The sequence below is a fragment of the Sciurus carolinensis genome, chromosome 11 (assembly GCF_902686445.1).
Source record: "Sciurus carolinensis chromosome 11, mSciCar1.2, whole genome shotgun sequence".
Classification (NCBI taxonomy): domain Eukaryota; kingdom Metazoa; phylum Chordata; class Mammalia; order Rodentia; family Sciuridae; genus Sciurus; species Sciurus carolinensis.
In genome coordinates this window covers 124569771-125146486 of record NC_062223.1, presented here as the reverse complement: position 1 = coordinate 125146486, position 576716 = coordinate 124569771, and the positions used below count along the sequence as shown (strand labels likewise).

Here is a 576716-nt window from a genome sequence, read left to right as displayed (position 1 = left end):
TGCCTGTAATCCCAGTGGCTTGGGAGGCTGAGGCAGGAGGATTATGAGTCCAAAGTCAGCCTCAGCAATTTAGCGAGGCACTTAGAACTCAGGGAGATCCTGTCTCTAAATAAAATACAAAAAAGGGCTGCAGATGTGGCCCAGTGATAAAGCGCCCCTGGATTCAATCACCAACACCAAAAAGAAAAAAAAAAAAAAGTGGAAAGATAAACTCAAAAATGACTTGAACATTTCTAAGTTGGCTAACTTGACAGATTGATGGATAGAAATGCCATTACCTGAAATTGGAAATGGAAGAGGAGTAGGAATTATGAAAGAATAAGTTCAGTTAGACATGTTGAGTTCCAGGTGTCTGTTATACATAAAAATGGAAATATTTATTTAGCATGCAATTGGATCTGAGTCAGGAAGAATTCTAGATAGCAATAAGTTTGGAGATTATCAGCATACAGAAGATAGTTGAAATAAAGGAAATAGATCACTCAGGGAAGGAAGCATGAAATGAATAGGAAGATGACTGAGCACCAAAATTCAAGTAATACCAACATTTGAGGAATAAAATCATAGAACACAACAGTGAAGACTAAAAGAGAACCTGGGCGAAGTGTGTTTTTTCTTTCTTGTTTTTGTTTTTTTGTTTTTTCTTTTTTGTTTTTCAGAAACCAAGAGAGAAAAGAGTTTCAAGAAGGAACTTTAAGTGTGTACTTTTTGTGGACTGCATATTTGTGTTCCTTCAAAATGCAGATGTCAAAGTTAAAACCCTAAACCCTGATGTTTTGGAGGTAGGCCTTTTGGGAGGTAATTGCCTTTGAATGAAGTTATGAGGACAGGGTCCCCTTGACAGGATTAGTGCCTTGCTCTCAAGTGCTCTCTCTCTCATGAATAAAGCAACTATACAGTGAGAAAGTGGCCATCAGAAAGCCGGAAGAGGTCCCTCATCAAGAACTTGATCATGAAAGTAATTCAATGTCCTGAACTTCATAGCCTCCAGAATTTTGAAAAACAAACATCTGTGTATTAATCAGGGTTTTCTAGAGGAACAGAAACAATAGGAAGTATGATAAAAAGGGGATTTATTAGATTGGCTTACTTGACCAGAAGCTGGATAGTCCACAACGGCCGGTCTGCAGGCTGGAGAGTTGGAAGAACCTGTAACTGCGCAGTCCAAGAGGCTGAAGCCACAGAACAAGAGGGATCAACAGTGTTACACTAGTCCAAGACTGAAGGCATCTGGAAATTCCCTGGAGAAATCACTGGCAGAGTCCGCTTTGGAAGAGTGAAGGAGCGAGAGTCTGATATCCTCAAGAGATTGCAACTGCAATCACGAACCCATTTATGAAGAACTGAGTTTCCATCTGCTGCAACTTCCTTGTTCTTCCAACTTTTATTCCATCCAAGTCACCATCCTATTGGATGGTGCTACCCATGCTTAGGGAGGATCTCCCCTTCAGTTTGCTATCCCACATGCCAATCATTCCTAGACACATCCTCATTGACACACCCAGAAGCCTCTTAATCTTTGACATCTATTAATCCAATCAAGTTGACAATTCAAATTAATTATTACCGTCTGTGTCTCAAACAGTCTATGGTATTTTGTTAGTTGTCCCAACTGACTAAGACAGTATCCAACAGAAGAATGTCCGGTGTACATATGTGCATGTGTAGTAAAGAATGTAATCTTGTCCAGAGAGCTTCCAGGAGGTAATCTTCAAACTTTTGGGATATCATACCTGATAGAGCATTTTTGCTTACCTGAGGGCCTTTGGTCACACAGAATTATTATCTTGAGGTTGGGTCTGTCATATGGTATCAAGTTGACCTCCGAAGGGAGTGAAGACCTATCAATCATGTGGGGAATCAACCATGCTTATGTGATGAGGCCCCAGTAAAATGTATGGACACATGCTGGGTGCGGTGGTGCATGTGCCTGTAATCCCAGAGTCTGAGGAGGCTGACAGGAGGATCGTGAGTTCAAAGCCAGCCTCAGCAAAGGTGAGGTGCTAAACAACTCAGTGAGACCCTGCCACTAAAATAAAATACAAAATAGGGTTGGGGATGTGACTCAGTGGTTGAGTGTGAAAGCACCCAGCAACCACTTCGGACAAGAAAACTAACACAAGAGATTTTATTAAGCAAATAGGCAGAGTGTCTCCCTGCAGGGAGAGAGAGAGAAAATGAGAGGAAAAGAGAGAGAGCGTGCGCATGAAAGAGAATGAAAGCCAGGAGGAGAGAGCATGAAAGTGAGAAGGAGAGAGAGAGAGAAAATGGAGAGGGAGCTATTCTTAAGTAGTTTGCAGGCTAATAACACACCAATGACTGAAGAGAATATTCACAGGCTGACAGTCTGGACCAGTGACTGCTGAGAATGTTCACAGGCTGATGAGTGGACCAATGACAGCCGAGAATGCTCTCAGGTTGACGAGTCGACCAAGAGCTGGCTGGGATGTTCACAGATTGACAATCTGGGTTGTAAAATGGTGTGGGGGAGGGAGAATAATAGCAGATCTGATGCCAACAGAGTGCCCCTGAATTCAATCCCCAGTACCAAAAAAAAAAAAAAAAAGTATGGACCCAGACTCAGGGGAGGTTTCCTGGTTGTCAATACTTTATTGATGCATTATCATGCATCAGTACTGGGAAAGTAATGCTATTCATGAATCTAAGGGGCTGGGGAAATAGCTCAGCTGGTAGAGTGCTTGCCTCACAATCATAAGGCCCTGAGTTCGATCCCCAGTACCGCAAAAAAAAAAAAAAAAAAAAAAAAAAAAAAAAAAAAAAAAAAAATTCAGATGAATTTTTTCTGCGTTTAGAACTTTTCTGGATTCTTCCTCATGTTCTCCCCTTGACTGATTTCAATCTAGATCTTTAAGTTATAATAAACTGTAAATTTCCATGAGTTCTGTGGGCCCATCCAGCAAATTATCAAAACTAGGGGTTGTCTTGGGGACGCCTGAACATTGGTGTTAGAAGAATAGTCTTGCAGACTGGCCTTCTCTAATTTCAGAATTCACCAAAAAGCATGCCCTAAAATGTTCATGGAAGCACTACTCCTAACCGCCAAACTCAAGAAACAGGCAAGACATCCATCAGCAGTAAATGGATTTTTAAAATAACATATTTATACAGTAGAATACTATATAAATGAAAACAAATCAATCTCATAAATATTAAATTCGGCAAAAGAACCCAGGCACAAAAGAATATGCATGTTGCAGGGTTATATTTACACAATGGTAAAAAGCAGGCAAAATCAATCTAGTTGATAGAAATCACATTAGTGGTTTTATTTAGGAAGGAAAAAGGAAAGGGACAAGAAGGAAGATATTTGAGTTGTTGGTACTGCTCTGTTTATTGATTTGGATGGGGTTACATGTATGAGTTCACTTAGAAAATTTATTGAGCTGTGCACTTAAATTTGTGCCTTTTTCTATATGTATGTTATACTTCATTGCAAAAATTTTCATCAAAAAATCTAAGTCTGGGGATTTAGCTCAGTGGTGCAGTGCTTACCTAGCATTTGCAAGGCCCTGGGTTCAATTCACAGTGCTGCCTTATTAAAAAAAGAAAGAAAGAAAAGGAAGAAGAGAAAAGTCTGAAAAAGAAGAGATCAGGCATCAAGTCATTAAAACAACAATAGCCCGCTCTTAAGTTGAGAGAAAATGGAATATTTTTATAAGGAGAAAGAGTCAGAAACAAAGGAAAGTTGAAGAAGTCAAAAAAGTATGCTGGAGAAAGATTCTTGAAGAGATGTGAAGAAAGGATAAAATCAGAAGTTCTGTGGATCCTTTTCTATTTCTTGAGGAAAAGAGTGGGGAATGCATTTGGGGAATGCATTAGAAATGCAGATTCTGAGGATTCACACCAGAGACTTGGATTCAGAGTATCAGGGATGGAACCCAGGAATTTGTACTTGAAACTAGCCCTCCAAGTCTTTGTACTCAGGTGTTCCCAGATTTCAGCTTGAGAAGCAGGTCTCTGAAGTAGTGATAGATGCAGAAATGGTGCAGTACTTGGAGGGAGAGGATTTTTGTCAACATCCTTGATTTGCCATTTCACCTTTCATAAGGAAAGTTTTGTGTTTTTCATTTGGTTTTTATTTTGGCTTGGTTTTTTGTTGTTGTTTTTGAGCATTTTAATTAATTTATTTATTTACATGTAACTCAAAGTGATGTTGCAGTACATAAGTTATTTACAACTGTACAGTAATGTGTTGCAAAATAAATTATCTAGAAGGCAGTAAAAGTACTTATTTTAGTGCCCTTAGACTACATACCATGCAAAGTCTAAGCAAGGCCACTTAATTTGAACAAGTTTCTTTCTTTCGTTCTTTCTTTCTTTCTTTCTTTTTTCTTTTTCTTTCTTTTTTCTGTTACTGGGCTACACATCCCCACCCCTTCTTATTTTTATATATTTTATTTATTTATTTATTTATTTTAGTTGTAAATGGATACAATATTATTTTATTTATTTATTTTTATGTGGTGCTGAGGATTGAACCATGTACCTCATACATGCTAGGCATGTACTTTACTACTGAGCTATACAACCCCAGAGCCCTTTTTATTTTTTATTTTGAGAGAGGAACTGGTTAAATTGCTGAGTCTGGCCTCCAATTTACTGGGCCCTTGCTTCAGTTTCCTGAGTTGCTGGGATTACAAGAATGTGCCATCATGCCTGGCTTCTCCAAGTTTCAGATCTTTATTTACTAATCTTTATGTACTAATAGTATCTACCTCATAGTAATTTTTGTTGTTGTTTTTGTTTGTTTTGCAGTGTTGAGGTTTGAACCTCAGAATAATGTTGAGAAGTAAATTAAACTATGTATGAGAATGTACAGCTTGGATAGGTTTGAGTGTGTCTCCCAAGAGTTTGTGTGTTGAAATTTAATTCCCATTGTGTAGTATTGTTGCTGAAAGCTCAGTCCTTGTCCCCGATGCCAATACAATAATGAGGACATGATTTTGAGAAAAAAGGAAAAGGAAAGTTTATTGCTTTGCTAGCTTTTGCTAGCAAGGGAGAAACACAGGGGACTCTGGTCCCAGATATAACACGGTTCACTTGATGCTTTGACTATATCCCTTGTCACTTTGAAACTTACATGGTTTCTTTTTCCCAACCTTCTTTTCCCTGATCTCCTTCCTCCCTAATCTCATTTTCTCTGAATCACCTCTTTATTTTTTTTATTAAAATCTTTTTTATTTTTATAGACTGCATTTTGATTCATTGTACACAAATGTGGTACAACTTTTCATTTCTGTGGTTGTACACAATATAGATTCACACCATTCATGTAATCATACATATACATAGGGTAATACTGTCTGTTTCATTCTACTATCTTTCTGTCCTCCACCCGCTTCCACCCCATTTTCCTCTACACCATCCAAAGTTCTTTCATTCTTCTCTTCCCCCCACCACCCCTCCTTGTTATATATTGTCATGCACTTATCAGAGAAAACATTCGGCCTTTGGTTTTTTGAGCTTGGCCTATTTCATTTAGCATGATATTTTCCAACTTCATCCATTTACCAGCAAATGCCATAATTTTATTCTTCTTTATGACTGAGTAATATTCCATTGTGTATATATACATATATACATATATATATATATACACATATATATGTATATATACATATATATATATATGTGATATATATATATCACAGTTTCTTTATCCGTTCATCAATTGAAGGGCATCTAGGTTGGTTCCACAATCTAGCTATTGTGAATTGAGCTGCTATGAACATTGATGTGGCTGCATCACTGTAGTATGCTGATTTTAAGTCCTTTGGGTATCTGAGGAGTGGGATAGCTGGGTCAAATGGTGAGTCCATTCCAAGTTTTCTGAGGAATCTCCATACTGCTTTCCAGAGTGACTGCACCAATTTGCAACTCCACCAGCATTGTAAAAGTATGCCTTTTTCCCCACATCCATGCCAACACTTATTATTGCTTGTGTTCTTGATAATAGACATTCTAATTGGAGTTAGATGAAATCTTAGGGTGGTTTTAATTTGCATTTCTCTAATTACTAGGAATGATGAGTACTTTTTCATATATTTGTTGATCACCTATATATCTTCTTCTGCGAAGTGTCTGCCATTTCCTTAGCCCATGTATTAACTGGGTTCCTTGATTTGGGGTGTAAAATTTTTTAAGTTCTTTATAAACTTTGGAGATGAGTGCTTTGTCTGAAGTGTGTGTGGAAAAGATTTTTTCCCACTCTGTAAGCTCTCTTTTCACATTATTGATTTTTTCCTGTGCTTGAGAAAAAACTTTTTAGTTTGAATCTGTCCCATTTATTGATTCTTGCTTTTATTTCTTATGCTATAGGGGTCTTGTTAAGGAAATCTGGTCCTAAGCCAACGTGATGGAGATTCAGGCCTACTTTTTCTTCTGTTTGGTGAAGGGTCTCAGGTCTAATTCCTAGATCCTTGATCCATTTTGATCTGAGTTTTGTACAGGGTGAGAGATAGGGGTTTAATTTCATTTTACTGCATATGGATTTCCAGTTTTGCCAGCACCATTTGTTGAAGAGGCTATCTTTTCTCCATTGTAAGTTTTTGGCACCTTTGTCTAATATGAGGTAACTGCACTTATGTGGGTATGTCTCTGTGTCTTCTATCCTGTACCATTGATCTACCTATTTTGGTGCCAATACCATGCCGTTTTTGTTACTACTGCTCTATAGTAGAGTTTAGGGTCTGGTATTGTGATACCTTCTGCATCACTCTTCCTGCCCAGGATTGCTTAGGCTATTCTGGGTCTTTTGATTTTCCAGATGAATTTCATGATTGCTTTTTCTGTGTCTATGAAAAATGTCATAGAGATTTTAATTGGAATTGCGTTAAATCTGTGTAACATTTTTGGAAGTATGGCCATTTTGATAATATTAATTCTGCCTATCCAAGAACATGGGAGAACTTTCCATCTCCTAAGGTCTTCTTCAATTTCTTTCTTTAATGTTTTGTAGTTTTTATTGTAGAGAAATTTCACCTCTTTGGGTAGATTGATTCCCAAGTTTTTTTTTTTTTTTTTTTTTTTGAGGCTATTACAAACAGAATTGTTTTCCTCATTTCCCTTTCAGATGTTTCATCGCTTATGTATAAAAATGCTTTAGATTTATGCGTGTTGATTTTATATCCTGCTATTTTACTGAATTCATTTATGAGGTCTAGAAGTTTTCTGGTGGAGTTTCTTGGATCCTCTAAATATAGAATCATGTCATCAGCAAATAGTGACAGCTCGAGTTCCTCTTTTCCTATTCATATCCCTTTAATTTCTTTAGTCTGTCTAATTGCTCTGGCTAGTATTTCAAGGATGATGTTGAATAGAAGTGTTGAAAGAGGGCATCCCTGTCTTGTTCCAGTTTTTAAAGGGAATGCTTTCAGTTTTTCTCCATTAAGAATGATGTTGGCCATGGGCTTAACATAAATAGCCTTTACAATGTTGAAGTATGTTCCTACTATCCCTATTTTTTCTAGTGTTTTGAGCATGAAGGGGTATTGTATTTTGTCGAACACTTTTTCTGTGTCAATTGAAATAACAATGATTCTTAGCCTTAAGTCTATTGATATGATGGATTACATTTATTGATTTATGGATGGTGAACCAAACTTACATTCCTGGGATGAACCCCACATGATTGTGGTGCACTATCTTCTTAATGTTTTTGGATGCAGTTTGCCAGGATTTTTGCATCTATATTCATCAAGGATATTGGTCTAAAATTTTCTTTCCTTGATGTGTCTTTGTCTGGTTTGGGTATGAGGGTGATATTAGCTTCATAGAATGAGTTTGGTAGGGTTGCTTTTTTTCTATTTCCTGGAATACTTTGAGAAGTATTGGAATGGGTTCTTCTTTGAAGGTCTTGTAGAACTTGACTGAGAATCTATCTGGTCCTGGGCTTTTCTTGGTTGGTAGGCTTTTGATGGCTTCTTCTATTTCATTGCTTGATATTGATCTGTTTAAATTGTGTATGTCCTCCTGGTTCAGTTTGGGAGGAAACTCTAGAAATTTGTCAATGTCTTCAGTATTTTCTATTTTGTTGGAATATAGATTTTCAAAGTAGCTTCTCATTATGTTATGTATTTCAGTGGTGTCTGTTGTGGATTTCCTTTTTCATCACAAGTTTTTGCAATTTGAGTTTTCTCTCTCCTCTTTGTTAGTGTGGCTAAGTGTCTATTTTGTTTACTTTTTCAAAGAATCACTTTTTGTTTTGTCAATTTTTTGAATTGTTTCTTTTGTTTCAGTTTCACTGATTTCAGCTCTGATTTTAATTATTTCCTGTCTTCTACTACTTTTGGTATTGTTCTGTTCTTTTTCTAGGGCTTTGAGCTGTAATGTTAGGTCATTTAGTTGTTGATTTTTTTATTCTTTTCTTGAATGTGCTCCATGCAATGAATTTTCCTCTTAGTACTGCTTTCATAGTGTTTCAGAGATTTTTGATATGTTGTATCATCGTTCTCATTTACCTCTAAGAATTTTATTTATCTCCTCCCTGATGTTTTCTGTTATCCATGCTTCATTTAATAGCATATTATTTAGTGTCCAGGTGTTGGAGTAATTTGTTTTTTACTTTGTCATTGATTTGTAATTTCATTCCATTATGATCCAATAGAACACAAGGTAGTATCTCTATTTTTTGTATTTACTAAGGGCTTCTTTGTGGCATAATATATGATCTATTTTCAAAAAGGTTCCATGTGCTACTGAGAAGAAAGTGAATTCGCTCTTTGATGGATGGAATATTTGATATATGTCTGTTAAGTCTAAGTTATTGATTATGTTATTGAGTTCTATGGTTTCTTTGTTTAGTTTTTGTTTGGAAGATCTATCCAGTGGTGACCACGATGTGTTAAAGTCACCCAGAATTATTGTGTTGTGATCTATTTGATTCCTGGAATTGAGAAGGATTTGTTTTATGTACATGGATGCACCGTTGTTTGGGGCATAAATATTTATGATCATTATGTCTTCCTGATTTATGGTTCCCTCAAACAGTATGATATGTCCTTCTTTATCCCTTCTGACTAACGATGGCTTGAAGTCCACTTTATCTGAAATAAGGATGGAAACCCTCCGCTTTTTTACTGAGTCTATGTGCATGGTAGGTTTTTTTTCCCATCCTTTCACCTTTAGTCTGTGGATGTCCTTCTCCATGAGATGAGTCTCTTGAAGACAGCATATTGTTGGGTCTTTCTTTTTAATTCAATCTGCCAGTCTGTCTTTTGATTGATGAGTTTAGGTCATTAATCTTCAGGGTTATTATTGAGATATGATTTGTATTCCCAGTCATTTGGGCTTATTTTTGGTTTTTAACTTGACTTGGTTTCTCCTTTGGCTTTTCCTTTAAGGTAGTTCCTCCCTTTGCTGACTGACATTGTTGTATTTCATTTCCTCCTCATGGAATATTTTGTTGAGAATATTCTGTAGCGCAGGCTTTCTATTTATAAATTCTTTTAACTTTTGTTTATCATGGAAGGATTTTATTTTGTCTTCAAATCTGAAGGTTAGTTTTGCTGGGTATAGGATTCTTGGTTGGCAATCATGTTCTTTCAGAGCTTGAAATATGTTGTTCCAGGCCCTTCTAGCTTTTAGAGTCTGGACTGAGAAATCTGCTGATATCTGTATTGGTTTTCCCTATATGTAATCTGATGCTTTTCTCTTGCAGTCTCCAAAATCCCATCTTTATTTTGTATGTTAGGCATTTTCATTATAATGTGCCTTGTTGTGGATCTGTTGTGATTTTGTGCATTTGGTGTTCTGTAAGCCTCTTGTATTTGATTTTCCATTTCATTCTTCAGGTTTGGGAAATTTTCTGCTATTATTTCATTGAATAATTTGTATCTCTGTGCCTTCCTCAATCCTGATAATTCTTAAATTTGGTCTTTCCATGATGTCCCATTGTTCTTGGAGGTTCTGTTCATGATTTCTTACCATAGTCTCTGTTTGGGCAAATTTATTTTCAAAAATAAATATTTTGTCTTCATTGTCTGAGGTTCTGTCTTCCAAGTGGTCTAGTCTGTTGGTGATGCTTTCCATTGAGTTTTTATTTGGTTTATTGTTTCCTTCATTTCAAGGATTTCCATTTTGGTTTTTTTTGTTTTTTGTTTTTTGTTTTTTGTTTTTTTTTTAAGAATCTCTATCTCTTTGTTGAAATGATCTTTTGTTTCCTGCAGTTGCCCTTTCAACTGCTTATTGGTGTGATCATTCACTGCCTGCATTTGCTCTCTTATCTCATCTTTTGCTTCACAAATCATTTTAATTATATATATTCTGAAATATATAATTATATATTTTCTGACATTTCTTCTACCATACTGTCACTGGATTCTGTTAACATTGTTTGGATCATTTTCTTCCCTTGTTTTTTCATGTTGTTCATGTATCTTCCCCTCTCGCAGTGCAGATCTGGGTTATTGCAGTTCCCCCCACAAAGGCTTATCGAAAAGTCCTTTGCTTTAAGGGGGAGTATAAGGTCACCCCCCCCTTAGGTGCCAACATGGCACTGCCTGAGCTTCTCTTCCTGATTTTACTCCTCATAACTTCTTCCTGCCGGCAATCGGCACCCTGCCCAGACCCCTAGCAACAAGGCTCACCCAATTACCAACCTTCTCCCACTGGTACAAACTCACACCCAATCGGTGCTTGATATTTTGCCCAGACCCTTAGCAACAAGGCTCTCCCAATCAACTCTCACTCTGTTTCATGCCCCGACCAATCAGCCTCTTCCTGGTCCTATATAAGTGTGTGCATTTTTAAAATAAAACGGAACTTCTCCGGTGATTTGCTTTGACTGTGGCTCTCTTTCAGGGAGATCAATATTAGCAGTGCCCAGTACACACAATATGCAACCCTAAACCAAATATCCCCTATGAGGATGTTAACAAAATTGTCATAATAAACAGAATGAGTTTAATTATTGTCTACAGTATAACAAATAGTTTGTAATAAGGTCTACAGTTTCTAATGGAGGACAAAGAGGATGGGAAGGGGTGTAGGGTGTAGCTGTTAATGGGATAAGAAAAGAATATATAGAAGTTCTCGATGGTAGAAAGAGTGAAAGTATAATCAAAAGAAGTTGGTTGTTAGCATGTGAAAAGGGAGAAAGAGACTCTGAGGAAACAGGTAAACAAAAGGAAAATGAGTGAGAAAAGTAAAGAAATAAAAACTTAAATTTTTTCAATAAGGAGAAAAAAAAGTCTACACTATAACAGTCATATAGTCTTCAAACCTTCCAGTCTTCACTAGCATGATGTATGAGAGGTACCTGACAATGAGCTTCAGGTCTCCAGCAGGCATCTCAGGATGATATTTGCCCCACCTAAAGATGGGAGATACAATAATCCACTCGACAAATGGGCTAAGGAAATGAATAGACACTTCACAGAAGAAGATCTACAAGCAATCAACAAACATATGGAAAAATGTTCAACATCTCTAGTAATAAGAGAAATGCAAATCAAAACCACCCTAAGATTCCATCTCACCCCAATTAGAATGGTGATTATCAAGAATACAAGCAACAACAGGTATTGGCGAGGATGTGGGGAGAAAGGTACACTCATACATTGCTGGTGGGGCTGGAAATTAGTGCAGCCACTCTGGAAAGCAGTATGGAGACTCCTTAGAAAACTTGGAATGGAACCACCATTTGACCCAGCTATCCCACTCCTTGGCCTATACCCAAAGGACTTAAAATCAGCATACTACAGAGATACAGCCACATCAATGTTCATTGCTACTCAATTCACCATAGCCAGATTGTGGAACCAACCTAGATGCCCTTCAGTTGACAAATGGATAAAGAAACTGTGGCATATATATACAATGGAATATTACTCTGCAATGAAGAATGATAAAATTATGGCATTTGCAGACAAATGGATAAAACTGGAGAATATCATGCTAAGTGAGATAAGCCAATCTCAAAAAACCAAAGGACGAATGATATCGCTAATAAGTGGATGATGACACATAATGGGGGGTGGGAGGGGTTAGTGTTAGGGTTAGAGTTAGGGTTAGGGAGGGGGGCAAGAATGGAGGAAGGAAGGACTGTATAGAGGGAAAAGAGGGGTGGGGGAGGTGGGGGAAGGAAAAAAATAACAGAATGAATCAAACAACATTACCCTATGTAAATTTATGATTACACAAATGGTATGCCTTTATGCCATGTACAAACAGAGAAACAACATGTATCCCATTTGTTTACAATAAAAAAAAAAAAACTAAAAAATAAAAAAAAAAAGAATTGCTAAAAAAAAGATGGGAGATACAGCTTCCAGGATTATCCAAGATGGCCATTCTGGCTTCCAAATGTGTTGGCAAATGGAGAGCTGTAGCACAGGGTGGGGGCTTGGTCGGCTGGAGGTCCTGGAGGCAGGGTGTGGTTGGTCTGTTTGTGGGATCCTGGAGAAGGGATGCAGTCAGTCCAGTCACGGGTCCTACAGGTCCTGGCTGTTGTCTCAAAATGGCGGCAACCATGTGTAACCAAACCTGCAGGTACTGTGACAGTGAACTTCCAGGCAACAGCAGGCAGTTGGCACTCCACTGGCAGTCTGCGGTCAGTCTCCTGGCTGCTGTCAAACGATCAGCAGGTGAACCTTGGGCAGTGGGTGATGGATAGGTGAAAGAGAGGTGATGGACAGACAATAGGCAGGCAAATGGTGGATGGTAGGTGCCAGACAGTGAGCAATCTGCACTCAAAAAGTAGTCAATTTGCTGGTAGACTGCAGGTGACTGCAGTAGACAAATGGGGTAAAAAACAGGGGATTGATAAGCAGCAAAAACTGTCTCAACAAGAAACAGATATCCTCTGCTTGAAACCTGAGTTATGGAGCCACAAGGAATGCAGCCTCCCTCTAGTCCACCATCTTGGATCTCCTGAAACACCTCTTTAAAAGTCACCTATTCTTGCTGATGGGCAGAATAACAGCTTTTGGGACGGGAGTTCCCTGTGTTTCTCTTTTGCTAACAAAAGAAATTAACCTCTTTCCTTTTTCTCAAAACCATGTCCTTGTTATTGGATTGACATGGGGATGAGGACCAAGCTTTTGGCAACACAGAGGCTGTGATTCTGCCCATCAGCAGGAACAGGGTTTTTTTTTTTTTTTTTTTTTTTAATTTTTTTAGTTGCTGATGGACCTTTATTTATTTATATGTGGTGCTGAGGATCGAACTCAGTGCCTCACATGTGCTAGGCAAGTGTTCTACCACCAAGCCACAACCTCAGCCCAAGGAACAGGGGGTTTTTATAGAGGTGATTCAAAGGCCACATTCCACGTGTTCTCTGTTGGAGTTGTAATTCACTTGTTAATTTTGGAGATAGTCACTTCTGAGATCTTCTGGTACCATCCCCCAAATCTGGATTACTTCATTCCCATGCTGGGTGTGTACTCAAGGAGAGATAAATCTGCCTAGGATGGGGAGGAAAGGTAATCCTGTTTCCCCTGAAATTAGGGAGGGGGAGAAATTAGGGAGGAGCTGGGAGAGAGGAAGAGAAACATATCCTTTTAAACAATAAATTGCAGTGACAGAGCAGCAAGGGCTACATTGAGAGCATAAAACTGACCACTGTTACAGTATTAAGAAAGTGGAAACTTAGTCCAACTGAACTATGATGTTTAGAGGTGGGACTTTCATGAGATGACTAGAATTAGATAAGGCCATTAGGATAAAAAACCCATGATTAAATACTGGTGGCTTTACAAGAAGAAGAGACCAGGCTGATACACACACATGCTGCCAGTCTCTTACCATGTGATGCTGGACAACAGCAAGAAGGTCATTGCCAGATGCTGCCCCTTGACCTTGGACTTTCAGAACCATGAGCCAAAATAAACCTCTTTTTGTTAATACTTATCCAGTCTTTGGTATTACGTCATTGGCAATAAAAAACAGATTAATAAATGCTGGATGTGGTGGCACCGGCCTGTAATCCCAGCAATGTGGAGGGCTGAGGCAGGAGGATAGTGAGTTTGAGGCCAGCCTCAGCAACTTAGTGAGGACTAAGAAACTTAGTGCGATCCTGTCTCAAAATGAAAATTAAAAATTAAAAAATTAAAAGGACTGGGGATGTAGCTCAGTGGTAAAGTGTCCCTGGGTTCAATCCCCAGTACCTCCCTGCACCAAAATAAAAGGAAGGAAAACAGACTGACAGATTTCTGGGGGTGGGGTATAGCACCTGCTTAGCATGTGTGAGATCCTGGGTTCAATCACTAGCACAGAAAAGATACTAAAACAGAGGGGTACTTCCTATTCTGGCAAAGATGTAGCAACAGGAACTGCATTTACTCTCCCACATAAAACAAGGATATAAAGAGACAACATACATACAGCAATCATTTTTTAGATATCAGACATCAGGTGATATAGGATAATGATCCCTGGGATGGTAACCAAATGAAATGAGCCCTACTATTGCCCTGACTTATTAGGGAGGGGAAGCACAAACGACAGACACAGGAGCCTAGCAGTTCACTGAGATTTAAAAAATGGAGTTGAGAGTCCTGGGAGGCAAAAGTGATCACAGTTCACAGGGCACAGGGCTGAAGAAGAAAGAGTGTAGAGAGGTGGGTGAGAGGACTGGGGTTCTGTGGAGTCCTCCAGATGTCTTCGGCTGAGTACACATGGGTTCAGACATGTGAGGCAACTATCTTAGTGCAAAAAAGAGTGACCCAAAAGGATTAAAAGAAGTAATCCCTGCGTCTCACAAAAACTAGGAATATTTCATGTTCCCAGAAAAAGTACTGTAAGAGCTGTAAGAGTGAAAGTGTTGTCAAAAGCTCAGTCCTTGTTCACAATGTCAATCCAATAACAAAGACACGATTTTGAGAAAAAGGAAAAAGAAGGTTTATTGCTTTGCTAGCAAAAGAGAAACACAGGGGACTCCTGTCCCAAAGGCTGTGATTCTGCCCATCAAGCAGGAACAGGGGGCATTTATAGAGGTGATTCAAAGGCTGCATTCCATGTGTTCTCTGTTGGAGTTGTAATTCACTTGTTAATTTGGGGGATATTCACTTTAGATCTTCTGGTATTATCCCCAAAATCTGGATTACTTCATTCCCATGCTGGGTGTGTACTCAAGGAGAGATAAATCTGCCTAGGATGGGGAGGAAAGGTAATCCTGTTTCCCCTGAAATTAGGGAGAGGGAGAGATTAAGGAGGAACTGGGAGAGAGGAAGAGAAGAAAACAAATCCATTTTAACAATAAATTGCAGTGGCAGAGCAGCAAGGTTACATTTAAAGCATAAAACTGACCACTGTTACAAAAGGACATGCCTAGAGGGATATGGCTTTACTAGTAGGAAAAACTAGCCCCTTACAAAAATCTTCCCTGTCTCTCTTAATGTTTAAAATTCATCCCATTCCTTGAAAACACCACAGTGTTTCCAATTAGTTAACTATACCACGGGGGGGGGGGGGACTTCAAGATTATGTATAAAAAAGCAAAAATATCCGAATCAAAACAAGGAAACATTTATAATGTCTGTCATTTAATAAAAATAATGACCAGGTGGGACTGGGGGCGTGGGGATGTAGCTCTTTTGCCTAGCATGTGCTGGACCCTGGGTTCAATCCCTAGCAAAAAAAGAAAAAAAAAAGCAAGGAAAGAGACTCGTGATGAGGAGAATAAGTAGATCCATAAATCACATAATAAGTAAGTAAAGACATAAAAAAGAGGTATCATTAACTATGTTCAAGAAGACAGAGAAAATATTTAGCATGTTAAAAAGAGACTCAAAAAGATATTAAAAGGTTCAAATCAGACTTCTAAAGAGTTAAACTACAATGCCTAAAATGAAAAAATATGTATGGAACTAGAGCCAGGTTAGGCATTACAAAAGAAAAGATGAGCAAATTCAAAGTTATGCATAGAAAGTATTATAAGTGGAACAGAGAAGAAAAAAAATCAGTAGGCTATGGGACATGTTTAAGAAACTTAATATACATGCAATTGCAGAGTGTAAAGAAGAGTGTGGTAAGGAGGGAAAGAATAAAATTTTTTAAGTAATGACTGAAATTTTCCAAATTAGATGAAAACTATAAACTCACACATCTAAGAAATTCAACTGCAAAACACCTAAAGAAAGCTACTTCAATACTTGGGAGGTTGAGGCAGGATTGCAAGTTTGAGGCCAGCCTGGGTAACATAAAGAAACCTGCTTCACAATCACAAATCTGTGAGAGCTGCTGGTTATTTCTCCTGGAGTCTGCTGCTGAGCTGCCTCCTCCTTCCTCCCAACTTTTCTGTTTTCCCTCAGCTTTCGCCAGTCTTCCTGGTCCTGTTCCATATGCATCCTCAGCCTCACCTTCCCTGGCTGATGACAAGCTGTTGAATCTAGCATCCAGACTACCTGCCCCATACCCCTTTCCTTCCCAGCATTGTTTTCTGGTGTGGTCACTGGCTTAGCCCAAAAGCTCTGTCCTATGTCCTGGCCTCTCCTCTTTTCACCCTTAGATCCCACTCACCAAAGTGGCTTTGCACTCCTGGGTATTCTGGGACCTATCTCCCAGAGGCCCTGGTTTGGATGCTCACCCATGAAACTATGCTGCTGGGAGCTCTCTGCACTACTGGAACCTGCCTGGGGAATTAGGATCAACTGGAAAAGGATTTCAACACTCCCTGCAACCCACCCCCATGCATTCCAGCCTCCAAAGTGCTCCAGAGCCAAGAGGGTCATTTTAGGCTGTGGACTCCCATGGTTACCCCATCAGAAAGTACAGCCCAACCAAACCATTGTTCCACCTGTCTCATTTCCTCTACCTTTCTCCTCCCCTGCTTTTTTTTTTCCCCCTTTGTCTCTACTTCCTCCCCCCCCCCCACCGCCCCCACTGGTACTGGGGATCAAACTCAGGGCTTTGTGCTTGCAAGGCAAGCACTCTACCAGCTGAGCTATCTCCCCAGCCCTACTTCCTTTTCTTAATTGACTTGGGAATTGAAGTCTATTTTTAAATTATTCATTGTATTTATTGAATGAAGTTTTTTAATGTCCCTGTTCTTAATTTTTTTAAAAAAAAGACCATGTCTCAAAATTTAAAAAAATTAAAGATTTAAAAGATTTTTAAAGTATCCAATTTTTAAAATTTATTTTTTAAAAATAAAAAAAAAATTATTGTAATGCTAGGGATGGAACCCAAGGCCTTGCACATGCTAGGCATAGGTTCTAGCTACATAACCACTGTTAGCACAAAAGAACTGGTCCAGATGTAAACTTCATGGATTATCTCAGTTTTTTATTTAGTAATGAAGTTTTATGCAGGAACAAGTATGCAGGAACAGGGTGACGCCTCTGATGGACACACTTTCCTGGTGGAAAATGAGCCACTGGTCAGAGGGTAAGTTTGTCCTTACATAGGTCATACTGAGAGGTAACCTAATTATTCCCAGAGCATGTCTAATGGAGGGTCTAGGGTCAGCAGTCAGTGGGTCACATGGAGAGTCTGGGGTCAGTGGTCAGTGGACCAGATGGAGGGTCTGGCATCAGTGGTCAGTATTTATCTCTCTCTCTCTGGGATCTCATTGTACTGTTACTGAGAAAGGACTTATTTTGGGAAGGGTCAATATTTCGGCTTCTTCCCAGAGACTGCCAGTCTAGGCTTGGATGGATATTTCCTCCCCAGGACTTGTCACGAGGAAAGAATGTATTGGGAAAGGATCAATCCTATCAATGTATGACTTTCTTTTTTACTCCCTTTTCCCAGGATGCACTATTTTGTGTTTTCCATTTTCCACATCCAACAGCCAGCTCCATAATTCAGTGCTTTTTAGTATATTTACAAAGTTGTGCAACCTCACCACAATCAGACTTTCTTTCCTTCCTTCCTCCCTCCCTTTTCTTTCCTTCTCCCTCCCTCCCTCTCTCTCTTTCTCCCTTTCTTTCTTTCTTTCTTTCTTTCTTTCTTTCTTTCTTTCTTTCTTTCTTTCTTTTCTTTATGAAACAGGGTCTTGCTATTTCCCCAGTGACCTCCAACTCTTGGGCTCAAATCATTCTCAATCCCTCAAGTAACTGGGACTATAGGCACATACCATGGCAGCCAGCTAACAATGAATTTTACAACATATTCATATTCAAAAAGAAAACCCTAATCAGGTGCATACCTGTAGTCCCAGTGACTCAGAAGACTGAGGCACAAAGATTGCAAGTTTGAAGCCAGCCTCCACAGCACAGTGAGGCACTGTCTCAAAATAAAAATTAAAAGGGCTAGGGATGTAGCTTAGTGGTAAAGTACCCCTGGGTTCGATCCCCAGTACCACAAAAAAGAAAGGAAGGAAGCAAAGAGAGAAAGAAAGAAACTCCTTCTCCATTGGCATTCACTTTCCATTTCCCCCAATCCCTCTTACCACTAGGCAACCACCAATCTGCTTTCTGACTCTACAGATTTGTCTGTTCTATTTGCTTATTTTATTTCATATAAATGGAATCATACAATATGTGGTACTTTGTGACTGGATTCTTCATTTAGCATGTTTTCAGGTCCATCCATGTTGTAGGATGAATCAGTTCTTTATTTCTTTTTCTTGGTACATAATAACAATTCAAAGCATAGTAGTGTTCGAACTATTAATGTTTTCCATTGAAGAGTTTATGGGTCTTCAGGGAAATTCCTGTAACACACAATTAAACCATTTGCTTGGGTAAGACGGTCCAAAAAGTGAAATAAGATAATGCTAATGAAGTGAGTGAAATGAAGTCATTTTATTATAGATAGTAGAATTGAGGGGGTAAGAGTGGTACTGGGAATTGAACCCCGGGGTGCTTTACCACTGAGTTACATCCCCAGTTCTTTTTTAATTTTTAATTTTGACACAGGGTCTCATTAAGTTGCTGAGGCTTGCCTCAAATTTAGGATCACCCTGCTCAGCCTCCCAAGTCGCTGGGATTATAGGCATGAGCCATAGTGCCCAGCTAGATGTGTTTTTTGATTCTTAGCACTCAAGCTACATATGGGAGTAATGAATTGTATTTGTCATTACTTACCTTATAGGGACAGTGCTAATAATGTACTTAAATAAAGTACTTAAAATGATGTCTGAAAAAACCTATTCAGTAAGGAGCTGGGAGTGTAGCTTAGTGGTAGAGTACTTTCCAAGTATGCATGAGGCATGGTTTCAATCCCCAGCACTTCCCCCCCCCAAAAAAAAATAATAAATACATTGCTCAATAAACGTAACTCATTAGTATCCATATCTAACATTTGAAAGCTAATTTATTTTTCAAGGAATTACAAGAGGTATCATTAAAAAATAAAATAAACCTATGTAGAAATCTTTAGTAAAGTAAATATTTAACCTCTCAATTTAACTGAGAAAGGTTTGTAATGCATTGAATAAACTCCAGGACTAAAGGAACTTCTTGTTTTACAAAAATAGTAAGACAAGATGTGTTAAAGGATAATTTCCAGGGAGATAAAACATATCTGTCATACAAAAACTTTTTTAAAACTGAGATGTAATTAATTATTAGTGAGAGAACTGCTGAGATGTTTCAACCAGTTAGGGGAGAAAACAAAACACCACAAATTCATAAGGAATAAAGTATTTCAAAGTGAATTTACAATGGATGGTAATCTGATTTTTATTTATTATTATTATTGGGGGGACTGGGAATCAAACCCAGGACCTTGCACATACTAGGTAAGTGATTTACCAATGAGCTATATCCCCAGCCCAGAGATTATTGTTTTGTACTGGGAATTGAACTCAGAGTCTTGCATATGAGCCCTCTACCACTGAGCTACATTTGTAGACCTTTTTTTAAAAAAATTTGTTCTGATTAGTTGTACATAACAGTAGAATGCATTTATACATTTTGATAGATCATACATAAATAGAGTGCACTCTCTTATTTTTCTGATTATACATATTGCAGGATCACATCGGTCATGCAGTCATACATGTACACGAGGTAATAATGTCTGTTTCACTCTACTATCATTCTCCATAGACCTTTTAATAATAATTTTGAGACACGGTTTTACGAGGTTGCTGAGGCTGGCCTTGAACTTGCAATCCTCCTCTCTCATTCTTTTAAGTTGCTGGAATTATAGGTATGTTCCACCACGCCTAGTCAAGGAATCTTCATTTGACAGAATTAATTTGCAAGTCTACATGCAAGACATATTTTTGATGATTATCAGTTATTTACAATGTACAGAACTGTAAAGTAGGTCCAAGACAATAAAAATTTAAAGATAGCAGATACCAGATAGTGGTATCTGTGTGGTGTTTTTTCATACCAATTCTCCAATTCTTTTATCCCATCTGGGTGTTCAACAATTCAATTAAATTCTGACAGTATCTACTTGGAGTTAGTGTCAGACTCCACAAGTTAAAAGGCTCAATTGAAAGTTGAAAGACCTCTGCTTCTGATGCCAGTCAAAAGTCCTAAACCACGTACTTCCATCTGATCAGCTATAAACCAGGAGTTCCCATGACACCTCCTCAGGTTCAATAAATGCTAGAATGGCTCACAGAATGCAGAACACTTGACTTAAGTGTACTGGGTTATTATAAAGGACACAATGCACCTCCAAATGGAAGAGGTGCATGGAAGAGGTAGAGGGAGTGAATTGCTCTGAGGCTCCATGCCCTCACTGGAGTGCCACCTACTGGCAAGTGGATGCATTTACCAACTTAGAAGCTTTCTGAACTTAAGGATTTTTATGGAGGTTTCATTATTTAAGCATGTTTGATTGAGTCATTGGCCACTGGTAATTAACTCAATCTCCAGCTCCTCTCCCTTTTCCTGGGGTTGGAGATTTGGGCGAGGTTGAATGTTCCAACCCTCTAATCATGACTTAGTCATTCTGGTGACCAGCACCCCAACCCAAAGCTATGTAGGGGCCCACTAAGAGTCACCTCAATATATATAACATGTTATATTATGTATTATAGTCTGTTATATATACATATATGTACATATATACACATTTATTTATTTATTTGATTAGTTAGTTATTTTGCAGTACTGGGGATTCAACCCAGGGGCTTTTACCACGGAACTACATCCCTAGCACTTTTTATTTTTATTTTGAGACAAGGTCTCACTAACTTGCTGAGACTGACCATGAACTTGTGATCCTCCTGCCCCAGCCTCCTGAGTTAATGGAATTATAAGTGTGTGCAACCACTCCTGTCTTCACATATTCTTTGTGTAAATTCAGGTACAATTGAAAGGGGCTTGTTATGAGTAACAAAAGGTACTACTATTCAGTAAGTTCCAAGGGTTGTAGAGCACTTTGCTAGGAGCTGGGGTCAAACACCAAATATATATTTCCTAAATGTGCTAAATGTCCTCAGCTCATGATGGCTGAGGTTCCATTGGAGAAACCCAGTATCTCCTTTGCTTATGCTAAGGAGATTTTATATAAGCTAACAGGAATTATATTTATTACCCCCATTATGGAGATGATCAAGTTGAAGCAAAAGAGAAATATCTTACCCAGGACATCATGGAATGATGTTGATGGATGCTAGGGTTTAGATATGGTTTGAATGTGTCCCCCTAAGGTGTATGGGCTGGAAGTGATGTTCAGAGTGATGATGTTGAGAGACAGTGGACCCTTTTAAGAGTTGGGGTCTATTGGGAGGTGATTGACTCATGACTACCTTTCGAAGGGGTTAATACTGGTATTGGTGTTCATGTTAGCGCAAAAAGGAGAGAACGGGACAAATGCAAACTCCATGAATCAGCTCAGCTTAGCTCTTTTATTCAGGAGCGAAGTCTCACACAGGAAGGGTGGGGGTGGCGCAGGGATGAAATGGCATTGGGGGAACCCGCTTCCTGGTGGAAAATGAGCCACTGAACAAAGACAGGGACTGGATTTACATAGTTTGAGCGGTGGTCTAGTGAGCGTATCAGTTTGGGCACTCAGGAAACAGGTTTGTGAGAATTTAAAAATTTGTTCTTACTGGGCAATAGTTTTACTCGGAGAAGAAGGGAGGGCCTGGGTTCAGCATTCAGGGTTTATCTCTTTGCCTTCAGAGTCCCAATTGTACTGTGACTGGGAAAGAATTTATTTGGGGAAGGATCAATGCTTTGGCTTCCTTTTTAGGGACTGTTCTGTCAGTGGGAAGGAATACTGAGAAAGCCATCAATATATGGCTTCTTTTCCACTCCCTTTTCTCAGACCTCACTGTGTTGGGGTTTTCATTTTCCATATCTCATAGTTAGGAGTTAGGTCTTTTAAGAGCAGGTTGTTACTAAAGGAGGCCACCCCAGTGTGGTTGGATCCTTCTGGATGTGGCTCTTCCCTTTCTGCTATTCAGACATGTTGTGACACAGGAGCCTAACTAAGATACTGGAACCACGCTGTTTGAATCCTCCAACCACCTGAATCATGAACCAAATAAATCTCTTTATTTTGTAAAGTGTCCAGCCTCAGGCATTTTAGTCATAACAACCAAAAAATGGACTAAAGGAATTTTTCCCTTGACCAATGTTTAGAAAAGTAGTCTCACTTTACCTTGACGACAACCAGGAAATAAAAAAGAAATACATTTATGGCAGAGTTAAAAGTGAAGGTTCTGAACTGAATTTGCTGAGTCTAGGATTAGCAAAATTTTAAAGGAATTTATCCTTAGTTAACTAGAGATTAAGACCAATGGGCTTTGTTTGACTTTTCACATTAATCTACTAATGTTATTAGAGCTCAACTGTTTGCCAAGACCTAAATACTTCTTTTTTGTTGTTGTTATTTTTTAAAAAACAGTTTTATTGAGGTACAATTCACATACATAACATTTCACACACAGAAAGTGTTTAATTCAAAGGTTATTAGTATATTCAAAGAGTTGTGCAACCATTACCATGATCTAATTTTATGTTTGAAAGGACTTGCACAAAGTCTGAACAGAGTCCAAGCATCATGCTCACACCAGAATCTCACACAAGAGATTTATTGTCAGTAGCACACGGGCCAACCCACAAGACTGTGTGTGTCCCCCCCACCCGGGGAGAGCAGCAGCGTGTTGGTTCTTACAGAGTAGTTTTACAGCCTGCAATAAAATTCTTCCTAGGGGTTGCATCATGGGCTGGTGGGGGGTTGACCTCTATGTTTTATGGGAAGCTAAATGGCATTGCCTCAGGATCAAAATTTAGGAGCCCCATAGGTTAAATGGCTTCTGACCTAAAATGGAAGATCTGATACCAATAATATTTATTTATTTATTGGCATAGACAGAGGTTTATATAGGAAGATAGATACACATTCAAGGGAGAATATGGGCTGTCTCGAGAGTGAGAAGCAGCCCTGACTTGGACTGGGGGGTCCAATACATATAAAATGACTGTATCAGGTGCTGGACTGGAGGTGGATTCAGAGTGGGAGCTGCAATTTCATGTCAGCTTTCCTGTGTTTGTGTATTTCTCTCATTTTACAAGGGCGTGGGCCAAGATTCGCCACTGTTTTCTACATCTCAATGACTTGATTCTGCACTTCAATGGCTTGAGAATGTTTCCCTTAAGATCTCCATCTTTTCCTAAATACCTATCTCATCCCCCTATCCCCGCTTGATCCCTTAATCTTAAGGGTTGATGAGGGGTGAAGATCCATCTTCTATGGTTGCTTCACGTTGACAAGGTGTGATGACCCTTCCTAGCCAGGGATCAAAAGTCTTATCTTGACTATTCTAAAGGAGGTAGACATTGGTTTTACTTGCAGGGATAGGTTCATATTCTTGGGTTGCCATCCTCCTAATATGGAATTGTTGTAATCTGGAATATGCAAGCTTTATTAGATTGAAAAGACCCAGACTGGGCAATAGGAGCAGAAGAATAGTTACCAGAGGTCCTAACAGTAGAAACAACCAAGTGAGGTTAGGTTAGTAAGGGTCAGTTACAGCAAGATCTGGATTTTTTTTTTTTTAAATATGTCTGTCAGTTCAGAAAATTATCTTAGGCCAGATGCGGTGGCACACACCTGTAATCCCAGCAGCTTGGGAGGCTGAGGCAGGAGGATCATGAATTCAAAGCCAGCCTCAGCAATGGCGAGGCACTAAGCAACTCAGTGAGACCCTGTCTCTAAATAAAGTACAAAATAGGGCTGGGGATGTGGCTCAGTGGTCAAGTGCCTCTGAGTTCAATCCCCAATACCCAAAAGAAAAAAAGAAAAATAAAAAGAAAGAAAGAAAATTTACAAACATTATTTTAGTAGTCTCTTCTGATTATTATTAATTGACACTCATGCAAAAGTCTTCTTTTTTCCTATATCCTTTACTTACTTTTGGTTAAGGCTGACACAAATGTACATCGAGTTACATTTAAAAGAAAAAGTCTCTTTCAAAATCCATTTATTTATTGTTCTTTAGTTAAACTTTCCTGCCAGGGGTTTAAAACTAAATTGGTCAAAAATCGACCTTGTTCCTACCTACTGTTAGAGTCTGCTAAGATCCCTCAGGGGTCACTTTTGGGAGCTTGTGCAAAGCCTTGGCTCTTTCCAGCTTCCTCTAAAACTTGTGCCACCTGCCAGGATAGGTCAGAGTTTTGCTGACCACATGTGCCTCCCTTGGAAGCATCAGGGACATGTCACTCTCCAATGTCCCTTCTCTTTGTAGAATGTGCCCTGGTTGGCTTCCTGTTCTCTAGGGTCCTCTTGATCCCCCTGACTGGTAGGTCAAGTGATTTACCCAGAGTTGCAGGACACTTAGAGCAGTCCCTTTGTTCCCTGGTCCTAGCTGACCTTAGAGGACAAGGGCTAAAATATTGGCTACTTTTTTCTTGGCCCTTTTACTCCTCACCTGTCATTTCTAAATTTTGGTTTTAAATATCCAGCAGGTCAATTTCACCAGTAACTTTAATGCCTTTAATATTTTTTATTAAAATCTTTTTTTATTTTTACAGACTGCATTTTGATTCATTGTACACAAATGTGGTACAACTTTTCATTTCTATGGTTGTACATAATGTAGATTCACATCATTCATGTAATCATACATATACATAGGGTAATGCTATCTGTTTCTTTCTACTATCTTTCTGTCCCTCACCCCTCCCACCTCATTTTCCTCTACACCATCCCAAGTTCCTTCATTCTTCTCTCCCCTGCCCCATTATATATTGTCATGCACTTATCAGAGAAAACATTTGGCCTTTGGTTTTTTGGGCTTAGCCTATTTCACTTAGCATGATATTTTCCAACTTCATCCATTTACCAGCAAATGCCATAATTTTATTCTTCTTTATGGCTGAGTAATATTCCATTGTGTATATATACCACAGTTTCTTTATCCATTTGTCAATTGAAGTGCATCTAGGTTGATTCCACAACCTAGCTATTGTGAATTGAGCTGCTATGAACATAATGTGGCTGCATCACTGTAGTATGCTGATTTCAAGTAAATGTCTATAATTTTATAGTTATCCCTTGCACTTAACTGAGATTAGTGTTAGTACTGGAAGTCAGACTTACATCCTATTCTTTCCTATAGTGATGTCTTATTATCTCAAATTAACAGGCAAAAGTTAGTTTTATAAGAAAAATACAAAAGAAAATTAATAAGACCAAAAACATATTCAGTTTACATAATCAATTTGAAGCAAAATACATAATTTCTATAACACTAATTAGTGTCTTCATTATCTATTTTTCTTCCACAAAGACACATAAATTTATCACCTCAATCACATGAATTCCTTTACAAATTTTACTTTTCTTTAAAACTCACAATCTTACATATATTTTATAATTTACTCAAACCTTTACTTAGTTTTGTATTATATCCTTCAGTTATTTTGAGATTATAGTAATCCTTAAAAAGCTATCTATTGAACAAAACTTTAAATAAGATTATATCTAGACTGCTTTGGAACCATGCTAACATGGAGTAAGGTAAGAGGCAGAATCTTAACTCAGGTAAGGCAGAGCTCTTGACAAATTGTAAGTGTTTTACCTCTGAAATTGATTTTTGCCTCATCTCGAATATCATTTTACAAAGTTCTCATATATTGTTTCCTGAGTCTATATAAATACCAACTAACACAATAACAACATTACATCTGAAACATGATCAAACAAGTCAAGAGAGCTCCTGACTCCTTTTTGTGGAAAAGTGGCAAAATATTTTCATGTTCCACATTGTCAACCTTTAAACAAACCAGGCTCTCTTTATTACCTTCCAAAAATACATTTAAATTTCCATCCCAGTGTAAAGAGTAACATAAAATTTTATACATAAATTATTGATTACACATTATTTTTATCTAATTACAAAATCTTAAATCATGTAAATTAATCTAATTAAATTTGTTATTTCTATATACGTATGAAAGAGACTATTGCTACAGACAACTTTAGTTTGGAGATCACCAACTTGGTAAAGTGCTCTCCTGTGGGAAGCCCTCCTTATTTAGCAGAATCAGACTAGGTCGAGCCATGGGACACAGAGGCCTGGCTTCTAGGTACTGCCGGGAAGCATGTGGCACTGAGTGGGAGTGGTTCCCTGTCTTCTTCTGGAATTTTCCCCCTAAGAGGATGGCTCCCCTAAATCCACCCTACCCTGTCCATCACAGAAGAAGCTCCTCCTGGTTCTGTTATAAATAAAGGGGAGTTGGGCGGCTTCATGTTGTTGTAAAGAGGCCAGAGCTGGTATGGCCAGACCCCTCATGACCCCTCTCATAAAAAGATTATTGGCTCTTATGTGTTCATTGACTAGATAAGTTTTTTGGGTAATAGAAAAACCACCAACATCCTCCTCTGGCAGTTAACCCTTTCCTCCTCCATGCGGGATGTGGCAGAGAGGACCCCCACACCCTCCTAAACTTTATACTTTAAAGACTTGTATGCTTGGAGTGCATGAAAACTGGTTTAAGATGGAGGACTTAGATCAATTTCCTTTTTTTCTGTAAACATGACTGGGTCCCAGCATAAATTTTAAAAATTGAGTCTTTTTCTGTAAATGGGAAAAATGAACAGAGATCTGACTCTGGGTCTTCCATTTCCCTTCAACTGTCTTTAAAAATGGGGGAGGGGCTGGGGAGATAGCTCAGTCGGTAGAGTGCTTGCCTTGTAAGCACAAGGCCCTGGGTTCGAACCCCAGCACCCAAAAAAAAAAAAAAAAAAAAAAAATGGGGGAGATTATTCAAAGGTCTTAAACGAGGTCTCCCAAGGTAGCAAGTCACATGGTAAGGGTGGACAGACCGAAGGCTTGCACATTTTTCATGGTCACCCATGAAGAAGAGAAGTTAGGACCACACTGGTAAGGCAGCAGTTAAGTCCACAGGTCATGGAAGGAGGAGAGGGAACTGCTGACAGCCAGAGGCTCCATGATTGTGGAGACAGCCCTTCGCCAAAGAGACACTTCCCTTGATGCTGGTGCTCATGTTCTGTTCTCTTTCATTTGTTGTATTTATATTTTTTTTCAGAGGGGAGCCTTGTCCTCAAACGTAATACCAGGGGATGGCCTAATCACAGATGGAAAAAGGAGATGCCTCGTAATTTTCTACATTCACACTGGCCAGGGAGGTTGGATAGTGGTTACTGAAACACAGGCAGAAGGAATAAGTTCTAGAGTTCTACAAACTAATAAAATGACTATTGTTTTCAGTAATTTATTATACCTGTTTTTTTCATTTCTTTCTTTCTTTCTTTTTTTTTTTTCTTTGGTAGTGTTGGAGATCAAACCCAGGACCTTGCACATGCTAGCAGGAGCTCTACCATTAAGCTACAACCTCAGCACTTATATTTTATGAAGAACTAGAAGACAGGAATTTGAAGATTACCCAACCCAAAGAAATAATAAATATTTAAAGAGATGGAAATGATAATTACCTTTTGACCATTACAAATCGTACACATGAATCAAAATATCACACTGTATCCCATAAACATGTATAGTTCTTATGCGTGAATTAAACAAGAAAATAAAATTTTAAAATATATATATTTAAGAAGAGGAAATAAATACTTTGATTTTGGAACAGTGAATGTTTTTCTTCATGTTCTTTAATTTTGAGTTTTATATTAAAACATATTTATATTTTATTAAAACAAACTTTGCTAAACAAATACGATATGGCCTAAGATGGGCAGTCCAGGGAGGAACACCATAGAACACAGCACCATAAGGAGAAAGCAGTTTTTTTGACGAGATATCCAACCCAGGAGACAGAGAGCATGCTTTGCATTTTGCCAGTTTCCTTGCTAGACAAAGAGCACAGATGTATTAGTTATTTACATATTAACATGATCCTCACAATGTGGTGTCTATTTGGACCCCACACTAGGCAAAACAATGGACTTGAACCAGAGCCAGGAGCCACTCTCCCCAGGTTTAGGGGAGAGACAGCTTGGGTAGAGACAGTAAGAGTTGGTCCAAGTTCCAGCCTGGAGAATTCAGAGCTAAAGAAGGATCTTCTTCCAACAGCTACAGGGCTGAGACCACTTCTGTCTTTTTTTATTTGCTTATTTATTTATTTGGCCCTGGGGGCAGTAATGGTCTCCCTTTCTTTTTGGGTAGATGGGAGCTGCCTATGGGAATGCTGCAGTTCTTCCTAGTAACCATGGGAACCTTATTGGCATGGTAACCTGGCAGCCTGTGAAAGGCAGCCAGGAGGTGGAGGGGAGGAAAGCAATGAGAAGAACTATAGTCCTGAGAAAGAGGGGAGGGAAGCAGCTTTCCATCCTGCTGAGGAAAGAAAAGGAGGAGGAAAGATGACTAGCTGGTCCTTAAGCTCTCTGGCTGGCACCAAGGAGAAACCTCTGATGTTTTAACCTCCCTCCTTGGAGGGCCTTGGAGCAGGGCTATAAACCAAACAGGGTGCCATTGTGGGACCTAGAGCTATTGTTTTTTTTTTTTTTTCTGTTCCAGTGTAGGGGCTGGGAGGCACACAGAGAGGAAGATCTCACAGCACAGGAGCAAATTCTGACACTAAGTTTGGATGACAGAAAAGACACCACCCACAGCTTTCTGAGGACTCTGAGACCCCAAACACCTTCGGAATTCTGGGGAATGGGACTCAGAGTCTTGTGCAGACTGCACAAGTACTCTACTACAGAGCCACGCCCGCAACACATTTCATACTTTTTACTGCCAAATAAAGAGCACCTTTTATTTAATATGTCTAGGGATGAGGAAATTTCCAAGCAGCTCCCAAAACAAGAAATAATTCTTTGTAGGGCTGGGGATATAGCTCAGTTGGTACAGTGCTTGCCTTGCAAGCACAAGGCCCTGGGTTCAAACCCTATCACAAAACAACAACAACAAAAAATTCATTGTAATAAGGCTGAGAATGTAGTAAAAGCGAAACATAAATTAAGAGCCCACTGAAATTATGTAAGATTACTTTTAACTGCAAACATTTTAGTTACAGCAGATGCAAAAGGAAATCTTACCTGAGCTTACCTGATGTAACTACAGCACAGTGTACCAAAAACATAGCTGTCATTAACCCACTTCAAGGGGTTTCCCAATTGGGAGAAAACTTACCCTTACTTAGCACACAGGTACAAATTCAGCTGACACATTCTCCCTCTCTCATATGAGAATAGAACCTTCTGAACTTTCTCTTCGAAGCTTTAACCACCATCACTTTTGTTGTGAAAATTCAGTGAGATAAAAGTTTAACAAACAGTAATATTACCTAAGTTCCTTGCATACCCAGCCTTTCCTATTTTTTATTTTGAGATAGGGTCTTACTAGCTGCCAAGGATAGCCTTGAATTTATGATCCTCCTGCCTTGCTCTCAAATTGCTGGGGTTACGGATGTACATCACTGTGCCCAGCACACTGCTGGTTCTTTAGAAAGGGTTCTGTTTAGCATCACTTGAGATCTGACCAAGTTTTCATTTGTTTGATTGATTGATTGCACTGACTTTTTAAAAATAATGCCTTTGAGATATAATCATATATATTAAAATCCTCTCCTTTAAAGTGTATATCCAGTGGCTTTTAGTAGAGCCACAGAGTTGTAGAACCGTCACGGAAACAATTTTACTACCTACCATTATCTAATTTTAGTCCATTTTTATCATCCTTCAAAAAACTAAGAAACTATACATGCATTAGCAGTCACTTGTCGCAGCCCAGACAACCACTAATCTACTTTTTGCCTCTAAAGATTGTTCTATTCTGGACATTTCATATAAATAGCATCATACAATATGTGCCTTTTGGTGTCTGGCTTCCTTCACTAAGCATAATGTTTTCTCTCTCTCTCTTTTTTTTTTTTTTTTTTTTTTTTTTGGTGGGGGGTAACCAGGGATTGAACTCAGGGCTCTCAATTACTCAGCCACACTCCCAGCCCTATTTTGTATTTTATTTAGAGACAGGTCTCACTGAGTTGCTTAGCGCCTCGCTTTTGGTGGGGCTGACTTTGAACTTGTGATCCTCCTGTCTCAGCCTCCCAAGCCACTGGAATTACAGGCGTGTACACTGTGCTCAGTTAAGCATAATGTATTCAAGGTTCATCTATGTTGGAGCATGTATGGGTGCTTTGTTCTTTTATGGCTAAATAACATTCCATTGTGTGAATATATCATAATCTGTTTATCTATTCATCTCTTGATGGCCATTTGCATTGTTTCCACTTTTCTAAAATAGAATTGCTATGAACATTTGGGTACCAGTTTTTGCGTGCATATACTGATCAAATTTTATTTTATATCTTTTCAGGCCTTATGGTCTACATGACGTGATCTGGTATCTAAATGGTGAATAGGCTACGGTTCTCACAGTCATTGCAGAACGCTGAGCTTCACAAGAGACAGTGCTGGGACAAGTGAGAGCTAGATATACATTGGGCGACTTTGTGCCTCACTAAGGAAAAACAACTAAACATGAGCAAAGGAACTCCTAAGAAACCAAGAGGCAAACTTCTTATATGCATCCTTTGTGCAAACTTGCTGAGGAAATAAGAAGCAGCACCCAGATGTTGTCTGCTTCTCAGAGTTTTCTAAAAAGAGCTCAGAGAAGTGGAAGACCATGCATGTTAAAGAGAAAGGAAAACGTGAAGACATGGCAGTGGTGGACAAGGTTCATTATGAAAGAGAAATGAAAACCTGTATCCGTCGTAAAGGGGAAACAAAAAAGCAGTTCAAGGACCCCAAAGCACCCAAGGGGCCTCCTATGGCATTCTGTTTTATTCTGAGTACTGCCCCCAAATCAAAGGAAATCACCTTGGCCTGTTCATTGGCAATACTGCGAAGAAACTGAGAAAGATGTGGGATAACACGGCTGCTGACGATATGCAGCCTTTGAAAAGAAGGCTGCTGAGCTGAAGGAAAAACACAAAAAGCTTGTGCTGCCTACTGAGCTCGAGGAAAACCTGATGCAGCAAAAATGAAAGCCATGAAGGCTGAAAAAAGCAAATAAAATAAAAGCAGAAGAAAAAAGAGGAAGGCAAGGAAGGTGAAGAGACTGAGCAGGAAGGGAGCAGATGAAGATAAAGACAAAGAAGATAAATAATTGATTCTAGCACAGTTTTTTCCTTATCTCTAAAGCATTTAACATTTCTGTATACAACTCACTCCTTTTAAAGAAAAAAAAAATTGAAGTGTAAGGTTGTATAAGATATTTTTTTAAACTATACTATGTCTTATGTTGTATGTTAACCCTCCACTGAATGTGTCTTTGCTCCTCAATAGCCAGAAACTGCCTGGTACAAGATGGAGGTTGCAAATTACCATGGAAATTTAAAACAGGTTCTTTTTGGTGCACAGTATGAATTAGTTGTATATGGTGAAGGTAGATTTTTCATCTTTAGTTTTCCCTGATATAGCTCATATGAAATAACTGCTATGTTAACAGAATAACACTCTAAATGAAAAATAACTTGCAGCTGTTTTGTTGATATTATGAATGCTTCTACAATTTTTTAATTAAAAAAAATAAAACTGCTGCATGCAGTGGTTCATACCTGTAATTGAAGCGACTTGGGAGATGAGGCAGGAGAACGGCAAGTTTGAGGCCAGTCTCAGAAAATTAGTGAGACACAGTGTCAAAATAAAAAATATAAAAGGCTGGGGATGTAGCCAAGTGTTAGAGAATTTCTTTAGGGCCCTGGGTTCAATTCCCAGTACAGCAAAAGAGAAAAAGAAAGGATGACTATAAAAGAGAGGCTGACATCATGACTTCATTTTAAATTTCCTGCCAGCTACACCTTCCTTTACTCCTGTACCCCTCCTTACTCTTTCTCTCCCCACAGAGCAGTCTGATTCTTCTCACACAATATCCAGATAGAGCACACAAAAGTTATTCTCTTTTCCCCATTAAACAATGCTTAAAACATATGAAAGGAAAAAGAGAGACAATGCCATATAGAACAGATTTATTATTCAAGAACAATTAAATATCCACTAGGAACATTGTTTTAAACTGTTTTGATATGTATATTAAAAATCATACAACTTAATATCTCTCATGCACACAAACACACACACACATTTAGGAATTACATATTTCTACCAAAGTAAGAGCGAATGTAGGGTTGCCAGATAAAATACAGACACAGAGTGCTCAGTTATTTTTGAACTGCATGTAAGCAGATAATAATTTTATAGAATAAGTCTGTCCTATGCAATATTTGTGACATACATAGGGGCAGAAAGGTATGATGCCTTTCCTCATCCATCATAAGGATCACTACCAACACTTGGGTTGGTAACAAAAGAAAAGGTTAACAAGACAAAAGTAAATCAAATTTAAAGTTTAATATGACATGGAGGTTTCAGGAATGAAGATCAAAAGACCCAGGGAAAACCCTACGTGTTTCTGCTTAGATTCAATAAGAAGTTGGCAGCTTTGTAGAAATGTGACCGGAAAAGAGGGTCTAGCCTGATGGTGATAGTCTGAGGGGAATTCATCCAGGTCTGCCTGTTCTGATTCTTCCTGGCATGGCATTCCTTCCTCCTGGGGATGGGACAGGACCCTTTCTGGAATGATGACATACTATCAGATGAGGTAATTTCCTTATGGTCAGCTCTTATACAAAAAGGTAAGAGGAAAGTTAGAGTAATATTTCTAGGTTTTGTGATGGGCTTTGAGGGGTTCTAGTGTTTGTGACCTGCCTTGGGGAAAAGGAATCCTAGTTTCTATTACCTGCTTTGGAGAAGAAAAGAAAAAAAGGGGGCTGGGGATATAGCTCAGTTGGTAGAATACTTGCTTTGGAAGCACAGGGTCCTGGGTTCCATCCCCAGCACTGGAAGAAAAAAAAAGCAGAAGGTCAGAAACAGACATTGATCTAAGACTCTTCCAATGTCCTTCAGTTCAAAGCACTCAGCATGCCAGAGTGCCGTTACTTTAGGTATTGTTTCAAAGCCCCCACACATACTTACTCTAAAACATTATTCATTGTTTATCTAAGACTAAAGTAATGAACTGCCTCATGTTTTTACTTGCTAAATCTAGCAACCCCTAGAATGAGAAATTTAAAAACTTCTAATGGATATTTAAATATAGATAGACAAATACCTAGATAGATATAGAAATAGGTATATTTTATAACTGAGTAGCAAACGAGGTCTGGTTGGAGGAAATTCCTGAATGCAGAATTTGGAGTTAATTTGAAGATTTAATTTTCTTTGCTTTCTACGTATAACTAAGTACTGTTTCATCTCACTTTCTCATATTATCCCTGTAAAGTATGAGTGAGTCTTTAAATGGAGAAATAAAGGCAAAAATACTTAAAGATGTTCCATAATCCCTCAGTGAGTTTGGGGTCAATTTAAACAAAATTTGGTGATGTTGGAGATTAGGTTTGTGTGATACAGGGGATTGAATCCAGGAGCATTTTGCTTTTGAACTGAACCACAGCTGTTTTTATTTGAAACAGGGTCTTGCTAAGTTGCCAAGGCTGACCTTGAGATCTGCCTATCCCAGTCTCCAAGTCATTGGGATTACAGGCATGTGCCACCATGCAGTTTAGGGACCAGTTTTTGAAAGCAAAGATAGAGTTTAAATGTATGAAGTTAAGAGTAGGGAAGGATTTTAGTCTGATCTTTGTATTATACATAATAAAATAAAGTTTAGAAAAACTAAGCAATTTTTCCTAGGTCACAAAGTTAACTAGAGTTACAGTTGGCACTGAAGTCCAGCTCCCAACTCCCAGTCCATGGAGTTTTTCCCAATTTGAACTTTCCTTTTCCTTTCCTTTTAGTTTTTGCCTCTAGTAGTAATGTGATCTAGCTTGTAGATCAGCTATAATCACACAATCATATGAATCACTAAACTGCAAATTCTTCCAGATCTTGCAACTAGTTGAGAGATGGCTTACTTAATATGGATCAAATACTTTTCTATTCTAAACAAAGCAAACAAAAGAATTTAAGATGAATTCATCTGTTTCTGTTAGCTATAAAAAACAACTTACTACTATCAGATTTGGGGCAATCTTTTCTAATAGGTGATGTGAGGGCTCTCTTTGACTTAAACATTTTGCATTTCATTCTTTAATCACCATTATTTCCAAAGAACAAATTCTTAATCTGGAAAGAATCTGGATTTATTTGAATATGCAGATTTTGGATGATCCTAGGTTGCCAAACCTCGTAAAGCTTCTGGTTTTCTATTCATTCTATGCCCAACTGCTTTGTGTCTGTAAGAGAGCAGTACTGCTCTGCAGCATGGTTTCTCCCACGACCCAGGGATTCAATCAACAGTCAAGAGTGAATCTCTCCTCTCATGGCTCTCTAAAACCAAGTTGCAGTGTATGTGTTTGTGTGTGTGTGTGTATGTGTGTGTTTCCAGGTTAGGGATCAAACCAAGGACCTTGAGCATGGTAGGCAAGCACCCAACCACTGAGCTATATCCCTAGCTCTTCGCTCTATATTTTTAAGGGAACTGCCAAAGGAAAAATTTGATGGCACTTGTTAAAGCATAGTAATCCAGACTTTGTTTGGGATCATCAAATATATATATAGGGACCACTACAGTGGGATTTTGCAGTGGAGAAAGAGATTGGGCTCAACCCCAAATACAGCAGAGGCAAGTGGGAGTTTATAGTTAAGGAATAGGGTGGAGATCAGTGGATAGGAAATTACTAAGAAGAAACATTAGGAATGAGAGGGATTCTGTCTAAACTGACCTAACAGGATTCTTACTGAAGATAGGGCAGGGGGATCAGACATCATCTGGGGCACAGTGAGAATGAGGAACTAGATTAAGTATCAAGGGTGATCAGATATTGAGGTTGTGGGGCACTTGCTAAACTGAATTAGGAGGGTTCTTGCTAAATCTGAATTTTATAAGGAAGTGCACAGGAGCTAGAAGGTTTAGGCCTTGGTCAAGCAAAGAATCTTTGTCACAACAAACTTACCACCTACTCAGCCCACCTCTTCTTCAGGGCCTGGAGTTCAACGTTATTAAACTCTTACTTTGTAGGATATGACAACTAGAAGAGACTGGTTTGTTTAAATCCTGGCTAGAATGACTTTGTGGGCAACATGAACTGCTGAAAATGAGGCTTTGGGGAGAATGTGAGTTCTTTGCTAATCATTTTCACAGGGTTGAAAACGCTGTCATGATTTCGAGTTGAGGCCTTAAAGAGGACAGTTGTGGCCTAGGGCAGCATTTGCAGGGCATGCTGATGGCTGGGGGTTTGCTGGTGTTGAAGTGATTTTTATTTAGCTAGACTGCTGCAATGAAATGACAATGTTATTTGACATTTTCATTTCCTTCAATTCATTTCTGAATCATCACATTTCTGAATACCTGGGTGTACTAGGGGTAACAAAAAAATAGAGATTAGTTCTGAGATTACATACACTGGGAGTCAGTCCTCAGGAGTTCATTCAAATTAAATCCCTGCTTTAACTGAGGGTCTCAAGAAGAACCAAATTATGGGCTGGGGGTGTAGCTCAGGATACAGCATGTATGAGGACCTAAGCATGTGTGAGGAACTGAGTTTGATCCCCAGGATGCAGAAATAAATAAATAAATATTTTAAATGACTAAAATGTAACCTAAAAGTGATTTCACAGAGCTGGATCATTTCATGAGTATTCCCAAACCCATGACACTGTTATCTAGTCTGTTTCCTATAGCCACAGAGAAAAGGGGAAGAGTAATGATTTTTCTTTTTTTGGTCCCTCCAGATCTAAAGGCTTCCCCACACAATGAGTGTAAGCAGGGTCAGACACTCAACAGATCAGCAAGCTGTCTTTATCAAGCAGTGGGAGAATGACACATTTTCAGGGGAGAAAATGGTGACTGGGTACAAGAGGGGTCTGTTTTTTATAGGACTTAATAGGAGTTAGTCATAGCAGAATGTTTAGTGTGACTTACTCATTAGACTGAGGACAAGCTGGTTGGGCAGTCAGGAAACTAGTTGTGCAGGTTAAAAATCTAACCCAGGAAAATAGTCGTAAAAACTTGAAACTCATTGTTACTGGGATGAAAGTCCAGAGCCCAGAGCCTATTTTTTGCCTTCTCCTCCCAGGACCCATTGTCACTGGGAAAGGATGAAAACCCAGAGCCCAGGGACCATTGTTTGCCATCCCCTCCTCCCCTGCTAGATCACACTCTCCTCCTTTTCTCCCTGGGGGCTGTCATTGGGGGATATTATTTTCCATATCCTTCAATGGGGATCTCATTATCCAATTCCTATTAAATTTCTTCGTTCTCCTTTCTAGAACTGTCCAATTCTCTTTTTTTTTTGTACAGAAAAAACATTTGTCACCACATTTGTACTTAGGGGAATTTCCAGGATCTTAGGGACTCTCATTATTTTACTTGATTTGTCAATTAGTTCATGTGTTTGTCTTTTTAAATCAGGTAACAGAGATGACATTATTCTTGGAGCTGATTTGTCTATTTTTATACTATCGCTTATTCTTTTTGAAAGCAATATTATCTTGTTCTTGGTGCATGTGCTCTGTGGTAGGGAATAATTACCTGCTGGTTAGGTTGTTAAAAATAGACTTTAAGTTTGGGGAGAATATTCCATTTCCCTTGTGGAAACAAATCAGGGAGTTCAATCAGCATGGAAGATTAAAAATGGAGATGAATACAGGCTTGCATTAAATGTTGGAGTTTGAGAACTACCAAGGATGGAAAAATCAAGAAGTCTGCAAATGTTAGCAAGTATGAGCTCATCTTTATTTTCTGAGCTTTAGTTGATGTATGTTTTCAATAAAGGATCCTTCTAAGTTAGCTTGAACATGATGATCACAATATTATCATGGTATCATTAAACTTCTAATCTTAAAAATCCATTTCTAGACTTGAAAGTCATTAAAATTAAAAAAGGAAATGGACAGTCCTGTGAGGTCAAGTTCTTTATCACTGCAAGTGTGTAAGTAGACACTACGTAGAACTGTCTAGAAGGATTATCGGCTTCTGCATTAGGTGAGCAGTTAATCTGGATGACCTTGAAATACTTTTTATGTTCCAAGATTCTTTGACTCTATCATGTATAAATCAGGATTCCTTGAAATCAGCCCCTACAGTGGTATTGATGTGGTTTCAAATCAATTATTTACTGTCTCCAATAACCAGTCTTGAATAAAAGTTTGTTGTATTATTAGGCGGTAACTGGATACTAGGCACATTGCTAAGGGGTTTAACCTTCACAAAAATCCACAAGTAGGAAACACAAGTGAGATTAAATCAGAAACAACTAATAACCTGTGAAATCAAAGTTTAAACCTAGTCATTCAGTCTCCGGAGCCTAATTCTTCTTTTGCTTGTCTTTGATCACTCATTTAATGTTTATTGAGTATACATTATCTTTTCTTTTGATATCGAAGTCATTGTTTCGAATTATTAGTTTCCGTATGGATGATTTTCTTCCTTTTCTGTCTTCCTTCCTTCTTTTTCTTTCATTTTGAGACAGAGGTCTTGCTACATTGCCTGGGCTAGGTTTAAATGATCCTCCTGCCTCAGCCTCCTGAGCAACTGATACTATAGATGTGTGTCACTATGCCAAGGTTTTCCTTTTAAACAAACATGTACACTTTCTCTTGGTATATTATTTTCTCTTAACCAGGGTGATAGACTTATTAGAATGGGGGCACTGAAGTTTTTCAGTATTATTTTTTGCTCTACTTGTTTTGAGGTCTCATGGGGGAAAATATACTTCTTTCCAAACACACACACACACACACACACACACACACACACACAGCTGGGATTAGAACACAGGGCCTCATACACCCTGGTCCCTGGTATCCAAGTTTACTTTTTTTTTTTTTTTTTGGCAGTCCAGGGGATCAAACCCAGGGCCTTGTACATGCTAGGAAAGCACTCTACAACTGAACTACATCCCCTGCCCCTACCCCTCTTATTTTATTTTGAGACTGGATCTTGCTAAGTTGCCCAGGATGGCCTTGAATTTTGTCCTCCTGCCTCAGCCTCTTGAATTGCTGGGATTACAGGTTGCACCACCATGCCCAGCCTCAAATGGCAAATTTCATTTTATTGTTTTAGTTAGTTTTTGTGTTATTGTGACCAAAAACCCCAACAAGGACAGCTTAGAGGAGGAAATGTTTGTTTTGGCTCCTGGTATCAGAGAGGTCTCAGTCCATAGATGTCTGAGTTCATTGCTCTGGACGTGAGGTGAGGCAGCATTTGTGGTCATAGCAGAGGGAAGCTGCTCCCCTCATGAAAGCCAGGAAGCAGAGAGAGAAGGGGGAATGCGCTTCAGGGAAGAGGGACCTTTCCAGAGCATGTCCCCAGTGACCCACTTCCTTCAGCCATGCCCCACCTACCCGTAGGTTCATTCAAACTAGGATGGACTGATTAGGTTACAGCTCTCACAACCCAATCATTGCACCTCTAAATATTCCTGTGTCAACACAGGAGATTTTGGGGGACACCCTATTTCCAAACCATAAGATATACATATATCTTATGGCTTGGAAATACACACACACACACACACACACACACACACACACACATATATATATATATATATATTTTTTTTTTTTTTTTTTTTTTCCACAATGAATGAAATGCCTTGTTGGAAGGATAACTTGGCTCATGTTCAGGGCATTCTTATCCCAAGTACCTAGACCAGCTTCTGGTTCCTTCATGTCCTCACAAAAATAAGAAAAAACAGAATTCACTTATAGAACACTTATTATATGTCAGGCTTTATGCTAAGCAATTTGTATGCATTATATTATTTAATCTTCATAACAATTTTGAGTACATATTGGAATCTGCATTTTACAGACAAGAAAATTGATGCTCAGAGAGGATAAGTAACTTTGTATAAGGTCATCAGCTAGTTAATGGAACGCTGGGATTTGAACCTGAGTCTTCTCAGAGACCAGACTTTTTTTTTAAGTAAAGTTTTATCGGGGAAAATATTAAAAAGCCAAAACACAACAATAAAACAACTTTTCAACATTTCCAAAATGTTAATAGATTCCAAAAGACACCCACAAACCCCAATTTATCATTTCCTCACAAGTTTCTTTCAAACTTGTGTGTCTCATGCTCTAAGGTGAAAAGGTGGCTTCCAGTACAGTGTCCTCAAGGCTTCTGCTAAGGAACAGAATTAGCCAAGATATACAGTGCCTTCCTGTATGCCTGAAAGTACTTTACATATATCAATTCCTTTAATCTCACAATAGGTAAAAGGAGTCAGAACTATTATTATCCTCATTATGCAGATGAGAAAATGAACCGCATGGAGGAAAACTCTCCCAAGGTCACAGAACTGGATTTAATCCCAGAAAAGTAGATTTAGGACTTTTTTTTTTGTAATGGGGATTGAACCCAGGGGCAGTGTACTGCTGAGCTACATCCCCAGCGCTTTTTAAATTTTCATTTTGAATCTGAGTCTCCATAAATCGACCTTGGAAGTGAGATACTCCTGCCTCAACCTCCCCAGTTGGGGGGGGGGGTTGGTTACAGGCATGCGCCATCCTTTGCGCTTCTTTTTCCTTTCTGAGAAGCAGAATTCCTCTGGTTAATGCCACCAGAAGGGCTAAATGCTAACTCTTCCTTTCGTGGGGACGCTATTTCCCTGCTGCACATCCTTCCTGAGATTGAAATGTTTGTGGAAAGAGTGCACAAATGAGCAAAGGAAAGGCTCCTTTCTCCTTTCAGGCAAAGTCCTCAGTTCAGCCTAGAGTATTTTGCCACCAGACAAAAATACTTGAGGTTCTCCAAGCAGACTTGCTTTTCTTGTCTCTTCCTTTCTTGCACTCTATCTTGGTCTGCGCTTATCAATTATCAGACTTCTTCACAATGACAGCATCTATAAGCACAGGCTTATGCACAGTAGACAAAATCAACGCATGAAGAGTACTTTTTCACAGGGGAGACAAGGGCCTGCCTAATATCGGCCTCTTGAATTTTCCTCTATTATCCCAAGTCCTACTGGACCTGAAACCCTCTCACTCAGATTTTTCAGGCTGCATCCAGCTCTTCCCCTGCATTTTTGGGTGACAAAAGCTTTCCTGCTGGCCTGATCACTTTTGGCTGGAGGCATCCCTGCCCTTTTCAGTCTCTAGTAAAGCAGAAAGGGGAATCCAGAAAATGCCAGAGGGTCTTTGAGTGTGTCTGCCCGCATCCTCCGGCTCTTTCTCTCCATCTGCCTCCATTTTTATGGAGAATCTACAATGACGGGCCCTGTGAGGTGTCCATATTGGTAATTATCACACACACGGATCTTGGAGCTTCTGAATATTCATGAAGGAAGCAGAAGGGCCAATGTTAAAGAGGAGAGAAAAAAGCAATTCATAAATATTTATAGAAGCAGGCCCACGTGCTCCAAGGAGGGCTATGAATGTTCACCAGAGGATGACGTCCAGGCCCTGCGCGTGCCAGTTGGGCGGGTGCCCGAGCGCGGGCGCGTCCCCGGAGCCCGGGCGCGAGCGCGGGGAGGGGGCGGGGTGGAGGAGGGGAGCGGAGCTGGGCGCCGCCGGAGCTGCGGGGGGAGCGCTCGCTGGCTGGCTGGCTCGCCGCTGCCGCTGCCGCTGCGCTGCGCTCCGGCTGTTCGCCGCGGCCCGTGGATGGGGGTGTCCGGCTGAGCCCCGGGATCCCGCCTCCCTCCGCCAGGACCCGCACAGGTGTGGTCGCAAGGGGCAACTTTAGTCTGGACCCAACCCACTGCCAGGGGTGGGGTTCGAGTGGGGGTGGTGAAAGAGGTCCCGGGACTCGGGATTCTCCGAAAGGACCGTCTGGGGGCGCCGCACCCCCCACATCCCCAACCTGTCCCATCCCGGGATTGAAAAGAAGGAGCCCGGAGGCCGTCGCCCTCCTGCCCAACCCTGCAGGCAGAGCGACAGGGACGCAGCTCCAGGGCCGAGAGATGTGGGACGATGGGACTTCAAGCATCATCTCAGAACATCGGCCCTCCGAGCCAGGCTTAGAGAGTGTGTGTGTGTGTGTGTGTGTGTGTGTGTGTGTGTGTGTGTAAAGGTAGGCCGCGCGGCATGGGGTTCCGGGGGGCAGAAGAATGCTGCCAGACCGTGCCAGAGCAGTGAGGCCAGCACCTCATTCCAGGACCGTTATCTGGCCCGATTGCCTTAAACTCCCCAGAATCATCTTTATCCATAAAAACCTTACCCTCACTCGGCTCCTGCCCCTCTCTAGGGTGTGGAGTCTTTCCCCAGACCATGCATTCCTGCAGTGTCAGAACCGCTGGCAGCAGCTGCAGACGCTGGGGTAGCGATTGTTTTACTACACAGCAGGTCGGAGAAAGGACGAGTGTGGTGGTGTAGTGGTGTGTGTGTTGGCGGCGGGGAGTGGTGGTGGTGGGGGGACGCTCTGCGGTCCTCTGGGCCCAGGACTGGAGATTGCGGGCTTAACCAAGGAAGTGTTATACAACCCTCTCTTCTTCCCTCTTGCCTTTCCCTTCCCTCCTGGAAGCTGGACACTCCCTGACTCCCCTTCCACTCCAGCGTCCTGGTCTTATTTGACCAAAAGGGTAGTGGAGTATATGTGCGGCCTGAGCGAGATGAGCCCAATTTCCATGCATCACCAGCCATTGTACTGCCTGAAGGAGCCTTTCTTTACCCCAACATTTCGATTGCGGAGCTGGGGGCGCGGGTTAAGGGACTGAGATGGAGGTGAATAGAGCAGCAGCAGCAGGAGGAGGAGGGACGCAGAACCGCGAAGGGGTTGCTGATCCATATGCAATGAAATACTCGCTTTCTGCTAAATGTGCAGCTGGCACAAACACGTACGCTGGCTAGGTTTTGCAAAGAAGCAGTGGGAATCTGAAGGTAGATTAGCGGAGGGCAGGTTTTTTGGGATGGATATGGGGGGGCGGGAGAGAATTGATCTATAGAGCAAGTAATGGGAAGGACGGGTTGGGGTATGAAATGAGGCTTGTGTGGAGGTGCAGAGGCCCAGGAGGGAAGGCATGGTGAAATCTCTATTGCTCAGCTCAGCAAAGCAGAAACTGATAATTTGTACGGCAGCCCCAAGCTGTAGCTAGTGCATCATTATGGTGCAGGGAGAGGCTTATGTGTTTCCTACCGGGTCCCCGTTAAACTCCATGTGTGTCTCTTCTTTTCCAAATTACACCATCTATTGTGAAACAAAATAAATGGAATAGATTATAGGACATAATCAAACTATAGTCCTGCACTCTGTTCTATTCTAAAGAGAAGAAAAAATGACTCTCCAGTGATTCCTTATTTATGCCATTTTTTATGTATTTACTTTGACAGTACAAAGAGAGCATAGCTATTATTTGTATTAACTCAGGTGTGTGTGTGTGCGTGCGTGCACGCACAGGGATCAAATCCAGGGCTTCACATGTGCTAAGCAAGTGCTCTACCACTGAACTACACCCTAGCCCTTAACCTTGGCTTTGGAGGAGAGGAGAGCTTTGAGATGAGCTATGCCTGAGCACAGGGACAAGTTGCAGGAAGGAAGATTAGAAGGTTGTTTCAGACATTTGTAGCTGGGAGCTGAAGGCACCAGAAAGCAAAAGAATGAGGCAGGGGGAGGAAGGGAGGTAGGGGGCACTATTGCAAGGCTTGTGCCAGCCCCAACCCAGAGACTCCCCTCCTTTGAGGGTATGGTTAGGGCCAGTCAGAATGCTTGACTCTTATCTCCTCTGCCACAGCCTAGACTCTTCCCACAAATGCTGGGTTCAGTTTGGGTACTGAGTGACCAGATTCTCATTTGGGTTTTCAGGTTTAGCTGCATCTCTAGGTGGTCATTCATGCAGTACTTCTTGGCTCCTGGACAGTGTGTTGATAAAAGCAATCAGACTATATTATGGATTGTTTCCAATACCATGTTTTTTGGACTCTACATCTTGATACTCATTTCTTCTTTTATAATTTCCTAGATGAATCTATTTCTCTAAAGTCTGCTTGGACTGAGTATAGAATAGAGAGACCAATGATTCAGAAAACTTGGATCAAATGATTTGAAAAAAGCCTTAGTAAAAAACCGGCCCAATTTTTTTCATCAATACTTCTCTTATTTGGTAAGCATTTTGAAGCATCACACATAGACTATTATGGCAGGGATTTTTTCTTTTTTTGCTTGAAATACTCTTGTGCTACTTTTTTATGTAAATATGTTATCCTGATTTTCCAAGCATTGTTGACATTTATAGAACACTTTCTGTTTTCATACATTGTGCTTAGCACTTCAAAGACAATCTCAATGATCAGTAAAATAACCTTCAAAATAAGCATTATTTTAACCCCCCTTGTACAGATGGCAAAATTGAAGCACAAGGAGGCAGATAATTTGCCCAGTCTCAATCCAGATAGGAGCCTGGGATCTTAACCATCATGGAGTACTACCTCAATTAACACAAATTCTTCAACTGTAAAATCTTCTCTACTCTCTGTTATACCCTGAGATCTTTTCTATACTAGTCTGTGTGTGTGTGTGTGTGTGTGTGTGTGTGTGTGTGTGTTCAGGGATGATTTTCTTCCTCCTTCTTTTGGTGGTGTGGAGAAACCTATAGGAGTCTTTTCTGAATAATGTTTTTAAATCCATAAAACAAAATACTTAGGTTTACAAAGGAAACAAAATTCATTGAAATACAGGTATATTCAAAGAACCTGTAAATGATAGATGAAGAACTCCTGACTGGCAATTAGTTTTATATTGATCTAGAGGTATGTGTGTGTGCAAAGTGGTGGCTACTACCCACATGTGGTTCTTGGGTACTTGCAAGGCGCCTAGACCAAACAAGATAAAAATGTAAAGTGCACAATAGATTTCAAAGGACTGAGTATAAAAATGTAAATTAGCTGAGCATGGTGGAGTGGTACATACCTGTAATCCCAGCTTTTTGGGAGACTGAGGCAGAAGGATCTCAAGTTCAAAGCCAGCCTGGGCAATTTAGCAAGACTCTCTCAAAAAACAAAAAGAACTGAGGATGTAGCTTAGTCGTAGAACACCAAGGTTTGGTCCCCAGTACTGGACAAAAAGAGTAAATTATCTCATTAGTATTCTTATGGATTATATATTGAATTATATATTGAAATGGAAATACTTTGAAATTTTGGATTAAATATATTATTAAAATGTATTGGCAATTAGGATGATTAAGTTATTAAAATTAACCTTCCAAGGTGTTGATTTTGTTATAGCAAATGAGAAAATCAGAATCCAGGATGCTCACCACTCAGTTAACCCTTGGCAGGTGTGTTGGCCTTTTTTTCTTTTTTTAATGGCATCAAGGATTGAAGCTTCTTCATGGTGGAGGGATCCTGTACTTCTGAGCTACATCTCAGTCCCAGTGTTGGCTCTTGAGCCTGTTCTCTTTCCAAGATATAGTATAGCTTTTATATCTTTTTATATTTTAAGGTTCTATCATGTTGCCTTTGTGAACTGTAAATGCTCAGAATATAGTGTGATACCATGGTAACTGACTTTATCCTAGCAAAATTCCAGAAAGAACCGTCTCACCTGTCGTCACCTACTGCTCTCTGCCTTGCTTAGAATTTTAGTTTTGCAGGTAGAGATGGGGAATGGGTACTCCTAGGGCAAAATGCTTGGTTTTTGCTATCTGGTTCTCCCTGGGGTATGATTCCAAATTAAGCCTCTACCTGAACCAATGATCACACAAACAAAAAGAGAAAAGATGGGTTGCCTTTCTGTTACAGGAAAGAAAGTTTGAGCATATAGAGAAGGATATGATAGACAGCAATGCTTGTGGGAAACTGAATGTTGGGACAGATCATTTTTCAATGAGCACACATTGATTGATTGCCTAGCCAGAGGGCAATCTGTGTGTGCTAGGAGCCATGGAGGATATCCGGAGGACATCTGTACCCTCGAGGAATTTAAATTAAAATTGGGAAGGGACCTGGATGTTAGCACAGAAAGATAAATCATAGTTGAAGACAGTATATGAAGAAAGGCAGATAAAGGGTAGAGGTCCCAGAGTTGTTGGAAAGTGGAGGGAGGCTTGAGTGTGCAGTGTTCCAGGGTGCAGTGCCCAAAAGGGATATGGAGTCTAACTGGAGCATGTGGACAGTTCATTTAATTCATTCCTCTACTCCTAGGTATATGCTCTGCATCTTGGGAAAACTCAGGTGGTTTATGGAAAACCTCCATTACTGTTCTATTCGTCTCTATTATTTATGGTTGAAGGTAATAATATCCAAAACCTTGGGCCTGGGCATGTTTCAGAATTTAGATTATTTCAAATTTTGAAAGACAAATAGAGTTAATATTCTTGGGTAGCAATCTTATTTATTTATTTATTTATTTATTTATTTATTTATCTAATGCTGGGTGTTAAACCCAGGACCTTCCACATGTTAAACTCATATTCTGCAACTGAGTTATGCAACGGGCCCATCTAGAAACTTAATACTTCTGCAGCAAATCACACTGAATGGGATAAATTAAAACCCAAACCAGCTTTATATTCATGTCAATCAAGTTTTGTTGCCGAATGAGTTTGGTCATTCCATTTTTGTTACCAAAGAAATTGTGAAAAACTTTCAGTTTTCAGAGCAGAGCTCCTGGCTAGTTGTGGATCTGTAGTAACAATAATATCAATAGCAACAATAGCAACAAGAGAAAATGTTGAACAATATTGGCATTTATTACCTGCCAAGCACTTTTTTTTTGAGGGAGCACTGGAGATTGATCCCCGGGGTGCTTTACTACTGAGCTGCATCCCCCGTGCTTTTTACTTTTTATTTTGAGACAGGATATCACTGAGGATCTCACTAAGGTGCTAAGGCTGGCCTCAGACTTGGGATCCTCTTTTTGGATGCCTCAGTTTCCCAAATTGCTGGGATTACAGGTGTGTGTCTTCGACCTGCTGCCAAGCACTGCTCCTTTAATCTTATAACAACCATTTGAACTGGGTGTGGTGATGCTTGCCTATAATCCCAAAGGATAGGGAGGCTAAAGCAGGGGGATTGCAAGCTCAAGGCCAACCTTAGCAACTTAGTGAGGCCCTGTCTCAAAATTAAAAAAAAAAAAAAAAAATACAAAGGCAGGGGGCTAGGGATGTGACTCAGTGAATAAGCACCCCTAGGTTCAATCCCTGGTACAAAAACCAAAAAAACAAAAAAACAAAAAACAACCATCTGAGGTAGGTCCTACTATTATCACTGTCTTGAGAAAAATAAAAAGAAGCACAGAGAAGTTAAGTAACTTGCCTAAAGTCTGACCCAGGAGCTACACACTTAACCACTATGCTTTGGAGCAGAGAATTGGAAGCAGGTGTATCTCCAAAGTTCACTCTATTTAGTTAATAGTATCAACGTACACAATGGTCTTTGAACTCCTGAAGTGCATAGCAGTGCACAGGTGCCAGTAGGGGAGAATCTTTGTTTTCTGAGGGATATGAAGTAACGTGTGATTATGGTTCCTTACGAAAACTGTCTTAAAAGCCCAGGCCAAACTCACATTGCCCTGTTTATGTCTTCCAGGAAAACGAATTCTGAAAGTTGCTGTAGTTGTACTGTGGTGCAAGAATGGAGGCCCCACTGGTGAGTTTGGACGAAGAGTTTGAGGACCTTCGGCCCTGCTGCTCGGAGGACCCAGAAGAGAAGCCTCAGAGTTTCTATGGTTCATCTCCCCACCATCTAGAGGACCCCTCCCTCTCTGAGCTTGAGAATTTTTCTTCTGAAATAATCAGCTTCAAGTCGATGGAGGACCTCGTGAATGAATTTGATGAGAAGCTCAATGTCTGCTTTAGGAACTATAATGCCAAGACCGAAAACCTAGCTCCTGTGAAGAACCAGTTCCAGATCCAAGAGGAGGAGGAGACCCTTCAGGATGAGGAGTAAGAAGTCTTCATTGCCCTTCTCCTGCTTCAGGAGAGAACCCTGTAGTCTGGGATCCTTAACCTAGAACTAGTTTCTGTCCATGGGTTTATACCTATTACCTATATGCATCACATATTTTTATGTTGTCAGTGTGACAGTGCCCTGGAAATTACTGTCATTGCTCACTGTATGTTTATAGTCATCTGCAGAAAGATTTCTTAGATTGAAATCTTAGAGGAATGAAGGATGTTAGGTTTTTCCTAGATACGATGAATTATAGGAGCAGAGAAAATTTGGGGATCTATCTAGCTTACTTGCTTGCTTTTCTCCCTCCATCATTTCTTCTCCTCCTCCTCCTCCTCCTTCTTCTTCCTCTCTTCTACCTCCTCCTCCTTCTTCTTCCTTCTTCCTCTTCTATTTCTCCTCCTCGTTCTCCTTCTCCTCCTCCTTTTTTACTACTCCTCCTCTTCTTCTTCCTCTTCCTCTCCTTCTTTCTCCTCCTCCTCCTCCTCCTCCTTCTTCCTTCTTCTTCCTCTTCTTCCTGCCCCCCCCTCCTCCTCTTTCTTCTTTTCTCTTTATTCATCTTTCTTTCCTTCTTTCCTTTCTCTCTCTCCCCCTCTCTCTGTCTTTCTCTCTCTCTCTCTCTCACACACACACACACACACATATTGGGGATTGAAACCAGGGTCTTGTGTGTTAGGCAAGCAGTCTATAGTGCCCTTTTTTATTTTCATTTTGAGAAAGCCTTGCTAAGTTGCCCATGTTGATCTTGTATTTGTGTCAGTCTCTCTAGTAGCTGGGACTGCAGCCATGAGTCACCATACCTGGCTATTCAGGTTTCTTTACATTAGTGGTAATGTACCCAGATATTACAAATAAGGACTAGAAAAGAAGTAATTAACTGTGATGGAGGAATTTATGTCATTGGACCAATTTGCCTCTATAACACCAGAATGACAAAAACTTCAAAATTGGTTATAGGCCTGGAAAGTTATCCTCAAAATGTTAAGATATGTCCAAATAAAAAAGCATCCAAATTGAACTGAGAGCTAAGGGAGTTCCTGGACAAAATAAAGGTGAAAACTAGGTAGTGTGGTTTTGCGTATGCACATTCCCTGGATCACTTGCTAATGACCTTCTAGGGTCTTAACTGTTGTTAAGGAAAGAAATTTGAGAAAGAATTGTCCAAGGTGGGATTAGAAAGAGAAGTGGGTAAGTCCATTACATAAATAAAAGAAGGGTGTTTTAGGCAATTAGGAAAAATAAACATGAATTCTTAGTAGAGATATCCATTCTTCTCTTGAAATCACATAAGAAATGTCAAGTAGTTGGTGTGGAGATTCAAAACAACTGTCATATGTTGTTTTTGTTGTTGTTTATGTTTTCTTAATTTTTCTGTTTTTTTTTTTTTTGGCAGGGGTGGGGAGGGGGCACCGTGGGGGGGTGCTGGGGATCAAACCCAGGTTCTTGAACCTGCTGGGCCAGTGCTCTACCACTGAACTATACTCTAAGACCAGTTTCTCTTTTTTATAGACACATGAGAAAAGTTTCCCTTAAGTAATGGGGCAGAAGGAATATTCTAGAGGATCCTGACTTTGTTTGGGAAAGATTTACTTATTTAGTGAGTAGTAAGACTGCATTTCTGTGAGTACAGGAGCTACCTATGTATCTGTCTTTATTTTTCACTGTTGTCCCCACCGACAAATACTGTGTGTAGTAAGTGATCAAGTGATATTTTTAATGAAATATTAAATATTGTATGTAAAAGAAAAATGGTAATAGCTAATCTTGCAGGTCTGTGTAAGGTATCTGTAGGCTCACACTATTTCTTTTCTTTTTAATTAATGCTAACCTGAGGGCATGATCATAGAGAACATTTTACTCTGGTGGCTGGTACTACAACTGTGGGCTGTGTGTTTCAATTCGATTTTAAATTTCCTACTGATTCTTTTAAAATTCTGAGCCTGTTATAATTTTCTCAACTTCTGTAAGTCAGAAAAAAATGACTTAAGGGCTTTATTAGATGGAGTATACATTTTTTTCACTCCAGTGCACCAGGCAATGAACTAGAAACACAAAGACTATGAATTCTAATTTTTGTACTCTCAGTAACTCACCGTGTGACCTTGGGCAAGTCACTTAGCTGTAGTTGAGTGCGTGGGTTCTCATCTTTGAACCTCTGGAGCTCAATCTTGATGAAGCGGGTCTAAGGACTTGGTAAGAGACTGATTTCTTCCCTCATCCAGGTTGTGCTCTGAAAATAGCATTTTAAGATGCGTCCCATTCCTATGGCTTCTAACAAATCATTCCCCACCTATCTAAACCCTTCCTCTGCTTCATTAAGGGTGAAGGCCCAGTGAGCAGGTTCTTATTCTCTTTTGGCACATTAGCAAAGGCCACTCAATGTTAATTGCCATCACATGGGATTATGGGTTTTCCCAGCCTGGTTTTTTTCTGACTTGACTGACTCATTTAAGAGACTAAAGGTTGAATAATTCCTTAGAGATAAAGTGTGATTTGAGGACAGTGGAGGGGGGGAAGAGAAAAATTGACATTGTACTTTCTAGGCATTCAAGTATATCTAAAGCCTCTTTATAACTTAAAATGAAATCAGAATTCCATTACACTTTTTGCTTTACAATCCCTGTCCAAATATTGGCAAGTATGATAAAGTAAAGAAAAAAGATGATTTATTATCTAATTTGTTTGCAAATCTTCACTAGTGCTATCGTGATAAATCTACTCAGGTTTAGTATTTAGAGGGATGTTTCAATCCACAAATGAAATATTGTAGCTGGGGTTATAGTTAAATGTTAGAAGCTTAAAACAAAAGCAGGGCCCAGCACCAATAAAAAAAAAAAAGAAAAAAAAGTATAAATATATACATTTTTACATTTATATATGAATACATTTATATACATTTATACACTTATAAATGTATACATTTATACACTTATAAATGTATACATTTATATATGTAGACATACTTATATATGATATAAATGTATAAATATATAAATAAAATTAATATATTAAATTTATATATATATTTATAAATATATATATCAAATATCTCTTTAAAGATAACACAGATGGACTGGGTGCAGTGGTGCATACCTGTAATCCCAACTACTCAGGAAGCTGAAGAAGGAGTATCACAAGTTCGAGGCCAGTCCAGGCAACTTGGAGCCTGTTAAAAATAAAAAATAAAAAGGACTGGGAATGTAGTTCAGTGGTAAAGTGCTCCTGTGTTCAATCCCCAGTACTGCAAAACAACAAATAATAATAATAAATACACAAATCGTAAATGATTGATACACAATGATTCCCTTATACCCTTAGAATTTTGATTTCTCTAGTCCATCCTCATTTGAAACTGTATCAACTTATCTCTGATTTCAGGGTAGGGAAGTTCTAGGAGAGTTAGATTTGAATACTGCATATATTTGCTTGGTTTTCTATTCAGAAAGTATTCCAGAATCTCTTCTTTCTGTTTGTGTGGCTGCCCTGTTTTCCTTTGCTATAAGGCATGGGACCTGGCATTTAGAAACTGCAAAATGGGAATGGACAACCCTCACCCTGCCTCCTGCCTCTTAGCCCTCTTACAAGTACCCTGCAGGCAGAGAGGTCACAAATTTGGGTGTATCCTGTTCTTCAGATAGAATCAATGTGTTACAGATGATATTAAAGTCCACACACAAAAAAGTAAACTCCCTGTTATTCAGCATACTTCTTATTTCCTTGCTGTACCAAGGATCAAACCCTGGGGAGTTCTACCACTGAGCCACATCCCCAGTCCTTTTTATTTTTTTGAGAAAGGGTCTTGCTCATTTGTTGAGGCTACCCTCAAACTTGGAATCCTTCTGCCTCAGCCTCCCAAGTCACTGGGATTACAATTGTGCATTATTATGCTCAGCTTAACATACTTCATTAAAATTTTTTTATTTTAATGGAACTTTTATTAAACTTAATGGCTTAATGCAGGACAGTTTAACATAGTTTAAATTGAAGACAAGTAAATAAGAGATAGTGAAAGCTGATACATAACTGTATTTTTAAGAAAATGTGATTATCTTTGTAGAGGTCCCCATATAGCAAGGGTAGAGATGGTGCTAATTCCATTTAAACATTTGAAATACCTAAAAAGTTGTGCAAAGGCATTCATGTGCTAATGATTCCGAATTCCTAAACAGGAACTACAGAAGTGCACTCATGTTAACACACATCTAAGTGTGAATATTTGCATGACTAGACATAAACAAAACTCTTGGCAAGAGAAGTAGCCACATAAGGAAGAATTAAATGGAATGTTACCTAGTTGGTAAATTTTTATTCACCCTTTAAGCTGTGTACTATATTGTCAGAAATAGGTGTGTGTGTGTGTGTGTGTGTGTGTGTGTGTGTGTTCATCAGAACTGATAGAATCCTGATGGCTCTGTTGCCAGTTCCAGATCCTGAAGCTCTTTGTACTCATCTTGGCACCCCACTCTGCTAGGTTTGCTCATACTCTGCCACCATCCTTCTCCAAATGCCCAACCCTCTGTAGTAAAATATCTAGTCAATTCTCCAGGCACCTAAGCCTAAGCTATAAAATATGCACACGAAGAACCTTTTCTGTGTTTATGGGGACTGAGATAGCAAATTGAATCTCAGATGTCAGGGCGGTGTAATGGTAGGAATTGAGGCAACCTGTTTAATCTCAGTTCTTTGATAAATGATAATGTAGACAGCTTGCAAAATCTTCTTTCTCCAAGTAAAGAACAAATAGCAGAATACTTCTCAGAGAAGTGAAGAAACTCTTTTCCTGGGTTTGTAATACTGGGGATTAAACCCAGGGCCTCCCACATGCAAGGCAAGCACTTACTGCTGAGCTACATCCCCAGTCCTGAGAAGCGAAATTTTATGGTTCACTTCAGCGTCCTTACAGAAGGGAATATATCCACTTCAAGAATCCTGCTTATGATGGTATATGTAGCCTTTGTGAGGAGCAAAACCCTCCCCATTCTCTTCTTCACAGAAAGCTCCATTGCCTCGCTCATCACTAGCTCCTCTGTTTCCATGGCTGTCTGCCTGCCGGTATCCTTTCTTTGCCTCCTATGGATTCTCCCCTGGGCTGAAGACCTACATAGAAAGCTTTTGCACACCCTGTTACCCTTGCCAGTCCTCCTGTAGAATGACGAAAGCACGATATCCTGAATAATGTATGTGTGGATTTTTCAGGCAAAGCCAGTGTCTAAACTGCTGTTCTAGGTTGTGATTTGGAACTTGGCATATTATTCTGATGTCCATGCCAATGCCAATCATATAGTAAATTACAAAGAGTTGGAATTGTTAAGTGGTTAGGGATATGACCTATGTTGCTATTCTGTCCGGGTTCGAATCCTGCCTCTGCTATTACTGGCTGTGTGAGCTTAAACAACTTAATTAGCTTCACTATGTTTTAGGTTCTTGTATGCACCTGCCCTGTGGAGTTGTTGTGAGGAATGAATGTCTCAGTCCTTATAAAGAACTTAGAAGAGCACTTGACTTGTAGTAAGTGCTTAGTAAGTGTTGACTGCTGTTGTTACTGTTAAATGGGCACTGAATCAGTATGGGAAGGGTATGCAAGTGATCTTAAAGCTACAAGAGATACTTTATCTTCAAAGTTATTTATAAACTTCAAAGGATAAAAAAAAGTACACCAGAAAGGAAAAAAAAAAAAAAAAAAAGAGAGAGAGAGAGAGAGAGAGAGAAATAAGACTGGTTTGAAATCCCAAGGAGAAAAAGGTTTAGGGAATTGTCTAGAACTGAAAAATAGAAGATAAAATTCAGAGTATGTCAGTGAAGGCTTAACAGAGAACAGTAGGTACTCCCTAAATATTGTGAGAAAGTTCCCCATTGTCACTTTAAGATATAATCAGTCTCAAGGTCATTGGAAGGTGTGCTGTCCATAAAGATCTCAGCTTCTGTCCAGAGTAGGGGAGGTACAAAAGTCTCCTGCCTATTTTGGGCTTTGCTGAGTCTCACTTCTCCAGGCACTTCCTGCAGGGACAAATCTGAAGGTCAGTTCCTGCATGCATGTTCATTCTCCAAACCAAAGGCAGGGATGTGAAGAAGAGTCCAAGACCTTCCCAGTGGATGTGGTGCCTCAGAGCTTTGACCTGGAGATAGCAAATCATATTTGTGTCTTGGCTCCAGAATGCTAATGGGACTTAGATTTAGAATTAGCCTATATTGATGCAGCTCTAATTGTTCCTGATAGACACTGTGATGTCACCCATGGTTTAAGATGTATGCTCTGAAATCCTGCTAAATAGTTGCCTAATGAGCACTTGCCCAGTTCTCTCAAAGTGCTTTTCTATAATGACAGAAAAATAGCAAATAAACAGATGCCTTATGCACTGCCATTAAATTGTGTTTCCTTGGGTTCCATTTGTTTCATTGCAGTTGCATGCATTGTATACCAGGAAAACCTCCTTGCTTACATATTCATGCATCGTACATCACTCCTGATTGTGTTTGTTAATACCACCTGCCCTCTGCATCATTATTTATCTCATTTCAAGTGTCTATGCTCTGATTTCTATATCTATATATGTCGCACTGACCTTGTCAGCATCTACTACAACATAAATTTGATCCATATATATATATACATATTTGCTTATTTTTAAGTGGCTATTTTTTTAGATTAATCTATCTAAAACTTATATGTCTTCTTTTATCTTGGTCTTGTTGAGTATCACTCATGTTTGACAGGTCCGGCACCTGCAGGGGATATTAGATACAACCCTCTTGTATTATCATCTAATATTAACTCAAGGGCTGCTGGTTACCATGGCTTACATTATTGGTTTATTGACTTACATTAATCTCTTGGTGTTGACTAATTAATGCACCTGTGATATATGAGTGTCTGTGACTTCAGAGTTTTCCCCCCCAGAGACTTTCCTCTTTCCCCACCAAAACAAATTGTGTGTTTATTGGTTCCTTTCTTATATTTACCTTAGAATATCCATGATGAGACATAGAACACTTAACCTCTACATTACAAAAGGGCAGAATCGTGGCTTCTGTCCGTTCCCTAAAACATTTTGGGTGATAAGTAAGAATTCACAGAATTGGCATTATCCCCTTACCTATGTTAGATGTCAGATTTCATGATTTTGTAGATTGCAGGCCTTTGAAATTGAAATATCTACAAACTAGATGATAAACCTAACTTCAATGAGATTCAGCCAGAAAATCTGTCACCATCCCCTCCTCTCCTCTCCCTTCTCGTGCTCTCTCTCTCTCTCTCTTTTGCACATAGGAAAGGAACACAGGGACTTCTTAGGTTCAGAGAATGAGCTCTTTGGTTGGGGTGCAGATTAATTTGCAAGGCAAGAAACTAGCACCTTTCAGCCAGGCTCCATGCTTTGGGCTCTCTCTCCCCTGGACGTGCCTCTAATTCTGTTTTCCAGCTGCTCTCCCCCTGCTTGCTGGAAGGCAGATGATCTCAGCCTGGCACACACAGCAACCTCTCTCCTGCCCTGGCCTGGCTCTTCCTTCCTCCAGGCAGGGCCAGGCCACAGATGTGTGCTAATGAGAGCTTCTCTTTGTTTACAGGGTTTGGGATGCTCTGACAGACAATTACATCCCTTCACTCTCAGAAGACTGGAGAGACCCAAACATCGAGGCTCTGAATGGCAACAGCTCTGATACTGAGGTACCTCTTTGGGGCCCTCTATTTAGTAGGGCTTGGGAAGATGTGGAATTCAGTTAGAAAAACATTCGGCAATTCAACAATCTTCCGCAGCAATAGCTGAAAATCATTACTGGGGGACTGGGGTTGTAGCTCAGTTGTGGAGTGCTTGCTTAACACATGTGAGGTACTGGATTCAATTGTCAGCAACACATAAAAACAAATAAATAAAATAAAGGTATTATGTCCACCTATAAATAAAAATTGAAAAAAAAATCATTATTGTGAGCCAGGTGCTTTGGTGCACACCTATTGATCCCAGTGGCTTGAGAGGCTGAGGCAGGAGAATTGTGAGTTCAAACCCAGCCTCAGCAAAAGCAGGGGGCTAAGCAACTCAGTGAGACCCTGTCTCCAAATAAAATACAAAATAGGGCTGGTGATGTGGCTCAGTGGTCAAGTGCCCCTGAGTTCAATCCCTGGCACCTCTCCCCCACACAAAAATAAATCATTACTGGGAAGGTAATCTGTCACCAGATTCAATGGGGGACGAGGTGCGGAGGGGGACAAAAAATAAGATAAGGAGACATCCAGTGTAACTGAGGTGATTAAATGGCTATGTATAAAAGGTATAAGTGCAGGTAACTTCTATTTACTTATTTATTTGGGAGGCTAGGGATTGAACCCAGAGCCTCATTCATACTAGACAAGAGCTTTACCACTGAGCTACATCCCCAACCCAAGATTCTTTATGAAGCTCAACCAAGGAGACAATTGTATGTCTGGACCAGAGTCATACTCCATGGTTACTAATGCCAAGGAACAAAGTAGCCTAAGGGCTTTGGATGAATAAAGACTCACTCTGAGTTGATTTGCATGGATTGTGGGGAGTGATCTTTCAGAAGATCCAGATTGCCTTCTGGCTAAATCTATATATAGGATGAGTAGTGTTTTAGTAATTAAAATATCTTGGATTAAATGATTTATGAACAACAGATATTTATTCCCCATAATTCTGGAGACTGGAAGTCCAAGATGAAGACACTACAGATTCATAGATGGCATCTTCTTGCTGTCTTCACATGGAAGAAAGAACAAATGACCCACCCTGGGCCTATGTTGTAAGGGCATTAATCCCATTCATGAGGCTCTATGCTCATGACCTAATCACCTCTCAAAGGCTCTATCATCAACTTGGAGGTTAGGATTTTGACTTTAAGTTTTTTTGTTTTTGTTTTTTAATTCGGCCCATTGTAAAAGATAAAATCATTTAATGACTTGATCCATGTTAAAAGCCATTAAAAAAAAAAAGCCAATTTCTACCTTGCTTGGTTTTCTAGTTTCAGTTGTGATGGAAATTTGACAGTTTTGTATCAGGAAGTTCTGTCATAGCCCTGTGGACTTAGCAAATCATAAAGGGAAGTGGATCTAATCTTCCTAGGTACTCCAGAATTGAACCCAAGTAAAAGAGCAGGAAGCAGATTCCCTTTACTGGGCAATATATCTGCAGATTATTACTCAAAATAGCATAGCAAAGAGATCAGAGTCTGACTGACTTGTTGAAAAGGAGGCTGTATATCATTTTTAAGTCTTCTAATATTTAACAATCCAAAACATTTAGAACCTCAAGGCTTCATGGACTGAGGCAGGTAAGATGATGACTTTGAGATTAAGATTTGCTAAAAGCCTACTCAACAGGAGGCCACTCCTTAGGTCCTGTTTTGAATTCTTGCCTGCTCATTTTCTCTTGCAATGCTTATATGATGATACTGAGTACTTACCCAGAATGCAAAGGAGAAGGAGGCAGTAATGGAATAAATGTAGTTACTGAAATTAAATCAGGTCCATCAGGGTGCAAAAGGCAGATTTTGTTTTGTTATCTCTTTGGCCACCTTTCCAACTCATTTTGAAGGTTAAGCCAAAGGATATATAAGATAGCCTGTCCTTCTGAAGGACTCTAATTTATCCTCATTTGCAGATTTCCCTCAAGAGGGCTAATATTTCAGGACGAATTGAGCGACCCTGGGAAAGATGTACTTGAGCTCTGCTCTGTGGAGTTCTTCCATCTAACCCCTGGGAAAAAAGATACGGTAGTGAAAGAGGATGGAGGAAGAGGGTTTTATTTCATCCTCCTTTATTATCTAGATTAATTACAGTAGGCGCTCTTTAACTGACCTCAGTTTAAATGTCTCACTAGGTTAACCAGGGCTCTGAATTCCTTCTGCAAAATATACCAACTAAGCATGCCAGCGCACACAGCTGGGAGTCATGTCTGGAGCGAGCTCTCCTACCTTCCACTTGGATGAGTTGTATGTTCCCCAACCTGTTTGTAGCTTGTCTTTGTGACTATGAGGAAGTAATTTAGTTAAATATGATAACACTGTTGAATTGTCACCACAAGGTCAGTCATTATTGCTTTGTTAAAATCAAAGTGTAATATGTACATATTTTAAGAATCAAATGATACTTTTTAACAACCGTAAGTATTGTGGGAAACAGACTGGTCGAGAAGCAGCAGCAGCACTTAGGAGAATTTTATTTTATTCTGGTGGGCCCAGAGGAAAACAAAAACTCCTAATTCTGAACCCTGATTCATAGTTTCTCATAATATTTATAGGTTATTTGACATCAAATTAGACCCATCCTATTTTGGGGGCTTTTTCCTCTTTTTTTTTTTTTTTTTAAATCTCCTATGCGATTGGAGGCCTTGTGCAGGGTCTCTAACATAAATCATGTTCACAGAACAGATAAGAAGAAACAGCTCTTTTCACAGACATCTATTACATTTCAGGAGGGAGTAGTCAGACTCTTAGGGCGGTTCTTGACGATGCAAAAGGTAGGGACCATGGTTAATTAGGCTTCCTGGAGAAAGGCGGAGAGAGGGTAGTGGAACTGACCCCTTCCCCAGATATTGGTCTCTTACCATCATGTTTTTGTGATTTCACTTCACAACCAGATCTGGTTTTGCCATCACAGTATGAGCCCTGGCCCTGTTTTCCCTTACTCTGTAGTGGCAATCAATTTTATTTCTTATAACTGCTTTTTTGTTTGTTTTTTTACCCCTTTTTCTTTTTTTACACAGATTCAATTTTTCTTCTCTCCTCCCTCCCCCCCCCTTCCTCCTACCTTCCTTTCTCCCTCCCTCCCTCCATTCCTTCCTTTCTTTTTCCTTGCAGTACAGGAGATTTAACCCAGGGGTGCTCTATCATTGAAATACATCCCCAGCCCTTTTCATTTTTTATTTTGCAACGGGGTCTCACTTAGTTGCCTAGACTGACTTTCAACTTGAAATCCTCCTTTCTCAAACTTCTAAATAGCTGGAATTATAGGCATGAACCATTGTACCCTGAGCCTTCAATTTTCTTTTTTCTTTCTTTGTTTAAAAATTTAAAAAAAAAAAAAAATTGTGGTTCTGGGGATTGAACCCAATGGTGGACACTGGTTTATACCCCTAGCCCTTTTTATTTTTTATTTTTTTAAATTTTGAGACAAGGACTCTGTATATTGCTTAGGCTGGCCTCAAACTTGCAAGCCTCCTGCCTCAGTCTCTTGAATAGCTGGAATTTCAGGTGTGTGCCACCACACCAAGCTTCCAATTTTATAATAACACATTTGTGTTGCTATTTCTTTGATTTTTTAAAAATAAAATCAATTTGGGGAATGAGAATATAGTAGAATACATGCTTAGCATGCACTAGGCCTTGGGTTCAATCCCAAACAGAAGGAAAAAAAATCAGCTTTGGCTGTTATCTGTTAACTTCATATTATGGAAGATGAAGATTTAATTCTTTTTTTTGGTTTTTTTTTCAGTACCAGGGATTGAACTCAGGGGCACTCGACCACTAAGCCACATCCCCAGTCTTTTTTTTTTTTTGTATTTTATTTAGAGGCAGAGTCTCACTGAGTTTCTTAGCACCTCACTAAGTTGTTGAGGCTGGCTTTGAACTCGTGATCCTCCTGCCTCATCCTCCTGAGCTGATAGGATTACAAGCATGTGTCATTGCACCAGGCAAGATTTAATTGTTTTACACCATCCCAATATTGATACTTACTCTTTTCCCCTTATAGGGTTGTCAACAATTTATAGCTAGTTCAATATTAAATATGTACTCTATTATAACCATGTACATATGATTTCTAGCAGAACCATGTAGTGTTCTATAAGAATATTTCTGCTGGGCCCAGTGGTACACACCTGTAATTCCGGTGGCCGGAAGACTGAGGCAGGAGGATCATGAGTTTAAAGTGAGCCTCAGCAAAAGCAACGTACTGAGCAACTCAGTGAGACCCTCTCTAAATAAAATACAAAATAGGGCTAGGGATGTGACTCAGTGGTCAAGTGCCACTGAGTTCAATCCTCAGTACCATCCCCGCCAAAAAAAAAAAAATTTCCTCTCTCATACTTTTTGGTTTACCCTAGAGTTAAGAATTACCATTTTTTTTCTTTGCTTAGTTTTCAATATAACTATACTTAGTTGAACCCTAAACCCTGACTGAAGTATAAAGCTCACATTGTGGTTTTTCTATGTTCTTTCATGTGCTGGTCAGTCAGGTGTGGTCACAAGGTGGGATCCAAGATAAGCTCAGGAAAACAAAGTTTACGATTCAGTCATCCTTTGGTACCCTGGGGTAGGGGAGACAGATTCCAGGACTCCTCATCCACGGATGCTCAAGTCTGAATATAAAATGGCACAGCGTTTGCATATAACCCATGCAGGTCCTCCTATGTACTTTAAATCACCTCAAGATTAGTTATACCTAACACAATAAAATGCTATGTAAATAGTAGTGTACTGTATTATTTAGGGGATAATAACAAGGAAAAAAAGTCTGTACATGTTCAATTCAGATGCAATTTAAAAATTATTTTTTGGTCTGTGGTTGATTAAATCTATGAAGCAGAAAGTCATGGGAAAATCAGGGCAGTTGTAGTTACAGGTCCTAGAAGCAGAAGGCAGGACATGCCACATGGGGCCACCTAGGGAAGCACCCACATCAGTCCAGAGGGAGAAAGGGCCAGGCGGGAGCCACCACCTTTACTGGAGTTTTCTTGGGAAGGTGTAAAAAGTTTAGGATTGGATAGTTTGAATAATTTTGGTGGATGCTATACTGTAGGGGTGGCCCCAAGTCGCCTGGTACCTGGTCTGGGATGAGGATAGGTGGAGGAACTTTGCTTCTTGGGGTGTACTAGCCAGATGGAGGAGGTGTGGCTCTGCACTGGCTCGTTTGCATATTGAAGGCACAATCCCAGCAGAGTCCTTTGCAGTCTCTAAGAACTGGCTAGCCTCTGGAGACACAGTTTCTCCCCACCTGAAAGGTTTTTAAAATGTCAAAACACCACAATATACCAAAAATACAAATATAAACAATAGTGATTTAAAAATCAGACATTCTATCAATTCAGTATTTTCCTGGAAAACATCCCCCTTGTGCCCTCAATCCATCTGCAAAGTGGTGTGGTTGCCCACTAGGTCTGCTGCACAGCTCTTGCCCTGGAAATTTCCTTCACCTTCACCTTGAAGTTCTTGCTCTTCTTTCCTGTCCTTTGGTGGCCATATTTTCACCTTTCCAGTATAGTCCCTTATTTTGATGGAGGGGAGGGGAAACTATTTTTTTTTTTTTAATTTTTAAAATGTGTTCTAATTGATTATACATGACAATAGAATGCATTTTGACACAGGAAACTATATTCTTAAGGAAGGAATAAAAAGGAATGTTTTTAAGAATATGCAAAAACATCTTTATTTACCTGTTATATATTTCAGTGACCGTTGTATTTGGTAGATACTTTTTCTGGGTTGCAAAAGTTTTTACCCAAAATTCTGAAGGCATTGTTCTAACTTTCAGTTGCTGATGAAAAACCCCAAATCCACTTTGATTTCTAGTCTTTCCAGGAGCTTCTAGTGTTTTCCTTTCTTGTTTGAAATTTTACAATAATGTGCCATATAGTGAGGATTCTTTTTTCCTGTTATGCATTGTATTATGTTCAATGTGGAAGCTCATGGCTTTTAAATTCTGGCATGTTTCCTTGTGTTATTTTTCTGAAGGTTAATTATGTCTATCATCTGCCTCTATTGAAATAAGTATACAGTTCTCCTTTATAATGTTAATGTCATAAATTATACAAATTAATTTTCAAATATTAAATCAACCTCACATTCTTGAGATAAACCCTACTTGGTCACAATATAATGTCCTTTTATTTTTTAATTTTCTTTTTTTTCTGTAGCTTTATGAAGAATAATTGGCATAAAAAGGCTACACATATTAAAGTATATGTTTTCCTAAGTTTAACATATGTGTACATCTGTGATCCCGTTACTACAGTCAAGATATTGAACATATTCACCATCCCTCACTCTCACCCCCAATTTCCAGGCTTACGTGCTTTCTGTCCCTAGAGAGTGGCAGAATTTTCTAGAATTTGTATATCTGGAAGCATGCAGCATGTACTTTCTGGGGGCTGCCTTTTAAACTCAATATAATTAATTAATTAATTTTGCAGTGCTAGGATTGAACCAAGGGTCTTGCTCATGCTGCACTTTACCACTGAGCTACATCCCCACCCAATATAATTACTTATTCATTTATGTTATATCATGTATCAACAGTTCACTCTTTTATTGCTAAATAGTATTCTTTTGTATGAATATACCACAATTTGCTTCTTCAGTCAACCATAGGGGAACACTGGGTTGTTTCCAGTTTTTTAATATTGCAAATAAAACTGCTATGAACATTCTCATCTAAGTCATTGTTGGGACATATGCTTCCTTTTTTCTTGGGTAGAAACCTAGGGATGAAAGACTGAGTGATGTGATTCATCTATGTTTTACTTGTTAAGGAACTATAAAACTGTGTTCTAGGTTGAGAACTCCAGTTATTACATATTTTCACCAATATGGACATTTAAAAAAATTAGACATTCTAGTGAATGTACAGTTATATTTTATTTTGGTTTTAATTTACAATTCTCTACCCATACAGGATGTTTAGTATCTTTTCAAGTGGTTATTTATAATCCATATATCTTTCATAAAGTACCCGCTTATATCATTTGCCTGTTTTTTTTTTAATGTGGGGTGTTTGGGTATTATTGAGTTGTAGTGGTTCCTTATATATTCCAGCTATAAATCCTTTGTGAGGATCTATATCATCATCATCATTATCCTTATCATAGGTTTGTTGTTATTATTTTGGTGGTGCTGGGAATTGATCTAAGGACCTCATTCATACTGCATATGTGCTTTGCCACTGAGCTACACTCTTAATCTCTAAACATCTTTTGAAGAGCAAACATTTTTAAATGATGATGTCCAACTTATTACTATTTTCCTTTTTATAGTTAGTTTTTATATTTAAGAAATCTTTGTTAAACTTAAGGTCACTACAATTTTCTCTTAAGTTTTCTTGTATAAATGCTGTCGTTTTAGCTCTTATGTTTATGATTCATTTTAAATTAGTTTATGTGTTGTAAGGTTAGGATCAAGGTTCATTTTTTGCATACAACTATTCAATTGTTACAGTACCACTTATTAAAATATTATCCCTTCCCCATTAAATTATTTTGGCACCTTTGTTGAAAATCAATCCATCAGTTATGTGTGGATCTATATCTGAATTCTACATTGTGTTCCATTGATATACACATATGTGTATATAGATAAAATGTGTATATAGATAAATATGCCAGTACAATATTGTATTGATTAATGTAGCTTTATAAGAAGTCTTGAAGCTAAGTCATATAAGTTCCCCAACTTTATGCCTTTTTTCTTCCCCTGAGGTTGTTTTAACTATTTTAGGTCCTTCTCATTTCCACATAATGAATTTCTATAAAAAAGCTTGCTTAAGGGCTGGGGGTTTAGCTCAGTGGTATACTGCACTTTCATAGCAAGCTCAAGACCACAGATTCAATTCCTAGTGCACATGCACACACACACACACACACACACACACACGCGCACACACACACACCCAATAAAAACAAGAAAATAAGCAAGGGTTGTGTGCTGACCATGGTGGTGTCCACCTGCAATTCTAGCAACTCAGGAGGCTGAGGCAGGGGTATCGCAAATTGGAAGCCAGCCTGGGCAATTTAGGAGAACTTAACTTAAAATAAAAAGGGATAGGGATGTAGCTCACTGGTAGAGCACCCTGGGTTTCTTTTCCCAGCAAAACTTGTTGGAAATATAACTGTGGTCATGTTGAATCTGTAAATTATTTTATATGTGTAGATCAATTTATTAAGTCAACATAGCAAATGACAATTAATTTTCAAATATTAAATCAACAACTCATTTTTGAGATAAACCCCACTTAGTCATAATATTTTATCCTTTCTTATATCATATGGAATTTGATTTGCTAATTTATAAAGGATTTTTGCATCTGTTCTTTTTTATAATTTTCTTTTGTTCTAATGTCATAAAATGAGTTGGAAAGGGTTTTCTCTGTTATATGAAAGAATTTGTGGTAGATTGATATTATTTCTTCCTTAAATATTGGATAGACTACATCCAATGAAACCGTCTGGGTCTGGGGGTTTTCTCTATAGAATGTTTGTGATTACAAACTTAATTTCTTGATTAGGTATAGATTAAATTCAGGTGTTATATTTTTTTTTCCTTAAGCCAGTTTTGATAAGTTAGTTTTTCAAGGAATTTATTCATTTAATCTAAGACATTGAAGGTATTGGTCATAACAATATAATTTTTATGCATGTAAGTACATTGTGATATTCCCTTTTTATTCCTGATATTGCTATTTCATGTCTTCCTTCCCTCCCTTCTGCTTTCCTTCCTTCTCTCTTGTCAATCTGTCTATTTTTGGTTTCTCTGATTTTCCCCATTGTTTTATCATTTTCTAGTTTGTTAATTTCTTCTCTTAACTTAATTATTTCCTTCCTTTTACTTAGTACAGGTTTATTTGCCCCTCATTTAAAACATTTTTTTAGCTTTTTCAGGTGGGAGCTTTGGTCATATGAATTTTTTTTTTTTGGATGTTGATAGACCTTTATTTTATTCATTTATTTATATGTAATCCTGAGAATTGAACCCAGTGCCTTGCATATGCTAGGCAAGTGCTCTACCACTGAGCCACAACCCCAGCCCTGTTTTTTCTTTTAATAACAAACATGTTAAAGCTATAAAATTTCCTCTAAGCACTATTTTGTCTGAATTTTGTAGGAGTTTTTTTTCATCATCATTCAAGTAGCAACATTTCTAGTTTTCTCTTATGATGTCTTTTGACACACATGGAAGTATGTTACTGAGTTTCAAACTGGGGACTTTTTACAGCTATCATCTATTTTATCACTGATTTTAAATTTAATTTTGTCAGGCAATATATTCTGTATGATTTCAGTCTTTAAAATATATTCAGACTGATTTATGGTTTCACATACTGTGCAGCTTGCTGAGTATATTATATGTCATTGAAAATAATATGCAACTGTTGATTGCAATGTTCTGTAAATATCAACAAGTTTAAGTTGGTGGTAGTATGTTGAATTCTCCTATACCCTAACTAGATTTTTTTATCTGTTTATTCTACCAACACCCAAGAGAGGAATATTAAAATCTTCAATGATTATTATGAATTTGTATCTATTTCTTCTGTCCTGTTGCTTTTTGTTGTATATATTTCGAAGCACTGTTAAGGGGTAAATATACTGTTATAATTGTTATGACTCCATCATGAATTGATCCTTTTATCATTAGGAAATGTCTGTTCTTTATCTCTGGTAATACTGCTCTTAAAATATACTTTTTCTGAGATGAATTTAATTACTTCAGCTTTCTTTACTTATTTATTTTTTTGGTACTGTGGATTGAACCCACCCAGTGGTGTTTAACCACTAAGCCACATTCCCTGCCCTTTTTTATGTTTTATTTAGAAGCAGGGTCTTGCTGAGTTGCTTAGGGCCTTGCTAAGTTGCTGAGGCTGGCTTTGAACTCACGGTCTTCCTGCCTCAGCCTCCAGAGCTGCTGGGATTACAGGCTTGTGCCCCCTCACCCAGCTGTGACTCCAACTTTCTTATGCATACACTTATAAGATGTAATATATATATTTTTTCAATCCTTTTATCTCCCACCTATCTTTTTCTTTATATTTAAAGAGTATCTTTTGCAGAAGTACATAGTTGGGTTTTGCTTTTATATGAAGTTTGACAATATATGCATTTTGGGGGGTGGATTAGTTCATTTGCATTTAATGTAATATTGATAATTTGTGTTAAGGTGTAAGGTCTTGCACTTTTATTTGTTTTATCCAGTTTTTGTTGTTGTTGATATTCCCCCGATCCACCTTCTCTCCTTTATTTTGGGTTAATCTAATATTCTTTAGCATTCCATTTTATGTCTTCTATAGATTTTGACTTGTACCTCTGTATTTTTTTAGTGGTTTCTCTGGGGATTACATTATGCATTATTAAGTTATCATAGTCTTTTGAATAATTAATCCTCTTTGCATAAAATATAAAACTTGCAACAGTATGTTTATTCCCTACGTATTTTGTTGTTGTCATATATTTTATTTCAATTTATATTACAAACTGTACAACACAAAGTTGTTTTAGCTTCAGATAGGTGTCTTTTTTAAAGAAATTGAGAAAAGGAAAAAAAGTTTTAAAAATTTATCCCTATATTTACCATTTTTGGTGTTGTTGAATTCCTTTCTGTAGATCCAATTTTCCATCATTCCTTTTTTTGACCCCAAAAAACTTTTTACAGAATATTTTGTAGTGTAGGGTCATAGGTGACAGATTCTTGCAGCTTTTATTCATTCCCTATTGTTCTCTTCTTTCAAGTACCGTGGCCTTGCACTGCCTGTATCCAGTGCCTGGAAACAATTGACTCATAGATTTTTGTCCAGATGTGTAGTTGTAATGGCAGGAGGGGTAAGTTCAATACTAGTCACTTGGAAATGGCTTCAAAAGGCCATCTTGGGCCTGGGGCTGTAGCTTGGTGGTAGAGCACTTGCCTTGCCGGCATGAGGCCTTGGGTGTAATCCCCAACATTGAGTGAAAAAAAAAAGGAGGCCATCTCTTCTGGTTTTCTGGAATTCTTGTATTCAGTTGTTGGACTTTTCAAATGGATCTTCTGAAATTTTCCCCTCCCATTTTCTATCTACTTATTTTATTTTACTCGACCAGGGAATTTTCTCAACCTTCAACTTTATTTAAAAATGTAAATATTGTGATCATACTTCTACTTTATAAGCTCTCCTGATTTTTTTGATGAATTCTTATAAACAGCTCATGTTCAAGGACACAGTGCTACCCGTTGTCCCTGAGGGCAATCATGATGGTTTTTTAGCAGAGCTTTCATCTGCCTTCAATATTGCTCTTGATTTGTCTTTTCTACCTATTTGGTTTAGTTGCTGTCTTTCATCTTGGGATTTGTTCTCATGTGTCTGGCAATCCTTGGATATCTTTTTAGATTTAAAAGTGAGGCACTAGGGACTGGGGTTGTAGCTCAGTGGTAGAGCCCTTGCCTTGCATGTGTGGGACACTGGGTTCAATCCTCAGCACCTCATAAAAATAAAGATATGTGTCTATCTACAACTAAGAAAATATATTTTTTTAAATAAGTGAGGCACTAGGGCTGGGGATGTAACTCAGTGGTAGAGCCCATGAGGCTCTGAGTCAATTCAAAGAAAAAGGAGAAGTAGGAGGACAAGAAGAAGAGGAGGAAAGGGGGAGGAGGAGAAGGATAGGGAGAAGAAAGGAGGCACTAGAAGGTTGAGTTCTTTCTGTGGGGTTAGGTCTTGTTTCTGCTGGACCACACTATTGAGTGATCCTTAAGGACTTGGTTGTTGTACTTGGAGGTCTTGAAGGTTGGCATATATCTGTAGACCTATAGCATCCCCAGAGAGTGTCCTCCAGGGTCTTGAGAATAGTCCTGGCTACTAGTGTCCTGGGGGAAAGAGGCAGAGGTCTGTCTGGTTAGTCTGTAGATTGTCACTTACTCCTGATTTTGATAATAACTCTCTTGTAACCCTTCCAGTTGCCTGGCATCTTGAGTCTTGCTAGTTCAGCCTGCCCAGAGTGAAGTCTTTTTACATGGGTTGGGAGAAAAGACCTGTGGTCCAGGTGTTGCTGATGAAAAATCCCAACGAATCCTCCTCTTTTTAACCCTGCTTCACTCTGCCATCTGAGATCTCAAATCCCCAAAACTTTTCACATTTCCTCCCCATCCACCCCATACCTGCCCACAGGTACTGGGGATTGAACCTGGAGGCTCTCTGCATCCCTAACCCTTTTTATATTTTATTTTGAAACAGGGTCTCCCTAAATTGCTCACACTAGCCTCAAATTTATGCTTCTCCTGCTTTAGCCTCCTGAGTTGCTGGGATTATAGGCATGTGCCACCCTATCTGGCCCTTTCAACATCTTTAGTGCAGTCCGCTGACCTTCGAAGCTTCCTCCCACAGGTTATGACTCTCTACCTGCTGGGTCAGGGCTAGTTGGTAGCATCTGTCTTTCTCCAGTTCACTTTGTCCTTGAGGGATATTCTTTCTTGGTACCTTTACTCTCACTTTAGAAGGATTTGAGGAAGAAGAGGAGATAACTGTAGGCTCAATCTTCCACATACTCTCTACTACGAAGAAATGTAAACAGAAAATCATTTAAAAAATTAAATTATAGCCAAACTCAGTGGTGCACACCTGTACTCCCAGTAGCTCAGGAGGCTGAGGCAGAAGGGTAGAAAGTTCAAAGCCACCCTCAGCAACTTAGCGAGGCCCTCAGCAACTTAGCAAAACCCTGTCTAAAAATAAAAAATATAAAAGGACTGGAGATGTGGTTCAGTGGTTAAGTACCCTGGGTTCAATCCCCAGGACCAAAACAAAACAAAACAAAACAAACAAACAACAAAAAATAACCAGTTGTAATAGTTAAAATATGGGTGCTGTAAGAAACGCTATGTTGAACTCTACTCTGAGGTCCATCAGAGAAGCTTGGCTTTATATAGGATATTGGTAAATAAATAAGTGTGCATTTATATTTTAGGTCAAAATAATATGCTCAAGCTATATATGTATTATTATTATTGTTATTTAATGGTTACCCACCTTGGGGTGTTCTATGAATGAGCCTATTCTGTTCCTAAGTGTGATATAAAAGTCTTTTTTGATCCTTATAATCTTTAATAGCAGGCAGTACTTGTCTAGGACAGGAGAAAATGGAAGTTCAGGACAGGAAGTTACGTTTTTCTGTTTTCAAGAAGCTAAGTTATTTGTGGAGGTGGGACTGAGTCTAGGCAACCATAGCACTACCCCTCAGTCCTCTCTTTGTTGCTTGTTCTTTAAGTCTTTCAATAAATATTTGTTGGCCACATGCTTTGGAGCATCTTACTGTGGGAATACAGAGCCATTGACTTAACCCACACAGATGTTTCCTGGTTGTTCACAAGCATAAAGGGACATAGTTGCCCTTTCCTTGGGTTGGGTACATATTGAAGAGTTTCTTTTCTTTTTTTCCTACTTTTTGTCTGGAGATTTAAAAAAAAAATGTCATTGTTCTTTCAATTTTATTCACATTGATGTGAATCAATGGTGGGAAGGGAAGGAAATATTATACGAAGGGCTAACTTTGCAGTAGAAATTCCCTTTTCTGTGAATGGAATCATCTGGAATGCTTTAACAAAAGGCATTGGTTAACGTCATGATCAGACAAGACAACTTCACAGAATTTTAACTTTCACTCAAACTATCATGTGGCAAGATTTATCACTGTTAGAGTCTGCAATAATTTGCAAGCTTTAAGCTAGTGGGTAACAGCTCTGAGGCACCTTTCTCCAAAGCAGGAGGAAGAAATAGCTTGCTGAAGGTGCAGTCAGACTCCCTTCAGGATCCAGGTCTTCTCAATACTGGGAAGAAGGGACTTGGAAGGATGATTTTTCTTTAAAAAGTTTAATTCTCTTCATGGAAACAGGTAGCAGGTTTAGCTCATAAGGAAACTCAACCCCAGATAATGGCCTAAATTGTTAGGGGCATGTAGGTTTCTCACTGCTGCACGAGTGTCCAAGGAAACTCTCTGTGGCTCTGTCATATACTAGGAATAGCAGAAGTGCTGTGGTTTTTCAAATACGATCCTCTCTCTTGGTCTGTCAGTCCTCCTCAGCTTTCCACTGTCTGTACAAGGTACTGTCCTAGTAAGGGAAGGAAGGTTGGGAGTCTGTAAACAGCCCATGGAAAGGGAAAGGACTTGTAGAGAAGTGACAGAAGTTATTGGAGCAGAACAGAGTCTGGTAGGATTGAGAGAAAATACTGGAAGGAAAATACTGGAAGCAGTGAGGGTGGGTGGGAGGGTCAGAATCAAACACCAGAGGAAGAGAAGCGAAGGTCAGGGTCAGGGTAGATATGGTGAAATCCCGGAGAGGGGATAAGGCACAGGCAGATGGGGAGTCTGCCTGGGAGTCCTTGGTATATATTCTTCCTTTCAATTGATGGATTGATTGATTATACTGGTAATGTGATTGAACCATGGGGCACTTTACCATTGAGCTACATTCTTTGTCTTTCTTTTTTTTTGAGATAGTTTGAGACAGGGTTCTGCTAAGTTACTGAGGGTCCCACTAAATTGCTCAGGCTGGCCTCTAATTTGGGATCCTCTTGCCTTCGCCTCCTGGTTTGCTGTGATTGCAAGCATACACCACCACACCTGCCTCCTTTTAATTAAGTTTTTAGGGACAGATTTCCAACATCTGAGAAAATAAGGGATCGGTATGGCTCTCATAATAATAGGAACTCATGGTACTTTCATAATCTCTTTACCTTATCTGATAATTCAGACCTGTAGGCATTATGTCTGAGAAGCGGATGGGAGAGAAAGCTCTAAGAGTCTCAGCCAAACCACAGTCCAGGGTCATTAACATTTGAACAACTGGCAGGAGCTCTCCCCAAAAGCACCTTCCCTGCCTTGAACTCCAGTAGTGGTGGTGAAGGTGTGGTAGAGGGTGACCGGGACCTTGAGAAGGGAGATGGAGTCATTGAAAGGTACAATATTAGTTCAGTGAAGTAAACCCACTAAAACTGGCCTCATTTCAGAAAATGTAACCTTCAAATTCTTGTTATAGACTAACAGTCATTGTTAGGAGCTTATTAAAAAAATACCCCAAGCAGAAAATAGAGAAAGTTCCATTTTCCAGTACGAGCCTAACTTCTAGCTCAGGACGGTCTGCCCCTCAGAAAGTTCTGCCATAGGAGTGTAGTTGTGAACAAAGTGTGGCTCCAGGAGTTTTGTTCTGCCTAGCGGGGAGCTGTGGAAACCAAGCAGGAGGTAGACTTGGCAGAGACCTGAGCATATGGGTTCAACAGCAGAAATGGATGTCACCATCTGGCACACCAACCCCTCAAATGATTCCATTACCTCCTTGTCCTACCCCTTCTCCAGGTTGAACACAGATGGCACTTACTTAATTTTTTTTTTTTTTTTTTTTTTTGGGTTAATAACATCATCCTGGTTTTAAGCAGAGAAGTTGATGTGCGTTCTTAGGGGTGTCTGCCAAGGCAGAACTCAAAGCAGAGGGGAGAAGTTTCTTAGGATAGACCACCTTGGATCTGACTGCTGGGATTGGAACTGGGATGTTTCCTGTTGGAATATGAAGTATTACTCCCCCAAGGAAAGGCCAATCAACAGGTCAGCTCTTGCAGAGAAGGAAGCCTGGTTTCCTGGATGAGAGGTGGTCTGCAGAATGAGTTCCTGAAAACAGCACTTGTCAGCCCCTGTATGATTTTCAAACTAATCTTCTGAAAGGAGAGCTTGTTGGGTGGTTGGATGATTCACTTTGTGTAAGATTTGAACATAAATACTGACTGATAGGGTCAATAAAGCCAGATATACTATGAATATCTCATTGAACTTAACCATCTAGAATCTCGATGGTTGTGAGCCTTTAGAATTTACTTAGGATTATGGAATTTTGGACACATGGGGTAAATGGGCTAAATGGGTGTCTCCTTTAAGTATTTTGTTGTTCTTGTAGTTTATTCTCCAGTCCACATGGTCAGGTTGTTCAGTGGTATGTCTCATGTCGATTTCATTATATTCTCAACTAGCTAAGACACCATGTCTGGATTCCAAAAACAGGATGGCGTTTTATCAAATTCTAAAAGCCATGGCTATCTGGGCTGGAATAACCTACACCTTAAAATGTCTAAAAAGAAAAAAAATCTTGGAACACACTCCCAATTGACACTCTTTAATAGAGCAAGTATGTCTTTGCTGTGAGAATTGGCTATAGGGTCACTCACCTTGAGGAGGTTCCTTGCTTACCCAGAATGACCTGCCTGTGGTTAAACAACAGTACTGATCTTGTGAGTCAGAATGGTGCTGGCCATTCCAGCTCTGTTATTTTTTTCTGGTCAAGCTGGACTCCGTCATGCCTGCTGTGTGGAATTGGATGAAACTCTGGACCCCTCTCCAGCTTCCCTCTTTAGATCATGGGTGAATGGATTGGCCCTCTAGAAGCATCCATTCTTGAGACCAGAGGGAATCCTAGTCCTGCTGATGGTCAATCAGAATTCCATGTTCCCCTCCTCCTCCAGATTCATGAGAAGGAAGAGGAAGAGTTCAATGAGAAGAGTGAAAATGATTCTGGTATCAATGAGGAGCCTCTACTCACAGCAGATCAGGTATGATTATCTCTGTAGATTCTTGGGACTTTTCATTTCTTTGATAAAGAAAAAGTTTAAGGCTGGGTGCTGTGGCTCATGCCTGTAATTCCAGTGTCTGGGAGACTGAGGCAAGAAGATTGCAAGTTCCAGGCCACCTTCAGCAATTTAAGTGAGACTCTATCTCAAAATAAAAAGGTCTAGGGATATAGCTCAGTGGCAAAGCCCACCTGGGTTCAATCCCTAAGTTCAGGAGGAAAAAACATCCAAAGTAGAAAAAAGATGTATGGTTTTGTGATGACTGTGGGTAACTCAGTGTATCTTGGTAAGGGATTTAATTTCTCTTTATGCCTCAGTTTACTCACCTACAGTAAAGGCAAACATAAATCCTGACACTTGGGTTGCTTGGGGGTCAGGTTTTTGTGACAGCTAGAGACAGACCTGGTATTTACTGGCTTTACCTACTGCTAAGCCTCTTCCTAAAAATTCCTTGTACTTGAAGTCAGGGCCCTGACAGGAGGTTCTTAAATATCTGTTCTTCCAAAAGGAGAAGTGACAGATGAAGCTTCTGTGTGATGGATATTTTCTAACATTTCATAAAACACTGAAAATTTTGAGCCTTCCAAAAGGAGTCTTAGAGACGCTCTGTGAAAAAAAAGATAGTGTTTCACATTGGTTGAGTTAATTTTAATTTAGTTTTAGTAATTTATTACATTGGGAAGATAATGTTGAGTCTCTGGATTCTTTATTCAACTTTTTTTATCAACACATATCTATGAGTGCTTATTTTGAACTAGACATCATACAAGTTTCTACAAAGTTATTTTAAAAAAATGCTCCACTGGGAGCCATCAGAGCTAGAAAGTTCCATTTATATATATTTATGGTACTGGGGATTGAACCCATGGATACTTAACCAGTGAGCCACATCCCTAGTCCTTTTTATTTTTTATTTCGAAACAGGACCTTGCTAAATTGCTGAGGCTGGCTTTGAACTCATGATCCTTCTAACTCAGTCTCCTTAGTCACTGAGATTACAGGTGTGCACCACCATACCCAGCTAGAAAGTTCCTTTTAGTAGAAGTGTTTCTTCAAAAGGGTGGGATTTAGTTTTTAAGTTATTTTATTTTTAATGTATTTATAAACATTTAAATACATTTTCAAGTTTCAAATTTCACCTTGTAAGAAAATAAAATAAATTTTTTAAATGAAAAAAATAAAGTAACAAAGAATAGAAAAGTAAAGGGAAGCAGATTTTAAAAAAAGGGGCAGGGGCTAACAGTTATTCTCATGACTTGTAGAAAGGAATTATATCTCTGTTATATGGACTGGAGGATAATTACTCTTAGACAAACTCAGCCTAAACTCTTAAAGGGGGTTTATGTCATTTGGTCATATTCTATAAAATGACTTTTAGTAGTCAAAGAATAAGTATCACCTAAATTCATGAGTGGAGGTGAGAATATCTGTGAATAAAAATAGGAATTATTCCAAAGGAATACATCAGGGACAGATCATTAAATGCACCCGTTGCTAGCAGGGTGTGGTGGTGAATGCCTGTAATTCCAGTGGCTTAGGAGCCTGAGGGAGAAGGATCACAAGTTCAAAGCCAGCCTCAACAATTTAGCAAGGCCCTAAGCAACTTGGGAGACCCTGTCTCAAAATAAAAAATAAAAAGGACTGGGGATGTGGTTCTGTGGTTAAGCACCCCTGGGTTTAATCCCTGGTACTAAAATAAGTAAGTAAATAAATAAATAAATAAATAATGTACCATTGCCATCAAACTCACCTGCATACTTACTTTTGGAAGTAAACTTTGATTACTGTTTTCTTTTAAATTTTATGGTGCTGAGGATCAAATCGAGGATCTTGTGTATGCTAAGCAATCCCTCCATTACTAAGCTACATCCCCACCTGCTCTAAGTGTAAACAATTAATGTGCACAGCAGTTCACCCTAAATCCTTTTGGCAGGTATCTGATTTAACCCTCCACTTCTAGGAGCTGTACACCCTCAATAGTCAAGGTTAAAGCAGAGATTCTTATCTGTTTTCTGCTCTCCAGACTCCAGCTATCCTGATTGTGTTACTGTCTTCATTCTCATCTGTTACTGGGGAGCTTCAGTTCCTGTCTAGGTGAATTCTAGAGAAATAGCTGTTTTCCTCCCCATTTTGAGTTGTTCTGGGCATGCTTTGTTTGTTTGTGTTTTTCAGTCGTTCTGACAATCAATGGACTGAGTTTTAGTGTTAAGTTTGGACAGATAAAATATTTTCCCACTTCAAAATAAAATGCTCAGGAAATTGAAGTAAACATTCTCTTCCAGGCAGCTCTGCTTCATTTCCTGAAAGGGTAGTTTATTTCCAATAAAGCATTCATCTAAATGGAGCTCTTGGAAGAGGTTTTACGTGAAAAAGGTGCTTACCATTAAAGACAGAGTGTGTGTAAGTCTTTGGTTGAGTTTATTTTTATTATTATTCAATATTTATTAAGGAACAGTATTGCTTCAGGAATTTTACAGACAGTGAGTTAGAGACATCCTTAGCAGATCAAAATCCAAGCCAGAAAGCTCCTCCATCAGAGAACAGAGTTTGCATTTTCTTGTGTATCTTTCTCAGGTAATTGAGGAGATTGAGGAAATGATGCAGAACTCCCCAGACCCTGAGGAGGAAGAGGAGGCTCTGGAAGAAGAGGATGGAGGAGAAACCTCATCCCAGGCAGACTCTGTCCTGCTGCAGGAGATGCAGGCCTTGACACAGACCTTCAACAACAACTGGTCCTATGAAGGTGAGCGCCCTGTTACAGAGCTGGCCAAGGATGCAGCACCTAAGTGGTGCCAGGCACTATTCACACACTGTTATCAGAACCTAGGTCACCACCCTAGAGCAGAGATGTACAATCCAAGAGGTGGGCAACACCTTTCCTACTCCACATCAGGGGAGAAGTTTGCATTTTTGCAAATAAAATGGCAATACAGCAAAATTAAATGAGAAAGCTAACTAAAGAGCAAGACTAAAGCAGACTAAATCCAAACCACTGTCCAGATCCAAGGGATGATGCTACTATAAAATCAATGTAAAAAACAAATAGGAATAATAATAGCTCACAATTTTTGTAGTACTTTCCATGTGCCAGATCCTAATCTAACCTGGGTCTTTGAGAAATTCAATGATGCGTCCAAGGTTGGGGTAATAAAATTAAAAACAAAATATACCTGCCACCCAGAAAAAACTCTGTACAAAGATAGAAGAGAAAGAAAACAATTTTATTATTGAGTAAGCATTGAACAAAATGGAATGTGCATTACGGGCAACCTGCTAAAGGGATAGCAAGATAGAAGGAAATCCCATTCTTGGCTGTCGCTAAGTGGATGGAACCCATTACATTAAGTAGATTTTGCAATTTGGAGTCAGGTGGTAAGTTAGGCCCCTCTGCTTCCAGAACAGTGGGAGATTAGGTCTTATCTTCCTTGATGATTGCATTTCAAAGCAGTGGCTCCCAAACCCCTGAGGAAATCTTCCGGAATTGTGGGAATGGTAGGAGGCTTATTTAGCCATTAAAAGATTTAACATACGTTTGAAGAAGGCAGGCAAAGAAACTGGAAGAAAGAGGAGCTGGGGATAGGAAAAGCCTCTTCCTTTATTTATTTAGTGCAATGCTAGGAATTGGACCCAGGGCCTCATGCTTGCTAGGCCTGTACTCTACCGCTGCTCTGCACCCCAGCCCTCTTCCCTTGTGTTCAAGGGAGAGAGTCAAGTCTCTTATTTTAAACTTGCATTTGCCCTCTCGCCTGCTATAAATCTTAAAGAGTGGATTCAGCACTTGAAGGCAGTGAGGTTAACTCCAGAGTCCAGTCTCTTAATCCCTGTATTACATTAACAGTCTGAAAGAGGTTTATGATAATTATGCAAAGAAGGCCTGGGTAAAGCGTGAAAATGAAATTAAATAAATGTCGTACAGCAAAGGCAAAACTGAGCGTAAAGTCCTTCAGTCTGTAGGGATGACAATGCCCACAGTGCAGGAGGATCTGTTTCTGGGAGGAGGTCCCCATATTGGGTAAAGGGAACTTATAAACCATGGAGAGGGAAGAGGGTTTGGTTGAGGTACGAAGATCCAAACATGGGTTACAAGTGACAAAATCGAGGCATGTTCCAAAGCACCACATCCTGCAAGCAAAACTGTGGCTCTAAGGAGCAGAGGTGGTGGGCGTGGCCTGATGGGGGCAATGGAGTGGATTTGGCTGCCTGGCTGCATTCACAACCGCCCCAATGGAGTCATTCTCAGCCACACAAAGGCTCCAAACATAGAAGCTTTCAGCAAAGGACTCATGGAAACAGCTGAGATGCCGAGTGAAATGGCAAAGACAGAAGGAGGAGGACAGTGCCAAAGACCAAAATAAAGGGAAAAGTCGAACCAAGTCAGCAAGTACCCAGGCAGATCCGAAACGGAAAAGGGAAGGAAAATGTACTCTGAGGTGAACATAAAGATCCCATTGGGGACACACTTTAAAAGATGTTTCCTAAATCTATTCTATTTATTTATTTTTAAAATATTTCCAAATGACACATAGAAATTGTACATATTTATGGGATGTAGGCTGGCATTTCAATACACGTATACAATGTGTAATGATCAGATCAGGACGACTGGCATATCTACTACCTGAGACGTAATAATTTCTTTATGTTGGAAATAATTTTTTTTGTTTTGTTTTCCAGTTTTGGCAGTGCTGGGGATCAAATCCAGGGCTTCACACATGCTAGACAAGTGCTCTACCACGGAGCTATATCCCAGGCACTATGTTGGGATCATTTAAAATCCTTTCTACTGACTATTTTGAAATATTTGATTAGTTGTTGTGAACCACCCGACTCTATTTTAAGTGAAGTCGTTTTTGTTTTTTGTTTTTTTGTAGTGCTGGGGATTGAGCACTACCACTGAGCTACATCCTCAGCCCTTTTCATTTTTTATTTTGAGACAGGGTTTCATTAAGTTGCCCAGGTGGTCCTGAGGTTGTGATCCTTCTGCCTCAGTCTCCTGAGTAGCTAGGATTACAGGTGTGTACTACCATGCCCACCTTAAATGAAGAAATCTTAAGGGACAAGAAGTTAAAACAAAGTATCTGTGTTTCAAGATCTCAGGTCCCCCTTCCTTATTTCCGAAAGTGGTGAAATACTCTGTACTGCCTGGGCTTTGTTTGTCCTTACCCATCCCCAGTCTCCCACATTCTCATGTGCTTCTGAATATGTGCATAACATCCTCACAACCTGCTTGTATTGCTACCAGCTTGGTCTTGACCAATACCTGGGGATAAATACCACCTCTCTATTGCCTTTCAATACAGATAGATGTCCCAAATCTTCTCCTCTCAATGCCTTCCCCAATTCTTGACCCAGTCCACATGAAGAATATTACAGAGACAGAAAGAGCAAGGGATCAAAAAGTCAGTCATCTGTCCGCCCACATGTTTGTGCTTAAAGTCCACAGGCTTCCTGAGGGGCTGTTTCTTCTCCCTCATCTGTTTCTTGAGTGTAGTGTTCTCTTCTATATATGAGCTCCTTCCTTCCTGGATTGCCCCTCAATTGTGAAGTTCTTTCAGGGACCTCTAAGGAGTTGGAAGAGGTCTCCCCAGGACAGTCCAGTCTCCACTGGGCTCTGGCCTGGCTAGAGATGTCACCAGTGGGATGGTCTTCCCCTGCAGGGCTGAGGCACATGTCTGGGTCTGAGCTGAATGAGCTGCTGGACCAGGTGGAAGGTGCCATCCGTGATTTCTCTGAGGAGCTGGTGCACCAGCTGGCCCGCCGGGACGAGCTGGAGTTTGAGAAGGAAGTGAAGAACTCCTTCATCACGGTGCTCATCGAAGTTCAGAACAAGCAGAAGGAGCAACGAGAACTGATGAAAAAGAGGCGGAAAGAGAAAGGACTAAGCCTGCAGAGTAGCCGAATAGAGAAGGGAACCCAGATGCCTCTCAAGGTATGTGAGCAGCCCAAATGGACGACACACAGCCAGCCTCCACCCCGACCCCTGCAGGCCCTACACCTACCCTGCCCTGGGCTCACTGAGCACTTACTGTGCTTACTGAGCAACAACTATGAGCAGAGTCCTGGAACAGACAGTGCGATCAGAAAGAGGGAGAAGATGTCATCTCTTCCCTCTGTTTCCCTAAAGGTCTAACTTGGGGAGAGTGAACTTTAAAACATGTTCAAGAATGACCTATGTTCTCTGTGGGGTAGACCTTGGAAAGCGGAGTGATAGTACTTATAGCTTTGGGACTCTGGGCCAGGATCTCTGCCATTGCATGGATTATTGTCCTGCCTGGTCTCTTCAGGGTGTTTCACTGATTGAAAATGACCAGGTGCCATGTTGGTCTTGACAGTACGGTATCCTCTCAATCAGGGGTTTAGTGGAAGTGGTGGAAGCTGGGCAGAATTTATCTGAGGAGTTTTTCAAATTGCCTTTGCCCAGCTCTATCGCAGACCTACTGAATTAGGCACAGGGCAAGCATATTTTGAAAGAAAAGCTTCCCAGAGCAGGACAGTTGCTTTAAAGCTGCCCCGAATATTTTGTTTTCTCCTAAGATCTTTGCAGCATTGTTCCCCTACGTATTACCATACTTCCTTATTTTTCTATTTATGGAAGAGAGAATGAAATGAGAAAAGCTGGGGAATGCAGAGGGGCTTGTCCTGAGGCACTTACTAAGCTAAGAGTCTTTGAGACAGAATCTTTGCAATTACTATTTATCCTTTTAAAGTTCAGGCTTAAATTCTGGCCTGCTTCTGTAAACCAAGGTCTTACATTTACTCTTTAGTTACTGTGGGTCATGTACCTGGAACAGCATGGTAGCTGATGGGTCTGGGTGTTTGAGGACTTGGAAATCCTTGAGGTAGTGAGGATGGACCCAGAAGTCTTTGTCCTCCTTGAGTGTCTCTCTTCCCCAGCGCTTCAGCATGGAAGGCATCTCCAACATCCTGCAGAGCAGCATCCGCCAGACCTTTGGCTCTTCAGGAACCGACAAACAGGTGCGAGCAGTCTCCCTACTCCTGCTCTTCTCTTAGACTCTTGCAATTTGACCTCCCCAATAAAGAGGGGGGGATGCTGACTCACTAGAATAATTCCAGCATTTGGGCAAGGGAGGTCCTAACATTTTCTTCCACTCTTAATAAAGAACAGGAAGGGGCTAGGGAGATAGCTCGGTCAGTAGAGTGCTTGCCTTGCATGCACAAGGCCCTGGGTTCGATCCCCAGCACCGCAAACAAAACAAAACAAAACAAAACAAAAAAACAGGAAGTACCTTATAAAAGGGTGATTTTTAGGTATTTTTGGACATATACAAAACTGAAAACCCAGCACTGCTTATAGATCTATGATTTAAGTTGCTTTAAGGACAATGTATTAAAAGGAAATCTATTTCATGACAGATCTCATTTTAGAGTTTAATCATTTCTAATTTATTAGATTACTAGCCAAGCCAATGCCACCAAGCCTGTCTCTTCAGTCTCCTGGCTCTATTATATGTAACCCATGCTGTCAAATCTCCTCATTGGCTCCATTTAGTCAGTAACTTGCTTGTTATTTTACTGGCATGAAATACTTGAAGCAACTAACTTTATTTTTTAAAAAAAATATTTTTTAGTTGTAGGTGGACACAATGTCTTTATTTTATTTCTTTATTTTTATGTGGTGCTGAGAATCAAACCCAGGACCTCACACATGCCAGGCAAGCACTCTACCACTGAACCACAACTCCAGCCCTGCAACTAACTTTATAAAGAGAAAAGGTTTATTTAGCTCACAGTTTTGGAAGTTTAAGTCCAAGGTAGCTGCATTGGTTTGGCCTCTGGTGAGGGTCACATCATGGCAGGAATATATGTACAGTGGTGTCAGCTCAAGTCAGGAAGAGAAAAAGAGAGAGAGAGAGAGAGAGAGAGAGAGAGAGAGAGAGAGAGAGAGAGAGAGAGAGAGAGAGAGAGAGACAGACCAAGTTTCCTTAATCTTCTTCTAGGGCATGCCCCTAATGACCTAAGGATCCACTAGTCCCAGCCTCTTAAAGGTTCATAGTACCTCCCAATACTGCCACCCTGGGGATCAAGTCTTTACAAATGGACTTTTGGAGGACCCTCAAATTACTCCTAAACCATAGCATCTGTGAAGTAGCAGTTCTGATTATTAAGGCAGAGTTCAAAGACTTCTGTCGAGTTCCCATTTATTTGCTATGCTCTGTTGCTAGGGGCAAAGGTGAAGAGTCCTGGTTGCTGTCCTCATAGGGTGCATAATCTAGTAGACTTGGTGGGGTATAAAATGTATATGCTTTTTTTTCTTTTCTTTTCCTTTTTAGTTTTTGGTACTGGAGATTAAACTCAGCAGTGCTTTACCACTAAGCTATTTCCCCAGTTCTTATTTAGCAACAGCATCTCACTAAGTTGCCCAGGCTGACCTGAAACTTTTGATTCCCCTTCCTCAGCCTCCTGAGTTACTGAGATTACAGGAGTGTGCCACCATGCCCCACTAGTCCCTTATTTTGATGGAGGGAGAAAGCAGTGTATTCTTTTAAACATGTTGTAACTGAATCCAACTATTCAAATTCTAGAGCTGCGGCATGCAAAGAGGCTTTAGGAACACCAAACCCAGCCCTCTCTTTTCACAGTGATGAGAAGTAAGGCCCAGGGTGATGAGGTAGCATGTTCCCAAGGCTTTGTTGCCAGTGGTGGAGCCAAGAGTGAAATACAACTCCGCTTGACTTTGTACTCACCACCTCAGGCTCCCTTGGGGCCTAGCAAGGTCTCCCTGGTCTGGTGGTCTTGGATATCCACCAGGCTCTCAGATGCTGATTTTGTTGCAGGACCACTTCACATCCAGCAGAGAGAGCAAATTTGACATCCAGCACCCTGGGTGGGGATGACATCCTCTTGCCTGTCATTTTTGACAAAAGAGAAATAATTCCTTCTCACATTGCACTGCAAAGAATAGAAAGATCACCTCCCCTGGAAATATTCTTTGCTATCAGCCTGAAAGAGTAAAAGCTCCCCAGGATTCCCAAATATCCAAAAAGTTTCCAATGTAGGAAGAGTGTAGCAGTTCGGGTGGAGGGAAGTTTTTCCTGGGTAAATGTGGGGAAAGTCTTACTTTAAAAGAGACTTCCCCTTGGAAAGTGGGGAAAAGTTCTGAAATAGTGGTGTGCCGGTGACTGGAAATGTCCAGAATGTCAGAACTGGCAGAGCGTGTGTCTTAAGAGAAAATGTACATTCCTCATGCAAACTGTCCACCCTATCTTAGCCCCAGGGGGACTGTGTCTTATGATGTCGCAGTCTGTCTCAGGCCCTGCATTCCCTGTTTGCCTTGCAGTATCTTAATACAGTCATCCCTTATGAGAAGAAAGCCTCTCCTCCCTCCGTGGAAGACCTGCAGATGCTGACAAACAGTGAGTACCTCTCGCCCTCAGCCACACAGGGCTTCTCGTTGTCCTCCTTCCCTTCCCGTACTGTGTACCTCCAGTGCCTTGGCCAGAGATTTCCCCAGGCCATCTTTATATGGCACAAAATATGCTCTGTGTCATTGTGTCACCTCCTCTGGCATGGGGTAAAACTAAAATATCCTTCTGTGACACTCAGAGCTGTCCCTTCTTCCCCTGGTTCCTGTAAGGAAAAAGACCTGATTGGGGAAAAAAAAGAAAAAAAAAAGCACACACACAAACAAAACAACCCCGCCCCAAACAATAACAACAACAAAAACAAAACAAAAAAATGAGCTGGTGAAAGAGGTAGGGTTTGGGTGGGGCAGGGTTTTTTGGTTTGTTTGGTTCCTCAGAAGTCCCCCAGGCTTTGCATCATCTGCCCTCTGCCTGTTTTCTGTGGGAACTTCAAGTTGCCTGGTCCACACTCGTGTCCTTAAAGCAGGGAGCTCAATAGTGGGCCTGGCTGTGCATGCGAGGCAAGCACTCTACCACTGAGCTGCATCCTCAGCCCTGTGGCTCTATTTTTAATGAGAAGTGAGGTTTTCTTGGGTAGGGTAAGGCTGATTGGAAAAAAAACAGTCTAAATTTTCCTTCTGGGAAGTGACTGCCTCATTTCCTTCACTTTTGCTCTATTGTCTTATATTACTAAACATTTTGAGCTATGGGGAGAAAGCAATGTGTAATAAAGAGCCTTTTGTAGGCAAAATCTCTCTCTGTGTGTACATCAAACAGTACAACCCCCAAAGGACTGAGGACACATGGTGTCAACTATTAGTGTCAGCTTGGCTCTTAGGAAGAAAAAAATCCAAGGCTGAGATGTGGTGACAAGCTCAGTGGATCAGAGAGAAATTCCTTTCCCCTGGCAACCGTGCGTGCAGTGATGGGTCAAGAGCCCGCCCAGCCAACTGCAGGCTGCCCTGGAGGGCATGGGCAGCACAGGGCTGTTGGACACCCCAGGGAAAGGGAGAGGAGCTGCTGCTCAGCAGAGGAAGACAGATGCCTGATGGGCCCTGGTGCTAAAGGTGACCAAATGTTTTCATTTTTTCGATTTGGAGGACGAAAACAGGAGATAGTGATAAATACAAATCCTGCTGGCATAGCTAGATGCTGTGTCCTTGAGAATCAGTAATTTAAAATTCATAGTACATTGACTTCTTTCTCTCTCACTTTAAAGTCCTCTATTTGCATAAATATGCACAATCTTTGTTGTTGTGGTTGTTGATAAGGGAGTAGATAAAAAAGCATTTATAGGGCCAGGGATGTAGCTCAGTGATTGAACGCTTACCTAACACACAGGAGGCCCTGAGTTGGATCTCCAGCACTGCAAAAACAGAAAAAAGAGAGGGAAAAAAAAAAAAAAAAGGAAAAGAAAAAATGCATTATTTGTGTTTTCATAGTGGTGAATGTTTGGAACATAATTTTGACAAATTTGGAAGGTTGATATATATAAAGTACTTGAGCATGGTCTTTAAAAAAGGAAAAACTATTAATTTATTACAAATGCCCATCTAGGAATTTAGTATGAGGTTTCCTTTTCATTTTAATTAAGAAGCAGACTTCTTTCTATTCTGAGTGGATTTGTTTAGTTTTCAAGTTTATTTACAAAATTATAGCTAGAGAGTATCCATCATTAGAATATCTTGGAAATATGGAAAAGTGAACAAAGAAAAAGAAATAATTCATTGTCCCTTTCATCATCACTATTTTGGGGTTTTAACTACAGTACTTTTTATCTTGTTTATACAGTTGGAACTATACTGGCTAGAAAGTGTATCGTGATTTTAGCCTCACGAGTTAGCATTTTGTTAACATTTCTTTTTATGACTTCTTTTTCTATTATGTGAAGATACTATATTATGATATTTTATTTCTTTTAAAAGAAAGACTACCATCTTCTCTGAATACCCATCTTCCTATATATGATAAAAGCAGTCATTTTTGTTCAATCCTCATGTGGATTCATGAGCAACATCTCCCCTCTCTCTCCTACTCCTTGAATGGAGGACAAAGGCCAGAGATCAGCCTCTGTGACTGGACCATCTATATAATTTTGGAGTTTGAGATCAACTTAGATACCTATTGACTGAATGCAATGATTGCACTTTACTGCTGTCTTCTTGGCATGGCATTTTATCTGCTTGGACTTGGTTGCCAAGTATTCCCAAACCAATTAAAAGGAAATGAATGCATGTTTAAAAATACAGGAAAAAAAAAAAAAAAAAGAAAAGAAAACAGAATCAGGACCCTCAGCATCCAATTAAGTTGAAATGGACACATGTCTAAAAAACAGAAGAAATAAATCAGGAAAATCCAACACCCAAAGGGCCACAGCTTGTCTTTCTTTTCCTGGACCTGCACTGACTCACATCAACATTGGGTGCTACTCCTCACCCACTTCTGATTTTGGGGTTCAAGTTTCATTACCCTGCCTTGGAATGAGGCAAGGGAATCAACAGAGGCCAAGGATATGCCCTCACTTCCTGACCCTATCTATCAGTTTTCGCTGATCTTTATTGTTTTCTCTGGTTGTAAAACTAAACATGATTGCTGAGAAGAGTCAGGCAGTGTAGAAACATGTTATAGAAAGAACATCCCCTGTGGTCTCACACTCAGATAGCCACTTAACAATTTCATATACTGTTCTTCTAGATCTTTCTCTATAAACACTAGCCTTTATTCTTTTAAAGTTAATGTTTTCTGCAACTTCTTTCTTTACTGAGAAGTGTATGTCTTATACACATACATCACATTTGTATAAAGCTATATAAAACTACATTGAATAGCTACTCTGTCGTTTATTTAAGGATGTTTATTGATGAAGGAATCAATACTTTTTCTGATATTATAAATAGGGTCCAGATACTTTCTTAAAGGATTTTCTACAAAATTGGCTTCACTCTTTTTTTTTTTTTTTTCCTTCAGTGCTGGGGATTTAATGCAGGGCCTCGCACATGCTAGGCAAGCACTCTACCACTCAGTTACATTCACAGCCCTAGAAAAAGCTATCTTTAAAACTTAATAAAAGGTTTCTAAAAAGGCCTTTAGACTTTAAATGCTTTCATATTGTTTACTTCATGTCCAGGTCAAGCAGGGTTTCAAAGTAAGTCTATAAACTTCCGGAGAATCCATAATTCTACATCTCCACACATTCTAGCACTATAATGAACAAAACATAGAAAATAAATATTTGTTGAATTAATTTCATTCATTGTCAGCAGAGTAGAAGTGGAGAATTCTAATAATGTGTGTGAATAGAATGTCTTTCAAGATCGTTTTATTGGTGATTTCAGTCATGTGAAAACTTAATATTTAGATGTTATCTGAAAGCCAATTCTTTTTAATGACTATTTTTATGATTATTAAAGATACATATTTAGTAGATGGTATTGAAATTATAGATGGGCCAAAAAAAGAGAAAAAAAAAATCGGACAAGGTACACTCCCAGGAGACAACCCTGTGCTCTCTACCTGGATTTGCCTCCCTCACCATGTAGAGCACTGGCTCTTGACAGAGGCTTCTAGACTGCTGCTCTGTGCTCAGAGAATGTCTGGTTCCCTGAATGGTTTCTCACTCCCTTTATGCTGGGGGATTGTTTGACCCCAGAAGCAAGCTTCCTCCGTGATGGGGTCTTGGCTTATCTCTCTCCTTCTCCTTCCCTAGTTCTCTTTGCCATGAAGGAGGATAATGAGAAGGTGCCTACTTTGCTAACGGATTACATTTTAAAAGGTAAGAGCAACTGCAGGCCTTCTGGAGCAGAAGTGGTCCTTGGTGGCTCCTACTCCAGCTGTGGAAGCCACTCTGAAGCCCTTCCAGAGCGTTCCCACTAGATCCGACCAGGCAGGGTGGTGGGTCAGGGAAACGGGTGGACACGTGTGAAACCATCCCAATAATGGGTGTTGCTCGGAGGAGGCCAGAGGAGAAGATTCCATCTCTCCGAGTCCCCAGTGTGACTCTACACCAACAAGGAACTCACTGGTGAAAGTCTTATGGAGTTTGGACTATGTAGTATTTAGTTTGGAAAAACAAAACCTGAAAATAATTTAACACTTTTCAAATATATGAAAGGAAAGTGGAGTCATGACATGAATCATATTTTTAAAATTAAATTTTTTTTAAATTGTCTGTCATGCTGGGGCTTCGTGCATACAAGTCAGGCCATCTACCATTCAGCTGGACCTCCAGCCCCACAACTTCTTTTTAGTCCTCCCTTTTATTATGGAAACTCTCAAAACATGAGACAATGGAGTGAATGGTACTTATTATCTAGCTTCACCCATCATTAACTCATGGCCAGTTTTATTTCTTTACACCCCTACCCAACTTCTCCCATTCTATATTATTTTGAAGCAAATCTCTGTTATCATATTCTGACATCCATAAATATTCCTAAAAGAATATTATCTTTTATTTCTAAAAGATAAGGACTTTTTAGAAAAACATAGCCATTATACCAACATTAAAGCATTTTCTTAATTTCACATTTCTTAGTATCATTGGTAATTCAATCAGTGTGCAGATTACCCTGACTCTCCTATAAAATGTTTTTCAGTTTATCTATTCAAATCAGGATCCAATGAAGGCCAATGCATTATGTTATTTATTTATTTATTTTATGGTACCGGGGCTCCAACCCAAGGCCTTGAGCATGCTAGGCAAGCACTCTTCCACTGAGCTACACCCCCCAGCCCCATTGATCTTTGAAAATATATCTCCTATGTTTCTTTTAGTATACATAGGTTCCTGCTTTTCTTCCTCTCTTTCATTCCTTGAAATGTATTTGTTGGAGAAATTAGGTTTTTTGTCCCATAGAATTTCCTCACCCAAGATTTTTTCTAATTTCATCCCTCAGGTATAAGTTTCTGTGTTCTTCCCTCTCCTTTAATTCCTGTGAACTGATAGAATGAGAAGCTTGAACCGATTCAGTTCTTTTGATAAGCCCTGTGCTATGGGTGCTTGCTGATTTCCATCAGGAATTGTGTATTGTCTGGTGTTTTCTTTTTGTGTTATTATAGCCACGATTATCACTCAGTATCTGGATCCTTTATTTCATTAGCTTTTACTCTATATGCACATAAAACTTGGCATGGTTTCAAATGGTTTGGGGAATCCATAGTTTCGAAACCCTGAGTTATATTGCTACTGTAAGGATCAGAGGGAGATTAATCTTAAATTTCAGTAGGAAGAATTTAGGTTAAATGTTAGGAAGAACTTGTGACTCTTAAAGATTTTTAGAGCAAATTTCTCAAAATAAGTTTGTAGAAATGGGTTATATAAGTTTTGTGATCTGAGAGCTAGATTTTACCCTTCACCATCCCTGGAAATGTCAATGAATTTATAAAAGTAGTTAATATGAGCATATTCTACTTGCTTCCCAACAACTCTGTTGGGTAGGCATGGGTACATTCTATTGTACAGATGAAACAAACATAAGTAGGTGAAGTCATTTCCCTAAGGTTGTAGACTGAGTAATGGCGGATCCAGGATTTGAACCCAGGCAGATGGGCCCTGGAGAGTACATGCTTAGTTGATCCAACTACCACCCACTCATCATTGTCTTTTCTTGCTCTTGGAAGAAGATGACTGCAGTTGTTGCCTAGTTCTAAGGGTGCTGTCTTCTGCTCATGGCGAGACCACCATGGTGCTTGATCTCTCACCTCTTTTCTCGTTTCAGTGCTCTGTCCTACCTAACCTTGCCTTTGGAGCAGCCTGGTTGCAGGAGGTCACTGAGCAAGAGTCATTCCATCACGGGGACTGCATGACACCACGTAACCTCCGACGTGTATTTAAACGTGTATAGCTTAACCTGGATTAAACATGAGCAATCGCGCGGGTCCTTTGCCGTTGGCTTCTAGTGCTAGCAATCATTGGATGCATGATCAGGGCGCAGGGCCGGTGATGTCGCCTCCTCTCCGCCTATGTCGGGGAAGGCAGATGCTCTCACCGCTCATTATGTAGACTGGCTCCAGCCCTTAAAAACAGCTTATACTCTTAAGACTAATTTTGAAATAAACCTTCATTTAATTAATATTCTTCTTTATGTGCTTTGGAGTGTGGTGTCCATCAGCTCTCTGTTCCCAAACCCTTTACAGGAAGAGTATGTAGCTGCCTTTACATGCTGACCTGTGGCTTATGGCAGCCAGCACAGTGTTTATAGACCAGGACAAGGCCCCGTGGGTTGTACAAACAGTACAGACAGAACAACGAGGCCATCAACAGACTCCTAAGATTTTGCTATGTGACCATATTAAAAGGACCATGTGTTGTAGAGACTAACTGGTCAAAGGGGACATCAGACCAGTGGGGAGAGATGAGCACAGGAAGGAACCAGGCAACTGCAGTGCCTCCTGTTGGGGTAGCCACATTCACTCCTAGAGGTCCTGGGGCTCTGGGGTTGGAGGGAGTGAGTTCTGCTGAGCTCTCCTGACACAGGGAATTGTGGCTTCTTTCCTGCACTGAGAGATGCCACCACCCCTGAGAACAGCATCCTAGGACTTTGCACGTCTTCCCTGCCCATCCTGCAGCCCTAAGGTCTAGTCCCTGACTCCTACAGAGCAGGAGGTCTCTGGCATCAATAGCAAGCAGCTGCTGGGCATGGTGGCACATGCCTATAATCCCAGCAACTTGGGAGGTTGGGGCAGGAGAGTTGCAAGTTCAGGCCAGTCTCAGAAATTTAGCGAGATTCTGTCTCAAAGTAAAAAATAAAAAAGGGCTGGGTAAAGTGTCCATGGGTTCAATCCCGAGTAAAACAAAACAAAATAATAATAATAATTAAAAAAAAAAAAAAAAAAACAGGTAGCTGCCAACTCTGACTGACAAGTGGCGAATACTGTTCTCCTGTCCCAGGTATGGACTCTACTTCACCACAACCTGTATTCCTTTGGCTTTCCTCTTCTGGCTTGGATGATGTTAACTTTGCCAACTCCTATACTCCCTTTCTTAAAGCAAAATGAACAAACAAAAATACCTTTATGGAACACTCACTGTGCACTTGCCACTGGCCTTATCACTTTCTACACAGTCTCACATCACAGCAACCCTGTGTACAAGTAGTTACTAGTTTTATCCTGATTTTCCAGAGGAAACCAAGAAGCAGAGATCTGCAGCAGGTGGCCCAAGGCCATGTAGGAAGTGATGGAGACAGACTGGCACTTAGGTCTCTTATCCAATTAGGCTTCCACTGATTCTTACGAGTGTAGTGTTTGCTTTAACTGAGCATGGCCCATGGAAAGTCATACTATACTGTGTTAGCAACTCCACAGAAGGCCACAGGATTGACATAGGTGACTGTAGAAGACATTCTGGGTGCTCTGCTTCTCACTTCCTAGGTCTCTGCTTGTCTAAAAAGCCATTTTACCTAGGTGGGGGGTTAGGGACTTAACCCTATCACAGAAAATGTCCATTGCAGCTCTAACTCAAGCATCTGCAGAAAGCAGAGTTCCTCAGAGAGAGACAGTCTGTCATAGAAGATGGAAGGGACCATAGCATACTCATACAAATTCTCAGGATCATAAACTGACATAAATATTAGTTCTTTGACAGAAAGAGATGACTTCAATTCTGCAACTCATGGGCACTAAAGACAAAACGCAAAGGGTCACTGGTGGTGTGAGGTCATTAACTACTAGTTTAACACTTTGCCAGCTGTGGGGTTTTTCATCAGTCTCAGCAAAGGGGAAGCAGTGAATCCCCAAGAGCTTTTCTACCCGCCTTGGATTTGTCAGATCTGGGTCAGCCACTCCTTTCCCCTAATTTATCCTGCCAGCAGGTGTGTGAAGCAGCAGAGACAAGGTAATCAAAGCTGCTGGTAGTCAAAAATAAATCTCAAGTGTCAGGGACACAGTCCTTCCAGGAGGAGGTGAGTGGGGAAGTGGGAGAAGAGCAGCTCTTCTTTTCTCTTCACCTTTTGTCTACTTTGGAAGTGTAGAGGGAATATGAGATCCATTCCTCTGGTTTTGCGTGACTTCCCCCTGTATCCTTGTACTCCAAGCATGGTGTCCAGCAGTGTGGACCACACCTAGGAGCTTATTATCAATGAAAAATCCCAGGCCACGTCCCAGACCTACTGGGTCAGAGTCTGCATTTAATAAGACCCTTGTGGTTGGTATTTACATCAAGGTTTGGAAAAGCTCTGCTCTAGGTTTTTAAAGTTGATGGAGTCCTGACTCACATGACCGAACCCAAAGTGCAGACAATGTGATTAACAGGTAAGCTCAATTCTCTTTCCTAGCTTTCCCTTGTTTTCATCATTCCTGACTTATAACAACAGGGAAGGGTTCCAAGGGTGAATTGGCATTTACTGGTCTGGTCAGTTAAGTGCAAAACTCAAGTCTGGTCTAGTATGTGTGCACTTAAGGAGGAGTATTGCAGGCCCAAGATCTGTAGGGAGCCCTTGTAGGTAAGTTGGAGATCTGTCTGGTGCTAGTAGGTCCCTTACTGAGGTGTGGTCTGATTAAAGGATTTTACAAACCTGGCCTAATCAAGTCTCAGAAATTTCTGTAGAGCTAGAGACTAGTCCTGATTTATGTAGAATTGAAGCAGTGATCATGGGGGACAGACCATTTTCCAAATGGAATAGTCCATGTTCTCTGTCCTCCCAGGTTTATTTCAGGATGGGAGACAGATGTAATTCCTTGGAAAGAGAACTGCAAGGTAAGGGTTTTGTGTTCCCAACATTTGAAGGGCAAATTGGATTTTTAAAATTAAATAAGCCATTTTCATACTCACCAGAAAAACATCTGGAGTATGGCTATCTTCAGTTAGTGGTCAGAGAAGAAGAGGGAAATGGAGACTCTCAAGCATCAGGCACCATCCTCCAGTTGCCTTTGTATTTTCAATGCTGAGAATTGAGCCCAGTCTTCGTGTATGCTAAACACGTGCTTTACCACTGAGCTATACTCCAGCCACTATCCAGTTTTAGCACGTCTTATAACCCCAGTCCTCAGGGCATCGACTGAGGCCATTCCCTGAACATTGTTGAGCACCCACTGTGTTCTAGGCACTCCTGCCACAGTATGGTCAGAGGGCATTATGGGTCAACACCAGAGGTCAAAACCAGGGAGTACCTCAGGATGCCCAAGTTGCCTGGCAGCAGAAGCAAGCAGTGGGGAGAGACAGGCTCTTTTCATAGGAGCCAGGAAAGGTGACTCATCACTTCACTCCCAGCCAGCCTCTGTGATTAGTATGCATGGAGAGAGGGGTAATTAAATATTACCCTTGGAGAAGAGGCACTCCCTTTCTTGCCGGCGCCAGATTATTTATTTCCTTGAGAGGGTGAGAGAATAGGCATTTGGATTCCTGTCTGAGCCTGTGGTTTGCTCTCCTCCTTTCATTAGGGATTGGAAGCACAGGTCACTCTGCTGACCCAGAAGGTGCTTTGGCTTCTTCACACCTTTCTTCTACAAGAACAATGAGCCACCTTAGCCCACAGCCCAACAGCCTGCCCCCCCCAAGCCCTCATGCATATTCATCCTGCTTCAAAGAGCACAGCATGGAATATGCAAATTGGCCAGGCAGGAGCTGGTTGGCATTTTGATAATAGCTTTGTCTGAGAAAACCCCAGGGACACGTGCACATCTAGTTTCTTTCTCTTTCTGTCTCTTTCTCCCCCATGTCCTGCTCTTGACTCTCAACCTGCCAGAGAACAGGGAAATGAATCATGGAACCAAAGGAACAAGTTAGAGGAGGAGTCAGGTGTCTAAATTCCAGTTCCACTTCATCCTTTCTCCTCCCTCCTCTTTCAACAGAATCATTTGATTTTTCCCATCAGTGTTGCCAAAATCTGACAATGACCCAGGGTCTCAGCCTGTCCTCTCCTCTCTGTTGGCTCCTGCTTCTTGTCTGGCCACCCATTCTATACCATCTCTCCCAGAGATGAGCTCTCTGCCCTGTATCTTCTAACCTGTTTCACTCTTACTCTCAGCAGTCAAGCCTAAAAACCTAAGGGCTGGCCTTGATCTCTGAGCAAGAGGCGAAGGAACTGCTTATCTGCACAGACCAGAAGGGGAGAGAGGGCTTGGATGTGAGCTGTCATACTGACAGATCACTAGGACTCAAGCATTCTGTACCCCATCAGTCACAGCACAAGTGACCTTTCTATTGCCCACTCCTTTATCCCAGGCAGCAGTTTATTTCTCCAAAGACCAGCTTCCTTACCCTCTCCCATAGCAGAGCTCCTTGGAAAGCATATAGAACAATGTCCTAAATTCAGAAGATATGGTCCTGCCCACTTCCCTACAGGAGAGAAGCCCTGCTGTGCAGCAAGCACACTGAGGTTGGAGCCCACATCTTTGAATCTGTTTCATTAAGAACCTGGGAAGGGAAATGTGAAGGCAGGTGCAGGGATGCAGGCATCTCCTGGCATTTCAGGGTCAAAGGTTTCTCTTCCCTTGACTCTGAAGGCCCTGGTGGGGCCAAGGTTTAGGGAGGCAGATTATCTCATGCAAGGAGTGTAGATTTTGGACTTGGGTTCAAATCTCAGCTGTACTACATATTATCAAATAATTTTTTTTTTCAGTTGTGTTGGGGATTAAACCCAGGGACTCACATACGCTAAGCACATGCTCTACCCCTGAGCTACATGCCCAGGCCAAACTAAATAATTTTTGAAAAAATTACTTAATTCTTAATTTCTCTTAGCCTCAACTTCCTCATTGTAAAAATGAGACTACTAGCCAGGTGCAAGTGGCTCACACTTGTAATACCAGCAGCTCAGGAGGCTGAGGCAGGAGGATGGCAAGTTCAAAGCCAGCCTCGGCAAAAGAGAGGCACTAAGCAACTCAGTAAGACCCTGTCTCTAAATAAAATACAAAAAAAGGCTGGAGATGTAGCTCAGTGGTTAAGTGCCCCAGGTTCAATCCCCAGTATTGCCCTCCCCAAAATGGGGCTATTGATATTATTAACAATACTAGTAATTCTTCCAGCGTTATCTTGAAGACTCTTCAGCGTCTAGCACATATGTTAAGTGTCAATGAAGCATGACTTATTCTTAGTAGAAAACATTAAGGAACACAGAGAAAGGGTTGGACCCTGTGACCTCTCTAGCAGTGGGTGCCTGGCCATTTTTACAACCCATGATATACAGAAGGCCAGAAAACAAACAAAAATAAAACAAGATAGGTGCAGTCTGTTCCCCTAAAGCCAGTCTTTTTCCTATTTTTTACCCTCATTAATTCAGGTTCAGTGATACCCCAGGGAGCCCCAGGGCTGCTTCATCTAGAGCTAGTGGCCTCCAGGATTCCTAGATAAGGCGACAAAGCAGAGAGGCAGGGGTTGGATCTTATTCTGATTCCTCAGCAATTTCACTCAAGGAAGTTGGTGGAGGAGGGATGGTGTGAAGTAAAATTTGTTTTTGAGCTTAGAGAATAGATTCTCCCTTCACTGGCAAGGAGACAGACAGTGGGACAGAAAAGGAAACACACAGACCACACCAGAATCACTCAGGGAAGTCGCTCCAGCTTTATGATCAGACGGGACAGGTGGGAACAAGAGGATTAATTCAAGAGATTTTAAAATTGTTCTGCAGATTTCCTGCAGGGCTGCTCCTACATATTACATGAGCTTCAGAGACCACAAGTTAACAGTCTTCAGGGATGCTACTTATGCCCTCTGTCCCCAGCAGATAGATCTCAGATCACAGGTGGAAGTTGGAGGGATTGTTTGGCTCTGTGTGATAAGTTGGCTTTCTTGGCCCTGGAAAGTAGTGGGCAGTGTGAGGTAAAGAGAGATAGTGAGCTGGGACTGGGATTCCTATATGCCATGGACTATAGGCAACTGAGTTGGGTTATTGACCTACAGTGCCCTCCAGGATGGGAAAATGTTTGTTTTACTCTATAGACTTGGATTCTCGTTAAGATGCAAACACAACTGGAAGGGACAATACTGAAAGCATCAGGTATCTCAGCTCAGAGCAACTAAACTGTAGATCATTTTGTGAAATCAAGTTCAGTTAAGATAGGGATTCAGAATCTCTGGGGTGCTATTAAAAATATGTGCCTACCTTGTTCTGACCCTGTAATATTCTGATTTAGTAGGCTGAGAATGGAACTTGGGAACTTGCAATTCCAAAATTCCTGCTTAGCAATTCTAAGGTGCACCCCAGCTGAGAATCCCTGGGATGAGGGTTGGAGAAGAAACAAAGGGGCTGGGAAGATTCCATCACAGACAGAGCACATCTATTTCACCTCCTTCTAAAAGGCGGCCCCATGTGGATACCCAGTTCCATGTAGTCACCAAGGCAGTACAAGCTAGGCTGTAGTCCACTGCTAGAGCACTTGCCTAGTGAGCATGATGCCTGGGGTTAGATCCCTAGAACTGGGGTGGGGAAGCAGCAAGAAGTGTGAGTCCCTTTGGAAGCGAGTGAGCGCTGCCAGACTCAGCTTCCACAGTGGGAGTGGGCCGCTGTCCAGGAAGAGGAACAGCATCCCAGGGAGGAACTGGAACCTGCTGAACTGACCACCGCTGAACTGGAGTTTCATGGTTGATACTACAGGAAACTTTGCATTTATCTCCTCTAAACCCCTCTATGTGCAAGTGAGGAAAGGTGGTTTAGATGGTCCCTGTGTGTAAATAGAAGTTGTTGGCAGAATCTTGACCAAATCTTTCTTCCTGTGCAAAGGAGTCATGGGTGGATCTGGCTTTAAATGAGTTTGTGATAATAAAAATTTTGCAAAACAATGACACAACCACCCAGAAATTCAATGGAAATAACAGGTGAATGTGAGATATAGACACCTGAAGTGAGTTCTCTGAATAATAACATGAAAAAAAAAAAATCAGAAAATGAAAGGTATAATGAGATACACACAACTGAAGGGAATTGTCTTAAATGGCTGATTATAATGAGATGTACATAAATTGTAAGGCTTGTAATGAAATGAAAAAAATCATATTCTTGCCTGATAAGACTGGGTGTAATGTCTACACCTGAAATAAGTCATCTCAGTGTGCTGCATGTAATGAGATGCACATAATTTTAAAGAGTGTAATGAGATGAAAAATAAATCAAACACTTGTCTTAAAATGAAAGATGTACTAAGATGCACACACCTGAAGGGCATTGTCCTAAATGGGTTCAATTTAATGAGATGCATTTAATTTGCAAAGGGGATAAATGAGATTGGCCCAGAGAGAGGCTGAGAAATACAAAAGTATAAGATACACTTGAAAGTGGTATCATAAAACCTGCCTCATCTATGGAATGGAAATAAGATGCTAAAGTGGAAATGCACAGTTTGATGCGATCAATATCCTACCAGTTCTCAGTTCTTTATCCCTTGGCCTGTGATGCTCTGCAAGGTTGAATTATCTTTTGACCCTAGGTCAATGCCAGGCACATAGTAGGCACATATGAAACCTATTGAACGAATAACTGGCTCAGGCATTGTAGTCTATATGGAAAAAGGAAATTATAAGGAAGAATTCCATAGCAAGGAACTTCAAAAGGCAACAGAAAATAATTTTCTTGTGAGCAATGTTCTGGGGGACAATGCTGGTGGTAGGATCTAATCTGCATGGATAAAAAACAAAACTGGTGATTTTTAGGTTCCAAGGCTTATGATTGCTTCTGGAGGTGAGATAGGCAGGTAACGTATGAGTGAATATAGTTGGATAGGAGACAACTTTGCAACGAAAGGTAGGAATATCATTTCCACAATTATGTTCTCTCCAACATTTTGTTTCAAAGTCAGACTCCTCTTGAACTATCTTCTTTTTATGGTTTGGATATGAGGTGTCCAAAGCTCCTGTTAAAGTAGGAGCATTCAGAGGTGAAATGATTACATTATGACAGCTGTAACCTAATTAGTGGATTAATCCATTCGATGGGTCAGTAATTTGAATGAACTAACTGGGTGGTAACTGTAGGCAAGTGGGGGCATTGCTGGAGGAAGTAAGTCACTGGGGCATGCCTCTGGGGTTTATACTTTGTCCCTGGTGCCCTCTCTCTGCTTCTAGGCTGCCATGAGCAGAGCACCTTTATTGTACCCCATCTTTCCACCATATGTTCTGCCTCACCTTGGGCCCAGAACAATGGAGTTGGACAATCACAGACTGAACCTCAGAAATCATGAGCCAAAATAAACTTTTCTTCCTCTAAGTTGTTCTTATTGGATATTTTGTTACAGTGACAAAAAGCTGACTAACACACTTGTTTTCTCATTCTTAATGAAGTAATAGGTTCAGAGAAATATGTCACTTCTTAAAAACAACCACTTAGATATTTGCAGGGAGAGGAGTGGGAAAAAGAGGGAAAATTAATTAACCAGCTAACCAAGCAGGGAGAACCCCATAATAAATGGCAGCCTCCGTGTTGGTGTGACCACAGGGATGATGAATGTCATAGCCTAGAGAATATTCCTCAGGGGGCAGCAATTATTCAACCACATTGAACTATGGCTGCATGGGAGTATAGTTCTCAAAGTGCCTGATTGCCTGATTTTTTCAACAGAAATCAAGAATCTGATGTTTTTCATGTGCAATCTTCCAACCTTTAAATGTTGGTACAAAAATTTTAAGAACGATATATAGTTCAAACAAATCTGCCAGCTGAATTTGACCTGAACCTTATGCTTGACCCAAGAATCTCTTGTTTGCAAATTTGAGTGATGAAGTTGAAGGTTGCTAGGACGACATCTGGTCTTAATCATTACAGGGATGCCACCAACAACCTCAGTTCCAAATTTCTTCCACTAGAATGTAAACTCCCTGAAAGCAAGAACTTGGATCACAGTTGCATCCTTAGTGTCTAAAACAGTCTGGGCAGAGTTGAACGTGTGTTAAATGAATGAATGACCCATGAGGAGTAAGACCAAGTAGATGGAAGGATGACAGGCTTTGCCTACATTGGGCCCCATGTAAGGCGGCAAAGGGGCTCTTTAGTAGAAGAAATCTAGCTCTGGTCATCTACTCCCATGAGCATCCAAAAGTTAAAGGTCTTTCCTGATGGACTGGGGGTCAATGGCAGAAATCAATCTGAAGAATTTCCAGGACCCTAATACAAAGTTCCATCTGGGGCTGAATGAACACCCCACTACACACACACACACACACACACACACACACACACACACACACACTGTTTTCTCTCTCCACCCCCACCCTCATTCATTAATATGGGGATTATGGAACATATTCTTGGGTTGGGTAGCATTTGAATCAGTGCAGAGATAGGGGTGGATGCCTCCTCAAAACACAATCACCCATGTCTCAATGATTTAGAAAATCCTTTGTAGTTGGCAGCATGGTTGAAAAGATGGCAGAATGAGAGAGAACATCTTAGGAGTGGGAGGAGAGGCTGAGGCAGGTCACTCTGTAATTCCCTTGGGATAGTATTCCCTAAAGTATGTTTTGCTGAATCCCTGTATATCTTGAATAGACATTACTTGAAATAAAGCAAGGGCAGGGGTGGAGATACATTTGGGGAATAACTGAAACAAAGATAAATTGGTTTCTTTCCTACAGAACTTTTGTAGAATCTTTAGTATACTAATGTGCATTATTAAATTCTATTAGAAAAATATAATGTTCCTTAATAATACTAGGTTAATCTGGCAATGGAATTTTTTTTCTTGGTAGCATATCTTTTAATACATGTTCTTTGAAAACTACAGCTTTAAAAGACTGTAGTTTTCCTGATGCTGGGAGGTGAGGTTTTAAAGCATTATCTTTAATATCTTGGCATTCTTATCTGCCCACAGGGGGGGGGTCTCTGCTGAGTTTGCAGAACCCTGTCTAGGTGATGGGTGTTGCTGCGAGGCTCTGTGAGAACAGTGCCCCAGGAAATCTCTCATAATTCTTGGTGTCCTTCTGTGTGTATAGTCATCCCCTTCTCCATCCTTGGCCTGGCTCTAGGGGACCCCCAAGGATGTGCTCTGCAGCCTTCATGAGTATGAACAAGAAACTCCCCTGCTGCTTGGAAGCAGATTGCCCTAGACATTTTAGCAAGAGTGACCAGGTAAGGAAAACTCTAGTCTGAGTTGACAAGAAAGACTGCCTCTCATGTGTGTGGGAAAAAGAGCTGACTCTGAACTTCTTTTCCCCTGGCATAACCGGGAAGGTTCACCCAGACACAGTTCAGGGGTTTAAACTGTAGTCAAGACTGCATCTTCTTCCAGGTTCCTGGGACCTTTCACCTGTGGGATAGGAAAAGAGTGGACATATGGAACTGATGTGTGGGGCTGTGGTAGCACCAGGTCAAATGGTGAAAACTCTCAGGCCTGGGAATACAAAGTCCTTTGAGAGAGGTAAAGAGCAATGGAAGAGGACCAAATTCAGAGCTTTCACTGCAGTGGGAGAAAATTGCCAGAGGAGGGCAGTATAGAGCTTCCTTCTGTCTTCTCTCATTTCTTTGTGTTAAAGCTAGACACATAAAAGTTAAGTGTGCCAGATTTGGCCATCTTTCTGCCCAGACAGGTTAACTCAGGTTACCCTTGTCCCTTTCTGTGGGTAGTCATCTCAGTAGGATTGATGCAGAGACAAGAGTTCCACTAAAGGAAAAAGGAACCTCTACAGCAGCTACAGAAAAAGAGAATTGCAAACCAGAATTATGGTAGGTAATAAGATTTACTGAAAACTTCTCGGCCACATTCAGTACTGGTTTGGTGGATACATCAGAAGGAGGTTGCATAACATTAGGCAGGTGGAGGGGGCTGGAGGAAATGATGTGGGCACCTGTGTGTGTTGTGCCTGTGCTGGGTGGGATGCTTGTCAAAGTGGTAAGTGGAAGAGTGTGTGTGTGTGTGTGTGTGTGTGTGTGAGAGAGAGAGAGAGAGAACAAGAAAAATGAACCAGAAGAGGAAATGTATTTTATCCCACTGCACATTGCAAAAGTCTCACGCCAAAAAAGCTAGACTTTCCTCTACCTATGGCATCAAAAGGGAGTAAAAAAATGATTGGATCACCCAGATTATAAATAAGGTTATTTGTTTCTCAAAAATCCCTATTAAAACATTAAATATCAGCTCTTTTGGGGAGAAATACATTCATTTCAGGGAGACCTCAGGAAAGCGACTGTCCTTTTGCTCCACCCCAACCAGGTAGGGGAGGGGAAGCCCCAGAGGGCCCTGAGGGTCCCCTCCAGTTGAGCCAGGTAGCCACTCACATCCTGCCACTGAAGGAGATGGCTAATGCACAATTTACAAATGAAACTGCACGTCCATTAAATTAAATCCAATGGAAAACACACGTGTGATCAGTCCTGTCATTCACAGTCATGGGGTAGGAGGGAATAGGAGGATTGGGTGCCAATAGTGAGGGCCTGGAAGTTGGGTCGGGAGCATGTGTGTTAGGGCAGATTGTGGAAAGCCTTCTCTTCCCAGGAGCCCCTGTTCCTCCAGTGCTGTGTACAATGGTGGTGTGCAGAACACTGAGGAGGGTGGGACTAGGCACCACCACAGTCTTTTGGGTGTTATTCCCTCACTAACCCGCCATTTTGGATGTTGATGGAAAGAGGGATGTAGCACCTTCTTCAAACCCTGACTTCTCACTGGACTGATGCTTCTTTCCAATTTTTCTTCTGCCTTCTCTGAAGGATAGAACAAAGCAGGGAGGCTGGAGACTGATGGTGCCAGCCTGGGAGCAGAGGGACAGCCTGTGAACCTGCAAGGTAGGAAGAAACCAAGACACCTTGGCTCCATTCAACCCTCTCTGTAGGTCTATGGAGGGACTGGAATGTCTGAGGAGCTCCATCTGAGGTGGGAATATCTAGGGTAGGACACCACTGTCCTGTTGTTACATGAACTGAGTTCTGTTGTCACAGAACCTAGGGACAGCTGTGGTCCTCAAAGTCACCTTGATATGGCTCCCAGTCCAGGTTCTGCCACCTCCTCAGCTCCTGGAGCCAAACCAGATAGAGGGACTCCTCTTAACGTCTTACAGGTTGAGCCCACCTGCTGATAATTTATTTCCAGGAGAGAGAAGAAGGCTCTGCTGGTTCTGCCCCTCTCCCAAGTCCATGGTTGCTGTATTCAGAGGAAGGAACCTAGAGGGATGAGGTGAAGCCTGAGTGAGTCCAGGTCTCACTCTGATTTGCAGGATGTGTTGCCTTGGGCCCTACCACTCCTCCAGCCATTGGTTATGCTTTTGGGCTCCTTCCTGCCTTTGAATGTCTTTCAAAGCAGTTGAGATACTTTTGGGGATAGATCCCAACCCCCCTTTGTCTCTTCCTTCCCTCCCAAGTCCGTCCCCTGACAAAGGCCCACTCTGCAAATAGCATTGATCCTCCTCACAGTGCGGGGCTTATAAACAACTCAAGTCCTTCTGTGGGGGACCCGTGGGTGCCATCTGTCCTCAGGGTTTTGGTGAGTCCAGATCTCACTCCTGTCTCTCCATACAGGCTGCTTCACCGGCCCCACCAAACAGAGTCCTCCGTGGTTCCAGGGAAGGGGGCCTGGGTGCTCATTGAAGCTTGGTGGTTGGGAAGAAGCAGGGTGTCTCCACTGCATTTCTTCAAGCAACTGATGTGGGGAAGCTGAGGCCCAACTTCCTTTGTGCTCCCTGCCCATGCCTCCTGCCCCCCACCCTGAAGCCCTCCTGATAACACTCCTTTCCTGCTCGGTGATCAGCGCTTCTGGGCTGCCTGGCTACTCCAGGGAGTCACTGTGTTCCAAGCCCAGGTCGCTGACATTCGTTGTCTGCAGCTCATCGGCCTCCTCCTCTAGCTCCTCTTCTTCCTCCTCCTCCTCCATCTCGTCCTCATCCTCTTCTTCTGTCCCATCCAATGAGTCATCATGTGCAGCCATCATAGCCTGCTGCATGGCCATGGTGGCATTGTCTGAGGACAGGGACTGCAGGTTGTCCAAACTGATGGAACCTGCATGAGAGAGAGCAAGGGTCATGACTTCCCAAAGGCTGTCCTTCAGGCCCAGTAACTTCAGTATTGAAAAGGGCTGAATAGACTGGCTCATGGGGCGTGAGTTCCTTGTTTCTCTCTCTGAGGGTAGGAGGTACTGGAGATGGAACCCAGGGTTTAGTGCATTTTAGTCAAGCATTAGACCTCTGGGCTATATTTCCCAGTCCTTTGTATTTTATTTTGAGACAGGGTCTTGCTAAGTTGCTGAGGCTGGCCTTGAACTTGTGATCCTCTTGCTTCAGCCTCCCTGTCGCTGGGATTAGAAGCGTGTGCCACCATGCCTGGTGAGCTACTTGTTTCTAAGGGTACCCAACCTTCAGCTAGATAATACCTAGTTGGAAGTTCTCCATCCATTCACTTCAGTTACTCCCTACCCCATTCTAAGCAGAAACACTCATACCTACTATTTACTCAGCATCTTCTATGTAAATATGTTAAGAACTTTGGGTTTTCTAACAGTTCTGTAAGGCAGGTATTATTGTCCCAACTATAAAGAGGGGGAAAACTAAGCCTTGAAGAGTTAAATCATTAACTTAAGGTGACATAATCAGCAATGAGAGTTGGGATTGTCTTCCAGATTGGTCTAGCCTAAAATCAGTTTCTTTAGACTCTAGCTCATAAGAGTCTACAACAATATATGTGCATGTATGCACTTAAGGCATGTGTGCACACATGCACACCTCCACCCCACTGCCCACGCTGAGCTATCTTCACATGCCAAGTTCTAAAATGTCTAGCTGATTGAATTATTCATTATGCACTGGGCAACTGGCAGTTACAAGAGTGTATATGGAGGGTGTGATGGAGAAGCTGGGAAAACAAAACTTCTCCTGGTCTCTGTTCACAAGCCAGCTGCCCGCCTTGGTATTTATAGATGGCCTTGGTCTTGTGGATCCAAGCAAACACCGATTGCACTGAGAAACCTGGGAGGGTGTGGGAGTGAGGAGAGGGCTCTGCTGAGCTGTTATGGTCTCAGATGACCACCGACTCCCACTCATCTTTGTGAGATTGATTGAAGTCTGTTAAAATGTGTGCCCAAAGCAGGATGTGTTAGCACATGCCTGTAATCCCAGTGACTCGGGAGGCTAAAGCAGAAGGATGACCAGTTTGAGGTCAGTCTCTAACTTATTGAGTCTCAGAAAAGTTAAAAAGGACTGGAGATGTAGATCAATGTAGCTTAGAGATAAAGTGTTCCTGGGTTCAGTCCCCAAGACAATAAAGGATGCTTTTGCATCCTTTCCTTTAAGGCTTTGATGGAGATCAAGGAGGGTTAGTCATTGTGACAGAGCAACATTAGGGGCCTAGGTAAGAAGATAGTCCTTGAATCTGCTTCGCAGGAGCCCCAACCTGCGCTTACCTAGGGTACCCTTCACCCCAGTTCATACCGTCAGGGTTTGTTCCTGGGGCACCACCCTGCTGCTGTAGCACTCCTGCAGCAATGGAGTTGGGCCAGAATCTTTGGGTGGGCCGGTGCTGAGACTTGATCTTCTTGGCTTTGGGGGCAGGGTCTGGGTTACTGGCATCAAGCATGGGCTGCAGGATGCGCCTACGGGCATTGATGAACCTGTCCAGGAGTAAAGATGGAGAGCTGGTTAGTGGGTGGCGTTGGGTGTGGGGCAGAGAGGGCTAGGTTGCTCCCAGATACAATTAGACAGAACAGATGGAGTTTCTGACTAAGGGGTAAAGGCCCAGCAGAGAGAAGAGCTTCACATGTTGAGGAATCCATAAAATCACCTGGGGCTTGGCAACCATGATGCAGTATGGGAAGAAAGCCTGAGGAAGGGTTGGAAACCCTTACTCAAGATCCACAGGGATCTCATGAAAATCAAAGGGAGATCAGTAGAGGAAAAGGTCCAAGGCATGGGAAATGGGGAGGGAGCAGGGAAATGCTGGGAAGTGATATTGGCCAAATTATGTTGTTACATCATGTATTGTGTGTGCACGTATGGATATGTAACAACAAATCCCACCATTATGCACAACTACAATGCACCAATTTAAAAATGTAGGGGGAATAATTCACCAGGATTGAATAGAGAAGAGAGCTGTAGCCATAATAGCAACTTTTGACTTCTCTCCAGGGGGTCAAGGACTTAGATTAGGGCCCCAACACTAGGATCCATTCCCATTCAGCCCAGTGAGATACAGAGAAGCAGAAAACCGAGATCCGTGTTGGGTCAAAATGGAGACTTTTCCTCCTCCTTCCCATTCCTACTTTGCAGAGTGTTTTCGTTTCAGTTCACACATGGGTGGGGTAGACCAGATGACCACTAGCTGCACCTCCTATCCAGCAGGCATTCCTGTTTGTCTCAGCAAAGCAGGTGGGGCTGGATGCTTAGATGTGGTTGGGTTTTCTATTTAGCAAGGAGCTTCCAGGGATGAGCTGGGCACAATTTCCCAGCAGAGGGCGCTAAAAAGCTGCAGACGAAGTCATAGGTATTGGTGTTGATTCTGGCTCTCTGCATTTGGTTCAAATGGGAGAAGGACTGGCCTGGCAGCTGGGCTGAGACTGAGGCAGGTCTGGGCATTCTAACTCTTTTCCCCGTTGTGTGTTCCCTTGCCAAGCATGTGGCCCACAGTCCAGGAGGCTTTGGGTAGGTGATGCTAACTCACCAGTTGTTTACTTGCAGGAGGGTGAGGTTTGTCTGGGCTGCGATCTGCCTCTTCTCATCCTCCGTGGGGTAGGGGTGCTGAAATGAGAGGTGAAGGGCTAATGAGAGGTGGGCACCTGGGGACCAGGTTCCCTAGGGATCATGCCTAAGTCATGGGCACAACCTTGCGCCAGGAGCCCTAGTGGTTAGAGAGTCCAAAATGGGGAAAGTTTAATGTTTGTTTCCCAAAGACAATGGGCCTAGAACTTGGACAGAGGCCACCCCATGCCTGAGGCACTACATTCAAAATCACTTGAGCCTCAGCCCAGCTCCACAATGGGGAGCAGGAATCAGTGCAATACTGATAACTTCCAAGGCACTTTCACATCCTACTCACTTGACAGACAGGCAAGCATTCTCAGTGCTGGGATTTACAATGCCCTCAAAAGCCCACAAAAGGTGGTAAGCTGGGTGAATGAATCAATTCAGATTAAACTAACCGATATTTACTGAATATCTATTATGCCTACTTATGCTAGGCATTCTTAGAAGACAGACGATAAACATATCATTAACACTATTGGTATAGAACGCTATAACCTGTGAAATGCTTTCATATGCTTAATTTCATTTAAGCAAGACTTTCTTTAAGACTGTTAGACAAGTTAGGTATTGGTATTCCCATTTTACAAATAAAGAAATGGAATGACTTCTGCCCTGTCACTCAAATGGTAAGTAGCACCAATTCAGTTCTTCTGATTGTGTCCTGGTCTTCTTCAGAATATTGCATTGTAAGACTGAGTCACTGTCTTGTGGAGGGGGTGAGTGGCACAGGGGTCTCCCATAGTCTTGGCACATTTCAGTTCATGCATTGATTATATGTTTGCTCCCTCTCTCAGATTGTGCTTTTTGAGGATGAAATGTATACTTACTAGTGTGTCCCCAGTGTCTTACATATACACATGACTACTGAGTGAAGGAGAGCAAAAACATAGCAATAGATGCTGTGATTTGGGCAATTTACACTAGAGGAGCTTGGAAGAAGGTCAAACAGGTGGTGGCCAGAGTGGTAGGGAAAGACTGACTGGGTCATATGAAATAATGGGAAAGTCTGGGGAGGAAGGTCCTGAGCTCACTGGGTGGTGGGCCACAGATGAATAAAGCTATGTGTCTCTGGGTCTCAGCACTGGGCCTGGCACCTAGTAGGCATCATAAGTATCCAGATGGGCAAGAGCTTTCTTTGTTCTGGAAGCTAGGAGAAAGTTGGGGGTTTTTGGAGCAAAGGACCAAGTCATCCAGCATCTGCAGACCAGATCATTCCTTTTGATTCCTTTTGAGTGGCACTTGGGTTTTCTCAAGTTCTCAAGATTGGGACTTACAACCTGGTTCCCTTATGACTAGCTGTGAGATCCCTAGCATGTCATGCAACCACACAGCATAAAGTCACCTAATGGCTAAGAGAAATTATACTTGTAAAGCGCTCAATAAAGGTAGTTCTTCATACTATTATTATGGTGTAATGTGGGGAAAGTGTTTAAAGCTCTTTAAGGAAAGAGTTTGAGGATGTGAGGGTGATCTGGCTGTGACACCTGTCACCTCATTGATCACCAGGGATGATTCAGCTAATCCCTGGTTGGCCAGGCAGGTATCCCTTCCCACTCTCACCACTCCATGTGTGTCCCTCCCAAAGCTCGGTTGAAGAGGACAACCTTCCTCAAGAGGGGAGGACCATTCTTTGGTCAAGGGTATACAGAGTAGCTGCACTCCCCTGATAGAACCTCCAAACAAGCTCTCAAAGAGTTTGAGATCAACAGCTTGGAAGTATTCTCATTATCACTGACAAAGAAAAGCAACCTCTTCAGTTGGCCTCAGCATCCCCCGACTGAAGCGATCAGGATCATGTGTTGTTTTAATTCACACCTCTGACCCTGACTGCCACACCAGGGCAGCTGTGACTTGTGATTCATGCAATATTAAGATTCTAACAAGAAGTAAAGCACATCAGTGTTAAGGGAGCCAATTTTATGCTAATTGGGAAGGAGAGAGGGAGGCTGGGAGGAGAGATTTCAGGTCCCCAGAGCAGGGAAGCAGGGACTCTGGGAGTTCTGACATTCAGGAACTGAGAGGTGCTCATGTCCTGCCCCTGGCTCCATGGGTTCCAACCTCCTTATCCATGAGAGGGAATAAAGCAGCTTCTCTCTCCATGGCCATTAGATCTGTGAATAAAAGTGTCCTCCCTCCATATCCACTGGGATTGCTTCCAGGACTCCCACAGGTACCAAAATCCATGGACACGCAAGTTCCTAATATAAAATGGCACAGTATCTTCACAGAACCTATGTACATCCTCCCATTTACTTTAAACCATCTCTGGATTACTTACAAAACCTCAGAAAATGTAAATGCTACGTAAATAGTTGTTATGCCGTATTGTTTAGGGAATAATGACAAGAAAAAATCTGTACAAGCTCAGTAAGGACACAATTTCTTTTCAAATATTTTCAATTCATAGTTGGTCGAATCCACGGATACAGATCCCGCAGATACAAGTGCCGACAATATGACCAAAATACAGCAGTGGCTTTGTGGTTTTCAGGCCTCAAATATGCAAAGGGGTATTAACAGATGAGTCATTGAACACAAGGAGATGTAGATTTGTTTCCTGAGCAGAACTGGGCTGGCCTTGATGACCAAGGTGGGACATCAAGTCAGACAAGTTGGATAGCTGCTGCACCCCTGGGTGCTAGAAGTGAAAGATATTTGATGTTAAGAGCTCACAGCTTAGATGGGAAGGGAAAAGGGGTGGGAGGTCATCGCTATTAAAGGGCAATTCATGCTAATACACCTTAGGTGGAAAAGAAGGGTGGGTTGGACTGGTTCAGAAAGGCTGTTCCAGAGAGGTGAGACCTGAATTGGACTTTGAAGAGTGGCCAAACCATTGAAGTAGAGGAGGGGGACAGCATTCCTGGCAGGAGCCTTGCACTGGAACTTACAGTTAAACCAGTCAGATGACAATCCCTTCTATTGTTAAAAGGCCCCAAAGGGGGAAATCCCCAAGCCTTGCCTGTAAGGGTGGATGAAATTTGCTGTCTCTAAGGAGGCTTCTGGTGCTTGCCCCCATTGAGAGGACGTCACACACAGATTAACATGCTCCTGTCTGACAGACAGCTATATAAGAAGCAGTGCCCCCAAAGACCGACTGGTTGTTCCTATGGATAAGGGTATAAACCCCTTACCGTCCCCTAGAACTGTGTCCTTTCCTTCTCCCTCCTGGATCCGGCATCTCAGGAGGCACGTGGTAGAGGCTGTGGCTGAGTACCAGCGTTTAGCCCAGACTGGGGAACAGGTGTGTCGGCCAGAACATTCCTGGCTTCACATCTGAGTGCTGATGGGAGCAGTCCAGCTCGTACACGCCTCAGACCACATGATTCTTGAGGACAGAGTCAAAATAGTCCTGGCCCTGGGACAGCCTGCGATTGGGTCAGTGCTACTTTTAGCACAACTGGAAAAGCCTGAGGCCAAGGATGGGAAGAGGAGTGAAATGAGATCATGGTAAGCCATCAAGCCATGGTAGCTGCTCTCTGATCATTATTTGGAAGAACTCCTTTGGAGGTAGATGGGAAGGACCCAGGAAGCAACTCTCTGGAAGCAGATAATTCTTCCTTGGAAAAGAAAAGAGGTACAAAACATACTAGAAAATTCCAGATCCTTCTCAGGGCCAACTTGAAGACTTCCATGGCTGGCCAGTACCAGTTGGCAGTAAAGAACCTTTGGAGATGGGTTCAAGTCCTGCCCCACCTTCTGGCTGTTTGTTGCTTTGGGTCTTCCATCCTTAGCTTTCTCAGCTTAACATGGAAATAGCAAAATAATGTGTGCCTCTGGACTTGGGAGATGACTTAATGAGATGACACAGTCCATGTACGTTCTACTGACTGATTCCGTGCAATGTACTGAAGCCTCCCCAACACCATCTAGTTGAATATTTAAGGTCTCCAGAATAGGGAAATGTAGTATTTATGTCTATGTCAAGTAGGTGTTTCAATGCACCGTGGTTACCACTAGGAAGTTCCTCTGAAATCTAACCTAAATTCCTTTCCAGATCTCTGTGACACCTCCCTTCATAGCTCCACAACCTGAGTCTCATCTGAGCTCAAATAACATTGAGAGCAGTTTTCAGTTTGAAGAATGAGTTCTTCCCAAGTCCTGGTCAGAAGAAAGCTAAGCTTGTGCAGGTTCCTATGTATCTGGCTACTTTCATCAAAACCCACCCTGAGGTGTCCTTCCACCTCCTTGTCTATGCAAGTATCCCTATGAGGCTGGTCAGGTCACCAAGGGACATGGTACATGGGGAGTAGTAACCTGTCGGTATCAGTAGCCCCTGGGTTACTGCTGGAGCAGGGCTTGGAAACTGATTCAGAGCAGGGAACCTCCTGCTCCCACTTCCTGCCATTGTCAGCTCTGGGGTTCACCACTCTTCTTACTCCTGATAAGTTTATGAAAGCCACAGGCTGCTGTGTGCCACCATTCTGTGAGTATGGCACTGCTCAGGAGGGCCTGGGACCATCGAGAGAAAGGCAGCCAGCTGGGTGAGGGACCCTGAGATGGCCACAAGTCATCACATCTAGGATGCCAATGATGTAGGATGCACCCTGAGTTCTAAGATGCAATAATGGAAAAAGCAAGTCTTTTAGAAGAAAGAAAGGCATAATTAGTCACCCATAGAATTTCTCCTTCTATTATAGTTACTTTTGTTCAGACCTTCCATTTTTTCATTTTCTCTCTCATTTTTACCCCATGCCCCTTGAAGCTGTGCACAGCCAGAAAAGTACAAAGACTTCAAACGTGTCGTTTCATGTATTCTTGCAAAGCAAACACTCATGTAACAACCCCCCAGGTCAAAAGATAGGATTCTACCAGCACCCCAGGAGCCCCTTCTATCCCTGAATTAGCTCCCCCAAAATATTTATTCAGCTATAAAGAGGAATAATATTATGGCATTTGCAGATAAATGCATGGAATTGGAGAATATCATGCTAAGTGAAATAAGCCAATCTCAAAAAACCAAAGACCAAATGTTTTCCCTGATAAGTGGAAGATGATATATAATGGGTGTGGGGGTGGAGGGTGAGAGAAGAATGGAGGAACTTTAGATTATGTAGAGGGAAATGAGAGGGAGGAAGGGGCAGGAGTATGAAAAATGGTGGAATGAGACAGACTTCATTACCCTATGTACATGTATGATTACATGGGTGGTATGAATCTACATCGTGCACAACCATAGAAATGAAAAGGTGTGCCCCATTTGTGTACAATGAATCAAAATACTGTAAAAATAAAAAAAAAATTTAAAAATTAAAAAAATATTCACCCCAAAGATAACCTGACTTTTATGGCAATTACTTTCTTACTTTATAGTTTTACTATCTATGCTACATCCTTCCACATGTGAGCTTAGTTTTGCCTGGGGTCTATATTAATGGAATCATTGACCCATGATTGTCCTGTATGACTATAGTTGTTAATCTTCATTACTGTATATTTTTCCATTGAGAAAATCTACTACCCTCCATTCTTCACCTTCCTGCCATCTCAAAACTATTCTCTCTTCCTCTGGTTTCCACCTCAATCCATTTTCCCCATTGTAGCTAGACTGGTCCTTCTTAACACTCCCATCTTCACCCCTGCTTAAGTTAAGTCATTCGGATGCCACTTCTAGACCTCCAAGCCCTTTCTGACCTAAGATTCCTCACACTATAACAGTGACCTATTGAGTTATCTGTCACCATACATGGACAGACTGCAAGTTTTTTTTTTTTTTTTTGTCTTCATTTAAGAAAAGGAACCACGTCTTTCTTTTTGAATGCACACCCTCTGTATCAGTTCTGAGAATGCCTGGACCATGGTAGGTGTCCAGTGCTTATTGGTTGACTGAACAATCATGGTGGCTTGGGGCTAGCTGGTACTTCTCACCCTTCCTCTGTGTGCACCTACAGTTGTGAAGGTGAGTGGGCATCCGTGATTCAGACTCCCCAGGAATTCCACTGAGAGGCGGCTGCTGCCCTGCAATTGACTATTAAATGCTCATCTGTTGTGAGGGGAGGAGGGGGTACTCAGAGTCCCACCAGCCTCATTGACTGCCTCTCTGTGAGAAGTAGGTGGGAGCAGGGACTCCACACCCAGAGGGTCCTGGTTTGAATCCTGGTCCTGCTTTTCAACAGCTCAAGATCATGGGCAAGTTTCCTCTTCTGCAACCCGGGGAAAACATTCCATCTGTCTCAAGGTTGTTACAGGGATTACAAGAATTAAAAGTATTTGAAAAGTACTGAGAACAGTGCCTGGCACATCTTATGAGTGTTTGTTAAAAAAATAAATAGATAAATAAATATTTGTCTGGATGCACGTGGCTCTCTGTCTGAACGAGCTCCAGGTTGTTTCCTGGCAGATGGCAGGGGCCTCCCAACAGCCCCCACTGTGTGCATATCACTGTGCTCCTTTTTTCCAGTGGACTTTATTTCCCGCCTGCTCTGGGGCTGCTCCAGGTCCTGTGCACATGTGTTTTCTCCTAACCTGGATCTCAGGCTTCTTGAGGGATGCTGTAAGGATTTAAATCTCCCGCAGCATTTTCAGGTGGAATGAGAACTGCAGGCTCCTGTGGGGTGTCCTGGGGCTCAGTGCTGCCTAGGGGCCTCTCACACTCTCTCCCTTCTCAGCTTGCTCATCCAACCTGCTGTCAACAAGGCCCAGTCTTAGATGGAGATGTACCAAGCTTCCTTCTTCCCTGAAGACTCACTGCCAACGTGGCACACATCCTGGGACCGTGGCTATGCCTCTGGCACTCTGGCATCCTCTCTGGGGAGTTAGAGGGCAGCTTCTCTCTATGTCCCTTCAGTGAAGGGCATGTTGGAGAAAACAGTCTCATGTCATAGGCAGGAATTGGAGGTCTAATAAATCTCTGGCACCAAGAGAAGGTTGCAGCCAAGAACCCTGCTGGCCTGACACCAGTCTCCCAATGCAGTGGTGCAGATGCCTGTGCAGCCTCTGGTGGGAACGCTGTCCTGGCCATGACAAGGGACCCTGCAAGTTGCCAAGCTCCAAGGGTGAGAACAAGGGAAAAAGAGGATTTCATTTTCAGAACACCTTGGAGGAAGCCCAGTTTGAAGCCAGCCTGGGCAACTTAGTGAGACTCTGTCTCAAAATAAAAAATAAAAATGGCTGGGGGTGTAGCTCACTGGTAAAGTACCTTTGGTTTCAATCCTTACCACCAAACAAACACAAAAACAAAAACAAAAAAACCCAAACAACAATAACCACAAAAACTACCCATCCTTAAGGTCCAGCCTATATGCCAGATCCTCCACCAAACTCTGCTAATGAAATATCAAAACAGCCCTAAAGGTCCCTGGAGCCAGCCTCTTGCATAGTATAGGAGCCCTTTATACCATCATACCCCAAATAAAATACAGATGTGCAGAAACAGTGATGCCCTTAGCCTGGGCATGTTTTGATGGGATGAGGGTGTTGAGAGTCTCCTGACTGGCCTTCAGTTGGAAGCAGCGTAGTGGATTCACTGTCATGTTCTATGTGTGCCATTCTGAAGAAGGCAGGCTCTTGGCTTTGTGTATTACCTTCACTCAGAACACAGCCCTTTGCTCTGATGTTTGGGAAGATCTTCTATTGAACTCAAGTCTGCCTCCCTACTCATCTATCCAGAGAATCCTCAAAGTTACGCAGAAGTCTCCAAGACCACCTCTGATCTAAGATTAACAGTTGCCACCCCTTATGAATGCCTACAGTTTTTGGCTAGCTTTGAACACTTCTAGTGGGAAGAATACTCTGCTGAAGTACTTGATGTGCATTCTCACTGAATTCTCAAGGTGCCTAGGAAACAGGCATCATTATTCCATTTCACACAGGAGAAAATCTGAACTCAGAGGCGCTAATACAAGTAGCAAAGGGCAGATCTGAGCCGGGACTCAGGCCTCTGTATCTTTAACCAAGGCCACTCTACCTCTGCTGAAGTTCACCTGTCAGGCCCTGGGCTTTATATTATTGATCACCTTCACCTTAGTAATGCTCTCTCCACTTTATGAGGAAGAAATCGGCTCTAGAGTTGATGGACCTGATCAAGGTCATAAAACAAGTAAAAGATGGAGTTGAGACCCACTTCAGTGTTCTTGCCCTTGTTGTCAAGCTATGCCATGCTGCCTCAGGTGACAGGCTTCTTCTACTTTCTTTTTCCTTAGGCCAAATATCCCCTGTTCCTTCAACCATTCCTCAGGTAACATGATTCCTGTTGGTCACCTGAACAGACGTCTTGCCACCTTGGCCCTTCTTCTCTAGACAGGACTGTCAAAGGACCTTTTGCAACCCAATACGTGGTCCTGGTCACACTATTATGGACATGTTTGACCAACCCAGGTGGTCAAATGTCTCTGGCCTATACTGACCCCTCCATTCTCAACCTCCTTGAGTGCTTTTGGCATTTGTAAAACAGCACTTGATTCTTCCCATGGGCTGACCTTTCTTGGCTTACGCGTATACATTTTTTTGAGGCAAGGTCTCACTGTGTTGTTCAGGCTGGCGTTGAACTCCTGGCTCAAGCAGTCCTTGCTAGAAGGACTAGCATGCCAAGCATGCTTTTTCTTTTCTTTTTTTTTTTTTTTTTTTTGTTTCTTTGCTTTTTGCAGTGCTGGGTATGGAAGCCAGGGCCTCATGCATGCTAAGCAAGAACTCTTTCACTGAGATACACTCCAATGTTTATGTGTATAATTGTTCCTCTAATTAAATTATCAGCCCCCTGAGTGCTGAAATCATGTCTCATCCCTGAAACTTAGGTGTTAGTGAACAGATTTGTTATTTAGAACTTAGATCACATTTTCCTATAGGAATAAATCATTTTAATAACAGTTTTTCTGCCTAGTCCCAAGGCCTATTTGGTTAGAGTGAGGGAGGAACTGCAGGATTCGGAGGGACATGCAAGAGACCTCCCTCTGCTTTCAGGACAGCACTAAACCTGGGCAACTCTGAGACTGGTAGGGGTGGGTGCAGACTATCTGTGTCTCCTTTTTGTACCCTGTTGACTTATCAGTGCCTCTTCTCACAAGCCCCAGGCTCCACAGGCCTCCAGGATTTCAAGATCAAAAGCCCTGAAACTGTGTCGGTGATGATGCAAATAAGGCTTTCCTCAGAGTCTCAAAAGAGGCAGAAGCCTAGAGAAGTTTAGAACAATTGCTAGAAGATTCTCCACTGGCACCCCATTCAGCCTTTCCTCCTCAACTATTGTTAAAAAGTGTTCTCCAACAGGCACTGTTGCTGTCCACATGAAACTGATCTCAGCTGAGTGGGAGTAGAAAAGCAAGTTTTGAACTAATTCCTACTAAACTGTGAATGAATGGTCTCTATACAGGCAGCTGTTTTTCACAGGGATTAACTTAAAATGGGCATCTGATCAGTGGAATTTCAGACAGTGTGAACAAGTTAAAGGGAAAAGTAGCAGACGATATTCTGGAACAAGAATAGGATCAATCTTTCTATGCCATTTTCTTGTTTTTTGTAAGGGGTTCTTACTACTCTTTTCAAATTTCCTAAGAGTTTCAAGATTTTGCTCAGCGTTTTCCATGACTGGGCACATTATGAAGACTCCTGGGCTGGGCATTGTGGTGCATTCCTGTAATCCCAGCAACACAGGAGGCTGAGGCAGGAGAATCGCAAGTTCAAAGTCAGCCTCAGCAACTTTGTGAGGCCCTAAGAAACTTAGCAAGAACTTGTCTCAAAATAAAAAACATAAAAAGGACTGGGGATGTGTCTCAGTGATTAAGTGCCCCTGGGTTCAATCCCAGGTACCAAAAAAAAAAAAAAAAAAAAAAAAAAAAGATTGGAGGCCTCTGTATCAGTGGCTGTGCCCGGTCAAGGTAACTACACGCCCATCATCTTATTTCATCCTCACAACAACCCTATGAACTGAGTATTATGATCTCATTTTATAGCAGAGGAAACCAAGGCTTAGTAAGGATAAGTAACTCACTCCAGTTGAAGGGATGGTGAAATCACCTAGTGGTCCTGCCACCAGGTACTGCGTCTTTTCCATACCCCACTTTCTTTCTGTTTGTAGGAAACATCTACATCTAAGTCAGTAGAACCTGGGCTAGTAGATCCTGTCAGTGAGCCTTTGATGGGCACCTAGCTTCTGATTCCTTCAAGACTTAACACGGTGTCCTGCACAGGGAAGGTGGTGAGGCATGAAAAGAATGTTTGTGGCAGCAGCAACTGGATGGATTTCACCTCCACAAGCCCTCCTTGGCCGGGAGCCCTGTTCAGGGCACAAGCTGTACCTGGGAATGCAGCCACTCTGTTTCCCCCGGTCGGGGTGAGTCCAGTATGTGAGGTGCGTGGGTTGTGGGGAAGATAGCTGAGAATCTGGTGAAGAGTCTGTAGGATAATGTGGGGCTCAGAAATCACATGGAGTACATGAATATTCACAGCAGCATTAGCCAAAAGATGGAAACAACCCAAATGTCCATCAACTGGTGAAGAAATAAACAAAATGTGGTGTATCCACACAGTGGAATATTATTCAGCTACAAAACAGAATGAAATACTGATACAGGCTACAACATCGATGAACCTTGGAAACATGTTAAGTCAAAGAAGTCAAACACAAAAGACTATATTATATGACTCCACTCATTTGGAAGGTCTGGAATAGGGAGCTCTTAGGGATGGAGAGCAGAGTCCAGGTTGCCAGGGGCTGAGGGGTGATGGCTAATGGGTATGGGATTTCCTTCTGGAGCGATGAAAATATTCTAGAATTAGATAGTGGTGATGATTGCACAATGTTGTAAATATACTAAAACTCACTGAATTGTACAGTTTAAAAGGGTGAATTTTATGGTATGTGAATTATGTTTCAATTCAAAAAGTCATAAGAGAAGCCCTCCACCCTGCCCGTGCCTTTTATGTACTCAGTATTCTGCCCACAGCAGAGTTCATACGAGGCAGGGTCTGGAGCAAGGCGCTCAGCTCCGCTGGCTGGGTAGACGTTGGGGTGGGGGTTGGAGGGGGGGACAATGGCAGTGAGTGGAGCACAGCTGGGTCCTGGCTGATTAATGTGATGATGGGGTGTGTCCTAAACAGTTTCAGTGTGATTTCTGAAAATCCTACACCTTTTCCAAGATAGAGCCAAGAGTCAGAGTTCCCCTCTGATTTATCTAGCATGGAAGCTCTGAGTGTCTGTGGTTTTCTTGGGTCAATGTGGAGACTGTAAAGCCTAGTGGGTGGGAGGTAAAAGCCCCAGGTCACAGAGTTCTGGGTTCAAATCCCTTGGGATCTCATTATCTGTGTGACCTTGTGAAATGTGCTGCCTTCTCTGAGTCCCGGTTTTGTCATTGGTAAAATGAGGACAGTCATACCCACCTCCTAGGGAACTTGTGTGGGTTAAAAGGGACAATGTACTAGAGCGCTGAGCATAGACTGGCACGCTGCGATGGTTGGTGTGGGAGTGACTGCTCTGCTGGCCCTTGGTTTCTTCTCCGAGTCCTCCTGGTCTGCAAACTGCTCATGTACTATGGTAGCAGCATGCAGAGAAATGCCATGTTGGGGGATGAAGATGAGCAGAATCACCTGGCAAGCAGGAGGACACTTGTTTCTGGAGTGGAGCAGGTGGGAGCCAAAGCTGGGGAAGAGGAATACACCTCTTCCTTCATTCAGTGTCTCTCCCTCCTCCACAGGGAGGGAGGACCCTCTGCCAGGGCTTCCACCCGACCTGGGTGTGCTATGAAATGATTGCTTCCAGCAGGAGTTTAGCTTCTTTCAGCCAAAATGCAAGAGCAAGAAAATGTCACTGGATTCTTTAGGGACTCAGCAGTCAGCATCTAATGGATGAAACCATTCCAATCTTACTGCAGCCTGACAGCAAAAAAGGCTCCAGGATGTAACCTCCATCTCAGGAGCTGTCTATCATCTGAACTCATATCTATATCTGCTAATGCTACAGGACAGTGGAAATGACATGAAGCCTCAGACACAGGACAAAAGGAACCGAAAACCGAACAAACGAACAAACAAAAACAAAAAACCTAACTTCTGCCTGTAGGAAAGAAGACAACAGGAAAAACCAGTATTTATTATTGATGTGCTCAAAATTAGTATCTATTTGACCAAGGATGCAAATGACATAATGCTCTCCATTTCTTCTGTAAACCATAACAATTGCTGCCCATCAGATCCTGATACTTGAGATGAAAGGGCTGCTTTGTAGAATGTCCATCAGTCAAATTATCTGTTTATCAGAAATTCCTCAGTGTTGGTATCCAGAATGGTGTATGACAGTTCAAGATGTTGTAATACTATAATTTAATTAACTGCTCTGTAAACTAATGCAACATGAATGCAAAGTGAGAGAGTTACTTGTTGTTAAGAAAACTAAAAATACTTTGGAAAATCTTGTGACTCAGATTTGTTTAAAAATGCTGAATATGGGGTGGGTAATGGTAGTAATAGTAGTAATAGTAGGCTCAGTGGTAGAGAGCACTTGTCTAGCATGTTCAAGGACCTAGGTTAAAAAAGAAAAGGAAAGGAAAGCAAAGGAAAAGAGGAATAATTAGGATCAGGTGAGACAGATATAAGAGATTGGAATATACGATAAAAATCCAGAAAGATACTGTAACCGGATTAGTTCCCAAATGCCAGTGTTCTTATTCCACTTTAAATAAACATGAAATTTAAAGAAATTTTATTATATAAAAGGTTTATGCAAGGAAAATGATAAACATAAATCAGAAAAAGATCTTGGCCCTACATCAAAGATTAGCAAATGAATCTATACACATCTTTTAAATTAACATAAAGCACATCTTTTGAATGGTTACTCCTTTTTCTTTTTTTAAAACCATCTTTTTCAATTATCCACCAACAAATGAGTTGTCCCAGCTGCACTGGATACAGAACATCTGTGGAACACTGAAGTGTGTTTTTATTTCATACCTTCTTTACTCTTCTTTCCTAAAAGTGAATAGCTACTGTCTGCCTACTGTGCTCTTACCCAATAACTACTGTCTCAGGGTAGTTTCGTAGAGCAATAATGACAACAAGAATGATTTGGAACCATCAAATACATTTGGAAGAAGCCTCAAGCCTTAACCTTCTTGTGAACTTCTGATACAGCCCAGTAAACTAAAAAAAAAAAAAAAAAAAAAAAAAAAAAAAAAAAGACTACACTTTGTAGAACACAGATTTGCTCAAACATTTTGCCATGGAACTCCTTTTTGGCAGCAATGCCACATAAAGTCCTATGAAGGTACATACATTGGGAATCACAGTCCCTATTCTTGAGAAACTTACCACAGAGTCAGAGCCATAGAGTATACAGATTCGATGCACACAACCTAGCAGGGATAAGTCACTGTTGCTCGTCATATACTCTTAGGATTAGATGATGGGAAACTCAATAGCTGTTACAGATCAAAATGACATATTAGCCATCCACTTTTAAATAATTTTCACAAATGTTTGGTCTTACCCTTAAGAACTTGCTCTTGGTCCACAGTTCTAGAAAGTTCAAAGTGAACAATTTCTTAAGTGTTGACTGTATGGTGAACCTGGCTCTTTATGGATGTTCTCTTATTTAATGTTCACAACCATGGGAAATAAATTACCTTACTTTTTTCAAAGAAATAAAATCAGAGTGATCATAGAGCTACTGCAAGAAACTCAATTCATACCCCAATCTGCCTGGCTTCAAAGACTGACTCCTCTCCTATGTGCCTAGTTACCAGGAGCCTTTCAGCTTCTGTCCTGAAGCTGGAGTCTGGCAGGAAGTGTATGTGTGCTCACATGTACATAGATAACCAGGCTGCTCTGATGATGCCCCAGGTTGTGTGGCCCAGCTGTGGTCTGCAGAGGACAACCATGCTCTGCAGGGGGACAGCTGTGGGTTGCAGAGGACAGCTGTGGGCTGCAGGGGCAGTTGAGGTCTATAGAGGCCAGCTGTGTATGCTTATTTCCCTAAAGTGACCAGAACTTTTCCTTTTCAGTTCAGAAGTTCTCGGTTCTGACTTTGGAGGTCCGGCAGCCCATCCCTTCTCATCTCCTGAGGCCACTGTGTTGAAGGCATTAGCTGTGGGAGGACTTTGCTAATGCTAAGTGCTTTCTTACTAGCATCTGCAGCTGCACACACTTCCAGACCAGAGAGAATAGCAGAGTGGGTGGGTGAATGCTGGTGAAGGCTCATACTCATGCTTTTTGGCAAGTCTTCTACGCTGTCCTAAGTGTCTTTATAAAACCAACACGAGTACTTTCTTCTGTTTGGTGTTCAGTTACTCCCTCCTGTCTCTTCTCTCCCTCTCCCTCCTTTCTTCCCAAATCCAGAGGGAAGTGACCATAGAGCAGAACTACAGAGGATGGCTCACAAGGAAAGGGCAGGACATGAACTAGGTCCCAGGTGAGAGGTGTGGCACAGGCAGGAGGTACTGAGCTGGGTGACCCTCCAGTCTCAGGTTAAAGAGTTGAGCTGCAAGTGGGGAGTGGAAGGTAGCTGAGGTGGTTTGCAGGTGATTCACATCCATTTTCAAAAATGTAAAAGGGTAGCTCCTGAGTCCTGGGTTTATGCCAAGTGGTATGGTATAAGGGAACTCCTGTCTGGGATTCTCTGAAGGATGTCAGAAAGTAGGTATTTCATAGATAAGGAATTCTATGTAGCGTCATTGGGCAGTTGGGAGATGTCTCCTAATATCCAGTCCTATCAAAAGTTTTGAACCATTTCCCAACATTTCAATTCTTAATGTAAATACATGTTGCACTGACTTGGATGCTTCAGTGGCAGAGGATTTCAGATGTCAACCTCTAGTTATTGTGTTATTTTCAGTTTCTCTCTCTCTCTCTCTCTCTTTTTTTTTTGTGGCCTGAGTAAATTTGAAAAAAGTCAGCTGGTTGAATGCTTTATAGTCAAGTTAATGTTTATACAGAACTTACTGGGTGAAGATTTGATTGAGTTTGCTTCTCTAAACACATCTAAGAACATCTTTGTTCTTCTGGCAAAATAGTAAGCCTACAGGTCTTGAGCTAGGATGGAAGCATTATATTCTGACCCAAACCTAAGTGAGTAGAATAATTTCTGTACTGCAACATTTTATTTCTGAGTTGAAACTGAATTGGATCTCCTGGGTTCAAGTTTGCCTGAAGTGTTTGGATAGTTCCAAACATAGGGATCCCTTTCTAACAAAAAATAAATAAAGGGCTGGGGATGTAGCTCAGCTGGTAGAGTGCTTGCCTTGCAAGCACAAGGCCCTGGGTTCAATTCCCAGCACCACAAAAATAAATAAATAAATAAATAAAATAAAATAAAAATAAATAAATAATAAAAGGTTCTTTATGCAAATTAAAAAATGCATGGGGATTGGAGGCAAAGGAGGAAAGGGAATGAACATTTATTAAGCACCTCAGTGTTCCAAGGTCTTGTAACTATTTTATGGTTTCATTGTGATCTTCACAAGAGGTGAGAGTGGCCACATTAGAGAGTAAAAGGTAAAGTCCAGATTTGAACCCAGGTTTGGTTGCCTTGAAAGTTCATCAGTTTTCCATCCTGAAGTTGTCTGTCACCACACCACAATGCATGGATCTTCATTCTGATCCATTGAGGGTAAGAGCAGCCTGTGTTGCCTTTGGTTGTGACAGACAGATCCAAGCAGAGATGACAGGTCCTTCCCTAGGGAGCCCCTCTTCCCCATGGGTGGGCTGCAAGCTATAACACAGACCCTGGGCTCATGGGGCCACCAACTGGTCAAAGGGATTGTTGGCTTTCTGAAAATTTGGGAAACCAGAACAGACGGGAAACCAGAGCATCACCCCCACGAGATCCAGACTGAACCTGTCCTTGGTTCCCTTGCTCCATTACTTAGGCTCGGTGGGTATTTCTCCAGTTTTTTTCTCCTTGTCTTAACCCTCAGTCTTCCAGCCTCTTCTCTCCAAATTAGTTTTCTAATTGGAAATTCCAAGTTTCCAAATCACAAGGGGATTTTAAAATGTGCTTGTGCAGCAAAGCACTGAAGAAACACCAAGTCCTGAGAGTTGGGTGGATATCTTTGAGGAGATGTCAAGTTCTGGCCCCACATCTATTGCCAAACAGTGATTCTTCACATTCTCTGGGCACACATCTCTAAGGCAGAATCCTTAAGACCATATTCAGTTTTCTGCCCCCAAAGCCTGACAGCCATTGCTGAGGCCTAGTTTCTTTGGCTTCTCGAGGCTCTCCCATTTCAGATGAAGGGCTACAGATTGACTAATTAATTTCCTTAGTACATTTGATTTCTCTCCTTCTCTCTAAAGGAAGATCCCTCCTCATTCCTGGTTCTTCCCACAGTTCTCAGGCCCATGTGTCTGTAGTCCCTCTGCATTTGTCTTGTATGAGTGTAAGTGTGTCCTGATCGCCAGACCAGACTGCCAGAAGCCTGTCTATGGTCACAGAATCTGCCTCCCTACCCCAGGACACACAAGTCGGCTCCCACACAGTCATTGGTCTTTATTGCTACAGCCCTTGAATTTAGTGCTGTAGTGGATTATAATTTTGAAGTCATTCCTAACATTCAACCAAAAGCTTGTCTTTTACAGCTAACACCACATGCAAACACCTAACTACCATCATGTTATGTGCACATAGAAGGCATTTTATAAACACTGCACTTAAACCCAAGGCATTGTGCCACTTGAAGAAAGTGGAAACTGAGGCTTATGACAACAGTTGCTCTGTGTCATAGAGCTGAGCTGGTTAAGTGAGAAAACCAGGATTCCAGCCCAGACTGTCCTCCGGAGCTGGTGCTCTAACCAAGCTGCCCTCAGCTATACCTTGTCCTGATACTCTGACCCAGAGGAAAATGGATACATACATTACTTTGCCCTGCAGAGTGGACTCTGGAACCCTGGTAGAGAATTAACCTGTTCTTCCAGTAACCACAATACCTCCTCTTGAACTTCACCCTGTCCCCAAAACAATGGTGTACACTTGACCAGTGCTTAACTCTCTCCAAAGTGTTCATCCCTATTACCTCCTTTGTTGTCATATACTTTTGAGGAAGTAGCAGCAGCAAGTACTAGAAAGTCTCACAGCTTTAGGCCTCACTTGAGCCTCCCCTGAGCTGGCCTCCAGATGATATCCCTATCGGAATACCCTCTCTGAGGCCAGGCCCCACAGATCTGGAGATGACATCAGAGTCTGTGACTCTACCCACCCCCCAGTACACATTCACACACACTCACCATGAGATGTTGGAAGAGCCAAGAACGCATTATATTGGTGGCATGTTTGGGCAAGACTCCTCGTTTGTTCTTGGACTTCTTATCCTCATTGTCCAGGAGGGAGGTGAGGTCAAGGTTAACCTTCAGGGCATGTGGAAAAAAAGTCAGCATCAGCAGCCAGTGAGGCCAGCGACTGGGGACGTGTTGCCATAGAGATGGCGGACTCTCGCTGCCAACCCTCTTTCCCAACTCATTCTCAGGACCCAGGGGAGGTCATCTTTCCCTCTCCCCTCACATCAGCCACTCAGAGAAAGAAGATGAGGCTTTGGGTGAGGGGAGAAGGGAAGGAGAAAAAAAAGGAGGAGGGTAGGAGGGAAGATAGAGGAAACATGCAGAGAGTATTGAAGATATCAACTTGCTATAAACAATCTAACAGTTGTTAGCATTTCTGTGATAATTTAGAGTTTGCAAAGCACTTTCCTATCCATCAGCACGGTTAATCCTCACAACAGCCCTGTAGGAGGTTGGACTGTGTGCAGTTAGTATTAATCCCTCTTTTATTGATAATAACTCTGAGGCTCAGAGAGGTTAGGAGACTTATCCAAGATCACAGAGTTAATGTCAGATCTTGTGCCTCTGACTTCAGATCTTTCTATAGATCTACACTCTACACCACCAAGTTACAGAGTGGCTCGATCTGGAGACTAGGAAAAGGAAGTGCAGGATCCTTTGATGTAAACTCAGGAGGCAGCAAAATCCCAGGAGCTGATAAAAACCTTTACCAGACCCAGCTTCTTATCTGTAAAGTAGGGATAATGATACATTTTAAGGAATAGTGAGGATTAAATGAGTTACTTGTGTAAAGTGCCTGACAGCTAATACGCATTCAGAAGTGCGCTGCCCTCACTCATGCAGAAGTACACACACTTATACACACTCACCTGTGTGTTCTGGATCTGGATGGCTCCCTGGGGGATTGCTTGGGTGACCACCTGACCCTGGGAGGTTACCATGGTAACCGGTTGGTATAAGGCTCCACCTGAGGAGACAACCAGCTTTTGGGACCCCTGCCATGGGGTGGGAAGAGAAAGGGCAAGCAGGGTCCCCAATGTGCTTGGCACACATATGTGAAAACCCTCTGCACAGCAGCCGTGGGGCAGTGAGGCATGTTTCTTCCACTTGTAGGGGGGAGTTGGTGGGCTGGAGGAAAGGAGTCCAGAGCCCAGAGCAGAGCCTCTGGTGGGAAGTGTTTGGAGGAAGGGATGATAACCTTACTAAGCCTTGGGGGAGGGGATTCATGAGAATTTGACCCAAATTTGTTCCAGCCCAATACAATCAGGTCTTCGTGCCAATCGTTAGCAGAATACTATAGTCAAGAAACAGCTGAGAGCTCCTCCCTTGGCACAGGACATACCCCGATCCTGGGATTCCTCAGGGGCCACCCTTTCTTCTCCCACGGTGCTCCCCATGATCCCCAGCACCACGTTCCCTGCACCGACCTGACACAACTTGTGAGTTGACGGTTGTCATGGCGATGTTGCCCTGCTGGAGCGCTGAGGCTGGGACCACAATCCCCTGGGGGTTATTGGAGACTCCAGACATGGAATTGGGGGAATTCTGCAGGAGGTCCTGGTAGTAAGGGAGGCGTGATTTGTGACAATGACCCTGATAACTTAGATGCTCCAGATCCCAGATCTCCCTCCCTTCTTGCCTTCCCTCTTCCCTCCTTTCTATTCCTCCCCAGATCCGAATCCAGAAAAGAAAGCGATTCCCTTGGCTTTCCAGAAAGAGTAAGAAGGCTCAATATTCTTTGAAAATAGATAAAACCCCAAACCAAAAGCCAACAATAGTCATCCATTTAACTATTCAGTTCCCCTGACAGCCTGAGGCACCCCTAAACCAGTGGGTCTCACCTAGGCTGCACTTTGGCATCTTCAGTAATGATGTGTGGGGTTCCAGCCCCAGAGATTCTTATTTAACGGGTGAGGGGTGTGTCCTGGACTCTGGGGTTTTAAAATTCCCCAGATGACTCCAATGTGTAGCCATAGCTGAGGACTGAGCTTCATCTGCTCAGCATCTACTCATCCCTCAAATTCAACTGCGCCAGAAAAGTTCCCTCACCCTCCTCTCACCCACTGCCTCTCTTCTTCACATATCTCTAGCACACGTCTATTAGACTCCATAATAGACACAAAGCATCCTTTAATGTTTTATTTTATTTACATTGTTAAGGTGCTGGAGACGGAACCCAGGGCCTTGCATATGCTAGGCAAGCACTCTAAGCACTGAGCTATATCCCCTGTCCTCCAATTTTTACCTTTGTATCCTTAACACCTAGGACATCGTACTAAAATACCTGTTTAAAAAAATAATAAGATACTGGGGAATGATATTGTCCAATTATACTGTTATATCATGTGCACGAATGAATATGTAACAATAAATTCCACCATTTCATACAATTATAATGTACCCATAAATATATGGAAAAAATAAAAATAATAAGAAAGCTGCACTAGCTTCTGCATAACTTGTCTTATATCTGATATAAGCCTCAACATCAGTGGCCTTTAGCACACCATTGATTCTTTTCTCTTCCTCAGTTCCCAACACAGAATCCCCTTTGCCCTTCATTGTTAACCAGTAGACAATCTGTGGTTTGTTTTTGCAGTAGTCAAGGCAGCTCAGAAGACAATTTTTTGTGATTCCCTGCTCCTCTCATCACTCTCATTTAACATTTGGTAAAAGACCTTGAACTTGATGTTGAGGGCTCCCGACAGCAGGGGAAGAGGCTTAGCTGCAGGCTCAGGAGCAATGGGCCTGCTTTCTGGGGAACCTACACAAGGTGACTGGGTCTCAGAGAGGTTGTGAAAAGGGGTCTGAATGCATGAGAGGTCAGTGTCACTAGGTTTGGAGAACACAAGACAGGGAGTGAATGAGGGAGAGAAGAAGGAGGCTTGAGAGACCCTCTGGGGTCTCTTGATCCTCCCAGTCAAAATTCTTCATCTGAAAAACAGGGCTTGAAGCAGTTAACAGGTCCAATGGCCACAAAGGCTGACATTCCAAAACTCAAATGCTACAGTCATAAGGTATGAACTGCAAAGATTTAGAAACAGCAAAGCAGTCAAGAAAATAGACTAAATGAGGTGGTTGAAGAGATAACCCCAGCTTCTTAGCTTTGTTTTAAGACTGGAAGAAACTTGGATCTTCAGTCTTCAGGGAAAGTCTAAAATCTGAAGTGGGAAAACACCTGTGTTTGGAAGAAACCTTCAGCCAATGATTGCCTACTTGTGGCCGCAGCCCCAGGGCACAGTATAGTGAGTTTCCTCCCAGACCCTGGCACGAGAATTGGCAGAACCCCCTGGGATATGGAAGTCGATGCTGGTTTCTATATCTCACTGGATTATGCTGATGAAATCCCCCCTTGGCATCTGCTCCTAACTTGCCTTTTTTCCTCACCTTCCTGGACTGTCCCTGGCCTGAGGACTGCAGAGCTAGCACCTGTAGATACACAGGACCAGGAGAACAGGAATGGAGTTCTCTCTCCTCCCACCTACCTGCCACATGACCCTCTGGGTCCCATTCCTCACTCCTCCTGGTTAGTGAAGCAGAAGCAGGCCTTGCTTCTATTATTGGCTCACCTCTGCCACTGTGACCTTGGGGAAGGGAGAGGGCAGCTCTTGCCTTGGCCTCCCCTTTTCCGGGAATCTGCAGAACCTCCCAACTAGTGAGATTCATTGTTTGAATCAAAACTCTTGGCCTGGCTGTTCATGCAGTTGGAGTCTAAAATTGGGCCTGACATGCAGACACCTAAGGTACTGCAAGAGCCCTTTACAACCAGCACACATTCCAACTCCCTGAGGTACAAGTAACAAACTGAGATTAGAGGCCCCAGGGACTTGCACAAGGTCACACAGTGGGTCAGCAGCAATAGAACTAGAGCACAGCTCACCTTCAGTCACAGATATGGAACACTTGCCTTATGCTGGATTCTGGGATACAAGGGGCTCCTTGAATCCTAGTCACTGAGGGCAAGGTAAACAGATGAAATGATCCCAAAGAAGTCCAAAGTGGCATGTATGCCAGAGAAAAGGCACGAAGTTTGGGAATCATGACATGATCCTTCTATGGGCTTTGCTTCCTTCTTTATAAAATGTTGGCCCAGTACTGTCATTCAGGAGCCCTCAAGGTCTGAGTTTTCGGTCATGAAGTGGCTCCAAGATTTAGCTCCATCATTCTAAAACCCCAACCAACCATTCTCGCAGGTTGTAAACCAGTCCTAACGTTCTTTGAAGCTGAAGCAAACTTGCAAGGTAAACTGAAGAGAGGAAGGGGATCCTCCATGTCACTCACCCTAAAGCCAGTGGCAGTGACTTATACTCTGTCATTTGAAATCATTCATGCTATGACACTCCTCTTTTGGTAGACACATTGGAGAATTTCAAGCATAAAGAGTTGTCCCAGACTTTCTTCACCCCCAAAAAAGTATCCAGCAAGGTTAGGAAATTGCAGGCAAAGTCAGTAACATAAATACAAGATGTGTCCCTTGGGATTCAACCAACACAGTTTTCCAGCCAAAGGCAGAAGGGTGAGATAGCACCTGGATACTTCATCTGCTTACTCAAACTTTGGCTGGTTCTCTACCCTGTGGTTTGGATAAGTTCCATGCTGGCTCACCCAGTTTGGGTAACTGAAGGCAATTTATGCATTGGATCAGATTCTTCTCTCTCCTTCCATTTCTCCCCTTTTTCTAACTCTTTGGCTGGGAAGTGTCAAGAGATGACCAAATTGTATCAGCAGAATGGAATGGAAAACTTCAAGCGTAGAGGCCACAGGTAGGGTCAAGGCTGGCTACATCTTAGCTGAGGTGAGAAAGAAGAAGTAAATCCTCACTTACTAGAAGTCTGGGCAAATTCCCTTACCTTTGCAAGTTGGAACTGTTTCACAACCACCTGATCTCTGGTTTGGGGTGTTTTTAAAGACAAGGATTCTCAGGGCCACAAATCAGATCTTCAGTAATCTTTATTTTTTAAAAAAAACCTTTCTTTGTTGGCCCCAGAGATCATAAGGGTCTGAAAATTACCTACTTCCTATGCACACAGAATATCAGCATTCTTTGGTCACACTATTTCATGTTAATCTTTTCTTCACCTTATGGGGTCAGAGGGAGAGATTATTCCATTTTCCTGAAGAGGAAATGAGGTTCAGAGAATGGAAATGACTTCCCAGAGTCACACAGCTGAGTCTCAAATGTAGGTCCTTTGGCCCTGAGTATAGGATGGAGGCTCACAGAGAGAGTAAACAAGCTCTGGGGTCAGATGGACACGCTGCAGTGCAAGCACAGTGCCTGGCACACTTAGCCATCCCATAATTTATTTCCTACTTCCTTTGGCTGAGATGACTCAACTAGGGAGGTGCACAGCAGGGATTTAAAACCTGTCCTAGAAGTCCTAGAGCCACTTGGGATCTTAACTTAGCAACAGAAGAAGTTCAGCTGAGGTTGCACACCAAGCCAGAGTGGCACAAATCTCGCCACACGTCCCCTTCAGTCATGCCTCCTTGCCTAAGGCACTCTTCAGCCCCTGTGCCAAGTCCCAGAATTCTAAGAGTAGCCCCTGTCTCAAACTACTTCCAAGACACCACTCTGCTGCAATTTCAAGACAAGCCTTTGTCCCTAGCTCCACAGAATGGTGATAGAGCCGTTCTAAATCTTCGGGAATAGTTTACAAGTCTTTTCTGAAGAAAGGAGCTACCTGGTAGCAACCCATGGGAAAGAATCTGTTGGCTAAGTACGCAATACAGCTTCCCCTAGAGGCTTCTCAGACTCCATACCCAGGTGGATGTTGTTGTGTCTGGATCCAAATACATCCGCTTCCTTCTGGGCTTCTTAGCACCCATAAAGAGGTGAGAAGCACATCTGGTAAGTCTTAGTGACATTTTCCAGCATCCAGAATCTCAAGTCCCTGCTTGAATTGTCCAGGACCCAAAGAGTGAGAGCTGGTTATCCTGTCCAAGAACTCCTTTCCTTGTCACATCAGGAACTCAGCATGGTGTCCCTCTGCCCCAAACCTGGGAATTGGATGGAAATCCACAATCTGTGCTCCACAGGCTTCCCCAGATGTCACACACTCCTATTTCCTGTGTGCTGTTTGCTTGAGACGACAGAGTTCAAGAGCCCCTTCTGAAGGACAGAGCAAGAAAGGGCCATGGGTTTTAGAAAAGTAGAAAGTACCTGCTTCAAGAGAGTGCCACCCACTGGCCGACCTCAACACCCTGTTCCCGGGGCTGCTATGTGAGTTTTATTTCAAATCTCATTTTTGGAACATAGAAATTATGGGTTGATCAAGAAGGACTGGTTAAGACACAGGAAGGGCTCTGGGCTGACTTTTAGAAGTTAGGGGTTGTGTGGGGCACACAGGAACTGACAGGGCTCTGGACTCAGGACACTGGTCTAATGTCAGCCCAGGAAGAGTTGTCCCTCTCTTGAGGCTTTGTTCTTCACTGTTAACAGGGAAAGTTTAAGCTAAGTTACCCAGGGAGACTGAATTTCCACTCAAAGAAGCAATTTCTGGAAGAAACCCAGATAGAAGGAAAAATAAAAGAATGAAAGAAATGATAGAAAAGTTTTCCTTGAAGCTACTTTGCAATAGTTGGAATTTTTATTTTGCTAGGATTACTGGGAACAGGGGAATAAACTGAGTGGCCTTGTAACCTTGTAAAGGTTCTTGCAGCTGAGGACTGTAGCAAAACCAATGTCATTCTCTAGGGGGGTGGTAGTGTAGAGGAGTAGGGCTGGGGGGCAGCACCTGCCATCCTCACCCTGGCCACTAGGGGTCTCTGCTGATCCACCACCACAGGAGGAAGGCTTTGGGACTAACTTGCCTGGGTTGGGGGAAGGGCGGGAGTGGGTTTAGAGTGCCTCACTTCCACTGGAGGGCCTGTCCCTACCCAGAGCATGACCACAAGTCATCCTCTTGATTCTTCAGTGCTTCCTATCTGTCCTTCATACTGAACACACACCAATATGTAGGACACCCTTTTTTATGCAGGTGTCCTATTGCTTTAGCTTGGTCACAGGTTTTTTAGAGGGAAAGAGGGGTCTTTCTTTGACACCCTACAAACTGCACAGTACAATGTTAAGTGCATGGTGGATGCTTGATAAGCACATGGCCTCACTGGGATGTGGCCTGGAATGGGAGACGTGTGTGTGCACACACACACCTTAGATGGGTGGGGAGGTTGTCCCTGTCCCCAGACACCCTTTCTGGCAGAGTCCTCTGTTCTAGCAGAGCTGGAGTCCTGTCTTAGACCAAGAAAAGCTAGGTTTGCAAACTCAGGGACGCCAAGCTCATATAAACAAGCCACCTAATCCTGTCCCTGTCCCACTCCTTTTGGGGGCTTTACTTTCAAGGGAGAGGCAGCTCAGCCTGTGGGGACAAGCAGCAGCTGCTGCTCTTAAGGAACATTCCTTCTCAGAAGAAGAGAAACTCTCAGGTTTCACTGGCCTGGCAGGAAGGACCACCTCTTGGTCTCCTGGCCCCCTGACTGGAGGGTTGGGGGCTAGGAACCAGCTAAAGGAATAGCTTTAAGGTCTATGAACAGAGAACTAGGCAGTGTGAACTCAACTTTGCTTTGGGGTGTGACCTTTCCATCTAAGTGATGGTCCTTTTGAGATAGGTCACTTTCCCTTCCCCCCACCTGGTCTTAAAACTCATAGGTAAGGTCCTTAAGGTGCTTGACCATGGGCAGAACCTCTAGACCCACAATGCCACAACCCTCTACCAACTCTGATAATGCTAAACTCCTGCAGGTCAGTAGACAAGTCCCACTCTTCCCAGGGAGGGATGTGCTGATTAGCTCACTTCCTATTTTGTTAAAGAGTCACAGAGCTGAAGAGCTAGTTGTATCTGGACTGCAAAACCTAGCATTCAAAACTGTACTCATGTTGTCCCCCTCTTTTTCCCACTGCCAATCTATCTGCTAATTCTTACTCCCTAGCAATTGGTTTCTTCATCTCTATTCCCTAAATTCCTATACTGTAGCCAGGCAGGGTCATCCTTCCCCACTGGGGACCCAGGATCCCTGCTGTCCTTTGTGTCACAAAAAAATATCACCATATGGAAAGAAGAATGTAGGTTTTGGAGTAACCTATCCTAGCCTGAGTGTGGTGGCACATAACTGTAATCCCAGTTACACAGAAGGATGGGGCAGGAGGATTGCAAGTTCAAGACCAGCCTGGGCAAATTAGTGAGATCTTGTCTCAAAATAAAAATTTAAAAACCTGGGAATGTAACTCAGTGGTAGGGGACTCAGTGAAAAAGCATCCAGTACCCTCCCCAAAAAAGGAAAAAAAGAATAAGAAAAAAAATGGAGCAACTCACCCCAGACTGCCACTTATTAAGTCTGTGAACTTTGGGCCTGTGCCTACTTCCTCTCAGCTTCTCTTTCTTTGGGTGTAAAAAGGAGAAAATATGTGCACCTGTAACCCCTGTTGCGAGGAACAAATAACATATTATATGTAAAGCACCTATTATGTGACGCCTTTGAGACTGCACAGGGTGGGGGAGGGGTTCAATCAATGTTGATGGTCTCCCCTTTCTTCTTTGAGAGACTGAGGGTGTGGCTCAGTGGAAAAGCTCTGGTCTAGCATGTTCACGGCCTGGGTTCAGTCGCCAGCACTTCCCCGGCCAAAAAAAGAAAAATCTGTTACAGTTCTTCTTTGAGCTATATAAGATGTGGCTATTCAGTTAACTTGTCCCCCAAAGTGTCTCCAGCCCTGACCCATTGCCTACATTCTTCACTTTAAAACCTTTAGCAGTTGGCCACCAGGATCCGCCTCAAAACATAACCCCCTCAGAAATTTGGCTGCAAGATACTCTTCATTCTATATTGAGGTCAAGGGCTGTGCCACATCCATCTTTGCATCCCTGGAGGCTCTGTAAGTACCCTAATGGATTCAGGATGCATAGATGAGTAGTGACGGCTTCACCTTCCACTATCTACTCTCTGGGAATTCTGAAAGGCTGTGCTCCTCACCTTTTCCCAGACTTCTTGCTGCACTGGAAACACCTTTAGAGAGACTAATAGGCCACTACGCCTCCCAAGTCCACCCGAAAGACCTCCTCCCCCAGGAAGCCCTCCCAAGGTCAGTGAATCTGCAACTTCTCCCATCATAGTTGGCAAAATGCCGCAGCTGGCCTATCTAGGCCATACTGAGATTTGTATAGGCAGACACAAACCCAACCTTGAAAGTCTGTGGACCAGATGTCATGACTGGGATCTCGTTGGGGAGATGGATCAGAGTATGTGGTCCGCTCAATCTGAAGGCCATTCCTGCAGACCCTCTCGCCACTGCTTCAGTTGCTTCTTTCCTCCTCTTTTTCCATACCCTGGGCTTTCTGTGGCTAATGTCATTTATTTAGATTTCCAGGTGTGACTCATAGCTCCCTCTCCCTGATACTGGGAGCTCCTCCCGGACTATGCACCTGTGTTGTAACAGAACCTAGCACTGTGCATACAGTAAGTATTCCCCGATGCTTGGTGACTGAATGAACTACGGTTCAGTCTGATTCTCCTGTAATAGAGCTGAGTCTAAATCTCCAGAGAGAGGGATGAATTTCAGGCCAAATTAGTACTTGATCAAGCAAGGCAGGAGTTAGACTCTTTCTAGTGAAATAGTTTAGTCTGTGCCCTCCAGGAAGGACAGGAGAACCCAGAGTAGGAGTCTAAAATGAGTGTCCTGTGTACTGAGGAGGCTGCTCTTGCAAGAAGCCTGGGTATTACTGGGTGCCAGCAGTATGGGATGGCTTCCCAGGGAGGTGGAAAGAATTGGGTATGTTGAAAGCTAGTTTAAGTCCTTTGAAACTGTTTTAGTTTTACTGCTTCCTACCTCCATTCCACCCCCACAGAGAAAACCCACATACAGAAGTGGAAGGCAAGCAGGGAATACTCCAAACCCCAGAGAACTTGAGGGAGGATACAACATGGCATCTTGGGGTGGGGCAACCAATTGGAAGACAAAAATGTCTCCCACTTTGCCACACAAGGTTGGGTGATTAGCACACAGGGAAAACCATGAGCCAGCAGTTTGCAACAAAGCTGGCAGGCAGCCGGGATGTTGATCCTGAGGATCATGTTCCAGAGGGTAGACACCCCTCCTCAGGCTGGGCTGGCGCTCAGAGCAGCTATTTCAAGCTGGGGGGATTAAGGTTGGAGCATGACGAATGTGCGGCACACGCATGCGCACACCACACATGCTCATTGTCTTCTTCCTTTTGGTATTGGCTCCTGAGACCAGCCTCCCACGCTGAAAGTCTCTGCACCCACCAGTCCTTTGGCTGCAGAGGGTCTCCTACCTGGTAGAGCCCATGCAAGCTCCTGCCCTACCTCAGTGACACAGTGAAGAGACCCTGACCAGGGAGCAGGAATGCGGACAGCATCGGAGGCCTCCTAGTCACTTTCTCTTCCCCCACGTGCCTCAGACTACATTGAGCCCACTTCCGTCATCCTCTCAAAATTGCTGCCCCCTCCTCTTTCCTCTGTTTTCTCTCTCAGTCATCTCCCTTTTCCTCTGTCTGTGGGGATCGCTTTCTCTTTCTCTTCTTCTTCAACACTTCAGCCTGTCCCTACCTCCCTTCTGAATGTTGACCTCTATATTTGTCTTTCCTCCCCTTTCTCTTTCTTCCTATTCTTTTTTCCTACTTTGGATTCCTCTCCCCCACGCCCACTGCATTACCTCGCTCAAATACTTGCTGGCGGTGGATCATGCACACCTTGTGCCCAGTCGGGATCATAAGGGAAAGTACAGACTCCAAAGGAATGAGTTCATTTTAAGAGAATATTAGCAAGTGGAAGCCTGAGCCACTGTCTTTAGATCTGCAATAAAGTGATTCGGTGATTTTAAACATATAAAATACTGTCTCAACTAAAAAAAAAAAGTGTTATCTAGAACAGGAAAATGAGACTGGCATAAATGCCCATCATCTAAAGTCACATATGATGTTTGCCCTGTCATTGGAGTCTTCGCAGCGAGTTGGGAGAAGGAAAAGTCCATCAAAGATGGGGGATCAGGGAGGCCTCCAAGAGGCTGGTTTGACTGGCAGAGAGAGGTGTGTCAGGCGGAAGTGTCCCCTGAACAGACTGTCATGAAAAAGAAGTTGTAGCATCTTGACTAGGCTGATTGACCCAGGCAGGAGGCTGAGGCTGGATTTAGGAGGGTCTTGGATGTCAGCTAGGCGGACCTGAAAGCTCTGGAGGCATTCAGGATTCTTGAGCAGAGTGGCCTACACAGAGCTTTAGGATGAGAATCCAGCAGCAGGAAAGTAATAGGTGTGTGGGTCTGGAATGGGGCTGAAGGACGCCCAGGTAGGACAGGAGGGCGGGTCAGGACAGCAGCAATTGCCTTATTTACCCACCGAAGCCTGAGTGAAGGAGGCAGTGGCAATCAGAGGAAATGGAAGGATAGCTTGAGTAATACCAAGTAGGAATACCTCACTAAGTGTCTTTGTTTTTGCCCAATTGTCTGAGTTCCTCTTTCCCTGCAGATCAGAGCCCTTTCTGCAGGCTTACCCCAGGGCCAGCCTCACCCTCAGGCAGGGATCTGATGCTCCCAGGGATAGGAATCAAAGTTCTTCCCTCTTTCCTCAAAGCTTAGAGGCACTGAGTACGGCATTCCCCAGGAGGGCCGATTTTTGCAGGAAGCATCTCAGAGTCCACAGTCCCCTTCTCTGGAAACCCCACTCCTCCCACAGCCTTGCTTGTCAGCCTCAGACCCCCAACATTGATGGGGCCACTGTGGTTGCTAAGCCCTCTGCCCCCCTTCCATCTTCCACTACCTTGCTACACCCCCAACTCCAGAGCTCAAGGTAGAGTCAGAAGGCCCAGGAGGGGAAATCCAGTGCCTCTCCAAGGACCTGATTATTTCCAAAGACTTGTGCTAATTTTCTGATATGATCCTCACATCTCTGTGAGGCACTAAATCCTCATTACTTTTCCTGACCGATGCATTCTAATTAGATCAACACTTAAAAAAAATTCACAATAGCCACAGGATGGCTTTCCATCTCATTAACTCCTCACTTATTATTTTCATGAAAATTACTGATAAAAATGTGCATCTCCATTTGGTGAGGCCTCACAGCCTCCTCAGCTCCTATCTTACATCTCTCCCGTCACCGGGGCTGCGCAGCGTCACCATGGTAACCCACAATAATAGAAACTAATAAATTACAAACGAGATGCTCGTTGAGCAATTATTGTCCTCTTTTATGCAAGTTTCTTGCTAATTTTGATCATAAGGGAAAGTACAATAAGACTCTGAAGGAATGAGTCTATTTCAAGAGAATATTAGCAAGCAGAAGCTGGGGCTGCTGTTTTTAGATCTGTAATAAAGTGATTTGGTGATTTCAAGCAAGAGGAAGAGGAAATAAACTTCTTGCCCTGTGTCCTGTGCAGTATTCACTATTGTGTCCCACAGAGATCCCACTGGGGTGGGTTTGGTGTGAGACCAAGTGTTATCATGAGTGCTTGTTGTCACAGTGTACAATGGGCTGCCTTCATCAGGTCAGCCCGTCCCTCCCTCTTCCCCTACCAACCTATCCTTACAGGCTTAGGGATATAAATGGCACAATGTTTCAGGCTTCCTTCCCAGCACCTCTCGACATTCATTCTTAGAAAGTTTACCCTCCTCCCCACACCTGGTTGTCTAATGAGAAGGGCTACTGTAAGCCTCTGGGGGCAGTGGGGTGGGTGCAGAAGGAGCTCCCTGTGTGTTTTCTGGACTCAGGAACTCAGTGAAAGGGGAACAAAGTGATGAGCCTATGGCTTATATAAATGCCAGCAAGTCTGGTATAAAGGTACAATCCAGGCAGCCTTCTTAGTCTGAAGGTTTGAGGAAAACATTGTGCCCTGGAGAGAAGGGCTCACATTTCCCCATAGCACATAGACCCCATTTCCTTGTCTCCATGTTCCTAGGATGTAGGCGGCAGGAGAGTCTTAGAATAGGGTGGGTTGAGGTGACATTTACAGAGGTCCTAAACCTTAATGGGAGAGAGGTACCAGGATAGAGGGAGTTAATGGAAAAGTTGTCCTGTGGAAGCTGTCTTCATCCATTAGAAGGGCAAGACTTGGAGAAGGACCATATTCCCTGAAACCTCTTTCCTAAGAGCACAGAAAGCTCTTACTTGAACTGTTTGGAGGAGCCCGTGGGCCAGGAGATCTGAGCGCATCCTCAGCTCATCCTCTAGACAAGTATCCCATCTCCTCTTCCTTGGGAAATCTTGGTGGTGTATTCAATGAGTTGAATTCTTTTTTTGAGGTTACCTGGGGACTTTTGGACCTTCCTACAAACCTTCTTAAGAGATAGGACCCAGCCTGTGTGTTACCTGTGAGTGAAGGTTTATGGAGGGCTGGTTGGGGGAGTAGGGTCCCCCGAGGTCATTCCTGAGCAGGTTATCGCTGTGCATCTTGGTTTTGAGGCAGGTGATATAACGGTTGCAAAAATCCTTGCAGAGTTCATTGACTTTCTCCAACTCCAGCAGGTGGATCCTCAGGACCTGGATTGCCTTCACCATCTGGGGAGAGAGAGGAGAGGTAAGCCCAGGTGTCTGCATCACACACAATCCCCTCACTGCCAGGTTCCCGAGCCCCAGCCCCAGTAGGGGAAAGGAGCCATCCCTGCCATGGGCAATGCTTTCTCATCCACAAGATTTAAATTCTCATTAATGACTCTCTGCTGATGATTCGCTTGCTTTGAGCCCACTGTTATCACAGCTGTTCTTGAGGCAATTGTGATATTCTGAGAACAGCACTGGCCTTAGAGGTGAAGGGCCAGGTTCAAGCTCCAGGCCTGCCATTTATTATCTGTGTGACCTTGGACAAGTTGTTTAAGCTCCCTGCATCTTAGTGTCTAACAAATGGGGATAATTATATCCTCCCTAACAACTTTACAGGTTCACCGAGGCGATCATCTGAGGGAATGTACATGATGGCACTCTGTGAAGTGAGAACTACTGAACAAGCATAAGGAAGATTGAGATTAGAGTTTCTTGTAAGTGCCTAAGAGGTCAGGGACTGTCTGTTCTTAAACTAGTATTCTGAGTGCTTCATGTGACATGGGTTACCTTGTGGACACTCCATTGGTACTCGCTGACTGACTGAATAATCCAGCATGGCTTAACTGGGCACCAGATACCTAACTGTCTGTTTTCTGTGCCCTTTGGATTGTTGTATGTGTGCCTGTTGCCTCTTCATGTGGGGATTCCTAGCCTTACCAAGGCAAGAAGCTACTCTGCAATTGAAACTTTGCTCTTTATTATTAACATAGAAAGAAAATACTGTGGAAGTTAAGGAAAACAGAGGGTTAAAAAAAAAAAAACCTGATCCAATGACTATAAAAGAAGGATACTTTTTGTTTTTTTCCACAAGCATACATTTTATCCTATTTGTAATAACCTGGTACATGTGATTTTTTTTCCTTAGTTTTTCAAATGCATTTTTCTACATGCCAAGTTTGTTTTCTCTGTTCTCTCCTCTAAATTGTGAGTTTGAGGAGGCAGGAGTGATGTCTAATTTGTCACTATGTTATCTTTAGTACCAACCTGTATAGATCTGGAATACATATTTGTTGAATGGGTAGTAGTTAATAAGTAAATATATTTTTAATTATTGTGTATTATTCCATGTGTGCCCTACTTAGCTTATCCCCTATTGTCAGGCATTTATATTACTTCCAGTTTTCAATTTTATACAAAGTGTTACAGTGAATATTTTCAAAGCTTCTAGTTTGCCTCCCTGTTTCTGCATAATTTCCTTAGGATGAATTCTCAGAAATGACAGGAAAAAAGCTATAGACATTCTTATGACTCGTTATGAATTACACCAAATTGCTTTTCAACAGCGGGTTGTTCAAATGGTGCTGGAACAATTGGACATCCATAAGCAAAGTAAAAACAAAAACAATAACAAAAAAACAGTCTTGACTTAAACCTCACATCTTTTTTTAAAAATTATGTATTTTTACTGGTGCATTATAATTATACATAATAATTGGATTTGCTGTTACTTCTTGCACATGCACACAATATAATATAGCTTGATCGACTTTCTAAACCTCCCATCTTAGATAAAAATTAACTCAATGTAGATCAAAGATCTAAAATGTAAGACCCCAACCATAACACTTTAAGGAGGGAAAAAAAAAAAAAAAAAGCCAAAACCAGAAACAAATGTTTAGGATCTAGGGTTAGGCAAAGAGGTCTTAGACTTGATACCAAAGAATGATTCAGAAATGGAGAATGATGAATTAGACCTGATCAAAATTAAAAATGTTTGCTCGTCACATGGGCCTGTTAAGAGGATGAAAAGACTGCATAGACTGCAAGAGAATATTTGCAAACCACCTATCCAACAAAGCACTTGTACCTAGAACATACAAAGAGCTCTCAAAACTATATAGCAAAATAACAAGTGACCCAATTAGAACCGAGGCAAAAGACATGATCAGGCATTTCACTGAAGAGGATATACAGATGGCAAATAAGCACATGAAAAGATGTTCAACGTCATTAGCCGTTAGGGAAATGCAAATTAAAACCACAATGAGATATCACTGCCCAGCTATCAGTATACTTAAAATGAAAAACAGTGATAATACCAAATGCTAGTAAGGAACCAAAAATTAGACACTCACAGAGTGCTGGTGGGGATGTAAAATGGTATAGCCACTCTGGAAAACAGGATGATACTTTCTTACAAAACTAAATATCTGCTTTACCATAAAATTCAGCAACTGCATTCTTGGGCATGTATCCCAGAGAAATAAAAGTGTACATTCACACTAACACCTGTGCACAAATGTTCAAAGCAGCTTTATTTCTAATAGCCCCAAACTGGAAAAAACCCAAATATAGTTCAATAAGTGATTGATAAAGTAACTTTGGTCCATTTATATCATGGAGTACAACTTAGCAATAAAAAAGAATGAGCTATTGATAGGCTCAACAATTTGGATAGATCACCAGGGAATTATGCTGAGAGAAGTAAAATCAATCTCAAAGGATTAGATGCCATATAATGTCATTTATATAACATTCTTGAAATGACAAAGTCATAGAGATAGAGAACAGAGTAGGGGTGAACAAGGGTGGTGCCGATAAGGGAGGTTGAAACTCTGGTTCCCTAACTTCAATAGTGTTTACATGAATCTGAACATGCGATAAAATTGCATAGAACTACACACACACTTGCACACACACACACGTGAATGCATATAAAACTGGTGAAACCTACGTCATGCAGAACCAGAAGAATGAGAAATTATACTCCATTATATGTGATGTATCAAAGTGCAGTCTACTCTCATGTATAACTAATCAAAAACAAATAAAAAATAGAAAAAAAAACTGATGAGATCTGAATCAGGTTGGGGGATTTTTCTTGCTTATGCAATGGTGCTATGGTTATGCAGGAAGGGAATACAGATCTCTCTGTATTACTTTTTATAGCTGCATACAAGTTTACAATTACATGCACATCCACACTCACATATATGTATACAAAGGTAGAGGTGTGCTCATCATCCTTCCATCCGGTTCTGATGACACAAACGATACAGGGGAGTCTCTATTTAATCCCACCCTCCCAGTTTTCAGCTAGCATTTTGATGCCAACGAACAAGTTCAGACAGCATAAAAAGGGAAGGAAACAAGAAGTGAAACCGCTCCCAGAAATTTTTGAGTGTAAGGTATGTATAGCGCGGTGTGGTTGGCGACCAGTGTCACACCCTTCTCTGAGCCTCTTTGGCATTTCAAGTTGGGAGCCTAGATTCCCTGGGCTGGGCTTGTGGATTGTCAGATGGGCAGGGATTGAGCTCGAATAATTAAGGGGTTTTGGAGTACTAAATTAGACCGCCAATTTTACTCAGAAACCAATAATTGTTTGACTTTATGCAGGGCTTAGTCACGAGGTCTCATTCTGTGGAGTGCCACCTTTCAAGGGGCTGAAACTGATGGACACTGAGTGATTTCAGACAAAGAGAATAATTGTGACATTAGTATGGATCATTTGGACTGAAAAGTGGAGTTAGCAACTTAATAAAGAAGTGCTCTTGCCTCAACTTTCTACTTGACTTTGGCCATGCAGGTCTTGGCTTAGGCTTTTCAGAATTATGGGCACATGGGTCTGGGGATGTAGTTCATTGGTAGAGCACTTGTCTGGCATCATGCATAAGGCCCTGGGTTTAATTCCCAGCACCAAACCCCCCCCCCAAAAAAAAAGTTAGTATAGTATAAAGTGCTTAATAGATACTTGTTGATGGATTGCTAACCATACACAAACTTATCTTATTCTATGCCTCAAGTTAGGTAAGCCCATCCCATGCCTTATCTATTTCACAGGACCACCTGTGTAGGTAGATACCCTTACTGCCCATAATTTATAGTTGATGAAAATGTAGTCCAGAGATATTAAATTTTTTATTGCTTAAAGTCACACAGCTGGTAGGTGATATGAAGTCACATGACCTCATCCCTGAGCCTGAGTTGCTTCAACCTCAACAGACTCTCAGGATTTAGGTTTATAGAGGAAAGGGAAACATTAAAGTTGCATGCATGGTTTGGGGTAGAGGGGCTCAGTGACAGGAAGTATGAAGTTCTAGGAAAACCAAATAGCTTTTGGGGGAATTAAAGATTAGGATTTCCAGAACCTTCCCTGCTAATGTTCATCTTACTCTGCTGCTCCAATTTCCCATCTCTCACTCCTAGCATCAGAGTACCTCAGCACATGGGTGACTGCTTCCTCATGTGTGAAAAGAGGTTTGGGCTGTTGGGTCCCACCCATGCTCTGATTTTTTGAGCATTACCAGGACTTCTGCCCTCAATTGACTGGCTCTGCAAGATGATCCAGGCAGCCTGCAAGCAAGTGGGCAGTGCAAGCTCACCAGGTACACAGGCTGCATCTTCTCTTCTGTTCCTGTCATGGAGAGATGACCTTCTTGCCTTGAACTATCTCTATCTGCTGATTAAGAAGCTCTTCCCTACATTTGGCCAACAGTTCTCTTGCCCACTATGAAGGGCTTATTCAGCCTTCTATAGACACCAAAGACATCATGCCTCCGTCAACACAACTTCTCTTTCACTTAACCTTATCGATTCAACAAATACTGACTCTTACTGTATGCCATACACTGAACCAGTCATCTGACTTGAATAAGTTGATCAATTAGTTCTTTTATCCTCCAGACAAAAACAATCCTAATTCCTTAAACCTTTCTTCTCTTTTCCTTCTCTCTCCTTTTCTTCTTTCCTCCCTCCCCCACTCCTTCTTTCTCTCCCGGTCATTTACCAGTCAATTTTGCATTATTTGTGTGTGTGTGTTGGTCATTACTGGGGATTGAACCCAGGGTGCTCTACCATCAAGCTACATTCCCAACCTCTTTTGCAAATTTAAAAACATTTTTGAGACAGGATCTCACTAAGTTGCCAAGGCTGGCCTTGAACGTGCAACTCACTTATAATCCTTCTGCCTTGATCTCCCAAGTAGCTGGCTTACAGGTATGCACCACCATGCCTAGCTATATTCTGCATTCTTAATGAACATTTTATGTTCTTTAAAAGTACTCTTATATAGTAATACACACATGTACACACATTTATACTCATACAATATATATTCACACACATACAAAAAGTGCATATCTCTTTTCATTTATTTTAAATAAATAACTAAAAGCCACTTATTATTTTAAAAACCAACAAGTATAAATAGGTTAAAAAAACAAAAAGTAAAATCTACCTGGAACAGTTTTTGTTCAAATGGAATACAAGCACAGCATGTTTAAATTGGATCTGGTGCACAGTGGCCAAAAGTGGACCTATCCTTGGATCTGATAAAGCACAGCTGAAGGGATTACATTTTTATGGGCTAATAGAATTGGTTTAAAGATTTAAGAAGGTAGAGTAAATCATAATGGTACTCTGAGGCAATGAATATGTAGGACCTCTTCAATATTAGAAAAAAAGATGGGCAATGCTGTGCCTTGTGGCAGGAGAGGGGAGCTGCCTGAATAGCAGAAAACCTGTAAGATTCATTGTCAGACAGCTTGGATCTGAGGCCATGTCCACGAATGCCAATGGACAAATTCCATGACTTCTCTGAACCTCATTCTCCTCATTCGTAAAATGGCCATAATCATTTTTAATTCACAAAATTTAGTAAGGGCTAACAGATAATAATGGGAAAGTGCTTCATAAATCACAGGGAAATAAGTACATATATTTTTAAATCTCATTAGTTTCTAACATCCCATTGGTTTTTCTACTGTTATTTCATATTCAGCTAGTGAAAAAAAAATAATTCCAAGGTTTTTTTTTTTTATTCCCATATATTTTTATTTTGGATTTTTTGCATCTAAATGAGAATAAAGTGCTGATTTATTAAACAGTTTTTCTAAATGATTTGGGTCATGTAAAACATTATTCTAAGCCTTCTAAGTGGCAATAGCAATGCCACTTAATTTAATATCATCACCAAATGTGATGAATGTGTCCTTAATTCCTTTCCCAGGTTTTGATCTATTTTTCAGCTTCTCGTTTCCTTCTCTTTCAAAATAAAGATCCAGCCTTCTTCTTCGAAGAAGTCCCTGTCAGAAAAGCAAAGCAAGATGCAACCTCACATTTTAGTCTCAGCATGTATATAAGTACCACAGTCCAAGGAAATTACACAAGACTGGGGCTTCTTGTTTCCTATGAAGTCACATGTGTGATGTCCCAAATCTATTACCTGCTGCATGGCATTTTGGACAGGTGGTTTTATACTTTATCTGTACAAATGGATGGTAATAATACCTACACTTTAAAGTTATTATGAAAATTGAAGATCATGTAGGCAAATGTTCTGGGCATATAGTAGGTCCTCAAAAAATGTCAATTCTTCATGCCAATGTGGCCCCCTCTCCACTTTCAAATTCTTTTCTAAATGGTTGCCTCTTTTGTGGTACCTGGCTTCTTTACTTGAAAATAATAATTCCTTGTCTTTCAAAACATTTGTACACATAGCACTTTACACATTTACAAAATGGTTTTCTCTCCATTATCTCATTTGAGTCTCATCACCACAGGGATACAGGCAGTATTATCTATCATGCTTCTAGAGATAAGGACACGGAGGCTCAGAGATTAGGTAACCTGCTCAGTTCCTTGTAGGAACTGGGGAGGTTTCATTGTCTTGGGGGTTAGTTCCTTCCACCCTCTCCTTCCTCTTGTGGGAATTGGGGAGCTGGGACTACTCTCCCCACAGAAGGATTATAAACACACATTCCTTAATGTGCTCTGGCATTTCCTGTGGGTCACTGGGGCAACCAGAGCTAAAACCTAATCAGGAATTTTTCCAGACCTGGCCAGCTTGTCTTGACCAGTTGGACATGGGGGTCACTAAAATAAAAAGTGGAAAATGGAAAAAAGGTGAATACTAGGGACTGGAAAACTGAATTAACATTTTATGGATACTATCACACCGAAAAGCTAAATCACTTTCCAGTAAGGAACTTGGCATTTCCACCTCGATGGCCTCATACTGTAGAGAAGCAGGGAGAGGCCAGAAGACAGAGGTTGGACTTCCCACATTAGACCCACTGGGCTCAACTTCAGCTATAAAAATTATTTGCCACAAGGTCCTTGGTCCTTGATTTCTTCCCATTAAATGGGGATATTAACAACTACCTCCCAGGGTGTTTTAGTCGACTTGTGTCACTGTGACCTAAAGACCTGACAAGAGCAGTTTAGAGGAGAAAAGGTTTATTTTGGTTCACAGTTTCAGAAAATTCAGTCCACAATCAGCTGACTATTCACCTCTGGACCCAAGGTGAGGCAGAACATACTGGTGGAAAGATATGGCAGAAGGTGTGGTAGAGGAAAGCTGCTCAGAAGAAGCCAACCAGGAAGCAGAGAGAGGGCTCTGCTCACCAGGGACAACATATAAACCCAGAGGCACACTCCCCCCCAGGGACCTACTTCCTTCAGCCACACCCTACCTGCCTACAGTTACCACTTAGTTAATCCATATCAGTGGATTAATTCACTAATTAGGTTACAACTCTCATAATCTAATCATTGCATTTCTGAACATTCTTGCATTGTCTCACACATGAGCTTTTGGGGGATACCTCATATCTAAATCATAACACACTGTGTGAATTAAATAGCAGAGTAGGGTACCCAAGGAATGGGTTTTGGAGACTGAGAACCTTGATTCTTCCCTCTACTGTGAGACTTTGAATGATTTGCTTAATCTCTGAACTTTAGTTTCCTTACCAGTGAAATAGGATGATAATTGTGACTCCCATGGGTTGGGGGTGCAGTTCAGTGGTAGAACACTTGCCTAGCATAGGCAAGGCCCCGGGTTCCATCCACACACACACACACCCATACACACACACATACTTCCTTCAGAGTTGTATTGAGGATTAAATGAGATGTGACTAGAAAAGACCTAAAAAAGACCTAGTTCCTAGAAAGGCATAAGAAGAGGTTGGCTATAGGGTGGTGTAACAGTTAAGTATGGCTGCAGTTTAGAGCTTGATTCCCTTCCCTAGCTGTGTGATCTTGTGCTAGTGATTTCACCTCTTAAAATGGGGAGATTAATACATATATAAAATTGGTGCTGAAGGATTGAACCCAGGGCCTTAGCATGCTAGACAAGTGAAAAAATGGGAAGAGTATTAATATATGCCTTGTGGGTTTAGAAAAGGGGTTAAATAAGATAATAGATGTAAAGTGTTCAGAATGGTACCTGGTACCTGGTAAGTACTCCACAAATGTTAATTATTACCAGCATCGATTGTTATTTCCTTTCCCTTTCCTGGTGTCTGTGGGATTTTCGACTCCTGTCCAGGCAGAGCCTGGATTGAAGACTGAAGTGCGTAACTCTGGGAATCGGGCTGGTCTGTGGTCTCGTGGGCCAGAGCTCTGGGCTGCCTCCTTCTTTTCTGCCTCCAGCCGCTGGCCCTGCTTCTTCAGAGTGGGCCCAGGGATCTGGGGGTGGGGGGATGGATTTTGGAGTTGGCTTTGCGGTCAGGCAGCCGTAATCTGTCCCTTGAGCCACACCAGAGTCTCATTAAAACGTGCCCCATAAATGTTAAAAAATTTACACATAAAAAAATTCCATGCATGAAACTGAAACCGTACGTTTTACAGCCTTAGTTTGAAATCTTGCATAATATATAAAACCTTGGCCCTGCACCAGGGGCCTGTAAATCAGATTTTATAAAACAAAAAGCTTTTACCTTTCAAAGGGGTTTGGGGAACTTGCAAATTTTACAAACTTTACCAACTGCCAGTCAGAGGCTGCAGGGCCCAAGGAAGGGATCTAGGACCAGGAAAGAAATAGACTGAGTGAGCACTAGGACTAGGGGAACTGGAGCCCTCCTCTCTCCAGGGGGTCCAGCCTAGTCACTTTGAGTGGAAAGCTACCCCCACCGCAAAGAAGACCGGAGACAGGGAGGTAGCGTCGGGTAGGGTGGAGAGATTTTATTAGAGGCACTATCTTATTTGTAAGTATGGGCTTTATTGCCACCAGGGAGAAGAGTGGTGGAGAAACAGGGGAGGGGCATAAAATCTGGAGTCTGACTTGAGTTCTGGTCCTGACAAGTCACTTCTCTCGTCTGGATGCCAGGGTCTCTGGACTTGCTTCTGCCTAGGGTTAGGTCTCCCACCCACCTTAACTCTCTGTGAGTCCATTTCTCCTCCAGCAGGGGTGCTGTGCAGCAGCAGGCTCAGGGGAAGGGAAGTTCGCTCAGAAATCTCCAACTGGGACCCTCTCTCTGATCTTTAGGACAGCTTGGGCGAAGTGATTAGACCCTCCCATGGGATTTGTTTAGAAAAGCGATTCTGGGTGACCGTAGAGCGCAAGAGAGAGACAGGCCATGTGCGTGGGGAGAAGAGGGAGGCCCGCAGGGGATGGGGAGGAGGGAGTCCCAGCGGTGGGATGAAGCTGGGCGGGGCCAGAGCAGCCCGAGGGCCCAGGGTGGGGAGGAGAGTAGGGGGAGGGGACCTTCCACGTTTGTGGGGATCCAGGTGCCCTCCTGACAATCCCATCTACGAAAGTCAGTATTCAAGGGCAAAGGAAAGCCACCCTGACACACATATATATAAAAAATAAATCTCTCAATTATCTCAGCTCATTTGCTTGGGGTCCCTCATTTTATGTCCCTGCTCGGCTGCGCAGTATATCTGTCCGGATAAAGAGTTACAGTCCGTTGGGCTACGTGTGCGGGGTTGTAAAAAATACAGATGCCAAATTAACTGGCTGTGGCACTCGGCAGCTGATTGAGCTGGTAATAACGCGATCTGACCTTTTTCTAATTTCTAATTATGTGCATCTCGGCTGTGCTGGCGACATGATTCTTGTTTTAATGATGGCTCCTGTGCTTGGTCTCTTCATCTCCCCACCTGACACAGGACCAGGAGAGCAGGGGTGGCAAAGGGCACTGTTTGACTCCTCCCCACCCCCCGCCCCCAATTTCAGCCACACAATCTCTTTGGTGGCCAGGAGGTGAGGTCAGGGAGCTGGAACACCTTGCCATGATGATATTGCGTTTGAGATTAATCTTCTGGGTGCCAGGCATTTGTAAAGGCCAACTCCACGAACCGGCTCATTAATTTTTTAAAAAATTACAATCACATGAGATACATGTATTAGCCCTACAGATGAGGAAACCGAGCTTCAAAGGAGTTCTGCCATCAAAGTCACAGAAGTTAATGGTGATGTTAGGCTCAGGTCTTTTGTCTGTTTCACATCTCTCAATTTACATAATCAACCAACCAATCATTGACTAACTCATCTAGATAAATCAGGTCCATGTGACAAGATGGACCTTCTAAGGATGCTCCACCTGCTGGACCACTCCCAGTCCAGTCATCTGATATAGAAGCCCAGGGGACACCACAAGCCTGGGACCACTAGGGCAGCTTCCACAACATCCATGTTCCTAGGTAAGGTCTGGCACATAGCAGACACTCAATCCAGTTTTATTGGATTGAATCAAAAGATCTGATTCTTTGAACAGAATGCTGAGAGACCTGAGCAATGTTGGCAAGGGCAGAACATGACCACGTTTTGATTTTTCCAGGCTGTGCTAGAATGGGAGGTTGTCTGCAGTGGGTCTTACAAAGCTTACCTGGAAGGTGGGGATGGGACAGGCATGTGAGGTTTGTTTCCCTCAGGATTCCTACCTCATAAGAAAGTTTAAATTCCTTCATATTTCTCAGTTCAATTTTAGGTATTTCCTTACCCCAAGTTGGACCTCTGTTTTTTGTTTTTTTTTCCTTCTCGCTTCTTCCTTTCCCTCCCTCCCTCTCTCTCTCTCTCTCTCTCTCTCTCTCTCTCTCTCTCTCTCTCTCTCTCTTTCTCTCTCTTTCCTTCCTTCCATCCTCCCTTTTCTTTTTCTTTCTTTCTTTCTTTCGTTTTCTTCTTTCCTTCTCTCTCTCTCTCTCTCTCTCTCTCTCTCTCTCCTTCTTTCTTTCATACCAGGGATCGAACCCAGGGGTGCTTAACCATTGAACCACATCCCCAAACCTTTTTAAACTTTTTTTATTTTGAGCAATTATCAAGAATACAAGCAACAATAAATATTGGCAAGAATGTGGGGGAAAGGTACACTCATACATTGCTGGTGGAACTGCAAATTGGTGCAACCATTATGTAAAGCAGTGTGGAAATTCCTCAGAAAACTTGGAATGGACCCACCATTTAATCCAGCTATCTGGCTCCTCAGTTTATACCCAAAGGACTTAAAATCAGCATACTACAGTGATGCAGCCATATCCATGTGGATAGCAGCTCAATTCACAAAAGCCAAACTATGGAACCAAACTATATGCCCTTCAACAGATGAATGAATGAAGAAAATGTGGTATATATACACAATGGAATATCACTCAGTCTTAAAGAAGAATGAAATTATGGCGTTTGCAGGTAAATGGATGGAGCTGGAGAAGATCAGGCTAAGCAAAATAAGTTAATCCCCCAAAACCAAAGGCCACGTTTTCCCTGATATTCGGATGCTAATTCACAATAAGTGGAGGGTACTAGGGAAAAATAGAGGTACTTTGGATTCGGCAGAAGAGAGGGAGTATGAGGGTAGGAATGATAGTAGAATGAATGGGACATTACTACCCTATGTACATATATGATTACACCACTGGTGCAATTCTAGAACATGTATGACCAGAAGAATGAGGAGCTATAATCCATTTATGTATGATATGTGTCAAAGTGTATTCTACTGTCATGTATAAATAATTAGAACAAATTAAAAAAAAAAACTAAAAATTTTTATTTTGAAACAGGGTCTCACTAGGTTCTTGCAGTCTCACTGAATTGCTGAGGCTGGCTTCAGACCTGGGATCCTCCTGCTTCAGCCTTCCAAGCTACTGTTTCTTTCTTTCTTATTGGGAATTAAACCTGGAGGGCTTTACCACTGAACTACATTCCAATCCTTATTATGAGGATGGTTGTAAAGTTGCCAAGGTCGATCTCAAATTTGAGATCCTCCTGCCTCAACCTTCCAAATCACAGGGCTTATAGACATGTGTCACCATGCCCCATGACACCTCAGTATCATTCTGTGTCAAGTGAGGAGAATGATCCCTGGTCCCCCAGGTCCACTCTCACTCATACAGAAGTGACTGCTTCATCTCCTGGCTCCATGGCTGCCTGGATCTGGGTTCTGCAGATTTGCTTCCCACCTGTATTCTGATTTTGATTAGCCAAAGAGAAAGGCAGGGTCAGACCAACTTGCACTTAATAGTTGGTCAGTTGGTGAAACTGCAAAGGGAAACTTACCAAGGGGATTCCAAAGATAGCAGCCTGGCCTCTTGGGAAGTGGGGCTGCCAGAGAAGAGGGAGGGCCAGGGACAAGCAGAGGTGGATTTGGGGCTCTCAGTGCCTCTACCAAGACTCTTGACAGTGGGCAAGTGCTTAGCCTTTGGTTGAGGCCTGCTCCTGCTTTCTAAATGATGGCCTTATCACAACACTCCACAAATTTCCAGACCAGGATGGGTTCTCTTGGTAGCTCTTCTGGACTTCATAAAGTACCACACTTAACTCTTGAGAGAAGCAGTGGTGTGGCTAATTCACAGCACAGAATGATAACACAGTCATTTACATCTGTTCTGCAGAGGTACTGTGTAGGTATGTGTGTGTACATGCACATCTGTGTAATTTTTCTTCTTTCCCTTTTTGGAGTCACATTTGCTTTTCTAATTCTGTTCTTTTGAACAGGTACCAGCTAAATGTTGGGTGCAAGAGGTCAGCATTCTCATCAATCAATGTATGAGGGAGAGTTTTACAGAGTTTCCAAATTCACTGCGTACAATCTGGGCAGTCCACCCACAAAAAATTAGGAACTATGGTTAATAATTCCAGGAGGACTATTTAGAGTGATGGACACACAGAGCAGCCTCTCTAATGTCCTCCAGCAGCAGAATTCCCAAGGCCAGAGGCAAATTTCAGATGCCATCTAGGTCGGGGGCCACCAAACCTAACTGGCAATTGCAGTTGCCTAGGAAACATAAAATGTAGATTCACAGGACTCCACTGAGCTTACAAAATCACACCTCCCTGACATGGCCCAGCAATGTATATTTTGTAAACCCTAGTAATGATCTGGGTGGTAAACTGGTGGAGAACCTGATCTGCTGTGTCACACCCTCCTTTCAACTTGCCTGTTCTGCAGGATGTTGGGTAGTAAGATGCTTGGTGCCACCATGGGCAGAGACAGGAAGGAGTTTGGCCAGCAACGCCCATTCCTGGAACTCTTGGTTTAAAAAGTTAGAAATGGTTCTCAGCTGCTATAATGGTGCATCTGGTGTCCCATGGTGGGGCTCAAATATTTTGTAGAATAAATGAATAAAAGGAACATTTCCAGGGTATTTCAGGGGGACCAAAGGGTAGGAGATTCTAGCCAGGGTGTGGGGTGGAGGGTCTTTACCAGATTGTCCAGTTCTGGATCATCGCTGAAGAAGGGTTTGTGCTCCTGCTCCTGCTGGTGGACAAAGTTCTCGATGTCCACATCAAAGCTGGCGGAGGTGATGCATTCAGAGCCCTGGGTGGCCTGTTCACATTTCTCAAACAGCAGCGTCAGGAGCGGGAAAAGAGGGTGCCTGCGGGGACATCAAGAACTCACACATGCGCACACACAGAGACCGTGCTGCTGGCTGGGCTCAGAGCCATCTGGCTCCTTTTCCCACATTCCCATCACTTCTTCTCCCAGGTCCCATTCCTTGAGAATGTTCCCAGCCCCCAGGGTCAACCTAATGGCAGTGTTTGTGCCCTGGCATGGAGGGTTCAGTCCCCTAGTACCTGGGACCTCAGAGGGCTCCTACCTTTTCTCTTTGGACAGATAAACTGCATGGATGTTTGGAGCAGAATGGTCAGTTATAACCCTTCAAAGAAGTGGGTATCCATTTCTGGTTCAGAGTTGGCCCAGAAAAGAAATGTGGGAAATATTCAGAGAAGTCCAGGATGTGAATATCTATAGGTGATATCCCAACTAAGACCATAGTCATTTAAGTAAGTACTTTGGTTCACAGATGTACATCATAGAAACACACACACACACACACACACACATACACACACACACACACACACAATATCTGGAGCAACTGAGGGCAGCAGATGTACACAAACACTTGTATGCAGGGGGATGGGCATGAGCCCAAATACTCGCCCACACATGGTGGACAGATGTCTCCACCTGTCCAGTGTCTGTTGTCAGGCTCAGTTTAGGTCAGACACCCCAATTATAAAGTAACATTGACCCTGCACTTATCCATCATCCTACTCTTAGCCCAGCAGTAATTAAATGATTATTTGCATCATTATGTGTTCACTGTTCACCTCCAAGACTGTCCCTGTGTTAATGACTGTTGTATCCCTAGATCTTGTCAAAGCAAGCACTTATAAATATTAGGGGACTGAATGAATCAATGAATGCAATGTGTGTGTGTGTGTGTGTGTGCATGTGCGCACATGTGTGCATATTTGGTCATGTTTCTCTGACGTACATACGTGAGCTGAACTCCTTACCTAAGTGACTATATAGGTGTCATCTTAGAGATCACCAGATCCCTGACTACTTCCAAATGCTGATAGTTTCTAAGTTGTTTGTTTTATCACCTTCCTTCCTCACTTAGACTGTGAGCAGGACTCAAGTACACCTTTTTCACCTAGAGTCAAGTACAGGTATATGGATCTTCATAAATATTTGTTGAATATAAATGTTATATGTATGCATACTTATTTTGCATGCACAAATGCACATCACATTTATCTCTGCAGCATATTACATGCCAGTGCCAGGGTTGTTGACCCTGAACTCTAGAGAGCCCCATTCTCTTCCCTCACAGTTCCAAAAAAGCATTCACACATCTCATTCTCGGGTCTGTCTCCTCAGACTCCAGGAGCCATGAAATGCAGTTTTCTTTTTGATGCAGCCCTGCTTGCTGGGAGAGAAGGAATATGTACTGTACCTAGCCCCTGGGGTCTCTTCCAGAGGGAATGCTGTAGCCATCACTGTCCAGTAGAACTTTCTGCAGTGATGGAAATGTTCTATAATCTGGACTGTCCAATACGGTAACCACTAGTCACATGAGGCCAGTGAACACTTGAAATATGGCTATTGCAACTAGGATGCTGAATTTTTTATTTTATTGAACTTTAATTAATTTAAACTTAAATAGCCACATGTGGCTAGTGGCTACCATATTGAAGGACAGGTAAGGTCTAAGAAGGAAAACAGACCTTGCTTTTTCCCTCTGGCCCACTGCAATTGGACACACTGAGAGGGAATTGAATATTCAGCCTACACAGTATCTACAGCATTTATAAGTGAGCCGGGGATCCCCTAAGCCTTGTCCCATTCCGTCAGCCTACACAGTATCTACAGCATTTATAAGTGAGTGGGGGATCCCCTAAGCTCCTGTCCCATTCTGGAATTCTTACCATTCTGGGCAAAAGATATACCGTGGTTACCCCCACCACTGCTCATACCCACATTGTATGGGTTTTTCTATTCGGGCTCAGGAGAGATGGGAGATGAAAGGAGATAAATTCCTGCTTCACATGAAATGCTAGGCTTGGCAGAGGCTGCCCCCAGACACTATCTCCCTAACCCTTGTATTGGGGCCAGATGCATACACTCCTGCGCCTCAAGGCTGCAGGTTGGATGTATAGTCTGCAGGAAAGAGGGTCAATAATTAAGGGTGGCTCATGTGCAGCCCCAAATTACCAGAAGATCTATTGAACCCTGGTAGAAAGCTGGCAGGAAAAACAATGGGTGAGTTCAGCCATCGGCTGAAGACAAAGAGAACACCAGGTGAAGGGGTTAAACTCCAGTATAAGTCTTCATTTGCAGCCACTAATACTGCAGCATATTATAGTCTAATCTAACCTGATCCCAGTTTAATGCAAGATTCTCCTGGCCCTGAGTGGAATACCAAAGAAAGCCTCAGTGGCTGTAATTTAAGCAGAGCCCTGCAGTGGTTTAGCAGAGGGCCATGAAAGGCAAATTCCAGACGGTGTTATGAATTATTGCGCCTTATGAACCTTCCTACTCTCAACAGATGCCTGCTGCCATTTAAACAGCCACTAGATCAATTAGGAATGAAAGGCACAAATCGACTCTGTACAAGGGCACTAAATTACCAGGAACTAATAATCCGCAGCATCGTGCCAGGTGGTGGGGGTGCAGCCCCCGCCCCAACCCGCGGCAGCCGCGGTCACTGCACATTCCTTTCTCACCAGTTGGAGGGAGGGTGGGCAGCTGCTGGATGGAGAGGTGACAGGGGGGGTGCATGGGTGTGTGAGTGCGTGTACACACATGTGCACTGGTGTCGAATGCAGGCTGCCAACAGAACTAGGATAGGAGTGTCATGTGCCACCCTGTGTGTTTTCACTCTGTGCATACATGGTATTGTGTTTGCATAGGATGTATGCACATAGGGCTGCCTATACGCAGCTGGGAGGTTGATTTTGTGTGCCACGAATACCACGTGTGTATGGGCTCTGTGCATTATCTGTGTGCCATGTGTATGTGTGGTTGTGTGTTCCTGTGTACATCATGTGAGTGGATGTGGGGTGAGCAGGTGTGGTCTGCTGTGACTGAATCCCCCAGCTAGGAGTACTAGGGGTGGGGAGAGGGGAACATCTCTTGTGCTTCTGTCCTTGCCCCTGAAGGGAGGAGCCGGGCCGTCTGAGAGGGCCTCTCTGAGGAGGTGACATTTAAGTTAAGCCTCAAATGATGAGGGAGCAGTCATGCAAAGAGCTGAGGGAGAGGGGTTCTAAGCAGGAGGAAAAGTAAAGAAAGCACTTGAGACAGGAATGAGCCTGGTGTGCTTTGGAAACAGAATCTAGCTGAGTGAGGTGGTAGGAAGGGAGAGCAGAAAATGAGTTTGCAAAGGCAGCAGGAGTCCAGGGCCTGGAAGGACTCAGATGGAGCTCGGCTTATGGAGTGAGGTAGGAGTGCTGTCACACACACTGGGGAACAATGTGCACCTCTTATGCAGAGCCAAGGAAGGATCTGTTTTATAAACCTCTTCTACTTACAGGTGTCAGATCGCCCTCTCCAAGAATGGGCAAAAGAGGGCAGATCTGCTTTTTTATTTTATTTTTTCAGGGCTGGGGATGGAGCCCAGGGCTGCACAAATGCTAAGCAAGTGTTCTACCACTGAGCAAAGCCCCCGGCCTCCCCGGGAGTGTCATTTATGGCTTCTCCTATCTCTCAGAAGGGAACATGCTACCTGTCCTTCTCCCCAAGTTAACCAATCATGGAGCACAGGGTGGACTTGATGGCAGCTGCCTGGCCACCTCTGTTCAGCCCTCCCTACCTGAGGATTGGGCAGTTGCTCCCTTCTCATACCCCACTCTCCCTGGGCTCCTGTGTCAGCTTCCTCCCACCCACTCCAGGAACGCCATCTGCCTCATGGAACTTAGACGGGGTCTGCAGCCACAACTTTCCACCTGAACCACACCAGGCCCAGGAGGGACTGCCTGAAACTCCCGCATTCTGTCGTCCATATCACTCAACGAACCCAGACTGAAGCCTGCTCATCTGCCACCTAAAGTACTGGCACTGCTGAGACAATGTGCTAAGTTCCATGGCTGCCGCTGTGGTCCTGGACTTCTCTAGGACTGCTCCCAACCCAGTCATCTGCCCTTCTGCAGTTGCCCTGTCCCTACCTAAGGGTTGACCTTTGTTTTTAAAGCTATCCTCTAATGGATCCCATGTAAAATGGAGACGAGGCCAGCAGGCACCCTTTTCCAGCAGTGCTGGTGGTAGGCTCCGGGGTCACTCTAAATAGGGCAGGATCTATGGGGGCATTTAAGCCACCTGGGTCAAGAGTGGCCTTGTCTGATTTCCCACGAGTGTGAGACCTTAGCCTTCTGGAGCCTCAGTTTGTCTAACTAGAATATTTTCCCTGCAGTGCTGGGGATGGAATCCAGGGCCTCACAGGTGCTAGATAAGTTCTGTACCACTGAGCTACAACCCCAGCCCCAGGTCATGGTTTTCAGGGAGCTACTTTTCTGGGTGTCCAGGTCCTCCCATCAACATCTTTCAGGGGCTAGGAGCAGGAATGTGGAAACTCAATCCCCAGGGCCCAGAAGGCAATGGACAAGGTATGAGAGATGGTCATTAGACTTTATTTCCAAGGAGCTGAGGACATTTGACCTCCGTGAGAGCTCACCTTCTCCCTCCCAGATCCCTTCCCTGCTCTGCTCCCCGCAGGCCCCCTCCATGTGACTGCCCCCTCCACCCCAATCTCTCTTAAGCCGTTCAAAATTTGGAGGAAATAAATCTCACTGCACTAATTCAGTGAGAGTTTGAGCCTCGTCAGTGCAGAACAAATAAAAGGAGTGAACTGGCATGACATTTTACTGCAGAAGAGAGGTCGTTTCCAGCCACTAATAAAAAGGATTTGACACAGACTAATAAAGAGAAATGAATTTCTCTAATGGCCTAATTTAGCACATTCAGCACTGTGCCTCCGCCCGGGTGCTGGGAGCATGGACAGAGACAGGAGGGAGGGAGAGTCGAGGCTCTGGCTTGGGGAGACAAGAAGAAGAGATGATCTCGAATAACATTTTATTATTTCTTTTTTTTTCCCCAAGCCCCCTGCCCCACCCCCACCCTCATCACCTCTCCCCAGGAGCATCTGAACTAAAATCAAGCTCAAGATATGCAGTTCCTGTTAACGATCCAAAGAAATAAAGAAGCCCTCTCTATAGAATTGCAGCCTTGTGCTAGCTTAAGAAGGTGATTAAACCGGATGTGTTGATTTCTACAGGGGTTTAAGCCATCGTTTCGTTTAATTACTTCTGACATTTCTGCTTTCGTGTTTTCTACATCACCCAGTTTGTTGGCCTGGAATGCCCAGTTTGAGGCCAGGGTGTCTGGGGCTGCCCCCCAGGAAAGCAGATCAGATGGGGCAGGACATCTGCTGAAGCCCTTTGAAAGGGTTACCACCACCTTTTCTTTCAGCAACAGAGACTGGACTCCTGTGATCAAAATATCTACTGAGTCAAGAGAGAATTTCTTCCAGGCAAGGCTATGCTGACCCCCACTTCCGCAGAGGTTTCTGGAAGCATCCTCTGCAGGTGGGATTCAATAAGCTCATTCCATTCCTCCCACCTCAAGACAGACTAATTTTTCTTTTCTTTTGTTGGTACTAGGAATTTGATCCAGGCATACTCGACCACTGAGCTACATTCCTAGTCTTTTTTTATTTTGAGCAGGGTATTACTAAATTGTTGAGGCTGGTCTGGAACTTGGGATCCTCCTGCCTCAGCCTCCGCAGTCAGTGGGATTACAGGTGTATATCACTGTGCCTAGCCAAGACAGATATTCTTGGCATAAATTGGGCTCATGAGTTTTTTCCATCATTTTCAAAGACCACAAATTTCCCTTCTTACACTCAAATCTAACTATAAATTCTCCTATGTGGCAATCTCACAAGCCCTTTTCCTCGAAAGGACTTAAGAAAAGACAGTTGGATCTTTCTTCTTCCTTCCTCTTTGGACAGACTGGTTATTTTCTTTTTTGTTTTGTTTTTAATTTAAAATATTCCTTCCTGCTTAGGGTAGGAGTAGAAACAGAAAGCAGAGACAGAATAAAAAAGTAAGAAAGAATGAAAAAATACAGAGCTTCCGAGAGGCTAAGATGCAAAAAAGGAAAGAAATTAGAAGTCAGAAATGGACCACCACAGACTGGGAGGGGGCTAAGGGATGGTCCCAGGCAGGGGGGACATTAGTGTTGACTGCTCTTTCTGGGTGATAAACCTTGTGATTCACAGTCATGCCACTCTGTCCCTTCTCAGCCTCTCAGCTGTCCCTTCCCTTATGACCTTGGTTAGTACTACAGACCTCAATTATGGGTCCAGTGAAGTGTGTGGTCACCCGCCTGGGCTGTCCACCTTTTCTCCCTGTGACCGCCCTTGGAGGCCCCCAGGCTCCTGGACCTCCCCTCACAGCCCAGTCTCATGCTGCTGACAGGTGGGCAGAGGGGACCCCAGTGTCACACTATCCCCTGTACGTCCCAGCTCTTCTGGGTTGGAACAAGGATGATGATCCAGAGGGTGAAGTGTATGGTAGGAGACCAAGATTCCTGGATGGAGATGTTCAGCGATGACCCAGTGGGATCACGGAGTCTACCCTCCAAGCTATTCAGGAGGTGCCCTCAGTTTCCTTTCAGTACTTCTGCCAGACAGACTCAGCAGCAGGGATGGCTGGCATAGTGTCCCTTGTACCATCACTCCTCCCTTTCACCACTCAGACCACCTGCACCTGTGTCCACCTGTGCTCTGTGCTTTCCTGTCCAACACCTGAGCACCTGAGCTCCAGCGGTTCCTTCCACCTGAACTACCTGCTCCTGCGTCCCAACCACATCCCTTCTGATTCTCTCCAGAACCCAGTTCAAAATGCCATTTCTCGCCAGGTGTGTTGTTTCACGCCTGTAATCCGAGCAACTCTGGAGGCTGAGGCAGGAGGATTGCAAGTTTAAGGTCAGGCTAGACAATTTAGTGAGACCCTGTCTCAAGATAAAAAAGAAAAAAGGGCTGGGGAAGTAGCTCAGAGGTGGAGTTCAACTCCCAGTAGCAAAAACAAACAAACAAACAAACAAACAAAAAAGAACAAAAAATTGAAATTTCTTTTACAAAGGTTCCCAGATAGGTATCTCCAGCAAGAGGAAGCACTGCCTCCTCCCAGCCATCACAGGAAATGCTTGGTACCTCAATTGCCTTCACTCACAATTTAGGATGGGAAGCAGGGGAGTCTGAAAGAAGCACAGTCTTTGAATACTGTGTGACTTTGGGCAAGTTACTAAATGTCTCTGAGCCTCAGTTTCTTATTTTACACAAGGATAACACCTTCCATGCAGGCTCTTGTCGGGATTAAATGAAGAAACATGGAATGTGTCTGGCACTCAATAAGCTATCAATTAATGCTTGTTGCATCCCCCTGGCATTGTGTGTGGGCATTTTCTTTATTCAGAGCTCCACTGACACCATCCATTCCAAAAAATTTATCTTCCTGCGTCCATTGACTCATTTGGCTGGAAAATGAGCCCATGTGCCAATTCAAATAGAGGCTCAGAAAGACGAGGGAGAGAGACATCCTACCATTTTTCAGAACTCAAAACCTCATTTTCTTTTAACCAAAAAAGCACTCCCAGTAAGAATTTATTTTTATTTCCTTGTGACACTTACCACATTCTACGAACCACAGTTGTTTGTGCACAGATCCATCTCCCTCACTACCTGGCGAGCAACTAACTGCAGTCTGTGACCTCATCTTGTCTCTCTGAATTCCCAGGGGTTAGGCACAGTGTGTGGCACACAGCAGAGGATCAATAAAGATTTGACAGATCAATGAATGGGAACGAATGAATGAAGGCAATCAGCAACAGCTCTGGGAATGACGGTTCTGAGACACGATCCTAAAGTTATTTCAGGCTTAGAATGGATCTGTACTGGGGAACCTGGATCAGATTTTGCCATCTGGCAGCTTCTAGCCACAGTTGCTACAAAAGGACCTGCCTTGTTTGAGGCTCTGCTGGGATGTATGTGTGGGAAGGGGACAGCAAGGTCTTAGAGGGAGGGGAGAGGAGGTGCTTGCCCAGCCCTCTGCTTCTCCTCCCCTCAAAGATGCCAGATGGAGAGAACAGAGTGGGGGTGGGAGAACAAGCCAGCAGCCCCTGTTGGATGTATTTTTACTTCAGGTGTGACGTTGAAACCATGCGGGTATATTTTTAGTCCTGCCCAGTGGGCGGTATGTTCGCCTGAGTTGCCTTGGAGAGGACTTCTTGTGGCTAAATTGGAACTGCATCTGTTAGGGTTCCTGGGCTCCGACCCAATTCTCCTCCCCCAGGTGGGTGGACAGGGCCATTGCTGGCCAGTGTTGGACCCAGGCAGGTCACAGTCTGCTCTGTACTCCTCTCTTCCTTCACATGCACGCACACGCGCGTGCACACACACACACACACAAACACACCCCTCTCCAGGCACATTTTTAAAAAATCAATGTGAAAAATCTCAACAAACTTAACATTAAGGTTGGTGGTCCACAAAAGCAAAAATACAAAAAACCTCTTATGAGACCTGCCTGGGCCAACCCCTTCATCATAAGTAGAGGTAACAGGCACGGAAAGAGGTAGCTTTTCCTGAAATTAGGCAGCTAGTGAGAGCTGATCAGAGTTTCTAGCCAAGTCACCAGAAATTGAGCCAGTCTAGAGAGAGAACGTCTTTCAGAGGAGGGGTTGCTATGAGGACGAGAACTCTTCATTTCACCTTGGTTCACTGGCAAGGACTAAACACACAGTCACGCACATTTGGTGGCGCTTGGTGAATTACAAAAATCTCTTATTGCATTTGAACATCCCAAATCCTTACCATACCCATTTTATTGATTAGAATACTGACATGCTGTGTGGTTAAATGATTTCATTGAGCTAATAAGTGATCATGTGAAATTTAAATCTGGGTATTCAAGTCCCAAATCTTGCATTCTTCCCCGTCTCCTATGCCAATCATTATTGGAATCACTTCATCCTCTGCTTTTTTCTCCACTGTCCTTGAGTTGTATCAGTACTAGGGTCAGAGATCTGAGCTGCCATGTTTGCCCTTTGAATGTCAAGACCATCACCAAGGCAAGAGAATCTCTGCCTTACTCCATGAGTTTCCAAAAGAATCTCCCCTTGCAATAATGCATCTGTGTGTTCAGATAGGGCTTCAGTGGTTTTACAGATCTTTAATTTTCTCATTTGATGCCTACTCTGTGGGGTGGGAAAGCTTATGTACAGAAGTTTAATGATATGCCCAATGGTAGCAATAACAACTCAGACTGGAATCCTGAAATCTTAGTCTGTGTTCTTTCTACTTGACCAAGAAATGAGCCAGTGTGTGAGAAAAGCAGAGAGCGACTTCATGGTTAAAAGAGGGGCATCCTGGCTTAACCCAACCCTGGTAAGAAGTCATTGGCCACAGTAACCCTCAAAGTCCCAGTTCACTGTTCTCCTACTCTACCGCGCTCCATTTACACTAGCGGGAGGCCCAAATGCTGGCTGTCTTCCCTTTTGTAAGGGGATAGATCCAATGTAGCACTTATCACAGAAACTGCTTCATAGAAGTAGCTGCTATTCATTGGGAGCCTTCTATGTGCACTGACAGGCACTGTCAGCTGTTAGCATGGGTTATCTCATGTAATCCTGACATAACCTCCTAGAATAATGCCATTGGGCTTCCCGACTCCTGCATCTCTTATCAGTGAGCTTCATCTTGGTGGGGTCCCTGAATTACTCAGCTCTACCTAGGCCAGGCCTATGAGCTGTGGAAGCCACAGGACCCACTACTTCTGAGAATACCTGCTCCCTGAGCCAAGCAGCTGCAGCCTCTGGGTCTGCCAACAGCTTGTACAAACGGAGCTGGGTTTGGGGTAGGGTCTTCAGATCTGGCAGGAAGGACAGAGAATGGACTTTTCTTGGTCCCAGAGGAAACCTAAACATGGTTTCAAATTTCCAGAGTTTCATTCCCCCGACTATAGCCAACAACTGAGATGTTACCTCTGATGCGAGTGAATCTAACTGATGCAAAAGTCGTGTCTGCTAGAGCTCCCAGCCCATAAAGCCCAGCCAAGAACACAAGCCTGGAAGATATGCTTATAGCACCTAGTACTCCACAGTGGCCCTGGCCTGGAGCTTGTGGTCCAGACTTTGCTTGGAATGACAACATTTCTCTCACGCCATTCTCAGGCCACCTCACCCAGTACATTCCAGAAGTGACCGAGCACAAATGCCATTGAAGGCAGAGGGTTAAGCCCCAAGGTCGCTTCCCTGGAGTCAGAACACTCTTTGGTCACAGGGTGGACTAGTTCCCTCAAAGACACTTCATTACAAAGTGTCAGTTCCCAGGGTCCTGACCATGCAGCTACTAAAGAGGACAGTCACAACAGGACTGCACCCTGAACCTAGGGTTTTTCCTCTCAAGCATCTACCAGTCTAGCCCCAGGGAAGGCAGCTTGGCTATTATTCTCTTGGGGTTTACCTTCCCTGAGAAAAGCCATGAAATTCCCACACTGCATTGAAGGCAGAGGCTTTGTAGCCAATTCCACAAATACTTTTTTGAGCCCTTACTATATGCTGAGTTTATATGACACTACTTTCTATATCTACCTTCTCCCATTCCCTGGGCCATTTCTTCCTCATTTGTCATCTGTTTCAAAACTTACCATGACACTTTACATGCAATAGACTCAATAAATGTTTAATCAAATTGCAGTTTGACTGGAAGCCCTTTTCTGTCATTGTCAGTGCCTCTGTCCTCTCCTAGCCCCAGCAACCCTGCATACTTGAATGTTCCCAAACACTGGACACCTAGTGAGTGCTCACCACTTGCCAGGTTCTTTCCCCAAGCACTTTACCTATATTATCTCATTTACTCTTCACAACAATCCGGGTGAAGAGTCAGTATTATTTTAGTTCTATTTTACAGATGAGGAAACTGAGGCACAGAAAAGTTTGGTGCCCAGTGGTGGAGCCAGAGGGAATGGAGAGCCTAAATCCAAAGGCTGTGCTCCTAACCCTGAATTCCACCTTCCTGAATGCACCCAACTGTTATATCTTGAGCAGGGCAAAGGGACACATACTGGCCCCTCTGCTTAAAACACCCAATCCACCTAACACACACTGCTCTTGTGCCAGGTATTGGTCTATATTATGTAATTTGATTCTAGCTATTGTTTTCTTATTGACTGTTGAGAAAACAGAGGCTCCAGGAGATTAACGTGCTCAAGGTGACAAAACTAGTTATCACCAAGTCTATTTCCAGAACCCTATATTCTATTTCCCACTGCCCAGCACTGCTGCTTGGCTGCATTTGCACCTCCGGCTAAAGGACTACCAGGATCAAGTCAGGGCCCCAGTGACCTTTAGAATGATCTCATGGGAGTGATCTGAACACTTCCCACTGCCCTGTTCTATCTCTTCTCCAGAAAGGTGTGGATTTAAGAGGAACCCCATCTGGATGCAATAGGAACAAGTGTAATATAATCAGGGCTTTAGAAATACATATGGCTTTGTTGAGCTAGAGAAGGTCTTGGGTATGAGATATCAGGGGTAGGGCACAACTGAGAAGCTCTGAGCGTGTGGCTTATGGGGAAATGAGACTGATCTGAAGACCTGGACACATGGTATGGAGTCAGAAGAGGAGGCAGAAGAAGGGTTTGCAGCAGGGTTTCTGGAATTTCCAGGAAAGAGTTTATTCACTGATAAGACAGGAAAAGCTTAGAAGCAACTTGCAAAGGATAAGGGACTCTGGGAGTGAAGGTGGGAAAGAGATAATGCTGAGTAGAATCTCCAAAGGAGAAACTTTACTGCCTTGGGGTTTAGGCTGAAAATCTTAACCGCAGACACTTATAAAAGTACTTACTCTGTGCCAAGCACTGTTCTAAGTAATTAATTCATTAAGAGGGAACATTTCAAATTAAGAACCCCGGTTAGACCAGATAGGACAGTGAGGACAAGGAATGTAGGATCTTTGACAAAGGCAGCAATAACATTATTCCAGAGAATCAGCATATAGGATGGGCTCACCTGTTTAAAAATGGACTGCACCTGCAACTTGGTTCCCTATCTGGGGTTTGTACTTTTGAGTCTAGCAAGAACTGAACGTGTGCATCTCCTCCAACTCTGCTCAGTAGCCCACTTTGGCATTTTGGAATGGACCAAGTAGGAACATTTACACCACAGAAATTGGCAAACACTACATACAGTCCAGGGCTCTCTCTCTACTTCATCCCCTAGCGTCATTTGCCAGCTCCTCATCCTAGAAACCCAGTATATTTATGGGGTACTGCATAACCTATTTAACAGATCCATCCAACAGGCCATACAGCATCCACTGTGCCTGCTGATGACTCTAAGATATTGTGTAAGATGCTGGGGACAAAGCAAAGAGTGACAGACCTGGACCCTGTTCTCATAGAGTTAACAGTCTAGTGTGGGGAACAAAAATAATGTTAAATGTTAACACTGTTAACACAGGATACAGAAACCATCTCACCCTCTCCACTGATCCTGCAGCTTATTTCTCTAGCATTTTTAATGGAGAAGCAAAGCACAGTGCCCTCGCTATTTTCACACCGCTTGCCCCTCCAGCCCACCATTTCCTTATCAATAATAGGTAACTTCTTCAGTGCTGCCGGGTGGGCCACTTCCCCAGTTCTCAGAGAGGTTTTCGCTGTAGGGGAGAAAGCCAATACCTTAGCAGAGCAGGTTCTGCAAAGCCGCCCTCCTCCCCCCACTCCCACCTGGCCATCCTAGCTCCCTGCCACTCTTCTGCTCCCCAGGACATCACGGTTTCCATGGGAACTCACTCACTTCAAAGGGGAATGAAGGAGAGTGGAGGGGAGGAGGGAGAGCGAAAGCTGGATTAACCTCACCCTCTTGGCCCTGTCTTTGCACAGCCAGCGACGTAATCCCCAGGTCTCAGACAGCACCTGACACCTGGCCACCGTCCAGCAGCACGGGCAAGTGGGGGTGTACAAGTTTGAACTTCTTTGGGAGAAAACATCAGGGTTGAGGTGGGGTAGTGGGGAAGGAGAGAACTGAGTTGAGTCCAAAGCTTACCCCACCACCCTGACACACACACCCTACGGGGCTCCTCAGAACCCCTCTCATCATTGCTCCTGGGCCACAAACACAATTATCCGGGATGTGCATCCAATCATGGGATCTGCTCGGATTAGACTGCAATCATTAATCTGAGCAGGAGCTCCTGGTTGCTTTGCTGATTAGCCCAGATGATGCTATGGTATGATCCAATTAAAGACAGGCTCTGCTTTCCCCCACCCCCAGCTTCCACATCAGAAGGGAACCAATACATTTCATTAGCACATCCTCATACACAAATAAAGCCTCCAGGGCACTGGCAGGCTCCCTCCCCTTTGTCACACTGCCCCTCTACCACCCAGCAAGGCCAGAGCAAGACTTCTCTCACTTTTTTCTGTGGTTCTGGAAGGGGTGTGGTGGGGGGGCTTCCAAAAGTCAGTGCTGGGCACTAATCTGAATGGAAGGGTCTTGTTACATTTATTGACATGAAATGGGACTCCCTGGTGTGCTTTGGAGCAACCAGGCTGCCCTAGGCAGGCAAATCTAATTAAAATTGCTGGACCCTACAGGAGGCCTGGGTCATCCCACAATGGCTGCAGAGAGGGCTGCTGGTATTAATGGGAGAGGTGTGGTTGTGGGAGAAACCCGGGGGCACTGGGGGCATCGGGACCAGGAGACAATACAGGACTGGAGGGTTGGGGACATGGGCAATGGAGTTCATGTCAGCTCTAGACAGCCAGGAAGGAGCAAGCAGCCAAGCTTGTCTAGGAAACCCTCTACAGGACCAGATGATGGCAGATAGACTTTGGGCAAACACTAAATAGAGTGGTGAGCCCAGAGGGAGAAGGGTGAGTAGGAAGAAACGTTAGTTGAAGGAAGGTCTGGGCCTTATTTCAAGAGACATCATGGTAGACAGCTCCCCTGGGGCAAGTGACTCACCTCTCCTGCAGTCGGGCCTGGGAGGAGTATGTGCCTGAGATCTTGGGAAGGACTTAGAACGCATGGATTCCAATGATAGAATCAAGGGAATTCATGGTGCCAGGGGCTCACACGAGCCCTCCCATGAATTCTTATCAAATCAGCTACTTTGGTTCTATTATAAAACTAAAGTTCAGAGAGACTAGAGACTAGTACTCCGTGGAGGTAGGATTCAGTCTAGGTTTCCAGAAACTTTCTGTTATACCACTAATCAAAGAGTTACTTACTCCTAGGGATCCTAAAAGATACCCAGAATAAGTTTCTAGTATATGAATCACCTGGGACCCTGTGGAAGTGCAGATCATTAATCCTGAGGTCTAAAGGCCCCTGAGGTCTGTATTTCTAATCAGCTCCCACATGACATGATGCTACTAGTACATGGACTATGAGTAGCAGTGATCCAAGTAGAGTATGATGAGCATATACCCAGGACTTCAGGCCATTGTGCAGTTTTCAGAGACCACCTTACTCCCTTTTCCTTCTTAGGCTCTTCACAAAAGCACAAGCCCATCATACATATTCCAGGTTGATTTATGGGTGGCCGTGCAGCCTCATCTCCCAAGCCCAGCTTCTCTGGACACTGACTGGGCCTGGAACACACCAAGTTCTCCTCTGCTGTGTTCTCCTCTGCCAGTACCTCCCCATATTACCACCTGGTGGGGTCCCTTACTCAATCTATAAGACCAGACTCAAATACAAAGTCTGCCCTGTTGCTGTGACCACGAAGTGCTGGTTTCTTATTTGCAAGTCTATTGGTTCCTGGAGAGATAAAGAGAAGAGCCCATGTGTTTATTTTCCTATCTAGCCCTCTTTCCTTAGAGTCTAGCACAGTACCTGCAATATTAACAATAAGTGTTCGATAAAAGAGTATGAAGGAGGGAGGGGAGAGAGAACAAGAAGTCACATCCCACATTGGGGGAGGCTGGCTTGTCCTCCCTGAAAGTATCCTTGACAGTTATTGTGATCAGATCCTGGAATTACTTGGGGTCCAAGGTAGAGCTCTGCACCCATATTGCACAGGGTGGGGGCCAGGTGTTTTATCCTTCTTTGGGGTCTAGAAAGGCCTTCAGTGGTGCCAACATTCATGGATCAGGCCACTGCTCTGGACTCCCAGTTGTTGGCATTAGAGGCATTCAGTTCATCTGAGTAACTAAAAATAATGCCAATGATAATGATAATAACAGCACTAATTACCACCATTACCATAAAGGCATTAGCGGGTGGAGGAGGAGTAAGGAAGGAATCGGCTCCTTATTCACTTGTCTTGTGTTCATCATTCCACCTGTTACCAGCACTGGCTGCAATGTATACCCAGCCAGGGAAAGTTGTGCTTGCTGATGCATGAGAGCAGATGATCTCCCACAAGTGAGTATGAGCCAGTGTCCAGCCTCAACAGAGTGCAGACTTAGGCATCTTTTCTTAGTAGTGGGAACTTCCCATGAATAAATGTTGAATAAAATCCCTGCTGAAGCCTCATTCAGGCCCATTCTCAGATGACCATATCTTATTTCCCAATCTTGGGCAAAAGAACTAGAGTTCTCCAAGGCAGACAGTCACTTCCCTGAGCCTCATCCACCCCTCTGAAACATTCAGGACCCAGCCCTGGGTGCATGAGGCAGATGCAAAACAGGATGAACAAGAAGCCTGCCTTCAGTATATGCCCATCTTGGGGGAGAGTGTCCAGACCTCCACAGTCACACACAATACCTATTAGTAAAACAGACTCTCATGAATCAAAGCATGATCCGAGGACAAGTTGCATCAGATTCACCTGAAATTCTTTTTAAAAGTCCATATCCCTTTTTCTATAACTTGACCTACCAATTTAGCATCTCTGAGCATGGAGTCTATGATTTAGCATTCTCAAGCATGCAGTCCAGGGCTATGGGTTTTAATAATCTCCCAGTGTGATTTGCATGCATACTAAAGTCTGGGTACTACCAAATCCTGGAGGGTGCAATCAGATGTCCAGTGTTCTGCAGGACTTGATGGAGTGAAGCCAACAGTAGGGAGAAGAGCAAGGAGACAGTCCTGAGGCAGCTGCCTGTTGGCCAAGCTGAGAGTTTCTGATGCTCATTAGGTCTCATCTCCCTAGTTGAGATGGGAAGGGGTCCTCATGGGAGATACTGCCCAGGACTTCATATCCCTCAGTGGACACTTCCAGGAAGCTAGAGTCAACCACAATGGCCAACTGGGAGATTTCTGGATGGACTTGCTGGGGAGAACAGCTGCAGGACATTGCTGCTGATGCACCTTCCTGGCCTGCATTTACTTCTCTCATGGCTAAACTGGGTTGAGACCTGGGGCTCATGCCTGGGGCTTCTGAGCACGGAAGAAGTGTCTCCTACCTGTACACAGCTCGCTTGTCAGCCTCCAGCTGGGCCTGAGGGTCAATGGGGGCACTGGGCACAGGTGTGCTGGCCGTAGCTGAGGGTGCAGAGATATGGACAGCCTGAGCCTTGGAGGGTGGCTGGGCAGTTGCCGTCATCTACAGAGAGAAGAAATGGGAGGTGGCAGGTTAGTTCGGTAGGTTCCCAAGCTGGAGTGTGAGGTCAGACTTGGCCTGTGGTGGACCTGGAGAAGAGAATGTGGGCAAGAGAGTTGCGAGTGCAAAATAAGCATCCATTTGTACATGTACTACAGTGGCAAGGAAAGAAAGTCTTTTTTGAGTGGGAATGATCTAGAAAAAAAAATTGAAGCCATCTTACACCAGGGGACGCCCAGCACACTTTGAAACAGATGGTTCTTAATGTGAATGGGGTGACCTTTGTCCAGAAGTAGGAAAAAACAGTACAATGGACTGTTCAAATTATGCTTACGAGTCTTTGGATGATTTGATTTGATGACTTTGAAGAGCAGGAAAAAGTAGCTGAATCAGTTCTCGTTGGGGCAGAGTTTTATTTATTTCTCTAAACATAAGCCAAGAGGTAATCCTTTTAACAGTTTTGATTGATGACTGAGTGGTTTTCCAAATTTGGTATATTTGGACAGATTTCTGCTCTTGGCCATAACAAATATTTAGAGAAGTGGTTTTCATCCTATGCTATAGCTTTTTTAAGGTGTCCCGAGGCCTCCAATTTTGTACCAACCAGAGAAACTTATTTTAATATTATATATTGGACTTTCTGTGTAAGGTTCATTTAAAGAAATGGTTCAGTAGCTTTAAAAATTTCGAAAACAATCATTACAGAATGTAATGCTTTTACATTATATTTCATTCAGTCAAATAGATGCAAATATTTTGAATGATGACATGCCTTGAATGTTCTGTTACATCAACCTGCCCCTAGCACCATGATAGCTCTTAAAACACACTGTGTTGTTGGCCTGAACATATTCATCTGTCTCCTGTTCTAAGACTGTGTTCATTTTGAGAACCCATGCTTACTAAAAAAAGATTGATGCTTATTAAGTATATTGGTTGAGAAAGTGAGGGAATGAATAAATGAATGGATATGCCTTGAAGGATTCAGATATTTCATAGCTGGGAAGTTCATCATAGGATCTTGGTCCCTGCTTTTCTGGAAGAAAAAATATTGCATCTCTGAACACAAGTACCTTATTGCTAGTGTGTATATCCCTAAGACATTTGCACGTCTTCTCTTCATTTATTTCCTTGCTCGGACTCCGCCCCTTTGGAGTAAACTCCAGGCCCTCTGTCTCTTGCTTTATTTTTCTGCATAGCTCTTATTATGATCATATACTATTTATTTGATTTTTTATTTTCTCCCCACTCCCATCTAAAACTCAACCTCAAGGAGGGCTAACAACAGTTGTATTGCTAGGGCCCAGAAGAGTCTGGCACAGGTAGGTATTCAATAAATATTTATTGAATCAATTAATGAATGAGTGGCAGATGGTGAATGAGGCGAAGGCTATAAAATAAATGTCTGTGCTTTACTGTATTGTTTTTGTTAGGAATAAATATCCCTGTCATTACTGGCTGAGCTGGGGGACGTTCCCAAATTCACTGTGTAAGAGGCTTGGCTGAGACTCATGGTAGACTTGAAGCTAGTACTATTGCTTGAATCCTACTATCTCCCTCTATTAGCCTTTGACCTTGGGCAAACCCGTTAACTTTTCTAAGCTTCTGTTTTCTCATCAGTAAGTAAATTGGTGACTTTTTAGGATTTGTGAATATTAAAACGGTGCTCTAAGAAAAGATAGAAGCAAATCTGTACTTTCCAAATAGAGAAAGAGGGTGGCTTCAGAAAAATGAAATCCTGATATTTTCACACTGGCCTGGGCCGGATGCATTCATTCATTCACTTGCTATTGTAACTGACCATTTCTTTAGCTACTTCTCAAGTCTCTGCATGTACTGGGGGTTCACAAAGACAAGTGTCAGTTATCATGAAGCTCAATTTGTACATTTTGCATGATAACTAAGCTGGAAGACCAGAAAAATCTAGTGTAATTGACCTCAGTAAGGTATCTCCCATGATGTTCTTGTGGAAAACATGCAGAGATGTGGCTCAGTGGATGACTGGATTAGTAAACCAAGGAATGTCAAAGGAGAGATCTTGGCTTGGGGAGGTTCCTAGGAGAGTGCCATATAGTTTAATTCCTCCTTCATCCTCTTCAACATTTTTATCAGTGATTTAGAGGATGTCTGAAGAAATGCTCAACAAATTTATGGATGACATGAAACAGATCCAAAGGATTTTTACAGATTTTGGCAATAGGCTAAAGCTAATAAGATTAATTTTCATCTAATAAGTTAACATTGAACTCCCCCCTCCCGCCAATCAATAACGTAAGTGTAGAACAGGGGAGGCATAACTTAACAAAAGTGTTTTACTTCACATCTAGCTGCATATATGCAAAATATAATGGTGTAATGTGTCTGTCAAGCAAAGCACAACAACAAAGAATAATGCTTTCTGAGAATGCATTAGCAGAGGCACAACTCTTAGGTTGAGGAAGGTTTTGGTCCTGTCCTACTCTGATTAAAGTACACGAAAACACATTTAGAGGAAGCTGACCAGGATGGTGAAAGGATTCTGTAGTACATCCTATGAAGAGGATTTGAAGGAACTTGAGATGTATAACAAGATTTGGGGACTAGGGAGAAATGGGGAGACGAGTGCTTGCTTTGAACATCTGAATGAGGGGATTGGAGTAAATCAAGTCTGTTATGCATGCCCCACAGGGCCAAGTTACAAATAATACCTGTGACAATGAGACAACCTAAAATATACCCATCCAAGCCCCTGACTCTGAGGCTGGAATGGGTTGTCTCCAGGAGGCCTCCCCTAGAGAGGGGATGGGACCTTTAGCTGGGTGGCCACATTAGGGAACTGTGAAATGCCCTCCAACACTGAGGTATGAAGGCAATGAGGGTGCTTTAACAATCACCAACCACAGCACAGGGTGGCCAGAGGGTCTGTTGGCATGCCAAAGGGCTCTGGAAACTCTGAAGTGCTTCACAGATGGAGGGGAGGTTGTTATTATTAAACACGAGACTTCCAGAATGTACTCCTGTCATAAAGCAAGGAACAGCTACATATGCATGGCTTGTTTAAGGGTGAAAATTCAGGGAACTGGTAGGCTTTGCTGGGCCCACTAAATGAATTTCCTGGTGTCCTCGAAGAAATCCACAGGGGCTTCCATTAGAATGAACTTCTAAAATAGAGAGTGAGGAGGGAGATACTCCTTGCCTCTTACCTGCCCTCTTCCTAGGGAGGACCTTGGGGGAAGGTGTGGGATGGCCTTATTGGGCTAAAGAGGAATGTACAGAATAGAAATGTAAATCAAAAGCGGTCACTCTGTGCCCCCCAAGGGGCCCTAGCTAGAGGCTGTTACTTGTGGGGAGTGTGGGAAGAAGAGAGCAGAGCGGGTCTGAGGAGGAGGATGACTCAAATTTATGTAGCTCTTGGGGGCCAGTTCAGCAAACTCTGTATTTCTTCCAGGTTTGGAGGAGGAATGTTTATCTCCAAATAGATTTATTTTCTAGCCAGGGACCTCCATTTCAAAGCTTAAAGAAATATAATCTGCAACTGTCCACAGGGAGTCTGGGGGTCCTGCAGGGGGGTGGGGGTAACTTGAGATCAATTTTGGGGGTGGCACAGTCTAAAGAGTAGGAGTGAGGGAGAACCTGGGTGGACCAAGGCAGGCTGTGGCCTGCTGGAGATGCCTTGTCGTGGCCTGTGAAAGTCAATTGTTAAAACATTCAGGAATTTTGCAAGTTGGTTGACATCACACAGGTATTTTGAAAGTGGCCATGGTGGGAACATCTACACCAAGGAAACTGGCAATGGTGCAGATCAGGGTCTGCCTGTGCCCTCTGCTTCCTCACCAGAGAGCCTGTCATTAGCTATTTACTAGTATGCCTCTAATTTCCAGGGTTCCCTTCAAGTAACTTTCTTCCATTTTTCTCAGTCTGACTGGCTTTACACAATTCATGAGGCCACTTGATACACTCAGAACTGGTCGCAGAACTGGTCACTCCAGATTCGGAGCTTTCTTCTGAAGAAAACTCAGAGCACCCTAGAGACCTTCCTTGGTGGCTCATTGGGGACAGGGTGAGGGGATGACATCACTATAGACATGCAGAAGAAACTAAGGTTCAGAGGGGGAGAGGCAATGCTGAGCAATGTCCTGAGAGTCAGTTGGAAAGAGCTGGGGGATCAGGCCAGGATTTGATGCTCCTCTGCCAATTCTTAGCTACATGTTTTGTAGCAAGCTTCTTGACCTCTTTGGTTTCCTCGTCTGTAAAATGCAGGAGGCTATGGCTTTGCCCTGGTTGTGAGAATTAATCAAGCGAAGCACCATGCCCTGGGGAAGCCTGCCCACTGTGAACCATGATGCTGTGCTCAGAACTTATGCAGGCTCCGTGGCTCCATCTCTTCTCTTAGCTGTGAGTTCTTCTTGGAGCTAAGACCCTGGGGCCAGCACTTCCTTCATTTCCTTTCCCTGGATGTGATAACCATTGGGCTTCTCTCTCATCTAGCTGGAACCATTCCTGCCGGAAGTCTGAAGCTAAAGGGTTCCTTCCCACATTCTTGGTTTTTGGCATATTGAGATGAAGTTCCCTGTTTCCTCATCCTATAAAAGAGTGGGAAGAGTTGGTGGTTGTAAGATGTGTGTTCTTATGGTTTGGATCTGGAATGACCCCCAACCCCAAAAACTCATGTTTTAGGCAATGCAGTAATTTTCAGAGGTGAGAAGATTGGATTGTGAAAGTTGTAACCTCATCAGTGGATTAATCCATTTGATGGATTAATGCTTTGAATGCACTACTGGGTAGTAACTGTAGGCAGATGGGTATAGCTAGAGGAGGTAAATCAGAGTCATAGCCTTGGGGACTCTATATCTTGTCCCTGGATCTTCTCTCTCTCTCTCTCTCTTTCCCTCTCCCTGCCCCTCTCCTTCCCACCTTCCATAAGCTGAGAAGCTTTCCCTGCCTCATCCTTCCTCTATGATGTTTCTTCCCCACCTCAGGCCGAGAGCAATGGAGTCAGCCAACCATGAACTGAGACCTCTGAAACCATGAACCAAAATAAATCTTTCCCCTCTAAATTGTTTTTGTTGGGCATTTTTGTTACGGCAATGAAAAGCTGATTAATATGTGTGCAGGCATGCAACTTGGGGGATCTGCTGAGAGATATCAGCCACTCAGGCAACCTGGTCTTTCCACAAGAATGAATAGAAGATACTCCCTGGTGGATGTGAAAGGGGCAGGGAAGCACCTCCTACCTGCCTCCCTCAGTCGACCTCCCTGTCTCTCACATGACCCACACCTGTTCTTTCTGTTAAGCATCATCCTTCTCCAGTTGCAGGACAGTGGTCCATTAGGTTGTAGCTAGCTAACACAACATCAGATAGGCTTTCTTCCCTTTTCTTCCCTTTCCTTTTCCCCTTCTCTTTCTTTTTCCCCTTCCCCTTCTCCTTCTCCTTCTCCTTCTTCTTCTTCTTCATCTTTTTTTTTTTTTTTCCTGTTTTTGTACTGGGAATTGAACCAGGGGTGCTCTACCACTAAGTTACATCCCCAGTCCTTTTTATTTTTTATTTTGTGACAGGATCTTGCTAAATTACCCAGGCTGACCTTGAATTTCCAATCCTCCTTCCTCAGCTCCCCAAGTTGCTGGGATTACATGCAAGCACCATGGCAACCAGCAGCTTTCCAGTTTGACATTAATCCTGTGCAGTATGTTATCAATATCCCATTTCACAGATGAGAAAACTGAAGTCTGCAGAGTCTAAGAAACTGCTAGATAGCGTGGCCAGCTCCTGCAAAGTTGGAGCAGGAACAGAGGACTCCTTGACACATCTCGCTATGCAAATGGGTGCATTTAATTACTTTTCTTTGAAGAGTAGAATGGAAAGATCTCCGTGTAAGAGGGGGCTGAAGGAGAAAGGAATAGAATCAGAATGAAACCTCACCTCTCAGGCATGCTCTTGAGCCTCGATTTAGTTCTCCCTGTCCTCATTACCAGGTCTAGCTTCCCCCTGACCCCAAAAAACCTCTCACACAGTTTAAGTCAATTTCCCCCAAAGATAGTGCCAGAAACATTCTTCTATAAGGAACCTAAGTAGGAAGGAAAGCCTGGAGGGTTTATTAATCAAAGTTTAGTTAACCACTCTGTTGGCTTCCCTTGGAGGTTGCAGAGGAACCCAGAGACCTAGAACCTGAAAACAAAGCTCACCCCAGGGCCTTCAAGCCTTCCAGAGTCTGGGCCTCAAATTGGCCTTAGCTACTGCTTCCTGCCAGCATCCACTCAGCTTTCCTCTCTGTTGCTCATGGGAAGTAGGAGCAGGTAGCTCAGAATGGGGAACAAAACCAAAGTCTTTCTAACACCTAGGAAGACAGCTTGCACAAGGGAGAGAAGAGGTGCTGGCATCAGATTTTAAAAGTAGTTTTGAATTCCACCTGGCCACTCACTGCTGGGCAACTTGGATACATAACTTTACCTTTTGGGCTCACCCTGGAGCATCACTTCCTGCATCCCGCCCCTGTTGCAAGGATGGCAGGTCACAGACAGGCCCTCTGCTCTATGTTCCCACCTGTCTGCTTAATTCCCTCTCTCTTCTGCTAGACTGGGGGACTCTGGAGGGCAGGGACCTGGTCTTGACTGTTTTACTGTTAAAGCCCCAGTGTCTGATACAGGGAGTATCCAAAATATCTGTGGAATGTGGGAATGACTGGCATGGAGTGGGCCTTCCCATTGGATGCCACCTTTTTGACTTCACATTTCAATGTGACCCTGAATGCCTCAGGTCACAGCAGAGGAGTGTATGAGCCCTGACCACCCGATGATCAGTGTAATAAGCCTCTAGCCCAGACTTGGAAAGAATGGCACAGGGCAGGATGTGCTGGGATGAACATCTACTTTGGACCTGGCTCCCTCTCTCTTTGCTTGTGGGACTTGGGCAAGCTACTCAATCTTTTTGATCCAGTCTTCTCATCTGTAAAATGGGAATAATTATATCAAAGGTAGGGGTTGTTAGAATTAAATGAGAAAATGTGTGACAAATTAACTGACAATAGCTACTCAGCAAATGGTAATTAGAATTAATATAATCCACACCACCTGCAATTTCACCCTGAGAGTTGACTGCTGGTATTCTACATGGGCTGCTCTAGGGGTTTGGTGGTGTGAAAAAGAATCTGCCATCTGCCAAAGGAACCTGTTCTACCTAAGCTTCCAGCGTAGTGAGGAAGTACGGGTTTAAATGAAGGAAAGGGAGGGTGGTGTGGTGAAAACAAACATTACCAATCACCAGCTGTCACCTTGGGCAAGTGATTCCATTCCTTTGAACCTCAGTTTCCCCATCAGGGGACAATGGAGCTAATAACTCCTCCCAGGCCCCATAGGACTATATGGGAAGGTACACTGCAAACAGTGGATGCTCAGCAAATATTGGTTTCTAAGCACTTATTTATTTATTTATGGTGCTGGGAATGGAACCCAGGGCCTCATGCACGCCAGGGAGTGCTATGCCCTTGAACTACAGCACCAGCCCTCTAAGCACTTTTAATGCTTCCTTTGCCAGCCTTCTCCTCTGAATCCAAACCACACCCCATATATAACCTGTTCCAGAGGCCCAAGTGTCCACAGTTCCTATATTCCCTTATACACACTTCCTACATGCTCCCGTACACACCTCTTATGTTCCCCTGTACACACCTTCTACGTTCTCCTGTTCACATACAATCTTGCTCTTTGTGTATAGCCACATATGTCCCTCAGGTGCCTTCCCGTAAACCCTGCACAACCCAAGCCTGTGCCTTCTCAGCACAAACACTCCTCCTAAGAATACATCTCTCTTCCCTTCACCTGACAGGTACAGAGTACAAGGTGACTGGACCCAGACACCCATCAGCAAATGTTCAGGCCTCCACTAGGGGCCGCTAAGGCTCCATCCAGCAGCTGCACTCCCTCTAGTGCTGGGGCAAACCAGTATGGGATCAGTTTCCGGTTAACCAGGATACAGTCCAAGGACCTGGGAGGAGGTCAGGGCTCCAAGCCACTTGGTAAATATCAGCTGTGGCCCAAACAGGTGGAAGGTAGCAGTGAGCATGGCCACTGTTGGGGGGTGAGTAACAGCCCCCAGGGTACTCCAGACCTGGGCAAGCTCACAGAACCACGGGAAGGGGGTACAGCACCCTTTTCCTTACTCTACACCCTGGAACACACCCAATGGCTCACATTTTCACACCTTTGCTCCCACAGCTGCCTCTTCTGGAAGTGTCCTCATCTTCACTCTTGACCAAATGGAGGCCCAACTCTCCCAAGAAGCCTTTCCCTGTTCTCCACACTCCCCAGATCCAGTAGCCTCCGCCCCTGCCTCATCTGTATCTGTGTCTAACCCCAATACCTATGATATTCTGTTTCCATGGGCGGGCGGGTTTCTGGGCTCCTGTGCTTGGCTCCAGTGTATTTGTTAAATGACTGAATGACAGACCAAGTGAAGGAATGAATGAGTGATGAGTTAAAGGACCCAAAGAAAAGAGAGGTCAAAGAGGGATCCTCAAAATTATTCCCCACCTAAACATTCCAGGAAAGGAAGGTCTAACAGCAGAGCCAGGGTAGCCTGAGGCAGCTGTAAAGGGCTTCTGGGATAGTAGGCCTATGTCCCCTCCACCAGGACTATGACCAGTGGATAGACTAGATCACAGAAGAGTTCCTTAACTGTGCACAATGATGGTGCCAATTAATTGATTAGTTGTAAAAGGGTTTCTAGGCCGTAGTTTACAAAAGGAGGTTTGTCCAATGATCCCTGGCCCTAACTGCATGTCCTGGGGTATCATGGACATGAGGCTGATCAAAAAAGGCTGTGAGCTTGAAACTAGTCTTCCACTTGCCAGTTCTGTGCATTTTCCCAGGAACTGACTGCTCCTTACCCTCCCCATCCATCTCTGGAGGATCCCTCACGTTTTTTTTTTTTTTTTTTTGTGGTGCTGGGGATTAAACCCAGGACACTGTGCATGCAAGGCAAGCACTCTACCAACTGAGCTATATCCCCAGCGCATTCACTCTTATCTTTGTCCCAAACCAGTGATTTCCAATAAGCCCTTTAAGGCCTAAGAACCTCAGTGTATGCACACTCTGTATGTGTTCTGTCTGTGTGTGTATGTGGAGGAGTGTTTCTTAGCTGGAAAAACACATTTGATATGCCCATTGTATTCCTAATAAAAAGTAATTAAAGTTCAATCCAATCTAGGCTGCTGGAGATGTGCAGAAGATAGAGTGAGAAACCAAATCAGGGCATGGACAATCAAAAGCTAAGAAATACCACTCCACTTTTCATACCCACATTCTCCACCATTCTGTGAGAGGCAAGGAGGGCAGGCCTGAAAAGTGCCCTGCAGCCCATTTACCAGTGCAGAAACCAAGGCCCCAAGTAGACTATAAACTCTGTTAGGGCAGGAACTCTGATTTTGTACCCCTGGTCTTCAAGACACACAGGAAATACTCAATGTTTATTGAATGGGTGAGTTAATGGAAGAAATAGTGCTGAAATTACTTGCCTAAATTATAATAATTTGTCAGCAGTGGGGCAGGGCCCAGGCCTAGGATTCCTGAATTTCTATTCTGTTGAGTCACCCTGCAATTTCTCTCCAGACCACCAACCCCAAGGGCAGCAGGCAATCCTGGGCCCTTATTCACCCATCCCCCTCCTGCTGGGCCACAGGGACACCGGAGCTCCTTAAAGATGGCACGGGCAGGGGAGGCAAGGCCTGAAAAGTGCTCCTTAGTCCAGCTGCTGACTTGGATCACCTGTTCCCTGATTTATTTTAGGCTTTGTATCCTTGGGCCATTAACTATTTTTGTAGCTGTTTAGTGCACTTGATCTGCTTGGAGACGAGACTATAGACAATAAGATCTCTGTGATTTTGGTTAACTATCAGAATTAAGGTAGTAAGTTCATCAAAGGAAAAACCTAGACCAGGCCATAATGTGCTTCTTCATAAGCGTCAAAATCACGGGGCCAGCCCACCATCTCCTAAGTGGGGGCAGAAAGGCCTCACAGTTGGACCTGGAGGTTGTTTTTGCCATTTACACAATGAAGAATCCAGGTCTGAAGTGAGTCAGAGTCCAGGGATCTGTCCAGTTTAAAGACATGGGTGGCCCAAACAGGCAGGGAGAGAGGTCACAGCACACAAAGGAAAGAAAGGCCCAGCAGAAAAGAAAAAGGAGACTCTGTTTTGATGAGTCGAAGCAAGGGAAGGTGGATCCCCCTTATGGTCCTTGGGGTGTTGCCCCCAGGGGCAGAGGGAACCGTCAATCACAGTCACAGAAAAGGCTTAGGGGAACTTTCAAAGCAGTTGAATTAACTCTATTGCTGCAAAGCGAGAATGTGTTTCACAGGCAGCTGAGCAGAGGGCCCTGCAAGGCAGGGGGCTCCAGGCCTTAAAGAGATGAGAGGAATGTAAACGAGTGTGAAAACATCTGAACCAGCTTCTGCCCATCACAGCTGCATGGGCTGGATGCAGGCCATTCACAGTCAGAGGCCCCAGCCACCCCCTTTTGCCTCCAGTTAATGAAATGAGCACGGGGATCCTAATGACTGATCAAAGCCCAGTCAGCTTCCCCAGGATGGCTGCACCCTGGCCCTGCCTGGGGTGGGAGCGGTGCTAGGACAGGAAGGGAAAGAAGGTACTCAGAGGCAAGACTGGTCTACCCCCACCCCCACACACGTGGCTGGCTCCAGCCTTAGCCTTCCCCTTGCAGAATAGGTGTGACAGCATCCTTTTGACCTCAGACAGGCAAGGGCAGTCCCCTGGGGTCCTGAACACCATTTTCCTTCCCCTAAGGGTTGCCAGAGGATGGAGAGGGATGGGACAATCAGTTTCTGCCAAAGGATCTCAAGCAAATGCTTGACTTCTTTTTGAAGTGAGTTTCCAGAACTTTGAGTTCCGACTCTGTCTTGCTCTCTCTGGCCAATAATGAGGTTAATTCTTAGCAATCTGCTAAAGCCCTTTTAATATCAGTCATGTCAAGTCATATTGCATAAGCACTAGCTACTTACCTATCAGTTTGTTCCTAATCTGCACTCTCCACTGAGTGCCCACATCCATAGGTACTGTACCTAGTGGGTCAGATGAGGATCCACTAGAATTTGTTTTCTAGTTAAGTGCTTATGCAGCCTGTCTTGCTGGGGATACGGAGACAAGAGAATATGAAACACTGAATACCTACACCAATAGGGCAGAACAAAGGTATCTTGCCTATAAACCAGGGGCAAAGATTTTCATGAAATGGTAGATACATGTCTATGTATGAGGAAGAGCAGGGTGGGGCGTGCTGATAGCCAGAGTCTATTCTGCGTGGGAAAAGGGAGGGTGGAGAAGCTATCTTTGTTAGTAGATCCCAATGGTTTTCTGGTTTGCTGGTAGAGCTACGGAGGGGAGAATTTTGCTTAGTAGATGACACTACATCTGCAATGTTAAAGGGAACGGAAGGACCTGAATGACATTTCCAAGGTGGAGAGAGAGTACATGAAGGATGGCTATATGCCTAGAAGGAGGGAGAGGGTAGTTGTTACCAAGAAAATTCTTGGAGGGAGGCTGGAGTGATGCTGGCTGAGATTCTAAGAATGTACAAGAGAGAGGGGAGCAACTTTTTTTTTTTTTTTTGTACTTCGGATTGAACCCAATGGTGCTTTACTACGAAGCTACATCCCCAATCCTTTTTAGTTTTATTTTTTATTTTGAGACAGGGTCTCGCTCAGTTGTCGAGGCTGGTTTCAAACTTGCAGTCCTCCTGCCTCAGCCTCCAGAGACCCCAGGATTATAGGCATGTGTCACACCATAGAAGGGAGCAACTCTGAGAGTCTCATCAGCAACAGCAAAGGGTGCTGAGGTGGAGAGAAAAGGGGGCTATGACAGCTCAGGTGACAGTGATGGCCAGGCCCACGTAGCAGAGTTGGAGAACAGAAAGGAAGGGGAATTAATAGTGCCTTGAACTAAGGAACTATACACCTCGCTCATATCCAGGTCACTCTGGTGACAATGTTTTCATTAAACAATCTTTGCAGAATTCCACAATCCCTGGTGATTCACCCCTACCTCTTCAAGGCACGCAGTGAGGACCTGGCTCAATGACCCAGCTATAGCAAGTCAGAATTGAGGTATTGTGGTTAGACAGTAGAGGGCACTGCTACCCTAACAGACTTTAACAGGAAGAACGAAGTAGTCCACAAAAAGGGTTCCACTGGGTTGTTGCTTTTGCACCTTCTAAATGTATACTCTCAGTGCACACTAACTACCGCGTGATGTCCTCACAAGCAATCACAGGGTTTCCCTGGATGGACGAAGCAGAACTGAGGGGAGAGAAGCCACTTAGCCATCATGCCACTTGGCTTATGCCCAAACAACATGGGGCCATAACCATTAATGCCTCTCTACTAAAATGGGAAGGAAAAAAACTCTCCCTCATTTTTAATAACTTTATTCCCCAAACTTCGAAAATGAAATTGCCAAGTTAAGAACTTGCCTCGAAAAAAATTTTTTTCTAATTTATTATAAAGAAGGTCCGGGGCTTGGGAATTTTTTAATGCAGATTCCTAATTTTCCAAAGTGACATTCTCCTGTGCATTTGAATAGATTATGCTCGGTATTGCTAGCCCTTAGCACAACGGGAACATTATTAAAACGATTGCACGGGTCTCAGAGGAAGGGCTCTGCTTCTCGCTTCCTTTTTCATTTTGGGGACTTCATATCAGAGACTGTCCATTTCTTGCCTGTGGAGGGAACTGGGTTTCTGAGGGTGTGATAGAGAGAGCACTCAGCTGTCCAGGCCTTGGGGAAACAAGTACAGGGCCAAGAGTCCTGAGAGTAGGCCTGAAGGAGTGAGGAGGGAGTGGGTCTCTTTTCCTGAGGGCTCCCTTTAGGGCGTGGTTCCCCTGTTTGCCCCACTCATGTTCCTATTAGGCCTCTCTTTCTTAAAGATATTGTGTCAGAGAGCTGCTGAATCTCCAGGATAATGATATTATGAGGGAAACGGAGCAGAGCGGTCCCTGAGGAGCTGGGGTCAGCTCTGAAAACTGAGAGGGAAGAAGGTGGCAGGACCAGCACAAATCCCCCTGCACCAAACAGGGAGCTTCCCCTAGTCTTGGAGAATGTTGAGAAGGACCCCCCAGAGCCAATGGGCCTCAAAGGACAGGACTCTGAAGAAAACAGCTCTTCCCCATGAGTCAGAAGCCTTTGTTCTGGGGAACTCCCTCCCTCCCTCCCACCCACTCCATCCCTGACCAAACTCCTCTTCCTTAGCACTCCCATCTTGACCATTGGCCAGCTCAGGGAAGGCCAATGGTCATTTAACCACAGCCTAGTGGCTTAGCCAAGACCATAGAGACCCCAAGATCTTAGCTGGGTCACTTCCCCATGGTCAGTGAGTCTTCCTGGCAGATACTTCATTCCTGGAACTCTGGGGTTACAAGCAGATGTGTGACTTCCCAAGGGTAGATTATCCCTCTGCTGTAAATGTGAGTATTCTCGGTAGTGAAGTCCTGGTAGATCCTCACAGAGAAGCGTCTGGGGCAGTCCCTACAGCTGGCTTCTGCTCTGAGGTGCCCCCAAGGCCAGAGCAGCTCAGTGATGACTTCTGGGGATATGAGCTCCTTAGGCCGCAGCCCCACCTCCACTCCTCCCTCAGCAACTGGGATTTATTCATCCAACTGTATGCTGAGAATTAGATTAGGCTCCTGGATCATTCTTGGACTACACCTGAACCCTTGCTCCAGTTATTCTGCTAATCCCTGCCAAGCCAAAACTTCTCCCAGCTGCCCAGGCAGGCAGAACAGGGAAGGTCAGGAGGCAGGAAGCAGTAGCTTCCTGCCTGTGACAATTCAGTGCTCTTTGACCTCTAGGGCCTGCCCTAGTTCAACCTAGAGTCTTGGATCTGATGGTGGTGGTGGGTGGGGGGTTTGCATCTGCACCCACCACCTGCTAAAGACAAGAAGTGTCCTCATCTCTGTTTCCCAATCCCATAGTGGAATTTAAAAAGCAGTCTCCAGTAACCAAGGAAAAGGAGCCAATTTTCCTGTCTTTTAATACACCATGGGTCCCCAACACTAGCCCACTCGCTGAGAGATGTGAGGATGGGTCTGCATCTATGGAGGGAGGCTGGGTTTCTGTCCCCCATTATGCTCCAGAATGCTCTTCTGTCACTTTTCCTTACAGTTGAGGGCTTCTTCTGAACTTCATCTCTGGGATCAGGGACTATACAGGGAAGGGCCCTGAAAATACTGGATGCCTGAAAACTTTTGACTGGAGGAGCTGCTGTAAATGCCAAGTCCAGCTCTGCAGTCATTCGTGGCAGACAGTTCGCTGAAAATAAAATTCAGTTAGGAAAGCCAGGGCAGGAGCATGAAGCTGCTCTCTGGAGTAAAGCGGGGGACTCAAGGTCATGTGCTCAACGGTGGGTGAATTAGGAGGGCTTTTGTACTTTCCGAAGGAGAGGCATCAAAGGGGGTTTGCATACTGGTCACTCTGCAAAATGGTCCCACATCATCTGGTCATTTCATGAGGGGATGACAAGGGTGTACAGAGCAGCTATCTATATGTTCACACTAGGATGGGGGTATCAAGGCGGGGACCCAATGTGAGCAAAAGTCTCCCTGCCCTGTCTGCATCTTAATGCCCTTTTCTTGCTGCACAGATCTTCAGTGTGGTCTGTGAAAAGGGCTGCGTTTGAAATGCTAATGAGTAAGGGACACAGGGAAGGGCAACTGAATGGCTGCTACAGAGAATGGGAGTCTGACACACAGTAGGCCCTCTCTGCACTCAGGTTAAGTGAATGAGTGAACATTCTAGAGGGTGCATTTCATGTGACAGGTGCCTAATAAATAATTATTGAATTAATATTGACTTGAGAGACCAGGAAAGAGAAAACAGGAGAGCATGAAGGTAAAGGTCAGAGAAGGGAGCCTTCTGCGAAAGCTCCCCCACATTACTCAGGTTTTCAAAGATCCCAGGGGGAGTGAGAGGCATGTGGGGGAAGCAGAGATGAGAAGCCATAAGTCTTAAGGACTGAAGGAGCCCAACCCACAAAAACTGGACCTGTTTTTCAGAAGGAACAGGGGGGACAATAGGAAGACAATGAGAAGATGCTTCCTAGGACACTGAAGGACTTGCAACCAGGGAGGCAGTCTCAGAAGAACTTGGGGGGCTGAGCTAAGGATCAAAATGAGTTGAGGGAATAGAGAAAGAATCCTGTTTTTTTGTTTTTTGTTTTTTTCTAGGTAGAAGTCCACCACAGTCCTGATGAGAACAGATTCTTCCAATAGGCTGTCAGTGGAGGACTGGACAAAAAGGCTCAAGGGACCAGTGAATAGGGGAATCTGGTAGGGAGGAACTTGTAAGTTCGAAGTTTCCTAATACTTTAAGGTGGACTGCTTGCTTACACCACATACTAGGATCTTGAGTGTGGATTTTGTACTGATCACAACAAAAGGGTTCAGCTGTACTAGGCTATATCTGCTGGGTAGGGGACGAGGGACCCCTCTATGACCACTACTCCAGGTTTATGGTCCTGGTGATGGAATGACTCAGGTAGGATTTGAACCTTGTGTTTCATCAAGTGGAGTCAGGGGCCTGTGTTCACTGGACTTTCTGCAGAGAAGTCTTCCTATGCCTAATAGGAAAGAGCCCCCAGTGCTGTCTGGATAAAGCTGAGTCCCATCTGATCAGGCCCCTCAGCCCTGAAATATGCCAAACCCCAGGGGGGGTCCCCAGGGCTACCATGCTCCCTCCCCATTTCTTCGCTGGCAACTCACCTGCGGGCTGTCCTGGTAGGGTGGGGGAGGGACATTCTGCGTGGCCATCATTGTCAGAGCTGGGGCTGGGGAGGCATGTTGCATCATGGGATTGATTCACATCGAGGATCTGCGGGCAGGAGAAAGGGGGCCGCACCGTTAATATCGTCGAGCGCAGGGGAGCCCTGGGGACCGATCAGCTTCACATTTTTTCCAAGCTGGGTCACCAGGACTGGTGAGATACAGCAAGGGCTGGAGACCCTTCAGGGGAACAAATGAAAGCTAAGAGGAGAGGCTTGGGCAGGGAGGGGCTTGCTGTGCTATTTCGACTTGAAAGAAACAATATTCAAATCATATGTAAAACAAGCGGTACCCCTGCAGCGATGCTTTGTTCAGCATCAGCTATGTCTTGGTGTGTATGGGAATGGGAGTGGGGGCGGGGGCAGGGAGGTGGAGGGTGACTCGACCGGGCAGTCCAGCGGGATTGGAGGCTACTCAGATAACTCTCCTTCCCAGCCTAGCCTGGGAGAACCCTGAGCTTCCTCCCTACCTGCCATGATAAGGTGCTTCTTGCCCCACACCTTCCCAGGTGTTCTGGAGTAACCACCAGGACTGGGAGTGTGCTCAGAGGTGGAATGCATGTGTGAGACCCAGGCCTCCATCTCAGCACCCAAACAAACAAACAAACAATCAACCACCAGCACTCACAGGGGCAGGAAGCCTTCAGGTCCCTCCAGGGTCTCTAAGCATCAGGCCCACCCCTACCATGTGTGCTCACCACACCCCCTAGTGGTGGCATGGGATGTGGACTACTGGCCCATCAGACTGCAGTCCAAACTTGACCACTTGCAGGTCTTAGGGAAGGGAAAGAGGCAGGACAACTACAGTCACCTCCAGGGTTTTCTTTTTGTTGTTAATGTTGTTTGTTTGTTTTGGTGCAGGTAGTGGTTCCAGGAATTCCTTAAGCTTTGGTTCAATAATAGAGTCACAGTCACCTGGGACCAGAAGAGCAAAATGATTGGCCTGCCTTTTATAGAAGAGACACAATCCATGAGTTGTGTGTGTGTGTGTGTGTGTGTGTGTGTTTGTGTGTTTCAGGTCTGTTCCACGACACCCCACCCCCACTCTATCATCAGTAATTGAGCTGCCCCCAAGAGGCCTCAAAATTTCCTCTTGAACTAGGACGTGGTGCCCATGTGCGTAAGTGGAGACAACCTGGCAGTGCCACCCAAGGAAACAGAGAGCTGATGAGCTACAGTGGATGCCCTGAAACAGTCAGAGCCAGAACCTACAGATTAGTTGCTGATACCGAGCTATCTATTTGCAAGGAGGGAGATTGCAAGAATTTAAGGGAATATGGAACCTGTCTCCTGAGAGGAGGGTGCTGATGATCTGGAAGCTTTGTGAGTCTGCCTTCAAACCTTCCTTTCTCTCTGAGGGCTCCATTCTCCTCCAGTCTGATGCCAAGTCAGCCTGGCCCTCTCGAGGTCTTCCAAAATGTGCATGTACCTGAATACTGCAGGAAGCAGAGGGTGTCTTAGAGCTGCCATTAAATAAAGGGGCAGGTTTCCCAGGCCCAGGATATGTGTGTGTGTGTGTGTGTGTGTGTGTGTGTGTGTGTGTGTTGTTTTTTAAAGAAGAAGAAGAAAGATCTGCTCTGGCCTGACCTGAGTCTCCAAAGTACCAGGTATGCTTTGACCTTAAGTGCACACGCAAAGCAGCAGAGATTCATGTTTCATTCAGTAGATGTTTATCAAGTATCAGCTCTGTGCAGGGAACTGTACTGGGGGTGAGGCATGATGGATGAATGAGATCAGGTCTTCCCTCCAGGGAGCCTGGTTGGTAGAGGGAGGTGATAATCTAGCAGGAAAAAAGAAGGCAAGGTGGGGATAGTGCAAAAATGATGGCTTTTTCTGTAGGGGCAGTGCTGTTGGCTGCAGTGCTTGATCCACTCCCTACCCTGGCCTGACCTCGGAAGATGAACCGCCAGAATATCCTTGTGACAAAATCACATAGGGTCTTGCCCAGCTTACACACACTGGGTACATGATCTCAGGAGAGGGCTGTGAAGAGAGTCTATCCATTTGGGCAGGAGAATTATCAAGACTTATTTTATTTTTAAAATTTATTTATTTACTTTGCAGTGCTGGGGATTGGACCTAGAGGTACTCTACCACTGAGTCATATCCCAGCCCTTTTAATTTTTTATTCTCAGACAGGGTCTTGCTAAGTTGCCTAGGCTGGCCTCTAACTTTCGATCCTCCTGTCTCAGCCTCCCCAGTTGCCAGGATTGCAGGTGTGCAGTGCCACCAGCCACCGCCCACAGGGGCAAGGCCTATTTTAATGGCTGGGTCTTTGTGTGGGTGGCAGTCAGTCAAAAGAAGCAAGAGCAGAGTGGAGAGAGTTGAGGGGGGGCGGAAAGTGAATATAGATTGATGTTTGCTTTTTGTTTTCTATTTTCTCCCAGCATGGGGATGGAACCCAGGGTCTCCTGCATGCTAGGTAAGTACTCTACCTCTGAGTCACACCCCCAGTCCAATACAAATTCCTTGAGACATTAGAATTAACTTCCAGAATTAAGACTTTGGAGATATTAAAATGGGTGGAGATATTAAAATTTCTTTTTTGAACCCTGAGAAAATACAGGAACTAGGGATGTCTCGGAGACTTGATGGGCACAGCCTTTTCTGGAACTCTGGCAGATAAGGCAACTTTGGAGCCTAGGGGATAGCTGGGGTAGCAGTGTCACTTCCTGGGAGCACCCAACCTGAAGGCTCATTGCACTAAGAGCAGCAAGGTTGCAGTGCCAAAGATGTCCAGAAGAGGGAGCTTGCAGGCAGAGTCAGGGTGGGATTCGCATTCAGAAAAGAGGTGTTTTTTGTTTGTTTCCTGTTGGGGCAAGCGGTTCCCTTTAATTCTGGGTTTGGGTCTTTTGGTAACTTCACTCCGTAAAAGAGAAATTCACGGTGAAGGCAAAGCAAAGGAAATTTCAAAATGGAGAATTTGGGCTAAGTAGAGAAGTCTTTAATCTGCATTCTTTTGTTCACTGTCCTGTGAATGGGAGGCAGGTCAGTTTAAAAGGACTATCCCTAGACATATTTAGAGCTGTCCTGCCTGGGGGCAAGGAGGGACTTTAAGAGTGGTCTGTTCTCAGAGCCAACCATCCAGAAGGCTGAGGCATTTTTCAGTCCTGAGCCTGCTGGGTGGTGGAGCGAGGCTCAGACCCCTGAGCAATCTTCAGAAGACCCAGATGGCCCTTGCCCCTCCCCCTCTTTGGGTCACCACAGGCCACTAGGCCACTGCCCCATTGCCCTCTCGGGGCTTCTCCTGCAGGAGAACAGGAGGTCTTTTCAACAGGGGCTTAAGTTTCTTTCTCTGCTCTCTGAGTCACAGAAGCCTCCCACAACTTGACACTTGGGAGCTTAGCTGCCGTTGGACCCCATACCCAGCTCTAGAAGTCCCATATCCTCACCCCCACTCACACCTCATGTGCACCCTCCCCATCTCACTAGGTCCTCCTGAGGGGCCACATGCAACCATCCTGGAGAGGAATTTGGGGATAAGACTCATCTGGTCAGGGACTTGACTGAGACTCTGGCCTGAGCATGGTGGAGTCCCCAGCCATAGCTGGGGTCCCAGCCCTTTGGGGAAACCTCCCCTTTGTGTACTTCCTTTGGGAGTGGGGAGAGGAGTGGCAGGACTAAGCTCCAGGAGTAAACCCCAGTCCAGGGCCTTGAGCTTTTGTCAGGGGTTGTGAGAAGCTGCCTGCCCTGGCCCTGGCTCCGTCCAGAAGCCCTGGCGCTTCTGTTACCAGACACCAGGGCATTCAGGGAGCAGAGCCAAGACTGCAAATGGAGGGCACACGAGGAACATTTGCCACGGACAGATTTCCCATCCTGGAGAGGCTCATGTTCAGAGTTTGGTTTTGCTTTTAATGCTGAAAATCTTTACTGTGTAACAGCTAGTGGGGGACAAGAAACAATACAACACTCCACAGTGACAACCAAGAAGAAGTAATTTGTGTCACTGATATCATCCCATTAAAAGGAGCTGAAAATATCGTTTTATAAGAGGCCAGGAGCCAGGTGAGGCTAGGGAGGGGTGCGGGTGAGGGGGGCACAAAGGCGCACCCCTTTAGCAAACAGGAACTTCAGCCTAAGTACCCATCTTCCTCTGTCGCCTCAGCTCTAGTTCGCCACAGCCAGGCACAGGAGGCTCTGACTGGAGCCCAAACTCCTGTGTGTTGACAAACAGGCTTAGAAAAAAAAAATGCCAAGCTCGTTAGAAAGAGCTCATTAGGACTTGTTGACATGAAACCCATTAGACCAATTAACATTCCATTAACGGCCTGGGGGTACCAAGGGGTTAATGCTGTTGGGCAGTAATTGGGCCAGGGTGCAGGGGTTGGGGGCTTAGGGCCTTAAGGATGAGAAACAAAGTCTAATTGGGAACTGTCTGGCCAGCTGGCCCCACAGCATTTGTTCCTGGCCCCTGACCCTAGCAGGGACTAAATTGTATCCGGTGCTGAGGTAGGAGAGGGAAGGAAGGGCTAAGCTTTCCTTGGCCCCTTTCTGTCCCATCTGCCTGCTTCAAACTGAAGACTGGGCTGGCATTGGCACAAGGACAAGAGGGAAGGGGATAGTTCCACCTTTTCAGACTCTGATAGTCCTGTTTTCCTCATCCCTGAACTTTCCCCTCTCACACACACTCACTTCTATTCCGGTTTTTTTTCTTTTTGTTTCCCTCAGTCCCTGGGAAATGAGACTCTCTTTGCTCCCGGTACTGATTTTCTGTGATGTCACCCATGGTTAGAAAAACTCTCTGGAGGGGCCTGGAGAAGTAGTTCAGTGGTACAGCACCTGCTTAGCATGTGCAAGGCCCTGAGATCAATCCCTACCACTGCAAAAAAAAAAAAAAAAAAAAAAAAAAAAAAAAAAATTCTCTGGGGAAGCCAGAATCCTGGAGACAACAGAACCTAATGTAGTTTTCCAGAAATGATGTAGTCCAGGGAAGAAGGGTGAGGAAGGTGGTCCCTGGTTTCCCTCCCTCCTTTTCTTCCTTCCTTCCTCCTTCCCTCCTTTCCATAGCAGCTAAGAGCTGCTTCTCCTCTGTCCTTCGTTATATGCACACACAGTTTTCACGATTTTCTTTCACTTGGTACAGTAGGGGCTGTGGAAGACCCACCCCTGTCTGGGTCTCAATTTCCCCATCTGTAAACTAACTGGACGAGAGCATCCACAAGGTCATCCAGGATCAGAGTCTGTGCTTGGAGTCCCAAGTCCTGAACTCCACACCCAGGAGAATCTGCCACTTTTCTGTGACTTGGCGAGTCTTTTACCCTCTTGGACGGCAGAATGAAGAGATTCCACCAGGATAATCTGAAAGTCTTTGCCCATAGTTAGCACTCTAGATATGCTTGTGGATGTGAATGCAAACAGTTGGATTGTAACTTCATTCCAAGGGCCAGCCAGCTCCCATCTTCTCTTCCTTCCCTCTCACTTGAAAGTGGAGGAGTGGGGTCCCTGAGGCCAGTGAGCCAAAAGCCCACCAGACCACCCTCAGGTTACCCCTCCACCCCTATCCCCAAACTTTCCCCTCTGCACAGCTGCTCAGGCTGGGGTTCTAATGTCTAGACAGATTTGCAGGAGGCTGAAATAACACAGTGAACTCAGCAGGAGGGACCGAAAAGCTGCATTAGTAACCTGGCTGGTTTCAACTGATCCCTTTGGGGCAGCTGCCTCAACTGTGGTGCAATCCCCTCTCTCCTTCAGTGGCAAGCTTTGTCCCAAGTGACCGTCTCTGGTCTAGCTCCCTTCCCAGAAGTGGCCTGTAGGTGGTGTCGCAGGGCCCCTCTTTAATTGCATTATATAATATAACCTGTTTACTAAATCATGTAATCAGTCGCCTTAGGATTTACAGCTTTGGATGTGTATGGAGAATTGGACTTTGAGTCAAATTTAAAAACAAATAAAAATGAGAGGCAGCTGTTGCTGATAGTGTGATATTCATCTTTTGGAAACAAATTCACCCCAGTGCTATAAATTATGCCTGGAAAAAAAGTGTTGTTGGTGGGAAGGAGTTGGCTAGGTCTCCTTTGCTGGCAACTCAGAGCGATGAATCTTGAAATAACGGTGTCAACCTGTCACTGATTTCATGTGACTCTGTGGATTTATCTAAAGAAATGCAGGCGTGTGGGTGCACACACACACACACACACACACACACACACACACACACCAGGTCTCTGCAAAATCCAGTAAGGGCTAAAATCACAAGCTGAAAGCTTAGTGTCTACAGGAATTCCATGGTCCCCACAACCTGGGATGAGGCCAATTGGGGGGATGGAGATGGATGAGGATGAAGTGGAGAAAGGATGTACTGGTGGGATTTTGCCCCCAAATCAGCTTGTCAGATTAAAATGTTTCAAAAGGAGAAAGAAGTGAAGGGTCCTTGAGGTGGAGACTGAGGAATTGTAGGAAGACTGCAGGCACCCCTAGAACCTGGTCTACCCTATAGCTTATGAAAACACTGCCCTAGTGCGGTGACAAAGTCAGGGGCCTGGGGATTCAGGCAACAGAAATGCTGGCCCTGACAGATGCTGCTTCCTGTCTCAGGGTGCAGGGCAAATGGAAATCCTCCAGTCTGGTCAGATGAAGCTCAGGGTGGGGTCTGGGGAGCAGGGAGTGTATCTGTGTCTACATTACTAATGGGAAGGCAGGTGGGAGAGGAACTAAGCAGGATTTGCACTCAGGTCTGATACCCTCGCTCACTCAGTCCTGAGGCTGAACGGCTAAGAGGTCAAAATGAACTGCCGCTCCACAATTACCCAGGTCCCAGGAAATGCTGCATGTGACCCAGAGCCCAAAGTCCTTGCAGAATGTCATGGCCAGGAGGCCCACCTCCCTGATGCCCCTTGGGCTCCTGCTTGGAGCACACAGTGGAAGATAATTCCCCATTGACTTCAGCAAGAAGCGGAGATGACAACCAAGACAACCGCACCCTTTGGGCACCCACCACTCTCTGTCCTCATTGTCACTTGCTGCCTCTTTGGGATGCCTACTTGGAAGGTGGTGCCAGGTCATGCACTAGTATGATGACGCTAGTCTCCAGGGAACAGAGTGGGGACAGAGAGGACGCCAGCATAAGCTTTGGCTAAGACTCCCTGAGAAGTGTGAAAATATTTCTTCCTCTCTCCTAAACTGCCACATGGAGGGAATGGGATTTGGAAAGGGTAACACAGACCCTTTCCTCATCCCCAACCCAAGGAGTGGCCCAGGGTCCGACTTCCAAGAGCTTCAACTACCTCCCCTTTCTCCACCTCCTGCCCCACGAGGCCATTTTACTCTTTGCTTTTTATCAGGAGTAACAACCTGTCCTGTGTGACTGGGTAAATTGGTCATTTATGCACACTGCTTTATGACCCAGCCTAGAAACAGATGACCACAAGTTTGCTCCAGAAACCAGTTTTGGAGTGTTGGTGGGGGATGGTTACTATTCACTCTGGATTCCTCTGTGCCCACGGTTTAATGGTGGGGGGCTGAAGACAAGCTTAGTAGTTAATTAAACAGGATTCCACTGAGCATGTCTGGGGACTAACCTCCAGCCCTGGCCCAGGCAATCACAGACCCCCACCACCATCCTTATTCTCTCATTCATCTAGGGACAGAACTTATCTTCCTTGAACTCAAACCTGGCTAGGCTTCCCAGAGTGGAACAGCACCATCTTGCCCTCTTGCTGACTGGCACACAGTTCTAAATCGCAGGAGACCCACTACACCAGGGCCCAGAGTTCATAGGCTCCCTCCCCACCTCCGTTGCTCCTCCAGTTCTTCACTGTGGTATGAAAACACGGATTAGGGACCTGAGCCCTCTTGTCCGACTGCTTCCCCGCACAGGACAGAAGTGATGGAGTCCCCACGCGCTCCCTGACAGGCTGTCACACCCTGGCTGGCGCTTCAAAAAGCTCCTGATATATTTTACAAACTGAAACAGCAATTTAATTCCCCCTGATAGCGGCAATTGTCCATTAGATCTTCCTACCGAGGAGCTTAACAATAATTCCTTTCATCCAACTGCTTGCTTCTTCTTGATCTGAGAATCAATCCCATAAATAGCAGGCAAGAGTTTTCACATTACTCTCCCCCTCCAGCTTTTAGCATTTTGATGAAGATTCTTATCTCTTTTTTAAGCACTTTACAACTTGGCAATTTTTCCCCCTTTGGTTCCTTTAAACAAAATAAAACCAAACCAAACCAAAAAAAAAAAAAAAAACAAAAACAAAAACAAAAACAAAAAACACACCTAGAAAGGGAAAGGAAAAGGTAGAGTGCATTTCGGCTGTAAGGGGAAGAACAGCAATTGCTCTCTTCTCAGAGAGGTGGTTTGCACTTTCTCCTGCCAGATTACAGGAATGACCTCCAGTGGGTTCTATCTGCTAAAAAGTGGGTGCTACTCTGTCCCAGAGGGTGTTGTTAAGGTCTTACAGTTCATGCTCATCCACAGGTGGGTCCTTGTTTTCCCAGGGGTGTTCGATTACATTCTCTTCCAGGAGACCCTTTCCCTATTGCACCCTAGAAACAGTGGTCTGGGGTCTACTGCTGCCCTGGCAGGGAGGGCCTTCCTTGGGCCTATTGCCCCAGTTTCCTGCCCATCACTCAGGAAACTCTCTAACCTAGGGAGGGGAGTCTGCCCTCTTTTTCATCTCTAGTTCCTTTATGTCTAGCCAAACAATGCAAGTGGGAGAGGTGGGGAGGCACAGGGAAAGGAGAGAGCTTGAGGCCTTTGATTTAATTATTTTTCTTTTCTTTTAAACATCCAGGCAGCTCTAGGGATCAGGGACAGAGGAGAGCCCTCCAGGTCTTCCTCAGGGTGGCAGCGAGGGTAGATTGGCAGGGCCCCGGGGAGCCCCTGCAGGGCCCCCTGAGACACCATCACATGCTTCCTTGTCTGCACACATGGAGAGAAACAAATCTAAAAATGAACCTAGGGACTGAAGTCCCCCTCGACAAACCCGATTCCCAGGTTTATTATTATTTGTTGAGAGCTGACAGCAGCCGCTGCTCAGGATCTGAGCTGAGAAAACAACCCAGACCTGGCCCCTGAGGCTCACAACTCAACGGAGACAGACACACAGCTCAGACGCTGGGGAACCAGGAGAAGGGAGCGAGGCGGCCTCCTCCCTGCTGCCGGTCTCCGTCCCCTTCATAAGTCTAGTGCAGGGTACTCCCTGGGAACTGAAAAGGGAGCTGGGAACCGAAGTGTGGGCAAAGAGGGGCTGGGGCAGCTGGAGCCACAGAGGTGAGGCCCCTGGAGCCCATCTAGTCCACCCCCTGGGATGATCTCATATTCTCCTGGAACCAGAGGATCCTAAGATGGTCAGCCACAGTCCCTTTTCCTCTCTGAGAATGGCTAAATCAAATCCTCCAATGGGGTCACACTGGGTCCCAATTTTTAACTGGGGAAAGAAATACACGATCAGGAGTCAATTATGGAAGCCAGTGGTTGGTCTCTGGGTTAGGTTCAAGTTATTACCCCAATCTACTCATTCCCAGCCAATGGGGGCCCTTCCCGGGGGCCTTTGTGGTGGCCCAGGTGAAGCTTATGAGGAAAAAGTGGGGAAGGCTGGGGTGGAGTCCACAGTAACTATCAGCTGGAGGAGGGAAGACTGCCCAAACAGCCCCTTCCACCCTCGGTCCTCACAGCTGTTGGACCGAGGGCACTGGCACTGTGCTCCTGATCTGCCAAGGTCAGGCCCCAGGGAAGGGTGGATAATGGCCACGATGTGAGAGGAAGTGACATTGGTCAGTGAATCCATCCCCGGGACCCACAGACTCACACCACAGCTAGGCAGACATGCCCTCTATTGCCTGACCTAAGCTGTCTCTTCCACAGTTTTCCTTGTCCCTGAGGAAGGTGTTCTGTGTTATGCAACCATGCCCTTTTCCTCATCAAAACTTGCCTCCAAACCTTATTCTTCCATAAAAGTTTCCTTCACTTTCCACTCTGGGACTGTCCTCTCCCTCAGAGCCTTGCATAGTCAGATGTGGGGCACCGTATCAGGACTGATCACTATGTATGTTTTTATGTTACGGGAACTCACTCCTCACCCACACATCTCTTCTGATGGATGACCACTATGCTCCCCAGGAGACAAGGTCATGGCTCCGCCTGGCATCTATGGTGGGAAAGCATATGCAATAGGACTCCCTCCTGATGGAGCCTGAAAATTCATATGCACAGTGACAATTCAATTTCTTTGGCTTTCTGTTAAAACGTAAAACCAATCTGGGTTAGGATAACTCTTCAAGTTCGAGGGCCATTTAGACTTCAGTGAGAATGACTTTGTTAGTCCCTCGCCCTGGAGTGAATTTTGATGGGGGTGAGATAATAATAGAGAATTAATGACAAAGCCATTTATTAGCCCTCACCTGGCACAAGGCACAATGCTCAGCTCGTAAGGATAACCTTGTTTATTTTTCTCAACAACCATATGGAGTCAGCATTATAATTGTTCCTATTTGTGGATGAGAAAACTGAGACTGGGAGGTTGAGAGAGTTTCCAGTGTTACGCGCAGTCTGATTCGAGACTCTTGAATATACAGGGTGAAGGTGGGAAACACCAAAGAAGAAAAGAGACCCCTAGAAGCTGTAGAAGTACAGACGGGGCAAGATCAATCATGAAAACAAGCTGCCAGCCTTGACAGGCCATTTAGGGTAGGCTGTCCTTTGACTTTCACCTGGCCTTAAATTTCTAAGAATTCTGTTATACTGACACCACTAAGTGTGTCCCATGCACCGTGGGCAGGCACATGTACACGGTCAATGCATGTATATTTTGTCCCTTCCCACACTGGGGCTCCTTCAATTTCTGTCAGTCCTGTCATCCTGTACAGCAGTGTTGGCCCAAATTTATGTAAATATTTTATTGCATTCTGCTCTTATTATTTAAAAAACTGAGTGAGTGGGAGATGGGAAAATGAAAGTGCTGATACCAGCAATAAGAAGTAGGGGGCTTGGAGACATAATACCACCAAGACAAAGATGGAAAACACTGAGCGTGCTGAAAGCAGCAAATCTCGAGTCTCCGTCACAGATTCACTGGACTGTGTGTTCAATTAGGAAGGGAAAGAACAAAATCAAAGAATAAACATGAAATGACAGAAATGTCTAGTTGGAGAGCGCATCTCAAAGCTGATGTGTCATTGGGAACATGGTCATGTGTCTTAGTTGTCTGGGAGCAGAACTCTGGGAAAAAGCTCTATACATCTGTCCCTGATCCTGCACCCAGTTGCTCAGGGCCAGGGGTCTGACTCACTTTGACCGGGAACCCGTCAGTGTCTCCTTGACAGCCTGGACCAAGATGCCCTGCAGGGGTCCAGGAGGGTGGAGTGGGATGGGGTGGGAGGGAGCCTGCAGTCAGCCTGCTCTCTGTAACTGTCTCCACTTGGCCTTTTCTCTCCACCCCACCCCTGGCTTTCCAGGGACCACCCACAGCTGCAAAGAAGTCCCTGTTCTAGAATGAAATCTGTCCATGACTCACAGGCAAAGAGGCACCTGGCTCTCTCTTTGGAAAGCCTGTCCAGTTGAGCAATATTCGTTTTTTGAGTCAGGGCATTCCATCCTTAGGAAGAGTCCACTCCTTGTCATATTTCCCTAGGTTCTAGCTTTCTTCTTTTGCTGGAGCCCCTTCCTGGGCCCCTTTCTTTCTGAACCTTCTCCTTTCTCAGGCTGGTGAGATTCCAGCAGCATGGGCGACCAGTGAAGACATCCTTGTGGGTCTGTAATAGAATTTTATTCACAGTCTCCAAAGCAAGCAGTGATTAGGAAAGAGCACTAGAGCTGTGTTCTGCCTCCCACTGGACCCTGACTGCTTCCTGCAGCCTCCATCTCCCCAACCTCCAGCCTTGGGAAGGGTCTGTAGTTCTCTGGCTTCTTCTAGGGAAACCATTCGTCATTTCCTGGCCCTTCCAGCTGTACCAGACACAAAGGAGAAGTGTTTCATATTAGCAGCAGAATCTTTGAATACTAGCAACTTGTCTGAAAAGTCTAACTTGCATAGAACGTCAGTCCTGACTTTTGCAATGACAACTCATTTCCTATCATTATGGTCTCTTCATGGAAAAGAAAGTGTCCTGCCTTTCACATAGAATCTTTGTGGACTTGAAGTTCAAGATTGTACCTCTACTTCCCCTTCTTCTTTTTCCTGCCATACCCCTACTTATCATGCTAGTGTAAACACCAGGAAGGTGGAAGAAGAAGAGAAGAATTTTGCATAGTGGCCCTCAAGGACCAATTAAGATATTCCAAGTTAGAACAACTCCTAATCTCCTGGGATCTGAGCATTTGTTACTTTGGATCTGCCAGGGTCAGGTTGCCCAGAGAAAAGGAACAAAGAATCTCAACCCTCAGATCTAGAGGTTCTGTCCAGGGCAGTCTGGTCCAGGCATGTGGGAAAACTGCATGGGAGATGTCTCCAGGACAAGGAGGTGTAAACAGGATGCTCGTCTGAGATGACTCTCTGAGATGACTCTCCCAGGACAAATGTTTCCCAAAGCCGGGGCAGATCCCTGCTCTCTGCAGGCCCCTGTGTTCTTTCTTCTCTTTTTAGGGTCTGGCTGTCTCTGGCAGAGCCTCTGTTTTGGAACATTGGGAGCTGTGTGCACGTGAGCTGAGAAATGTGGGGAGCAGGGGATGGGCAGGGGAGATGAAGCCTATTCCAGAGTGACCGGAAGTTCAAGGGGAGCCGTGCCCAGTGGGAACAGACACAGATCCTGGAGAGATGGGAGTTTTTGGAAAAGGTCCACAGTGGGAGGCTGGCTGCCATGGCTGACCTGATCACCTATTTTCTCTTTACTCTGCAGAAACTATTTCTTCCTCACTATGGAGTGGTGGGGACACAGGTTCTGGGGCAGACTGTCAGAGGACCAGCAGAGTTGGGAGAGTCCTGAGCAGTCATGAGGTCTGACCTCTTCCCTGGACCAAAGAGGAAGCTGGTCCAAGTTCATGCAACAAGTTGGCAATAGGGTCTTCTCTAGAATTCAAGTCCCAAGTGGCAAACAGTCATCATTGGCCATGTGCTGGGCTGTGGAAGTTCCAGAAGGAGAAAACAGACTACCTGGGGAATGAATATAGATAACAAAATGAAAACTTCCCTGAGCTGAAGTCAGACAGGTGACTTCAGATTAAAAAGGATCCCAAGGACTGAGTAAGAGAAATGAAATGAAAAGAAAGAAGAAAAAAAGCAAATCTACAGCTCTAGGGGTGGAATTTCTGAATTTGAATGAGAAAATAAAAGTTCTCACAGATCCTCATCGCAAGCTGGGAAATAAGACGGGGGAGCAATATCATCATGACCCAGGAAGAAGGGCTGGGGACGGAGTTCAGCGGCAGTGTTCTTGTCTAGCATACCAGAGGCCCCGGATCCAACCCTGATTCCCCAAAACAGATAAGAAAGGAGGAAAAGATTTGAACCTGGGATTCTGAGCTCAGTCAGATGATTAACCAAGTGTGACGACAAAAAAAAAGACTCAGCACTGCATTTGTAAGAACTCTTTTTCTTCCACTCACCATTATAAAAAATGGCTAGAGGTAGTATTCCAGCAAAACAAAGAAATGCAAGGGGAAGGGCAATATATACACAAGAAGAGCAGCAACTTGGTTTGACCTACAGAAGGAAAAATCCAGAGGGAAGGTGGAAGGGGTCATCACACCATAGTGCTCAAAAAGTTCCATCACAGCAGCTGGGATGGCAATGACAGGACCCATCTCCTTCCTCAGGCAAATCACACTGTTTTTGGGTTTAATGCTTTTTAATATACTTTCATCCTATAATCAACCTCTAGTCAGAATGCAGAAGTAACTAAACATATAATAGATGTAGTTCTTCTAAATCTTAATAATGTAAAAATAGTAGATATTGTTTTTATTTTATATATAATGTATGGCATATAACATATAATAACATAAAACATAACACATACACTATGTATTATAGTAGAAAATGTGTTATATAAGTATTTAAGTATTATATATGTATTTAAGTATTATACAACAGATATAATTTTATGTAATATATAAAGTACTATATATTATGTAATAATATATAGTATCATATTATAAGATATGGTATTATATATTTTTATGAAAGATTAGAAATCAGAATAAGAATATGGTGGAGCAATGTCATCAAGGTCAAAGAGAAAGACCCAGTAGGGTGGCACATGACTGTAATCCCAGGGAATCAGGAGACTGAGGCAGGAGGATCACAAGTTTGATGCCAGCTTTAACAATTAAGCAAAACCTTACCTCAAAAACTAAAAAGGGCTGGGGGTATAGTTCAGTGGTGGAGTGTCCCTGGGTTCAATCCCAGTCCCAATCACCTCAAAACAAAACTAAAAACAAAACAGTTTTAAACCTATAGTTGTAATACCTGTATACATATATAGATGCTAATATATAGTATTACATACTATATAATACTTCATATTATATAGTATAATGTTTAAAATATACTATATATTATATCATATGCAGTAAATAGTATAGCATATAGTATTATATATAATACAGTGTTTTATATATATTAAATATTCTTTAGTATATATTTTTATATTAAGATTTAAAATATATACTTATATTAATACATAGTATATATTACACAATACTGTATATTATATATAGTATATTAGATATATGGAGTATATAATATATAATTTTATTAATATGTAATAAATAATTATATATTAATAAAGCAAATATTTGCTATCATTTATTTTTAGTATATAGTGTTAAAAATTATCAAACTCATGCAGATTAGAAGGGGGAGAATGTATGGTAATTTCCTGAACTTTTTTTTTTCCTGAACTTTCATAGCAGGGAGTTAACAGATTAACAGGTACATTAGGAAAGAGGAACTGAAGTATTATTTAGCAAAGTAAATGTTGGCTATCAAGTAACCAGAACCAGAAGCTTCCATGTGTTGAAGTTGCAGGGAAAAGAAGGGAGACCCTTTATTTTATATCTTTACACTGTTTCCCTTTCTCCTATACATACTTTTAATTAAAAAAAAACAGCTAAAATAAATAATTTAAAATTCAAATAATAAAAAAACTATGTAGCAATGGAAAATAATGAGGGTAAATCTACTTATTTTGACCTGGAAAATAGCCTCATAGATCCTAGGAAACTTTTTACACAAGGAAATGATAAATATTTAAGAAGCAGTGAGTGCCAAAAACACTGATTTAACCATTGCACATTGTAGGCATGCAGGGAATTCTCACACTGTAATCCATGTATTTGTACAATTATGTGTCAATTTATTTAAAAGCAAGTTCTTAGAACAGTATGTAATATATGACTTCTGTGCATGCGGTGCTGGGGATGGAACACAGGGCTTCCTGCATACTAGGCAAGTGCACCATGACTGAACTAAGGCCCCAGCCCCCCGAATCATAACACTTATGTATTAGAATAAACACCAAAACTAAGACACAAACTTCAGGAGTCTCCTGGACTGCTGGCCCCTTCTGTTTTCCCTGCCCAGGTTACATATCTACTTCTGGAAATCTTCCCTTCCCAGATCTTTCTAAGATGGGTGCCTCTTTTTGTAGTGGGTAAAGAGCTATCTTGTGCATGTCTCGAGTAGCAGCTGGGAGTTCTTGACAGTAAGTGTCAGTTCAAAGACTGGCCTGGAGGAAGTTGCCCAAGAGATGAATAGCTTTATACTCAAATATTTGGTGGAGGGGAGCTGAGTGGGGCTGAGGATCAGAGGCTACAGGATGTTAAAACAAAAGGCTTATCAGGGAGGTCCTGGTCCCCTGCTCTCATTCACAGGTAAGGAACATACGTGGGGCCAGGAGGAAAGATCACCCAGTGGAAGTAGTGTCTGGGAAAGAGCTATCTGGGCTTGTTAAAAGGCAGAGTCAAGCAGAGACCCAAATGAGGATGGAAGTCTGGACCCCAGCCTGATGCCAAGCCCACAGAGAATCCGGTGGGGGGAGGGGAAGGGTGAGAGGGGGTCCATGCAGGAGCTGTTCAAGTAACCTGCCCAGGACCCACAGCCAGCAATGGCAGTGCTAGGATCTAAGCTGAATGGTTGGAATTCAAAGCCTGAGCTTAGGCAGGAATCAGAGGGATCCGATTAACATGTGCTAACTCATTGATAAGAAGAACAGTTTCTTTCCCAAACAGGGACACAGCACATGCTGTTCCCTCTCTGAACCCTGACGAAGGAATCAGCCCCTTTACACAATCCATGGATATCCAGCTGCCTTGACTGGGGACATTGATTCCTGTTTGCTCAATGGGACTTTGAAAATTCCCACCTGGAAGGATACTAGCAGTGGATAACAGCAGTGGGGGCCCCTCTCTCCACAGCTCTGAGCACTGATGGAGTTTCCTATGGACACAGAGAACTGACCATGACACGGCTCAAAGAGATGGGTCAGGACCCTGCATAAGTGCAGAGAGGAGGAGAGAAGCTGGGGTCTAAAAGTCTGTTTTCCATGCTCTCCACCCCATCTCTGTCCTCTAACCAACATCAAAGGCACATTAATGGCCCTGGCCACTCCTCACAACTGAGCCGGCCCAGGCCTCCTGCTGTTCCTCCCTGAGAACTTCAGCCTCCCTGAGTCTCTGGGGTTTTATTTGGGGGTGGGGAGGGGCAGGCAGGCGGGCCCAGGAGAGTATGTATGTCAGTTAAGGTTTGTCGTTCACACGTGGAGATCATTAACGAGACTTATTTTTAAATTGTAATTGCAAAATGTAAATGCTCCCCAAACTGATGTGTAATTGCTACCCCCTCCACCCCAGCCCTTCCCCTCTGGTGCCAGCTTTGCAAGGAGAGAATTAGAAAATAAAAAGGGGGTGGATTATGTAAGCAAAACGATTTTAAAAAAAGAGAGCGAGAGAGCTAAGAATTTAAGTGAGACAGCTGGTGGCTTCTCTGATTGCCACACTTCCAGCATTAGCTGCAAAAATCGTCCTTGCCAATTACACCCATCCAAGCAATAGTGTCAACTGTATTTAGTCCCCAGGAGAGACCATACTGTCACTCACTTGGAAAGACTTGGAAAGGTCAGTGAGTGTGTGGGTGTTGGGGGACTGATGGGGGCAGAAGTCAGGGGTATGTTGGTAATATTTCTTCTGTTACATCCATGGAACAAAATCACAATCCATGGCAAGAACTAGCAGTCAGTCAACACATTCCCTCAGTCTACCATGCAGGTGATGGCAGGGGCATGTCCATTTCCTGGGCACAGGCTGGCCTGTTTAGACCCAGCAACCTCAATCCCAGCCATGAGAGAAGAGAGCACTATTAACTAGGTAATTCCAAAGAAAGAGCCTCAGTTCTACTTGGGTCCCGGAGAAAGTCACTGGACTTGGTAACAACATACTCATACTGGTTCACCGAGTATATAACCCTTGTCAGACCTTTCTTTTTCTACTTGCCCTTCATCTTTCTCAAGCCCTTGTCACAGCCACTGTGTACAATAAACTCTGTGCAACGCCATTGTGCACACAGGCTCCAAATGTTAGAAAAATTGTCAACTTGTCCCCCAAATAGGATTGCCCAACTATACTTAGTGCAGTCTAGACCCCTGTAGATAGCCTTCCCTCAAGAGCCACAAACTGCTGGAGCATGGTGACAAGCACCCCCTCCCCCTTAATACACCTAAAACACAGAATTCCCCTGAGAAGAAAGAGAATCTGCCAATTCTCTCGCTCTCAGGCATGGGGTCCTCTATGAATAACCGTGGTTTTACTAACTACCTGCTTGGGGAGCTGGACCAAGGAACATTCATCTCTGTGACTAGCTCTCTCTCTTCCTCTCCCAGGGAAACCTGCTTTAGTGATGGAATTTAGCATTGATTACTGCCCCCAAAAGGAAGGCTAATGAACTATAAGGTCATGATGGCCCTCAGGCAACAAGGAAACTTAGAAAATCCTGGGCAGGATTCTTTGGAGTTGGGGCCCAATCTCACCATAACAGATCCTGCCCTTATCAAGACATACTGGAAACCCAGTTATCCAAACTGGGTTTCCAAATCTCTGACTAACTGATATGTAAATCTGTGAGATCATGAAGTTCCTTAAGGGGATTAAGAAAACCAAACAACCAAAAAGAAAAAAAAAAAAAAAGAAAAATCTTATCTAATAAAAGATCAAATGAGGTTCTCTACTCAAAATACTTAATATATTCTAAGGAACTATTTCTCCAAGTTCATCAGAAATAAATGGGATGATTTGTTCAGTGTTCATCAAAAACACTTGGGGTTGCCAGGCACAGTGGTACACCAGTAATCCCAGACATCAGGGAGGCTGAGGCAGGAGGATTGGAAGTTTGAGTTCAGTCTGGGCAACTTAACAAGATCCTAACTGAAAATAAAAATTTAAAAGGGCTGGAGATATAGCTCAGTGGTAGCATTCTTGGGTTCAATCCCCAGGATCATGAAAACAAAAACAAAAATAAAAAATCCTGCTCGGGCTTGGGGTAAAGATCCATGGGTCTTCATCCGATTCTCAGAATCAGAATCTGACTGTGGGGCTCAGGAATTGTGTTTTTCACTGGCACACTCAGCAACATTCAGGGGGTAACACTTGCTCTGGAGAGTTGTACAAACGTGATCATCATCACGGATGTAAGCAATACCCCATCCATCTGTACCAACAACTCATGGAACTTGCAGAAGAGCAGAGTGTACAGGGAGGAGGGCTGGCCCTCGTCCCCAAGGAGCTAAAAAGGTAAAACACAAGGATATGAAAAAAAAAGTACAGCAATTTATAGCCAAATGTTGTCCATGCTAAGTGTCACCTCAAGTGATCAACTGGTCCTAGCGGCTTTCAGAAAGGAAAAAAAAAAAAAAAAAAAAATCAGCCTGGGGGATTTAATTTATGTGTTAAAGGAGAGAAAAAGCAATTCTTACTGTTGGGTGATCCCGCAGCCTCTGGGATGGTGTGCAGGAGGCTCACTCCCCTCCTCTTCACTTCCAGCTGGACCAGAAATACTTCCTGTCAGCTAGAGCCAGAGCACCTACAAGCAAGGCAGAGCAGTTCTCAGCAGGGGCCTCAGAAAACAGAACTCTGGGCTCTACTCACTGACTCCTCTCCTTCTCCTGGGATGTGTTATATTCCAGAAGGGATAGATTCTATTTCCTCTACCATATTAACCTTTCAACTCTTTCTTCAGCATGATTGCTGAGACCCACTCCCATCCCCAGTCATCTGGGGGTCCAAACTGTGTCAGTTATGAGTATCTCTTGCTGGTCTGGGTTCCTGACACCAGAGTACCTGCAGCCTTCTCCCCCAGCTGCGGGCAGCACTGGGAAGACCAGCAGGCAACTCGTTCTGAGACTCTAGTGGAACTCAGAGGAAGGGGCAGCAGTGATAGCTCTTTCAGGTATGCAGATGAGCTTGCAATCTACATGATGAATGGCAGGCTTTGGCTGGGGGTTTGGAGGGAGAGTGGTGAGGTGCATTGTGGGTAGGAAGGGTGCTTGAGGGTAGCAGAGAGGAACTGGCCAGAAGTAGAGGATGAGCTGAGGCCCCAAAGTAGCTTTAGCTGCACAACTTACTTAGTTTTAGATTAAAGTGAATTAATTTTGTTTCTCAATAATTGCACTCAACCAAGGTGCTTTGCATATGGAGGTTGGTTGGTCAGCCCTGTCATAAAGTCTGGCTGGACTTTTCCCTAAGAGTATCACCAACTTTTCCTTGTGGACCAGTTGCTAATTTGACTCCAAAGAGGCTGTGCTTGGAGCCAGGATGGCAGGGTCACTGGAGTGGGGAGCTGCTTTGGGACCCGGACTATACTTTGAGGGCAGCAGTGGGCAGCATCTCCAGCCCAGAATCCCAGTCCTTCACCAGAGGCAAATGCATCTTTAACATTAACAGTTCCTTCCTAGTTAACACCATCTTAGTCTCCCTGTAAAAACACATTTGCACCTCAGTAAAGAATGTAATTAACTAGTGACATGACAACAGGAGGAGCAAAGCAGTAGCCCACACTGGGAGCTGCAGTTGGGAAATGGAAATGTAGACATCTGCCTGGGCAACAAGGCTTTCCCACCCTGTGTGTGTGTGTGTGTGTGTATGCACACACACAAGTGCACGCGCTGCTAGGGAGGTGAAGGTGGTAGGGCGATAGCATCCAGAATCCTAAGGAAGTTTTGAATTCCAGTCTCAGGAGAGAGGAAGCTGGGGTGTTCTAGAAGGATGGGACATACTGAGAGCAGCTCCAAGGGTAGAGAGGGGAGCTCATGCATTTCCATTAACGAATGCTCTCTGGATTTAAAGAAACCCCCCTTCCCTTTGCCACACCCCAAACTCCTCCCAAGAGGAGATGAAGAATGTTGAGACATACTTACAGTCCCTCCAGGGACTGCCTGCTTTGGCCATGTGTAGAAACCAAACAGATCAGGACCAATGGAGAGAGTGGGCACTGTAAGTGCCAAATTACTTCTGTTTCACTCCCTGCATTCTGCTCCTCCTCCCTTGTCTTTGAACTCTGTGAGGACTCCTCTGTCCATACAGACCGTAAACCTAGGAGAGGTGTCTGACTCTTCCCTCCTCCACGCCCCACCTAATTTTCACTTCTCATTTCACCATCACTTCTCATCCCTTTCTAGTCAGGGTTGAAGATCATCTTTTCTACTTTCCATTCCTAATGGCACAATCTGGAAAGGGAGCTCCTCCCTGGTGTGGTGGCCCCAGATTCTCTTTCTCCCCACCATCAGTCTTCCAGCACATCTTCACATGGTGGCTTCCAGACTGAGCTTCCCAGGCAGGTGACAGTATCCACGCTCACCAAGGACCCCAAACACACCAGGCATGGCCAGCCCAGCAGTGAGTACTCACTGTCCTTCATGGACTTACAGCTGGGTCACAGTGGGCTCCAGGATTTTCCGTGCCTCCTTGCTCTTAAAAGGCGCTTGACTGTATTAGACCAAGTACATCCTTCTGAGTGCCTGTGGTTACCTTTCTGATTCATCTTCCACCCTGTGCCAGGAGGCTCCCTGTCCACCATCCAAACACAACCACTCTCCACACCTGTCCCACAACTTTCTGCAGCTCAGTCTGCTCCAACTCTCTATTTCTACCTGATAAGACCCCAGTCGTTCTTCAATATTCAACTCAAACAGTCTGGCAGCTTCCTCTATAACCAGAAGGAATTTTTCCTTCTCTGTGTTTCCAAGTAACATGCTGTTTGACCTCTGAAAGTTCTTGCCACGCTCCACCTCATGCCCTGGTTAATCTTATGTGTCTGTCATCCCTTTCCAAACTATAAGCTCCTAGTGGGCAGAATTCCTAATCTCCCATCTCTGTATAATTTTTTAGTTTACAAAGCACCTGTTCATGTTCTTTAATTCTTAAACTTTAAAAAGAGGCATTTTAACACAATAATTTTTAGTACCTTTAAAAAATAACATGCTTGGGCTGGGGAGATAGCTCAGTTGGTAGAGTGCTTGCCTTGCAAGCACAAGGCCCTGAGTTCAATCCCCAGCACCACAAAAAAAAAAACCCAAAAAAAACAAAAAAACATGCTTATTGTAGAGAATAGATTAACAAGAGGAGAAAAGTTAAGTTAGTTGTAATACTACAACATGAAGATAACCACAGTTAACATTTGAAGTAAGACTCTTAAAAATAGTGCTGTACTATAGTGTTCAGTAACTAACCTTTCATATTTGGCAACACATCATAAATAATTTTCACGTGAGGGAAATATATATGATAATTTTAATGGCTGTGTGGCATTGCGTTTATGGATATACTCTAAGGAGCCAAATATTCATCATACATTGCTTTGTTTCCAGTTTTGGCTATTATAAGTCAATAATAACCATTCTTGTAGCTGATTTTTGCTCCAGGCTTGATCATTTTTCTAGGGTAAGTTTTTAGATGTGAACTTGCCAAGTCCAAAGGTATGTTCATTTTAAGGAATTTTTACAAATTACTTGCGAGAAGGTCACACCCATTTATATCCTATTAGCAGCATATGAGAAATGCCTTTTTCCTTGCCAGGCAGTTGTTTCCATTTTGTAGATGTGGATAACAAGGTTTAGGAAAGTCAAGTTCAGGACTTGCCTAGGAAGACTGCCACCAAGCTGGTGTATCTTCTGATTAGATATTTTGTTCTTCCAACCTTCCCCATTCTCTTTGTTCTTGCATTTCTTACCATTCCAAAGACAGTACTTGCAGTTGTGAGTGCTACAGCAATGTTGGACTCCCTGAAGGAAAGGCAGAGGTGGGTGTGCCCTGAGGGCAGGTGGGCCATTCCTAGGAGCTCTGCTAATGTCAGCCTCCCCTACCTGGCTTTCTGGCTGTCTGGAAATATGGCAGATGAGAGAGATGTTTTGGGGTGGCATTCTACCATTCCCCCCTCTCCTCTCTTCTGGAAAGGGGCAAACAGCCTCAATTTAGCCCTAGTGTATGAAGAATCTATTATGTACCAGAGCCTAAGGATCCAAAGATCGATCTCTCTCTCTCTCTCTCTCTCTCTCTCTCTCTCTCTCTCTCTCTCTCTCTCTCTCTCTCACACACACACACACACACACACCTTCTCTTTTTCTCTCTCCCTGTCCTCAAGGTGCTCACAGTTGAGTTGGGGAGATGGAAAGGAAATAATTGTCACCTGCCATATGCACATCATGCTGCTTGTTGGCCCCACCATTCCCTCCTTTGCTGAAGTCTGCAATGGCAAGGGCCAGTGACAGGGATTGGGAAGGGAGGAAGCCCTGCCTGCTTCCTTTGTCCTTCAGCCTGTGTCTCTTGTCTTGCTCTTTGTGGCTCTAAGGGGCTAGAACTCCCTTCTGCTGTCCTGCTTCAGTCACATGCCCTGACTTTCTGCTCTGACCGCACTTCTGCCGGTTCTCACCCCTGAGACAGCATGGAAGAGCTGGGACTCCTCAGAGAGGAATCACACCAGTGTTAGGGAAGAGAAACCAACCCGCTTCTCACTCAGGGATTAATAAAATGCACATTAGCGAGAGGAAGGACGATCAGAGGTGACACCAGCATGCCCCCACGCAGGGCGCTGCTTCAGGGCTACAATATACATAGATTTCTCCTTTCCCAGAACTGACATCTAGCAAGTTCCACTTGTTTCCTTACAGCCTGGAGAAAGCTTCAAGGCAGAAATACAGCCTCTAATCTCCTTTCTGTCACTGCCAGCGATTCCTCTGAGCATAAGGAGGGCAACGCACATGTCAGAAGCACAGAGCAGAATGAAAGACAGTTCGGGATTGGTGGGAGTCGGGGGACTGCCAATGGGTGGCGTCCGTCCTTCCTACTCAGTGCTCTGGAAGAGGGAAGCCTGGGTGCACCTTTTTAGACAGGGGTGGGGGTGGGGGGAGACCCCACCACCATACAAAGTCCTTCTCCTCTGAGAGGCTAACAGGAAGCCTTCAACAATGCTGCCCTGTCCTGGGGTTAGACTTGAGTCTACTTGACAGACTGATGTGCAGGTCCAGGCCATTGGAGGCAGACAGAAGGACCAGGTCCTGAGTGACCTGATGGGATAACCCAGATGTTTCAGGGGACAAGAAAGAAGCAGGATCTTCAGATTGAAGATAAAGTCCCTTTTGTCCCTACTCCCACCCAAGAAATGGAGGGGCTCCACTCTTAACTCTTTAGCTTGGATCAGGCCCCTCCCTGCCCGTCCAAGTTCATTTTCCTGGGCACCCTCTGATGGGCTGGGCAGGCTTCCCTAAAGAATGCCTTTGCCTGCTTGGCCACATGCACTTAGACCTTTTACAGATGTGTAGGACAGCCATGAAGACTGAGTTTCTAGAATCTGTGGCCAGAGGCCCAAACCACTTATGGCCCAAACAACTTTAGGAAAGTTGCTCCAACCTGTTATCTTCCCCAGGAGCAAAAAGTGCCAAGGTCTTTGTCCCGATTGGTCCAAGGGCCTTGGAAGAAGCTGTTCTCACTCTGGAGCCCACCCAAGGATCTCTTTGTCCATAAACATAGCAATGGCAATGCGGTTTTCCTCTAAGGACTCTCCAGGCCACTTCCCCAATGCTGGGCATCTGCGAGAGTCCTGAGCCTCCTCTCATGCCCTTGCTGGGGTGAGCGAGCTAAGGAGGCACGTTGGTTAGTACCTGCTTTGCCACAAGCTGTGCTCTGTGACCTTGGACAAAATCCTCCACCAGTCTGTCTGAATTCTGTTTCATCAACATCGTTATCATTGACCTTCATCATCGTCATCAGTAAACAGAAGCTGGGCCTGGCGGTGAGACATTCTTCCATCCTGTTCTCTGATGACTCTTGATCAGCTATTGAACTCAACCATCATCCCTAGGAAAGCATAGAATTTCACCAGGGCAACAAAACTGACCTCCCAGAGCCCAGGCTCCAATCCTCTAGGAGGAAAGGGGCTCCTTAAAAGCTAATTAACACACAGACTGGTTTAAACTGTTTGTCTTCTGCATAAAAGTCTAAAATGGCTTGCCAGGACCTCAGAAGATAAAAATCCAAAAATTTCTTCACCTCCATTCTTCTTCCTAATCACTCTGAACCTACCTCTCTTACCCAATCCCCTGCTACTTTCTAATTTGAACCTTTACTCCAGCTGTGCCAGGCTGCCATGGTCCCAACACTAAGCACACACCATGTCTGAGCTCTCTGTCGCCCCTCTGGATGGCCTTGTGCTCCCCTTTCCTCTGTGCATCCGGCTCCTATCCTACCCACAAAGGCCACCTCTCTGCAGTTGCAAGATCTTCCTCTCACACTCTCCCCACTATGATGGTCCTTAATCTTACTCCATTTTCTGATCTTCTGCTCTTTGTGTTAAACTAAATCTCCTCAATGTTATCACAAACTTTTTTTTTTTTTTTTTTTTTTTTTTGGGTGGTGCTGGGAATCGAACCCATGGCCTTGTGCTTGCAAGGCAAGTACTTTACCAACTGAGCTATCTCCCCAGCCCCTATCACAAACTTTAAAAAAAAAAATTTTTAGTTGTAGATAAACACAATAACTTTATTTTGTTTATTGTTCTTTTATGAGGTGTGAGGATCAAACCTAGTGCCTCATACATGCGAGGTAAGTGTTCTACCACAGAGCCACAACCCCAGCCCAACATATCACAAACTTTTGAGGATAAGACCTGTGTTTTTATTTCTTCTGTTCTTCACACATGCTAGATTTGTTCTATGCCCATGTAGATCATCGGAAGTATCATTCTCGTCACGTGGAGAGGAATCAGATCAATGCCGAATCAGTTGAGTTGAGAGTTTGCCTACTTAGTTATTATTATTCATTGTCAAAGACCTTGTATTTCTCTCTGTTTCAATATGTTCCTGAGTTGAGAGCTTTTGACTGCACTGTGGATTTTATCAGATGCTTCCTGCACTAAATATTAGTGACTTGGTGAATGTGGCATAGGGAAGTGAGGTCAATCAAACTTGGATTCGAACACTAGGTCCCTGTCTTCCTCACTGTGTGACCTGTATGTCTTATAGAATTTGTTTTCCTATTTTGTGAGATTGGAACAGTAATTCCTAACATACGATGTTTCTCAAGATTCTTTGATTTTGCATTACATACACGATATGCTTAGCATATAGCAAAGAGCTCTGCAGTGACATAGACAGTCTTTAATAAATGGTGACTACTGTCATAAAAGATAATGGTAATGATTGTAGTAATCATATGTTCAGATCTTATGTAGTGAAATCCTACTCATCCTTCAGCTCTCCAAAGTTTTTTCTAACAGCCACCCTTCCCCATATAGGGTAATCATTCCCTCCTTTCTGATCCCCCAATAATTAGGACCATACTTCTATAATAAAGTCCAAAGTTCTTGGCCATGAACTATGGGCTGCATCACTCAGTTATGACCCTCTTTTTCTATATGTGTCCTTCCATGAAGCTCCAAGCTTCCGGAGAGCAAGGACTGGGTACTCCCGCTTTGTACTAACATCTGTGGCCTAGCCTCAGGTTCCATGTGTTGACAAAATGGGGGAATGGATAAGCAGGAATGCCAAAAGCATTCAAAAGACCCAGCCAGAGTATGATGAGACACAAAGATTCTGTCTGGAGAAACAGGCTAAGGGGAGAGAATGGTGATCGGGAATCTATCATGGAAAGTAAGTGTGCCTTTTAGCTCAGCCTAAAGCAGCCCCCTACTTTGAAGAAGCCCTTTTACTTGCCCAGCAGGATTTTCTTTCTTGGGGAAAACTTCAACCCCATCAGAAGACTTTGCTATTGAAAATATGCAGAGCCCTGCTTGTTCCTACCTTCCTTACCCCAGTCTCCTCCCATTCCTTTCCCCAGCAATCAGACCTTCCAACCTCTGAGCCCCTGCTCCCTTCTCCAACTAGGCTGCTGGATGACAGGGGATCCCAAGACAGCCAGAAGCAGAAGATGTAATGCATCCTGGTACCAACTAACTGTTCTTTTTCTGTCCCCACCCCAGCTGCTGTGAGCTACCTTTCCCTCCCCTCCATCTCCTCTGTCACACCTTAGCTCAGCAGCAGCCTTCTAAGCCCTCTCTCTGCAACCCTGCTCTTCCCTCCGCATGGCAGCCGTAGGATGATCCTGGCAGCTTAGAGCTTATTCTCTTAGCACTTATTCCACCAAACTGTGATTGTCCAAATACAGTCTGTCTACCCCACTAGATTATAAAATCCTAGATGGAATTTCAAACCCATACATCTCCCCAGAGCTTAATATGTATTTTGTATTTTGTATGTTTTAGATGTTCAATAAATAATTGTTTGATGAAGGGGTAAGCAAATGTATAGCAGAGGACATGCAAGGCATATGACACACTGCACGTGTGAACTCTCTTATCTAATTTGGTATCAATTCTTACAACAATACTATGAAATAGGTATGATTAGTCCCACTTTGCAAAAGGGAAAACTGAGGTTAGAAAAGTTAAGTGACGTGTCCACAATCACAAAGCTAATTGAGGACTGAAGTGAGAGAGCAGAATCCAGGAGTTTTATTGTGGCCTCCTTGGCTCAGCTCCCTGGCATCTGCCCACCTGCCCATCTGCCCACCTGCTCAACTAGCCAGAGAGGAGATGTCAAGAGGCTGAGCTGCTTCTGTTCTGCCTCACTTGGGAAATAAACAAGAAGAATTTTTCTTCTCATCATCTGGTGAGTCGATGACATTTCGTTTGACAAAGAATCTAGGAAAAGCCTCTCCTGGGACTAGTTTTGGGACCAGGCTCTGATAATATTGCTTTATTGAAAAGGGATGCTAGGAACTGAGCTCTGGATGGCCTTTTACATGAAGTAATTTATGCAGGAAATGAGAAATATATATTTTTTAAAGAAACTCACATTGATCTATATATAGTCACAAAGACAGAGTGAGGACAACACACACACACATAATCCCAGAAACACTATCACAGACACACAAAGGCACAGTTTCCAATTCATGTTCATGGTCAAGGCCACACACAGTAAGAAACCAGAGATTCCAAGTCAGATGGATACAAGGCCCAGGGACACGCCCACTTGCAAAACAGTCTGATGGCCCTGACTTTCCCTTCCATGCCTTCCAGGGGAAATTGCAATTTTCCCCACACGTGCAAATTTCAGTCATTAAGGAACGCACAGGAAGCATGGCATTGAAGAAATTCATCTTTCTGTGCCTCCTGCCCTTCTCAGGACCCTGCTCCCTCCTGTTGATCACACTTCATTCACATGGAGATGGTGCCAATCTGATGACCTGCCGCCCAAGGCACAGCTCCCACTCAGGAAGATTTACACCCTGTGCCTGCTCCTGAGGACAGCAAAGGAAGGATCGCAAGGAAGGGAAATGAAATGTCTATAAAATTCTCATTCAGATGCCACTCAGAAATGGATCTCAGAATTGGAAGGGATGGTGATGGTAAAAGGATTTCATTTAAAATGCCTCCTGCCTCAGGCTGTTTGGGATTTGCAAGGATACCTGAATGTTGGGACTGCCCTTCGAGCCTGGGAGATTTTGACTAGGGTTCACGGCAGAGCCCAGGATCCCTGTTCTTATCAGCACCTGAAAACTTAGAAAGGCCCAAAACTACACTGGGAGCCAGGACAACTGGCTTCCATCCACAGCTCCCTTGTGTCAATACCTCACAGCTCTGGGCCTCAGTTTTCCCATCTATAAAATGAGAAAGCTAGGAGTGAATGGTCACTTTTACTATGGTCTGCATCAGAGTCCACCTTGCCCAGTGTTAATAAGACTTTATATGCTTCTGAGTCTATAAGAGGACTTTTACATCCCAAAGCATGACCAGCCACGTCCATTAAGTTTTTATTTTATTCACAGTAACTGTGAGTTTGGTAGTACTGGAATTAATCCACCCATTATACAGACAGAATAATCAAAATGGAGACTCAAGTGCCTTAGTTAAGGTCACAAAAATAATCACTATTGATTCAAGTTGACGTGAAATCACTCCCTATTCAAAAAACAAATGACACAACACAACCCAAAAACCCTGGAGTTTCCACTGAAAAATATTTTTTCCTACTGCCTATGTCAGACTTGTTAAATAATAACTAATTTAAAACCTTCTGCTGGCTTTTCACATGGTCTAGGGAAGAGGTACAGAACAGATGGCTCATTCTTAAAAGAAAGAAGAAGATTTAACCCTCTTTTGGCTATTAAAGGAGAGGCCCAATCTGAAAGGGGAAAGATGAAAGAAGAGAGAATTAAATTGTTATTCACTCATTCAACAGATGTTTATTTAGTGCCTGCTATGTGCCCAGAACTGTTCACAATTGTGAACAGACGTGATCAAAATCCCAACATTCCGAAGGCTTGCATTCTGGTGACAGTGGGGGTGAGGAGCATTAGCGATAATAACCAAGATATATAAATAAAATGCACAATGTCAGCCAGGCATGGTGGTGTGTGCTTGTAATCCCAGTGGTTCAGGAGGCTGAGGCCCTACGCAACTTAGCAGGATCCTGTCTCAACATAAAAAATAAAAGGGCTGAGGATGTAGCTCAGTGGTAAAGTGCCTCTGGGTTTAATCCCTGGGAAAGAAGAAAGAAAGAGAGAGAAAGATAGACAGAGAGAGAGAGAGAGAGAGGAAGGAAGGGAAAGAAAGAGTACATTGTGCCCTAAAATATGTACAATTATTGTTCATCAATCAAAAAATTTAACAATTTCTTATTTTTCATATCATGTATTTTGTTATTAATTTTTATCTTTAAAAACTTGCATTACAATATTATTTTACTTGATTACTAAGTTTTTGGGTGTCCCCTTAAATTTTGTGCCTATGTAAGTCCTGGAAGAGTCTGTTTCATGTTTTCAGTAAACCTATACACATGCCACAACTCTGTGGCAGGAAGAGAAGGAACACATCCACAAATGGGGAAAGTCACCCGGGAAGAATGAAGGAGGCCCCACAGAACAGACAGCGAAAGGCGGGTGGGACGTTTTCTTGGGACAGGATCTTGGGGGAAGATGTGACTAGGGGAATAAATGCAAGCACCCTTCCTGTCCTAGAATCTTCGGGAGCTGGGTTTTCTGCAATGTGGGGGGAATCTCAAGTTGACCTATTGGGATGTTCAATGGAAAGGTGCCTGCTCATTCTGAAGGGCTTGGGGGCCACAATGGTGGCGCAGATGACTAACTGCTTCCTCTTCCAACTCTGCAGCCAAGCTTCCACTACAATGCTTAAGCACCAAAGGCACCAGAGACCATGGGGAGTTCTAGGAGGAAAGAAGCCGAGGATCTGTTGGGTTGTTAGGATTAAACCTTTTCATGGAGGAGACTGGCCCTGGTTGGGGCACACAGAGCAAGGGGGTCATTAATTGCCTTCAAACCATGGGAAAGGCAGAGGACAGTTCCTTGTCACTGTGTATTCTTAAGAGAGGTTGAGGTTTCTTGGCACCCTTAGAATGACTGAGAGACACGGGTATGGGAGGGGAGTATAGAAAAATAGGGATGATTCTGGAAGGATGGACGTGCCTCCAAGAAAGGGCTCAGGCCCCAAGTCAGTCCTCTTATTGTGGCTCCCCACTTTTCTCCAGTACCCCAACAATAAATCTTAGAACCTTGGATGATCCATTTTTATTCACAAAAAATTTTTTTCTAAAATAAGATAACATTTTTAGCAGACATAGTTAAGAACTTCCATTATGTGTCTCCTACCTAACTTCTAAGGTTTATCTCTTAGGACCCTCCTTCAAGTACCAAGGGGTGGCAAATTACACTGCCATGGTCTGAATGTGCCCCTCCAAAATTAATGTTGAAACCCAATCCCATTGTAGTGGTGTGAAGAGATGTTGCTTTTTGAGAAGTGATTAAGTCATGAAGGCTCTGTCCTCATGAATGGCATTAGTACCCTTATAAGAGGTTGAAGGAGGATCCCTGGCACTTTCAACATGTGAGGATACATCGAAGCCGCCTTTGATGGGGGAGAAATTCTCACCAGACACTAAATCTGCTGACATCATGTTCTTGGACTTCCCAGACTCCAGAGCTTTGAGAAATACATTCCCGTTGTTTATAAATCACCCAACCTGAAGTATTTTGCTATATTAGGCATATACTTAGGGGTCAAAACTTCAGCTGTTTTTGTAAATAAAGTTTTATTGGAACACAGTCACACCCATTTGTTGACAATTGTCTGTGACCATTCTTTACTACAGTGGATAAGTTGAACAGTGCAACACAAAACCTTAAGTATTTAGTCTGGACCTTTACAGAAGTTTGCTGACTCTGGTCTAGATTACAGATCAGTTACCCACCTCTTCTATATGGACCCCACACCCCAGTTCCCCCACTTCACTTGTTGTTACTTCAGGTGACTCTCTCCATTCTCTAGCTGAAATGCAGCTCATTCCTCAAGGACTCAGCTCAAACATTACTTATTCTGAGATGCCTCCTGAATTCCTATAAAGAATTGCTCTTAATAGCCATGCACACTGTTAGAGTGACCACATAATTTATCACCCACACTGGAATAATTTTGAGAGTGAAAGAGAGCATGATTACTAATTACACAGTGACTACAGGTTTCAACTGAGACTGTCCCTGGCAAAACAGGTCATATGGTCGCCTTACACTGAGTACCAATTTCATTCTGCCTTCTAGGGATGAAATGTTTACATCCCCAGCTTTCCTTAGAAGGTAGCATGCTGAAAGGCAAGGACAGTGGAGGGAGTTTTTGACTTTTAGAGTGTCCTTGTACAGAGAATATGCTCAATTAATATTTGTTCAAATAGTCAGGTGTGGTGGCTCACACCTGTAACCACAGTGACTCAGGAGGCTGAGGCAGGAGGATCACAGGTTTGAAGTTAGCCTCAGCAACTTAACCAGGTTTTAAGCAACTTAGACCCTATCTCTAAATAAACAATTAAAAAGGGCTGGAGATGTGGCTCAGTGGTTAAGTACCCTTGGATTCAAACCCTGGTACCCCACACCTCCCAAAAAAACTTGATGAAGTAAAAGAAGGAAGTCTAAACTAGACACAAACACTTTCTTTAAGAGTAGCAAGACAGAGTTGGGCATGGTGATGCAGGACTGTGTTACTTAGTTACTCAGGAGGCCGAGGCAGAAGGATTGCAAGTTCAAGGTCAACGTTGGTGATTTAGCCAGACCCTCTCTCAAAATAAAATAAAAAGAACTGGGAATGCAGCTCAGTGGTAGAGCTCTTGCCTATTACATGACCAGCAAGGTGGAATAAGGAAGAGCAGAGGAGCCATTGCCTCACTATAAAGGAGCTTGCAGCCCATGGAGGTTGTGTGCTGTGTTTCTGCCATTGCACTTACATGTCTGGATTGCACCGATGTGTCAGGTGCACCTGGGGTAACCCCACCTTTCTGCTTCCCTGCTCCCCTGCAGCCCACCATCTCCTTCGCCCAGCCCTGCAATCCATTCTCTCAGCTACTGCACTCTCCTGGCACCTGGTTTCACAGGGGCTGGGGCACATCCCTTGTTCTCTAGGGTCCCCTATGCCTCAAAATGCTGGACTTAAAATGGTTAAAGTGGTAATGACAGCCTGCCATGTTAGGAAAGGAGAGGTGCCAATTCAAGGATGATGGTTTATTTTTTGAGTTCTTAGCTGAATCTGGATACTGGGTGATCAGAATTTAGATATGTATCTCCCTTCTTAAGCCCCCGGCACATTCTATAGACTTCAGCTCACTAAAGTGGGAGATAGGAAATAGCAAGGGACAGATGACCCATTTAACATTCTTGGCACTGCCCATCTGTTCTCTACTAAACTGCCTGAGATATCTTTTTGAAGTGCAAATCTCATTCTACTACACCCCCATACCTTCTAACACATCACTGGTTTCCCATTCCTCTTGAGATCGGCACCCAAATCCTTCAGATGGCCTCAAAGTTCAGATGCAGTCTGGCCCTATCCACCTCCCAGACTCACCCGTCTCACTCTTTGCCCTCCAGCCACCAGGGTCTTTGGTCCCTCAAACAGGCAACACCACTGATTTTTCTCTATCTCCATTGTGTTCACTGGCCCTTCTACCATGTTATGCCACAGCAAGAAGGTCCTCACCAGATGGGACTCTCTTTCTTGGGTTTTCCAAACTCTAGAACAGTGAGACAAGTAAACTTCTATTTTTATGAAGTACACAGTCCATGGTATTTCACTATTGCAGCAGAAAATGGACCAAGACCCTTCCTCCCTCCCTCCTTCCTCCTTTCCTGTCTTTCTCCCTTCTTTCCTTTCCTTACTTGCTGTCATATTAGTGTCTTCTTTATGTGGATATCTCGTCCCCACTTCCATACAGTCTCCTTAAGAAGAGGATCTGTGCTTTATGTGTCTGAACACCACTGTTCTGGAAACCAGGGCAGGTGCATAATGAAGACTGTGGATTCCTGCTCTTAGGCAGAGGATCTACAATGTGGGGACATCTGCCTGGGGTGCAGAGCCAGAGAAGAGCTTTAAGCCTTGGGTGGGGGGTGGTTCCAGGGAGGCCACTAGGGGCACTGTGGCCCCAGGTGTGCTGAAAGTTAGCTCTTGGGCTCAATACTGAGATTTTCTAAGCCCAGTCCGCCACTGGACTGAAAAGCTACAGCTCTTGGCTGACTCATCTGAAGCGGGCAGCAGGGCCTACTCACCCTCTCCGGACTGGAGAGAGATACACTGGCGTTAGTCTGGCCCCCAACCCCAGCACAGCAGCAGCCTGGCTGCTGAACCCCATGTGAGCCTGAGCAGAGAGCCTCAGGCAGGCTCTGGCCAGGGAAAAAACAAAACAGCTGCCCCTGTGCTGGCTCCAAACCTGCTCCTGGTGTGGAGGCCTCTCTGTGCTGGACCAATAAATAATAGAAAGTCCAAGTGCCTGAGGTAGCAAACTCCATGCCGCTGGGCCTCAGGCAGGATGGTGGAGGGGCTCGCCAGGTCAGGAGCACAGGGATTAATAACGCGTCGATTTTAATGCAGGGAGTTTTTTTTTCCCTGCTTCACAAACAGCAAAGTGAATGTTTGAGCATCCTGGCAGGGGGTTAATGAGGACTCTGATTAGTTATTCGGATTTCTCCACACTGCCTCAATTCATCCTACTAGGGAGGAGAAAAAGGAGGCGGTGGGGAGGAGAGGGCTGTGCAGAGGGGCTGGGGATGAGCCGATCCTCCTGTCACTCTGCAGGTTTCAGCTGGTAGGAAACAGCAACCCACCTTCCCCCAGTCCACCCTGCACATGCTGTGGCAGAACTGGGAGCCTCAAGAGGCCTGAAGACAACCTGGTGCAGCCCCTTGTTCGCGAGGTGAGAGGGACATTAGTCAGGGCTGGAGAGAGGAGCAGAGAGAGCCCTCTGGCCAGAATCCAGCCTTCCTGGGGTCTCCTGCTACCCCCAAATTCCCTGACCACACTCCCTCTTCCCCAACTCAAAGTGAGTATTCTCCCTTTCCCCAGTGCAGGCTGTAATCCAGGGTCCAGCCAGGACTGCCGTTGGGTTGGAAACCGACAGCCATCCTCTTTGGAAAATTCCTGTCTCTTGGCTCAGGTGAATTGCCCTGCTCAAGACAGGGCTAGGGAAGTGGTGGAGAAGGCAGGGCTTCTGTGATGGCCCCTGAGAAGGGGGTTCTTCTCAGCAGCACCTCAGAGTGGGAGCAGCATTGCCCCCTCCTTTGCCAGCTGTGGGCATTGAACTCAGCTCTGGAGGAGCTAAAGCAAGAAGCCATTAGCTCCCTTGTCCCCACCTGCTAACTCCAGGTCAGCAATGGATCTTACTTACTTACAAGCAGGGAACAAGAGAGGAGCAAAAGCACACAGAGAAGCAAGCAGCTCACTCTCTGGGAGAGAAATTGCTGGGGCCATCTGGACACGAGCTCCAAGTCTTTCCCATATTATGATGCAGATGGACTTCTGAGCAAGAATTCCCCCCACCCTGCCCATCCTGGGTTTCCAGCCCATCTGCTACAGCTCAGGACCCAGAGGCACATCCAAACCAGCACAGTGACATCACGAGTAAGTGACATCACAGTGAGGGCATCACCCTGAAGGTGTTCCAAGATCATCACCATGTCACTCAAGTCCCTAAGATGCTTCTTTCTCTGGAGAAACCCCAAATTCTTAAACCACATGCTGTGGCCCCTTCAGCACCTCTCCTCATACTCACAGGGCTCCTGTGCCCCCAAATCCTCAAGGGAATTTATAAATGATGCTGCATTCTAAAGGCTCAGTTATTCTCATTCACTCAGAGTAATGACAGTCAGTGGTTGCTGAGGTTTTCCTGTGCACTAGCCATTGTGCTCAGTGCTTTACACACTTGGATCTTGGTGGCACATGCTCATGAGGCAGGAAGTGATACCTGTCTGCATCTTAGCCCAGCACTGTCAAATAGAACTTTCTGCCATGACGGAAATGTTTTCTGCACTTGCCAATATTGCATCAGTGCCACATGGTTTTAGAGCTCTGCAATTGTGTATAGTGTGATTGAGTCACTGAATTTTTAGTTCAAATTTTATTTTTATCTAAATACACAGGAGTGTAGTGGCTATTGTATTGGACAGCACAAATATAGAGAGGTCTTGATGGTCAGTATCAGTTAGTAAAGGGCATAGCCAGGATTCAAACCAGGTGTGTCTGCCCCTGAGATACACATGCTTTTCCTGGATTCTGTTCTTGGACACACTATCAAAGAAGAGATGTCACATATCATTATGGACAAGGAGCACAATCAACAAGTCCATGGAGTGCTCCTCTGGCTGTCCAGCACATTGCCATCCAGCAGTAGGTCTGTGAGGATGGGAGGGATACCTCCAGGGGGCATTGATGAGTAAGACCTACTCTCTGTCCCTGAGATGCTTCCAAGTCAGTTGGAAGAAAAAAATAAATTCTACTTGGGCAGAGGAGTTCAGATGCAAAACTGAATGATATAGAATACCATTTGGATATCTCTCTGAACCCCCACCCCAACTCAACCACGCCAAACACATTCTGCCCACTCTCCTGAGTTTGTTTCTCCTGCTTTCCTCCCCTTGGATGATAGTCACCATCATCATTGCAGGTCCTCTAGAAGGAAGCTGAAGGTAGCCTCAACCTCTTTTCCTTTTCTTCCTTCTTTCCTACTTCAGTGACTTGCTGATAGTTTTTCTTAAATGTACCTTAACATTGTCTCTTTTCCATGCCACTACCTGTGCTTCCTGTTGCCCTGGACATGATATGGCACACAAGGCCCCAGTAGGTCCTGGTGTCTTCCACAGCCTCTTTCCTGCCTCCTAACCACTTTCTGCTCATCGCCTTCCCCTGAGCTCAAGGAGCTTTCTCATGCCTCTGTGCTTTTGTATCTGCTGTCCCCCTTCCTGGAACCCCCTTTCTGCCTTATGTACTGGGACTACTAGCCATTCTTGAGGACTCAGTTCAGAGGATCTTCCCAGAGAAGCCTTGTCTGAGCATCCTTACCTCCGGCAGATTGTGACCTCCACCCCAGCCCTCCCATAGCCCTGAGCATACTGTTTGATGCTGCTCAACTGCTAAGTTGTAATTATGGGCATGCACAACTCCCCTATCCAATGGCAGTCTTTGAGGTCAAGTAGCAGTTCTGCTCTTTGTGCTCAGAGTGCCTGCAGTGTGTGTGACACATGACAGGAGGTGGGGAGGGTGCAAGGGTACCTGCAACACCTTCCGTCCCTGCACTCCCATGCCCCACCACACCACCTTTCTCTGCATGCAGTGGCTTTCGTGGAAAGGTGCAAAAGAACATCCCTGCTGCACCTCGTAGCCTGCTCTCCCGAGGCAGGGCAGGGAGACTTCCCACAGAACCTGGCACTCACTGTGAACTCTGGAAGCTCCTAAGGCAGTCTCAAAACCAGCCTGTTTCAGGACACTCCCTTTGGCTCTGGCTCCTGATCCTGACCTCCACTAGGTACTATACTAACAGCGACTGTCAGGCACTGAGCAAGGAACATTGTTTCTTTGGAAGCCATTTACCACATGGTGCATGGATCTGGGAGCCAGATCAGGTGAACAGCATTCTTATGTCCACATTGCACTTCACCACTTAAGAAGCAGAGCCTTCCACACTTTCTCATTTAATCCTCACCACTTCCTAGGCAAGGAGGGTGGTCAGGAGTTGTTCCTTCATGTTACAGATGAAGAAACAGAGATGCAGAGAAATTAAGGGACTCATCCAACCTAAAGTGCTTGATCCTAGATTCAGATCTATCTTTCTTTCTTTCTCTTTCTTTCTTTCTTTCTTTCTTTCTTTTTTCTTTCCTTCTCTTTCTTTCTTTCTTTCTTTCTTTCTTTCTTTCTTTCTTTCTTTCTTTCTTTCTTTCTTTCTTATTCTTTCTCTTTCTTTCTTTTAAATTTGTTCTAATTGGTTATACAGGACAGTAGAATGCATTTTGACACATTGTACACAAATGGAGCACAACTTCTCATTCCTCTGACTGTACATGGTGCAGATCAGATCTTTTATTCTCAGCTCAGTGTTCAATTTATTGGAAGGGCAGTAATGTCAAAATTTGGGGGGAATGAAATCTACCAAATGATGCTATATTCATGTACAAATATACCACAATGAATCTCACATATATATATGTATATATATAATGATAATGTATCTAATTAAAATAATAATGATGATAATAATGATAGAAGGGAGATCAGTAGAGTAAGCAGATCAGGAGCAGGAGGAGGGGAGAGAAAAGGAAAGTACTGGGAATGAGATTGATCAAATTATATTATGTGTATGTATGAATATAGCATAATGAATCCCACTAATAATTATAAGGCACCAATAAAATTTCTTAAAAATTTTTTAATTTTAAAAATATTATAGAAGAAGAGGTTCAGAGGAGGTGCTCATGGGTTTATTTGAAGATGCTTGTGCTCCAGTTTTTGATGGGATACGCAGTCAAGCAGAGAGTTGAAAGGGATGTCCACAGCTATTCTGCCCCCAGTCCACCATGTGATAGAGCCACACAGTTACCTGCTGTTCCCCAACACCATCTTGCGTCTTTTCCTTTGTGCCCTCCATAAGGAATTTAAAGACTTTGCTGAATCTCCAACTTCTGCCATCCTACCCAGTCTCCCGCCACCACTTAACTGCCGCTTCCCTCATGAATCTTTCCCAGATCTTCCCAGACAGACAGTTTCTTCTATGGGTTCTCACAGTACTTTGAATATTCTAGCATTCTAACTTTGTCTCTTTCTGTCTAGGGTTATAGTAATTTGTGTGTCTGTCTCCTCCATGGAATCTAAGGCAGGAACAATTCTGGTTCACTTTTGTATCACTCACAGTATCTGGTACTGTCTTGAGTGTAAGAGGTGATCAAAACATATTGGTTGGCTTGCATTTCGTTGGTAGCTGTGTTTCTAAGTGGGACTGGCTAAGAGCATAAGGTTTAACCCATGTCTTTCTAGTGGGAATGGGAAATGTGGTGGACATCACACTTTCATCTGAATCTTCCTTTTCAAATCTGAGTTCTACAATGATTTAAAAGCACTGGTCCAAAAGATGGAGGGAGGGGCATATAACTGAGAAGCAATATAAAAGAACCCTCAGAACTGTAGCAAAAAGGCTAATGACCAGAATGAACTAAAGTCTGAAAACACCTCCCCCCATACACCCACACACATTCCCTCTCTCCTCTCTCAAAAAGCAATACTTGCAGCAAAACAGAAAGTAATAATAATAATAAAGGATTGAGGTAGCTACAGCCCAGGACAGACATATGAGGTTACCAGATGACAGAAGGAAAACAAATGATTTAACTCCTACTTTGCTATGTGGTTTTCAAGGACAATGATCATCAAACCAGAAAAATGATTTTAAAGGGGTTCAAGTTTGAGACAGGTAAGGGGATGGCCACCTACATCACACAGCTTTAAATAAACTCAAGGCTGAGGATGACAGCAAATTACATCCTAGCATGTACAAAGAACTTGAAGGTAGGATTGTAGAACTACCGTTAGCTATTTGTGAACCAATGAAAATGAACAGTGTTTAGAAATAGATATAGGCAAAAGTCATCCTTACTTTCATAACATGACAAGCATCAGATTCTGGAAGCTATCTGTTTGACATTAATTGCTGACAAAAATTCTAAATTGGCTTGTTTATGAAAACAAGAAGGAAAGACAAGAACCAAAATGGCTTCATTGAAAAAGTCACATCAAACTAACTTTAATGCCCTTTAAAAAAACAGAATCCCTAGATTGTTAGATAAAAAAAGTACTATTTTGATTTCAGTAAGAAATATGACAAAGTCTTCCATGATATTCTTCTGTGTCGGAGAGAGAAGTACGTGAATGGGAGAACAGGTAGATAAATTTTTAGCTAGAAGAGTGATTGCCCCCAATTGGTACCGAGGAGTTGATTTCAGTCTGGAGGGAGGTTTTCATGAAGTAACCATTTATGTACTTCAAGTTGAGCATTTTTACCAATGATCTGCATAATGTTGAAGAAAGTATGCTTATCATTCCACACACTGAAGGGAATAAGTTAATGTGTTTGAAGAGAAAAAAGATTGAGGAAGAGCTGGTAAGGCAGGAGTGACAGGCAGAAAGCAAGAAGATGATGTTGAATAGAGATTTGTATACATTTATACTGTTAAAATAAAATTCAAAGTGTGTGAGAGAGATGGAGCTTAAAATCATTTCATGAATGAAACAAATCAAGGTAAGTTTGATGAAAATTCAACAGGTACCAACTGAACACTGGTTGGAATGTACTTGCTGAAAGAAAGAAAGAAAGAAAGAAAGAAAGAAAGAAAGAAAGAAAGAAAGGGAAGGAAGGAAGGAAGGAAGGAAGGAAGGAAGGAAGGAAGGAAGGAAGGAAGGAAGGAAGAAAGGGAGGGAGGGAGGGAGGGAGGGAGAGGGAGAGAGAGACAGAAGGAAAGAAAGAAAGGGGAAAAAGAAGGGTAATTGCAATCCTAGGACACATGACTATACTACCTCCACAAACATTTATCATTTCTTTCATGGTAAAAACATTCAAAATTCCTTCTTTTAGCTTTTTGAAATATACAGTACATTATTGTTATCTGTAATCACCCGATTGTGCTACAGTACATCAACATGTCTTGCTCTTCACTATAACTTAGCACCCGTTGATCAACTTCTCATCCATTCCTCCCACTGGGGGAACGTGCTCTTTGTAAAAGGACACGTGACATGTAGTGCATCTGTGGACCAAGGCTGGGATGCTGGAGAAAGGAACACACCTGAAGAACAGAAGACCTGGGGAGGGGTGTGGCTGTTGTTTTCAATACTTTAAAGAGCTACTGTGCAGAGAGGAGAGTTGGGCTTACCCGAACTTACCGAAGGGTGTAAGTGAGAGAGAGACAGATGTTCCCTTCACGTGAGGGAGTTCTACCAGTGAGAACTGTTCTGGAATGGAAGAGCTGCCTTCATTGGAACTCATTAGGAAGAGAATGAAACCTGCCTGTTGGAGATGACTTCAAAGCATGGCAGGTTAAGCCAGTGGAACTCCGAGTCCCCTTCCAGTTCCAGATTATTTGACCCCTGAGTGAGGAAGATGTTTCTGGTTGTGGCAAAATCTTCCCCAGAGTCCTTTGAATACTTTTCCCAGGTCACTATCTCCTTCACTGGTATCATAAATCTCATTCTACATTCTGGGGAAGGGCTCTTGGGAGACATCATGGTGGCCGTGACATGTGGCATTTGGAAAAGAGCCAAAATTTTCCCTTATGCATTTCAGAGATTACTCCTCCTTCTGGTATTTCTGAAGAAATGTGGCTCCCACTTAATCTTCCCCTGTGTCCAGCCGAGGCACAAGTCAAAGCTGACCCTCATGGCCCAGGGCATGCTCCACAAGGAAGGAATAGCGGGAAGTAATAATGGGACACTTTATAAGGAAGGTCATCCCTAGACCAAGTGGTCTCCCAGGACCATATGCTGGATATCCACTGCCTACTGGAGATGACTTCAAAGCATAGCAGGTTAAACCAGTAGACCTTTGAGGCCCCTTTCAGCTCTAGGACATTATAGATAATAAGTGTCTATAAGGTATTCTGTTTCCAATCATCTCTGTGCCTTTACCCACATGGCCCCTCTGTCTCAAATGCTCCCTGCCCCTCCATGTTTGCCTTTATAGGTCTTACTTATCCTCCTAGGTTCATACCCATTTTGACAGCATTTCAGTCTTCAAGTTGAAGACATCCCCTGCAGCACTCACTGTGTTCTGCCTTGAGTTATGGAGAGTTAAGAAATTTGTGCCTGTGTCTCTACTAAGCAGCAAACTCCATGAGGGCCCAAAAGGGTTCTTTTGTATATTATTAGCCTTGCATTTCAGTGCCTAGATTGGCGATCCAGAGTTCTAACCTTGGCTTGGACACTAACTCCTCTAGATCTTTTCTTCCTGAAGAATGAAGTGAATACAGCAGCAGAGCAATTGCTAAGGTGCATTCAGGCTCACAACCTTATGATTTTGTTCAGAACTTGTTGCTTTAGGGTATTTTCCCTTGCCATGTTCATTTTATGGTCTGCACTCATTTCTGGATCTTTTTCTGTTGTCACTCATGTATCTATCCATCCACCCATCCATCTGTTAATCCTTACTTACAACCAATATTTATTGAATAATTGCTTTGTGCTAGGTCACCAAAAGACTAAGAGATACATGCTGCTCTTAATGAGCAGGGGACATGGACACCAAGATAAATAATAAAAGTACAAGGTGGTAAGTGTCATATCAGAGGTGAGTGTAAAGCATGCTGGGCCCACAGGAGGGAGGCGAGAAGAATGCTGGTTAAAATACCAAAGCCCTTCATCCCTCTTTCAGCCCTACTTCTGGTCCTGAGACCTTGAATCCTTTTGCTTGGCAAACTCTCCCAATGCAGCACTGGAAAGAAAAATGGAATTTGTGTGAAATTGGAGCAGAGGGAAAGAAGGGATGGGTCTCATGGCCCCCAGAAAGGCCTAGACCTAGAATGAGCCCCAGACTTCTCTTCAGCCACGCTGGGTTGCTAAGGTCCAGAGTGCATTTTCAAGCTGTCGCCTTTGCCCCACCCCCACTGCAGCAGCACACTCGGCAAGTCATTTATTCCTCCATAACATTTGCTCGAAGGAACGTTACTGCTGAATTATAGCTGGGACCATTATCTCACAATAACTGTCTGGGAAATGTTAATGTTAATGCATGGATCATGCAGAATGCCACATTAGGGGTTTTATGGTGGACATAACATTTTTATGAACTTTTTCTCTGGTAGCACCAGGCTTTGATGGAAAGAAAAGTAAAAAAGAAAGAATGAGAAGGAAGAAAGAAAAACCAACCCAGGAGAAGTGGCCCTGGGAGCAGAAGTGGCATATGATAGCCCCGAAGCCTGAGTCATTGAGTGCCATTCCCCCTGGGGACAGGCTGGCCCTGGCAGAACTCCAGTGGGTTGAATATCTTTAGTGTTAGGTATTTGTGAGTGGAGAGCAAGCAGCCAAATTGGCAACTGGTGGGAGACAGGGTCTGCTAGGGCAGACCCATAAAACTTTTCAGCCTTTTCAGCCACCTGCTGCCGGACAGGCATGGGTGCCAATGAGGACAGAAAGAGGGGTGGGAGGGGGTGTGAGAGGTGGGGTGGGGTGGCCACTCTACCTCCTGGGGCAGAGGAGGAATCTGTGGAAGAGCTGCTTTGGGGGCTCACCTTGGGGAGTGATGGCTAATGGCTTAAGGAGATTTTAATTTCTGCCATTAAAGAAAAAGGGGTGGGGGAGAAAAAACACAATCTTGGGAATGGCAATATTTTACACCTGGCTTTTAAAAAGGACCAATAAAGGCAGTGTTTAGCATTTTATATCCTTGCTCAAAAATAACGATCTTTGGTTCTCATCTCAGACATATTTTAAGTGAGCTTGTGTCTCCTACCTCAAGAATATTCTTTCAGGAGGCTGGATTTATAGCTCTGTTCTTTACCTGCCCTGGGCTCCAATTTAAGCCTCATAACCACCACATTTCAGTAGGCTCGTGTCTTCTCTCCCTTCCCTCCCACCTTTCCAGTCACCCCCGATGCTATTACTGCAGTTTTTCTTTCAGACTGTTTAGCTCCCGACCCCGCAAGACCCCTGTCTACAGCCATTCCTTTGAGCACATTAAGATGTTGGTGAGGGGTGGGTGGCAGTGCTATTCAGTGGCCCCCTCTCCAGGTATGCCACACTCCAGGGGAGCCCCAGACCATGGGAGCCTCCGACCTGGGATGAAGGGGGATGTAAAGAATGTGTGTATGGTGTGAGGTACAGAGGGTGGTGGTGGGAGACTGGCTGCTTTTGAGAGCACAGTTGGGGGCTTGTCAAGAAGATCTCAGTTAGTGTGGTTTGATAGGAAGATACTTTGATGGCAAGCCAGATCTCTCTGTTCCCATTCTGTACATTTGACTGGACTTGTGACTTCAGACTGGTCACTGGATCTCCAGCAAGTGTCTGAGGGCAGAGCAGCAATCTCTGAGAGCTCCTTTGGCCTTGGGAGTCCCTGAGTTGGTCACCACCCACACTATCTGGAGCCCGAAACTAGAGTTTGTCCAGCTTGTCTATCTTCAAGACAAGGTGAGTGACATGCAGTGGGCCAGACAGGTTTAAAACAGACTCTACCACTTACTAGCTCAGAGAACTTGAACACACTTTTTAGAAACTCTTGGTTTTTGTATACTTGCTTATAAAAAGGAAATCACAATACTACCATGTATAGGTTGAGCATCCCTAATCCAAAAACCCAAATTACTGAAATGCTCCAAAATCTGAAACTTGCTGAGCACCCATATGATTCCACAAATGGAAAATTACACACTTGGACTCATGTGACAGGTTCCAGTCAAAATGTAGGCACACTAAAAATATTGTGTAAAATTACCTTCAGGCTAGGTGCAAAAGGTGCATATAAAACAAAAATGAATTTCAAGTTTAGACTTGGGTCTCACCCCCCAAAATATCTTTCTTTTTTGGTTCTGGGGACTAAACCCAAGAATGCTCTACCACTGAACGGCATACCCAGCCCTTTCTATTTTTTATTTGGAGACAGTGTCTCATTATGTCCCTGAGGCTGAATTCAGTAGCTGGGAATACAGGTGTGTGCTACAGCACCTGGCAAAATAGCTCATGTACATGCAAATATTCCAAAATCCAAAAATATCTGAAACATTTTTTTTATTTCAAGCATTTCAGATAAGGGATACTCAATCTATAAAACCTTCAGCAATTTACTTATGTATTATGTTCACTGTCTGGTGTACCACACCTGAATGAAAAGTTCATGTGGGCAAGAATCTTGGTTTTCTTTACAGATGGATTTCTAAAGCCCAGAACAGTACTTGGCACATATCATTAATACTTAGTGAATGAATGAATGCCCAAGAGTGCCTATGCAGACCTTAGTTCCTCAGTATCCCACCCTCAACTGACATGATCCCTGGGTAATTTCCCTGAAGCTCTCCTGGGAAGGACAATGTCCAGACTCATGGGGCTTTCCAAGCTTCCTGACATAAAATGCTGATTTAGGGTACATTTGATGTGTTCATGCCTTGAGATGCATAAGGAGTTCACAGCAGCCCTCACTTCTGTTCCCTTCAATGCTAAAAGCAGGTGTACCTGGCCCGGCAGCAACCTCAGAGACCCTCTCCTTTCAAACACCCCCTCCACATGCCTCCCAGACTGCTCCCCTCCTTCTTGGGCTGCCACATGCTGGCTCCTGGGGACCCCCTGCCATATGTTCCATTCCAGCTCTAAACTGCATGCTAATTGTTCTGAATGAACAGCTCCAGCTGGAAAAGCAGGCAGACCGTTTACAGACCTTAAGATAACACCCAGCTTCCCGTAAGCCAGGGGGTTTCCAGGGAAAGGGAATGGAAAGTCTTCTTTCAGGGCCAGAGCTGAGCGAGACAGGCCCCGGGTGCCGGGGCTGCAGTCCAGGGCATCGTCTCTTCTTGGTCTCTACCCAAGTAGAATCGTTTCAAAGCAGCCCCACCTGAACAGCCTTCTCTATGGAGGCCCTGGGATGTTTCTTGTATCCAGCAGGCTGCTGAGGCTCCCTGCATTGTGGATGGGCCTTTCCAACTGGTCCCTTGCTGCTGCTTCCAGATTCTGGTGATATTCCTGCATTCTCAAAGAAGCCCTTTGGGATTAGCATATACAGTGCCCGAGTCACTGTCTCTTTGCTCAGGTCTATTATACATCTATCAGGGGGGATCAAGGGAAGGAATGATGAGGAAAAAGGAGATGGTTTGCAATGGACCCAAGAAGGTAAGCATCCCTCTATTCGAGCAGCCAGATCTCTCTCCTATTAGACAACATACATCCCTCATATATGGGAAGAGAGTTGTGTCTTTTTCTGTCGAGTTCCACTACTTAAGCCCAATTTCTCCTCCAGTTCTGTGATGTGGATACAACTTTGTCCTTCATTACTGTCCAAGTTTCCCAGTAGAGGAAGGTGAAGTCAATTTTCTGAGGAAGGAGGAAGGCATATGTGAAGGAGTCACATCGAGTTGGAAGGAATCTTTGTGATTCCCAGGAGAAGAGGCCAAGGCAGTGTTCTGGGGGGCTTGCCACCTGCATACCCACACCAGCACTGGCTGCAGGCAGGGAAGGACCCCTGCTGTACCCTGCATCCTTTCCCAGGCCTGAAGTTGCCTGGGGCATGGCAGGCACACTGGGGCTATGACCAGAGGCTTGGAGTCTGGGCCCCAGTGCCAGATCTGCCACCAATTAGCTATATGACCTCGGGCACATCATTTAATCTGTACCCCCATCTACTCATCTACAAAAGCAAGGGTAATGGGACGCTTGCTATGCTGCCACTTTAGGGTGGTTGGAGTGTCGTCCTAAGAAACACAAATGTGAAAAGGCAAAGAAAAATTACCGGCAGAATTTCAAAGTAAGATATTTAAGTTCCTAGGGGTCCCTCTTTACTAGCTAGGGTTAAGGTTCTGGAAGATGCTGAGACACTGTTGTCCACATGACAAGAATTTCCCACCTGGTTTGCAGCACCCAGACAGGGAGCAGCAAGAACTGCAGGTAAGTTGAGAAGCAGAGGCTCAGAGACAGCCTGGCTCCCTTCTAAAGGGTTGGAGATTATAGATGCGGGAGCTCTGAAGCAGGGCACCCTCCCCTGATCTGCCTCTTGCGGGTGGGACTGGGTAGGTGGTTCAGAAAGAGTCCCTAATGGTGAAGTGACCACTGTGTAGACTGTGAGCTGAGTTAGAGATGGGGTTTCAGATCGCAGCTGCATCTCAGGGAACAGGCTGCCAGGAAGGTTCTGTGTTCTCCACAGTTGCTTACGACTCAGAGATTCCCCACTTTTTCTCTGATTTCCCAAGTCCTGCTGGAAAAAGAGAGGCAGAGAGGGCAAGGATAAGGGGTTCAGAACCTCCCTTTGAGGGAATGTCCAGCCAGAAGAGGAAAAATTGTGCAGGCTCTTGGCCATTTGCCCATAAGGGCTGGCAACAGGGCCTACGTCCACTTCCTCATCAGGCACCAGGATGCTCATGCGACTGATAGCTCCTAGCAACAAGGTGGATTTGGAAAGGCCTTGTTTTAAACACCCCACAATGATCTGGAGGGCCTGATTTAATCCCCTTAGCCCCATGGCCCCACTGGTGTATAGGGGTGGCCAACAACCCCCCCAGTGGCCAGTCTCTCTCCATCCAAGGAGGATGGCAAGGGCAGATGCCAGCAGCCTACTTCTTCCTGCAAGGCCTGCAGGCCCAGTTGTAGTATTGGCCAGCAGGCTAAAGGCAGTGTGTCTGTGTGTGTGTGTGTGTGTGTGTGTGTGTGTGTGTGTGTGTAGGGGGTCAGCAGGGGTGTCACATGGAGAATCACACCTCTATCAGCATTGGAGGAGAGCATGGACCTCGGATCTTGGATCAGACATGGTCTTGGTTATTCAGTGGATGGTCAGGGGCAGCTCAGGGTCAGAAAGGTGACCTAGGCCCTCTCTACCTCTCTAGGGTCAACTTCTAGGACTGAGGGCTGAACATCATTTTTCTTTTTCTTTTCTTTCTTTTTTTCCCGTATTGGGAATTGAACCCAGGGCCTCATGAATGCCGGGCAAGTGCTCTACCATGAAGCCCCATACCCAGCCTGTTTTTCATTTTTATTTTTGAGACTGGGTCTCACTGGTTGCCCAGGAGGGCCTTGAAGTAGCAATTTTTCTGCCTTAGCCTCCCAGATGGCTGGGATTACAGGTGAGCACCACCATGCCCCACTCTTGGTTTTCAATTTATGTAATCCATACTATCCTCTTTGCCTGCTGTGCTTTTGCCCCCTCTCTGTTAGAGTGTCTACTCATCCTTCCAGATCCAGCTCTGATGTCCCCTTCTTTGCAAGGACTCTCTGGACCTCCGCCAGGCAGTAGAACCACCCCAACTCTGGATTCTCCCAGCAGGCAGGGAAGGTGAATCTGAGGTGCCAAGACTGCTCTTAGCTCCCTGTGAGACAAGCATTGGGCTCTGGATTCCTTGGATACTCACTAACAACGCACACTACCAGCTCCATGCACAGAATTTGCACACAATAGGTGCTTAGCAAATGTGAGCCAAAATTGCACACTTTTCCTGGCTTAAATGACATCTATGAAATCAACACTTAGCAAGGAAGAGCTGGAGAGAGGTTGAGCCTCCTGAAAGTTGCCCTGGGAAATCCCTGTTTCCCTGCCCAAAGGCCTCTCGCTGCTTGCCTAATGCCCAAGCTCCAAGCCTACCAAATTCAAAGGAATTTTTTTTTTTTTATCAACGATGAGACAATAGATGATCTTTTGACATTTCCAGGGCTGTTTGGAAGAAGGAAAGATAATATGTAATAAATTCATATACTTCTGTGTGTTTCTTGGCTCTGGCAGCTAAAATTTCCATCTCTTTATGCAGGCATCCTGGGGAGCTGAAATCCTTGATAATGCCAAACAATTCAACACTTTATTCTCTCTTTACTCTGTCTGCACCACAGAAAAATATCGACTTGATGCTGCCAGTTGTGGAAAGTGAGATCAGATGTCACATTTTTTCTTGCATGCAGAAGTCCATCGGGCTTGGGAAACCCTCTCTCTACCCAAGGGTCTTTGCGGGTGAGAGAGTTTAGGACCCTATGTCGGCTCTATCCAAGGCATAGGATAATCTGGTCCTACCTGCCCCCAGAGTTATGGGCTTGCACACCTAGATACCTCCTGTCTGCCCTTCTGCTTCTGCTGCCCTGGTCCTTTTCCAGACAGTCCCAGAAGCTGGTTGGCATTCTCTGATCTGAACTGCAAACAACGCTTCCTGAACCAGAGCAAGTCCAGGGAGGGTAACAGAAGCAGCAACATCTTCAAGATCAGACTCTCAGCTTGCACAGCACATTTCAGCCTGGGGCTGAAACAAGCATGTATTATCAGCACCTTTATTTCCCGAACGAGGGGACTAGGGATAATGGCCAAGGCTTGCCCAGGGCCTCATACAATATTGCTAGAGCTTGAAACTTCCTCTTCCAATCTTTAACCAGAAATTTACCTATTTGTCCATCCATCCATCCTTTGACTGTGATGTGCTAGATAATTGTGTCCCTGGCCCCAGGTTGCTTTTCCTGCAAGGGGAGCTCAGCTTTCAGGTTTCCCCATAGAACCAAAACGCAGGTCTCTGCCTGTGTAGGTCTGAGTAGGTTCTCTGAGGACAAACAATAGCTGGTTTCAGCAGACATTTTTAACTCCCTCTCTCTGCCCTTCCTTCCCCTTTCTCCCTCCCCCAACTCCCCTTACCTCATCACCCAAAAACTCACTCTTTCAACTGTACTCCTGTGAGCAGCTGGAGACTCCAGTAAGTTAATGTATCATTTTTTTCCTTTTCCTATCATAACGGTTAAGAGTGTGGGCTTGAGAGTCCACAGGCCAGGATTTAAGTTTTGGTTCTATCACTTGCCAGTTGAAGAACTGCAGCACATTGCTTCACCTTTCTGTGCCTCCATGGCCTCCTCTGTAAAATGGGGATAAAAATGATAATACTCCCAGATAGGATTAAATGGGATAATATATTAATGCTCTTAGCTCAATACCAAGCACATAATATATTTTTAAAAAATGCTAGCTGCTGTTTTATTATCATCATCATCATCATCATCATTATTATTGCAATGTTGGGCATTAAACCCAGGGCCTCTCTCACATATGGAGGCAAGTGCTGTACTAGACTTCCAGTCCAATTATTATTCTGATAGAGACTGACCAAAAGAGGGATAAATGGGAGTGGGCAAAGAGAGATCGCCAGCCTTAAGCATGGCCAACTTTGCTCCCTCCAAAGATGCCATTCCACAATCAGGGTGTGAGCCACTCGCTTCAGCCCTTCTTAGTCAGTTTTTCATCACTGTGACCAAAATACCTGACAAGAACAACTTAGCAGAGGAAAAGCTTATTTTGGCTCCGTCATTGACTGAACCTACTCCATTGATCTGGGACCAACATGGGGAAGAGCATCATGGTGAAAGGGCATGGTGGAGGAGTATTGCTCAGTTCATGGTGGCCAAGAAGCAGAGAGAGAGGGAGAGAGGAGTCAGGGGACAATATATAATCTCCAAGGGCACGCTCTCAGTGACTCATCTTCTCCAACCCACCCCACCTGTCCACAGTTATCACCCAGAAGACCTTTCAAATAATTAATCCAGCAAATGGATTAATCCACTTAAGTTACAGCTCTCATAATCATTTCACCTCTGAATGTTCCTATGTTAACAGGGATTTTGGGGAGCACCTTATATCCAAACCATAACAACCCCCTTTCTTCTCCACAGTGCTGTATAAAGAGGCCTCACAGCTGCAGAGCACAGCTAGCAGCTGTCTTCTGCCTTCCCTACACAGGGAGCAGAGGATAGTGGCCCCAACCCTGGACAGTCAGTACAGGGTTAACTGAGTGCTGACCCTTGATGGAGAAGCAGAGTCATCCACTCCCAGGCCCACGACCAGCTCATCTGAAGCAAAACACTGTCATGAGAAAGGCAGAGGCGGAGGGTCAGGAGCAAATAGAGAGAAGGGCAGGAGATTTTTGGTTCTTCTAGGTTTGTTCTACAGTTTTTGGGGAACCCCATGGTCACTTCTGGTCCAGATCCTAAGTGTGGTAAGTGCCCAACTGAGGATCCTCACTCTCTGGGGGGAGGAACAAGGAGGTCTTCAGGACAGTAACTTCATTTTTTACCAGAGGCATTTGTAAAAATGCACATAGTTTAATTGCTCCCAATAATACTTTGAGATCAACATGGCAGATATTATTAACTGCACTTAATTGATAATATGTTGAGACCATAGATGATAAATGGCTTGCCCAAGGTCATCAATAAGTGGTGCTGCCAGAATCCAAGTCCACTCATCCTGATTCCTTATGGAGTGGAGACCACCTTCCCACCACCACCCTGCTCTTCCCCTGGACCTTGATCAATTCTCCATTTCTCCAAGGAGGGATCTGAGGGGCTCATACAACAGCACATGTCCAGGATCATTTTCCCAGGGAGCTGAGGGCACTCAGGGAAGGAGGCACTGTGTGTGCTGTGCCCATCCTAGAGTCAGGGCCAGTCCTTCCAGGTGTTGTTCCTGTGCTCAGCCTGGTATTAGGAAGAACCCTCCACTTAGCTGCACACCTGGGTTGAGCAATAAGCCAGCCCAGGTGTGCGGGGAGGAGAGTGGTCATGTATCCACAACTCTGTGACCAATCTGCTGCCTTCAACCCCTCCACTCCCATGCTGTGGCCTCGTACCCAAGATAGCCCACAGGCTTGTCACTCAGTGGGATGCTTTGTTTCTCCAGATCTCTCCATGCCCACAGCTCATCATCCATCCCTGTCTGTACCTCCGCCACCCCAAGTGCTCCTCCACCTGTTCCTTTAGCCCCTCAGATCCCCTAGGGACACTGAGCAACCATCAGTTTGGTTAACTCAGCCTGCTTGATCAACGACCTCCCAAATGCTGTGCATGAATCTTCCCAAGTCCTAAAAGCCCTCTTCTCTCTAGCACAGGTTTGGTTCTCTCCAGCAACCATATGCCTTATGTCCATCATGGACAAGTCCCGAACTGTCATACACCAGCAGAAACAGAGGGTAATTAAGACTGTCTTCAGAGGGGTTATTGTTTGCAGGAAGTTATGGAAACATGACAGTGAGCTGATCTTTGGGGAAGTGATTTGGTGCTCAAAGATGGGCACAAGTTCATCCACGGGTAGGAAATGACTTTGAACTGAACTTCAAATTAAAATGGGTGAGTTACAAGCAGGGTGTTCCAGACAGAGGAAACAGCATTTGCACAGGCAGGAAATAGCATCATGTAGCAGGAAATAATAAGTTTGTGTTTATAATACAGGGGCAGAACTAGATGGAGTTGGTGAGGCTGATTGAGGGCCCCACATGCCAAGCTCAAGGGCTTAGTCTTCATCCTTCCAGGAACAGTTTTTTTAATGCATAGCATTCATTTAAAAAGATTTACCTCCCACTCCCCTCCTTCAGTCCAGGGAGTCTTCTCTGACTGCCTTTTATTTCATGTTTTATTTTTTTGCAGTGCTGAGGATTGAATCTTGGAGCCTTGTGCGTGCTACACAAGGACTCTACTGCCGAGCTACACCCACCCCTCTCAGGACTTCTGACTGATGAGTTCCTACCTCTCCCATAGCACTTCTTACAACATTCTAAACTTTTGTTTAAATGGCTGTTGGTATCACTACACTGGAGAGTAAGAATTGTTCTCTTTTCAATACTAGATCCCCAGAATCGAGCAGAGGTCCACATCTACTCAGGGGCTGAATAGGCTATGAATGACCTAGGCATGGTGGCACACACCTGTAATCCTGGTGACTCAGAGGCTGAGGCAAGAGGACTGCAAGTTCAAGAGGCCAGCCTCAGAAAATTAGTGGGACCCTGTCTAAAAAAAAAAAAAAAAAAAAAAAAAAAAAAAAAAAAAAAATCTATGAATGAATGAGAGCCAATTGCAGCTAAATGACTTGTACCCTGCTATCTGAGTCCTCAGTTTAAATAAATGAATATTGATCTCTATTTATCTGAGTCCTCATCTATAAAATGGGAAGCATACTATTGCTGGCTCTCCATATTCACGGGTTCCCATTCAGACTCAATTAACATGGAATGGAAATGTTACATTATTGCTGACATCTACTGTGCTAGGCCTGCAATGGTTGCAATGGTTGTGTCTGCTCTGAACACGTACAAACGTTTGCCTTGTCATTATTCCCTAAACAATAGAGTATAACAACTATTTACATAGCATTCACATTGTATTAGCTATTACAAGCAATCTGGAAATGATTTAAAGTAGGCTGGAGGATTGTGTAGGTTATATGCAAATACCACACCATTTTACATATGGGATTTGCGCATCCATGGATTTTGGTATCCGGGGGAGGTCCTGCAGCCAATCCCCCACAGACACAGTTGAGCTCCAAGGATGGTTGTGAGGAATAAATAATGTCACATAAGTGAAAACACTTAAGCCACAACTTAGCACATAATAAACACCCTGTAAATGTTAGTTTCCCTTCTCTTTCTTGCAGCTCATGTTTATTAATTACCTACTATGTGCCAGGCACTGTCCTAGGTACTGAGTTCAAATAAAATGAACTCCCAGTTTTCACAGGACATACTTCCTAATTGGGTGAGGTAGATAGTAAATGCCAGATGCAGAGAAGAGCCATGGAGAAAAATAAGCTGGTATAAAAGAAAGTATCAGGAACTGGGTCAGGGGAGGGACTTGCTCTTTTATATAAGGCAGTAAGGGAATCTTACTGGTTAGATGGCAGTTAAGCAGAGACTTGAAGTGACCTATGTGGGCGCCTTGAAGAAGCATGTCTAAGTCATGTGTTGGGGGCACAGCAAGGAGACCAGCGTGGCTGGAGCAGAGCAAGTAAATATGGCCAAGCAGGCAGGAATCTGGATCAGTGAGGGCCATCAGGGCATCGGGGAGACTCTGAATGTTCTCTCTGAATGAAATAGGAGGCCCATAGGGGCTTTTGAGCAGCAGAGTGACATGATCTGATTGTCATTTCAAATAGAGACTCTGGCAGCTGTGTTGAGCACAGATTGGAGTGGGAAAGGATGGAGGCAGGGTGAGAGGTCAGGAGGTTACTGCAATAATCCAGGTGGGCCCTAGCGGGGACTTGGGCTAGGGTGGAGAGAAGTCAGGTCTGATGAGGTTTCTGGAGACATGAATGCAGAGTGTAAGAGAAAGAGAAGAGTCAGGTTGAGCCCAGTGGATTTGCCCTTTTCTGAGATGATGAAGACTGCCTTCCACATGCTGGGTGGTGTGGAGGTGGAGAGAACAAAGGAACATTCTTAGGGAGCTTTTAAACATATTGTGCAGGGAGAACTATTCATGGTGCATAATGAGGGAAAATCAGAAGATAGCCACCTATGAAAGAGCAAGCGAGCAGAAGCCGAGTGCCCACAGGCAGCAGACAAGAAGCCGGCTCGGGGGTGTGACTCAGTGGTAGAGCACATGCGTAGCATGTGTGAGGCCCTGGGCTCCATCCCCAGTACCAAAGAAGGAAGGAGATAGAAGAGGCAGAGTCGGGTGGAGGGGGTCTGCAGGAAAGGGGCAATTCATGCAGGCTCGGGCTCTGAAACCACTCTTTGAAGGCTACCTTCTTGCCAAATCCAGTGGCCTTGTTTCAGACCTCATTTTCCTTTAACTCATTGTCACATAGGTCACTACAATCCACCCTGTTCTATATGACTTCGTCCCAAAGCATCCTTGTTGTTGCCCTCCTTTCCCACCATATCCTCAGTTCACTGTGATCCACCAAAGGCCACTCCTGAGCCCTCCCTCTGCTCTCTGTCTCTGAGGTCTGTGCACACACACACACACACAAGCATACATGCACATTTGCGTGCACAGATGTACCCGTGCACAGATTTGATCCATGTGAATATTTGACTCTCTAGAGTTGACCACTCTCCCAAGAGACATCTCCACTGGACGTTTCCTTTGGATGACCATCTGTCTCTCATGTTTAAGCTGCACTCACTTCTCCCATCATCATTTTTTCACCCTGCCTTGAAATTTTGTGGGTGACATCATGGTTGTCCCAGCTCCGGCTTAAGTCCTAGATTGATCTGTAGCTTTTTTCCTTATATCTCACAACTAAATATCTGCACCACCTTGACCCTGCTTCTAGCTGCCTGGTCAGCCTTCCCAAAGGCCATGCCAGATTGACCCAACGAAAATGTGATCTTTCCTTTTTTACTTCTCTACTCAAAACCTTCTAAGTTGGTTTATACCTAATCAAGCAGAATTCCAGGTCTTCAACTCAGAGTTTCCCTTTCCCTATAATCCTGTCTCACTCCTCACTCTTGGGGACCCTAGGTCTCCACCCAAGACAGATGGTGGAGGGAGTTGGTCATCGTTTGGCATCTAGTATGTGCCAGCCCTTGTCTCATGTAATCCCCAAGGTAGGCTTGCAATGTAGACTTAGACTGCAGATAAATAGGCAAACTTTTGGTAAGAGTGACACCCTGAAGCCAGGGTGTAGTGGTGCAAGCCTGTGATCTTAGCTGCTTAGGGAGCCTGGGGCAGGAGGATGGCAAGTTCAAGGCCAGCCTCAGCAACTTGGCAAAGCCCTAAGCAACTTAGCAAGACTCTGACTCAAAACAAACAATAAAAAAGGAACTGGGGATGCAGCTCAGGGTCTGAGGATGATACTCAGGCCTTTTCTACTTTTAAACCCATGCTTTCCCATCTAAACACATTGTGTCCTACATGCATATTAAAACGGTGTTTTGTTCACTCTAAATGCCGCCCCCTGCCATGCCACCCCTCCAACCACCCTGTCCCAGGATCCCACTTCACCACATCTGTTGTGGTCCAGGTCTCAGGTTTCTTTTCTCCACCAAGCTCAACCTCTCCCAGTTTCTCCATGTAGCACTGACTTCCTCCTTTTCAAGTACAAGCTGATTCTTTTCTGTACAGCTCCTCTGGTCACCTAGCTATTGAAAATCTTCCATGATTTGGTTCATACCTTTTAGTCTTGCTCTTGTGGATTATACGCTTCATAAGATCAGAGTTTAGCCAGGCCTGGAGGCACATGCCTATAGTCCCAACTACTCAGGGGGTTGAAGTGGGAGGGATTACTGGAGCCCAGGAGTTTGAGAACAGCCTGGGCAACATGCAAGACCTCATCCAAAACAAAAACAAAACGACAATAACAAAAAGATCAGGAGCTTGTCACAGGCCTCTGAGTATCCCACAGTTGACTCGTAGGACCAAAGAAGATAGGCCACAAATCAAGACAGGGCAATAACTAGTTTCTTCACAGGAATATTCAAAACAATTTCAAGCAGGAATCATTTGTATTTGTGTTTAATGTGTTAATTTCCTCTAGTTAGCATGGAAGTGATTGTCTAAAATTACAAGTTCAGTAGAATAGGGAGGTTAGGAAGCTTTGTGATTTAAGAAAAATATTTTTCTAACATTAGTGGCATTGAACTGCAGAGCTCAACCGAGCAGCAGCTTCCTTCCTAACAGGCAGTTTTCCATTGCTTAGAATGTTCTGAAACAGTCCAATTTTCCCCTTTCTTTAATCAATGTTAGGGAAAATGAGATGAAAGGTAGTATCCACAGGCTTCTTGAAGACATTTGAGTGAGATGCAAAAGATGGGAGATGTTGTGTTTCCCCCTTGTGTATGAGAGAGACATCTACTCAAACAAAGGGAAACGTCACATGAGGCTGGCCATTGAGGACGGGTCCTTCCCAGAGTTTAAAGAGATGAGATCTGCAAAAGGCACACAGGGATGTTTTCTGGAGAGTCTTGAATAATAACATCAGAGATGCGAGAGGATAAAGCTGCCAGATATAAGATCCAAGGTGTTTGTCCAGGAAAACGAGGACACAGACTGTTGAAAAAGGAAGGCCTCTCTCAAGAAAGGAATTCAAGTGATACCTAACACCTGCATGAGCAACCAAGGACAGAAGAGCTTCTCCCTACTTCTCCACTCACCTTTCTTACAAAGAGAAATCAGAAAAGTTGGGAAGAGCTCAGTGAGCTCTCCAGCCAGCCACCAGCCCCCTTACAACACAGGGAGTTGGGCCAAATATAGAATAAATTTGTTATTAGGCAACCAAGAACATATGGTAAAGAACTTAAGCAGTACAAAATTATATACATATGTATAGATGTATATGTGTATATGTACACTGTATGTGTAAGAAATATTATGTGTGCGTATAGATATAGATATTATATATGCATTTCTCCTTCTTCTGACTCTGAATTCCCCATTCTTCCACCTCACTCCTAGAAGCAATTACTGTTATAATTTTTTATATCTACTTCTCAGGGGTATTCTATGCATATATAAACATGTGTTTTTAACATAAATGGCAGTGCTGTTCTGCATCTTACTTTTTTCCTATGGTAAAACCTATTTCCTTAAAAAAAAAAAAAAAAACAAAAAAAAAACCAAGCCAAATAACACCCAATCTTCCACAGAGTAGGAATTTTCTGAGTTTAGTCTGAATCCCACTTCCACACTGCACATCAGAAGTTCATATATACTCTAGACCCCCACCCCTGCCCGTGGCGCTGGGGATTGGAAAGAGGGCTTCATGCTCTACCACTGAGCTACATCCTCAGCTCAATGTCCCCATTCTTGACTGATGCACTTTCTCTCTTAGGGTAAGCATTTCTCAGGCATAACTGTAGACTTGGCTCAGGGGAAACCATAGGCTGCTCTCAAGGACTACAAAGTTCCCAATAGACAGCAAAGGGAAGAAGGAAAGGAAGGGGTTACTGCCACTAACCTCATGAATAAAAGTTGCCTTCCAAACACGTGCTAAATTCTGTCATCCTACCTGGAGTGCTTGCTATGTGCCCAGCCTTGTAGTCCGAGCCCAGGATTCACAGTGAATCCCATCTTAAAAGGACACAAAGCCAGTGCCCTGGAATCCAGAACCAACATCATTTTCAGAAAGAGGTCCTTGAACTTGGACCACATAGGGTCAGCCCCCTTTACCCTGTCCCACCCCTGTAGTCCCACACTGAAGAGGGCCTAGTGGGGACTGGCACTGCTTGATTCCTGCTGCTGCCTCTGTCACTTCCAAAGAGCCTGTCATTAAAGCTTTGTCCCTGGCTCTCTGATTTACATGTACAAATAATCGCTGTCAGGGGCACGAGCCCCAGAGAGCAATAATAGATTCTGGTGGTAGCAGATGCAGATGCAGGAAATAAAAACAAAAATGAAACACACCAGCCTGGCAGAACTCAATGCTGAGAGGAGTCCTGAGGGGGGAGCAAAGCCTGCTGGGGAGACAGGCCGGAGAAGGACCATCAGATAAAGTATTGACTGCTGGGTGTTCTGCAAAAGCCAGCCGAGAATGCTTTAAAAATCGTGGTAGCATATATATGACTAAATATGCCATTTCAACCATTTTTAAATATACAATTGAGTGACATAATTATATTCACAGTATTGAGCAAACTTTACCACTATTAGTCCTTAAAACTTTTTCATCACGCCACACAGAAACTCTGAACCCCTTAAAAACAGTAATTGAGTGCCAGGCATGGTGACACACACATTAATCTCGACGACTGAAGAGCCTGAGGCAGAAGGAATACAGGATTGAGGACAGTCTGGAAAAATTAGTGAGACCCTATCTCAAGGTGAAAAATAAAAAAAAAGAGCTAGGAATGTAGCTCAGTGGTACAGCACCCATTGGTTCAATCTCCAGTCCCACAAGGAAAAAGAAACACCCACAACAAAATAGTAACTTCCCATCCTTACTTGCTCTGAGCCCATGGTAATCCTAGTCCAAGACCTGCTTACTGAATTTATCTATTCTATGTATTTCATAAAGTGGACTCATACAACATTGGTCCCTTTTGTCTGGTTCATTTTATTTAGTATGTTTCTAAGGATCATTCATATTATAGCATTTGTCAAAACTTCATTTTTTTCTTTTTTCTTTCTTTTTTTTTTTTTTGGGGGGCGGGTAGCCAGGAAGTAAACCCAGAGGTGCTTACCCACCAAGCCATATCTCCAGCCCTTTTTTATATTTTATTTAGAGACGGGGTCTCACTACGTTGCTTAGGGCCTTGCTAAGTTGCCGAGACTGGCTTTGAACTTGTGATCCTCCTGCCTCTGTCTCTGGAACTGCTGGGATTATAGGTGTGTTTCACCACTCTTGGAATACTTCATTTCTTTTAATGGCAGAATAATATTCCACTGTATGACTGCACCATATTTTGTTTGAACGCTTGGGTGATTTCTACGGTTTGCCTACTGTGAACAATGCTACTCTGACTATGAATATTGTGAACAATGATACTATGGATATGAATATGTATTTGAGTCCATTTTCTATTCTTTTGGGTTTATAACTAGAAGCAGAATCCTGGCTCAAATAGTCATAATGTGCTTCGTTTCTCAAGGAACTACCAAATTGTTTTTGGCAGTAGCTAGCCTAAGATTTAAGAGGATGCTCAGGCCCTGCTCTGGAGACAGAGTTCTGCGCATGTGGGTCCCAGGAGGCCACACAGCACAGTCAGGGTCAGCCCCCATGACCAGGAGGAGAAGACAGAGAACTGGTCTAGAGCTGAGGGTGTCAAAGGGAAGAGTAGTCAGCCTGGTGCTCAAGCTGCTTCCTGATGTGCTCAGCCAGGTCCTGAGAGAGGGTCCATTGTAATCCACACCTTGTGGGGCAGGGAACCTTAGGGTCTAAGCATGTGCCCCTGATGGTTGAGCTCAGAGCGCTGACGTCACCTGATCTAAATCTCCTGATCCCGTTCCTGATTCTTAAGAGCTTGTTTGGTGGTTCTGCCAGGGAGCACAGCTACCTTGACTGAAGAACGGTCCTCCTCTACCAGTAAAAGTCACTCTCTTCAACCAAGCATGCAGTGACGGGAAGGACACACACTGAGAGGTAAGGGAGGAAAGGGATAGTCACCTAGCCAGTCAATCAGCCAAATCAACCCTGGCAATCAATGGGAGGATAGATGTGGTGGCCAGATCACCCTCACAGCCCCCACTCCTGGCTCTTTCTGCTGAACCATCCTACCAGAGCTGGGCTGAGCAAGATGGGACCACTCAGGCATCCAGTGGGTAGCGACGTCCTTGGTGCTCCACCTCTGCACCGTCAGTATATTGGTGTTAGGACTCTGATGGCATCTGCCTCAGTTCCAGTCACGTCATTCCTTCACACTACACCCCACTCCGTCTCCTCAGTGGTTCCCATGTGCCTGAGGAATTCACTCTCCAGGCTGTTATCACCCACTTCTTGTTGTTTTCAGGTTACTGACCTGTTTCCCCACTGCATTGTGAGTATCTTAAGAGCAAAGAATGAACATTTTATCTCTGTATCTCTAGGACAAGACCAGTACCTAGTGTTTGTTGAATGAACATTTGTGGATAAAGAATGAATGAACCCTGCTGACTAATGAACATTTATTTCCCAACTGAATGAATGAATGGATGGATGGATGAATGGGGTTCCAAGGACTGAGACGAGCTGGTGGAGTAGACTCTTGGCTGATAGCCAAGCCCTCATTCGCTCACTCACTCATTTATTCATTCATTTAGTACAATTACTGCTGTGTCAGTCCCTATTAGGTATTGGGCTTCAGATGCAAATAAGACCCAGCCTTTGTCTTTAAGAAACCTACAGAAGAGTAGATAGAGGAGTAAACAAAAAGTGTGCTTCAAGTTACTCCATTCCCCCCAAACCATACAGGGACTTACATAATATCAAAAGCTGGACCAGGGTTGCCTCAGCTCCACCAGTTGCTGGGCACAGCTGGCTGTGGGAGGAGTGGCCAATTAGCATGCTGCACACACCTGTCCGCGGCTGCTCCAAGGATCCAGGGGCTGAAGAATTAACCACCAGGAGGATTTTTGGAGCTCCCAGAACCCAGCCCAGCTCACATCAGAGACCTCGTTCCCCTTTAGGGATTCATTCGCTCTGCACAGCTGGTTAATTTTTCATCAAGGGGTGGGGGCTGGGGTTGGGAGAGAGCTCTGATCCTCTACTCTTTCATGCTGGGGGTGCGGGAGAAACACAACATCCTATCCATTTTATTTTTTTAGATGAAATAGGAACAGATTGTGGTTGCCAGGCAAGACCCTGCTCTCACAGGGCTTGTGCTGCTGCTGTGGGCTGATTAACGGTTATTGGGCAAAGGATAAAGCATCCAGACGGCTCAGGCCTCCGGTGAAGGTGCTTACACATTTAATGAGCACCGGGTGACATGCTAGTGGTGAGCAGCAATTGTTTTAGGGGAGTGATTTAAGGTTGTAGTCTTCTGTCCCACCTTCGTCCCCTTTTCCACTATGACCTGCCAGGCTAACTCCCTGTTCTGGACTGGGTGGAATCTAATCTGCTCTTAAATAAGCCCAGTCTTCTTCCATGGAGACTCCAATGGCAGCCCCAGGGACACCTGTTTCTGCTCAAATCTGACTCAGAACATGAACTCTCTGGGCTGAGAATAAAGTCTCAGTTTACTCATCCAGAAAATGGGAAAGGAAAAAATAAGAAAATGATCTTATATGTTAGTGAGACTAGAAGCATCAAAATGTTTTCACATCTGTGGTCTCACTTGGTCCTCATTCAAAACATTTTACGGAATGTCTTCTGGGTGTCCCCAATTAAAAGTGACCCCAGAAGATTAGTGGAGCAGATATTATCATTCCTGTTTGGGAGAAAGGGGAACAGAAGGACGGAGTTGCATTATCTGCCCAGATCACAGGGGTGAGTGGTTGGGACAGAAAGAGAGCAGCTGACCATCACAGGCCTGGATCAGATTTGGCCATGAGGGAATATTCATTTCCTTCTCCCTATTGCTAGACTTATTCTATTGGAGGAGCCTCCCAACTGGCATTTGAAAGATTTCCCCTGCTCAGTGGGGACTCAGTCTAGTATGGGCTCAGTTTGAGAAGCTGGGGATTTCCTGACTTTGTGTCCATCTTCCTGAGATCTCTATGCCCTGGCCAGTCAGGAGATATGATTTCAGGTCAACAAAAAGTAGATGGCACCTACCACATGCCTTGAACTGTGCTATGTTGCTATATGTTGTGTACAAGACACTTAAGACATGGTCCCCTGGCTCAGGAAGAAGGCAATTTTATTGGTGAGACAAAACCTACACAAATGAATATGAGAGTACATCTTAAGCAACAACAACAAAAATAGCTAATGCTAACTCAGATTTAGTGGGTCTGGATTAAGTGCAAACTATGCAATCTCACAATCTCCCAGTCAATGCTGATGCCAACTGGTCATCAGGCCACACTTTGAGTAGCAGGGCCATGGATGGGCCACATCATGAGAACTCAGAAGAACAAGGGTGGCCAGGCGGTGCCTCCCCAGAGAAGGTGCATGTACACACAGTCTGGAAGAGGGGAGGGGCATAAACTGGCAAGTAAAATAGGCAAAGCAGAAGAAAAAGGCAACTGCAATCTTTCATAGGCACTCTGCAGAGCCACTGGGTCATGGGGACATGGAAAAGGGCACCATCATGGCATGGGAGAACAAACTCTACGGTGGGAATTGGAGACAAGTCACTGGTCCTGACTGTGCGACCTTGGACTGTCCACTTCCTCCCTATGGAAGTGTTTGTAAAGGAAGAGTTTAGTAGTTCTCAACCTGGACAGCACATTGGCACATCTGGGAAACTCTAAGCAGTGCCTGGCCCCTTCCTGCGTGATTTTTATGTAGTGGTCTAAGGTAGGACTTGGATTCGGGTAGCTTTAAATAGCCCCCACCCCAGTGGTTCTCACACACAGCCTGGGCTGAGAACCCTCTCGCTGGATGACCTCTGAGGTCCTGCCTCACTTCCTCATTTCTTCATCTGGACGGCAAGGGCCAAGAGTCCTGGCTTCTGTTCCTGGGCATGTGGCCTGGAACAAAAAACAGGATCTGAGAACTCCTAAGAAAAGCTTCTCCACCATGCCAGAACTCTGAGCTGTTCTGCAGAGGAGGCCAGGTGGAGGGGCCGCCCTGTCCATCTGGTTCCCATTAATCCCAGGGCATGTTTCACATCCCCAGCAGGTACTTGGAGCTGGGAACAGCCCCCTGGGTGGCCCTCGGCGGGGGCCTTTCAAGCCAAGCCCTGCTGACAGGCTACAGGGCTCTGTGGGGCCCTTCTGGCTTCCAGTCACTTGTCCCCTCTTGGGAATAGAATCCCCCGACAAGTAAGAAACCAAAGGAGGCAGACACAGAAGCCTAGCCTCCCTTTCATTAGCAGCCTGTCACAGAGCGTGAAGGACTCCGATAAATTCTGTGGCTCAGCAGCTGCCAGGGAGACCCAGGAGGAAGAAGATTCATTTGTTCCCCAGAAAACTAGTCTTTAGGAATTTCCAGCTCCTTTCCTCCCCCAGCCACTCAGCTGTCTGGGAACTAGCCCAAAGCCACATGTTGCTCTAGGTTCACCTCGGAGACACCCAGGTTTTGGAGGGAGCTGTGATAGAGTGACTGCCCTGAACCAAGAGGAAAGGGGACATGGTCAGCCCTGGGCACCCCTTCTTTCTGAAGACATGGGTGGGAGGAATCAGCCTTGGCTTCCATGAGGACCTCAGAGCATTTGCCTGCCAGGACTTCCTTTCTTCAGGCTGTGGCTATGGTGGCTCCGTGCAGGGGACTGGGCTTTGCTGTATGTTACCCCACCAGTCCCAGAGTTGATAAGTCAGGTCGATGAGGTTGGAGGCATGTGGGTACCCTGCATGGAGACTGTCCAGGCTGCACCTATGACTGAAATCTTTCCAAAGCCTTGCTGCTTCCCCTCCATCCACAGTGTTGTGGTTGGGTCTGGACTCTGGGGTCAAATAACCCTGAAGCCGTATGGTCACCACTTACTGGCTACATGGCCTAGAGCAAACTAATAAGCCTCTTTGTGGTTTTGCTTTCTCATCTACAAAATGGGGATAATAAAATATGTACCTCATGAGGAATAATGCGGTAAGAGTATTAATACCGAATGCCTGAGGAAAAGAAAGTCAACAAAAAAGAGGGCCTCCTTGGGGGGCAAGTTCACTGGCAGGTGCTGGGAACTCAAAAGTACTTGCTCAAGGGAGCTGGAGGAATCCACTCTCAGCGCATGTGTTCTGGGATGAAAGCAGAAGGAATGCCCTCCCTTTGGAGAAGGAATGAGGAGAAACTGGGACCATGCTCTTTCTGCACACTTAACAGCATGTGCTGTCCTTCCCGCATGTTCTGGCCAAGTCATTTCTGGGAGGCTCTGGCCAAACCACAACACCAGCCCTGGGAACAGGAAAGGGCCAAGCTCCAGGGCTGCAGATGTCCCCGCAGTGGGAACCCAAGGCCAGATTCTCGAGGAACTGAGGGAAGGTTGGAAGAACAGACGTGGATGGGCAGCCCCGTCCAGCAGTATGAGGTTGGGTGGCCTGGCAGGATCCAGACAGACAGTGCAGATGAAGCAGGCGCTCAGCACTCCTTCTCCCCAAAACCTCAGCAGGCAGCAAGAGGGAGTGGGCAGAGGTACGCTTAGGGCCAGGGAAGTGGGCAGTGGTGGTGTGGTGTCCATGAGAACATCAGGCTCAAATCTTGTATGTAAGCTGGTAAAACTCACTTTGAAAAATGTCCACTTTGGAAGGAGGAACACTTTATGTTCCAAAGGAATTCTTTCTTCTACTTCGTTCTTTACCAGGGAACTTTTCAGTGACACCTTCTTAATGCCTTGAAGATGTGATCTGATTTTTTTTTAAAAAACTCAGTTTTTAAATATGCAAGTGTTCAGGAGTTCAGATCTGTGAAGCACTCAGGTATGCATTAGTCACCAGCTGCAGTTTTTAACTGCATAGCTGTTTAGCATAGCTGTCCTGGTCCCAAGTCTGGTCTTCACCAAGCCTTTCTTCCTCTCCCACCTCCCCAGGTAGATCCATCATTAATGGATCCATCATCCATTAGTATATACTTTGTGCCTAGTTCTAGGTTGGGGCTTTTCTCAGGGTCCTTCATGATCCCTCACAGTCGTCCACCCCCCACTTATGGTATACACAATAGGACCAGTGGTATGCTGGTAAACATTTAACAACCAGCTCTCTAAAAGAATACTACCACAATGGTCAATTTCAAGCTACCATTGTGATGTCACTGAACAAAAAATTGGGAAGAGATGTACAGTATCACTTTACGTACGATTTCCCCCTACAGATCTGAAAGACACAAAATAACCTCAAGGACATAACTGATATAGAATGCTTAGGAAGCCATGAGTTTAGAATATTTATTATTTTTTATGTGATTTATTTAACACTAAATTTTGAACAACTTAATTTTATCAATGGCTATAAACCACTTGCCTTGCAAAATTTCTGACAATTGAACAACCAGATCTCTCAGGCTGACACCAGCTGGCTCAGGCACAACTCTGCTGGGGTTCGTGGACTCACAGCAATAACAATGATAACACGCTTAGCAGGTGACCTGCAACCTTCCAGCTAAGCCTCACAGCAGACCTATAGGTTGGGCCATTTATTAATTCCACTTTAAAGATGAAGATGCAGGTGAGCCTACATGGAAGCTTAAGAGAAGTTAAATGATATATAGTCCAATCGTAGATCAAATCTAAACTCCTTAGCCTGTCAAGACTCTCTATGAACTGAGACATTCTCTATTTATTCAATTCATTTCTAACACCCATAAATGCTCTTATCCCCAATAAGGCATCAGGAGAGAATTGGGAATCTGGGTACGATTTCTCAATATTCCTTTTCCGTCTAGCATTAGAGCTCTTTTCAAAGCAGGAGCGCATGTATAGGAGCACCAGCCAAATCCCCATTTTGGCTCTTTTGACATAGTGAACAAACTGCACTCCCTAAGCCTTAGGTCCTCTCAGAGTGAGGGGAGCAACTGTCTCCATGGTGCTGATCGTTACAGGTTCTATGAATCTATGGGATCAATGTCTGCCCAATGGGGAGCCCAGATTCCATTCTCTGCTATGTGTTTGCTGGTTCCCAGATGGAGCTTCTTCTATTACTCCCAAACTAGAGCATGTCAGTCGGTCCCCAAGCAGAGACATACTGGGCACTTAAACAGCTAGACCCAGAGATGCCTTCATAGAAGTTAAGGGAACCTCAGTAATGGAACAGCCAGAGATAAAGAATGGTTTGGGGGAGGCAGCTCAGAGCTGGGGGTGGAGGCTATAAGGGAGCAGATGACCTCCAGAAGTCCCTGGTGGAGGCTGGTCTTGTGGGTTTCCTGAGCTAGATTGATTCCAGGCCTGGAATCCATCATTCCCTTCATAACACAAATAATCACCAAATGCGCTCAAGCACTCGGTAGCCTGGATATTCACTCTAGCAATTCTCTGTGTGGACGGTGATTAGACCATCATTATCTTAATGCTTCTTAATTTATCTTTCTGATTAGCAACTTACCATTTTATTTGCAAAAAATAGCCTTCTGCTGGGTGGAAGCCAGCCGAGCACAGCAGCTGTCATTTTCTCTGTACTAAATCAGGCCAGGCTTAAGTTGGTTTTCTGGTGATGTTATTTCTTGAGTCTTGGCGCTATCGGGGACCACAATCCATCATGGTTGCTGTTGTGGAATAAAGACACACCCCTGGGAGGCTGCAGGAAGAGAGGTCACCTCTACCCAAAGGGTCCAAGAAGCACTCAGAGAAGGGATCCCAGAGTCTTAGCTCTCATATTGCCCTTATGAGACAAGCCAGGGAGGAACCCACTGCAGAGCCCAAGAGGAAGATCAGGGGTGTGGGTAACACAGTCATAGAGGCATCTATCCAAACGCCACTTGCCATGTGTAAAGCACTTGAGATCTCGACCTCATTTAATTTTAAAAACAGGCCTATAGGTGTGCACCATTTTTATTTCCATTTACAGACAGACCAAGGCTAGAGAGCTTGAATAATTTGCCCAAGGTCCTACAGCTCAGGAGGAGCAGAGCTAGTCTTAAGCCACATTTTTGTGACTCTCAGAACCAGTGACCTTGACTGTCATGGCACTTTCCCCAGCAGAGTAGACACAGCATGAGATGAGAGGTTTTAGGACAAACACTCAGAGTGCCTCTTGAATTTGTACCAGTTTGCCACTCACAGAAATGTCCATAATTGACAAGCACCTCTCCTTTGTGCCCACAGATAACACTTTCTTCTTTCCCACTCTCCATGAGGAATTAGTTTCTGTCTTTCAAACTGTTATAATCTGTCTTGCTTTGGGTCACACAAAGTTTTCCTTCTAACTGACCCACTTGTTCTCCCATCTTCTAACCCTGAAAGATCACATTGCTGTCTGATTCTACTTCCTGACCTTGGCCCTAGCAATCTCTGCTGAGAGGAGATGTCATTGTCCCTAAGAGATCCATCACTATTTATTCCACTTGGATATTCAAACCCTACACTTCCTTTATTTCAATTGTTCCTGCCTATTGCAGAGAGTGTCATAACTAGATATTCGGGTAGATGATGGAAAGGTAAAACTTCACGAGTTGACACTAAAGGTCTTCAGAGAAGGTCCTTAAGGCTGAAAGAACACACTGAAGGAGTAGGTGTCAGCAATGTTGTCTTGACCCCAATCTCAGTTCTCGAGGTGATGTATCCACTGAATCATTCATTTTTCTGGGAATGGATATGCCTTCATCAAACTACATCTTGTCAGCATAGTCCAATATGGTAGCCATTAGTCACACGTGGCTATTTAAATTTAAATGTAAAGTTCAGTTCCTCAGCTGCCTGGCTCCATTTCAAATGTTCAATCATCCACGTGGCTGGCAACTACTAAATTGGCCGGCAGAGAGAGAATGAACATTTCTATCACTGCAGAAAGTTCTCCTGGACAACATTAGCCTGAATTCAGTCCACGTGGAATCCTTTGTGACAAAGTCAGATGCCTATAAGGCTCAGATGAATCATAGTCAAACATTTCCCTCACTGCCTTGTAGAAACCAGCACTCTTCAAAGTGTGGTCCCTGGACCATCAGCATCACATGGGAACTTGTTCAAAATACAAATTCTTAGGCCCCATCTCAGACCTACTGAATCAAAATTCCAGAAGTGGGGCTCAGCAGTCTGCACTTTAATAAGCCCTCCAGGTGATTCTGATGACTACCACACATTGAAATCAATGTGTGGCATTATGATGATGTCGCTTGGTGCAGTGATGCACATGTGTAATCCCAGCAACTCAGGAGATGGAGGCAGGAGGATTGTGAGTTCAAGGCCAGCCTCGGCAACTTAGATACTGCCTCAAAAAAAAAAAAAAAAAGGCTAGGGATGTAGTTCAATAGTAGAGTGCCCCTGGGCTCAAGCCCAGCACTGCAAAAACAAACAAAAAAGAATAGTGATGCCACAGATTGAGACTGCTATGTGTCAGTCATGATGGTGAGCATTTCATAAGCCTTATCTCATTTAAACCTGGTAATGACACTGTCAGATAAACAGTATATCTCCATTTTACAGATGAGAAACTGAGGTTCTGAGTAGGAAATAACTAGCCCAAGGTCATATAACTAAAGGTTGGCAGAGGTAGTCTTCAAGCCCAATTTTGTCTGATTATAAACCCCTTTCACTAACACCACTGGCTTGGACTAGCAGTCTCTCCTCACCAAGTGTCTTCTGAAAGAACTTGGGAGATCTTATTTGACAAGCTTAGTGGTGGGACCTAAGACAGGAAAAGGAATGTGACCAAAGCCTCCACCAAACAACCAGAACAACAGCACTATCCTGGTAACAACAGCTCCATCTTGTCCTAAACAGAGACATGAGCTGGTTGGGTAACTCTAAGGCCACCCCCTCTCTATTTGGGTCTTTCCAAGGTCCTTCTACTCTGGCCAGGTACTTGGGGATCTTGTTCTAAGAGTACATGTGAGTTCAGAGGGCTGAGTTACACTAAAAATAAAATCCTTCCCTGGATAACTATAGATTTGCTTTTCTTAAGAGTTCAAGAAAACCTCCAGTGATTGCATTAGGGGATTAGAGATAGAAATTGCTGTTTCTTCTTTAATCTTTGCAGTGGTCCCTGGGCTGGCAGGCTGGATTTCACAGGAAAGGAAACACACGGTTTGTTTTGTATAAAAGTCATGTTCCTGAAATAGTCAACAAACATCCATTGAACACCTATGTTATCCAGCCACTTTCCCTGAGGTCATTTCATTTAATCTTCGGAACAGCCATTTACGGACCTATGACTTAAGATGGTAGCTCTTATTATCCCCTCTTGATAGAAAAGGAATAAAAGGCATCCAACTGGTAAGTGGTCAACCAGAATTCAAACTCAGGTCTACCTGTTTTGAAAGCTCTCCTCTTTACACCACACAGGCCTATATTTTTTAGCACTGGGGTCAATTAAGGGAGGGGACTGGAGTCTGGGAACAGAAGAGGAAAGAAGTTCTATGTGTCCTCATGTCAGCCATCTGAATAGTATGGAGGGAAGAGTCAGGTATGGTGGCACATGCCTGCAAACCCAGTAGCTTGGGAGCTAAGACAGGAGGATCACAAGCTCAAAGCTAGCCTCAGCAATTTAACAAGGCCCTGCCTCAAAATTTAAAAAATTTAAAAAGGGCTAACAATGTTGCTCAATGGTTAAGCACCTCTGAGTTAAATTCCTAATACCAAAAAAAAAAATGGTGTTGAGGGGAGGGACATTTCTGAGGGTACTTGTATAAACTGAGCCAGCTCTACACATTGCTAGAGTAATATTTGGCCCTTTTCGCATGTAAGTAGCCCAGGATTCCAAGCTATCTTTTCCTGTGTTAGTTATGAGCTGGTGCTGGTCATAGACTTACAGGCCCAAAGTGGAGGCAAGGCCCTAGAAAGTGAACTGAGCTCCAGGGGAAACAGAACATCAGACACTGGCCAGCAAGTTCTGGACTATATCTAGAATGTGATGACCTTGGGTTCCAGAGAAGCTGTCTGGTTAGTGCCCAGGAAGCCAGCATAGTCCTGTTTCCCCATCTATCCCAACCCTCAGCTTAGAGGCCCTCGTACTTCTGGCCTACAGTAGTGTCCCACTCTCTCCCCTCCTGGAAAGGTGATGAAAAGTGCCCAGGAAAACTCTTTGCACAACTCAGCCACAGATGTCCACCACCCTGGCACAAGAACAGCCAGAAGTCTGCCCACTCCTGGGTCACCACAGATGGCCTGGACCAGCTGTGTGGGGCCCTGTCAGTATATGAAACTTGGAGTCTCTTTCTTGGGGGACTCCACACAGGTTTTTTTATTTTTTATTTTTACAAAGAACAGTGAATAGAAACACGTGGCATCCCTCATATCACCTGCACCTACTCGCAAAGACCCTGCACCAGGCAGTCCATTTTCACTCGTATCTAGTAAAGCTTTCTTCAAGAAATTCCACATTACTCTCCCAATTATAGGAAAAGGTGGAGAAGATCCATTCCACTGTTTCTGAATTAGACTGGCTTGTGCACGTTCTTTCCCAAAAGTCCACTAGAGAACTCCCAAATACCAAAGATAAACTTTTTAGGGGAGTCATGGCCTCGCCTTGCCTCTGGCCAGAGGGCTTGGACCCCTGCTCCCCCAGGCTTCCTTTCCCTCTCACGATCCCCACGGCCATCCCCCAGATGCCCACAGGTTAAGAAGGGCGGTTATAAGCTGAGCTTGAAGCAGCCCCAAGAGTCTGGGTGCAGGTTCAGGCTGTCACGAGGTGCATATCAAAGCTGGAGTTTAAAAACTGTACTGGGAATAGTGCAATTATCTCGCTTCACCACATTTCTCAGCCCCGACTGAGGTTTAATTAAAGCCAAGTAAAAACACAAAGTCGCCATTTCAGATATCACCCCACTGCATGCTGGTTAAAAAAAAAAAAAAAAGAAAGAAAGAAAAAATCTTTATCAGGGACTTAAAATTTTTCTGTGGGTATCTTCTGACTCAGTTGGATATTATTCTTTCATAACAGTCCCTTTAAAGAAAAAATATATATTTAATATATATGTATAAAATGAGTTAATCCCCCATAATCTCCTTGAGTTGTACCTAAAACACAGTTTCTTGCAGGTGACCTTTTCAGAAGAGGCTGTTGCTATGGCAACCGCATTGTTTGATTCCGTCAAGAGAAAAATGCTGCATGGAAATGTATTTAATTTTGCTTAATTTGATGCTGTATTTAACACTTACACAGGCTGAAAGGAAAGAGGGCCTGAAAGGCAGGAGCCAACTCATCAGGGCCATGTTCTTCAGTTCCTGAACAGCAAAAGGGACCTCCCAGACACCATTATCCACTGGGCACCTGCCTCTGGCCTATGGGTAGGGGCCAGTTCTGCCTCTTATTCTACCTCCAAGAGGTTTGGCAGGGATGGGCAAGGCCCATTAGACAGCCCCTTGGGTGCAGGGCCCTCTTGGGAGACACTGCACATCATATAAGATAGCACACATCAGTGGCATAGATTTGGACCAAGAGTTCATAGGCCTAGGTAGAGCTCTGTCTGTTGCTCCTACAGCCTCACTTTCCCCATCTGAAATGTGAATCCAAAGACCTCTCCTTTCTCTTATCACTAAGCCCATGTATGTCTACATACAAGTCTCGTGTCTTCAACTAGGTTTTAACCTTCTTGGAAGTGGGATACTCAGCAAATGATTCATTCATTTGGTCAGCGAAGAGGCCACTCCAGGAGATAATCTGGCCCAGGGCTGAGAGGTTTGGGTACAGCCTCACCCACTGCACTTTGCAGGCTACCACACCCACTTGTTGCTGCACAGGTATGCCCACAATCACAGACGGAGGTCCCAAGGCCAGACAAGCAAGGGCACTTGACCAAGGTGTCATGGGGGAGATGGGGATGGAGCAAACATGGTTTTCAGTGGTCCCTCCAAGCCAAGTACATGTATGTCCCTACTCAAAACAAGTATGGTGACTGCCAGGAACAGGCACAACAAAAGAGTGTTCTCCCTGCTCAGTCAGGTTGGGAGAACTGACTTCCCCAAGACTCGTATCCTTACACCAGCTGTAGATAAGCAGTGAATACAAACTATACACTATACCTTTGTCTGAATTAAACCTACTAGCTTGATGACCTTGGGTGGATTATTTAATCTTTCTGAGTCTCAGTTTCTCCATCTGAAAAGTAAAATAGTTGACTTAGGATACATAAAATGCCTTTCTCCTTTCTTCCTTTCTTTCTTTCTTTCTTTCTTTCTTTCTTTCTTTCTTTCTTTTTTTTCTTTTTTTTCTTTCTTTCTTTCCTTCTTTCCTTTCTTTCTTTCACATTCTCCTGACATGATCCATTACACATGGGAACAGGGCCACGATCCAGGTGTGGACTGTCCACATCTTCAGTCACCATATTATGCTAACTCCAGCAAGTCACCCCACTCCCCAGGTCTTCAGCTGAAGACCCCACATCCCCATCACAAGCCAAGCCCAGCCACCTCAGTGTCCTCAATCACAGACTGCTGTGCTTTTTAGGACTGACCCCATCAAGCCTCTGCCTCCCATTCTCCTGAGTTGCCATCATGAGTCTACACCTCCCAGATTATGCACCACAGTATAGACATGCTGCCTGCCCCCCATATCCTTTAATCATGGCTCCCAGAGATCTTAGTCCTTTCTCAGTTTCTCCTTCACCTTCTTTCTTTAGGTGAAACCCAGCTACCCGCAGAGGATGTTTCCTCAGAAGACCTTTCCAGTGGAGGCATTTTTGTCTTCCACATGCCACATACATCAGATCCACAGGTGGGCATGTCTTTCTTGCTCCCCACAGCAATTCCTAACTCTTTCTTCTTTCAAAACCCAAGCTCACTTGAAGCTCTATCACCAGACCTCATGACCCTCATATACACATAAAGCCGTTGTTCCCTTTCATTCACAGATGACTTTAGCACCTACGTCAATGACTCCTTCTCCATCATTATCTCCGCCATCATGGTTTGAGACTTTGACATTCTTGAAAATGACCCATCCAATATCTTGGCCTCTTAATTTGTTGATCATCTTAGTTCTAATGAGCTTTTGCTCCACTCAGAAGGCATTCTGTAGACTTTGTCACACCAATAACTGAATCACCTGTGGAATGTGGATTTCTACATCCCACTCTCTGACCTTTGCTGCCTTCCTTAAACCTAACTTATTCTGACATTCCCACTTCAGCAATTCTCCAACCACATTTTATTTAAAAACCAATTTTTATGGTTATCCGTTTTTATCATTCTCTGCATATATTTGCTTCCCTCCTTACCTAGCTCTGACTGCACAATCCAGCACTTGAACTTCTCCCCTGCCAATAACCTGACCTTCCTGCATCTCCTCTCCATTGTCTTAGCCCAATAGGACTCCAGTCTTGGCATCCCATTCACTTACTGGTCTGCGCCAGAGAAGATGAACGCTGCTGGAGAAAAATGACACAAATTTGTTCACTAGATTCACTACAAATATGGCCACAAATCTCACTCAACCCTGTCAGAAAAACCTACTACTCTTCCCTAGAAAATTAAATTTCCCAATCTCTGGGGAAACTATCATACTTCCTTCTCTCTCCCCAAATCTCTGGCACCCCCTCCCAGCTGATGACCTTGCACTATACTTCCTAGACAAAATAAATTTCTATAAGATGAGAACTACCTCATCTTCCCATCAATAAGTCCTTTATTGCATCTGCTGCCAAACCAAAATACTCCGGCCATCTCACTCCCCATTCATAATGGAAAGAGTCCTGGCTCCTATCCAAGGTCAGCACCTTCACTGGGCTCTGAACCCATTCTTCCATGCTATTTCAAGAACTTTTTTTCCCCTCAACTGTTCAATTTCTTCTTGCATTATCATTCTCTCCCTCTTTATTGGACCCTCCCATTGGCATATTGTCCTCCTTTAAATAAGTCTTCCTTTGACCCCACTTCTTCTTCCATTTTCTACCTCTTTTGGAGCTCCCCTTCCCAGCAAGTCTATTCAAAGGAGTCATCTGTACTCTGTCTCCACTTTCTCATCTTCTATACTCTCCTCAACCCACTTTAGTCGGGTTTGATTACCCCCTATCCACTGATGATCAATTGCCAAGATGACCTGTAATTGTATCACGCCAAAGCAAACAGTCAATCATCCATCCTCACCTTCGCTTCCTAGTAGCATTTGGCACAGTTGGTCACTCTGCTTCTCAAAAAAACTTTCTTCTCGAGATTTTTGACACGCCGCTCATCTGGCTTTTCTCACACTTCTCTGGCACTCCTTAGTCTCTTCTGTTGGCATTTTCTAAAAATACTGAAGCACTCTTCCTTTCTGTATTGTTTCTCCCCAGGTGATCTTATCTAGTCTTGTAGCTTTAAATACCTTCTCACACGCGTAGGTTTCTCAGATTGACATCTCTAGCTGTTTCTTTTCCCAGATCCCCAGACATCTGTATTCAACTATCTACTCAACATCTCGACTTGAGTGTCTCAGAGGCATCCTAGACTTAACATATTCAGAACAGATCTTTTAATTTCCCCTCTCAAACCCATACACCCACTCATGCCAAGCCTTCCCCATCTAAGTAAAAAGTACACTAAAAGCATACAAGTTGGTCTTGGTTATTTCCTTTTCCCCAACCACATCCTCCTCACTAGTAGAGTCCTCTCAGATTTACTCCCACAGTGAATGGGAATCCAACTGTGATGCTCTGTCTTCACTGCCATGTTCAACAGAGCTTCCTGCCAGGTCTCCTAGACCCACACTGCAGCCAGAGTGTTGTTCCTAAAGGACAGTCAGCTCTTTCCAATTTCCCTCCTCCAGCCCTCCAATGGCTTCCCACTGCAAGTGGGGTAAGCTCTAGTTGCGTATGTATTGTCTCCTAACACTTAAGGTCCTTCTCTGTCTCTTGACCTCATGTCTCTTCGTTCTCCCTCTTGCCTGCTAATTCCCTAGGCACATTGGCTTGAACCCATTCTAAAGGCTTTGCTCTGACTTTTCCTTCTGCTTGAGATTCTCTCTCCTCCTCCAAACATGGCTACCATCTTCTCAACCATCAGGTTCAGTCCAAATATACCATCCTCAGGAAGACTTCCCCACACCCATCCCAGGCCCTCTCCCATAGCATCCTACTTTATCTACTTAATCTCATGTATTAGAACCTAATATTTTCTTATTTCCATATTTGCTTTCTTGTGTGTTCACTCTCTCCATCCCCACTTAGAATCTGCAATGCAAAGACTCTCTTGTTCAACACTATACCCTGCTCCTACAAGAAAGCCTTGCACACAGTTGGCACTTTGTATTTGTTGACTGCCTCTCTTACAGAAGCAACTTATGGTTAGATTTTCTGCATTATTTTATTTTGTGCCCCTGGATTGGACCTGACCCATAGTCAGCACATAATAATAGATGTAGATATGCAGCATCTTAGAGTTGGGCATTCTCTTAGCCCCCTGCTCTGATCTTCCACCTAAAGCAAGAGTTTTCAGTTATTCTAACATCCCTGACAGGTAGTCATTCAGGATCCCAAGGACCTAGAATATTTGGTGAGGAAGACAGATAACTGAGAGAGTAGCCAAGGGCCATCACCCACAGAGACCTGGCTGGGAAAATTAGTGAGACCTGGGTCAAATCCTCCTAGCAGCAGACCTCTCTGTCTGTCCCCCTGAGCTTCTTGTTTGCATGTCCTTGCCTGCCTTCTTGGCACTATAGTTGCTGCACAGCTTGTTCTTTAGTTTATTAAAAAATTGAAAACAAACAAACAAAAGGCCATGGTTTTGTGAATAGCTGTCCTGTATGAACTGGCAGAGTTGCAACACAGAGAGTCAGCACTGCTCAGGGGCTAGAATCCCATGCTGTGCCTCCATTCTGTGCTCTGGTGAGGGAATAGATCCCTTCTGGGAGGTAGGATTTGGGGGTTTTGATCTACTACTGCTAAGCATCCCCTTCTGGGGACATGACTCCTCTCCCCAGAACCAGAGGGCAGTGAGTGGTTCAGAATGTGAGCTCCTGTGTCATTCAGACCCAGGTGAAACCTAAGTTACTTGATTGTGGGCAAGTTACCTGAGTTCTCTGAGTCTCATCCTACAGTAGGGACAATAAACCCTTTGCTCAAAGGATTAGTATAAAAGTAAATGTGATGACAAATGCAAATGCTCAACACAGTTCTGGACACTGGATAAGTTCTAAGAAACTTGTACCTATCAGACATATCACAGCCTCCAGTTCTACCCTATGGTCCCAGAGCCAATGTAATGCTACCTCAGCACTGTTGGAAGGAAGCAACCCCTCTCCAGGTCCCACTCTTGTCTGATTCTGAATATCCAAGAAGATTCTTATGCTGTTGGTTCCTGCTCACATGACTATCCACGTCACATGTGTCTCTCAGGGGATATGCTTCCAAAGGATGTTAGCATCACCCAATGAGTAGTTAAACACGAATCCAAGTCATCATCAATAACAGCAAATCAAAAGCAAAAACAAAAACTAAGGATTCCCCATAGATCATCCCAAGGTCATGTAGTGACAACTGGGTCTGGATTCCAGCCCTCCTAACTCACATCCAAATTTCCTTCCACTGTAACAAAATACTGCATAAGACACAAGACCATGAGCCATTTCCACTGAAGTCTCTCCATCCATCCCAAAGTTGAGAGATGTTTTATTTGCACCAATTTCCTCACCCTCTAGGGAGGTGGGTGGTGGAGAGGGCATCTTGGGGACAGAGGACAGTGGGAACTACACCTGGCCTGACCCACCTTCCCTCTCTTCCTCGTAGCTGAGCCCTCCTTTTGCATTCACCCCTTCACTCGTTCTGCCTGCCTGCCTGCCTTTCTAGCTGTTTGCTCAGAAGCTGGGCTCTGTTTGCTGAGCCTTTATTCATTTTCATATTACCTGGGATATTTTCAACTGCTCCCCTGGGTTTTTAGGAGAATTTCAAGTGGTGAGAAACACACTGGGCTGCAAATGCAAACACCTAGTGGTGACCTCCAAGCCCCACCTGGGGGACTTGTCCATCTTCTCAGCCACCCTTCTGATCTGCACAGCTACCCACCCTCTCCTGCCCTGCCCATCTTCTCTTGCTGGATCTCTGGTCAGCTGGACATGCTTTTGGCAGGATGATGCAGCAGGCTGGATGGTTTAAACTCCTCAGTGATGGGCACTGACATGTAGGTCTTTTGACTCTGGCCCCCTGCATATAAGATGTGCCCCCTGCACAGCAGCCAGACACAATGGTGCTTCCATCGACCCCAAAAACAAGGATCAGTGAGGCAGATGAGTAGACAATTCCCTTACTTCCGGAAAATGTTTTCCAGAAAGCATTGTTTCCGCATTACTCCTTTCCTGTGCAGAGTAGACTCCATGCTGAAGGTGCTGGGACTCAGTGGGAACAATAAAGAAGTGAAGACACCATAAAGAAGGTTGTTTCTGTTGGAGGAGCTGGGAAGTTGCCCCTGTGTCCTCTTTACATTATGCAATCAAAGCCCAAAATGTATCTCTTTAAAGCTCACTCCAGATCTGGGGAGAATAAGGTTTCAATCCTCAGAATTGTAGAGAGGGCACTGGAAGAAATGGAAAGTCAAAGGAACACAGGATATAAAAGCAAGATCTGAGCTTGAACCTTGGCTGTGCTATATGTTAGTCATGTGACCTTGACAATCACAACTTTTTGTATCTCAGGAATGATATGTGCATTCCCTGAGATGATGTATGCCAGCACTCTGTAATTGGTAAAGGCCTTCCTAGATGTCATTATAATTATTCATTCATACTCAGATATTTTGTTAGTAGATCAGTCACCTAAGGATCCAGGATAAGTCACATTGAGACACACTTAGAGAAAAGCACCTGGAGAGCTTTCCTCACACCCTCACAGCCCACAGAGGCCCAGAGGTAACATCATTACAAGCACTTCTCCCCATTTGAAATACTCTTCCTTTCAAGCCTTCATGCAATTTGTATCAAATGTTCTTCGAGAGTAGGCAAGAGGCCTGGTTTATTGGATATTTGTCAGGTTCAATAAAAGGCACTGAGTGGCTCTGGGCTCGTTGTATTCTCTGGTTTGTCACTGTAGCACTTATAGGGCATGGCCCTGCCACTCCAGGCACAGGACATTAGGAAAACAAGAACAGGTTTTATTAACTGAACCAAGGGACCTGATAGTGCATCTGTCACAGGGGGTGAGCAGAGGCGGCTTCCCTGTAAATAGGCCCCTCCCCAGTTCCTACTGGAGTCATGTTGTTTCTAGATTCTGTGGGCTGAGCAGAGTCATGGAAATACACTGGTCTATGAGCTGGAGCAAGGTCTATGAAGGAAATGTGTCTTTATGGACTTTGTGGGATGTTTTTATTTTTTTTCTTTTAGAAAAAGTCATCAATTTGCTGTTATCCCTTCTCTTATCTCTGCTATTTTCACAACAGGACATACATTGAAGTACGAAGTAAAACTGAAATCAGAGCCTTCTGGAAAGCAGCAACTGAGCCTCCTCTGACACCCAAGTGCCCAGCACAGTGTCCTGAGATATCATAACTGCATGATCAGTATTGAGTGAATGAGTGAAGACAGCAGCAGGGAGAGAGTTGAACCATATTTGTACTCTGACTTATTGGAGGTAGAGACTGGGAAGCAACCCTGGTGCAAATCTGGTTGAAGGTCCACTCAAGAAGAGCATGAGCACTGTATTCAGGCAGCATCCAGCTTTAGAGAAGTCCAGAAACAGATTCTGAGTGTCTCATCAGGTTGGACATAGTATACAGATGGGAACCTGGCATTAGAAGACAGAAGTCCATTTTCTGAAAGTAGGGCAAAATGGCCAAGTTGAATTTGCAGCAAGGTTTGAGGACTAATCCAGAGAGCACCTTGATTCTTCCTAATAAAGCGTATCAGAATACAACCTAGATCCTGGGTAGGAGCCAGTCCTGTGGCTATCTCTATTCAGAAGAAAGGATGATAAGGGCAGGGAGCTGAGAAGTCATTCAAAGTTCCTTATCCCAAATCCCTAGGCAGGACCATCAGCCCCAATGAAGGATAAAAAACAGGGGTTATTCTTGCAGAACCTTCTGTATCATCATTAAGCAGCTAAGACTCAGCTAAGTGAAGGGCCCCTGACACACCTGGAGACCTCTCAAGTTAAATGTTAACCTCCCAAATTAGAGTATAGACCCTGATCCAGGATCCCCAGTTAGGGGAGGAGAGCCGGGTACTGGTTATGATTTCTGTGTTTCTTCCCACCATCCTATTTTGGGAGACACAAAATGCAGAGAATACGGAAGCTTCTCAGGAAAGATGGTCTGGGAGCTAAGTGCCATTTGTTTTCATTTTCTCCTCAGTGGAGTTCATACTGGCCTTCCAAAGAGTGGCAAATTGCTAACTGCAAAAAAGAAGATTCCCCCAACCCCCAGCACATGGGTTGTCCCCTCATAATTCTCTACCCCATTAAAGAATTAACAAGAGTCTGGTGACACAAGTGAATGGGAGATTTTTAGCTTGGGACACACACTGAATGTTGCCAGGTGTGGGGAAAATTATAAATGATTTCCAATGGGAGGAGAGGCTCACAAATGCCATGTTGAGGCCGAAATGGAAACTCCCAAGATTTCAGCTCAAAGTCTGAGTCCTTGAGGTGACCCATGGCAAGGTATGTCATGGCAGGATCAGCAATCTCCCGAAAGTGCCCCTCCCTTTACAACAGAGGAAGGTCTACACTAGAGTAGGAGAGAAGGATGTTGATGCAATTCATTTGGCTTTCAGAATCCCTCCCAGGGGAAAGTGGGCAGTGGTATTGCTGTCTTTATTTTCAAGGTTGTGCTAAACCCATGGGAATTCATAAATCCAGGAACACTGAGTTATTAAAATTCTAGTCATGAATCCTTAAAACCTAGGGGTAGAGCTGTTCTGATAAATTCCTCAAGATAGGCAGAAAATTTGTTTAACACGGATAGGAAATGAGGAGAGGCAATGGTAGCATATTCAGGAACTGGGTTTTCTCATCTCCATCCCATCTTATTTAGTGTATCTCCAGGGTCCATCACAATGCCCAGCACATACAGAGCGCTCAATAAACATCTGTTAAGTAAATTCATGCATAAAACCCAACCCAAGGAAGCTATTTGCTACTATGCCCCAAGTCCGGTCTTTGTGAAAACTTGCCAGAATCTCAAAGATAATGCTCACCATCATCACCCCCATAAAGATGTAACAAATGACCTATGTCTGAATGTTGCAGAGGCCTTTCTGATGCATGCTACCAAATGCACTTGAAGGGACCTGGAACACCCCTGAGCACGTTTTACAAAAGACAGAAGGGAGTCTCCTATCCTTTTCCAGATTCATTCCCAGTCCCACACTGGACAGTGGACACCAACTGCCTTCATCAACCAAGTGCACACAAGTGACAAATAGCCAAGGGTCCAAGGGGGCTTTGGTGTGGGACAATTCATTGCAGCTTTGCAAGTGTTAGCAGTCAGGCTGGATTCCCCAGCCCTGGCATTAATTGTAGCCTGTGTGCTATGATTGGAATTAAATGACATGCCAAATTAAAGAGTTATTTTTTCTAATAAATATTTTGCATAGGATGTGTTTATAATGGCATTAATTATTTATGCTGCCATATAGAGAAAGCATAAATATAAAGAGAGAGAGAGAGAGAGAGAGAAAGATCAGACGGTTCCTGTAGGAGAAATAAAATGAAAATTTCCATCAGGATGATGAATACCTGCATTCTAACTTTGGGGCTGGGCCTGGGGGGAGGCAGAGAGACAGGGACATCTTGAGAACAAATCTGACAAGCGTTATTGAGGCTTTTGAGGGAGGAATATGTTAAAAATGAAAGTGAGTACAGAAAGTTTAAATATTTAATACCTGCATTAATTCTAATTCACACTTTCTTTATTTTTCAGATTAAAAATTTACGAGGATTCCCATCTCTTTCATCCTTCTCCCATGGGGCACTTGGCGGTCACTGTGCCAGGGACTACCTTCAGCAGCATCTGGGTCATAAAGGACATGAGAACAGCAGCTCCTCTCCCCCACCGCCCCCATGCACCCTCCCTAAAAGCAGTACCTTCCCCAGCCCCACCCTGGAAAGCCACAGTTGTTGGGTTTCTGGTGCCAGAATGATGGATGGGACCAGAACCCAAGTAGTTCTGGTCTCTTCAGCATACCCTGGAGAAGGCCATGGAATTCTCAGATGATGCAGTCGAGTTGTGGGTTTAAAGTGCTTTCCCAAGTCCAGATCTCATGGGTAGAGGCAGAATATACCACTAAACTGGTATCTCCTAAATCAAGACATTTCTGCCATATATAGCCCCAGACACTCTACCATTCTGGAGTTTTTTATGTTAAAGAGAGCAAATTGAGCTGGGCATGATGGCACTGGCCTGTAATCCCAGTGACATGGGAGGCTGAGGCAGGAAGGTTGCAAGTTCAAGGCCAGCATGGAAAATTGTCAAGACTCTGTCTCAAAATTTTAAAAAGACTGGGGAGGATGCAGCTCTTTGGATTTCAATAACCAGTTTCAAAAAAAAAAAAAAAAAAAAAAGTTTTAAATAATGTCACTGTAGTGACTTGAATGCAAGGGAGAATGACCTTCCTGATGTCACCATTGGGAGAGTAATTTCTATATCAACTTCAGCTACCTTTCCACTCCATCATTAAACAGGTAAGCAAGCTCCCAGTAACAGCAACAGAACACACCTCTGCATTTACAAAGCACTTTTCAAGGCCACATTCGACCCCAGAGTCCTGTGAAATGGTCAAAGAGCTGTTACCAGCCTTCATTCAGTTATAAGAAAATCCAGGTTACAAGAGGTCCTATGACTGATCTAAGATCTATTTCAAATTAAAATTCATTCCACTGTCATAATGTGGCTCCTATAGCATATAGTTCCCAAAACATTGGGCATGGAAGGAGAAAGGCAAACTGGCCTGGGAGATGCTTTGTAGCCCTCTGACTGACCTCTAAGTGTCTGGTCGGCATGCAGGGCCCACAGTGTTAGAGCCAGGTGGGCTGTGTGACCTGGAGGGCCTGCTGTGTTCTTGCTCTTGTTGCCCTCTACACCCTGGGATACTCTCAGACCGGAGGAGTATGGCTGACAAAGTTGTCTCAAAGTTCTAACTTCTTTCTGATCCCCTGGGCTTTAAATTTCAACATGGCCTTTTCTCCCTCCTCCTTTCTCGTAACACTTTCCCATCACTTACCACAAATTCCCGCATAAAGCACCATCATAAATAGTGCTGATTAGGTCCTTGTTCTAATCAGGCCTCTGATCAAAGACAACTCCCTTCCCCCAGCCCACTCTTCTTCCTGAATCTAGAGATCCACAGTACCTGTAAATCAGTGGAGAACACATACACTGTTGTGTGTGCACGCAGACACACACACACACACACACACACACACACACACACACACACGGCTCCTCCATCAGAAAGCTGGGCAGGAAAAAACCTCGCCTGTGGTGGGGATCTGAGCTACTGATCTGGCACCAGGATATGTTTGGGGCTGATTGTTGTCTTTACTCCAGGAAACCTGCTAGAGTCAGGCTCTCCCTTTCAATGAGGTGAACAGAGCTGGGAATCTTCCCAGCTTAGTGGCAGGAGAGCAGAAACCCTTTCAGCAGCACCTTCTCCTCTCTCACACAAAGTTCAAACAGAGTCCTCCTGAAAGGGCAGGGGAAGAGGCCCCAGCAGGCACAGGACATGACTGGATAAGCTCAAAATAACCAGCTCCTCTCCAGCCAAGCCTCCAGGACAAGCATATCCTTCTTGACCCTTCTATTTGCTCCAGATAAGCGCACCATCCAGGGACTAGAGTTAGATCCACATGGGCATGGGAACATGCACATAAGCAATGGAGATAAAGTTTGGTAGACCAGTTGTTTAGTTTCACCAAACTTGTCTACCCAGCTTCCCAGCCTCACTGCTTGTAACATTTTCTGATGATGGAGGGAAGAAAGGAGATAGCAGAAGAGAAAGTGGCTTAGCTAAATGAAGACACTGGTTCAGGCTGTGGTTGATGACAGTAACAGGCACGGGGAGAGCAATCACAGTGCTGACAACCTGCATAAAGGTATAAGGTATAAATCCCCCACCTTCCAAGGGCTCTACGTGGCCTCTCTCTCACCAACATAAAAATCAAAAGGAAGACACTATGGAAACATCCTCCAAGACCTTCACCCAGTGCATAGTCATTTTGGGGTTTTCTCCTCATTCCCCCTTCTTCATTTCCTTGTGCTAAATAATAACTTTAAAACCTGGATTGTGGCAGGAAGAAAGCCCCAATGAGTCCTCTTCTGAAGCCCAGACTTTGCACGTAGATTGGTTCTGCTGCTCTAAGGAAAGGGGCTCAGGGTGATAACTCAACACTCTGTGACCTTCATGCAGAGCGAGAGGTATGTGATGACAGGGTTTCGGTATGAGTGGCCAGGGAAGAGGAAGTACAGTGCCAATTTCCAGCCCCACTGAAGACCCTATGAGAAGCCTCCCTTGGTGGAGGCATCTGCAGCATTATTATTATTCATTGAGTCATTTTCTGCAGTTTATGCTGCCCTTGTGCCTGCATCTGAAAACATCACATGAAATCTGGTACTGTTTCACTCTGTCCCACCTGAGTCATGAATCATCCCTTTGTCCAGTGTATCTATGCTGTATATGCTACCTGCTTGCTAGTCATTTAGTGGCTGTCTTGGTTTTCAGATTGACTGTGGTGGTATCACAGTGCTTATGTTCAAATAACCCTTATTTTACTTAATAATGGCCCCAAAGTGCAGAGTAGCATTGTTGATAACTTCATTACAGTATACAGTATATTGCTATAATTGTTCCACTTATTATTGTTGTTGTTAATCTCTTACTATTCATAATTTGTAAATTAAACTTCATCCTAAGTATGTAGGTACAAGAAAAAAACATAGTAAATACAGGATTTGGAACCATGTGTAATTTCAGACCTCCACAGGGGGTCTTAGAATGTGTCTCCCTAGGACAGAGGGTACTATTTTAAGAAGAAAATGCTCTCCCTTCCTAGGAGGAGGAGCGCTTTGCCAACCGAAATGGGATCATTTAAATTCATAAGCTTACTTTTATTTTTTAAAATCTATCTTAAAAGAACTAACGCCCCATTCTCACTCCACATATCCCCACACCACCCCTTCAAAAAAGCAGGTCTGGCCTCCAGCCTCTCTCTTGCAAGTACTTTACTTGCTCAGGGAGGATGGAAGTTTCAAGTATAAAGAAAATCACACTTGATAAATGCCCCCCAAAACAGCAAGACATCTTCCTGGATGTCTGAGGCATCTTCCTGGAAATGAGGTAAGGTTAAAAAGCAAAGGTGATTGATCGACTGTGTGACCTTGGACAAGTGACTTAAATTGTCTGAGCCTCAGTTCTCTCCCTTCTAAGTCAGGAGAAATCTTACTTCATAGAGGGGAGTTCATTCTCCTAGGTTTATGTTTACTGGGCTCCCACTACATGCCTGCCATTGTCATATTTACCTTATCATTCAGTTGTGACTGAAACCCTATGAGAAGGAAAGTGCCCCTTCCTTCCAGGAGATGAGCTGCTAATGCAGAGGGGTGAAGTGACCTGCCTCAGGACAATTGTGGAGCTGGCCAGGCCCAGGTCTTCTCCATGACTAACATTCTTTTCACCACTCCATAACTGTTCCTCCACCGGGTCATGGACTGTCTTTGGACAGTTTAAGAACTGAAGAATGTGAGGGGCTATTTCTCTGAGAGTTTGGATGGTGGGGAGGAGAGAAGCATGTTTTCCCTTTAAGTTTCCCATTCAGGATCCTTCTGCCTTGTTTCAGAAGCACTGCTCCATTCTAGAAGCAGAAAAGCCACAGATGACCCACAAACTTCCAGAGACAGCTGGGCTGAGGGGCAGAGCTGTGAGGAACATGGAGAAGGCTGGGGACCTCTCGTAGAGGCTGGTATTGGCCTGGGTGGGTTTGTTGGTTCATAGGATTGGAATTGAGGGTGCCATGGCTACCTATGTTAAAAAAGTCATGGGAGAAACTGGGTTTTCTTTAGTGCTGCACTTCTCAAGGTGTTTGAGATTGCAATGAGTCCTGTATCTCTTCAAGAGCAGTTGTCCCTGCAGCATCGCTAAGTTTGCTTGATGTAGAACCCTTCCTTTACCCTGCAGAACCCTCCGCTGCAGAGATCACTTTAGGGAATGCTAAATCTAGACAGAGCAGCCTTCCCATTTCACAGGTGGGGCCACTAAGGGGAGCTCATTCAGCTTCTAAAACTGGCCACCTTCCCGAGTCCTCATCCCTAAGGGACTGAGAATTACTTCACACCTGTTTCTAGGGCTTAGAGAAATTGTGTCTGGCTGCAGCTGTGGTGCATGAAAGAAAGGACATCTGTCCCCTCATTTTAAGGGAGTGGGGGTGGTAACTGGGGTAGATTGTAGGGAAGGAAGAACTAGGCCTCTTGAAAGTGAGGAACCATTTAAGAGAACAGTTCATCAAGACAGCTGGACAAGCCACTCTAGGAATATTTGCTTCCTAGGTCTTAGGAGGGACCACCTAGGTAGTTTCTCAGGAGCCAAATTCCAGACCCAGGGCCCAACTCCCCACCTCAGTTTCCCCATTTGCTAATGGGTCCCTTCTGGAAATGAACTCCCATCCAGTGACAAAGTCCCCAGGACCTCAAGTCCCCTGTAGCCTAAGCTAAATTCCAAGGGACCTGAGGAAGGAGGTCTGGCACTGGTCAAATTTTTTGTAGGTACCCAGTGAGAGACCATGACCAGGAATGTGTCATGATGACCCATGCCCCCAGGTATCCTGTTTTCATCGGGCATCAGTTCCTCACCCAGAAAAGGTATCCAGTCCCCTATAACTACTAGAATGGATCTTCACCTCTTTTTCTGACAATGTCAGGGACAGCATCAACTTGCTCAGCTTGTGACCCTTTCCCACCTCTGAAAGTGGGGTGATGAGGGGCTAGAACCCCATTCCCTGCTTCCCCTGAGGTCACCAGGGGTAGGGCCAGTGGGATTCAGATGGTCCTGGAAGTATTGGATAGAAGGGCACAGAGATGGAAGCCAGGGAACCCACCCCTTCACTCCGCACCCCCCCACCCACACACACACAATGTACATCATCCCCATCCGAGGACTTTTTCCTCTGGGCTCTGGGCCCAGCAGAGGCAGCTGTTGACCAGAATCAGACAAAGACCTGATACCTCTTCCAACCAGTCCTAGCTGGGCGGTCTGTGGATGGGATGTGGGGGCGGGAGTGGCACAGACTGAGGGGACCTGGTCCAGCAGGACCGGAAGAGCGTCTGCAGTTTCGTCCTCTGATCCAGCGGGAAGAAGACAAGACTGAGATAGCTACTTTCGGTGGGGCCCAGTCGGGCCCTCGGCGCCCTCTCCCCCTCCCTCTCTGCTCCTCAGCCACATGCCCTTGGGCTGAGCTAAGTCCAGAACCCGGCTGAGTAGGGGAATTGTTCTGAGAAAGTGGCCCGTTGGCTGGTTGCTATGGAAACCGACATACCACAGTGCTGACCCCGGAGAGGTTTAGCACGCTCCCCCAGCAGGGATGCCAGCAGCTGGACTGCAGCTGTTACAGCGTAAGTGGGGGCTGGAGCCGCCGCCAGCAGTCCCTGCTGTTTGCCTAAACTAGGCCCGGCTGCAGAGCCCCTCCGTGAGCTCCCACCCCCAAGCCTCACACAGCCTCCCCCCTGCTCCAGCCGGGCAGGGAGCGGCTTGCAATCAGCCCGGACGGGATGGGGGTGGGGTGCAGAGCAGAGCTCCACTCACGGGAGAGTTCTCCTTTATGAAGCACACACAGCACATCCTTGAAGAGTAGTGCAACGTCCTCCCCAATTGTATTTCCTGGGAAACTGAGGCCCAGGGAGAGAAGAAATTGTTACCCAGTCACAACCAGGTCATGGCATAGCTGGGGCTGGCACCCAGGGCTCTGCCCCGCCGGCGCGGTGCTGTTGGCCCTTCCTCTGGTAACTCATCTCACTAGAGTCCTGTCCTTGCCGGCAGGGGCATTTAACCAGTGTCGCTCCCAGACACCACCAAAGGGAGGAAGGAGGCCTGAATGAATGAATAAAAAGAGCCGCGGAAAACTGATCGCAGAAATAGACGAACACACAAAAAGAAGAGGGTGTGCGAGTTTGCAAGCAGGAGGGAACGAGTGGGAGAAGGAGACTGAGAGGTGAGGAGAGACAGAGGAGAAGAGCTTAAAGGTGAGGATATATCGGGAGTGGATCGCACCCTCCCGCTGCTAGGTTCTGCGCCTCTCCTCCTCAAGCAAAGCCGGCTGGTCAGGAGGATTGAATCAGAGAGCAGGGGAGGGGGCAAAGGTGGAGGGGCATGGAAATCAGTTTCAGGGAGGCATCTCCTGCCATCCCATAATACCTTGAGTTTCCCCAAGCGACCTAATGCAAACATACCAGCTTGCTTCCCCACTGCAATGTGAAGCCTCGGGACTCAGGCCAGACTAATCTGCCATGGGACACTAAGCAAACACCCCTCGATTCAAGAGGTGAGATACCTTTCCCTTCCTGCGCAGCTCTGTTAGCCAGACATCCTCTTGCAGGGAGGTCAGAACACAAGCCTCTTTCCTTCCCTAGTCCTGTGGGCCTTACTCAGGGTCTGTTCCGATCCTGGTCCCCACCCTCAGGTGTCATCCCTCCTGCTCACCCAAGGGGAGATGAAACACACAAAGAAGCCCCAGCTGCTGCCTCCACCTCCCTACTCATTGACCTGGACCTCATCCTTCCTCCCTTTCTCATCTAGAACTGAGTCTGACATCTTGTGAGCAAGTGGCCCTCCTTCACTTCAGAACCCTGTCTGTCTCACTGCTCATAATGAATTAACACCCTTTTAAACTCTCTTTCCCTCCATCCAGCTGCCCTAATCTAGTTCATTGCAGGTGACTGGAGGGCTGTTCTGTATCCTCCTGCCCTTCTGAGCTGTTGGGAAGTTGTTCTCCTTATGAAGGTTTCAGCCCATGGACACAGGAACTCCAGGAACAGCTCAGAAATGTGCTGACACCATTGCACTCCTTAATTGAAGACCCGGCTCTGTAATGGGCCAGAAGATTGCTTTTGCACTTAAACCACCTTTCTGATTTTTTGACAAAAATGTGGTGCCTAAGAGGAGTATTTCTATTGTGTTTTTGCAGATTCGATAAGGACAGCATACAGCTGATGCTCTGCTCCTTTGGCCACCATTCTCGGTGTGCAAGACCAACTGGTCAGATGTGGACACTCTTCAACTTAGGGAGGAGATGCCCTGGCTGAGTGGATCAGTGGTGCCCCCCTCCTCCTCTGGTCAATGGGTCATTAAAGGCTTTCATGGAACAAACCATCCCCAACCTCACACCTAGGTAGGCACTTAGTAGAGTGAGGAGGGGGAGGAGCATCAGGCAAGGATCCCTAAGTAGAAAAAGTTAGCAATCTTAAACACAAGGCTAACCTACCACGCACAATACAGACCATCAGTACTCAGCAGCAGAGCACTTCAAATGCTGATACAATAACAGTAGAGGCACACACCAGAAGAGATGCCCTGCCCATTTCTTAAGACCAAGTATGGCACACGCTTGGCAGTGATGGTCTTCAAGCAAAATGTAGAGGAGAGAGTGAAACCAGATCTATGAAACCATCCAAGTGGTAGACTCCACCTAGAGCTTCCTTCTGTTTCTCCTCTTTGGAAAAGACAGGTATATAAATATCTGACTCCAGTTAGCAGCAACATCCCAACCTGACAGCAAGCATCTACCACTCACCAGCCCCTTCAAGACAAGAAATGGGCCAGGATCTAGGATCAGTGGCCCAAATCACTTGGGGACTTGATTGTATCCCACCTGAATCTCCACCAGCTTTTACAGTTTCTAAATCACTTGCACATTCACTATCTCATTTAAATCCCTACCACCTCCACCATAGGAGGTCATTAATATGCCCATGTGGTAAGTGAGGAAAAAATGGCTCAGGGAGGTGAGACCTTACCCTTGGTGAAAATCAGCCATGTTCAAGTTTAACTTAGGCTCCCTTTGTTAAGTCCTCTCTGTTTTTCCAGTTCCTGCAGGGTGTAGTACATGGCAGTTGTTCAATAAACATCTCTTGTGCAGCAGGAAGACATAAAGATGTCTTGAAGTCCACAGTAAGCTGCTTTCAGCCCTGTCTGCGGGGTATGGGGGAGGGGAGGAAGAGGCGAGCATAGGGACAAAGCAGAGGACGATGATGAAGCAAGAGCCTGCATGAGTCATCAGTTACAGGGACATCACCCTCAAGTACTGAGCTGCCATTTTGAAGAGATAGCAGCAAAGGCAACTGAGTTAGTTTTCAGTTGAATTAACATCTAAAACATCCTCAAAATCCCCAACCTATGCTAGTAGCAAATGCCTTTTTAAAAATAATAATAATAATAATAAAGCAAAAATTGGAGGGTCTGGAGGGACAGATGGGTTTGGGTTGGCAGTCTGCAGAGAACAGGTTATGAGATAAGCAGCAATGAGTCAGTGGGTAGATGACACCTAAGACCAGACAGGCCCATCCAGGTTCCTCACAGTAAGGTCCACAGCCAAGTGCTGACCAGGCCTCCAGAGCAAAAGCAGGTTAGTGCTCCCCAGGATACTAAGAGTAAGAGTGCAAAGAGTGCAAAGGATGCCCTTCAGCTAGAGGCAAAGAAGTGAAGAATCTAGCAAGAAGTCCACAGGGTCAGGCTCAGTGTGTGGAAGCAGAGACAAGAGGCCTGTTCTGTGCAGATGCCTGGGGTGCTGTGTGCTGCGGCAGGAGGGTACAACAGAGGTTCTTGGGGTGCCTGAGGAAAACAGACCAAACTCCCCGGGGCAGGTGATTTTATAACCAGAGTCCTAAGGTGGAACTGACAAGTTTACTTTATTGATCACTTAATACAGGTTTTTTTTTTTTTTTTTTTTTTTTTTTTTTATAACGTTGGAGCTTGCAGAAAATTTAGGGACCACTTGTTTATGTGATGTCCACAATAGAGTAGATGCCCCCCAAATATTTACTGAATGAAAATATTTTTCTGTTTCAGAGATAAGCAGAACTCAGACCTGTAACTGATACAGCTAATGATGAACTAAAAGCCTAAGACACTTGTGAATCTCCTACATTATCCAGGAGAATATTATGCTCTGTACACTTGGTGATAGATCTGAAAAGAGGTGCTTCCTATATGGCAGCTTCTTGTGAGTCAGAATTCAATCTGGTTCCATTTGATCAACCTGCGCTGAGATCCTACCACATTCCTGATGCTGTGCGGAAATACCTGCCTCCTCTTCCATGGTAGGAATGCACTGAGGTTTACCATCATCATGACTTCTACTGTTGATGCTGTGGTTAATACTGAGGCTACGGTAGGGGCTCTGCTGGCTCCAAGGTGAGGAACACACTATCGGTGTCCTGTGGGGTCCCAAGCAACTTCTGGATTGGTTAAAGAGGACCTGGATGGGCCTGCTCCTGCCCATGTTCCCATCTCTGACAGCCCAGATGGCAGAAGGGGAGGGGTGGGGAGCCTACCATGGTGCCTCTCTCCCCTGCCATTTCCTCTGCAGTTCCCTCACTGGCCCTGTTTTTCAGACCTCCAGTAATAAAAACAAGCCAATAAAATGAACATGAAAATATATTCATTAGGATTTATAATGCTCATTAAAACTGCCTGTGTACGAAAGCATGACTTAGCTTCATATAAGTGGGAAAAAAATGCAAATTATACTGCATGCAAAGAGGATATTTCCCTAATCGTCCAATCAAATGCCAGCCCAATTATCTGTGGCCAACCCAATGGGTTAAAATTATACTCTCTTTCCTTGGACACAGTGAGGCGCCTGAAAGTGTTTCATTTTAATAAAAATGAAATCTGGACCCTGCAGAAAACCAGCTTCACTAATGACGTGTTTACACAGAGAAAGACAATTTCTAGTTAATGGTGATTACTACCGAGAACAAATTAAACTTCCCGGAGTATATGGGTTAGAGATAATGGGAAAGGGGGGAAAAAAAGTTATGGTTTTAGTGTGCGTGGCAGCATGGGGGACAGGGTGACAGAGGAAAAAGCAGTTAAGGGAAGTTGAGGAGGAAGTTAGGATTGTAGGGATGCTGGGTGGGTGTGTGGGAGAACCACAGTCATGGCATCAGGCAAAGGGGTTTGGCAACTTTCAAAATCCTAGAACCAGCCGCCTTTGACTAGGACAAGGCTGAATTCTTTCTACAAGCCCAGGCCCCTTGGAATCTGCCATCCTGTCCTTCTTAGGAAGGCAGGTAGCTAATTCCTATCATTAACCGTCATCAACAACATATGGAAAGTCCTTCCTACTCCACTCCACTGACTTAGTGGTGAGACCAGAGGCAGGCCTGGACCTCACATCTCTCATGCAAAACCAAGTGAGCAAGCCGGCTCCAAATGGGTGTCTGAGGAAGCAAAATGGACAGGAGATAAAGTGATGAACAACAATTCTGATGATATTAGCAATACCACTTTACCTACCTGCTATGATTTGGATATGGTTTGAGTGTGTCCCCAAGGTTTCATGTGCTGGAAATCTGCATCCCAGCATAATGATGCTGAGAGGTGGTAGCACCTTTAAAAGGTGGGGCCTAGTAGAAGGTAGTTAGGGATTAAGAACTGAACAGGAAGCTGGGTATGGTGGCATGTGTTTTAAATCAGTAAGCAAGAGTATAGAAGCACAGTGGAAAGACGAGGGGAGTTTTGGAGCAGACCAACAGCCCAGCTCAGTGCCTGAGCTGGGCACTGTGATACACACCTGTAATCTCAGCAATTTGGGAACCTAAGGCAGGAAAATCACAAGTTTAAGGCCAGCCTCAGCAATTTAGTGAAAACCTATCTCAAAGTAAAATAAAAAGATACAAGTAACAATAAGTGTTGGCAAGGATGTGGGGAAAAAGGTATACTCACACATTGCTGGTGGGACTGTAAATTGGAAAGCAGTATGGAGATCCCTCAGAAAACTTGGAATGGAACCACCATTTGACCCAGCTATTCCACTCCTCAGTTTATACCCAAAGGACTTAAAATCAGCATACTACATTGATGCAGCCACATCAATGTTTATAGCAGCTCAACTCACAACAGCTAGACTATGGAACCAGTCTAGGTGCCCTTCAACAAATGAATGGATAAAGAAAATGTGATATATATATATATATATCTATATATATATATATATATATGATATATATATGTGATATATATATATATATATCTATATATATATATATATACGCCATGGAATATTACTCAGCTTTGAAGAAGAATGAAATTATGGCATTTACTGGTAAATGGATGGAATTGGAGAATTTCATGCTAAGTGAAATAAGCCAACCTCCCCCCAAAAGGTCAAGTGTTTTCTCTAATATGCCGATGCTAATTCACATGGGCTAGGGAAGAACAGAGTTACTTTATATTAGGTAGAGGAGAGTGAAGGGAGGGGAAGGGGCATGGGGGTAGGAAGGATAGTAAAGTGAAACAGACATTATTACCTCATGTACATGGATGACTGCATGACCAATGTAATCCTGCAATATGTACAATCAGAAAAATGAGATTATACTCCATTTATGTATGATATATCAAAATGCATAAATGCATGCTACTATCATGTTTAACTAATTAGAACAAATTAAAAAGCTTTTAAAAAGTAAAGAGTGAGTTTAGTGCCTGAATCTCTCTTGCTTACTGTCCCACCATTGCAGCGTCATCTGCCATGAGGCTCTCACCAAAGCCAAGCAGCTGCTGGTGCCATCTCTTAAATCTCACAGAAAACAGACTAATCACAACCCTCTACAAAATCCTTACCGTGTGGTAGGCACTATTCTGAAATGATATCTTTTTTCATCCTTGTTCATGGGACAGTATCATCATACACTTTCCTTGTCTTTACAGTCAGGAACTGAGGCTAAGAGAAGTTACAGAGCTGCTCAATGTCAGAGGCCTCCTAAGTGAAGAAGCTGAATTTCAAACCCAGATCTGTCTGATTTCAAAGCCTGTGCTTCTAATCATTGCTGGAATGAACATGGAATGCAATACTATTGGTATCTTGCAGGCTATGAAAACGAAGTCTCCAACTTCCGCCCGGCTGGTGCACTCAACTTCTTCTCCACTGGTTTGGCTATCAGAAGTCGTGAAGATACTCTTTTGGCAGCAAAATCTCAGAAAGTATCAGATCCCTTCTGCTTCCTGTCTCCCCTCTCCCCCACATCCTACAACCTGCTGAGCCAGGGGCAAGGAGGAGGGAAGAGAACCAGAATTCCTTCAGTGCTGGGTTTTAATGTATGTTCTTTTGTAAACAAGAACAATCATTTGTGAACAGGCCCAGATGCAAACAGTCCCCAAATCAGGAATTCCAGCTCAGAGGCGCAGAATAATACAGCTTTGGGGAAGATTTAATAATAGTAAAATTAAAATTGTAACTGAAGCATAATGAAGAATGTGGTACAAACAGGCACTGCCAAGGAAAAAAAAAACCCTACACAGATTAGCCCCTATGGAATAGTGATTGGTTGAGAGCAACAGTAAACAATGCACAGAAATGCAACTTAATTACCTCGCAATTCTTAACATTCTACCAAAGCCACACAGAAAGCTTTGATGTTGGCAGTGGAGGCAGCAGCAGCAGCAGCATCTCTTCTCCTCTGTTCCTGGAGAAAGATCATTACTAAGAAATCTGCAGCCACAACAGCAGCTGAGCCAGAAAAGAGCAGCAGGTTTGATTTGTTGAGAAACCCTGAAGTGGTCAACTACCTGGGAAGGAAGCTTCCCTGGGGGCTACCAAGTCACGGGGTTTGGAGCCTAAAGGGAGCTCTGAGGAGGGGGACCCAAGAACAAGAACACTGTTAGGGGGAGGCTCAGTTGACCACCACTCCCCAAAGCTAGGTGGAGAAGTCTCCTTGGGAGCCTGGGACCTGCCAACCTCAGCACTGGCTTAGCCAGCACTGGGTGCTTTCTGGATGGCATCTGGGTTCCCCACCCCAAAACACACAGTGGTAACTCCTGGTCCAAAATGTCTCTGTTTCCGTTTTGCCTCTAAAGGGCATGCTCAGGGCTTGGGGATGTAAGCAAAAGACCCAGAGGAAGGTGGACACTTGATTCTGAGTCATAGTTCTTTTTTAAAGATGCTTCTGGGGCTGGGGAGATGGCTCAGTTGGTAGAGTGCTTGGCTGGCAAGCACAAGGCCCTGGGCTCGAACCCCAGCACCACAAAAAAATTATATATATATATATAAAGATGCCTCTGAAGAGAGAGGCTCAACAGGTGCCAGACCCAGGAACCCAGCCCCTGAAGATTTCTGAAGGGTTGAGCATTTTCTTTCCTGAACCTCCCCAGAATAGGTGACCCAGCTGCTCATGGATTTCCTTTCTCCTTGGGGCTTTCTCCTCTTGACTCTTTGCGAGCGGATGATCTTAGGAGCAGGGGCTTTGTCATGGTTGCTTGGTTAAGTGCGGTTGGTTAGTTAAGTGCAGTCCTGCCTAAAGACAGGGGGATGGACAAGATGATCTTGTGAGGTCCCAGGAGTCTGAGAAACAAGAATTGTGGTCCATGAGGTCCCCATATCCCAAGTTTGCTCAGATCTTCATCTTTTTATCTCTGCTTGTCTGATCCCCTACACAACCTCCTGGCTTTGTTTATGAGGGCTCAGGGTTTCGCCTGGTGATGGTGGCAGGGGCGGGGCGGGGGGTAGAGTCACAGAGGTCAAAGGACATCTTTGATTTCTGAAAGAAACAACCAATACACAGGTGCCCAGGCTGCCAGGAAGGGGCAGTGATGAGGACACCTGCAGCGTCAGCTGTGAAGGGTTCTTCCCTGCACAGGATGGGGATGCTGTGGTAGCTCCCTGGTGCCTCTGCTCTGGAGCAGAAAACACGCTGCAGTTACCCAGGACTAAAGGATTCACCACAGCCATTCCAGGAGTTCACCTGAAGCCAGTCTCCTCCTTCTTCCTGGGCAGGCCAAGTTGCCCATTTCCCAGATAAGGAACACTCAGGGAACATCAGAGGAGCAGTCTTGGTTTTTCTGTACTTCCTTTACTCCTGATTCCAGATTGTAATGGAGGAAGGTCACTAAGCCCTCCAAGGAGATACTGCTGAAAACTGAGGTGGCCTGTATGGGATGCTTATGTCTAGCAATGGGTGGGAGCTGGGAAGAGCAGGGACAGTCTAAGTACTGACGACGTCCATTTAGACTGCTGAGCTCTGGAGCCTCTGGTGTATTCTTTCTGGACAGAAGTTCATAAAAATCCTGCCTTATTTGGCAGGGCAAGTTCCAGAAATGAACAAAGTGAGTCCCCACCTTGTAACCCCTCATGGACCACCACCCTCTTACTCTCTAGCATGTTCCCCTCTATGTGACTTGCATAACTCTTATCCCCTTCTGAAAACTTCTGGCATATATATATATATATTTGTTGTTGTTGTTGTTGTTGTTGTTGTTGTTGAATGTCCAACTCCCCTTGTCACTAAAATATAAGTTCCCTGAGGGTTGGGGTCATGTCCACAATGTTGCCCCAGGGCCTGACCTGTGGTATGCTCTCCATAAACATGGGTTGAAAAAAAGGAACAAAATGTCCAGGTTGCTCCTATAAGAGCAGAAATAAGGCTCAGAACACCATCAGTCCTGACTTTCCCTTGTTACCTTCATCTTGGGGTGGGCTGGGCTTGTGTCAAATTCTTGACCTCAAGATATGAAGGAGGCTGAGGCTTAGGGCCAATGGGAGGGATCAAGGAAACACAGCTGGAGTCTGGAAGGTACTGAAAGCATGTCTAGAGCTCTCACTAGGTGGTACCAGGCATGGTTCTGAACCTTTGGCATGTATGAGCTCATTTCATCTTCACAGTGTAGGTTTTTGATCCTGCAAAGTCTGCTAACTTGTTATGTGACCTGGGACAGTCACTTTCCTTCCTGGGTGGGCTTATATTTTCATCTACAAAGTAGAAATTAGTGGACATTAGCATAGAGTGTATGCTGAATACAAACTCTGAGAGGTTAGGACTATGTATGGCTCACCATTTCATCCTCAATATTTAGTTGGGCACATGGTAGGACCTCAATAACTGTTGAAGAAATGAACAAAGTGACATTTTCTTTGTTTCTGTGGTGCTGGTGAAGGAACCCAGGATCTTGCACATATTAGGCAAGCACCCTACCACTGAGCTACACTCCCAGCCCAACAAAGTGACATTCTGTCTAGCTTCATTCCAGGACTCTGAAAGACCTCTTATCCTAAACTGACCATTGCTCTGCAGTAGGCAGGCCACTTTCCCATTTTCCTTGAATTCGGAAGGTCTTATCTGTTGTATCCAAGAGCTCCAGGGGACCTCAGACTTAGAACTAACCTGACATTATCCTGGCATATGGAAAGTGAGGTTCAGAGAGGGCTCAGCTCTAGAACATGAGGAACAGAGAACTGGCCAGAGCAGGCAGAGGACTCTGTGTCCTCCACCTCAGATGAGAGGCAGTGTCACAAAATGATCATGATCCCCTACATTGTACAGGATACAGATATTCCAAACAACCTTATGAGTTAGGCAGGACAGAATTGGCTATTCTCTTCATTTTACAGAAGTGACAACTGAGGCTTGGAAAGGGGGAGTCACTTGCCCAAAGTCAGGAAGTTATTTAATGGCCAGGTCTTAAAACCAAGACCCCTGGTTCTCAGAACCAGTGCAATTCAGTCATTGGTATAACTGAGGAGTTGGTCCAGGATTCCACACCATACCAAAATCTGTGGATGCTCTAGTCCCTTGTATAAATATAATGGCATGGTATTTGTATAACCTATTCACATCCTCCTGTATACTTTAAATCACCTCTAGATTACTTATAATACCTAATTCAATGTCAGTTCTATGTAAATAGCTGTTATATTCTATTGTTTGGGGAATAATGACAAGAAAAATAAGCCTGTACACGCTCAATACAGATGTAATTTTTTTTCCTGAATTTTTCCACCCTTCATTGAGCTTGCAGATGTTGAAGTCATGGATACCTGAGGCCAACCGAACTTCCTTCCTCCCCTCTTTCTCCCCTTGCTACCTCATGGGCTTCCTTGGAACTGTTACCAAAGCTCTGCTCCCACAGGCTGAGGAGGGAGCAGCTGAAGAGAAGACTCCAGCCCCTCTGAAGGGCACACTCTTCTGGCATTCCATGGTGGTGTGGGAAAAGTGGCAATCAGAGCATGATTTGAGATTTGGGGAGATGAGAAACTACTGGACATTTTTTTACACTTGAATATTTAAAGACACATTTTTATTATTTGTAAAATGCTGCTTAGAAATGGCCCTGGTGCTAATTTTTGCTGAAGACGTCAGATGTGTACACCTCTTCACTCCAGTTGTCTAATGGCCCAAGTGGTGTGTTTCTGCATTTGTTTGTCTCCTTGGTGTGCGCTCTCTTCAGTCCCTGGGAGCTGGAGGAGCCTGGTGTTACATAAGCACCTCATCAGAATAAACATCCAGCCAGACTCAGCTTCCTTTAGTCCTCCCACTGGGGAGGAGCATTTACCTCAGCCCCCATGTTTTCCCAGAGTGCAGAGAGAGATTTTGCTTCAGACAACTGCCCCCTTATTCCCAAGCAGGCTCCAGGGAGACACTGAATCCAAACTAGAGCTTATCTGGGCAGCTCATTCCTCCGCTGATAGAGGGGGAATCTGGGAATCTATTAACCTGTTCTCCAAGCCCTGTACCTCCACACAAACATTCTGACCTCCCTGAGATCATTTATTTAGTCATAGAAAACCTACTGTGTGCCAGTCCCTATGCCCAGGATACAAAGTGGAGGGAGCCAAGATTCCTTTCTTGAGAAAACTCAACGTAGAGCTGACTTTTCTAAGGTGACAGACGTGCAAAGAAATAACCAGAGTCAGCAAAGCTAGAACCGAACAGTGTTATTATTCTGGGAGAAAGGAATACTAGCTTTGACTGGGACAGTAATCGGCATTTGTACAAGGCCTAGAAGGACCTGTGGGCCTGAAGACGGCAAGGGAGCATACAGAGCCAAGCCACTTCTGCCTGGTCTCAGAGGTACCAGAGCCAGTTTTGGTCTGCCCAGACTCCCTCTCTTCTTTATTCTAAGAAGGAAACTGCAGGCTGGGATGTCCTGATGGCCCACGTATTTCTCAGTTTCGTCCTTTTTATAAAGACACAGTAATGTATCTACATGACAGGACTGATGTAAGAGCTGAATGAGATACTGCACTAAGTACACGAAAGAGTGCCTGGCAATCTGGGCACAGTGGTACCTATAATCCCAGCAACTCAGGAGGCTGAGGCAGGAGGATCTCAAGTTCGAGGCCAGCTTAGGTAACTTAATAAGTCCTGTCTCAAAATAAATGAAAAGGGCTGATGGTGTAGCTCAGTGGTAAAGTGCCCCTGGGTTCTAGCTCCAATACTGAAAAAAAAATTAAAAAGCTGGAGGGGAGTGTCTGGAAAAGCTTTGATCAACATGACAAAGTTGCATTATGATTTTTATTACTCCTATACCACTGTTGCTGGCAAGCTGCCAAGGATCCTAAGGAAAATGCCTCAGAGACTTAAAGACACTTTTGGTTCTATGAAAATTAAATTCTTCACTTTCTACCCAAATAAATCAGGGAAGGCCTCCCTACTCTTTCTGGACTATGAACTAAAAACTCCTTTAGAAGGGGCAGCCCTTTGGTCTGAGAGCTGTTTGGGCCACCCTTCCTTGGCATAGGTTACAATTCTGAGGATAGAAGTTGGAGCCAATAGGTGACCTGTTCTGCTCAGAGCTCAGTGCATAGAGCACTTTTAAGAACTCTTTGGAGGCAACTATCTATGACCACTTGAAAGAGTGAGCTAAGGCCCACATGCAACCCATAGGCTCTGAAGGCAATGTGGGTACTTAGTGATTATTGGTCACAATTCCAACAAATGCCTGGGATTTGAACCTGGTGGTCTCATGACCTGTGGAGGGCTGCATGAATCTCTCATTGAGTCATACCTTGTCCAGGTTTCCAGGACCCTCCACACATTTACCCAGTTGCCAAAAGCCTAGATCACCTCTATGTCCCCTCTCCCTCCCACCACCCCCCATTCCAAGCTTGTATTTTCTCCATCTAGGTATCTCACAGATTTATACATCTCTCCCTGTCTCCATAGTCACTACCTTCAGGTCATCATTCTGTCTTGCAATAGCTGCCTACAAAGACTCCCGGCCTCTTTTCTTCTTTTTTTTTTTTTTGCCTTGCTCCAATCCACTGTACATACTGAAACAGAAATGATCTTTCTGAAGCACAGATCTGGTCAAATCAATCCCCTGCTTAGAACTCTTTGATGTCCCACCAGCAGTCCCTTGGGATCATGGCCTTCAAGATTCTTCACAATCTCCACGTCCACCTTTCACCGCAGCCTTTGTCCCACATGACACACCTGCCAGATGGACAATTTTGCATTTCCCCTCACCAGCCAAGCTATCTCTGGCTACCAGGACTTGATTCATGAAGTTCCCTCTGCCTGGAGTTCTTCCACCCACTCCCTCATCACTTGGCTGAGTTCTCAGCCTCCAGGTATCAGCCCAGACCACCCTTGCCTCCAGGAGACTTCTTTGGTCCCATGAGGTTTTCTGAGGTGCCCGCTGGCTGCTCACGGTGTCTGCCTGTGCCTGATTACAGACAGCACTTAACGTATTGCAGCAAAGGTGGCTGCTTGAGAATTAGCTCTCTCTACTTCTCCAAAAGTGCATATCCCCAGCCTGAATAGTGCCTGACTACAGTGGGCAATAAGCATGTGCAGAATGAATGACTAAAGGACAAAGTTAAGAAACAACAGGCAAATGAATGACTGAGTTAAGATACATAAACTGAAAAAGCCTTGATTCATACAAAATAATACCTAACAGGAGGGCATCCCCCATGGTGGAATTTAAACACAGAATGCAGGCTGTAGAGACAGGATAGAGGTATGAAGAGGTTTGAGGGTTTATCCAGCAGGCACAGAGCAAGAGAGGAAGGGGTGGGGACTGGCAAAAAGGTAGGGGGGCATTTGCTTGGAGAGCCCCTTTCCACCCAGCTCCCTTGCACCCCATCTGCATAAATCCCAACTATCTGAGAACAGAGTCTTGTCAATAAGGGGACTTCTACTATTTCATAAACTTTCTTTAAATTAAAATCCAGGCATCACACACACATACACATATACCCCACAGACATCTTCGTTGCTGAAAAGTTGCTCCCTATAAAATAAAAGAAGCTGTTTAAATGTCTTCCTTCCAAGCTAGCCCCACAGAGCTGGAGCTGAGAATACATTAGCCTTTAATGAAGTGAGACTCTCATCTTGCAGGAGACACCTCATTTAGCGCAATTGTTTCAGAGCCATTACAGAAAGACAATTACAAGGAAGCGGGGAGAGTAATTGGAAATGCTGGCAGGAGTTGGGCGAAATGATAATAAATAAAAATATTCAACCTAATAAGCTTCCAGGAGGGGGTGGGATGAAGAAAATCAACATAATTAGAACTGAACCTTAGCAAGGAAAAACAGACAGCAGGGTGGCAAGTGCTCAACTCGTACAGGAAGAAAGAAGAAGTCACATGCCACCGACCATGATTTTGGGGAGCTGCAAGCTGCCAGCCCCCTCCCGGAAGCTGCTGGGAGGTGAAGGGGGTGCCCACAGCCCACAGCCTGTTAGGGGCACAAGGTGTGCTATTCCTGGTCACAGAAATCTGGGTGTGTGAAAAAGGCAGGCCCAGCCTGGCACTGCTGGGGGTCTTCCATATGCCAAAGGAGGCAGAGGGAGGAGCCTAGGCCCAAGTCTGATTTTGCCCTGTCAATCCTCAGAGGTGCAACCACAAGCAAGAGGCCCCCACTTTCCGGGCCTCCGTTTTCACATCTTGGCATGCACCCGGCTCATTCTGTCAGTCTGTCTTCCTCTCATGTTCACTCCTTATCGGATAGGTCCCGGCTTTGGTTCTGAAATTTCAACACAGGATCCTAGAAATTAAGCTCAGAAACCCAGCCTAAGCACCGGTGATAAAAGTCATTCCTGATCCATCTCTTCTTTCTCCAGAGAGTGCTGACCCTCCTGCTTGCTCTGGGTCCTGGCCATGCCCAGTGGGATCCAGCATAGTCCCTACAACACAGCTGCATTTGCTAAGAGGCCTGTCTCTTCCTAAAAGGATGTGAGTGCTGCAGCATTTGCAGAGGAAATGATATGAGACCTGGGATTCATTTCCAAATGACCCCATTGAGGAGGAGGATGCTGAGAGTTGCTGAAGCTGAGTAGCGCACACATGGAGTTCGTGACATACGGTTTATTTTGTTTTTTGAAATCTGTTTGAAAATTTGCATTAGGAAAATTCCTTGTGTGGTTGTTTTCTTTGTTTGTTTTTGGAAAAAAGGGAATGTAAGTAACCTGAGATCAGGGACCTCAAATTTGTCACCCTAGAACCTAGCTGGAACCTGGTACACAGCTGGCAACAAACTCGTTCATTTGCTACATGATGTGGTTCTCTAGTAAAGTCATCAAGGATACTGTTTGGAAGTAAACAATGGAGGATTCAACCAAAATCAGATTAAAAAATTTCAGAAGATTCTCTGCTAGTCTTAATTCAAGTCAGTCTCATTCCAACCACACTTATCTGTGAGTGCCTGCTATGTGCCAGGCACCAGAGATTCACAGGGGAGTATGATCCCAAAGTTCCTTTCCTTAAGGAATTTGCCATCTAATAAGATTCAAGTTGTAAAACTTCAGAGACACGAGGTGTGGCCACTCCAGGAGGAATTTGTCAGCCACACTAGAAAATATGTACTGGTCTCATCACTTACAGCGTGGCCCAGTGGCCTAAGTTCATGGTTCTCAGATGTTTTTACAACTCAGTTAGTAACAAATTTTAATATACCCACAAGGTATACACAGGCAAATAGACACATATGTGTGTAAATGGATATGGATGCACATACACATATATTATTAGATACATTGAATAGGATGTGTCTTATAGAATACGTTCAAGAGAAGTCTGAACAGGATGAGATTTTTAAAAATACATATAAATAAAGTTGAATTATTTTCGTATTCCAATAGCCCTTTTTGCTTACTGAGTTTTGGAGACTTTGCATGTAGAGTATTAGTATCCTGGGACCTGACAGACCTGCCATGAAGAAGTAATTCCAATCGCTCAGTATACAAGTGAATTCAACACCTGTTTTTCTTCTGTTGGCCACAGCATCCAGTTTCCAGCAACTGGTGACAAATGTCCCCCTAGGTCTTTTAGAATCTGGGGACAGAAAACTCAAAGCTGAGGATGAGAGAAGAACCTAGATGCCTCCCTCTCAAATAAACTAGGAGTAGCCCTCCTGTTAATTCAGCATACATGTGTCATCCATCAGAACGTACCAGGTGCCACCCAGGTGGAGAGAGGGCAATGGAGGCACCAGCCATGGACCCTGAACCAACCCAGCTCAGTGGAAACAACAAAGCCTGGGATACAGGTGACAGAGGTCATTGCCAGCAGGTTCAAGCCAGGGGCTGTGGGAGGGAAACACTGCTCTCCCCCAAAGATCTGGAGGACTTTATGGAGGAGGTATCACGGGAGGTAGTGAGGATGCACAAGATTTGGCCATGCAGAAAGACTTCAGGAAAAGGAAATGTCCTTTGCAAAGGTACAGGGCAAAATATTAAGAGTCACTCTCCTGTGCCTATCCTGCCTCATATCCTGAGGCTGGGCAGGAAAGAGTGAGCACTTACTTAATAGAATAGCAGACAAAAGAGGCAGGGGAGGGCTCTTAAAATTAATACTGAGGAAACTAGAGACAGGGGCTGCTCTCCTGACAGCCAAATATGCCAGTGGTGAAGGAGGCTGCTGAAGTCATCCAACAAAGCAAGCATTTATTAAGTGCCAAAGGCTAACGAGAAAGGAAGGCATTCTAATAACTGAGCAAGCTCACCACTACTGGGGAGGGACAGAGGGTGATGTGCCTTCTCTGCAGGAGGGACAGAAGAGATGATGCCAGGCCCATGCTGGCCCTAGTATTCTGTGCTTTTGCCTCTGGAACCCTTTCCTGAAGCTACGGCATCACTAGGAAAGACATAATCACAGGATACCCAGTGTGCACTGGGCACTCAAGGAAAATAAACCCTGGCCCAGACTTTCTCATCACCTGGACACTGAGTTCTAACCAGCTAAATGAGGGGATGGAGAGCATTCTAGGAAGAGAGACCCTCAAGTATGTAAGTGGAGAAGCACAAAAGGGTGCAGAAGCCCAAAATCCTGTTGGGTAAGGCAGATGGTCCTGGGATCCAACAATTCCAAAGAAAGCAGGAACTATCATGGTCCTGGGAGGAGATAAGAGGCCCTGGGACAGGGCAGGTAGGTGGTGACTCTCAGGCTGACCCAGCTATACCCAGCAGTGTGTACTACACACAGTCAGTGCTTAATAAATGTGTTTTGATTGTAGATTGTCATTTTTCAGAAATAAGGCCTGGGATAAGCAATTCCTTCTTATAAAACCCAAGGCAGTACCACATGTTGAGACACATTTTTTTTTTTTTTTTTTTTTTTTGCAGTGCTGGGGATCGAACCCAGGGCTTTGTGTTTGCAAGGCAAACACTCTACTGACTGAGCTATCTCCCCAGCCCGAGACACAATTTTAAAGTCTTTTGATGAGAGAGGGAAGGAAAGGAGAGGAAAGAGAGAAGGGAGAGCTGAAAAGGAGTGGCCCACCCTCACCTCCACCACCCCCAGTACCCTGGACCAAAGCCCATGGTCTAAGAGGGGAAGGGGGTCGGGAACATGGAAAAGACAGAAAAATTCATATGGATGTACTGCATCTCTAACCCAAGCATGCCTATCATTGCCCTTAACTTCTCAACAATCCTGAGATGAGATTATTATCACTCTTTAACAGAAGGGGAAACTAAGGCTAAGACAGGGTCATATTTGGTGAGAGGGGGAAGTGAGAGAGAAGGGATTTGAGCTTGGATTCATTGCTCCTCCACTGACTCTTCCTTCAGAAGCAGGCAAAGCTGGGGAAGGGGAAGGTGGCACAGGTGCCAACAGGAAGTGCCTAACCCAGGTCCTGTGTACCCTTCCAGATGTCTGTAGATGAAATCCCAGGGACTGATGGGGACCTAGCTGCCAGGGTGTGGGTGCTCCAGGGTCCAGTCAGGAGATGGAAGCTTCCCTCTAGGACTTTGAAGGTTCTGTGTTAAGGGCAGATCAGAAGGATCTTTAGTAAGTTCACAGCAGTCTGCTGTTCCCCTTCCCACCCCAGTTCCCGCTTCAGCCTGGAAAAGCAACAGTCACACCAACAGCCCTCTGAGACTGTCCAGGCCTTAATATTGTGCCCCTTCCAGGAGCTAGGAGACCCAGGTTCTAGCGAGACCTCCACTAATTCTGCACTCTGAGTCATCTCCTCTTCTGAGTTGCAATTTCCCCCATTGGGTACTGAGAACTTTAGTGATCTCTAGGGTACCTTCAGCAACCCACAAGCCTCTTCATTCTCCAGACTTCTTTTCCTTTTTCTCCCTGCCTCAGCCCCCAAAACCCAGGGTTTTTTTTTTTTTTTTTTTTTTCCTCTGCTGAGTTGGTTGCAGGGCAAGCCTAGCCATCATCCTAGCTGCCAGGATCCTAGGCTAAGCCATCCTAAGAGAAGGCAGGCTCTGAACAATCCAGTCGGGAATGGAGATAAAGGGTTCTGGTGAGGCAGAAAGGATCCTGATTCAAGGTCAATCCCTAATATGTCATGAGAGAGAGAGAGAGAGAGAGAGAGAGAGAGAGAGACATCCCCAGGGGAATAGAAAGTACAAAGTCTCTGGAGTCATGCAGACCTAGGTCCAAATATCACCTGCTCCACTTTCTAGCTGTGGACCCATGAGCACTTGGCTTTGCCTCTCTGAACTCCGGATCCTTAATTAGTCCTGTTCTGTCTTGGAGGACTGGTGGGAGGGTTACAACAGATATTTCACTTGCAGTATATGTCATACAGAGAAATTATTTTTAATCCATCCCTCCTAAATAGCATAATAGTAGAACTCCTAAAGTACTTGACAGTCACGTAAACTACATGGTATAAGGGATAAAAAGCTGCCACCCATGCTCAGTCAGTCATCAAGGCTGAACAGTTTCCTGATGGAAAGATCTCACCTTCCAGCAGTGAAGGGCTCCCCAAGGGAGAGATTCAGGGGTCATTTAAGTGCGATACACTTTCAGCTTTTTAAATTGGGTTTAAAGTTATAAAACATTGACAGTGAAATCCTCCTGCCTCTGCTGGTACTTGGCCCCAGGTGGGGATCAGGGGCATTGATGAAACAAATTTACCCAACCTCTCCCATAAGTCCAGGTAGTCCAGATATCGTCCCCCACCCCTCCTCAGGGTCTCCTACACCAGAAAGTGGCTCCTTACAAGTCTTAGCCTAGAGGTGGAATTGCCTTGTGGGCCAATCCCACAGGCACCCACCCTCCCTGAGACACCCACTCCAACCTAGCCTAATTCGGTCCTAAGTATTCCTAAGGTGCCTTCCAATTTCCCTCTGTAATAAATGGCACAGAATGCAAATGGAGGTGGATGTGGGACACAGATGTTTGCACTAATTTAATTGAGGGAACACCTTGGATTAAACACTTTGCAAAACACTCACAAATAGGTTCAGTGCATTCGGTAATGAAAAGCCTCCCAGCCCCCTGGCACTTTGCTGAGGCTGCCTGGGGCTGGGAGTGGGAGGGGAGCGGGGGGCTGAGAGCAGGCAGGAGATGCCTGGAACCAAAGGAGAAGGCCAGGAAGGTAGGCCCCTAGGAGGGCTTCTAGCAGATCCTCCACCAGCTGGAGCCCACCCTGCCAAGAGATAGAATCTGGAGGGCCAGGGATGAGGTAGGCAGCATCTGCCTCCCCGGGTGGGCAGCTGCTCACCTCTAGGGGTCAGCAACTGGCAGATGCTCCCCAGCCACAGGACAGAGGTACAACCTGGAGGCTTCTATTTGGCTAGCTGAGGCCAGTCACCCACCTATATGGGACCAGAGTCCCTAGTACCTGCCCTGGCAGTGTACCCTGTGGTGAGGGAGTCAGGCATTAATAGTCCCAGGCATTTAGCAGCGATCAATGCCTTTGGGAAGGTATATTTGGCAACCTGGGAGCCTGGACACAGGGCAGCAGCTCAGCATGAGAGGTCAAAAGACCAGAAGAGAAAAAGGGAAAGGTATTCCTAGCATAGGGAACAGCATTATGCAAAGATAATACTGCTTGGAAGCCCAGGCAATGGATGAGACTCATGCCCACTCAAGGGAGGGACAATGGCATAAATGAAGATGGGCCAGCTTGCCCAGACTCCTCCTCCCACCCCAGTGATAGTCAAGCAGAGAAGGGGAGAGGGCAGGGATCTCTGGGGTGAGGCTCCGTCCCTAAAAGTTTCCACAGTTGGGCGATTCTAGAATCAGTTCCTATGATGATTGCTCTGTAAGTCTCAGAGTTCAAATCAGGCCTGGATGATTTTATATTCCTGAAAACAGAATCCCTAATTTTCAAACACAATGATCACTTCAAGTGTAATAACCATTATAATAATAACCTCTTATACTTGTGCAGTGCTTTATAGTTTATAAAACACTTTCACATATCTCTTATAATCCTCCACCATAACCCTTCCAGAAAGATAGAACAGGGAGTATGATTTTCTTGCTTTCAAGTTGAGAAAATTAAATCCCGACGTCTCCGCTGAGTACACACCAAAACCAAGGCTCAAACCCAGCCTGCTCGACACCAAAATACACACTTGTTCAACCTTCTGCTGGGGCATTTCATGAGTATTTGTTGAGCACCTATGGTATACCTAGAGAAAAGCACCATTGGAATATTGGGATGATCCTATGCCTAGATGTGAAGACAGCCCACAGAAAGACATCCATGGACCAAAGGACAACAAATGGAGCACTAAAACTCATGAACCATGAAAGACACAAAGCCACTGAACTAAAAAAAAAACAAAAACAAAAACAAAAAAACAAACCTGCCTCCCTCACCCCACATGAAGACTGAGCCATTTCTCCTGGTCTACCCTCTTCCCAGCATGGAACTCAGACTCACCTCCATTCCTGGCATCCCCCTGCCGTCAACTGTCTGGAACACGCCAGAACCAGTAGCTGGAGGGTACCCTTGAGTCCTGTGCGTCCCTCTGGCCCCAGCACACACCCACAGACACACACAGGCAGCCCAGCACAAGGGTGAGTCTTGAAGTCATGGTGAGTGAGGGAGTTCACCTTCTAGGGTGGCTGGGGATCCAGCCAGAATGGACTAGTGGAGGAGTGGGTGGGTGAGGTGGGGAAGCAAAATCAGGAGCTTTCACCTTCCTATGGGTAGATCCTCTCAGCCCCCACAGGCCCCGTTACAGAGGAAGAATGCTTCACCCTCTGATGAGGACCGATGACCCTCAGTTTCCTCTGCTAAAATAATATCCACCTCACAGGGTCCACATGAACAGGTGTGAAATGAGATACCGGTACACCAGGTGCAAGGCCAGCATACAGAAGGGGACGTCCAAAGTAAATATCTTTCTACCTGGGAAGTAAAGGTGATGGGGTGACAAGTGACCCTGCATGGCCTCAATAGGAACCAGTTGCTGGACCCCTACCACGGTCCATTCCAAGGTGGGAGTCTCACTGGAGAGCATCCCCCCATTGCTACACCCTCTTCTCCTGGGCCCATCCACCCATCCTTTCGCTTAACCAACCTTGCAGATACCTACTACAGTACCTGACAGAGCCAGCCATGATTCTGGGCACTGGGATTAAGAAAAGAAAGACTTTCAGTCCTTAGCTTGGACACCTGTTTGAAGTCCTGTGATGGTCGACAGAAGAAAGAAATACAGATAGCATGTGGGGTTGGAGAGGCAGGAAGTCCTGAAAGGAGGTAGCCACAGAGGAGATATTACAGGAGGAGCAGGGGCTACCCAGACCAAGGATATTCTAGGTAGAGAAGAAGCACATGCAAAGTCACCAAGGCATAAAAGTATACAGAAGGCTGGAGATGTAGCTCAGAGGATGTAGTTTTAGCCCAGTACCACACACACACAGACACAAAGTTTACAGAGTTAACATGGGAAATTGCATAATCCAGCCAACCCACTTGGGTCTCAGGTGTAGGAGTGTGACTATGTGTCTGAGTGTCTGTATGGACAGGGAGGAAGGAGCAGACAGGGGTAGAGAAGTAGCAAAGGAAGCTGGAATAAAATATCAGGGTTGGACTGTGCAGCCCATGGTCAGGTGGGCCAAGGAAGTTGACCTTCAGCCTGTCAATAGTATAGAGACACTGGGGGTGTTACAGCATGGGAGTGACATGGTCACATAAAGTAGTCCTGCCTTATCTGCAGGAAATAGATTCCAAGAGGATGCCTGAAGTCTCGAACAGTACCAAACTCTGTATATAGATAGATAGATAGATAGATAGATAGATATAGATATATGTTTTTTTTCCTATACATATATGCCTAGGTTAAAGTTTAATTTATAAATTAGGCACAGTAAGAGATTAATAATAACTAATGATAAAATAGAACAATTATAATTTTAATTACAGTATGTTTCCATATACTATAGTAAGTTATTTGAAACTTAAGAATTGTTTATTTCTAGAATTTTCAATTTAGCAGTTTTGGACTATGGTTGGCTATGAAATCACAAAAAACCAAGTTGTGGATAAGACAGGGACTACTACATACACAGCATTAATTGAGCTCCAGCTGTTGCAGGCACAGCACTGGGCCCCTCTGCATGTAGGAGGCTACTTGGCTAGCTCTGATGACAAATGAATCTGAGTTTCCCCTTTGATTTGTGCAATTAATTACCCCTGGAGAACTGGCCAATTTTGGAGCAATTTTTCCTTTCTGAAGAGCCAGACTGGCTGGCTAACTTTGAAGGCAAGGGTAAGGTCCCACCACTACCACCCCCACCCCCCACAGCCAGGGCTGCTGAGAATAGTGCTTGGAAATTCTTTGTAATCATCTTCCAACCCTCACAGCTCTCTCTGAGGATTTGGAAAGAACTTGAGAAACTGACGAAGGTTCCAGAAGCCAGGGAGGAAGAGAAAAGTGGGAAATCCCTTCCACTGGACAAAGATTTGTGACCAACCGTCAGCATTTCCACGGACAGGGGAAAAGTGAGTAGGGTGGGTGGCCAGTGCCCTGCTCCAAGCAGTTCACAGCAGGACAGCTTCTCCCTCCTTTTCTGTCGCTTCCCTCCCCTCCCCCCACTCATCTTCTGAGCCCCTCTCCAGAAAGGTTTATGGAGAAGGCTCCAAATAGCCCCCTCTCCTGCAGGCATAGTCACACCAACTGAAAGGAGATTTAATTAGCAAAATCTCGTTAGGCAAACGAAATTATCCGTAAGACAATACTCTTCTGGACAGGGGGTATGATTAAACAAAGCCATTAATTGAGAGAGTCGCTTTGGCAGCTCCCAGGATGCGTTCATCTCCGGGCAGGCTCCACTCTGCCTCCTTGGGCCAGGGGAACAGCCTCTTGGCCTCCTCCCCTGCCTGGCCCACCTCCTCCCCACTTCAGCTCCACTCTTCCGGGGCCCCTCCAGTTAAGGCTGCAGACCTCGGCATCTCATCAGCGGCCTCTTCGCTGCCAGATTCCCGCTAAAGTGCCTTGATTGCATAATGTCTATTTGCATAATGTAAATTGCAATCTCCTAGCTCGGGAGGCAGGAATCACAGAACAGCCATTATTTTTTACCACTCCACAAAAAATTCTACATTTAGAAAGCAGATTTGCAGCTCAGAAAGCCGTATAAATCTGAATCCGCCAGAAACACCATTAAATCACACCAATTAAGCTGGACCCACGAAGAGCCCCTGTCACCGCTCTCTGTACACTCAAGGACTCCCAGCCCAGACAGAGGCTATGAGACATTGGAGGCTGTGGCAGAAGGGCTGGAGGCAGATGCTAGAATAGACAGGGAATTCTATCTTAGAAATCTGAGCATATTCCCCCAAAAGCACAGGCTCCTAACTAGACTGGTGGCGCAAGGAGAAAGAGGAGGGTGTAACTGGCCTATTTTTTTCTAGGGTCTTGCCTGATTTCTTTAGGACACATTGTCCAACTGTCTGTAGATTTCTAATTTACTGAGTGGGAGAGAGTACATAAAGGTAAAACCTGCACCTTTCAGCAAAAATGATGGGAGGTCCAATGTATTGCATATGGGGATTTAAACCTCTACTCTTTTAGCAGCTCCTTAATGAACTTTTTTCTCCTCTTCCAAGTACCCTTCAGTCATGCTAAAGAAAAAAAAGAAGAAAAATCCTGCTTAGACTAGGTTAGGCTTACTGGATTCTGAGTTCCTTTTAAGAGCTGTTCCTAGGAGCCACTGGGGAGACCTCTGGAAAGTTGGTATTTCCTTGGACAACTACCTAAGACTCCAGCTTCTCCCAGCCAGTACACCTGGCTATACCTTTGCCCCTTTATTGCTCATTCAATATTCATTTGTCAAAGGGCAAGATGCTAATGTGTATTATTAAAATATCAATAGTTTATGAGGGAACTTTTATGGAGAGCACAGTTAAAGGCAAGATTCTTGACCATCTCTATCAGAAAATGAAAAGAAATAACCTTTCTTTCTAATTCCATTTTTTATTTATTTCCTGGATGAATGAATGGTTGAACCATTATTGAGTACCTACTATGTGCCAAGAATGACTCACATGCTGGATTTCATTGAGTCCCTACAGCAGTCCTGAGATGTATATACAATCTCATTTCTCTTCTAGAGATGAAGAATCTGGAGACCAACGCAATGTGCTCAAAATCACATGAGAATGGGATTCAAACCCAAGCTTTGGACATCATACCCAATATTTCCCTGAAAGCTGGAGCCTTGAAAATCTAAATGACCTTCATGTTTTTATCTGTTTCCTTCACCTGCCCAAATTAAACATTAGTTTCCTGACCTAAGTTTCATGAAAGGCAAAAGAACAGGAAATGATTCCATACTTTCATTTCCATAAAGTGGGCCTACTTTAGATGTTTCTAAGCAAATTCCCAGAATCTCATCTGCACATCTAGAATCTGAGAACTGAGGTGACATTGAGTTTGTTGCCATCAGACATACCTTTTTTTTTTTTTTTGCATCAGGGATTGAACTCAGGGCCCTTAGCCCCTGAGACTCTTACTCAATTGTCTAGGTCTTACTCAATTGTTTAGGGCTTTGCTAAGTTGCTGAGGCTTGCTTTGAACTTGCCATCCTCCTGCCTAAGCCTCCAGAACTGCTAGGGTCATAAGCATGTGCCACCACACCCCGCTAGACATCCCCATTTACAGGAGAGTAAACGGAGACTCCTTTTCAAAAATTTGTTTTTTAAATTTAGTTATTTTTATTTTTATTAACATATTAATTGTACATATAAATGAAGCTCAGGGTGACATTTCAATCCACACATACAGCGTGGATAAAATAATGAATGGTTCAAGTCTTGAGAATAGAGTTCTAAGTTGAATTTCAACTCTGCTACAAACTCACTGCTGTTTCCTAGGGTGTTTCTCTTGTTCTCTGAGCCTCTCTTTGTTTGTGTAATACAGAATAATAACAGGATCCCACAAAGTAGGATCCAATGAGAAAATGCAGCCCAAGAATTTAGTATCCAGCCTCTCATGTAGTAAGTGCCCAGGAAGTGCTGGCTCCTAATGTTAATATTAAGCTCATGTGGAAGAACCCAAGACTCTCCTTCCAAACCTCAGCACCTTTTAATCCAATCCAAGTCCCCTATCCCTCTCTTCCCTGTCCCTTCCCTCTGGCATTAGCCATTCTCAGATCTCAGCCCCCTGGGTAGATGGACTGGCTCTGTTTCCACTCTTTGACCTCTTTGGTTTTGTTTATATCTCCTTAAATCACAAGGCAGCCAGAGCAAATTCTTTTCCAAAATTTAGCTGCATCTGCATCAGAAGCAGGGACAAAGAAAGGGAGCTTGGTTCTGTATGGGCACAGTCTCCCCAGGTCAGAGGGTGTGGTAGAGCAAAAGGAAGAGAAACACAAGGCTTGAGGGGCCAGGAAGCAAAGGAAACCAAAGAATTTCCCTTGCTCAACAAACCCCGTGTAGCTTTTTCAACCCTGATCTGTGGTTGAAACCCACCCCAGCTTTAAAGGCCATGGCAATGGAGATGTGGGGAGTCTGGATGCAAACCGAGGGTCAAGATTTGCAGAGTCCCGGGTTACAGGTCTAAGACCCCTCCCGACCTGACTCTTCAAACTGTGGGTTGCAAACCAGATGTGCTCTTGCTATGATGGACTGGCAGGAAGAAATTTCTATGCACTTCAGGGCCTCCCAGCCTTACCACACCCCAACCCTGAAAGGAAGCCTAGCTTGACTGAGGGGCCCTTTAAACTCAGACATGCACAATCAAGAGGCAGTTTGATTATCTAAAGCAGAGATCCTTTTGTGGTGCTGGGGATTATGCATGCTAAGCTACATCCCCAGTACATTTTATTTTTTATTTTGAGACAGGGTCTTCCTAAGTTGCCTAGGCTAGCCTCAAATTTCCTATCCTGCATCAACCTCCCGAGTAGCTAGAATTACAGGCATGTGCCATCATGCCCAGCTTTAGCCTATCATGGTACAAGAGGGAGCATATCACTCTGCGGGAAGGGTCCTTTTACTTTTACTGGGAAATAGATGAGGCAAGTTGTACCAGACTGTTAGCAGATATTTGACAAATACTAGTTGTAGTAGACTCTGGTCTCCAAAGATGACTGGAACACGTAGTCGGTCCTCAGTATCCATGGGTTCCATATCCAGGAATTCAACCAATCATGGATTGAAAATATTTGGGAGAAAAATTGCTTCTGTACTGAACATGTAGTTTTATGCCTTGTCATCTTGCCCTAAACAATTCAGCCTAACAACTATTTGCATTGCATTAGTTCTTAGAAGTAATCTAGAGATGATTTAAAGTTATTCGGGAAGATATGCTCAGGTTAAACACAAATACTACACCTGCTATTTTACGTAAGGACTTGAGCATCCACAGATTTTGGTATCAATGGGGGTTCCTGGAACCAATTCCCCACAGATATGGAGGAACTACTAAATATATATCCTATCCCTCTTGCCCTTTTCAGTGTGATGTTGATGCTCCTTTGAGAGGTGGTAGAGGGCTTATGTTCCTTCTCTTTATTTATATATTTTTAGTTATAGATAGGCATAATTTTTGTTTTATTTTTTATGCGATGCTGAGGATCAAACCCAGTGCCTCACACATGCTAGGCAAGTGCTCTACCACTGAGCCATCTCCCCAGCCCTTCCTTCTCTTAAACTTAGATGACCTTTGCATCCAATCAGAGGATGGAGAGGATGCAGTGTGGGTGGTGCTGTTTGACTTCAGGGGTTAGGTTATAAAAGGCAAAACAATTTCCACCTGGCTTCTGCTCTTTCTCAGGAGACTTCCCTTTGAAATCAGGCAACCATGCTGTCAGGAAGCCCAGGCCACATGGAGAGGTCACATGAGTCTGGCCTACAGCTAAGGCCTTAGCCAATGGCTGGCGTCAAAGCTCAGAACAATGATGATGAGTCATGAGTGTTTGGATGCTTCCAGAACTCAGCTGAAATCCCAGACCCAGTGGAACAGAAATGAGCTGTCCCCACCAGGTCCTAACATTCCCCACTCAGAATAAACATCGTTCAGCTACTGTGTATACCAGGATGGTTTGTTACATGGCCTAGTAACTATGACACCACTGGAATTGAATTGGAATGTTTGCTATTTCCCACTCAAACCCAGTCCTCATTGGCCTTCTCTAAAACTACAGCCTTTGAAACAATTCCCTCCTCACCTGGTGCCCCTCACTCTCTGCATGCCTCCTCTCTTCTTTTTCCCCTTCTAAAAGTCAGCATCCGCAACACCCAAGGTGGCTTTGGCAAGTCACTGCCTGAAAAATCATTTGAATCCTCCCCAATTCAGAGTCCTGAAGAAACCTGTTTTTCCTGGTTCCTCACTGCAGATCCAAGAGTCTCCACGGGCAGGAGCTTTCTCTGGGTATGGATGACCCAGTGCTGATGTGCCCAGCTGCCCTCCAAGACAGGGAGGGAAAGTACAGACCAATCCCCCTCCCCCCACTCTCAGCTCCCATTAAGGTTCACGCTCAGCTTGCTCCTCATACTTGACTTGACTTATGAGGTCCCTCTAACCTCCGGTGCGAGGAGACATCGATTCTCACAAAGGTCGTTATCTTCTACTCTGGCTCCCCCACCCACCCTCAGCTCCATCTCTAGGCAGGCTTTCCTGGAACAGGATGGAGGGAGGCACCCTTCCCCACCCCCTCAGCCCTGGGAGTGGACCACTCCAGAGCCTGGGCTGCAGAGGAGGTGCCTTGGGAGCCCAGGCCCGTCAATCACAGAGGCGACCAGCACTGAATCGCAGGCCATTAGGCGGGAGGCCGGCGCCCTGCTCACTCACCAGGCAGTCATCGGCAGGATGTTAGCCGATCACAGGGCGGCCATTCTTATGATTTATTCAAATACTCATTACAGTCAATCTATTTTTACACAGAGGTGAAGATGTGCGCTGATAACGGTTAATCATTTATAATTCCATGGACTGGTTGGAAGCCAATGCACTATCAAAGTCACAGCAGCAGCAGCAGCAGCAGCAGCAGCTCAGTCTCAGGTAGTCCTGGATGCAGGGTGGAAGAGCCACGCCTGCCCTGGACATCCCAGTTATGCAACTAATGGTCACCAAGTGGCAACAAGGTTGAGGGTGCATTGTGCACACAAAGAGGGAATCCCAGACTTTACCTTCCTAGAGCTCACAGCCTCACTGGAAAGAACACAGTAAAGTGCTGTCCAGAGGAGTGAGCAGTGGTGAATGCAGCAGACTCTCAGAAGAGGAAAAATCCCTTCTAGCTGGGTTCCAAAAGGGACTCTACTGAGAAGGCTGGAATGTGGCCAGGTCCTACAGGTGAGCAAATTCTGGCCAAGGGGGGCCTATAAGCCTGAGGTGGAGCTCTTATTGGAAGATGAAAGGGAAGTGCTCCTTTATCCTCCTTTGCACCTCCCCAGAAATAACCAGATGCAAAAGCAAGTCTGGGCTATGAACTTGGCCCAGTTTGGAGACTGATGCTGCCGCTTCTTCCATTCGTTGACCCAGCAAACTTAGCCCACAGGCAGTAGTGGCTGAGGTTTGGCTCGGCCTTGAAAAAACTCAAGAACTTCCTTCTCCAGCTCTCATGACACACGTAACACATCAAGTCCACCTTAATGCCCAATCAATACAGTCTAATTAAATAGCATGTCATATTACAGGGCTTCTTTGTCACATTCAGACATAATCTAATTAGAACTCCACTGTATTTTATATTCTGACTAGCTCATTGTTGAGTGTTTCTCTTGCACAATGCACAGCTGTTAAAGATCAGGTTCAGGGCTGGTCTTGAACCCATAACCTTATTGAGTCAGCATGGAAAATGCCAATCAAAGTTACTTACAGTTCACAGCCCCTTTTCTAGTGAGCGGCATGGAGGACAGAAAGCCTTAGGGTCCTGCTCCAGACTTCACCTGCCAATAAAAGAAAACATCTTTATAGACTGTATGAGATTCTGCTGGGGGTGAAAGCCAGGGTGGGGTGGGGTTGACCCAGAGGTGGATCTTCTCAAGAGCAAATCTGGAGCTGGCAGCTCTGCCCACAGGGCTGAGTGGGGAAGTTTCCTGGCAAAAGACTCTTGGTGCAAAAAGATTATTGTTTCAAGAGCTAACCAAGATAGAGAGACAGAATCATACCCTCCTCTTTGTGCTGAGTGCCTCAATTTCTTTTGCGTTTCTTTCCTTGCCTTAAAGGAATCCCAGAGAAAAGAGGGTTCAGAGCTGTTGAGTAACCCCAAGCAGTCTGAGGCAATAGTCATCTACTGGAGCCTCTCAATTGATTAAAGACCCTATGCAGGGGGACAGAGCTGAGGGGTCCCTTGAAAGCTCAAAACCTAGACAGGGAACACTGCACAAAGCAAACAAACGGCAAAACTGACCTTGTTGTTTATGGCAGGAAAATGAAAGTCTTGTTGCAGGAGGATCTTTCAGATGAAATGGAGAGTCTAGGTGGGTGGGAAGGCAAATATGCATGGTGAAGAATTATGGGAACAAGATAGAAAAATCAAAACTCTGACTACTTTTAATTCTCTTCCTGGGATAAAACATTTTTTTAAAAAAAGCACATATTTATCAGGTATCTATTCCATGATCTACACTTGCTATGTTAGTAGGAATAAAGTTCATGAGTCCTATTAGAAAAACATCACCATCACATCACTGGGGAAATAAGATTGCCCATTCAACACCAATCAGACATGACTATATAAAAAGTTGTGCTAGGCAGGATGCACTGGCATAGGCCTATAATCCCAGTGACTCGGGAGATTAAGGCAGGAGGATTGCAAGTTCAAGGTCAGCCTCAGCAATTTAGACCCTCAGAATTTAGTGAGACCATGTCTCAAAGTAAAAAATTAAAAAGGACAGAGGGTGTAGCTCAGTGGTAATGCATCCCTGTCTTAGCTCCCCTTTCCCAAAAAATAAAATATAAAATTAAAAAAAATAAAAACTGCTAAACTGTATGATAGAGACAATTGTTCTCTTTCCATAGAGAAAAGAAGTTGGTGGGAATTGAAGCCATCAAGAGAATTTTCACAGGGAGGTAGAATTTAAGTGGGACCTTGGAAGACTGGATAGGCAAGACTTGGCTGGAGGAAGAGAGGCAGATGGTTGCTGGTAGAGAGAGTTTGAATGTTGATTGCCCCCCACACCAAAGGCCCATGTGTTAAAGGCTTGGTTTCCAATGTGGGACTACACGAGGTAGCAGAAAATTTAAGAGATGGGGACTACTGGGAGGTTTTTAGGTCATTGAGAGTCCTTGAAGATATCGTGAGACCGAGGTTTCTTTCTCTTTGTCTTCTGCTTTCCTGTCATCAGGTGAGTGGCTTTACTCCACCTTACACTCCCAATATGGTATACTCCCTTACCATAGGACCAAAGCAATGGGGCCAAACAACTACAGAGTGGAACCTCCAAAATTATGAGCCAAAATAAACCTTTTCTCTTTATAAGCTGATTATCTCAGGTATTTTGCTATAGTAACAGAAAACTGACTAACACAGAGGGTATGACAATGATGGGGGCAATCTACCAAGGGTAAGGAGGGGAAAACATGAAAGCCCCTGGAACAGCACAGAGATTGATATACCTGAAGGAGAACAGAAAAAGAAATACTCCCAAGTAAGTAAGATGGACCAGAGAATCCAGTGCTTCAAGCATTAAGACAGAGAAATCAGGTCTGGGCTATGAGCTCCTAGAACTACTGGAAGTTTTTTCATAAGGAAATTATAGAATGTAGTGCCCCTCACCTACTCCCTTTAGTATATTTCCTTTAATTAAGACAAGACAGATATCTTGGAAGAAGGTGGAATTTCAGTTAGAAGATTCAGGTATGGGATCCAGGCTCACTGGTGCATGACTATAATCCCAGCTTCTTGGAAGATTGAGACTGCATGATTGAGAGTTTGAGACCAACCCGAGCAACTTAGCAAGATCTTCGTTCCCACAAAATAAAGATTCAGGCATGAGGTGTAGTGAGATATGCTCCTGGAAATAAATTGTCACTCTTTTTTCATAATGATGTCCTCCAAGCAAAAGCTCTTCCTCTGAATCCGTTTACTAATGTCTGCATGATGGTGGTTCTCCGTTCACGGAGGTAACTCACAGACAAGGCCAGACCACCAACTATAAGTAATTGAGGAAAAGTATCATTTCTTATGCATCATTATATCCCCAGACACTAGCAGTAAATATCTATTGAAATGCTCCAACCAGGACCTATAACCAGCACCTCAGAACCAGCCCTTGGTTGGCAATGGGTTCCAACCTGTGTAATTCTCAACTACTTATTCATTACTACTGAGCACTGCATGAACTCAGTATACAAACTATCTATGTGAAATTACATGGAGCTGGCTGGGTATGGTGGCGCAAGCCTGTAAACCCAGCAGCTCGGGAGGCTGAGTCACGAGGATCGCGAGTTCAAAGCCAGCCTCAGCAACAGCAAGGCGCTAAGTAACTCAGTGAGCCCCTGACTCCAAATAAAATACAAAAAATAGGGCTGGGGATGGGGCTCAGTGGTCAAGTTCAATCCCCACTATCCCCCCTCCAAAAAGAAAATTACATGGAGTTGTTTTCCCTGTCCCTGCCTTCTGTGACTGTCCACCTGAGACACCAGCATCTTGGAAGAAGGCAGTCTTTCCATTTGCATTTGACACAAAGCTGGAGGGGGAAGCTGCTGTGCTCCAGAGATGAATTCAAGAATCAAAAAGCTTTTAACAAGCTGAAGGAAGGACCAAAAATAAAAAGTCCGTTTTTTCTTTGCCATTTTTTATTTCTTATGTAATAACATCGTGACAACCACAAATGAAATAATTTTGAAAGTAAGGAAAAATTGTCCACAGTCTCATTACTCTAACCCATCAAATTATATTCTATTTCCACAAGCAAATCCACCTTTTTCACAAAACTGTACTAAAAGATTTGACAAACCTGGCTTTCATAGTCAAAAATCAGTTACAGACAGGCATGGTGCCCACACCTCTAACCCTAACTGGCTGAGGCAAGAAGATTGCAAGAAGTTCAAGACCAGCCTGGGCAACTTAGTGAGACTCTGTCTTAAAATTTTTAAAAAGATAAAAGGATTGGGGATGTAGCTCAGTGGTAGAGCACTCCCGGGTTCAGTCCCTAATAGTGGGAAAAAAAAAAAATCAATTGCAAGAAAAACATAGGCCTGATTGAGGATAAAAACTGGGTTATTTGAGTTAAATGCAAACCCAGGATATGGTATCGCTGCATCTCATTAAATGCAACCTTGGGTTGCACTGAGAGCAATACAGTGTCCAAATTGAGGGCATGGATGATCTCCTCCACTTTGGACTTGTCAACCCATATTAGTTCTACGTGCAGTTCTGGCATATTTGAGAGCAGTGTGTAGAAGAGCGAAGTGGAAGAAGCTGTCTAGTTGTTAAATTATGTGTTAAAATTCTAGTGGTTAAAAGTGTAAGCTCTGGAATCATATTGTACAGTCCCATCCTGACCAAGGGCAAGCTCCTCTGTGCCTTAGTCTTTCATCTGTTAAATAGGCCTAATGAAGGTTCTATTCTCGGGCTGTGGTGTATGTAGCTCAGCAGTAGAGCACTTGCCTAGCATGCACAAGGCCCGAGTTTCAATTCCCAGCAACACACACACACACACACACACACACACACACACACACAGAAAAAAGGAAAAAGCTTTAATTCCTAGTGTGGTTGTAAGACTTGAATGACTTCATATAATCTAAGCTGCTTATAATAGTGAGTGCTTCACACAGAATAAGCATGTACTAAATGCCAGCTATTATTATTGCTTTCATTATTAGGAGACTGTGAGGTAGAAGACATGGTAGAAGGTACCTACAGCTGTATCTTCATTTGTCTCTAATATTACCCTTTGGTCCTAACTGTATTGACTAAAGCAATGTGTTCCCTCTCCATCCTGGTAGTTCTGAAGGTAAGATTAAGACTAATTGTGGACCTTAGAGAAGGCCAATCTTCAGTTGAACAAAAGAAAGAATACTCTGGCAATAAGAACCATCAAATGGGCTAGGAATGTGGTTCAGTGGTAGAGAGCTTCCCTGGCATGCACGAGGTCCTGGATTCTAACCCCAGTCCCAGAAGTTAAAACAACAACAACAACAACAAAAGAACCATTGAAAACTGAGTCATAATTCCTGGAAAGGTAGTGAACTCCCCATATGGGAAGGAGAATACTGCATTGGGTAAGAAGTTGCTCCATTGCATCATTTCCCAGATTTGGATTTCAGTCATTAGTAAATAGTAAGAAGCATTCAAAGATGGGTAGGGTTGGTAAACTTAGATTTTGATAAAATATTAATAGTGTCTTCTTTCATCATCTTTCATAAAGTAATTCAACCCCCCAAAGGAGGGCAAAAACATGACTATAAAGAGCCATCCCTTCGCCAGGTATGGTGGCACATGTCTGTAATCCCAGCAACTCAGGAAGCTGAGGAAAGAGGATCACAAGTTCAAGGCCAGCCTCAGGAACTTAGTGAGGCCCTAAGCAACTTAGGGAGACCCTGTATCAAAATAGAAAATAAAAAGGGCTGGGGATATGGCTCATTGGCAGAGCACCCCTGGGTTCAATCCCTGGTGCCACAAAAAGAAGAAGGAAGAAGGAGGAGGAGGAGAAGTTCATTCTTTGAACTGAATAACTAGAAAAATCATAAAAATCGTATTTTCCTCTCTCAGTGTCTCTCCATTTCTCTCTCTTTCACACACACACATACACACTTACACGCTTGCACATACATGTGCTACTTCTCCACGCTGTCCTTATCTACCTCTCATCATCATAAACCAATGGAGAAGTTTCCCCAAGACTGGCTGGTGGGTGCATGAACACCATTCATGTGCACATTTAAGGGCTTTCTAAAGCTCACAGACTCTGATCCTGGCAGGCAAACGTGACAAAGGGCTATGGTCATGCGATCAGGCAGCCAGAATTAGAACTTTGTTCTAATCTTGTTCACCATGAAGATAATATGAAACATGAATGAGATGAACATTTCACGTTTGTGGACATGAGGGAATCTGGGAAATGAAAAATGAGGAGGGAGTTGTTAAATAGTCACGTTTGTTTGAATGAGAGGATGGGAGAGGGATAGAAGATAGCTTCCCAGAGAAGATATCACAGCAGAACTTGACAGCATGCTCAAGATGGTGGTGTGAGCATCCATGAAACACAGCCAGAGACATCAGAAGGAGGGAGGAAGGTGAGCTTGGGTGTAAAATATATGAGCCATGGTCTAATACAGAGAGCACTAGACAGATATGGGTTCATGCCCTGACTGTCATTAACTTACTGTTTGATCTCAGACAAGGACCCTTAACCACTCTGTTCCTCAGTTTCCCAATCTAAAAATGATAAGGTTAGATTACTAGATGATTCTCACAACAACATTCTGTCTGATATCTATGTATGTCTGAGGTTGTCCAGATTAATCTATAGGGAATGCTAAGTCTCTTCCTAAGGTAGTTTAGTATATCATTGTGGTTTAAGAGTAAAGAAGCTGAGTCAGACAGCTCTGGGTTCAAACTGAAGTCCATCATTTGTATAACCTTAGCCTCTGTGTGTTCTCATCTCTAAGATGGGATAATGGAAGCACTTTTAAATGAGATAATGGATGCACAACATTTAATGCATTGCCTGGAACATATCAGTAACTTACTAGGTCTACTGTTGTCATTATTCTGTGTTATAAAATGAGGGCTGTCTAGCAATTAAAGAAATGCAAATTAAAACTACACTGAGATTTCATCTCACTTCAGTCAGAATGGCAATTTTCAAGAGTACAAGTAACAGGCTGGGTTGTGGGTCAGTGTTAGAGTACTTGCCTTGCACGTGTGAGGCACTGGGTTCCGTCTTCAGCACCACATTAAAAATAAATAAATAAATAAAATGAAGGTATCTACAACTAAAGAAAAAGAATAAAGTAACAATAGGGTTGGTGAGAATGTGGAGGAAAAGATACACTCATACATTGATGGTGGGAATGCAAAATTGTGCAACCACTCTGGAAAGCAGTATGGAGCTTCCTCAGAAAACTTGGAATGGAACCACCATTAGACCCAGTTATACCACTGCTTGGCACATACCCAGAGGATTTAAAATCAGCATACTACAGTGCCATGGCCATATCAATGTTTATAGCAGCTCAGTTCACTTAGCCAAGCTATGGAACAAACCTAGGTGCCCTTCAACAAATGAATGGATAAAGAAAATGGTATATACACACAATGGAACATTACTCAGTCATAAAAAAGAATGACTTCATGACTTCTGCTGGTAAATGGATGAATCTAGAGACTATTTTGCTAAGTGAAATAAGCCAAATCCTAAAAAAACAAAGGCAAAATGTTCTATCTAACATGCAGATGCTATCACACAACAAGGTGGGGCGAGAAGAATAGAAGTTCATTGGATTAGACAAAGGGCAAAGAAGGGAAGGGAGGAGGGATAGAAATAGAAAAGACAGTAGAATGAATCAGACATGACCTTCCTATGTTCATATATGAATATGCCAGCAGCGAAACTCCACATCATATACAACCATAAGAATGGGATCTTAATCAGAATAAGTTATACTCCATGTATGTAGAGTAAGTCAAATGACTCTACTGTCATGTATATCTAAAACGAATTAAAAAAATAAAATAAGAACTGGCAGCAACTGGATAGAAAAAAAGAGAGGCAAGCGAAAACTGAGGACTTCTGAATTCATCTGCCGCCTGTGACAAGCTTTCCTATTCTTGCCCAAACCGGAACTTTAGGATGAAGGCCAAATTGTCATAAACCCTCCTTTAGCACCAGCAGGTTCCCTGGATGCTCCTCTGCCGGCATGTAGCAGACTTCCCAAAAGGAAAAAGGAACTTCAATGGAGAAATCTGAGTCGGCCCATTCCAGGAGGACATGTCTGCAGGACCCCTACCTCGCCACCTGTGTCCTGCGTCTCTCCACCACATCATCTCAGTCACCACACTCTCCACCTGCAGTTCCTTGTCACAGATGACACTTTGTAGTTGCTTTTACTTCGTCAATGAGATCCTCCGTCAGACACCGAAGTCCCTGATCAGTGGGCTCTAAGTGGGTAATAACTGAGTAGTTGAATAAAGATACAATTACCTGGCTCTAAATATCTGGGTATAGGTCTCTTACCCACTGGCGTGGAGGACACTGTATGGTCTTCCTCTAAGTCTGGTAGTATATATTCTAATTCCACACCCATCCTCAACCCTCAGGGCCACAGGTAGTCTGAGTATAGTGGCCTGACAAAGGTCCCTCATTACACTCCCCAGGCCCTGCCGAGGCCCAGCCTCTAACCTCGTGCCTGTGCCTATAGGGTTAGGTATGAATCTGAAACCCTGGAAGGACTCTTAACACTGATGGGCTAACCCTGATGACTTTCCTGCATGGGAGAAGGTGCTGGAGATGTTGGGGTCCCCCAGGCTACAGTCTCACTCTGCTCTTGCCCATCTACCAACCACCCCCACCTCCTGCCCCACGAGCTTCCTGAAATACAAATTAGATCATATCCACCTCTCCTTGAAACCCTGCTAAGACTCCTTATTGCTTGACAGAGGCTACCAAATGGCTGCCCCTGGGCTGACTCTTTCCTCTCTGGTGTTTTTATAAATTCTGCCTACATCTAAATATTTGGGAAATTTCACATTTAAAAATCCAGTCAGTTGTGTACACTATAATTCACCAACAAAAATATGGAAACAATTTTTAAATAAAATTTCAACTGTGGGTGGTGGCGCATGCCTGTAATCGCAGCCACTTAGGAGGTGGAGGCAGGAGGATCACAAGTTCAAGGTCAGCCTGGGCATCTTCCTTGAGCACCAACAGGTCTCAAAATGAAAAACCAAAAGGGCTGGGATGTAGCTCCATGGTAGAGCACCAATATAAAATAAAACTCAGATTTCTAGCTTTTCACCAAAGATCAAATTGCTTAGCCATATTAATCCTGCGTATTTCCACGTGGTGATCACTGGATGGCATCTGCCTCCCCCTCTGACAGGCGCAAATCTTCCTGTTGTGTTGCCCCAGAACTCTCTCCATCACAGGGTCAGGCAGCTAGAGGCTGACTCTACCCCTGCTCCCCTTGCCCCCAACCCTATCACCTGCTGAGGTGCTTCCAATTCAAGGTGACAGCTTCGGTGGGTCATGGCACATTCTGGCCTCAGCTGTGCTGTACCCAGCTGGAAGCTGAAGGAGGCGAGCCAGGAAGCACAGCACGGCTCCCACCTAGACCCACTAAGTATGCTATCCTCTCGCCTGGGTGCCTCCTACACTCCTAGTTGGAACAGAGCCCAAAAGGTCTTTCTGCAGTTTTCCAGGAATGCCGTGGCCCCAAGGCAGGTGCTGAAGAGGCCCACATGCCCCACTGGATTCTGGAGGTCCCACCCCTGGGCCTCGCCTCTCCCCACCCCCACCTCTGTGGTGGCATCCCCGCCCTTTATTTCCATCCCACTCTTCCTATCAAAGCCCTAACAGCACATATTTTGTTAATTGTACAAACCTAATGGGGGAATGCATTGGCAAAAAAGGGTAATGGCCATCAGACCAGCAATAAAACAAAATTAATGGCCCATAGGAAGAAATCATGTCCACTTAATCCCGGCTCTGAAACTCTAATAGAATAATGGAATACCAACGGAGGGTTTTTTCTCTCTATGCAGATTGCTTACACCATGTTAATCACTTGCAAAGCAGGCCACATACCACTCCAGCTCACATGACCCTCCAGGGAAAGTAGCAGACCAGAAACATTCAGTGCAAGGCTCATTACTGACATGCATCAGCGCAGTAACACCTCTCCTCCCTTCCCCAGGTGACTCGGGGACAGCCAGTGTGGGGCGTTATTGGGGGCCATCAGGTGTGGTGGGTTGGAAAGCAAGACACAGAATACCTAATAATAGCAAGCATTTATTGAGTGTTTACTATGTGCCAGACTCTGGGCTAGCTAAGCACTTTCTATACCCGTCCATAGATCCCATTCTCAATCTCTGTAGCTACATGGTGACCTGAGGTAGCCACTAGCTACGTGAGGCTCTTTAAATCTAAATTCTAATTAATTACAATGAAATAAAACGTAAAATTCAGTCTCCAATCTCACTAGCCACATTTCAAGTGCTCAGCAGTCATATGGCTGTCGCACTGGATGGTCAAGCCCCTTTCAAATGCACTGAAAAGTTAAGTGGCTTGCTCAACATCAAACAGTTAGTTAGTGACAGCGTTTGGTAGTACTCCAGATCTCCTGAAGGATAGTCTTCAGTGGCCAAGGGAGAGGACAGAGTCACATTCAGGCCCGCAGGTGGCATGTGAGAATAAATAGTCTCCCCTTCAGCCTCTGGGAAAGTCCTGAGGCTGACTGCAGGGCCTGGGATGAGCCTGAGGACGCTGTTCTGCAGAAAAGCAGGGAGGAAAGAAGCGAGGGCAGTCTGAGTCTAGACAAGCATGACATCTGATGCCACTATCTTTTGGGAAAATAATGAAACAGTATTGATTACAATTAAAAATACACATACCCGTGGGCTGAGCCAACCCAGCTTGAAAATATATCCTAGAGAAAGAAAAGTATTGATACATAAGGATAATGCAACATTGTCTATAGTGGAGAGAAGCAAGAAACCCAAGAATGGTTGGATAACATGGTACAACCACATTGTAGATAGATTGCAACTCTTAAAAAGAGCCAGTTAGATCTACATCTTCCACTGTACGAGATGGCCATGATGTGCAAAGAAAAATAAGTAGCAGAGTGATTTACGCAGCGTGATTCCATTTTTGTAAAAACAGAGAAGCCTTTAGAACAAGTTGATCCATTTGCAGGGGTTTGTATGAACATAAAGACAGTGTGGACAGGTATAGACTAGGGTGTTCACACCGGTGCTGACAGAAGCTCATTCTTTTTAGTAGATCTTTGCCTTCTTTCACGAGCTCCAGTGAGCACTGCCTCTTTTATAATTTTTGAAATTTAATATAATTAAAAAATGGATAAAAGGAAGAAAAAGAGGTTTGACTTAAGAAGCAATCTTACGGGGCTGGGGATATAGCTCAGTTGGTAGAGTGCTTGCCTCACGTGCACAAAGCCCTGGGTTCAATCCCCAGCACCACAAAAAAAGAAGAAGAAGAAGAAGCAATCTTACTAGCTGTATGGCCTTAGTTAGGCAAGTTCCTTAATCCTTCTCAGGTCTAGTTTCCTTACCTAGAAATTGATAACAAAATTATATCAGGAAGCTGTGGGTAGACTGGTGAGAAAATTAATTAATTTATATCACGATCATGCTACTCAAGTATGGATCTTTACACCATTGTGGAAATTCCCTATCCAATACACAGAAGTACTTCCCAGTTCAGTCATGCTGACTCTCTCAGAGCACTTGAAACTATACCTCTCAGGATGCCTATGTTTTTGCCTAATACTATAGTTTGAATGGGTGTATCTCCCCAGCAGATTGTAAGCGACATAAAGGGAGGCACAGAGGCAACCATTCATTCATTCCCTTAATAATTGTGTCCTAGGTATGTATAGCAGGCACTGTGCCCGATAGAGGAGATACAGCAATAATCAAAGCAGAGAGCTCACATTCTAACAGGAAGAGCAAACTATAAAAAGATATATAGATACATAGCAGCAGGCCATGGTGGCACATGTCTGTAATCTCAGTGATATGAAAGGTTGAAGCAGGAGGATCACAAGTTTGAGACCAGACTCAGAAAAATTAGTGAGACCCTGCCTAAAAAAAAGGACTAGGGACATAGTAGCTCAATGATAAAGTGTCCCCTGGGTTCAATTCCCAGTAATTCCCCAAATAGACACACACACACACACACACACACACACACACACACACACAGTATGTCAGGTGATGATAAACACAAAGAAGAGAAATGCAGGAAGTGAGGAGATGGGAGTGACCAGGAGGGAAGCGAAGGCATTTGAGAGAGTGAAGTATCCTTTGTGGCCTATACCACAGGTCCAGTAAGAGCAGCTGCAGCCCAAAAGATGTTAGTTGAAGAATAAAATAAAAAGATTTGAGAAAGGGCACAGAATAATTAAGACACCCTGAAAACATGTCTCCACTTCTGGGTATATGCCATTGACCCAAAAGCACTGGAAACAGAGACTCAGACCCCTGTACGCCCACAGCACCTTTAGCCCCAATAGCCAAAAGATGGAGCAACCAAGTGTCCATTGAGGATATAACGGATAAGCAGAATGCGGTTGCTATAGTGTGGATCCCCCAAAGACCCATGTGCTGAAGGCCTGGTTACCGGCGAATGGCACCACTGGGAGGTGGCAGAACTTTTAGGAGGTGGGGCCTTTTAGTGGGAGGAAGTTAGGTCATTGGGGGAGTGCCCTGGAAGGGGATATTGGGACCCTAGACTTTTCCTCTCTCTCTTTGCTTCCCAGCTGCTGTGAGGTAAATACATCTCTTCCATGTGCTCCTACCATGATGTACTGTGCCACCAGAAGCCTAAAGCAGCAGGACAAAGCAACCATGTGCTGAAACCATGAGCCAAAATTAACCTTTTCCTTTATTAAGGTGATTTTTCTCTGGTATTATATCTCGGTGACAGAAAGCTAACACAGTGGGATATACATACAATGGAATATTATTCAGCCTGAACAAGGAAAGAAATTCTGACACATTCAACATGAGTGAACTTCAAGGACATTATGCTAAGTGAAATAAACCAGTTAAGGAAGGACAATATTCTTTGATTCCCCGGATGCAAGGTATCTGGAGTAGTCAAATTTATAAAGGCAGAAAATAGAAAGACAGTTGCCAGAGATGAGGGTGGGTGGGGTGGATGGGGAGCTGTGTTTAATAAGGACAGAGTTTCAGTTTTGCAAAATGAAGAGAGCTCTGTGGATTGATGGTGGTAATGATCGTGCAGCAATGTGAATGTACTTAATGCCACTGAATGATGCACTTAGAGATAGTTAAGATGGCAAATTTTATGTTATGTGTATTTTACCACAATTTAAAAATGTGTCCTGCTACTAACTTTTTCCAGTTTCTATCAAGAAAAAGAAAGAGTCTGGGGTCTTAAAGAGCAGGAAAAGGAGCAGCTGTCAGCCTGAGAAGAGGATGAGGAGCCAAGGATTATTGATAGAGATGCAGGGTGCCCTGAGTCCCTGAAGTCAAAGTGGGGAGACCCCAAAGTGGAGGCTGAAAGGAAGAACCTGAGTGGGTTCCGGTTGGCTCCTCCCACAGCTGAAAGCAACCACCTGCCAACAGGGAAGACAACCTTCCCTGGTGGCATCTGAGCCAAGGTGACTGTGAAGGGTTGGGAGTTGGTGGTAGAAGAGTGAGACAAGATTTAGGATTTTAAAAAAATAATAATAAAAAAGAAACAGCCTGATGGGGAAAGGGGAAGAGAACTCCAGACTGAAATGAAAGGCAGTGCTAGAAACATATTCACAGCAATAAACCACGCACAGGAAATCTATAAGAAGGGAAGAGGAGGCTGAGAAAAAGATCAGAGGATCTGGGCTCCTGTTCTGAGCGGATCTTGAGCAGCTTGGCATGTTAAGAGTTTAGGCAGGAGTGGGGGATGACCTTCGTCTCCACAGTCCTAGGACCCTGTGAACAACGCTCCAACTCTCTGGGCCTCAATTTCTTCATCTATTGGACCATGTGGCTGGGTCAGAGCAAGAGGGACCTTAAGATCCTAGGGGTACTCAAGCCCCTCAAAGTTGTATCCAGAATGGTATTTGTGTGTATGTTTTTCTAGGAAGAGGTTTAAAAATTGTACTGAGATTTTGAGGCTGTCCACATCTCCAGAGAGGTTACGAATCAGTGGAAAAGATATTTGTTAGGTTCACATACAGTCAGAAAGTCGTAAGATTCCAAGAAATTTTGGATTAAATACCAATAAATCTTCAGGCCTCAAACAAATCCAGATGTTAATTCCTGCCTCTCCTGCAACACAGAGATATTGTAAAAATGAAATGAAAATGATATACTTTGAAAATTTAGATCATGTCTCTCATGCAAGTACATATTCTTATTGTGGTGGTTGTTTCATTGGAAGCCAGAGAAATTCTGGGCCAGGCATCAAGGAAGGGGAAAGAAACTGGCTCCCGTTTTGGGAACAAAGACTGCATGATAAAGGGAGGTGGATCTGCTACAGGATGACCCTTGGCCTTCCTCATTTGGTTAGAAATGTAGAGGCCCTTAATTCCCCTTGTGGAGAGGGGTCTGGCTTGAAAGACAAGTAAATACAGCCTCCCTGGGAGGTGCGGCCCAGGGCAGAACAAATGCATCCCTTTGTGCGAACAAGTCCTCGTTCTACATCTGGCTTTACTTTGGAGGAAATTCTCCACCATGTGTCGGAGGAAATGGACAGTGTGAGGATACAGCAAGCGAAACAGCATGAACAGGGGACAGCATTTGGACTCCAGAGAGCAAGACCCAGACTGGAAGCCTGCATAATAAGCCAGGGTCATCAGGGCAAAGGGGACATCTGCCACAGGGGGCAGCACCCACCCTCCTGTCCAGGAATGAGCCTGCCAGAGACAGAGGGCAAGTCGGAGCTTGGAAAGGGATCAATGCAGGAGCCAGCTCAGAATGAGGCACAGCTGGCCCTGGACCAGAATAGAGATCTTCTATTCCAGCCTCCTCATTTCACATTTGAGGACAGGGTCAGGTGGGGGATGGGGAGACTCATTCAGAGAATCCAGGATTGACGCCAGACCAGGAATTCCCTTCATTCACTTAACAAAATATTTTTTGAGTGTCAGACCTAGGTTGGGGATCAAAGATGAAAAACAAATCCAGTGCCCTGACCTCAGCGAGCTTATAGTCTAGACGGGGAGACAGACCACCAGTTGATTGGGGGATGAAGTATAATCCTGCAGCTATGTAGGGACCACAGCAGGTTCTCCCTCCCAAGTGTTTCCAGAGCTTCCTAGTAACAGCTCTTCCCAGGTAGAGGGAAGGGTGGGGTTAGTCACTTTTCTTTGACCAATGCTGAAGGAAGTCGAAATCATTTTGTTATGGGGTCCAAGCCAAGCCAAGAACCATCCACATCTCAGAGAGCCCTGGAGTGCTCAGCACCTGTGGGGAGAGAGCCGAACCCCACTCCAGCCGGCCAGCCACAGGCCTCTGCAAATGGCACCATAGCACTTCCCATTCATTATGTCCTAACTCGCCTCCTGGGGCTGGTCCTGAATATTGTTTCATAAATAACTTAACAGGGCTCCAGCTTGTTCAGCTGGGGTTAGGCAGATGTGCACAGCTCTGGAGGATTATGAGGGAATTTGGCTGTGCTGAACGGTTCTGAGATGCTGATTCTCTGCAGAGGGTGGCTCAGTGGAGAAGGCAACCACACGGCTGGTGTCCCCACCTGGATCCCCGGATCACAGCGGGATGCTGAAAGAGCATTTGTTCCCAATTGTTCTTAGCCACTAATTTGGCTCCAGGGTATAACACCAATCTGAGAACAAACGGAGTAGGAAAACTGTGCTTTTCCTAAGGAGGCCCAATTTTGCCATAAACAGGAGAGGGGCTGGGAGGTTTCCTGAATTCACAGCATAGGCCCTTAGTCTCTGGGTTCCCGGCAGGGCCAGCAGCTCCAATCTCCATCCCAGAGTTCCCCCGGCTGCACTGCCATCTGCCGAGCCTCACCTGCTCATTGCTCCTCTGAGGTGCCTCCAGCAGAGACAGATTACTCTGATGGCAGGTAGATAAAATGGGGTCCCTTGCTAGCAGTAACTACCCAGAACAATCTCTCTCCTGTGCAGCTGATGGTCTCCACCTGGCACCTGTCAGCAAAAGAGCTTGCAGGTGGTGGGGACTATAGGGGTTGGCACCGGCAATTCTGCCACGCACAGAAGAGACTACGAAGGCCTCCTCGAGGCAGGACTTGCTCAGAGGGCCCTCTGTCGGACTGCAGGAAGGTCAGCTTGAGGCGCCCATCAGGAGAAGACACAAAGAAGGCTCTATATCTGGCAGACTGAAGAGCTAGCACCCTCCAGGGGCAAAGGGGAAGAGCTGGTGAGCAAGGCCGAGCCTCAGCTGCACGGATGTGAAAGATTGTCAATAAACAAGAGGCTCCTCTCATAGTTAAATTGCCTTCTTGTGGCTTAAAATAACAAAATCAGAGAACTTTCAGTGTGACATTCTTGAAAGCAAAGTCGCATATAGAATGCTTTTCACCAACACGCTCGCAGCTTTTACTCACAAACTCCCTGCAGGTATGTCATGGTTTCTCTGACAAAAAAATAAAAATGCCTGCTTCACCAACCTGTGATTTAGCTATTCAATAATCTCATAAATCCAGCGTCAGAATAAAAGTACTGGAAAGGGAGCAATTTTTTTAAAAATCTCTGAGCAGTCAAAATACATGTCGCAAAATCTCTGTACTAAAGTTTATGAACCTTATTCAGAAGGGAAGCGCTCAAACCCTTGCTTATGACTCTTTACTCTGATTTTGCACACACTTCTAACAGGCTAAGTTATCTGATGACTTGGGCCTTGGGCTGATTAATAGAGGAGGGGGCTTGGGCTTCTCCAAAGGCAAACTGAGGGTCAGGGGGGTTGGTGAAGGAGAGGGCCAATGGGCAATCCAGGAGTCATCTGATCAGGAAGACAGGAGGCTGTCCACTGGCAGTGTGTAAACTGTCCTTGGGGCACTTTAAGAAGTAAACCTTTAGCCATCTAGAAGACACCAAATGCAGCTCCTTGATGGTTGCAGGAAGCTGGTTCTTCCTCTAGGCTGTCTTGTGCATTTGGAAGTTGCTTGCATTCATTCCTAGGCATTGATGCTCTGGATGTGGGGTCACCCCAACAATGCAGGAAGCGATGAAGACTGGAAGGTATTTTGATGCCCAGCACACACACGCACACATGCGCGCGCGCACACACACACACACACACACACTATACACCAGATGCATCTATTTCACATAGCAATCTCAACACATGCATGTTTATGAATGTTAGAAAAGACACCTGGGATACAGGGGGGTAAGCCCACCACACTGTTCTTTAACCCCGGCCCTGGGTACTTAAGTGAGAATTTTTGTGAGGAGGGGGTTGTAATCATTCAGGATTCAATGAAAAATGTCACCTCACAAAAAGACTTCAAACTGATTCAACCAGAAAAACACAAAAGACAACACAGTCTTGGGCCTGAAAAAAATGTGGAGAAAAATCTCCCAATGCATGTCAGAGAAAGAGTGAGAAAGAAAGGCCAGGGTGTGGGGACAGGTGGGGGCTCACAGCTAGGAGAGATCAGGAGTGGTAAGGGCACTGGCCCGAGCCTGGCCCTGGGTCCTGGGCCCTTGGTGCTCTCAGCCTCCTCGTTCACCGCAGTGCCCGGCTGGGGCCGTCAGCATGGAAATCCTTGAGCTCCCAGGTCAGCCCAGTTCCCAGTTTCACTCAAGGGCCAGTTTTCCCTACCTCTGGATTTCTTTTATTTTCATCGCGGTTTTGAAAGGCAGGATTTTGATTAAAACTTCCTCTCTAGGTGTCAATCACCCCAAAACATGTGCCGGTCAGACTTGTTGGATCTGCCTCAGGCGCCCAACCCAGGGAGAGTGCCAAGGACTCCTCAGCGATCCCTGGTCCCTTGAACAGTGGCTGCAGGACAGGGCACAACCATCATTTGGGAGCAGAAAGTTTTTTACAAGACTCAGAGGGGATATTGGGGGAGGGGTTGGGATTCTGGCAATCTGTCCTGAAGAATGCAGGTTAATAATTTATGGATGCATTTAAAAAAAAAAAAAAAGACCCTTCGGAAACAAATTGCATACAAATTGTGAGACAGTCAAAGGAAATGTGCCAGTGTTGCTCAGTGAAGCATAATAAATATATGCAGCCCATAATAATAAGTTACTTAAACTCAGGGCACTAAATGATTTATTAATTGTCTTCTAATCCTTTCCAGCTACAAGTAAAACCAAGAGTGTGGCCGTATTTCACATGCCAGCTCATAACTTCAACACCAAACAGCATAGCCGCCTGTAGCTGTCCAGTTCATTTGTCATCCTGGATCCCAACTCTGCAGATGGGCTGAGCAAGGCAGGAAGCTGAGGGGACTGAGGGGAGGATAGATGGGTCCTAAACACACATGCCATCCCGCTGCACTTATCACACGTGTTGCCACACATCACGTGTTCATGTCGCGGGGAGTTCCCCCTCACTGGGCTGCTTCTCCGCTTTTCCCATTGCCATCAGTACCAAGGTGGCCGTGGATGGACATTGACCCTGGGAGACACAGGCCATTATCTGGGATGGGCCAGCACAGGCTCATAGCCCCAGAGTTGTGAGCAAAAGAGAAAAGAATGGAGTCCTGAGTCCTGCCCTTTCTCCAGGACACACTGACCCAGAGGGGAATGTGGATTTCTACTGTTGTGTCTACCATCGGGCCTCCTTCTCTTCCTAGTGCTGTGGACTCTTAGTACCTACTCCCTGGAAGGCCCTGAGCTCAGGCAGCTGCCCAGAACCACCTTCAGACTCAACACCTGTTCTGGTTTCATACCTCAGGGGCTACACTGGCAGAAGGAACACCACCAGCAAACTAGAAACCTGTCTGGCTCATTCAGTGGGTTAGAATTTAGCAAAAATGCTTCAGAGGAATGCCCCCTCTGCTTTGGTAGCAAGAAATACTGCCTTTGCAAATGGATGGAGAAATAGGACAAGGTCAGGTTCAGGAAAGGAGAGATTTGAGATCTGCAGAGACAGAACACAAGAGGTGAGACAATTTTCCAAGGCAGACTGCCCCAGGACCTGAAGCCGCCCCCTTTTCCCCACATGCTTCTCTCTAGTATTCCCATCTTGGAATGGGGCTGTCTCCTGCCAGGTACCCACTTCTAGGAGCCATGAGGACCTAGGTCCTCCATGCTGCCTCAGACTCCTCTCACTCCCCCACCCAACCCTTGTGGGTATTGCCTCCCCACTCCCAATAGTCCTCAAATGTATCCCCTTCCATCTCCGCAGCCTCTGTAAAATTTTGAATAAGGAATTGAAAATCAGCAGCTCTTGGCAAATTCAGCCCCAGACTTCTTGTGGAATTTTGCAGTGTTTCTTATTTTGTATCGGTATGAAAAACGTAATATGTAACATGGTTCAAAAATCAAAAGGTGTACACTGAAATGTCCCCTCCCACTCCTGTCTCCCACCTATCCAAGCAAATACAAATATAGATTCTCTTTTTCCCCTTTTTGTGTATACTTTTCAGCACTTTGGTGGAATTTTTATTTTTCACACATATTTTGGAGATCTTTCCATATTGCTAGCGGAAAGTTTCTTTGTTTCTCTGATAAATGCGTACTATTCCGTTGTTAAAATATTTAATAATCTAATTAATTGATCCCCAATTAATAGACATTTGGGTTCTTTCCAAGCTCTTGCTATTACAAATAAAGTTACAAAGAACATACTTATACATGTGTGATTTCACAGGCTGGGGGTGTAGCTCAGAGATAGAAAACTTGCCTAGTATCCCCAAGACCTTGGGCTCAATCTCCAGACCCAAGAGGGAGGTGGGCATCATTTCATGGAAGTGCAAACATATCTTTAGGATCAATTCCCCAATGTAAAATGTAAAATTCTGAGTCAAAATCTCGTGATCCATCATTTTTTATAGATACTGCCAATTGCCCAACAAAAGGGGCTATATTTATTAAGATCAGGAGGCAGGCTATTTCCCAAGGGGCTTGACGATATAGATTGAAAACTTTTAAATTTCTGTCTATTAAAAAAGTGAATGAATAATGGTATCCCTGGATAATTTTAACTTGCATCATTCTTATTACGTACAGGGCTAAACATCTTTTCATATGTTAAGAGTCATTTGTATTTTTTTTTTCTTTGAACAGTCTGTTCATATTCTTGGACTTTTTTTTTCCTATTGGGTTGTGTGTGTGGTATTTTGTTTTTGTTTGTTTTGTTTTTGCTACACTGGGGATTAAACCCAGAAGTATTATACCACTGAACTATACTCTTGGCTCTTTAAAAAAATTTTTTTAAAAATTTTGATATAAGGCCTTGCTACATTGCCCAGACTGACCTCAAACATTCTATCCTCCTGTCTCAGCCTCTCAAGTAGGTGGCATTTCAGGCCTGTGCCACTGTACCCAATTGGGTTGTGTTTTTGTTATTGATTTTTAGGAGCTCTTTGTATATTAGGGAGAACAACCCTGTGATATGAGTCGTAATTCTTTTCCCAGTTAATCGTTTGTCTCTTGATGTATTTTGTAACTTTTTTAACCAATGCTTTTTATAGTTTTTAATTTGAGTACAAACTGGTGGAGGACAAATACTCTCCCATTTGCTTTAGCCTCTACTACCCCCCACAATGTGGTGATTGACTTGTTTCATTCTTCTTAGTTGCCACCCTGGATAGCCATGTGATGCTTGGAATTGCTGCCACCATCTTGTGGCCCAGAGAAAAGCTCATCTGAAAACAGAGCTCTCATCCAGAGGACGACAGAGAAAAAAACTGGGTGCTTATTGATATCATTAAACCTCTGAATTATCCAACCCTAAAACAGTCCTGATCCTGAACTTCATAATATGTAACAAAACAAATTCCTAACTGTTTTAGTCACATTGGGGTAGGATTCACTAAGCATGGTGGTCAAAGTATAACAGATACACAGAGCAGATGCCCTTCTTGCAAAGGTCTGGTCCCCTCTGATCCATGCCCAGTGCTGCTCAGACCAGTGTTCTAAAATGTAAATCTGACAATGTCACTCTCCATTTAAATTGATTCACGAGTTTCCCATCACCTGCAAAATACAGTCCAAGTGCTTTTTGTGCTCATCCTGTCCACCCTCCCCACCCCCCACTCTTCCCTTCTGTGCTCACACCTCCCATGGTTGCTCATTCTGTTCCTCCTCCCTGCAGGGCCCTTGTCCTCCCTCTCCTGTCCTGCACCCAAAACACACTGTCTGGCCTCACCTCTGCCAAGCAATTTGAGACCAAGTCCCTGTCCCCGCCTTATCGTGGCCATGCATCATCTACTCCAGAGCTATACAAACCTCAGCATCTGAACATCTGTCTACCTGCCTGGGCTCTCACTTGCTCACTTCCTGAGCTCCTGAAGGCAGGACAAGGTCGTACATACTTCTGCATTCCCAGCTCCTTGCTCAGGACCTGCACAGGGTAGGTGTTCACCAGTGTGCACAAATCTGAATGGAGCTCCTCATTCTCATCCTGTTTGTTCCTCCAGATGCCCCTCAGGCCTCCTGCAGCCCAGTTTCTCAGAACCAAAGCCTTCCCACTCAAGTCCAAGTCACTTTAGGAAGAAGATAAAAGAAAGGCCTCATCCAAATGTGCCTGTTCTCAGGAGAAATGAAGGCAATCTATTGAATCACCAAACAAAATAGCACCATCTCCCTTAGGCAGGTGCCACCATTTGGATCAGGAATGTCCCCAAAGGCCCGTGTGTTAACAGCTTATTCCCCAGTGTGATGCTATTGGGGGATGGTGAAGCCTTAAGAGATGGGGCTAGGAGGGAGGTCTTTGGGTTATTGAGGGCACACCCTTAAAGGGATAGTGGAATCCCAGCCCTTTCCTCTAGATCTCTTTCACTTCTGAGCCATGAGGTAAGCAGCTTTGTTCCACTAGGTACTGGCACCATGATGTGCTATCTCCCAACAGGCCTAAAAGCAACAGGGTCCACTGTTCATGAACTGGAAGCTCCAAAACTATAAGCCAAAAATAAAAATTTTCTCTTTGTAAGTTGATTGTCTCAGGTATTATAGTGGCTAGAGCTGACTAATGCATGAGCTCATGCCAGGGACACCTGTGCTGTAGCACGTCAGCTAGAGCTACAGAAAGTCAGGGTAAGGGGAGGGGCTCCTAGCCACTCACGAGCTGTGTGAACTCAAATTCCTTAACCCCTCTGGGCCTCAGCTTCCTCATTTTTTGTTTGTTTGTTTATTTTGTTTTTGTCATTGTCTAGATACTGGGGATGGAACCCAGAGGCGCTTAACCACTGAACCACATCCCCAGCCCTTCTCGCTTTTTATTTTGAGACAGGGTCTCCCTAAATTGCTTAGGGCCCTGCTAAGTTGCTGAGGTTTACCATCCTCCTGTCTCAGCCTCCTGAGTCATTGGGATTACAGGCACATACCACCACACCAGGCCAGCTTCCTTTCAAGAAAGAGATGGACAACCTGTTGCAAACGTGCATGGAAAATATTCTATCAATGAAAGCTATGCTATTTCACCCAACCCCCAGGTTGTAATCAGCCCCTAGATAAATGAGGCAAAGTCCATGCAAGGAAGACCCCAAGCTCTTCATAGAATGGGCCTCTTTTCTGCTCAAACAGCAGTGTGGGGACCATACAACAGAAATATATTTATGGAGAGCAGAGGAGAGAGTTGACAGCTGCTGACACCTCCTGCGTGCCGGCCTGTGCTGGGTGCTGTGTACCTGTTACCACACGCATTCCTCACACAACCTTGCAAAAGCTATTTGCAGCTGGGTTTTATAGATAAGTAAGGCTTAGAGGAGTTAAATAACTGCCTAGTGTGTCTGTGGCCAAGAGCCAGTCAAGCAAAGGAGTCGAGATCTGAACCCAGCTCGTTGGGTTCTCATCCTGAGTTCTTGTCTCAGTCTCATGTTGCCACCAGACTGCACAGGGTGAGGGCTGGCCTGGCAAACCCAGGACTGTGTTCACGCTTACTGCAGTGGGATAAGGAGACCAGGGAGGGAAACTGGTGGGAAAGAGGCAAATGAGAGTGAAGAGAGAGGCTCTTAGAAAAGGTTTCTCTTGGGCTGTAGGGTTGTGGCTCAGTGGGTGGAGCACTTGCCTGGCATGTGTGAGGCACTGGGTTCAAGCCTCAGCACCACATATAAATAAATAAATGTCCATTGACAACTAAAAAATATTTGAAAAAAGAAAAAGAAAAAAAGAGGCATAGCCCAGTGGTGCAGAATATGTTTTGTTGCATGCACAAGGTCCTGGGTTCCAACTTCAGAATTGCATAAATAAATAAGTAAATAAGTAAATAAATGAAAAGGTTTCTTTCATATCACCAGTGTGCTGTTGTTTGGGAGGAACATGTACCCACATACCTGTGTGTATGACTCTGTGTGTGTGTGTGTGTGTGTGTGTGTGTGTTACTCTGTGCATGTGTGTGCCTGTGTTTATAACTGATGCGATTCTATGTGTACACATGTGTGTGCATGTATGTGCTGTGTGTGTCCGTGTTGAGGGGAGGAGGAAGAAGAGAACTTGCACGGACTGGCCTCCTGCCTCCTTCCATGAACAAGCACATCCTGGCCCTCTGAGCCTAAGCACACCCCATGTGAACTCTGCATGTGGTCAGCAGTGAGAGACCTCACCTATTCACTAGCTTCTAACAATGCCCCCCTGTTGCAGGCTGTTCAGACCAACCTCGTGACATCAGCTGCACTGGCTCTGTTATTAGCCCGTGACCAGTAACTGACCAGGCAAGATATGGAAAGGACAGTGGAGGAAAGGCAGGGAGGAGGGACCTTTGCTAATTCAGTCAGGCTTCTTTGCACAGGCTTCCCAGATCTAGCTGTGTCCTTGTCTTGCCAGTCAAAGAAAGAGCTATGAGAGAGGTGCATCTGCCCAGGTGTCACTCAGTTGTCAAAGATGTCCAGAGTATGGGGAACACACACACCTTCCTATAAAAGCAATGCTCTGGGGGCCGGGACTAAAGCCCAGTACAAGCACTTGCCTAGCATATGTGAAGCATTGGGTTCAATCCTCAGCACTGCATATAAATAAATGAATAAAATAAAAGTCCATCAACATCTAAAAAAATTGTTAAAAAAAAGCAATCATATGGAAGAAAAGAAACAGCAGCCCTGGCCACCAGCCTGGAAAGGAGTGGGGACAGGGACTCAGAGATAAGGGACCGGCTTGGTTCCAGTCTTACCACCTCCCCAGCCAGGCTTCTCAGGTCCCCTTCATCCATGAGAACTGCCCCTGAGTTGATCTCTCCTTCTCTCACTCAGGTGGAGACAAGAATGATTTATTTCATCTTATACTGTCTATTGTAAAATAAACAAGATCAGAGATGGGCGGCTCTTGCCCAAGATCACACAATATGTCAGAAACAGATCCAAAAGCACAGCTCATCACCAGTTCTAGTCTTACCCAATACTGACCTCCCCTTCCCCACATGGCCTCCAAGTCCCCTGAGCACTGTACCCCAGCTACCATCAAGGATTTTTTTTCCTGGAGCAGGACAGAAGGAGATGATCTTTAGGGGCCTGACCCAACACAAACTGGGCTCCACTTAGCCTTGGAAAGGACAAAAAGAAATAATCATCCAACTTCCCCAGGGCATTATGATGCCTCTACAGACTTTTCATTTGCGTCCTCTGGTTTCCACCCTCCCTTGGGCCCTGTACTTCTAGCCAAGTGACCATGGGCAAGTTACATCCATTGTACAGATGACAAAAGCAAGGCTCCATGAGATCTCAGGGTCAGTTGAGTTGCAGAACTGCATCAGACAGCACCGTCGGCCGAGCCTCCTACATCGCAGCCCTGTTCTTTGTACTGCCCCAGCTTTTCCTTCGCTCAGTCTGGCCTTGATTAGAAAACCAGTGATTACTGCACTCGCTCCCAAGACTGCCTTCCTGGAGGGAGCAAACCCTCCTCACAGAGCAAACTGATATTTGGACAATCTGAGAGTCTCTCCACTCCTCCGGAAGACTAGGCCTTCCCCTTCCAGGAGTTGCCAAAACGAGAGGAGAGACCTTCCAACAAAAGTTTGTTTTCATGGAGATTTTATTTCCTTCGCAGAGGCTCTCTCACCACAGATTTCTCTTTGTTGGAGCCTGCATTCAGAAGTCACCAGATACACAATCCCTGACCCCGCTGGCCCTCAGGAATCTCTCCTCCCAGGCCCACAGGCTGCTGGCTCCTCCACTCAAAAGGCCTTTTGAGCCACTCTGGAGAGAGGGGGATCTTGGAGTGGACAGAAGCTTTGGTGGGGTTGAACCAGTAACATCAAGGTGGGGAGGCCAGAGAAGTGGGAGGGGAAGGGGAGAAGGGAGGGGCAGGGAGAGAAGGACGGAGTGTCTGAAGGCAGCCAAGGAGTGGGGAGGCCGAAGTGCCTCCCCTCCCTCAGGCAGAGCGGTGTTCCATGACGTGGGAATGCTAACTAGGAGCTCAGAAGGCAGAAGGCAGATCTCTTGGGCTGTCCCCAGGGCATGGGTCAACTTGCCAGAGACAGGGCCAGCGCACACAAAACTCAAAGGGGATAAAATTTGTGTTGGATGGACAAGCCTCTCCTTGTTGCCCTTTTCAGGATTAGCTGCCCCCCCTGGCACACAGATCAGAAATTTTCTTCTGGCTTGGCTAACAAGGCTGATTCATGCTTTAGGAGCACCCCTCCCCAGAAGGTGTACTGAAAGGAGAGCGAGGGCCAGGTGCAGGGCACACACCTGCAATCCCAGCTACTCAGGGTGCGGGGGGGTCGGGGGGTGCCTGAGGCAGGAGGATCCCAAGTTTGAGGCCAGCCTGGGCAGCTCAGTGAGTCCCTCTCTCCAAATAAAAAAATAAAAAGTTTTGGGGATGTAACTCAACGGTAGAGCGCTCGACTAGCATGGACTAGGTCCTGGATTCTAGCCCCAGCACTGCAAAACAGAAAGAAACAAGAAAAAAGGAAAAGAGAGCAAGAAGAGTGATTACTCTGAGGACTATATTATTCGTGGTGAAATGATAGGTTCGAGGGGCAAGTGGCCTTTGGAGGTGGCCGTATGTGGAAGCCATCTTGACTGGAGCCCCAGTTTCTCCTGGAAGCCACCCTCCAGGAGGCACCTCCTGTCACAGGAGGGCATCGTGGCATGGATGTTAGGGCTTGGCAGAGCTGGGTTAGATTCTCCTTCCTCCAAGCCACTAGCTTGATTTTGGGCAAGTTGACAACCTCTTTGGGTAGCATCAGCTCAAATGGGGGGTAATATCATCTTCAGATTAGCTTGAGGAAGTAAGAAAACAGATACAAAAAACCAAAAACGTGTCCAGAACTTAGTGGGTGCTCAATTCCCCTAGTCCATTCTTTGGTGTCCAGAGTCCCCCAACACGTAAGCAAAATGGTGAGACTAGAGCCAAGTGATGTCCAATGTCTTGTGTCTGATGGCCATGGTGCCCTGTAAAGGGCAGAGAGGGGTGGTAGGTGTGGAGAAGCTTGGGGCTCACATGTGAAGGAAAGTCACAAAGGATGACAACTTTTTGAAGAAGGGAGAGAATGAAACTTTAGAGCCCATATTTGACAGACTGGATATTGGCACAACTCCAAGGGGCATCTGCAGAACAAAGAGGTGGGGAAGAGATGATAACGTCACACAACTTCCTGGCTAGACGAGGAGCTGAGGGAAAACTGTCGTAATCATCTTTGACCGGGAAGATCTGTGGGAGGGAGCCCTGGGCCAGACTGTGATTCAAGAGACAAGTATGGAGGAGGAACAGAATCTATTGAATTCTATTTGCCAGGTTAACTTAGGCCAGTTCATACGCAGTTAATTGAAGTCTATTTTGTAGGTTAACTTGGGCCAAGTTCTCAGTCTAAACTCTTAATTATCTACCTGCCTACAAAATCTCCATCATGGAAATAGAGCCCCAGGAGGAACTGGGAAGGGCCATTGGGCCTGTCCCAGCTACGAAACAGCTGAGAGGACCTTCAACTTGGAGGTGGACTATGTAGACCATGCTTCCCCTGCACACGTGCTGCCCATTAGCTCAGGGATATATGAGGACTGGTGGTGATATTCCCGAGTTCCCCTCTCTCCCTACCCTATACAGTGGGTTTCCTGACATTTTTGAGCTCTGGTTAACACTTTAAGAACACCTTCCTATCCTCCTGACCAGTGTCAACCTGCCAGGGCCAAGTCAGGTGCTGTTACACCTGGATGAGGAAGGGGAGCAAGAGAACCAAGATAGCTTCTGTAAGACACCCCTGGCTAGATTACAGAATCTCAAATCCGTGATTACTAGCTTTGGAAAGAACGCTCTCCCCCTGCTTCCTTCCAAACACACAAGACGGGTTCTGTGTCTCTGAACTGATCTCCTGCTTCACCAGCTGCAAAAGAGCTCTTTCAAAGGAAGGCTGAAGAATCTCTCCTGGGCCCAGGGAAGCCTCGAGTCTGTATTGTGAAGCAATTTCAGACAGTCTCCTCTTGCTTTCAAATGTACTTAATCAACAAGAATAGGATTGGAAGGCTGGAGCTCCTACAGGTAGAGCTAACAGAGAAGAATAATGCTCATAAATCATTTAGCATGCAATCCAAACAGGGGTACACATTTTTTTTTTCTTAAAGGAAAAGGCAATGCCAAAGAAAGAACCACATAGGAAACCAAATACGCAGAGACTTGTCCCCACATGTAGAGATTTGCAAGCAGGGCAGGGCAGTCGGTTCATATCAATTCCATCTGCAATCAGACCCTCCATACGGATTCTCCAGCTTGACTTCCCCTCACATCTCCAAACTCAGATCAGCAGAGGGTTCAACAACGTGGAGGGACAGCTGATAGGAACAGCTGCCTTCCACCTACTCCTTCTGCCCAAACCAGGGCCTGGCTGTCTCTCCTGAGCAGCTGACTCCACCCAGGGGCAACTGGGTCAAAGTGGGGAGCTGCAGAAGGAGGGGGAGACCCAGAAGACCGAGGCTGAAGCTCGGAGCAATCTTCCCTAGCCTCCCTGATAGAATAACGTCCACTCCCAGACATGCTCTTCCACCTCAAGCTGCTATTTCCCCTTCAAAGCAATTATTAGTACTTGGCATTATATTACATAGACATTTACTATGCATCTCCCCTACCAGGATGCAAGATTCATGAGGGCTGAATATTTATGTGTGTGGTTGACAGCTATATCCCCAGATCCTGGAACAGCACCTGACACATAGTAGGCATTCAGAAAATAATTGTTGAATGTATGAATGAATAAATCAAAATGGGTCCTTCCCTCTTATGCAGGAAACAGTCCAGATGGAAAACCCCTCGTCTAATCCAAAGTAGAAAGACACATTCAAGAGCTTGAAGTCTGTCGTTGGTCTCTGATTCTGTCATTTTGACCTAGAATAAATTAGAGCTGCTTATGAGGCTTACCTTCTCCATCTGCAGAATGGGTATTACTCCAGCACAAGGAAGAAGAAAAGGAAGGAATTATGGAGAACTAACACTTATTGTACTGGGCTAGGTGCCTGACTGATGGACACTGTCTCATTTATTCCTCATCATGATCTTGGGAGATAGATATTGTTATCTCCAGCTCACAAGTAGAGAAACTGAGACACAGAAATATAAAGTACCTCTCAAACTTGCACCCAGTGGACGTGGCAGGGAATTTCGACCCAGGCCTGCAGATCCTTCTATAGCTACTTCTATACAGTGTGGAGGTTCACATTGTGATTTAGCCATTTACCTGAATATAGGTTCATCATCCCAGAAGAAAATTCAAGCTGTGCCTAGTCGAATTTGGAGACCCTGAACTATGCACTTTTCTAAAAGTAGGAGGTGGGGATAGTTATGGAGACCAACCTTTCCTGGCCTGTCTGGGTCTTTTCAGGTCTTAGCACTCAATTCTTCTGTCCCAGGAAAATCCTCCATCCCAGGCAAACAGAAGTGGTTTATCACCCTAAGTGAAATGCAGCTACAGTTAGAGACCCTGAAAACCCAGAGCCAAAGACCACAGGGTTTCCTCAGAGTATCCCATCCTACACTTCTTCCCATAGGTAGTGAGGGAGGGCCCGCTGGGTCCATGCCATGTGGCTGTGTTCTGTCCCTGAGACACACAGGTCCTGGCCCACACGGGCACAGAGAGAGAGCCAGGAGCCTGTAAGGTGCCATCACCTTCCTGTGCCCCAAGTGCAAACTTTGGTCTGGGAACAGCATGGGTTCCTCCCTAAAGGGCAAGATGACCTCCCCAGAGGAAGGAGGGCAGATTCCTGGAATTCCAGTCAATGTGGCTTTGGTTTTAGCCAGACCCCTTTAACCACCCCCCCAAAATTCAGGACTGCCAATAAACTACTAAGACATTCCACAGATCCCCTGCAATGGCCCCGCCAGGATTTCCAAATCAAAGAATTCAGAAGGAACAGTTGCCTCTGTAGGATTCTCCTTCTATATGAGAAGCCATCCCTCCATTCTCTGGGCAGGTGAGCAGAACCTTCACCACATTACCTTCATTCTTCCGCCTCCAGGGAGGCGACCCTTCCACTGTCCGCGTCCCCTCTCCCAGGTTCACTGTGTTCGGGTCCCCACCACAACCTTGCTTCACTGCAAGTGGTGGTCAGTATCCACACTGAGGATGGCTCCTTTTCCGGCCAAGGTTAGAACGAGAGCAATAACAGCACAGAACTTCAGCAGAGAGAGACCAGGCAGAGGTGAGGTGTCAGGAATGACACCAGGGTGTGACATGAGGGTCGCATAGGACATCCTCCACCTTCAAAATCTCTTTTTTCAGGACCTTCCAGGGGAGCCCTTTTGCCCCCTTGCTCATTCCTTTATCCACCACGCAGATGACCACGACCTGTGTCTTCTGTCCACAGATACGGGACCCGCAGCCCACTGGCACTGTTCCTCCATCCCCCAGCCCCCTCGTTCCTGGTTCCTGGTTTGGGGCATGTTGCTCTACAAATGCTTCTTGATGGGTTCAGGCGAGTCTTTTCAGTATCCATTGGTTCTGGGTCTTCTGAGTGTTCATAATTTCCTTCCTCTCTTCTCAACATGTTATATCTACGAACTCTTCCTTTCCTCCCACCCCAGAAGCAAGGTTGACCCTTTCCATCTTACAGCACCATCGGTTGTGACTCTGTGTATCTTCGATCTCTCCTACTCACCTGGATCTACGACAGTCTCCCCAGACCCACGGGCCTCGTGGCAAAGTGAAAAGAGCACTTGCTCAAAAGGCAGAATCCTACTTGTGACACCTATTGACCCTGTATATTTCAGAGACTCAGTTTCTTCATCTGTGAAATGGACATAACAGTTCCTGCCCTGCCTCCCTTGAACTTTGTAAAGATTGGGTAAGACGGACTGGGGTTGTGGCTCAGTGGTAGAGCGCTTGCCTAGCACTCATGAGGCACTGGGTTCAGTCCTCTGCACCACATATAAATAAATAAAAAATAAAGGTCCATATGGACAACTAAATAAAATAATTTTTAAAAATCAGGTAAGATGATAAGCTTGAAGTTCTTTATAAATAATCATATGAATGTATAGAATTATTTAATTCTTAAAACATTTTCTTAGCCCTCTGGAACTATATCCTTTTCATCTCCCCCTTCCCTTTTACCACCAAACTTGTTTACTTTTTTTTGTTTTACTTTGTTATTGATGTCATTTTATTCATACAAGTATGCTTTTTTTCCCAGGGCTGGAGACTGACCCAGGAACTCCTGCATGCATAAGCAGGTGCTCTGTCACTGAGCTATGCCCCACCCCTGCTCCCGCCAGATTTTTGAAAGATTGAACTGTGCTCACAACTTTCACTTCCTTGCATCTCATTCTCTCCTGACCCCCTGAAACCTGGCTGACCCCCAGCTGCATGACTCTCTGAGGTGGCTGAGTACTCCTGTTCACCCCTGTTTCTCAGTTATAACTATTCAAACGATGCGACCCTCGCTTCTTCTTCCCCTTACCTGCTCATCTTCTAGTCTTTACTGTTTCTACTAATGTTGTCACTTCTCTTCCAACCATACAAGCTGTATAAACCTGATTGGTTTCTCCCTCACTACCCTTTCCATCTTGCACCTTCTCCCTGAACTAGCCCAGACCCAGCCTATTCCCACAGAGGCACATATTAAGTCCCAACCAGTCCAACTCTTATAGATGTCTTCCATAGTTGCTTTCTCCTTTCCCAATTGTTAAATTCTTCATTATATTTTACTCCCAATCACAGTGGTCTCCCAAATTGTTCCTCTCTTCTCTGATCTACCTCACACACCTTGTCAACAAGAAAGTTCTAATGCAAAGTTGCAAAGTCTTCTCTTACTACTCCTTACATTAAACAAACAAAAACTGTATGGTTCCTCAAAGCCTTTAGAATAAAGTGTGAATTCCTAAGCCTGGTGTGGGGAACTTCCACATTATGTTCACAATCCAACTTTCCAACCTCAATTACAATCTACCTCTGTGCTGACCCCACACTCTTAAGAAATCGGAGTATTTCATGTTCCCAAACTATACTATGTACTTACCTACCTCAGGACCTTTGCATATACCAACTATCTTTTGGAATGTCTTACAGTGATGCTTATGAAAACCCTACTCCCTCCTTCAAACCCAGCTCAAAAGTCATCTCATCCACTAAGCATTTCCTGCTCATCTCAGAGACAGATAATATTTCCTTGTCCAAACTCATAGCATGTCATCTATGATATTTTTCAACTTTGCATTATAGCTACTTGTTTTCTTGCCTTATCTCTTCAAATGAACATATTCATAACTGAATTACATCTTGCACATTTTAAAATCCATAGCAGTTGTGCAATAAATATTCGTTGAATGCAGAATTGAATGACTAAATTAAATCTCTCTAGCAGTTTCCAATTCGAGCAACACAGGTAGGGCTTGCTCACTTGTTGGCAAGCATCTCATCGCCCCTGTCCAGGAGTGATTTGGCCACACACATCCATTCCCACCTCTTGCTCACCTTTCATTCACCCCTGGCTCCTCTCCGATCTCTTCTGCCACCAAAATCTCTCTCCCCAGGGTGCCCATGGATTCACAAAGTCAAGGAATACTCTTTTAGTCCTTCTCATACTGGATATGTTGTTCTTTTTGCACCTGACTCTACCCAATCGCAAAACCTTCTACTCCTTTGGTTTAGGTATGCTACCCTTTCCAGATTGTTCTCCTAATTCTCTTGTCGTTTGTGGTTTCTCATCTCCGTCCCTTCAATGTATGCACCTCAATGGTCCGCCTTTGCCTACTACTCTTCCCCCTCCTCCACACACTCGCCTTGGGTGATCTCGTCCACCCTCAGCATGAGCTACTGGCCACCACCTTTCCACCTCCAACCATGTTCTCTGATGGGTGTGTTCAATTTCCTAATAGATACCTCCAGCTACATGTTCTGTGGATAGTGAAACTCAATGTGAAAAGAAGCAAGCAAGGAGAGGGCAAGGGAGGGAGGGAGGATCAACCCCAATTAGACCCATCCCTATCATAGTTTTCAACTACTATCCACCCAGTACCTATGGCATGTGGGGTCCTTCCTCCCCCTTGTCCTCCCACATCTAGATTAGTCCCTCCCACCCTTGTAGCCACTTCTTGAATGTGGCCCCCACTCCTACCTCCACCCCAGCCTGGAGCCCCCCCGCCCATTGCTTGCCTGCAATGTAGCAACAGGTTTCTAATCGGCTTCCTGCCTCTGCTCTGACCCACGTGAATCTGCCCTTCTCAGTACCGCCAATGTGATCTTTCTTAAACACAATCTGTCCAAGTCCCTCGCCAGCCTGAAATCCCTTAATACTAACAATGGCTACAGTTTAGTGAGTGTTCTCTTGGTTCCAAGACCGCTCTGAGCACTTCACGCTTATTAGCTCATTCAGTCCTCACAACACCTCAGTGAGGTAAACACTATTATTTTACCCTTTGTGCACATTAGGTAATTGAGGCACCAAGAGATTAAGTCATTCACCCGAGGTCACACAGCTAGTAAGTGGCAGAGCAGGGCACCTGGCTCCAGAGCCTGCTACTCAGTGCTATTTCTTGCAGCCTCTTCAAGGGCTCCCCATCAGTTACAGGAGGCATGTCACTAGGCATTCCGGGCTCTCCATGCCCTGGCCCTGCCTCCTGCCTCACTCCTCTCCTGCTACTCACTGGTCCATGTCGTTTGCTCCAGAATCCTGACCTCCTTCCTTTTCACATTCCCTGGTTCATGCAAGATATCCACCCCTTCATGCAAGATAATCTCTCTAACCAGGAGTGGTGGTGCATACCTGTAATTCCAGCAACTCAGGAAGCTGAGGCAGGAGGATGGCAAGTTTGAAACCAGTCTCAGTAATTAAGGGAGGCCCCAAGCAACTTAGCAAGATCCTGTCTCAAAATAAAAAAATAAAAAGTCTGTGGCTGTAGCTCAGTGGAAAAGTGCCCCTGAGTTCAATCCCCAGTCTGCTTAATGCCCTTTCCTACACTTTGGATTAACTACTTTCTACTCAAGTCAACTTAGATGTTAAAAGAGGTGACTTCTTCCAACCTCCCCAGTGACCACCAGACTGATCTGAGTGTTCTTTTATGGTATACCTGCCCTGAAGTTTCCTTCCTGTTACCCCTCCTAGACTGAAGACTCCTCAAGGATGGGGACTTTGTCTTATGGTTTATTCATCTCTGTACCTGCAGAGTGTAGCACTGTGCCTAAAACACGGTAGATGCTCCGCAAATGTGTGCTGGGCTAGACTGAGCTCAGCCCACCCAGACCTGCCAAGGCCCTGGCTGCAGTCATTCCAGACCACCCCAGTGCACAGCCATCTCTTTCTTCCCAGAATTCCCTCAACACAGGAATCTGCCACTCATTTAATAATTAATCTTACTCCATTGCACGACACCTCCTGCATTGTAATCTTTATTATTCAACTTTTATATTATTATTTTTCTTTTCACAAACTTTTTCCCCAATTGGAGGATAGATTCTTTGAAGATGGAAGTTAGGGGTTAGGTTTCAATTGCACTTTTATCTTCCTAAGTGCCTTGTCCATCTTAAGTGCCCAATAAATGTATAGTGATTTGATTTTATGCAGTGTGGCGAAGCTGAGGTTGGGCTTAAGTGTGTGTTTGGGGCGTAGTGTGGGATGAGAGGGGAGGGAAGAGACTCAGATTCAAAATAGGGGCTGGTTAGAGAGTAAAGTATTTAGGGCTCAAAGGGACATAATCTAGTCTCTGCTCATTCTATCCACCCTTCTCCCCCAGTGAGAGACACCCTGATGACTTTGAAATGAATCGTTACTTGGATAAATTAAAATATAAACTTACAATTCTGGATTCAGAAATGAGGGTCACATCTATGCCTAAAAGTCAAAAATATCACTCTCTGCCCTCCAACAAGTCATCTGGACCAGGGGATGAAGCTCAGTGGTAGAGCAATTGCCTAGCATGTGCAAGGCCCTGAGTTCAATTCCCAGTACCACACAAGAAAGAAAGAAAGAAAGAAAGAAAGAAAGAAAGAAAGAAAGAAAGAAAAGAAGGAAGGAAGGAAGGAAGGAAAGAAGGAAGGAAGGAAGGAAGGAAGGAAGGAAGGAAGGAAGGAAGGAAGGAAGGAAGGAAGGAAGGAGAAGAGAAAGGAAGGAAGAAAAGAAAGAAAGAAAGAATGAAAGAAAGAAAGAAAGAAAGAAAGAAAGAAAGAAAGAAAGAAAGAAAGAAAGAAAGAAAGAAAGAAAAAGGGGCTAGGGAGATAGCTCAGTCAGTAGAGTGCTTGCCTTGCAAGCCCAAGGCCCTGGGTTCTATCCCCAGCACCGCAAAAAAAAAAAGAAAGAAAAAGAAACCATCTGTCCGTCCTACTGGACACTAGAGACTGCACTGCACAAAGACCATGGTGGAGAAGAGAGCCCAGGTTCAGACTGCACCCTTGAAGGGCTCCCCTCCCAGTCCTTCCTGGAAAGCACTCCATGCCTAGCAACAAACTTTCATCAAAAATTTAAAAATCCAGTCTGACTGTGTGGTGGGCACATAATGGGATAGAAAGGCAGAATGCATACAAAAATAAATACCAGGACTTCAAACCTGAAAACATATTCACAATAAAATATGTATTGAGCATTTTCTAACTTGCTCCTTTTTAGAAACAGCATGTCATTAACATGTAACTGACAGACTCTGGGAATAGGGGAACACACAGAACACACCCCTACCAAGGGTTAGCAAGCACTGTGTGCCAGGCACCCTGGGGGATACAGGAAAGATCAGATATGGTCCCTGTCTTCCAGGAGCAGATGGTCCAGGTTTGGAGACAGGACCTTTATGCAAAAAGCATACATTATTGTTACTGCTGCTGTTATTGGAAGTGATAGCCAATTATGCCAGTCTATGCTGAGCACCTAGCAGAGGTATACACTGGGAGCTCAGGGAAGGGTTAAAAAACATTCAACTAGGCAATGAAGGAGATGGGGGCTGAGGGACAGTGTGAGTGTTGCAAGTGGAGAAAAGAGATGGCAGAGGAAGAAGGTTAGTGGCAGAGTCCAAGGAGGGCTCCTGGAAGGCATTGCAGAGCTATCTCTGACCAGGAGTCAGGCCAATTCACAATCTAAGTGGAAGAAATTTGACAGGAATGGTCCAAGAAAAGACAGGGGTGTGCCTTTAAGTCAGAGAAGCTTAAAGGAGAGGACTAAAGTCAGAGCAATCAACCTTCCAGTAACTTCCATCAATAAACCTGGAACCTGTGACTGGAATCCAGTGGTGGCTTGAGTTGAAGGCCAGCAACCTCCTACTCCATGAGCACATTACCAATGGATACATCCCATCAGTCACACGCTCCTCATAGTGTGGCCCACAGACCAGCAGCATCAACATCACTGGGAGCCTGTTATAGATATAGAACCTCTGCCCAGCTAGGTTCTGCTGGTTTACCGTCTGCATTTTAACAAGATGCCCAGGTGACTTGTTTGTACATTAAGGCTTAGAAACAGTTTTAAGTGGTTTCTGTCCTGAAGATCCAGCTCCCCACACCAGGGCCATGCCTACCCCAGTGCCATCATGCCATGATCTACACTTCCTCTTCTCAGAAACAAAGGGGCCTCTGCTTCCCACCCAGTCACTGGAATTCTTTCCAGTTCCTGTCTCTAGGATTCAAAAAACTCTGAAAAGGAAATTTACTCTCCAGGATCTGACCTCTCTCTAGAGATCTCAGGCAACAGGCAATCCCAGGAGCCCCAAGCAAAGGATAGCATGGATTTTTTTTTTTTTTCCCAGAACCTATGATCCACCCTGGAGAGAAGAACCCAGAGGGCTATCCTGCTTCCTACTCAGATGCAAAGGTAAAACACTGGTTTGGAGAAATGAAGCTTAGAAAGAAGAAGGCTTGTTTAAGATCACCCCAGAGTTCACACCAAAATTCTGCAGTCCTGAGTGTTTTTCATTGGTTCAGAGGACTGGGCACACATGACACACTAGTCAGTCACACAATAAGGGAAACTGAAGAGTTTGCTGACCCAAGGCGTGCACAGTGCAGGTTCACTAATGTCTAGCTTGACCATGCTCCCAAGAATCCTGGGAGGGGCAGGCATGGGGATTTGTGATTTGAAACTGTGAACCTCTTTGAATGACTAAGAGGGGAAGAATGTCCTCTGAGGAGGGAAAGAGAAAACTGAGGGCTCATAGACTGGTCCCTACAGAATATTCTACAAGCTCTGCCCACCTCCTGGTCTCCACTACCTTCATGATTCCCTAAAGGGCCACAGCAGCCAGGGAGGGAAGTGCCCTGAGAAATGGGGACCGTGAGCCACCTGCAGTTAGCCCGACAACCTGACAAGACAAGTGGAATAAGTATTTAGAGACCAGAGACTCAGTCCAATTCCCAAACCCTTTACCTTTTGGCCAGGGCTGGGGATTTTCTGAGCAGTATATTCAGACAGACTAGAGCCACAGTTACCAGATACCAGAGCATTCCAGCGAGGACTTGAAATGAAGAGCACATAAGGAAAAATTTACCACAGTGAAATTCCATTACGAGGGCCATATATTTAGAGACTGCAAATATTTTACCTCATAATGAAAGGGTTTTTTAACTCCAAAAACACCTGGCAGCGAGAAAGGGAGTGGGAGAGAAATTGCCCATCTCTAAAAACGGAAAATAAAGATTTTGAAACATTTCTGTTTAAATAGCATCATCGAAAGAATCTTAAAAAAAAAAAAAAAGATAAGACATAGGAATGAGGTGTCTGCCCCAGGGGACTCTCTCCCCACCCCTGCACCCTAAGAGCCCTATCTCATTTTTCTTTGGCACCCCTGAAGGCTGGAATGGAAGAGCCGTAGCCTTGGTGTTCCCTGGAATGTCTGAGCATGCTCTTCCTGGACCATCTGAGGTCCTCCAGGGGAGTGTGGGTAGATAAAGAGGTAACCAAGAAACCCTGTGCCGAGGCGTGAACCTCTCCTTCCACGGCGCACCTGCAGATTGCTCAGGACTTTAGGAGACAGATACTCTCCTGTGTGACGCTGCAGGCACCTCATCCATGGAGGGTGTGGGTTTGAGGAGAAAAGTGAGGTGCAGCAATGGGGTCCAGAGGCCAGAAATCCCCCTCCACCCGCCAGCATTTAACATTTCCCCAGGACTCACAGGTATCAGGACTAAGGTTCCTTGAGAGAGTAGGGGACATGGAGGGTCACAGCTGCAGCCCTGCCTGCCCAGGCCTCCAGCATGTCTAGGGCACGATGGGGGTCTCTCTTGGGGATGCCATTCAGGCCCTGTCTTTTGGGGTTGGGGGGAGTCAAAGAAAAACATGTATTTATAACATGAACTTCCCTCCTCTCCTTTCCCTCAGCTAACTGATTAATTAAATGAATACAAAGGCGGTCTTGTTGGGAGCCCCAGCCGCAGGACCCTCTGTGTTTTCTTTAAGCCGGCCTAGCAAACAGGAAACAAAAGGCTTAATTCTGTCTGGTTTCATGAAGGGGGCTGTATGTCACAGCCAGAGGCTGGGGCTCCGCCAGACCCTGCAGAGCAGCCACAAGGCAGCTTGCGGCCCCCCACCCCCCGGCTGAGCCCACCACCCCCCAAACACACACTCTTCCCCAGCCCTGGGCTCAAGCTAATCTAGCCTGGCTCCTGGGGGAAATGCCTACGCAGCAGGAGAAACTGAAAGGGAGCCGGGAGTGTCCAAGACAAGGCTCTGGAAGAAAAGCTGTAAAGGAAGTGAGGTTGAGGAATTTGGTCCCCATGGCCATTAATAACCGGAGAGAGGCAAGGGGCTAAGTCTGGGACTTTGCTGATGGTGTAAGATGAAAAATAACCATTTTCCAGCTGTCGTACTTCCTCCTCCCAGTGAATCTGTCAGATGGGCTTTCGCTTGGCAGCCACACAGGTGGCACCATCTCACTCTCACAGGTGGAAACTGCAACTCAGAGAAGGACAGACAGCAAATCACACGGCAGCAGGGTGCCTTCCTAAACCGTCCTTGTATTCTCCCCCAACGCCCAGGGCTTTGCCTTCTCTTCCGCAGCCAATCCTTTCGGCACTTTCCATCCCCTCTCGGAATTCCCAGGAGGAGGGGGTATGGGGAAAGCTGCTCTTTTTTGCCCCCAGTAATATCTGGGAAAGAGTTCAACTACTGGATGTAGCCCCACGGAGGTGCAGAAGTTTTCCAAGAGCTCTTTGGGCCACATGCTCTCTGTGGCCAGAGGAGGGTGCTTCACCCGAGTGTCCTTAGCACACCTCCCTGTCTCCCTGTAGGAAGTTACAGGGAAGACTACTTCCTCCTCTGGAGTAGCAGGAACATCTGCAATCTGGCTTAAGCCCCAACTAAGCTCTCAGACCAGGACAGGTTTGTGGAGACCAGGGCTTTAGGACTTCAGTGAGACCTTCAGGATGAGGAATGGTATCAGAGAGAAGATGACGAACCCCCTCACCCCACCAGCCCCGGTCAGGCAGTCCATGTCTAAGAACAGTGGTCTGGATTAAGGGAGCCCAGGGGAGCTCTCTACTTCAAAGATTCACAATTTATCCAACAAAACTTTATTGAGTTTCTAGATGGGCCAGTGTTCCAGGCTATAGAGGGTCATCCATGTATGAAAGAGACAGATACCCTGCCAAATCGAGAATATTCTAGAGGGGTCTCCCTTTGGAAGAGAGGCAAAGACCCTGCCTGGGTCTTTCGTTCATTTGCTTATCAGTTCCTTATCAAGGGCATGGGGGATTCAGTGACCATCAGCCCAGACTCTGACCTTGACTCTGTGGAGCATGTCTAATGGGAAGGCCGGACATTAAACTTCAAATCACACAAGTCACAACATGTGACTGCAAGCCATGATGACCTCAGTGAAGGAGAAACACAGGGTATGAAAGACAGTCTGGCTTCAGTGTAGAGAAGAGTTCAAGGGCAAGAGCAGAAGTCAGGAAACCATCTGGAGACACTGTAGTGGGCCAGTCATATAAAGAGAGAGACGGGCTAAGGGGGTGACCCAGGAATAGAGAGAAACAGGGTCAAGATTTACCTTAGATCGTAGGTCAAATTGAAGAACCTACAGTGGGCTACATGAAAGGAGAAGTCAAAGTCAAGGATGATTCCCAGGTTTTCAGCTCCAGCAACTTGTGAATTCTGCTGCTCTTTGGTGAGATGGGACAGATGGGGGAGGCCAGAATACAGGAAGCAGGAAGAAGAGCAAGCAGCCTGGTCCTTTCTGTTCCTTCCCCTGCCTCCAGTCCTTGAAAGGGAACCTCCATTCATCCCTTTGCCCTATACCCTTATGCCCTCATGTGACTAAGAGCTATGACAGTAACAAACAAAATACCTTGGCAGGAGGATGCTGTGGCCCCTGCCCCGGCTGCCATCTGGGCAACAGGAGACCAGCCGCCAGGTCTGACGTACATTACATGCCATGTAAGTTGCTCTGAGCACATGCAGCCCTAAGAGGCCACCAGTGTCGCTGTTTTACAGGTGGGAAGGTTGAGTCACAGAGGAGCTCACCTGCTCAAGCTCTCACAGCCAGAGGTACCGTACTGAGAATGAAACTCAGACTACCTGGTCTCAAGATAGGGTTCATTCCACACCTGGATGTTGCTTCTGTCTTGTCCAGTCCATAGAGTAGCAAGGAGAGACCCAGGAAATCTTAGACAGCTGAGGATCCCCAAATCGCTGATCTGGGAGAGTAGAATAAGCCACATTGTTTTCTTTTGCAATAACTGATTTAATTTCTTGATTTGGTTGGATAGTAAATTTAGTTTGTACTGAATGAATGAGCAGGGTTGGCAGGGGCAGCTGGACCTGGGTGACAATGAAATCAGAGGAATGTTTTTGCAGACAAAGTCAGGGACAGCCTGCTTTCCACACTACCCAAAACTCTTCAGCCCTTTTGGAGCAGTCTAGAGACTAGGGTTGCTGCTTTGGAAATTCTCTGTGGCTCCCTAATGAGGGCTGGGAGGAGCTGGGCTAGTCAGTTGAGCAGAAGTGCAATCAAGTGCCCCCTGGGACTGGGATGAGGACATGGGGTGGGGACTTCGACAAGGAGAAACACAGAAAAGAGGAGGAGGAAACAGGTGAGGGAGGAGAACCTACAAAGGAAATAAAAAAGGACAGGAGAGGGTGACTGTCTGATCTACAAGGTGAGGACTAACTGTGGTCTCAGAGCAGCTCTGATTTAGGTCAAAGAGACCCAAGGACTGGGAGAAAAAAGTGAAACTGCAATGACAAATTTGCTACACTGAAAAGCCTGTCCCTCAAACTCTTTGTTACTAAAGGAAAACTTGGTTAAGCATTCAAATTGCCAGACCACCACAGGGGAGTATGAAGATATTGAAGGAGAATCAGAAAGCAGATTTGTAAGGCAGAAATCATGGGTCCCTACTCCCCATCCTTCTTACCCTTAGGGTGCTACCAAACCAAAAAGGAACCCATGGCTGAAAATGTTGGTTGGTGGGCTACAGTGTTATAGGCACTCCCATCCCCACCTTTGCCTTTCTGGTCTCCTGGTGGGCACAAACTGGACTCCTAACACAGAATTCTTTGTTCTCTCTGGAGAAAAAACTGCTAATAGAAACAATGGTGGACCTCCTCACATGAGGACTCTACTCTGGGCCCCTTATCTTACAGTTCATCTCTTTTCTGGCTAAACAGGCATGAGAGACCCAACAAGTGCCAAGAGAATGGACTGCCAGGCCTAAGCCCTGACCATGGTGTTGGGAGATAGTCCAGGGAAACTCATTCCCTCCCATGCTTCTCTCCTCCAAAGAGGCTGCCTTATCGGGCTCCACGAGAAGCCAGCTGCTTCCCTGGAGGGCCCTCCATTGGTCCTGCAAGGCCAAGGAATGTGCTATTGATGTGGTTTATAGGGATGTCACAGCCAGATTTCCCAGGGGCCTTCAATCGGCACTCCCACCCCAGGGCCCCAGAGATGACTGTGTCTGTGAGAAGAGTAGGGTGGAGAGGGAACAGAGATGACCCACCCTAAGATCACCAGGCGTCTCACTAGCTCTGCACAGGCAGCTGCAACCCAGCACCCCAGGGGTTGCATGTCCTCCCCTTGAAGACTCTCACCTAACTTCTACTGCACCCTGTCAAAACCATGGCCTTCATCCCTGCTCTGGGGCAGGGAAGGTGTCTGAGGCAGAGTCATGTGTTGTTAGGAAGTCCCCAGCATTGAGACCTCCCAGCTGAAGCTCCAGAGGAGTTTTGAAAGGTCCATGAAAGACCATGGTAGAGTCTCTCACTCAGGCAGCAGTAGGGCAGAACAGACTTCTCTGGTCCCCAGTAAAGTGGGGGTTAAGAAAGAAAGACCTCCCCTTGACTTCAAGGATCTGGCAGAAGCCCCTGGACTTGCTTCTTACCTGCCCCCAAGCCTGAGCAATCATTCAACGAATCTGAAGTTCATCATGGTTGTAATTAATTAAACAATGCCAGCCCCTTTGCATCTCAGAAGTAGTGAACTACACAAGGACCAAGTTGTCCCCAGTGTTACCACTTGACTACTCCGCCTACTCTCCCCTTCAGGCAGGAAGGGGGCCCACCTGGGACTTTCAGAGCAGCACTTTCTTCAGTGATGGACATGGGGCCACTGAACATGTGAAACAAGACTAGTGAGACTGAGGAACTAAATTTTTAATGTGAGTTCATTTTAGTCTATTTAAATTATATTTAAGAAGCCACAGAGCTCAGGTAGGGTAAAAATCCAATGATCTCAGGGAAGCGTCTTCTTCATACCTTCATACCAAGCACTCTTACTAAGTTCTTTTCTCAAAGTAGCAAACACCACTAAGGAGAAGGGATGCCTTCCTCCTTCCCAGTGATCAGGACTTTGTTCCCTATAGCCACCATCGTAGGCAAGCGGCAGTTCTATACCAACGTCTAGAATCATGGAAAAATAACGTGGATGGGACCTTGGACATGATGGGATCCAACACCTTTCTTTGTTCTATTGATGAGGAAATTCAGGTCCAGAGAAGTGAGGAAGCTTAAACAGGGTCACCGAAGAAATTGTAGCAGGATTTGACTCGGGTATTGACTTCAATGGCTCTTAGATCTCCCTCCTCCCCTGAACTGCCTGTGAATATCAGTACTGTCCCTGAGAGTGAGACTTTCTCCCTCATCCAAGAGCCTTGTTAGAAGTGCAGAATGAGCCTCCCAGCAAAGGTTGGGGAGACCCCATAATGGAGACACTTTCCACCACGCAGGGTCTAGAGTTCAGGGGTAGAAGGTGGGCTACACAGAAGATGGTCTCCCTGCTCAGGCCCTGCCTCAGGCCCTCCCCAGACCTATGGTCCTGGGGAGGGGAACAATAGGGAGTCTAGAAGCTCCCATCCAGGAGAGAGGCCCTAAACCAAGCATTTTGAACCTGGAGCCCCTGTGTATTAGGGATTCTATGGCAGGAACGCTGTCAGGAAATTGTGCTTCTGGTTATAATTTCCTTGGGAGAATTTATCATTCTATTATGCTCTCAAAGAGGTCATGATTCAAACACTTTGAGAACCCTGATACCCAGAATCAATTTTGGAGACTGGAGAAAGTATCAAGCATCAGTATCTGCTGACAACAGGACCCCTCCGAGTGCTTCCACAGCACCTTGAACTCAACATTGTAAACACGAGACCCACACCCACAGACTTGCTCATTTTCGTGAGTGGTACATCAATCCCCTGAGTCTTCGGGCTGGTCCCACCCTAAACCAGACGTCCAATACCTGCATAGTCACTGAGTCCCATTGGTTCTTCAGAACAGCTCTTAAACCTCTTTTTTTATTTTTTATTTTTCATTCTGTCTACCCTAGCTTGGACCTCACCACCTGCTGTAGTTTGAATGTGTCCCACAAAGTTCGTGTGTTGGAAACTTAATTCCCAAAGCAACACTGTCGGGAGTTCCAACCTTTACAGGGTGATTAGATCATGAGTGAATAAATCGATGTGATTATCACAGGATTGAGTTCTTGGTAAAAGAATAAGTTCTTCTCTTTTCTTCTCCACCTCCCACCGCCCCATGCTCTCTTGTTCTTCCACCTTCCACCATGGGATGATGTGCAAGGAGGCCCTTACAAGATGCAGGTCCCTTAAAACTCAGACTTCCCAGCCTCCAGAACTAAAGAAATAAATCTCTATTCTTTATAAATTACAGTCTTAGGCATTCTGTTATAGCAGCCCAAAGCAGGCTAAGACATCACTTCTACCCTCATTGCAAAATCCTTCCCCCTTCTTCCTGTTTCCCAGCCCTCCCACTTCCAAACCATCCTCGATTTCTTTAAAATTTTTAGGTTTTTTTAAAAATACCTTTATTTTATTTATTTTTTTTATATGGTGCTGAGGATCAAACCCAGTGCCTCACACATGCTAGGCAGGTGCTCAACCACTGAGCCACAACCCTAGCCCCTAAAACTTTTAGTGTTATAATATCTCTCACTTTCCTAAAATATTGCAAAATATTGCAGGTAGGAAAATCATGTGTCTTAAGCCAGTAAGAAAAGGATAGAAGCATAATGGAAAGACAGAGTGGAGCTTTGGCACAGACTAACATGGGTTCAAGTTCTGGTTCATGAGTCTGTAATCCCAGCAACTTGGGAGGATAAGGCAGAAGGATCACAAGTTCAAGGTCAATCTCAGCAGCTTAGACTGTCTCAAAATAAAATATAAAAAGACTGGGGACCTAGTGCAGTGGCAAAGAACCCCTCTGGACTCAGTACCCACCCAGTACAACAACAACAACAAAAAAAAAACTAAAAAAAAAATAAGGAAAAAAACCCAGAGTTCTGAGTTCTGACTTTGCTTCTTCCTAGTTATGTTATTGGAGAAGTTACTTAAACCCTTTGAAATACTCAGTTTTACATCCAAATGTAAATTTAGGTGGGATAAAATTAAAACAGGGTGCTAATAAAATACCTTCTTTGAAGAAGCAATGCTTCCTGTGTGGTGATTAAGAGTCCAGGCTCAAAACCCGACTTCCTGGGTGCTAATCCCATCTTCCCAAATTACTCGCTGTTGATGTTGGACAAGTTCCTTACCCTCTCCATCTCCCAAGCTCCTATCATCTATAGGAGTGTGGTGAGGACTAAATTCATCTAAGGAGCTCAAAACAGTGTGTGGCGTGTGGTAAATGCTGAATACAGGCTAGGGATGATGACTTGTGGGGTTTGGTGAGAATTTAATTACTTGCACCTTGGCAGCTGTCTGGCATATCGTAGATGCTCAATAAATGACAGCATCTTTCCCTTCTCTGAAATGTGTTGGATGAATCTGTTTTAAACTCCTAGAGTTTTGCATTAGTGGCTAAGTATCCAAATGGGAGTGTATCAGCAGCAAGCAGTGCAAGAGGAGGGACACTGAAGCATGTGTGGCCTTGGGGGTCCTCTACACTGAGGGACTCACCAAGCCCCGAGAGGAGCTGAAGGTCCCCTTCTGTCAGTCAGGACAAGCCCTATCTGGGGGTAGGAGGGTCAAATTCCCTACTGTGTGGTGAACACTCACCTGTGTAGACAGAGGAACTGGGAGCTACAAACCTTCCCTGCCTGTTGAATTCCCTACAACCCACTGAACATCTTCCAGGTTCTCACGAGACCCTGAAAAGATCATCTTGTGTTTTCCCCCAAATAAGAAGCACTAGCAAAGACCAGGACAGGGTTATTATTGCCAAGAAAGGGTAGAGGCAGGAGTTGGCCTGGGGCGAGGAAGGGGGCATCAGAGGATCAGAAATCTCTCTGAGCCCAGAGGGCCCTGGTAGGAAAGCAAGACCCACTTGCCTGAGCGCTGCCTCAGCCCTGTATTACACAACAGCTCTGGGCTCAGTGCTGAGCAGAGACCAGGGAGGCCCAGTTCATGCACAGGCATTTAGATTTGACTTTGGAAAGCCCTGAGACATCACATTGCTCTTGGCTGTTCTCTCTCCTAGGGGCCCTGCCAGCAGTTGAGAGCTTGGAATAGCTTCTAGCCAGCCTTTGGATATTGCCTCAGCTCATGAAGGGCCTTTGCAGTCATTAGCATATGTGAAACTCTCAACACTCCGGTGAGAAATCCATATCCTACCCCATCTCACAAATGGGGAAACTGAGATAGGAAGAGCTACATGGCTTGCCCGAGATAGCACATGTGGAATGTACTCCATTTCAGCCTTAAATCCTAATCCCCTGCTCTGATCCTCTGATACTTTGCACCCCGCACTGCTGCCTCTCTTAAGCCCCTGGTCTTATGGGTGAGGACACTGGGCCTCAGTTCACACAGTTCCTAGGACCATGTCCCTGCACTGGGGCTACCTCCCTTGGCTTGAGGAGTGGAGCAGCAAGGAGTGGGGTCCAGGTTATCACGGCCACAGCACCAAGCAGCCAAGTCTCTTTATAATAAGGAGGAACTGGCGGTATATTATGCACACATTTGTAAGTTATAAGCATTACAGAGAGAGAAGGAGGCACATAAATTAAAGTGGCCAACTTGTATGCACACATGCACACTGGCACGGACAGAAGGCTGGCTTTAAATGGAAAAAAATTAGCAGCTTGAAACAGTAAAAAACCTCAACTTTGCCTCAGAAAGATGCAGGGCAACTTCACAGAGTTTTATGTGGCCCATAAATTAGGGCTGAGAAAGGGCCTCTGCAGTATTCCTTGGTAGAGACGGGGGCTTTCCGCCCGCAGATACACCGTGTGGCAGCATTACAAATGTCCCAAGCAGTTTATATACAACAGCACAGCATGAGTTTGCTGGGGGATATTGGAGCTGGTAATTGCTATTCTAAAACTGGCCTTGTAAGCTTGAAGAAATGTTTTGAGGGGGGAAAAGAGCCAATTTAAGAGCTTTATAAAGCCATAAATGCCTTCTGAGCAAACCAAATGTAATCTATCTAGAAAGACAGGCCGTCCCTCAAACCCAACGGCAGACCCGCAGAGCTGCACAGCAGAGAAGTTACCCTGAAGGTCCCACCTCACCAAGTGGTTCACCTGTGTGGAGGCAGGGGGCTGTCCCGATGACCCAGGACTGCCATCAGGTTACCTGAGGGCAATCTTCCCCTCCCACACACAGCCCTCTGACAGCTCACAGCTCCTTCCTGCAGCCCCTCCCACATGCTTCTTCCAAATAAAGCAAAACCAAACCCCCTCAACCTGGCTCGCAGTGGCTTTCTGTGCTTCCCATGTGTCTTTCCCTTCCCATGGTCCTTGGAAACAGGAAGAAGCTGGAGGCTTGGCAGATGCTGCGGAGAGTCCTCCACGCAGCCTCAGTCCCCCATCTAGAAAATGGGCTGACTCCTCCCTCCCAGGGCTTGTAGAAGAATCAAGTAAGAAAACATACTTAAAGCACCTGCCACACGGTACTCAATAAAGGAGAGCTATTATTATTTTATTGTCTTATTACTTGGGAGGAACAAGGTGCCCTAGGCGGAGGGCACTTTTACAAGTCTCCACCTTCCCCAGAACTGCCAGAATCCCCAGCATCAGGTTAAAGGACATCATTTATGCATCCCTGGAGATGGACACTGGCCCAGCTTTTCTTGGGAAATGATTCCTGGCTGCATTTGTCCTTATCTTCCCAAGGTACCTACAGACACAGCCCCACCTCAGCAGACACCTCTATACTGGGACCCTCTTAAATCCCGATGATCAAACAGAGCCTCTTCATGTTAGCGAAATGCGTGCATTTCCCAGGTTCCTGGTTAGAAAAAGCAAGACTCAGAGACTCACTGGAATAGAAGACAGATTTCTGCTCTGCCACCGTCTGCCCTCCAGGGCTCCCCCTCCCTGCCTCCAGCCTCCCCCTGGTGGCTCCTGCCCACAATAATCCCACTGTCTTTTCGGATGTCAATATTTCATAACGGAAAACAAAAGCCATATAATGCACAATTACCACTTTCCATTGTGTTTTAACAGCTCTATTGACAGCACCAAAACTCCACACAGGAGCAATAGAAAGGGACCCGAGATCAAGCTTCCAGTGAAATGTGTTTTTGGTTATATGTATTTTCGTAGTTTTTGCAACACCTTATTAAAGTTGAAGGCTATATGTAACAGCCTTAGCAGTGACGCTTTTCAATACCACTGAAGTCAGGTTTTGTTACAGCCCAAAGCAAATGTGACCCAGCTGCCTCTGAGCAGGCGTTTCCCCTGCCCTATCCTAGCTCTCCTGAGCTGGCCATCTCAGCTCCCCACCCATCCCCACCACACACTCCACCACAACTTCTGAACAGAGGACTCAAGAAACAGGACTTTCATGGAAGGTGCTGGCACGCAGCTGCCCTGGGATAGCTTATATGCAAAATCCTGGGAATGATGGTCTTCCCTGACCCATCCCTCTCCATAACTCTCTTACACAGAAATTGTTTTGACCTAACTGCTGTCCCCACAAAATTTTGTCAAACAAGTTTCCACTTCCAGGAGTTTGTAGAAGTCCTATCACACTCCTGGCTTGCTCGCCTTCTTTTATTTATTTATTTGGTACTAGAATCAAATTGGATATTGAACCCAAAGACGCTTTACCACTGAGCTACATCTCCAGTTTTTTTCTCCTCTTCCTCCTCCTCCTTCCTCTTCATTGTTTCTATTTTGAGACAAGTTCTTGCTCCATTGCCAAGGGTCTTCCTGATTTGTCCAGGCTGCCTCAGCCGCCTGAGTTACTAGGACTACAGGCATGTGCCATTCCCTATATTTTCTAAATGTCTATTCATCCTTGAAAATGAATGCAATCCTCTGGGCTGGAGATGGAGTTCAGTGGTAGAGCACTTGCCTAGCATGCATGAGGCCCTGGGTTCAATCCCCAATACTGCAATTAAAATAAAAAAGTTCCAAGTGAATGCAATCCTTTCCCAAAATGAAATCAACATACAAGCAATAGCTAGTTTAGTGACTGGAAAGTATCCCTGACTGAGAATGCCAACATCTGCATTTGAAGCCTGGCTCTGCCATTTGCATTAGCTAGGTCTCTGAGCAAGTCTCTTGACCTCTCTCTCTCTCTCTCTCTCTTTTTTTTTTCTTTTGCTCATCCACAAAATAAGTGTTTAATCTATGTGATTAGAAGGGTCTTTCCAGTCCGAGATTCCTAAATGAAGACCCATTAAGCATTTATTTTATTACCTACTAGGCACTTGGTAGGGCCATAAGGAACAAAAGGATGTAGAAGACATGGCTCTTGTCCTCAAGGAACCTGCATCTTCACAGAGGAGACAGGCGTACGAGAACTAAGAGTGAAATTACAGCAGATTCATTCTGCCCTGGTTCAAGATAGCAATATATGAAAAGTCATGAGGCAATACATGATTAGATGCCAAATGAATTGTGCAGACAATAATTGCTCCAGGCCGAGGAGTTCAGAGGAGGAGAGTGCTGAGGGTTGGGCTGGTCACAGAACGCTGTGCTCATGAGGTGGGAACGGTGCTGGGCTTGAAGGACACAGGCACACATTTGTATCTATGGGGATGACCCAGGTAAGAGGTCCTTCGTGAGCAGATGTTCACGGGCAGCTGTCACAGGGTAGGGACAGGGGACAGCCCGTGGACCGGTTAGAGTGGAAATGCGATTTCATGCTGAGAAACCAAAGAGGGAACACTGTCCACCAAAGCAGAGGCTAGGCCGAAAGTGAGAGTTTGAGGCACCAGATTAAGATGTTGGAATTGTATCCCATACGCAGCAAGGATCCAGGGGAGTGAGCGGCAGAGTAAGAGAATTAATTAGGCGATGATTTACAGAATGGATTAGAAGTAAGATGCACAAGCAAGGACACCAGAGAGAGGGCAATTGCAGTAATCCAGCAGGAGGTGTGATGGTGTCTGGACTCGGGCGGTGGCATGCCAGACGTGGACAGGAGGGCAGCTTTTGGCTTCTGATAGGTTAAAGACCGGCTGACCATTTAATTTATTGCCTGAGCTTGGACACTCCGGAGAGTGAAAAGGGAGCTATTAACAACCACCCTGGCATAACAGACAAACCACGACTGTCCTGGGCAAAGGGACTGGATGACTGCTTTAGGATCTGGAGAATGGAGGAGACAGAGGGAAAGTGGACCCAAAAATTTCAATCCAGAAGACAAGAAAAAATACAGGAGTTGACAGGGTCAGGTGGAAGATGGTGGAAGGAAGTGGCACCCAGCAACGGAGAAAAGAAGGGAGTTTGCTTCGTTTGAGGGACAGAGCAGTTTCTGATTTCTTTGAAGAACTGTATCTCAATTATTATGTATATATTTGCTAAACTGAATTGAGACAACAAAGACCTGCTGAATTTAATGTAAGAATTACTGGGGAGTAGGAGACAGGGCTAGCCCTCTCCCCTTATTCTTGTTTATGTGTGCATGCTTAGATTTTTAATAGAGGTACTTCTTAGTGGGTTCTCCCCATGGCCATCTGCATCCCAGGGAAGTCTCATCATGAACCAATGACTCTAAAGCATTCTGAAAACCTAACTGTGACACCAAAATGGCCAACACTGGCAGGGGAAGCTCAGCAAACCCTGCTCCAAACACAGTAGAAGAATTAGGGAATTAAATTTACCTATACCCCCTTTCCAGGAAATGGAAAAAAAAAAAAAAAGTGAAGAAAATGAGGCCAAAAGAAAGAGGAAAGTCAATTTAAAAACTATCAACATAGCAAAAATGCAATCTTCCCCTGTCTGAAGCTGATTTGGACTTTTGTGTGTAGGACTGTCTTACACTGAGATCAGCAGCAGCAATTTCTGTTGTTTCCTGTCCACACTGAGGATTAGCACCCAGTACCAGGACTCAGAAAATCTGAGGACTTTTCTACAGGCTATTGTTTCCTCCAATAGGGACTCTCTTCCAGGCTCATGCTCAAGGTACTTTGAAGAAAAAAGAGAGAAGAGACATACAGCCCAGTAGTTGGGTCTCATAATGCTGTCCAGAATAGGATCTTATACAGTTCCAGTGACCCAGAAATTTGAGGCAGAAACTAACCATTGGCTATGAATTATCCAGGTACCTGTGGTTGCAGTTACTTGATAAAGCTAATCTCCCTAAGAGTGTTGATTACTCCTGAGTTAACAGAACAGGGGTTTGAGAAAAGGACAAAAGTTGCCAGGCAGAGCAATCGCTCCTCATGCTGCAAAGCATTCGCTCCCAGTACTCAGAAAGAGTTTCCTCTTAGATCCTTCTGATAGAATCAATTCCACAAGTCTCTGTAGCTGATTGGCAAGGTCAACATCACAAAATAAAGAAGCTGTGGTTTGCCATGGTTCTCAACATTTTTGCCACTGCACTCTCTTGAGGGTTGCAAAAAGTTCTTGTCAGTTATGGTGGATCCTTGCAGCAATGATTCTCTGATGTGGGCAGAAGACTCTAGAAGTGATCTGACCTATCAGAATGGGCTGAAGGGTGGCAGTATCTTTGAGAAAGCCTACCTGAGCCCTGTAAACCCTAGGGAGTTTCTGGTGTACCTCACAAAGTTGTCCCCCCCTCTCCCCTTGATAATTATCAGATAGAGAACAAGTCAACTTACAAATCAGGAAACTTACTATTTACACCAAACTTCCTAGCAGCACTTACCAGCAGTGTGAATCACCATACCCACTCAGTATTCATTTCCTCACCTCTCAAGTGGGGGTAGTGATAATAAAAAGCCTTCACCAAGGGTTATTGTAGGAGCAAATGAGGTAATAAAAATACCTGCAGCATAGTAGGAGCTTAACAAATGTTTGGGTTTTAGTTCAGTTGACATTTTAACAGTGTGATTAGTGCTGCCATGAAATCAATATTTTCTAATTAAAGGGTATTTTCTCTGAACAAGACTCCAAATATCATTCCCTGTCAGCAGAAATCTACTTGTTGGGTAATAAAAGCAGATGGGTGACCCTGTCCCCACCTCACCAAGCCCCATGGAGTGGCTAGTCAATAAAAGGGAAGTAGACAGTTAAGATCATATTCAATGGTGGAAGACTGAAACCTTCCCCCAAGATCAGGAATAAGACAAAATGCCCACCTTCATTGTGTGGAAAGGAAGAAATAAAACTATTGATATTCATGAATGATATGATCCTAAATGTGGGGAATTCCAAAGAATTCACCAAAAAAGCTACTAGAATTAATAGACAAATTTAACAGAATTGGATGGTTTAAGATCATACAAAATTTTATTGGTTCTATTTCTATATACCAGCAATAAAGTCTGAAAAGAAAATCAAGAAAGCAATTCCATTTACAATAACATCTAAAAGAATAAAATATCAATGGATATATTTAACCAAGGAGGTAGAAGACTTTTACATTAAAAACTGTAAAACATTGCTGAAATTAAAAAAGATCTACATAAATCAAAAGATATCCCATATTCATGGATAGGAAGGCAATACTGATAAGATGTCAATATCACCCAAAGCAATCAGCAAATTCAAAGAAATTCCTAGCAAAATTCCAACCTTTCTTCCCCTTTCAGAAATGGAGATGATAGTGTTCAAATTCAAATGAAATTGCAAGGGACCCTGAATAGCTAAACATCTTGAAAAAGAACAAAGTTGGAAATCTCACACTTCCCAATTCAAAAGTTACCACAGATCTATAGTAGTCAAAACAGTATGTTACTGACAGAAGGATGGACACACAGACTAATGGACTAGAATCAAGAGTACAAAAATAAACCTATACACCAATGACCAATTTTTGATAAGAGTGTAAATCTATTCAATGGCGGAATAGTCTCTTCCATAAATGTTATTGGAAAAACTGCATTTTTATATGCAAAAGAATGAAGTTGAACCCCCACTTGATATCACATACAAAAATTAACTCAAAATAGATTACATAGTGGCACACACTTCTAATCTCAGCAACTCAGGAGACTGAGGCAGGAGGATTACATGTTCAAGGAAGGTCTCAGAAATTTAGTAAAGACCCTCAACAACTTAGCAAGACCCTGTCTCAAAATAGAAAGGGTTGGGTATGTAGATCGGTGATAAAGTGCCCTTGGGTTCAATCCCCAACACCAAAAAATAAATTTAAAAAATTTAAAGTGGATAAACAGCCTAAATATAACAGTTAAAACATAGCACTCTTAGAAAAAAATATAAGGGGAAAATATTCATGACCTTTGATTTGTCAATGATTCTTAGATATCTCACCAAAAGTAAAAGCAACAAAAGAAAAAAATATGTTAAAATTAAGAACTTCTGTGACCCAAAGAATATCATTAAGAAAGTGAAAGGATAACTATAGAATGGGAGAAAGTATTTGCAAATCATGTATCTGATGAAGATTTAATATTATATATAATCATATATAATGAATTATACATGTGTATGCATATATAAAGAACTTCTACAACTTAACCACAAGTCAAACAAATTTAAAAATGGACAGAGTACATGAGTAGACATTTCTCCCAAGAAGGCGGTACAAATGGCAGTAAGCACACAGAAAGATACTCAACATCATCAATCCTTAGAGAAATGTAAATCAAAACTATGAAATACCACTTCACACCTATAGAATGACTACCATCTAAAAACAGAAAATAGGGCTGGGGATGTAACCTAGTGTGCACAAGGCCCTGGGTTCAATGCCAGGAGAGAGAGAGAGAGAGAGAGAGAGAGAGAGAGAGAGAGAGAGAGAGAGAGAGAGAGAGAAAAGAAGAAGAAGAAGAAGAAGAAGAAGAAGAAGAGAAAGAAAGAAAAGAGAAAGAAGAAAGAAAGAAAGAAAGAAAGAAAGAAAGAAAGAAAGAAAGAAAGAAAGAAAGAAAGAAAGAAAGAAAGAAAGGAAGGAAGGAAGGAAGAAAGAAAGAAAGGAAGAAAGGAAGGAAGGAAGGAGAAGAGAGAGAGTGGATAGGAGGGAGGGAGGGAAAAAAAGAGAAGAAAAGAAAGGTTGACCAGGACGTGGAAAAATTGGTGCCCTTGTATAATGCTGGTAGGAATGTAAATGGTATAGCTGCTGTGGAAACAGTTGGGTGGATCCTCAAAAACTGAAACCTAGAGTTACCTAGACTATCCACAATAGGCAAAAGGTGCAAACAACCCAGGTGTCTGTGGACAGATGAACACCTAAACAAATGTGCTGCATACACACAATGGAATACTATTCATCCATGAAAAGGATGGGAATTCTGATACATGCTCTGGTATGGATGAACCCTGAAAGCATCATGCTGAAACAGCCTGGCACAAAAGAACAAATATATTATGATTCCACTGATAAGAACTGTCCAGAGCAGTCAAATTCACAGAGACAGAAAGTGGATTAGAAGTCACCAGGAGCTGGGGGAGGACAGAATGTGAAGTTGGTGCTCAGTGGGCAGAGTACCTGTTTGGGATGATGAAAAGGTTTTGGATTAACTTTGGGGTATTTGCACAACATTGTGAATCTAATTAAAGCCACTAAATTGTACACTTAAAATTATTAAAGTGGCAAGGCTTATGCTATATATGTGTCTGCATTTATATTATATAACTCATATAATTTACATAATATCACATATTATATATAATTTATATACTATAACATATTTATGTATTTCACCACAAAAAGGGCAATAGAAAAGGTAGAGAGAGCATAATTAATTTCTCATGTAAAATTGTTGAACCCAGAGAACCTAATCAAACAGAATGAAACCAGATTTCTTCCCAACTCAAACCCAATAGCTGTAAATATACGTAGCCGTGCAACAGCCTCTACTCAGACCGAGGCACAGGGCTAAGGACACCCAACAAACGCCAGGTGGCAAGGACCAGGGAAGCTGCTAGCGGTGCTGGAATCAGGTGCCCACAAACAGGGTGGGACTCCCCCCAAAACGCATCCATGCAACGGATATTATTAACCACCTGCTGCATGCCAGGAATTGCACTCACAACGGCAAATAGTGAGTAACCTGCCTGGGAAACTTGTACTTGACCCACCCCGAGGGCAGGTAGTCTAGAGTGCTGGCCCTGGTTCCGCCAGCCGGCCGCCTTTCTTCCTGGTTTATTTCGGAACTGAAGTTAACGGACGGTAGGGGGCAGAGCGTTCCACAGGCGTGGGGTGGGTCCTCGTTGTCATATGACTAGGCTTTTACCGAGTCCTCCTGGAAGTTGCCAGCCGAGCCAGCCTCTGGTGGGAGGCAATCAGAGGCTCCTGATGTGGGGAAGACCTGCCAGGAGTCCGGGCCACGGGCATGCTGACGTTCCTCTGCTGGCTGGCAGACTCAGCGCCCCTCCACGCAGTAGGGGTGCTGCTCATGATCTTACCTGCACACACCCTGGTTTACGGCTCCTCTCTCTGTTCAGTCCCAGGCACACTTCAGAGCCTCGCTCACAGGAGACAGGGTTTCAGATGGGGAAAGTTTAGAAGCAAATGGTCCTGGATTCTCATCCAGCACTTAAAAGTCATGTGGGCCTTTGCCATGTATAAAAATGGGAATAGGGGTCCCCATGTTCCAAAGTCATGAGGGCCAAGGGTTTGGGGCGGGACCTCCTCTCCCACCAATCTCTCCTGAGCCGTGCCCCCAGCTTGGTCTCCCTTCCTTGAAGGGATCATTCCCATTAGTGTGACTCATTCAGTAATGAATTTTCTCACCAGGTAACACCTGTAATCCCAGCAACTCGGGCCATCAGGGCAGGAGGATTGCAAGTTTAAGGCCTTTGGAACTTAACAAGAATATGTCTCAAACTTTAAAAGCAAAAAAAAAGTTTTTTAAAGGACTGTAGATGTAGCTCTGTGGTGAATGCCCCTTGGTTCAATCCTCGGTACCACAAAAAAGAAAAATGAAAAAAAAAAAAAAAAAAAAAAGGATTCCCTCTGCCCAGGAGCAGCTCTTGTGATGGAACCCTCTGGTTTATCCGTGTACGGCTGAGTAGCTCCTTCCATCTGACAGCTTTCCCTTTTTTCATGCTTATTTCCTCACTGAAACTATAAGCTCCTTCACAAAGAGAGCAAATCTTGTCATCCTCTGGTTGCTAGCACACAGTAGGTGCTAAATAAATTGAAAATATATTTGAGGCAAATGGAGGGTCTGCAGGCCACAGAGGAAAACCCCACAGGAAAAAGAACGCATTTGGCTCAGAGTAATAGCCCATTCATGTCCTCCACACTGGATGGACCTGTCCCTGCCCATACTGGCACTTAATGAACACCCCATTCACTGTGTGAATGAAATCTGTAGATGCCCCTGGCTCTTTCAGGTCAATTGCAGTGTGGCTAATCCAGGAAAAGAGCTGATATGAAAAAAAAAAAAAAAAATCTATTTTTTGTGACTTTTAGAACATCTTTGGAAATGGTGTGTATCTTCTTAGTTTAGTGTGCCCATTAAAAAGAGTAGATTAAGAAAGTTCATTTATCTTTAAAATGGAGCCAATGTCTCATGAACACAGCTCACACCCTTATAGGAAAAGGTGACCCGGAAATAGGCTAAAATGGCAGCGGGTGATTGGCCAGCAGTTTAAGATGTATCACCAACAATCCTCGAAGCAGAAAATGTGCGGTCAGAAAACAGATTTGTTGTGAGCTGCATCCACCATGTGCTATGTCTCCCGGGGCTTAAAGGATTCCCCAGGCTATTGAACCAGGAGGTGCTCTGGGCCCAAGCTTGGGAGATCCGGGTGTGGACCATTGCTGGAGCCTCAGATGGATCACTGCCTCCCTGGGCCCTAAGGTCCCCATCTCAGAGAAGGTTAAATTAGACCAGAGGTTCTCCACCATCTCTCCTCCAAGCTTCATGGACTCTAGTCATGAGCCTTCCTATTTCACAGAAAGACCAAGGAGTCAGAGAAAGAGGGAAAAGACACATGTAGAGGCCCAGGGGTCTGGCCATCAGGGTGGACCTCAAGGGCAGGGATAAAAGCAAGTTACCTGTCTTTATCTCTTACCACAACAGAACCGAGGGTCCTTCCCAGGCTCTTTTCTGGAGCCATGGCCAGCTCTGGAAACGCCATGGAGCTAGGCTGGGTGAAAGCAGCCACTTCTGCCTATCCTGTCCCCGAAACGGAGAATAAAAGTAATGGCTCCCATGGCTTAGCCTGTTACTGGAATACCCACTATATGACAGGCACTTCTATGCCTTAAGTCACTGGAGTCCCCAGACGGAAACACGATGTAGTTATTATAGCCCCCCACTTTCAACGAGGACCCTGAGATTCAACTTAAGACACTTGTCCAAAGTCAAGCTGAGAGTGCACAGATGGGATTTGAACTCTCGTCTGTCCGAGGCCAAAGACCTACTGTTCAGTGAGGCCTTCCCTGGCTTCTGCTATCACTGGGAGTCAGAAGCCAAATTGAGGCAAGAACAGGACAGCTGAGTGGGCACGCCCCGGGTCTCATGACCTCTTCTCCCTCCTGGCTGACAGGTAGGGTGAACACTGCCCCAGGTTCCCCTGACCGAGGGGCCCCCAACACAGACTCGCAGTGCTAAGACCTTCTGGACCTGGACACACTGGGATGGTTGGCCACCCTCTGACTGAGGCCTCCTTGTGCTTTGCGACTCCAAAAGAAAACAAATATATTTGTAGACTGCAAACAGAATAGAGGGATCAGTGGCTTAAGGCCTGTCCCCCAGCTCATCCCCAAAGGACCAGGTTACACAGCCCAAGACACCTCTCTGCATCCCAGTTCCAAAATGAGAGCACGAGTAGCCAGCCCGGGTTGAGGGAGTGGACAGAAGAGAGGAGGTGGTCATAGCTGAAGTCAAGTGGGCCGGATTTCTTAAAGACATCGCCCCCACCAAACACTCCTGCACCATAGGAGGGGCTCCCAGCCATTTCACGGTGGAGCAGCCGCCATCTTGGAGACCACAGACAGTCTTCCCTGAAGTTCTCTAAACATTTCAGAGCCCAGATCCTTAGGGTCTCACCCAAACCTGAGACAGCTCTGGTGACACAAGCCCATGGGGACCCTGAGACACAGATTGAGACATTTGGCCAAAGTCAAGCTGAGGATGCAGCAGACAGGGGGTTTGAACTCTGGTCTGTCTTGGGGAATGCTCTCTATGGAGCAGGGAGGTCAGGCCAGTGCAGAGTCCCCCTCCCAGCCCTCACTGGCAGCTGGTCATGTACCTCACCTCCAGATGCTTGTACCACGGAAGGAGGACACTCATCCCTGCCACAGGCCTCACCAGACCCCCTCGCCACCCTTCCCTTCTACCTGAGGGTGCAAGACCAAGGAGGCACAGCCTCTCTCCTGCTATTCAAATCCTCTACATCCTATAGGTAGCAACCTCTCCATCCTGACCACTCCAGCCTGTAGCTCCCAGCTTGGCATCCCACTTCTGTCTCACAATGCATCTTGCACTCTTATCTTGTACCATTATTTAACTTAATGGATAGAAGGATGGGCATTGGTGAGAGGCCCAATAGGTTCAAATCTCGGCTCCTCCACAAATCAGCTGTGTGACTTGAAACAGATTGCTTAACCTCTCTGTGCCTCAGTTAATCAAGTAGGGCATCCACCTCATATAAGGGTTGCAAGAATTAAAATGAGTTAATAGGAATAAAGTATGCAGAATAGCATATGGTAAAGAGTAAGCACACAATAAATGTTTATTGCTATTATTTCTTTTTTAAAAAACATTTTTTAGTTGTCAATGGATCTTTTATTTATTTATACGTGGCACTGAGTATGGAACCCAGGGCCTCGCACATGCCACTGAGCCATAACTCCAGCTCCTGGTGCTATGATTTCTTAATGTTAACAGCAACATTAGTGAGCGGGATCTCCGAAGCTAGATGAGAAGTTTCTGACGTGCAGGTCAGAGTCTGACACTTCTTTTTTATTTATTTATTTATTTATTTATTTATTTATTTATTTATTTATTCCTGATGCTTCTTGACACTCACGCCACTCTGGAGTTCAGTCACCATTTCCTGGGGACTGATCTTAACAATGACAGTTTGCTCATTTCACCTCCTAGTGTCGGAGAGAAAAGTGTGTCATCCTGTCTGTTGCCAACAGCAGTCTTTACCCACATTCCCCAAGATGGCCCCGAACTTTCCTACAGATGAGATGGAAAGCAGTCCTGGAAATCTTAGGATGAAGTTACGGCCCCCAGGTCATGTGGGGTCAGGAACAGAATTCAAGGAAGCCAGCACCCACAGGGCAAACCCTTCTTTCCCCAGGAGCAGTGTCATGCAGATAATCCAAAGCTTCATGAAAAGCTTCATGGAGTGAATCCCAGTGGTCCCAGTTCACATCCTGGCTCTGTGCCCCTTGACCTCTCTGGGCTTTTGTTCACTCGCTTGTTAAATGAAAGAGTTGCTCAAAGACCAATGACTTAGTTCCTTCCAATTCTGACATTCCATCATGTAATTTCAGAGTAAAGGAAAAAACATCTTTGAATGAACCTAGAACATCATTTTATTCCACAAACACTGCTTGGGTTTTTACCATAGCCAGTTACTATTCTGGCTTATAACAGAGTAAAGAGAGAAACAAAATCTGATGATTTTCTCTGAAGAAAAGAAAGATGAGCATGGAGATCCAAGGAATTTCAATTTAGGTAGAGCCTGCAGGGAAGGATTCACTGACCAGATAACATTTGAGTGGAAATCTAGAAAAAGCCAAAGTGCTCCCATACAGGTACCTGGGGGAAGGGCACTCATGGGCTGAGGGAAAAGCATGTGTAAAGGCCCTGAGGCAGGAGCACACATGATTTGTTTCAGTTAGAAGAAAGAGGTCAGAAGGTTCATGTGGTTGTCACCGAGTGAGTGAGGATACAATGACAGGAATCAGGGAGGTAGAGATTCAGTCACAGTAAGGACTTTGACTTTTATTCAGTTATGAACCCAAACTTTCTAAGTTTTAGAATTAATGAATTTGACACTGTTTACATATGATAGGGCAAAAATACCTTATCCATTTACTCAGTGGAACCTCCTTCCTCCGTCTTGGACCTGTAATTGATTTACGATTTTTATTGCTATTACTTTCGTTGGGGGGCTAGGAGACATCTGTTTCTCTGTTCAAGCCTATACCAAGTTTCAGCCTGACCTCCACTTCAGAATCTCACACTGGGTTCGCCCACCCCTCTCCAGAGGTGCAGCCTGGGCCAGAGGCAGGCTCCTTGCCTTGTCTTCCAAGCTCTTTCCAGTAGCTCTGAGCCCCCACCCTCCCCATCACTCTGCCCAGCCCCAGCTGTCAATCAGCCCTTTCAAAAGTGGCTTCCTTCCTCTCCCACAGCCCCTTCAACCCTACCACCCCTTCCCGGAACGTGCTTGCCTCCACCTCTCCTCAGGTACACCCTGTCTCCCGGCAGGTCTCAGCTCCTCACCTCCTCAGACCTGTCCTGCTCTCTCCAAATAACATCTTCCTACTTAATGTTCCCATAGTTCCAGGTTCTTCCCTTCGAAGCTCTGGTTACCCTTACATCCTCACAGTCGTACTTTTTTTTAATGTCACACCTCTCTTCTTCACATAACCCCATGAGGACAGAGGCTGCATCCAGCCTGGCCCGCCTACCCAGCTCCAGCATCAAGACAATGCCTGGCAGGTGCAGGGCAGCCCCGGGTGCTTTGGTGGCCCCGGGGGCTCAACCAGAGCTGTGGGGGAAGGAGGGTGAGACAGAGAGGAAAGGACCCGCGCTGCCTGAGCCCTGATGCCACACTGGCTCTTCATGCGGCCGTCTCCTTTCACTGCCAAGTCTACCACTTGAGAATTACTGTCCCATCATACAGAGAAGAGCGGAGGCTCAGGAGGCAAGCAGGCTTCCTGGTCGTACCACAGCAGTGTCTGTAGGCAAAGTCAGTCTTTCTGACTCCAGTGTCTGTTCTTTCTTCAGGGCCTCAGCTGCATTGGCCTGTGCAGTTTCTTTCTTTATTTTGGCGGAGGGTATACTAGGGATTAAACCCAGGGTCTCTTAACCACTGAACCACATCCCCAGTCCTTCTTATTTTTTGAGACAGGGTCTTGCCAAGTTGCCCAGGCTGATTTGAACTTGCAATCATCCTGCCTCAGTCTCCCAAGTTGCCAGGAGTCCAGACACGGGCCACCACGGCCAGCAGCCTGGTCCGTTTCTCACCCAGCCCTGCCACTGATTTCTTGTGTGTCCTTAGACAAGTTACTGCTCCCTCTCAGCTTCAGTTTCCCCACATACAGAGGTAGAGATGGTTAGAAGGTTTCTGATGCTCTTTCTAATTCTAAGATTGCTTGACTTTAAAGTTTATGCTTATAAATGCATGAAATCAAATCGTGAGGGCTGGGGTTGTAGCTCAGTGGTAGAGCACTTGTCTAGTATGTGCGAGGGACTGGGTTCGATCCCCAGCACCACATAAAAAAATAAATAAATGAAGGCATGGTGTCCATCTACAACTAAAAAATAAAAACAAAAAGAATCAAATCCTGAGGGTTAAAGTACCAAGCTCAACGTCAAGCACGTGGCAGGTACTTCAGACATGCCATTCCCTCCCTCCCTTCCTGTCCCCTGTTTCAGAGACTCTGCCTCACAGCCCTCCTTGCAGCCACCGATGCTGTCCTGGTTCTCCCAAGACACCCAGCGCTGTGCGTCCCTGCTTCTGGAAACCCCAGCAGCTCTGACGTCAACGTCCATCCTGCTCAGGCTTCCCCAGCTGGTCAGCCCAGCTGTGCTCCTGGGAGGAAGGCCCACAGCATGGCCTTCCTGCTCCCCACGCCCGCTGCCTCCCACTCTGAAGGGGCTCTGGGGTCGGTGACCGGCACTGTCGGGAGAGAGGGAAGGAGAGAGGAAAGGCTCATGACAGACACCTTCCAGAGGCCAGGCCAGACCAGGCTCTCCGTTGTGTCACCTCATTGAATACCTACTGAGAGACATCATTGTCCCCGGTTCACAAAAGAAAGAAACTAAAGCTCCAAGAGGTTAGGAAGTCGCCCCAGATCACATAGCCAGCACGAGGTAGGGCCCGGGCACTACTGCCACCTTCCTGACCCGACAGCAGGTGCCCTTTGCTAATGGAGGGAGGCCCTGATTCTTGGACCAGGGGCCATCAACTATCCTTCTGCTAGCCGTGTACCTTGGCACCCTACAGCCCCAGCGACTTGGCCCTTCAGTCTCTCCCCAGCCTCCCCTCCTGCCTCTCCTCACAGCCCTCTAAATTAAGAAACTGCAAAATATCCACAAACGGTCCTCAGCGTTTCCTAAGGGAAGACACAGACCTGGCCTTCCCACAACAAGAAAATGTCAAGTTGGCCCCTAAGAGAAGGGGCCAGTTCTGCCCAGGACTTTCTTCTCATAAATACAGTCTTTCTGTGGCCAGAGCTGGGAATGGACAGTTGAGTCATTGCTGCCCACCTCTCAGATGCTGCCCCTCAGGGCTTTCTAGAAATCAGAGTCACAGGTAGGACGTAAATGTGAACGTTGCCAGGAACCCCGGATACCATCAGGCCCCTAACAGACTGCAGGAGGAACGGGGAAGGGATATCCATATTTTTTTCTTATTTATTTATGTGCATGTTTATCTATTTATTTACTTTTGGTACTGGGGATTGAACCCAGAGGTGCTCCACCACTAACTTACACCCCTAGCCCTTTTTATGTTTTATTTTGAGACAGGATCTCACTCAGTCACCCAGGCAGGCCTACAAACCTGCAACCCTCCTACCTCCGCCTCTTGAGTCGCTGGGATTACTGCCATGAACCACAGGACCCCGACACAGGGATGTCTGGCTCTTCTTATAAGCTCTGCCTTCAGAGAAGCGTGGGGTGGGGGACCACGGGGAAGCGGGTGTGGGAAGAGCAACTACTGTACTACGAAATGCAACAAAGACCAGGTGGGAGCAGACTCACTGGCTACCCAGCTGGCTCCTGCTCACCTGCTTCTGCCCTGGCCTGGGAGGGAAAAGGAGCTCCCAGGGATGAAGGGGTTGGCCAACTCCTTCCCCGAGAAGAAGGGCCTCACCAGGGAAAGAAAGCCCAGCAGCAGGTCAGCCCAGCCCCACCCTGACCCAGCAGCTCTTCCTTCACAGCCCCACTCAGTCTCGCTCCCTCAGGGATGCCCTTCAAGACCCCCAGCAGGCTACACGCCCTGCCTGTGTTCTCCCGACCTCCTGGACTTCTCCACGGCTCTTTCCATGATTTATCTCCCCTCTTCCCTACCAAGCACGAATGTCTTTCTCCCCGATGGACACACTGAGCCCCACTGGCAGGAAGCCCCTCTCTCTAGTTCACAGTCATAGCTCTGGGACCCTTGGGAGCTGCTCAGGAAAACTCTACCAAATGTTGGCCACCAGCAGGGAAGACGCCAAGGCCAGCCTCTCTGTCCTCCCACCCTGGCCCTCCAGCAGAGTCAGATGGAAAACATCAGAGAGAGCCACCAGGGCACAGAGCAGGCACACAATCCAGGGCGGACTCTGAGTTGGAATCTGAAAAGTCACCAAGTGCTCAGGGAACCCAGGGGAGCCATTCATACCCCAGCCACGGGGCAGCGTGGACAGCCATCCTGCCAGCTTTTAATCACTTCAGCACGGTTGTCATCGCGCTGAGAGTGAGTATTTGTGTGTGCTCTATTTTAAACTAATAAGAAACATATAGTCTGTGCCAACCAGTTTCTCCCCCAGATATTACACGCGAGGCGCTGTGTAGGCGCTGTCGTTTACGTTTGCACAACGTGTACGGCACATCCACACACATTAACTCGCTGATCTTCTCCATGGCCCTGACAGGAGGTGTTATTAACCACCAGAAGCCTGAGCAGCAGGAAGAGGCCAGCTTCTATGGTCACACAGTGGAGGCTCAGGTCCGAGCCTCTGGCTTCTCCACTGTCTGCCTCCACAGGCCCTTGTCACACACAGTCTCTTCACCCACAACCCACCCAAGCCAGAACCCTAGATCTTACACCCCATGAGCCTCTGGTCTTTGATGGGAAAGAAGAGACAACGCAACTCAGGAACTTTCCCCCAAACGCACAACTCTCTGGAGCAGTCAGCAAGCTCTCTGGACCCAGAAGGATCATAGGACCCAGAACCACACAAAACTCCACCGTGTGCCTTGGGCAATTCTCTTTCCCTCTCTGAACCCCACTTTCCTCCTCAGATCTGTGGTGGTGACTCAGTAAAACAGGGCTGCAAGCTCCGGGCCCAGGGTCACATAGGGAGGCAGAAGATAGGCAAAGAGCCTCCATGGGTTTGTGGCCTTCATGTTGGAGCCTCCATGGGTTTGTGGCCTTCATGTACAGCTGCCTGATAATCCCAGAGCTCAGGAAAACTCCTGCCCCTCTCCTCCCTCCTCAGAGCCCAGCTCCACCAGGGTCTGCCAGAGACACCAGCTCCGGGACTCTGTGCCACCAGAGTGTCCGGGATTTCCCCTCTGCCCTGCCAGCAGTGAAGACCACTCCCCTGGGAAGAGGTCCTCTTGGAATCCAGTGGAAATGACATTGAAAACACATTCCAGGAAACCAGATGTCCAGCTCAGAAAGGGGTTTCCCTGACAATCTGGAAATCAGAGGAGTTAGCCATCCCTGTCTTGATGCCACTCAGAGGTAACAATGAATGGGGTGACCTCCAGAGCGGAGGCACATGGGTATAAGAAACAAAGTTACATTCTCCAGGAGCAGGCTCCTGGGAAGGTTGTAGGGATGCCACCAGGCTCCTTGGCTTTCCTCCAGAGCTGGTCTTGTAAGTCAGTAGTACCTCAGCAGCCGCAGCCCTACTATGAGTCTAGCCACCCTCTCCCAGAGCAGGGAGGAAGCAAGTGGGGGAGGGGTCAGGAGAAGAGCTCCTGAGTGTCTCACCATCTTCTCCAAACTCATGGGGCCTCCTGGACCAGAGCGCACACGTTAGCATGGCTAGGCCACAGAGCAGACCCAGAGGGGCCTGAAGACCGTCCATCCTAACCTCCTCGTCACATGAAATGAGGAAGCCGGGCCTCAGAGAAGCTGCATGATATGCAAGGCCACACAGCTTCTTCCCATTTGATGTGCATCTGTTTGGTCTTCTCTCGCACGTAGGTGGAGCAGAGAGAGGTCCACAGAGGACAACACTGGGCATCAGTGGATGGCAGGCTCGGGCCATCCTGTTGAGTGACCGATGGATGGTCCCTGGGAGGCACAGGATGGAGAACAAGCACTCACCACCACAGGACCCTGGGCACACAGCCTGACTCTCGGGGCCCTGTCTCCCGGTTCCTGGGCCTGGAGCTAGAAGTCACAACCACAGGATGGGTTCTCCAGTTCAGACCTAGCCCAGGACTTGGGATCAAGCAGCTCGATAGCAATGTTGGGCAGAGGACGATAGAGGAAGCTCTGGGTGGGGATCGCTCTCTCCTACTCTACCATAGACCCCCTGTGCTACCCTGGAATGAGGGGGACTACACCCTCCCAACTCCCCTAATAGGCGTTAGATGCACTACAAATGGGCTAAACCCCCATAATGTCTATCAGGACTGAAGTCTGTAGGATGGTGAGCTGATGACCCTGGACACAGGCCCCTGGGTGCTCTCTCCACCCCAAGGGTCCACCTTCCAACATGGACAGGTAGACCAGGCTCCGCTGGGCTCTGCCACTCCCACATCTCCTCCCCAGCTCTCCCCCTGCCTGTGGGCCTGGCCAGCCCAGCCCCCGGTGACTGAAGGTGTTGTGGAAATTTAAAAAGCGGATCTTCCAGGTTTGGGTTTCCTTAGCAGACAGTAGCTGTCCCCAGCATGTGCCAAGAAAAAAGTATGGGTAAGAGGGAAGGTAAGTTGGGTTGGTTCCTTTAAAGAAGATTCTTAGGGCTGGGGATATAGCTCAGTCAGTAGAGTGTTTGCCTTGCAAACTCAAGGCCCAGAGTTCGATCCCCAGCACTGCAAAAAAAATTCTTAGGCAGCACACAGAGGCATATACCTGTAATCCTGGGAAGAGACTAGGAGGTTGGAGCAGGAAGGTTTGCAAGTTTCAGGCCAGTCCAGGTGACTTACTGAGATCCCATCTCAAAATAAAATTTTTAAAAAGGGTTGAGGATGTAGCTCAATGTTAGAGCACCCCTGGGTTCAATCCACAAAAAAAAAAAAAAAAAATGGGGGAGAAGGGTGGGGAACGAAAACTAGCATTCACCTTGAGCTTACTATGTGCCAAACAGTTTTAAATGTTTTCTTCCAGAGTTTTCACAAGTATACAATGTGTACTTGGTATTATTATTATTGTTATTATTATTATTCACTAATAATAATAAAACTAAGGCTCAGAGAGGTTAAGGGATGTGGCCAAGGAAACACAGCTTAGTAGTAGGAGAAGGGTCAAAACTCAGAATCTGACTCCAAGGCCTGTGCTCCTTCCTCAGCGCCATACTGTCTCAACAAAAGAACCAAATGATGCCTTTTGGAAAGAAGACGATGAGTCTTCAACCTGAAAATGGTGCCCCATAGAGCCAACCCCATTATTGGGAGACCCAACTATTTGCTCCAGGAAGGCCAATAGGAAGAGTCAAATCCACTCCCTCCCCTCCCACTGACTTTAAGACCCCTGGAGACAAGTCAGGGAGCAAACCAGGGTCCAAGCCCTTGCATCTCTGTCTCTGCAGCTATTGTATGATTCTTTGCTTGGATTTGTCCTGGCAGGGGCTGTTCAGTGTTCCCTATTCATGCAGCAATCCATTTGGGAGCAGACAAAATTGTAGAACTTTGAGTTAGTGAGACCTCTGAGAGCGAGATCGAGCTCCTCGTTGGATAAGTGAGGACACTGACATCCAGAAAGGGCAAGTCACTTGTTGAAGGTCACATAGCCAGTCAACACCCAAGTCCAAGATGGAGCCTATTCTCTGGCTCCTAGATCTGACCCCTATTCCCTTCACCATCCCAACCACATTGATTAACTTCATGGTCCCTGGCAGGGAGAGGGCCAGTTGTAGGCCTACAGCCTCTGTTCTCTCTACTGAGGTAAAGCAGGGATGCTACTAGCTAAGATAGTTGTGCAATTGCCAGCAATAAAAGGAGCTTGCTTGCCTCATTCACTAACTCACCAACCTATGTGTGCCCATTGAAGTCAACATGCAAATGTCCCCTCAGAACGACTTCCATGGGCAAGAGAAGCTGGCCCCAGCAAGAAGGGAGTGGTATTCCTGGGGCAGTGACTTCTGGTCACCTGGGATTGGCTCTTCTGTAGTGCAGGCTGTTCCCCCAATACCCACAAAAGCCCAGAGCCCAGTGACCTGGGGAGTTTCAGATTTCAGCCCGCCCCCTCCAGCTCTCTGGGCCAGCCCTCCAGGCACTGAGAGCTCGCCTCCTCTCAGAAGGCAGCCCTGGTTAACACCACTCTGTCCTGATTATTCCTGTTTTTGTCTCCTTTGTTTAACAATGGATGGGAGCCTTTTTTTTAAACCTCGGTGTGATTGCACATCACCTCTCCTGTGTCTGTGCTGTATCTGTGCCCCTCTATCACCATTATTCCCAAACTTTCCTCGCTCCCAACTGTCCCTGGGGTCTGTGCATCTATGCATCTATTTTCTACAGCAAGCCCCTGCTGGGATGTGCAGTGCCGCACCCCCCCCCCCCCGCTGTGTGTTCAACCCTTGTTGAAGGTGCTAGTGACCTGTGAAAGGACCCAGGTCAGCAAAAAGGGAAAGGAGCTAGGCAATCCACCCACTGGATTATCCGCTCCAAAATAAGATGGGGAGGAGAGGAAACAAGGATGAATCCCCCTTTGGTACCAGATGTGGTGCCAGGTACTTATAGATGCTGCTCCACGATCCTATGAACTACATGCCTTTATTTCCCAATTTACAGATGGGAGACTGGGTCAAAGATGTTAAGCAACTTGTCTGGATTCATACAATAATAAACAGCAGAGCAAGGCTCTGAATGCAGTTTTGTCCTATGCTAGAGACCGTACGCCCTGCTATCCCACAGCAGCCAAGTCCCTGGAGGACAGACTTCCTGGTCATGGTACTTGTTCTGTTTGGTTTGGTTGCTGTGTCCTCAATGCCTAGGACAGTGCCAGGCACAGAGAAGATAAACATGTGCCGAGTGAAGGAACCAAAGAGTGAATGAATGCCACGCTACCTCTCCCCTGAGGGCAGGACCAGGGCTTGCAATGCCATATTTCTGAGCTGTCGCCTCTCCATCCCAAAAGAACCCAATATATGAAGATTCCTTCAAAGGCCACGTGGACAATGGCTGTATTTGCTGGGTGTGGAATAGGGGTGAGATTGGAAGCACAAGTTAACACCAACAATTAGGTCCTAATGAGGTGCAGGATTTAAAAGCCTTCACGGTGCTCCATGACCTGCTGTCTGCCACCACTCTGTGACTCATCTGGATCTGACCCTTCCCCATGATAGCCCCCCCCTCAACTCCACTGGTCCCCCCCACCACTCTGACTGAGCCTCCCTGGAACTTGCCACATTCCTACCAAGCAAAGAACTAACAGTTACGCCACCCACTCTGGCCCCATCCGAACCCTCAAGAGTCTGCCCTGGGCCCCAGGGCCAGCTGCTTTTCTCCACATTCCAGCCAAAAATAATACGAGAACGAAGTTCTTTGGTGGAGACTTAATCTAATCTTCATTGCTTCAGTTTTAAAATATCCTGCCTGGTTTAGGGTTTCTTATTACACACAGGGATGTGTTTTTAGTGAGATAGGTCTTAGCAGAAACGTCCTTCTTGTAATTAGAAACCCAGGCAGGCAGGGCTTGTGGTGGGATACCCAAGCCAAACAGCAAATCCCCCTGAAGAGGACACGTTTGCAGCAAGCTCTTCCCAAGCCCCATTTTCCGGCACAAGATGAACTGAGCTGTCCTAGAGCTTGGTACTCCGTCACTCCTGGGGGTTCTGTAAGAGTTCGGGTAGGACTCTGACCTCACCCCCTTCGCCCCATCCAGTGTCTCTCTGCCCCCTCCCCCGACCCTCACTCCGGATCAAAATGGAGACTCAGATATTGCCTGCAACAGACTGGGAAGGGTGTATAAAGGGAAAAATCACCTCCAAGGAATCCCCAATGGACTAGGGAAAATTAAAGACAAGCATTCCACTGGAGCCACATTTCCAGTCTGTCTCAGGGCTCACTTCTAAAAATCAGGCTCCGGAATTGAAGGAGTCTACAAGTGCATGTACACTTTTGTAGAAGTGCTGGGTGTAATTGCTCAGGCTTTCTGGCCCAGAGTCTGCTTTGATCTGCCAGTTTGGAGACAGCTAAGTGAAGTTCAGGCTGTGGCTAGCTCCAGATCAGCACCCCTCCCCCCCACCTCACCAGATGTCACACACCAGTCAGGGCTAGGCCTCTGTTCCCAGTGGCATTAAGAGAAGGAGCTGGCATCTCTGAGAAGTCAGATTCTGTGCTCATCTGAGGCATGAAGTCTATTCCAGGTAGCAAAACTGGGAACAACCAAGCCAATTCCCCCAACTTAGCCATAGTAGCCCCTCTTGGTAAAGTGCAGATGGTTTCTGGAATCACAGCATGGTTTTCAAATCCTAAAGGAAGGTGGGAGTTCTGCTCCTTTACCAAAGTCTTAAGAACTCCTGAGAGTTGTGGGGCCAGGCTCTGGAACCAGGCAAGGAAAAAAAAACACGTAGAAGAACATGACTTTGCTGCTGAGAAGCTTCTATCTCTTGTTTTATTATTGAAGTGTGTTCTGAGCTTGATTCATGCCCATCCTTCACCCCTCGTAGCTTAATGAGAACTGTATGTGCTACATTCCACTTTACCGATGAAGAAAGCAAGGTCCAGCAGCTTGGAGGACCTGCTGGAATCGCGCAGCCAGGCAGTAACAGGGCATAAAGCACCCAGGCCCCCAAATTCCAGTCTACAGACTAGCTCAGCCTGCTGACCTGCCAGCCTCAATTATCACCCGACCACTTCCCTCCCTCCTTTCTCCTTTCCCCATCAGGTATTAGATTTAATTAAATTAGCAAAGCCCCATCGCAACAATCCTGGCCATGTTGCCTGGATAGATCCCAGCAAGCGCAGCTCCTCCCTCTAAATTCTGCTTCTCAATATAATTCAATCTTCAATAAGTCACGGATCTCATGTGAAGTGTCTTATACAAAGCATGGTGTGTTGGCTAGACTCAAGGCTCACGGTGGCTCGAGATGATTTCATTTTCCATGTAACTTCCTCTGTTTTTCCTCTGCGGCTTCGCTTTCTTCCCCCTCCATCCTGGGATCTACATTGTGTTTGATCCAGACACTTCGCTTCACATGCAGTCACCTCCAGCAATTGCATCACACATTTATATATATCTTACAGCATCCCAGTCCTGTGCCACCCAGCATAGGAAAAAGGAAAACTTATAACAGCACTTCTCACCCTCCTCCAACTAATTTAGAAAATGTGCTCCGGATTAAATAAATCAGAAACAAAAGTCTGAAATTGGAGATAGAATTTCTGAAAGGTGGTGGTGGGGAGCTAAATAAATAGCAAGGAAATCTTGCAACATGTTGGAAGCCCATAAATTTTATTGGTTGTTTCTTTAATAAAAACAATTTCAGTTGCTAACAACACAGTATTATTAAGCCTCTAACATTTAAAAATCTAATTTGCCCCTTCTCTGTGGCTGTTTATGTTGCGTGCAGCATTCAGGAAGGGTAAGGAAGTCAGGTTGATCGCTTGGGTTTGGTTCCTAAATCAGGCTAATAGAGACCCCTTTAAAACACAGCCTTTTTGCTTTCTAGGTATGTCTTGGTCTCTAATGAGTTACAGTCCCCAGTTGAAGATGGACATGGCAAAAAGAAATTGAACACACACTGTGGTGCACCCATAAACTTCAAGGCCGAGGGAGAGGTGGTATGTTTCCAGTTAAGCTAGAACTCCATGAATTCAGGATTCTCCGCTCACAAGACAGTAATTCTCCTTATTTCATCACTAACTTACTTCAAATGTGTTTATACAATTTATTGCTACTGAACTTCCAGGCAACTGGTGTAGAGTTAATGAAACCCAGCTTGGAGAAGCTTTGAGCTTTGAACAACTAACCACAGTTTAAATGGTTATGACATGCGGTCAAAGCCACAGCCCAGCCCCACTGCAGTTTCTGTGTTAGGATCTAGTCAAAAAACCTTGTCATCTCACCTTTTGTGCCAAACAGACTGAAAAAAAGAAAAAGCACTGAAAAACAGACTGCCTTGTTCCTTCTCAAGGTTCCCAGCACTTAAACACATTTATCTTACTGAATGCAAGGCAAAGCCCCTCCCCCAATGCCCAAGTAAATATTTTAGTTGCAGTTTGAATTGGCAGTGGGGCTGAAATCCTGAAATCCAGTTTGGGTTGAATTGAAGGGGTCAGGCCTACCTCAAGCAATTTGGAAGGGGGGCTGTTGGGGAAGCAGGGAGCAACATTTAAAGCCAGACCCAGCAGAGAGCCCTTCAAGCAATATAGGACTGCACAGATGAAACTGGACTGGGAAAGAAGTAAACTCATCTTTCTGGATTACTGGGGCATTGACTTTTATTAATCCTCATTGTCACATGGTGCCCCCCTCCCCAGGCCCTGTTCATGTGGGAACTCCAGCAAGCTCCCTCTTGCTAAACAGGCCCATTTTGGAAGAGTAAAGGGGAGGTACTGGATTTGTCACTGCTGCACAATAAAAGCCCCTTTTGAAAGCAGCACTTTCATTAACTTAAAGCAATCTATAGACTTAAAAGCACAGAGCAGTAAACTCCGAGAAAGGATCATAAAACAGCCAGTCTCAAGTTGGGTACACTTCAGTGCAATTTGCACGAAGCATTTTACTGGGAACGGTGGTCGGGGCCCATCTCTCTCCAGTAACCCCCTGGCCCTTATTCGGAGCAGCTCCTCTTTCTCTCGGTTTTCATGCCTTTCGCGCTCACAAAGGGGAGGCGGTGACCGGGGAGTCTCCGTGGGGTCACGGCTCCCTCCCCACCCCCCAGGCTCTCGGCGGGAGAGAGAGCGCACGAATTCCAAGCCTGAAAAACAACAGCCTTGGAGCTCTGCCGCCGCGGCGGTCGCCGCGCCCCGGGCCGCGGTGGCCACTCCTGGGTCGCGCTGCTTCTGTGTCCCCAAAGCGCCATTTGGCTCTCCCACCCAGGGGTGCAAGGGGTGCGCGGGGTTGGAAGGGGAGGTTTAAGATTACAAGGAGGAAATCTCAAACCTTCTTCCCTCCCACCACCGCATCTCCAGCATACTCTTTCCCTGACTAGAGGATAGCCTCCCTTCCTGGTTCGGACTTCCCACCCCACACACCCTCGAGCTAGGCCACAGCCAGGGGGATGCAGCTTGAGTAGGAGCGCCTGAGTCCAAAAAGGGAAAACACCCCCCGCCCCACCCCCACATACAAACGCACACGCACATTTCCGCCAAGGTCCTGGGGCCTCGGAAAGGCCAGAGTAGCAGAGTAAGTGGTAGAGCTAGGGGCTGGGGCTTTGGGTAATACATCGTGTTGTGTTTAAACCGTGTCATTTCTCAGATTTTAGTGGGTGGGGTAGTCGTTTAAATCTGCTTAAAATGAGAAACTTTGGGGTTCCAGCAGTTTGGAGAGCGTTTAATTTCTAAAAGCCGATACTCTGGAGAAGTCCGAAGACAAGCGGGGTGAGGGTAGGGAAACCCTAACTTCCTCCTCCCTCTGGAGCTAAATATTGCAGCAGTAGTCGGCTTGAAGGCTGCCCTGCATCTCTTGCCAGTAGAACGGGCGGCGCTGAGATCTGAGCGCCAGAGTTCGAGCCCGGCCTGCCCTGGGACGCAGCCGCGACTCCTCCGCCCAATGTGGCACCTCACTGCTAGCGCTTCCCCTTCCCCGCATCGCAGGCCGCAGCAGCCTCCGGCCACCAACACCCGCCCGGTCGCCTAGACCCGCAGACCCGAAGTAGCTCGGGAATCCCGCTGAGCCACCAATATAAGGTCCTCAGATCTATTCCAAACCCCATAAGGACACCCTGTCGCTTCACCCAGACGGCCCCTTCATTTGTCCGCTTCCCAGAATCTCTCTCCTAGGACCGAATCTTGTGCGCCCCAAATGCTCTCCTCCAGATTCGCGTCCCGGGAGAAGCGGCGGACATTCGGGGCTCGCCTGCCATGGTTCAGATCAACTACTTTCGTCGCCTACCTAAACGCTTTTCCACCCGCGGATCTTCAGGACCCGAACACGCGACCCTCCCCTGATTCCAATAGCCTGGACCCCAATAAAGAGTCGTGATCCTGTGACTGATCCCTGAAAACACCACCCGTCCCTCCGATTCCAGCCTCAGATTTAACTCGGGGCCCCCAACTCCTACCTCCAGCCCTCTGCTCTGGCTGGTGTGTACACTACTCAGCGGCCCTTCAATCCTGATTCTGAAAACAGCTTGAATCCTATAACCCAAACTCTAGCCGACCTTAAAGCCCAGCCCTAATTCGGGGCCGATCTACAACCCCCCCTCCCATTCCCAAACCGGGTCTCCCCACCGCGCGGGAACCCCGGGATCTCCGGTGAAGAGCCCCCAGAAAGAGCGGCCCACGGCGCGGGTTTCTTCCTCGGGTCTGGGAGCCGGGAGAGCCCCCTCGCCTAACCCGAAAGAAACACAAACTTTGCGCGGCAGACTCTGGACCCTGCCCCATCCCCCTCAGCTCTCTGTTCTTGGGCGCTTTCCGTCCCCCCTTTAACGAATTCATTCCCTAGTACTCGAGCCAGCAGCTTTCCCGATTTCCAAGCTTCACCACTGGCCCCTACGTCTCCTCTCCCAAAAAGCACCCAACAATCCGCAGAAAGCCAGTGACCCTACAGATTCTCTCTCCTCCTCAGGCTAGGGTCTCTGAGCTTGGTCCCTCGGTCCCGGCTTCCCTGACCCCACACTTGTGTTCCCCTCTCCCCACTGATCCTCCTGCAAACCTCCACTCGCCCTGCCTACCCAGGCCAGGCACCGCTGGGGAGGACGCAGCCGCCGCTCCTTGACTCCAGCCACCCGGCCCCAGTATGGGGCTGCTCTCGCTTCCAGCCTCTCGAAAGCAGCTCCAGGCTGTTGACGCCGAGTAAGCGCCGGCCAGAAGCCTCCCGAAGCCAGGAGAAAGAGGAACCTAGAGCCGGCCCACGGTTCCCAGCCTCACACCGCGGAGCGCCCAGCCCAGTGCCGCCCGAGCCCGAGCTCTGACCCGAGCACTGGTCCCTATTATCGGGTGTCCGGGCTCTCCCCGCACACAGCCTCCAGCCCACCCGCTACGGGATCTTGGGCCCGCGGCGGTCCGGGTCCGCAGCACCGCTCCTCGCATCTGCGGACAATGAGCGCCCGGCCACCGGCTGGAGCCCAGCGACGCGGCGGCGGCGGCGGGGCTGCGCGCTGGCCCGGCCGGAGCGCGGGCGGGCCGCGCGGCTCTCGCCGCCTCCTTGCCCGGCCTCGCCGCCCCTCGCGCTGCTTTGCTCCGCGCTCTCCCGGCGCTTCCCCAGCTTCTCTCTGCACGCTCCCGCCGTCCCTTTCTGCTCCCTGCCTCCCTCCTCCCTGCTGCCTCCCTCTCTCTCCTCCCTGCTGCCTCCCTCTCTCCCTCTCTCCTCCTTGCCCTGTCGCAATGAATAATACTCTGGCTTGGGGACTGGAATAAAACACACGCGCTCTGAGGCAGCCGCCCGCAGCAGCAGCCGCCGCCGCCGCGCCGCCGCCGCCGCCTGCAAAAGCGTCTCTGACATGGAAATGAATGACAGCTTACCTGATGCCAATCTTCATCAGACTGACACCGGCGTGACAACACAGCCTATACTTCCCAGCACTGCTTGGGACGTCAGCGGCACAGGGACCCGCCCCCCGGAGCCCCCCCCTCGCACACCTCCCCTCTCCCCACTCCCCCTTTTTCCCCACCCCCCCATCACCCCCACCCACTCCGGGCCCCGGCCGCCTGCGAGTCGAGGAGCCGCTGGAGTGTCTCCCTCTACTGGAGGCTCTGCTTACACGTCAGGCGCGGGCCCGCTCCTGCTGGCGGGGAGGCAGAACCGCGCTGGGGAAGAAGCCTTAAACACTGAGGTTGCCTCTGATGGGGCCAATAGAGGATCCCCGGGGATTTAGGGCGCACCCACCCATGCCAAGTCCTTCTTAACGAACCTGGGGAAGAATTCCAGGACATCCGTGCTGAGGAGACCGAGATGAGGTGAAATTTTCTGTGAACCTCAAGAGAACTCCCCAGAAAATATGAAACTTGAAACTGAAGATAGAGGCAAGAAATCCTTCCCTCTATCACCACTCCCCCCCCACCCATTCCTGCCTGGCTGGCCTCATTTTTATGATTGCATTTGAATAATTCTCATTACCCTGGCCCCAGAAAAGGTGCTCAGTTGACACTCTGGTTAGTTATTCCTAGTCTCAAGAGCTTTTTCTTCTATGGGCTTCCTGGGGCGGTGGATTCACCAAGGGGGAGACAATGTAATGGGGTGGAGCAGGGGAGAAATAATGGAGGGTAGGGGCTTTGTCTGAAAGCCTGTTGAAACTCCGAATACCTTCATTCTAAAATGTCCTTGGTAAACTCAGTGAGTTCTGGGAGTTGGGGTGCAGTAATATAAAGGGGGAGACCTGTGGGGCTGTTTCAGCCTGGGTCTACTGGTTGGATTCATCTGCTTCTGGGAGGAAATTGACTCCTCACCTAAGAGCATTCTACAGAGAAAGACCAAAGCAAGCATGTGTAGTCATACATGTGCCTCCGTTCCTTCAACAAAGAGACAGTCTTACTAAGGGCCAGGTACAGACATGCAGACCCTTACAGATGCAGGCTCACTTACTCCCACAACTTAGCAGGAGGCCCTCTCTACATCAAGGGACAAGAGAACCCCTCTGCCTCTGTAGAGGAACCATTTGAGCCACAGCCAGGCAGTGACTGATCCTCTGACCCCAGACCAGGCAGGGGTCTTGAATAAAGCCTAGACAAAGACACTGATGTCAGTAACAACCACGGAAAGTGAAACCCAGCCAGGTGGGCCAGGTTTTCAGTAAAGAATCTACCCCAAGAAGTTGAAGGCTGCCCCTTAGGAGATTCTAAGCCTCTGGGTTACTCCTCCTCTGACTCAGTCATGAGCAAAAATGAGTTATTAGATTCCATAGCTTAGACAAAGCAACTGAGATTTTTGCATCACATCCCAAATATGCTACTATTTGTCCAGATCTTCCCAGTATCTCCAAATTCAACCTCTTAAGTTCCAGAGGAAGAAACTCTTCATCAAAAGACCTGTTATGAACAGAGTTGAATCTTCCAGCCTTCACGTAGATTTTTCCAAAGACTTCACTACGTGGATTTATGTCACCCCAGCCTCTGATGTGTGGTCAGAGACTCTGGCTGCTGACAGTATAATCGCTATTATATATTATACATTGTATAATAATATAATAATAATGAATGCACTTGCCCTTTTTATGTAGTACAGTAGCAGCCAGATTTCCTGGGGGTCAGGCTGTCATAAAGTCCCAGAGGGAAGCCTGCTTCAGATATTGGGGGAGGGGAGGTCCATTTGGCCCTGCCCAGGACCCTTGAAGGGAGGAGTTTCTCTCTTTCCCAGGGCTCCTATGAGTTGCTGAGGCCTGAAGAGTCAGAGGGAGAATTCGGCTGAATGTAAATACTTAACCCTATCAGAGAGGTGTCAGTGAGCCGTAAATAGTACTGCAGGCAACAGTCATGCATCACTGATTCGCACTTGTCACAACCCTCGTTTTCTGGAATCCAGTTTGATGCCCAACTCTTTCTTGAGACAGCAGATCCATGGCCACGAGGTATTCATTTGTGGAAGTCTTTGCAAATACTGTGATTGCCACTAATACCCTTTTGGTGCTTTAAAGTGCACATTGTAATGTTAAGTCAACCTAGCTTGCTTTGTATTTGCAAAAGCTTAAAAAATTATTATCTAAAATGTAGCAATCTTTTTTATAGTCCATCCAGAGCAGATACTTGCCCTGCCCCCTCCAGAAACTCAGCTGTGTGCTAGTGCTAAGAGTAAAAAGAAGGGGCAAAGAGGCCCGAAATTACAGCTTCTATCCTCAAGCTGCTTTCATTCTAGTGGAGGAAGACCAAAGTGCCAATGTTTAAACATTGAATAACCACAATGCATGTACAATGTAACTAGTTAGTAATTAATGAGCAATGAGTTGTCAAATTCCATGAGTTCTACCTCTAAATCCTGTCTCTGTCAATAAGTAGAGAAGGGAGAGAGTAGAATTTATGCCTGTAGAATTTGCTCCACATACTCTACAATTTCTCCTCCATCATCCCTTTAGAATGAATAGGCACATACATGTCATATAACTCATCAGCAAAACACCATTATAACCAAACAGGAGTTCCTGTAAATTCTAGTTATCACATCTATATGTTGGAGTTCCTCTGCTTCGTTCTGGGCCCTCTTCTCACTCTACCTGTGCATTGTTTGTCTTTAGGATATGCCATCCATACCAGCCCAGATTGTCTCCTCTGAGCTCCAAATGTGCACAGTTGATGACCCATCTGAATCCTGCTTGTGTTACCCTATGAATAAAAATTTAAGACCTGCCTGTACTAGTCTGCTTGGGCTGCATAATAAAAGCTCACAGGCTGGGTGGCTTAAACATTTGTTTTCTCACTGTTCTGGAGACCCATCAAGGTGCCAGCAGCATTGAGTCTCTTCCTGGCTTGCAGGTGGCACCTTCTCTGTGTGTCCTCACATGGTCCTTCCTCTGTGCACACAATCAGAGAGAGGGAGTTTTGGTGTTTCTTCCTCCTCTTCCAAGAACCTTGGTCCTGCTGGATTAGAGCCCTAGTTTATGACTTCATTTAACCTTAATTACCTCTTTAAAGGCCCTATCTCCAGACAGGCACATAGGGTGCCAGGACTTCAACATATGAATTTGGGGGTACACAATTAAGTCTCTAACACTGTCTCACTACTAATTCCCTTCATTCTCAACTTAGTTATTTTTAATGACTTGATAGATTGTGAGGTCCTAGAGGATGGAGAAAATATCTCATTTCATCTTAGGATCCCAAAAGCCTGACACAGCACCCGGCCTAGAAAACATACTAAAGAAATTCTTGTTGGATTGAACTGAATGGAACTTATTTCTCCATAATTGCCCCAGTCCTAAATGAGGGACTTCTCACACCAGTGGCTTGGAATATTTTGATGATTTCCTGCCTGGTCTAAAGGACTCTCTACCATCTCTCTCCTAAAACAAAGTTGGGATCACAGTTTGGTTTCCCCTCAAAAATCCTCCAGTGGTTTTCCATCACCTACAAGATTTAGATTAAAAGTGCATTGGGTTTATCAATGGGTCAATGACTGAAGAAAATACAGTATATATACACAGTGGAATTTTATTCAGTCACAAAAAGAATGAGATGCTGTCATTCGCAGCAACATGGTTGAAACTGGAAGACATTATGTTAAGTGAAATAAGTCAGGCACAAAAAGACAAATATTGTATGATCTCACTTATATGTAGAAGGTAAAAAGTCAATGTCAAAGAAGTATAATAGTGGTTAATAGAAAAGTATTATAAAGTTAATAGAATAGTGGTTACCAGAAGCTGGGAAGGGTGTGGGAGAGGGGAAAATAGAAAGAGGATGGTTAATTGGCACAAGGGTGCAGTTGGATAGAAAGAATGACTCTAATGTTCTTTATAGCACAGTAGGAAAACTATGGTTGGCAACAATTAATTGAATATTTCAAAATAGCTAGTAGAGAGGATTTTGAATATACCTAACACAAAAAAGTGATACATATCTAAGGTGATAGATTTGACAATAAACCTGAGCTGACTGTTACACATTGTATGTATATATTGAAATGTCACACTATAGCCCAATAAATACATACAACCACTGTATGCCAATTAAAAATAAAAATGTATTTTTAAAAAGTTTATTGGGGGCAAGAATGGAGGAAGGAAGGACTGTATAGAGGGAAAGAGGGGTGGGAGGGGTGGGGGGAAGGGAAAAAATAACAATGAATCAAACAACATTACCCTATGTAAATTTATGATTACACAAATGGTATGCCTTTACGCCATGTACAAACAGAGAAACATCATGTATCCCATTTGTTTACAATAAAAAAAAAAAAAAAAGTTTATTGGGTTAAGCTGAACACAGTGGTACACATCTATAATCCCAGCAACTGGGGAGACCAAGGCAGGAAGATCACAAGTTTAAGGCCAATCTCAGCAATTTAGAAAGACATTGTCTCAAAATAAAAAATAAAAAGTGATGGGGATGTAGCTTAGTGGAAAAGCATCCCTGCATTCAATTCCAAGTACTGAAAAAATTTTTTTAAATGGTTTATTGGTCTTCATGATAAAAAGCACAGCCTTGAATGCCACATTCCTTAACCTGTCCTTCAAATTCATTCTCCTAATCTAGCCCTGATTTCTCTGCTAATCTGCATTCCTTTCAGGGGTTTGCAGTTCAGGGACTTCCTTCATGAGAAGCCCCTGGGGAACTTCATTACTAGTCAGAGTTTCAAATCCCACTTCAACAGAAAGCTAGTCTGGAGAAAGACCTGGGAATCCGTATTTTAGAAGCTACTGTAGAGTCTGCACTTTGGGATTGTCCATTTCAGTCCCAGCACACACCCCACCCCCTTACCCTTCTTGCCCTTGTTCAAGCTATTTCTCCAACCTTGAGATTACACTCTCCCTCTCCCACCTCCCAAAATTCCATCTGCTTTTAAGACTTGATGGAAACATCACCTCTTTTCAAAGAGTCCTTGGGTCCTGGCTCAGATCTCCATCATATCACAAAATAGCTAGTGATCTGGAAAGTTACTGACACTCTCTAAGTTTCAGTTTCTGCATCTGTGAAATGAAGATGATAATAGAACCCCACTCATGAGACCAAAGGGATTCAATAAAATTGTGAATGTAAAGAGCTTAGCACAGTCCCTGGCACATGGGATGCTCTTCAATAAGTGGCAGCCATTAGGTTTAATAGCCCTTTACCCAGGGCTGCCACAGCACTTTGCCTGTGCCTTTATTATAGTGCTTATTTAATTGGCCTGAGGAAGGGAGATATTGTTTACTGAGAATGCTATGACAGGCCCTGAGGGCTGTAACACAGATAGTGGGAGCAAGGAAATGGAGAAAGGGGGTTGCTCGCTTTCTACCTACAGCCTCCTTCCTGACCCTGAACCCAGGTGGGACTGTAGTGCTGGGGGAACTAGGGCCAGGGGAGGAAGATTCAGTTCCTGATGAAAAGCATAAGTGTCAAGCCCTTGGAGAAAGGGAGGAGGACAGAGAACCAACCTGTGCAGTGCAAAAACTCAGGTATTATAAATCTTTCGAAAGGTAGAGCTGCAGAATTCTGTTGAGCGGAAAGCCAGAATGTCTAGGTCCCTTGCCCATCTTTGATCCTTCCTTTGTTCTTTCTTCCCTCCCTCCCTCCTTCCTTCTGTCCTTCCTTTCAACCCAGGGAAAGCCTCTTTGCTCTCCCATCCCACTCCTACCTCTGACTACCTCTGAAGCAGGGGGATGGAACTTGTCCTCCGGGTACATAATAGGCAATTAATTGGGTCATGTCTTAAACCAGCTTCTATAATATAGGAGCAATATAATCCCCAAAGCCTTTCAAAAAAAAAAAAACATCTTCCTTACGGTGCTGATACACTTTGGGAAGTTTCTTGCAGCATTGCCTTCTCTCAAGGTCTCACTTCTAGGCACCTCCCTATCCCAACTACTTGCATGCATGCATGCATGCACACTCATGTGAGTACAAACACACACACACACACACACACACACACACACACACACACACAATCAGGTTCTCAAGTGGGAGCTTCCCCAATCTCAGCTCCAGGTGAGAGGCTCTGTGGGGGGGGAGAGAGGGAGAGAGCGAGAGCCAGAGAGAGAGAGCCAGAGGAAGGAAGGAAGAAAGGAAGGAAGGAAGGAAGGAAGGAAGGAAGGAAGGAAGTAAGTTAGTTTTTAGTTCCAAGTTCCATTCATTTCTTCACAAGGGGAACTAACACTGCCAATTTGAAAGCACTGAGAAAAGAGAGAGATTGGAGGAGAAAATTTCTCAACTGTATTGGAAAAGAAGAGAAAATGCTATGATTTAAAAAAAAAAAAAAAATTCTGGAAAATGGGATCCCAAGGGTTTGACCACAAAAATATGAGAAAGGAATACATAGACCTGTGCTGGACTAAGCACTTGAAACATGACTGGCTGAAACTGAGATTGGTTGCCAGTGTAATACACAGAATGGCTTTAGAAGACTTAGTATGCAAAATAATGCAAAGTACCTCATTAGAGTTTATTTTAAGAGTCAGGTATTGGGTCTCATGCCTGTAATCCCAGCTCCTAGCTCCTTAGGAGGCTGAGGCAGGAGAATCACAAGTTCAAGTCCAGCCTGGGCAACTGAGCAAAAAAATAATTATTTTATAAAAGAGCTCGGAAAGTAGCTCAGTGGTAGAGTGTTTGCCTAACATGGCAAGGTCCTGGGTTCAATCTCCAGCACTGAAAACAGAGAGAGAGAGAGAGAGAGAGAGAGAGAGAGAGAATTATTTTATGTTTCTTGATATCAAAATTGTAATGTTTTAGATACATGGAATAGATACATGGAATGAAATATAAATAGGTTATTAAAATATTTTCATCTGTTTCTTTTGTATTGTAAACGTGGCTCCTAGAAATTTAAAATTACATTGTGACTTACACCCAGTTTTTTTCGTTTTTTTTTTTTTTTTTTGCGGGGGGGATGTACTAGAGATTGAACTCAGGGGCACTCAACCACTGAGCCACATCCCCAGCCCTATTTTGTATTTTATTTAGATACAGGGTCTCACTGAATTGCTTAGCAACTCAGTTTTGCTGAGGCTGGCTTTGAACTCGCGATTCTCCTGCCTCAGCCTCCCGAGACCCTGGGATTACTGCACCCAGCCTCTTACACCCTATTTTTTTGAGGTGCTGGGGATTTGAACTCAAGGCCTTGTGCTTGCAAGGCAAGCACTCTACCAACTGAGCTATATCCCCAGCCCTTACACCCTATTTTTAATGATACCCCGCTTCTAGGCTTCATTTTTGTCCCTATGTCATCTATGTTTAGATGCTGAAAACTTCATCATCTATCATGTATCATTCTGGTCACCAGCCCTTCAATCCTTGTGCTGTCTGGGGAGCAAAGGGAGGTCAGCAGGACCTCAGTGCCTCCCTTGCACTGTAGAGGTCAGAAGAACTCATTCCCTGCTCCTGCCCAGGTGTAGTGTCCAAACGTCTCCTGTCTCCGAAGGTCTCCCCCAAACTGTACTGGAGGGCCTGTCTCTGAGTCTCTAGTCCCCCATCACCCTCATCATCATCACCATTGTTACCCTGCTACCACCATCCATCCCCAGGGCCTACCCTCTCCCTCTTACCACCTCATTGTACCGCTGCTCACAGAAGCATTCTGCATCCTTCTGCTCATCCAGTGGCCCGTCTCCCCTGTCCTCAGGGATGAACCCTGTCCATATGTGTTGCCTTTGATGCTGCATCCAACCTCTAAGCCCTCCTGAGCTGAGGATTTCACACAGCTGGCAGCCCAGCCTTCAGCAGTCACATTGCAGGACTTGAAGAACCCAACTTCCCTGAAGGGGTGGAGGCTGCATTTCCCACAGGAGCTGGTCCTGTCTTATCATGGAGTCAGGGAAGGTGATGACGAGTGACCAAATGAGGCAGCAAGGTACCCACAGCTAACCCAGCATGGGGGAGGTGGCTTGCTTAGCAAGGAAAAACAAAAGAAAGCAGCAATAGTAATAATATTTAATACTCATTGATTATTTCTCACAGAGCTAAAAGCCTACTGTCCATGCTCATTGCATCTCTGTGAGATGTAGATACATGGAGGAGCTTGTCACCAGGTGTGAACTCAAGCAGGTGACCTTAAGAACCCACACTCCAAACCACTACCCTGTATTGCCTCTTTGTCCCACTCCCTTCTCCTCTCACCTATTCATTCATGGGCTGATTCATTTATTCAACATGCATACCCTGATGGCCTCTAAGAAACTTACCATTTCATTGGTTCCCATTCAGCATAGAGGCTGGCCAGGCATGTGGTAGCCCTTAGGGCTATAAAGATGAATAAATCACAATCTCTGAACTCACGGAGATCTTACAGGCTTTCAGAGGCCAAGATGTGGAAAGGCAAAACTCTGCCTTCAAATTCCACTCACACTTTAGAGCAGAGAAATCGAGGCCCAGTTAGATGAACAAGAAAGGGGTGAACTTCAAGTCTTGTAAAGAAAGAGACAACCTGGATTCTCAGCCAAAACCCATGGTTTGCCTTCCAGCCCTGACCATCCTGAAGTTTTTGCAAACATATAGTATCAAGGTTGACAAGCTCCGTATGCCTTTTTCTGCTTCATCCCCGTTGGCTACTATCACCATGCATAGTGGCAATGTCCACACCCAAATCAAAACTCATCCACTCTAGAAACTCTGCGTAACTCGGGAGACCCATATCCTGTATCCTTCTGAGTTTAGGCATTCACATTTCCACTACAGCAGGATGCACTTGTATGCTGCCTTGTACACATTCAAAAATTTCAAATATGTATGCATTAGCTCCCCAAGCAGCTCTTGAACTTCATAAAGGCTAGGACTAAGTGTTTCTTTCATATCTTCCCTTCTCCTTCCCAGTCTGTCAGCATTTGTAACAATCTCAGCCTATTTGAATTGGCTAATAAATGCTAATGGTTTGACCTACTGTGCACAGCTATGATTGTGTGTGTGTGTGTGTGTGTGTGTGTGTGTGTGTACATGCATATGTGTATGCACGTCTGTTTGGGTATTATCCTGTTTGGGTATTATCCTGGACCAGTATTCATAGCAGGGGTGTTCATATGTGTAAGTGTCAGTGGAAGCATATGTACGTGGATGTGTGGAAGAATCCTCTAGAGATTATGGTTATAGAAGCTTAGACACACACCAGCACAATCCATCAATTTCCAGACATTATCTCTCATGATAATTTCCTGCCAAATCTTTGAGTTGCAATTAAGAAAGTAGATAATTTGAAACATTTTCCTCTGCATGTTGAGATGGATTATAATCCTAATTTGATAAAGACTCTTAATGACTCATTAGCCACCCTTGGCTTCTCCTCAGGTCAGCCAACTTCCCAGGCACTGGAGGCAGCTGGCAGCAGAAAGATGGGACACTCAGGTCATTACACGTTATTGCTTCGGCAGCTCTAAAACAAAAAAAAAACACAACAAAGCCACAAATGCGCTGTTGCTCTGGAATTCTCTTTTCTTCAGCTCCTAGATTTGGGCTTTGGTTTTCTTTTCCTGGCTTTGAACAAAGCCTCTAATTTCCTGACAACCACAACTCTCTTCCCAGACTACTCTGCCAGAGTGGCATGTGATATAGTGAGGTCCCTTCTGCACAGGTAGTGGTACAGAGACTCCATCCCCAACACAGTTTGTTTTCTGGGTCACAGTCCCCAAGTCCAAAGGGTGGGGATTCCTGGAAGAATTGCAACTTCAAGTTTTTACATGTAATGACCACATAACAGTTCCTTTCCCGCCTCTATTGAGCAACCGTCAGAAAGCAAAGAAGATGTCTAGCAATTCCCTGTTCCCTTGCCTCCTGGCAGGGTGGCACCTCCTCCAGCCCCAGGCTTAGATAATTAGATGTTCACAGAAGACAAAGTCATGGTTTACCTTGGGTCACCCAGTAGAGAACCTGCCTCTCAGGAAGTTCTCACTTATCATGTGGACTCTTGTGGACACATGTGTAGCTGCAAACACACACATGGCACACGCTTGTCACACACAGGCATGGAGGACACATAGACACACAGTCACACTGGCAGACAGTCACACACACGCACAGTCACACAGACATATGCCCAGTCTCAATGATACATAGTCACATGAAAAAGATGTCACATACACATTTGCACAATCACACGGACACACCAACACAGGGTCAAGTAACAAGGACACGGGGTCACATGGATATATGAATATGTATTCACATGGATACACAGTCATACAGATACATAGTCTGAAAGTCAGACGCATGGTCACAGACACAGTCACACAGACATGCAATCATGCTGTGCAGATGCAGGGTGACTAAGTGTATAAGGACTTCTGAATGCTCTTGACCCTGAGCCCAGGTAGGGGAAAGGAGGCTTAGTCAACAAGCAAACATTTATCTTTGTTACACGCCTACTATGTATCAGGCACCACGCTGGATGATGGGGTACCATGATGCTCAACAAGATGGGTACGCTGGTAATGAACCAGCACAGTTGGATAGTGTGGCTACACTCTGAGTTGGAGCAGGGTGAGGGGTGGCACCCTGAGTCAGGGTCCCCTTCTGAGTTCTAATTTCCTTCTTGTCCCACCTGAGTCACATGTGCTCTCAGCTCTGTCCAAGGTTCACTCCATCCCTGTATCACAGAGTAGGTTCAGGGTGAGATTAAGCGCCTCCCCCCACTTCTCACTCCTGCCCTGGGAGTTTGATCAATGTGACAAATGCAGGACCCTTGAGGTCATCCTCTCTGCCACCCTCCTTCCTTCCCAATGAGCCCAGGGAGATCTGAGCAGAGGGCTGATGGATAGCCCTGTCTTATTGTTCCAGACTCCAGATCCAACAGGGGCCTGGGAGAGCTGTATAAATCAGAGCCTGGGCTGGGCTCTCACCCACATGGTGACTCGACAAGAGGAATGGAAGGCAAGGGACCATAAAACTGTCTATGGGCCAAGTTGTTTCATTTCAAGTCAGGGCCAGGGAGAGAAAATGTTTGGTTCTTGGGAGACAGACTCACTTGAATAGGATGGATAATTCAGTAGAGATCTGCAGGTCTGGATGCTCCAGGAGAGGTCCGTCTTTCTTACAGGATAGTGCATGAGCCCAGTCACTCTTCTCCTCTGGGAACCTATTCCTACAATACAAGAGGGGTGGGGGATGCTCACGTCCCAAACTGTGAGAGTGTTAGGAAATGCTCTCTAGTGAGGAGGGAAGATTCTTACCCCCATGTGACTGATAAACCATCATTTTCCCTTCTCTGAGGCAGAAATATCCATGGGGAGAAAAAAAAGGAGGTGGGCAATGTTGGGCAAGTTTTAGCCATGCAGCTGTGATTGGAAAAAGCACGAGTTATTCCCACTTGATTTATGCAGGCATTTATTGAGCAGCTACTGAGTGCCAGGTATAGTGCTAGGAACTGGGGCCCAGAGCTGCATAATCTCTGGAAGCCCTCTTGGTCTAGGGGGACAGGCAAGGAGGCAGACTCAAGTCAGTGGCATGGGATTCATTCTCCCTTCTCACATGTTCCTATGTCAACATAAGTAGCTGCAACAAATTCTTACATTGATTCGTTTCCTTGCTTTTTCTCCCCTCTCTTGATGGGGAGTTCCTTCAACAGAGAAAGGAAAGGGAACAAATATTTGAGCCAAATGGCAATTGTACGCTGCCATTGGACAATCAACAGTCATTTTATCTCCACCATAATGTTTAGTAGTAGATTTGATTATCCTCATTTTATAGATGAGAAGACCGAGGTTCACAGAGATAAATGCACTTGCCCAAGGCCAAAGCTAGACACTGAGAGATCTGAGACTCAGTCCATGGGACTTGAGCTGGGACTGAAGTCCATGTGGCTCCAAAGCTCATGTTTATCTCCCACACACTGCTCAGAGGTTCACTCCTATTTGTGTCTTTGGCACTGGAACCATGACTAACTTAGAAGATGCTGCTAATACAAAGTGGAAGAGAAGGGGCACAGGAAAGTGTGGGGTGGGGTGGGGTTAAAACTGGGGATGAAGGGTCAGAGAAGACTCTGCATAGGAAAGGATGAAGGATCTGTTTCAAAGAACAAATTTGCCCAAATGACAAGAGATGGAAAATCCATCTAGGTGGAAATGATGAGCTAAATGGTGTGCTGCACACTGGCCACCTTCTCAAAAGCCCGGGTTTATCTGAAATCTCCCCTATTCCTCCCATCCCAATCCTAAGAAACAGGAGCTCAGGAATTGGTTAGGAACCACACAGACAGCAATGCTACACAGAGCCTGCAGCTTTGCTGGAATGGACAGTGGTTGTCTTGTTGATATCCATATCTTTCCTGGGACTTGATGGTAAGTAAGTTCCACCAGGGTGGGATCCAGTCTGCTTTTCTCACAAGTATAATGTCAACATCTAAAGCGGTGTTTAATTTTGGAATGAATAAAGAGAACTGATTCAGGAAAAGGGGGTGTTCTCTACTTCTCTGTCTTCCCATGATGTTGGTAAAACTGGGCAAAACTGGAAACCTCTCCTGCTTGAGATCAGGGAAACCAAAGGCCCCCCAAGCCCCATGATGGAACCAATGGAGGTGAAGCCCAGAGACCAGTGCAGTGGGCGCAGGCCAGTTCTGCCTGCCCTGCCTGCTCCACTCCCTCCTCTCTTCTTCAGGAGCCAAAACCGGACCTGCGCTCAGACAGCAGGAGCCAAGCAGCCTCCCTAGTCTCCAGTTTATGCTAAAGGGACAGCAAAAATCCAGTGGGGCAGGAGACTGAGGAACACCAGTATTTAAAGGAAAACATGAAGAGAAGCCTACAGGAGAAACAGAGGATGCCCAGAGTACCCTGAGACCCAGGATGACACCAAGCACCTGCCCACCTTCTTCTCTGCCATTGAGGCTCTCACCCTATGAATCCACAGCCCAATCGCCACAAACTGCAAAGGTACTAATCAAGGAAACAAGAACAGGAAAGGAAAAAACAGTGGACTGGAGAGTTTCATAATCATTTTTCTGAAAGGATGAAGAGGGAAGAGTGGTAACTTGCTCAGTAGGGAGAAGTCACAAGCCAAAAGCCTATGGCAGGGGCCCATCCACCCTGAGGAACCCTGAAAGACGGAGTCTTTGGAGGCACCAAGCATTGTGGCTTTGGAGTCATGTTACAGGCTGGACAGGGGACATAGGTAGAAAATCTATTTATAGATGTGGTCTCCACCCACCCCACAACCAGGCTGCCAGTCTTCTCTGCCACTGTCCCCCAACCCCTCAGAAAACAAGAGTTTCTTCTATGAGGAAACTGACTAAGAGCAATATTGTACTTAGGAATACCAAGTAAGATGGAGAGTAAAAAGAATCAAATAGAGGTCTGTATGCTAAACTGCCTGCCCTTCAGTCTTTTCTCTGGTCTAGCTAGTGACTCCCCCACACCCCCAAACCTAGCCAGTATAGTGGAAGAACCAACAGATCCAGATACAACTGTTCCATCTGTCCCAAAGAAAAGGCTGGTTTGTCACCTGATCAGCCTATGTCCACCAGTCAACAAACTCACCCAACCACACGTCAAGCTTCCCAAATCAACCTTTTGTGTCTTCCCTAAAGATAAACAAACAGCCACAGATCACTAGGTGTGTATGTAGTAAGCCTCAAATGTGGAACAGGAAGACTGAAGTAAACAGGAAAAGGGGAGATCTGGGGCAATAGAGATTGTGTGAAGAGCAAAAGAAACGTTCCTAAAGAGCATTAATACTTAAAAATTACTTTTCCTCAAAAAGATAAAAAAAGAAAGAATGTATTCATAAAACAAGAAAAGATTATAATGAGTAGAAAAGTGTTTAATTTATAAAGCCTTTGGTGGACTGGGGATGTAGCTTATGGGAGAGTGCTTACCTAGTATGTGCAAGGCCTGGATTTAATCCCCAGCATCAAATACTAAATAATAAGCAAAAAGTCTCTAAATTAATAGCTTTTTTTTTTTCAAAAATATAGTATAAAGTTTAGAAGATAAAGTTGAGGAAATCTTCCAAAGAATGAAGTCAAAAGAAAAAGGGAAGTATAATAGGAGAGAAATAAAGGAAACAGTTTCCTGATTGGTCCAGCACAAAGAAAGAGTATGACATTTTACAATACAAGGGATAAGAAAAAGTTTCTAAAACCTTCCAAAGAGAAAAACACAGGCAAAATGAACAGAATAAAACAACATCAAACTTTTTAAAAATTAGCATCAGATATTAAAAGAGAAATGCCTTCTCAATTCAGAAACAAAAAGTTTTTAATTTAAAATTCTATTCCCATATAAATTATTTGTCACATATTAAAGTAGTATAGTAGCAAATATTTAATAACACAAGAAAATTACTTGTTTGGAAGCCTTTCTTAGGAAGTTATTGTGAGGATGAGTTATGTAAAATTAGATGATTGTCCAATATGGAATGTGGGAAACTTCAAAAATAGTGGATCCAGGACTGGGGATATAGCTCAGTGAATAGAGTGTGTGCCTCACATGCACAAGGCCCTGGCACCACAAAAAAAAAAAAAAAAATAGGGGATCCAACACAGGAAGGCAATAAAAGAAACATTCAAAATGACAGTAAGCTGCCAGGTACAGTGGTACACACCCTTAATCCCAGAGACTCAAGAGGCTGACAAGAGAATCACACATATAAAACCAGCTTCAACAACTTAGCAAGGCTCTTCAGCAACTTAGCAAGACCCTGTCTCAAAGTAAAACATATAAAAGGACTTGAGGTATAGTTCTGCAATAAAACACCCTGTGTTCAAACTCCAGGACAAAAAAAAATGATAGTAAACTGAAGTTTCTGGATGACATTTACATAGCATTCCTATAAAGCAGTCAATCCAGATGGAGGCAGAAAACAAAGTACTTGAAGAGGTAATTAGAAAAAGATAAGCTTGAATGTATGAAAAATAGTTTGGCAGATATGTAGCAAAAAACAAATTCCCTTTTTTTTAAATTTCACACAATTGCAAAACACACAATAACAAAAACAAAAACAAAAAACTGTAAGTACATCTGTAGACCAAGTCAGTTAAAAAAAAAAAAAAAAAAAAAGGCAATTATTAACTCCAGGAAAAACAAAGCAATTCCAGGAAAAGGATACATGGTCACAATATACCACTTGATTCAATAGTAAATAATGTTTTAGTCATTAGCACATAAACACCAAATATGGACTGAACAGAAAAAAAATTTACATTGGAGAGGTAAGAGGGGAAGGGTAGGAGTAAAATTGAAGAAGAATGATGTAGGAGAGTTAAGTTCTCATCTACCATGGCAGAAAGTTTCTAAAACTGGTAAATTAAGTAGCAATACAAGCATATTTTTTAGGAACATAGTTATATACACAAGAGAAAAATGAGCTATAGGAGTTGATGGTGACTCCTTAAGGAATGGAATTTAGGAGTAAGGAGGGATGAGGCAAAGCAACAGTAACTTCCAAACTATGTATATGTATTCTTTGATTTAAATAAAAATTAAGCTTTGTTTTTTTTAAGCACATATGGCTCACATTGTCCAGCTAAGCTCTTCAAACATTTGAGATCAGATGATGATTGGAGGCCAAAGCTCTAACCAAACTAAATGATGCACCTTTATTTGAGTGTTTTCAGAGACTTCCTTGGGGATCTGACCCAGTGGTTGGTGGCGAATAAGATTCAAAGATTAAGAAACCTGATCCTGGCCCACAGTGTCTACATTAGAGGAAATTCTCAAACATACCATGATATTTCATGTCTGTGCATGTGGGTCTTTCTGCTTAGATGCCTCAGTAAATGAACCTGCAATCCCCTCACATGCTGAACTTCTGTTTGAACTTTAAACACTTGTAAGCCATCACCTCTTCCAGAAAGCCTCCCCAGATGCCTCCTTTCCAGAGAGCCATTTTTCCTCTTTTGGCCTACTCCTGACTGCTCTGTGTCTATGACTAGCAAAGCATTCATCACTCCACATTTCAACTGCAAATAAACCATGTCTCCAACTAATCTGTGATTCTCTCTGAAGCTATCAGCTCACGTAGATTAAGCCATAGGATAAACCACCACCAACTCTTGGTGGCTCACCACACAGAGACGTAGCACTCATCTCATTACCCATTACCTTTGGTTTGGGAGCCTCTCCATGTCTTCTCTTCATTATGGAACCCAGCTAGACACCCAGCCCTGCTCTGGACATGACACTCTCCTAGAGAGACAGAAATAAAAAAGGCAGAAGGGACCACAAAATGTCCTTGAAAGCCTCTGCTCGGAAGTGACACATATCACTTCTGTGCAAATTTCACTGACCAAAGTGAACCAAGTGAAGTGAAGGCACAGTTAAGCAGAATCCTTTCACAGGAAGAGGCAGCAAATAGTTGGGTACACTAATGCCATCCACCGGTCTGGCTGGTGGTCCACATCTAACTTTTGTATCCTGGACCTAACACAATGCTTGGCACTGAGTAAGTTCTCAATGCATCTCCACTGAGTCAACTGAACTGACTGATAGTAACAGCCTGAGACACAAACCTGAGAACAGGAGATCTGAGAGGGAGAAGGGGCCATGAGGACGTCAGCAACAAGCTCATAGCACGTGGAACGGCACTGGGCTCAGAATCAAGACCCCTGGGTCCAGCTCAACTTCTGAAGTCATTCCACCTCTCTGGGATCAGTGAAACAACGTACAAAACAGAAGGAATCCAGTCCAGTGTCAGAGAGCACACAGGGGCTATAGTTTACAATCACCTATTACATATTTTATGAATAGCTAAAAGAGAGGAACTCAAAGTCCCCAAACACAAAGCCATGGTAAGGAAATGTTAATGGAAATGGAAATGTTAATTACCCTGATTTGATCAGTACAAACTGTATACATATACTGAAATATCACACTGTACCTCATAAATATGTACAATTATTACATGTTAATCAATAATTTTAAAAATGTGTAAGAGATGGAAACATTTATTGTCCTGATTCTATCATTACGCACTGTATACATGTATTGAATTATCAAGCTGTACCCCATAAATTTGTATTACAATTAAAATAATTAATTTCTAAAATGAGGAGGAAGAACTAGACAATTTCTAGGGTCCATTCCAACTCTAACCTCTCAGGAGACTGTCATGGCACCTGGTAGGCCAGGATCTCAGCTTCTACTTGTCATAGCAGTCAGCTCTTTGATTTAGAAGTAAATAACCTCATCACTTCATGTGCCACATAAATTTCTGGAAACTAAAAATTCACCCATGTCAGTAAAAGATAGTGCAACTATATTTTAGAAATGAATACATTTCAACAAAAATGTCAAGTGGCAAATGTACTTTTAAGCAAAGCATTTGTTTTGAGCATGTTATTCTAGGTACAGGGAATCCCAAGTTACATAAAAAAGCTACTTGTCATGACACTACAGAGGGGTGATTACACATCTGAATGTATCCATACTAAGTTCAGGGTCACAAATGAAAATCAACACATCACCTGAAACTGTCTTGCACTTAGTAGGAGTTTGTTTAATGAATGAATACCTATGCTGGTTGCACTTTGTGGGCACTGAAGGCTATTGTTCCAATGCCCATCCCCCTGTACCTGGTGTTTATTTTTGAAAGCTTTCAGGGGAAAAAAAAAATTAATCTAAAAAGGGTTGAGGAATCCTGTGGCTAATGGGCTGAGGTACTAAGAGAATTATTTAGTAGACACTGGGTCCTGAGCCCTGTGTTCTCATCACCAGAAGGCCAAGGCTGGGATAACCCTGTTTGATCACAGAAACTTGTACCTTTAAGTTTCTACCCATAAATCATGGATGCCAGCCCAAGGTGTCCACCTCTATCAGAACAAATAACAACATATACAGGGCATTTCTCATATTCCAGAACCATTCATGTTCTTTGCATAGGTCAACTCTCATCACTGTCTCAGCAACCCTAGGATATGGGTACTGCCGTTATCTCCATTTTACTGATGGGGGAACTGAAGAACAGAAAGATTAGTTAGCCTGCCAAAGGTCACACATTCAGTGGCAGGGCTGGGCTATGAACCCAGGCAAGCTGGCTCCAAAGTCTTTGCTAAAATCGCCTCTACATTAAACTGCCTGAGCAGCTACATGCTGCCAGTGAGTTGGGTTCATTCCTGAGCATAGAGGTAGCCTGGAACCCATAAGCATATCATCACCCTTTTATCCTTAAAGACCCTCCCCACCCTGTCCCCACAGCAACCTAGGAGGCTATGGTTTTTACCCTCGAATTGTGGGTGCAATGAGAGAGATGAGTATGACTTTGGCTTCAACAAACACCAGAAATTCCAATTTTTCAGATTGATGCCTGTCTGTCCTCATCCACCTCCAAGTCTCTGACTTGGTGCCCTCTTGCCTGGCAGAGTTGGGGAGCGGTGTGAAGAAAGTTAACCTTTCCAAGGGACAGCAAGATCCTTCTTCTGGTCACCACAGCACTGTAAGCCCCAGGCAAGGCTCTTTCCTGTAAAGATCAATCAATACTGCCCCTATCCCACATCCCCACCCTTTCCTGTTCCTCGGCCTATAACTGCTATCGATTACAGCAGAGCAGGGAAGCAAATGCCAAAATATATCAATCAATCACCAAGGTGGCAAAGAGACTTTATTAAAACCATTACACCTTCTTCTATTTTCCTGCCTACCCCAGCTTCCTCAGCCCAGTGGCCATTTCTTTTGGACAGTTTCCAAGAACTTCGCAGACATGATCTGATGGCTGGTGGAATTTCCTCTATTTGGGGAAAATTTAGACCCAGAGAAGGAACAAGAACAAGTCCCACAGTGAGAAGATGGAAACCAGGTGTGTGAAAATATGTGCTTGTGTCTGTGCAGTATATATATATGAAAATGTGCAAGTACGTGTGTTTGTTTAAAGAAAAACCAAGGACTTAGTCACATTTCAGAAACATTTGGTAATTATCGCTGAAATTTTTACAAATCAATTCCTTCTGGTCGCTTAATGTCCTTCACTAAGTGGTTTAATTGTGAAATTTCACTTTATAATTGGGTTCGTTTTAATGCGGGAAGAGGTAGATTTGCATAAGCAAATGACAAACAGTTAACAAAACCCATTAGCAGAGAAGCAGAACTCCAAAGAGCCACACACCTGGGTTGTCAGCTTGGAATCAAAATCTGGGCACAAGTCCCTGCCTGAGCCCAGACCAGCCCTGCAGCCCCTACCCAGACGCAGGAAGGAGAGAAAGGATTTCAAGGGCCTGAACTGATTACTAGGACAAGAGGAGACCTTCCAGTATGGCGAGAGACAAAACAAGAAAGAAATTTTTTTGCCAATGAAAGACCAAAGATGTTTTGTTTGCAAGGAAACTCTGGGCATGAGTTTTAAAAGAACCATGAGTTTTATACAGCTGAGAGGTTTTTGTTTGTTTGTTTGGTACCAGGGATTGAACTCAGGGGCACTTAACCACTGAGTCACATCCCCAGTCCCTTTGTAAAATTTTTTTTACTTTGCGACAGTCTCACTTAGTTGCTGAGGCTGGTTTTGAACTCGCCATCCTCCTGTCTCAGCCTCCTGAGTCACTGGGATTACAGGTGTGCACCACCACACCCAGCTTCTGACAACTTTTGTTCCAAGTGAAAAGAAAACTAGACTGAGCAGCAGGGAGGACGGAGACTTGACTTCTGACCCTCATTCTGCCACTAACCAGCAAAGATCCTTCTACCTCACTTCCCTCTTCCATAAAGCGAGTAAACTAAAGTAGATCACATGCAGCACCTGTTTCTAAAACCCACATTATCATCACAAGTAACTGACTCATTCATTCATTCATTTCTTCACTCATCCAACAAGTATTTATTGAGCTCTTGCTATGAGTAGTACTGTAGAAAGGACAAAAGAATCACCAAGTTATGGGATGAGGGTGAGGACTGAGTGCTGGGGTAGGCAGGAAAATAGAAAAAGGCACAGTGGTCTTAATAAAGTCCCTTTGCCACCTTGGTGATTGATTGATATATTTTAGTGTTTGATTCCTTGCTCTACTGTAAACAATAGCAGTTATAGATGGAGGAGGAGGAAAGGATGGGAATATGGGATGGGGGCAGCTGGCAAGGCCCTGCCCTCATGGAACTTACCATCTAACGGGTTGCCATGGAAATAATTGCTGGCCATGCCATTTATATGTTGAAAGCTTAACCTCTAGTGTAATGGCATTTGAAGATAGAACGTTCACAGAGGTAAAGTTAAATGAGGTCATAAGGGTGGGGTCCAGATCCAGTAGGACTGGTGTCCTTATAAGAACTGGAAGAGACCCCAGAGGGTGTGCTCTCAAGCTTATGTGCACTCTTTCTCCACCCGCCTCCCTTTCTCCCTGCATTCACAGAAAAGAGCCATGTAAGGCCCCAGCAAGAAGTCAGGAAGAAAGGCTTCATCAGAAATTAACTTTGCTGGCTCCTTGATTTTGGACTTCCAGCCTCCAAAATCAATGAGAAAACTCAGCTTCTGTTGTGTAAGCTTCCCAGTCTGCAGTGCTTTGTGGTGGCGGTATGAAGGGCACTGTGCAACAGGAGCACAGACTGAGGGCACCATCCAGTCTACAGGGTAGGGAAGGACTCCCAGGGAAGCTGCCATCTGAACACAGACTGAAGGATCTGGAGGATTTGCAGGAGGATCTGCAGGTGAACAGCAGAAGAGTTCTCTGGGCAGGATACCTACATGAGCAAACCCCAGGCACAGGAGTAGTGAGTTCCACAATCGGGGAGCGCATTTTCTGGAGACTCAGAGAAAGAGGCCAGAAGGAAGCTAAAGAGTTTGTAAGGGCAACTTCATAAGTAAACATGTCCCAGAAGATCTTCAAAGGACAAGCTGCTACACCTCTGGACACCTTGGACTCATCCCACTGAGTCCACTGCTTCTGATTCTGCTGGGCAAATGCCAACTTGGGTTCTGCAGGTAGAAAGAAGCAGCCTACTGTTCCAGCCACCTAGCCATGTCTTCAGTATGTCTGCATATTCCTCATGGAAATGCTTTGCTTGTTCATTCAGAAGCTTCCTTCTTACCTCACAGAGCATCTTCCGGGACAGCCTATTCTGGTGCTTGCCTTCAGTTCTGTGAAATTCCTTTGCTTTTTATTAATAATTGTTAGTGTTTATTGTGTTAATTAATGCTAACCGTGCACCAGGCGCTGTTTTGCTTTATGTGCATTAGCTCTTTTAATCCTCACAACAACACTATGAAGTGGATTCTATTAACTCCAGTTTATGGATGAGGAAACTGAAGCACAGAGAGATTAAATCACTCGCTCAGGGCTGTTCAGCTAACAAATAGAAAAGCCAGGATTAAAGCCTGGTGAAGTCTAGCTTGGGTATCCACACTCTGAACCATTATGCTCTCCTGCCTTAGAAGAAAGAGAAAGATAGTGGGTCCTAGTTAGGTGGTTTCTCTGGCTAGTTTAAGTGCTAGAACCGGTGGGGGGGAGGGGGAGGACTGATATATTTCTGAATCCAGAATCTGTGCAATTTTTTTTCTTCATTGCTGGAAATGGAACCCAGGGCCTCACACAGGCTAGGCAAATGTTCTACCTCTGAGCTATAATCCCCAATCCCAGAGTCCATGCTCTTAACCGCTAAGAGGTGCTGCCTTTTAGGGACTGGAAAGAAGCAGATGCTTTGAGAATTACTCAGGAAATAGATTAAATAGAACTCTCATGGGGTAACTGAAGAATAAGGAAAATTGAGTGGGACAGCCAGATTTCTGGTAAGTGGTGCAGTCAAACCTTCATGGTCTTTATTCCTTACTCATCCATTCTTTCATTCATTCAGTAAATGCTTATTCTGAAGCTATTATGTCTCAGATACAGGGCTGGGAAAAGCAGGTAGAAGAGAGCAGGCAAATACAGAGAATGACCATGACACTCACTAGCCCCTACTCCTTCCCTTTGTCCAATGAGCTTAAGGACTTTCTTTGCATTCTAGGGGATCGGGTTGATAAATTAATTAATTGATTAATCATTACAGTGTGATTGCATTCATAAATCAACATGTATCTATCTACCTACCTGTAAGGTATTACAAGAAAAATAGTCTATCCCTATCTAACAAAGTCAGGGGAACCATCACTCTAAAGACAATGCCATTGATCCAGGCATGAAGGACGATGGGAATATCCTGTGAGAGTAGCTGGAATCCTCAAAACTTCCCTGGAAAGCCTGTGATAGAATTCTGGACCAGAGTCACAAAATTTAAAATATTAACACTGAAAGGAGATTTAGAGATCAGCTCTATCCCCAGATTAACAAACTGAGCAGGGCCAGTCACGGGATGCAGCAAAATTTCAGGAAGCATCTCATCTCAAAACCATGCAAGTGCCAGCCTTGCCCAGCCCTGAAAGCGAGGCACGACTTTGCCACGGCCAGCAGGTGGCAGATACTTACCAAGCCAACAGTGCCACGCAGGAACGCCTGACCCGGCTGCCTCCATCCGGGCCTGATGGGCTTGGTGATTACGGATTGTAGAAAACAAGAAGGTAGAAGGAAAAGAGAAAGGACAGAAGTCAAGAAATTTGCCTGGTTTCTGGTTTGTACAACTGAAAAGACAACTCTCAACTCCCTCGAACCCGCTTAAGTTCCTAGCTTCCTATCCCTGAGTCTTAAGTTTAGCAATAAGGATAGCTTCCACCATAGTTCCTCTCCTCTCCTCGCTCGGCTGCCAACTCTTTCCATCTCACCCCTGCTCGATATTTATTTCAGCAGCGGATTCTCCTTTCAGCTGATCCCAGTTGAGTACCCTAAGTTCCACTAGAAGGTCAAAAGGTTGCAGTTTTGTGACCAGCCGGCAGGGGGCAGTCCCGCTGCGAGTATTCATTCTGTCGCCACCACCCATCCCAGCCCCCAGCCCAGTCACAACTCCTTAGAGATGCAAATTGAGAGGCAGCCTTCCTAACCGGAGAGGGCTGCTAATTCTCTTGACGAGTATGCAGATTTCCACCCTGCCTTTGCCTGGGTTTATTTGTTTTACTTTGCAATAAATTTAATACAGACTCCCTGAAGCAGAGAGGCAGATGGACTATAAACTCTGCATTTTGAGCAGCCTTAGTTACTAGGTTAGTGTGGATTTTTGATCCCTGCTTCAATTATATCTATGAAGTTTGACATGGATTTGGGTCTGGGGTTTGCGGGCTCCTTGGTGCTCTGGAGCTGCTTCTAGGGAATTTACAAGGGCTGATTTGATTATTGAGATTTTAATTTCTCATAGAGGCTAACAAGAAGGCTGGGGAGACTGGCTGGGGTATAAGAGGAAGATGGAAAAGCAAGAGAGTAAGTTGGGTTGCTTCCTGCCCCAGTGTTAGTGGTATCAGTACCATTTTCCCATGCCCTTGCAGGAAAAGTGTGCTGAGTCTGTTCTGACTTCCCTGGGGGAGTCATGCAGTGGAAAGTACGCACAAGGAGTTCAGAGTCTAAGAAAAAAAATTCAGATGCACATATGGGGCAGACATAACTAAAACATCTATAAAGAAACATTAACAAGAATGGTACAAATTAGCATTGTTTAACAATGTAAATTGATCGTGAAGGGAGGTGACAAAAGGAAAAAAACTGTAACTCCCCCTCCTCTGAATACCTTTGTCCTGCACCAGAATGCACAGCCTCCTCCCTTCTCTAGTTCCTTGCACAGACCGCTGAAGAAAGAAGACAGAAGAAACGTGGAATTCCATAAGCTGGGTTCTTGTCCTGGCTTCACGAGTTACTTCTTTGTTCAAACGTTTGGGTAATACATTTAATATCTCTGAGCTTCAGTTTCCCTTTCTGCACAATCAGAATAACCTGACCACCATGAGGAACAAGTCAGGTAACTTGGACAAGGACGCTTGTATGTGGTAAAGGACTGGACCATTAAAAGTGCATCACAAACAGATGTCCTTCTTCAGTTGTGAAATGATCATGAGAGCAAAAAGGCCTCAGGCCAGAGGCGATCTATGAACAGAATTTCCAAGATGTGCCAGTGAAGCCAATATTCCTGAATGAGTTGGGTTCCACGGTCTCACCACAGTGTGGTGGCCAGCTCTTTTCCATGGCTCTCCTGCTGGCCAGTTATTCTGCTCACCTGTTTGCAAAACCTGCCTTCAGACAGAGAGGTGGAGTGGGCTCCTGGGAATCTTCCAGCAGCAGCTGATTCCAGGGATTGCTTAACAGAATTCTGAGGGCTTGGCCACCATGCTGGGGAGGTGGTGCTGCAGACTCAACTTCCCCCAGGGAAATCCCAGAGTCCTAGCAGAGACACTGTGGGGGGGATGGGAGGACGCTGCCTTCTGCTCCCTGCTCTGCACCTTCACACGCCACACCCTTCAGGCAGAGCCAGGAAGGGAGCGGGGTGTGGGGGGAGGCACTAAGAGGAATGTGTTTGAAGAGCAAAAAGCAAAGATTTGGGAGTGACCAGTGAAAAAGGGCAAAAAGAAAGAAGAGGGCAGATACCGTGAAAAGGAACGAGCCATGACATGTTGACATTTATGCCTTAAACTTGGGGGAGAATCACCTACCAAGAGAGAGAAGAGAAAGGAAATACCCAGGCTTCACAGAAAGAAGGGGGCAGGGGCAGGGGAGGGGGAGGCTGAGATTAAATGGAAATGAGGGTCTTGGTCACCATGGAGAAAGGAGCCGGAAGCTTTGGCAGCAGTTTGTCTGTTAGCAGGGAAGGCGGGGATCAAAGAGGCTGCGGTGTATCTCTACACACAACCGGGTTGGAAAATGACTAGCTGAATTCAGCCCAAAGCAGGGGGGTGGAGCCGGGTGAAAACTACTGGTTGAATTCTCTCCAAGACAATAGCTCTCCCGGTGGGTGCATCTCCATCCTGACAGTTTCTCTGCAGCCCCATAAGGCACAAAACTAAAACTGTTGGTTGTGAGGATTTTGTTCAATTAAATTTGGTGACTTTGCCCCACCCACATGACAATAATCTGTGTGTTCAAGGGAATGGAAACCCTAAATCCTTCAACAGTGATTGGGAAAGGAGATGACAACTGCGACCCAGAAGGAGAGGGGAATGTTGAACACAGTGGCAGGGATAAACTAGACAGAGGCCTTGATCTTCACAGGACCTTCTGAGGGAGAGTGAAGAAATCCAGCAAGTACGGGCCACAGAGCCAAGGGGACGACCAGGCATGCTCTCAGAATTGTGGCGGGGCAGCGACATCCTCAGACCTTACCAAGTCTCTGCCTGAGCTTTAAAGAACCACATTAGGCTCTCTAAAGGGCTCCTTCAGGCACACCCCTCCCTAGGAGCAGAGGCAGACCATACTCCAAGTACCCTGACCAGAGATGAAGAGGGGCTGGCTGTTCCGGTGAGGGTGGGGAGGTATGCCCCATCAAAGGGACAAGTCTAGGACCAAGGGCCACAGGCTCCTCACAAGGCAGAACAGTGCTGGGAATGGGGCATAGAGTGGGGAGCCCTGGGGTCAGGGTCTCTACTTGTACCTTGGCTTGGCTGCCCTACACAGGTACAAGGCAGGGCAGAACCTGACTTCCCAGATGGAGGTGAGTTGGCTAAAACAAGTGAGGACTCAAGGTTACTGGAGGCTAGAAACTTCAAGGCAAAGGGAGCCAGAGAGGACAATCCAACTTGCAGGAAACATGTATGGCAGAGGAGAGTAGACAGGAACAGGCCCATAAGTCTATCTCTCTCCTCAGCATTTAGAAAAAAAAAAAAAAAAATTGTTGTTGTTGTTTATCTGATATTCTCACTTGACTGGCTAGCCTGTATTTTACCTGACACCCCCCCATCCCTGGGTTCAAGACTTACAAAGGCAGACTCTTCCTGGACTTAACACATACCATAGAGTCTAAACCATACAGGGTGAAACCAGTATGTTCCAGCAATGCATGGGACTGTGAAAAGTGATGTCATGTTTAATGATTCTCTTATTTGGGGGAGGAAAAAAAAAAAAACCTTACACGTGCAAATGACTTTAAGAGGGAACCAGAATCCAGGCAGCATCAGAGCGATTCCTCCAGGGACAAACATTCCTCTTCTGCATCCACTGGAATCCCAGGGGCCAGCTAGGTCTAAACTGATAAGAGAGAATTTCCTGCCCAGGGAGAACATCTTACCTCAGTCCTTCATGCTTGGGGGGCGGGTGGTGAGGGGTGAGGTATGATCAACAAAGGAAGAGTGTAAGGATCACTCCTCAAGTACAGTAGACTTCCTGGGGATGGTTCCCAAGCCTCCCCAGTGGAAGCCTGAACCCTCAGATAGTACTGAGCCCGCTTTGGTGTGTGCTGCATCTTTCCTAAATACTGCACAGCGTTGCCACACTGCAGCAGAGACGATCTGTCCTTTCCTGTTTTATACCCCAGTGCCTCCTTTGCACCACTCACTACTCCTGTGCCTTTGCAGCCATTATGAAGTCAAATAAGGATTCTTTGAAGACAAGCAGGATGGTAAAGCCCAAGTCATCTGATAACTGAGATGGCTACTGAGTAACTAGCAAGCAGGCAGCCTGCAGCTTGGACATGCTGCACAAAGGGATGATTCACATCCCGGGTGGGACAGAGTGGGATGATGTGAGAGTTCGTCAGGCTTCTAAGAATGGCGCACAATTTAAAACATGAATTGTTTATCTCTGGAATTCTGCATTTAACATTTGCAGACCACAGTTAACTGTAATTGTAGACAACACAAACCGTGGACATGGGGGGAAGTCTGTCCTTCACAGTTCATGCAATTTTAAACTATTCTTTCTCACCTTCAACTCCCCTACTGCAACTGAGACGTTTTAAAATTCTTCTCAGAATCCAACCTCTAAAATTCTACATTCCAGGAAGTAAGTAAATAAATAAATACATAAATCAATAATCACCCTACATTAATTCTAGCTCTGTTATAAAGACAGAAGCAAAATAAAGAAAAAAAAATCAATAGTTACCAAATGAATAAGGATAGACTGCAAGGAGAACTTTTTTTTAATCCAGAAAACTTTTACAATGGTATGACAAGCAATAGAGAATAAAATAAAATTAAAACAATAAAAAAAAAAAGTATACCCAGCAGTGTCCTGTTAAATAATTGGATGAGATTCATCAGGGTAGCAACTGGCGCTGAGCGTTTTTTAATTTTCTCCCTGCTGGATATTCTCCTCTCACAGTATCAACAAATAGATTAACGACTTGTCAGAGACAAGGCCTTCACGAAGCAAAATTGAATTCTTCAGTATTTATTTTCCTCTTTATGTCTCCTCCCCAAAGAGGAACATCTGATCATTTTTTTTAAAGACCCAAAATCTAGAAATGATTCATTCTGCCCTTGAGGATCACTTGATTACTTCATACAAAGGGCTCTATCCTCCACAGTTCATTCTGGAAACCTGGTGTAATAGGAACTCCTGTCTTTTCCTTCTGAAGGAATTAACTTCAAATTGGCAAAAGACACAGGCAGACCCAATGCTTAAATGATGCATTGGTAGCAAGTGAAGGCCAAACTTGTCATAGTGCTTTACACAAACAAATGTCCTGCAAAAGTTCAAATACGGTGAGGCCCAGAAGCCAAGCACACCCAGAGAAAGGCCTGCAACTGAGCCATCAGGGCTGTGTGCTGGGTTGGAGCCAGGGTTTGAACATTATGGTTCAAGTTGGACTAACAAAAGTTAACAAAATTTTTTTTAATTTGGAATTTTGTTAAGCATTTAATTAGCTCTTAGTTATGAACAAACCATAAACATTAGGAAGTTATACCTTTTTCTCTTTACATTTAAGGTTACATTATGATATAAGCAACTTAAATCAGTAGTAGATGCTGAGAGAATATTTTTTTTTTCTCTTTTAGAAAGGGTCTGAGCATTAGTCAACTATGAGAAACAAAGGTTGAATAGAAGAATTTTAGCCTAGAAACTCTGAATGCTCTGGAGCACTATCCTAATATAACCCAGTGGACAACTTGGGCAAGTCTGTGTCCATTTCAGCTTTAAAGAGTTAGATAAGTGCCCTTTCTCTTTCTCAGGGGTGCTGACAATCAAATCTGATAATGGATCAAATGCAATAATGGATATAGAATGACTTATTTTTAAAAAGTGTGCAAACCATTAAGAAGTGTTTCTCCATAGCATCATAAACCTAAACCATCGGAACCTGAGACAGGCTGTTTTAAGTGTGCATGCTTGAATTCAATGAAAGTAAAGAACTGACACCTCTACTATGTTTAAGCTAAGACTACAAATCAGAGAAGGAAGAGGATATAACACGGCGTGTGTACTCAGGCCATTGGCACCGTGCTTGACTGAGAAACGAGGCTGGGTGGGATGCCTACCACCTGCGCTCCATGAGGGTGTGGATGTGCCCAGCAGCTCTGCCCATGCCCAGCTCTGCCTTCTTTGTTCATTGGCCTCCCAAGATCCCCTTCCGAGTTAGTCTGGGAAATGAGACAGAAACAATATTACTTAATGGTGTCTGGGGAAGACAGTTGTCAATTTTTCCTGCCCTAGCCCTGGCCCAACTTTCCAATCAGTAGAATTGCACTCAAAGTTGAACCTGCCTTAGTAAAGCTCAGCCAGGTCCAGTCCAATCAGACCTCCCGAGGCTGAGCTCTCTGAAGCAGAGGAATCAGAAGAAGTCTGGGGTGTGTCTTGGCATCAACTAAGCATTTTTTGGCAAATAGCATGTAAATATAAATTCATGACTTTTGGGATAGCAGAGGGTGGCAGGGAGTTGGGATTGAACCCAGGCCTCTCACATGCTAGGCAAGTACTATACCATTGAGCTATACCCCAGCCCTAAATTGGTGACATTTTAGTAGACAATTCAGACACTTGATATTGTCAGAACACAGCAGCAATTTCAGAGTAGTTATTGGATACTAAAAGGTAAGGAACTGCTCAAATATTGCATTCTTTTGATATTTTATCCTCTAGTGCATGAAATATCAATCTATCTTACCAATAGAGAATAAAATATAATTCCTTTTTATAAGTAAAAAGCAAGTTAAAAGTCCAATGTTACAACAGCAACAAAATTGTAAGGCATTTGGAAATTCACAAATAATACTCAAGACTTTTTATGGAGAAAGATTTTAAACCCTAGTTAAGAAAAAGTGGAAGACTCTATATACTCATGGAAGGAATGACAACTGTGTACATGTCAATTCCCCCCAAACTAACCTGTAAATTTAATTAATTCCAATTATAATTCCAGTAGACACGGCTATGCGGGAAAGGAGCTGAACTCAACAAACATTTTAAAATTTATGAGGAAAAATAAAAAGACTCACTAATGCTAAGATGGTTTAAAAACAGAAGAGCAAAAATAAGGAACACACTATAACAGGCATTGAGAAATGTCACAAAGGCAGAGTTAATAAATCAGTGTGGTACTGGCACAGGAGCAGACAAACGGGCTGGAGGAACCAGAGAGTGAGTCCAGAAGCAGACTGATAGGTGCATGAAAACCTGGCAGATGATAAATCTGGCATCATAAATCAAAGGTTACATGAATTATTTCGTAAATGGCAAAATAAATTTGGATCTCTATTTCATTATTGAATAGGAAAATAAACCTTATAGATTCAATACTTAAATGTGAACGATAAAACCATAAACTAATAGAACAAAATATATGATAGTATATTGTGACCTTGAAGTGGGGAATGATTTTTTTTAAACAAGATCCAAAAGCAAAATCTAAGGAGGAAAATGGATAGATTTTACATCCAAATTAAGGATTTCTATTGAGTGAAGTACGCCATCGACGGAGTTAACAGATGGGTAATGCCTAGAAGAAGACATTTACAACCAACAATAGTTCAGGGAATCCCAACACATTAGTTAGAAAAAAAAAAAAAAAAAAAAAAAAACAGGAAACAATAGAAAAATGAGCAAAGTATGTGAATAGGTAGTTCATAGCAAGGGAGATCTTAATGACTAGCAAGTATTTGAAGCAATGCTTACTTTCAAGAATAAGAAAAACACAAAACAAATTCAGATCCCACTTTACATCTAATAAATTAGCAAAAATTAGAGAGCTTGATAATGCCAACAGCTAGCAAACAGTAGAGGACCTGGAATAGCTGATGAATGTGAAAACCGTACAGACATTTGGAGAATAATTTGGTAGAATTTAGTGAGATGAGAATGCATGTAACCGATGACCCAGAATGGCCACCTTGTTACAAGTAAACACCCCCTGGGGATGTTTGCGGGGTGGGCACAGGGATGTCCCTCATTTTGTTAATCATGGTAACAAAGAAGGGGAAGCTACCTGGGTGTTCACCAGCTGAGGAATGAACAGGTAAACTGGCAAACACAAATGAAACAACATCATACAGTAGTATAAAGAAATGTAATAGCTCCACCGATAGCAACATGGATAGTGCTCCAAAGCAGAGTTGGGACTGGGGGAGTGGGAAGTGAGAATAAAGTTATAGCCAGGCATGGTGTCATTGTATGTCTGTGATCCCAGCTACTCTTCTCCGCAGGCTGAAGCAAGAGGATTGCAAGTTTGAGACCAACCTGGGAAGTTTAACCAGGCCTCATCTCGAAAAACAAACAAACAAAACCAGGTCTGCAGATGCAGCTCAGCTGTAGAGCACCTCTGGATTCAATCCCCAGCACTGGGAGTTAAAAAGGAAGGATATACATAATGGTGGATACAGAGGTGCTCTACCCATAGCCCGCTTCACAGCAAACTACCCAACTCCTCAGCTGTGGATATTTGTGATCAGGTTTGTGTCCCTCAAGGGAATTGCCCTGGTGACAGACAATTGCCACACCTAAGGTTATGTCCTTCCAGTGGCTGACTGATGCAGGATGTAAAAGGTTCAGCCCCTTTGTTTCAGTTTGGGAAAACTCTGTGTGACCTCAGCTCAGTCCTCAGCTGCAGCCGCCTGCAGAAGGAGTCGCCTTCCCCTTCTGTCCAGTCCGCTGCCTTACTTCCTCACGTGAGCATCACCTCAGGAATAAATCGCAAGCAATTCCCATGTCAGAGCTTGTTTCCAGAGAACTCTATCTAAGAAATGCATTAAATAATCAAGAGTAAGAAACTTTAGTGGACAAAGGGGAACAGAAATGCGGATAAAGAAATAGGGAAAATAAGAATTCAAGAAGATAGGAATTCAGCATAAAATAACATGACAAAAGGACTCATCCAAAGCATCAAGACATGTGTATGAAGGACTTCTGCATTCAGTGAGAAATAGGAGGCTTCCAATGTCCCTTAAGTCTGAAGTAGTTTGATGAATATGGCAATAAATGTATTTGAAAAATTTAAAAAAAAAAGATAGAAATTCAGTAAATCATGAACAGTGATTCTAGCACATCCCAAAACAAGAGTGTGAGGGACTCAACTGTGTGCACCCAAAATCCAAAATATAATTTGAAAATATATCTGCTTTGTGAGCCCCCGTCCCCCACTCCATTCACTTCTCTCTGTAACTCAGCAACTATTAATCCCTCATTAGGCCAATGGTGAGCAAGTAGTGGACTTGGGAAAGGTTCAGGGGCATCCTCAAGAATCAGGTTGACCCAAGTCAGTACTTGCTGCAAGGAGCTGCCAGACATGGTTACATCCCATCCAACAAGGGACAGTAGAAGCAAAACAATGTGGTGTATTTGTGGAAGGTGTGTGAAAGAGAGAGAGAGGGAAATGACAGAGAGACAGGGAAGGGTTTCCTCCCGAGACAGCCCGGGCTCAAGAGACAGGTTCTGTACCACAGGGACGAAGCGAGGCAAGCGAGGCCAGGCGGCTTCATGGCACCTGTGGGCAGTGTCTTTGCCTCTAGCCAGCTGGACACATTGCTCTGCTTTCCACTCCTCCTCCTCATTTGCCTCTCCCCTCCTTTCATTCTCTCGTTTAATATTCTTCTGCGACAAAATGTGGTTTACTTCTGGGCCCTGACCCAGCCCATCTCCTCTCCACCCTCTGCCCCTCCATCTCCAGAGCTGTTGCTCTCTTCAGGGTTCCCATGGGTCTCTGGGCTAGCATCACACACGCAGACCCTGAAGCAGGAGAGGTAAAGGAGAAAGAGGAGCCCTGATCAGACGGTGATCCTCTGCCTGGGGAAGAGCCATGTGATCTGCAGAAAAAGCTGGCCAGAGGCAGTGGTACTCAGAATCCTCTCTCCCCATGAAAAGAAAAACAAAGAAAGGTGTCTGAAGGAACAAAAGTAAACACTAATGTGAGTCACCTGCTCATTCAATAAAAACGTACAGTACCACTGCTATCTAGTATAAGGCAGGGGCTTCCAAAAATGAATAAGACACAATCCTTGGTCAGGAGGGGCTTATAATCTGCCAAAAAATTAAGATTTGCATACAAATATCTATGATATAAAGTGTAAGGACAATAAGAAAGTGACTCACCAAATGCTTTGTGTATTCAGAGTTAAAAAAAACTCACTAAAGAGGGAAGAATCAAAGGTCTCTAGGACCCTTTAGTTTTTTATATGGATTGCAATTGATGGATATAATTTGTTAATTAATGCTTAAAATTAATTTTGATGAATTTGAAAAATACATTAAATAGCATAAAAATAAAAGATCGTTAACAATTCTATTGATTTTTAAGAAAAAAACTGTCCAAAGTAAGATATCAATATTCTCCTTTAACCCATTCCATCCCCTGCAAAGTAACCAATTCAACAATCTGGTGTGTATCATCCCCAGTGTTTTAATGCAACTTTTGTGAATTTTTTTTTTCAGTGACAAGGATCAAACTCAGGTCTGTGCATCTGTTATGCAAGCACTGTATCACTGAACTACATCCCAGCCCCAGTAGAAATGATTTTAACAGGAAGAAGAGCATCTCAGGTATAGCACAGTGTGTAAGCAAAAAGAAAAAGCAGTTTGTGCTCCTAGATTGTATGTAGAAGTTACGAGATGACGTTGTAAGAGAAGGTTGAAAACATGTCACATTATGTCACAGAAGACCCTAAATACAGAAGAAGGTATTTTGGACTGATGTCCAAAATAGGCAATATTAGCTAAGAAGTAAGTGAAGGAATCAGGGATTTTTAGCCAGAAGAAGAGAAGATCTAGGGAGAACACAGTAGCAGTAACTTAAGCATGTATGTGCTATTACATGAAAGAGAGAGTAAGCTTTTTATTTGAGTGTCACAGATCAGAATTTTGGTCCACATCTGGAAGTGTCACAAGGAGGCACCTCAGTTCTATACAGCAAAGGACTTTCTATCAAGCAGAACTTTGCAACAACAGAATGGATGAGCTGGTGTAGGAGGGAGCATCTCTTGATCAGAGATGCCCAAGCAGAGACCTGATGACCAGTCTCTGGGGACAGGATCCATGCATCAAGAACCTTCAAAGAACCTTCAAGCCTTTTCTAATGTTGTGGTTCTATAGTAAGGGGGGAAACAGGGAAGAGTTTTGCCTAAGGAGATGTATATCTAAAGCTGTGCTTTAGGAAGATTAATCTGGCAGAAATGTCTCGATTGTGTAAGAGCAGAAACAACTTTAAAGAGATGAACAAAACCAGAAAGCATAACTTCACTATCAGGAGAATCAAGAGATAACGTTGTGCTGCCAGAAAGAACAAGATGCTATGAAAAAGAACAGAGAGCAAGAAGGCACTTCATCATGTTAAAATAAAACACCAAAGGGAAAAGTTGGAAAAGAGTTGAAGTGCCCTCCCAGAAAAAAGAACAAAATGGAAAATTGAAGAAAAGTGATAAGAACATTTGAGAACCAGTTTCAAAATCCAATAGATAGGAATTCTAGAAAAAGAGAGAATTGAAGAAATGATTAAAGACAAAATATATATAAGAACACCTCCTAGAACTAAAGGCACTGTGCCCACCCAGACTGAGAAAGAGTCTTTCTGATGCCAGACAATGAATGAAAAAGTGAAATAAGGAATGTCACTATGAAACTTCAGAAGATTAGGGAGACCCAGAGAATTCTCTTCATGGAAGCATTATTTACAACAATTGAAGAGTGGAAATAACCCAGATGTCCAGCTTATTAAAAGATAAACAAATTGTGGTATATCCATTCAATGGAATATTATTCTGCCCTAACAAGGAATGAAGTACTGAGGCAGGCTACCACATAGCTGAACCTTGAAACATCATGGTGGGTGAAAAAGGTCAGTCACAAAAAAACACATATTGTATGATTCTATTTATATGAAATGCCCAGAATAGGTCCATCTATGGAGGCAGATGAAGATTAGCAGTTCTCAAGTGCTAGTGGGGAATGTTGAGGGATAATGGGGTCTGACTACTTAATCCATATAAATCGGTCTCTTTGGGAGATGATAAAATGTTGTAAGATTGACTGTTGTGATGACTACACAACAGTGAGCATACTAAAAACCATTTATATACTTTACTCATTTTGGTTTTGGGGATTGAACACAGGGGTACATTACCACTCAGTGACATCTCGAGTCCTTTTTACTTTTGAGACAGGGTCTTGCTAAATTACTGAGTCTGGTCTTGAACTTGGTGATCCTCCTGCCTCAGCCTTCTGAGTCCCCGGGATTACAGGTGTGCATTACACACCCAGCCCATTTATATACACAAATGGGTGATTTTTATGACATTCATATCTCAGTAAAGCGGATGTACTAAAAACAGAAATATTTAAATGAGAGCAAGAAAGGGAGTGGGGAGAGAGCAGGGAAGAGAGGGAGGAGAAGAAAGTCCCAAAAAGTAGAGAAGAAAGAGGGATGTATGCAAAGGAAAAAGAAGCAGACTGGCAGGGGCTGGGGGCGTGGTTCAGGTAGAGAATGTTGGCCTGACACACACAAGGCCCCAGGTTCAACCCCCAGGACAGCAAAACAAAAGAAGCGACTAAGAAAGAGGAGGTACAGTGCCCCGGATGTCAGGGGCTCACTAGGAGGGGCTTCGAAGGAATTCCCAAAATGCTGCTGCACCAAAAAGCAGCAGGCCAGATGGAAAGAGACAGGTGGTGTGTCCTCGGGAAAAACTAAACTGAACCCATGGAGAACTGGTCAGCGATTCGATATCTATGGCCAAACTGGAGGGAATTTATATTTCTCCTAAAAAGTTTGGAGCAGACGTAGTGATAGTTACCCCTAAAACCAAGCAAATTTATAAAGCACCACTATTAACAAGTAAAAAAAGCAAGAAAGGAAATGTCATCACTATACATTACATGTCTCAGTTGTAAGTAATATTTCCCTACCATAATACTATACTGAATACCAATTTAAACAAAAATTCTATAGTGCCTAATTAGGAGAATCAAGGGAGGAGGAGGAGGAGGAGGAGGAGGAGGAGGAGGAGGAGGAGGAGGAGGAGGGAGAGAGGGAAGAGGAGGAGAGAGATGCTGGAGAGTTAAGCTGTCCCCTGGAAGAGGAGGGCAATATCAAAGCTGGGGTGGGTGTGGCTGTCAGGATCAGGCAGAAGAAGCATAATGTTCAGAAAATAGGGAGTTAAATGCCATGAGAAAAAAATAATTTTATAAAAAATAATGAGAAGACCTGAGTTAGGGTAGTGGCTGGTAGGGACAAAAGTAAGAAAGACACTGTGGAAACCAGATTTAGGATCTGATTATGCAGACAGCAAAAGAAACTGAAACAAAACCCATCGGAAAAAAAGAGGAGGAGGAGGAGGAGCAGGGAGGGGAGAAATAATTCCATGGCCTTAAGTCTGGGTTCAAATAATGATGGTGCCTGGGGAAAAATAGCAAAGCCTGAGAAAGTTAGATTCCGGTCAGGAACATCTGCTGCTGAGGGGTCTCTTCTGCCTACCCTTTTGGTGTGCCCTGCGGGTTCTGAAAGTACCACATTCTGACTGCCGCTGACTGCAAACAGAAGCTAAGAGGATTTGAAATGTATAAGATTCCAGCACCCAAGGAAGCCTTAGAAACTACTTAACATTCATTCTCCCAACTTTCAGCTCATCCAAAGCCCAGAGAAATTAAAAGCCAAGGGAGGAAATGTTTTCAACTAAAGGTTGGTCAACAGCATTAAGAGCTTTAGAGAAAGTGAGGAATTAAAGAACAAGAAAAGACCACTGGATTTGACAGTTAAGTGATCACTGAGAAATCAGTGCCCTGGAGTAAAGGCGGGAAGCTAGACCCAGGGGGTTAAAATGTTGGGAGGGGGAGGCAGCTGAGTCTACCTGATCACACCTCAGACATCGGAGAATGCTCACAAATATTGAGACTAATTTTTACTTTTCAGGGAAACATGATAATTAAATGGAAGAAGGAGAAAAAAAAAAAAAAAAAAAAGAACCTGGCTAGTAGCTTAATGAGAATAACTGAGGTAACCAAAGGTGATTTTAAAAAATAGCAGAGGCTCTGCTTACAGAAAAACGTTTTTGGCAAAGACAGATGGCTAAAGAGCAGACAAACGCAGCGCCAAATGGCAGTGAGGACCAGGGTAGCTGGGCTGGCCTTTAATAAAAGACATACCTGCAACAATTAGTCTAGGACATGAGGGAGGGCAAGGCTAGACCAAAGGGGAAGAGGAGAGGGTGGGTGAATATCCAGTTGAATTTTGAATGGTAAGAATGGGGTATTTTAAAAATCTAATGTGCTCTCTCTCTCTCTCTCTCTCTCTCTCTCTCTCTCTCTCTTTTTTTTTTTTTTTTTTTTTTTTTTTTTTTTTTTTTTGAGCTGCTGGGGTTTGAACCCAGAGATACTCTACTACTACTAAGCTGCATCACAAGCCTTTTTATTTTTTATTTTGAGACAGGGTCTTGCCAAGTTGCTGAGGCTGGCCTTGAACTTGCAACCCTCCTTCCTCAGACTTCAAAGTCTTTGGAATTACATGTTTGTACCACTGCCCCTGGCTAACATGTCCTCTTTCTAAGGAAAACAAGAGGCGTAACGAGTCATTGAAAGTGGGCATCTGAAGATAAGTTCCAAGCTTCTGGAAGACAAAAAGTCTTCAGAACAATAATTTTCAACTGAGGTGTTTCTGCCCGCGCATTCAAGAGACAGTTTTGGTTGTCATAATAGGGGTGGGGGTTTTTACAGCATCTAGAGGGTAGAGGCCAAAGGTCCTGCTAGACATCCTACCATATGTTAGGTCGGAATTTGGGCGACTATATGAGGGAGAGCAGAGCAACCCAGGCAAAGGGCAGCTCGCCAGGCAGCGACCAATCAACCGGGCAGGAAAACTCCACCGACACTTACCTCCACCTGTCACTCAGCAGGCCCCGCCCATTTCGACCTATAAAGACCCTGGGCAGTCCCGGCCATGTGCGATTTTCTGGGCTCCCTACCCTGACCTGTACCCTGGAGTGCTGGGAATTTCGTCCCAGAGTCAAATGCCAATAAAGCTTTTTCAGTCGCTTTCTTTCCGAGTTTATTTGGCCACTAGTGGTGTCCCTGAGCTTACACCATACACAGGACAGTCCTCCACCCGCAGCAAAGAACTACCCTGCTCAAAATATTAATAGTAACAAGGCTGAGAAACCCTGCGGTGGGGTAACTATTAAGGGAATTTCACTGAGTGGACAAGAAATGGATGGAGGGAGGAGGATGAGCCAGCACCTTCACAAACCCCGCCCCGCCAAGCTTAAATAGCATAAGTGAGCAGTGAATCTAATTTTATTTTTTATTCTTTTGAAGTTTTTTAGTTACATTAAACAGGGAGTATATAAATAATATGTCTCTTTTTAAAGTCTTTGTAAACATTTGTCATGGCTCAATCACTAAAGATATTAATATCTAACATTCATTACCTTAAATAAACCTTTGAGTTTATTCTAGTTTTCTAGTTAACGAAACAAAAACAGAGGTTAAGTAACTTGTCCAAGGTCACACAACCAGAATTGGGTAGAGCCAGGATTCAAACACAGGCAAGTTGACATAAATGTCTGTCTTCTTACCAAGAAAGTTGCTTCCATTTCTCATTTTGACACTTCACATGACCCTCCATTTTAGAATGTAAGTGTCCTAATTGATATTTCTTTTGGTTGTCCTGCATTGTACTTACTGGTTCCTTTTAGTATACAGGATCCAGTTTTGATTTCAATGATCCATATCCTTGATGAAAGGACTAGGAGGTAGTTAAGTTTTCCTTAGAGAAAAACCAACTAGTTGATCCCTGACCTCTGAAATAACTAATTTTAAGGACACTCACCAACCTAACCCCTTAGAAATAAAAATGGTCAGCCTGCTCCATGAACCATCCTATCCCCCATGTCCCTCTTTCTAAGATTGCAGAATTATTAAATGCCTCTGAGCATTATTCTATCTGTAAAGGCCTTTTGACTGTTGTTTCTGATCCTGTGCTCTCTCTGCTCAGCCAAGGTTTGGGATTGTCAACCTCCTGGGGTTACATTGATCAGGACTTTGCAAAAGTGCTGCTGGGGGTCTACCTTGCATATGCATCAATTCAAGGAGAACTCTGGGAAACCTAACAATGGGCCTGTGGTTAATGCTGCTATGAGAAATGCCCTTAATCTGTCCTCAGAAGCTGCTTCATTTTTGACCTGGCTCTGGCACTTGCCAGCAACAGAGCTGTAGACCTGAGACCACTTGCCCTTGTGGTAACTGGAGGAAGCAAGGCTGCTGAACTGGGAAATGGAGGCGTGAACACCTGACCTGAAGGATAATGAGATGAGAAGCATTTAGCCAAGGTGCAAAGGGATCAGGATGCCCAGCAGAGGGCCCATGCCCTTGCTCCAATGCGGTCATTCCTCTCCCAGCCTGTCAGAGCTGCCTCTAGGGTCAAGGGCCTCATGGCGGGCCTCAAGACTTCCATCTGCCAGCTTCCTCCTTCCTCTCCAAATCTTCTCATAGCTCTTTATCTGACTTCTTGTGTTTCCTGCTCCCCAGTGGCCATGAGCTATGCTCTGTCCTGGAGGCCCTCAGCAGCCTGCCACCTGCATCCTCCTAGTCAACCACACTTCCCTTGGACACCCACTCCCAGAAAGTCTTTCTTGGCTGATATGTAAGAAAGACAACCAGGATCATAAAGCATTTTATTTCTATTTTAATTACTAAGTTATTTTTTTCAGATCTTTATTCTGGTTCTTGCTTAATTACTGAATTGACAGTTTATTCTTTTCTATTTTTCCCCCAACAATTCACATCTGGAGATTTCTATGACTTTAACTCCAAGAAAATCCTCAAGGTTTTAGCATTAGAGTCCTCAGTAGATCCTTGCTGAGTCACAGACATTGGGATTGTGAGACTGGACCATGATGGGGGAGTTACATAGCAGCATCCAGGGCGAGTGACACCACTTCCTGTCTTATATCCCTTATCATCAGAAGAGTCTTGCTCTGTCTAACTGAGATGTAGCACGTTGTTGTGTTCTCCATTCCAAGAGGAATCCAGACATTCATCATAGTCCATTTTGTCGAGTCTCTCATGGCTCTTTAACACTGCCTCCATTCCAACTTTCTCAAAGTAGTAAGGGGACCTAGGATGGGGAGTCAAGTTCATCTTTCTAGTAGATGAGGAAACTGACATGAAGGGAGAAGAGGAGCTGTACTGGAATCACGAACTTGAGAGAAAGATCCAAGAATGGAACCCACATGCTCTGATCCCCCAAACCATTGTACCCCTTTCAGTTGTACATGGAGAAGTATCTCCCGTTGTGAGCCTCCATCATGGTCTCTTGACTACTGCCAAGTATCACTCCCTTTCTCCATTTTACCCACTCTGGTACCTCCATCAGTGAGGTTAGTACTAGGTAGGTGGTATAGCTCTCATCTTTGATTCTAACTCCCTTTTATCAGCCCTGCCCTGGGCCCCTCTCTCAAGCAAGATGCCTGCTTTCATTCAGCTTCTCATGCTGGCTGATTCCTAACAAGCAGGTAGGGGCTCATGTCTGATGCCATCTTACATCCTTATTTCCCATCAGGATGATCAAAATTGATTTCTACCAGGAAATGAAAAGTGATCTAGCCAGAGCTCCTCTGGGGTGGAAGACAGAACCCCTAGAGATCACCTCATTCTTTCTTAAATTGTTTGGACTCTGAAACAAGTGATTTGCTCAAACAGAGGCTCTTAGGCTATCAGGTGATGAGATGTATATTGTTTGATGTTCTTTGTTCCTTCTATGAACTCCTTTAGGAAAAGAGGGATATGCAGAAGCCATTATGACCCTTTGTTCCAGCAACCTAAAGAAGGGGTGTCGGGGCTGGGGAGATAGCTCAGTCGGTAGAGTGCTTGCCTTGTAAGGCCCTGGGTTCGATCCCCGGCAACCAAAAAAAAAAAAAAAAAAAAAAGAAGGGGTGTCATCAGCCAGGTCCGCCTCTCATCTGGCTACCACGCTAGGCTCCTTGGGACACTTCTAACCCAAAAGAAAGACCTAGAACAATGAATGTACATAATAGGTGCCGAGTAAATGTTTGTTGAATTAATGAAAATGGTGTTTTAGAATTCTACAGTATTTTTGTGATTGTTAGAGAACTCTCACTAAAAAAAGACAGGACATTAAAATGAGTTTGGCACTGAGGCAGACTGAAGATGTTTCTAAACATGAGATAGAAATCGTGTCCTCCCTTAGCATCTTAGATTCTCCATGTGCAATGACTTGGGAACTAATTTTGGCAGATTGATGAGCATGAAAATATATTTCCAAGACCCCAAACCAGTGAAAGTGCTCCATTTCCATGTTTCAAGGATCACCTAGGTCTGTTTCTTACCATAAGAAGAAAAATACAAATTCCTGCTCAGGAAACTCAAATTTTTGCAGAGCTGAAGAACTTGCTGTTTCACAGCTTTAGCTAAACAACTCTAGCTTGATTATCAAATATTAGAATTGGGAGAAACAAGCATTGATGCAAGTAAAAAAATATTCTGCTGCTGATTTAAAGACAAGTGAATCGCTAAATATTTTTATTAGCAGCAAATTTGCTGCTTGCTGGAACTAATTTCACGCCCTGTAGATATGGTGCTTAAGTTGGAAATGGCGTTAAATTGCTCTCTCCTTGAGGCGGGTAGGTTTCCGATGGCAACAACCACTAGATGGCACAGATGAGGTAGCTCCTCTAACATAGGCAGCTTTGCAGCCAATGATAGGGAAGTCCAGAGGAAGTTCCGCCCTCCATTTCCCTTCTTCCTTCCAAGGAAATGTCTGCATCCCAAATATCCAAATCTTTCTAAAAGGGAGTTGCCTAGAAAGGAACATTTCTCCCAAAGTTTTTGAATTTCTCCATTCAATCCTTTCTCTAAACTCAGAACACTTTTAGTTAGCACATCTGATATGCCAATCAATTATAACTTACATAATTCCTTGTTGTTAATATTTTCTCTTCAATGATACCATAGCTTCTAGAAAGGAGAGATTGCATTTTATTGACAGAATTGGAATCAAAAGTGATCAGACAGGTACAATGTACAAGTCAGGGAGCTAGAATAAAAGAAGCGAGTCAAAGAATGTAGCACAAGAATGAGACATAGTTAGATCCAAAGCAGGACACAAAGTGTACAGGTAATTGAAATCAAATGGGAAATCCAAAGTGAAGGCAAATCCAGGATGGAGGGTCAGGAAATATCTGTGGTTCATTATCAGGTTGGCAAGCCAGTCCGAAGGATATTAAATACTAAAGATCAAAATAAGCTGTGGGTGAACTTATAAACCAGTAGAATGCAGAATACAAATAACCAATGCAGAATACAAATGACCAAAGAGAAAAAAAGGCAAGAGGTCAAAAGGTCACAGTGATAGGAAATACCTAGACACTGAAGATGTAGGACAAAACACGCATAAAAAGATTGAGGTACTCATTAGATAGATGTTTATTAGCCAGTTAATACTAGAAACAAAAAAGTTTCACAAAGATTGTTTTGACAAATTCAATTTATTTCCTTGTGCAGAGAGTTATGAAGTTCATGAATCTGATCATGTATCTGTTGCTTAAAGATTTCTGTTTTAACTGAACTCTTCACCTGCAGGATAAAGCCCAAATTCCTTAACATGGCATTCAAGACCCTTCACAAGCTGTCCTCTGATGCTCATTTCCCTGAGTCTGGCACTGCACACACACTAGAATATATGCCACTCCTGAACCTTTCCAAGGTCATTTCTCCATCATTTGCCTATCCTTTTCCTTCATTCTGGAACTTCTTCCTATCTCCATTCTCCACTTATCTCACAAAAAACCTACATCTCTGTCAAGACCCAGCTCAGAGGTCATTTCTTCTGTGAAGCCCTTCTTTCTCTTTTTTAGTATGAAAAATTCAACTCCTTATTCTCCAGGTTCTTGACATACTTCAATACTCAAATGTATAATATGATTTAATATATGATATGTTATATTTTGTATCTCTATATATCCCCCTAATATAAATCAGAGTAATGCATATTTTAAATATATGTATATATATTATTTTTGAAACCGGGGCTAATCTGTATATATATATCCATCACCTCTGCTAGATGTGAGCTTTTTAAGACAAAACTAACCCCTTGATCATTTTTGTATCCTAACACCTAACAGAGCCCAGCAGCTAGGAGGTTGACAATACATACTATTGATGCCAACAGGAGGAAATGCCAAACACAATATATCTTTATTTAAACAGAATTATTTATCCAATCTTCCCTTTTATAAATAATCTTATAAAATGGGTCATTAGGCAAAATTGAAGCTGCCTGAACACATAGCCAGACTGGAAGGAGGCCTCTAATGCTGCCAAGTTTTCTCCCAGCCAATACTTTTGTTAGTGACTTGGATAAGAACACTTACCAAATGTGAAAGGAGATCCACAAATATCATAGGAAAGAGAATTGAGACTTTAAAAATGAATCTAATAGACTGGAATGCTAGACTCAAACTAACAAGATAAAATTTATATAAGTGCAAAGTTCTATGTTTAGACTTCAAAATAAATTTCACATCCCAGGTACAGTGGAGATTTGACTTGGCAGCAATGGATGTGTAGAAGGAGTAGAAACTTTATTAATCAAAAGCTTTGAAAGCAAAGAGTGAGAAGTGACCAGTATGAAACTAAGGACACTGAAATCACTGACGATCATAGTGTCCAGCTCAAAATCAGCAATAATAGCATCTCTGTATTCATGCCTTTCAGAGCTGATTTGAAGAATTATAAGCAATAATCTGGCACACAATTCTAAAAGATGCACTAATAAACCACAGTTCAGTTCATCCAGATACCTGTGACTGGAGTCGAGAAACAATGAAATGCACAAAGAATGAGGGAGCTCTATGGAAATGTGGAAGCTTGGAAAACTGAAAACTGAGAGAAAGATTGACAGGTACCTTCATATATTTTTAAAATGTCCTTCTGTGTGTTTCTACAAATGGCAAAACTAGACACATGAGTAGGAATTGTGAGGAAGCAGATTTTGGTTCGATATAAGAAAGAAATTTCTAAGATTGATAGCCATCCAACAACAAAGCAGGCAGCTTTGGAGGAAATCGAGAGCCCCCCAACCCTGAATACATTTAAGCAGAGGCCAAATGAATTCACAAGATTTGTGGAAGAAGAAGATTTTATCGTCGTAGTTTATAAAACTTGTAAAATCTAATCTTTCAGTGCCTAGTCAGAATATTCAGGATAATGTCCCAATTCCTGGTTATGTCGTACAAGTCCTTTGTGATCTGGATTCCCAAGACCCCTCTCTCTGTCTTTCAACCCCAGTACACCCCATACCACAGACATGCCCAAGTACTGGACAGCACCTACTCTGCCATATTCTCTCAGATCACCACACATGGGCCCCTCCTTGTGCCTGAAATCCTTTCCTCTTGCTCTCTGGGGCTAATCTGCAGTCTTCAATAAAGGGTAGGTTCCCTGCTCTCTCTAGTTCCCTCCTCTGCACAGTGAAAGCAGTCTAGATTTGCCTCTGAGGTAGCCTTTGTCACCAGGTTGTTTTCCTTGTTTGTCTCATGCAGTAGAATGTGAACAACGCGGAGCAGGGACTGTATCTTATCTCCAAATCCCTATTTCTAGAACATTGCCATTAGGCAAATAGATGTAGATGCTCAGTTTGTGACATACATTTTATCAGGTCTTTATTCCTTAAGTCAAAACACCGAGGGGTCAAAGGAATCTGGTGTTTACCAAGTGAGAAACTGTCTCTAGTAACAGAAAGTTTGGGGAATCTTGACCCACTCAGGGAATGGCCATCCCTCTTATACATGTACAACTCAGATGATTTTATGGGTTGGGGATATAGCTCAGTGGGTAGAATGCTTGCCTTGCAAGCACAAGGCCCTGGGTTCAATCCCCAGCACTGCAAAAATAAATAAATAAGTAAAAAAATAAAAATGATTTTACACTGTGATTCCCTTCCCTTTCTTCCTTCCTTTTGTTTTTTTCTTCTTTTTTTGCATACTAGGAATTGAACTCAGGGGCACTCTACCACTGAGCTACACCCCCAAACCTTTTTTTTTTTTTTATTTTGAGACAGGGTCTCCCTAAGTTGCCCAGGCTGGCCTTGAAATTGTGATCCTCATGTCTCAGCCTCCTGAGTAGCTGGGATCACAGGTATGTGCTACCATCCTTCAAGGGACTTAACTTCATTCTCTCCATTCCCCAAACCCCCTGCCTTGTCTCACTCCCCTCCTTTATTCTGTTTCCCCACTTAACATACTCACTGACTCCTTCTGTTTCAATTCAGGGACATGCTGGTTAAACAATCAAAGAAGTGATTCCATTTATCATCATTTATTAATGAGATTAGCTTAAGACACATCTACCACCTTTGAGACCTCTCAGTTTGTGTAGCAAACTCATGTGGTGATATTTTACATTGAGACTAGTTTGGCACAGTGCCCAAAGGTATGCAAAACAGGATTTTGGAGCAGAAAGTCCCCAACATGTATTTATCAAGGTTTCTTCTCCTCCATATAGACAGTGGCTCTCCCCAATTAAATAAATAAAAGTAGGAAGTTGGTGAGACTTCAGTCACAACCTGGGCCCTACCTAGGTACTCATGAGCTTCCAAGAATAATATCAGGAATTATATTACTGATCCTGATTAGGTCTTAGATCTCCTTCTATCCTTCTTTGGCCTTTCTATCCCAGAACACAGCACCAATCCATGAAAAGTCTTTCCATTTGAGCAGCTGACAGCTCAAATAAGATTCCTCTCCATATTTTTAAATCCCTCTGTTCTAAGTGTGGCCATTTCCTCTCATTCAGAGCTCAAACTTCAGCCTGACCCTGTTCTGCAATGTCCTCGTGAAAGAGAGAGAGAGAGTGGTCTTGGGTGTGACCCAAGATGGACAGGAACTGCTTCTTCTCAGGTTCGTAAGGAAGTGTGGAAGGAAGTGTGGGGCTCGGCCCTGTCATGGGCTGTATCAATACCCAAGACATCTGCTGATCCAGAAACCCTATGGTTCTTCTAATGCTCTCACACTCTCCCATAAAGTATTTTGAGTTTCCTTCTCCCCACCCACCAAATGTTCCTGTGTGGGCTCCAGCTGAGTTTGCCATATATATCCTCCTGGCAGCTGCCTGGTATTGTGTCTCTCTGGTTTCAGCCCTCTCTTCCTCTCCTTTGCAAAAGTTGAGGAAATCGGAACTCACACAATCCTCCTCTGGCCAGCCAGTTGATATCAGTTCCTCAGAAAGGATGCCTGGATTGCAAACCCAGAGGCTGGTGGTGACAGATTCTCTCTCTTGCTGTTTGATGGCTTTATATCCTCCTCCTACTCTACAGGAGAACAAAGGGACATTAAACCCCAGCTTATCCTCACTCTTGTCACTCTCTAGGAGAGGATTCCATTTTACAAATAACAAAGAAATCCCACCCACCCTGCAGATGAGAATAAATGAGATGAGCCTTCTCATGCCACCTCCCGGGGACGAATCACCCAAAGCTGGTTAGTGCCTTGATATTATAGGAAGCAGTCCTTTCCCGTCAGGGACTCTTCTAAAGGCAGCGTCCTTGGCATACTCATTCTGCATTTGGTTTTTAGGGAGTCGATCATGACACTTCCCTTCTCGAAACTCCTCCAACTTCCCGTCTCACTCAAAAAGTAGCTCAAGCTCTCTTAGTGGCCTGCAAGACCCCCTCTGGGGACCCTTCCCCACCTTACCGTTCTTGGACTATACCTGGCCCTCCTTTCATGCTTTCTTGATCCTTAGCTCTTGGTGGGATAGCTCCTCTGCTCATTCATTTCCTTCAGGTCTCTGCTGGGATGCCACCTCACCAGAGAGGTCTTCCTTGATCACATTATATCAGATAGCACCCATCCTGCCTGCTCCTTCATCATTCTTTAACCCTGTGCCCCACTTTTTGTCTTCACCTCATGTAAAACCAGCAGTTATATTTTATATGTATTTGTTGATTACAGGGCTCCTCCCACTAGAATGCAAGTTCCATGAGAGCAGGGACTGTTTTGTTTATTCTTCACCATGCTGCTCATTTTCCAGAAGAGCACAAGGCACACAGTAACATTATTTGTCAAATGAATGAACAGATAAGAAATGAATGGCCTTACTCTTAGGCATCCACACTAATGCACTTGCTATTACTTTCCTTGAGCAAGTAAATAGGTAATGTCAAACCAAGAAGTACAACTTCCTGCCCTCCACACATATGCTGTTCAGAAAACAGAAGGCTAAAAACTGAACCTAAGATTCACAGAAAGCAACCGGCCTCTCCATGTTAGAACTTTTCAATTGACTGTGGATGCCATCAGAGTTCAACTTCCTCCCTAATCACCACCTTTCACTATTCTTTAACTTAAGAAATAGACCTTAAAACTCCCTCCAGGTGTAAAAGGCCTTTTGGCTAACAAATAATCCAAATGAACACCATCTGGCCACTTCAGACCCTCAAACATTTAATTTGTTACTTCATAATGTTAAGGCAGATGAAGCTCTTCCTTATCTGAGTAAAACAATCCTTTCAAAGAATAGACAAAATATCTGTCACTCAGTTGTTGAGCCAACAGGTTGAATTTTCTCTGAAATCCGTTCTGATTTGTAAGAACTACCAAGTAAGTCCGAAATCAAAAGCATGTTATTTGTCTCCTCCATTTCTGAGTCTCACCAAAGAGAAATTCCTCCCCCTTCTCTAACACAGAAGGGGGCTAAGGCTTTTCACAAAACACAATACTACAATGATACTGAAGGAAGGGATCCAGGTTTGCTTTCCGTTCTATTGTCTTATTCTGTCAGCTCCCTCGTCTCCCCAAATCCAGGCTTAATAATTTACAGCAGAAAGACATTTAATAAATAAGTGGCAAGATTGGAGCTGTCAGCTCTGCACAATGGGATTGTTTGCACCTTCCTGCTTGGCATCAGCACCAACTCTCCCAGCTTGCTTCAGCTGAAACAATCCCATTTGCTATTTTCATAAAATTAGTTCCTCTGCAGTTTCTATTAATCAGAACATTCTTTGGAGAGAATTATACTGGGATTTTTATCATCATCTGAGTTCAACCATTCTGTGAATCTGATGAATTTTTAGCACCTCTGAGTGGCAGAGAGGAGAAAACTTGGGTGGACCCATGTGACTGGTCGATCCCCTGATGTCAGCTAAAGCCTTACAGTCCCAGAATCTGAATCAGTCTCCACTACCACCATCTGAGCAGCTTTCTCCCCAAAACAATCTACTTCACATCTAATAATTCTTAGGGTCATGGACTCTTACAAATTTTATAGAAAACTATGGATAGTCTCCCCAGAAAGCCCACATATACATTAAACCTCACAATTTCAGCAGGTTCGTGTGTACGTTCCCCTCCTCATTTATGGCTTATCCAACAGACTGGAGTAAAAATGTGTGTGCTGTGATTTTCCAATCATTCTTACCTCCCTTAACTGTCTTAGGTTGGAAGAGAAACTCCTTTACCTCCAAATTCCTTTGTTGAAAGAGAGGAAAGAAAAAGTTTTAAAAAGAGAGAAAGGTTGTGAAAATAAGTTTTTCATGATGACTGCCCTGGTTTAGATAAATGTCCCCTAAAGACACATGGATTGAAGGTTTTATTCCCAGCCCATGACATGTTGGGAAGTGGTGCAACCTTTAGGAAGTGGAGCCTAGTGGAAGGAAACTGGATCATTGAGGGTTTGCCCTAGAAGGGGATATTGGCACCCAGTCCATTCCTCTTGGTTTCCCAGCTCCTGTGAAGTGAGCAGCTTTGCTTCAGCAGGCACTCCCCATCATGATGTGCTGTCTCAATGCAGGCCCAAAAGCCAGAGGACCAACAAACTGTGGACTGAAATCTCTGAAATAATGAGCTAAAATAAACCTTTCTTCATTTTAAGTTGATTGTCTCAGGTATCTTGATATAGCAATGGAGAGCTGACTAATACAAAGGGCAAACACTTTTTGAGAAGTGAGAAAAATAGAAAAATGACAACTGGAAATAGCTGAAATAAATCATGAATGTCCAACTATCCCTTAATTAATATATGCTTCACTGTATTAGTATGAATGAGACAAGAGATCAAAACTAGGAAAGGTTTTGATGAATTCTTCTGGTCTCCAGATGTATACAACACCTACCCTATTCTAAGTAAGGTAAACTCTGCATGAGAAAAGTCATGGGTACAGATGAAAGAAACCTTGGACCAATGGAGACCAGCTTCTAGGACCAGCTTTGTTTACTGACTATATGATTTTGGGCAAGTAGTAACTTATCTCTGTCAATGTGAGTTTTTTAAAATTAACACTATATTTTTTTCTAAAGTCAATTTCAGTTCTAACAATTCATCAAAATTTAGAGGTACCCAAGATTGTAAGAATCAAAATTTTCTTCAAGTTCCCAGAAGTGAATATTTTAGGTAATGGATACTACAGTCTCTGTGGCAATTGCTCAACTCTGCTGTTGTACAGAAAGTAGACACAGACAAAACAAAAATAAATGACAATACCTGTGTTACAATAAAACTTCACTATGGACACTGAAATTTGAATTCCATGCGATCTTCAAATGTCACAAAATAGTGTTCTTCTTTTGATTTTTTTTCCCAACTATTTAAAAATGTAAAAAATTGTCCTTTGCTTGAAAATCATACTAAAACTAGATATCAGGCCAGATTAGGCCCACAAACCACAATTTGCTGAAACCTCGTCCATAATCTCAGGTGAATATTATGATCTGAAAAATCTTGGTGGTTATTCTGGGTGGCCTCAGAAAGTTAGTAACTTGGCTTCACATATGAACAATTGTGCTGGGCGGAAATTTCTGTTTATTCAGTTTCCCAGTTAGCAGAATGGAATTGGTAGTAGTAGCTTTGGAGTCTCAGCTAATAAAAGTTACTTCATTTTTGCTACACTTTTAGACCTCCAAAATGCTGAAATAATCTTACATGAGAAAATGTACAAAACATTCAGAACTCTCTAGCTGAAAAAGTTTTGATAACTAAAATGAGCCAGAAAACTTCACATCTTCTCTTGAAATTTACACATACTTCATAACACTAATGACTTCTTTTTGTTGTCCTACTGGCACTATCAGGCAGTGTAACAAATGATTTTATACAAGTGAGTAGAAGGAAATGAACATTGTTTTTTGTTGCTGTTGTTGTTTTTACTTGTTTGTTTAGGAGAGAAGAAAATAATAATTTAATAAAATGACATGCGTATGATATCTATATGCATTCTACACATTCTATACAGAAGAGGAATGGTGTGAAGAGGTACAATAAAACATGTGGCATACAGAAGACAATTTTGAAAGAGAGAAAGGTTGTATGATCAAGTAATCAATCTCCTCTAGACTGGGGCACAAAACTTCAATTCAGAGATAGCAGAAGATGGTGACAGCACTTCTCTCAATTTCATATCATTGAATCTGAAAACAAATACCCACTCCCAGTTAAGAGACAAAATGGGGGAGAAGCTTGGGAGAAAAATTCCTTCTTTTGGGAGAAAAAAATTAGAAATGTTTTATCTATTTAGAATGATGTAAGAAGATGGGAATACCTCCTCATTCACACCCATTCTTAACTTATAGTTTAACCAAAATCAGTTTAATCATTAGAAATAGAAGGAAGTTGACATTCTCAATCTCAGACTTTTGACCACTTTCCCCCAAAACATTAAGGGCTCAGAACTGATTCTGACCAGTTCAGCTACACTTTATTTTCCACTATTTGTTTCCATGTTATTCTGCAAATATTCAATGCTCATTTGCTCATTCGTTTCTTAGCCTCCTTGTTCAAACTATTTCCTCTCTCTAGATTCCTTTCCATTTCTGTTCCATCTTTTTGTTCTTGCTCTACCATGAAGACACAACCACATTAACTCCAGTCAAAGCAAAATGTCCTTGGGATAATACAGAATACAAAATACAGTAATACAAATATACAGTAATACAAAACTACAAAATACAAAATAATACAAAAATACAGTAATACAAAACTACAAAATGTTCTGAAATTTGAGGTATCATTATCTTTTGGAACAATTAGCTATAAATTAGTTTTGACCCACTGTTATATCTTGCTTTAAAGTGCTTGCTAGTCGTTTCCTGTGTTATCAACCCAACATTAGAAAACCACCCAAACCTCATTAAGAAAGGTATTGCATCATATCTCTTGAGTATCCTCACAGTCTCTAAAGATGCATATATAGTTAACACTCAATTCCAATGAAATAAATTAATCAAAATAATGACTTTTTTAACCACAGAGCTCCTCACCAGGCCAAGAAAGGTTAAGATGTTAAACACTTAAGAAATCATTGGTTAGTTTATGACACTGCAAATGAAGCCTTGACAGAATTAACTTGATGTCGGCAATCAATGAAATTCAACCATTTTCTGCTTCATTCATAAATGTGATTCAGGAGTTGAATTCCCTAAATCGGAGATTCAGATTGAATAGTTTGATTCATGATGTTTCCGTATTTTGTCTAAGGACAAAGTTTCAAATACTGCAGCTCTCAAATTTGGTATTATTCGTTTTGATTGTTGTCTGTTTTCCCTTCCTGATTCCACAGGAGCACAGGCTTTGTCCTAATTCCTTTAGTTAGCCTGATTGATGGCTCTTTTTGTCTGCTGGGCAATTCTGGCAATTCTGGTTAGCAGTTAGGTAGCAGCAGTCTGCTAAACGGTGTGAACCAGTTCCAGTCTCAGCTGCCTGGAAGAGTGGCGGCACAGGATTTACATGATTGACCCTACACCTCTTTCCCAGTCTGTAGACTTGGGTAGAATGATCCTTGCCTCCGTTTACTCGAAGGATACAGGAAGAATAACGCCAAATAAAATAAGGCGAGGTAAGGATAAATGAAACGCGACGTTATTACAAGTGGCGCTTTGGACTCAGTTCCCGCCAAGAGGATTGTTAGCGACTCTTCGTGACTAGGCCTAGAAGTTCCACTCAAAACCTGCGCCCCACCAGAGTCAGTGGGTAGGGGACTGAGATGTGCATCAGACTGCGGGACATGCACTGGTGTCTACAGGTCTCGGGACTTGGAGATGGGGGCTGCCTGTTGCCGCAGCTTCACCGCGGTGCTGTGCAGTCTCCATGGTGACCGCTAAGGAAACCTGGAGAAGCCGTTCTCCGGTCCAACCACCCGCCCTCAGGCACCGCAAACCAATGGTCCAGCGGGTTAAGGAGAGAATAATGTGATTGACAGTGGCTTGAGCGTGGGGAGTCGAATCTATCCAATCGAAATTGAGGCCAGGTCCGAGACGGACCAGCACCGACCAATGGGAGCGTAACTAGAGCCGACGTGCCCACCCACCACACTTGGCGTTGCCTGGAGTCGAGGCAAAAGTAAGCTAATGAGGGGAAAGCTGGGCGTTGAAAGAGCAGCACTGATTAGCGAATCTGAAATCGCCTGAATGAAAGCCCACTTGTGATTCGTCCTAAGTAGATCAAAGCCCCGGCGGGCTGGAACTGGCCGGACTGTGAGGTCTGAGTCCGGGCCGGGGAAGTGGGGGAACCAGGGAGCCAGGTGAGGCCGGCGGCCGTGAGGAAAGCCTGACAATTGCGGAGTAGCGAGAAGGGCGGAGGCTCGGACTGCGGAGGCTGGAAGACAGTGTGGGCAGGCGGTGTGCTGACTTCACAGACCACCCTTACCGCGGGTCTGGGCCCAAGGCCCGGCGGCTAATAAATTCTTAATTGGGTGCCGAGAAGGAAGGACTGTTTTATGTTTCATACTCTTAAGAAAGTAAAATGTCAGTGCCTTCGTTTTCCCTTTGTCTGAAACCTTAATCCCTCTCCAACTACTAGGAGGTACCCAGGTGAGCTTTCTGATGAGATGTGCGGGCACTTTTTTCCTCTTGCCAGTTTGAATCAGCAGCCAGGCTGGGGATAGCAGGGGAACTCCGCGCAGCCAGGTGTTCCCAGGCTGCAGTGCTGGAAGCTGCTGGGTGATGGAGCTAGCAGACTGAATCACTGTACACCTTCAAATCGCATCTCTGACCGGGAAAGGGGTGCAAGCACAGGATCAGAATCCATGGAGCCCCCTTTTCTAACTGCGCGTTAAATAAGATCAGACGTCACATCCGTGGCATTTCGGTAACTTGGCAATTGATTTTTCCCAGATGTGCATGGCACTTAATAAAGCTGGAGGCATTATGTTAATATTTTAAAATTTGAATGATAAATATTTAAAGTAGAAATTTTAAAGTGTGAAAGTCCCCCGATTATTTTTAAGGGTTTAGGACAAGCTATGAAAAAATTGAAAAGGATTCCTTCAGAAGGGCCATTCACTCCTGTAATCCATTGTTTTCTTCTGTTGCTTTCAAGGGCTTGTGTCTACGTGAAAATCGGGAAATGGGAGAGGTATCGCCCACCAGCAGCAGCTATTAAGCCTTATTACCCTCCTTGGAGTCCATATTTGTCCTGGACAGTAAGTCATCTTATAATGACCATTGTTCTCCCTCAAGATTCCCAGCCTAGTGCTGAGTGCTTTATTTTTAGTAAGCTATGGTCAGTCGTCTCACTATGTGCCTATCAATTTTCTCTGAAAGGTGGATTTAAGGGCATGTAGAACTAACCTTAGATAAATGAAGAATGCAAATACATCCAAAAGTGTTTGAAGAAACTTTTTAAGAAGAACTCGCAGCATGAACACAGAGGGAAAAAAATGATCCTACACTTGGTCTTGTTGTCAGCTAATGAACAGTGTTCAAATTTAGACAGTGTTTTTACCTACTGTAGGCTATTTGCTACAGATATTGCTGGGCCTGATGGTGTACACCTGTAGTCCCAGCTACTCAGGAGGTTGAGGCAAGAAGATCACAAGTTCAAGGCCACCTGGGCATCTCAAATTCAAGGCATCCTGTCTTAAAAAATAAAATAAAGTGGGCTGGGATGTAGCTCAGTGATAGAGTGCTTATCTAGCATGTGTGAGGACCTGGGTTCAACCCTCAGTACTGCAAAATAAATGAATACATACATACATGCCACATTTACTAAGTAAATGGACTTATCTTTTTTTGGAAGGTACCAGGGATTGAACTCAAGGGCACTCAACCACTGAGTCACATCCCCAGGCCTATTATGTATTTTTTTTTAGAGACAGGGTCTCACTGAGTTGCTTAGTGCCTTGCTTTTGCTGAACGATCCTCCTTCCTCAGCCTCCCAAGCCCAGGGGATTACAGCTGTGTGCCATGGAGCCCAGCTGGACTTACTCTTGAAATCAGGTTGGCTAAACCATCAATTCTCCAAGGTTTGAAGAAATCCTGAATATTCAATTTAAAACTTTACTTTTTACCATATCTGACTTGAAAATAATAATTTAGCTATTCCAATAGAGAAAATGAGCACAAGTATTATGCTTATATTGAATTAACAAAATGAAATGCCTAGATATTCACTCCTCTACATCTGCTTTCTTTAGTATACCCACCCCTTCCTTTCTACACTTAGTAAGATAATGTGTAGTTTGGTTATAAAGTCATGAACCTCATTCTTAGAACAGCTAATTCTAGTTACCTCATACTTTAAAGCTATGCCATATATAGAACCCAGTGTTTCCTGAGATTATAAGTTTCTGTGGGAGATTGAAGGGATAGGTTTCAAATGGTTCAGTTTAACTCCCATTATCCTGTGTTCTAGATGTTGGAGTTGATCCAGGTTTTATAGGTTATTGTGTAATATCATAAAGAGCACCTATTAATCTTAAGTAGTTACTTTCTTAGTGGTATCATCCCAGCAACCAAACTCAGAAACCTGAGTCATTTCTAAAACCTCTCCTTAGATTTTCCATTTCCACAACCGAGGGAAGTTTATACCCTAATCAGCTCTCATCTGAAGCATTGCAATAGTCTAATTGGTCACCCATCTCTGATCTCTGATCCCAATTCATGTATACTCTGTTACCAGTTAACTTTTTAGAATTAAATTTGAGAATATTACATTGGGTGGTATATCAAATACCTGTGTTCCAGATTAATAAATTATGCACTTTCTGAATTATCTACTTAAGCTTTTAATTTTAAAGAAAGAAAACCTTACAGATCTAGTTCAGATGCCTTCTCTTCCCTTTCCTCTCCCCTTTCCCTCCCTACCCTACAGAGGCAAATACTCTCCTAAAATTGTACCATTAAATGCTCTTATTTTTATACTTTTGTTATACATATATATATCATAATCAATATGTATTATTTAGGTCTTATTTTAATTTTAATGTACAAATTGTACATTATTATAGGTTATATGCAATTTTTATCACTCAACATTGTTTTTTAGATATTTATATCCGTACATATAGATCAAGTTCAATCATTTGAAGTATGGGTTATGAATATATAGTATTGTATTCATTTCCTTATTGATGAACATTTTTTTCCTGTTATTTTGCTATTATGAATAAAGTTGCAGTGATGACCCAAGAGTTTTTCTAGAACACTGACTCTTCAAGGAGGTTGTACTGCCCCATAATGGGGGTATTTTGGAATTCATGTAGACATATTTATTTATTGTCATTGGAGGGAACTATTGGAATTTACCCAGCAAGGCTGGGGATGCTAGATGTTCCGTAATGCATGGGACAGTCCTTAGATGAAGAATTGTCCTGTGTTCTATACTACTTTCCCACAGGATATTCATTTCTAATTATCTGGGCCCAGAACCTAACTCCACTTTTCATATTAACATAATGTATTTTTTGGCACAGTTTAATATAATAAAATTTCCAGGAATGAAACTCTAATGTAAATTAAGGGAAAATTATACTAATTTGTGGTTTGGAACTTTAACAAAAGTTGTTCCTCACTCTAGAAAAATCACATAACTGAAGGCAGCACAGCTCGTGGTATTTGAGTTGACAGCACAACACACCTGCATAGTCTGCATTTGTAGCTTTTGCGTTCATGGTGATTCTAAGTTTAGGTGCGAGCATCTGACTACTGTACTTCATTATGTATTCTAGTGTAGTCAGCCTGAACATTCATATTTTTAAACATATGCTATTTCATTATGAATTAGTTCCATTTAAAATTGGCTTCTGTATATATATGTAATGTAGAAGTCTAGTTTTATTATTTTCCGGTTGGATAATCATTTGTCTCACAACCAGCTATGAAATCCTTTACCCACTGAATCACAGAGCCAACTTCTTCCTGCATGAAGTTCTCACAAATGCATGGATCTGTTTCTGGGTCCTCAATTTCATGCCGCTGGTCCATGTGTCTTTGTGCCATTATCACACTGTTTTAATTACCTTGGTTTTATAATGTGTCTTGTGGCAGTTGGTAACAAGAAAGGCAAGTTGCCATCCTACTTCTCAAAATTGTTCTGGCTATTCTTGGGCTTTTACTCTTTCATATGAATTCAGGATTCATTTTCAAGTTGTACAAAAATTATTTTTAGATTTTGGTTAGAATTGCATTGAACGTATAGGTTAAAGAAAATTGAGATCTTCAAATTGAACTACCTAGCAACATGGGTTATTTTTCTATTCAGGGCTGCTTTATTTCTCTGTCCAGGTACTTCTTAAAAACTACCTTTGAATAAGATTTTAATTTTATAATTTTAGCTACAATAATCTTACAAATCTTTTGTTACATTTATTCATACATACATATACATACACATATCTTTTTACTATGAAGGTTTCTAATATATTCAAAAGTATAAAACTAGTAAAGCCAACATTGACGCTCCCTTCACCCTGTTCAACAACTAGCTCACGACCAGGCTTGTTTCATGTAGCTCCTTCATTTCCCCTCCTCCAGATAATATGAAGTTCCTAGTCACATTTTCTGTTCTTTAATGTGTTACTTATGTATGTGTGTATATCATAAAGAGCCTTCAATAGCTTTTTTAAAAAAAATTCTTCACTTAAAAAAACATAATTCCCTAATATCATCAAATATTCCAGATACTGTTGAGATTTCTCTAGTCATCTTGTAAAAGGTTTCTGTTGTTCTTTTTTGTTTGTTTGTTTTTACAGTGGCTTTGTTTGAAGGAAGACCCAAACACAGTCCATATATCGCATTGGATTGATATGTCTCCTAAGAGTCTTTAAAATAAACATTTTAGTGAAGTGTAACACACATATAGAAAAGTGTACAAACACAGTCCATATATTGCATTTGACTGATATGTCTCTTAAGAGTCTTTAAAATAAACCTTTTAGTGAAGTGTAACACACATATAGAAAAGTGTACACATCCTAAATGTATAACTAGGTGCAGTTTACCAAAATAAATGAATCCAGATAACCAACACCCAGATTAAGAAGCACAATTTTATCAGCACTCCAGAACCCACTTCAGCCCCCTCCAGTTACCACTTTCTACAAGGAAAACATTCTCTTGACTCCTAAAACCCCCAAAGTAGTTTGACCTTTTTTTGAACATTATGTAAAAGGAATCAAACAGTATGAACTCTTTTGCCTCTGTCTTTTTACACTTAAAAATTTGTGAAATTCATTCACATTGTTGGGTATAATTAATTATAATTAATTCTTATTGCTTTATCCTATTGCATCGTATGAATGAATACATCAACCATATTGATTCATCATATTGGTGGACATGTTGGTTGTTTCCTTTTTCAGCTGTTTCAAACAGGGCTACAATGAACTTCTTGTACATGGGTTTTGAACTTCTGTGTGCATTTCTGTTGGAAATACACCTAGGAAAAGAAGAGCTGGATCTGGGGAACATGAATTTTCAGCTTTAATTGATATGACCGAAAGCAGTTTTAACAATTTACACTCTTACCAGCAGCATATGAGGGTTCCAGTTAATCTATATCTTTGCTAACACTTTATTGTCTGTCATTTTCATTGCAGCCCTTCTTGTGGGTTTGTAGAATCTGAATTTTGGCTTTCATTTGCAATTTCCTGGTGACTAATGAAGTTGAACTCCTTTTCATATATTGGTCATTCAGATATAAAGAGGTTTGTCAAGTGTTTTTATTTTTTATCTGCTTGATCTGTCAGATTCTAAAATAGTTACATTAACATCTTCCACTAAATTTTTTACTTTTTATATTGTAGTGCTTATGTCACTTTTGAGGCTATGTTTTAGGTTCATATTTGTTTCAAGTTGTATCTTTTTGCTAAATTATTCCTTTTGTGATTATTCTTATTAATATTTTTCAAACTTACCATATTTTTCTTAATACTAACATTGCTTCACCAACTTACATTTTTTTCTTGTTTCACTTGTTTTTCCAAATTGTGATTAAAAGCACATAACATAAAATTTTACCATCTTAACCATTTTTAAGTGTACAGTTCAGCAGTGTTAAGTATATTTACATTATCGTGAAACAGAACTCCAGAAATTTTTCATCTTGTAAAAAGTAGAACTCTAGACCTATTAAATATTTTCCCATTCCCACCTTCCCCTAGTATTTTTTTGTTAGTATTTCCTTGTATGTCTTTTCAGTCTCTTTATTTTCAATCTCTTTCATTATACTTTTTGTGTAGCTTTTATTAAGAGCTGTTCTTATTTTTTTAAATCTAGCATGAGAATCTTAATAGTCAAGTATAATTTGTTTGTATTTACTATGATTTTTGTTGTAATTGGGTTTATATTTGCAATTTTATTTTGTATTTTAAAATTTTCCTTCTTTTGTACCTTTTGTTTTCTTCCTTAATTTTTTTTTCTCTCTACTTGTGTGGAAGTTCTTCATTCTCTTACTGTTATTTGGTATGTATCTAAATGTCTTCAAACATCTATACTTAGCTTAATAAAACTTACTAATCATTAACTCCTCCTCCAGAGCAAGTAATGTAAGTAGACTGCTTTTACTTTGAACTATTCTTTCTCACCTTGCATATAATTGTTGAGTAATATTTTAGTCCTTTCTTATTTTTAAGCCCTTGAAAATTAGTCGTTGTTATCATTGCAGGAATCTTTATAGCCAATTTTTGCCAATGTCTTTCTCACCATTCTTCCTTATATTTTTCTTGGTTCATTTTCCTTTTTGCTGGAGAACATTCCTAAGTACCTCTTTCAGTGAGGATCTGTGAGAGGTAAATTCCATTTCAGTCTTTGCCTGAAAACATCTTTAAGTCTACTCTCAGAGGAGTCTTGCATGCCCATTTCTGGTGGCATCCTAATAGAGGTTTTGGTTCTGTCTCTACTGGGATCCTTTAGGTGCCTTACTTCTAGTCTAGTTTTTGTTAATCTTTCTACTGAGATTCCTATACCACACTGGTATTGTGACTTGAACCCTATATTTAAATGCAGGTTAGGATTCAGATTTCTCTTGGGAGAGTCTTTTTCATCTGTGACCTGAATCACTTTTCTGGCCTTCTTTGAAATAGTAAGCAATTTTTCAGACCACATTTCAAAAACAGTTAAACCCTTTTGAGGGCCTAGCATAATGTATTGTTCTCAATCCTAGTTCTCGGCATTATGGGTCCGAGATCTCATCTGGCCAAGAGAGGACCACTCTTGAAGGCCTACATCTGCTGCCAGCACCCCTGTAGACCTCTGTGCTCAGTCCCTGCTAACCACTCAGGTGCTGAGCTATGTTTTTGTTTAGGATACTTAAGAGTTTTCCTTTGTTGCTTTGTATACATATTAATTTCTTTTTATTCTGTTTTATTGAGCATTTCCGCATGTTCACTGTTGTTTGAGGCACTCCCTTTGTAGGGCTGTCCAGGGAATGGTTCAGAAGTTATCTGGTCATCCTTCTAAACCTTGATATGACCTTATTATTCCCTCACTTGATTTTCAGGTTTATTAGCACTGTTTCATTTGTTCTTCAAAAAAATTTATTCAAACTGGGGATACCAGGTGAGAGAGATATAAAGTTTCTGCCTTCATAAAATTACTATTCTAGTTGGAGAGACAGAAAATAAACTTGTAAGCAAATGAATAAAAAATGTTACCTACAGGGCTGAGATGTGCCTGCATCTGCCTCTCATTCGCAAAGATTTGGTTTGACCCCCCTGTTCCAAAAAAAAAAAAGGACCTACAAGGGTAGCCCAGTGTAAGAATGCTGCCTAGCCTGCATGAGGTCCTGGGTTTGATCCCTAGCACTGCAAAAAAAAAAAAAGTTAACCAGGTGCAGTGGCACATGCCTGTAATCCCAGTGACTCTGGAGGTTGAGACAGGTGGATTGTGAATTCAAAGCCAGCCTCAGCAAGTTAGTGAGGCCCAAGTAACTTAGTGACACCCTATCTCAAAATAAAAAGGGCCACAGATGTGGCTCAGTATGGGTTCAATCCCCAGTACCTCCCCCCACACACAAAAACGTTAACTACAATTAAGTGCTCTGAAGGAAATAGAAAGATGGAAAATCACTGTTTGGGAGAGTTACTTTAGACAGGGCAGTCAGGGAAGACCTCTCAGGGGAAGCGATATTCTTTATCCGAGGAAGCCAAAATGGGAACCATGAGAAGAGTGCAACCTTACATATAATAGAGGGATTGTTAGGGATTGAGGGTTAACTGCAGGCAGTGGAAATAGCCAAATACAAAGACCTAGAGATGGGGAAATATTGGCTTGCTGGAGTAATTGGGACAGCATTCATGAGGTGCTAGGAAGGGACATACTGCTCCCCAGTGAGGTTAGAGAGGCCTCTCCCCTTACTCCATCATCTTGCCTTGCTGATTCTTTCCAGAGAGTTCTTGTGCAAGGCCCCTCCCTTGTAACCCTTCTCACTATCCCAGTTCCTGCTGCACTTTGCTACTTCCCAGAATGTAACATGGACAGTTGTTTATGTAACAGTATTCTCCAGTAGACCTAAGGCTTCTGCCAGGAGAGATTTCTCATTTACTTTTGTCATCCCAGCTTGTAGAACAGTGGTTTACATGGTAGGCACATCATGAATGTTGGTTGAATTACCGTGTTCTTAAGAGCAGTTCATGCTTAGAGCTTCTTTTCCAATAACTTTTTAACAAAAGTTCTCATAGATAATTTTTTTGACATTTAAATATCAGATAAAGAAAACCAACAACCTAAGGAAGAATCTGTTGCTCAAGACTTTGTCTCTGATACTGGAAAGAAAATCAGGGCAAGTACTGAAGTATGGTGTTACCCTGTAGTGGGTTAATTGATAGCCTGCCCCTAAATTATATCCACAGCCTAACTCCTAGAATCTGTGAATGTGACCCTATTTGACTAAAGGTCTTTGTAGGTATAATTAAGTTAAGGAACTCATGACAAAATCGTACTAGATTACTTGGGTGGACCTGAAGTTCAGTGAAGATGCCCTTCTCAGCCAGGAGAAGATAGAGACAGAGAAGGCCGTGTGAAGATATGGGGGACAGAGACTGAAGTGGTGAGTCACAAGCCAAGGAACACCTGGAGCCACCAGAAACTGGAAGAGACCTGGAAGGATCCCCCCCTGGATCCTCTAAGGGGAGTGTGGACTTATAGACACCTTTATTTTTTACTTCCTATCTCAAGAACAGTGAGAGAATGAATTTCTGTTGTAATTAATTAGCAAGCCAACACACCCCCCTTTATAGTTATACTGCACTCACTCCTTCTGTGACGTGGACATATAATACCTTCCTCCAAAGCTTATTGCCATGATTAAATGAGACATGTTTGTAAAGTACTTAGCACACAGTAAATGTTCAAAAGTAGTGATGGTTGTTCTTCTTCTTCTTTAAGGGTTGGAAGTTTTCTTCTTTTTGCAAATAAGCACTGAACAGTAGAGTGGAAATTTCTGTCTCATGATCAGCTGGTGAGTCAAAGTTGATTTAACCTAAGAGCTTCAACTTCTGCTTTGACCCTGGAGTTCCCAGGTCCTTGTGCCTTTAGCAGACCTTAGTTAGGATATTATAGCAAGGGAGAGTCTAGCATTCTACTGTGGCTTGGGGAAAAAGTTAAACTAGAACTCAGAGACCCCAAATTTAAAATTACACACATGGAGCAGAAAGCAATCTCTGACATAAAAAAGGGCTTCGGGTTCTAAATTTCTAGTTCTCATTAAGAGACTCCGAGACTGGACATTTCTGAAAATTAAAGACCTGTAGTGAGTGATTCTACACACCAATCAACAAAAACTTCCCCATAATGAGGTCAGGCTTTCTGTGTTTGTCTGAATGCCAGGAGTGGGTGCGGGCAGGGGTCCCAGACAGCGTGTGGGCTGATGGCACCTTCCTCCCCAGGATGGCTGGCACGGTGCTTGGAGTGGGTGCTGGTGTGTTCATCTTAGCCCTGCTCTGGGTATTGGTGCTGCTGCTGTGTGTGCTGTTATCCAGAGCCTCCGGGATAGCTAGGTAAGGCATTCTTTCCAGCTGGGAGTCCTAGGTAAAAGCAATTAGAGGCAAAATCGCTGACGCTCATTAAACATTTAGAATTCAGAAGATCATTTTTGTAATTACTGGCAGTTTGAATGAGTTGCATTTTAACCTCTTATCATAAGCACTAACTGTGTTATTTATGCTCTGAGGCAGAGGTGGGAGGAGAAGGGAAGTGTATTTTTCAGTTCTCACTGTGTAGGAGATCAGGGAAGACAAGAGATGACAAGAAAATCTGCTTTCACTGTCTATTGAACCTTTTGGGGTTGAACGTGGGAGTTTTTCTCAATTGTTCAGATTTATGGCACATGCTTGGTCCAGTCCCTAAGGTTCTAGGCCTGGACCCAGGGAAACTTAAAACCCCTGTGTGTTGAACTGGCCACCTCCACCAGGCATTGACTTTGGAACAAAGTTAGGCTACTAACAGAATCTGAAAATCGAGTTGCACTCTGAAAGATAGTGTCAGTAGGAAGCAGAGAGTTACAGAATTTGCTAAAGTATCTGGTCTAAAAACATCTTAAGTGGAAATGGGGAGGCTCTGCTTTGTTATTGTTTTTTAATGACTTCGTGCAGAAGCACAAATGAAAACTATGAATTCCCACTGTTAGGAATTTGGAATTACCCAGAATAAAGAGGAATGCACTCAGCTGGTATCCTACTAGGAAGAAAGGAATGGAGGGTGGTTGTGGTCAGCAGGTCTCTGGATTCTGTTAAGGGACTGAAACAGAATATTGACTCCAGGGAGGGACCAATCTGGGCCTCATTAAAGAAAAAACCGTAAACGGTGCTTTTAATACTTTGTCTTTTTGGTCCCAGGTTCTCTGTCATTTTTGTGTTCCTTGGTGCTCTGATCATCACGTCCATTCTATTACTTTTTCCCCGAGCCAGTGAATTTCCAGCTCCAGAGATCGAAACGAAGGTAAAGCTGTTGGTTTCATTTTGTCCTCTGGTCCAAACCTGCATCCTGCCCTGTGACCTGAGATGTGTTAGAACTGCAGTGTTCAAAAGCTCAGAGGGAATTTTGAGACCCCCCTACCACTTCACCCAGGAAAAGAATCTTCTGAATGCCACCTGCAATACCTATAGGCAGAGGTTTGACTGAGCCTTTATCAAGTTGAACAACACTGTGGAAAGTATACCTCCTACTGTGGGGACAGAGAAAGAGAAACTGAGTTAGAAATGGGACTAGGCCTGCTCCTGAAATGAGGGGTTCCCATTCCTGGTGGCCTTGGCTCATATCCTCAGATCTTGGGTTGAAACTGATGTAATGCCATCAGGGTGCTGAGCAATATGAATTTCCATCTCCACGTGGTACACCTTTTCCACTTGTGATGTGGAGAGAATCATTTCCATAGAGAAGAGCAGTGAGGAAAGAGGAACATTCTTGTGTAAAATAGAAGTGGAAGATATAGGCGAATTCAACACCAACTCCTTTGGCCTACATATGCCACCTTCCACCTCTGCAAATGGATTCTTATACCTCTCTCACAGTTCTTTGCTGGATATCTCACCCATTCTAGTTGATTCCAGGAGGAATGGGACTCTGGCTTAATCACAACTGGCCTCAAACCTGTAGGATCTTGATAAGGTTATTGGCTTCCATTTGTTCCATTTAATTTGTTCCATTGCTCCTTCTAATAGCCTCTTTTTTCTCAACCTCTGTTTTAATTTTTAAGCAGTAATGATGATAATAGCTAATATTTGTTAAAGGATAACTGTGCCAGGTTCTGTGCTAACTTAGCATGTTTACACTATCTCATTTAAACCTCAGGCCAATCTAAGTAGTACAAAGTAGGTACTATTACTGTCCCCATTTTATAGGTAAGGGAACTGGGGCTGTAGAGGTTAAGGTAACTTGCCCAAGTTCATACATATACAGTAAGAAGCAGAGCAAAGATTCAAGCCATGGTCTACCTGCAGAATTTTCATTTTGGGGGACTCAGTGGAATATCAGGGGCCAGCCTAGTGAACGCACAAGTTACCAATTTGGTACTGAACAACAGTACATAGAATTATATAACTTTTAGACTACAGTGAACACATACTTCCAACCTTATATAGGACTAAACCTTGGCAAAAGGAAGGAAATTTATTCCAAAAACTCTGAGGGGAAAAATACCACACAAATTCAAGGAATTATTTTCATTAATGCCAGGTCTTTTGTTTACATTTGGAAAACACTCTGAAGGTAGAAGTACTGTGAGCGAGGGGTAAATACCCACTTCAGCGTCCTTATTAAGGGGAGGGTGATAGATTTCTGTGTCACTGCAGATGTGACTATTAGAAGAAGGCATCGTATAAACACTGTTGAAATCAGTCCCTCTCTTTTCTGTCATATGAGACTCAGGAGAGAATGGGGTTTGAGCAAAATGTGTTTGTCAGCATAGCCAGCAGAATGAAGTTCTCATTTTCAGGTCTTGAGAACTGGCCCCTGCAGCAGCCAGGCTCAATACTGTATCAATAATACATGGCCTGGGCCTTCTGCACCCAAGGCCTGCTAATTGGCTAATTAAAAAGTGAAACAGTCGAACGAGCAAACATGTAGCCCACAAGAGACTTGTTCAGTAACAGAGCCAAGGTCAAAGTTATGTTAAAGCTGTTTTATCAAACTGACCTTTGTTATAAGTTGACTGTTGGGGTAATCTCTGGAGCAGTTGGGGTGTCTTCTTCTTCTTCTTCTTGGTGTCTTTGGATCTCAGTAATCATATCAGAGCTTGGATTTGACAGGTGCTTTGTGTATCAGCACTGTATTAGTTTTCTATTGCTGCTGTAACAAATTACTGCAACTGTAGGGGCTCACAATATAAATTTGTTATCTTACAGTTCTGTAGGTTAGAAATTCAAAATCAGTCTCACTGGGCTAAATAAAGTCCAGGGTTCAGCAGGGCTGCATTTCTTTCTAGAGGTTTTAGGGCAGAATCCATTTCCTGTCCTTTCCAGCTCCTGGAGGCTTCCTCTGGCCCTTGGTTCATGGTCACCTTCCTCAATTTCAAAGCCAACAATAAACAGCTCTCTGACTGCTTCTGTCCTCACACCTCTTTTCCTGACCCTCTTTCCTGCCTTCTCCTCCTACTTTCAAGGACCCTTGTAATGATGCTGTGCTCACCTGGATAATGCAGGTAACAGCACTGTTTTCAGGTTCGTTTGGTTAGTAAACTTAATTCTCCTTTGTCATGTAATCTAACATATTCAAAACCCCTGGGGATTAGGATGTGGACATCTTCAGACCATTTTTCTGTGTCAATCACCTCTTGGATATTTTGGGTTCTCTCCTAGATATGGGTTTTCAAGGCTTCTTTGAAGTCAATCACTTACTCAGTTTGAGTTGCTGCTCCATCAAGTCTGTGCATTAAATTGCTTTTTCCTGCCCAAATTTAAGTACTGCCATTTGGCTCTGGGGAAAGTGGGGCTCCAGCAGTGGACAGCTCCAAATGAATAGAGCCAACATCAGTTATAACTTTTTTATTTTTTCAGTATGGGGAGTTGAACCCAGGGCCTGTAGCATACTAGGCAAGCACTTTACCACTGAGCTACAGCCCCAGTTGCCCCCACCCTTTTTAAAAATTTTGAGACAGGGTTTTGTCACACTCATGCTTGCAGTCCTCCTGAGTCAGTCTCCTGAGTAGCTGGGATTACAGGTGTGCAGCACCACACCCAGCAGTTATAGGTTTTTGTCAACAAAGACCAGGAACATTGGGGCCTTGGGGTCTGGGGATGTAATTCACTGGTAGAATGCTTGCCTAGCATGGGCGAAGCCCTTGGTTTAGCCCACAGTACTCCAAAAGTAAAGAAAGGAAAAAGAAAGCAGAATAAGGAAGAATAACCTTCAAGTATGACAGGTTACCAGGCAGCCAACTGTATGATGGAGCAAGTTACTTATCTTCTTACTGTTTTAGTATCTCAGGCAAATGACCACTTTCCCTCTCCCCTGAGAAGCTAAGTAATGAATATTAGGGTTCAGAACTCATCTGATAAAAATTTTGAAAAGTTACCTTTTCATCTGAAAATGAACCCTTTTTTTTTTTTTTTTTTTGGTGCCAGGGGCATTTGACCACTGAGCCACAGTCACAGCCCTATTTTTGTGTTTTTTTTAGAGACAGGGTCTCATTGAGTTGCTTAGCACCTCACTTTTTGCCGAAGCTGGCTTTGAACTTTGATCTTCCTGCCTCAGTCTCCTGAGCTGCTGGGAGTACAGGCATGTCCCACTGTGCCCGGCCTGAAAATGAACCCTTCTGAGAGCAGTAGGTTAATGACTAGATCATATATACACCAAGTGTGTCATACTATTGTATTTTAATATATGTTCCAAATTCTCCATAGTAAAATGTGTTTTAACAACAACAAAAGTTATTCTTTCTAGGACCAAGCAAACATCTCATTAACTCTTTGGGATAACTGGTTCCAAAACATCTATTTACAGAGGGAACTCGGTTACAAATATGAATGAACAACTGCTGACAAATTTATAACATATATCAGATCAACACAACCAGGATGCTGAAGAGTAATAATTTCACTTTGGTGTTTTCTTTCTCCAGATTGTGGATACCTTTTTCATTGGGCGCTATGTCCTGCTGGCTTTCCTCAGTGCTGTCTTCCTTGGAGGCCTCTTCTTGGTTCTAACTCATCATATCCTGGAACCAATCTATGCCAAACCATTGCGGTCCTACTGAGCATTGTTGGGGAAAACCAAGACCCCGTTCTCCTCTCCTCCATTTTTATGTTATTGATGAGCAACGAGGGACTTGAGAGCCTTGTTTTGACAGACTTCCTATCTTAAGGCAGAGGAATATCCATTCATCACTAAGACAAATCTCTTACGTTCTGGCTCCCAGAAACAGGGTTGCAAAATTGCACCCGTAGGCATCAATTCTCACCATTTTAGGAGGGATGCTGCTGTCGTCTTAGTACCTGTACTTCAGGAATTCCATCTGTTTTGAAAGGGAAATAGTAATAATAATCTTCTTAGAGTAGATTTTCAAACATATCATTTAGAAGTGGATTTGGGGGGAAAGGATGAACCTAACCCTTTTTGATAATATGTGAAATTCTTAGTTATAAATTATAATCATAGCTGGGTGTGGTGGCACACACATTGTAATTCCAGCTACTCAAGAGGCTGAAGCAGGGAGATTGCAAGTTTGAGGCCAACCTGGGCAACTTAGTGAGACCCTGTCTCGAAATTTTTCAAGAAAAAGCTGGGGGCGTAACTCGGTGATGGAGAGCCCCTGGGTTCAGTTCCCAGTACCAACAAAAAGAAAATAAAAAGTTGTAGTTATTTGCAAAGGAAAAGCACCCAAACACAAAAGGTTACTTTAATGTGATAATTTGGAAGGCCAATTTAGGTGTTGGTTATTGACCACTGTATGCATAGAATTTCACAGAAGCCTATAAAAGCAATGGGTATTACTTCCCTTTGCTCTAATAAAGCAATAAACAATCACCAAGGGCCTGCTTTCACTTCAGACTCATGGTCATGCTATTCTGAAGGTAGTATTTTAGTATTTCAAGTTTGTTTAGAAATTAGAGGACAGGTAGGGAAATGTTTGTAGTCTGTCCTCCTGCCTTGTATCTCTAGGTTCTCTTCCAGGATATGGTCCCTCTGTGCTTTAACATTACCCTAACTGTCCATTTTAGGTTGTGGTGTGCTCTCTCCATCTTTGTAGCTCTTTCTCCAACCCTAATCAGGAATGTATATTCTCAGCATTAGATTATAACTTTATACCTATCTGATCTCCCTGACCTTGTGAAATTTGTACCTAAATGGAGGGACTCTGGTCTGGTTCCAATTTAGGAAGTGTCATCCTGACTCCTTAGACCTGTCTGGAAAAGGGTCTTCAGGTTAAAATGAAGAACCAAGAGAACAAGTTGGAAAGGTTGATTAGGTATGTGTTATATGCCTATAGTCTACCTTTTGAAGTTTAAATTTTATAACAATCTATAATCATCACCCCCACTTTTTTTTTTTTTTTTTTTTTTTTTGGTACTGGGGATTAAACCCAGGGGTGTTCTAACACTGAGCTACATCTCCAATCCTTTTTTTTTTATAATCATACATTTACATAGGGTAACAGTTTTTTGTTCATTCTGTTATTTTTTTCCTCCCCCCCACCCCTCCCACCCCTCTTTTCCCTCTATACAATCCCTCCTTCCTCTATTCTTGGCCCCCTCCCACCCCCCTATTATGTGTTATCATCCGCTTATCAACGAGATCATTTGTCCAATCCTTTTTAAATTTTATTTTGAGACAGATTCTTATTAAATTGCTGAGACTGGCCTTGAACTTGTGATCCTCCTCCCTCAGCTTCCAGAGTCACTGGAACTACAGGCATGTACTACCATGTCCAGCCATCCCCATGTTAAAGTAGGAAAAAACCTGGAGCTTAATCTAAAGACATTAACTGACTCATTGGAGCTTCACACAGTAGCCAGGGTGCAAACCCAGGTGTGGCAGACTACAGAGCCTGTCAGATTAGAAGAAAACCCACTAAGCTTGGTGGAAACTTGAGAGCTTGACGAAGGTTAGGGCTACATTCCTTTTTCTCTGGATCTTGTTGGCAGAATAGGAAAGTACCTTGTCCTGCAACCCCAGAGCAAGCTCAGCTCTAAATGACAAGAGGCAAAGACTGGCAACCATTGAGAGTCACAGGCTAGAAAGGACAAGGTGTAGTCCCTCTACTTGAACTATTCCCTTACCTTCTTCAGTTTGGACAAGCTTTGAACTTCGATCCTCCTGCCTCAGTCTCCTGAGCTGCTGGGATTACAGGCTTTATTCAGAAAACTTCAAAGGAAAGAGCTTCTTAATCTGACCTGGGCCCATGGGAAAAGAAGTAGCATTCCTCCACGCAGATTGAAGGAGAGAAAAAAACAGTGAAATGTTGAGGGAAGTGGGGCAGGTTGGGGTTCATGCTATTGTGCTCCCCTCTGGATATGGTCACTGAAGCTTCCAGGTACCTGTGAGTGAGCTACAGGGAAGTCAGGCCCACACAAGGGGAACATTGACTCCTAAAAAGCACAGGCTACCATTTGCTACCTTCTCCTGAGAGACTTGTTGAAAAGACTATTCTGGAAAAACTCACAGGTTCCTGACCATATATCCGTTTTTTAACCAATAGGGTGTCCAACTATCTGTTCAATAGATAATAGCTATAGCCAGGTGCAGTGATGCAGACTTGCGATACCAGTGACTCGAGAGGCTAAGGCAGGATCTCAAGATCCAGACCAGTCTCAGAAATTTATCAAGAACTTCTCAAAAAAAGGGCTGTGGAAGTAGATTAGTGGTTGAGTACCCCTGGGTTCATTTCATGGTGCCTCACCCCACCTTCCACCACAAAAGCTATGAGGTTTGGTGGACTATTTAGGTGGATAAAAATGTGTTAAGATCAGAAAAACTAAATTCCTTCCCAAACACCACTGCTCTCTAGTGTGTGTGTGTGTGTGTGTGTGTGTGTGTGTGTGTGTGTTTTAACCTGATGTAAATGACAGGCTTGTGTGTTAGGGGCTGGCTTTTGGGAAAAAAAAAAAAATTGTGCAAACTGTATTTCAGCTGGACCTGCCTTCTGTATTCTGTAATTGCCAGCTATGGTGAAATGAATGATACATTACTTTCTCCTGCACACCCAAGGTACTCATGTCTAACCCTAAAAACAAAGCAAAACAAACAGAAAACCACCACAGACTTGGTCCCAGAAGTGGACTTTAGCATGGGGTGTCCCTATCATCAGTGTCTCCTATGGCACCCCTTATGTTCATGGCCTTCCTGGAGGCAGGGCTCGGAGCTCATCCCGTAAATAGCAACAGAAATCACTTGTAGTGCTCATTAACCATTCTCTGATCAGTGGCCTTAAGGCAGGCTATGCTGTTCTTGTCTCTGTCCAGAGACTGCAGTGATCACCACTGTTTGGAAGGTAAGAAGGGAGAGAAAACAGGTTATTTTATAGCCTTCCAGAATTGTAGCCTTCCTGACAAGTTAGATTAGCATGACACCACTGCGCTCTTACAGTAGAGATGTTTGTCCATTCCATTAGGTGGCGCTGTGTGTTATGTTTTAGAAGTTTCTCAAGCCTGCAAAACACGCAATAATGTCTTAAGTTCCTTAAACTTACCACTCATAAAAATGGAGGTAAAGCTAACACTCTTTTTTGATACAGGATATCATATGTGTAAGGTAAGACTGCATCAGCCGTATCGTATTGCTGTTCAGGCACTAGGGACCTCAGCCATTCCTTCACACATATGGCACGTATCACCATCAGTCCACACTGATCCAATGCCTGGTGGGCATAAAGTGGTGGTCCTGGTAGAGTAAGTCAATGGAAGCACTGACTCTGAGGTGTTTGGACTGTTTTCCTAACTCCATCTCAGAATGAAGGTATTCCAGTTATTTTTAAATGCTTTAATCCTAACAAAGTAATTCTAACAAATGGATTATTTTGTTGGAATTAAAACATTTTTAAAAACTGGAATACCTTAAGGACATCAACTTTTCTATCAATTCTATGTCATTGCTGCTGTAGGGAAGCATTTTTATTTTATTTTCAATCTGTAAAGAACCTACTGCTATTACTTTACAGATGAGAAACAGGTGAAGAGAAGGGATTTTAAACTTTTCACAGCTAGTTAGTAGTGGCACTCAAACTTGACATACTAGCTCAACCTCCCACTGGGTTCCTAACAACTCGTTTCTCATTTAAAAAATAATTTTTGGCTTTCAAACAACTCCTTATTTTACACTAGTTAATATTATATTTTAGTTATTTGTACCCACCCTTTCCCTAACTCATATCCAAAAAGTTAAAAGTTCCATTAAAGAATGCTAATTAACATTGATAGTACAAATGACATTTTATTTTAACTCCTTGGCTTAAGTCTTTAAGTATTTGGCTGTTGTTGCAAAGAAACAAATTTCCAGATGTGAGAATCAGAACCATATGGAAACGAATCTGGAATAGTGTTGATTATCCTCATAGGAGCATAAACATGCAGGACTGGAAGGGATTTTATAGTTCATAGAGTTCAACCTTTAATCTCTAGATCCATCCAAAAACTTGGGAATAAGTACATTTGACATGCTGAAATCACAAGTTTTATTAGATTTAGCAAATGTGCTAGGCATTTGTCTAAGTGCATTGTAAGTACTAACTTATGTCATCACGTATCAGCCCTAGCCCTATGAGTAGGTCCTCTTAATACCCCCATTTCACAGGTGGGGAACAGGCACAGACTGGTGATGGAGTTGGCTCGAGATCACTCAAGGATAAGCAGGAATCAGGATTTGAAGTCCGGCAGTTTGTCTTAGTGTTTAAACTCTTAACTCCTTCCTATTATGCTATGTTGCTCCATAAGATGAGAACAGGAAAAGGAACCAAGGTCAGGCAATGCAAATCCACTTGTTAGAAACACCAAGAAAAAGCAACTAAGTGTGGTGGAAAGTTTAGAATCTTAGGAATTGGGCAGCAGTTTGGGGCAAGTAGTTTAAAGACACATGGGATCTCAGAGGCAATTTCACTGGTCAACCTTGCATTTTGAGAAGGTCTCACTCTATTAGACTTAGGCTTCCTCCCTGCTTAGAAATATGAAACAACTGAGCAGCAAGTAGATGAAGTTCTCAAGATGATGTAAAGAATACTCTGCCTAAATATTATAGCTATGCCCTCTGCTTGTTTTTAAGCTCTGTAGATTTCTTTTGTCTTCCTGCCTTTAAACTGATCATCTCCAACTTTATACTGAGAATCTATATTAGTTTCCTACTTCAACTGTGACAGATTATCACAAACTCAGTGATTTAGAATAGTACAAATTTATTATCTTTCAGTTCTGGAGGTCAGAAGTCAGAAATGGGTTTCATGGAATTAAAGACAAGACTTTGGAGACTCTAGGGGAAAATACATTTGCTTGCCTTCTCCAGTTTCTGTAAGTTGTCCACATTCTCTGACCAGTGGACCCCTTCTCAGTCTTCAAAGCCAGTGGGGTAGCATCTTCCAACGGACACTCCTGCCTTTCTCTCTGATTTATAAGGAACCCTGTGGCTACATGGGCCCACCTAGCAAGCTGGGTAATCTCTCCAAGATCTTAATCACATCTGTCATGTAAAGTGACATGTTTACTGGTTCTGGGAATTAGGATACAGACATCTTGGAGGGGGGGGCACATTCTACCTGCTGCGGAATATACGGTCCCATCTTCCAGCTGTCCGGATTGCCTCCTTTCACTCTCCATCAACCCTCTCCTCATTCCCACAACTTTATGTGCAAGGTCTGTTGATTTATCCACTTCACAGCAACTCTCTACACCCCAACCCCAGACCCCCATGACATGTTGAGTTTCTTCCTCCCAATATCAGTCTTTGTGGTAGCTTTATAATGGCAAGCTGTATTAAGTGCTTCTTTCCCTTTCCGTTGCTTCTTTCTCCTTCCCCAACACCCCTCCACCAACAGTAGTCCCACACACACTAGCCCAACCTCCCAATGGATCTCTAAAGGAGAAACGCAAAGAGTTATTGCTTTTTAATTACAAGTGCTATTGTAGCATCTACAAGGAAGAACATTTTAAGCTTAATTGAGACCAAATGTGAAGTTAAATTAAATGAATAACTAATTAACGTAATGCTCTTGCATTAGCCCCATGTGAGTGCAGAGGCCCAGAGAGAAGGCAGGTATTGGGCCTCTAGTGCACAGCCAGTGCCCAGAACTGAGGGGGGCAGGCAACCTGGCACTGGGAGGTGAGTGCCAAGGGGTGGATCTCAGGGCTATCGATCCTCTGGCCTTTGGAACGTCTCCAGCTGCCCAGCCACAGCCCAAGCCCTCATTCCCAAGGCCATGCTCTGAGCCCCACAGTGCTTCTTGCATATCTCTAGTGCCAGACTTATCTGCTAGGAGGAGCTGATGTGTCTTGTTCATTTCCCAGACCCTAGTGCTGGGGCGTCAGGACACCAGAGGAGTTGTTGGCTAAACTGGCTGATTCAGCTGCTGCCAGAGGAGTTGTTGGCTAAACTGGCTGATTCAGCTGCTGCAAATAGTGGGAGTTGGGCAAGAAGCATGACAGGTGGACTGCCATTTTCTTTCTTCACTCCTTTGTCCTTTCGGAGTTTGGCCTTAGTAGTGCAGCATGGCATCCATTTATGACGGACACCAGTACGATGCAGCAGATTGGGGAAGAGGATGGATGAGAGCAGAGGTGATAAAGTGCTGCAAGCTGGGGGAGGCTTGTGTTATTTATAAACATTATCATATCCCCTATATTATCCCTGATGAGACAAGTTCCTTGAGGGCACGAAGCGTTTAATACTCATCTATCTCTTTTCACACCACTCCTATGAGGTAGGGAATGTTATTACCATTTTCTAGATGAGGAAATAGGTGCAGCTAGTAAATGGTGAAGCTAGGGGAGAGAAGACCTTCAAAAGAGCCATCTCCCCTGTCCTGACCATCATCCCCTGCAGAGAGGGCCAGGTAGGAAACCTCTGCGCTCTCTCCCTTCCAGGGAGCAGGGCAGCAACACCAGCCCACGCTGGGCTCTACCACAGGATTGTGTCACCATCTAGTGGCTTTTAGAAATAACACAACTTTTTAAGCCTAGCCTTCCTAGGTGATGCAGTCAGAAAAATCCAGTCTTAGGAGAAGCAATCACAAATGCTGAGCATAAAGCCATGTATCATAGCTCCTGCTCCTGTGGGCTCTGAAGACTTAGAGATCTCTGACTGACTCCTCCTAGAGCCAAAGTGTAAATCAAGCACATGAGACTCCCTAGGCATTACCACTGTGGCCCATACAACCGATTTTAACCTGTGTATCCAGGGTACGGTACTGCACCAGCCCACCCAGTATCCCAGTAAATATAATGGTTGTATCTTGTATGGGGCTCTAGGCTTCCAGCATGTTCCACAAGTCATCAATGTCATGAGCATGCCCTCCATGAATGTTGGTTGTCAATAGCCCCAGCACACCAAACGTGTGCTCCTGGGACACTGCTTCCTGCTGCTGGGCCAAGACCTACCAAGGGTAAGCACAGCATAGCTGGCAAAGGAAATCTGTCCTTGTGCTGATAGACAGCTCCAGAGGTCAGACAGAAATGCCAGGAGTCTGGCATGTCACAGTCCAGGACCTGGTGTAGGAGCAGGCACTTTAGAACACTGCAGACAGCTCCGAGCAACAGCACATTAGCAGCTGCTCAAATGAACCAGGCAGCACCCTCATTTCTTGCTAGTGTGGTCATCCTGACACTTGTGCTAGAGTATAAATCCTATTCTTCTGTCCCTTGTCTACTTCATTACTATGATAGAGCTGGTGTGTAGGGGGTACTCAGTAACTACTGGCATTTCATTCTCAAAGTGTGTAATACACCTGCTGGGGTTGTCAGTCATGCCTCACCCCATCAGTCCCCGTAGCACTGACACTGATGTCATTATGTACTGAGGCATCATCAAGAGCTGAGGACCAGGCGAGGCGAGGAGGCACTCAGCAGCCAGGGTGGGCACACACACAAGCCCAAGAGTAAGTGCCCCCTTACTGAGGCAGCTCCCTTGCCCCATCATAGTCTTGGCCCTGGAAGAACAGCCATAAGCTTTAATCAAAGTGGCCAAGGGAGTTATCAACAGAATCAAATGGGGGTGGAAGAAGAGGACCCAACTTGGAGAAATACAGAGAAAAGACTGGTTCATGGACAAAGAGACAGGGGCTGGGCACCTTTGAGATGAGAGAGATGACCCCTACAGGAACTGGGTGATTATGGACATAAGAATTAAACACAGGAAAAAGAGACATCTTTTCCAGGCCTTGGCCCTAGAGCCTTTGCCTTCAGTCATGGAGTCTGAATAAGCAGTAGTCTGCACGTCCTTCCCTCCTGCTCCGATCCCATCCCTTCTGCTTGCAGCTCCCTGAGCTCAGTCCTTGGGCCTTTTGTGTCCTTTGCTTGGCAGTCCCTTCCCATGGAGAATTTTCTGTCCCCTTAGCAGCTTCATGGGTTGGGCTAGGCTGGGCTGAGCTGGCTGGCTAGTGTTGGATCCGGAGGCTTTACCTCACCTGTCAGTATAAGTTTCCATTGTCTTGCCCATGAGGAGTGCTTTGGGGACCCAGCAGGGACCCTCCACACTTCTTTTTCAGTCGAGGCTTCATATTTCTTTATACCTGTATGAAGAAAAGTGAAGATGGAAGAGAAAGGGAGACACAACTTCATAAGCTCCTGCCTTTCATCTCTGTTCCCTATAATTAGGGCTCCCTTTTACCTCTAGGGTAGGGACAAGCAAGGCAGGATAATATGAGGGAAAAAAAAAAAAAAAAAAAAAAACCTTACAATGTTTATGCCACATTTTACAGCTTTACAAAGCAACATCACAGATCCCATCTTGCCTCAACCTCAGATCAAACTGCCTGAATAAGCATCCCCATTTTTGGACAAGAATGCAGAAAATCTGGGGGAATGCCCACAGTCTTAGAGATCAGTAAGCAGAGAATCCAGGACTGTCCAAGGATTCAACATTCCCAGCCTAGTGTTCTCTCCACTCCAGTAAGTTATTACATACCCACACATGCCTTCCATGGAGAAGGACCAGCTTGGAAAGGCAGCAGTGCACAAAACAGAAGCCCCCATAGATCTGGGTCCTTCTTAGTTTGTTCCAGAACTGGATCCTCATCCTAAAGGACACTACCACTTCAACATGGCTGAGATGTGAACTACCATATCTAAGGCTCAACTCCATTTCAGGCACACAGAAATGCTCACTAAATATTCTTTCTTTTACCTTTCTGCTGCTTCCCCTCCTCAGACCTGGCCTAAGGAACACAGGTGGAAGGAGCTAAATCAAGCTGTCCAATTCTCTGCTCCTCCTCCAGAGCAGGACAAACGCTGTGAATGCTTCCTCCTTACAGTTTGCTTCCTGCTCTCAGTTTTTCTCCTTGAGTGATGCCTGTCCACAGCAGAAGTATTTCCAGGATACTGTGTGGGTTATCATGACCCCAGGGGACTCTTTCCCATATCCACCCCAGGTCCAGTCTCCAACCACTCCTCAGGAGCAAGAGGCTTCTGCTCAGAAGGACAGCCAGAAAGGCTACAGGGAGAATTGCCCAGCCACCAGCACCAGCAGAGTTTCAGCCTCTGGCTAGCCCCTGCCTTAGCCACTGACATATTCCTGCCACCACCACTGGACACCAGGCAGACAGCACAACAGGTTACCAACGGATGATTGATTCACATTTTGTTTCAGAGGCTCTGATTGGTAGTTGCTTTGTCTGCACACCCTAGGCAGAGGGACCAGATGACCTTTGTTTCTGAACTTCAGGAAGCACATATGGATATGCCTAAGTTCAGAGGGAAAATGGTTTCCCATCTCTGCCCCCTCTGTCCTAGAGGTATGTCCAAAGCCCTAATGCTGTCCCTTAGGGAAGAGGCTGCCATTCTCTGTGGCATCTCAGGCCCCTTGGGAAACATTTCTCAAGCACCATGCTCTGTCCAGGTTATCTCTGGACCTGGCTTCCAAGAAAAAAGAGAGTGGGGGGAAAAGAATCACATTGGAAGGGGGAGGATTTGCATGCAGCCCATGTTCTAATGGCACATTAATCACAGACTTGAAGAAAATACTCACAAAAGTTGTGGGACTTGAGGAAAATATTATCGCGGGTGGGTTAGGGCCAGACTAGAGCTACAGAGACACATGGGGACAACAGAGGACAGGTTAGTGGGACTGGGGCAGGGTGGGGTCCATACAGCACTTCAAGGAGGAGCTGGCTCAGAGTTCTTGAGGTCTGAATTGGCCCAGCCTCCGAATGGGTGTAGAGTAACTGAGCACTACGTAGGTTCCCAAAAGAAGTGAGGTTGGAAGAAGGGGGGCTTCCACTGTTGGGAGGACTCACCCTCTGCCTTTGCTCAGGGATGCCTTCCAAGCTAGGATCTCTTTGTACACCAACCGGCAGAGCAGCTGTGGGGAGTCCAAGGCACAGAAGGGGGCACCGTGAGCATCAGCACATAGCTCCCAGGATCAGTTAACCAGTAAACGGGCAGCAGAGAAAGGAGTCACCCCCATTTGCAAAATAGTTCCGAGCAAAGAGCTGCTGCTTTTGTTGCCTCCAGAAAACCCTCAATGCTTTGAACCTGCAGGGTTCCAACCTGGAGAGACAAAGAACCTTTTCGATACCCCTTAGTGTACCCCAATATCCCTTACCAAGCAGGCCAGGATGTCGGCAGAGATGAGCATGTAGAAGACATTGTTCCAGCCTGTGGGGGAAATGAGTCCGGCAAGCAGGGGCCCCAGAGCAGCACCTGTCAGAGCACAGCCTCATGAGAAGTAGGCCACACCTTCCCTGTCCACCTGAGGGCAGTCCACCAAGAGGTCTATCCAAGACAGGACTTGATCCTGCTGCCAGGAGCCAAGTTAACATCACAGACCTATGGAGCCCGTGCCGTCAATGATGGCCGAGACAGTGGAGAGGGCCTTGGCATTGCCCTTCAGGCTCTTGTGAGTGCCCTGAGGAGAGAAGCAGAGCAGGAAGACTGAACCGGGGGGGCAGCACCGAGCAGGGCCAGGACTCGGGCAGGGAGTGTAGTGACTAGGGTTTGGGTTGAGAGGAAAGAGATCTGTAATAGGTTCTCAAGGACTTTGAAGGTCTTGTCCCTACAGGACAGGAGATGAGAAAAGGGATATGAGAAAGTGGCCCTGGAGAGAGAAGCCCTGGCCAAGCTCCCAGAGTGGTGCTTGGTGTCCTAGATTGGGGTAGCCTGCTTACCAGGTCAGCAGAGACTGCCGTGGTGATAAGGGCATAAGGGCCATTGACCAGCATCCCACAAATAATCAGCATCACTGGACGGCAGCAGAGATGGTGCAGTTAGAGATGAGTCCCAGTGTGGCTGACAGCTCCAGGCCTCGGGCCTCCCAGCTCTTACCGTTCATACCCCCACACCAGCATCATGGGATTCCCAAAGCAGTGACTTTCCTGTGGCCCACTCACCTATGGAGCTGACAATCCCATTCTGACCAATATAATTGTACAGGAACATCTGTGAGAGGAGGAGGGAGGCAGAGTCACCCAGCTTCCCTTGTGGGACTGAAGCCCTGAGTCTGGAACCCCAGATGTCACCTTATTCCTCCTCCCTCTCACACCCAGATTTCTCAGGTCTTTAAGCAACCCAGGGACAGAAGATGTAAAACATGACGATATATTTTTCCCCTTTTCCCTTCTCTCATACCTAACCTCAATCTCTTTCCCTTTTCTTAGCCAAGAAGTTTTGCAGCTGGTCTCCTTCTCTACCAAGGTCAAATAATCACTAATCCCTTTCCAAAATTCCCAATCCTGGTCTCTTTCCCAGGGGCCTGATCCTCTGCTGACCCTCACTTCTCCTCCCAGGTGTGCACAGGGATATACACTCGCGTGTACAAGAGACAGCTGTATGCATAAATGCACACAGGTCAGAGGCCCATGGCAACTTCTCATAGGCACCTGGCCCTTGAGGTCATACGCACCATGGGGGCAGCCAAGATCAGCATGACACAGCAAGTGGTGGCCCTGCCATTGGTGTAGTCAGAGATGAGCCCTGCCATGATGCCACCTGGAACACACACTCACTCACACACTGCCCTCCAGACAGGACCACGCCATCCCCTTGCCTGCTGCCCAACTTCCCCGCATTGCCCTACTCAGCACTGGCCTGCACCTGGCATCTAGGACCAGCAGAGCTTCTCCCTCCACAGCCTTCCCTGGCACCCATCACCCATCACCAAACACACAGGCCATTTTTCTTAGGCCTATCCAGCCCTGCAGGAGCAGAGATAAGAATAAACCCAGGAGGCCTCCCTTCTCTAGAGCCACCTGCCCAGGCACAGCCCATTCAACCTATTCCTTCTTCCTTCATCCCTAAAGAGAATCAGGGAAGGCAGCCTACTGGTAGAGGAGGGCAGGGCCTCACCTATGATGCCACCAACATCAAAGAGCGTAGACAGGTCCCCAGCCTCCTTGGCACCAAAGTGAGCTTTAGAAAACACAAATGCATGGTCAGATTCCCAGGGGTTTGTGGCAAGCATTCTGAGTGCCACAGCCAGAAGAATCCCTACAAGGCATTGATCCAGCCCATCTGTTCAGAGGAAGAAGCTGAGAGCTGATGGCACAGTGATTGGTCAGGGCCACAGAGTGGGTTTGCAGCAGTTCGGGACATAGCCTTTCTGGTCCCCAGTCCTGTACTGCCCTCTTCTCCTGCAGGATGACCTTAACCTCTTAGAATAGACCCTGTCTCACAAAGATGGAATCTGGGCCCTGAAAGCCCGACCCCAGGAGCCATCTTTCCCCTGGAGTGCAATCACTCCCCTGAACCTCAGCCCAACCAGCCACTAGCCCTGATCCTCTCCTGACCGACCAGGAGGTCCCACCAGGTGCCCTTCCCAGCCACCTTAGGTCTCTACTAATGCACAGAGCCAGGAGGAGACTTGTAGGGAAATGGGGAATTTGAGCCCAGGTCTTGGTTCTAGGTTTAGAAAAAGTCATGTCCAGAAGCTTGACTGGTAGCCCCTCCCCCAAGGTTGACTTATACTCTAAAGTCAGAGCCAAGGCCACAAAACAAAGAGTCACAGTGTCCACAAAACTGCTCTGGAACTCTACCACTATTCCTGAGGGAGGGCCCTAATGTAGAGCTGAGGGGCAAGATGCAGTTTTGAGATCCAGCCTTGACTAATCCACAAGGACTCCTATTCAGAGCAAGCACACATGTGGCAGGGCAACATTTCCCTCCAGGGCTGAGGGAGTAGAGCAGCCCTGAGTGAGGGGTGGAGCTTTGAGGCTCCCAGGGGCCGAGAAGGTGAAGCATGCTAGGTGGAGACCTCCTCCTCAAGGAAAATCAGAGACCCAGGCCAGGCGGACATTCAGCCCCCTTTTTCAATAACAAAAGTGATCTCTTAGGCTGGGGATATAGCTCCGTTGGTAGAGTGCTTGCCTTGCAAGCACAAGGCCCTGGGTCCAAATCCCTAGCACTGCAAAAAAAAAAAAAAGAAAAAAATTAAAAAAGTGATCTCTTCATCTGTCCATTCTTAAGCAGGGGCAGGGGAGAATAGCCTATGAAGTGGGGCAGCTTCCCCAGTGCTGCCCAACAGAACCCAATACAATGTCAGCAATCCCATAAGACCCCATAGGAGAAGGGCACTGTGGTTACTGCCAGGCTCCATATAGTAGGTGGCTCAGCAGGCCTCTTCCTTGGGCTGGGGAGGAGCTCATGGCAGACCTGTAAGCCAAGCAGTCTGGAGCAGGGAAGGGGGGACTCCCTCTTACTCTCAGGCTGGAGAAGACAAAGGAGGATGGTGGAACAGAGCTTTGCAATCCTAAAACCCATCTCAGCTGGAGTCAGGGTCTAGGGGTAATGTACAGAGCTTCCCACTTAAACAATTAGATAAATCTCCTCATGACCTAGTTGAAACTCAGCAGAAATTCTGCCTGTTTACTGGAGTCACACACAGTGCCACAAGGGCTTCCTCCCCCACCAGCAGTGGCCTTGCCTTCCTCAGAGATCTCTTGCTCTCAGCTCTTCTTCCCCTTGGACTTACCCACATTGAAGATGTAGAGAGGCAGCCAGTAGAGGAAGGTGTAACTGACCAGCTTGGCAAAGAGCAGACAGAAAGAGAACTCGATCACACCCTAAGGAGTATAATGGAGGTCACAATGGAATAGGGTCCAAGAGATCCTCCAGCCGGTGGGGGCTCAGCACTACCCCGGGACTGTCCATCACCCCCAACAAAGCAAATTCACACCCACACCTAATCCCATTGGAAGCAACACGCCTGCTGCTCCAGCTGTGTCAAGTCTCCCATACTGCCCTCCCCAAGCAGGCTGCTTCCCTTCCACCTCTCCTGTAAAGAAATTCTGGAAATCACTGGTCACCCCCATCATCCCATCTCCTGATATTCTATGGAGAAATCTAGAAAGCCTCTCTTTCCCTCCATTCCACAAACTTCTCACCGGGATCTTGAGTGCTCCCAGGAAGCTGATGGCCACAGGTTCAGCACATGGCTCCTTGGAGCAGCTGGCCATGGTCTCCTGGCTGCCCTCTCTATTAGAGTAGGGACTGTTCTCAGGGTCCTCAGGGTTGTCCTGGTCCTTGTCTGACCCATCCTGAGCAGAAGAGAGGAGGCCTCACTGCAAGCTGGTCCATGTACCCCCTCACCCAGCTAGAGGATGGCCCAGGTGAGCAGGAGGAGGTGGACATCTCTTTCTTGGACAGGACTGACCTTCTGCCAGGCCCTTTGGGTTTTTAGGTAGTCAGTTCAATGACCTAATATTGGGTCTGTGAAGTCAATGCAGGGACCACAACTCCCTCCTCCAACTCCCAACCCTTCCTCGGTCCAGCCCCTGTGATGGGGAAGGAGGGCAGGGAGAGAGCTGGGAGGGGTCACACTCACGTGGTGCTGCGGAGGGTCACAGTCCACATCTTCTGGGTCTGAAAAACATATTCTTCTAAGAAGCGTCCCACAGGCCAGCCTTCACTTTACAGCTGGTACAGGAAGCTGGCCATACCATCTTCTGTGTGGTCTCCCTAGCACGAGGGAGTGGGCAGTGGGGTGCAAGAGGCCAGGTTTCTAGGCCTGGCTCTCATATTTACTATATCACTACTGCCTTTTGGACTACAAAGTGACTACAAACCAGCTTTGCCAACTCACAAGGCTTCACAAGATGTCAGAAAATGGGGAAGACCACAACAAATGCACCAAATGAAAGAAATTAAGTACTGTGAGCATGGCCCTTCAATTCCACCTGCCCCTTCCCACACCCCTCAGATCCAACCAGTGTTGGCTGAGCTGCTACAGACCAAAATTTTTTGTGTGTGCAGTAGTGGGGATCAAACCCAGGGGTGCTTTACCACCAAGCTACATCATCAACCTTTTTTTTTTTTTTTTTTTTCCTTTGAGACAGGGCCTTGCTAAATTGCTGAGGATTTTAGTAAATTGCTGAGACTGGCCTTGAACTTGTGATCCTCCTATCTCAGCTTTCCAAGTTGCTGGGATTACAGATGTGAGCCGCTGTGCTCAGCAGAAGCAAACATTTTAACTACATTGTCTCACTTAAACCTTCAGACATTCCAGGGAGTGGATATTATTATTATTTTGCAAATGAGAAAACTGAGACTCAGCTGATCTTCCAAACCCATGACCAGCAATCTTTCCAGTGTGTCGACTACTTTCTCCCAGAAACAGAGAACTGGGAGGCTCACTAATGGAGTCTGTGGGGAGAGAGGGGTCCACTCACATTCGATGAGGAAGAGGAAGGTGATGATGCCCATGATAGCTGTGATGATACCAGGCACAATAAATGACAGGCCCCAATCTTGGTTCACCCAGATGCCGGCGATCAGAGAGCCCAGGATGTTGCCCACAGATGTATGGGAATTCCAGATGCCCATGATGAAGCCCCGCCTGCCGGGGAGGGAGGGAAAGGGGAGAAGTGTAGACAGCATAAGTCTGGCCTCCTGCCTCTCAGAGGTACCCAAGCCTGAGACTTGCGAAACCCCAGAGATAGACAGTGAGGATGCAGCTGGTCTGGGGTCCCTCCCACTTTGCCGGCAAGCACAGGCGAGAACTCTCACCACACAGAGGGTGTGGAGCCCCCACTCTTTCTTCCCTTATGCTGCCCCACGATCTCACTCTAATACAGTGGTCCTCAACTGGGGCAGGGGGTTGGAATTATGCTCCCCCAAGAACATCTGGTAAGATCTAGAAATTTGGGGTTGTCATAACTCAGGGTTTGCTCCTGGCATCTAGTGGGGAGATGCCAAGCATGCACTAAGCACCCTCTAATGAGCACCCTACAACCAAGAATTGAACAGCTCAAAAGGTCAATAACTCTGAGGGTGAGAAATCTTGCTCAGAGGTAACTTTTTTTTTTTCTTTTTTCAAGAAAGCAAAACCAGTTTTATAGTCTTCTTTTTGTCTTCTTTCAAATGGAAATTCATCCTTTTTTAAGAAAAAGTATATCTAAGGTTGCCTTGACTATGGGTTAAATCCTCATGGATGACAAAAACAGTACTGCGCTTTAGCCACGGAAATGTTTACATCTCAGCATATGGAAACAACAAGAGGAGGCACTCTGACCCTTTCCCCTGAGTTCACGCCAGAGAGCCATGAGTGATCATCTCCACAGTCCCAGTCCTCCTGGGTCCTCCCCACCCTCCTCCTTGTCATACTCACTTCCCCTTCCCAAACCAGTTGCCGACACAGGCCACCACTGAGGGCCAGCCTGTGGTTTGGACAAGTCCATTGCAGATCTGCAGGGAGAGAGGATGGAGGGTGAGAACAAACCGGGGCCGTGCTTGACAGCCCTGGGTGGAGGAAGTTTAGTGTCACAGCAGAGGGGCCCTCCACACCCCATGCTATAAATCTTGCCCTTTCCTCACATGCATGTCCACCCGCACCCCAATGTCCCAGGCTGGTTTCTCCTCTAGCCCAAGATTGTTGAGCTGAGATCAAGCCTCTCGTGCATTTGAAGTGATCTCAGTGCGGTGCTCAGGGCAGATTTACTGAGCCAATAATTCATGGCTGTTGGGTGTGCAATGTGAGAGGGAGCTGAACTGGGAGCAGGGAGTCTGGGTCCCTGTCTGCTGTGAACTGGGGACAGGAAGGATTAGTTGCCTCCAGGGTCCTTTCTGTGATGGGAACAAAGGCCCAAGGACAAGACGGAGATTCGTACCTGGATGAGCACAAAGTACCAGAGTACGTGGATGTTCCAGAAATATCCCAGGCCAAAGAGGGAGGTGAAAAGGCCACTGAGCAGCATTCCAGCTGAAAGGTAATAACGGAGGGGGAGCCGCTCCCCAAAAATCCCACTAGAGAAGAAGGAGTTGGGTTTATGGTCAATATCTTTTTTGTCCACTGCCACTTCATTTCTACCCCAACCCCATGCCACTGAAACTACTCTGGCCAAGGTTACACAAATGACCTCTGTGCTGTCACATGTCAAGGTTGACCTCGGCCCCCACTTCTGGACTCCTCTGCCTTTTTTTTTTTTTGTAGTACTAGGGATTGAACCCAGTGTGTTCTCCCACTGAGTTACATTCTCCAGTCCTATTTTATTTTATTTTTAAATTTAACTTTATTTTATTTTATTTTGAGATAGGGTCTCACCAAGTTGTCAGGGCTGGCCTCGAACTTACAAGCCTCCTGCCTCAACCTCTCAAGTAGCTGGAATTACAGGCATATGCCATATACCCAGCCAACTCCTTCTGTTTTATTTGACACTGCTGACCGTACAATGAAGGCACTGTTGCCCATCTCCCTCTCTGGTGGCTGGTTACTCCTTGTCACTGATCTTCTTGTGGGAACAGTCTCTTGCATCACTTTTATAGTTTGAACTCCCATCAGTTTGCTTAATAGGCCCAGCTGTATATCTTCAGTCCTGCTCTCTTTCCCAGAGCCAGATACCTTCTGGATGGCTTTACTTGGAGGTCCCCAAAGCATCTGAAATTCAACACTTGAACTGAATTCCTCTTCCTCCTACCACTCAGCTCCCTGGCCTGCACTTCTGATCTGAGAGAGGTGCACCACCATCCACCTGGCTGCTCAAATCAGACTGGGGAGCCACCAGAGGCTCTGCCTCTCCTTCTCACCTCCCACCTCTCACATTCAGTCTCTGAGGCCCACCATTCTACCTTTTGGACTTTCGCAGTGCTGGGGATTGAATCCAGATCCTTGCACATGCTAACACATGCTTTGTCACTGAGCTACATTGCAGCCCGCTTTCTGCTTCTTAAATGGTTCTGCAGTGTGCTGACTCTCTTCCACCTTCATTACCAGAGTAGGAACTCACATTCAGCAGCTTGGGCTGTCAAAACTTTTTCTTGGTTGGGCCCTGTAATCCCAGTGGCTCGGGAGGCTGAGCCAGGAGGATCATGAGTTCAAACCAGCCTCAGCAACCCTAAGTGAGGTCCTAAGCAACCTAGCAAGACCCTGTCTCAACATAAAAAATAAAAATGGACCTGGGTTCAATCCCTGGTACCAAAAAATAAATAAATAAATAAAACAGCTTCCCCTTCGTATGACCTGTCACATCTCCCTCAGGGTGATCTAACTGAAACAAACCTGGGGTAAAAATCCCTCAATGGCTTTCCTTCCCCTCAGCCTGACACACAGGCCTTCTGCACATGACTTCATCCTTCAGTTCCATCTTCTGTTACTTCCGTGGAATCTCCTCTCTGGAAAACCTGTTTCCTCACTTGCCTTGTTTTGCTCATACTATATGCCTTCTGCCTGGATCCCCTTCTCTAGTACCAGGCCCACCATTGCTTTTCCAGGTCAAGGTTCATGTCCTCCAAGAAGCATTCCATTGAACTCTGTGACTATTCTGAACTCCCAGAGCACCCGATGGCCCTCTCTGTCCTAGAGCCACCCTGCCATTTTGTAATTAGCCAATGATACCTGGGTCACCCCACTAGGCTGTGAGCTCTCTAAGGCAGAACCCTGCCATATTCATCTGTGATTCTTAGCAACGAGCTCCAAGCTGGCTATGTCAGACTCATGCTTGCTGTCTAACTTCAGACACGGCACAGGATGGGAGCTTCCTGGGCATCTCCACATCTAGGGCCATCCTTAGAGGGACCCCATTTCACACCCACTAATGCTGCTGAGTGAGTCAACTCAAAAGGGGCATCTTGGAAACCTTCCAGGAAAAAGGGCTGCTAAGAGTGGGAGTCCATCAGTGAAGGAGCAGTCTCAGTGGCCATGGTGAGGAAAGGAGGCTGGAGGTGGGCTGATGGTTTATACAGAAGTCTTGGCCTCACTCCCACCCTGGGAGCAACCAGATTTCTACCTTCAGCCTTCTACCCCCAGGTCAGACAAGGAGAGGCAGCTGCTCTGGACATCCCACTTTGGAGGGCACAGGCTCTGCCTCTCTTTACCTGATAAACATGCCGATGGCATAGGCCACAAGGAAGGCGTTGTCCACAGCCCCCAGTAACTCCTTGTAGTCATCTTTATCTGAAAGCAGACAGAAGAGACAGAAAGTTGACTGCTTAGCTTCCCCTGCCACTTGGAAGCCCTTTTTGGCTCTGGGTAGCCAGCCCCTTCTTGAGGAAGAGGGAACGGGAGAGAAGAGTGACATGCCCTCTTTTTACCAAATGGACTCCAGTTGCACCACGAGGTATCATTTACACTGTGGCTGTCATTGATGGGTTTGATCAGCTCCGAGCAGTTCTGGTGCAGACGGCTCTGGGGAGGCAATGACCTGCATAGGTCAGGGGTCATCTCATCATCCCAGACCCCACTCAGCCCAGAGAGGATCAGGACCTCCTACCCCAACCACACCAGCACCACTGCCTCCCAACCAGATTCCTTGCTCCCTTCTGCCAGCGCCTTCTCTAGCAGGGACTGAATACAGGGAAAGGTGGCTGTATCAGACCCATGAGCAGGACTCATAGAGCCCAGGGACCCTGCCTTCTCATCCCATCCATACCCACCACACTGAATAAACTCAAAAGAAGCACCTTGGGAAACATTCCTAGGAAAAAGAGCTATTAACTTTGGATATCTGCCAGGGAGAAGCAGTGGTCTCTGAGACCAGGGAAAGGGAAAGAGGCAGGTAATGGCCCGAGGGAGGCCAAGACCACTCCAATAAAGTGCACATCTGCTGGCCCCAGCATGTCCACATTCTCCATTACTACCCAGCCTCACCTTGACAATGCTGATGGGCTTCCTGGACATGTGATAACAGGTATAAACAAGGAAGGTGAGTAGCAGGGTGAAGCCACGGAACCTGCAGAAGAAGCCAGGTATCTGGGTCAGCAGGAAGCCCAACCCCAGCTGGAAGCCACCTCCAGCCTGTGCCCACTCCGGCAGCCCCAAGGCCTCAACCTCACCTACTTTTTATCTCCAGGCTCCCTTTCAGACACAAGTTCTCAGGGGCAGAGGCCAGGGGGAGGCTCAGAACAGAAGCTCAGAACAGAGGCAGACTGTGGGGGCACAAACTCCCTGGTCCTGACTCCTGAGGTTTCTAATAGGACTGGCCAATCACCCACACCCCACAGGGAAGCCCCACCCCTTCTCCTGTTGCCTTGCAGCCCCTGTTTCTCTGTGGCCTCACCAAGGCAAGGGCTTCTGGGTGTTTGTGTGGGCCACAGGGGTGGTAGCAGAGAGTTGGGTTGGTTTGTTTTTGTTTTTAATTTTTTGGTACCAGTAATTAAACGCAGGGGCTCTTAACCACTAAGCCACATCTCCAGGCCTTTTTTGTATTTTATTTAGAGACAGGCTCTCAGTTGCTTAGGGCCTTGCTAATTTGCCAAAGCTGGTTTTGAAGTTCCTCCTCTCTCAGCCTCCTGAGCCACTGGAATGACAGGCATGTGCCATTGCACCCGGCTTGGATGGTTTTTAAATGTTAGATGCGATTGGAGCGGGAGGGAACTACAGGGGAAGGAGGCTCTGTCTTCAAAGTGAGGGAAATAGTTGCCTTGAGCTTAGGACATAGCAGACAGTACAGGCCTTAGTTGGAGATGAGTCAGCTGGGGCAGCTGGTGACAAAACCCAAGTCTTCTCCTTCATAGTCCCAGGCTGATCCATTCCACCGGACAGAAAGATCATTCTTTCCCTCTGTGGCACACACATCCCATGTGCCCTCTCCCACCCCCTGCTTTGCATCTCATGCACTGGCCTTGGATGGAAAAAACAGTTCAGTCAGACGCCAATCAAAATTTCCACTGCAGCCTAATCCCTTTTCCTCTCCCAAGGGTCTGGGGAAGGAAGGGCCTGCAGTGCCTGCCTGAGTCACTGTCTGCTTTGACAGCAGTCCGTCAGCTGAGCCAAGTCAGCAGCTGCTGAGAAAAAAGTAGAAAATAGACCTCAGAATGGGGGTTGGAATGCAGCTCAGTGGCTCTGTGGATGCTTTCAATGCACCTTCAAAAAAAAAAAACATGATCCTCCCCATATCCAGGCATTGGGAAGACCAGTTCTCTCTTGTTCTTTTCTTTTTCTTTCTTTCTTTTTTTTGTAATGGGGAATGAACTCAGGAGCACTCAACCACTGAGTCATATCCCCAGCCCTATTTTGTATTTTTTATTTAGAGACAGGGTCTCATGGAGTTGCCTAGTACCCTCACTTTTGTAGGGGCTGGCTTTGAACTTTTGATCCTCCTGCCTCAGCCTCCCAAGCTGCTTCGATTACAGGCATGCTTCACTACGCTGGGCTAAGACCCAGTTCTTTGGCTCATGAATTCATGAGAAGTGTGTAGGAGGGCTTTGGAAACCTTTCTATCCCTCTGCTCCATGAATCCGAGAGTATATACTAGATGCTCACTCTGTCCTCTCTGGGAATCTACCTCCAAACCCCAAACTCACTTCCGGTAAACATGTCATGAAGCAATGCAGGTTATCACTTATGAAACAGAGTATTTCAGCAAAACCTGAATTTGGATTGGGTTATCAGGTCCCTTCTCATTTCACCCTTGGATTTGAGCTTCTTAAAAGCATCTGTCTCCATTCTCTCCTTTTCAAGTTTTTCTTCTTAAGAGAATGAAGTTACACAAGGCCTTCTCCATTACTTTGCATAAAAATTTTCAGTGTCTTTTCATTCCATCAAAAATGCAATTCCAACTATGTAGTCTGGGTTCCACTACCCAGTGGCACCTGGATGGATCACAGGGGTCTTCTAGGGGCTTGAGTTCTAACCCAAGTGCCTGTCCTAGTGATTGACATTAACAGTTTAGTGGCAGAAAAGCTTTCTGGGTTCCACAGTTGCCTTTTAGCATACAACCCCTAGTTCAGGGATTTCCAGAATCTGAGGTCAATTTCTGAGAGAATTTGGAGAGGGTGTCCAGCTGACCTTCTACAAAGAACAGTAGGTGCAAAGAAACTGCAGCTCTCTAGAGAACACCAATACTGCCCTGCCTAGGATGCTGTCTCATCCAGGGAAATGGTGAAAAGAGAGAGACATCTGTCACTCATTTACTGGGTAAACATTTTCTGCCTCTGCTTTACTCCTCAGTTGCACAGGAATATAGCATCAACCCCATCCATCTCACAAGACAAGTGAACACAATATCCTCTTATACTCATCTCTAGGTTTCCGATCGTATCACCTTTATGTCCCCCAGGATTAGCTGAGCCTACCTTGCCTGACCACATGGGTCAGGGCCCTTGCCAGGATGTGTAGTCACTGATGATAGTGACAGATCAGATCCTTTCTGGGTATGAAAGACCTCCAGGACCCTAGGCCCCACTGGGGCCCCTTAGAAGTCAGGCATTGGAACCTTTGACAGTTATGGAGCCTGATGTTGACCAGGAAGTCAGGATACACATCAGCAGGCACACAGAGCCCTCTCAGAAATAAAGAGGCCCCAGAGGGACAGCCTGGCTGCCGGCAACCCTTCCATTCCCACCCCGCTCCCCAATACCATACTGCTTCACCCCCCACCAGGAGCTGCCCACCAACGAGGGCCTCAGCCCCGCTTCGCTGCTTTCTCCTGGATGTGGTCCCAGGCATACTTCCTCATCTGCTTTATGCCCTTTCCTCTGGAGTCCTTGTCCTTTCCAACTCTAGGTAGGATAGCTGTGCCAGAGGACAGACATACTCATGCCCATTTCTAATATCCTGATTCTCTTGGCAGAAACGAGACTGCTTTTCTGCCTACCCATGTGTCTGCCATGTCCCAGGCATCAGCCTAAGGATCTGGCAATAGCAGGAGGAAGCATAAGCGGGATCTCTGCCCTGCTGGAACTTGCATTAAGTGGAGGATCGACAAAAATCAGTGTGACTGTGCTATAAAAAAGAGAAGCCCTACCTGACACAGGAGCACAGAGGAGGGACACCAGGCCCAGCAGAATGGGAGCAGTGTCAGAAAGAGATTCCGGAGGTGAAGCTTCAGTCTTGTCTTCAAAAACAATCAGGAGAAGGCCAAGTCAATCAGGGATGGGCAGAAAGATATGCCAGGGAGAGGAAGCAGCTTGTGCAAAGGCACAGAGGCGTGAAATAACACTACCTGTTTAGGGAACTTTGCATGGCTCCAGATATCTGTAAGGTGGGACTGAGCCAAGTACAGAAGAAGACTGAGCCAAGTACAGAAGGACCAGACAGGGCCTTGGGTGCCAAGCAGTGGAGTTTGGGCTATCTCTTGAGGATGGGAATCCACTAGAGGTGCACCTAGGTCAGGGTGCTCTGGACATGAGCCAGGCAAAGTCCTGGGAAGACCCAGGCTTCTACCCTGTTGATTTTGGGGAGAAGCCCCAGCCAGTCTTCCTCACTGCAGGGCAGAGCCTGTTTGCTGTGCTTTTTCAATCTACCAGCTACCCCAGGGCACGCAGCAGCATCTTGGGTCCCCCTAAGTGTGTATTTCAAGGAGTAGATGTCTATAAGAGAGAAGAGCAAGGACTTAGAAATCAGGCAAAAGCTGGATTCATTTCTTAAACCTTTCACTCCTCTGAAAGGCAGTTTATCACCTTTCTCACAGAGCTACCGACAGGTTAGGATTACTGACAGGTTTTATCACATTCCTAACACCCAGTAGGCATTTAAACATAGAAGCTAGTATTGCTACAGACTTGCAGACGAGGAAGGAGAGCTGGAGGGACAGAGACAGCCCTTGCTGCTCTGTCACACGGGCCAACACTGGTACCAAACTCTTCCAGACTATGGGAGTTTCAGAACCTGGATTCCAGGCCCCTTCCTTCCTACCTCCCTAGGATGCACTCCTGAGTCCCCAAGAACACAAAGATCTGAAGCCAGTAGTGCCTTCCCCTTGCCTGAGGTGGGTGGAGTGCCTGTGGAGAGCCTGCAATTGTACAAAAAAGTGACTCTGACTGAGGCCCTCCCACTGAACCTCAGGGGCAGACAGGAGGATCAGCAGGGCCCACACTGGCATGATAACCTGTGATTTTCCATAGGCCCCTGACAGGGCCTTTCCTACCTAGGCCCAAATTCCAATAGAAAACCTAATCCTCAAAGTAAGCAGCAGAGTCATGATTCCTGGATCCAGGGGTCCTTAGCTGTGCTGTGTGATGCTAGGCTTGGCACTGGATTCCTCTGGGACTTCCAGCCTGAACTGCAGATGGATGGAAGGGTTGAGCTCAGTGTCACACCACTGGCTGGGCACAGTGCACTGGAGGCCAGGCCTCCTCCTAGCCTGGTGCTCTTTCCATGCAAACTTGTCAGGGTGTTCTGAGAAAAGGATTGGGTACCATCATTCAAAGGGGCCTGAGGACATAGGTCAGGTTACGGGCTGGGTAAAACTGAGTCACGCTTGTGAACTCACACTCATTTGCAGGTCAGAGAGCTGACGCCCTCCTTTTGTGGGTGGAACCTGGGAGGTTTCACTTCTCTTCACAAACCCTTCCCTTGAGAAACAAGGGGCCCCAGAAGGGGAGCAGGGTACCAAATATTCACAACTGTGAGGGGAGGGATGGCAGTCCCAGTGCAGGGCCAGGCTGGGCAAGCGGGTCAAGGACCAAGGGTGGGGAGGGCAAGGCCCACAGGCTCTTCCAGGTGGGGCTCGCTGTTCCAGGTGGGGTTCGCTGCCCCATGACTCTCTAAATCTATTAGTAAGAGGTGGCACTTCTTAGAGTCCCACCTCCCGCAACCAGATACTGGTTACTGAATAACCAAGTCAGATAGAGAGGGGGACTAGCTATCTCGTAACTGTTAGCTGACAATCCAACTTATTCTTTCAAAGGAGCATGATAATTGCTTTATCGACCCTATTAAGACTTTGCACTAAGAATGCTTCTGGAATAGGAACTGGGAACAGAGCATGCCACAGTAGCAAGAGATAAAAAACAAACTGACCCTGCAAAGGACCTATCATCACTACCACTAGACCAAATACACAAATAAATAACCAGTAAGAACAAGTACAGCAGAGGGTCTGGTCTTTGGAGAGGGTAGAAACAGCCCCTCCCCCATCGCCACCCGTCATCCCCATCCTCTGCGTCTACCTTTCTTGCTTTGCAACTACTTTGCTGACAGCCTTGTCCACCAGCAAAGCCAATGGGGACTACTACTCCCTTAGTGACTGATCCTCGCACCCTCTGCCTCAACCAGGAGCTGTTGGATGGTACCTGGGACTGCCCAAGACGCCACACAACAGGGTGCACTGGCTGTAGCTGCAGGTGACTGTGGAACTTGCCCTGAGGAAATGGAACTTGGTGACCTTTTGGGGGTGTGCCTATTCTGGGGTCAGCAGACCTGAAAAGGATAGAGGCTGGGTACTGTAAGAACCAAGCCAGGGTCATTGGTAACAGTGCCACCACCCCTGCACCCTTACCAAGCCCTCCGGACATTAGGAGATATCCTGGTGGGAAAGACCTGCTGGGAACAGATAGCACAGGGTCAGAGTCCAGAACCAGAACTTCGGCATACACCATGGGTCAGGGGCATGCCAGGTCTGGGAGGGCCTCTGTCAGCCAGGATACGAAGCTCTCTTGGGGCAGGGAAATCCTATGCTTCTTGTCTTCTTTTCTATAGGTGAGACTTTGGCACCTACTCAGATAGATGGAGTTGACCAAGGGCTTGACCTCAAGATCCTTTCCAAAGAAGAAGCAGAACCCAAAACTTTCTAGAAGAAATTAGTGGCTAAGATGAACATCTTTTTCAGGAAAGAGGAAAAAGATTGTTTGTTTTGAGAAGAAGGCTGAGTAGGGGAACCCTGTGTGCTCAGACAGAATGAAAAGGCATGGCTTTAAGCTCTATCATGATGCTTCACTTTGACGATCCGGGTAGCTGTGCAAGAATCCAAGTTCGTGGGGCTTGGACAGGGTGGCTAGCGTGTGTAAGTTCCATTTTCTTCAGAAGAAAGGCTTGTGAACAGCACAGATGCGAGTGTGGCGATGAGCGCAGAGCTGTGGTCCTTCCCAGGGAGATAAGATGGGGCCTTCCCTGCCAGGTCCGCTGAAGGCCTCACCCTCACACACACTCCTGAGCATGAAGGACCCAGGGGACAAGGCATGATCATACCAGAGACTAAAAGGAGAGCAGTAACACCGCCCACCCCACACCCCTCATGCACATGCCACCTTCACAACAACCAGACAGGGAGATCCTGGGCTTCAGGGGCTCTAACCCTGGTGTCTGACCTCGATTTTGTTGCTTCTCTGGGACCACCCAGCATTCACTTCAGCACTCAGCTGATTTATTTCAACTGGAGAAATAAGGCCTTGGCCAAGCATGTAGACTGTTCCAAACCCCTTGCTGCCTTCTAGATCAATCTCTGAGGCCTGAGTCAGACAGCTCCACCCAAGCCAGTGGGGTGCACACCAGTTTGCCTTGTAAGGAGGGAAAGAGGAAACAACAGGGTAGAAGAGGAAATGCAGAGAGCAGCTGCGAACCAGACTGCAATCACAAGCAGTTGGGGGAAGGGATGCAGGGTCACGTGCTCAGTGGGGGAGGGGTGTGGTGGATAATGGGTAGAGCCTCCAGGATCCTTCTCACAGCAGCCTCTGATCCTCATAGCCCACCTTAAGCAGCAATTTCTGCTGCCCTTACCAGGCACCTCTTTGCAGGAATTAGGAAAGTAAGTCAAGCAAAAGCTACATGGGCAGCATCCAGGACCATGATCCAAGGCCATGGTAAAATAGGGAAAAGGACATCAGACTTAGGCCAAAAGAGGCTGAGTCTTCATATCTGGTTCTGCCACTTACTGTGACCTTGAGCAACTTGTTTAACCTCTCTTCTTCTCCGTTTGATCTTCTTTTGAATAAGAGAATCAACTCCTGCACAAAATTGTCATAAGGATCAAATGAAGTATAATGGATGTGAAAATATCTGGCACACATAGTATTTCTTCTAGGTGTGTATTCCAACATTTTTCTCCTGTAGCAAACTCCACAGAGCAGAACTATTTATCTGAGCTGCAGCCACCAGTTTGGACTTGGCCTTGTCTGGCCCCATGGGAAGATGAGGGTGTGGGGAAATAGACAATGTGGGAGTTTACAGCTCCTGCTCCTCTAGCCTGTCTAATCTGCTCCCCCTCCACACCCATTCCTGCTCATCCAGCTCCTATGTCAACTTAGTCCCTCCTCCCACCAGCTTCACATCCAGAGGTCCCCCTCACAGATCCCAAGAAACAGGCCTAGCCCCGTAAGCAACAGCCACCGTCATCTCTCTGAAAAGATGCCCATGTTGCCAGCTTCCCCCATGCATGCCTATGCAGATGCTGGCACAGAAGAAAGGGAACCAGCCAGTCCCAGGACTAGAGAACCTTCAGGCATTCGGTAGCTCAGAAACACCGTGACAGAAGGTCTGACAGGAGGAGGAGGAGCAGTAACATCTGCCAGGCAGAAGCTCCTCACAGTCTGGGACGGGGCTCAGATGGAGCTGCCTCTGAATACCAAATGCCACCTGCCTCCAGCCTCACCTCCAGGGGCTGCTTCCTGGGCACACTCTGCCCCTGCTGACTGGAGCCATTTGTTACCCATCCCTAAGCAAAGACTGCCAGATCCATCAAGTCAAATGTGACCTTCTCCCCTCACCCCCAGAAGGGGGAAATCCCTTCCATCACAGAAATTTTCTAGCACCCAACAAATATTAAGTAGGCTAGGCACTGTGCTAAGTGTTTAAAATAGTTTTTTATTTAATTTCACCCAATCTTGTGATTTAGGTACATCGTTATTTCCCTTTCATAGTTAAGGAAATGAAGCCTTTGAGAGATTGGATTTGTCTAAGGCCAAATGGCCATGTGATCTTTTCCCTACCCCACACTAGGGGGACAGTGGGAAGACCATAGGTTTTGGAGTCAGACTAATCCAGATCCAAACTTCGATTCAGTCATTTACCAGCTTCTCTGCGTCTCATTTAACCCATGTGTTTATGGGAAAACTAATATCTTGAAGTTCCAAAAAGATTTTAAATTAATAATGCCTGGCACAAATTAGTAGGAAAAGTGAATAGAATCACTGATAATTAATGATTACTCAGTGCTGAGTAATGAGCCTGGCACCAATCTAAGTACGTGTAGTACTTAAACCTCACAACAATTTTAGGAAGTATACTAAGTATACTATATCCCCATTTTATAGATGAAGAGTCCAAGGCCCAGGCCCAATGCACCCTCTAGCTTCTTACACTCTTTTCTTCACCTCTGTTTCAACATTCTCTTGGAGACATGTGAAAGCAGTAAGTTTGACAGAGTTCACTTCTTGTTTTCATTTTTTTATTGCTGTATTAGAAGTATACATAATAGTGGAATTTGTTGTTACAGAGTTTGTTTCTAACTTTATTTCAGACCGTAAGTCCTATTTGCCTCCATTCCTGCCTATATTTTGTTTAACACAGGAAAGATAAATGGGATTAACATCTAGCCATAATAATACCTTCTATGAAAATGAAGAGCCGCCACTTTTATCATGTTTCCTGTATGCCAGACAAATCACACCTACAATCTCTGACACCTTGTGTGTCAGACACACTCAAAGAGGCAGTTTTCTTCAAAATCAACTCAAGTGACCTCTAAAAGACATGGTACACACAAAACATTACATTTTGATATTCAATATACAAAGCAGTGCCTTCCAAAACTGGCGATTGTGTGTACACAACCTGCTCCAGCTTTACCCTTAGTTTAGAGAAGGTAGGACTGTGCCTTAATTGTTCTGCAGGCCTCGGAGTTCAGTGCAGTCATGCACCTGCAGCAGAACTACATCTGGTCTACTTACAGGTGCTCAAATGGTGCCATCAGAATCCTGATGCTTGATAGGAATCCAAACCCATCCTCATAAGGAAGCAAGAACAACCATCGAGCACCCTCCACCAGCCAACAGAGGTCAAACATATTCACAGAGACTATTATATTTATCCTCAAAACCACCTGACTTCTACTGATGAAGGAATCGGAGGCTCCTCAGAGTTAAGTACTCGAGGCACCCGGTGGTGAATTAGCCTTATTATGTTTTCAGATACTGTCTGGGTAGATTTTTGCTGTTGTTATTTGCATTTCTTTTGTTTTGAATACTACAAAAGCAAACAAATTTCCTTGTCAGTTGCATTATTTTTGTCATAATTCTCATGAGATTGTTCATACTTGAAAAATATCAGTAATAAGTTAACCAGTAGCTTTTAAAGGTCAACTACAGATAGTTTTTGTTTTGCTCTGATGCTTCCTAAAGGCTTTACCATCAACTAGGCCACATTTTTTTTATCATTAACAACCATCTCAGACAAGCACTTGCTCTTGGTACAGGATTCTGATGGCACTACTTGAGCACCTTTAAGTACACACTAATGAATTGAGTTAGGAGCTCCTGGACTCTTTAATCAAGAAATGGATGTTTTTGTGTTTGCTTTTGTGGTACTGGGGATTAGCTCAGGGGTTCTATGACTCAGCCCCAGGCATTTTCAATTTTATTTTGGTTCCAGGGCTTGTACCCAGGGGTGCTTGACCACTGAGCCACATCTCCAGCTCTTTTATTTATTTTTTTAATTTGATACAGGGGCTCTCTAAGTTTCTTAGGGCTTCACTAAGTTGCCTTGAACTTAGATCCTCTTGCCTCAGCCTCTCCAGCCACCGGGATTACAGGTATGCATCACCGTGACCAGCTGCTTCTTTTACTTTTTGAGACAGGGTCTTGCTAAGGTGCCCAGACTAGCATTGAACTTGTGATGCTATTGACTTAGTCTAAACGGATGAGTATGAGATTGCTAACCCACAATTGGGTGGAACAGAATTAATCACATGGAACTAAAAGGATTGAGGGATGACTGTATTACGTTTGAGTATTTTCGTCATGTTCCATTTCCAGGATATAAATGTAAGGAAGACCTTTGTCTTTCTTCTTAGGTGATTTGCAACCCATAACAATTGAGTAGCCTGAACTTTTGTAAATTTAAATGAAACGTTAATACGTATCTTATCCTTTCTAATTCCTAATTCAGAAACTCTTAATGGGTCTTCTTGTTTTTCATGGTAATATGACTATTTGCAAAGGTTTAATAAGAATCTGTTCCCTGTCCCTCCCTGACATTTTTTAAACCAATGCATGATTAGAAAAATTGGTTATGTAACTAAGGCTTTGGCTGGAGTGTTGTATTTGACAAAGATGTCCTCTTAATCAGATATAACCTGCCCCTTTTAAGAACTAAGTTCTCTTCTATGGAGCCAATACTAATAAAACACTTCCAAGGAAAGTAGCTTGCTGAGTTCCCACCCTTATAGGCAAAAAGAAATGTCACTCATTTGTAGCTGGCCCAGGAGGTTTAAGAGATTTTGGGAACCATTAAAACTGAAGCTTTTGCCAAAAGTTATAGGAACAGCAAATAAAACCTAGTGGAAACAGTTTCTTGGTATGGCTTACTAATTTCAAGAAAATAAATAATAAAAGACTTTAAAAGTCTAATCCAAGATTCCTTATGAAAACTTCTGGAAAAGCAAATTTAACAAGCTCTATCTGTTAATTAATACTCTTGCTGTACCTCAGTAAGTAATGAGACCAAATCTAATGGGACCATCTTTATTTTGTGATCAAGAATAATCTTTCTTGGAGACTGTAATAATAATAATTATTATTTTTATCATCATCATCAAAACAGGGGATTCTGTGGAAGAAAACAAAACTCTGTATTGTTTAGAGGATATACCTTCAATTTATCTGAATCCAACCTTCACATCTGATTCTAGCTTTTCATTGACTTTGAGCTATTTTATAATTCTTTGAAGTGGTAGCAAAGCAGTAAGTGATGTAAAATATGTCTATGAACAATAATTTCAATAGTCTTCCACCCCAACCTGTGGAAAAAACAGTGTGGTTTTAACATTCCCAAATTATAAATGGATATGTTCTTTGAATACCAGTTTTTTAAATTTTGGTAAAATATACATCACATAAAATTTGCCATTTTAACCATTTTATTTTATTTATTTATTTTTTAAATTTTTTTAGCTGTCAATGGATCTTTATTTTGCTTTTTATTTATATATGGTGCTGAGAATCAAACCCAATGCCTCACATGTCAGCTGCCACTGAGTCACAACCCCAGCCCATTTTAACCATTTAAAATGGCATTAAGTACATTCACATTTTTGTACATCCTTAACCCCCATAACTCCCATCTATTTCCAGAACTTTTTTCATCTTTGCAAACTGAAACTCCATATGCATTAAACACTAGCTCTCCATTTTCCCTTCCTGGATTACCTTTTGAGTCAATTATAACATCTTCTGGCTCCTGCATTATAAATAAAAGAACATCTTTAACAAGTTTGTTTTATATTCTTACGAAAGTCATGATTTTATCTTTCTGAAAAAATATAATTTAATAGTCTCAAACTCAAAAAGGACCAAGTAAGTAATCTAAATGAGTGAAGAAGGTTGGATGTGAAAAGTACTATCAACCAATTCAAAGTACCTAGATGACCAAGTGTCCTCATCTGCCCAGGCCTGAGAAGGTTGAGAACTAAAGACTGTTTTAAAACTGGGACAAATGGTTGCCTTGAAAGTACCTGTCCTATCTGAAGCAGCCTCTAATTCCTATTAATTTCATTTGGGAATTAAGGCCTGGCATTACTATATCATGTGTTTTTCAAAAGAAGTCAGGAATCTGGCTATTTTGTTAAATGCTATAAATTGTAAATGATGGCAACTACCAAATGTTAAAGAAAAAAAAAAAAAATACTACTGTGCAGATCAAGCAAAATGCTCCAAATTGATCTGATGAAACCTGTGGTCAGGAGGACATGTAATCTGGGAGCTGGCTCACCTGTTTTGGGGCGACCACCCAGCTGCGGAGTTGCTACAGCTCTACTCCCATGTCTCTCAGGGCCTGGAACTCCTCCAGGTAAGCTACCAGGATCACTGAGTTCTGGCTTGTGTTACCCTATGGCTAAAACAAACTGAAAGGGACGTACAAAAACTCCAATATATAGCCACCTTTTGGGGCCACCCGGGGCCTAGTTTCCCCAGTCAGAATGTTCAGCTACCCCAGATGCTCAGGGGTACGAAAGTGAGGTGGTCTGAGTGTGTGTGCTCGTGTGTTTGGAAATGAGGATGGCAAAGGGGAAAACGTGGGGACTCTCCCAGGCATCCTGATCTTCACTAGTGTCACTGAGAAGCCAGAGAACGCAGCCTAGGCAGGGTCTGTGTGTTATCAACCTTCTGCTTTGGCTCAGCTGAAAAAGCCCGGGGCCTGATCCTGCCAGAACCGCTCCTCCCCACCCACCCCTGCTCCGGGGCGCGGAGCCACGGTGGACCTGGTCTGGCCTGCGGAGGCTACCCGGTGGTCCCTGCCCGCCCCTAGCCAAGAGCGGGGGCAGCGCGCTTCCCTCCCCCTGCTCACCAGCTATCCCTGGAGAAGGAGCGGAGGAACCAGACACCCGGAGCCAGGGAAGACCGCATCTTGCCCGGCTGAGTCGACGCAGGAGGGTGCGGAGCCTGCGCGTGTCGCGGGCTGGCGGTCAGCGGGGTTTAAATGCCCCGCCGGCTGGCCCGCCCCGGCCACACTGCCCAAGCAACCGAGCCTCCGCCCCTCTGCACCTCACCGCCCTCGGTGTCGTGCTGAGCACGATCAGATGGGCCATTTCTCAGCCATGCTCACTGGGACTTGTTTTTTCCTATTTTGCCTCCCGGTCAGGGACTGATAGCTCTTGGTTTCTGTGCTCCTCTTTCTGCTCTGCCTGCACTTTGCGCCTCACTACCCTCCGGGGAAGCGAAAACAGCAATCCCAGACGTGATCAGCTCTACGTGACGATCCCGCCAGCCCGCAGCTGTCCCCGCAGCGCTTTCTAGCCTGAGAAGCAGTGGGTTCTAACAGAGACTGGAAAACTGGGGCAAGCTGGGGGGCATCAACTAACACCCCGTGTCCCCCTCATCTTGCTAATCTGAGTGCGAGCGCCCCCTTGGGAACCCAGGAGGTTTTTTAGGGAGGGACAATATTTGGCCCCAAACCAAATATTTTAGACTTCAGCTTCCTGTCCTCGTTCAGATTTCAGACTAATTATTGAGCCAGTCAGGTGCCTTTTCCCTACCCTCGACCCCCTACTCCCTGCAGTGACCGCGCTGTGGTCACCCCTGCTCTCCTTCTGGAGGCAAGCAGCCAGGCGGCAGTGAAGAGCTACCAGGCAGAAATTTCTGTGCACATAAAAACGAATGCCTCTAGCATGAAGATTTCAGGGTATATTTCCACCTATAAAAAGAAGATATTGAGATCCTTGTATAGGAGCCCAAGGGCAAACTTAGGAAGGGTGGAAAGGGAAGTATTCGCCTGAAAAATAAACTTGTTAATAAAACATAAAATAGGAATGTGTGCAAATGGGTTTCAGCCCTGACCCCACCCTGCCCCTAACTCCTAGGAGTGCCCAGGTCTGACAGCAAGGTGGGGGAAGTGAAGCAACAACCTCATCACACAGGTGAGGACCCAGAATAATGGGCTTGGCTGGTACCAGCCCTGGGATCAAGCAAAAAGAGGGTAAGCAAAGTTGTAAAACCCTTGGTTAATGCCAGCAGTCAGGGGCATGGGTCTGGTGCCAGAAATGAAGAGGGCAATAAGCCAAGGACAGGGATAAAGGAACAGAAGAAAGAGGAAAGAGATAGAAGGGAGCTGCAATACCAGGTCACATAGTGCACAGGGAGCTGAAACCAAAGGTAGACTATCGCTAACAGTGACTCCTTAATCAAATCTTTCACTATACCATGCACTGTGCCTACATGTACATTTATTTAATCCTTACAAGTCAGATGGATATTATCCAAATGGGAAGGGTGACTTTATGTCCTGGTGTGCCTAGGGTAATTGCAGGAGACATCAGGTGTCCCAGAATGTATGAGTGACCCCAGGTAAAGGCACCCCTCCTTAAAGAATTCATGCCTAGAGGAGTAAGCTGACATTTCCAGGAAGACAGCTACTTATTTCTAAGGGACCTACAGAATCAGCCTGGAATGCAAATGAGCCAAGGAAAGTGCTGAAGCTAACTGATGCCACTAGGAGGAGTAGGGAACATCACCAGAAGAATGGAAGAGACCACCGCCAGTCTCAGTGGTCCTATTCACTCCAGTAGTGTGGAACATTCGTCTTTCCATTTCAGATAGAAGAGCCAAGGATGAGAAAGGCTCACTTCTGTTCATTTTTCATGCCTGTCTGGAAAAGCTGTGTTTGTGTCTCTAAAAGGACCATGCTTGCCTGGTGCTGGATCTTTGAGAAATATTAAGAATGTGCCCCCATGGTAGTATGGCTGTTATTCACAGTGTGCCAACAAGTAACTGGGAGCAGGGCCAGTCCCAAAACAGTCTTTGCCTTGTCCCAGTTACTTCCTATGGATTCCAGCCACGTATCCCTGTTCAGGGGCCAGAATGGTAGCAGGAACTTGCCAACTGATATTGGAACCCTTTCTCACTTGCTCTTGCAGGTGAGCAGGATGATCTATCTCTTTGCTTCCTGCTGCTTTGGGGAGTGACAAAGAGGGATATTATGGCTCAGGTACTCCTTTCACTCATTGATACCACCTCTCTCTCTTTTGTGGAGCTAGAGATCAAACCCAAGAACCTGCATATGCTAGGCAAGTGTTCCACTATTGACACTGAGCTACATCCCCAGCCCACCTCTCCACTTTTGACTCACCTTTCCACATTACCTGTCCACATTTCCTTCTCAGAGCCTGCAGGATGTATCTGAAGCAAATGAGAAGGAAGGGGAAGAGCTACTCAATCAGACACTAAAGAAAAAGATCCTCAGTTTTTAAATAGATAGCCCTATGATTTGTCAAAAATGCTTACTATAGTTTGTTTAATATCAGTTACTTGTGAGAAAGAAATTGACAGTCACTGGCCTTTTTACCCATCAAATACCTGTTCCTACTGCTAGCAAGTTTCACTGACCACCCACAAGACTTTTTGGGTAGCCAGTTAAATTAGTTGTTTAGATTCTTTTGTATATTGAAAAAAAAATCATTCTTGTTTTTTCAGAGGGACAAAAGGACCTGAATGCTTGAGAAAATTTATGAGAACAAATGTCAGGAGAATAAGCTACCAAGAGAACCCTAAACTTTTAGCCCCCCCACACCATTATTTGAACACACTTACCTCCTCCCCCACTCATCTTACAAAACAGAGAATATTATATTTTTTGTGATAGAATAAAAATCCAGCATCTTGATTGATGGGGCAGGAGTTGGGATATTAGGGGAAATTGGATCAAACTTTTCCTTCCAACCCCCAATTCTTTTTTGAGATGAGGCTGTCCTGGAACTTCCGATCTTCCTGCTTCTTCTCCCATGTAGCTGGCATTACAGCCATGAGCCATAGCACCTGACATATTCCATCTTTTGAAGATTCAATTTCTTATTACATCTTTTCATTGAGGCAAAGTGGTAGACTGAGAAGAACATGCACTTGAAATCAGAACCAATTCTGGCTCAGATACTTACTACTTCTCTGAACCTCAGTTCCTATGTCTATAAAATGCAGATAATAACATGTACCTTGCAAGGTGGCTGTTAAGAATGAAAAATTATGCATATAAAAGTGTTAATCATGTCAGCTATATTAAGTAGGTTTGGTAAGTGAAGAAATTATTACATGTGTGTGAGCTTATCTACAGCATTAGGATCAGATAGTGACTACAACTGCGAAAAAAATCAATGACCACAATAAGTGAGAACAAAATAGAAGGGTCAAAGGATTGGAATCTTTAAAAAGATTCAATAGTATAACAGAACAGGTTTGACCTGCAAAATACTTTATATCATGTGTTTATGTGTTAAGTTGTACAACTTCACTTGCTGATTACTGTAAACATTATAGTATCACATGTTGAATCATTTGGTATCTACAAGGATATATGTATGAATTGGATAAAATATCAGAAAAACAAAAAAATTTATTATTGTCTTAAATATCAGTTGCCAAGATCTAATAAGAGTTACTGTTAAATTCTTCCCAGCCAATACAATTAAATCCATAAGATTTTGTTTTTTAATAAAAGCTAGTTTTAGAATGCTTGGTAAAGAAAATCCTAGGCATCATATAACTAGTTAAAAATAGGGGTTTTAGTATACTGAAGACTAGATCAATAACAAATGATGACCTGGAGATTTGGCTTTGGAGAACTTATTAGCCAGTGAACAGGCCAGCCTTGCTTTCAAAGGGTTGGCTCCTCAGGATACCACCGGAAGAGGCAGGTTTATGAAAGCAGGGAGCCCTTAAGGAAGGGAAGAAGAGGATGGGGAAATGATTACATTAGTACATTTCCCAAAGTCACTTTGTTTAGAGGAAAAATAACAAAAATGAGGTAGTCTCAGGTAGCCTAGTCACAAAAGCTGGGGACAATATTTGATTGCTTTAGTAACTAAGAGTAATAATTCATTCATTTACTCAATTTAATAAACATTTGTTGAGTGTCAACCATGTATCAGAGTGTTATGTGCTGAGGATCCATTGGTGAATAAAACAGGCACAGTCCCTAACCTCAAAGAATTTATAGTTGAGATGGACGAGGTGGCTCTCACCTATAATTCCAGTGACTCGGAAGACTAAGGCAGAAGGATCATAAGTTTGAGACCAGCTTGGGTAATTTAGTGAGACCGTAGGCAACTTAGGGAGACCCTGTTTCAAAATAAAAATAAATACATCAAAAGGGTTAGAGATGTAACTTGGTGGTGAAGTGCCCCTGGGATCAATCCTGGTACCAAAAGAAAAAAGAAAGGATTTATAGTTGATAGTTGTTGTATGGAAAAGAAATGTACAGCGACAATCCCACCTCAAAGAGCAGGGCAGATGAGATCAGCACAGACTTATGGAGGTATGTTCATACTGCTATGGTAGCACCGAGAAGGGATCGAACAGCTCTTGGAGAGTCTCAGACAGCTTCCCTGTTACATGAGGACTAGGTTTGAGAACGGTGAGGTGCCTGCCGAATGGAGAAGAGAAGGTGGGACCAACAGTGCACAATCAGTGTGTACAAAAACAACAGACCATGGGAAAGCTTGGTGTTGAAGAAATGTTGCATGGGAAATTCTGTATGGCCAGTTAACTACTCGGTGGAGAGCTACTGAAAAATATGGCTGTTATTTGTGGAAAGTGAAGGGTCCTAATGAAGCCAGAATTGGGGACAGGCAGTTAGTGTAGAAATAGGGGATCAGGTCAAATAGAGGAAACGAAGCCATGAGGTCATCTGCCTGTAGAAGTTGGAGACTGCCCCTGGGAGAATGGAATGTAAAGGATCTCAGGAGCCCATTGATCATCAAATTTACCTGTCTTTATCAAGGACTGCAAGCAAGGAGCTGCTAATTAATGCCCCCTGAGCCTTTGCCTGGCTGAATCACTTTGGCCCTCCCCCTGCCCCATCCGCTCCTCACTTTTTACATCTCACCTGCAAAATCGGGCCGAGTCATGTAGGCAGGAAGGAGAGATAAGGGAAGAGAGAACTGGAGAACAAGAGACCTTAACCTATAGAAGATGGAGGGTGCGCTCACTTCTGGGGACTTTAGAACATCAGCCATGGCCCCCTTCTCCCTCCTGGGAGAAGTCTGTATTATTACTACTTAAAAAAACCTGCTTAATATGCTTGCCTTGGCGTGCTTCTCTAGTGTTCAAACTTCAACATTAGAGGGAGCAGAACTCGTCACTGGTAAACGGCAGTATCAGATTTGGAGGGTCCACTGAGATGTACACCAAGGTAAGTAGGCTTCTCTCTTCATGCACCCCACATCTGTTTAAGGTGCATCTTTCTGTCTCTTTATTTTTGGAGGGTAAAATGGGCACCCATCGGCTACTTAAATGCAGTTAGTGCAGCTGCCGTCCTTCAAGACTCGATTGAGAGGTTTCCTGGCCCAGGCAAGTTATTTGTGGCTGTTGGACTCTGCCAAAGCCGTTTCCTACTTTTCTGTCCAGGACTGAAGCACAATTGCCATCAGTACACAGTGTCCCTTGTCCTGATCTACCCAGGATGCGTGGAGGCGGAGGAAAGGTTGGAACAACTGTGGGGTTCTCTGGCCCAGGCTATTCTCAGGCGGACCCCAAATGTTCCTTCTCCAGACTCCCCCTCCCGACGGACCTAAGGGGTATCCAGGGTGGTCGGTAGACAAATGGCACTGAGGGAAAGTGCCAATTACCTTTGTCTCCGTATGGGCGGTACAGCACACACCCCCACATCCACTCCCTCCTGGATGCTCCCCTTCCCTTGCTGGTCAGACATTAGGAATTCAGACTGTAGGATTAAGACCTGGATGAAAATGCCCAGGTTCCCTTTGTTCACATAGTTAGCCTTCACTAGTCTATCTGGAGTCCCCCCATTACTGTTCCTGTGCTTAAATGTGCTAGCTGTGTTCTCTTTAAGCTGCAAGAGGGAGGCATTTAAAATCAACCCCTCCGTGAGACCCTCCAAGAAAAGGGCGTTATATGCCTAACAACCAATAGATGTCCCCTCATCCTCTGGAGATTCCTTTAGTCTACAGGGCAAAAAGATAGGCAAAAATGCACACTTTTTACTTTTGTCATCTTTTTTTTCATAATTAGGAGTTTATAGTGGCAGGAGGAAAGCAGTAAGGCCCTTAAGTCTGAATCCTCCCAGGGTCCCTAGCATAGGGCAAACTAGGACCCTAGCACTTTGCTGAAGAAGGCCAGAAATAACTTTGGCAAAGCCAGGTAGTGAGAGATGGGTTTTTCTGGACCATAAGGAAGCTCAGTTAGGGAGACGTCCCTAATATTTCTAACACAGGAGGGAGCTTCTCTCTCAACAGTATTGCCAGGTTCACCACTAGCCTGCATACTGCTAAATTGCAAGTGATCAAGAAAAGTGCCTTTCATATGTTACCATGCTTGATATCAATAATCTCTACCATGAGAGGAGAAAGCCTTGAGGAATCGCCTACTAAGGGAGGAAGAACAAGGGGACCCCCCAACCTAAGACAGATAAAAATAAATTTAGGGAGGTTTTTGGAGGATCCTAATAAATATTAAGATGTTTCAAAACTTATGCCAGGTATTTGACTTCACCTGGAAAATTATGCTATTAACCATCTAGAGCACAGGCCGTTCCCAGAAACCATCCTAACTGGGATTCAAATAATGAGTAGGATGCCTAGAAAACTATTATGAAGCCTTCAGGAAAGTCCTGCTATTTTCATGGAGAGACTCAGAAAGGCAATAAGAAAACACACCACCCTGAATCCATAGAGGGCCACCTACTTTTACAGTACAAATTTATTATTCAGTTAGCCCCAAACATTTAGAGGAAATTACAAAAATTGGCACATGGCCCTGATCAATCCTTAGATGATCTTCTCCAGCTTGCATCTTCCATTTTTTAAGAGATCAAAAAGAAAGAAAAGGGAGCATAAAAGACAAGAAAAAGGGCTTATTAAAGATCATTCAAATTGATAGAAACTTTTAATTCCTTGCAACAGCCCATGTAATTCACCCATTTTAGGAGTTAAAAAGCAAACTGCCTAGTCTAGAACCTTAGAATAATGAAACAGTAATTTCCCCCCACCCTATAGTTCTTACTCTGTTATCTGAAATTCCAGCTGCTGCTTGGTTTACTAAGTTAGACTTACAAGATGGCTTTTCCTGTATACGCTAGACTCTGAATAGCAATTTCTGCTTGCCTTTGAGGAACCAGATAATGTATCTCAACTAACCTGGACAGTGTTGCCTCAGGATTTAGATGGCCCTCACCTGTTCGAACAAACCTTAGCTAAGGACTTAACAAAATTCAGAGACTAAAACATCTGTGATTTTTCTCCAGTAAGTAAATGACATCCTTTATGTGCCTCCACCCAGGAGGAATATCAAAAGGCCATTACAGAGCTCCTAAACTTCTTAGCTGATAGGAATTATAAGACCTCAAAAAATAAAGCTTAATTATGTCATCAACAGGTTCAATACTACTGGAAAATAGCCACCATAGGACAATATTCTGCCCCAGGAATATCAAAAAGGGGCCTTACTTCAAGCTCCTGTCCTCAGCTTACCTACAGCACAAGATTTAACCTGTTTGTCACTGAGGAGAAAATATATCCTGGATAGGCAGTCATACATAGGCAGCTCAGTAACCAATGGTGTAGTGAGGAGCTTAGCATAGTAGCTTCATTCTCAAAAGTGATGGAAAATAAGGTCTTATAATTTTCTTTGACATCCAAGCCTGTCCTGATAGAAATGGCTAAAATGCCCTAGGCATAAAGTTTCTGCTAAAACCTGTTAGCTCTTTTCAGATCTCAGTTAAGGCTAACAATGAAATGTAAATAGAGGAAGCCTGAAGGCTCAGTAGGAGACCCGTCTCAAACCCAAGAAAAAAAAAGTAAAGAGTCTTGCCTGAATTCCAGCAAAAGTACATTTTATGGTGCTGTACTAAAGTAATTAACAGCCATATCATTTTTCCAGGACTCTTGTTTTTTTTTTTTTTTTTAATTCTATATTTTTTGAGCTCATGACTTTTTTTGATCAGTTCTATTTTTTTATTCAACTAGAGTTTTTAAACATCTATTACAATGAAATGGAGATTCACCTATAAAGTTACAAGGCCTTTGATTTTGTGTTATTTGTATGTTGTGCTGTTTGACATCATGTTTTGTCTGTATCAAAATTGAGCGCTCCTAAAATTAAAATTAAAAATGGATCCAGATACTTTTAATTCAAAGGTTCAATTTAAATTGGGTAAACTAATAAAAGTAAAATGTCTTTGAAAAGAACTCACAAGTCTCTAGGTGGTGAAACTAATAAAATGTTGATGTTTATAAAATTTCTAATATCAATTGTTTCTAGGATTTTTCTTCAACAGGAAAGAGATGGTAAATACTGTTCAGGACACTTATCTGATATCTTGGTTTTTACAAAAATAAGTGAATTAGAGTTAACATGTATGGGATTACTCAAATGTGTTTGTAGAGACATCTGATTAATTTACAAAGTTAAAATGCTAATTGTTAAATAACATCAAGTACTCTTAACTCCTTAAATTCCATGAGGTAACATACTTAAACATTATTGATGTTTTCATAGATTGGTAAATAAAAAGGGTTTAAAATTGCTTTGTATCATTACCAAAAATAAGATTACTAAGAGTTATGTCCTAAAAGGTACAATTCTATATACAAAGGTTTCCAAGTTTCAACTGTGTCTCAATTAGAGTACTATAAATAATGAAATATTTAATCTTATTAAAATGGAGTATTTTATCTAAATTAGAAATTTCATAAGTTGTTTGAAAAAGTAAACAAAAAGGGGTCAACAGATAGGAAAAAGAAAATAAAAGGTTCTATATGAAAAAATATTTTATGAAGAACAAAATGTTTCTGAGTAAGAAAGTGCTAATGTGATGAAATACATGAGGGTCTATGTAAGTGCTAAGAAAGTCTGTGTAAGTAAAGGGCAAATTTCAACAAGTTTGCATGTAACTAAGTTGGTTATATGTATATGAGACAATCAGTTAAAGCTATTTAAGGTTTTTCCTAACGTGAAATACTAATGTTCTGATATAAGCCAAAGTTTAATCCATATGGTAAAATGACAAGAATTTCTTAGAAACACTAAATTACTCTTAACATTATGTCTGTAAAGTTTTATTCTTTAGAGCAATTAATCTTAAAAATTGAGGTTTATACAATTATGGCTAAGTAACAACTGTGAGAGGATTGTACTACGTTACAGAGTCTAAATTTTTCTTTAAAAACTAAATTTGGAATGGTCATTCTTTGTATATTAAATGTGTTCATATTTTCCAGGTATACAAGCCTTTAAAGCAGAAAATTTAACAAGCTGCTATTCTCCAAATTAAACTTGTCTGTAATGGTAATTTTAAACTTATAAGAAGAGTAAATGTTATTGGGGTTTATTTCTATCATTTAATGTTCTATTATAGGACCTGTCATCAATAGGGTATATGTAAAATTTGTTACTTTTTACACTGAGATAAAAAAAATTTAAATGTAAATGTATTTCTAAAAGTTAGTGAGAGCCTGATTTGTTTAAAGGTTAATATCGTGAAACATGAAAGCATTTTGCCACACAAAAGGCAAGTTAAAAGCTCTCTCAGTCTTTCTTTAATTCATGTTTTAGATATAACAAATTGTGTTAATTAATGTTCATATAGACTCAGGAATCAATATATGTAAACTTCTTAAAATGACATTTAAGAAAGAAGCAAAGATCAACATCAGAATTAAAACACTTCACTTAAGATTTGTAAAGAGCCATGCCTTACCTGAGATAAGGTTCTGCCTCCCATCTTACTGCATATTGAGTGGCTCCAAAATAAGTCAGACTTCAGCTTATTTAAAGTTATAGTCAAAAGATTGGTTCTTGTCATAAAAGTACTGTGATCTCAAACAGGGGATATAATGTAGTGCTCAGCCAAAATTCAAGATAGCTATTATACAAGCTGAATATATTTTTACCCTTGCTAATTTCATTTTTGTAAAACTGTTACCTGTTTTGCAGAGAGGTACTGCTTTAAGAACACAGAACCTAGGTAACTTGTGACCTGTTCCTGTCTTGTTAGAGGTAACTTCAGAACAGATCGTGGTAACTTCCAGTACTAATACAGACTCCAGTTAGATAAAAGGGTAAATAACTGTAAAGTTACAGACATTGTAGTTAAAGCCCAGTACTCTTACTTTATGACTGGTGAGACTGGCTTGCTAGATGTGAAGCCAGAATTGGGGACAGGCAGTTAGTGTAGAAATAGGAAATCGGGTCAGATCGAGAAAATAGAGGCCATCAAGCCATCCGCCTCTGGAAGTTGGAGACTGCCATGGGAGAATGGAATATCAAGGACATGCAGAACTCATTGATAACCAGATTTACCTGCCCTTGCCAGAGACTGCAGGCAAGAAGGTGCTAATCAATGCCCCCTGGGCCCTTGCCTGTCTGAGACACCTTGACCCTCCCTCTGCCCCATCCGCTTTTCGCTTTTTACATTTCAAAACCAGGCCTAATCTGGTGGGCAGGAAGGGAGGAGATAAGGGGGTAAAGAAATGGGAGAATGAAACCCATAAAAAGGACAAGATTTGCTCATCCCATGGATTCCGCCTTTGGGTCCCCTTCTTCCACCCGGGAGAAGTCTGCTTTTCCTTTTCTTTAATAAAGCTGCATTTTCCACTCTACATTTGCCTCGGCGTGCTTCTCCGGCGTTATACTTCAACACCTGAGGAAGCAGGACTCGTCACCGGTAAACAGCGGTATCAGATTTAGAGGTCCCACCGTGATCTACGCCGAGGTAAGTGAGCTTTTCTTCACGCACCCCAATCTGTCCAAGGTGCATCTTTCTGTCTCTTTCTTTCTGGAGGGCAAAATGGGCACCCGTCGGCTACTTAAATGCAACTAGTGCAGCCGCCATTCTTAAGACTCGGGTGAGAGGTTTCTCGGCTCAGGCAAGTTTCCAATCCCCTGCTCTGCAGGCACGTTGGGGCTCTGCTGAAGCCGTTTCCTACTTTTCTGTCCAGGCCTGGAGCGCAATTGCCGTGAGTACACAGTGTCCCTAGTCCTGATCTGCCCAGGATGCGTGGAGGCGGAGGAAAGGTTGGAGCAACTGCGGGGTTCTCGGCCCGGGCTACTCTCGGGTGGATCCCAAAGGTTCCTTCTCTGGACTCCCCCTCCCGACCGCCCTAAGGGGTATCCAAGGTGATCAGTAGACAAATGGCACCGAGGGAAAGCGCCAATTACATTTGCCTCCGTATGGGCCGCGCAGCACACCGCACACATCCATTCCCTCCTGGATGTATTCCCTTCGCTCGCCGATCAGACATTAAACATTCAGATAGTAGGATCATAGGAAAATCAATAGGAAAGTACTCAGGTTATCTTTGTTTGCATATTTAGCCTTTGTTAGTTTGTTTAAAGTTTTCCTGTGCTTAAAGGTGCTCAGTGTGTTCTAAGCTGCAAGGAGGATGTATACTTTAATTCAACCCCTCCCTTGAATCCCTCAGAGAACAGGGTATTATATGTCTAACAATCAATAGGTGTCCCCCTCACCCTTTGGAGATCCCTTTAGTCTACAAAATAGGCAAGAAGATGTACAATTCTTCTTTTGTTGTAGGAATTTATAGTGGCAGGGAGGAAAGCAGTAATGCCCTTAAGTCTGAATCCTCCAAGGGTCTCTAGCACAGGGCAAACTAGAGCCCCAGCACTTTGCCAAAGGAGGCCAGAAATACTTTGGCAAAGCCAGGTAGTGAGAGACGGGTTTTCTGGACCGGATTGAAGCTCAAACTTAAGGAGACGTCCCTGCACATAGTCTCCGGCGCGGGCGCCTGAGGTCTATTTTTCTTTTCTTCCACTTAGATGGGAGCTTCACTCTCAACAGTATTGCCAGGTTCACCACTAGCCTGCATACTGAAAAACTGGGACAAATTTGACCCACAGACACTCAAGAAAAAGCGCCTCATTTTCTTCTGCCGCCAGGCCTGGCCTCAATACAAACTCTCTGATGGAGAATCTTGGCCGCCAGAGGGAAGTACAAATTTTAATACCATTTTACAGCTTGATAGATTTTGCAAAAGGGAAGGAAAATGGTGTGAGGTACCTTATGTTCAGATCTTCTTTATTCTAAGGGAAGACCCCAAATTATGCCAACAATGTAAAATAGATTCAGCCAGAACCACTACTCTAAAGGAAGAAAGCCTTAAAGAGTCACCTACTGAGGGAAAGGAATTTTCTGCTAAAGTCCATCAGCAGGCCTCCTGTCCTCCATACCCTGGTCCTTCTCCATCTGCCCCAATAGACAGATCAAATGTACTACCTCTCCAGGAGATGCCGGGAGGAGAATTTGGACCAATTAAAGTATACAACCCCTTCTCCCTCCAAGACCTAAGACAGATAAAAACAGACCTAGGGAAATTTTCAGAAGATCCAGATAAATATATTGAGGTGTTTCAAAACCTATGCCAGGTGTTTGACCTCACCTGGAAAGATATTATCCTGTTACTTAACCAGACTTTAACCTCCAATGAGAAGGAAGCCACCCTGAAAGCAGCTGAACAATTTGGGGATGACCTACACCTTGCTCATGCCCCAGGAGCCCAAACTAGATCTAAACCCAACTATCCATCGGGAGCACAGGCAGTTCCAAGAAATGACCCCGACTGGGACCCAAACGATGAACAGGATGCTTGGAAGATCAGACACTTCCAGATGTTAGTCCTTGAGGCCCTTAGGAGAATCAAACAGAAGCCTATTAACTATTCTAAGGTTTCTGAAATTACACAAGGTCCCGAAGAAAGCCCAGCTATTTTCATGGAGAAACTCAGGGAGGCAATGAGAAAACACACCACCGTGGATCCTGAATCCACAGAGGGCCATTTACTTTTAAAGGACAAATTTATCATTCAGTCGGCCCCAGACATTCGGAGGAAATTACAAAAATTGGCATATGGCCCTGATCAATCCTTAGATGATATCCTCCGACTTGCAACTTCCGTTTTTTATAATCGAGATGTGGAGGAAAAGAAGGAAAAAGAGTGTAGAGACAGAAGAAAAACTGAAGCGCTGGTCTTAGCCCTAAGAGGAGTTAGCTTCCCGGGTGATGAAGAAAGAAAACGGAATGTACCTCAGGCCACAAAAGGGATTTGTTTCCGTTGTGGAAAGGAGGGACATTTCAGACAGGAATGTCCCCAAGCCAAACGGCCACCACCAAAGCCCTGCCCCAAGTGTCAAGGCAACCATTGGAAAAGTGACTGTCCTCAGGGGCGTAGGTCCTTGAGGCCAGACTCTTCCACACAGGCCTGACGGGGCCCGGGGCCAATTCTAATGGCTCCCGTAACTCCTATCACTATGCATGAGCCCCAGGTATGCTTCTCCGTAGGGAGCCAAGAGGTCAACTTCCTCTTGGATACTGGCGCTAGTTTTTCAGTGCTCACCTCTTATCCTGGACCTCTTTCCTCTAATACTATAACGGTGCAAGGGGTGTCTGGACGGCCTATTACCAGAAAGTTTACTCCCCCACTGAGTTGTGAGTGGGATGGGATGATGTTTTCTCATGCATTCCTGATAGTGCCAGAATGCCCTACCCCTCTATTGGGAAGGGATTTACTTTCAAAACTTCAGACTTCCATTACAATGAATTTGGGACCACAAGGATCATTATGTTTACCTCTACTAGAATGTGATATAAACCCTGAGGTATGGGCCACTGAAGGCAAGATTGGGCGGGCAAAAAGAGCAATCCCAGTTAAAATAGTCTTAAAGGATCCCTCTGTCTTTCCACATCAGAGACAATACCCGCTACGCCCAGAAGCAAAAAAGGGCTTATTAAAAATCATCCAGAACCTCAAACAGCAGAAACTTTTAGTACCTTGTAACAGCCCATGCAATACACCAATTTTGGGAGTTCAAAAATCAAATGGGGAATGGCGTTTAGTCCAAGACCTCAGAATAATTAATGAAGCAGTTGTTCCCCTCCACCCAGTAGTTCCTAATCCATATACTCTGCTATCTGAGATTCCAGCAACTGCCGCTTGGTTTACTGTGTTAGATTTAAAAGATGCCTTCTTTTGCATACCTCTGGATTCTCAGTCTCAGTATCTGTTTGCCTTTGAGGAACCAGATAGTGGATCTCAACTAACCTGGTCAGTACTCCCCCAAGGATTTAGAGATAGCCCCCAAGGCTACAAAGAACAGGACAATTCCCTGGAGAAGACTGGCAACTTGATTTTACTCACATGCCAAAAAGTAATGGATTTCAATATTTATTGGTTATGGTAGATACATTTACAGGGTGGACTGAGGCCTATCCCTCCAGAACTGAACAGGCAGGAGAAGTAGTCAAAGCCTTATTACAGGAAATAATTCCTCGATTTGGTCTGTCCCGCAGCCTCCAAAGTGACAATGGAGCTGCTTTCAAGGCTGCTGTCACTCAGGGAATATCCAAAGCCTTAGGCATAAAGTACCATCTCCACTGTGCATGGAGGCCCCAGTCCTCAGGAAAGGTTGAAAAAACTAATGACATCCTAAAAAGGCACCTAAGAAAACTCACTCAAGAAACTCACTACCCATGGCCTAAAATGCTTCCTCTAGCCCTACTAGAATCAGGAATACCCCCAAAACATTAGGGCTCAGCCCATTTGAGCTCCTATATGGAAGACCATTCCTAAGAAATGATATCCTTAAAGATCAGGAAACTGCAGATTTAGTGGCTCATATCACAAAGTTGGCCAAATTTCAAACTGAGATCTGTAAATACCCTGCATCTGAGCCAATCACTTCTCCACCTCTGTATGAGCCTGGAGATCTAGTCATGATAAAAACCGTACCTTCAAGTTCTCCAAATTTAGACCCTATTTGGAAAGGACCTTTTCCTGTAATCTTATCTACCCCCTCTGCAGTAAAAGTGCTGGGACAAGAAAACTGGATTCACCACTCTCTAGTTAAAGCCTGTCATCCTGAGCCGACTCCCAAAGAAACTTCCTCCCAAGGAACTGAGGAGCGATACTCCTGCACTCCGATAGAGGACCTAAAATATCTCTTCCGCAGAGACAATGGTGATATGTAAACTTTTCCTCCTCTCTTTCTTTATTATCGTAGGCAGATCCACTGAAACTAATTCTTTCCTAAATTGGGCCCAGCAATATGCCACTAAATTACAAAAAGATAATTGCTGGATATGTGGACTATTACCCCTTTCCAGCACCTCTGGACTACCTTGACCGCCCATCTCTCAAATGACCCTCCAGCCTATCACTCTTCAACCAGACTTTTACCATGGACCCCTCGATCGACCTGATTTATAAAAAGGAACTCCAAGCTGCTTGCCCCTCGCCGTCCACTTTCAGCTCGAAGAAGTCAGAGCGGTCATCGACCCCCTTCCCCAGCAGCATGGAGTTCCTAAGATTAGAGGGGGGAATGAAGCCAGAATTGGGGACAGGCAGTTAGTGTAGAAATAGGAAATCGGGTCAGATCGAGAAAATAGAGGCCATCAAGCCATCCGCCTCTGGAAGTTGGAGACTGCCATGGGAGAATGGAATATCAAGGACATGCAGAACCCAGTGATAACCAGATTTACCTGCCCTTGCCAGAGACTGCAGGCAAGAAGGTGCTAATCAATGCCCCCTGGGCCCTTGCCTGTCTGAGACACCTTGACCCTCCTTCTGCCCCATCCGCTTTTCGCTTTTTACATTTCAAAACCAGGCCTAATCTGGTGGGCAGGAAGGGAGGAGATAAGGGGGTAAAGAAATGGGAGAATGAAACCCATAAAAAGGACAAGATTTGCTCATCCCATGGATTCCGCCTTTGGGTCCCCTTCTTCCACCCGGGAGAAGTCTGCTTTTCCTTTTCTTTAATAAAGCTGCATTTTCCACTCTACATTTGCCTCGGCGTGCTTCTCCGGCGTTATACTTCAACACCTGAGGAAGCAGGACTCGTCACCAGTAAACAGCGGTATCAGATGGTTAAGATCAAACTTAGAGATTGAAGTTAAATACAGAGCCCTAGAAAAACCAGTATCTTGCCCTCAAAGTCAACCTGAACCCAGGGAACAAGAGGACTTTTCTAAGGAGCTTTACAACTCTGGGTCACATGACCTCCTGATCAGGGTGATTGATGAGGCCACTAGAGAATGAAAAGCCAATTGGTGTACCTGCTGCAGAGGAGGGTCATTGGAAAAGAGAGATATCCCTGGTGCTTCCAAGGAAAGCCACCTCATAGAGGAGACCCTGTCTAACAGACAGCACTAATAGAGCTAAGAAGCTGCTCTCAAGTTCCCCATGAGTGACCCCTGTGGGAACTCAGCTGATTCTAACAAGACAGGAACAGGTCAATTTGACCAGCTTGATCTTAGACACCTAGCAAAACAGTTAAAACCAAAATATAGCCATTCTTGGGCATTTAAGTGAAACAATAGTTAAATGTAACTTAAAATATACACTTGTGTTAGCCCACTAGAATAAAGACTGGAAGCTACAAAAAGAGAGATCTTAGGCAAATGTGCATGATAACTATCAAGAGAAACTGCCAGAGTCAGAAATTTTTAGTCAGTTTACACAGGTAGGCTTAATCTATGTTTGTTAGTATGATTATCTAGCCCTAAGTAACAGAAGTATAGAGATCTCTACTAAACACAGGCTATACCAATAAAGGGATATTTTACAAAAATCAGATGACATTAAGTAGCTTAACTAGATTTTCTGGGGACATCAATGACATTAAGAGTTAAATGTTGTGTTTACATTCCTGATAACCTGGACAATGTTAAAGTTCCCAAATAAAGACCTTGTCCTCTCCAGTCTTTGTTAGGCCTTGCTATGGGAAAAAATTCTCAGTTCTTCCACCTCCTGGTGAGAGATTGACTTCTGTCATCTTCATGATATTCATTGGCATGTTCCAGATGCTGCAACATTTACTTTGTACTAATCTCATTTCAGTACTCAAGTCTTTTTGTTCTCTCATAGAAGAACTCACCCCCAGATGACTTTACAACCTGCTCTTCCCCAACCAGACTTCTACCTTGGACCCCTCGATTGACCTGATTTTTAAAAGGGAACTCCAAACTGCTTGCCCCTCGCTGCCGGCTTCCAGCTTCAAAGCAGCTAGAGCGGTAGCCGCCCCCTTTCCTTACAGCAGTAAGGAGTTCCTAAAGCAAAAGGGGGGAATGAAGCCAGAATTGGGGACAGGCAGCTAGTGTAGAAATTGGGGATCAGGTCAAATCGAGGAAATGAAGGCCATGAAAGCCATCTGCCTCTGGAAGTTGGAGACTGCCTCTGGGAGAATGGAATGTCAAGGATCTCCAGAGCTCACTGATTACCAAATTTACCTGCCTTTATCAAGGACTGCAAGCAAGGAGCTGCTAATTAATGCCCCCTGAGCCTTTGCCTGGCTGAATCACCTTGGCCCTCCCCCTGCCCCATCCGCTCCTCACTTTTTACATCTCACCTGCAAAACCAGGACTAGTCATGTAGGCAGGAAGGAGAGATAAGGGAAGAGAGAACTGGAGAACAAAAGAGACCTTAACCTATAGAAGATGTAGGGTGCGCTCACTTTTGGGGACTTTAGGACATCAGCCATGGCCCCCTTCTCCCTCCTGGGAGAAGTCTCCTGGGAGAAGTCTGTGTTATTACTATTTTAAATAAAACCTGCTTACTATGCTTGCCTTGGAGTGCTTCTCTAGTGTTCAAACTTCAACATTAGAGGAAGCAGAACTTGTCACTGGTAAACGGCAGTATCACTAACAGTCCATGTTAAGAGGTTGGAATTTTATCCTTTGCACAATGGTACTATGACAAGGTTTTTTAGAAGGGTGGAGACATGATCTGATTTATGTTTTCAGAAGAGAAATGAACATTCAAAAACCCTTTGTCAGACTTCTAGACAAAGATGGAATAGATAGATTTCTTCCTATCCTTCTTGCTATGTACTACTAAACCCCCTTGGAATTATATATAACATCAACATAAGAAAACTGAAAAGTGAAGAAAAGGTAGACTAGCTAGGGACCTTGAGATTTGAGTAAAGACAGCAATTAACTATCTGGGTGTGCTTTGTTTCATGTATCCTGGACTGAATGATGGAGAAATCTACAATCCAGAAGCAGCAAGAGCACAGATGGAGGGATGGAAGTGAAAGGCCCCAGCTCCATATCTTAAACTCATGACCTGGGTCACACAACCTCCTGATCAAGGAGATTGTTGAGACTAGAGGATGAAAAATCACTCAGTGCATCTGCTGCAGAGAAGGGTCATGGAAAAAGGGAGATATCCCTTAATGCTTCCAAAGGAAGTCACCTCATCAAGGAGACCCTGCCTAACCAATGGCACTGGTGAAGCCAAGAAGCTGCTCTTAAGTTCTCTATGAGTGACTCCTGTGGGAACTCAGCTGACTCTTTAACAAAACAGGAATCAGGTCAATTTGACCAGCTTGATCTTAGACACCCAGCAAAACAGTTAAAACCAAAATATAACCATTCTTGGGCATTTAAAAGAAATAATAGTTAAATGTAACTTAAGATGTACACTTGTATTAGCCCACTAGAATAAAGACTGGAAGCTACAAATAAAAGATTCTTCAGCAAATGTGCCTGATAACTATCAAGAGAAACTGCCAGAGTCAGAAGTTTTTAGTCAGTTTAAGGCCTGCAGACCTTCCTAAGCTACACAGGTAGACTTAATCTATGTTTGCTCGTATGATTATCTAGCCCTAAGTAACAGAAGTATAGAGCTCTCTACTAAACACAGGTTATACCAATAAAGGGATATTTTACAAAAATCAGATGACATTAAGTAGTTTAACTATATTTTTTGGGACATCTATGACATTAAGAGTTAAATGTTGTGTTTACATTCCTGATAACCTGGACAATGTTAAAGTTCCCAAATAAAGGCCTTGTCCTCTCCAGCCTTTGCTAGGCCTAGTTATGGGAACAATTTCTCAGTTCTTCCGCCTGGTGAGAGATTGACTTCTGTCATTTTCATGATACTCAGTGGCATGTTCCAGATGCTGCAACATTTACTTTGTACTAATCTCATTTCAGTACTCATGTCTTTTTGTTCTTCTATCATAGAAGCACCCACCCCCAGATGACTTTACAACCTGCTCTTCCCCAACCAGACTTCTACCTTGGACCCCTCGATTGACCCGATTTTTAAAAAAGGGAACTCCAAACTGCTTGCCCCTCGCTGCCCCCTTTCAGCTTCGAAGCAGCCAGAACGATCGACGCCCCCTTTCTTTTCTTTATAGCAGTTAGGAGTTCCTATAGCTAAAGGGGTAAATGAAGCCAGAATTAAGGACAGGTAGTTAGTGTAGAAATAGGAAATTGGGTCAATTCGAGGAAATGAAGCCATGAAGCCATCTGCCTTTGGAAGTTGGAAACTGCCTCTGGAAGAATGGAATGTCAAGGATCTCCGGAGCTCATTGATTACCAAATTTACCTGCCTTTATCAAGGACTGCAAGCAAGGAGATGCTAATTAATGCCCCCTGGGCCCTTACCTGCCTGAATCACCTTGGCCCTCCCCCTGCCCATGGTTTCTCACTTAATGCAAAACCAGGCCTAGTCACGTAGGCAGGAAGGAGAGAAAGGTAAGGGGGGAAAGAACTGAAGAACAAAAGAGAATTTAACCTATAAAAGATGAAGGGTGCGCTCACTTCTTGGAACTTTTAGAACATCAGCCATGGCCCCCTTCTCCCTGCCGGGAGAAGTCTGTATTATTCCCTTTAAACAATCCAGACTATGGTCCTTACTCAACAGTACCAAATGATTAAGCAAACTGATGACTACTCTCCATAACCGAGGCAGGATGAACAAATGGATATAAGATTCTATCCATGATAAAGAAAAAGGGGGGAAATGAAAGGCCCCAGCTCCATATCTTAAACTCATGACCTGGGACATTCTACACCCCCCCCCCCCCAAGGTTGCACGACCTACCCGGAGATCGTTAAACTATTAAACAGGTTAAGAAAGAATAGGGCAGTTAGGAAGGTTAGGAAAACATAGATCATCGGGTCCCAGGGAGTGCCTGAACAATCAGGTAAGCAGAAACTATAAAAATACCAAGAATACCAAGCAACAATTGTGGGTTTTTTTCGGGACATAGTATGAGAAACAACCTTACCCTTTAAGTGACCTATGTACTGACTACGTGCTGGATTCAAAATAACCAATAAGAAACCTGTTGCTTACCGCGCGCACGAAACCTGCCCCTTTACCCTATAAAAAACCTGTACCCCAAAGCCCGGTGTGCCAGTTCACCGAAGCTCCGGCTGAGGTTTCACTGAGCACCCGCAGGCGCCTGTGTATCAATAAACAACCTCTTGCTCTTGCAGCCAGTGTCTTCGCGTGATCTTCCTTGGACAGGGGGACAGAGGCCCTTTCAGAAGGAACTTAGCAATAACCAGTCTACTCTAACAAATACCACAAAAAACACTGTCCCCAATCCACTTCTATCAGCCAGGCCAGTGGGGAAACCAGACCTTCACTTGCATGTGGCTTTAATGAAATGTCCTCTATCCCCACCCCTGGGGGATGGCATCAGACAACTCCGAGTGAGAAGCCAGGATTTTCATCCCCTTCTAGTGCTTATGAGCACACACTCCCACCACCAAGGTGTTATTGGAGGACACGTGGGGAGCAGCGAAGCACCTTCTCCCTCGCATGTGGGTATCAATAGAGGCCTGGCTGAAACTCCCACCCATCCAAACAGTAATGAGGTGCTCGTCTCCCCTCCCACTCCAACTACCAAGGGCTTCAATAGAGACCAAGTGGGAAACCTACACTTTTACCCACCCACATGCACCTGGCAGAGTAAAAAACATGATTCAAATATGTTTGGTCACTTTCTGAAAACTAAAATACACTTGCCATACCATACCTGCATTTATGAGCATTTACCCAGAGAAGTGAATATTTCTATCCATACAAAAACCAGTCCCCAAATATTCATAGCAGCTTTATCTAAGTAGCAAAACCTGGAAGTGTTCCTCAATAAGTGAATAATTATCTCAAAAGGCCACATATTGTATGATTTCATTCATATAACATTCTCAAAGTGGCAAAATTATAAAGATGGAAAAGCAATTAATGATGGACTAGAGTTAGAGATGGTGGGGAGGGAAGGTAACACGAGAGCTTTGTGGCTATGGAATAAAGTTCTGTATCTGGATTGGGTTGGTGATTATATGAACTAACACAGGTGAAAAACTGGCACACACAGATCTATATGTACACATTGCACCAATGTCCACTTTCTGGTATTGTATTGTAGGTATATCAGATGTAAACAATGGGAAAACTGGGTTGAGGGGTGCCCAGACTCTCTAAACTACTTTTGTAACTCCCTGTGAGTGTATTCTTATTTTATAAAAATTTTTTGTAAAACTCAGGAAAAAAAATCTCTTTGTCAACTTTTATTCCTTCTAGTAAATCTGTTCGGTAACTCTAGAAACAGTATGGCAGAAAACTATATTACACGTATGTTATGGAGAAGCATGTTAACTCAAGTTAACATCTTACTCACTGTCATTAACACAGCATTCTGTACTGTGCCTTAAGACTTCAAGTTATTACAACTTTATTTTTTTAAAAAAATATTGGTGCACATTAATTATACAGAATAGTGGGTTTCATTATGTTATACTTATACATGAATATAACATAATTTGGTCAATATTACTCCCCCAAACCTCCCCTTATCCTTCCTTCCTCCTTCCCACTGTTCCCCTCCTATTCCTCTTCTTTTACTCTAATGGTTTACCTTCTACTTTTATGACATCCTTTTTTTTTTTTTTCTTATTTTCCCTTTAGCTTCCACATGAGAGAAAACATGGTATTTGTCTTTGGCTTATTTCACTTAACATGATGCTCTCCAGTTCCATTCATTTTCCATTAATTTTCAATTGCAAATGACATAATTTCATTTTTCTTTATGGCTGAATATACAATGTGTATATATACATTACATATATATATATATATATATATTTATACACATTTTATTTATCTGTCTCTTGATAGACAACAACTCTATTCTTCTTGAATAGAGTTGTACTTTCCTCTTCCTCTGTACCTCTGAGATAATACTCTTCCCCATTTCTCAGATAATTTAACTTGCCAGGGAAAAAGGTGCCGGGGTCCAGCCCTAGCAGGGGTTGTGGCGGTCTCAGGTGAGGGAGCAGGCATTGGCGCAGTGAAGAACAAAGCAACACAGACTCAAGGAATGGATGCTAAGTTCTAAATTTTATTTTTCCCAGTCAGCTTTTTATACATTAAAAGGTTGGCAGTTACACGTTTTTCCAGAACAGGAAAAGGTCACAAGGAAAAAACAAAAATATCTTGTATGATCATTACTAGACTAGACAATGAAGTATTCTAATTATTCTTAGTAATTTTTACTTGTGATAACCTATAACTAAACAATAAGACGTATTAATATTGCTTAACTAATCATAAAGGTTAAAGCAAGCTCAGCAGGGTTGAGTAAATGTCAGTCGTGTGGCTACTGCTGAGGTTAATAAGTGCTAGACAGTTTAAGACAATAATATGATATCATCTTATACTGTGTGAACTTAACGTTGAGGAACTTCTCTCTGGGGGATAGGTGGCCAATAGTATTTACAGCATTTAGTAAATCCTAATCTTTTAAGAAATAGAATATCTTGCACTCTTGTATGTTTACCTTCAAACCAGACTATAACATGTCCTGATTTTATATCTAAATATCCCGTGGGAGATAAAGGAGGGTCTATATCCAGGGGCTTAAGAGGCACCCCTCTAGGAGGATGTCATGGCTTTTTATTAATTAAATAAGCATTGCCATAAGGTATTTTAACTGTAGGAACTCTTTTTTCTTTATTTCTTCTGTTCCTGTTAATCCTTCCTGATGGGGTTGGAGTTATTTGCCTATGTGCTTCAGGTCATCTGAGAGCAGTCAACAGGGGATCAGCAGCTAGAATCAGTTTTTGTATTTTCTCATAGCATTCTTGGTTACTCAGAGTTTCATTGCAAATAACTGAATCTGAAATCACTGTTCCATTAAAGTCTGGTTTTTATGTTTTAACCCTGTTAAGACCCCTGTTTTCAGGGAAAACACATAAAATATTAATAGTAAACCTACACATATTAAGCAAGCAAGGAAGGAAAGCCCGCAACCCGAATTCCCAACGAGATGATGCAAAAATGCAAACATCTTTATTACTCAGCAGAATCCTTGTGTAGCACTGAGGGGAACTGCAGGTGGTGTAACAAAAAAGCATGCCAGAATCACACAACCTAGGTGATAGAAAGATACTAGCTTTCCCCAAGGGCCACTCCATTTGTAGAATCAGATTTCTTCTTAGCACCTGGGATCAACTTCTGTCACTGTGGCCCATTAAGCCTCAGACATTGTGGGCTTGCTTCTTTGCCTTACACTGCCCCAGTCAAGGGTCTATAATTGGGAATATCATCTTATTTTAATGTTATGAGGCAAAAAATGCAACAGGGAGAAGAGGATGAACAAATGAAAATTGGAAATTGGATTTAAAAATCAAAAGCATGTGACATCAAAGAACTATGATGCCTTTCCCAAGCAAAGACTGGGAGGTCATCAAGGGAGAGTTTTACTAGTAAGATTAAAGGTCTGAATCGCAAAGCAGCCTCCACAGTAAAAACTGAAAATATTTCTGCTGCCCCTAGACACCTGTGGCTGCAAAGGTACACTGAAGATCTGGGAAAACTCTGAGCCTTTCATTTTGTTTGGCTCAGAAAAATCTTCATCCCAGAATTGCTCCACAAAACTCTAGCATGGGCTTTAGATACCTGGCTCCTTGCACAGTGTTGACAAGTCTTGCTGTAAACTACATAAAGTACAGGTTGCAAGAATTAAGTACAGGACTGAAATTCCTGGACCAAGATTCCTGATTCTAGGTCTACCTTCATAGAAACTTATTTTCAGGCCTAAATGTTCCCTTCTTTAGAATTAAATTAAACATCTCAGTGTTTGCTGTATGCTAAAGTATGCCCTAGTCATTTTAGTTTCCTGAGCACTTTTATTTGATCATTTTTCCTGCTTCCTACTAATGAATAGGAACAGGTTTTTCCCAGTTTATAACAGACTTCAGCCAAAGACAGGTCTAGGCAACTATTGAAAAACCAGAAAATACAACAGTTTCTTTCAAGGTCTTCTCAAGTCCTTGTCTATTGCACAGAATGAGATTTAAGGTGTACAAACATCTTAAATTTAAAAATCCAGTCAGATTGAAAGCAGATGAACTATGAGTGAATACAGTCCAATTTATGAGTATTTTAAAATCAAAGCTGAAGCCAGGTGCACATACCTATAATCCCAGCTACTTCCAGCAAAAGACACTTTATAGAAATAATCAGATCCAACCTAAGGAGACCAGCCTTACTTGTGATTAAGAGTAGTCTCTCTCTTCTTTTTTTACTGAGATGGAGTCTTGCTATGCTGCCTGGGATGGTCTAGAACTCAAGATCCTCCTGCCTCAGCCTCCCAAGTAGTTAGGACTATAGGTGTGTATCACCATACCTGGCTGTAAGAAAATATATATATATATTTTTTTTATCAAAACAGGGGAGGCTGCAGAAAAGTTGTTTCAGTGGAAAATTATGCACCATCTAAAGGACGTTCCTGCAAAGTAATCTGATTTTAGCCTGCATTTTCTTTGAACTATTTTACAAACCTGAAAAATTGTTGAAACCCATGGAAAAGACCAGTTTTGCCTCCATTTGCACATTCAATATTCCTTTATCCATAATTTTTTCTTCAAATCAGTTACAATATCTACTTCTTATTTTCCTTATGAACTAAACTCTTTAACACATGTTCATTTTTTTGTTTGTTTGTTTGGTACTGGGGACTGAACCCAGGGAAACTTAGCTACTGAGTCATATCCTAGTCCTTTTTATTTCTTATTTTGAGGCAGGGTCTTGCTAAATTGCTTAGAACCTCGTTAAGTCGGTGAGGCTGGACTTGAACTTGAGATCCTCCTGCCTCAGCCTGTGAAACACTGGGAATATAGGCATTCGCCACTGTGCTCAGCTTAACACGTTTGTTTTTACTGTGTCATAATAGTTTACCTTTTTCAGAAAATTATCTTCTAACATTTATGAACAATTACCACGTAGGGTAGAAAACTTATGTGCTAAATTTTTACAAGTAGAATACAATGGCTGGGCAGGAGAACCCAGGTGAATTTACATAGAGATAGAGATGGCAGTCATAGTACTTTGCCTTAAGGGTGAGTAGGTTTTTAAAAATTTTTTGGTGGGCGGTTTACTTGGGATTGAACTCAGGGGCCTCTAACCATTGAGCAACATCCCCAGTCCTCTATTTATTTAGAGACAGGGTCTCACTGAGTTGCTTAGCACCTCGCTTTTGTTGAGGCTGGTTTTGAACTCCTGATCCTCCTGTCTCTATCTCCCAAGTCACTGGGATTACAGGCGTGTGCCACAGGCTTTTAAGACTGAGAATTCCAAGGACATTTCAGGCAAACCAAAGCCCTGCTAATTCTAACAGGACGCTCCTGCCAACTGACCTAAATGCCATCTCCCAGTTCCTTGGCATCCCAAGAAGAGGCTACAATTCTTATGTAGGGGCAATACCCAACTTGTAGCCAGTGAATCTCCCTGTACGTCTTCCTATATGGGCTTATAGTCCCAACTACCCAATCGAGTAAGGGCTCCTGGCAAACACAAAAGTGTGAGGTGTGACAGTAACTGAGACAAGTGGCTCATCAATTCAAAACATTATGTCCTGCAATGAGCATCACAATCTACTTCATGTATGTCATACAGCAGGATCGTACCACAGCCTAAACAAATCCCTACCTCTGCTGCCTCAGTGGGCCAGGTAATGTAGTGATATAGATTCAATTGCATCGTACTTCTGGATTCAAACTAAATTTCATTAACAGCTCTTTGTCTATATATTTCCATTTCATCAATGGTGAAGAAGTAGGTAAGGAATTCAGAAAATTGAAAACAGAACAATACATATTTACAAATCATCAACTAAGTCTCCAGCTATCACTGTTTCCCTGTGTCAGATCACATTCCTTAATGAAAAGGATTTTCTATTCTGAGTTACTATATGTTAATCTTTTAGGCTAATAACAAACACCACCAGCAGAGACCCATGCTTAGCTAAACTGCTGACTCAAGATCCTTGTTCTACTTCACTTTGATCTTTTTTTTCTGGGGGCAGGTGGTTTACTAGGGATTGAACCCAGGGACCGCTTTACCACTGGACTGTATCCCCATACCTTTCTGTTTTTTTAAATTTTGAGACAGGGTCTTGCTAAATTGCTGAGACTGGCCTAGAACCTGTGATCCTCCTGCCTCAACCTCCCAGTTGAGGTGCACAGGCGTGCACCACCGTGTCCAGCCTTCCTATGATCTTCTATTGTTAGTCTCAGTCTCAGTCCCGCTCCTTGCCTTGTGTCTGTGTTATCCCCTTCCCAGTCTTAGCTGTTTCTGGTTCCCTCACCTACTATTTCTGACCAAAGTTACTTATAAGGTAAGAACAAGATTTTGTAACTCTGTGAAAAAACCCTACCCAAGCAAAGCCCTAAAAGACAGCTGTACCATAGTCAAGTTTTATGTGTAGGATATAAAGTCCTAATGAGTGACAGAAAAAGTGCACTGGCTACCTTTATGGCAAATCTGAACTCCTTAGAGAAAAATACTGTGCCCACCTGGGAAAACAGAGCAAGCATGTCTTCCTCTGGCTGAACCAGAACTCAGCTTTGGCAATGATAAGGTGGGTGGATCTTATCAGAAGAGGGTATCTACAGCTTTGAACCAGGAAGGATTAAACATAGACATCATCTAGCCCTTAGATTGAGCAACAGAGAAGGCATACTGATTTGCAATTTAAATAGCACACCCATCTATTTGGCAAACTTTCTCTTCCCTTCTTCTTCCACCTTCAAAAAATATAGTTTTAGTGGTCAATAGGCCCAGTGTAGGATGGAACAATGCATAAAATCAAATAACAAAATGCAAACCAAATACTATGTCAGCCTAACCTAGGGAGAGAAAACTTGAGAGGCCAAACAGTGGCCCTATGCTTAATTAGCTCATTACCAGCAAACACATCTAAAATGTCAAGAATTCTGCATGTAGCCAATATAAAGAATGAAGGCCTTGTCTCTTGAATTCTTTTTTTTTAATTTATTTTTTACAGACTGCATTTTGATTCATTGTATACAAATGGGGTACATCATTTCGTTTCTATGGTTGTGCATGATGTAGATTCATACCATTCGTGTAATCACACATGTACATAGGGTAATGATGTCTGTCTCATTCCACCATTCTTAAAGAACAATTACAAAGAATGAGTATGACTATTCACATATATAGAAAGGAGGACACACAATGGTGGCAATGATGATGATAATAATGGACACAGTAATTTTGATGTTAGTATCCAACACTGTACTTAGCATGTGCCAGGCACTATGCAAACCACTGTATCTGTACTATCTCACTGAATTCTCACAACTCTAAGAAGGACTATTATTATGCCCATTTTGCAGAAGATGCAACTGAGCTGAGAACTTCAGTAACTGACTTAAAGTCACACAGCTGATATGTGATAGATACAAGGTTTAAACGGTAACCACTGCATAAAGTATTCCACACACAGCACGAGAGCCTTTGAAGGTAGAACAAGAAAAAACTTTGACATCAAAGAATAATTTTTTTAATCTCTGGAGACTCTATTCAGAGAGAAGACAGAAATGTAAATGATTTTTACCAGCCCTTAACTGAACCACAAAAATATTCTCTCTTACCTCTGTCTCATCCAAATTATTTTAAATTTATCATTTTGTCCTTTTCATCATTTCTCCCCTAATGTTCTCCATGGTGTTTCATCTCTGATTTCTCAACTTTTATAGGTCTGGGAAGTATATCACCAGATATACTTCATAAAACCAAGTGACAAAGTGACTACCTGATTACTTAGGGTGTGAGCTATGACAGGGAGCCTTGGTACAGACCTGATCTCTGGAATAAACCTAATTTCTATTTTTAATTAGTCTATCTTGTGGAAAGGTCACAAAATGTTATAACCTCTAGGTTCTAATTACTGCCTAACTATGTCGGAGTTCCAGAACAGAGGGATACTATTTTCCCATTCAAAACCTCCTATTATTTGGGAGAATGGAGAGAGGGACAGTTACAATGTTAATTTTAGGTTTAAGTTTTTTAAAAAAATTTTTTCTAGTTACACATGACAGTAGAATCCATTTTGATTTAATTATATAAGCATGGAATATATCTTATTCTAATTAGGACCCCATTCTTGTATATGTACATAATAGTGGGATCCACTGTGGTGTATTCATATATGTACATAGGAAAAATATGTCAGATTCTTTGAGACCAGGCCTAAGGTTTTTTTGAAGGAAATCACTTAAAAAAAATCAAACACACACAAAATAAAGTGAAGAGTGTCCCTGCAATTCTGCCATCAGGATTTATTATTATTAAACTTTTGCTACACTTACTATATCCCTTTTTTGTTCTATTTTCTTGATTAAAGTAAATCTCAAGACATGATTTTATTCCAGTTCTATATACTTTAATATCTATCTTTTTAAAGATCTTTTCTTACATATCACTGCAATGCCATCACCACAACTAACAAAATGAACAATGTAGACACTACTCAAATTTCCCTGATTACTTCAAAGTTACCTTTTTTGGACTGTCCATGTCAGGATCCAAACAAGGTCCACATGTGATATTTGGTGGTCATTATCTCTATAAATTTGTTTTAATCTAGAACCATCTCCCCATTTTAAAAATTCAAGCCATTAGCTTCCTGAAGAAACTGTCAGTTTTCCTATAGAATGACCATGTTTTAGATTTCTATATCCTTGCGGTATAAACGGAATCCTCAAGGCAGTTTTTCTCTTTATATATTGTCAACACCCAGACCAGAAAATGATTTGAGTGAATATTTTCTCAATCCCCTCAAGGATGATACATAACCAGTGCCATTCTAGATAACAGAAGAAAAGTTAATTTACTACATACAATGGATTCCTTATAGCATTAGGGCTTAATTTTCTCCCAGGATCAAGATGAGAAAGGCAAAAGGCTTGATTACATTCAGTTACAAACTTTTCAGCAAAAAATATTTCTTTGAGGGTACTGCATGATTCACATTGTATTATGTCAGGAGGCACACAAAGTCCACTTCTTTCAGTGATGCTACAATGGATTGCAGGGTTCCAGTGATCTCCTAGTCTAAGAAGTTCACCTATTAATGATCACTGTATATGTACAAGCCTGGGGGGTGGACCTAGGGCAAGCATAAGTAATAATTTCTAGTCAGAACAATCTCATCCCCAGGCCTGAAAGGGGTGATTCACATGGTAAAAAACTAAACTGCCTCAATCAAAAAGAATCAAGTTTTCTCTTTGGCATACTCCTCTAATAATGGTCAGCAATACTGAGCAGACCAGAGATAAACCATTCATTTCCACTTTAAGTTAGATTTTAAAAATATGAGCCAACATATTTAAAGTTTGTTCACCAGCAGAAAGGTTCAGCCTGCCTAGAGAATATTGTTTTTGTCTTCCTCTATAATATTTCCAAACCTCTCAAATGCTTTTTATCTGAGAAGAAAACTTAAGAAAGAAACTACAGGAAATATTCTACTCTCTAAGCAGAATATAAGTAAATATAGAAAAATAATATAGGCTACTTTATCTTATCTCAACTGGTTAGAAAATATGAAAGCAGCAGTTTCTATGCTTAGCGTGTAGTCAATAAAGTTCTTGACAATCTTATTCCTGCCCATCATAAAAGAGCTAAACAGGTAAGGGTGAGGCCTAGATAATTAAGTAATATACTGAAACAATGCAAGGGAGAGGACATAGAAGTTTCCTAAATCAAAGCAACTAGAACAAGCTGATTCAGGTTGGACTAGCTAGGAGAAAAATGTCATGTTTTTGATGGTTTTTATTACAGGAAAACTGGTACATGAATATCCCGTTACTACCATACTACTGAATTTGCGTCTATCACATACATGGTTTCGTCTCTTGGAATGGAATTTGGAAATTAGTTTTCTGGGTAAGAGAGAGAGCGACATTTTCATGGGGTTGTTTCTCTCTTGCTGAATTCATGCCTATACTCTCCCATACTCTTCTGCTCTGCCTTCTTTTCCACTTTCTCCTACAGAACTTGCATCTACTCTCTACCATCATTGTTGAAGTCACAGTAGAGAATAAATTTGTTCTACTCTTTTTTCACTATCCACAAGTGAAACCTACTAGTAGTCCATATTTCAAAAAGAAGAGCAAATTAACTAGAAAAACCTTAGCATGAGGTCAAAAGTATAACACATAGCTAATAAATTCACAGGATGTTAGAACTTTAAGGGAATGGAGTCACTTGGGATAAGCCTCTTATTTTATAGAAGAGAAACTGTTGCCCTGAGAAATTATTTGCCCCAAATTACAGTGGTAATGAGGGAATAGAAAACAAAGCAAAATTATTTCTAATGACTTTTCTGAGTATTACAAACATTATGTTAAACTACTAATCATGCAGAAATATTTAAAATTTTTGAAGACAAACTTTTCATAGTAACCAAGAGGATCATGTAGAATATGTAACTATATAAATTGTCTTTGTCCTTAACATAGACATGTAGATCATGTCTACAGAGTGTTAGGGAAGGTTCTAGGAAAGAGGCTTGTGATCATGTTGACCACTGGTGCACCAATTCCATGTATTAATTACTAGGAGGGTTCACAGGCAAGGCAGCTCTGCTATGGGAACCTAGAGTCCAGACCCTGGTAGGAACTGAGTTGTGTTCAAGTATTTATTTAAAACAAAAGAATCATGTCTCCCATTTGTACTTAAGCACTAGTTCCTCTTTTCACACGGCTGAATATTTGTAATTATGTTCCACATTGGGCATTCTGCTGTAAAACAATAAAACAAGACATGAGGGGGGGCAAATTTGTTCTTTCACTTAAGTAAAATAATATATCATACAGCTGTAAGTATTATAAAGAAAAAGTAAGGAAAGGGACTAGAAAGTACTTGTATATGGAGGTGAGTGGAAAGGTTGCATTTTAAAATAGGATGATCAGGGAGGCCTTCTGTTAAAGTGCATTCAAGCAAAAACTTGAAGAAGGAAGGAGGTAGGCCAAACATTACCTCTGGGAGAAGCAACTCCAGGCATAGCAAACAGCAATGGGAAATCCTTGAGGCAAAAGTTTCCCTAGAATGTGACAGAGCAGAGTGAACAAGGAGGAAAGCAGTAGGAGATAAGGCCTCAGGAGTATTTAGGATCAGACTTTATAGGGCTTTGTGTGACACTGTAGACTCCAGCTTTTTCTTAGTAAAGTGAGTAGTAAAAGGAGCCTTTGAGCAGAGGAGTGGCAGGATCTTATTTATTTTGAAAGAACTGCTCTGCTGCTGTGCTTTGAACAATCTATATGGGGCAAGTATAGAAACAAGAAAATCAACTATGAGACTCCTGCAATAACTCAGGTGAGACACGATGATGACTTAGACCAAAGCTGTAGTTGGGCAAGCACCAAAAAAAGTTGTATTTTGAGTGTTTTCAAGGTAGAGTCAATAAGGACCAGGTATGAGTTGCATAAGAAAGTCAAGAGTGCAGGCTGACTTCATACTTTTTTGGCCAAAGAAATAGAGGATAAAGTTATCATTTATTGAGATGGAAAGACTACAGTAAGAGACATTTCTTACTTTTGATTGATACCATGTGTGTAAAGGGTGGAGGTTGGTTTTTTGATGAACTAAGTTTAGCTGCTGTATTGAGAAAATGTGCAATAGGCAAGCAGGGAGATTATTTAGAAAATTCTTATAATAACCTATGAGAGAAATGATGGTGGTTTGGATCAGGCATCTGTCAGAAGAAATGATGTGAACTTCAGATATACTCTGAAGGTACTGCTGACATAATTTGTTGATGGAACGATGAAGGAGAAAGGAAAGAAAAAGAGGGAAGCCAATGATTTCTACAAGGTTTGGGCCTCAATAACTAGAAGGATAAAATTGCTAGTTACTAATTTAGGGAAGAGTGTAGGAAGAACAAATCTTAGGAAAACCAACCACGTGGAAATATCAACTAGGTAGTGAGGATTATGAATCTGGATTTAAGAGACAGGTCAGGACTAGAGAAATAAACTTCAGAGTTATTAATATATAGATGATATTTAAGACCATAAAACTAGAAAAGATGACCAAAAGAGCAAGGGAAAAGAAAGACAGAAAAAAAATCCAAGGACTGACCCCTGAGACACTCTAATATTTAGAGAAAGGAAACGGAGGGAAAAAACACAAAGGAAGCTAAGAAGCAATGCCCAGTTGAATTTGGGGAAAAAAAAAAAAAAAAAAAAAGCTTTGGTAGTATAGCAGATAGGTGATAAAGTATACACAAAAAAAGAAAAGCTGAATTAAGTAAGTGTGATTTTGTTGAAAGGTTAAGTTAGATGAAGCCTGTAAAATGACCACTGGATTTAGCAATGTGGAAGTCACTGGTGACCTTGAAAAAGAGTATTTTCACTACAGAGATAAAGGTTAATAGTCTTAACAAAATATATTCAAGACAATGTGAGGAGAATAGGAGCAGTAAGTATAGACACTCAAGGAATTTTGTTATACCAGCAAGCAGAGAAATTTGGTGGTAGCTGAAAGGGGTTGTGGGGAGGTTTTTTCTCTCTCTTAGTTGGCTTGGCTTTTAAGATGGAAGAAATTACAAGGGTCTTGTGCACTGATAGGACTATTCTAATAGGGAAAAATTAATGATGCATAAAAAAGAAGAAATGTTGAGGCAATGTCCTGGAACAGGTAGGAACTGGATCTAGTCACAAGTTAGAGCAGACCAAAGGCTGAAGAATGAACAATTCCCCCATATTAACAGGACTGAATACATGCAAGTAGGTGGGTAGATAAATAAGATGGTGGCAGCTTGTAGAAATTCTTTTTACTATTTGTTTTTTTTAGTGATAGAGAAAGAAAGCATCATCACCAATTGAGAGTGAGAATGAGGGAAAAATCTACAGGAAATTTGAGGAAAAAAAAGAAAACAGTATCTAGTCAATTGTTTATTCTTATTCAATGATTTTTCAGTTAAAATGCCTGCCATCTACTCTATTTTTATTCATTCATTTATTTTTGTGGTGCTGGGGATCAAATCCAGGATCTCACACATGATAAGCAAGCACTCTACAGCTGAGTCACATCCCCAGTCCTACTCTTCTTTTATGTTCTAGGCTCAAATTTAATTCTCTTCCCCTCAACCTCAACCTCTGCCCTAGAAGTCAAAATCTCTCTCTTTTAGGCTCAGTTCTTATCTTTAGGCCTCTTATTCCTCAGACGTCCATGCTAATGTAGTAAACTGGTACAATTTGTCTTTATAATTCTGATTTCATACACTTGTACATTTAGGAAAGCTCTTAGACTCCAGGCTCCTTTTCAAAGCACATTCATCTAACCCAAACAGGATTCACCATTCCACCATCAACACAGGGTGTCATGAGACTTTTCCTCTTTAGTAAATGCTAGCTAACCAGCATTGTCTAATCATATAAAGACAAACCATTAGACACTGTCTATATATGACCAAATTACAATTCAAGAACACTCTCATTCTTAGTTGAAATTTGTATTCAGAGACTAAACGTAGAAGACTTAGAAGTTTCCTAATCCTCTCTGACCCCATCGTCATTCTACAATTAACTTGACATCAGACAAGTTGGTTCATCTATTTCAGAAAACCAAACTAAACAAGCAAAAAACTTGTAAAAGACCAAAGAAACAAACCAATATAACTCATCCTAGAAGCAAAGTTGGTTTAATATCTGAAAACCAATTAATATATCATCTTACAGGAAAAGAAACAAAGAACACACAACAATTGCAGATGCAGAAAATCCAATACCTTTCCAGGATAAAAACACTCAATAAACTAGGAATAGAAGGGAGCTTTATCAAGCTGATAAACAGAATAAAAACTGAATGGTTTCCCCTTAAGAATCAGAAATAAGAAAAGCACATTCACCCTACCATGTCTATACAACTTTGAACTGAATGTTCTAGCCAGGGCAATTAGGTAAGAAAAAGACCTAAAAGGTTGAGTTGAGAGAAAATTAAATTATCTCTATTTGAAGACAACAAGATCTTACACACAAAAACATGCTAATGTATCCTATAATATTAGAATAAATGCAAAAATCAACTGTATCTCTATACACTTGTGACAAATGCTCTGAGAGTGCAATTAAGAAAACAATTCCATTTATGATAAGATCAGTAAAATACTTAGGAATGAATGTAACAAAGTAAGCACAAGTTTGTGTTCTGAAAATTATAAAACATTGTTGAATGAAATTAAAGAAGACTTAAACAAATGGGATGACATCCCATGTTTATGGATCAGATGGCAGCAGTCCCCAAATTCATCAATAAATTTAATGAACACCTATCAGAATCCCAGTTGGCTTTTTGGTGTAAAGATGAACTTAAAATACACACGAAAATGCAAGGGACTCAGAAGAGTAAAACAATCTTGAAAAAAACAGAACATTGTAGGACTCACAGTTGCCAATTTCAAAAGTTACCACAAAGCTACAGTGCTCAAGACAGATTGTACTAGCATTTGTATGGACACATAGATCAATGGAACAGAACTGAAGAGTTCAGAAATAAACACTCACCAGGTGCAGAGGCACATGCCTGTAATCCCAGTGACTGGGGAGGCTGAGGCAAGAGGATCGTGAGTTCAAAGCCAGTTTAGGCAAAAAGCAAGGCACTAAAAGCAACTCAGTGAAACCTTCTCTCTAAATAAAATACAAAATAGGGCTGGGGATGTGGTTCAGTGCTTGAGTGCCCCTGAATTCAATCCCCAGTCCCCACAACCAAAAAAAGGAATAAACACTCATATTTATGGCTAATTCAATGTCTGAACCAAGAAGAGTTCAGAAATATACTCTTACTTATGGCTATTTCAATGTCTTTTTTAAAAATGATGCTGAGACACTGGTTATCCACATATAAAAGAATAAAGTTGGACCACTACCTAACACCATACATAAAAATTAACTCAAAAGGGATAGCAGGCTAAATATAAGAACTAATAGTGCTAAGATTCTTAGAAGAACACACAGGAGTAAATCTTTGTGACCGTGGATGATACAATGGTTTCTTAAGATTACAACAAAAACACAAACCACAAAAGAAAAAGTACATAAATTAGACTGCATCAAAACTAAAAAGTTAGTGCTGCTTAGGAAACCACCAAGAAAGTAAAAAGACAATACACAGAATGACAGAAAGCAACCATATATTAAACAAAGGAGTTACAAGCAGAATATATGAAAAACTCCTATAACTCATCAATTAAAAAAAAAACAACTATGAAATGGGTAAAGGATCTCCAAAAGAGATATGACAAGTGGTCATAAGCACATAAAAAATTATACAACATCAACAGCCATCAGGAAAATGCAAATTAAAGCCAAAATGAGATACTACTGCATAACCAGTAGGATAACTATAGTCAAAGAGAAAAGTAAAGACAAGTGTTGAGGATCTGAAGAAATCTAAGCCCTTATACACTACTGGTGGGAACGTAAAATGGTGTAGCCACTTTAGAAAATAGTTTGCATTTTCACAAAAGGTAAAACATGGAACGACCATATGACTCAGCAATTCTACTGCTGGGCATATACCCAGGAGAAATGTAGACATATATCTACAGAAAAACCTGTAAACAACTGTCCAAAGCAGTATTCATAACAAGCCAAGAAGTGGAAATAATCCAAATGTTCATCAATTGATGAATGGATAAATAAAATGTGGTTTATCCATAGAAAGGAATATTATTCAGCAATAAAAAGCAACAAAATATGCTGATATATGCTACAACATGGGTGAATCTTGAAAACATTAGCCTAAATGAAAAAAATCCAGTCACAAAAGATTACATATTCTATTTATAATAAAGTTGAGAATAGGCCAATCTGTAAGACAGAAAACAGATTAGTGAGTATGGAGAATACTTTTTTTATTTTTAATTAAAAATTTTTCAACTGGGGTAAAAAAATCTAAAATTAACCATTGTAACCATTTTTAAGTTCAGTGGTATTAAGTATGTTCACACTGTTACAAAACACATTTTTAGAACTTTTCATCCAGCAAAACTGAAACTAAATTACCCACTAAATGATAACTTCTTATTCACTCCTAACCCCAGCTCCTGGCAACCACTATTTTAAATTCTGTCTCTATGAACCTGACTACTTTAGGGACCTCAAATAAGTAGAATCATATAGTATTTGTCTTTTTGTGACAGCTTATTAAATTTAGCACAATGTTGCAATATGTGATAGGATTTTCTTCCTTTTTAAGCCTATTGTTAAATATATGCCATATTTTGATTATCCACTCATCCACTGATAGACACTTGGGTTGCTTCCACCTATTGGCAATTGTGAATAATGCTACTATTAAGATGGGTATACATTTATCTGTTTCAGATTTTCCTTTTAATTCTTTTGGATATATACCCAGAAGTGGGATTGCTAGATCATAGGGGTTTTTAAATGATAATAATGCTCTAAAATTTAATACTGTGGTGGTTGTACAGCCCTGTGAATACACTAAAAATTACTGAAGTACATTTTAAAAATGTGAATTACGTATGATACATGAATTACATTTCAACAGAGCTGTTAAAAAATACAATTATTAAAGGTTTAATCAAGCCAAGTGCAGTGGCTCACACCTGGAATCCCAGTGGCTCAGGAGGCTGAGGCAGGAGGATCTGAAGTTCAAGATCAGCCTCAGCAACTTAGCAAGGCCCTAAGCAACTTAACAAAATCCTGTCTCAAAATAAAAAACAAAAAGGGTTGGTTGAGTGTCCCTGGGTTAAATCCCCAGTACTCTAAAAAGAAAAAAAAAAAAAAAAGGCTGAATCAAGTATATAATTACTTCAAGGATTTTGACTGAACTGGATAATTAATCTGGTTAAATAAGTCAGTCTTGTCACTCAGGTAATTTTGACTCTTATTTTCAATGGCCTGGATAGAAGATTGGGCATTTTTGGAGATAATTAGAATTTCTTCAGCATTATACAATAAAGCTGGAAAAAGAAACTTTTTATTAAGATTATTAAACATTCTCATATTTTGTATCAAGAAATAGTATGAAAAAATAACAAATTCATAACTATGGCAATTTTTATTTTGTTTGCCTAGGTATATCATTTACCAGATATTTAAAGACAGAAAAATAAGGCAAGATTGAACTTAGTTTATTTGACTTTTTTTGCAATACAAAATATAACTAAAAAAACCCTATATCCAATGTCACTGAATGGGGAAAGAGGCAATAATTTAAAACAAAAACCAGGATAGAGAATATTCTGAGAAGAAAAGGTGCATAAAATTCAGATTATTCTCATTTCTAATTGTTGTACACAATTAGAAAAGCTAATGGCTATATAGATGCTCAGAAACCCATTTCATTCTTTTCTGCCTCATTCAGACATTTTCAATAGTGTCAAGACTCAAAGGCACATTTTTGGAAAGATCATAAATAAGATAATCTCAAAGATTTCTCACAAACTCTTCTGATCAGAGCAGAGCAAATGAAGAGACCTTCCTTGTCTGATCATTTTTTAAAATTACAGTTTCGCTATGGCTCACACCAAAGAAGAGACAAATTTGGAAGTCAACTTTCAACCCTGGTCCCAAGGCAGAGATCTAATTGCAGGGATAGTTATAATGTAGAATAGTATTTCTTTCTAAATAACACATCTGACACAAACAGTTTTTCCAAAGCAATTTCTCAGAGTTAATTTTAAATGAAGATTGAAATACTACCAGTTGATTCAGCTGATTTCAGATTCATATTATAGATTTTTCAAAGTCCGTTTGTGTGCAGAAACAAAATTATGAATGGCATTTCGAAGAGTTGCGTTTCCCTCGGAGATATCAGAGGAACTGATGACTGAATGCAGTGCCCGATGATATGCTATAATAAAGGTGTGCACAGTAGTGAATAAAATCATAATTTAAGCAACTGTCCCGCCCTCTTTCCTATTAGTACTGCTTCTCTACCCAGAGTCTCCTAAGTATTCATTTTAATCACTGAATAAATATTAATATTAATATACATATTAAGAAAATATTTAAATATTTTGAGTACTTAATACATGGTGAGAACAGAAAATAGAGCAGATGAACACAAAAATAATTAAATAGCAGTGTAATACTTCTAAATTGGAGGAATACACAAAATGTCATCACGAATGAAAGTAGAAATAAAAGAATAACTTTAGGGAGGATTCAAAGATTTCCAGAAGTGGTACCACTTAAGATGGGTCTTGAAGGATCAACAGGAATAACGAACAGAAGGCATTATTGGTAGAGAACTGAGTGTATGCAGTATAAAAGGTATAAAAATATATGATATTGGAAATAACAAATAAGAGTGTGGCCTGAGGCCAGAGAGAAAAATATGCAAGATATGCCATGTATTTTGTATTGTCATGGGAGCCCTAGAGGTTTCGGAATAGGGAATGCATTATCAGATCTGTGTTTTTAAAAATATAACTGACCACACTGATAAACTCTTATCACATATGAGATGCACTAGGATTATAAATACTAGCAGTATTTTTAGTGCATATGTGAGACCTACATAATCTCTACACTATGTAAATCAATATATTTAAGGATGGACAAGACACAGAAACACTAGTGTTGTAGGAAGGACGCTATTTTATCTAACTGGCACTCTTGTTAGAGTTCACAATTTTCTGAAATTCAATAGGACAGAGTCCTAATTTAGCCATAAAACACAAACTGTAATAGTCTTCAGTTAAAGAAGGACCTGGAACTCATGTTCCCTTACAGTGGAATGAACTGGAAATATTTCCCCACCATAACTGAGAAAAAAGAAGATAATAAACTTCACAGAGAAATAAAACTCACTATAATTATTTTCACCACCTCATAAAGTTGTTTTGTAAAGGTGTTATAATGCTCTCAATAAATACTAAATTACTGCTATCATTACTTTTATTGCTGTTTTTCTTTAAATCACTACTAGGCCCAAACTATTCCTTCAAGAAACTTACCTCTGTGGTTTTTATAGAAAATACAATTGTTGGCACAGGTGTCAGGATGAGCATCCCAAAAATCAGGACCACAACAGCATAGAGGAGGTAAAGTAATATTATACAGCTGCATTTTCTCCTGGACCTGGGCACGTAATGCTTCTACGTATCTATAAAAAATAGTATCATTAGGCAAGGTGAACTGAGAAAAAAAGTAAGCATAAATCCTGATTTTACAACCAGCTTTAAATGTTAAAATTCTTTCATATCTCTATACCTCAATTCTTCCTCTTTGTACTGGGAAACAGCACAAAGAAAACTGTGCTGCTATCCCCAAGGGGTATTAGCCAATTAAGATATTTGGTGAAGTTATGTACCCTAAATAGGGACAAGTATGAAAAACACAGTCAGTTCTCTTTAACGAAAATGAGAACTTCCTACAAGTTTCCTCTAGAATCAGAATTTCACATAGAACTTTTCAAATTACCTTATGTGTTCTTTTCTCTCTGTTGTTGCAGTTTTTCTCTAGCTTCTTTCTGTTCTTCAAGTTGTAACTGGGCTAACATACCAGGCATTTTTTCCCCTGAATGTGGTTCTTCATTGAAGTTCATTTTTAGGATCTTCTGCTCTTCAGCATAACGTTGTTGCTCTTTCTTTTTCTTAATTCTGGGAATAAAAATCATAACATGATTCAGAATTTCATAAATTTGTTACTAAAAATTAGCTTCCACATCCAAACAACTCAAGAAACTCCCAGAAACGAAAGTCAGGAAATCAGTTTAATAATCAGTATCTTCAAAAGATACTGATTTATCCTACAGTCATCTGTATACACAGCTTTTCAAAGGGAAATGGAAAGTGGCTATTATTAAAAGATTTTCTGTAAAAATTCTAGCATAAGAGCCCTCTCAAGTTAAAACTACAAGGAGACAGGACTGGGTTTGCCCTCCCACCTTAAATGACCAAAGAAACTTAAAAAGAAAAAAGTAAACAAACAAACAAAAGAGAACCTGAAAGTAGAAGAGTGACTATTAGGAACTGAGATGCAGGGAAGGTAGAGAGAGGAGAGTGAGAAAGGGCAGAAGGAATGTTGGACATGATCAATGCATGACATACACATGTATGGAAATGTGAAACCCATTAATTTGTACAATTAATATATGTTAATAAAAAATCAATACTGCATTGAGTTGTGGAAATTAAATGACATGATGTTTTTAAAAGTCTTTTTGAAGTTGAAAGCTCTGTAAGAACGGTCCATGAGAATGTTGCTATTATTATCAGTATAGTGCAACTATGAAAATTCTGTTACAGAAATGGTGGGGGGAGGAGACCACCGGGAACCAGACAAATATAAGAAACAATGGATTATAAGATACTAGGCATCCTCCAACTAAAAATAATAGTCCCTGACAGATGGGAGACAAACAAAGAGCCCTAAAAATGCCAGACAGTTCTGCCTTAGAAGTTTCCAGACAGTGATACTGGACAGGAGAATTCAAATGGAGCCTGGTAAATTCCCTGAGTTAAGGAGAGGGAGCTCAGAGGACAGACTGAGAAAGACAACTAGGGCTTACACGACAGAATACCAGCAGGGACAGAGCTGCTGAGAGAAATCCAGAGACAGTCTCCTACTATATACAGCAGAGTACTAGCTAGTGCACGTATATGAGGAAATTACCTGAGGCTAGGGAAAGAACCATCCAAAATAATAATAAAAGAAGAATAGTACCTAGGGTTTGCACAATGCACAGAATCATGCCTGTTCCCACCAGTCAGACTTGAAAAACTCATAATTCAGGAAGATCTCAACTGCAATAATATTTAGTCCTAGATTGAGTATTGCTTTAGACCCATGTAACAAATTGTAAAAGTGAGTTTCCAAAGTGGTGTAACATCTCAAAACAAATCTCAAGAAAATTTATAGGAACAGTGCTATTGTCTGGATCTAGAATGTTCCTCAAAGACCCAATGTGTTAAGGTTTGATTCCCAGCTTGGTGCTATTGGAAGGTGACAGATGCTTGAGGAGATGAGGTCTAATAGGAGGTCCTTTTGGGGCAAGCCCTGAAGGGAACTGTGAGACCCTAACCCCTTCCTCATTTTTTCTTTTTACTCTCTGGCCATGAGGTAAGCAGTTTCACTCCACCATATGCTTTCTGCCATAATGTGGTGCTTTATACAGGCCCAAAGCAACAGGGCCAACCAATCATGTTCTAGAGTCTCTGAAACCATAAGCCAAAATAAACCTTTTCTCTTTGTAAGTAAATTATCTCAGTTATTTTATACAGCAACAGAAAGTTGACTAACACATCTAGCGGGCAACAAGGTAAAATTCATAATGTCATATATCCAATCAGGCATGCAAAAAGGAAGGAAAACACAACTCATAGTAAGAAAAATGATCAATCCATGAAAAGATGCTCAATATCACTAATTATCAAGGAAAAAATGCAAACCAAAGCCATAATGAAATGATCACTGCCTACCCATCAGCATGGCTACTATCAAAACAAATAGCTAGGTATGGTGGCACACACCTATAATCCCAGTTATGCAGGAGGCTGGGGCAGGAGAACTTCAAGTTCAAGGCCAACCAGGACAACGTAGTAAGAACCTGTCTAAAAAGATAAAAAAAGCTGGACGTGCTCTAATATGTAGAGCACACCTGGGGGTTTGATCTAGCGTGCGCGCGCGCACACATACACACACATATTAAAAAAAAAAAAAAAGAAAAGAAACAAAAATGAGCATATGAGAGATTGGAACCCTTGTGCACTGCTGGGATTATAAAGTAGTGTAAAAATAACCATATGATCCAGTAATCTCACTTTTGTGTACATATCCAAAAGAATTAAAAAATTAAAAGGAGTGTCTCAAAAACATACTTGTACTTTCATTTCCAGAGAAGCATTAATTCATAATAGCTAAGAGGCAGACAAACCCAAATGTCTGTTGACAGACCAATGGATAAACAAATTGTGATATATAGATATAATGGAATATTATTCAGCCTTTAAAAAAAGATGCAAATCTTATCACATGCAACAACATGGATGAGCTTTAAGGACAACATGCTAAGTGAAACAAGACAGTCACAAAAAGACAAATACTGCATGAGGCCATTTATAGGAAGGTCTAAAATTGTCAAATTCATAGAGACACAAAATAGAATGGTGGTTGCTAGTGGCTGAAGAAAAGGAAAAAAGAGAAGTTGTTTAAAGGGAACAGATTTAAACTCTGCAGGATGTGAAGATCTGTTTCACAACAGTTTAAGTATACTTCACGTTCCTGAACTACATGGTTAAAAATGGTTAAGGTAAATTTTCTGTTTTTAACCATAATTTAAAAAAATGTGTCACATAAATAAATGAATGAGTAAAGTTTTAAAAGATAAATAAGCTGTTTTCAAACATATAAAATTTGAAATAAATTTCATCTACAGTAGACCCACAACTATAAGAAATATTAAAAGATAACCTTCAGGATAAAGAAAATGATACTCTTGGTTTATATATTTATGCTATTTCTCATTATTTAAATCTTTTTTAATAATTTGTGTAAGCCAAAATAATAACAAATTCATTATACATGTAAAAAGTCAAATGCATGACAATAAGAATATAAAGGATGGAATGGGAAAAATGGAAATATGTTATTGTAAAAGTTTTATACTATACAAGAAGTGTTACAAATATCATTTGAAGGCAGACAGTGAAAATCTGGTGATGGATACCATAAACTCTAGAATACTCAACAAAATAACAAAACAAAGAGTTACAATCTCCACTAGAGGAGATCAAACAAAGAGTTACAACAACAAAGGAGATCAAATGAAATCATAAAAATTGAAAAGCAATTCAAAAAAAGGCAGAAAAAGAAAATAAATAGGTAAAACAATAGAAAACAAATAGCAAGATGATATACTTATATCTAACCCCATCAATGATCATATTAAATGTAAAATGGTCTGAACACCTCATTTAAAAAGCAGAGATTGTCACATATGGCAAAAAGACCTGACTACATGTTACAGACAAAAAATGTGTTTTAAATATAAAGGTATAAATAGCTTAAAATTGTAGAAGAAAAGCTATATTATGCCACAAATTAAAAAGCTAGTATTACACACATACCAGACATACACATACACATCAGACATGTATATATATGTGTGTGTGTATATATATATACACACACACACATTATGCATATATATGTATATAAATATGTACGTATGTATGTATATATACCAGAAATGTAGATTTCAAACCAGAGACAATTATCAAGGGTAAAGAAGATTAAATATTGAAAAAAGAAGATGTAACAGCCCCAAACATTTATATACCTGACAACAGAGCTTCAAAATAAAGGAAAGACTGATAGAACTATAAAGAGATACAAACAAATTCAGTTACAGGCATAATTTTCAATACCCTTCTCTAAATTACTAATAGAGTAAGTAGGCAGAAAATGATAAGGCTATAGTAAAGATGACCAATATTAATAATGGACATTTATTAAACACTACATATAAATGTAGAGCAGAATACACATTATTATATTGTAAGGCTCTTGAACTTGGAACATTTATCAAGATGGACAACATTCTGGGTCATTAAAAAAAAAAAATCAATAAGTTTGAAAGAATTCAACTCATAACATAATACTCTCTGACCACAATGAAATTAAATAAGAAATCAGTAACAAGCAGATTCTTGGAAAATCTCCATGGTTAAAATAAAAACTCCCATGTGTTTAGAACCTAAACAACATACTCTAAATAACCCATGATCAAAGAAGAAACAAAAAGCAGAAATTAGAAGAAATTTTGAACTACATGAAAATGAATTTATTAGATGCTGCCTAAGAATATTTAGTAGAAAATTTATAGTACTAAATGCTTGTTAAAAATAAATAAAAGAAGGGTCTCAAATCAAAGATTTTAGCTTCTACCTTAAGAAATTTTAAAAAAGAAGAAATCAAGCCCAAGGTAAACAGAAGAAGTAAGAGATTTGAAACAGTGAAGCAGGAAACAGAAAAATGGTAGAAAAAATTTAATGAACCCCAAAAAACTAGTAAGATTAATAAAGTTGATAAATCTTGAGCCAGGTGGATTATGGGAGAAGATAAATTATTACTATCAAAAATAAAAGGTGATATTACTACAAATTCTATGGATATTAAAATAAGACTAAGGACAATTTTATGATAATAAACTTGTTAACTTAAATGAAATGACAAATTATTTAAAAGACACAAAATACTTAAAAAGCTCTCTCAAGAAAAAAACTAAAGAAGACAAATAGCCCTATATTAGTGACTACTGAAACTATAGTTAAGAATTTTTCCAGACAATAAGAAAAGTCCAGAACCAGATGGATTTACTGGCAAATTCTACCAACTAAGCAAAAATAATACCAATTGTACATAAACACTTCTAATAAAATTGAAGAGAATAATTCCCAATTCATTCTATGAGGTCAGCATTACCCTGAGGTCACAGTCTGACAAAGATATTGGACAAAGAAAAGTACCAACTAGTATCTCTCAAAACATAGATGTAAAAATTCTATGTGCATATATGACTACATGACTGGTATGATTCTACATCTTGTACAACCAGAAGAATAAGAAGTTACATTCCACTTACGTATGATGTGTCAAAGTACAGTCTGCTGTCATGTATAACTAATTAGAATAAAAAAATTTTACAAAGGCCAAGAAAATTCTAAACAAAATTTTGGCAAATAAAATTAAACAACATTTTAAAAGAATAATATATTATTACAAAGTAGTGTGGACTCCAAGAACAGAATTGGTTTCACATTCAAAAATCAAGCAATGTATTTCACCATATTAGCAAACAAAAAAAAGAACTATGAATACCTCAACAGAAAAAATTTTTTACAAAACCCAACAACCTTACTTCTTCTTCTTCTTCTTTTTTTTTTTTTTTTGGTACGAAGAATTGAACCCGGGGCATTTTACCACTGAGCTACAGCCCCAATACTTTTTATTTTTTTATTTTGAGAGAGGATATTGCTAAGTTGCTTAGAGCCTCACTAAATTGCTGAGGTTGGTCTCAATCTTGCTATCCTTTTGCCTCAGTCTCCCGAGTCGCTAGAATTACAAGTTTGGGCTACTGTGCCATTTCCAACATCCATTTCTTTAAAAAAGCAAAAAAACAAAAACAAAGTAGGAAGAAAGGGGAATTTCCTTAGTTTTATAAAGAACATTTATTAAAAAACCCACAGTTAATGCCATACTTAATGATGAAAGACTAAATGCTTCTCTCCAAAATCAGGGACTCTCTACTCTCATCATTTTTGTTCAACATTATACTGGAAGTTCTAGCCAGTGCAATCTGATAAGAAAAATAAATAAAATACATCCAATTTAAAGACAGAGGTAAAAGAGTCTTTATTTAAAGTTGGTAACTATATAAAATCCAGAGGAATTTTTTTTTTTTATTTACTTATTTTTTTTACGTTTACATAGGGTAATGATGTTTATTATATTTTTCCCCTCCCCCCACCCCTCCCACCCCTCCCACCCCTCCCACCCCTCTTTTCCCTCTACACAGTCCTTCTTTCCTTCATTCTTACTGCTCTCCTTAGCCTAACTCTAAACCTAACCCTAAACCTAATGCTAGCCCCTCCCACCCCCCATTCCAGAGGAATTTATAAGTAAGTTTAATAAGGTCACGGGGCACAAGATTGATATCCAAAAATCAATTGTGCGTTTCCACATACTACCAACTATCATAAAATGAAATTTGAAAACAGTACCATTTACAATAGATCAAAAATATGAAATACTTAGGGATAGATCTGACAAAAGATATGAAATTACCTATACACAGAAAACTATAAAATACTGCTGAGGAAAACTAAAGAGTTATATAAATGAGAGATGTACCTAATCATGGGGTGGAAGACTCAATATTGTTATGATATCAATAATAAAATTTCCCCTCTAGATTGAACATAATCCCAATTAAAAGTCAAGAGGTCTTTCTTGTGGAAAGTGAAACACTGATTTTTAAAATTCACATAGAAATGCAAAGGGCTTAGAATAACCAAGATAACTGAAAAGAAAAAACTGAAAATCTAATACTGATTTCAAGCATTATTATAGAGCTGCACTAATTGGAATTGCATGGTATTAATGTAAAGAGAGACAAACAGATTGATGGAATAGAAAAGAAAGTCAGAAATAACCCCCCTATACACATACAGACAATTAATTTTCAAACACCTTTACTGAGTTATAATTTACATACTATTAATTTCATCACCATTATGATGTAATTAGAGAACATTTTCATCATTCCAAAAGGAAATCTTGTATCAATGAGTAATCACTCTCTCCACTTCTTTTCCCACAAACCTAAGCAACCACTAACCTATATATAGATCTGCCTTCACTAGACAACCAATATGTGGTTATTCTTTTGTGACTGGCTTCTTTCACCTGGCATAATGTTCTCAAAGTCTATCCATGTTATAGTAGTACTTCTTTTTTATTGCTGATAGTCCACTGCATGACTGTGCTACATGTTATTTTTTCTATTCATCAGTTTTCAGACATTGTGGATACTAGTTTTCAAAGTGCCTGTGCTACTGGAACTTCCCACTAGGGATATATGAGGATTACAATTTTTTCACATCCTGATCAATATTTGAACAATCAATTTTTGACAAACACACAAAAGTGATGCTGTAGGAAAAAAATATAGTCTTTTGACATACAAAAATAACCCTTATACCATGTATGAAAATTAACTCACACTGGATCACAGACCTTAATATAAAACTTTAAGGATAATCTTTCTAGAAGAAAACAGAATAAAATCTTTGTGACCTTGGATTAAGCAAAGATTTGTTAAATATGACACAGACACAAGATCTATAAAAGAACAAACTAAAAAACAGGAATCATCAAAATTAAAACTTCTACTCTTTAAAAGACAATGTTAAGGGCTGGGGATATAGCTCAGTTCGTAGAGTGCTTGCCTGTCAAGCACAAGGCCCTGGGTTCAATTCCCAGCACGGCAAAAAAAAAAAAAAAAAAAAAAAAAAAGACAACGTTAAGATGAAGAAATAAGCCACAGACTGGGAGATCTTCACAAAGCATGTATTTGATAAAGGCTTTGAATCCATATTAAATTAAAGGACTCTTGAACCCCAACAGTAAGATAACAATCCAATTTAAAATTTGGGTTTAAACAGACCACCAAAAATAACACAGAGATGGCAAATAAATACATGAAAAGAAGTTTAACATCATTCATCACTTGAGAAATGCAAACTAAAACTACAATGAGATATCACTGCATAACCACCTATTCAAATAACTAAAATGAAAAAGACTGACCATGACAAGAGTTGGTGAGAATGTGAAGAAACTTGAGCCCTCATACCCTGCTGATAGTAATATAAAATGGTGAAAGTACTTTGAAAAACAACGTGACAACTTCTTTTAAAACAAATACACACCTACCATAAGATCCAGCCATTCTATTCCTAGGAATTTACCTACGAAAAAAGGTATTAGATCCATATTAAGACTTGTACACAAATTGCACTGGAGCTTTATTTATAGCAAAAAACCAGAAACAAATGAAAAGTGGAGCAATCTACAAATGAATAAACAAATTGTGGGTATATCCATACAAAAGAATACTCTTCAGCAACAACCAAAAATGAAGTCTTGAAGGACAGAATAAAGACAAGCACAAGCAAGCATACTGTATATACACACTGACAGGCACATCTTGTTTTATTGTGCTTCCCAGCTATCCTATTTTTTTTAAATTGAAGGTTTGTGACTGCCCTGCATCAAGCCAGTCTATCAGTATCATTTTCCATCAGTATGTGATTATTTTGCGTGTCACATTTTGGTAATTCTTGCAATATTTCAAACTTTCTTATTATTACTGTATCTATTATGGTGATCTGTGGTCAATGATCTCTGTTGTTACTACTGTAACTGTTTTGGGGTGTCATGAACTATACCCATATAAGACAGTGAATTTAATTGATAAATAGGTGTTCTAATTGCTCCACCAACTGGCTATTCCTATTTCTCCTCCTCTCCTTAGGTCTCTGAGATGTAACAATAAGGAAATCAGGCTAGCTAAAAGCCCTACTATAACCTCTAAGTGTTCAAGTGAAAAGAAAATTCAAACATCTCATTTTAATTAAGAGCTAAAAATGAATTCCAGTGGCTTGAGAGGCTGAGGCAGGAGGATGCAAGTTCAAAGCTAGCCTCAGCAACTTAGCAAAGCCCTAAGCGAACTAGCAAGACCCTGTCTCAAAATGAAAAAAATAAAAATAAAAAGGGCTGCTATGTGGCTCAGTGGTTATGCATCCCTGGTCCTTCCCACTCCCAAAAAGGAGTAGGGAGGGAAGAAGAGAGAGAGAGAGAGAGAGAGAGAGAGAGAGAGAGAGAGAGAGAGAGAGCTAGAAATGATTAAATTTGGTGAAGAAGGCATGTCAAAAGCTGAGACAGGTTAAAAGGTAGACCTCCTATGCCAAACAGCCAAGTTGTGAATGCAAAGTTCTTGAAAAAAATTAAAAGTGCTACCCCAGTGAACACAAGAATGATAAGAAAGTGTAACAGCCTTATTGTTAATATGGAGAAGTTTGAGTGGTCTTCTATACATCAAACTAGTGGTAAAGTTCCAATTAGACCAAAGTCTAATTCAGGAAGCTGCAGAAGAAAGTCTGAGGCTAGTGCAGGCTGGTTTAAGAGGTTTAAGAAGCCATCTCCCTAACATAAGTACAATGTGAAGTAGCAGGTGCTGATGTACCCAGAAGATACCTTAATTGATGATGATGGCTACACTAAACAAATTTTCAATGTAGATAAAATTGCCTTTATTGTAAGAAGATGCCTTCTCAGACTTTCATTTCTAAAGCAAAGTCAATACGTGGTTTCAAAGCTTCAAAAGACGGACTGCCTATCTTGTTAATGGCTAATGCAGCTGGTGACTTATGCTGAAGCCAATGCTCACCTACCATTCCAAAAATCCTGGGGCCTTTAAGAACATACCAAGTCTACTCTTCCTGTGTTCGATAAATGGAACAAAACCTGCATGATGGCATGTCTGTCTACAATATGGTTTACTGAATAATTTAAGCCCACTGTTGAAACTACTGATCAGAGAAAAAGATTTCTTTCAAAATATTACTGCTGATTGACAATGCACTAGGTCACCCAAGAACTCTGATGGAGATGAACAATAAGATTAATGCTATTTTAATGCCTACAACATCCAGTCTACAACACAGGAAATAATTTCAACTTTATGTCTTATTATTTGCAAAATACATTTTTTAGGGCTATGGTTGCCATATATACTGATTCCTCCAATGCACTGGGGCAAAGTAAATTGTAAACCTTCTTAGATGCCACTAAAAGAATTTATGATTCATAAGAGAAGGTCAAAATATCAACATTAAGAGGAACTTGAAAGAAGTTGATCACAATTCTTGTGGTTGATATTTAGGGATTCAAGACTTCACAGAGGAAGTAACTGCAGATATGATAGAAATAGCAAGAGGACTAGAATTCAAAATGAAGCCTTGAAGATATAACTGAATAGCTGCAATCTCATGATAAACCTTTAACAGATGGAGTTGCTTCTCATGGATGAGCAAAGATAATTTTTTTTTTTTTAAACTGGAATCACTCTCGTTGAAGATGTTAACTGTTGAAAAGACAACAAAGATTTAGAACATTACACAAATTAGTTGATAAAGCAGCATCAAGGTTTAGGAGGATGGACTGCAATTTTGAAAAAAGTTCTATCATGGGGATAAAATGCTATCAAATAGCATCACATTGCTACAGGGAAATCTTTCGTGAAAGGAAAAGTCAATGGATGTGGTCAATTCCATTATGGTCATATTTTAAGAAATTGCTACAGCCACCCCAACCTTTAACAACCACAACTCTGATCAGTCAGTAATAATCAATACTGAGGCAAGACACTTCACCAGCAAAATGATTATGACTTGCTGAAGGCTCAGATGAACAACAGCATTTAGCAACAAAGAATTTTTAATTAAAGTATATACATTTTATAGACATAATGCTACTGTACACCTAATAGACTGCATCATTGTATAAACATAGTTTTTATGTGTACTTGGAAATAAAAAAAATTCATGGGACTCTTCTACTGTGACATTCGTTTTATTGCAGTAGTTTGAAACTGAACTCATAACATCGCTGAGGTATTTCTATATTTAACTCTTAAAAAAAAAAAAATCTATAGTGACAGAAAGTCGAACACTATTGCCTACAGAAGACTTAATAGAGGAGGCAGGAAGGAGGGGCTACCAAGAGGCATGAGAAAACTTTTGGGGGTGATAGTTATGTTTACTATCTTGACTTTGATGGTGGTTTCATATGTGTATACATATGTCAAAACTTATTACATTTTGTGCTTTAAATATATATAGTTTTTGTATATCTATTATACCCATTAAAAATTCCCACTTATGAGTAGATATTAAATGAGTAACTCAGTGAGAAAATCATGAAAAAGTATAAGAGAAGAGCTTTTGTGAAGAAATTTGACTTGCTCAAGATGAAGCTCAGCGGTAGAGTGTATGCTGTAGTAGAGAGGCTGTAGCAATTTCTTAAAATAAGACAATAATGAAATTTGCCATATCAGTTGACTCTTCCTTTCACAAAAGAGTTCCCTGTGAGTGATGTGATGCTGTTTGAGAGCATCTACAAAGCTCAGGATTCGATTCCTAGCACCAAAAAGTAATGGAACTGATTAAAGGATTAGAACTTAAACACATGTTGACAAGACCAAGTGGTAAAAATTACTTTGAGGGCTGGGGATATAGCTCAGTTGGTAGAGGGATTGCCTTGCAAGCACTAAGGCCCTGGGTTCGATCCCCAGCACTGTAAAAAAAAGAAAAAAAAATTACTTTGAAACAAATGAGCCACTGTTTCCTAAACAATACTATGAGACCAACTCTTATTCATACCTGTTCAGTGAAGCATGGAATACTGAAAATTCTGGGTTTTCATCCCTTTGTGGTAGGTTATGAACTCCAGGAAAATCAGTCTTCCATTTTGTTAAATTAACAAGGTATAAGAAGTTAAAAATTTGGAAGACATGCTACAAAGGCTGAAAGATCTGGTAAGTTATGACAGTTATGGAACCAAATTTGTCCATATTCCAATAGCTAACCACTGGCCTTCTCCAGGAAAGACAAGGCCACTTTACATAAGGATTTTGTTATAACTGCCCTCCCATACTTGCTAGTATTTCCTAAGTTACAATTATAAATCTAAATTGAGTATTTCTCAAAGAGTATAGAACACAAAAATAGTTTTTATGGCATAATTTAAACTCAAATGCAACATAAAATTTTAATAGGGTAGAGGTAAGAAATCTCATTACTGTGACCTGGACAGAGGGATTTTTATACTGTGAGGATCAAGATTTAAAGATATATAAGGTAGTTTACTAGGAATGTGAGAAAGGTAATGTGGAAAGAGGCCAAAACAGGCAGATATGTTTTACAATTGATTTTAGAATATATGTTGTTTTGCTCTCTTAAAATAAGCTAGAGAATAAAAGGAAAAGTTTAAAAGACTACAGAATTTTAAAGCTGAGACAAAGATCATAGTTATTCTTTTGCTAGAAATCTACAAACACAGAGATCTTATTCCAAGGAGCCAGTAAAGAAAAGTATTTTGAGGACATTCGTATTTGTTAAGTTCAGTAACTGATGACGAAATGGAATGAACCAAATTTAAATCTTCAATGATGAAATATAAATGGAACCAAGTGGATGACAACAGAAAAGATGAACTATCAAATTCAAAATATGTGTTAATTTGGATACTACAAGCAGTAGCATAAACAATTTCATATGAAGTTCTTACTTACCAGAACAATTCTCTATACCAATTACTCTCTACATCAGTAAACTAAAAGCATTGTTTTTCAAGTGTCAACACCTTAAGTCTTGGTACCAGGACAGTTAGTTACTAAAAATGATGAAATCAGTCCCTCCCTCTCCTCATAGTTAATTATTATTCTTGTAGTCAAACATCATGAGTGAGTTATCTAGACTTTCTGTCTTTAGTTTCACATTTCCTTACCCACTCCAAAATGGCTATAAGATCCATCATTTCACCAAACCAGTTCTAAGGTCACTGGTACTCTACAAGTCATTTAATCCATTCATTATTTACATTCTCAACAGGGGCAACATTGTTCCCAAGGGGCCAAACAAAATTCTTAGATATGACAATAGCTTGTGGCCCTCCAAAAAGCCAAGGTATATAACCAGAAATGTATTATATCTGTGTATTAAAATTTTAGGGGGAGCCACATGGAAAAAAGAGTCTTTAAAAAGCTCTGTAAAGGAATCATAATGAAGGTTGAGAAACACTAAGAGTATTTTTCTGTCTTCATTTTACTTGCCCTCTTAGAAATATTTAATGCTGTTAACTACACCTTCCATCCTGAAACTTTTCTCTTCCTCATCCTCTGTGACACAATATGTTCCCCTAGATTTCCTCTTACACCTCTGGATCATCCTTCTCTGTCTCCTTTATAAGTCCATCTACTTAAAGCTCAACTCTAGGCATTCTCCTCTCCTTACCTATATGTTCGCCCCAGGTGATTTAATATATGTCTTCTGTTCCAGTTCCAACCATAACACCTATAACTCACAGTTATACTTCGACCCAGATCATTCCCCTGAGAGTCAAACCTACTTACCTACCTGCCAATTTGACATCCCTACTAATGTCTCATACAAATTTGGGGGGGGAAGAATTCACAGCTTTGGTTAGATTCTCAAGTTGTTCTTAACAACTATCTTATGGTGGTTTCAGAAGGGACAATAAAACCCCAAATGACAGTGCTAACTAAAGGCTGATATAAATAATTACTTTAAAAACAAGTATATATTCTTCTCTTATGTAAATATACCTTCTAATGATACACAATAGAAACCAGACTAGGTCAGAAATTAACATGTCAATACATTGGTAATGACATGAATACTATTCTAACTTCTCTGGTTTGAAACCAGCATCATATTTTTCAATAAAAGAGAGGTAAGAATGAAGAGACTGCAAATTGGTTTATAAAACTTAGTATTCTGGATATTCACACAACTAAACAATGGACATGAATATTTGCATTTTCAAAGAGAATCCTGTTAGCAAAATGATATCAATGGAAAACTGTATATAAAAGAATATAAAAATATATTTCTGTAATTTCAACAACTTATAAACTCTTCTTGTCTTTCAGTCTTCTTCCATATAAAGCCATACCACTAACCCTTTCCAAATTTAACTAAAATGAAGACTAGAACCAAAAATGGGGGCTATCTTTTGACTCCATGGATTCTTTTCTTTGTGAACAATATGAAACCAGTTCATTTACATTACTAGTGAAAGAGGTGCTCTATCAGAAAAACAATTGCTAAAGGAGGTGCAAGAAATCTGCCTCTTTGACACAACAGGATTAAGGTCTAATCGAGTATAGTTTAAATCTTTGCTGGCTGGTCTTGTTTCTGTCTCCTGATCCCTAATTCTGACAGTATTATTTCGTAGTGATTTCAGAAATCACTACTAAGAATAATTAAACATGTTCTACTGGACTCTACTTGGATTTCCTTTAAGTACCTCAAACCCAATATGCTCCAATCTAAACTTACCCTCTTCACCTCTACCTCCTTCCTAGCAAATCTGTTTAATAACAGTACCTCATTTATCTGGTGGCAGGAGCCACAAATCTAGGGCTTATCCTTAAATTCCCCACAGACAAAATCCTATTAGCTCTCTTAAACAGTTCTCTTAAACTGCTTCCCATTCTTTGTCACTTTGGCCTTGACTTATGTGACAGGACACATTACAGATTTCAAAAATGAAGGTGGTAGAATCAAATATGGGATTAAATCCCATTACCTAATTTCTCTAGGGCTCATTTGCCCATTTATAAAATAAAAAAGAACAATAAAATTTACCTTATAAGGTAACTGATGATTAAATGGGCCTCTGAAGCATTCAACATTATGCCTAGTACAATGTAAACTACTACCTTGCAGGATTGCTGCACTGAGTAAATGAGATGATAACTTGTGGAAAGCAGTGGACACACAGTAAGGATTTAATATATTTTTAAAAGAATTAATTTCATTCTCTTCTTCAAGTATATTACTTCAATAATCTCCTAACATTTAGTCACATCTATTCCCATAATGCCTCTAACTGGGCTCCTAACTTTTTCAGTATAAAGTCCAACTTCCTTCTTTATACACACTAATCTCTTTATGATCTTTTCTTTCCTTATTTCTTAAGGCTCACTTCTTGCCTTTTCTTTAGTTCTAATCACATCAAGTTCAGAAGTGTCATTCTCTTACAAATCACTGCTTTTGGCAAGACTACTTCTTTTGCCTAGAATTTTTGTTCACTGTTTCCCCAATCCAATTCCTACTTTGTCTTATACTATTCTTATTAATACCACAAAACTCATTTCAAGAAGTATTCCCTTTCCTTCTACTACCCTGTACCTTCAAATTTGGTTTCTAACCACATTCTCTGTGCTCCCACATATTCTTATATTTTTTCTTTCTGATGAAAAGAGCAGCAATTAACATTTACTGAAAATATACTATGTGCCAGATAAGTTAAGCACATTTACATATTGTATTAACCACATTTACATATTACTTCTTTTAATCCTCACAGCAAATTTACGAGGTATGTAGCACTATTACCCTTATTTTACAAAGAGGAAACTGAGGATTGCAGAAGTAGCTTTCCCACAGTCACACAGCTGTCAGGTAGCAGAGCCAGGACTTTAATATAAGGTATTATAATGATCTATTTATTTATCTTCTTCTCCACTAGTCAGTCGAATCTATTTAGCAGGTTCCTTGAAGACTGGATCATGCCTTTTATTTCTTATACATCCTATATCTAGTATGTCTACCAAGTAGTAGAAACTCAACAGATTGCTACTAAATAAACTAGTGAAGCCATATTGTTTAATTCCTGTAATAACTGAAAGAGGTAAAGCAATTATCGTTCCTGTTTACAAATATTTTTAAATGCTGGTAAAATAGGTTTTGTTTTCAAATTAAATCACATAACCTCCATACAAAGAAGGCATAAATGATTTAGTTTCTTCAAGAAGGAAAGGTAAAAAGTATAATCATCTGCCAACTATCAAACACAATTTTAAGTCTTCTGATACCATCTGTAATAATCAGAGACCTTCATATTTTTTTCTGAGGTCAAGAATATAAATCTAAGAAGAAAAATATTATCCAGCAGGAAATGAGAATAAAATAAAAGCCTTAAGCAGAAAAGCTTTCAAAGATCAGTGGTAGTGCTAAAGAATCCCCCACTGACTATGCCATGTGGTAGGCATGTCATGAGAAGATTTAGGTTAGACATAAAATACCCTCAGTAGGGGTGTATTAGCCTCAGTTAAATGAATTAAACTAAAGTGCCATTCTGTCTTTAACCTGGTGAGCCTGTAAAATGCATAAGGGCATACAGAATTGAAAGATTTTTTTAAAATGCAGATCAGATCAGAATTATGGCTAAAAGATTAGGTAAGAGTAGGATAAATCTGGCCTAGATATAAGAATGAACACCCTGAGAGACAACACCCATAGATTCTGAAATTGTTAAATGGAGAGATTATGTAACTACAGTTTGAAGAACATTAACAGTAGAAAAGGTCCTTGAAATATTTAAACAGAATTCTACCACAAGGCTACACTAGACAACTTTATAAGATTTCTTTCCCCAAGTCTCCCTATCCTAGTTCAAAACACATACACACACACACACACACACACACACACACACAATTTTTTATCGTAGCACCTTTTGTCAGATAACTTTTAGACAATGGCATCATTACTTTTCAAAGGGGCGTACAGAAGAATATGAGAATAACAGCATATACAAAGTAAGTTATTAAAACACCCCACAGGTAAACCATTCTCACTGGTGGGTTGTCACATAAAAAATTTTCAGAGTCCTTGTACTCTGTATTGGAAAATAAGCAGAATATTTATAAGGAGTGAACCCCTAAAATACAGACATTATTCAGGCTTTCAAAGTCAAACAAACTAATGAAAAAGCTTGGAAAATAAGAAAGAAAAAACAGAAAAAAAAATAATTTTTTTTACTATCCAAAGGCAATACTCTAATAACAGGTCTAAATTATTTTTTTCAGTCAGTTTGTTTCTTTACTATTGTTGTTGCAAAATGGTTTGTTTCCATTTGATCCAGGGACTGGGAGAAGCTCAGGGGTGAATAAGAGGCTTCTCAGGGCTAGAAGCAAAGGTTCAGACAGATACTGCAGGACTGAAGCCTGCAGCAGTACCAAAGGCCACAGTGCTAATAATTTACTTAGGATTTTTTCATTTATGAGAGTAATTAGTCTGTAATATTGCTTTCTTCGGAGGTACTTATCAGGTTGATATTAAGGTTATGCTGGCCTCTTTAATTATTTGAGAAATATTCTGTTTTCTATTCTTTGGAAGAGTTTAAGTAAAACTTGGTGTTATTTGTTCCCCTTATATATTTGAAAAAAAAAATCTCAGTGAAGACATGAGCCTGGTTCTGAACCTGGAATTTTCTTTTTGAGAAGATTTTTAACAACTGATTTAATTTAAGTGATATGGGATTTCTCAATTTTGTAATTTTTTTATGTCCATCTTAATTTTCTTTTTAAAAGGAGTTTGTTTAAACAAAATCATCAAATTCTTTTAGTGCAAAGTGGTTTATAATGCCCTTGTAAGTTGATTTAATGTCTACAGGGTCTGTATTAATGGCTCCTTTTCCATTTCTCATATTAGTAAATTGTGTTTTCACTTTCTCTTTTTTTCACTGATTAGTAAAAGTAGCATGTTCCTGATAAAAATAAATTTGGGGAAAATAACTTTGGAATAAAATTTTAAAAGATAAAAATGAATTTAGAAAAAGAAATAATTTGGGGACTTGGTGATCTGTTGTATATATTTGTTTTCTATTTCATTGATTTCTACACTAATCCTTATGACTTTTTTTTCCTTATTTGATTTGTAAATTTCCCCAAACTTCTTAAGAGGGAAGGTTAAAACATTTATTTTTAGGCTTTTTTAATAACTGCAATTAAAGCTCTATCATCCCCTGAAACTACATTAACTGCTTTTGACAAGTTTTTAAAAAAATTTTTTTATTTGTTCTAATTGGTTATATATGACAATAGAATGCATTTTCACACATGGAACACAAATGGAGCATAACTTTTTATTCCTCTGGTTTCTGAGAAGTTTTGATACATTTTATCTTCATTATTATTCTCTTCAAACTATTTCCTAATTTCCAATGTAATTTTACCTTTCACCCAGAATTCTTTAGAAATGTACTCCTTCATTTCTAGCTTAATGTCACTATAGTCAGAGGAAATACTCTGAAAAATAACCCAGAATATAGTCAAGGTTGGAAAATGTTCCATCGGCATTTAAAAAGAATATATTGTCACTATTTACTGTTTTTACAAATAGATTTTCATTGTTCTTGAATAAGTATCTAGGAGTATGGTCATTGGGTCATAGGGTAAGTCTATGCTTAACTGTATAAGATATTAAACTGTTTTCCAAAGCAACTGTGCTCTTTTCTACTTACACTGATACAAAATGTACAGTTATTCCTTGACTATATCTGGTACTGTGAAGTTTGCTGTCTCTTTTTCCCCTAAGTTATTATGGTGAGTCTGAAGTGGTACCTCATTGCAAATATGCTGAGTTTATTTTAAAATCATTTTTTCAATTCCAGATTTCCTATATCACAGATTCCAATTCTCTCGTAAAAGTCTCCATATTTATTTTTCCCATCTCTTCAATTTACTTGAGCATATTAATCAATTATTTTAAAGACCTCCTCCTCTGTTAACCCCAATATCTGTGACCTATGAGTCTGCTTGTCTGCTTTTTCTCTTAGGTTTTGGACATTTGGTCCTATCCTTTCACATACTTAGAAAATCTTGACTGCAAACTGAATATTGCTTTAAAACAATTTAAAAGTCCTAAATGATGTTATTTATGACCAGAGAGAGTTTTCCCTTTTCTCTACTAGGCAGAGTATAGGGTTCATCATCTCAATCTAGTCCAGAAGTCTGCAGAATCAAAACTTCTTTACAGTTTAGGTAAGGGTTATTCTATAGTTAGTTGGCTTGTCTTCTTTATATGTGCTCTCTATAGCTTTCAAATGAAAACTTGTAATATCCATTTGCCCTTTGTCTCCCACCCACAAGCCAGTGAGTCCTGAACTCCACATCTCCTCAGTACCACAGACTAACAAATATTCAGTTTTGTTTTGTTTTTTTTTTCTTCCATACAGGGATTTTTACTTAGCCTTTCAGCTTTTTTCAACTTTGGCAAATGTCTTGAGAAGAAAACTGATCAAGTGTTTGAGACTCCTTGAGTTTTTAATTTTGTTATGTCCATTCCTTAAGAACACCAAATTCTCTGCTTGTTTCTCTGAACTCCAGCAATGGCCTTGGCCCTGGCCCAAATTCACAATGAAACATACATTGAAAACTACTAAAGAAATCTTTAGTTCCAATTGTTCCCAGAACGCTAATTCTTTATCGCTAAATGTCTAAGAGTCATCCTTCCCTTAATATTCCACAGGCTCCTCAAATTCACAATCAAAAAGTGAACTCACCAGCAATCTGTTCTTTGGGGATTCCCTAAGTTAATGGTATTGCCACGCATTCAGTTATCCAAGATAAAGTTAGAAACCACCTACTTTCTGAACACCAAACCAACTGGTCATCAAGTTATATGAATCTACTTAAATATTATTAAACAAGTTACTCTCTGTTCCCAATACCTTCATCATCTCTCACTGCAATTACCATAATAACATCCTATCTGGACTCTAATTTTCTGTCTTCTTCAGACTGTTTTAAAATCTGCTGCCAAGATCTTTGTAAGACACAAACCAAATCATAAGGCTTCTGCCTTAAAGTCTTTCAATAGCTTTGTTATTGTCCCTGTCACGCTTCACTTTCACCAAAGGTTAGCCAACTCAATTTTTTCACATTATTTCCCAAACATATCTCATATCTCATGCTTTCATACTAAGTTCCTTAATCATCTGGCAAACTTCATCCTTTAAGAATAAGCTTGAATATGAACTCTTCTATAAAGCCTTTTTGATCTCCCAAGATGCTCTTTTAGCATTACAATTTTTCTTTTATTACTATTATCATTACTATTAATCTCTTTGTCTTCATATGTCTATTCTCCCTTGGTGCTCATCCTATTAATCATCACCCCCCTCCACTATCATGGTGTAACAGTACTTTTTATTGTGATTTTTATTAAATGCAGATACAATGCTAAGAACTTTACATATATTTATCCACTTAATTCTATGAACACATTGAAAGATATTGTAATCCCCATACTATTTATTTATTTACATTTATTTAGTTAAATATTATTTTTAAAAAAATTTTGTACTATTGGGGATTGAACCCAGGGACACTCTACCATTGAGCTACATCCCTAGCCCTTTTTATTTTTTATTTGAGATAGGGAAGTGTTAAATTGCCCAGGCCGCCTGCAAACCTGAGATCTTTCTGCCTCAGCCTCCTGAGTAGCTGGGATTATAGGTGTATGCCACCACATCTAGCCCCATTTTATAATTAAGAATATTAAAGTTTAAGTTTGCATAGCCAATAAGTGATACATCCAAACTTAAGTCAATTTGATTCTAATCCATGCTATGAACTACTATCTTGCCATGTATACATGTTTTATTTTCTCAAAATAACAGTTGAGTGTCTGGCAGGTAGTAGATTCCCAATCAAAGGGTTTTTCTGTTAAAATGTACCAAATAAGATAACATATAAAGACTCCTGTAAGTTCCAAAACTGCAGAGATATTACTGTTACCTTTCACCCTGATTCTATGTTGGTTTTCTAATCTACCATTCTTATCCTCAACAAACATATATTTATCTACCTAGACCCAAGTGAAATATAATTACTTCTCTAACTCCCCAGATAGAATCAATAATTTTTTCTTCTGAATGCTTATGAACCCTGTACCTACTTCTGTAACTATGCAAATTATATTATTTTTTTGTATATATTTGTTTCTCAGTTCCCTTACCAAACTTAAAATTTGAGTTTTTCAAGAAGAGCAAATATATTTTATCTCTATATCAACGGAGTGTAGTAGAATGCTTATGATAAGGAAAATGTGAAATTAATGTTTTCTAAATAAATGCAAAATCAATCTTAGACCTGGATGAGAAAGGAGACCCTGCCTTGGAGCACATAGTTTTTTACAGTCCTGCTTTGGCCTGCCTCTGGCCATACTTCTTTACATAGGCCACAGAGACTGATCAGGTAGGGGGAAAAGCTTACCTGAAGCCTATGCCTGCTCTTCTAGACTCTGCTCCAGGTACTCAGGCCCCTGGAGTTCTTTATTTCAACTTTCCATTTTCAAGGCCTAGACAGTCCTGTTCCCCACACAGGTCTTCCTGAGAGCAGACTGCATCTCTGATGTGTATACCTAGGTTTAGTGGAATATTAAGGGATGAATATTTGCAGGACATGTGTTCAGAACTTGGGTATGTGGGCTGGGTTTAACATACATGTATTCAAGATTCTTTAAAGTATGAAATAAAGCAATGAGCAGAAAAAGAAAGGGGGAGGGCTTGAGGCTGTCTCTTCTTATACTGTCATGTTCTTAAATGTAACTCAGAGGTATCCAATAATTATGAGTTGAAACCTGGTCTTCCAGGTCATAATTAATCATATTTGTCAAGGTAGGAAAATATAATTCATTCAGCAGCTTACAAATTGGCTTATGACTTTGAAATATTTAGATGTAAGTTTGCAGTTTGTCTCTAGCCCAGACCCACAAATGTTAAAAGAGGAGAGCTGGAATGATCATGTGAATAAACTGTAAATAAATAAAAATAAAACTGAAAACACTTAAAAGAATTCAATAATTATTTCCTTTGCCATGTTGCTACACTAGGGGCACTTCTCCTTTTTTAAAAGAATTCTTCTAAATAAAGACTACTTCTATTACCAAAATAATCATCCATTAAGATGGAGGAAAACTTAATAATACTGGAGAAGAAAAAGGTTACTAATTAAAGGGTTAATTTCCTTTCACTGAGTGAACATAGCATTGAAAAAAATTTGGAAACTTTTAAGTCCAAAGACTACCCATCAGGCTATTTGAATCCATTCTAATACATCACAATAAACTGAATAGCAATTTCTATTAAATATTATATGTAATATGTATTATTGCCTTATATCTTAAAGCACTTCACAACCTTCAAAGTATTTTCACTTACTGCTACTTGCTTATTCTCTTATGCATAGGTAAATGACATCTGACTACATGAATCTTCACGTTCAATCCATGAAATTTCACTGTAATGTTGTTTTGGGAGGGGAGGTACTAGGTATTGAACCCAGGGGCACCTTACCCTTTTTATTTTTTATTTTCAGACAAGGACTTACTAAGTTGCTTCGGGCCTCACTATGTTACTGAGACTGGCCTCAAACTTACAGTCCTCCTGCCTCAGCCTCCAGAGTCAATGGGATTATAGACATGAGTTAATATGTCCAACTTTATTATAACTTTTTATGCATTGTTTCAAAGTCAAGTGGTCCTACTAAGGCAACTGGGTTGAGCTCTGAGGGGAATTCAGCAAAAATCTGTATAATAAAAAACACCTGGCTAGGGATGTAGCTCAGTGATAAAGTATAATCAACATGATTAGCATGTGTGAGATTCTTGGTTTAATCCCCAGCATCAAAACAAAACTGGTAGAAAGGAATTTCTTCAACTTAATAAAAAACATCTATAAAAAATGTACAGCTAACATCATACTTAATGGGGAGAAACTATTAGCTTTCCTGCTCAGATCATAAACAAGGCAGGATGCCTCCTTTCACCATTCCTTTTCGGCACTGTGCTGGAAGACTTAGCTATACAATCAGACAAGAAAAGGAAATAAAAGGTACACAGATTTGAAAGGAAGAAATAAAATTGTCTTTGTTTACAGATGACATGGCCACTTAGAAATTCCAGAAGAATCATTTAAAAAACACAATTAACAATAAGAGTAAGGTTAATATACAAAAAGAAATCACTCTTGTAGTGAGCAATAAGCAGGTGGAATTCAGAATTTAAAATAATGTATCATTTACATTAGAACCCCAAAAAGTGAAAAACTTGGGTATTAATCTACAAAATATGTACCAGATCTATATGAGCAAACCTATAAAACTGATGAAAGAAATCACAAGCAAACTAAACAAATGAAGAGCTAGTCCATAATTATGGATAGGAAGGCTAAAAATTGGTGAGATGTCAGTTCTTCCTAACTTGATCTGTAGATTCACATAATTCCAATAAAAATCCCAGAAAATTTGTAGATACAGACAAACTGATTCTAAAGTTGATATCAAGAGGCAAATGATCCAACATAATATTAAAGGAGATGAACAAAGTAGGGGAACTGGAAGTACCTGAATCAAAGACTTACTACACATATAGTAATCAAGACAGTACGGCATTGCAAAAGAATGTGCAAAGGGATGAATGGAACAGAATAGATTTTAAAAATAGAAGCACATAAACATAGTCAACCAATCTTTGAAAAGGTTCTGGAACCACTAGGCATAGATATTTTAAAAAAAAAAAAAAAAAAAAAGAAAAACCTACAGACACAGGCCTTACACTTCTCACAAAAATGAACTCAAAATGGACAAATGTAATATGCAAAACTATAAAACTTCTAGAAGATAACACAGGAGGAAAATCTAGGTGATTTGGGTTATGGCAATGATTTTTTAGAGATAATGCTGGAGGCACAATCCATGAAAAAGAATTATAAGCTGGACTTTATTAAATTAAAAATCTCTGCTCTGCAAAAGACATTGTCAAGAGAATGAAAAAGCATGCCACAGACTGAGAGAAAATATTTTCAAAACATCTGTCTGATAAAGAACTATTATTCAAAATATATAAAGAACTTGACTTTTAAAAAAAATTTTTTTTAGTTGTAGGTGAACAGAATACCTTTATTTTATTTTTTATTTTTATGTGGTGCTGAGGATCGAACCCAGTGCCTCACACATGCTAGGTGAGCACTCTACCACTGAGCCAGAACCCCAACCCCAGAACTTAATACTCTTAAGAACACGAATGACCCAATCTAAAAACAGGCAAGAGGGAGTTAGAGATGGTAGGGCACTGACTAGTATAAACAAGACTCTGGGTTCAATCTCCAGTACCACATAATAAATATGTTTAGACCTAACATGTATCACCATAGATATGTAGATAGCAAATAAGTCTATGAAGAGATGCTCTATATCACATGTCATGAGAAAAGTGAAAATTAAAACAATAATGAGATACCACTATTCTTACACCTATTAGAATGGCCAAATACTGGCAAGGATGTGGCAAAATAGGAACTCTCTTTCATTGCTGGTTGGAATGCAAAATGGGTTACTTTGGAAGAGAGTTTGGCAGTTCCTTAAAAAGCTAAAACATACTCTCTCCATAACATACTCTTTCCATATGATCTAGCAATCACACCCCCTGGTATTTGCCCAGAAAAGCTAAAACATGTCCTCAGAAAAACCTGCACATAGATGTTTATAGTTGCTTTATTCATAACTGCCAATCTTGGGAGTAACCAAAATATCCTTCAGTGTGTGAATGGATAACTAAACTGTGATACACCCAGACAATGGGACATTATTTAGTGCTCAAAAGAAATGAACTAGGCAAGCCATGAAAAGGCATGGAGGAATCTTAAATACATATTACCAAGTTTAAAAACCAATCTGAAAATGTTTATACATACTATATGATTTCAACTATGTAACATTCTGGAAAAGGCAAAACCATGGAGACAGTGGAGAAATAAGTTGTTGCTAGGGTACAGGAGATAAACTGCAGAACACAGTATGACATGTATATGAACACAATCATTACGTACTTATCAAATATAATAACAAGAGTGAATCCTAATGCTAACTATGAACTTTAGGTGATAATAATGTGTTGATAAAGGTTTATCAATTGTAACAAACTGTACTAATGTGGAAACATGTGCATGTGTGGGGACAGAAGGTATATGGGAGCTCTATTTCTGTTCTATTTTGCTATCAGCCTAAAGTGGCTCTAAAAAAATAAATGTTTATCAAAAAAATAAAACAAACAAAAAATACAAAGCTGTTCACCATCATCAGTACTCCACCCAGATCAAAATTAGTTGTTTCCAGTGTGAATCTGAAGGCAATATCATTGCCTGATTTTTTTTTCTTTCTTTTTTTTTTTTCCTTTGTGGGATGTGGCTGGGGAATTGAATTTAGGGTTAAACACATGCTCTACCACTGAGGCGCATCCCCAACCTGTACCTAATTATTTCTAAGATAGCCTCCAAAAACATCTTAACAGGTAATTTAAGACTCAGAATGAGGATCATATCAAAGAACTTACTTTTCAATTTTCTTCTTTTGTTCCTTTTGTCTTTTTTGTTCTTTTACTTGTTCTCTCTCAATATCCATGAAAAGTCTTCTGTGTCTTAGATACTGCTTTTGACGCTAAAAAGAAGTTGAAAGCAATGCTAATTTAGTTTGGCATTAGTACAGTACCTTTTTAATAGTACTTAATGAAATGATTATATTTAATATGGTAAGATATATACCATATTTACTCTATATTCCCAAGTAGTAAGTACCATAAAAGCAGGGCCACAGAAAGAAGGTAGGAGGTATTTTGTAACAGAACAAAATTCCTTTAAACTTTCAAAATTAGAATCACATCACAAAAACATATTCTAAGCCCAGCCTGACATGGCAGGGAGGGGAACAGAAGGGTTGAAGTACATCAGAGTACCATACTCATAAATCAAACAAGTTTAGTAAAGTGCAACTATACTGTATGGATCTGTTCATACCTCTGCATTTATATATTCTCTTTTAAGGACACAGGATACTCAAATGGGTAAAGCATATCTATGCATATGGTAGGTATAAATTATTAAATGTCTTAATAGGCTGGATGTAGTGCAGCACACATGTAATCCCAGCTACTTGGAAGGCTGATGTAGGAAGATCAAAATTTTGAGGTCAGCCTGGGAAACTTAGCAAGATCTTGTCATAAAATAAAATAAAATAGGCAAGAGATGTAGCTCAAAGATAGAATGCTTCTGGTTCAATCCTTAGTACTGCAGGTGGTGGGGGGAAGAAAAAGGAAGAAAGAAAAAAAAAAGAAAGAAAAAAAGAAAGTCTACATAGCAGTTGATGCATCAGACTCACCAGTGGTATTTTTTTTTTTTAAACACATTTAAAAAATTGGTGGCATATGCCACCAAGCCCAACAAGCATATGGTTTTAGAAAAAAGCTCCACAACTGATTCTGGTACAAAGGCCAGGGTTAAGAACAGTTAGTTTAAACTAACTTTAAGTTGAAAAGGAAAAACAAAGAGGAAATCATAAATTTAAAATGTTCATTTAAACAAGTTATAGTGGCAAATATATAATAGCTGGATAAATTTACTTGGATCAGCTCTTTGACTTCATATCAATGTACCCTAAAGCCTAGGAACTTGGAAGACAAACTTAATATCTTATAATGATTCAAGCAACTTCTTTGCAACTGTAGTATTAGCTCTATTAAGACACAGAAACTGTTTCTAATTTCATATATATCATCACTGTAGAAATAATAAAGTTCAAAAGCAACATCATTACATACCTCTTTCTTGTCTTCCTCTTGATCTACTCCAGACTGAAATGCCAATGGAGTTTGGAATTCATTGCTCAGTCCTGACTGATGCTCATTATAAACCTGTTAAAGAGTCCAGTCACACAGTGACAAAATTACCAAGCTAGTTGTATGAACCCTTTTGATATTTTTATCTATTGATTTTTTTCTCCTCCAACTTCCGGCTTCCTTGGATAAAACTAAACATAAAAGAGTAAAGGCGAAAAGGAAGGAAAGAAAGCAGTTTCAGAAGGAATTAACCAACCAACAAAAAATGAAAAAAGGAAAATAAAGACAAAAAGATTCAGATAAAAACCATGAATGAACAAATAACAAATCAAAATGTTCAGAATAAAAGTTGTTTTAAAGTGGTCACTTGAAATCATACTATCACAGTATGCTGGCACTTGAATCCAGTTATAAAGCCAGATCCCTTAATATCTCAAATGTGGGGACTAGAGTTGTAGCTCAGTGGTAGGTGCTTGCCTAGCACATGTGAGGAGCGGGTTTGATCTTCGACACTACATAAAAATAAATAAAATTTTTACAAAAGATATTGTGTCCATCTACAACTAAAAAAATATGTTTAAAAAAATCTCAAATGTATAATTACATTCTATCTACACAACTCTCTTGATGGGCATGAACTCAGAATAAGAGTTTGGAAATATATCAATCAATTGGTATGGCATAGAGAACACTGGGGCCTCTTTTCCCACCATATTTATTAGCAAAACTTTGTAAGTTGGTATACCTACTTGGACATTATATGGGCCAAATTATGATCTCTAACCTTCTGGAGATAAAGTTTAACACTTTTATCTCTTTAGTTTAAAAGTTATTTATCTTTCAGCAGGGTAAGAGGATAAAAGATCAATATGTAAACATCCATTGGATTTCTATATTTGTGATGAACAACTTGGAAACAAAATTAAGGACAACATTCTTGACAATACCATCAAAAAAGCTATAACAGGTACAAATTTAACAAGGAAATATAAATTTTATACTCTGAAACCTACGAAATGTTGGAAGAAATTTAAAAAACACCAAAATAAATGGAAGAACATTCCACATTCATGGATTGAACGACTTAATATTGCTAGGATGGCAGTACTCCCTAAACTGATCAACAAATCTAACATAATTTCCACCAAAATTTCAGCTGCCTTCTTTGCAGAAATTCACAAGATGATCCTAAAATTTCTATGAAAATGTGAAAAACCCAGAATAGCTCTCATACTCTTGAAAAAGAACAAAACTGGAGGACCCCCTTTTCCCAACATCTCATTACAAAGCCACAGTAATCAAGACAGCTTTCGCTGGCATAAGGATAGACATAGATGAGTGGAACAGAATTCATAGTTCGAAAGTAAACACTTATATTTACAATCAACTGATTTTTGACAAAGTACCAAGATAATTCAATGGAACAACAGTCTTTTAAACAAATGTGTTTCAACAAATGACACCGAAACACTGGCTATCCACATGCAAAATATTAAAGCTGAACCATTTCCTTATACCATATACAAAAATTAACTCAAAGAATTACAGACCTAAATGTAAGAATTACAAAAATTCTTAGAAGAAGACAGAGAAGTACATATTCAAGATCCCAGATTAAGTTATGGTTTCTTAGATATGAGACCAAAAGCATAAGCTGCCAAAGTAGAAACTTAAGACTTAAAAAAAAAAAAAAAAAAAAACTTATGCTACAAAGAAACCATTTTAAAAAGTGAAAAAACAATCGGCAGAGTTGCAGAAATCATTTGCAAAACTTGTATTTTTTAAAAGGGACTGTATGTAGAACTTATTCAGGCCTCTCCTAATGTGCAATAATGGAAAGAGCTAGAAGGGAGGGAAAGGGGAGGTACTAGGGAATGAAACTAACCCAATTTTGCATGTATAAATATATCACAATAAATCACACTTTTATGTATAATTATAATTAAAATTAATGCCAATTTAAAAAATAAGCAGGAAAGAGATGAGTAGAGTGGAGGAAGAGGAACTGGGGGAGGGAAGAGGAGAAGGAAGGTAAGGTACAGGCGATAGAAATAGAGCAAATTAGCCCATTATGTATAACTATAATGCATTAATAAAACTTTTTAAAAAGAAACTCTCATATCTCAATGATCAGAACACAAATAACCCAATTATAAAATGGGTATAGGATCTAATAGCAGTACTCCAAAAATATACAAATGGCTAGTAAGCACATGAAAATCAGGAAAATGTAAACTGAAAGTACAGTGAGACAACACTTCATGCCCACATGGATGAAAAATAATTTAAAATGAAGATATGGGGACTGGGGGTATTAATCAGTGGTAGAGTGTTTGCCTGGCAGCAAGACTTCCTGGGTTCAATACCTGGCACCCCAAAACAAATAAGCAAACAAGTGTTGGGGAGGATACAGAGAAATGTGAACCTTCACCCACACTGATGGAAACAAAAAATGTTACAGCTACTTTGGAAATTAGTTTGCTAGTTCCCCAAAAGGTTAATAAGCACAGAATTATCATTTGCCCCAGCAATTCTACTATGAAGTATATACTTGAGAAAAATGAAAGATAAGTCCGTAGAAAAACATGTACACAAATGTTCACAGCAACATTATTCATAAGTCAAGTAGAAACAAGTTAAATATCATCAATGAATAAATAAAATGTGCTATATGCATAAAATGGAATTATTCAGCAATTAATAGTCATGAAGTCCTGTTATGTGCTATAATATCAGTGAACTTTGAAAACATTATGCTAAGTGAAAGAAGTCAGTCATAAAACACCAAATATTACATGACCTCATTTAAATGAAATAGCCAGATTAGGGTCTATGGAAAAAGAATAGCTTAGCAGTTGCTAGGGCTAGACATGGAGCTAAGGGAAAAGGGCAGTAGCTGACACTGGGAATAGGAGACTCAAGAGGTGATAAAAACGTACTCAAGTTACACGCCTGTAATCCCAGCAACTCGGGAGACTGAGGAAGAAGATTGCAAGTTGGAGACCAGCCTCAGCAACTTATGAATACCATCTCAAAATAAAAATAAAAAGGTCTGGGGATATAGCTTAGGGTAAAGCACTCCTAGATCAATCCCCACTATCTAAAAAATAAAAAAGAAAATGTTTCCAAATTGATTGCAGTGATATTCGCACAACCCTGTGGATATACTAAAAACACTGATTTGTATCCTTTAAATAGGTCAACTGTATGGTGTATGAATTACAGTTAATCTTCATTATTTGCAATCCTATATTTGCAATTTTGCCTATTCATTAAAATTTATAGGTAATACCATACTCACAATGCTAAGCAAAATTTGCAGACATAAACAGAGTCAGGAAAAGTTGAGTAATCCAACAAGCATGTTGGGAACTGAGGTCCTATACAAGATGTTCTGACTTTTACTGTTTTCATAAAAAAGTATCTTTGTTTTTGCTAGGGATCAAACCCGGGGCCCTGCCCATGCTAGGCAAGCATTCTACCACTGAACTCCATGCCTAGTCCACAACTATCCTTTTTACATTTTATTTAATGCCAAGTTTTTTGTATTTTTGTGTTTTTAATTTGTGATTTCACTGTTTAAGAAAGTCCCAGGAATAGTGCTGGCATACTATTATTACTAAGCACAAAAGGCTGTGATGTAGGTTAAATTCACAGAACCCAACAAAGGCTGTGATGTGCCTTACAGAGAAAATGTATGTTAGATAAGCTTCATTCAGGCATGAGTTATAGTGCTACTGGCTAAGATCAAAGTTAATAGATCAACCATATGTATTAGTAAGGTGTCTTTAAACAGAAATATTTACAAAACAAAGTTATGTATATTAATGATTTGACAAAAAGTTTGGGGATTGATGAAAATGTGCCTATAAAAGTCCTAAAGATTTCACAAAAGAACAGTTAGAAATAGTACATAAATTCAGCAAGGTTGTAGGATACAAAATCACCACAAAAATCAGTTATAGCAGGTGCAGTGGCACACGCCGGTAAGCCCAGAGGCTCAGGAGGCTGAGACAGGAAGATCGCGAGTTCAAGGTCAGCCTCAGCAACAGTGAGACACTAAGCAACTCAGTGAGACCCTGTCTCTAAATAAAATACAAAAAGGGGCGGGGGATGTAGTTCAGTGATTGAGTGCCCCTGAGTTCAATCTCCTGAACTCCCTCCCAAAAAAGTCAACTTTGCTTGAAAAGAATACTAAGAGAAAATATCAGAGAATAACACCATTCACACCCCCTCCTAATTAGTAAGTTTTCTTTAGTTACAGGAAAGAGAAATACCTGGAATGCCTAGTGACTTGTGCACAACACTGAAACTATGTCAAGAGAATTGATATGCATATGACATGCACATAAGTAGATGCATGCAAAGAAAATGATCTAGACAGATGAACTTCAAAGTGCTGAGAGTTGGTATGTCCAGAGATGGGGAAAGGTTGAGGAAATAAAATAATCAAAGATAACTTTGACATTTTTACTATCTGTGCTTCTATGTGTTTTAAAAATTATTAAAAATACATTCTCATTAATTAACTATTGTTAGACACTAAAATTAAACTAATTTCTAAAAATAAAAGATTCTCTGGAAGTACTATGAAAGTTAGAATGAAGCAGAGAGCCTGAGAAAAGTAAAACAGAAGACTACTATATATAATAGACCAGATGAGAAATGATCAGAGCCTGAGCTAATGAGAACAGAAAGGAAAGGGAAGGTTTAAGATGAGAAACTGCCAGAACCTGGTATAATGAACAGACCTTAAGGTTGAGGCAGAGAAAAAATGTAAAGATAATGCTTAGGATTTTGGCTGGTATGATTAAATGCGTAGATAAACTGCTTTGGAATAGGTGATGTGCTCAGTTTTGAACACCTTTGGTTGACATATTTGTGGAGTTGAGCTGATCATCAGGAAGTTGGAAGTCTAGAGTTCTGAAGAAAGATCTATCCAAAAGACAGATTTCAAAATCACCCTATCAAGGAGTAGCAGAAGTCAAAGAAAATATCACTGAAAGAAAGAGAATGTTAAGGAATGGCTTGAAGAACAGAACACAGTCTAAAGAATACCAACAGGAAAGTTCAGGTAGAGAAAGCTCAGAAAGAATGTCTGGAATGTATCTGGAAACTAGTGTTACAAGAAGGCAAGAAGGAACTATTTCAAGAAGAAACAAGCAGTCAACAGATTCAAATAATATAGAGAAGGCAATAACATAAAAAGTGAAAATTTTCAATTATTTTATCAACAAGGAAGACCCTGTGGTAACCTTGTAAAGAACAGTTCACACACCCAAGCCCTCACCTGTGCAGTCCTAGATTAAAACAAACAAACAAACAAACAAAGCAAAACAAAAAAAAAAAACAGTTCAAGAGTATTTGTGGGGATAGATGTCAGATAGTAAAACAGGGATAGTAAACATGGTTTATTCTTTCAAGAAACTGGCAGTGGTCAAATAAAATTTTATTTACAACATAATCATACTTATATCAAAAACAGAAGAGTTATAGGCTAGAGGTGTATGTAGCTCAAGAGTACAGCGATTGCCTACCAGTTGTGTGGCTCTAAGTTTGATCCTCAGCACCAGAAAAAAGCAAAAAACAAAAGTTTCATGAGGAAATTATATATGTTCAATCATATATAATTTAATCATATAATCAGTTTTATATGTCTATAAAACTCAAGGGAGAATTTTTTTTTAGTGGAACAGAGCAAGGCTCTAAGAAGAAAAGCAAGAGAATCCAGAATAAGAACTCCAAAAGAGATAATTTTTTTTTTTTTGAGATGGTAGGAATAGGTAATAATGGCAAAAAAAAAAAAAAAAAAAAAGGATGAAAAAGAAAATGGTTGAAGCATTTATGATATGATAGCTTCTATTTTCTTTAGGAAATCTGAGACTATCAGAGTACAGCAGGAAGCTTCAGGAATATTTAAGGTTTAGAATAGACAGTGTGGTGTTGGAAAGGAAACTGGCAGGGAAGAAGTAAGAAAAATGCTAAGCAGTACTGAAACCCAGTTATGGAAAACCCTATGAATGAACACAGTATTAATTTACACTATTAAAATGTATTCTATAATAAAGTTGGATTATTTGGGAATGCAAAACGGGAAAAGACTGTTCCAGGGTTGGCAATTTTCAGGGCTTGTATGGCAGGACAAGAAGAGGAGGTTCAGACCATCAAAGGAGTACAATAATATAATGGTCAGAAGTAGGAACCCCTCTCATGTGCTTTGTGAATGCCCTGTGCATCCTCTATCACTATTATGTTGCCTCATAACTGTATGTGTCAATCTCTCTTCTTGAGATTGAGTGCTGGTGCCTTCTTCACAGCTGAATCTTTGCTAGTTAGTACTTAAATAATGGCTAAAACCTAACAGTGCTCAACAAATATTTGATTGACTGGCTAATTCATTTGAAATACATTTACTACTAGGTACCAAGCACTCTGCCAAATGCTATTTATGTAACAGTTAAAAAAAGAAAAAAGATGTGGTACATCATTCATGAAGTCTACCAACCAGCAGAAAATCTCTAGACAATAAGAACATATATAAATAAATAAACAAATAATTATAAGTTGTATTGCACTGAGAATGAAGGAAACAATGCAAAGACAGAGAAAAACAGAAAAGGGAAATCTATTTTTGAGGTGTTCAGGTCTGTCTCTTCTAAGGAGTTGCCATTTAAACTGAAACTGAAGGATAAGAAGGGATCAGATTTGTGAAGGAAAAAGGGAAGACTCTCCAGGCAAAGGAAAAATGATATGCAAAAGACCTTAGGTAGAAAAGAGGCTGGCACAGTGCAGGCTATATAAATGACAATGTTGAAGAAAACATAACACTATACCTTTAGGTCAACTTTATAAACTAAAAGTCACAGCAGTTCAGAGCAGCAGTTCAATCCTGAAACCTGAGTCCAAATTTTACTTTCTGTCTCTTTGCTTCCTTTTCTTTCTGCTCTTTTTTTTCTTTTCTTCTTTTTGGTACTAGATATTAAACCTAGGGGTGCTCTACCACAGAGTTACAGTCCCAGTCCTTTTTATTTTTATTTTGAGACAGGGTCTTCCTAAATTGCCCAGGCTGATCCTCTTGCCTCAGGCTTCCGTAGGGATTACAGGCATGTGCTTCATTCTTAATCTTAAAGGGCCAATAGGAAATTTCTCTGTATCTTTCATGTGGCCTAACAATGCTAGTTATCTGAAGCCTTTGTTTCTAAAATAATATAAAAGCACCAAACAGAAATTATGCAGAGTTGTAAAATTCAAATGGGAATAAACTAGACTTCAGTTTGAAGTCATAAAGAAAACTTAGCAGTAAGCTGGAAGAGCAAAAGACTTAAGATACTAGAAATCTTAACCTGATACTCCCAAACATTAGACAACATAATGCTAACAAGTTCCAGTCCAAACATGACAAGTTTATTTCTTGATGATACTGTCATTTGCTCTTCCAACTTAACTGACAGAAATCTAGTCCTAGCCATTGTGTGGAGAAGCTAGATAGCATCCCCACCCCACCACCACCAAAAAAATCCTGCTCATTTCTTCCCTTTTCAAACAAAAAAGACAACAGCCTCCAGAAATAGACCTTTTATAAATATCAATATAAAATATAGTTTTTCCAATAGGCACAAAATGCTTCTAACAATCTCCCAGGTTTCAGTAAACGTCCTAAAATAATCTTAGGATAGGTTTTGTACACTATGAAATAAAACAGAAATCTACCTTTTTATCATCCTTTACCATCCCAGACTAGTAGGTGCTAATAATGGTGTCTAAATTTCACAGTTCATACTCTATGGTCTCCTCTACCTGTCGTCTGACGCAAGTGTCTCTCTGATATCTGGGTAGATGATGCTGATGGCGATTCAGAAGCAAGTCCTCTTGCCATCTTTCAGCTGTTTCAACAGATGGCTGTTGCCTAAAGTGTAAGCTCTAAAAGATAACAACATTTACCAAATTGAGTGAGCAGTGATATAATAATAGTGATAGTACTGTAGGTTTCAGTGATAGCCTGAAACAGTTCAATATGTTCAAAATGTTCTCATATATTATGGCATGAAAGTAGATATTATACTTCTTGCCACTCTTAAGGGTCGTAAGTATTCACAAAGCAATAATCTTAGTATCTATCTCCCAGAGGTATTGTGAATAATGCATACAAACTTGTAAAACCATTTTGGCTATGATAAGTGCTCTGCGAATATAAGCTGTTATTTATAATAATGTTGCTAATATTAGTAAGAGATACCACTACCATCATCTTTGTTAGTGATATACCTCTGACAAGTATAAACAAAATTCTAATTTGCTTTCTGCTGTGTTCTACCTGTTCTCTGGCAAAACCCAGACCCTGGATTTCATATAAACCATATCTGTGGCACTCTGGAAGCAACTCTATTCTCCATTTCTCAACTGTCATATCATGTGATGCCTGCCCATAGTTAGTGTGCTAAAAGACAACATAAACACTGACATAAAGTACCCAAGCAAGAGGACCACGCCTGTGGCAAAAGTAAAAGCTTCCCTGAAGAAGCCTAAAGTAGTTTCAACCAATGAGAATGGTGTGTGAGACACATCTAAGAACAAGAGGACATTATATTCTTTGCCCATTATTACCAACCTTAACACTAAATCCTTGAGCATTTATACAATGCCCTGTCAATCTGGAGTTCAAACCTAAACAATTTACTCTCTGCTACCAACTCCCACTATATTTTGCTCTACTTGTTCTCCAGGAAAGGCTAGGTCTCTATCATTGGGGGTGAAATATACCAATGAGATTCCAATAGCAATTCCTACCCCAGTCTCCATTTTCTCCAAAGATGCAGGTTGTCTAATAAGCTTTTTCTAAATGAACAACCAAAGAAAAAACTGATTATTCAAATAGAATGATGGGTTAGTTGCATACAACATTACAGACTTTAGTTACAATTCCTGAGTAATGATACTAGGATAGGATAACAGAGCAGTTAAGGGGTCTATGTGTGCATGTGTTTTTCCAAATAAACATCAAAGTAGGAAAAAAATGGAATAATGAACCCCAAGGTACCCCTCACTCAACTTTAACAATTCATAACATCTTATTTTTTCATCTATCTCTTCTCTAGCTTTTTTTAGGAGTATTTTAAAGCAAATTAAGAATTATTCTGATACATTCTGAAATAACTAAAGACATTTTAGATATTAGCCTAACTCTGGAGACCTTAAGTCTATGTATCCCACATACAAGCTAGCTTGATAAACTTCAGTCAATCTTAACTGGTCTTCTCTTAGAAAGTGATAGTCCTTCTTCTGTATGTGGCTCCACCTGTTCTCCAGGGGAGGTTTGGTCCTGGGTCTTAGGTGAACATACTAATGATACTGCAAAGGCAATTCCTCTCTTACTCTCTCTTCTGTCCTAAAAGATGAGGGATGCTTGAGAAATATGTTCTAAAGAAACAACAAAAACAGAAAAAATATTACCTCGACAGGATGATATGCTAGTCATAATCCTACAGATTTCAGTGAGAACTCCAGGAAAACAGCATCAGGTAAGAACATCCTGATTATGTTTTGGTGAGAATAAGGATGTTATACTTTTAATCCAACTCTGCAGACTTTAATTCTTAATCCCGAACCATAGAGAAAGAGTCTGAGAAACTCATTTAATCTTTTAAAGTAGTTTAGGATCTGCTACTTATTTCTACATTGTTCATGTTTGTGATAATAACGTGGAATTCAGCAAGAGTTGGAGAATAATCCTGGTAAATTAAAAGAGTCTAACTGATGTATTAATCTTTTGAATGACAAGACTGATTTGATCTATACAGTGTAGACCAGGGTCTTTTTTTATCATTAGCTTCAGGGCAGAACAGAAAAAAAAGACCAGCAGAAATCCAACTGTTTAGGCTTTAACACTCTATGCCTATCCTTCTTGAAGCAAAAAGTACTGCTTCAAGTACTTTAGAAGTACTTAGAACTATTATCCTACTAATGTGGGAAGGAAGCAAAGATCTGATATTCTTATAGCTCCAAAATCTTTGATTCTATACTTTAATTTACCAGTTATTCAGCATTTATAAAATTCAGCTACTTTATTTGCCATTTCTTTATCTCTTTTTCATTCTATTCTACCTGCTCTCTGATGAAGTCCTGAAATTGGGTTTGGGAAGGCAGACACTGATAACCTGCCAGAGAAAAGTCTTCTCTCCCTTCCTCATCTGTCGTATCAGAAAATGGCTCCTGAAAATGTACTTTCTAAAAGAGAAAAAACACAAACTATAAACTGAGTAATGAGAAATATTATGGAATAAAACACAAAACCATACTTTTTGTCAGTTCTAAACTTTAGCTGAGAACAAAATCTGAAGCTTCAAATTAAACCCTAAATATTCAGTTGATGCTGTTCTCTGTCTTTTCCACTCTACCTTGACCCTGATGGAGGCCTGCTGATGACTGCCCAGATCTTGATGTATGACATCCATAGGAAGCTCTTCTCTCCCTTGCCTACCTATCAAAAGTGTTGCTGGCTGCTTCAAATTTGTTTTCTAAAAAAAGAACAAACAGAAATATCAATTGTTCAGTTAAGAATGACAGGTTAACTTAGACTTTAGGCTTCAGTGAGAATTCTGCAGTTAACTGAGGTCAGACTATAACTGGGCATCTTAGAGAATAAAACAAAAAACTACTCTATTCTATAAAAGCCCAACCATAACCCTAAGTAATTTACTTCCTGTTGATCCTCTTCCTCCTTTTGCTCTAACTGATCTCCAGTAGAGTGCTGGCCTTGGAACCTGTGTGAAAGATATGGTTCTGTACTTGTGGGCCATTCCTTTTTCCATCTTTCAACTCTCAAAGCCAATAATGGCTGCTGCCAGATATATTTTTCCTAATGAATATTAAAAAAGAAAAAAAGTAAATTGTCCAGATAGGGAAAATATGCTGATAATATTTTAACACTTAGTATGAACACTGGAGCTTTGAAAACACAAGAAGGAAACTATATTCTCCAACCATGGATCTCCAAATCAGTTGCAATATAATCCTTGCAAATCCCACTCCAAACCCTAAATAGCTTATTTGTTCTTATTATCTCTCCTTTCCATTCCATTTTACCTGATCTTTGAGTGGAAAATCCTGCTCCTGACATTTGTGTAGAAGATTCTCATCTTTGAGGAGAACGCACTGATCATTAGGGAGAAAATTCTGATCCTGGCGTTTGAGTAGAATATTCTGGTCTTTGGGAAGAACACATTGGTCTCTGCATACAAAATCCTGGTCATCATGTAGAAAATCTTGGTCCTGACATATGGGTAAAATATTCTGGTCTCCGGATAGAAAATCCTGGTCTTTATGTAGAAAATTCTGGTCCTGATATTTGGGTAGAATATTCTGGTCTTTAGGGAGAACACAGGGGTCTCTGGGTAGAGAATCTTGGTCCTGATATTTGGGCAAAAAGACCTGGTTTTCAGGTGGAAAATCCTGTGCTTTCAACTCAATATTCCCATCTTCTAGCCCAGTGCTATTAGCTTTTATCATAATACTCCAAGTTTCTGTCTTAATAGACTGGACTTCTGGCTCAATGGCCTGGCCTTCTGGCTCAACAGCTTGAACCTCCAGATCAACAGCCTGGACATCTGGCTCAACACTCTGAGTTTCAGGTTCAACACTCTGAACTTCTATCAAATCATCCTGGGTTTCTGGCAGATCTCCTTTGGTTTCCAGAGGATAATCCTGGGCTTCAAGGCCCTGAAAATGTGACTGCTTTTGTTCTTTCTCTTCTATCACAACAAATAATGGATTTTTGAATTTTACTTTCTAAAAGTGAACATAAACAACAAATACAGAATGTTATAAAATAGCAACACTTGGTTTTCCATGAGATTTCCTAAAATGATCTTAAAATGGCAATAATCAATAAATTACTACAATAAAATGTGAAATCATAGTCTGCCCAACTTAAAAGAATCTAACTCTACAATTCCAAGCCAGTATAACTATATTGGCAATCCCTAATCAAATCACAATTATTTTATTTACTCTTATTGCTTTACCTGAATTCTGCTAAAGGGCTTATCACTGTCTTCAAAGAAGAGACTCTGCTTGTCTCCCCAAAACAAATCGCCTCTCCCTTTCTCATCTGTTGTAACAGATAACACTTCCTCACTGTCAGATTCCTAAAGAAGGGGGGGAACCACCAAATGTAGCTATTACAGGTAGAAACAACATGATTGCAAAAAAAATCCTAGGCTTCAAGATAGCATATTCAAACAGTATTAAATGTTCATGGTAAAAGACTGTAAGTACACCAAAAACTATAAAACATTGTTGGAAAAAACTAAAGATCTAAATACAGGAAAAGACATCCCACATTCATGGATCAGAAAATATTGTTCAATGACAGGGTGTGGTGATGCACACTTGTAGACCCAGCACTGGGGACCCTGAAACACCCCAGTAGTTTGAAATCAGTCAGGGTAACAGAGTAAGACCCCATTTCAAATATTAAAAAAAAAAAAAAGACACATTTCCCAAAATGATCTATAAACCAAGAATCTTTAACAAAATACCAAGACTTTTTCTTTTATAGAAATTAACAAGCAAATCATAAAATTCATGCGGAAATGCAAGAGATCCATAAAATATTACTGAAAAAGAACAAAGTTGAAGATCTCATTCTTCCCAATAAATTGGACTACACCAAAATTTAAAAATTTATTCTGCAAATGATACCATTAATAAAATGAAATGACAACCCACAGAATGGGAGGAATATACATAAGGTCACTCTTTAAGAGACTTATATCCAGAATATATAAAGAACACATAAAGCTTGACAATAAAAAGAACCCAATTTAAAAACAGGCAAAACATTTGAATAGACATTTTCTCAACAGAAGGTCAAATGGGCAATAAGGATTTGTACCTGCATTTCCCTACCTGATTTTCCATAAAGTTCTGGTAATATATAGTAGTTTAAAGACCTTGATGGATCTTAAGAGGGTACTCTCCTCTTGTTTCTATATTTATTGAGATGCTTGTTACCTACAAAGTACTCCCTGGGAGTTGGGTGGGGGTGAATCAATACAAATATAAATGGTACAGGGAAGGCAATATCCTTACAATACTAACTGAGTTTTTGTGAAAGGTTTGGAATGATCTTAAGTAAGTTAAAACAGTCTTAGAATTAATTAAGAGAAAAAATTAGTGAATTCTATTTCAAATATACAAACAAATCACACATCAATATATGGGATGAAACAGACTGATAGGAGAACATATAAACTTAATAAAAGAAAACTTGCCACCACTCTAACCACTAACAATTTCAAAACACTCATGAATTCAGTCCTGGAACCTGACAGAAAGCAATGAAGTATATGTTCTACTTGTATCTCCAAACCTTGAACAACAATAACAACCAGAAAGAATCTAATGATGCTAAAGACTAATAAAGAAATGAAAGCAGAACCAAATTAGATTATAGATTTTTTTTTTTCTGATGAAAAGATTCCCACTTCATACAGCTGAGAGGATAGAAAACTGTTCAGATTTGAGGTAAAGACTTGATATAGGGGCTGGAGTTGTGGCTCAGTGGTAGAGCGCTTGCCTGGTATGTAGAGGCCCTGGGTTCGATACTTAGCACCACATATAAATAAAGAAAAGATCCATTGACAGCTTAAAAAAAAAAAGACTTGATATAAGGATTAGAAACATTTCACTGAATTTTTACATCTTTCCCAATTATATGGAAGGATCTGTTTTTGCTATTTTGCCCTCTGCTACCAAAATGCATTCATTGGAAGCAATGGCCAGTTTGAATTCATTATCATCACCATTAACAATAATGAATTACATTTAAATGGCACCTTTGACGTATAAACTTGGTTTATACAAGGAAGTTATCTCGGAATTAATCCTCCCTTCTACTGGATAACTATTTCAGTCAGACCTATGAACAGTACTCTTTCTGGAAAAATACCAACTTCATAGAAGATTTGAGCAGACAATATAAAATATCACTCTTTAGAACCTGATAACCCTTTTTTCTCTGGTTTATTAGGAAGTGTCCAATCACCACTTTTCAACAGTTGCCTGGAGTTAGATAATACTGTCAAATCCATGGTAGCTATGAAAATTGTCAAAAAAAAAAAAAAAAAGAAAGGTCTCTGAGAATAACTGTGGTACAAAAGAAACTATATTTCAAAAAGTCAGAACAACAAGACAATGCTAGAAAAAGTAAACCAAACTCACTACATCTAGGATGGGTTGTCATATACAGATATATCTTAATACCTACCTTTTGTTTTTTTAAAGTTAATTTATAAATTTTAAAATCATTACTGAAGAGGGAGACATTTATAGTTTAGTATTCAACCATATAAATGAGCAAACATAAAAACACAAATGTTTTAATGGTTTTGTTGAGATACTTAAGGGAAAACACAAAAATAAATCGTGCTACACAAATACATCTTGGTCAACAATGAACAACATATGTGATGGTGGTCCCTTAAGACTGTCACTTAAGGATACTATAACCCTCTTAGTTTGTGTAAGTATACACTATGATTTTTTCACAGTGAAATCAACTAAAGACACATTTCTCTGAAAGTATGCTGTCATTAATATATGAATGCATATGATCCATGAAAATGTAAAACAATATACCAATAAGGAAGTAAAACTGGGAAATGGCTAAATAAGATAGCTGATGATGGCAAAAAAAAAAAAAAGAAAAAGAAAAAGACTAACAGACTATTTTATTAGATGTTGACCATCAAAACTTAAAATTAATGCCAAAATTAAGTAAACACAGGAAGATACATGAACTGAGCATCCAAATTTGTAGACTCCAAAATAAGTAGGTACAAAAAGTCATTTTACAAATACATTTTACAAATACATTTTAAATATCCTTTTAGGTCTAGTTCCACATTTAGACTCCAATTTTTCACTCTAACCTTATGTTAAGAAAGGAAATAATTTTCTTTTTAAAAAATAAGTTATTATTTTCCTGATTAGAAAGTGAAACGCCACACACAATGGGAAATTTTTAAAATTAGGAAAACAGAAGAATCACCTGTAATAATACTGTCCAGAAATAATCAATAGTAGCCTCTCAAGTCATTTTTATATAGGTGTTTGTCTAAGCACATAGCATTCTTTGCCATTTCTTTGGTTTATTTTTCTTTAGCACTTTTCATTTGAAATTATATTCTATAGTTATTTACTTGTTTATTATATACTTCCCTACAAGTACAGAAACTCGAGGGATGATTGTCTTTATTTTACTACTGTAAGTCCTGTTTCTAGAACTATGTCTGCCAATTACAGACATTCCATAAACATTTGTTGAATGAACACATACATTTTTAAATTGAGATCATATTGTATATAATTTTGTATCCTACTTTTTTCACTTAACTTTACCCCACACTTTGTCTTGTCTTCAGATATTCTTTGAAAACACAATTATCTTTTAGAATGGCTGTATACAGATATATTATAATTAAGCATTCCCTACTGTGGGATATTTAAGGTTATTTCCAATATTTTACAGCTCTAAATTATGCTGAGATGTAACTAAATCTTTTATTTATATTTTTGAAAACCATGTAATGGAAATTAAATTTACCTGTTGGGTGGGAAAGCTTTTCCTCCAACCATCTGGAAACACTGATGGCTTTTCTTTACTCACAGTTTTATGGGATGCCAGCCGGTGACGTGCTAGTTTCATGGTTTGACTAAGCTGCCAGAGGATGGAGGAAAAAAGAAAACAAAAACAAGTTAAAATCTTAATACCAAATGTACTAAGTGTTCCAGAAGGAAAACAGGTACCCATTATTAAAAATGTCAGACCTAAGACAAGAGGATTACTTACAAAGGAAATTTTGATCTTGTTAATAGTATTTTATGATATTATTATCATTATTCTAAGAGATTGCACTTTATAACAGAAGGGCTGTTATTCACATTAATTTTTTAAACAATGTATACTTTATATTAAGTATGAATGCCAAAATCAGACCTTAATGTCTGAGTCAATACACTTAGAAATTGTTGAACACATTCTTAACTCCTTTTATCAATCTTTTCAATAAAGTTATTTCTTCAACTGGTTTTTGCATGCCTAATTGCTTTCATCACTCTTTAGAAGACTAAATAGTTTCCCTAAGACTCTTGGTTTTTTCCTATGCATATGAATCCCTTCTCCACACTCAACATTTGAAGACTAAGCTATTTAAAGTCTTTTCTCAGATATCCTTTCCTTCAAGATGCCTTCCTAAATTAACTTGCAACACATCTCAAAAGAACCAATTTGTTTCAACTACACTAAGTAATCTCTGATAAATGACTATTAATATTAAATAGGTTGATTTTGTGTTCATTCTTTGTCTCTAACTAGTAATTTCAGTCTATACATACTTTGATTTGTTTTTCAGAGGAGCACAGTCTTTTATATCTCCCAAATCTGCAAGATATGTGTCATTTAAGAAAAAGAAAGAAATGAACTATGTACACTTTTTAGGATGTACACTGCATCTCATGGTCCCTAAGTACATAGTATCAATGCTATCTACTCTCCCTTCAGGGGAAATTACGGCTAAGACTTACAGACCTAAGTAACAAATACTTTACGATTTTTATTAATAATGAGCTAAGTAGAAAAACTCTCACTACCAGTCCAGTTTTTCTCACAGTTGTATCATCTCTGCTTTGTCCTTGATTCTAGAGATCCATACTGCTAACCAGAAAAATCAGCTTGAAACATTACTTTTTATTTTACCAAGGGCAGGACTTCTAAAGTAAGCTAGCTGCAGAATGGCTAAAGGGTCAGTCAAGACAGACTTATTCACAATGCAAAAGGAGATACACATGCAGCTAAAGTTATAAAAAAAATACAAAGTTATTATGCCTACTTCTTTTGACACCAAGTATGGTAGGTTTTTTTGTCCCACATTTTGTATACAGGATTCAAAAGTTCCAATGTAAAAAATTTAAACTAGGGCTTCAGAATTTTCATTTCCTATCACAGTCCTAATCTCTATTAGATTCAGATTGATTACAATTCCTTAAGCATCTGGCCCAGCAATAAGAATATGTATTATGCTCTTTCTGTTTCTCTTTTGTCACCATAATTCTTCACCAAACCTCAGTCTTGTAAAGGCCTTTCCAATGACTACTATGAGAACTATAGCAGGCTGAATAATGGCCAGCCAAAGAAATCAGGTCCTAATCCCTGAAACCTATATATGTTACTTTGTAAGGGAAAAGGGCCTTTGTAGTTGTGCTTAAGTTAAAGGTCTTGAGGTAATCCTTGTTTATGTAGACAGGCACTAAATGCCATCCCAAGTGTCCTTATAAGAGAGTAGGAGAGGGAGATTCAACCTACAGAAGAGAAAGCAATGCAAAAATTCAGGAAAGCACCGACATGACATGGCCACAAGCTAAGGGAATGCCAGCAGACTAAAAGTTGGGAAAGACAAGGGACAAAATTTCTCCTAAAGCCTATAGAGGGAGCATGGCCCTACTGACTGATTTTGGTTCAGTGAAACTTACTTTTAGCTTTTGGCCTCCCAGAACTATGAGAAAATGCATTTCTATCATTTTAAGCCATTACATTTGAGGTAATTTTATTATAGCAGCTACCAGAAATGTAACTAATATAGCAAGTATCAAAATTAATATTAATAAGCAATAAATAAAAAGCTATCCCACTCCTTGGCATTTGTCCAAAAGAACTAAAATCAGTATACTATAGTAATACATGCATTTCAATGTTTGTAGCAATGCAATTTATAATAGCCCAGTTACACAACCAACCTAAGTGTCCATCAATAGATGAATGGATTTTAAAAAAATGTGGTATATACACCATGGAGTTCCGTTCAGCCATAAAGAATAAATTATATCATTTGCCAGAAATTGGATAAAGTTGGAGAACATCATGCTAAGTGAAGTAAGTCAGACTCAAAGTTTAGGGTCAGAATTCTTCTATGTGGAAGCTCAAGAGAAAAAAAAAAGGTATCTCACAAAAATAGAAGGAAGAACAGCAGAGTAAAGCAAGGGGATTGAGGTAGGAGGGAAGAAAGGAGGAAAAGGGGGGGGTACTGGGGAAATAAACTGACCAAATTATGCTATGTATAAAGGAGATTATATTACAATGAATCATACTGCTATGTATAGTGATAATGTAGCAATATAAAAAATAAACAAATAGAAGGAAGACCAGTAAAGTAAAGGAAGGGTATGGGGGAGAGAGGAGGGGAAGGAAAAGGGAAGTACTGGGAAGTACTGTGCATGTATGAATGTCACAATGAATCCCACTATTATGTAAAATTATAATGAAAACAATGAGAGATATTAGTATCATAAAATTATGCAAAATTATGTAATAAATAAAAAGAACAAGAAAATAAGCGTACCTCTCATACTGCAAGATAATGTTAATCATTGCATGCTTGTGTGCATGGTTTATATATGAATTTGTATGTGTAAATATGTACCATATATTTAAAAATGTATGTTTAAAAATAATGTGCATATGGGCATATGCTATGGGCGTATGAACACTCAAAAATAAAATTTAATTAAGCCTTTTTTATACTAGAACCTTAGACACACTATTCATTCTCTTACAGCTAATAATTGTTATTAACCCACTAAGTCAGAAGTTTTCTGTTTTGCCACTATTCCAATGAAACTGACACAGGTGCATCAAGATAGACTGGAAATCGATAATCTAGAGCTTATATATGTGTGTATGTGTGTGTGTGTGTGTGTGTGTGTATTTCATTTTATATTTTTCAAATATTCTGATCATTCACTTATTACTTTTCTCAAAATAATAGAACTCTAAAACATAATATTTATTTCAAAAGTTACCATAAGGGGTATATTTGTTACTCAATTTCCATTTTTATAGGTATCCCACATCTGGGGCAATGAAACTTAATGGGTTTAAAAAGATCAGCACTAAATCTGACCAAGATTTAAAGATTTTCTGATAGAGATGAATCATTCGAAACTGCACAGAAAATCCAGCAAATCAAAAATCAACATAAATCCAAATAAAATAAAAAGCCATACACAGAAGGAAAAGTAATCACAGTTTACTACCTAGCTCAACTGTACTGTTTACACAGTCATAACAATACAAATGGTGAATATCAATCCAAGCAAAATTGCAACGTAACGATAAAGAGAGGGTGAAGGGTGGAAAAGGTACATGTGTAATGACAAGAGGGGGATAGAAAGAGCCAAATCCTCGTGTTTCCTAGTGGGACATCAATAAGAAATGCCTAAACTATTTTTAAAAATCAAGAAAGAGCACCACAAACATCTCACTTAGAAATATGAACATTAGGGCTGGGGATATAGCTCAGTTGGTAGAGTGCTTGCCTTGCAAGCACAAGTCCTGGGTTCCAATCCCCAGCACTGTCAAAAAAAAAAGAAAGAAAGAAAAAAAATATGAACATTAATACCAAAATATAAAACAACAACAAAATTAAACAGTTACATTTGAGAAAGAGGGAATAATAAAATGTGGAAGGTATTTCTGTTTTTAAACTATAATATAAACACTGTACATATCTATTTCTTTTACTTGTTAAACTGTGCATACATAATTTTAACAAAACATAAAATGTAAAAAAAAAAAAAAAAAAAAAAAAAAAAAAAAAAGATTCCTTGACAATTTCCCACAAAAAGCTCTCCATGAACAAAAAAAGTGTGTAGATTTACTTTGGGTTCTCACAATGCATATATAAATGCTATTATTTCAGTCTCAGCAATATTCTTGAGAATACAGGTCTGAATTTTCTTCCATCAAGTAGGAAGAATCATTGCCAATAAAACTTGGCTCACAATGATCCCTAAAGACAATATCCCATATGTATCAGACACTAATCATAGTACCTTCTAAAGAAAATTGTCACCCACATAAGCTGTAATAAAGGGACAGCCTTTGGTAACATCTTCCCTAGACTTATCTGATTGGATTAGCAGCTATGCCAGTAGTGTATCAAATAAATACAGGTCTTGAGGCAATGTCTTATACATTTACAATAAAAAAGGTCTGTATCACTCACAGAAACATAACATCAACAATAAGCAAAGGGACTTTTATCTGATAAGCAAAAATTTTACTATACAAACAAATTTCAAGATTTGAATCTTAAAATCTAAAATAAGATTTTATATTAAAATTTAAAACATCAGGCAAGTACATAAGATAAAATCTTATAAATAATCTACCATGACTCTGTTCATGGTCTTATTCTTTCAGTTCTTTTAAGTTTCATGCATTTTTTTAAGCCAAATAAGCTTTAGAAAGGTGGAATTTATGTAACTACATAAATGGCACAATACTACTACATAGGTCATAGGAATAAAGTACAGCTAAGATCTACCCAAAGTTGAATTCTATTCAAGTACAATGTAGCTTATTTGCAAATGATCATACTGCTTTTTAAATGTTATGACTTTTCATGGTCAAAAACACTATAGTTAAAACTTAAAACTTATATAAGTCCTTAATTATAGCCCATAAATCCCAATGTAATGCATCAGTTACATTAGCTTTCTTTTGTAACTGTCACTAACAACCTATAGGATGGTCAGTAACCTAGATCTAAAGTGAAAAAGGCAAACTGGACCAATAAAGATACCTTATCAGAGATAATGAACTAGGAAATATTCAGAGACAGGACCTCAGCCTAAAAGTTCCTAAACTAGAGAAAAAACACAAAAGTAGCCTCAAGTATGCCAAAATTATAAAGCTGTGATAAAGTAAGAACCAGTGAGTAGTAGAAAAATAAGTATATAAGAGAGGCACAAATGTAGAGATAAGATGACTAGTTTGCCTATCCTCGTTTGCCTGGAACTGTTCCAGTTTTAGCACTGGAAGACCCATGTCCTGGGAAAACCCTCAATATTGAAAAAGAGGGAAGGATGGGATCAATTGAATCAAGTTAACAATTAAATACCAGTGTGAAGCTCAAAGATCCCATGCTCTTGGGGTCACTGGAACTATCTTAGATCCAGAATAAACTCGCAAGTTGTAGACTCTTTAAAGGAGTATGGATATGTGTATGATCCCAATTCTGACTTTATTAACCACTGATTTTTTTTTAATTTTTAATTTATTTAAAATATTTTTATTTTCACAGATTGCATTTTGATTCATTGTATACAAATGGGGTACAACTTTTCATTTCTATGGTTGTACACAATTTAGATTCACATCATTCATGTAATCATACATATACATGGGGTAATACTGTCTGTCTCAGTCTACTATCGTTCCTTCCCCGATTCCCTTCTGCCCCATTTTCCTCTACACCATTCAAAGTCCCTTCATTCTTCTCTTCCCTGCCCCTCTTGTTATGTATCATCATCCACTTATCAGAGAAAACATTCAGTCTTTGGTTTTTTGGGCTTGGCCTATTTCACTTAGCATGAAATTTTCCAACTTTATCCATTTACTAGCAAATGCCGTAACTTTATTCTTCTTTATGGTTGAGTAATATTCCATTGTGTATATATACCACAGTTTCTTTATCCATTCATCAATTGAAGGGCATCTAGGTTGGTTCCACAATCTAGCTGTTGTGAACTGAGCAGCTATGAACATTGGTGTGACTGCATCACTGTAGTATGCTGACTTTAAGTCCTCTGGGTATAAACAGAGGAGTGAGATAGCTGGATCAAATGGTGGGTCCATTCCAAGTTTTCTGAGGAATCTCCATACTGCTTCCAGAGTGACTACACCAATTTACAACTCTACCAGCAATGTATGAGTGTGCCTTTTCCCCCACATCCATGCCAACACTTATTATTGCTTATGTTCTTGATAACAGCCATTCTAATTGGAGTTAATATGAAATCTTAGGGTGGTTTTAATTTGCATTTCTCTAATTACTAGGGATGATGAGCACTTTTTCATATATTTATTGATCACCTGTATATCTTCTTCTGTGAAGTGTCTGCCCATTTCCTTAGCCCATTAATTGATTGGGTTCTTTGTATTTTGGTGAAAAGTTTTTTAAGTTTTTATAAATTTTGGAGGTTAGTGCTCTGTCTGAAGTGTGTGTGGAGAAGATTTTCTCCCACTCTGTAGGCTCTCTTTTCACACTGATTATTTCCTGTGCTGAGAAAAATCTTTTTAGTTTGAATCTATCCCATTTATTGATTCTTGCTTTTATTTCTTGCACTATGGGGGTCTTGTTAAGGAAGTCTGGTCCTAAGCCAACATGATGGGAGATTCAGGCCTACTTTTTCTTCTATTTGGTGAAGGGTCTCAGGTCTAATTCCTAGATCCTTGATCCATTTTGAGTTAAGTTTTGTACAGGGTGAGAGCTAGAACCCCTGATTCTTGAAATAAACTTCCCCTTGCTTGGGTTAGCCTAAATTCTTGCAGCCAAAAGGGCCTAAATGAAAAATGAATTATTTCAATGGTAGATGAAAGAAAATTTAGCTGGTTGTTTCATGTCAACTTTACAGAAAATAATTTTCCCAAGGTATTTTTAAAAGTTGGAAAATTGACACTGTAATGAGAGAATAAAAATTAAAAAAAGAAGGCTGGGATTGTAGCTAAGTGGTAGAGCCCTTGCCTAGTATGTGTGAAGCAGTGGGTTTGATTCTCAGCACCACATACAAATAAATAAATAAAGGTTCATCAACAAGTAAGTCAAATCATTATGTCCTTAAATATTTCATGTCAGGTGAACTTTAAAACTCTTCCAATTCCAAGATTCTATTCTATAGTTTCAAGACACAAGGAAACTGAAAAGTCCACTAACATTCAGAAAGTGAATTGTTTTCACCATGTGCACAATCAATTGTAGATAAACTAAGAAATTTAGTGCTTGACAGTTTTATTATTTAGTTTCATAGTGACATCTAGTGGATTAAAACTGCAACAGAAAAAGCAAGATTAAAAAGCATCTATCATTACGCAGTTGTATGGGTAAAAGTTCACATGCCCAACATAGTTGAGTCACTAAATATTCTTTAACAAATTCATCTTCTTCCAAGGAAAAAGATTGTTAAACAATACATAAAAGTTTTTAAAATTTTATAACATTTATTGCTTTGCATAACCTGATTTCTCCTACTCCATCTAACTTCATTTTGTTATTCTTTATAAACTCAGAAAGCCTTTACCTTTTATTCACAAATATACCAACCACATTTGTAGATTATAAGTCTTTAACTGTTCCTCTCATCTGAAAATTCTTTTATCAATTCAGCTTACCAATTCAAAATATACAACCCCATTCCATTTCTTTCATGAATACTTCCCCCATTATTTCCTCAGAATTTAAAAATGTCTTAACTCCCATGGCAAAACTTAATTGCCAGATACAGGAAATGTGTCCACAATGTTATTTAATAGACTAGGAACTATTAGCTTTGTATGTCTCCCTGGAAATATAAACCCATGGAGGGTGCCATTTCACATTTCATTAGTATCCCCACAATGCTTAACAAATACAATGTATTCAAATACATGCTGACTAATGTGTTCTATCCATGCGTTAAACAGATGAAGTTTATAGCCATTAAGTACCACAGAAGCAAAGACTGAATGTGGCTGAGTAAATTTTCTATCCCTTATATTTTATGCAGTGCCATGAATTTTTGCTGAACAAATTTTTCATAATCTTAAAAGAGAAAAAATGATTACGAAAATTACTACTACTAACCAAACAAAAAGTCAGTTTTAGATAAAGGAAATTTAAAAACGAAATATCTACATAACATGTACTTCTAAAGCTTTCCCTATTTATACTAATAGCCCAATCAGATTATGACCAAGTACATTAACTCAGGCAATATATAGCTTCTATTTTCAGAGTCATCATTTTCCACATTTTTTCTCCTCCTCTCACTACCCTTAGGAATGTACTTTTTAATAAATGAAGAACAATTCCCAAAGCAGAGGTGAAGAATATACCAAATGAACAAAAGCTCAGCATACTAAGGAAGGCACCTAGTAGGAGTCAAGTGATTTGAGTGAACAAATCTATTCATAATTTTTAAATATTAGGTATATGAAGTGAGTTACTAAATAAAAAGACATTTTTTCCAAAACTTCTGGCTATGTTAGGCACTTCCATGTTATTACTTTACCTACAACTATAGATTCATTTATTATGATAACCAGATTAAGACAGAAAAGTAAGAAAAAAGATACAAAGATAAATAATAAATGAAATGTCCTTTAGATGTACTGAATCTCTTTGCAACAAAGGTTAAGAATCACTTCTGTCTGTACGCTACAAACTAATAGTAACTTACCCCAAAACATAATCTCATTATAATTGAGAAAATCTATGTTCTTTGGTCCAAAGCTCTTTCTAATGAATTTTGAATATCTAACACTTTGGCACCTTTATTTAGATGATTCTAAAGTTGTACCAAAAATAAATTAAAATGTAAATTAGAAAAATACATGTAAAAATAAGCACTATTCCATTGGTCCCCATTTTTACAAAAATTTTTAAAAGAGATAAAAAGTAAAGCTAAATATAACCCCTATTTCATATTCTTTTACTATCATATTTTTAGTTTACAGAATGGGAAAAAAATCAGATATAAGATAAAATGAATATGTACTTACAGCCTGGGCTTGTTGTTGGAATAATTCATTCTCATTCTCTCCATCTTTTACTGCACCCCCAAATATCTGGGAAGGGGGAAACCTAGAACTTCCAATAGCAGCATTCAAATTGCTTGGAAAAATACTTGTCCCTTTAGGAGTAAAGTGTGCTGGATCTGAAGATTGCATTGCTATAGAGCCTTCTTTTTCTGCCTATACAAAAGAAAAAGGAGGGATAGTGAGATTCCACTCCAATCCAGTATAATCAAATAAGGTCTCTAGGGCAGGCAAAAGATTTTCAGTTGGTTGGGAGGAGTTAGCTGTTAAAGAAACTAACCTTTACTATCCACCTATTAATATTAATAACTTATTTATATTATTTCCTTTAATTCTCACACAATCCTGTAAAATAAGCATCATATCTGTATTTATAGGGATATATACAACCATAAAAGTTAAGTAACCCAAGGTCACATACCTAGAAGTAACACAGCCAGAATTCAAACTCAAGTGTGAATCCAAAATTTTGACATTGTTTGTACCTATTTGTTAAAAACAAAAAACACATCCGAACACACAGGAATAAAACGTGGTTTCTCTATACTCACTAGAAAGTCAGATTATATAAAGCATGGAATTGGAAGAAAGTGATACTGTTACTGCCTAATAGTTTATCTTACAATACACATACTTTCCATTCAATCATTACTCAGGTTCACTTCTGAACTTACTGCTTCAAAAGACTTCTGAAGTTGCTGCTGTTTTTTCAGCCTAATTTGTTGATTTACTCGGTATTTGACTTGTCTCTGAAAATGTTTCAAAGCTTCTTGTTTTTTTCTTAGTTGTTCCTTTAGTTCTTCTTCAATCATATGTGCTGAAGTCTTTAAAGATAAAAAATACATTAATTTAATTGTTAATAGTTTTGCCCAAGGGCTGTTGCAAACCCAAAGAAATCAGAGAAATATAATCCTAGAAAAAATAATTTGGATCTATAATCCAAAATTCCCAAGAGTAAGGAAATGATGAGTGTTCAGAGCCAATGAACTACATAGCTAGTGAGTACCAAGTACTTAAACCAATCATAAACTAAAAATAGGAATTTGTAAATACTCAAATTTTAATTATTAAACTGAAACTAAAGATGTCCTCGTTAATTTTTCCCCACATTTTATTAATTCTTAATGAACCAATTTAAATCCACTTGTTACACATTTTCTAAAAGGACTAAGTAAACAATACTGATATACCAGACTGCTCACCACTCACCAGATACATCCTAATATAAAACTCCTTCATACTCAGAATTATGCTCCATTTTTAATATAGCATATTCTTCCTTTCATGTCCACCTAGTAAAGGGACTACTCAATCTTCAAGACCATCTAAAATCCATCCCTAGTACTTCCTATAACACTCTGAGCTCTTAGCCTACGGTATCTTTCCTTTTACTTATTTTACTGAGTTCAACACTTATTGACTCACCCATCAGATTATAAGTTCTTTAAGGACAGGAAATGCATTTAACATTCCTTTGTTTTCCCTACAATATAGCATAGAGCCTTGACTATAAAGGTACTGAATATATATTTATAAATTTCTCAGTCCTACAACAATTCTAAGAAATCTAGAATATTATCACATTTGAGTCCTTGATCTATAGTCACCTGCTTTAAGTGCTCTGAATAACCACAGGAATGCAAATAATAACCATTATCATTATTAAGGAGCTATTATATGCAAGCATTTTATATTATATCACTCTATCCTCAACACTACCTTAAGTAGTAAGATAATTCTTTATTACAAATGAGGAAACTGGTGTTCAGAAAAATCAATCTCCAGTAGGAGCCCAAGATTCTATAGCTGGCTCCTAGCAGAGCTAGACGTTTCTTTTACTCTTAACACTTTCATTATCTATCCTGCATTGCTTTTCTCTTGACTATATGTTTTTCCTTCAAAAGAAATTCTCAAAATAAATAAACCATCATTGTACCTTCTTCTTATTGCTTCTTGTAGCACAGTGATTTCAACTTTCAAATGTGAAGAGTATCTCAGCTTATAGTACAGGCTCTTGTTAAATTAAAAAACCAAATGAATTTTAATTTAAATTAAGGTTTTCAAGAAACCTATCCTATAAACTATTCTAAAAGAGTACGGTCAACTAGAGTCGAGTGTACAATACAAATAGCAAAGAACAACTGCATAAATAATTCCAAAGGAGAGATATATATAATAAGGCCTGAAAAACTGATGCAGACTAACCCAAGCCCAGACAAATGTAAGCCATTCAACCTCTTTCTTTTACTTCCATTTTCTCTGGCCTGCCACTCTTTTACCCCCACACCAACATTATCAAATATTTTATTAAAGTGCATGACTGACAATAGATTTTGAATCTTAGCTGTAAGCCAAAGATAAATGTGTACCAGCATTTAGAAACACTTTTCTTAACAAACATCACTGTGCCAGCAACAAGAACTCAACAACTCTTGTCCTATGGGATGTTAAGAGGTTCCCAGAATCAAATAAATCTGGAAAATACTGAATTAAACAAAACTAAATATTATTTTGACTGTACAACTAACTTCTCATAGCCTTCCTTCACCCCATGGACTATCCAAGGAGAAATACAGAATGAAATGTTTCTAACCATAATCAACACATTTTAGATGATTCACAGATGATGGAATTGATACTAGATTATATAGTAGTTAGTCTTCAAAGATGATTTCTCCTCCTCCCTCCCTATCTTTTTTTTAAATGCAGTATTGGGGATTGAGCATAGGGGCCTCAAACATGCTAGGCACATACTCTACCACTGTGCCACATCCCCAGCCCTCTCTTCCTCCCCTCAATAAATCAAGCCTCCTGGTATTTATGCTCATATTTATTATGTTCCCACACCAAATTTGATCCAGACCTGAACATCTGATAGAATAAAGTAGAAGTGTTGGCTCCATCACTTCCCAAGCAAGGTCATAAAGCAACTTCTACCTGAAGCTCTTGGAGTGCTCATTCTGGGAGAAACCAGCACCATATAAGAATTCCGACTACTCTGAGACTACCATGCCATGAGGAAACACAAACTGCCCAAAGGCCATCTGAAAGAAGATAGATATACAACCAGCCCCCAGCCATTTTGATCATCCTAGCCCAAGTGCCAGAATGTGAGCAAGAAAGCCACCTAGACATTACAGTCTATCAAGTGTCACAGGAAGAAGCACCAAAGAATTCAACCAAAAACCAGAATCCATTCAAGCTGTCCCAAATTAAGCTACCTCAGATGAGGCCCCAGACACTGAGAAACAGAGACAAGTCATCCCACTATATCCTGCCCAAATTCCTGACACAGTATTTTTTGCTTTATTCCACTAGATTTTCAGCAAAAGATAACTAGAACAAATAATGAAATAATGTAATAGCCATACATGATAATAGGACAGCAGTGTCATTTGATGCTAATTTAATTATTGTGGGGTAATGGGATCTAAGCTCTGGCATTATTTTTAGGAATACTGATGACTCCTTGAAATTCTGGGAGGAAATGAATAGGAGTTACCTTTAGAAGAGACATGTTAGTGTAACAAGTTTTAGAAGTAACTAGGTTCATCTACTCTGAGCTAAGAGTGTTATGTCTGTAAATAAGGGTGGATTCCCAGACTAGACAGGCTAAAGTAATAAAGTATTAGATGTTTGATCAAACTTCCCTTAGCTAAAACTGATTTGAATTTTTTAACATTTTGAATTAATGTGCAGGAACTTAATATTCAATTTTTTTTTAAATACAAGAGAACAAACCCAAGGCCTCACACATGCTAGGCAAGCCCTCTACCACTGGACTACATCCCCAGCCCTTCATTTATTTTTACTTTATTTTGTTTATTATTATTATTTTGGGGGAGTACTGTGGATTGTACAGTGGTTCTTTATCCCTGAGCTACATCCCCAGTCTTTTTTTTTTTTTTAATTTTTTAAGTCAGGATCTCACTAAGTTGCTGAGGCTATCCTCAGCCTTCTGCCTCCTCCTTCAGCCTCCTGCCTCACATCCCGAGTCCCTAGAATTGCAGACATGTGCTACAGCATCTGGCTCTCTTTTTAATGTTTAAGACAGGGTGTCACCATGTTGCCCAGGCTGGTCTTGAACTGGCAATCTTCCTGCCTCAGTCTCCCATATAGCTGGAATTACAGGTGTACACCACCATGCTTAAGCTAAGATTTAACTCTTCTTAAAATAGAAAAAGAAGCTAGGCACAGTAGCACACTCCTATAATCACAGAAGCTTGGGAGGCTGATGCAAGAGGACTGTAAGTTCAAAGCTAGCCTCAGCAACTTAGCATGATCCTGTCTCAAAATAAAAAATAAAAAGGGCTGAGGATGTGACTCCGTGGTTAAGTACCCCTGGGTTCAATCCCTGGTACGGAAGAAAGGAAAGAAAGAAGAAAGGAAGGAAGGAAGGAAGGATGGAAGGAAGGATGGAAGGAAGGAAGGAAGGAAGGAAGGAAGGAAGGAAGGAAGGAAGGAGAGAAAAGGGTTTGATGGTGTCAAATTTTAGGCAGTTTGATAACACTGATATTATAAAGATGTCATAATCTAAGCAATTAAAAATATGTATTAATAACTTAAATAATGAGACCTTTGCACCAAAACTTACTGATATTCCCTGTATATCTCTTTTCATCCCCACTTCCAACTATCCTTTTTCAAGGCTTTTCCTTTCCATTTCTTAGCACTACAAAAGCTTTGATGGTATACTTCATGCCTAAATTGTTATAATTATATCCTAACTTGTCCCCCTGGATCCAATCTTTCCATAACCTTTAAAAAGTTTGAAGCAATTAATTTCACCAAAACACAGATTATGAAATTCATCTGTAAATATTAAACAATAAATAAAGTCAATCCCTTCTCCAAAATGTCCTATAATTCCTCATCACCCCTATTTTCCATAATCCTCCCAACCACCATCCCTCTATTTAACTTTCCCTTCCAATCAATCTAATCAACTCTTAGAACCCTGAACACATCTTGTTTACTTCCATCTCTCCCCATTTCCCTTAATAGGAGAATCATCCCACTCTCTTCTCAGATTATCCAAAGTCTTTTAAACTTTTCTGGCTCACATAAACCCAGTCATATCTTTCTTCTTTAATTAAACATCACCTCTTAGTATAATCATGTACTAGTGACACTTTTAAAATTCATTCAGAAAATAGGGTAGGGATAAATCAGTTAATATGTATACATATATATGTGAATATTAATTTAATAAATATACTACATTACTTTGTCATTTAACATTTACTTCAAAATGTCTCATTTCCCCTTGGGATAAAGTACACATACTTTAGTGAAAAGGGAAAAGGGAACATACTTTTCCACCCATGTTCTGTACTCAGTCTATTTAGAGAAGATCATTACACATTTTATGCATTCCATAAATATTTACTGAATGCCTATACTTATTAGGCAATAATTATTTAAGATAAAAGAGAGGTAATGATAAGCAAGATTTCTTATCTATGCACAAGGAGCTTACACTCCACCAGTAAAAGTAGACATATAACAACTTACTATAATATAATGTATAAGTTCCATAATAAAATTTTAACAAATAGCTAAGGAGCACAATTTAGGGAAACACTATCAAAAACCTTCTTATAAAATTATCTTCATGCTAATTCACATAAGAACCATCAGGTAAACATGCACATAAGTAAATTTTGCGAATATTTTCTTCATCTAAAATGCTCCTCCTTTCTAGGCCAATAAAGATCGTATTTCCTCACTCATCATCTACTATGTGCAAGAGCAGGAAGGAACAAGAAATAAAGGTCCCTGTTCTCATGGAATTTATAGTTAAAACTGTCTCAAAATTCCAATCAATTAATTTATTTCTCCTTTTTGCTTGAATCTCCATTTTAAAACGTAAACATTGTGTTGCCAGCAATCAAATTTGTGAAGTAAATGATAAACATCCTCTCCCATGTTATTATGGCCTGTACATAGGTCTACTTAAATAGTATTTTGATTGTACAAACTAAAGCTGCAGCAAGTTTTGGCAAAAACATACTTGTTCTATAATCCTAATGCAAAAATATAATCTATTTACAACAGAAGAGAAACAGCATCTTCCAACTGTTCGTCTTTAAGCACCAAAAATTAGAGAAGACTAATAAAAACAAAGAGGAAATCACCACATTTGGATCAAAGTGACACTTACATATGCTGGGATTTCCGAACTACTGGGGGAGGCAGGTTCCACCCATACCCCAACAGGTACTACAGCTTGATTCCTCTCAGCCAGCACTGCTAACATGTCCTTGTTCTTCATGGGGTTTAAAGCCTGGGGCAACTTTGTGGTATTCTGAGATTTCTTGAGGGGAGCCATACGTCCTGGCATCTGTGACTTTTGGTTAGAAAAAAGAAAAACGTCAAAAGCTCAAACCTAATACATGAGTCACGGATATATGAGGAGAGAAGACCTAGGAAGCAGAAACCTGGCATGGAGCAGAAAACCACGGATTCTAGAGAAAGAGTAAAGAAAAAGAGACGAAGAAAAAAAGTAAAGGCTCAAGGAAAGGTTTAAAAACTGCCTCCTGGAAGGAATGAGGATGAGAGGAAAGAGAAGCAAGGTTCGAAATCGGAGACCGAAGACTGTGCCTAGCGGTGAGCACAGCGCGGGTAGTTGGAGGAGAGAACCTGGGTCTGAAGCAGAGTCCCAATACTGTAATCGGGATTCGGATATGGAGAGAAGCGCTGAACCCACGACTTCCGGGCCAGATAAACAGCCTGCTTCAGAGGACGCGGGAGCCCACTCCTGCTCAAGCAGTACTGACGCAGAATCAGTCCTGAGCTCGCCAGTGACTCAAACTACGATGGACACTAAGGAAACCACCTCGAGTAAACCGCCACTTTTGGGCGGGCCGCTCCGCCCCGCCCCTCCACTACCTTGTGCCCGCCCCTTCCGGGCTTCCCGTCATCGCCCGGGGAATGGGGAGGTGGGAGGGGCGGGTCTTCATGCGTCGGTGGCTCCGTCACTTCCGCTTCCTGTCCTGTTGACGAGAGGGACGGGAGGGTGTGTGGGGTTGCTGGGTGACGCGCGAGATGAGGTACTGCCAATCGGTGATGCTAAGACCATTCCAAAACCCTCAGGAAAAGAGCTGCCTTGAGCTGGTGATCCGACCGACTGGGTTGGCCATGGTTGCAGTTGAGGAAAATACCGGAAAAGAATAGAAGGGCCGGGCAGGATTTCCTCGAGAAACAGACTACTCAACAATAATTCATACTATTCTTTTACATAATTCATTATGTTTGCAGCTCTGTTTCATACATATTCTTGTATTTGAACATCACAGCCTCGTGAGTGGTCTCCTGTGCTCCAAATTGCTGTAATACTGTAATACAGTGTAATATACACTTCATTAACCCTGTGGGACACCCACTCATTCATTAAAAACACTTTATTGCATGCTTTTTATATTCCAGGGATACTCTTGGCACTGAAGATAAATAGCGAACAAAACAAATGTCCTTTGTTAGGGGATTTACAATAAGATGATGTAGCCGAATAAAAACATATGAATAAGTTAGTAAATGTGTCAACTTCTAATGAGTGCTGTGGAGTAAAAGGAGACAGGACAGGATAGGGAATTGTTTTAGGGGAGGAGGGAAGATGAACTATTACATAGGATGTTCAGAACTTTTGAGTGAAGACTTAAATGATATAATAGAAAAACCACCGTGATCGTTAAGGGAGCGTTTTTCAGTGTTCCAGATAAAAGGAACAGCAAATACAAATGCCCCAAGGTGAGCATTTCCTGGCTGAGGAGCAACAAGGAAGCTAGTGTAACTAGAGCAGAGTGAGAAGGGAAGAGCTGAGACAGGAGGCAAAATTTGGGGCCTGGGCTAACAAACATATTAGAACATCGTAAGCCACCATAAGGTGCTGAGATAAGGAGTTGTTGGAAGGTTTTGAGCAAAGTAATGTCATAATATGACTTGCATTTTTTTTTAAATTGTTCCAGATGCTATATTGAGAAAAAAAGGAATATGGATAGAAGAAAGACCAATTAGGCTATTGCAATAATTCAGGTAGGAGATTTTGAGGTTGTTGGATCAGCAAGTAGTGGTGAAGATGGTGAAAAGAGGTTGAATTCTGGATATATTTGGGAGGCAAAATTTTCAGGATCTGCTGAAGTGTGTGGATATGTACTTTGAATTGTGTGCGTGTGGTAAGACTTAAAGTAAGTTCTAGGGGTTCATCTTAGCCACCAAAAGAATGGAATAGGTATTTACTGAGATAGTAGAGATGCTAAAGGACTAGGTTTGAGCTGCTTTCCTGCACCACACTCTCCTGCCATGATATTCTGTCTCACCTCAAGCCCTGAGGAATGGAGCTAGCTGTCCATGGACTGAGACCTCTGAAACCAGTCTGAAGTAGATGCTTACTTGTTGAGCCAGATGTTTCTTCCCAGAGACTCAAGAAGGGAAAGGCAGAGAAGCAGAATATGAGGTGAAGTGGGAGTGGAAACTAACAGAGAAACTTTGAACATAGTGGAACCTATAGAGAGCAGGAAAGAGCCTACTTGTCCTGGTTGTGCATTTTCTACCATCTATCTGTCACCTACAGACAATGTGCCAGAACAGTGCTGCACACTCTTAAACTCCACTCAAGAGAAGGAAGAAAACTTGGTCATCCAGGTGGGTTTGGGAATCACAAAGAGACAATATTGCCCCTACCAGGATGAAACTGAACTGAAACTCCTTGTTCACGTGGGGGCTTCCTGTACAGACAACAGGGTTCCTCTGTCACTACTGCAGAGGAAAGTGGGAACCCTAATGAGGGAAGAGAGATGATTCTACTGGGGAAAAAATTGACCAGAAATTATGGCTCTGAAAAGAAAAGGTTGATTGAGAGTTTAAGGAAATTAACAGCATTCTGTCTTGCCAGAGAAAACAATTCGAACAAAGGAATTCTCAAATTGACCAAGGGGTATTGGTAAGCTTAATCAGCACTTTCATCATTAAATAATGGAAAATTAAATAGACCAGAGTTTCTTCAACTATGGTCCCACAACCTGTAGCATAAGCATTATCTGGGAACTATTAAAAATGCAAATCGCTGAATCAGAAACTGAGATGGGCCCACCAAGCTGTAGTTTAACAGGTGTTTCTACAGGTGTTTCTAATGCAAACTAAAGTTGTAAATCCACTGTATGAGTGCTGGAAGCAAATGAATCACAGTTGTGAAGAACCCCTAACATTACACCCTGATGTGGGACAAATAAAAAATTGAGAAACTAGCAATTTAAATATCAGAGGTTGACCGTAGTTCAGACATAAGGATGTAGCTGCATATAAAATACTTTATTAACCTAAATACAAAAAGGGAATATGTTGACTCATATACATGAAAGTTCATTGTTTTTATCCAGCTTTATTAAGGTATGATTAACCAAAAAAACTATATATTTACAGTACCTATTTTGGTATACATATATGTTATGAAATGATCACCACAATCAAGCTAACATATCTATCATTTCACCTAGCTACTACTTATGTATGTGAGTAATGAGAACCCATGAAATTTCAAGGAAATTTCAAGTATACAAGACATTATTATAGCTAGCCAACATGCCAAATATTAGGTCTCCAGAGCCTATTCATCTTGTAACTAAAAGTTTCTAGCCATTGACCAACAGCTCCCATAATAACCTGCCCTTCTACTTCCTGTTACCATGAGTTCACCTTTCTTAGATTCCATGTATAAGTGAGATGATGCAGTATCTTTCTGTTCTTGGTCTAATTTACATAGCATAATGTCCTCCAGGTTCATCCATGCAGGATTTCTTTTTTCTTTCTTTTTTTTTTTAAATTGTAAACAAATGGGGTACAACTTGTTTCTCTGGTTATACATGAAGTAGAGCTGTACCATTTGTGCAATCATACATTTACATAGGGTAATGGTGTTTGATTCATTCTGTTATTTTTCTTCCCCCCTCCACGCCTCCCACCCCTCTTTTCCCTCTATAAAGTCCCTCCTTCCTCCACTAGGATTTCTTAAGAGAATGAAAACCTGACTGAAGTATATGTTTCTTCCCTCAATTTTTTTTTTTTTTTATTGTTTTGGGGATCGAACACAAGGGCACTTGACCACTGAGCCACATCTCCAGCCCCTTTTACTATTTTACTTAGAGACAGGGTCTTGAGGAGTTGCTAAGAACCTCACTAAGTTGCTAAGGCTGGCTCTGAACTCACGATCCTCCTGTCTCAGACTTCTGAGCCTCTGGGATTACAGGCATGTGTCACAGCACCTGGCCTTCATCCCAACTTTTGATACCTGAAAAAGATAATAATAGAGTATCACTCCTCAGCTGAAGGTAGGCACAGGAACCTCAAGTAGGCACAGTGACTAGATGGGGTCAACTCATAGCCTATAAAGAGGTATGGCTCTGAAAGCCTTTTCAGTGATACATTCCGAAGACTTTGATACCGCCATTTACCGGTGACAAGTTCTGCTTCCTCTAATGTTGAAGTTTGAACACTAGAGAAGCACACCAAGGCAAGCATATTAAGCAGGTTTTGTTTAAAAGTAGTAATAATACAGACTTCTCCCGGGAGGGAGAAGGGGCCCATGGCTGATGTTCTAAAGTCCCAAGAAGTGAGCACACCCTACATCTTTTATAGGTTAAGGTCTCTTGTTCTTCAGTCCTCTCTCCGCTTATCTCTCCTTCCTGCCTACATGACGAAGCCTGGTTCTGCAGGTGAGATGTAAAAAGTGAGAAGTGGATGGGGCAGGGAGAGGGCCAAAGTGATTCAGCCAGGCAAGGGCCCAGCGGGCAATAATTAGCAGCTCCTTGCTTGCAGTCCTTGATACGAGCAGGTAAATTTGGTAATCAATGAGCTCCTGAGATCCTTAATATTCCATTCTCCCAGGGGCAGTCTCCAACTTTCAGAGGCAGATGGCTTTCATGGCCTTCATTTCCTCGATTTGACCTGATCCCCTATTTCTACACTAACTGCCTGTCCCCAATTCTGGCTTCAACTTCACTTAGTGGATTTACGTAGTAGATTTTTTCATGCCCAACATAGCTTCCCATTGGCACCTCATCTTCTTGGCCTACTTTCACTGGAGTTTCATTGGTTATAACTCAACAAATGCCACCAATTGATATTGTTTTGTCAAAGCATATTCAAGCCAATAGTAAAATATAAAATAAAATTAATAACACATGAACAAGTCCTAGTTCACCTGCTACTTGCCTATGCCAACCCAATCTCCAATGTTATGAGAATCAAAAGTCCATTATAAAACATTCTACACAATACTCTATAAAAATAGGCCTAGACACTTCCTGAAATGTTATCAACACATCTAACCCAGCAGAGGAAGAGAAGTATCTGAAGCTACCTGGGTATCTGAACTAAAACCACATAGGAAGTCTCATACTGAGAGCTCACTTACTGTATACCACAAGACCCAGCACAGAACATTTTCACTGTGTAAGTCAGAGTCACTCTGACAAGAACTTTCTCTTTCTCTTCCCTTTCATCCAAGGGTCAGGAATAAGGTAAAGTTTAATTTTAAAAAATAACATTGATTTAAGACTTACCTTTAACTTTTTGGTTTACTTTAAATTTGTCTTCCTGAATACGGAGTGTCCAATATGTTTAACATTCACATGAGAATGTGATATTGTATTAAAGGATCTGATGATTTAAAATATAGTGCTTTGTGGGGCTGGGATTGTGGCTCAGCGGTTGAGCACTTGCCTAGCCTCTGTGAGGCACTGGGTTCGATTCTCAGCACCACATATAAATAAATGAATAAAATAAAGGTCCATCAACAGCTAAAAAAATAAATAAATAAATATATAGTGCTTTGCCCCAGAACTTGTTCTGTTTTGTTGAGGGCAGTGGGAGTTTCTTTTATTTTGTTTTTGAATTTTTTACAATCTCTCACAGTCATGGAAACTTTAGGTTCTATATTTTTGTGAAGTATTTACTTTGTTGGTTTTATTTACTGGAAGTGAGAACATAACTGACTCCTTTAATCTTTTTTGACTCTCTTCAAAAGTGAAGGCAGACCAGAGAATGATATTGATCAAATTATGTTGTGTTCATGTATGAATATATTAACAATGAATTTTACTAATATGTATCTTTATAATTCAACAATAAACAGAATTTTAAATAATTTTTTAAAAGGACTAGGTTTGAGAAGACAAGGAGTTCAGTTTGGGAAAGATTGAGTTTTATTTAATCAACTTCCAAGAAATTAGTAAGAGATAAGTGTCTGGTGGAAAGGTCTGGGCCAAAAGAAAAAATCTGAGAGTTAGTAACCAATAGATTGAATGGAATTATCAATAATCTGAGTATAGATAAGAAAATATATCCCTACACCTAGTCCAACATTAAATAGACTAAGAGGAGAATGCAGAGAAATTGGGAAGGATCAGTCAGTAACCCAAGGAAGAAAACCAAGAGTGTATGATACTTTCAAAGTCAAGTGGAAAAAAAACCCAAAAGATTCCATTTAAGACAGACCATCTGTGTTAAATCCATATGAAAGGTCAAATAAGATGATAGAATTGACTATTGAATTTAGCAATACGGAAGTCATTGATAACTTTAAAAAGAGCAGTGTCTTTGGTGCAATGAGAGCAAAAGCCTGATAGGGTAGACTTAAGGGAGAATGGGAGAAGTACTTAAAGATAGTGATTTTATACAACTCTTTCAAAGAGTTTTATTTAAGAGACATAGAACTACACTAAGATTTCATCTCACTCCAGTCAGAATGACAATTATCAAGAATACAAAGTAAGAATAAATGTTGGCAAGGATGTGGGGGAAAAGGTACACTCATACCTTGCTGGTGAGACTGAAAATTGGTGCAACCACTCTGGAAAGCAGTATGGAGATTCCTCAGAAAACTTGGAATGGAACCACCATTTGATCCAGTAGTCCCATTCCTCGGTCTATATCCAAAGAACTTAAAATCAGCATACTACAGTGACAGTCACATCAATATTTACAGCAGTTCAATTCACAATAGCTGAGCTATGGAACCAACCTATGTGGCCTTTCAACAGATGAATGGATTTTAAAAATGTAGTATATGTACACAATGGAATATTACTCCACCATAAAAAGAATGACTTCATGACTTTTGTTCCTAAATGGATGGATCTGGAGACTATCATACTAAGTGAAATAAGCCAATCCCAAAAAACAAAGGGTTGAGTGTTCTCTGTGATATGTGGGAGATGCTGACACACAACAGGGGATGCATGGAGGGCAGGGAAGATGATAAGTTCAGTGGATTAGACAAAAGGGAATGAAGGAAAGCGAAAGGAGAATGGGAATAGGAAAACCAGTAGAATGAATTCAGTATGATTTTCTATGTTCATATATGAATACATCACCAGTGAAACTCACATCATGTACAACCACAAGAATGAATCCTAATTAGAATAAGTTACATTCCATGTATGTATAATGTCAAAATACACTCTACTGTCATGTATATATAAAAAGAATAAATAAGAAAAAAATAAAGAGACATAGAATAATGATTGACTGAAAGGATAGGTAGGATCAGGAAGAGTTCTTTAAGATAGCATGTGTTTTTATGTTGATGAAAATGATCCAGTAGACAGGAGAAAACTGATAATGCAGTAGAGAGATGGGAGAATGTCTGCAGTTATGTCATTAAGTGTGAAGGAGGAAATGAAATCTAGTGAACAAGTGAAGGCATTGGACTTAAATGGTAGGATGAATGTTAGAGTTAGAATACATACTGATAATTGAAAAATGTGGTATAAGAACCCCTAATAATGATCCGCCCTCCTGGTATTCACACCTTTGTGTTGTTTCTTCCCACATTGTGCCTGGGTTGGTATGTATAACCAATAGAATGTTAAAGGTGATGGTATATCACTTTGTAGGTTAGGTTGTAAAGAAAGTGTCTCCCACCACCACTACTTGCTTTTGCTCTCACTCTCACGCTCCCTCAGGTCACTTTGAAAGAAGCCATGTATGTCATCAACAGTTCTATAATGAGGGGCACATGGCGAGGAACTGAAACCTCCTGCCAACAGCCCTGTGAATTAACTTGAAACCAGATCATCCAGCACAAGCTAATCAAGTCTTCAGGAACTGTACTCTTGACCAACAACTTGGCCACAATCTCATAAAAGACTTTGAGCCAGACCACTCAATTAGAAAGTGTGTGAGATAATACTTGTCATTTTAAGGTGTTAAATTTGGGGGTGATTTTTTTACACAGCAAGAAATAACCAATACAATTAGGAAGAAATTTCACCAGCTAATGAAATAGAGGAAGAGATGTTGGAGGTTTGAGTAAGGAAAAGAAGGTATAATATAGTTTTCCATAAAAGAGGAAGTGTGAACTAGAGACATGTACAATGGCTGGATGGCATTAGGACTCATGCAAAATTCATAATTAAGAATTTAAAGTGAGACCAGCTGTGTTAGCTTTCTATTGCTGATACAAAATACCTGAGTGAATCAACTTAAAAGGAGGATTTTCTGGGTGTGTTGGCAAATGTCTGTAATCCCAGTGACTCAGGAGGCTGAGGCAGGAGGATCAGAAGTTTGAGACCAGGCTCAGCAACTTAGTGAAACCTCATCTCCTAAAAGGGTTGGTAATATAGCTTAATAGTATAACACCCCTTTGTTCAATCCCAATGTTACAGGGCTGGAAACTTCTGGGAAACTGAGACAGCACAAAGATGCCCTTTCAAACCCCAATTCTTGCAATCAATTTAGAAGTATTTCAGACATGTTGCTCAGAGTAACAGGCAATGAGTTTATTAGAAGAAATGGGAAAGAGAGAGGCTGGGGTTGTAGCTCAGTGGTAGAGTGCTTGCGTAGCATGTGTGAGACATTGGGTTCGATCTCCACACCACATAAAATAAATGAGTAAAATAAATGTGCTTATTTAAACAAAAAAAGAAAAATGGGAAAGGGGGAAAAGGGGACAATGTCAAGAGAGAGAGTGTGTCCTCTCAGAGGAAAGGAACTGTGTGTCTCCCCTGCACTCCAGTTTTATTGGAGATCCTAGAGAAGTTTCCAGAGAGTTCTGTTCAGGTTCACCTCTTGACTTTTGACTGACAGCAGGATGACATCAGACTTTCAAGTCCCCACTACCATGACAACTCTAGGTCACTTTGACCCATTCTGACTGGTACTAATTGAATTCTTAACCATAATTCTTATAGATTTTATGATTAGGAGGAATTTTCCTATCTCCCTGAATTCTGGGATCTGGTCTGTGTAAGTGTCACAAAAGTCCCTCCCTCTGTCTCTCCAGGTTTTAGCATAACTTGTGTTCCTCTTATCAGAATTATTTCAGGCCTGCATTTCTTCAAGTAACAGGTGAACTCTTGGAGGACAAACTGTTTCTCCTGCATTCTACAGGCTGAGGAATGTGACATATTCTGTCTGCTTGAGCCAGACAGGGCTGCAGATAAATTGCTTTTTAGAACAGAAAGCTTTTGGGGTCAGCACAGTGGGCCCAGTTTTTAAATTACTACCTTAACTTTGTGTTCCCACCACTCATATCTGTCCCCTATCACCTGCTAAAAAAAAAAAAAAAAAAAAAAAAACAATATTTTGGCTCATGGTTTTAGAGGTTTCATGTTCACTTGGCCCCTATGCTTTGGGGGTTGTAGTGAGGGAGTGCATCATGGTGGAAGTACATGGTAGAGCAAACTCCTGTCTCATGGCAGCCAGGAAACAGGGAGAGGAAGGAGCCAGGGTCTCAATATACCCTTCAAGGGCACACCCACAGTGATCAATTTCCTCCAACTAGGCCCATCTCCTAAAGTTTCCACCACTTCCCAGTAGCTCCATCAGCTGGAGACCAAACCTTCAACATGTGAGCCTTTGAGGACATTTAAAATCCAAAACAAAACAATAGTCAATATAGTGGAATGTTTTCCTTTAGTTGCAGGGTTACAGATGTGAAGTAGATGGAAAATAGAATTTTAACCATCGTTGAGGTTTTGCCAAAATTTTATTATCAAGTAAAATATAGCAAGGGAGTTTAATACAAAGGAGTAACTAAGTAATTTATCATGAAATTTAAAGTAGATGTGTTTTTCCATTGCTGTAACAAACTACTTGAGGTTAGATACTTTATAAAGAAAAGGAGCTTATTTAGCTCACAATTTTTCAGACTGAAGGTACAACACATGGTGCTGACTCTGGAGTGAGACCCCTGGCTGCATCACATCATGGAAAATGGCATCATGGCAGGAGCATATGTGGACTAGATTACATGGTAAGAAAGGAATCCAGAGAGCAGGGAGGGGGCAGTCTTAGATTCTCATAATAAATCACTGTTTCAGAAACTATCTAAAATATCTTTCAAGGATAATGTCCCCAATGACCCAACTGCTTCCCATTAGGCAACACCTCGTAAAGACTCTACCATCTCTTAACATCACCACACTAGGGACCAAGCTTTCAATACATGAACTCTTGGAGGACAAACCACATCCAAACCATAGCAGTAGGTACTGATGGAAGGGAAGACAAGTAGAAGGTAAAAAACAGTTGGTAGGATCAAGATATTATAGGTTCAATGTGATATATATATCAGATTGTATCATATATATACAATGAATTCTTATTCAGCCAAAGAAGAATGAAATTATGTCATTTGCAGGAAAATGGATGGAACTTGAGAGCATTATAAGCAAAATAAGGCAAACTCAGAAAGTCAAGGATCATATATTTTCTCTCATGTTTAGAAACCAGAGAGGAAAAAGGGGAAAAGAGTTGGGGGTCAGGGATCTCAGGAAAACAGAAGGGAGATCAATAGAACAGAGGAAAGGGACTGAGAGGAGAGAGGAGGAGTGGGAAGGAAAATTGGGGGAAATGACATTGACCAAATTACATTCTCTCATCACATGTAGGACTATACAACAATGAATCCCACTGCTGTATATTATTATAATTCACTAATAAAAATATGGGGAAAAAAAGAGACTGTAGGTTCCTGTGGTAATCTAAGCTTTGTTAGGGTAAAACACTAAAAAGAGATACTGATAAGAGGTGGTAGTTCTGAGAGTGTGGTGCTTGACACAGAAAATGGAGAGGTTATGTTTATAGAAACTGTAAAGTCTATGGTAGGACCAGTGAAGTCAGTGCTGAGGTAGGTTTAAGAACAAGGTTCGTGGGCTGGGGTTGTAACTCAGTAGTAGAGCACTCGCCTAGTATGTGTGAGGCACTGGGTTCAATTCTCAGCATTGCATATAAATAAATAAATAAATAAATATTCATTGACAATTGAAAAAAGAACAAGGTCACTGGAGGAAAAAGAGATATAGAGATAAAAGATTAGAGCATCAGGTGGATTATCCATGAGAACACTGAAATCACCTGAAATTGGGCAAGGATATTGCCGGTGAGAACCAGGAACTGTTGAAATTCCTTCAAGGAATTTCAGGAAAAGAGCTGGGGGTGGGTAGATGAGTATAACTTGGAAAGGCAGGTGAATGATATAGTCTGAGATTCAAAGTTAGGGGTGAGGTTAAGGGAAAGGGAGGAGGTAGTTTAGAAATAGCACTGAGCAACTGAGTAGCAAGAAGGAAGGCCATCCCGCTCCACCCAGGGAGGCAATGAACAGAAAAGAGTCATCATTTGAGGACCAGCAGGAGATTGAATTGCACACCTACATGCACACCTCACAATACTTTGAAAAAGTGTTATTACATAGCTCTTTACTCTCTCCAAACCTTTTCCTCAAGATCTATGTTTCCCCATAGCAGCTGGCCCAGTGGTTTCATAAGAATCTATACTCTGTATAAATCCACAGAATTCACCTCCGAAGCCCTGCTCCCATTTTCTGATATCTTCAACAAGGCTTATGTCCTATATGACCCAATTCAGCAAGGGCACTGTTTGCTTAGAAATGTCAGTCTTCTTCAGAAACTTGAATTAATGAGTGCTTCAGGCACCATAGTGTGGAGGCCCTGCTCCTGAGAAGTCCTCAATGTAGATGGATAAGCCTTTTTCTGTGCCTGGGGGATCCCTGGTCATGCCTACACAAAGCCCCAAGTCACTGGATCCTTGGCAGCAGTCCACCCCACACAGAACTGATTGTTGTAAAGCACCAGGGAGAAACTGCTGTTTGGTTACAACTCCTCTATTTGTGGGTGGCTGACCCACACCTGTGACAAATTAGAAAATTTGGTCACGTCAATCCTTAGAGCCTGTCCTAAGGAGAACCTCTATAGAAGTGAGAAATCTGCCTATCTCTACTCTCGGGGGTACTGGATGTTGAAAACAGCCACAGGCACTGAGTCAGACCCATTTTTAATCCCTCCACAAGTTTGAACAGGGTTTTCCAGAGCTAAACAATGTTCTGGGCTATCTCCTAAAAGCAGATCACTTTGATCTTCCTCTTCCTCATTCACTTCCAAAAATCACCTTTCTAACTGAAATAGCTAAAGGGGCCAACTTTCTATGGTAGTATTTCACTGTAAATGATACCACTAAAAGATTGTTCCCTTCAAACCCAGTTTCTCAACAGCATCTGTATAGTGCCTTTCGTACAAGATTCCCTAATTTTATCATGGACACAGAGGTCTTTTTTCTCATTCTTCATGTTTGATCCAAAATAATAATAATAATAACATGGGGGTCTCAGTGTGTCTCTACATTACCAAATATTCATCTAGACACAAAAGATTTGCTGCCCAGATTCTCCTTCAAGGAAGGTCTTATTGACCCACCTTTGGGGAATATTGTAATCCCTTTCAGCTGTCCACTCTTTTAGGGACTCCCTCAACTTTATATTATTGCTTCATCATCCCTTTGAGGAGTAGCCACATCCAGTGATTGGTGAGTGTGGGTGTGTAAAGACCCGGTGATTTTGGCTCAACTGGGAACAATCGTTATGGGCCATGATTTTCAACCCCTGCGCTCACTGAGAGTGAGGCTGTCAGACTTCCATCATAGCTCAATCTCTTCCTCTGTCCACTCCTGAATCCTCCACCTGCTTTCCAAAACACTCCTTTTTAAAAGTCCTGAACATGAAATTCTGTCACAGAGTCTGCTGCTTGGGAAATCCAGCTGCGACATCATCTGAGTGTTTTTAGGCCCCAGATAGGCACTGGCAGTTTTCAAGCCCTGTAACTACCAGGATAGAAAATCTATAGACTCTTTATCAGGATTCTTCTTCATCAGAGAGATCGGCAATATTTTAAGGAGATGGTCTAACTAATTTAAAGTCCTTCTTAACCAAGAGCAGTGATGCACACCTGTAATCCCAGCTACCCGGGAAGCTGAGGCAGGAGGATCAGAAGTTCAAAACCAGCCTGGGCAACTTAGTGAGATTCTGACTGAAATAAATAAATAAATAAAGTCTGAGGATGTTGACCAGTGTGCTTGTGTAGCTTGTGAGAGGCCTGGGTTCAACTCCCAGTACGAGAGAGAGAGAGAGAGAGAGAGAGAGAGAGAGAGAGAGAGAGAGAGAGAGAGAAAGGAAGGAAGGAAGTAAGTAAATAAGTTAGTTCTCCTTCGTGTTCTCTGTTTACAGTGGAACCTCTAGATGAAACTTGCTCTTAACTCCCTCCTCTAGACTTTCTAAATATAGAAACCAATAGTTATTTATTATTAATGCTAATTTGTATTTGTTTTTAAGTTACTTGTGACATAGATTTGAGATGAGCAAGATAGAGGAAGTCACTCAGAAAATATAGAAGAATGAAGGGGACAAGGAAAAAGTATCAGAACTACCCACAATAATTAGTTCCAGGAGCTGCTTTAGCATTTGGGTTCTCCAATTCCAGATCTAGGTCTTATATATCCAGGCAATATGCCTTTCCTTTGATGGTTGATCACTGGAATATCTGTTCTTTCAAGCCAAGATGTTTGACTAACGTAGGAGACTTAGCCTTCAGTGTAAAGCTAGTTTGGGCAAAAATGATTTATTTAGCCTTGTTGCTTATGTTATTCACCATAGTTTCAACTTCAAAAAGATGTGCTCTCGAACCGGGGTTGTGGCTCAGTGGTAGAGGTTTTGCCTAGCAATAGTGAGGCCCTTGGTTTGATCTTCAACACTGCAAAAAAAAAAAATGTAATTTATATATATCTAATAATATTTATATTATTTAATATATAAGTATATTATATGAAATAGTATATAAACACAGTGATATATAATTATATATTAATATATTATAAGCAAATATGTATTTTATACAAATTTAAATATATAAATGTATTAAATATAAATAAATATATTTGATATATTTATATGTATACATTTATATGTATATAGATGTATATATGTGTACGTGTATACTATATGTGTATATTATATCTATAATATGGCCTTTACTCACTTAGTATTGCTTCTCCAATTTCTTATAGTAATGACCCCACCTGTACTGTGGGGTTAGGCACAAGGTATAGCCTAGAATTATATTCTATTCTCTTGGCTACAGTGATTGATACAGAGCTGTGCTTGTAACCCAAGCTAGGCCAACCACAGTCCTTCACCTCCCCCTGCAAAAGAAATTTTTTAACTAGCTCCATCAGGAATCTTCTCCTCCCAGATAGCAAGCTTCACTGTTTCATATGTTAACCACCAGCTATGTGTGGTTACTTAAATTTTAATTATTTAAAATGAAGCAATATTTATCATTTATTTCCTCAGTCTCACTAGCCATGTGGGGTTAACAACTCCCATACTTGACAGCACAGATATGGAATATTCCCATCATTTTGGGAAGCTATATTGAATAGCACTGATACCCTAGTGTCTAACAACCATGCCCCACATCACGAATGTGTAAGAAAGTTTGAGAAATAAGCTGACACCAAGAGCAAGAGATGAATAATAACTAGACGGGCGCTTAAGATCTTATTTCCAATTATTCCTTCTCCCACCAAAATTTGTTGAGCAAGTCAAGAAATTCCTACGATTTTGTTTCGGGTAGTTCAAGTTAAACTTCTATCACTTAAAACAGAAGGCTCTTTACAAATTGTGTCCCTTAGCTTCTTGCTTAGCACATTAGTGGCAGAATCCTGGAGGTCTGACTATGACCAGAACTGTAAGCTAGTCAAAGTAGAATTCTTGAAGTTCTGCAACAGGGAGTGAAAATTTAGGTCTGTCTGCAAGGAAACTGCCCCTACCAACTTAGCTGGGTCCTTCACAGAAACCTTGTTTTCATTTCCATTAACTCCATGTACCACAAATCCATCATCTTAGTGTCCCTGGCCTTACCATTAGGGGTCTGATCATTCTCTTGCTCATTAAGCTTTGATTGTTAACCTCCTGTTACTTACTTTGTTCTTCTCTCTGTCACATCTAGTCTCAGAGTCCTCCTTTTTCCCACTTGCTCCTTCTGGCCTGGTTAAAGGCAATCTTTTTCAGAAGAGTAGTATCATGAACACGGGACCGTGAAGTACAGGCTGAGACTGGACTGTGTCAACTTATGTGACTTTGATCAGGTTGCTTAAACTCTCTGAGTTTCATGCTTATTCTTGAAAAATAAGGGAAAATCCTACCACACAGAGTGGTTAGAAGAGTAAATAAAATAATATTTAAAAATTAATTTGCAAAGGATAATGCAAATGTATGGCCAACAATACTCGCCTATACATTTGCTTATAGATGCAGCTTTTCCAACTCTATTTAAACTCCTAGGCAGGGATGTTATTAATTTTGTTGTTTTTTGATCCTGGGGATTTAACCCAGGGCCTTATGCATGCTAAGCATGTGCTCTATTCCTGAGCTATAGCACCAGCCCTCCTATTGCTTTTGAACATGCTGCTTTTCCCCTTTTCCCAAATGCCACCATTCTTTTTTTTTTTTTAATATATTTTTAGGTGTTGATAGACCTTTATTTTATTCACGTATTTAATGTGGTGCTGAGAATTGAACCTAGTGCCTCACACATGCTAGGCAAGCGCTCTACCACTGCGCCACAACCCCAGCTCCCCACATGCCACCATTCTTAATGTCTGGAACATAGAGTGCTCTTCACACAGTGGGCAATTATTGGGTGCTGTCCAGCTGATTTCCATTTCTGTGCCTCCCTCTTTGGGAGGAGGGTGGGGGTGGGGGGACAAGAGCAAATCCCTCTCTGGGACATAGCTAGTGGGTGGACACCATCTGAGGAACTAGGAGGAGGAAAACAATGAGGCCTTTCACGATTAGGTCATTTGTGGCTTCCCTGTGATTTCCCAACCTGTTTGTATTTGAGCACTGAAGCTTATAAGAACAGAACTTCAGAGATGCTCTCTAGAATGTCCTCATGGCATCTTAAATAGGTCAGCAAAAGCTGAATCTTTCCAAACTTTTGAGGCCAATGAATCTCTCCTCTTTGTTTCTCTGGAAGTTGCTGAATAGAGTACGTTTAGCAACATGGACACAGTCTGAGTTTTTGAGATTCTGAGTTTCCCTCTCAGTTTCTGAGAG

The 576716-nt window shown here is 43.0% G+C and overlaps 5 protein-coding genes across 19 annotated transcripts; 2 read left to right on the top strand and 3 right to left on the bottom strand.

The window, feature by feature from the left end:
* The first annotated feature begins 40792 nt into the window (after positions 1–40792).
* Fez1 (fasciculation and elongation protein zeta 1) lies at positions 40793–86887 on the top strand. 2 transcript variants are annotated; one of them, XM_047519634.1, is made up of 10 exons: positions 40793–40965; positions 46771–47126; positions 54697–54796; positions 71321–71407; positions 74000–74168; positions 77083–77354; positions 78320–78400; positions 80724–80799; positions 84494–84559; positions 86505–86887. In XM_047519634.1, the coding sequence occupies exons 2-10, from the start codon at positions 46816–46818 to the stop codon at positions 86519–86521; spliced, it is 1179 nt and encodes a 392-aa protein (XP_047375590.1). In that variant the 5' UTR covers positions 40793–40965; positions 46771–46815; the 3' UTR covers positions 86522–86887. The 2 variants fall into 2 exon arrangements, with proteins under 2 accessions (XP_047375590.1, XP_047375591.1); XM_047519635.1 differs by lacking the exon at positions 40793–40965 and adding an exon at positions 43236–43343.
* A 10191-nt stretch (positions 86888–97078) lies between these two features.
* On the bottom strand, positions 97079–365106 carry Pknox2 (PBX/knotted 1 homeobox 2). 5 transcript variants are annotated; one of them, XM_047518384.1, is made up of 14 exons: positions 331154–331245; positions 292963–293028; positions 292429–292498; positions 197756–197862; positions 178851–178959; positions 162974–163113; positions 146478–146649; positions 132877–133065; positions 120994–121123; positions 120436–120533; positions 119516–119635; positions 102291–102367; positions 101063–101241; positions 97079–99638 (listed from the first exon to the last, which is right to left on the bottom strand). In XM_047518384.1, exons 5-14 carry the CDS (start codon positions 178935–178937, stop codon positions 99409–99411), a joined length of 1422 nt encoding a protein of 473 aa, XP_047374340.1. In that variant the 5' UTR covers positions 178938–178959; positions 197756–197862; positions 292429–292498; positions 292963–293028; positions 331154–331245; the 3' UTR covers positions 97079–99408. The 5 variants fall into 5 exon arrangements, with proteins under 5 accessions (XP_047374340.1, XP_047374339.1, XP_047374341.1 ...); XM_047518383.1 differs by lacking the exons at positions 292963–293028; positions 331154–331245 and adding an exon at positions 365039–365106; XM_047518385.1 differs by lacking the exon at positions 292963–293028 and having other exon boundaries at positions 331154–331277.
* A 51587-nt stretch (positions 365107–416693) lies between these two features.
* Tmem218 (transmembrane protein 218) lies at positions 416694–432413 on the top strand. 6 transcript variants are annotated; one of them, XM_047515711.1, is made up of 7 exons: positions 416694–417040; positions 417549–417651; positions 425436–425495; positions 425834–425906; positions 426334–426444; positions 427282–427384; positions 431004–432413. In XM_047515711.1, the coding sequence occupies exons 4-7, from the start codon at positions 425896–425898 to the stop codon at positions 431136–431138; spliced, it is 360 nt and encodes a 119-aa protein (XP_047371667.1). In that variant the 5' UTR covers positions 416694–417040; positions 417549–417651; positions 425436–425495; positions 425834–425895; the 3' UTR covers positions 431139–432413. The 6 variants fall into 6 exon arrangements, with proteins under 6 accessions (XP_047371667.1, XP_047371668.1, XP_047371666.1 ...); XM_047515712.1 differs by having other exon boundaries at positions 425436–425575; XM_047515714.1 differs by having other exon boundaries at positions 416700–416751.
* A 4059-nt stretch (positions 432414–436472) lies between these two features.
* Positions 436473–463859, bottom strand: Slc37a2 (solute carrier family 37 member 2). 5 transcript variants are annotated; one of them, XM_047518428.1, is made up of 19 exons: positions 463658–463859; positions 451088–451169; positions 450532–450625; positions 450316–450394; positions 448113–448248; positions 447614–447690; positions 446676–446842; positions 445832–445869; positions 445392–445544; positions 444980–445070; positions 443359–443421; positions 442916–443001; positions 442404–442452; positions 442182–442255; positions 441844–441922; positions 441620–441717; positions 441312–441376; positions 441044–441100; positions 436473–439589 (listed from the first exon to the last, which is right to left on the bottom strand). In XM_047518428.1, the coding sequence occupies exons 1-18, from the start codon at positions 463714–463716 to the stop codon at positions 441070–441072; spliced, it is 1521 nt and encodes a 506-aa protein (XP_047374384.1). In that variant the 5' UTR covers positions 463717–463859; the 3' UTR covers positions 436473–439589; positions 441044–441069. The 5 variants fall into 5 exon arrangements, with proteins under 5 accessions (XP_047374384.1, XP_047374388.1, XP_047374386.1 ...); XM_047518432.1 differs by lacking the exon at positions 463658–463859 and adding an exon at positions 458032–458053; XM_047518430.1 differs by lacking the exon at positions 463658–463859 and adding an exon at positions 454185–454318.
* A 37160-nt stretch (positions 463860–501019) lies between these two features.
* Ccdc15 (coiled-coil domain containing 15) lies at positions 501020–561202 on the bottom strand. The gene is made up of 18 exons (XM_047518042.1): positions 560954–561202; positions 560475–560660; positions 554986–555135; positions 554276–554467; positions 545285–545398; positions 541701–541823; positions 540763–541464; positions 540377–540535; positions 540075–540194; positions 539782–539904; positions 538919–539065; positions 538468–538515; positions 537478–537600; positions 529663–529755; positions 528403–528506; positions 503341–503511; positions 502867–503024; positions 501020–501758 (listed from the first exon to the last, which is right to left on the bottom strand). The coding sequence occupies exons 2-18, from the start codon at positions 560652–560654 to the stop codon at positions 501637–501639; spliced, it is 2829 nt and encodes a 942-aa protein (XP_047373998.1). The 5' UTR covers positions 560655–560660; positions 560954–561202; the 3' UTR covers positions 501020–501636.
* Between the last annotated feature and the right edge of the window lie 15514 nt (positions 561203–576716).

Coding starts and splice junctions, on each gene's coding strand:
- Slc37a2 (XM_047518428.1), bottom strand. CDS start 463,716: ATGCGGTCTTCCCTGGCTCCGGGTGTCTGGTTCCTCCGCTCCTTCTCC. Junction 443,002..443,358: donor TGATGTTGGTGGCATCATAG/GTGAGGCCCTGC, acceptor TGTGTGTTCCAG/GTGGCATCATGGCAGGGCTC. Junction 442,453..442,915: donor TGATCTTGGCTGCCCCCATG/GTGCGTATGACC, acceptor CTCCTCTCACAG/ATGTTCCTGTACAATTATAT.
- Pknox2 (XM_047518383.1), bottom strand. CDS start 178,937: ATGATGCAACATGCCTCCCCAGCCCCAGCTCTGACAATGATGGCCACG. Junction 146,650..162,973: donor GACAAGCGAGCTGTGTACAG/GTAGGAGACACT, acceptor ATGTCCCCGCAG/GCACCCTCTTTTCCCGCTCC. Junction 133,066..146,477: donor ATCCAGAACTGGACAATCTG/GTAAAGACCCTC, acceptor CTCTCTCCCCAG/ATGGTGAAGGCAATCCAGGT.
- Fez1 (XM_047519634.1), top strand. CDS start 46,816: ATGGAGGCCCCACTGGTGAGTTTGGACGAAGAGTTTGAGGACCTTCGG. Junction 71,408..73,999: donor CTCTACTCACAGCAGATCAG/GTATGATTATCT, acceptor TATCTTTCTCAG/GTAATTGAGGAGATTGAGGA. Junction 80,800..84,493: donor CCTGCAGATGCTGACAAACA/GTGAGTACCTCT, acceptor CTCCTTCCCTAG/TTCTCTTTGCCATGAAGGAG.
- Ccdc15 (XM_047518042.1), bottom strand. CDS start 560,654: ATGCCAGGACGTATGGCTCCCCTCAAGAAATCTCAGAATACCACAAAG. Junction 545,399..554,275: donor TCCAACAACAAGCCCAGGCT/GTAAGTACATAT, acceptor ATCCTCTGGCAG/CTTAGTCAAACCATGAAACT. Junction 540,195..540,376: donor AGGAAGAGGATCAACAGGAA/GTAAATTACTTA, acceptor TTCTTTTTTTAG/AAAACAAATTTGAAGCAGCC.
- Tmem218 (XM_047515710.1), top strand. Junction 426,445..427,281: donor AGAGCCTCCGGGATAGCTAG/GTAAGGCATTCT, acceptor TTTTGGTCCCAG/GTTCTCTGTCATTTTTGTGT. Junction 427,385..431,003: donor CTCCAGAGATCGAAACGAAG/GTAAAGCTGTTG, acceptor TTCTTTCTCCAG/ATTGTGGATACCTTTTTCAT.